Genomic DNA, 576,716 nt, shown 5'->3' on the forward strand with positions numbered 1-576,716 from the left:
AAGAGAAGAATTTCCTCCTCATCCTAGTTGTAAATGGATTACCCCTTATTCTTAAACTATGCTCCCCTAGTTCTAGATTCCCCCACAAGTTGAAACATCCTCTCTGCATCTACCTTATTGAGCCCCCTCAGTATCTTATATGTTTCAATAAGATCACCTCTCATTCTTCTAAATTCCAATGAGTATAGGCCCAACCTGCTCAATCTTTCTTCATAAGTCAACTCCTTCATCTCAGGACTCAACCTAGTGAACTTTGTCTGAACTACCTCCAATGCAAGTACATCCCTCCTTAAATAAGGAGACCAAAACTGTATGCAGTACTCTAGGTGTGGTCTCACCAATACCCTATACTGTTGTCGCAGGACTTCCCTGCTTTTATATTCCATCTCCCGTGTAATAAATGACAACATTCCATTTGCCTTCCTGATTACTTGCTGTATCTGCCTACTAACTTTTTGTGTTTCATGCACAAGGACCCCCAGGTCCCTCCGTATTGCAGTATTTTGTAATCTCCCTCTATTTAAATAATAATTAGCTTTTTTATTTTTCCTGCCAAAGTAAATAACCTCACATTTTCCCAACATTATACTCCATCTGCCAAATGCTTGCCCACTCACTTAGACTGTCGATATCACTTTGCAGATTCTTTGTGTCCTCCTCACTACGTGATTTCCCACCAATCTATATCATCAGCAAATTTGGCTACATTACACTTGGTCCCTTCATCAAACTAGTTACCGTTTGTCAACCGGAAAATGACCCATTAATCTCGAATCTCTGTTTTCTGTTAGGTAGTTAATCTTCTATCCATGCTAATATATTACCCCCAACCCCATTAGCTCTTATCTTGTGCAGTAACCTTTTATGTGGCATCTTATCGAATGCCTTTTAGAAATCCAAATACACCACATCCACTGGTTCCCCTTTATCCACCCTGCTCGTTACATCCTCAAAGAACTCCAGCAAAGTTGTCAGACATCATTTCTCTTTCGTAAAATCATGCTAACTCTGCTTGACTGCATTATGATTTTCCAAATGTCCTGCTGCTGCTTTCTTCATAATGGACTCCAGCATTTTCCCAATGACAGATGTTGGGCTAACTGGTCTTAAGTTTCCTGCTTTCTGTCTCCCTCCTTTTTTAAATAGAGGAGTTACATTTGCAGTTTTCCAATCTGCTGGGACCTCTCCAGATTCCAGGGAATTTTGGTAGATTGCTGGTAGATCGCTGTCAATTAGGGTCATTTTGACAGCAGGCCCGCTTCCAAACCCACACTCGCAGGGCTGGGAAGACTCTGGCCAGGGTGTGAGGGCCTCTTTGCCATATACATTGAGGTGACCAGAAGTTCAGTTGTGAACTGCATAGTGCCAATAACCTGTAACTGAACGCCACACAAACTAGAAATGGATTCCTCCATACTCTCAGACATATTGCACAGGTCCTAGGCAGACTTTCCAATACCTTATACAATTGCATATGCACAGAAAACAGCTTTCTTTTGACGGCTAAAGGCCCTTAAAGTCAGCATCTCTGTCCTCCCTAGCAGAAGTAGGAGCCAAGCTTACCCTTTGGCAAGCTGTAACCTGGGCTGTTTGTTCCTCTAGCCCCTGCTCACTTGAGCTGAGTGTTCACCACGTGCAGACCCCTATAACTCACAATTTCACCCACCTGGGGTAACAATTCCTGTGCTGGGAGGGATGGACCAAGTGTCAATATTATTTGGGAGGATTGACCTGCTTTGGTGTTGAGAGGGCTAAGAGTTAGCATGGCACTGAAAGGCTGGACACCAGCAGATGTTTGGCAGATTTCTTGAGAAAAAAGGAAGGATGGATATATTAGGCAGACATACAGGAGTGTAGCTTCCAGGCGCGTCATCCCTGATGCTTCTGGTTCTAGATCCCTGATGGCTGCTAGGTCCAACTCACTGATGTATTCTGGCTCTCCCCCCACCCTCCCCTCACCTAGTTTTGCTCTGCTCCATTGATTTCTGAGCCAGATTTAGTGAGTGGTCGAAAAAAAGGGAATTACAGATGCTTGGGACATCTTTATATAGCGTATATGGTGAGAGTGAGAAGCAGCACGTTTGAAGCAGGATGGGGAGGTGGTCATTTTAAAGAAAGGGTCCGGAATGCAAAACGAGAAAGCAGTCATCAGAGGAGTTCACTGTTTAGTAGTAGCCTCCAGGGTAAAACAGAATGCTGTTCGAGCCTTGTGAAGGCAGCAAGCAATGCGTGAGTGTGCAATTTAAATGAGTAAGAGAGTTGGTACAATGTCCCCATTGTGATTGGTGGAGAAGGTTATGGTACAGGGGAGGTAAGTGTTCAAAGTGATGGGGGTGGGGAAGTGGTGTGGCCAGGTGTAATGCAGAGAAATGGAGATGGAAAGACCTCTAATCTACCTTTGCTGTTCTGGTCAGGTTATGGATACGTTTCTGGCACTGAATCCAGATCCTGGGAAGTGAGGCTGTGGGTGTTAAAAATGTCTGACACTTGTCCCCATTCCTACCACTGCTTTGTGATGGGAAAAGTACCTCCTTCCCTGCCCTCGCATGCTCCACCAGCAGCTCCACCGTTGTGTCACAGAACTGAGAGGCTCTTCCCTGACTCATCTTCAGTTATCAGTCCATCCTATACAGCCACAAAGATTTAACAAATTAACAATGCAATGTTCCTTTAAGAGGCTTATTTACACTTTAAATACTGGGTGGTAGTTCCACTGGATATCCCATCCTCCAATTGGACAGGCCACCTGTCACATGGTGATTGCATGAGCAACTCACCAATTACATTCAATTGGGAAACCTGAAACATGTCTGAAGGTAAAATTTCCCCTCATATAAATACAAGTTTTATCATTTTCTTTTTTCTGTTTTTATTTAATTTCTTTTTTCCATCCACTTGGTTGATGGTAAGGAAAATTGGACGGTTTCTATCTTCTACTTCTTAGGCAGTCCCTCTGATTCGAAGATGACTTGCTTCCACACTAAAGATGAGTCCTTAGGTGACTGAAGAGTCCAATGTGGGACCTATAGTCTCTGTCGCAGGTGGAGGAAAGGATGAGTGGGGTGCCTGGGTTGCCGTGCGCTCTTTCCACTGTCGACACTTGGCTTCAGCTTGCTCTCGGTGAGGAGACTCATAGTGTTCAGCACCTTCCCAGATGCGTTTCCTCTACTTTGGGCGGTCTTGGGCCAGGGATTCCGAGGTGTCGATGGGGATGTTGCACTTTTTCAAGGAGGCTTTGAGGGTGTACTTGAAGTATTTCCTCTGCCCACCTGGGGCTCGCTTGCCGTGTCAGAGTTCCGAGTAGAGTGCTTGTTTTGGGAGTCACGTGTCAGTCATATGGATGATATGGCTTGTCCAGCGGAGCTGATTGAGCGTGGCCAATGCTTCGATGCTGGAGATGTTGGCCCGAGCGCGAACACTGACATTGGTGTGCCTATCCTGTCAATGGATTTGTAGGATCCTGCGGAGACAACATTGGTTGTACTTCTCCAATGTTTTAAGGTGACTGCTGTACATAGTCCATGTCTCTGAGCCATATAGGATGGTGGGAATCACTACTGCTCTGTAGACCATGAGCTTGGTATGGCGTTCAAATACTCTCTTCCTCAGGTGACCGAAGGCTGCACTGGCACACTGAAGGCAATGTTGGACCTCGCCGTCGATGTCTGACCTTGTTGACAATAGGCTCCCGAAGTATGGAAAATGGTCCACGTTGTCCAAGGCCTCATTGTGGATTTTGATAACCGGGGGGCAGTGCTGTGCCGGGGGCAGGTTGCTAGAGGACCTTTGTCTTACAGATTTTAGTGTAAGGCCCATACTCTTGTATGCCTTGGTGAAGGTGTTGACGATGGCTTGGAGTTCGGCCTCCGAGTGTGCGCAGAAGATGCTGTAATTCAATGACGGAGGATAGGATGACCTTGGATCTGACCTGGAGGTTGAACAGATTCCCGTTTGTCCTGTAATTTAGCTCCATTCCAGCGGGGAGTGTGCTGAGAGTGAGATGGAGCATTGCAGCAAGGAAGATGGAGAAGAGTGTTGGTGCGATGATAAATTCTTGCTTGACACTGGTCCGAATGTGGAATGGGTCTGTGATGGATCTGTTGGTCAGGATCACGGCTTGCATATCATTGAGGAGCAGGCGGAGGATGGTGACAAACTTTTAAGGGTAGCCGAACCTGAGGAGGACGCTCCATAATCCATCACAGTCGACAGTGTCGAAGGCTTTTGTGAGGTCAAAGAAGGCCATGTACAAGGGTTGGTGCTGCTCCCTGCATTTCTCTTGTATCTGCCGCGCAGTGAAGATAATGTCTATTATGCCCCTTAGTGTGCGGAATTCGCATTGCGACTGGGAGGAGCTCTTCAGCCACAGGGAGAAAGCGATTGAGGAGGATTCTTGTGATGAATTTCCTGGTGGTTGACAGCAGGGAGACTCCTCTGTAGTTACTGCAGTCACCTTTCTTGGTCATGATTACAGTGTCTCTGAGATCTCCTGGCATGATCTCCTCCTTCCAGATAAGGGAGATGAGGTCATGAATTCGCGCCAGTGATGCTTCTCCACTATGTTTTAGTGCTTTATGGGGACTCCATCTGCTCCTGATGCCTTGTTGTTCTTCAGTTGTTGGATGGCCTTTTCAACCTCGTGCCGGGCTGGGGTTGTGCTGAGATTGTGGTGGGTGGCATGCTGTGGGATAGTCTGATGTGGCCTGATCCACACTTGATGCTCCAGCAATTCGTTGAAAATTATCCTCTTTGTATTCACAGCATTTTAAGAGTTTGTCAGTGGGGCTGGATTTATATGTCCCCAATCAAATTAAATATAAGGAATTGAAGTAAAAATGACATGGAGTGTGATTCGAAAGCGTACTGAGCATGCTAAATTAATAACCATCATACATGATTATTACAGGGAATGGTTCTTGAAGCGTAAGATTTTCCCAAAGTTACCTGTTGAGCTCTGGATTAAAATTGTATTTTCAACTTTGTTCTGAATACAAGCATGCAATCTGCACAAATTATATTTAAATTTGTACTCATGGGAATGGTGATTTTCTTTTTGTACTTAAATTTTCAAATTTGCTTAACCACAGGTACAATTTAGCAGTCCAGTTTTCCACAGCTGGACTCTCTCCTATCCAAGGTTCTTTTCGATGAAGGTAATGATCTCCCTGGGTGTATGTTTTTATGGGACTTAATTGGATTTGTTATTTTTTCCAGTGGGTTAATTGTTGGATTACAACACAATTGTTTGTCACGCTCTGAACTAAATGGAACTGTTTCCTGAGTAAAATTATTGCACTGCCAAAATTTGACCAACCCAGCTCATTTTATGTTTTCTAGATTCTGATTCATCTAACTGTGCTTGTTGGCAAATAGTAGCTATTGATTTTTATCAGAGCACCAAGACGCAGCTTCATGTATAAGACCCCAAGGTCATGTTTTTAAAAGCTGATACAATCTCTGAGGGGATGATGGGGAAGACAAAGAGGGTGGGATCGAGTCACTATAAGTATATTGCTTTATGTCACACTCCCTGTTTAGCTGCAAACCACATCAGTTAGCTTTGTAAAATTATTTTCTGTTATGACTCAGAAATGCACAAAGTTTCATGGTGTCTCCAGTGATATCCCATCACCAGACCCTAACATGTGCCATTTTCTGGACATATGCCATTGAAAATAGAAAATCAGAGTCTTTCCAGATTCTTGTTTTGATAGTGCTAAGTTGACCAGAGTTAAACATCCTGTGGTTGGTAAATGCTTTTTTTTCTCTTAGGATTTGAATTGCTGTGTATGGCAGCTTTGAATTTAGATGATCATTCATGATGTATTCAATCTGTAATTTTGAGTTCAGTATTCTGTTAAATACTAAGGGCAAGAATTCGGTTGTCAGCGAAAACGGTAGTTTTACGCCAAAATTACCCTTTTCGCTACGCTACCGTTTTTAGGCCTAAATTCCGGCCTTTACTTCGATAAACTCAGTGTTGCACGAAGGATGCGAGTTTTGGCAATTTTAGTCCGAGGCCGGTAGCCCCGTGAGAGGCCTTGGGAGGGAGGAAAAAAACATTTGCAAAAAAAATTCAAAAACATTCCCAAACCCTTACCTACTAAGTCGCTGAAAAATAATGATGGAGAGTGCCGAAATTACAGGGCAATCCGGGGCGTTGCACATCAATTCACATTGGTGCACCTCTCCCCAGTGGTACGTGGAAGCACCGCCACAAAAAGGTGACCAATGATCCCACCGACCGTGTTTTCGCTGCGGTGGGTCAAATCGTGTCGAAAATCCGGTGCGAAGTCGGCGAAATTCTAGCTCAAACTATCTGTATGTGATTTGGAAAACTATAAAGATTTCTGATACTGCTTTTAAAATTCTCTTGTACTTTTGTTTAACATTCTTTTAATTGGGAAATGGCCAGGGCACATTATTTTATATACCGCCATGGTTTAAAAGAGTACGACCAGAATGTTAACTCCCCAAAACAGGTGTGTTGGGGGTCAGGTGGGAGGTTAAAGTGTAAAAAATATGAATCCTGACCCCAACGTGCCCCCAACTTGCCCACTTTCGGTATGAACGGGGATGGGACTGGGGAGCAGGCAACCAACCCAGGAGGCGGGTAGGCACTTTAAATATTATAATGAGGCTGGCGTGACTCTGACTGGCTGTGTTTCCCAGGCCTTAGGGAACCCACCAACTGAAAGAAGGTGAGGACTGTTAGATCCAGGAGGCAAGTGCTTACCTTCTGGATCCAGGAGATAATATAAGATAATATTGGAAAAAATAAGTTAATCAGGCTCTGCTGTTAAATTCGGCAGAGCCTAAGGAAAACCAATTCTGCCGCGTTTCCCAACCGCATCGTAGCCTCCCCACCCCCCCGTCCATTCCATACCGCCTCTAAGATAACATTTAAGCCTAGGTTTTGGCAATTATAGGTTTCTGAAAGTCCATTGATTGCATGGAGAAAAGAAGTTCAAGGAAGATGTAAAGGTTAATTGTTTTGAGTTCCTGGGAAGGATTAACTTGAGTAGCAGACAATGCATTGAGTACAATGAGACTTAGGAAGGGAGATGAGATTTAAAGTAAGATTTTTAAAGCTTAGCAGTGATAGAATAGAAAAGGTTTAGATGAGAAATGACAATAGTAATATTGGTAAAATATAGAAAGATAGGAAAGTTGAGAAAAAATTGTTAGGTTTATTGATTAGAAGCCTGAGATGAGAATGGATTGCTTATCATAAAAGAAGCTTTTTCTTGTATGCTGTCGAGGAGTGCAGGAGAAATATTGGAAGAACTATGTTCACTACGAGTAGCTCAGTCTTCCGTCTGATCCAGTGAGTAGCTGAGTCATACAGGCCAGAAAGGTCTCTGGTTTGAAAAAGGGGGCCATTTTTCCCCTCCCGGTCAACAGAAAATATTCCTGCTTTAGTAGAAGCAGGGGCAGTAGCATTTTTATTAATTTAAATTAAAGTTATTTATATATTTTAAATATATATATTTAAAAAGTATATATTTTCCCGATTTTTAGGAGCAGATGATGGCCTGGAAGTCGTGTCCGAACGGAGTTTCTACGGATCCGGGAAGGCGTCGGAAAAAGCCAGTTTTCAGCGCACAATGCGCATGCGCTGAAAACCAGCTTTTCCAATCTGTTAAGTTTCTGGCTTCACAGATCATCCACATATCGGGAGCAAGGACATTTGCAAGGACAAAATTGTGTTGTTTACCCATATTTTACCCAGCAAATGTCCTCAAAACTCTTGCGCCTGATAAAAGCAGGCGCATAGCCTACTTTTACAGGCGTAAGAGTTTTAAAACACACAAAAACATTGTTAAATAAAATTTTTAAAACACATGTTAGTGTTAAAAACCCTCCCCACTATGGCAAGTTTATTTTAAACCATAATTTTAAAAAAAATTTAAAAATCGGGAAAATATATATTTTTTAAATATATATTTTTTAAATATATAAATAACTTTAATTTAAATTAATAAAAATATGTTAATTTTTTCTATCTTTTATTAATGGTTATTAGTGTTGGGGTGGGGGGGGGGGTTCTCATTCATAATAATGGGAACTCCAACTTACGGAGTTCCCATTATTATGAATGAAAATATACTGCACCTGATTGTCTACCCAGAGACATGTGACTTCAGCTCTAGGCCTGCACACGTCCTGATGTGCATGCGCTGCGATGCACAGTCAGGGGAGGCCTCAGGACTGGGATCTCGCGTGGCCGCAGCAGCTTCAGATAGGTGGGCATCTTTTTTCTAAAATCTATTCAAACGCCCGCAGGAAGCAGAAACCATGATTTCTGGGCCGATATCTTTTCTGACATGTAGCAGCAATAATCAGCCACAAACATGCTTCTTACAAGAAATCTAATTCTTATTCCCATCGAAAGTGACTCTTATAGGTTGCACCATCATAGGAGTTGCTGAGGTCCCTTAAACAGCTGTCAAAATTGCTTGAAAACTTAGCGTGACATCAGAAAAAAATAATGGTTCCACTTTTAAAATGTATTTTCCTGTAATTTTATGAAGATTTTTTCCTATTTCTCTATACGCTTCCGTGCATATCCCTGTTGAACAGAATTGAACGTTTTAGAAATGTAGCTTTTTCGACATAGTATAAAAATATATATCAAAGTTTGATAACAGCCATAGAGATTCGATCATTGTCCAAAATGGGTGCGCAATATGCGGGGTGTGTATTGCACCAGTTTCTTGTTTCAAGCGGCACCTAATGTTTGTGCCATCTGCTCGTTATCATGACTCAGGCATGCAGCCATGGTATTCATTGCCCAGCGGAGCTGATCAAGTGTGGTCAGTGCTTCAATGCTGGGGATGTTGGTCTGGTCGAGGACACTAACGTTGATGTGTCTGTCCTCCCAGGGGATTTGTAGGATCTTGCGGAGACATCGTTAGTGGTATTTCTCCAGCGACTTGAGGTGTCTACTGTACATGGTCCATGTCTCTGAGCCATACAGAAGAGCAGGTATTACGACAACCCTGTAGACCATGAGCTTGGCGGCAGATTTGAAGGCTTGATCTTTTCCTCAGGCAGCCAAAGGCTGCACTGATGGCGGTGTTGAATCTCGTTGTCAACCTCTGCTCTTGTTGAGAAGAGGCTCCCAAGGTATGGGAAATGGTCCACATTGTCCAGGACCGTGCCGTGGATCTTGGTGGCTGCAGGGCAGTGCTGTGCAGCGAGGACAGTCTGGTGGAGGACCTTTGTCTTATATTTAGCGTAAGGCCCATGCTTTCGTGCGCCTCAGTAAATATGTTGACTATGACTTGGAGTTCAGCCTCTGTATGTGCGCAGAAGCAGGTGTCATCCGCGTACTGTAGCTCGACGATAGAGGTTGGGGTGATCTTGGACCTGGCCTGGAGACGACAAAGGTTGAACAGGTACCCACTGGTTCTGTAGTTTAGTTCCACTCTGTGATATCTTCACAGAACACAGCACACACAGCTTCCAACATGGCAGGCAGCTCTCTCGGAAGCCTCCGGAATCTGCCTGGTTCTGTTTATTATTAACTATGCAACTGCAGTACACAATACGTCCACATCCACAGTGTGGCGCTACAAACATTACAAGCTTACAGACATTACACTTCTACCTCCTTAATGAAGAAGTTATTCTAACAAGCATCATACATAACTTCCATGTTTATACATAACATAAACTTATTTTTTTCATATTTACAAATTTAACTTTACCATTTGTTTTCTGTTTCGAAGAGGATACCTTCGCTCTCGAACAGAGCCTTCCAAAGCTGGTGTCAATTTCACACTCATTCGAGGCTTATCCTGAGGAACGTTTTCCTCCATGGAATTTCCTTGATTTTCATTTGAATTCACTCTAACTTCAGGCCCTTTGTTTTCCTGACTTGGACTCAGACTTTCATTCTGATTCTCTCCTGGATTTGTTTCCAGTACATTGGATTTAGGATTTGCGACTGGTGTATCAAAACTATCTGATGAGTCAGAAATAATTGAATCATTCCCACCTTCAACTCCTTCCATGTCTGCAGGTAAAATATGATCAATTTGAACAAACCTAACCTGTCCATTATCAGACATCTTTACCAAATATGTGCGAGGACCACATATCTTCACCACTCTTCCTGGTAACCATTTTAACCATTTATGGTGATGGTTCTTCACTCTCACCTTCTGGTTTAATTTCACACTTCTCTCTTTTACTCTACCTCTATCATGATTCTCTTTCTGTCTTAATTATGTCTGTTCTACGAACTGTGCCAAATTTGGTTTTAACAACAAGAATCTGGTTCGTGGCTGTCGTTTGAAAAACAACTCTGCTGGTGTTCTACCAGTAGTTGTATGAGGAGTATTAGCCAATTTGTGATCCAATGACAACTTGCGTTTCCTTGGATTTGGATCTAACATTTGTTTCATGAGGGCATGTTTTACAATTTGTACAGTGCGCTCTGCTGCACCATTTGAAGCAAGATGGTATGGTGGAATCTTGGTATGTTTCATACCATTTTTGCTCGTGAATTGTGCAAATTCTTCTGAACGAAATTGTGGTCCATTATCCGAAACAATTTCTTCAGGGAGGCCAAATGAAGAAAATAATTTTCGTAAAATATCCAATGTTTTACTTGTTGTTATTTTCTACATTGGAAACATCTCAACCCACTTCGAATGGCTATCAATCACAATGAACAATTGTTGTCCTTCTAACTCATCAAAATCAATATGTAGCCTTTGCCACACCCTGGGAGGCCATTTCCATGGCTGTAATGGTACTGGTGGTGGTTGCTTGCTTACCGATTGGCATGTCGTACACTGACTCACGATGTACTCTATATCTTTATCAAGACCTGGCCACCATAAATAACTGCATGCAAAACTCTTGGTCAAGCACATTCCCAGATGCTGGTCATAGAGGTATCCTGATCATTTGGATCTGAATTTATTTGTTATAACCACTCTTGCACCCCACATGATACAATCTTTATCGACTGATAATTCATTCCTACGAATGACAAATGGATGTATATCTTTATGTGTTACCTGGTTTGCCCATCCATTTGCAATATACTCATACACCTTTGACATTACTCCAATCCAGCTTTAGTGAGCTCAAAAAATTTCTTCCTACTAAGGCCGACTTGTCTCCTTTCACTACTATTAGGGGCAAGTTCTGAAATTGATCTTTATATTTCACCAGTACGATGATATGACCTACCACAGGAATTTTCTCTCCTGAGTAGCCTCGCAGCTCTATCTTGGATTTCTCCAGTTGGAAATCACGCAATTTGTCGAGGTGCAGCGACTCCGGTACTACACTCACGGATGCACCTGTGTCAATTTCCATTGGTATCTTGAATCCCGCAACATCTATGTGGATTCTGATGCTTTTCGAATAGCTTTCCGTTAACCTTGTACTCCTGATGATGTGTAACTCTAACATCTCCTCGTCCTGTTGTTGTTCTTCCATGCTATGTAGTCTCTTGGGATTTCTACTCATAGCTTTGAACGCTGGACTCATAGCTTTAAAAACTGGTTTATCCTTCAGTCGGCATGCCTTCGCAAGATGTCCAGTCTTTCTGCAGAAGAAACACTCTGCCTTCACGTATGGACAACTTTGAGCAATGTGTTGTCCCAGGCACCTATAGCACGACTTCGACGCTCTGTTAGAATTTCCAGTTTCTGAGACTTTGGGCCCCCACCGTCTTTTACTTTGAACCTGCAGGTGATTTACCTTGGTTGACTGATGATCGGAATCATTATTTAATTCTCAGGAATATTGTTCGGCCATGCCCTTCGACCTCGCTGTCTGACAAGCAATCTCAAAAGTCAAGTCATCCATCGTCAATAACTTCCTTCTGATCTCATCATTTTTCACCCCACAAACAAAACGATCCCGTAACGCTTGGTTTTGAAAGTTTCCAAAATTACAGTGTATCAATAGCTTCTTTAATGCTATGATATAATCACTGAAACTTTCATCAGCCTTTTGATTCTGAATCCCGAAACGATAGCTTTCAGCAATTTCTAACGGTTTGAGGTTATAGTGCTGCTCCAGCGTCGTTAAAATCTCTTTAAGCGTTGTTTCCTTTGGCTCATCAGGCACAAGCAGATTTACAATGCCGGACCCGCCTCCAATAAGAAGATCACTTTCTTATGTTCCAACACAGCCCGGTTCTGGATTGCATTGTCTGGAACTTCGATTATGTTATTTGCAATGAAATACATTTCTAGCCAATCCACATACGCTTTAAAATGTTCCCGATCGTGTCTATATTCCCCCAAATGTCCGATTACACCAGCCATTTTAATCTCTAGCTGTTCACACCATGTGCTGTATTTTACCTCGGACTTTTGTAGCTTTTTCCAAAGACAGAAACTTTCAAACACTCTCTGTCGGCTGGCTGAATCTTTCACCAACAAAATTTAAGCTTTAAATCAGCCGAAAAATTCCATCTCGCCGCCAAATGTGATATCCTCACAGAGCACAGCACACACAGCTTCCAACATGGCAGGCAGCTCTCTCGGAAGCCTCCGGAATCTGCCTGGTTCTGTTTATTATTAACTATGCAGTTGCAGTACACAATATATCCACATCCACAGTGTGGAGCTACAAACATTACAAGCTTACAGGCATTGCACATTTCAGCGGGGAGCTAGTTGACTGTGAGGTGGCGCATGGCAGCGAGGAAGATTGAGAAGAGGGTTGGGGCATTGATGCAACCCTGTTTGACCCCGGTCCAGATGTGAATTGGGTCTGTAATGGACCCATTGGTAAAGATCACAGCCTGCACGTTGTCGTGAAGCAGGTGGAGGATGGTGACAAACTTTTGGGGGCATCCGAAACAGAGGAGGAAACTCCATAGACCCTCGCTGGTGACAGTGTCAAAGACCTTTGTAAGGTCGAAGAAGGCCTCTGGGAGAGTCATGGCCGTGGTGACTGGCAATGCTGGAGGAGACATCGCACAAGTTTTCTTCACATCTTACCCCTTTTACCCTTCTTACTTCTATCTCACTGTATATATCTCACTGCATGGCAAACTGAAGATGTTTTCACCAGCCATCTCTTCCTCTATGCCCATATTTACACTAATCCTTGTCCCTCGCTTTCATTTCAGGTGCTGGTAATGAAGAGGATTCCAGCCTTCCTAAAGATGTCACTTGCTACTGGCGCCATACGGACTTTAGAGACTAGGCTATTAGTGGTGTCTTCATGTGGTGAATCACTAGCCACAAGTGTGCAGGAACGAAGGCAGGGGGATTGGATGTGACGGGTGCCGCTTACACATTAGCTCTGCTACTGAGGACAGATACTGACTTGAATGGCCCAGTCTACTAAAGAAGACCAGTGGGCATACACCAGAAGCTGGATGTCCTGGTAGAGTGAACGATTCAGCCTGCTCGTGAGCTTGCGCTTAAAGTCACAGAGCATGGAGTACATTATATCCAATATGGATTGAGTAGTCAGCTCCATCAATACGACACTGGGGCCCATTGTCAAAGAGCCTCTCCTGACATCTCTCACAGCTGCCATGAAAGCTCAGATGGCTGCCATCTTGGCTTTTGGAGGCACTGTTGACAAGAGCCTCCAGAACATCATGTCACTCCGGCACTCTGTTTTCGTGCAGAGCCTGAGGAGCACTGAGGTTCAACCTTAGGAGAGTCATCTTGACTCCATGGGAGAGATTCATAAGAACATAAGAAATATGGCCCTTCAAGCCTGCTCTACCATTCAATAAGATCATGGCTGATCTGATCATGGACTCAGCTCCACTTCCCTGCCTGCTCCCCATAACCCCTTATCTCCTTATCGTTTAAGAAACTGTCTATTTCTGCCTTAAATTCATTCAATGTCCCAGCTTCCACAGCTCTCTGAGGCAGCGAATTCCACAGATTTACAACCCTCTGAGAGAAGAAATTTCTCCTCATCTCAGTTTTAAATGGGCGGCTCCTTATTCTAAGATTATGCCCTCTAGTTTTAGTCTCCCCCATCAGTGGAAACATCCTCCCTGCATCCACCTTGTCAAGCCCCCTCATAATCTTATACGTTTCAATAAGATCACCTCTCATTCTTCTGAATTCCAATGAGTAGAGGCCCAAGCCCCTCATCTCCGGAACCAACCTAGTGAACCTTCTCTTTTTGTAAATATAGAAACCAAAACTGCACGCAGTATTCCGGGTGTGACCTCACCAATACCCCTGTATAGCAAGACTTCCCTGCTTTTATATTCCATCCCCTTTGCAATAAAGGCCAAGATTCCAGTGGCCTTCCTGATCACATGCTGTATCTGCATACTATCCTTTTGTGTTTCATGCACAAGCATCCCCAAGTCCCGCTGTACTGCAGCATTTTGCCATCTTTCTCCATTTAAATAATAACTTGCTCTTTGATTTTTTTCTGCCAAAGTGCATGACTTCACATTTCCCAACATTATACTCCATCTGCCAAATTTTTGCCCAACTCACTTAGCTTGTCTATGTCCTTTTGCAGATTTTTTGTGTCCTCCTCACATGTTGCTTTTCCTCCCATCTATGTATTGTCAGCAAACTTGGCTATGTTACACTCAGTCCCTTCTTCCAAGTCGTTAATATAGATTGTAAATAGTTGGGGTCCCAGCACTGATCCCTGCGGCATCCCACTAGTTACTGGTTGCCAACCAGAAAGTGAACCATTTATCCCAACTCTCTGTTTTCTGTTAGTTAGCCAATCCTCTATCCATGCTAATATATTACCCCCAACCCCGTGAACTTTTATCTTGTGCAGTAACATTTTATGTGGCACCTTGTCAAATGCCTTCTGGAAGTCCAAATACACCATATTCACTGGTTCCCCTTTGTCCACCCTGTTCGTTACATCCTCAAGAATTCCAACAAATTTGTCAAACATGACTTCCCCTTCATAAATCCATGCTGACACTGCCAGACCGAATTTTGCTTTTCTAAATGTCCTGCTACTGCTTCTTTGATAATGGACTCCAACATTTTCCCAACCACAGATGTTAGGCCAACTGGTCTATAGTTTCCTGCTTTTTGCCTGCCTCCTTTTTTAAATAAGGGCATTACATTTGCAGTTTCCAATCTGCTGTGAGCTCCCCAGAATCCAGGGAATTTTGGTAAATTACAACCAATGCATCCACAATCCCTGCTGCTACTTTTCTTCAGACCCTAGGATGCAAGCCATCAGGTCCAGGGGATTTATCTGCCTTTAGTCCCATTATCTTACTGAGTACCAACTCCTTAGTGATTGTGATTGTGTTAAGTTTCTCTGCCCCTTTGCCCCTTGACTATCCACTGTTGGAATATTGTTAGTGTCCTCTACCATGAAGACTGATACAAAATATTTGTTCAGAGTTTCTGCGATCTCCATATTCCCCATTACTAATTCCCCGGTCGTCCTCTAAGAGACAAACATTTACTTTAGCCACTCTTTTCCTTTTTATATACCTATAGAAACTCTTGCTTTCTGTTTTTATATTTTGTGCTAGTTTACTTTCATAGTCTACCTTCCCTTCCTTCTATCCTCTCTCAGGGTGATAACAGGCCTGCTCCCCCACCACCAACTCTCGCATTGACCTTGTTAATGACACACAGCTGGCTGGACCAGACTGCTCCAACCCACGCTAAGGTGCTGCAGTCTGCATCCGGGACGTCAAGGCCCATTTCTGTTCGAGTTTGCCGACTACATCCATCTGAAGTGTTCTCAATGGAAGCTTAGCAGCCTTCATTCTCCCAAGCTGTAGCCACTGGGCAAATACTTCGGAGGAACACTAGGATAGAGAAAGGAGCATGCAAGACATGCACTAAGGGCAGTGAAGTGAGGACAAGACCCATAAGACTGGACTGAAGGAAGGCATTCAGATAGTGGTAGTAAGGACAGTGGTAAGGATTGTAGGACGGTTAGTGTTGGGGTTGGGAGGGATAGGTGAACTGCTCCTTTATGAGCTGCTCTCTGAGAGCTCTGGCAGCTAGGGGCACTGGTGGTCGATGACTTTCTTGCTCCTTCTCCTCCTCCTGCTCCACTTTCTGCTGCCCAAGTGGTGCTAAGGCTACGGTGTATGCATGCATGGCTAAGCTGTAATCTGCAAGGTCCCGCGCAGGCCACTCACAAGCTTTTACATTTGAAATGCCGCACATGCACAGAAATTTAAAGGAACTGCGCATTGAAAGAAACAGGCTGCACTGAACAAAGCACAGCTTACAAGGAACATTGGTAAGGACTTGTCCCTCATGCTGCCAAAGTATTGATGCAGGTCACTACAAATCTGGAATCCCGCCTCGGGGCATAATGCAAAGCTCCTCCACAACAATCCAGCTATTGTTGGAAAATGCATTGACATTCATTTTCCAACATTCCATAGACTCTGGATCAGTTCCTATGGAGTGGAGGGTAGCCAATGTAACCCCACTTTTTAAAAAAGGAGGTAAAGAGAAAACAGGGAATTATAGACTGGTCAGCCTGACATCGGTAGTGGGTAAAATGATGGAATCAATTATTAAGGATGTCATCGCAGCGCATTTGGAAAGAGGTGACATGATAGGTCCAAGTCAGCATGGATTTGTGAAAGGGAAATCATGCTTGACAAATCTTCTGGAATTTTTTGAGGATGTTTCCAGTAGAGTGGACAAGGGAGAACCAGTTGATGTGGTGTATTTGGACTTTCAGAAGGCTTTCGAAAAGGTCCCACACAAGAGATTAATGTGCAAAGTTAAAGCACATAGGATTGGGGGTAGTGTGCTGACATGGATTGAGAACTGGTTGTCAGACAGGAAGCAAAGAGTAGGAGTAAATGGGTACTTTTCAGAATGGCAGGCAGTGACTCGTGGTGTACCGCAAGGTTCTGTGCTGGGGCCCCAGCTGTTTACATTGTACATTAATGATTTAGACGAGGGGATTAAATGTAGTATCTCCAACTTTGCAGATGACACTAAGTTGGGTGGCAGTGTGAGCTGCGAGGAGGATGCTATGAGGCTGCAGAGTGACTTGGATAGGTTAGGTGAGTGGGCAAATGCATGGCAGATGAAGTATAATGTGGATAAATGTGAGGTTATCCACTTTGGTGGTAAAAACAGAGAGACAGACTATTATCTGAATGGTGACAGATTAGAAAAAGGGGAGATACAACGAGACCTGGGTGTCATGGTACATCAGTCATTGAAGGTTGGCATGCAGGTACAGCAGGCGGTTAAGAAAGCAAATGGCATGTTGGCCTTCATAGCGAGGGGATTTGAGTACAGGGGCAGGGAGGTGTTACTGCAGTTGTATAGGGACTTGGTGAGGCCACACCTGGAGTATTGTGTACAGTTTTGGTCTCCTAACTTGAGGAAGGACATTCTTGCTGTTGAGGGAGCGCAGTGAAGGTTCACCAGACTGATTCCCGGGATGGCAGAACTGATATATCAAGAAAGACTGGATCAACTGGGCTTGTATTCACTGGCGTTCAGAAGAATGAGAGGGAATCTCATAGAAACATTTAAAATTCTGATGGGTTTAGACAGGTTAGATGCAGGAAGAATGTTCCCAATGTTGGGGAAGTCCAGAACCAGGGGTCACAGTCTAAGGATAAGGGGTAAGCCATTTAGGACCGAGATGAGGAGAAACTTCTTCACCCAGAGAGTGGTGAACCTGTGGAATTCTTTACCACAGAAAGTTGTTGAGGCCAATTCACTAAATATATTCAAAAAGGAGTTAGATGAAGTCCTTACTACTAGGGGGATCAAGGGGTATGGTGAGAAAGCAGGAATGGGGTACTGAAGTTGCATGTTCAGCCATGAACTCATTGAATGGTGGTGCAGGCTCGAAGGGCCGAATGGCCTACTCCTGCACCTATTTTCTATGTTTCTATGTTTCTATGTTAGTGGAAACATTGCTCAAGCATTCCGATTGTTTGTTCGATCATGTTTCTTGTGGTAGCATGGCTCTCATTGGCCAGTTCTGCAGCTGTGCCTGGGTTCCTGATAGGATTCGTGAGCCCTGTCAGAAGGGGATATCCTTGTCACGCAATCGGCAGCCTGTAATTTGACTGATTGGTAAGAGTAAAGGTAGAACTGAGGACTGGTGCAGGGTGAAAGATTCATCCAAGATACCGGGCACAGATCTGCATCCGGTGCGCCGGAAATGTTGAGAAGATCGAATCACTTTCGAATGATAAAGATGCCAAATTGGTGATGCGGAGTATGCAAGGCAATGTGGGTGCAGTGTATGGCACCTTGGCCTCTGAGGAAGCCTACAATAGAGACAAAGTCTAGTGTTCTCTCGTCCTGCTTCCCTAGGTCCTAAACTTACTGTGCAACTGGTGGCGTTAATGGAGGCCTCTGGTCTGAAGTTTTCATCCACAATCAGCATTGCCACTTCTTACAACCTCTGGGAGTGAGATTGTATAGTTTGTAAGGCAATAAGGGAATGGTAGCATTGTGGTTATGTTACTGGACTAGCAATCCAAAGGCCTCGACTAATGACCCAGAGATGTGAGTTCAAATCCCACTATGGCAGCTGGGGAATTTAAATTAAATTAATTAAATAAATCTGAAATTAAAAATCTAGTATCAGTACTAATCAGTATCAGAAACTATTAGATTGTCATAAAAACCCATCCCATCTGGTTCACTAATATCCTTGAGGGTAGGAAATCTGCTGCCCTTACCTGGTCTGGCCTATATGTGACTCCAGACCCACAGCATTGTGTTTGACTCTTAATTGCCCACTGAAATGGCCTAGCATGCCATTTAGTTGTAACAAATGCTATGAGAAACAATAATAAGACTAAAAACGGACAGACCACCCGACATTGACATTGGCATCGAATTCGGACATAACAACAGCACACCCAGCCCAGTCGATCCAGCAAAGTCCTCCTTACTAACACTTGGGGACTTGTGCCAAAATTGGGAGAGCTGGTCAAGCAACAGCCTGACAGAATCATATCTTTCAGCCAATGTCCCAGACATCTCCATCATCATCCCTGCGTATGTCCTGTCCCACCAGCAGGACAGACACTCCAGAGGTGGTGGCACGGTAGTATACAGTCGGGAGGGAGTGGTCTGTGGAGTCCTTCGCATTGACTCTGAATCCCATGAAGTCTCATGGCTTCAGGTCAAGTATGGACAAGGAAACTTCCTGCTGATTATCACCTACCACCCTCCCTCAGCTGGTGAATCAGTGCTCCTCCATGTTGAATACCACTTCAAAGAAACAAGGGCACAGAATGTACTCTGGATGGGGAACTTTAATATCCATCCTGTCACACATGCATCTGTCTGTGACAGCATTGGTAGCAGTGATCACCACACAGTCCTTGTGAAGACGAAGACACATCTTCACACTGAGGATGCCCTTCATCGTGGTGTGTGGCACTATCACCGTGCTAAATACAGAACAGCTCTAGCAGCTGAAAACTGGGCATGCATGAAGCAGAATTTTATTCCAACATGATCTGTAACGTCATGGCTCGGCATATCCCTCACTCGACAATCAAGCCAGGGGACCAACCCTGAGGAGTCCAGAAGAGCATGCCAGGAGCAGCACCAAGTGTACCTAAAAATGAGGTGCCAACCTGAGGAAGCTCAAACACAGGACTACATGCATGCTACAGATAGGGCTAAGTGATCCCACAATCAATGGATCAGGTAAATGCTCTGGAGTCCTACCACATCCAATTATGAATGGTGGAGGACAACAACAACATCAACAACTTGTATTTATATAGTGCCTTTAACATAGTAAAATGTCCCAAGGTGCTTTACAGGAGTGTGATAAGACAAAAAATTTGACAAGACAATTAAACAACCAACAGGAGGAGGGGACTCCATGAATATTCCCATCCACAATGATGGTGGAACGCAGCACATGAGTGCAAAAGACAAGGCTGAAGCATTTGCAACCATCTTCAGCCGGAAGTGCCATGTGGATGATCCATATCGGCCTCCTGCTGAGGTCCCCAACATCTTCAGCTCATCCGATTCACTCAACATGATGTCAAGAAATGGCTGAGTGCACTGGATACAGCAAAGGTTATGGGCCCTGACAACAGCCCTGCTGTCGTACTGAAGACTTGTGCTCCAGAACTAGCCATGCCTCTAGCCAAGCTGTTCCAGTACAGCTACAACACTGGAATCTTCCCGACAACGTGGAAAACTTCCCAGGTATGTCTTGTCCATAAAAAGCAGGACAAAACCAATCCAGTCAATTACCACCCAATCAGTCAACTCTCAAGCATCAGTAAAGTGAGGAAAGGTGTCACTGACAGGGCTATCAAGTAGCACTTATTCACCAATAACCTGCTCACTGATGCTCATTTTGGGTTCTACCAGGACCACTCAGCTCCAGCCCTCATTACAGCCTTGGTCCAAACATGGACGAAAGAGCTGATTTCCAGAGGTGAGGTGAGAGTGACTAGCCTTGACATCAAGGCAGCATTTGACCGAGTGTAGCATCAAGGAGCCCTTGTAAAATTGAAGTCAATGGGAATCCGGGGGAAAAGACTCCACTGGCTGGAGTCATACCTAACACAAAGAAAGATGGTTGTGGTTGTTGGAGGTCATAAGAACATAAGAACATAAGAATTAGGAACAGGAGTAGGCCATCTAGCCCCTCGAGCCTGCTCCACCATTCAACAAGATCATGGCTGATCTGGCCGTGGACTCAGTTCCACTTACCCGCCCGCTCCCCGTAACCCTTAATTCCCTTATTGGTTAAAAATCTATCCATCTGTGATTTGAATACATTCAATGAGCTAGCCTCAACTCTGCTTCCTTGGTCAGAGAATTCCACAGATTCACAACCCTCTGGGAGAAGAAATTCCTTCTCAACTCGGTTTTAAATTGGCTCCCCCGTATTTTGAGGCTGTGCCCCCTAGTTCTAGTCTCCCCGACCAGTGGAAACAACCTCTCTGCCTCTATCTTGTCGATCCCTTTCATTATTTTAAATGTTTCTATAAGATCACCCCTCATCCTTCTGAACTCCAACGAGTAAAGACCCAGTCTACTCAATCTAGCATCATAAGGTAACCCCCTCATCTCCAGAATCAGCCTAGTGAATCGTCTCTGTACCCCCTCCAAAGCTAGTATATCCTTCCTTAAGTAAGGTGACCAAAACTGCACGCAGTACTCCAGGTGCGGCCTCACCAATACCCTATACAGTTGCAGCAGGACCTCCCTGCTTTTGTACTCCATCCCTCGCGCAATGAAGGCCAACATTCCATTCGCCTTCCTGATTACCTGCTGCACCTGGGCCAATTGTGGAGCAGTGGAGGCGTGGCCTAAACAGTTGGAGCTGTGAGCAGTAAGAGAAGGAGCTGTTGCTTTTGCTCCTGGCGGGGCCGGAACATCGCGGGGGGTGTGTGTGTGTGTGGAAGTGTGTATGGGGGCCTTGCTTACAACTAGGCCCCACACACCTTTGAAGCACCCCTCCCCCATTGCCTAGCCTGGGATAGCTGGAGCTACCAGGCTGAAGAAACAATTAATCCACCCTAATTAACATCGTTGGGAGTGTGTGCCTGTGTGGCTCCAGCTGCACCAGGTGAAGACATCTTCTCCCCTCACCCGAAGACCACCCCAAAGACTATTTTTGTTTGCCATCTGGGGATTGCACCCACCCACAGCTGCGAGGGGAGACCTGCCCTCGCAGTTTCCCCCCTTCCCACCCCCCACTCTCTTTCTCTGTTACTCTCTGTCTCTCCCCTCTCTCTCTGAGAGCCCTTTTCCTCCCAAATTGATTGGAAAAATATAAAACAATTAAGACAACTGAGCAGAGGGAGCAAGGCCCCTCCCCAATTGTCAACTAGGGGAGAGGTGTGCCTCGTTAAGAGCTCCTCTGCTCAGTCTATTAAACGAGGCCATTTAAAGACCATTAAGGCCTGTGACTTTGGGGTGGGTGTAGCCCTTAAAGGGACCCCGTGATGGCGACCCCATCTATGCCGGTGGCAGGGCCAGCTAGGACTTATGCGCAGGTGGCATCCACATCCACGGCACCTCCTGCGCCACCTGCTGCCCTGCCACCATTCAGACTTATAACTACGAAACACGGGGTCAAGAGCTACACTCACCCACAATGAGCATTGAGGAGTGCGTGCGGGCGATGGCTGGGGTAGTCGGCCCCTCGGCCATTGTCGCAGCCTCCAAGATTTCTGGGAAGGCCGTGTTCTTCCTGGGGTCGGAGCGGGCGGTGTCCCTGGCCATTGAAAAGGGGCTCACGGTGGGCGGGGCGTTCCTGCCGGTGGACCCTCTCGAGGCCACCGCGCAGAGGGTCATTCTATCAAACGTCCCGCCCTTTGTTCCCGCTGAGCTCCTCCTCCCTCACCTACACCAACTGGGGGAGGTAAGGTCGGGAATCAACCCCATACCGCTTGGCCTCAGGGAGAACAGCCTGCGCCATGTGTTCTCCTTCCGCCGCCAGCTCTTTGTCCGGCTGGCGTGGGAAGAGACGGCAGAGGGCAATTTTAATATGGTGCACGAGGGGACTGTCTACCGCGTCTTTTGGACGTCGGACGGCATGCGGTGCCATGCCTGCAGGGAGGTGGGGCACGTTCGCAAGAACTGCCCCGCCTCCAAAGCCGCAAAACCACCGAGGGCGGACAAGGCTGGCGCCGCCGCCACCCCTCCCCCTAGTAGCGTCCGCGTGCCGGGAGCTGTGGGTGCGCGGGCATCGTCGGGGGCCTTTGTTTTCACGGCCTCCGGCGGGGGGGAGGGAGAGCGTCCGGCCGGAAAGAAGGCGCGGAAGAAGGCGAAACACCTTGAGGCGGGTCCCCTTAGTGCGCCAGACAAGCTGTTCACCGCGCTCGGCCCAACCCCGTCACCGGCGAGCGCGGGGTGCCCTGAGCCCGTGCCCGAGCCCTTGACTAATACCGCAGAGGGGTTCGCGCGGGCAAGATAAGAAAAAGGGGGTGTGGAGCGGGAGGCCTCGGCAGACACGGGTGTCTCCCTGTCTCCATGCCCCCCCAGGAAAAAAAGGAGGCGCCGCTCCAATGAGGCGGGGGGGGGGAACAACATCCCTCCGCGGAGGAGTCGGTGCCCGCCGCGTGTCCCGCGTCCCCCACCGGCGCCCCCAAACTGCGCCGTAGGCACGCGGAATCTGTCCCCGGGGAGGGTGAGGCAGTCGAGGCTGCCCAGCCGCTGCCTCCCGGGGATGGCGTGAAAGATCTGCCTATCGTGGGGGGCGTGGGGCCAGCGGAAGAATGCGTAGCCACCGGGTCGAGCGTCCCGGGGACTGAGGCGGGCGGGGCCGAAAAGGCCGAACCTGAGCCCGCCCAGCCAATATCCAACTTCCCCCGGGATTTGCTCGACTCGGCAGAAATACAAAGTATTAACACTTTTAATGAATCTGTACACGCTGGGCCGGGGGGTGACGGCGGGTAGGTGGAGGAACACCCACCCTCGCCCCCTACTTTGGAGCTGGAGCGCTTGGAGGGCGTGGGGATTTTCTATGGCCGGGTCTCTCCTTGTTCCCCGGTTCCTGGGGCGGAGGAGGAACCCCTTCCGCTGTCGCTTCCCGACCCAGCACCAATTCTAAAAGAGCCCAGTGGGGACTCCTCTGCCGACGATCCTGGGGGTGGGATCGGGGCAGAGCCAGGGCCGGATGGAGCGGCCGGGCCATTTGCCGTACCTCGTGCGGTCGACGGGCCGGCTGCTAGCAATAAAAGAGTAACATCACACTTTAGTTTGAGCTCATAGTGTTCAGTCTGACTCTTTCTCCATACACAACAACTGGTGACGAGTTACAGATAGCGAACCCAATGATGCAGACAACAGTGGACATCCTGGAGAAATTCTCGGAGGGAGATGATTGGGAAACTTTTGTGGAGCGACTCGACCAATACTTCGTGGCCAACGAGCTAGATGGGAAAGAGAGTGCTGCCAAACGGCGATCTCCTCACCGTCTGTGGGGCACCAACATATGGCCTCATAAAGAATCTGCTATCTCCAGCAAAACCCACGGAAAAATCCTTTGACGATATGTGCACACTGGTCCAAGAGCATGTGAACCCAAAGGAAAGCGTTCTGATGGCAAGGTATCAGTTCTACACCTACAAAAGGTCTGAAGGTAAGGAAGTGGCGAGTTATATCGCCGAGCTAAGAAGCCTTGCAGGACATTGCGAATTTGAAGGACATTTGGAGCACATATTCGGAGACTATTTTGTACTTGGCATTGGCCACGAAACCAAACTTCGCAAACGTTTGACTGTAGAGACCCCAACATTTAGTAAGCTTATAGCAATAGCCCAGGCGTTCATTGCCACCAGTGACAATATGAAGCAAAGCTCTCAGCACACAAGTGCTGGTACAAGTACTGAACAAAATGATGTTGTTTTCGAATCGTAACTTACAGGGCAGGTTACACGTACCTGCAGCTGCATGTCCGCAGATGACTGAGAATCCACCATCAAGGGTGATGAATGCAAGGCCATTAACACCTTGTTGGCGCTGCGGGGGCGATCATCGTTTCCATTCATGCCGGTTCAAAGAGTATGTTTGCAAGTGCTGTGGAGCAATGGGACACTAGGCAAGCTGCAAAACCTGTTAAACCTGCAAATCACTATGTTGCATAGGAGGACAGATCCATGAAGGATCACGATGAACGAGAGCCTCAGACCGAGGAGGTGTACATGGGGTGCACACATTCACCACGAATTGTACCCGGATTATGCTGAATGTTGAACTAAATGGACTCCCGGTGTCAATGGAGCTGGACACTGGGGTGAACCAGTTTATCATGGGCAAAAAGACTTTCGAAAGGTTGTGGTGCAACAAGGTCTCAAGGCCAGTCTTAACTCCAGTTCGCACGAAGCTAAGAACTTACACGAAAGAACTGATTCCTGTAATCGGCAGTGCTACCGTAAAGGTCTCCTATGATGGAGCGGTGCACAAGTTACCACTCTGTGTGGTACCGGGCAATGGTCCCAAGCTGCTTGGCAGGAGCTGGCTGGGAAAGATACGCTGCAACTGGGACGACGTCCGAGCGCTATCACCCGCTGACGACACTTCTTGTGCCCAGGTCTGAAACAAATTTCCTTCGCTGATCGAACCAGGCATTCGGAAATTCCAATGAGCAAAAGTGCAGATCCACCTTGTCATGTATCTTACATTATTATATATAACTGTATCCTAACATGCTATACATGACTGTAATAAGATATGACCTGTAACCACCAGCATACCTTACCACCAGGGGTGCACTTGCAAGAGACAGGTATATAAGCACAGGTCTCAGGCAAGTGCAGCATTCCAGAGCTGTGAAATAAAGGTGCAGGTCCAGAGTGACCTTGACTTCACTACATGCCTCGTGTGAATCTGTACTGAGGGGACAGGACTTTACAGTGGCGACGGGTTACGGGATTACAGAATCCACGGAATGGCGAACAACGGATCAGATGAAAAGTACAATGCGGGAGACAATTGGGAGGACTTTATAGAAAAGCTCCAGCAAAGCTTTGTAACCAAAGACTGGTTAGGCGACGATAAGGCAGACAAGAGAAGAGCCCATCTCTTGACCAGCTGTGGCTCGAAAACATACGCTTTAATGAAGGATCTGTTGGCACCCAAGAAACCAGCAAGCAAGTCGTTTGAAGAATTGAGCACACTGGTAAGAGACCACCTGAAGCCAGCGAGCAACCTACACATGGCCAGACACAGGTTCTACAACTACAGACGCTGTGTGGGCCAGAGCATACCCGACTTCGTGGCGGAACTTCGGAGGTTGGCTAGTTTATGTGAGTTCTCCGATGAATTGAGGAGAGAAATGCTGAGAGATTTTTAATTGAATGAATAGGCCACGCAGGCATATTCCGAAAGCTCATAGAGACCAAGAACCTGACCTTAGAGGCAGCAGCACTGGTTGCACAGACATTCTTGGTAGGGGAAGAAGAAACGAGATTGATTTACAATGCAGGTACGACAACTAACGAAATATTGGAACAAGAAGTTCACAGCACTAAACAAGCTGCTACCCCCACACACAGACAAAATCGGGAGAACACGTTCTCGACAGCAGGCAGAAGCCATTAAGGGCCACAGGAACGGCCGTTCACATCTCATCAACCCACAATGCGAACAATCAAATACAAACTGAGAGAAGCTCAAGAGAGATCAGCCAGACGCAGCTCATTCTTTGGGAACACTTTAAACAATAGAACAGGTCTGTGCTGGAGGTGTGGGGGTGGGCACTCATCAAGAGGTTGTCGATTTCAGCAGGCTGTTTGCAGAAATTGTGAAAATAAAGGGCATTTGGCCCGCATGTGCAAAAAAACGGCAGCTCGGCTGGTATACGAATCGGATGGGTCGGAAGGCAGACCAGAAGATGGTGGGAACAGTACCCGGGACACCGATGTACCGAGGGTCAACACGATCAATGGCCGCTGCTCCTACAACAGGATGCCTCCTATAATGCTGAGGATCCTACTCAATGGGATATCTGTCAATATGGAGCTGGATACGGGAGCGAGTCAATCTCTCTCATGGGCGCTCAATAATTTGAACAACTGTGGCTGCATGAAAGAGACAGACCAAAACTCACAAGGGTCGACACCACACTAAGGACCTATACCAAAGAAATCATACCAGTCCTCGGCAGCGCCATGCTCTCTGTCACACACAAAGGGACAGTGAACCGACTTCCCCTGTGGAATGTCCCCAGAGACCCCCCCAGCACTGCTCGGGAAAAGCTGGCTGGCAAAACGAAACTGGAAATGGGATGATGTCCATGCCATGTTATTAGAGGAACGGACCTCCTGCTCAACAGTTATAAAGCGATTTGAACATCTCTTTCAGCCAGGTGTGGGCACCTTCAAAGGGGCCAAAGTCAAAATCTACATCACACAGGATGGTAGACCGGTCCCTCACAAGGGCAGAGCTGTACCCTATGTGATGAGGGAACAGATTGAACACGAACTAGACAGGCTTCTGCGGGAAGGCATTATATCACCTGTGGAATTTAGCGACTGGGCAAGTCCCATCGTCCCAGTCATGAAGCCTGATGGATCCGTACGAATTTGTGGGGACTACAAATCTACGATAAACAGAGTCTCCCTATAGGACCAGTAGCCGCTGCCCAGAGTGGAGGACTTATTTGCCACATTGGCTGGAGGTAAACTTTTCTCAAAATTAGATCTCACATCTGCGTATATGATGCAAGAATTGACCAAGGAATCCAAGCTACTCACCACCATCAACACACATCGAGGCCTTTTCATGTACAATCGCTGCCCATTCAGCATCAGGTCGGCAGCTGCCATATTCCAGAGCAACATGGAGAGTCTGCTCAAGTCCATCCTGGGGACGGTTGTATTTCAAGACGACATACTCATCACGGGCAGGGACACCAACTCCCATCTCCGTAATTTGGAGGAAGTACTAAAGCGGTTGGATCGGGTAGGCCTATGAGTCAAGAAATTCAAGTGCCTGTTTCTTGCACCCGAGGTTGAATTTTTGTGCAGAAGGATTGCCGCTGATGGAATCCGCCCAACAGAGTCCAAAACAGAAGCAATTCGCCTGGCACCCAGGCACCGGAATGTATCAGAACTGCGCGCCTTTCTCGGGCTAATCAATTACTTTGGGAACTTTCTGCAGAACTTAAGCACGCTGCTGGAGCCTCTGCAATTGCTACTCAGGAAGGGGTGCGATTGGTTTTGGGGGGACGCCCAGGAACGCGCCTTCAATAAGGCACGCAACCTTCTGTGTTCCAACAGTGTTTTGACTTTCTTTGACCCAGGTAAAAAGCTAGTTCTCACATGCGATGCGTCAGCATATGGGGTCGGGTGCGTTTTGCAACGTGTCAATAGTGCTGGCAAATTACAACCCATAGCTTATGCCTCCAAGTCACTTTCGCGGGCGGAGCGCGGGTATGGAATGGTAGAAAAGGAGGCGCTCACGTGCGTGTACGGTGTCAAAAAGATGCACCAATAGCTTTTCGGGGCCAAGTTCGCGTTAGAAACCGACCACAAGCCCCTCACATCCCTCCTATCTGAGAGCAAGGCAATAAACGCCAACGCCTCGGCGCGAATTCAACGGTGGGCCCTCATGCTGGCTTCCTACGACTGCACAATAAGGCACAGACCAGGCACAGACAACTGTGCCAATGCGCTCAGCAGGCTACCCCTGGCGACGGAAGGGTTTGACGAACAGGACGGTGAGATAGACATGGCAATCAATGCCTTTGAGTCCACAGGTTCGCCCATGACGGCTCGCCAAATTAGAGTCTCGACGGCCAGTGACCCCACGTTATCCTTAGTAAAAAGATGTGTCCTAACCGGTGACTGGGCAGAGGCTCGCGATGCCTGCCCCAAGGAATTAAAACTCTTTCACAGGCGCATGCATGAGCTATCACTACAAGTAGACTGCCTGATGTGGGGCAGCCGAGTAGTCATGCCTCTGCGAGGCAGAGAGGCATTTGTCCGGGAGCTCCACCGCGAGCACCCGGGGATCGTTCTCATGAAGGCCATAGCCAGATCCCACATCTGGTGGCCTGGTATTGATGCGGACTTGGAACTCTGCGTCCGAAGGTGCACCATTTGTGCCCAACTCAGCAATGCCCCCAGGGAGGCTCCACTGAGCCTCTGGCCCTGGCCTACCAAACCGTGGTCGCGGGTGCACGTAGACTATGTGGGCCCATTCATGGGCAAAATGTTCCTCGTAGTTGTAGATGCATTTTCAAAGTGGATCGAATGTACAATTTTAAACTCGAGCACAACCTCCACCACTGTGGAGAGCCTCGCAAACATGTTTGCAATGCATGGAATCCCTGACACATTGGTCAGTGACAATGGTCCGTGCTTCACCAGCGCAGAATTCCAAGACTTTATAATTGACCACGGCATAAATCACATCAAGACGGCACCGTTCAAGCCAGCCTCCAACGGCCGGGCAGAGAGAGCAGTGCAAATCATTAAACAAGGCATGCTTAAAATTCAAGGTCCCATGCTGCAGGGTCGCAACTGCTGCTGGCCTACAGATCTCGTCCACACTCACTGACTGGGATCCCCCCCGCGCAACGGTTGATGCAAAGGACTTTAAAAACAAGGCTCTCATTAATCTTCCCAGACATACATGAAATCATTGAGGCAAAGCGCCGTAAGCTGACTGAGTACCATGACAGAAGTTCGAGGGGGAGATGGAATGAGATAGGGGACAAAGTGTTTGTACTAGACTGTGGCAGGTGTCTCAAATGGCTTGCAGGGACAGTAACGGGCAAGGAAGGAAACAGGCTACTGGTAGTACAAATGGACAATGGCAAAACCTGCCGGAGGCATGTAGACCAAGTCAAAAGCAGATTTACCAACAACACTGCAGAACCAGAGGCAGACTACAATGTGGAACTCGCACCACACCTGGTGGACAGACAGAGGGAACAACCTGAGGAAAGGGCAATCCCAACAGACAGCCCAGGCGAGTTAACAACAATCACATCAATCGAAACAGACAGCCCAGGCGAGATACCAGCAACCACACCCAAAGAAAAACAGACACCAAGGCAAACAACTGAACCACAACTCAGACGCTCCATGCGAGAGCGTAGACCACCTGAGAGACTGAACCTATAAAGACAATAAGACCTTGGGGGAGGGTGATGTCATGTATCTTACATTATTATATATAACTGTATCCTAACATGCTATACATGACTGTAATAAGATATGACCTGTAACCACCAGCATACCTTACCACCAGGGGTGCACTTGCAAGAGACAGATATATCAGGACAGGTCTCAGGCAAGTGCAGCATTCCAGAGATTTGAAATAAAGGTGCAGGTGCAGAGTGACCTTGACTTTACTACATGCCTCGTGTGAATCTGTACTGAGGAGACAGGACTTTACACATCTAATTCCAGGGGTGTGACCCATCCATCACAAGGCAAGAGCAGTACCGTACATGATGAGAGAAAGGGTTCAGATCGAGCTAGACCGGCTGCAATGAGAGGCACCCATTTCACCGATCGAGTTCAGCGAGTGGGCCAGTCCTATTGTCCCAGTCCTCAAGGGAGACGGCACCGTCAGAATCTGTGGCGATTACAAAGTAACTATCAATTGTTTCTCCCTGCAGGACCAATAGCCACTACCAAAGGCCGATGATCTCTTTGCAATGCTGGCAGGAGGAAAGACGTTCATGAAGCTGGATCTGACTTCAGCCTATATAAAGCAGGAACTGGAGGAATCATTGAAGGCCCTCACCTGCATCAACACGCACAAAGGTCTCTTTGGTTATAACAGATGCCCATTTAGAAGCCGTTCAGTGGCGGCGATATTCCAGCGAAACATGGAATGCTTATGAAGTCGGTCCCGCACACCATGGTCTTGCAGGATGACACCTTGGTCACAGGTCAGAACACAGTCGAGCACCTGCAGAACCTGGAGGAAGTTCTTAGTCGACTCAACCTTGTGGGGCTCAGGTTAAAACGCTCAAAGTGCGTTTTCCTGGCACCTGACTTGGAGTTCTTGGGAAGGAGGATTGTGGCGGACAGCATCAGGCCCACCAATGCGAAGACGGAGGCAATTGAGAACTCACCGAGGCCACACAACATGCGGTCATTTCTGGGACTCTTGAACTAATTTGGTAACTTCTTACAGGATCTCAGCACACTGCTGGAACCACTAGATTTCTTGCTATGAAAAGGGGGCAAATGGGTTTGGAGCAAAAGCCAAGAAAATGCCTTTGTAAAAGCAAGAAAATTGTTATGCTCAAACAAATTGCTTATGTTGTATGATCCATGTAAGCATTTGGTACAAACATGTGATGCGTCGTCATATGGCATCGGGTGTGTATTGCAACAAGCTAATGATTTTGGGAAACTGCAACCGGTTGCTTATGCATCCAGGAGTCTGTCTAAGGCTGAGAGTGCCTACAGCATGATTGGAAAAGAAGCGTTAGCATGTGTCTATGTGATAAAGAGAATGCACCAATACCTATTTGGGCTAAAATTCGAATTTGAAACTGACCATAAGCCACTTATATCCTTGTTTTCTGAGAGTAAAGAGATAAATACCAACGCTTCGACCCGCATCCAGAGATGGGCGCTCATGTTGTCCGCATACAACTACGCCATCCGCCATAGGCCAGGCACAGAAAACTGCACTGATACTCTCAGTAGGATGCCATTGCCCACCACAGGGGTGGAAATGGCGCAGCCCACAGATCTAGCTATGGTTATGGAAGCATTTGAGAGTGAGCAATCACCCGTCACTGCCCGACAGATCAAAGCCAGGACCCCTTATTATCTCTAGTCAAAAGCTGTGTGTTTCACGGGAGCTGGTCCAGTGTCCCAGTGGAAATGCAGGAAGAGATAAAGCCGTTCCAGCGGCGTAATGATGAAATGCCTATACAGGCGGACTGATTTCTGTGGGGCAATCGGGAATTGGTCCCCAAGAAGGGCAGAGACACCTTCATCAATGACCTTCACAGTACCCACCCAGGCATCGTAATGATGAAAGCGACAAACAGATCCCACGTGTTGTGGCCCGGTATCGATGTGGACTTAGAGTCCTGCGTTCACAGATGTAATACATGTTCGCAGTTAAGCAATGTACCCAGGGAGGTGCCGCTAAGTTTATGGCCCTCCAAACCATAGTCTAGGGTACATGTCGACTATGCAGGTCCGTTCTTGGGTAAAATATTCCTTGTGATTGTAGACGCGTACTCCAAGTGGATTGAATGTGAGATAATGTCGGCAAGCACGTCCGCTGCCACTACTGAAAGCCTGTGGGCCATGTTTGCCACACACGGCTTACCCGATGTCTCAGTGAGCGATAACGGGCCATGTTTTACCAGTGCTGAGTTCAAAGAATTCATGACCCGTAACGGGATCAAACATGTCACATCTGCCCCGTTTAAACCAGCATCCAATGGTCAGGCAGAGAGAACAGTGCAAACCTTCAAGCAAGGCTTGAAAAGGGTAAATGAAGGCTCATTGCAGACTCGCCTATCCCGAGTCCTGCTTAGCTACCGCACGAGACCCCACTCACTCACTGGGATTCCACCTGCTGAACTGCTCATGAAAAGAGCATTTCAAACAAGGCTCTCGTTAGTTCACCCTGATCTACATGAACAGGTATAGAGCAGGCGGCTTCAACAAAGTGCATACCATGATAGCGCAAATATGTCAAGCGAGATTGAAATCATTGATCCTGTATTTGTATTAAATTATGGACAAGGTCCCAATTGGCTTCCCGGTACTGTTGTGGCCAAAGAGAGGAGCAGGGTGTTTTGGGTCAAACTTTCAAATGGACTCATCCACTGGAAACATTTGGACCAAGTCAAACTCAGATTCACGGATTATCCTGAGCAACCCACCTTGGACCCTACCTTTTATGATCCCCCAACATACACACCAGTGGCAACCAGCACCACGATTGACCACGAAGCAGAACCCATCATCTCCAGCAGCCCTGCAGGGCCCAACACACCAGGCAGCCCAACAAGGCCAGCTGCACATCAGCCCAGCGAGGGCCCAACAAATGATTCAACAACAACAGCTTTCACACCGAGACGATCAACCAGGGCAAGAAGGACCACAGATCGACTCACATTGTAAATCGTTACATTATTGACTTTGGCGGGGAGTGTTGTTATATATGTGGACTTGTATTTACTCTGTACAGTCACCAGAGGGCTCATCCCCTGGAGTCCCAAGGGATTATGGGATCCCTTGTATTTAAGGATGCTTCACAGGTTGGAGAGGCACTCTGGAGGCCTGCAATAAAAGACTAAGGTCACACGTTACTTTAAGCTCCCAGTGTTCAGTCTGACTCTTTCTCCAGGCACAACAATTACCAATCCGAATCCCCCAACACCAACATCCTGGGAGTCACCATTGACCAGAAACTTAATTGGACCAGCCACATAAATACTGTGACTGTAAGAGCGGGTCAGAGGCTGGATATTCTGTGCAAAGTGTCTCACCTCCTGACTCCCCAAAGCCTTTCCACCATCTACAAAGCACAAGTCAGGAGTGTGAAGGAATATCCTCCGCTTGCCTGGATGAGTGCAGCTCCAACAACACTCAAGAAGCTTGGCACCATCCAGGCCAAAGCAGCCCGCTTGATCTGCACGCCATCCACCACCTTAAATATTCACTCCCTTCACCACCAGCGCACCGTGGCTGCAGTGTGTACTATCTATATGATGCACTGCAGCAACTTGTCAAAACTTCACCGGCAGCACCTCACAAATCCTGGATCTCCAGCACCTAGAAGGACAAGGGCAGCATGCGGATGGGAAATACCATCACCTGCAAGTTCCCCTCCGAGTTACACACCATCCTGACTTGAAAATGTATCATCGTTCTTTTATTGTCGCTGGGTCAAAATCCTGGAACTCCCTCGCTAACAGCACTGTAGGAGTACATTCCCACAAGGACTGCAGCGGTTTAAGAAGGTGGCTCACCACCACCTTATCAAGGGCAATTAGGTTTGAGCAATGAATGCTGGCCTTGCCAGCAACGCCCACATCCTGGAATGAATAAAAGAAAATTAAAAGGGCTATGAATAGGGCAATGCACTCAGAACTAATAAAAATTAAAATCAAGTGAAAATTTTTATTTTCAGCCCTTACTGCCTTTCAAAATAAACATAAACGTTAAAAATAATTCCCAAATGGCAGTTTTCAGCTCTTATGCTGAATTGCCTTCCACAACTAAAAAACGAGTACAAGTGCTTCAGCACTACACAAATGGCTCAGCAAACCAGGGAAAGGGCACCCAGGGTCTCGCACATAGCACTCCAACTTTGTGCAGGGGTTAACACAGGAAGAGAGGTCCTCTACCCACAGGGGCTAGGCGATCATCCAGAAAGTGCATTGTGGGTCCATATCATCGAGGCAGCACTGCCAGCAATGTTGCCCCCACCACCTGGCTCCAGTGACCAAAGAAGCTTTATGACCTCAGTCCACTGGTGAAGGTCAGTGAATGCATCTTCATAAGCTGTCTCCTAATAACTGCATCACTAGCCTTATACAGTGCTCAATGCTCAATGCTCAACCCCCACCCCACCCACCCACGTTATCACTCACCTACCAACAATCTGTATCAATCACAAGGCACATTTCCCACTTCTAGCCTCACCTTACCCCCATGAAGGAGATGGTGTTGGTCATTCTTGGCAGGGGCATGGCTGAGCCCTTTGCTAGCTGTGGGACTGAAAGGATATAATATTCTTCTATCCTTATATGCTACCTCCTTCTCGCATACACATCTTGCTTTCCCACCCTTTCCTCAACATAACAGGCTTGTGCCTGCCTCATTTCACACACCCCAAATGCAGCCTGCCCAGCCAATGGGTGACCAAGTAGAGGGCAAGGTGAATGAAGAAGAAGAAGATTAATTTCACACTCCCTGCCACCAGCTTCTCAAGGTCAACCAGCAAGGCCATTTACCTTGTCCCCATCTAGAAGTCAGCAGCCTTCCACCACCAATGCTGAAACCTCTGGAGTAGCACTGTGTGACATCAGTAGGATTGGCAAAAGCACACACAAGACAGCCACTGATAGAATGCATAAGTTGATTACTTCATGTCATATTTGATGGATAGATATATAAAGTTTGATTGGAAAGTTTGCTTTGTGGGGGGTTTTATTTCAGCATTGTGGCCAAGCTGTGATGGTCAGTAACAGAGGGAAGGTAAGGTGTGGGACAAATGTTGAAAGGTGAATTGGGATTCTGGTCATTGGGACCGCAGGTGATGATTCCATCCCGGATATCCCGGCCAAAAAGGGTCTGTCTGGGATGCATCCTTCTGTTTGCTTCCTCCTCTTTGGCTTCCTCCTTTTCTGCTTTGTCCTCTTCGGTGTCTTCCTCTTCCCTCTGCGATTGGATGCTGTAAAGCTGAAATGCCAGCATAAAATGCTGGAAATACTCAGCAGGTCAGGCAGCATCTCGGCCTGAGGCAAGAACTCTGTTTCTCTCTCCAAAGATGTTGCCTGTCCTGTTGAGCTTTTGCAGCATTTTCTGTCTTCTCAGAGGCCTTCCTTTACCATCTGAAGCCTTGCAAGTATCCAGCAACACTCCCTATACAATCAAGAGATCTCTTATTTAACTGTCATTGATCAATATGATTTTCTTCAGAACAACTCATGCATGTATATTCCTCATATTATTATCTTCTTGCTATATTCTTCATGCATGTTGCAGCTCAGTCGATAGTGCTGGATTAGTCTGTGGCTCTGTTCCCACTTCTCTCAGGCTCATGCAATGCACATGTAACTGCTGTTTACCTTGTTCCTAATCTGGTTCAATAAAGTTTACCTGGTTTGCTTAGAACCCAGTGCTGAATTCAGTTTCAGGGTCGAAGTTTGTAATGGTGCAGTTATGTTGGCATTTCATAGAAACATAGAAACATAGAAAATAGGTGCAGGAGTAGGCCATTCGGCCCTTCTAGCCTGCACCGCCATTCAATGAGTTCATGTCTGAACATGCAACTTCAGTACCCCATTCCTGCTTTCTCACCATACCCCTTGATTCCCCTAGTAGTAAGGACTTCATCTAACTCCTTTTTGAATATATTTAGTGAATTGGCGTCAACAACTTTCTGTGGGAGAGAATTCCACAGGTTCACCACTCTCTGGGTGAAGAAATTCCTCCTCATCTCGGTCCTAAATGGCTTCCCCCTTATCCTTAGACTGTGTCCCCTGGTTCTGGACTTCCCCAACATTGGGAACATTCTTCCTGCATCTAACCTGTCTAAACCCATCAGAATTTTAAACGTTTCTATGAGGTCCCCTCTCATTCTTCTGAACTCCAGTGAATACAAGCCCAGTTGATCCAGTCTTTCTTGATAGGTCAGTCCCGCCATCCCGGGAATCAGTCTGGTGAACATTCGCTGCACTCCCTCAATAGCAAGAATGTCCTTCCTCAGGGTAGGAGACCAAAACTGTACACAATACTCCAGGTGTGGCCTCACCAAGGCCCTGTACAATTATAGCAACACCTCCCTGCCCCTGTACTCAAATCCCCTCGCTATGAATAGGCCAACATGCCATTTGCTTTCTTAACTGCCTGCTGTACCTGCATGCCAACCTTCAATGACTGATGTACCATGATACTCAGGTCTCTTTGCACCTCCCCTTTTCCTAATCTGTCACCATTCAGATAATAGTCTGTCTCTCTGTTTTTACCACCAAAGTGGATAACCTCACATTTATCCACATTATACTTCATCTGCCATGCATTTGCCCACTCACCTAACCTATCCAAGTCGCTCTGCAGCCTCATAGCATCCTCCTCGAAGCTCACACTGCCACCCAACTTAGTGTCATCCGCAAATTTGGAGATACTACATTTAATCCCCTCGTCTAAATCATTAATGTACAGTGTAAACAGCTGGGGCCCCAGCACAGAACCTTGCGGTACCCCACTAGTCACTGCCTGCCATTCTGAAAAGTCCCCATTTACTCCTACTCTTTGCTTCCTGTCTGACAACCAGTTCTCAATCCATGTCAGCACGCTACCCCCAATCCCATGTGCTTTAACTTTGCACATTAATCTCTTGTGTGGGACCTTGTCGAAAGCCTTCTGAAAGTCCAAATATACCACATCAACTGGTTCTCCCTTGTCCACTCTACTGGAAACATCCTCAAAAAATTCCAGAAGATTTATCAAGCATGATTTCCCTTTCACAAATCCATGCTGACTTGGAACTATCATATTACCTCTTTCCAAATGCACTGCTATGACAATCCTTAATAATTGATTCCATCATTTTACTCACTACCGATGTCAGGCTGACCGGTCTATAATTCCCTGTTTTCTCTCTCCCTCCTTTTTTAAAAAGTGGGGTTACATCCACTCCATAGGAACTGATCCAGAGTCAATGGAATGTTGGAAAATGACTGTCAATGCATCCACTATTTCCAAGGCCACCTCCTTAAGTACTCTGGGATGCAGTCCATCAGGCCCTGGGGATTTATCGGCCTTCAATCCCATCAATTTCCCCAACACAATTTCCTGACTAATAAGGATTTCCCTCAGTTCCTCCTCCTTACTAGACCCTCCGACCCCTTTTATATCTGGAAGGTTGTTTGTGTCCTCCTTAGTGAATACCGAACCAAAGTACTTGTTCAATTGGTCCGCCATTTCTTTGTTCCCCGTTATGACTTCCCCTGATTCTGACTGCAGGGGACCTACGTTTGTCTTTACTAACCTTTTTCTCTTTACATATCGATAGAAACTTTTGCAATCCATCTTAATGTTCCCTGCAAGCTTCTTCTCGTACTCCATTTTCCCTGCCCTAATCAAACCCTTTGTCCTCCTCTGCTGAGTTCTAAATTTCTCCCAGTCCCCGGGTTCGCTGCTATTTCTGGCCAATTTGTATGCCACTTCCTTGGCTTTAATGCTATCCCTGATTTCCCTTGATAGCCACGGTTGAACCACCTTCCCTTTTTTATTTATATGCCAGACAGGAATGTACAATTGTTGTAGTTCATCCATGCGGTCTCTAAATGTCTGCCACTGCCCATCCACAGTCAACCCCTTCAGTATCATTCGCCAATCTATCCGAGCTAATTCACGCCTCATACCTTCAAAGTTACCTTTCTTTAAGTTCTGGACCATGGTCTCTGAATTAACTGTTTCATTCTCCATCCTAATGCAGAATTCCACCATATTATGGTCACTCTTCCCCAAGGGGCCTCGCACAACGAGATTGCTAATTAATCCTCTCTCATTACACAACACCCAGTCTAAGATGGCCTCCCCCCTAGTTGGTTCCTCAACATATTGGTCTAAAAAAACATCCTTTATGCACTCCAGGAAATCCTCCTCCACCGTATTGCTTCCAGTTTGGTTAACCCAATCTATGTGCATATTAAAGTCACCCATTATAACTGCTGCACCTTTATTGCACGCACCCCTAATTTCATGTTTGATGCCCTCCCCAACATCACTACTACTGTTTAGAGGTCTGTACACAACTCCCACTAATGTTTTTTGCCCTTTGGTATTCTGCAGCTCTACCCATATAGATTCCACATCATCCAAGCTAATGTCCTTCCGAACTATTGCCTTAATTTGCTCCTTAACCAGCAATGCTACCCCACCTCCTTTTCCTTTTATTCTATCTTTCCTGAATGTTGAATACCCCTGGATGTTGAGTTCCCAGCCTTGATCATCCTGGAGCCACGTCTCCGTAATCCCAATCACATCATATTTGTTAACATCTATTTGCACAGTTAATTCATCCACCTTATTGCGGATACTCCTTGCATTAAGACACAAAGCCTTCAGGCTTGTTTTTTTAACACCCTTTGTCCTTTTAGAATTTTGCTGTACAGTGGCCCTTTTTGTTCTTTGCCTTGGGTTTCTCTGCCCTCCACTTTTCCTCATCTCCTTTCTGTCTTTTGCTTTTGCCTCCTTTTTGTATCCCTCTGTCTCCCTGCATTGGTTCCCATCCCCCTGCCATATTAGTTTAAATCCTCCCCAACAGCACTAGCAAACACTCCCCCTAGGACATTGGTTCCGGTCCTGCCCAGGTGCAGACCGTCCGGTTTGTACTGGTCCCACCTCCCCCAGAACCGGTTCCAATGCCCCAGGAATTTGAATCCCTCCCTGCTGCACCACTGCTCAAGCCACGTATTCATCTGCGCTATCCTGCGATTCCTACTCTGACTATCACGTGGCACTGGTAGCAATCCCGAGATTACTACTTTTGAGGTCCTCCTTTTTAATTTAGCTCCTCGCTCCTTAAATTCGTTTCGTAGGACCTCATCCCTTTTTTTACCTATGTCGTTGGTACCAATGTGCACCACGACAACTGGCTGTTCTCCCTCCATTTTTAGAATGTCCTGCACCCGCTCCGAGACATCCTTGACCCTTGCACCAGGGAGGCAAAATACCATCCTGGAGTCTTGGTTGCGGCCGCAGAAACGCCTATCTATTCCCCTCACCATTGAATCCCCAATCACTATTGCTCTCCCACTCTTTTTCCTGCCCTCCTGTGCAGCAGAGCCAGCCATGGTGCCATGAACTTGGCTGCTGCTGCCCTCCCCTGATGAGTCATCCCCCTCAACAGTACCCAAAGCAGTGTATCATGCTGATTAATGTCACCATGCCATCATTTCTTTACCGGCAGCACAATTGAAAGAAGGAAAATGGCGGCTGTTGCCGTACCCACCACTAACTGTTGAAAGAGCGGCGGCCGTCAATGTGTACAACTGGAGATGAATTTCTAACCCGTTTTATCCCTTGCAAATCCAGTAACAATCAGTTTTGATTATAATGCTACACAAGAAGTACTAGTGCTTTAATTTTAAATCAAACTATTTACAATTGCTTGCTTTGGACTTGTTTATGGTAAACTTTCAGAAGTAAACTACCTTAGCTTTTAGCAGATGATTCATTTAAACATGTTTATTACAATAATATGTCTGTGGTTTTTTGAACTATTATCAATCAAGCCCAGAACGGAAAACGAGAGGCCCATTGAAGCATCAAATTTCAGGGAGAGGCAGGAGAAAGAAACGTTGCCAAAATGTTCCTATTTAAAGCTTTACAAGCAGAAGAGAGAGTGTTGTTTGAACTGGAGCTGGTGCTGAAGGGAGAATAACACATCGACTTGATGTTAATGCATTAGGAATTGTCTTCCTGTTGGTTTGCATGAAGAGTCCTGCATTAAATATTTAGACATGCAGGGCTTTGTGCATATGGGATCTTTTCTACTTCTTGTAATAATACAGGTGTCATTAACATCAGCACAATTTGGTAAGTGACTTTTTCTTTCTGATGTTTACCCTATAGGTAGTTGTTATTGTAAATTAAGGCTAGAGTCAGCATGCTGAATTATGAAAATGCATTTTAATATTTAAGATCATATTTTCCAAACAAAGCTAGCTGTCATTATATTACACTTACTATGCTGCACATTTGTTCTTTATATGACCTTTTCTCTCCCTCTCAAAACATCCCTATTTTTATTCTGTTTCCTGAAGTTTGCGACTCATGTTAGCATGTAATTCCACAGACCGTTCCTTCCTTTGATTTCACAACTAAGATCCATTTTTTTACCCCTGCCTTGACCTGGATAGTGAGTGTCATCTGGTTGAACCTGCCTCTCTCCCCACTCTCTGTTTGCACACTTCCATTAAGGGTCACTGAATAGTGATTAGAAACTGCACCTTGGAGGAATTGGGTTTGACTTCTTCCTAGCCTGGAGTCACAATTGTGATTTAATAGTTTTGCTACCTTTTTTTCTTTTGTCGCTCCTTAAAATCCATTTCTTTGACCAAGCTTTGGTCACTTGACCTAATATCTGTTTATGTGGCTTGGTGTCAAATTTAGTCTGATAACGCTCCTGTGAAGCACCTTGGTATGTTTTACTATGTTAACGCCGCTATATAAATGTAAGTTGTTGTTGTTGTCATCATCATCATCATAGGCAGTCCCTCGAAATCGAGGAAGACTTGTTTCCACACTAAAAGTGAGTTTTTAGCTGACTGAACAGTCCAATATGGGAATTACAGTCTCTGCCCTGTCTGATCAGCGAACAGAGCAGAGCAGAGACTGAGCTTGGAATATTTCCAGTTTTGTGCAACACCATATAGCATGTGTAGCCTCCGCAATCAAGAGAGCTCTTTCTTATTTAACTGATATTAATCAATATGATTTTCTTCAGAACAACTCATGCATGTGTATTCCTCATATTATTAACTTCTTGCTATATTCTTAATGAATGTTGCATCTCAGTAGATAGTGCTGGATTAGTCTGTGGCTCTGTTTCCACTTCTCTCAGGCTCATGCAATCTCCTCTGACAGATGTAATTGCTGTTTACCTTGTTCCTAATCTGGTTTTATATACTGTCCAAACTGGGGTTAAGATCGTTGTGCATAAGTTGGGAGAATTCTAACAACAAGATGATTATATTTGCATATGATTAAAACTTTCCATAGTTCAATCTTACTGGAGAATACAGGGTGGCATTTTAACATTTAATAAATAGTCAAACTTAACATGGTTCACGTTGATGTAAACAGTCTTGGCATATTAGAATCTAGAAGAATCAGTAGTCCCTTTTAAGCTTCTCACCTATACTCAGGCTATACTTAAAACATTCAGGTTTCTTGTAAAATGGAGAACCATCTCTGTTTGTGGAGCAAACAATGCAGTCTAGTCATCTGAAACTATTAGTTACATGTCATAACCGAATCACATTTTAATGTGTTAACACGTTCTCTTGGCATAGTACTGAGCATACTGTCAGCCAAGCTCAGCTATTTAATTTTAATGGGAAGAGTAGATAAAATAGGTTAACTTTGAGAAGTAACATCCACTACCCTTATAACATTCTGAAGTGAGGAATTAAGTGGAATAAGTTTCCTTCATGTTTTGGGAATGATAGTGATCATTCTGAGAGTTTTATACCTGTAGTACAAAGTACCATAGCATGAATACCACTTTCATACTAGTATACCCTTCTTGTCAAAGCTAAAGAACACAATGGCCTGGAATTTGCGGTCAGCAGTGAAGCATCGGCGCTCGCCGTTGACCTCGAAGAAAGCGGCCCACAAAGATCTAGCGATCTCCACGGCATGAATTTCAGCTCTCCTGATCTTTGTTTGAATCTGGTGCCAAATCAAGCGAATCTCTAGCATCCAGCAACAGTGATGTCATCAAGCTGGCTAAGCAGCCAATCACATTGAAGAATTCTCAAAACAGCAAACCAGCACAGATTCTAATTTACTTTTGGCAAATTTTACAGAGAGCGAAATAAAGATTGATACATACAAATAGGATTAAAATAGAAGCAAAAATAACCTTTTTTAAAAAATATATATTATTTTAGAAACATATATAATTCTGAATCATATTAATGGAAATATTTGATATTCCACAACTATAAAATCAGTTTTTCAGGGCCACAATGGTTGTTTGGCAGTCAATGCACCATTAAAAACCCAGTTATACCTCTTTCAACAAGGTTTAGCTTTTACGGCCAGCGGTGGGGGTATGGGGTGGTTAACAACAACGACTTGTATTTATATAGCGCCTTTAACATAGTAAAATGTCTCAAGGCTCTTCACAGGAGTGTTGTAAGAAGGAAAAAAAATTGGCACTGGGTCACATCACAAGAAATTATGACAGATGACCAAAAGCTTGGTCAAAGAGATAGATTTTAAGGACTATCTTAAAGGAGGAAAGAGAGGTAGAGGGCAAAGATGCTCAGGGAGAGAATTCCAGAGCTTCGGGCCCAAGCAGCTGAATCACACTGAAGGACGAAAACTTCCTCTATTATGCTGAAATATCGCTGCTCTTGTCCTTTTAGGTGGTAGTGGTTGCAGATTTGGGAGGTGCTGTTGAAGAAGCCTTGGCGAGTTTCTGCAGTGCATCCTGTAGATGGTACACACTGCAGCCATGGTGTGTCGGTAGTGGAGGGAGTGGATGTTTAAGCTAGGGTGCCGATCAAAAGGACTGCCCAACTTGCCAAGGCTTCTTCAACAGCACCTCCCAAACCCGCAACCTCTACCACCTAAAAGGACAAGAACAACGATATTTCAGCGTAACAGAGGAAGTTTTTGTCCTTCAGTGTGATTTCAACTGATTGCCAGCTCTGGGGAGTTCCACAACGCAACCTGTGGTGGAGCAGGGAGTGACTGAACGCAACTTATGGATTTTTGCATTTATCTGTATATGTGCTAAATCCGGAGGTTGCTGTCAGTTTCAGAGGGGCAATGACAGCGAATGCTGACAGTTTTGCTATCATTACCACCACAAAATCTGGGCCATTAAGTTAGCTCAGGAAATATTTCAAGGCAGCACGCATGGAATATTTGAGATGAATAAGCCGTTTAAAATGGAGATAATTACTATTACTGAATATAAACAGCACAGTCTAGTGTGACTAAATAAAAGCAAGATGGTATTGTAAGAAATTTTTACAGTCTCATCATTTGTTCATTTATTTTAAGGACAGAATCATGGTACCTATCATGAAATAGTTACATAAATGCCATGCTACTAAAGCACGTCAGAGGCTGAGTATTCTGCAGCATGAGTCTCACTTCCTGACTCCCAAAGCCTTTCGACCACCGACAAGGCACAAGTCAGGAGTGTGATGGAATATTCTCCAATTGCCTGGATGAATGTAACTGCAAAAACACTCAAGAAGCTCGACATCAAGGACAGAGTAGTTCTCTTGATCGGCACCCTAGCTTAAACATCCACTCCCTCCACCACCGGCGCAACATGGCTGCAGGGCGTACTGTCTACAGGATGTACTGCAGCAACTCACCAAGGCTTCGTCAACAGCACCTCCCAAACCTGCAACCTCTACCATCTAAAAGGACAAGGGCAGCAGGTGCATGGGAACACCATCAACTGCAATTTCCCCTCCAGGTCTCACACCATCCTGACTTGGAAATTTAACGCCGTTCCTTCACATTGCTGGATCAAAATCCTGGAACTTGTTACCTAATGGCATTGTGGGAGTGAGTACCTTCACCACACGGACTGCAGCGGTTCAAGAAGAAGGCTCACCACCAGCTTCTTGAGGGCAACTAGGGATGGTCAATAAATGCCGACCTTGCCAGTGATGCACACCTCCCAAGAAACATAGAAACATAGAAACAGGAGTAGGCCATTCAGCCCTTCTAGCCTGCACCGCCATTCAATGAGTTCATGGCTCAACATGCAACTTCAGTACCCCCTTTCTGCTTTCTCGCCATACCCCTTGATCCCCCGAGTAGTACTTCATCTAACTCCCTTTTGAATATATTTAGTGAATTGGCCTCAACTACTTTCTGTGGTAGAGAATTCCACAGGTTCACCACTCTCTGGGTGAAGAAGTTTCTCCTCATCTCGGTCCTAAATGGCTTACCCCTTATCCTTAGACTGTGACCCCTAGTTCTGGACTTCCCCAACATTGGGAACATTCTTCCTGCATCTAACCTGTCTAAACCCGTCAGAATTTTAAACGTTTCTATGAGGTCCCCTCTCATTCTTCTGAACTCCAGTGAATACAAGCCCAGTTGATCCAGTCTTTCTTGATAGGTCAGTCCCACCATCCCGGGAATCAGTCTGGTGAATCTTCGCTGCACTCCCTCAATAGCAAGAATGTCCTTCCTCAAGTTAGGAGACCAAAACTGTACACAATACTCCAGGTGTGGCCTCACCAAGGCCCTGTACAACTGTAGCAACACCTCCCTGCCCCTGTATTCAAATCCCCTCACTATGAAGGCCAACATGCCATTTGCTTTCTTAACCGCCTGCATGCCAACCTTCAATGACTGATGTACCATGACACCCAGGTCTCGTTGCACCTTCCCTTTACCTAATCTGTCACCATTCAGATAATAGTCTGTCTCTCTGTTTTTACCACCAAAGTGGATAACCTCACAATTATCCACATTATACTTCATCTGCCATGCATTTGCCCACTCACCTAACCTATCCAAGTCACTCTGCAGCCTCATAGCATCCTCCTCGCAGCTCACACTGCCACCCAACTTAGTGTCATCCACAAATTTGGAGATACTACATTTAATCCCCTCGTCTAAATCATTAATGTACAATGTAAACAGCTGGGGCCCCAGCACAGAACCTTGCGATACCCCACTAGTCACTGCCTGCCATTCTGAAAAGTCCCCATTTACTCCTACTCTTTGCTTCCTGTCTGACAACCAGTTCTCAATCCACATCAGCACACTACCCCCAATCCCATGTGCTTTAACTTTGCACATTAATCTCTTGTGTGGGACCTTGTCGAAAGCCTTCTGAAAGTCCAAATATACCACATCAACTGGTTCTCCCTTGTTCACTTTACTGGAAACATCCTCAAAAAATTCCAGAAGGTTTGTCAAACATGATTTCCCTTTCACAAATCCATGCTGACTTGGACCTATCATGTCATCATTTTCCAAATGCACTGCTATGACATCCTTAATAATTGATTCCATCATTTTACCCACTACTGAGGTCAGGCTGACCGGTCTATAATTCCCTGTTTTCTCTCTCCCTCCTTTTTTAAAAATAAAAATGTTATCATTCCAGCTGTACAGTGCGGTTTAAGCTAGCTCTGCAAATTCTAAAATTCAGTTACAAAATTAATTCACTTCTTGATGTGTTAGTGTTCTGATATTGAGCACTAATAGATGGTAGGAAGTTGATTTTACATGGTGTTTTTCAACATAATGAGATTCCACTCAGCTAAGTCATCTTGTAAGTTCTGAATAGAATTGAGGTATTTCCCTGGAGAGAATCAGAAGTTAAGTATGCCAATGCAATCTCAGCATGTCTTAATGGCCATTTATAAACTAACATTGACAGATTTCTGAGAGTAGATCCTTCTCATTTGGGAAATGGTGTGTGGCATGGTGTAGGCCAACAAGCGACATTCATAACATACTTCATCCTCCTGATGAAATCTATTCAGTAAATAAATGAATCAGTAAAAATCCTTCTTTTAAATTAATAGTTAAGGCCTATCTATACAAATACATCGATTTTAAAATGCATAATTTTTCATTGAATATAAAACAAATCCTCCTTGATTTGTCATGTGATGATGTTGATCAAACACTGTTACTTGTTGGAAATATGTTGATAGGAACTAGGAGGCGCAATAACTTGTAGAATGGCCTTTCACTTTTAAGATCTCAATTATGACTTATGGGATGAAAGGCTGTTCTCCTTAGAGCAGAGAAGTTTGAGAGGAGATTTGATAAAGGTGTTCAAAATCATGATGAGTCTAGACAGAGTATCGAGAGAGAAACTGTTCCATTGGCAGAAGGAACAAGAACCAGAGAACACAGATTTAAAGTGATTGGCAGAAGATTCAAAGGAGGCATGAGGGAAAACCTTTTTATGCAGCAAGTGCTGATGAACTGGAATGCACTGTCTGAAAGGGTAGTGGAGTTAGATTCAATAGTAGCTTTCAAAAGGGAGTTGGAAAAATATCTGAAGGAAAAAGATTGCAGGGCTACAGGGAAAGGGCAGGGCAGTTGGACTAGCTGAATTGTTCTAGCAGAGAGCTGGCACAGGCTCGATGAGCTGACAGATTCCTACTGTGCTGTAACCATTCTATGATTCCATGATTCTATGATTCTATGATGGGCGAATGCGATTGGAGTTGGATAAACTACGAGCAGCAGAGTTTTGGATGAACTTAAGTTTACACTAGGAGAAGAATGAGAAGCCGACCAGGAGAACATTGGAATAGTCATGTTTGGAGGTGACAAAGGCATGTTTGAGTATTTCAGTGATAGATAGGCTGAGGTAGGCATGAGGGTGGACGATGGCGCAGAGGTGAAAGTAGGTGGTCTTGTGATGGAGAGGATATCTGGCTTGAAATTCAGCTCAGGGTCAAATAGGATGTCAAGTTCATAAGTGTTATATCTATATATACTTGTACTTACTCTGTACAGCCACCAGAGGGCTCATCCTCTGGAGTCCCAAGAAATCCCATAATCCCTTGAGAGCACAGCTATTTAAGGAGGCTTCACATGTTGGAGAGGCACTCTGGAGACCTGCAATAAAAGACTAAGTCACACTTTAGTTTGAGCTCACAGTGTTCAGTCTGACTCTTTCTCCATACACAACAACTGGTGATGAGATACAGATAGCGAACCCAAAGATGCAGAGAACAGTGGGCATCCTGGAGAAACTCTCGGAGGGAGATGAATGGGAAACATTAATGGAGCAACTCGACCAATACTTCGTGGCCAATGAGCTAGATGGGGAAGAGAGCGCTGCCAAAGGAAGGGCAATCCTCCTCACCGTCTGTGGGTCACCAACATATGGCCTTATGAAGTATCTGCTCACTCCAGTGAAACCCACGGAGAAATCGTAGGATGATTTGTGCACACTGGTCCGACAGCATTTGTACCCGAAGAAAAGCGTTCTGATGGCAAGGTACTGGTTCTACACCTACAAAAGGTCTGAAGGCCAGGAAGTGGCGAGTTATGTCACCGAGCTAAGACGCCTTGCAGGACATTGCAAATTTGAAGGACATTTGGAGCACATGCTCAGAGACTTTTTCATACTTGGCATTGGCCACGAAACCATACTTCGCAAACTTTTGACTATAGAGACGACAACCTTGAGTAAGTCCATGGCGATATCCCAAGCGTTCATTGCCACCGGTGACAATACAAAGCAAATCTCTCATCACACAAGTGTTGCTACAAGTACTGTGAACAAAGTGATGTTTTCGAATCGTAACGAACAGGGCAGGTCACACATACCTGCAGCTACATGTCTGCAGATGTCTCAGAGTTCACCATTAAGGGTGATAAATGCAAGGCAATTAACACCTTGTTGGTGCTGCGGGGGAGATCATAGTTTCCATTCATGCTGATTCAAAGAGTACGTTTGCAAAGGCTGTGGAACAATGGGACACATATAACGAGTGTGCAGGCGAGCTGCAAAGCCTGTTAATCCTGCAAACTACCATGTTGCAGAGGAAGACAGATCCATAGAGGATTACAATGAACCAGAACCTTAGATCAAGGAGGCAGAGTTACATGGGGTGCACACATTCACCATGAATTATCCCCTGATAATGCTGAATGTTGAACTAAAACGACTCCCGGTGTCAATGGAGCTGGACACGGGTGCAAGCCAGTCCATCATGGGCAAAAAGACTTTCGAAAGGTTGTGGTGCAATAAGGCCTCAAGGCCAGTCTTAACTCCAATTCGCACGAAACTAAGAACTTACACAAAAGAACTGATTCCTGTAATCGGCAGTGCTACCATAAAGGTCTCCGACGATGGAGTGGTGCACAAGCTGGCTGGGAAAGACACTGGAACTGGGATGACATCCGAGCGCTATCGCCCGCTGATGACACTTTGTGTGCCCAGGTCTTAAACAAATTTTGTTCGCTGTTCGAACCAGGCATCGGGAAATTCCAGGGAGCAAAAGTGCAGATCCACCTAATTCTGGGGGCACGATCCATCCATCACAAGGTGACAGCAGTACCGTACATGTTGAGAGAAAAGGTAGAGATCGAGCTAGACCAGCTGCAAAGAGAGGGCATAATTTCCCCGATCAAGTTCAATGAGTGGGCCAGTCCTATTTTCCCAGTCCTCAAAGGAGACGGCACCATCAGAATTTGTGGTGATTACAAAGTAACTATCAACGTTTCTCCCTGCAGGACCAATACCCACTACCAAAGGCCGACGACCTCTTTGCAACGTTGGCGGGAGGAAAGACGTTCACGAAACTGGATCTGACTTCAGCCTACATGATGCAGGAACTGGAGGAATCATCGAAGGCCCTCATCTGCATCAACACGCACAAGGGCCTTTTTGTTTATAACAGATGCCCGTTTGGAATCCGATCAGCAGCGGCGATATTCCAGAGAAACATGGAAAGCTTACTGAAGTCGGTCCCGCACACCGTGGTCTTCCAGGACGACATCTTGGTCTCAGGTCGGAACACAGTCGAGCATCTGCAGAAACTGGAGGATGTTTTTAGTCGACTCGGCCTCGTGGGGCTCAGGTTAAAACGCTCAAAGTGCGTTTTCCTGGCACCTGAAGTGGAGTTCTTGGGAAGGAGGATCACAGCAGACGGTATCAGGCCCACCAACGCGAAGACGGAGGCAATCGAGAACACACTGAGGCCACAGAACATGACAGAGCTGCGGTTGTTTCTGGGACTCTTGAACTACTTTGGTAATTTCTTACTGGATCTCAGCACACTGCTAGAACCACTGCATCTCTTACTATGAAAAGGAGGTGAATGGGTTTGGGGCAAAAGCCAAGAAAATGCCTTTGTAAAAGCGAGAAAATTGTTATGCTCGAACAAATTGCTTGTGTTGTATGCGTTTGGTAGTAGCTTGTGATGCGTCGTCATATGGCGTCGGGTGTGTATTGCAACAAGCTAATGATTTCGGGAAACTGCAACCGGTTACTTATGCATCCAGGAGTCTATCTAAGGCTGAGAGAGCCTACAGCATGATTGAAAAAGAAGCGTTAGCGTGTGTCTATGTGGTAAAGAAAATGCATCAATACCTGTTTGAGCTAAAATTCCAATTTGAAACTAACCATAAGCCACTTATATCCCTGTTTTCCTAGAGTAAAGGGATAAATACCAATGCATCGGCCCGCATCCAGAGATAGGCGCTCATGTTGTCCGCACAACTACGCCATCTGCCACAGGCCAGGGACAGAAAACTGCGCCGATGCTCTCAGTAGGCTGCCATTGCCCACCACGGGGGTGGAAGTGGCGCAGCCCGCAGATCTAGCTATGGTTATGGAAGCATTTGAAGGTGAGCAATCACCCGTCACTGCCCGACAGATCAAAACCTGGACAAGCCAGGACCCCTTATTATCTCTAGTCAAAAGCTGTGTGCTTCACGAGAGCTGGTCCAGTGTCCCAGTGGAAATGCAGGAAGAGATAAAGCCGTTCCAGCGGCGCAAAGATGAAATGTCTATACAGGCAGACTGCCTTCTGTGGGGCAATCGAGTAGTGGTCCCCAAGAAGGGCAGAGACACCTTCATCAATGACCTCCACAGTACCCACCCAGGCATCGTAATGATGAAAGCGATAGCCAGATTCCACGTGTGATGGCCCAGTATCGATGCGGACTTAGAGTCCTGCGTTCACAGATGTAATACAGGCTCGCAGTTAAGCAATGTACCCAGGGAGGCGTCGCTAAGTTTATGGGTCTTGGCCCTCCAAACCATGGTCTAGGGTACACATCGAATATGCAGGCCTGTTCTTGGGTACAGTGTTCCTTGTGGTTGTAGATGTGTACTCCAAGTGGATTGAATGTGAGATAATTTCGGCTAGCACATCCGCTGCCACTACTGAAAGCCTGTGGGCCATGTTTGTCACTCACAGCTTACCCGATGTCCTGGTGAGTGACAGCGGTCCATGTTTTACCAATGCTGAGTTCAAAAAATTCATGACCAGTAACGGGATCAAACGTGTCACATCTGCCCTGTTTAAACCAGCCTCCAATGGTCAGGCAGAGAGAGCAGTGCAAATCATCAAGCAGGGCTTGAAGAGGGTAACTGAAGGCTCACTGCAGACTCGCCGATCCCGAGTTCTGCTTAGCTACCGCACGAGACCCCACTCACTCACTGGGATCCCACCTGCTGAACTGCTCGCGAAAAGAACATTTAAGACAAGGCTCTCGTTAGTTCACCCTGACGTACATGAACATGTAGAGAGCAGGTGGCTTCAACACTGCTTACCATGATAGCGAAATTGTGTCACGCGAGATTGAAATCAATGGTCCTGTATTTGTATTAAATTATGGACAATGTCCCAAGTAGCTTCCCGACACTGTCATGACCAAAGAGGGGAGAAGGATGTTTCGGGTCAAACTTTCAACTTTCATCCCCCAAAATACACACCACTGGCAACTGGCACCACGGTTCACCACGACGCAGAACCCATCATTCACAGCAGCCCAGCAGGGCCCAACACACCAGGCAGCCCAGCAAGGCCAGCTGCACAGCAGCCCAGCGAGGGCCCAACAAATGATTCAACAACATTAGCTTTCACACCGAGACGATCAACCAGGACAAGAAGGGCCCCAGATCGACTTGCATTGTAAATAGTTACACTATTGACTTTGGAGGGGAGTGTTGTTATATATGTGGACCTGTATTTACTTTGTACAGCCACCAGAGGGCTCTTCGCCTGGAGTCCCAAGGGATCCCATAATCCCTTGGGAGCACAGGTATTTAAGGAAGCTTCACAGGTTGAAAAGGCACTCTGGAGACCTGCAATAAAAGACTAACGTCACACTTTACTTTGAGCTCACAGTGATCAGTCTGACTCTTTCTCCATACACAACAATAAGCATTTAAGGTTTGCCTGAAACAGTGGTCAGGGCAGGTGATGGAATCAATGACAAGGGTATGGAGTTTGTGGCGGGGGCTGAACACCCCAATGTTTAGCTGGAGGACATTGTGCTACATCCAAGACTGGTTGTGGAACAGGTAGTTTGACAACACTGAGGCAGGGAAGGGTTGAAGTATGGTCGTTGACAGGCAGAGCGAGGTGTTGTCAGCACACATATGGAAACTGATCCCCTGTTGGTGGATGGTATGATCAAGGGGTAGGATGTAGATGAGGAAGAGGGTGGAGCCAAAGATGATCCTTGGGGAACGTCAGATGTAACAGTGCAGTTACCCTAAGAGAGGTGGCATTGCTGGAGGTTCTCTGGCTATGATTGGATAGATCAGAGTTTAACCAAGTGAGGGGAGTCCCACCAAGCTGAAGAGGTATTGGAGGAGGATGGTGTGGTTTACCACATAGAATCACATGGTCACAGCATAAAACCTTTGCATTGTATGGTTTAGATTTGCAATCTGACTTGTAAAGATGCTTGCTAAAAGGTACGAAGTAACGACATTCATCTATTTTGAGGATTCTTCTGAGTTTGGGGTTAAGACAGGTAGCTGGCACAAAGTGGAAACTTAATTTTGCATCTGATCTGTTTTAAGCCAGCATGAGAGACCATTGTAGAAAAGTGTTTTATTCCCCATTTTTCATTTGTTGAGCAGATCCATTCACCAAAAATATAATTAATGAAATGGAATTAAATCGTTAGTGTTGTCCATGTAACTATTTTCACTCTGTCTATCTTGTGCGGTGAAATAATCCATGTCTATATGTTCTAATATGGTAAATTTATACAGCTGCAATTGCTGCATTCGATAGTAGAAAACTTTTTTCCAGTATTTAGTGCAGATCTGTAAAGAATATCTGAGTCAGGGATGTGTATGCTTTTACTAAGTGTATTGTTCGAATTGATTTAATCCACCAGGACTTGTCCTTCTAAATATTTATTCACTGTAAACGTTCCCAGCAAAACATTTGCAGGAAGGCGGCAGTTGGTTGGTTATTCTTGAAGTCTCCAGCTGTTTTGACTCAGACTTGCTGTTGAAGCCAGCTTGAAATGGTTATTTTCAATGAATATGAACAGCTGGTAGTAAAAATGAATTGCATTATCTTATCTTATAGTTGTTTATATAAAGCATTATAGTATTTAAAATTTCCACTTCAATTACAAGAAAGGATGGAACTATTTATCTTCCAGTCTTTTGCTTTAGACTAAAAATATCTTCTTGCTGCTGTGAAAGTGTAAAAATGTTACTTGTTATTGGGCTGATGACTCTTCGTATTGGAAATATCATATATACAAGGTTAAGCAATAAAAAGTTAATAACATTCACAACTTTCTTATAATCGCACTGTCTGTGGGCTTCTGTTTCGTCTCCATAACTGTCAAGAGATGAACTATGTTTTCCTTTGCACATGTGGGAGATGCGGCATTCGACTGAATGTCATCCTTTTTTGAATACGAATGGCTTCGAAACAACCATACCTTAACGGGCTTTATTTCCACTGTTGTTCTATGTCAGCAAAGAAGAAACTAAGAAACACATTGATAACATGAGATGTCTTGGCTCACGCTCTGTTCTTGTTGTAGATAGGGAAATGGAAAAAGTGCTACAGCTGTCTTTATGTTGAAGCTAGTAACAAACTGCTTGTATATTTGACCAAATAGTTGTAATATCCTATAAGAACATAAGAACATAAGATATAGGAGCAGGAGTAGTCCATTTGGCCCCTCGAGCCTGCTCCACCATTTAATAAGATTATGGCTGATCTGAACAAGGATTCAGCTCCACTTCCCTGCCCGCTTCCCATAACCCTTTATTCCCTTATCGCTCAAAAATCTGTCTATCTCTGCCTTAAATATATTCAATGACCCAGCCTCCACAGCTCTCTGGGGCAGAGAATTCCATAGATTTACAATCCTCTGAGAGAAGAAATTTCTCCTCATCTCAGTTTTAAATGGACGGCCCCTTATTCTAAGACTAAGGGCCCAAGTTTCCACATGATTTGCGCCTGATTTTTAGGAGCAACTGGTGGAGAACGGACTATCTTAGAAATCGCAATTCTCCACATTTTTTTCTCAGCAGTTCTAGTCAGGTAGAACAGTTCTACTTTGGAACAGAATTTTTTCTTCAAAAGGGGGCGTGTCCGGCCACTGACGCCTGATTTGAAAGTTTCCACAGTGAAAACGTACTCCAAACTAAAGTAGAATGGAGCAAGTGAAGATTTTTGTAGAACTGAAAAAACCTGTTCTACACATTAAAAAATCAGGCTCAGGTTACAAATTAGGCGTCCAGAACGAGGTGGGGGGGAGGGAACTCATTAAATTCTACAATAAATCCTTATTTATACTTCTACAAATATTATACAAATAAATCCAACCCGAATAAACATTTATAAGCAAAGAAAAGATTAAATAAACCATCTTCCTACCTGTGTGAAAGTGCTTCAGCCAGGGAGAATTCTGCAGCCGTTCGTTGCCGCTGAGCGGGAGGGGGGGGGGTGCGGAGAGAAAGCCGTTCGTGTTGCTGAGCGGGAGGGGGGGGAGAGAAAGCCACTCGTGCCACTGAGCGGAAGGTGGGGGGGGGAGAGAAAGCCGTTCGTGCCGCTGAGCGGGGGGGGGGGAGGAGAAAGCGGTTTGTTGTTGTGGAGGGGAGGGAGGGGAAGGAGACAGCAGGTTGTTGCCGCGGAGGGGAGGGAGGGGAAGGAGACAGCAGGTTGTTGCCGCGGAGGGGAGGGAGGGGAAGGAGACAGCAGCTTGTTGACGCGGAGGGGAGGGAGGGGGAGGGGAAGGAGACAGCGGCTTGTTGCCGCGGAGGGGAGGGAGGGGAAGGAGACAGCGGCTTGTTGCCGCGAAGGGGAGGGAGGGGAAGGAGACAGCGGCTTGTTGCCGCGAAGGGGAGGGAGGGGAAGGAGACAGCGGCTTGTTGCCGCGAAGGGGAGGGAGGGAAAGGAGACAGCGGCTTGTTGCCGCGGAGGGGAGGGAGGGGAAGGAGACAGCGGCTTGTTGCCGCGGAGGGGAGGGAGGGGAAGGAGACAGCGGCTTGTTGCCGCAGAGGGGAGGGAGGGGGAGGGGAAGGAGACAGCGGGTTGTTGTTGTGGAGGGGAGGGAGGGGAAGGAGACAGCGGCTTGTTGCCGCGCAGGGTAGGGAGGGGAAGGAGACAGCTGTTTGTTGCCGTGGAGGGTGGGGAGGGGAAGGAGACAGTGAGAAGGGTAGCCTCAGTGCTGATGTGCTGATGGCAATGTGATTTTATTAAAAAATGTTCAAAAATTAAACAGCTACAAAGAACTACAAAAATGGCCGAGTGCCAATGGTTTTTTTCACACTGAGCATGCGCGAACGCTCCAACGCGCACGCGCAGCGTTGCCGGCAGGAAAAAAACTAATTTAAATAGTACCCGCCCCCTCCCACTTACAAAATCGGTACGAGTGTAGGCTCCGCCCCCCCGGGCGCTGCGCCAAACAGACAAGGAGCTGCAAAGCGCTCGAGAATAGCGCGTTTTTTTTCTGGCGCCGTTTTAGGCGCGAAAAACGGGCGCCCAGTTCGGAGGGGCGCCCGTTTTTTATCCTGTGGAAACTTGTGCCCTAAGTCCCTAGTTTTACTTTCCCCTATGAGTGGAAATATCCTCTTTGCATCCACCTTGTCTAGCACCCTCATTATCTTATATGTTTCGATACGATCACCTTATATTCTTCTGAACTCCAATGAGTCTTGGCCCAATCTACTCAACCTATCTCATGAGTCAAACCTCTCATCTCCGGAATCAACCGAGTGAACCTTCTCTGAACAGCCTCCAATGCAAGTATATCCTTCATAGAAACATAGAAACATAGAAAATAGGTGAAGGAGTAGGCCATTCGGCCCTTCAAGCCTGCACCACCATTCAATAAGATCATGGCTCAGTACCTCAGTACCCCTTTCCTGCTTTCTCTCCATACCCCTTGATCCCTTTAGCCGTAAGGGCCATATCTAACTCTCTCGTGAATATATCCAATGAACTGGCATCAACAACTCTCTGCGGTAGGGAATTCCACAGGTTAACAACTCTCTGCGTGAAGAAGTTTCTCCTCATCTCGGTCCAAAATGGCTTACCCCTTATCCTTGGACTATGTCCCCTGGTTCTGGACTTCCCCAACATCAGGAACATTCTCCCTGCATCTAACCTGTCCAGTCCCATCAGTATTTTATATGTTTCTATGAGATCCCCTCTTATTCATCTAAACTCCAGTGAATACAGGCCCAGTCGATCCAGTCTCTCCTCATATGTCAGTCCTGCCATCCTGGGAATCAGTCTGGTGAACCTTCGCTGCACTCCCTCAATAGCTAGAGCATCCTTCCTCAGATTAGGAGACCAAAACTGAACACAATATTCCAGGTGAGGCCTCACCACGGCTCTGTACAACTGCAGTAAGACCTCCCTGCTCCTATACTCAAATCCACTAGCTATGAAGGCCAACATGCCATTTGCCTTCTTTACCTCCTGCTGTACCTGCATGCCAACTTTCAATGACTGATGTACCATGACACCCAGGTCTCGTCGCACCTCCCCTTTTCTTAATCTGCCACCATTCAGATAATATTCTGCCTTCATGTTTTTGCCACCAAAGTGGATAACCTCACATTTATCCACATTATACTGCATCTACCATGCATTTGCCCACTCACCTAACTTGTCCAAGTCAACCTGCAGCCTCTTAGCATCCTCCTCGCAGCTCACACCACCACCCAGCTTAGTGTCATCTGCAAACTTGGAGATATTACACTCAATTCTTTCATCTAAATCATTGATGTATATTGTAAATAGCTGGGGTCCCAGCACTGAGCCCTACGGAACCCAACGAGTTACTGCCTGCCATTCTGAAAAGGACCCATTTATCCTGACTCTCTGCTTCCTGTCTGCCAACCAGTTCTCTATCCACATCAATACATTACCCTCAATACCATGTGCTTTAATTTTGCACACCAATCTCTTGTGTGGGACCATGTCAAAAGCCTTTTGAAAGTCCAAATACACCATATCCACTGGTTCTCCCCATCCACTCTACTAGTTACATCCTCAAAAAATTCTAGAAGATTTGTCAAGCATGATTTCCCTTTCATAAATCCATAGTGACTTGGACCGATCCTGTCACTGCTTTCCAAATGCGCTGCTATTTCATCTTTAATAATTGATTCCAACATTTTCCCCACCACTGATGTCAGGCTTACCGGTCTATAATTCCCTGTTTTCTCTCTCCCTCCTTTCTTAAAAAGTGGTGTTACATTAGCTACCCTCCAGTCCATAGGATCTGATCCAGGGTCGATAGACTGCTGGAAAATGATCACCAATGCATCCACTATTTCTAGGGCCACTTCCTTAAATACTCTGGGATGCAGACTATCAGGCCCTGGGGATTTATCGGCCCATCAATTTCCCTAACACAATTTCCTGACGAATAAGGATTTCCTTTAGTTCCTCCTTACTCGACCCTTAAATACGGAGACTAAAACTGCACGCAGTACTCCAGGTGTAGCCTCACCAATATCTTGTAAAGTTGTAGCAGGACTGCTTTTATACTCTATCTGCCTTGCAATAAAGGCCAACATACCATTTGCCTTCATGATTACTTGCTGTACCTGCTTACTCACTTTTTGTATTTCATGCACAAGGCCCCCCCCCAGGTCCCTCTCTACTGCAGCACTTTGCATATTTTCTCCATTTAAATTATAATTATTTTTTCTATATTTTCTACCAAAGTGGATCACCTCACCTTTTCCCACATTATACGCCATCTACCAAATTTTTGCCCATTCACTTAGCCTGTCTATATCCCTTTGCAGATTTTTTGTGTCTTCCTCACAATTTGCTTTCCCACCATTCTTTGCATCATCAGCAAACTTGGCAACATTACACTTGGTCCCTTCATCCAAGTTGTTAATATAAATTGTAAATAGTTGAGGCCCCAGCACCAATTCCTGCGGCACCCCACTAGTTACTGTTTGCCAACCGGAAAATTACCCATTTATCCCGACTCTCTGTTTTCTGTTAGTTAGCTAATCCTCTATCCATGTTAATATATTACCCCCAACCCCGTGAACTTTTATCTTGTACAGTAACCTTTTATATGGTACCTTATCGAATGCCTTCTGGAAATCCAAATACACCATATCTACTGGTTCCCCCTTATTCACCATGCTCGTTGCATCCTGAAAGAACTCCAGCAAATTTGTCAAACGGGATTTCCCTTTCATAAAACCATGCTGACTCTGCTTAATTGAATTAATGATTTTCCAAATGCCTCGCTACTGCTTCCTTAATAATGGACTCCAGCATTTTTCCAATGACAGATGTTAGGCTAACTGGTCTATATATTCCTGCTTTTTGTCTGCCTCCTTTTTAAAATCGTAGGATCAAACTCAGCCAGTATGCGATGAGCACACAAAGGTTAACAACAGGAACTAGTCTATTATGAGCTGTGTAATGTAATGTATCCAAGTTTGCTGATGATAGGTGCAAAAGTAAGCTGTGAGGAGGACATGAAGAGCCTGCAAAGGGATATAGACAGGTTAACTGAGTGTACAGTAAGATGGCAGATGGAGTATAATGTGTGGACATGTGAGGTTATTCACTTTGGTAGGAAGAATAGAAAAACAGAATAATTTTTAAATGGTGTGAAACTATTAAATGTTGGTTTCCAGAGAGATTTAGGTGCCCCATACAGGAAACACAGAGAGATAGCATGCAAGTACAGCAAGCAATTAGGAAGGCAAATGGCATATTGGCCTTTATTGCAAGGGGGTTGGAGTCCAAGGGTAAGGAAGTGTTGCTACAATTGTACAGGGCTTTGTTGAGACCACACCTGGAGTACTGTGCACAGTTTTGGTCTCCTTGTCTGAGGAAGGTAATACTTGCCTTAGAGGCAGTACAATGAAGGTTCCCTTGATTGATTCCTGGAATGAGAGATTTGTCCTATGAAGAGAGATTGAGTAGATTGGGTCTATAAGATCCTGAGGGGGATGATCAGCATAGATGCTGAGAGATTGTTTCCCTTGGCTGGAGAGTCTAGAACTTTTTTTCACTCACAGGGTTGTGAATCTTTGGAATTCTCTAATTCAAAAGGCGTTGGATGCTGAATCATTGAGTATATTCAAAGCTGAGATGGATAGATTTTTGGACTCTCGGGCAATCAAGATACATGGAGATCAGGCGGGAAAGTGGAGTTGTGGTCAAAGTTCAGCCCTAATCATTGAATGGTGTAGCTGGCTCCAGGGGATATATGGCCGACTCCTGCTCCTAATTCTTGTTTTCTCATGTTCCTATGAGCTAAACACTTACATAAAACTTACAATGGATTGGATTTAGACCAGCGTTGTGTGTTGTGTTTATTAAAGGAGGTATAATAGTGCTTGAAGAGTGGAACATTAAGTGATCCAATAATGTTTTCTGCTTTGATAAGATTGTGTCAGGCTGCTCTAACAAATCACATTAATTCTCCTTAACAGTTAAACAGACAACAGATTTATAAAATGTGGATTATCCATATTTGGAAATAAAAGATTAATTAAATAGAAATAATTGTTAGATATGTACATTGATGCATACATTTATACCAATGGACACAAACCAAGACTTTCTATCTGATTGCTTCAACAAAATGTTGGCATGTGTTGGAATCAACTGTTTTACCTCTGCGAAGAAAATGGACTAAACAATGAGTATGTTTTGATTATTCCAATTTAATTTTTGACTTCATTTTAAAAATAACTTTTTTGCAGTCATTGCCATATAAAATAATACAATCTGACGAATGCTGTAATATTCTTTTTATATATGTCAGAGCTATTCAAACTGGCAATTGTTTATTTTGGTCATGCTCATTTTGGACTGTGAATATAGGTTACTGATTCTTTTTACTGGGGTCTACAGTTTAGTTTGTATTGGTATTATATGCAATCCACTTACCTCAGCTTCTCCAATGTAACTGGCAACATTGTTCAGATATTTTCTATCATCTGGTGTATCACTTACAAAGATGAAGTTTGTATTTAGTGCCAAATTAGTCCCTCGTTAGTGGTTAGTTACCATGGGCTAGAACTTACACATTTTTTTGCATGTTTAACACCCACTTAACACCCATTTTACCGCTGAAATGACGTATAACGTCCAGATATCGCCCATTTTGGCACAAAATGGAAACTGACGGGCATTTTTCGGAAACTTATCACCGAGAGTTAATTTCCCTATGTGCTTAATGCCGGGAAAAAATATTACCGCCCGCCCACTTTTTTTGGGCGGAACCAACAGAATGGGCAAAATCAACGGCCACAATATTGGCCAGTGTTACTTTCCACACGGAATTTAATGCCGAGATTCAAGATTAATGCCCGTCCACTGTTTTTTGTCGTAAAGAGCATATTTACCCAAACTAGCAGCCATGAGAGCGCCCAGCGTCAATTTTACCACCTCACACATGTAAAGTCTTGTCCCCTCAGTACAGATTAACACGAGGCATGTAGTGAAGTCAAGGTCACTCTGGACCTACACCTTTATTTCACAGCTCTGGAATGCTGCACTTGCCTGAGACCTGTCCTTTTATACCTGTCTCTTGCAAGTGCACCCCTGGTGGTAAGGTATGCTGGTGGTTACAGGTCATATCTTATTACAGTCATGTATAGCATGTTAGGATACAGTTATATATAATAATGTAAGATACATGACATCACCCTCCCCCAAGGTCTTATTGTCTTTATAGGTCCAGTCTCTCAGGTGGTCTACGCTCTCGCATGGAGCGTCTGAGTTGTGGTTCAGTTGTTTGCCTTGGTGTCTGTTTTTCTTTGGGTGTGGTTGCTGGTATCTCGCCTGGGCTGTCTGTTTTGATTGATGTGATTGTTGTTAACTCGCCTGAGCTGTCTGTTGGGATTGCCCTTTCCTCAGGTTGTTCCCTCTGTCTGTCCACCAGGTGTGGTGCGAGTTCCACATTGTAGTCTGCCTCTGGTTCCGCAGTGTTGTTGGTAAATCTGCTTTTGACTTGGTCTACATGCCTCCGGCAGGTTTTGCCATTGTCCATTTGTACTACCAGTAGCCTGTTTGCTTCCTTGCCCGTTACTGTCCCTGCAAGCCATTTGGGACACCTGCCACAGTCTAGTACAAACACTTTGTCCCCTATCTCATTCCATCTCCCCCTCGAATTTCTGTCATGGTACTCAGTCAGCTTACGGCGCTTTGCCTCAATGATTTCGTGCATGTCTGGGAGGATTAATGAGAGCCTTGTTTTTAAAGTCCTTTGCATCAACAGTTGCGCGGCGGGATCCCAGTCAGTGAGTGCGGACGAGATCTCTATGCCAGCAACAGTTGCGACAGGTGACCCTGCAGCGTGGGACCTTGGATTTTAAGCATGCCTTGTTTAATGATTTGCACTGCTCTCTCCGCTTGGCCGTTGGAGGCCGGCTTGAACGGTACCGTCTTGACGTGATTTATGCCGTGGTCAATTATAAAGTCTTGGAATTCTGCGCTGGTGAAGCACGGACCATTGTCACTGACCAATATGTCAGGGATTCCGTGCGATGCAAACATGGTTGCGAGGCTTTCCACAGTGGTGAAGGTTGTGCTCGAGTTTAAAATGGTGCATTTGATGCACTTTGAAAATGCATCGACAACTACGAGGAACATTTTGCCCATGAATGGGCCCACATAGTCTACGTGCACCCGCAACCACGGTTTGGTAGGCCAGGACCAGGGGCTCAGTGGAGCCTCACTGGGGCATTGCTGAGTTGGGCACAAATGGTGCACCTTCGGACGCAGAGCTCCAAGTCCGCGTCAATACCAGGCAACCAGACGTGGGATCTGGCTATGGCCTTCATGAGAACGATCCCCGGGTGCTCGCCGTGGAGTTCCCGGACAAATGCCTCTCTGCCTCGCAGAGGCATGACTATTCGGCTGCCCCACATCAGGCAGTCTGCTTGTAGTGATAGCTCATGCATTCGCCTGTGAAAGGGTTTTAATTCCTCGGGGCAGGCATTGCGAGCCTCTGCCCAGTCGCCGGTTAGGACACATCTTTTTACTAAGGATAACGTGGGGTCGCTGGCCATCCAGGCTCTGATTTGACGAGTCGTCATGGGCGAACCTGTGGACTCAAAGGCATTGATTGCCATGACTATCTCACAGTCCTGTTCGTCAGACCCTTCCGTGACTGCCAGGGGTAGCGTGCTGAGCGTGTCGGCACAGTTGTCTGTACCTGGTCTGTGCCTTATTGTGTAGTCGTAGGACGCCAGCATGAGTGCCCACTGTTGAATTTGTGCCGAGGCGTTCCCATTTATTGCCTTGCTCTCGAATAGGAGAGACGTGAGGGGTTTGTGGTCGGTTTCTAATGCGAACTTGGCCCCGAAAAGGTATTGGTGCATCTTTTTGACACCATGCATGCACGCGAGCGGCTCCTTCTCTACCATTCCGTACCGCGCTCCGCCCGCGAAAGTGATCTGGAGGCATAAGCTATGGGTTGTAATTTGCCCGCACTATTGACATGTTGCACAACGTACCCGATCCCATATGCTGATGCATCGCATGGGAGACCTAGCTTTATACCTGGGTCAAAGAAAGTCAAAGCACTGTTGGAACACAGAAGGTTGCGTGCCTTATTGAAGGCACGTTCCTGGGCGTCCCCCCAAAACCAATCGCACCACTTCCTGAGTAGCACGTGGAGAGGCTCCAGCAGCATGCTTAAGTTCTGCATAAAGTTCCCAAAGTAATTGAGTAACCCGAGAAAGGCGCGCAGTTCTGAGACATTCCAGGGCCTGGGTGCCAGGTGAATTGCTTCTGTTTTGGACTCTGTTGGGCGGATTCCATCAGCGGCAATCCTTCTGCCCAAAAATTCAACCTCTGGTGCGAGAAACAGGCACTTGGATTTCTTGACTCGTAGGCCTACCCGATCCAACCGCTTTAGTACTTCCTCCAAATTAGGAAGATGGGAGTCGGTGTCCGTGCCCATGATAAGTATGTCGTCTTGAAATACAACCGTCCCTGGGATGGACTTGAGCAGACTCTCCATGTTGCGCTGGAATATGGCAGCTGCCGACCTGATGCTGAATGGGCATCGATTGTACATGAAAAGGCCTCGATGTGTGTTGATGGTGGTGAGCAGCTTGGATTCCTCGGTCAATTCTTGCGTCATATACGCAGATGTGAGGTCTAATTTTGAGAAAAGTTTACCTCCAGCCAATGTGGCAAATAAGTTCTCCGCTCTGGGCAGCGGGTACTGGTCCTGTAGGGAGACTGTTTATGGTAGATTTGTAGTCCCCACAGATTCGTATGGATCCATCAGGCTTCATGACTGGGACGATGGGACTTGCCCAGTCGCTAAATTCCACAGGTGATATAACGCCTTCCCGCAGAAGGCTCTCTAGTTCGTGTTCAATCTTTTCCCTCATCACATGGGGTACAGCTCTGGCCTTGTGATGGACCGGTCTAGCATCCTGTGTGATGTAGATTTTGACTTTGGCCCCTTTGAAAGTGCCTACACCTGGCTGAAAGAGATGTTCAAATTGCTTTATAACTGTTGAGCAGGAGGTCTGTTCCTCTAATAACATGGCATGGACATCATCCCATTTCCAGTTTAGTTTTGCCAGCCAGCTTCTCCCCAACAGTGCTGGGGGGTCTCCGGGGACAATCCACAGGGGAAGTTGGTTCACTGTCCCTTTGTGTGTGACAGAGAGCATGGCGCTGCCGAGGACGGGTACGATTTCTTTGGTATAGGTCCTTAGTTTGGTGTCGACCCTTGTGAGTTTTGGTCTGTCTCTTTTATGCGGCCACAGTTGTTCAAATTGTTGAGCGCCCATGAGAGATTGACTCGCTCCCGTATCCAGATCCATGTTGACAGATATCCCATTGAGTAGGACCCTCATCATTATAGGAGGCGTCCTGTTGTAAAAGCAGTGGCCATTGATCGTGTTGACCCGCTGTACACCAGTGTCCCGGGTACTGTCCCCACCATCTTCTGGTCCACTTTCCGACCCATCCGATTCGTATACCAGCCAAGCTGCCATTTCTTTGCACATGCGGGCCAAATGCCCTGTATATTCACAATTTCTGCAAACAGCCTGCTGAAATCGATATCCCCTTGATGAGTGCCCACCCCCACACCTCCAGCACAGACCTGTTCTATTGTTTGAAGTGTTCCCAAAGAATGAGCTGCGTCTGGCTGATCTCTCTTGAGCTTCTCTCAGTTTGTAGTTGATTGCTCGGGTTGATGAGGTGTGAACGGCCGTTCCTGTGGCCCTTGATGGCTTCTGCCTGCTGTCGAGAGCCTGTTCTCCCGGTTTTGTCTGTGTGTGGGGGTAGCAGCTTGTTTAATGCTGTGAACTTCTTGTTCCGATATTTCGTTAGTCGTCGTACCTGCATTGTAAATCAACCTTGTTTCTTCTTCCCCTACCAAGAATGTCTGTGCAACCAGTGCTGCTGCCTCTAAGGTCAGGTTCTTGGTCTCTATGAGCTTTCGGAATATGCCTGCGTGGCCTATTCCGTCAATGAAAAAGTTTCTCAGCATTTCTCTCCTCAGTTCATCGGAGAACTCACATAAACTAGCCAACCTCCGAAGTTCCGCCACGAAGTCGGGTATGCTCTGGTTCACACAGCGTCTGTAGTTGTAGAACCTGTGTCTGGCCATGTGTAGTCTGCTCGCTGGCTTCAGGTGGTCTCTTACCAGTGTGCTCAATTCTTCAAACGACTTGCTTGCTGGTTTCTCGGGTGCCAACAGATTCTTCATTAAAGCGTATGTTTTCGAGCCACAGCTGGTCAAGAGATGGGCTCTTCTCTTGTCTGCCTTATCGTCGCCTAACCAGTCTTTGGTTACAAAGCTTTGCTGGAGCCTTTCTATAAAGTCCTCCCAATTGTTTCCAGCATTGTACTTTTCATCTGATCCGTTGTTCGCCATTCTGTGGATTCTGTAATCCCGTAACTCGTCGCCACTGTAAAGTCCTGTCCCCTCAGTACAGATTCACACGAGGCATGTAGTGAAGTCAAGGTCACTCTGGACCTGCACCTTTATTTCACAGTTCTGGAATGCTGCACTTGCCTGAGACCTGTCCTTATATACCTGTCTCTTGCAAGTGTACCCCCGGTGGTAAGGTATGCTGGTGTTTACAGGTCATATCTTATTACAGTCATGTATAGCATGTTAGGATACAGTTATATATAATAATGTAAGATACATGACAACACACATATCGCCCACAATATCGCGCGCCCAAAAAAACGCCCACAAAAAGTGGAACTAACCGGAACCAACACCAGTGGTGTGGCTGGCATTTGTTGAATCCCACTTACGTGAGGAGCTGATATCTGAACAATTTGCCTGAAAGAGCACTGATGTGAGTGACAATGCTGACACACTGCTGTGTGTGTGCAGCTCAGACATCAATTGTGCCCATCACCTTGGTGCTAGTTAAAGTTTACGTTGATTGATGTTAAGTTGTATTTGACACTTTCCTGCTAAGAAATTGCCAGTGTGTAATGGTCCAGCTATCTGAGACAATGCACAATAAGGTTATGTTCAATAACAAAAATTTAATACCAACATTGGTTTGAAATCATAAGTATCACAGCCAATAACACCCAATCCCCGCCCACACCATAGTTTTCCCACCATTGACAGAAATCACATGCTCAACATGTCCAGCAACACAGAATACAAAGGCAAAGCAGGAGCGTGGTCCCCAGCCCCCACACATTGCAACAAATTGCATACACCCAGATGGAGATATAACACAGCCATCACCTGCGTACATGCACCTCACTATCCTTCCCCCCTCCCCTTATTCTCCCCACCTCTACCCCTTCCCCTCCTCGCTCCACTGCGCCTGGCCGAGCAACTCCTGAGGCGGTGCCTCATTGGGGGGATGAAGGCAAATAGAAAACATAGAAAACATAGAAAATAGGTGCAGGAGTAGGCCATTCGGCCCTTTGAGCCTGCATCACCATTCAATATGATCATGGGTGATCATTTTTGCAACTTTAGTTCCTCATTCCTGCTTTCTCTCCATACTCCTTGATCCCTTTAGTCGTAAGGGCCACATCTAACTCCCTTTTAAATATATCCAATGAACTGGCCTCAACAACTTTCTGTGGTAGAGATTCCACAGGTTCACAATTCTCTGAGCGAAGAAGTTTCTCCTCATCTCGGTCCTAAATGGCTTACCCCATATCCTTGGACTGTGACCCCTAGTTCTGGACTTCCCCAACATCGGGAACATTCTTCCTGCATTTAACCTGTCAAATCCTGTCAGAATTTTATATGTTTCTATAAGATCCCCTTTCATTCTTCTATGTTCTAGTGAATATAAGCCTAGTTGATCCAATCTTTCTTCATATGTTAGTCGTGCCATCCCGGGAATCAGTCTGGTGAACCTTCGTTGCACTCCCTCAATAGCAAGAATGTCCTTCCTCAGATTAGGAGACTAAAACTGTACACATATTCAAGGCCCTGTACAACTGCAATAAGACCTACCTGCTCCTATACTCAAATCCTCTCGCTATGAAGGCCAACATGCCATTTGCCTTCTTCACCACCTGCTGTACCTGCATGCCAACTTTGCGGTCTTTGGACAGGGACGGGAGCAGGGGTTGCCGAGAGGGCAACATTCTCTGATGCAGAAGCAGGATCTTGGTCCTTGCTCTCATCTGTCGTTCGCAGTGGCTGTGCGGAACCTAGGGGTAGAGTGCCGCGCTCGGGGACCACTGGGAGGCCTGTGGCAGCAGTGTTCCTGGCTATCGCATCCAGGGCCTCGGCCATGTGCAGAATGTATTTGGTCATAGTGGCCAGCTGTCGGGATATGCCTCCCAATGCTTCGATGGTCACCAATGTCTATAGTCCTCCTGAACAACTGTACCATCTCTCCGCTCTCATGTCGCGCTCGTGGAACAGACCTGCCGCATCCACGAGGCCTTCGCGGGGTCGAAGCCATCCTAGGCACAAATGGGGTACTCTGTGGCGAGATGCTCAGGGCCAGTACCTCCAGAGTGGAGGTGGGAATGACCGGAGGACCACTAGATGGCCTTGGGGTGGTATTGCTTTCGGAGTGTGGTGATGCAGGTTCTTCGAAGTCGGCATTCTCATCCGTTGAGAACAGACCCAGCAGATTGACGGGCGAGAATCAGAACTCCTCAACATCAGATGTAGTGGGATCATCTGCCAACTCCTGCCCCGCGCCTCCAACTCCTGGCCTCTGTGGTCTTGCCTGGTACCGCGCTGCTGGTTGAGCTGCAAAACACAAATAAGGTTATTAAAGGAGAAGGGAGTGCTAGGGTGACAAGGTGAGTCCAGCGCTACACACAACAAATGCACAACAAAAACACCACAGACATCACATTTCATGACCATCAACACATTGTGCATTGCAATGATTTTCATTCGGCCAGCATTATTTCTATGACACTTTTAGAAATCATCTATCATATACGATTGTTCGGATATGAGCGGGTATGGCATCTATAGACTTTACAAGACACAATAGTGCAAGCTTTACTCACGTGGCATCACTTCAGGGTCTGCAGATGCGTCCGTGGCTGTCCGGAGGTGCTTCCCCACAAGTGCGAGCACATGCTCCTCCATCTCAGTGATGTCGCTGGAGACTGGTGGCCCCCCACCCGTTCGCCTCTGCACAGACCTCATCGTCGATAGCTTCTTCTGTAAAAGGTGACAGAACGACATGGCATGAGATCATTGCATGATATCATTGCTAGGTACTGTCACAGACACTAATACAACACATAACCGACAGATTATGATCATGATTATTATGATAATTATCATTCTTTACCTAAAGACGTAAACCGTGACCGCAGGCTTTGAGTAAAACATTCCTGGTAAAAGTGCAAGACCTCACATCTGCTGATGGTCACTCATGACTTACAAATCAAATTATATAAATACATAAGTACATGTAAATCAATGTAATACTTACTCTTGCGGATCCCACAAGGTCGTTCCATCATTTGCGGCATCGGTTGCCCTCACGCACCTCGTCGGTCACCGATGGGACTATCTCTGCTCTCTCGGTCCATTTCTTCTGGTATGTCTTTGGGGTGGGCTTCCCATGCCCTCCCTGTGTCAAATCACCCCAGCGTAACTCACCCGAGAACCTCCTGGCTCTTTTGCGCCCTCCAATGTGCTCCTCTCCCAGCTCACTGCTCTCTCCAGCATCAGTCTCCACAGTGTGCTGTGATGCCTCCTCCTCTCTCTCCATTATAGAGCAAATTTGGTCAAATATGTGGCTGGTAACACCTAATTTTTGTTTGCCTACTTGATGTGAAGCTCTAAAGTCTCCCTCCTGCCTCCAAAAGCAGCCACACCACACCCAGCCACTCCTTCAGTCCCTCTGAACTCCCTCTCTCTCTGTCTCCTCTTCTGCGCATGTCATGTTGACTCCTGACCTCCTGAATCGTGGGAATCGAGCGTTACCATGTCTTTGCTGAGGACGGCCACACTTTACGGCAGAAAGTAAAAAAAATGTAATGCTACCGCCCATTTTATATCGCTCGCGGTAACACCCATTTTCAAAGGTGGAGACTAGGTGGTTTGAGAATGTGCAAGAAGCCAGAAATCTGAAAACCCTTTTTTTACCGCCCATTTTTCCCAAATATTGCCAAAAGTGGAGGTTCTAACCCCATATCAGTTATAAACTACTACAGGTTCAACCCATTGTGTAGTGATGCAAAGGTAGCAGTATAGCACCTTTAACATAGTAAAATGGTCCAAGGCGCTTCACAGGCGTGTTATAAAACAAAATTTAACACTCAGCCACATAAGGAGAAATTACGGCAGATGACCAAGAGCTTGGTCAAAAAGGTAAGATTTAAGGAGAGTATTAAAGGAGGAAAGTGAGGTAGAGAAGTGGAGAGGTTTAGAGAGGGAATTCCAGAACTTAGCGCCTAGGAAGCTGAAGGCACGGCCATCGATGGTTGAGCAATTATAATCAGGGATGCTCAAGAGGCCAGAATGAGAGGAGCGCAGATATCTTTGGGGGATTGTGGGCTGGAGGAGATTACAGAGATAGGGAAGGGTTAGGCCATAGAGGGATATGAAAAAGACCCGTTTATTCCTACTCTCTGTTTCCTGTCAGTTAACCAATTTTCAATCCATGCCAATACATTACCCCCAAATGATTATTAGTAAGAAAATAGTGCTGGAGAAACTAATGGGACTGAAGGCAGATAAATCCCCAGGGCCTGATGATCTGCATCCCAAAGTACTAAAAGAGGTAGCCATAGAAATCGTAGATGAATTGGTTGTCATCTTCCAAAATTCCATAGATTATGGAAGAGCTCCTGCAGATTGGAGGATGGCAAATGTAACCCCACTATTTAAAAAAGGAGGGAGAGAGAAAACGGGGAACTACAGACATCAGTCGTGGGGAAAATGCTGGAGTCTATTATATAGGATGTGATAACGGCACACTTAGATAATATCAACGGGATTAAACAAAGTCAACGTGGATTTATGAAAGGAAAATCATGTTTGACAAATCTACTGGAGTTTTTTGAGGATGTAACAGATAGAATAGATAAGGGAGAACCAGTGGATGTAGTGTATTTGGATTTTCAGAAGGCCTTTGATAAAGTCCCACATAAGAGGTTAGTGTGCAAAATTAAAGCACATAGGATTGGGGATAAGGTATTGGCATGGATTGAAAATTGGTTAACTGACAGGAAACAGAGAGTAGGAATAAACAGGTCTTTTTTTGGGAGGCGGGCAGTGACTCGTGGGGTACCACACGGATCAGTGCTTGGGCCCCAGCTATTCACAATATATATAAATGATTTGGATGAGGGAACCAAATGTAATATTTCCACGTTTGCTGATGACACAAAACTAGGTGGGATTATGAGTTGTGAGGAGGATGCAAAGATGCTGCAAGACAATTTAGATAGGTTGAGTGAGTGGGCAAACACATGGCAGATGCAGTATAATGTGGATAAATGTTAAGTTACCCACTTTGGTAGGAAAAATATAAGGACAAAGTATTATTTAAATAGTGATGGCTTGGGAAGTGTCGATGTACAGAGGGACCTGGGTGCCCATGTACACCAGTCATTGAAAGCAAACATGTAGGTGCAGCAAGCAGTTAGGAAGGAAATGGTATGTTGGCCTTCATTGCAAGAGGATTTGAGTAAAGGAGCAAGGATGTCTTACTACAGTTATACGGGGCCTTGGTGAGATCGCACCTGGAGTATTTTGTGCAGTTTTGGTCTCCTTACCTAAGAAAGGATATACTAGCCATAGAGGGAGCGCAGCGAAGTTCACCAGGCTGATTCCTGGGATGGCAGGACTGTCGTATGAAGAGAGATTGGGTCGACTAGGTCTGTATTCACTACAGTTTAGAAGAATAAGAGGGGATCTCATTGAAACGTATAAAATTATGACTAGGTTGGATAGACTGCATGCGGGGAGGATGTTTCCCCTGGCTGGGAAGTCTGGTACAAGGAGTCACAGTCTCAGAAACATTGAAACATAGAAATTAGGTGCAGGAGCAGGACATTCGGCCCTTCAAGCCTGCACCATCATTCAATAAGATCATGGCTGATCATTCAACCTCAGCACCCCTTTCCTGCTTTCTCTCCATATCCCTTGATCCCTTTTGCCGTAAGGGCCATATCTAACTCTCTTTTGAATATATCTAACGAACTGGCCTCAACAACTTTCTGCGGTAGAGAATTCCACAGGTTAACCACTCTCTGAGTGAAGAAGTTTCGCCTCATCTCAGTCCTAAATGGCTTACTTCTTATTCTTAGACTGTGCCCCCCGGTTCTGGAACTCCCCAGCAACGGGAACATTCTTCCTGCCTCTAACTTGTCCAATCCCGTCAGAATTTTATTTGTTTCTATGAGATCCCCTCTCATTCTTCTAAACTCCAGTGGATACAAGCCCAGTTGATCCAGTCTCTCCTCATATGTCAGTCCTGCCATCCCAGGAATCAATCTGGTGAACCTTCGCTGTACTCCCTCAAGAGCAAGAATGTCCTTCCTCAGATTAGGAGACCAAAACTGAACACAATATTCCAGGTGTGGCCTCACCAAGGCTCTGTACAACTGCAGTAAGACCTCCCTGCTCCTATACTCAAATCCTCTAGCTATGAAGGCCAACATGTCATTTGCCTTCTTCACCGCCTGCTGTACTTGCATGCCAAACTTCAATGACTGATGTACCATGACACCCAGGTCTCGTTGCACCTCTCCTTTTCCTAATCTGTCACTGTTCAGATAATATTCTGCTTTCGTGTTTTTGCCACCAAAGTGGATAACCTCACATTTATCCACATTATACTGCATCTGCCATGCATTAGCCCACTAACCTAACTTGTCCAAGTCACCCTGCAGCCTCTTAGCATCCTCCTCACAGCTCACACCGCTGAGTGTCATCTGCAAACTTGGAGATATTACATTAAATTCCTTCAACTAAATCATTGATCTGTTTTGTAAATATCTGGGGTCCCAGCACTGAACCCTGCGGCACTCCACTGGTCACTGCCTGCCATTCTGAAAAGGACCCATTTATTCCGATTTTCTGCTTCCTGTCTGCCAACCAGTTCTCTATCCACGTCAATACATTACCCCCAATAACATGTGCTTTAATTTTGTACACTAATCTCTTGTGTGGGACATTGTCAAAAGCCTTTTGAAAGTCCAAATACACCATATCCACTGGTTCTCCCTTGTCCACTCTACGAGTTACATCCACAAAAAATTCTGGAATATTTGTCAAGCAAGATTTCCCTTTCATAAATCCATGCTGACTTGGACCTTGATCCTGTCACTGCTTTCCAAATGCGCTGCTATTTCATCTTTAAGAATTTATTCCAACATTTTCCCCACCACCGATGTCAGGCTAACCAGTCTATAATTCCCTGTTTTCTCTCTCCCTCCTTTTTAAATAAATGGTGTTACATTAGCTACCCTCCAGTCCATAGGAACCGATCCAGAGTCAATAAAATGTTGGAAAATGACTGTCAATGCATCCACTATTTCTAGGGCCACTTCCTTAAGTACTCTGGGATGCAGCTTGTCAGGCCCTGAGGATTTATCAGCCTTCAATCCCATCAATTTCCCTAACACAATTTCCTGACTAATAAGGATTTCCTTCAGTTCCTCCTTTTCGCTAGACCCTCGAACCCCTAGTATTTCCGGAAGGTTATTTGTGTCTTCTTTCAAGAAGGCATGCATCCAAAGTATTTGTTCAATTGGTCTGACATTTCTTTGGTCCCTATTATAAATTGACCTGATTCTGACTGCAAGGGACCTAAGTTTGTCCTCACTAATCTTTTTCTCTTCACATATCTATAGAAGCTTTTGCAGTTAGTTTTTATGTTCCCGGCAGGCTTCCTCTCATACTCAATTTTCCTCCTCCTAATTAGACCCTTTGTGATGTTGGGGAGTGATGTTGGGGAGGGCATCAAACATGAAATTAGGGGTGCGTGCAATAAAGGTGCAGCAGTTATAATGGGTGACTTTAATATGCACATAGATTGGGTTAACCAAACTGGAAGCAATACGGTGGAGGAGGATTTCCTGGAGTGCATAAGGGATGGTTTTTTAGACCAATATGTCGAGGAACCAACTAGGGGGGAGGCCATCTTAGACTGGGTGTTGTGTAATGAGAGAGGATTAATTAGCAATCTCATTGTGCGAGGCCCCTTGGGGAAGAGTGACCATAATATGGTGGAATTCTGCATTAGGATGGAGAATGAAACAGTTAATTCAGAGACCATGGTCCAGAACTTAAAGAAGGGTAACTTTGAAGGTATGAGGCGTGAATTGGCTAGGATAGATTGGCGAATGATACTTAAGAGGTTGACTGTGGATGGGCAATGGCAGACATTTAGAGACCACATGGATGAACTACAACAATTGTACATCCCTGTCTGGCATAAAAATAAAAAAGGGAAGGTGGCTCAACCGTGGCTATCAAGGGAAATCAGGGATAGTATTAAAGCCAAGGAAGGGGCATACAAATTGGCCAGAAATAGCAGCGAACCCGGGGACTGAGAGAAATTTAGAACTCAGCAGAGGAGGACAAAGGGTTTGATTAGGGCAGGGAAAATGGAGTACGAGAAGAAGCTTGCAGGGAACATTAAGACGGATTGCAAAAGTTTCAATAGATATGTAAAGAGAAAAAGGTTAGTAAAGACAAACGTAGGTCCCCTGCAGTCAGAATCAGGGGAAGTCATAACGGGGAACAAAGAAATGGCGGACCAATTGAACAAGTACTTTGGTTCGGTATTCACTGAGGAGGACACAAACAACCTTCCGGATATAAAAGGGGTCGGAGGGTCTAGTAAGGAGGAGGAACTGAGGGAAATCCTTATTAGTCGGGAAATTGTGTTGGGGAAATTGATGGGATTGAAGGCTGATAAATCCCCAGGGCCTGATGGACTGCATCCCAGAGTACTTAAGGAGGTGGCCTTGGAAATAGTGGATGCATTGACAGTCATTTTCCAACATTCCATTGACTCTGGATCAGTTCCTATCGAGTGGAGGGTAGCCAATGTAACCCCACTTTTTAAAAAAGGAGAGAGAGAGAAAACAGGGAATTATAGACCGGTCAGCCTGACATCGGTAGTGGGTAAAATGATGGAATCAATTATTAAGGATGTCATAGCAGTGCATTTGGAAAGAGGTGATATGATAGGTCCAAGTCAGCATGGATTTGTGAAAGGGAAATCATGCTTGACAAATCTTCTGGAATTTTTTGAGGATGTTTCCAGTGGAGTAGACAAGGGAGAACCAGTTGATGTGGTATATTTGGACTTTCAGAAGGCGTTCGACAAGGTCCCACACAAGAGATTAATGTGCAAAGTTAAAGCACATGGGATTGGGGGTAGTGTGCTGACATGGATTGAGAACTGGTTGTCAGACCGGAAGCAAAGAGTAGGAGTAAATGGGGACTTTTCAGAATGGCAGGCAGTGACTAGTGGGGTACCGCAAGGTTCTGTGCTGGGGCCCCAGCTGTTTACACTGTACATTAATTAATGATTTAGACGAGGGGATTAAATGTAGTATCTCCAAATTTGCGGATGACACTAAGTTGGGTGGCAGTGTGAGCTGCGAGGAGGATGCTATGAGGCTGCAGAGCGACTTGGATAGGTTAGGTGAGTGGGCAAATGCATGGCAGATGAAGTATAATGTGGATAAATGTGAGGTTATCCACTTTGGTGGTAAAAACAGAGAGACAGACTATTATCTGAATGGTGACAGATTAGGAAAAGGGGAGGTGCAAAGAGACCTGGGTGTCATGGTACATCAATCATTGAAGGTTGGCATGCAGGTACAGCAGGCGGTTAAGAAAGCAAATGGCATGTTGGCCTTCATAGCGAGGGGATTTGAGTACAGGGGCAGGGAGGTGTTGCTACAGTTGTACAGGCCTTGGTGAGGCCACACCTGGAGTACTGTGTACAGTTTTGGTCTCCTAACCTGAGGAAGGACATTCTTGCTATTGAGGGCGTGCAGCGAAGGTTCACCAGACTGATTCCCGGGATGGTGGGACTGACTTATCAAGAAAGACTGGATCAACTGGGCTTGTATTCACTGGAGTTCAGAAGAATGAGAGGGGACCTCATAGAAACGTTTAAAATTCTGACGGGGTTAGAAGGTTAGATGCAGGAAGAATGTCCCCAATGTTGGGGAAGTCCAGAACCAGGAGACACAGTCTAAGGATAAGGGGGAAGCCATTTAGGACCGAGATGAGGAGGAATTTCTTCACCCAGAGAGTGGTGAACCTGTGGAATTCTCTACCACAGAAAGTTGTTGAGGCCAATTCACTAAATATATTCAAAAAGGAGTTAGATGAAGTCCTTACTACTCGGGGAATCAAGGGGTATGGTGAGAAAGCAGGAATGGGGTACTGAAGTTACATGTTCAGCCATGACCTCATTGAATGGCGGTGCAGGCTAGAAGGGCCTATTTTCTATGTTTCTATGTTTCTATGTTTGTCCTCCTCTGCTGAATTCGAAATTTCTCCCAGTCCTCAGGTTTGCTGCTTTTTCTGGCCAATTTATATGCCTCTTCCTTGGATTTACTATCCCTAATTTCCCTTGTTAGCCACGGTTGAGCTACCTTCCCCTTTTTATTTTTACTCCAGATAGGAATGTACAATTGTTGAAGTTCATCCATGTGATCTATAAATGTTTGCCATTGCCTATCCACCGTCAACCCTTTAAGTATCATTTGCCAGTCTATCCTAGCCAATTCACGTCTCATACCATCAAAGTTACCTTTCCTTAAGTTCAGATCCCTAGTCTCTGAATTAACTGTGTCACTCTCCATCTTAATGAAGAATTCTACCATATTATGGTCACTCTTCCCCAGGGGGCCTCGCACAACAAGATTGCTAATTAGTACTCTCTCATTACACAGCACCCTGTCTAGGATGGGTTAGAGGGAAATGTGGGTGGAGAGCAATACCAGGAAGTGGTCAGAGATGGCCTTACTTGCGATTGACACAATGGAAGTAGTGAGGCCATGAGAGATGATCAAAGAGGTGACCATGAATATATGTTAGGGAGTTTAATGGAGGGAGAGATTAAAGGAGGATAGGAGGGCAATGAACTCAGGAGAGAGCACGATGAATTGAGATGGAGGGGTTGAAATCACCAAGGATGAGAAGTCACTTGGTGTATAGCCTGAAATAAAAAAGCAGTGAAGATATCTCGGTGATAATATTTTTATAGTACTTGGGTTGGCGACAGAGAACGAGAATTTTAAATGAGACGTGAGAGAAGTGGAACAAGGTGAGATGCTCAAAAGAGGAAGAAAGTGTCAGAGAAATAGAGGGATAGAGCAAGGTGTGATTTGGTGATGAGAACCACACCTCCGCTACGGCGGTCTGGGCGGGGCAAGTAATGGTAGGTATAGCCGGGCGGGGAGGATGAAACTGCTCACTATTCCAGGACCATTCTGAAATGCAAAGATAACCCCCCACTTCTTTTTTCTACTGCAAATCACCTTCTTAAACCCCTCTCCCCAGTCTCTTCCGCCCTCACCTCCAACAACATTACTAACTGCACCCTGTGGTTCTTTAAGTCTAGGTTTGGGGAATTAACAAAACAGATAAACAGATTGGCTGCCAGGGCTCAGTTGCATTGCCCAGCTCTCTACGGACAGAACCTCTTCCCTTCCAATTCTCAGACCAGCCCTAAGCCTTTGGTAATCCCAACAACCAATGTAAGTAGGTTGTGGGTGAAATACCCACCCTCGCTTGGGAGATTGTCCAGTCTTGGCTTCTTTCACTATGGCCAAGCTTTTTGCAGAACCTGGAGCAGCTAAGGCATATTTTTGCTTTTGGAGCCTGGTATTTCATGTAATTCTCCTCATTCAAGATGGCTTGATTTTCTTATCCTCTTCTGCTGTCTTTCTTTGCCTGCCCTATTTGGTGATGAGTGCTTCTGCTACCACTATTTCCAGTGACTAAACGAAGTGTGTATTTTTAGGTACTGACGATATGATCATTGAAATTTTGATGTCTTTTGTATCTCAGTGAAATTGAACATTCCCCACTTTTTAAACTTCATTTCACTAGAAGTACATCATTTGTTATCGACAGGATAAAAGTCCTTCTACACTGTTCTAACTATGTGAATTTTCTACTGTGGCCTGGCTGTAAATATAAGTCTCAGAAATTGATGACTAATCATCTAACTCATTATATCAAATAATTCCATTTTGTATTAAGCTAAGCTTAATTAGAGAGACAGAGCATTGTGGAAACATGCCGGGCCTACATGCCTGCAGCCCGCCAGTCTCTCAATTTGGAGGCGGACAGGAAACCGTGGCCTCACATTCAAATTAGGCCCTGCCGGTAAAGTCAGCAAGTCTGCAGGAAACCCGGCCTTCGGGGTTTCCTGTCCACCTCAGACCCCGCCGCCTCCAGCCTATGTATTTATAAAGCACTTTTCATGCTTTCAGGCCATCCCAAAATGCCTCATATCCAAAATATTTTTGAAGTATGTCACCGTTGTAATGTAGGTAAATGTAGCAGCCAATTTACATAGCCAAGTCCCATAAACAATGAGATGAAATCTGTTTGGTAATGTTGATTGAGAGTTGAAGGATAATGTTGTCCAGGGCACTGGAAGAACTCCTACTATTCTTTGAAGAGGGCCATGGGATCATTTACATCTTCCTGGGATGGAAAAAGGGACCTTGGAGAATGCAAAATGTTGGAATCTATATTGAACGAAAATATAATGTTAAGTTAATCTTAACTAAATAAATAGAGAGACCTAGAAATTCTTTGGACTGTTTTTAGAGCAGCAAATGGGAAAATAGATCAATCACTTTTTTCATTCTTGGTATAGAGGCGTCGCTAGCATGGCCGGCATTAATTGGCCCCCTGGGAGTGGGTTGGTCACCCGCCCCCTGTCCTGCCTCCGGCAAAACTGGAAGTGGCCGGGTTGGAGATGGGATCAGGTCGGGAATCCCATTTTTAACAATTTAACTGCCCCCACGCTACAAACCCACCCATTCTTTAATGGGAAAATTCAGGCCATATACTTTCTTTACTTCCTATTTCATTGCTCAATGATAGTTACATAGTTACATAGCTGGCCAAACTTCCCTAAATGGCCAGAAGTGGCGTAAATGGCTGGTTATGCCCCCTTTGGCTGAAAAAAAAACTGACTTAAAAAATTTGTAACTAACTGAGTTACACTGGTGTAAATTGATTGGGGAAACTGGGGATTTTTAAGTTAGGCCAGAAAAAGCAGCCTACTCCAAAATAAACGGCGCAAATACTGGGGAAAATTGAGCCCAATAACTTGTAAAAATGGCTACTAGGGGGATACAATATTCAAAGTATTGTTCATAATTAAGTAATAAGTTTTATACTTCAATATCTGGGACTACTTTTATTGGAAAACTTGACATTGATAAAGTCAGAAGACGAGTAGAAATACGAAAAGAGAATGTTACAAATTGGATTTCTTCATAACATGATTCTATATACTGAGCAGAGAATATCATGAGTAAATAATTGAAATAAATGAGGCGATCTCTTCAGTGCTTTCATTTCAATAAAATGATTATAACACTTTCCTATTAAGAGAAACATTTTAGACGAAAGCTGCTCTGGTGTTGTGTTGCTGATGGGTAGTCTGGGATTAGAAGCGTGCTTGTAATGTTTAGCTGCTGACCGGATGTGACCTGAAACTCTGCTCCTCAGGTGGAAAAGTGTCGTCAAAGGTCATGGGGTCAAGTATGGATTGGAACTTTTTTCGAGATGGCAGCTGTTATCTCAAGGGCAGACAAAACACCAGGGCATTGAGTTCCTTTCTCCTGTTTTACACTTTTTAAAAGAAAGCTTGCATTTACATAGCATCTCAGGGTGTTGTAAAGTACATCAAAGACATTGAACGACCTTTGAAATCTAGTTACTTTTGTTTTCTGAGTAAATGCAGCAAACTGTTTATTCTATTTTGGTCATGTAGTTTGAGGGTTGAATGTTACTCAGGAGATTGGGAAAATCTTCTTAAACATACATGTAGGTTTAGCATTTCGTCTAAAAGGTTGCTCTTCTGACAATGCAGCACTCTCCCAGTACTGCACTGAAATATTACTTTGATTATGTGTTCAAGTAGTGAAGTAGGGCTTCAACCACGAGCTTCTTTCTCAAAGGTGAGCATGCTACAACTCACCCAAGCTGGGATTGTTTAGTTATATGTATTGGTGTTTTATACAAAAGGAAACATCTGGAGTGTTATGTCTGAAATATGATACACACTTTCAAAACTTTTGGGCTAGACTTTCCACTTCACATCGCCCATCTATGGCCCATCTATCGCCCAAAACAGACCTCTGTCGCCCATTTTGAGCAAAAAGTGGAAACTAGGCCCAAAACTTCGCCAGAAAAACAAGTGCCTGTTTTCACTTTGATCGCTGAGATAATTGCCCAAATGATCGCCCACACAAGGCCCATCCCAAGTTTTGGCACCTAGCATGCACTTTGCTGGGCCGATGCAAAGCCCAAATGAATGCTGAGAAATAGTTGCTTTTCCTGGGCTTAAGAGAAGGAAATGGGCACTACGGATGCCATTTTGAGGTTCGGAGGAAGTGTGGAGGCTTAGTTGTGAGTTATTTAGAGAGCTAATTTAAAGATAATTGTACTCAGAATATTGGAACAGGGAATATAAAGAGGTATTATCAAGTTATTTTTGGTAAATAGGTTTTATATATTGAAATTATTTTGTAAATAGCTTTTACATAATGAAATTATTTACTGATATTGTTGGGGCCTATCAAACTGACTGGTATACAGCTTAGAGAGTACAGAGAGTGCAGAGTACAGTGATTAGAGAGTATAGAGTGGAGGGATTATTAAAATTAGTGAAAGTAATTATTGATAGTGATGTGGGGTATGCTTTCCCTGGCTTTAATGCAACAGCTCACACACTGGTTACCGAAAGGATCAATCGAAGAGGTGGCAGAGTAATGCATAGACGTAGACGAAGACAGAGGAGGCGACCATACAGCCAACGAAGGTACTAGGAAAAGCAATCTTACCTGAACTTGTCTGAAAATGCTTGACTTAGGAGGCTGCGATTCCAGAAGGAGGTCATCGATGAGATGTGTCAACTCGTCAAGGATGATCTGCAGCTTTCCAGCACCATCAGAACCGCACTGTCCGTTGAGGTGAAGGTTACTGCTGCCCTAGCCTTCTACACATCGGGATCTTTTCAGGCTTCAGCTGGCGACATCTACCATATCTCTCAGCACCCTACACACTGCTGTATTCGACAGGTGACTGAAGCCCTTTACACTCGCAGGATGGACTTCATAAGCTTCCCAATGACCAGGGAGGCACAGACCGAGAGGGCTCTGGGTTTCTCGAGAATAGCAGAATTCCCCAAGGTACAGGGAGCAATAGACTGCATGCATATTGCCCTGAAAGCACCCTTAAAGAATGCGGAGGTGTTTCGTAACAGAAAGGGGTTCCACTCACTAAATGTGCAGCTTCTTGTCGACCACAATCAAACAATTCTGACAGTAAATGCTACATTTCCTGGCAGCATCCATGATGCGCACATCCTACGTGAAAGTGCTATTCCTGACCTGTTTGTCAATCAGCCAGAAGATCACAGTTTGATGCTGGGGGATAAAGGTTATGGCCTTGCCAGTTGGCTGATGACCCCTCTGCGAAATCCCATCACTGAAGCACAGAAACGGTATAATGAAAGTCACATAGCAACTTGCAACATCGTTGAAAAGACAATTGGAGTCCTAAAGCAGTGCTTCAGATGCCTGGATCATTCAGGAGGCAGCCTACAGTACCACCCTGACCAGGTCGCAGAGTTTATTGTGGTGTGTTGCATGCTGCATAACCTAGCTATAAGGAGAGGACAAGTAATGCCAGATCAGGCTGCAGGTCCACCTCCAGAATGAGGGGAGACAGAAGAATCAGCCGGCGAGGATGAAGAGGAGGAAGAAGCGGAAGAGGATGCAGGCGAGGATGTAGGGGAGCGCAATCAGCCTGGCGACCTAGCACTGGGACCACCACTCCCCTCCCGAAGACCAGTAGCCAGGGACAGTTACACGGCCACTAAGCTTTTGCGTCAGCAGCTAATTAATGAACGTTTTGCATGAACTATCATTGTGGATCTTCAAATGTTCACTTACAGTTATGGTTAATCAAAAGTTTCATTTGCGTGGGGTTCTCATTGTTGTCTTGCCTGTACTGGCCTATCATCGGCATTAACGGTTACTTTATGTAAAGTTTAAGGAAAGCATTGCTACAGTAAGGGAATAAACAAATAAGGATGAACAACTGTAAATTTGTTAACTAATGTAACTAAGATAGAAGTCACCAAAAAATTTGTTGAATTCAAAAAGGTTTTTATTAACAAAATATGAAACTAATTTTAATAAACTAACACCCTCCCTCCACCCACCACAACCCCCACTGCCCCCACTCCCCCCCCTCACCGCAAACCCACCCTTCCCTTCAAATTCCAACTAATTAAACACAACGATAACGATAACAATTAACATCAAGACAACCATAACGATAACAACTTACAATAACTATACAAAAATTAAACAAGTAAACATCGGTAAACAAATCCCACCCCACCCTACCTGTGGCCACATTTCCCTCCAGGTCCTTTCCCGCCCCATGTTCTTACCCCACCCGCCCGTTTTGGTCTACGCAGACCGACACCAAGACGTTGTGCAGTGTGGGACGGCAAGACTTCCTGCCATGGTGGAGGTGAAGGAGAGGAAGTTGAAGCCTGAGGCTCGACTTCCGAGTCCGGAGGAACGGTGTCCTCCGTACTCGCTTGCATGCTCGGGGTCTTGCTGCGAGCTGACATGACACCTTGGGGTGCAGCGCTGTGTGCAGCCAACAACGCATGCCGAAGTGCATTGATTGCGGCGGTCTGCTCACCACCTGCCTCCAACGCCTCCCGTGCTGTCTGTGACTGCGCAGAAGACTAGTTAGAGAAGTTTGTGCTGAACTCACTCCAGGTTGCAGAGAACTGGTTCCAGTTTGCGGAGAAACCCGCAAAACCCTGGATAAGGTCGCGACCGATTGCGGCCATCTCCCTGCACAGGGATAGCAAGCTCTCCGTCTGGCCCTCCATGGTAGGCGATTGCCCACCCCGCTGACCAGACCTCCGTGGGGTCAGCGAAGGCAAAATTTGATGCCTTGGCATCATCACCTGTACACTGCTTGGTCCCGGTGCCTCTTCCAACTCAATTGAGATGGCCGCAGGTTGTTCCCACCACATTAAAAACAAGGTCATCTTGCTCCTCCTCCTCTTCCAATGCCTCCTCCTCCAAAGCCTCCTCCACCTCCTGCTCTTCCTCCACAGATCGTGTGTTTTCCTCCTCTTCCTCCTGCACGCTCATCGATGTCCCTTGTTCAGATTCCACCGACACTTGCCCTTAAAGATACAAATGACGTTTCTAAACATTTATAAAACATTTAAATACAATTTAATAGGAAATTAACAGTGCTCATTATTATTAAACATACATATCAATATATAACACTTTATCAATAACCCAATACGTATGACTAATTTTCAGTACCCTATATGCACAATGGTCAACAGGGCTGACATGACCTCATTCGTGAATCATGAATACCACAAAAGTCATAAAGCATTATCATAAAGCATTATCATTGAAGGACATTACAAGAGTATGTAAGATATTTGATAATGTTTGATACATTGCACAGTTCCCATTACTCACGAGACTCGAGGGTGGGTTCGGCCACACCACAGATTGTGACCGAATGACTGTCAGGCCCCACTGGGGCCACCGCAAGCTCTTCATATTCACCCAGAGTTTGAAGCTGAGCCAAGCCACCGCCTGTCCTCCTTTGCTTGGCCCTATTTAGTGAAATCTTCTTCTGTACATGGTAAGATAACATTGCATGGCTTAAGCTAATTGACTTGGTAATAATCATTTCAGATTGACATAATTCAATGTTTAATTAGAACCTTGCATTGATTATGAACAATATGCAATATGAACAATATGAACAATATTGCACAATATAAAATTCAACTTAGTCTTAGGATGCATAAATTATTTCCTAATTTAATTAATTAATACCAAAAAGAAATGACATTGAATATTGCAATTTAAATTTCCAAACATCAATTAAATATAAAATATGTATAATTTTAAATATAAAATGCAACTTACTCTAGCTGCAGACAGCAAGCTGTTCCATCTTTTGTGGCACTGGTCCAGAGTCGGCACTTTGGTGGACGTTGACATCACCACGTCGGCAATCTCTGCCCACATGCGACGGTATGCACGGGGTGGAGGTTTCCCCTGCCCACCCCGTGTTAAGTCCGCCCACCTGCCACTCACAATGCTCACCAGAGCCTGGTTCGCCTCCTCGCTGAAGGGCTTAGCCTTTTACGGTTCAATTCAGCCTCCATAATGTTACTTAGTAAAATTATTATTTTACACAGTATTTATATTTTTATGTTAAAGGGTTACGGAAATTTGATGTGGTAAGTAATAATTTGCAAACAGATATTATTTCAAAAATTAAATAAAATAGGATAATCTGCACAGACACAAGCTTAACTGACATTCGCAAGACTTCTCCTCTCTCTCTCTTTTTCTGACCCTCCCTCTGCTTCTGAGCATGTGTGATGACCCCTGACCTCTCAAAACTCGGGGAAAAAAAAACCCAAAAAAACACACATGCGCACACTACCGTTGCTAGGGAAGCTTTTTTTTCACTTCCGTTTTAGCGATCGGCCAAAAATCACATCGCACATTTGACATCGCCGGGGTAAGACCGAATGGAAAATCGCCAAAAAAAATGGCCGATGTACCAGCGATTAGCAAGGCCGAGACATTCCACATCACTGGAACATCTCCCATTTTTGGGGGTGATGGCCCCCTAGTGGAAAATCTAGCCCTTTGCATCGAACTTTTATATGCTGAAGTACAGAGGGACCTGGGGGTCCTTGTGCATGAAACACAAAATGTTAGTATGCAGGTACAGCAAGTAATCAGGAAGGCAAATGGAATGTTGGCTTTTATTGCAAGGGAGATGGAGAATAAAAGCAGGGAAGTCCTGCTACAACTATACATGGTATTATTGAGACCACACCTAGCATACTGTGTACAGTTTTCGTCTCCTTATTTAAGGAAGGATATACTTGCATTGGAGGCAGTTCAGAGAAGGTTCAGTAAGTTGATTCCCGAGATGAAGGGGTTGACTTATGAAGAAAGGTTGAGCAGGTTGGACCTATACTCATTGGAGTTCAGAAGAATGACAGGTGATCTTATTGAAACAAATCAGATAATGAGGGGGCTCAACAAGGTAGATGCAGAGAGGATGTTTCAACTCATGGGGGCATCTAAAACTAGAGGGCATAGTTTCAGAATAAGGGGTCGCCCATTTAAAACTGAGATGAGGAGGGATTTCTTCTCTCAGAGGGTCGTAAATCTGTAGAATTCTCTGCCCGAGAGAGCTGTGGAGGCTGGGCCATTGAATATATTTATGGAGGAGATAGTCAGATTCTTGAACGATGAGGAAATGAAGGGTTATGGGGAGTGGGCTGGGAAGTGGATCTGAGCCCAAGATCAGATTAGTTATGATCTTATTAAATGGCGGAGTAGGTTCGAGGGGTTAAATGGTTTACTCCAGTTCCTATTTCTTACGTTCTTAAGTTCTTATGATAGATTCTGTACTGGAGGGGAGAGGAGGAGAATTTTTTTAGCAGTAGGTTGTTATGATCTGGAATTTACTGCCTAAAATGATGGTAGAAATAGATTCAATAGTAACTTTCAAAAGGAAATTGGATATATATTTGAAAAGGAAAAAAAATGCAGGGCTATGGGGACAGAGCAGGGAAGTGGGGTTAATTGGATAGCACTTTAAAAAAGCTAACACAGGCACTGAATGGCCTCATTCTCTGCTGTAAGATTCCATGATTCTATATTGATTAGGCAATAATGAATAAATAAATAAAAAGCAACAAAATTGCAGATGCTGGAAATCTGAACGAAAATAGAAAATTCTGGAAATAATTAAGTGGGTCTGTCAGCATCAGTGGAGAGAACAGAGGAAACATAGAAACATAGAACATAGAAAATAACTGCAGGAGTAGGCCATTCGGCCCTTCGAGCCTGCACCACCATTCAGTAAGATCATGGCTGATCATTCACCTCAGTAACCCTTTCCTGCTTTCTCTCCATATCCCTTGATCCCTTTAGCAGTAAAGGCCATATTTAACTCTCTCTTGAATATATCCAATGCACTGCGGTAGAGAATTCCACAGGTTAACAACTCTCTGCGTGAAGAAGTTTCTACTCATCTGTGTCCGAAATGGCATACCCTTTATCCTTAGACTATGTCCCCTGGTTCTGGACTTCCCCAACATCAGGAACATGCATCTAACCTGTCCAGTCCAGTCAGAATTTTATATGTTTCTATGAGATCCCATCTCATCCTTTTGAACTCCAGTGAATACAGGCCCAGTCGATCCAGTCTCTCTTCATATGTCAGTCCTGCCATCCTGGGAATCAGTCTGGTGAACCTTCGCTGCACTCCCTCAAATTAGGCGACCAAAACTGGTGAGGCCTCACTATGGCCCTGTGCAACTGCAGTAAGACCTCTCTGCTCCTCTACTCAAATCCCGCAGCTATGAAGGCCAACATACCATTTGCCTTCTTCACCGCCTGCTGTACCTGCATGCCAACTTTCAATGACTGATGTCCCATGACACCCAGGTCTCATTGCAGCTCCCCTTTTCCTAATCTGCCACCATTCAGATAATATTCTGCCTTTGTGTTTTTGACCCCAAAGTGGATAACCTCACATTTATCTACATTATACTGCATCTGCCGCGCGTTTTCCCACTCAGCTAACCTGTCGAAGTCACCCTGCAGCCTTTTAGCATCCTCCTCATAGCTCACACCGCCACCCAGCTTAGTGTCATCTGCAAATTTGGAGATAGTACATTCAATTCCCTCATCCAAATCATTAATGTATATAGTAAATAACTGGGGTCCCAGCACTGAGCGCTGCGGGACTCCACGAGTCACTGCCTGCCATTCTGAAAAGGACCCATTTATCCCGACTCTCTGCTTCCTGTCTGCCAACCAGTTCTCTATCCACGTCAGTACATTACCCCCAATACCATGCGCTTTGATTTTGCACACCAATCTCTTGTGCGGGACCTTGTCAAAAGCCTTTTGAAAGTCCAAATACACCACATCCACTGGTTCTCCCTTGTCCACTCTACCAGTTACATCCTCAACAAATTCCAGAAGATTTGTCAAGCAGGATTTCCCTTTCATAAATCCATGCTGACTTGGATCGATCCCATCACTGCTTTCCAAATGTGCTGCTATTTGATCTTTAATAATTGATTCCAACATTTTTCCCACTTCTGATGTCAGGCTAACCGGTCTATAATTATCCGTTTTCTCTTGCCCTCCTTTCTTAAAAAGTAATGTTACATTAGCTACACTCCAGTCCATAGGAACTGATCCAGAGTCAATAGACTGTTGGAAAATGATCACCAATACATCCACTATTTCTAGGGCTACTTCGTTAAGTATGCTGGGATGCAGACTATCAGGTCCTGGGGATTTATCGGCCTTCAATTTCTCTAACACAATTTCCCACCTAATAAGGATTTCCTTCAGTCCCTCCTTCTCACTAGACCTTCGGTCCCCTAGTATTTCCGGAAGGTTATTTGTGCCTTCTTTTGTGAAGACAGAACCAAAGTATTTGTTTAACTGATCCGCCATTTCTTTGTTCCCCATTATAAATTCACCTGAATCTGACTGCAAGGGACCTACGTTTGATTTCACTAATCCTTTTCTCTTCACATATCTATAGAAGCTTTTGCAGTCAGGTTTTATGTTCCCAACAAGCCTCCTCTCATACTCTATTTCCCCCCTCCTAATTTAACCCTTTGTCCTCCTCTGCTGTATTACAACATTCTCCCAGTCCTCAGGTTTGCTACTTTTTCTGGCCAATTTATATGCCTCTTCCTTGGATTTAACACTTTCCTTAATTTCCCTTGTTAGCCACGGTTGAGCTACCTTCCCCATTTTATTTTTACTCCAGACAGGGATGTACAATTGTTGAAGTTCATCCATGTGATCTTTAAATGTTTGCGATTGCCTATCCACCGTCAACCCTTTAAGTATCACTTGCCAGTCTATTCTAGCCAATTCACGTCTCATATCATCGAAGTTACCTTTCCGTAAATTCAGGACCCTATTCTCTGAATTAACCGTGTCACTCTCCATCTGAATGAAGAATTCTACCATATTATGTTTACTCTTCCCCAAGGGGTCTCGCACAACAAGATTGCTAATTAGTCCTTTCTCATTACACTGCACCCAGTCGAGGATGGCCAGCCCTCTAGTTGGTTCCTCGACACATATTGGTCTAGAAAACCATCCCTAATACACTCCAGGAAATCCTCCTCCACCGTATTGCTACCAGTTTGGTTAGCCCAATCAATATGTAGATTAAAGTCGCCCATGATAACTGCTGTACCTTTATTGCACGCATCCCTAATTTCTTGTTTGATGCTGTCCCCAACCTCACTACTACTGTTTGGTGGTCTGTACACAACTCCCACTAGCGTTTTCTGCCTTTTGGTATTCCGTAGCTCCACCATACCGATTCCACATCATCCAAGCTAATGTCCTTCCTTACTATTGCATTAATTTCCTCTTTAACCAGCATCGCCACCCCAAATTTAATGCTTTGGTTGTAAATCTTTGCCAGTTTAATGAAGGATCTACACCTGCTGAGTATTTCTAGCATTTTTTGTTTCAATGTTTTTATGAATACACAAGCGTGGATATCAACAATATTCCTCTGTCCATTGTTGCTTTTTAAGGTGTGCTCCAATGTACAATAGTTTTACAAATATATGTGCGGCCATTGAGTTAATTTTTGTCATTAGATTCATCCTCCAATTTTCTCCCCTTCTCAAATCTTGAAGGTATTGACTTCTCCTGCTGAATTATTCCATTGTCACCAGCGAGCATTGCCAGGCAGTTATCACTTTCCAGCAGATATCACTCGGCATTGATTGGGACTGGTAACACTGGGTGATTTTGTTCCCCCTTACTGCTGGGGAGCTGAGACCAATTGCAGTCCTTATTGCCACCCAAACAAGTTCAGCTAACAGCACAGATCGGAAATTTAACCAAAGGCCTGATCTGAATGATTCATTGACTTTAAGAAACTGAGCTGTTGTGGACGTGCTAGATTAATTTTAGAAAAATATTTTAAAATGTGGTGTGAAAATTGATTTTAAAAAGCCTTCAATGCCTGTAGCTCAATTGCCCAGGTGAATTTGACTTCTCTAAATAAAATTATTCACAGCAGTTCATGCAGAAGAAACAATTAATAGTTTAAATGTGTTATTCTCTGTGAATACTGAGGATTCATACAAATCTTAAGATGAATTAATGCATTTTTAATCATAATCTTTTAATCCTAATATTTGTTGGGTCTCTACTTTGCTAGAATGGAATTCACCTAATTATTTCATTGTAATTGAGATGTTGATGGATTATGATGAACAGTGCCACCTATAGTAGACTAAGAGAATAATACCCAGCAATGAAACACAATGGGCGAGACTTTGATGAAAAGGTATTCGTGTCTGAAAGATGCATGTTATTATTAATGCACAAATTGGTCAGCAACTTGTTGCAAGGAAGAGATAACCTGTGAATTGTGAATTGTCACAGGTTTCTGGATGATTTACACTGCTCCACTGCTAGCTTTGCAAAAACAACATCTTGTACTTAACCTCCGTGATTTCACAGAGTTGCAGCATTTTTATCCCATTAAACTCGCCACAGAAACTTTAACGCAAGGAATTATCAGCATAATTACCCCTTTAAAGATGTGATAATTGTTAATTACTGCCAATGAACCTTTCTTGCTCAGAAAATAAACAATTATGTGAGAAGTCTCATTCCTTCAATTTGTGAATTATTTAAGGAGATTTTAAAAATGCTAAATTTTAAATTTACATTTGTTTCCTTATTTTTACTTTCTGTTTCTTAATACAAGCTTTCTTTCCCTCTCTTTATTTTTCTTCCTGTAACTGATTGAACATTGAATTCGCCCACTTTAATTCACCCTCTTTCTCAGTCCTGTCTCGGTTTCTTTCTCAATCCTTTCATCCCATTGATTAAGGAGATACACAATTTGTCCCATTGTTCACCAAGGTCCCAGATGCCCTGTTGCCCTCGCTGGGCCATTATCAGCTCGCACTTCCAGAAAATCTTAACATGCAATTGTAAGTCAAACGAACGGCGCATGCCACGAGATATCTCGCTCCAGCAAAATCTGGCCCTTTATTATTTGGTTACCAAATTTCACTTCTAAAAGAAAGACTTGCATTTCTGTAGCACCTTTCACAACCTCAAAACATCCCAGGGTCCAATTAAAGTACTTTTGAAGTGTAGTCACTGTTGTAATGTAGGAAACGTAGCAGGCAATTTGTGAACAGCAAACTCTCACAAACAGCAATGTGATAAACAACCAGGACATCTATTTTAGATGTTGGTTGTGGGATAATTGTTGGCCAGGATCACCCTGCTTTTTTTTTTAAATAGTGCCATCAGCTTGAGAAGGGCAGATGAGAGGTGTGTAAACAAGGCGGCGCAGCCCCGGCTCACCGTACCGGTGAGGGGGAGGGGGAAGAGGGAGAGAGAGGGGGAGGGGTGGGGGAGAGAGAGAGAGTTATGTGGGGGGGGGGTGAGGGAGAAGGGGGAAGAGAGAGAGGTGGGGGGAGGGGTGGAGAGTGATGGGGGAGGGGAGAGAGGGTGGGTGGGGTGGGGGGGGAGGCGGTGGAGAGAATTCAAGAGGGAGTTAGATATGGCCCTTACGGCTAAAGGGATCAAGGGGTATGGAGAGAAAGCAGGAAAGGGGTACTGAGGGAATGATCAGCCATGATCTTATTGAATGGTGGTGCAGGCTCGAAAGGCTGAATGGCCTACTTCTGCACCTATTTTCTTTGTTTCTATGTTTCTATAAGATTTCAGCTTGACATCTCATCTCAAAGATGGCACCTCTGACAGTGCAGCACTCCCTTCGTATGGCACTGTAGTGTCAGCCTAGAGGCGAGAGTGCTACCACTGAGCCACAGCTATATGCACCCATTGTTTAAATTTATACTATTATTTGTGCATATATACATTAAGACATACTTGTATAAGCAAATATGCCAATATCAGATTTTATTTTGAAAATCTAAATGTTCTATGGGGAAATAATGCGTGTTTGTTTCCGATGCCATAATTTAATTTAAAAATCTATCACTTAAAAAAGTTACATTTTAACAAAAAAGATAGAAATATCATTGTGCGCTATGGGATTTGTTAACAGTACCGGCTCAATATAGAAACATAGAAACATAGAAAATAGGTGCAGGAGCAGGCCATTCAGCCCTTCTAGCCTGCACCGCCATTCAATGAGTTCATGGCTGAACATGAAACTTCAGTACCCCATTCCTGCTTTCTCGCCATAACCCTTGATCCCCCGAGTAGTAAGGACTTCATCTAACTCCCTTTTGAATATATTTAGTGAATTGGCCTCAACTACTTTCTGTGGTAGAGAATTCCACAGGTTCACCACTCTCTGGGTGAAGAAATTTCTCCTCATCTCGGTCCTAAATGGCTTACCCCTTATCCTCAGACTGTGACCCCTGGTTCTGGACTTCCCCAACATTGGGAACATTCTTTCTGCATCTAACCTGTCTAAACCCGTCAGAATTTTAAACGTTTCTATGAGGTCCCCTCTCATTCTTCTGAACTCCAGTGAATACAATCCCAATTGATCCAATCTTTCTTGATAGGTCAGTCCCGCCATCCCGGGAATCAGTCTGGTGAACCTTCGCTGCACTCCCTCAATAGCAAGAATGTCCTTCCTCAAGTTAGGAGACCAAAACTGTACACAATACTCCAGGTGTGGCCTCACCAAGGCCCTGTACAACTGTAGCAACACCTCCCTGCCCCTGTATTCAAATCCCCTCGCTATGAAGGCCAACATGCCATTTGCTTTCTTAACCGCCTGCTGTACCTGCATGCCAACCTTCAATGACTGATGTACCATGACACCCAGGTCTCGTTGCACCTTCCCTTTTCCTAATCTGTCACCATTCAGATAATAGTCTGTCTCTTTGTTTTTACCACCAAAGTGGATAACCTCACATTTATCCACATTATACTTCATCTGCCATGCATTTGCCCACTCACCTAACCTATCCAAGTCACTCTGCAGCCTAATAGCATCCTCCTCGCAGCTCACACTGCCACCCAACTTAGTATCATCCGCAAATTTGGAGATACTGCATTTAATCCCCTCGTCTAAATCATTAATGTACAATGTAAACAGCTGGGGCCCCAGCACAGAACCTTGCGGCACTCCACTAGTCACTGCCTGCCATTCTGAAAAGTACCCGTTTACTCCTACTCTTTGCTTCCTGTCTGACAACCAGTTCTCAATCCACGTCAGCACACTACCCCCAATCCCATGTGCTTTAACTTTGCACATTAATCTCTTGTGTGGGACCTTGTCGAAAGCCTTCTGAAAGTCCAAATATACCACATCAACTGGTTCTCCTTTGTCCACTTTACTGGAAACATCCTCAAAAAATTCCAGAAGATTTGTCAAGCATGATTTCCCTTTCACAAATCCATGCTGACTTGGACCTATCATGTCACCATTTTCCAGATGCACTGCTATGACATCCTTAATAATTGATTCCATCATTTTACCCACTACTGAGGTCAGGCTGACCGGTCTATAATTCCCTGTTTTCTCTCTCCCTCCTTTTTTAAAAAGTGGGGTTACATTGGCTACCCTCCACTCCATAGGAACTGATCCAGAGTCAATGGAATGTTGGAAAATGACTGTCAATGCATCCGCTATTTCCAAGGCCACCTCCTTAAGTACTCTAGGATGCAGTCCATCAGGCCCTGGGGATTTATCGGCCTTCAATCCCATCAATTTCCCCAACACAATTTCCCGACTAATAAAGATTTCCCTCAGTTCCTCTTCCTTACTAGACCCTCTGACCCCTTTTATATCCGGAAGGTTGTTTGTATCCTCCTTAGTGAATACCGAACCAAAGTACTTGTTCAATTGATCCGCCATTTCTTTGTTCCCCGTTATGACTTCCCCTGATTCTGACTGCAGGGGACCTACATTTGTCTTCACCAACCTTTTTCTCTTTACATACCTATAGAAACTTTTGCAATCCGCCTTAATGTTCCCTGCAAGCTTCTTCTCGTACTCCATTTTCCCTGTCCTAATCAAACCCTTTGTCCTCCTCTGCTGAGTTCTAAATTTCTCCCAGTCCCCAGGTTCGCTGCCATTTCTGGCCAATTTGTATGCCACTTCCTTGGCTTTAATACTATCCCTGATTTCCCTAGATAGCCACGGTTGAGCCACCTTCCCCTTTTTATTTTTACGCCAGACAGGAATGTACAATTGTTGTACTTCATCCATGCGGTCTCTAAATGTCTGCCATTGCCCATCCACAGTCAACCCCCTAAGTATCATTCGCCAATCTATCCTAGCCAATTCACGCCTCATACCTTCAAAGTTACCCTTCTTTAAGTTCTGGACCATGGTCTCTGAAATTACTGTTTCATTCTCCATCCTAATGCAGAATTCCACCATATTATGGTCACTCTTCCCCAAGGGGCCTCGCACAATGAGATTGCTAATTAATCCTCTCTCATTACACAACACCCAGTCTAAGATGGCCTCCCCCCTAGTTGGTTCCTCAACATATTGGTCTAGAAAACCATCCCTTATGCACTCCAGGAAATCCTCCTCCACCGTATTGCTTCCAGTTTGGCTAGCCCAATCTATGTGCATATTAAAGTCACCCATTATAACTGCTACACCTTTATTGCATGCACCCCTAATTTCCTGTTTGATGCCCTCCCCAACATCCCTATTACTGTTTGGAGGTCTGTACACAACTCCTACTAACGTTTTTTGCCCTTTGGTGTTCTGCAGCTCTACCCATATAGATTCCACATCATCCAAGCTAATGTCTTTCCTAACTATTGCATTAATCTCCTCTTTAACCAGCAATGCTACCCCACCTCCTTTTCCTTTTATTCTATCCTTCCTGAATGTTGAATACCCCTGAATGTTGAGTTCCCAGCCCTGATCATCCTGGAGCCACGTCTCCGTAATCCCAATCACATCATATTTGTTAACATCTATTTGCACAATTAATTCATCCACCTTATTGCGGATACTCCTTGCATTAAGACACAAAGCCTTCAGGCTTGTTTTATTAACACCCTTTGTCCTTTTAGAATTTTGCTGTACAGTGGCCCTTTTTGTTCTTTGCCTTGGGTTTCTCTGCCCTCCACTTTTCCTCATCTCCTTTCTGTCTTTTGCTTTTGGCTCCTTTTTGTTTCCCTCTGTCTCCCTGCATTGGTTCCCATCCCCCTGCCATATTAGTTTAAATCCTCCCCAACAGCACTAGCAAACACTCCCCCTAGGACATTGGTTCCAGTCCTGCCCAGGTGCAGACCGTCCGGTTTGTACTGGTCCCACCTCCCCCAGAACCGGTCCCAATGCCCCAGGAATTTGAATCCCTCCCTGCTGCACCACTGCTCAAGCCACGTATTCATCTGCGCTATCCTGCGATTCCTACTCTGACTATCACGTGGCACTGGTAGCAATCCCGAGATTACTACTTTTGAGGTCCTACTTTTTAATTTAGCTCCTAGCTCCTTAAATTCGTTTCGTAGGACCTCATCCCTTTTTTTGCCTATGTCGTTGGTACCAATGTGCACCACGACAACTGGCTGTTCTCCCTCCCATTTCAGAATGTCCTGCACCCGCTCCGAGACATCCTTGACCCTTGCACCAGGGAGGCAACATACCATCCTGGAGTCTCGGTTGCGGCCGCAGAAACGCCTATCTATTCCCCTCACAATTGAATCCCCTATCACTATCGCTCTCCCACTCTTTTTCTTGCCCTCCTGTGCAGCAGAGCCAGCCACGGTGCCATGAACTTGGCTGCTGCTGCCCTCCCCTGATGAGTCATTCCCCTCAACAGTACCCAAAGCGGTGTATCTGTTTTGCAGGGGGATGACCGCAGGGGACCCCTGCACTACCTTCCTTGCTCTACTCTTCCTGCTGGTCTTCCATTCCCTATCTGGCTGTGGACCCTTTCCCTGCGGTAAGACCAACTCACTACACGTGATACTCACGTCATTCTCAGCATCGTGGATGCTCCAGAGTAAATCCACCCTCAGCTCCAATTCCGTAACGCGGACCGTCAGGAGCTGGAGGCGGATACACTTCCCGCACACATAGTCGTCAGGGACACCGGAAGCGTCCCTGAGTTCCCACATGGTACAGGAGGAGCATAACACCCGACCGAGCTCTCCTGCCATGTCTTAACCCTTAGATACACTTAAACTGGTAATAACAATGTTAAAAGTTACTGACCAATATAAGAAGAAAAAGAAAAACTACTCACCAATCACCAGCCAATCACTTACCCCCTAGGCTGTGACGTCACCTTTGTTTTTTTGCCTTCTCCCTGTAGCTGCACCGGTACGCCTCTCGCCGACCCCGGACTCGCGCTGCTCCGAGCTCCCGCCTCCTCGACTGACTGCTCGAACTGCCTGACTCCCGCTGGCCTTTATAGGCCTCTCGCCGACCCCGGACTCGCGCTGCTCCGAGCTCCCGCCTCCTCGACTGACTGCTCGAACTGCCTGACTCCCGCTGGCCTTTATAGGCCTCTCGCCGACCCCGGACTCGCGCTGCTCCGAGCTCCCGCCTCCTCGACTGACTGCTCGAACTGCCTGACTCCCGCTGGCCTTTATAGGCCTCTCGCCGACCCCGGACTCGCGCTGCTCCGAGCTCCCGCCTCCTCGACTGACTGCTCGAACTGCCTGACTCCCGCTGGCCTTTATAGGCCTCTCGCCGACCCCGGCATAATAAATGTAACCTATTCTATTAAAGACACATTAGGGAGAATTTTCCTCCATCATCCCTCCTGAAATTGGGTAGGATTGTAGTGATGGTGAGGCCTACCGCCGCTTCACCACTCCTACTAGGATTTCCCTCCCTCTGTCACCACTGGGACCAATGCTGACTGTTTCTTCCCTCCCCATGCATGACATTGGCAGTGGGGACTGGGTCCCTGGAGGATTCCACGCCTGCTTGCCCCACTTATCACTCATTCCCAGGCCCACCATAGGGAAGGATGTAGGTCCCAGGAACTGGCAGTAAAGGCTCCAGGGTTCCCTGTGGAAGTAAAGGGCCTTGTAGTAGCTTCCTAAACCTCCAAGTTGGGCTCAGTACTTACTTGCTGAAGTCCTCAGTCTTGGTTGAGGTCCTCAGTGGGAACCTTGATGCTATCATTGGAACACTTCCTTTAAGGTCCTTTGCCAATTCCTCTGTTGTAGTAGTAGTACCCCTGTTCCAATACGATTGGAACTTTCTGATCTTGCACTTAAGGGCTCACTTTTGGCAGCAGGAGCCTGCCATGGAAATGGGATGTATCCCAACCTCAGAAAATGGGATGGATGGACAAAACTCCACCAGGAAGAGGAAAATCCTGGCAATTGTCTTCAGGAGAATAAGAAGTTGACAATTTTGGGGGGCCGGAGTTGCGAAGAACAGACAGAACAACTGTACATCACTTTTTGTTACAATAATCTTACACATACAAGTGATGTGATGCCACATTTTTATGTACAACAACAACAGTTTACATTTATATCGTGCCTTGAACATAGAAAAACATCTTAAAGCACTTCACAGGAATGTTATACGACAAAAAAACTAATAGCGAGCCAAGGAAGATATTAGGATGTGTGATTAAAAGATCAGCAAAGAGCTAGGTTTTACGGAGTGTCTTAAAGGTGGAGAGGTTTAGAGAGGGAATTTCAGAGGTTAAGTCCTAGACAGCTGAAGCCACAGCTGCCAATGGTGAGGAGAAGGAGTGGGGTTGCACAAGACCCAGAGTTGGAGAAACGCAAAATCTTTGGAGGTTACTGAGATAGGGAGGGGTGAGGCCATGGAGGGATTTGAACATAACAATGAAAATTTAAAATTTGAGGCATCTTTGCCCCTGCCTCAGCTCATCTGCTGCTGAAACCCTCATACATGCTTATGTTACCTTCAGACTCGACTATTCCAATGCTCTCCTAGCCAGCCTCCCACCTTTCACCCTCTGTAAACTTGAGCTCATCCAAAATTCTGCTCCCTTAACTCACAACAAATCTAGTTGACCCATCACCCCTGTGCTCACTTACCTACATTGGCTCGCGGTTCACCTTGAATTTAAAATTCTCATCCTAGTTTTCAAATCCCTCCATGTCCTCACCCCTCTCTAGCTCTGTAACCTCCTCCAGCCCTACAACCCTATAAGATCTATGTGTTCCTCCAATTCTACCGTGATGCATCCCCCTTTTCCATTGCCCCAAAATTGTCCTCTACCTCTCTTTCCTCCTTTAAGATGATCCTCAACCAATCTTTTGGTTAGCTCTCCTTCTCTTTATGTGGCTTGGTGTCAAATTTTGTTTTATAATACCTCTGTGAAGCGCCTTGGGACTTTATTAATGTTAAAAGCGCTATATAAATGCAAGTTGTTTAGTTGTTGCATGTTAAGGGGTATTGGTTCAGACTGAGCTTCCCTGACCATTGTTATCAAGCTCTGAGATTACTATGCAAGAAAAACAAGTGGATATGATCTAAACCAATTCTGAAAATGTAAAGCAAGTTCGATGATTTGGCTATGGTGACATTAGTAAAATACAGAAATTTATCTTCCTGTCACTTGGAATATGCGATGCTTTTGGATGCAAACATGAAAATTTAAAATGGTTTAAGTCAGTGGAAAGGAAAATCTGGTGGCATGTATAATGGGCAAGCGATACACTACTGCCCATTTTCACCCCTGCTGAAGTTGAATTTCATTTCCTATGTACGTTAAGTTCTTCAAAAAGCACTATAAAATATATTTAAGAACTAGCTTGACATTTCTGGGATTAAAAAGCTATGTTCAAAAGTTCTATTGCGTAGGTTGCTTCATGCACTGCATTGCTAGAATTTGTGACATGTAACTGGTCACAGCTGTGTGGGTTGCAAATGTAAATAAAAATTGTGTTTTGCGTGATTACTCTGGGAGGAGGAGGGATTGAGGTTAAAGATTGCTAAGAGCTCTTTGTGTGGGTTGTAAATTTTTTCAGAAACAAATATTTCGGAGCATTGTTTGATTACCCGAGGGGGCGGTGGTGGGAAGAGTTGCCTGGGAGAAATTTCGATATTTTAATGTTCATATAGTTTTTATACTTCTGATTGGATGTCTCCCTCAGGAGTTTGAGTAAGTTGGGCAGAGACTTTAATGGGGCAAATGTTACATGTACACACATCTGTTGTTTGAATGCATGTTGAATGTGTAAAGCTCCAACTGGCTAGATCCACACTTGCTAAATCAGTCACATTGCAAACTGAAATGGATTCATCCATTTTATCAATACTGCTATGGTCATTACCGCTCTGTGCTTTGCTGTCTTTTTCCTCCAAAGCTCTAAAAGTGTTGTCTTAGTTGATATTCTTCCTCACTGTGTTGAAATCAGGACCTATCACACCATCTCCGTTTCTAACGGTGAAGCTTTTTAGCTTGCTCAGTCGTCCTTGCTTCATGCTCTCAAAGAACTTTTAAAACTACAGAGTAGCATCACCAAACCATTATTTATTGATTTGCTTCATCATTTTCTCGACACATTTCACTCTAGTAGTGTCCTGCAGTGTGGACCATGGTGCTTTACCTAGGTATCTCGATTGAAAAGATGAGTATTAACCTCCAACATTTGTATGCTCCCTGATTGAGTTCTTATGCAGCTAGGTTTGCCTGGCTCCACAATTTCTACTGGCCTCCAAACATTTGATCTACCTATAATGATGGGTTTTGGCTTTCGAGGGATTTGAAAATAGCATTTCAGAAAGATAACCTGCTTCATTTTGCTGCCTGTTGGAATTACGGGGGAGAAATTGGGATCTGTAGCGCCCAATTTTTTGGTGCTACGCAACCTCATAATGCTCAAAAATAGGGTCTCAGATGCATGCACACACTCCCGACAGGAAGTGCGCTGGACGGCAACTTGGTAAAGGGGTTTGTGTGTGCGCAGAACTAACGACCACCAGCAGCAAGCAGAGTAGGCAATTACGATGTCAATGTGTGCAACACTGATTTGAGACCAGCGCTACCATTTTCGAACTCCACGCTCCAGCCTTCCTCCTGTCTTAATCTCGGACAGCTGATCACATGTAAAACAAAATGAGGTGGGGTAGCATTGCTGGTTAAGGAGGAAATTAAGGCAATAGTTCGGAAGGACATTAGCTTGGATGATGTGGAATCTATATGGGTAGAGCTGCAGAACACCAAAGGGCAAAAAACGATAGTGGGAGTTGTGTACAGACCTCCAAATAGTAGTCGTGATGTTGGGGAGGGCATCAAACATGAAATTAGGGGTGCGTGCAATAAAGGTGCAGCAGTTATAATGGGTGACTTTAATATGCACATAGATTGGGCAAACCAAACTGGAAGCAATACGGTGGAGGAGGATTTCCTGGAGTGCATAAGGGATGGTTTTTTAGACCAATATGTCGAGGAACCAACTAGGGGGGAGGCCATCTTAGACTGGATGTTGTGTAATGAGAGAGGATTAATTAGCAATCTCGTTGTGCAAGGCCCCTTGGGGAAGAGTGACCATAATATGGTGGAATTTTGCATTAGGATGGAGAATGAAACAGTTAATTCAGAGACCATGGTCCAGAACTTAAAGAAGGGTAACTTTGAAGGTATGAGGCGTGAATTGGCTAGGATAGATTGGCGAATGATACTGAAGGGGTTGACTGTGGATGGGCAATGGCAGACATTTAGAGACCGCATGGATGAACTACAACAATTGTACATTCCTGTCTGGCGTAAAAATAAAAAAGGGAAGGTGGCTCAACCGTGGCTATCAAGGGCAATCAGGGATAGTATTAAGGCCAAGAAAGTGGCATACAAATTGGCCAGAAATAGCAGCGAACCCGGGGACTGAGAGAAATTTAGAACTCAGCAGAGGAGGACAAGGGTTTGATTAGGGCAGGGAAAATGGAGTACGAGAAGAAGCTTGCAGGGAACATTAAGACGGATTGCAAAAGTTTCAATAGATATGTAAAGAGAAAAAGGTTAGTAAAGACAAACGTAGGTCCCCTGCAGTCAGAATCAGGGGAAGTCATAATGGGGAACAAAGAAATGGCGGACCAATTGAACAAGTAATTTGGTTCTGTATTCACTAAGGAGGACACTAACACCTTCCGGATATAAGAGGGGTCGGAGGGTCGAGTAAGGAGGAGGAACTGAGGGAAATCCTTATTAGTCGGGAAATTGTGTTGGGGAAATTGATGGGATTGAAGGCCGATAAATCCCCAGGGCCTGATGGACTGCATCCTAGAGTACTTAAGGAGGTGGCCTTGGAAATAGTGGATGCATTGACAGTCATTTTCCAACATTCCATTGACTCTGGATCAGTTCCTATGGAGTGGAGGGTAGCCAATGTAACCCCACTTTTTAAAAAAGGAGGGAGAGAGATAACAGGGAAATATAGACCGGTCAGCCTGACATCGGTAGTGGGTAAAATGATGGAATCAATTATTAAGGATGTCATAGCAGTGCATTTGGAAAGAGGTGATATGATAGGTCCAAGTCAGCATGGATTTGTGAAAGGGAAATCATGCTTGACAAATCTTCTGGAATTTTTTGAGGATGTTTCCAGTAGAGTTGACAAGGGAGAACCAGTTGATGTGGTATATTTGGACTTTCAGAAGGCTTTCGACAAGGTCCCACACAAGAGATTAATGTGCAAAGTTAAAGCACATGGGATTGGGGGTAGTGTGCTGACGTGGATTGAGAACTGGTTGTCAGACAGGAAGCAAAGAGTAGGAGTAAATGGGGACTTTTCAGAATGGCAGGCAGTGACTAGTGGGGTACCGCAAGGTTCTGTGCTGGGGCCCCAGCTGTTTACACTGTACATTAATGATTTCGACGAGGGGATTAAATGTAGTATCTCCAAATTTGCGGATGACACTAAGTTGGGTGGCAGTGTGAGCTGCGAGGAGAATGCTATGAGGCTGCAGAGCGACTTGGATAGGTTAGGTGAGTGGGAAAATGCATGGCAGATGAAGTATAATGTGGATAAATGTGAGGTTATCCACTTTGGTGGTAAAAACAGAGAGACAGACTATTATCTGAATGGTGACAGATTAGGAAAAGGGGAGGTGCAAAGAGACCTGGGTGTCATGGTACATCAGTCATTGAAGGTTGGCATGCAGGTACAGCAGGCGGTTAAGAAAGCAAATGGCATGTTGGCCTTCATAGCGAGGGGATTTGAGTACAGAGGCAGGGAGGTGTTGCTACAGTTGTACAGGGCCTTGGTGAGGCCACACCTGGAGTATTGTGTACAGTTTTGGTCTCCTAACCTGAGGAAGGACATTCTTGCTATTGAGGGAGTGCAGCGAAGGTTCACCAGACTGATTCCCGGGATGGCGGGACTGACCTATCAAGAAAGACTGGATCAACTGGGCTTGTATTCACTGGAGTTCAGAAGAATGAGAGGGGACCTCATAGAAATGTTTAAAATTCTGATGGGGTTAGACAGGTTGGATGCAGGAAGAATGTTCCCAATGTTGGGGAAGTCCAGAACCAGGGGACACAGTCTAAGGATAAGGGGTAAGCCATTTAGGACCGAGATGAGGAGAAACTTCTTCACCCAGAGAATGGTGAACCTGTGGAATTCTCTACCACAGAAAGTTGTTGAGGCCAATTCACTAAATATATTCAAAAAGGAGTTAGATGAAGTCCTTACTACTAGGGGGATCAAGGGGTATGGTGAGAAAGCAGGAATGGGGTACTGAAGTTACATGTTCAGCCATGAACTCATTGAATGGCGGTGCAGGCTAGAAGGGCCGAATGGCCTACTCCTGCACCTATTTTCTATGTTTCTATGTTTCTATGAAGGGCCGCCCACCAGCGCTATTTATAGGGATCAGATTACAGGTTAGTTGCTGGATTATTTCTTCTGGTTGCTGTTGCAATTGTACATGTTTTTTGGAGCTTTCCTATACTTGCCTAAATTTTGAATCGTCAACAGGAAGCGTTCAGGCTTGTGCTGAAGTTATTTATTGTTCATTTAAAGGCTTGTGCTGAAACAAGTTGTTTCCATACATGAGTGGCCTGGTAGGGATTCATCTAGGAATTGATCATGACTGGAAAAAGGCAAAGAGGATATGTAGACCAGGACAAGATTCTAGAAGAGGGAAGAGGAGGAGGGAGAGAAGGGTTTTCAACAGGAGACCATGGCGCTGAAATTGCCCCTTTCAATAAGAGCCTAAAAGCGGTGGCCACAGGTCGGTAAGCACTCACCGTTCCGTCGGCATGGAGGGGCCGCCATTTTGAATATTGCCCTCATGGATTTTCCCGGCAGAGAATGTCTTCGCTCCGCCCGTATTGCCGCCCCGTCAATCCCTTACCGACCGACGGCAACGCCGTTTCCGCCCTGTATGGGAAATTGCCCCGCGGGAGAGGATCGGCCACTGGTCAATGCCAGTGACAGCTTTTTCCAGTGGGAACCTTCTTGCGTCTGCCCTTAAAGAGGAGGGCACACTGTCACATCTGCCATTTTATTTTGATTGGCGACCGACTGCCAGGTCGGCCCAACACGCTGATGACTCGGAGCGATGGCCATTCCGGCATGCCTCCAATTCCACCCCTCTCCCGACAGCCGCTCCGACCCACCCATACTTTCACCCCTCTCCCTTCACCAACAACGTTCTGACTGCAAACAAGAAACAAGGTGTTGAAAGTTGCCAGATTGTCCAACCTGTGTATTGGTCAACTGTTGCACTGGTGCACGCATGACTCTAAATCTGAGTCGATGCCAGGCCACCACAAGTGGGATCTGGCTATGGCTTTCATCATTACGATGCCTGGGTGGGTGTTGTGCAGTTCGCAAATAAATGTGTCTCTGCCTTTCTTGGGCAAGACTATGCGATTGCCCCACAAAAGACAGTCTGTCTGCAAGGACAACTCATCTTTGTGTCTGTGGAATGATTTGATCGCTTCCTGCATCTCCACTGAACCAGCTCCCATGGAGGACAGAGTTTTTTACCAAGAACAGTAAAGGATCCTGGCTGATCCAGATCATGATCTGGTGAGCCTTAACGGTGGCCTTCTCATTCTCAAATGCCTCCATGACCATGAACGTCCGCTGGCTGACCATTTCCACCCCGGTGGTGGGCAATGGTAGCCGACTGAGAGCATCTGCAGAGTTCTCTGTGCCTGGTCTGTGACGGATTACATCGTTGTATGCCGACAGCGTGAGCGCCCATCTTTGGATGCGGGCAGAGGCATTGGTATTAATCCTTTTGCTCTCCGAGAATAGCGATATGAGCGGCTTGTGCTCAGTTGCGTGCTCGAACTTGAGGTCAAGTAATACTGGTGCATTTTTTTTACCCCGTAAACGCACGCCAGAGCCTCTTTTTCAACCATGCTGTAGGCTCTTTCGGCCTTGGACAAACTCCTGGATGCATACGCAACCGGTTGCAAAACTCCCGATTCATTAGCCTGTTGTAACACACACCCGACCCATATGATGACGTATCGCAAGCTAACACTAATCATTTACGTGGGTTATACAGGACAAGCAGTTTGTTAGAACACAATAAGTTTCTGGATTTATTAAAGGCAGACTCTTGTGAATTCCCCCATACCCAGTCATCTCCCTTGCGCAGTTGCGCATGTAGGGGTTCTAGCAGGGTGCTTAACCCAGATAGGAAATTACCAAAATAGTTAAGGGGCCCCAAGAACAACCGCAGCTCCGTCACGTTCTGTGGTCGCGGCGCGTTCTTGATGGCCTCCGTCTTGGTGTCGGTGGGTCTAATGCCGTCTGCTGCCATTCTCCTTCCAAAGAATTCGACGTCCTGTACCAGGAAAATACACTTCGAGCATTTCAACCTGAGCCCCACGATATCCAACCGACTAAGAACCTCCTCCAGGTTCTTCAAGTGCTCCATGGTGTCCCGACCTGTAACCAATATGTCGTCCTGGAAGACCACTGTGCAAGGAACTGACTTTAGCAGGCTCTCCATGTTCCGCTGGCAGATCACTGCGGCTGACCGAATCACGAACGGGCACCGGTTGTAAATAAACAGACCTTTGTGCGTGTTGATGCAGGTGAGGCCTTTCGAAGACTCCTCCAGCTCCTGCGTCATGTAGGCTGAAGTCAGGTCCAGCTTGGTGAATGTCTTCCCTCCAGCTAGGGTCACGAATAGGTCGTCTGTCTTAGGTAGAGGGTACTGGTCCTGCAGCGAAAAACGGTTAATTGTTACTTTATAGTCCCCGCAAATTCTAACCGTACCGCCCTCCTTGAGTACCGGAATAATCGGATTGCCTCAGTCGTTGAATTCTACCGGCGCGATGATGCCTTCACGTTGCAGCCTGTCCAGCTCGATTTCCACTTTTTCACGCATCATGTACGGTACTGCCCGAGCCTTGTGGTGGATGGGTCACTTACCGGGAACCAAATGGATCTGCATTTTCGCCCCCGAGAAGCTTCCAATGCCTGGCTCAAATAACGAAGGGAACTTGCTTAGAACCTGGGTACATGCGGTGTCGTCGATGGACGAAAGCGCTCAGATGTCGTCCCAGTTCCAGCAGATTTTCCCCAGCGAGCTTCTGCCAAACAACGTGGGGTTATCCCCAGACACAATCCACGGCGGGAGTTCGTGTACTGCTCCATCATAGGAGACTTTGACTTCAGCACTGCCAAATACTGGGATTAGTTTCTTGGTGCAAGTCCTTAGTTTGGTGTGAATAGGGCTGAGCTTGGGCATGTGTGCCGCCTTTCCCCACAGCCTGTCGAAGGTCGTTTGACTCATCATGGACTGGCTTGCCCCCGTGTCCAGCTCCATAGATACTGGAATACCGTTCAGTTCAAATTTCAACATTATTGGTGAGCATTTCATCATGAATGTGTGTATCCCGTACACCTCTGCCTTCTCAGTACGAATTTCCAATTCCATCTGATCCACTGTGGATCAATCTTCCTCTGCAACATGGTGGTTTGCAGGGTTTGCAGGGTTTGCAGTTTGCCTGCACATTCGTTGGAGGTGTCTGATTGTTCTGCAGCCATTGCACGCATAGTGCTTAAAGCGGCATTGATGGGGCCGATGATCATCCCCGCAGCACCAACAGGGTGTTAACTGCCTCGCATTAACAGATGACTCCGGACTCTGGGTCAGTTGAGGTCGGGCCACAGCAGCTGGCATGTATGTTCTGCCCTGTACATTTCTGCTCAAAACCGATGTTACTTTATGCACAGTACTGGCCGAAACGTCTTTGTTCTGAGAAATCTGTTTGGTGTTGTCGCTGGTGGACATAAATGCCTGGGCTATCATTATGGCTTTACTCAGATTCGGAGTTTCTACAGTCAACAGTTTACAAAGGATTGTCTCATGTCCGATGCCCAGTACAAAAAAGTCTCTGAGCATTTGTTCTAGGAATCCCTCAAACTCACAATATCCTGCAAGGCACCTTAGTTCGGCGATGTAGCTCGCCACGTCCTGGCCCCCCGATCGTTGACACGTGTAGAGCCGATATCTCACCATCAAAACGCTTTCCTTAGGATTTAGGTGCTCCCGGACCAGCATACACAATTCTTCATTGGATTTCTCTGTTGGTTTTGCTAGGGCCAGGAGATTCTTCATGAGGCCATAGGTTGTTGCCCCACAGACAGTTAGGAGGATCGCCCTTCGTTTGGTGGCTTTCTCGTCCCCTTCCAGCTCGTTGGCCACGAAGTATTGGTCGAGTCTCTCCACAAAGGCTTCCCAATCATCCCCTTCTGAAAACTTCTCCAGTATGCCGACTGTTCTTTGCATTTTCATGCGGTTGTTCATTACCTCATCACCAATTGTTACACTCATAATAAATGGTCAGACTGAGTACTGTGCATAATGAGCCAGTGTGACCTTAGCTCCTTTATTAAGATTCCAGAGTGCAGGTACCTCGTGGGTGACCTGCTTATATACTGTGCTCCCAAGGGATGCTGGGATACCTTGGAACTCCAACAGGTAGGCCCTCTGGTGGTCAGGTGTGATGCATGTTTCAAGGGGTTAAGTACATAACACACACAAATTTCTCCAAGACCAGAAAGTGGTGATAATAAAGATTTTTATGGTTAAGATCACATTAATTGAAACTTGACATTAACATTGAATAAAACTGCCAAGTGGCTACCCTTTTAATTCTACTTGTGTGTCATCTTTCTTTTACATATGCTTCTATGAGGTGCTACCCCTATGGCTTTAGCAGAGATAGAGGCAGCCTGCTCACTTCCCTGCTGCCACTGTTTATATACTCTTGGTGAGTTTTGGAGCCACTGATGAAGTTGAGTGCGGCTTTGTACTCACATTTCCTAATCTAATGTGATCATTGAAGCGTCTCCGGCACTGCACCCAAGTCCTCCTCAGAACATCCTGGTGTTGACCTCCTCTGTAATTTGGAGCCAGGCTCTTCTTGTCTTATGAGCAGATCTCTTCCACCCATTAGAAGGGAAGTGGACCTCCCTGCATGCTCTGACTCCGTCCACAAGCTTATGGAGGGAGTCATTGGAGAACCTGGGTGTAGCCCTCTGCCTCTGTGTTATCATGTTTCCAGGTGTTTGGAACAATCAAAAGGTCCAGTGCAGTGACAGCAACCTCCTAGATATACCATCAATTGCAATGTGGCCATGGCTCCTTTAAATCTACAGGTTGAAAACCCGCTTCATTTAATAGGGCTGGGTAGCATGCTGGATGGACTTAATAGGCCCCATTGAAGCAAAGTAATGTTTTGCAGTGGGATGGAAGCAGCAACAGGGTCGCGAACTGCCACTGCAACTGCCCGCACCCGACCCGCCCAAGTACAGAAGATTCCGGCCACAGTGTTTGTATGTAATTGATAATCAATAGAGTTCCATGGGGATCTGTTCTGCTGCTTACATTTTCATAAACTATATGTAGAGGAGGATTAGGAAATGAAGTATTAGGAATTGTGTTGGTTACAGCACATTACACATGCAGGGGAAATTGATAGAATCCAGAGGTGCTTGGCAAATGGATGGCTGGAGAACGGCAAGTAGATTGTAATCTATATAAATGAAGGTTATGTACAGCGGTACAAGAAGTGTGAATATGGATAGATATTATTTTGAAATGAACTAATATGTTTTGAGAATCCATCAAAAGGTGCCTCCTCCCACAGGGAGGACACAACTGATAGTTCAGGAAGGGATCTGTATTTTATAGTCTCTTCAACATTCTTAGTTCAAATTAACTCTATTTATTTGGGAATATTAAAATAGAGTTCCTCATGAGACAAGCAGCTTTCTTAAATACAGATCCAGGACTCTAGACCTTATAGTTAGATGGCCCTATACATTATATCATTACACCTTTCTGTTCATAGGAAACAAAATTAATTAAAGTGAGTTTCAATATAAACTGGTAATTAACTTCTTATGAATACATGTAGTAAACAACTACAAGTTTAACAAACAACAACTAAACTTTGTCGAATTGATTCTTTATCCAAGAGTGCATGTATCACACTTTGAAACATAGGGCTAGAATTTCCAATGCTTCATTGCCTGGTTTCTTGGCGGTATTGGCCGTTTTGGCCGGGTCGGCGAAAAATTCCACAGCTGAGTTCCGCCAGCGGTTTTGAAGTACCGCTGGGGAACGGACCACTGGTGTGCATAGTCCATAGATTCGCATTGGCTCAGCGGTAACCCGTAGGGAAGTTGAAAAAAAAACACCCATGAGAATCAGTGGAGCTGGGCGATAGGTAAGTAGCCGTGCAAGAAAAAGGTGAGTAATTGATTTTTTACTAAGTATTTTAAAATTCTCTTGCAGTGATTTAAGTGAAAAGGGTCCTGAGAATGTTTTTATGATTTTTTATGTTATGTTTTTTGAAAAAATATTTTTTGTGTTTTTTCTCCTCTTTGGCCCAACCTGCAGCCTTGGTGTAAATTTTTAGTAAATTTATTAATTATCGCCCTTTTTTTTAAGAGCCGCCCAATCGGCCCAAGATTCCATTTTTCCACCGAGAATCGGGTTGTAACACCCATTTTTTTTGCTGGGCAGATTTTTTTCTTTAATGCGGAAATTTTACACTGGCGAGAATTTTGGGAATCTTAGCAATAATTTGGGTGGCAATCGGGCGCTGGCGGATTGTTTGGAAATTCTAGTCCATAGTCTTTTATGTCACTGTTCAGTCCTGGCCAGTAAACTGATTCTCTGGCACGTCAAAGAGTGCTCTTGATGCCAGTGTGAGCAGCATGAAGTCGCTGATGAATGTCGGATCTCAGGGTTTTAGGTACGACACAGCGATAGCCATTGAAGACATCGAGTGTTGTGAGTTCGTCACGAACTTTGAAGTATACATGCTGTAAAGTCCTGTCCCCTCAAATTCACACGAGGCATGTAGTGAAGTCAAGATCACTCTGGACCTGCACCTTTATTTCACAGCTCTGGAATGCTGCACTTGCCTGAGACCTATCCTTATATATCTGTCTCTTGCACCCCTGGTGGTAAGGTATGCTGGTGGCTACAGGTCATATCTTAATACAGTCATGTATAGCATGTTAGGATACAGTTATATATAATAATGTAAGATACATGACATCACCCTCCCCCAAGGTCTTATTGTCTTTATAGGTTCAGTCTCTCAGGTGGGCTACGCTCTTGCGTGGAGTGTCTGAGTTGTGGTTCAGTTGCTTGCCTTGGTGTCTGTTTTTCTTTGGGTGTGGTTGCTGGTATCTCGCCTGGGCTGTCTGTTTCGATTGGTGTGATTGTTGTTGACTCGCCTGGGCCGTCTGTTGGGATTGCCCTTTCCTCAGGTTGTTCCCTCTGTCTGTCCACCAGGTGTGGTGCGAGTTCCACATTGTAGTCTGCCTCTGGTTCCGCAGTGTTGTTGGTAAATCTGCTTTTGACTTGGTCTACATGCCTCCGGCAGGTTTTGCCATTGTCCATTTGTACTACCAGTAGCCTGTTTCCTTCCTTGCCCGTTACTGTCCCTGCAAGCCTTTTGGGACTTGTGCCATAGTTTAGTACAAACACTTTGTCCCCTATCTCATTCCATCTCCCCGTCAAATTTCTGTCATGGTACTCAGTCAGCTTACGGCGCTTTGCCTCAACGATTTCGTGCATTTTCTGGGAGGATTAATGAGAGCCTTGTTTTTAAAGTCCTTTTCATCAACAGTTGTGCGAGGGGGATCCCAGTCAGTGAGTGCGGACGAGATCTGTATGTCGGCAGCAGTCGCAACATGCGACCCTGCAGCATGGGACCTTGGATTTTAAGCATGCCTTGTTTAATCATTTGCACTGCTCTCTCCGCCTGGCCGTGGGAGGCCAGCTTGAACGATGCCGTCTTGACATGATTTATGGCGTGATCAATTATAAAATCTTGGAATTCTGCGCTGGTGAAGCACGGACCATTGTCACTGACCAATATGTCAGGGATTCCATGCATTTCAAACATGGTTGCGAGGCTCTCCCCAGTGGTGGAGGTTGTGCTCGAGTTTAAAATGGTGCATTCGATCCACTTTGAAAATGCATCCACAACTACGAGGAACATTTTGCCCATGAATGGGCCCGCATAGTCTACGTGCACCCGCAACCATGGTTTGGTAGGCCAGGGCCAGGGGCTCAGGGGAACCCCCCTGGGGGCATTGCTGAGTTGGGCACAAATGGTGCACCTTCGGATACAGAGCTCCAAGTCCGCGTCAACACCAGGCCACCAGACGTGGGATCTGGCTATGGCCTTCGTGAGAACGATCCCCGGGTGCTCGCGGTGGAGCTCCCGGACAAATGCCTCTCTGCCTCACAGAGGCATGACTACTCGGCTGCCCCACATCAGGCAGTCTGCTTGTAGTGATAGCTCATGCATGCGCCTGTGAAAGGGTTTTAATTCCTCGGGGCAGGCATCGCGAGCCTCTGCCAAGTCACCGGTTAGGACACATCTTTTTACTAAGGATAACGTGGGGTCGCTAGCCGTCCAGGCTCTGATTTGGCGAGCCGTCATGGGCGAACCTGTGGACTCAAAGGCATTGATTGCCATGACTATCTCACAGTCCTGTTCGTCAGACCCTTCCGTGGTCGCCAGGGGTAGCCTGCTGAGCACGTCGGCACAGTTGTCTGTGCCTGGTCTGTGCCTTATGGTATAGTCGTAGGACGCCAGCATGAGTGCCCACCATTGAATTCACGCCGAGGCGTTGCCGTTTATTGCCTTGCTATCGGATAGGAGGGACATGAGGGGCTTGTGGTCGGTTTCTAATACGAACTTGGCCCCGAAATAGTATTGGTGCATCTTTTTGACACCGTACACGCACGCGAGCGCCTCCTTCTCTACCATTCCGTACCCGCGCTCCGCCCGCGAAACTGACCTGGAGACATAAGCTATGGGTTGTAATTTGCCCGCACTATTGACATGTTGCAAAACGCACCCGACCCCATATGCTGACGCATCGCAAGTGAGAACTAGCTTTTTACCTGGATCAAAGAAAGTCAAAACACTGTTGGAACACAGAAGGTTGTGTGTCTTATTGAAGGCGCGTTCCTGGGCGTCCCTAAAACCAATCGCACCACTTCCTGAGTAGCACGTGGAGAGGCTCCAACAGCGTGCTTAAGTTCTGCATAAAGTTCCCAACGTAATTGAGTAGCCCGAGAAAGGTGCGCAGTTCTGAGACATTCTGGGGCCTGGGTGCCAGGCAAATTGCTTCTGTTTTGAACTCTGTTGGGTGGATTCCATCAGCGGCAATCCTTCTGCCCAAAAATTCAACCTCTGGTGTGAGAAACAGGCACTTGGATTTCTTGACTCGACCCAACTGCTTTAGTACTTCCTCCAAATTACGGAGATGGGAGTCGGTGTCCCTGCCCGTGATAAGTATGTCGTCTTGAAATATAATCGTCCCCGGGATGGACTTGAGCAGACTCTCCATGTTGCGCTGGAATATGGCAGCTGCCAACCTGATGCCGAATGGGCAGCGATTGTACATGAAAAGGCCTCGATGTGTGTTGATGGTGGTGAGTAGCTTGGATTCCTCATTCAAATCTTGCGTCATATACGCAGATGTGAGGTCTAATTTTGAGAAAAGTTTACCTCCAGCCAATGTGGCAAATAAGTTCTCCGCTCTGGGCAGCGGGTACTGGTCCTGTAGGGAGACTGTTTATGGTAGATTTGTAGTCCCCACAGATTCGTATGGATCCATCAGGCTTCATGACTGGGACGATGGGACTTGCCCAGTCGCTAAATTCCACAGGTGATATAACGCCTTCCCGCAGAAGGCTCTCTAGTTCGTGTTCAATCTTTTCCCTCATCACATAGGGTACAGCTCTGGCCTTGTGATGGACCGGTCTAGCATCCTGTGTGATGTAGATTTTGACTTTGGCCCCTTTGAAAGTGCCCACACCTGGCTGTAAGAGATGTTCAAATCACTTTATAACTGTTGAGCAGGAGGTCCGTTCCTCTAATGACATGGCATGGACATCATCCCATTTCCAGTTTAGTTTTGCCAGCCAGCTTCTCCCCAGCAGTGCTGGGGAGTCTCCGGGGATAATCCACAGGGGAAGTCGGTTCACTGTCCCTTTGTGTGTGACAGAGAGCATGGCGCTGCCGAGGATTGGTACGATTTCTTTGGTATAGGTCCTCAGTTTGCTGTCGACCCTTGTGAGTTTTGGTCTGTCTCTTTTATGCGGCCACAGTTGTTCAAATTGTTGAGCGCCCATGAGAGATTGACTCGCTCCCGTATCCAGCTCCATGTTGACAGGTATCCTGTTGAGTAGAACCCTCATCATTATAGGAGGCGTCCTTTTGTATGAGCAGTGGCCATTGATCGTGTTGACCCGCTGTACATCGGTGTCCCGGGTACTGTCCCCACCGTCTTCTGGTCCACTTTCCGACCCATCCGATTTGTATAGCAGCCGAGCTGCCGTTTTTTTGCACATACGGGCCAGATGTCCTGTGTATTCACAGTTCCTGCAAACAGCCTGCTGAAATCGACATCCCCTTGACGAGTGCCCACCCCCATACCTCCAGCACAGACTGCTTCTATTGTTCTCAAAGAATGAGATGCGTCTGGCTGATCTCTCTTGAGCTTCTCTCAGTTTCTAGTTGATTGCTCGCATTGTGGGTTGATGATGTGTGAATGGCCGTTCCTGTGGCCCTTGATGGCTTCTGGCGCCACTGCCTGCTGTCGAGAGCCTGTTCTCCCGATTTTGTCTGTGTGTGGGGGTAGCAGCTTGTTTAATGCTGTGAACTTCTTGTTCAGATATTTCATTAGTTGTCGTAGCTGCTTTGTAAATCAACCTCGTTTCTTCTTCCCCTACCAAGAATGTCTGTGCATCTAGTGCATCTAAGGTCAGGTTCTTGGTATCTATGAGCTTTCGGAATACGCCTGCGTGGCCTATTCCTTCAATGAAAAAGCCTCTCAGCATTTCACTCCTCAGTTCATCAGAGAACTCACATAAACTAGCCAATCTCCGAAGTTCCGCCACGAAGTCGGGTGTGCTCTGGCCCACATAGCGTCTGTAGTTATAGAACCTGTGTCTAGCCATGTGTAGGCTGCTCGCTGGTTTCAGGTGGTCTCTTACCAGTGTGCTCAATTCTTCAAACGACTTGCTTGCTGGTTTCTTGGGTGCCAGCAGATCCTTCATTAAAGCGTATGTTTTCGAGCCACAGCTGGTCAAGAGATGGGCTCTTCACTTGTCTGCTTTGTCGTCTCCTAACCAATCTTTGGTTACAAAGCTTTGCTGGAGCCTTTCTGTAAAGTCCTCCCAATTGTCTCCAGCATTGTACATTGCATCTGATCCGTTGTTCGCCATTCTGTGGATTCTGTAATCCCGTAACTCGTCGCTACTGAAAAGTGCTGTCCCCTCAGCACAGATTCACACGAGGCATGTATTGAAGTCAAGGTCACTCTGGACCTGCATCTTTATTTCACAGCTCTGAAATGCTGCACTTGCCTGAGACCTGTCCTTATATACCTGTCTCTTTCAAGTGCACCCCTGGTGGTAAGATATGCTGGTGGTTACAGGTCATATCTTATTACAGTCATGTATAGCATGTTAGAATACAGTTATATATAATAATGTAAGATACATGACATATGCGTTTCAGGCGGTCATTCATATGTTGTTTCTGGCCATCCCATTGTGATTTCTTGTATGGCCAGTTGTAGTGTAGAGTCGCTTGCAATTGCACTTTGTATGGTAGTCAATCCTTGTTTGGAGAGTGGGAGAAAGTCCACCATGTGGATGCATTCCACTGCAATTTCAGTTGGTGATCTTTCCACGTTTTCCAGGTATATGCACGAGAGGGTGTCTGCTAGGTACATTTCTTTTCCTGGTTGACACTTTATGTCAACATCATATTGGTTGAGCCGAATGAGAAGACATTGTAGCCGCTTGGGTGCTGCAGATAACGGCTATCCATAGCATGATCGTTCGACCGTATACATATTGATGGTTTTGTTCCATTCCGAAGACTTGAGCGAGCAGCTCCCTTTCGATTTGAGAATATCGCGTTTTTTGCTGGAGTGAGCGCTCGGCTCGTATATCCAACTGGTTGTCCCTGTTGCAGAAGGATGAACCCAAGACCCTTGCTCAAAGCATCTCCTTGACCTTCGGTTGCAAGTTTGTGGTCAAAGTACCTGAGCACCGGAGAATCTGTCATGCGTTGTTTGATAGCTTCAAACATTTGTCTTGTTCTTTATGAGTAAGCTGTCGCAGAGGCTCGCTGAGGTCTGAAAGATCTGACAAGAATTTTGCGAGGTACTTTGTGATGCCGGCATATTGTTGTGCACCTGCAACATCCTGCAGGTGTTGCATTTCGTTGATTGCAACCACTTTGCTTGGGTCGGCTTTGAATCCATCACTAGACAGTATGTTTCCCATGCATTTCACTTGGGAGCTCTTGTATTTGAACTTATTGAAGTTTAGTTTGATGTTTCGCTCTCTGCATCTCTGCATGAATTTGCGTAAGTTTGCGTCATGATTGTGAATGGCCTCTTTAAGTATCTCACCGCATCCAGTAATCAAGATATCATCTGCAATCTTGTAGACTCCATCTAGGCCCTCGAGGTTCTGGTATAGTTTCTGCTGGAAGATTTCCGGGGCAAGATTGATGCCAAATGGCATTCTATTATATCAATATCATCCCCATGGAGTCTGGAAGGTCATGAGGTCGAAGAACTCTGTGTCTCGTTCACATTGCAAGAAACCCTCCTTGCAGTCTGCTTTAGTGAAGACCTTTACATTTGAAATCTGTGGCAAGTTATCATCGATCACAGAAAGTGCATAGTGTCCACATTTCAGGGCATTGTTCAGATGTTGAGGGTCGATACAGACCCGTATCTTTCCATTTAGCTTTTGTAGAGTCACTCGACTGGATACCTAGTCCGTCAGTTCAATAATTTTCATGATGATTTGTCATTCTTTCGAACGATCGAGTTCCTCTTTCAGCGTTTGTTTGATCGCTATTGCCACCCGTTTGGGTGGCATTACCACTGGTGTCACTGATTCATTAAGTTCAAGGTGAACTGTCCCTGGCATGTTTCCAAATCCCTTAAACACATCCAGATACGTATTGTTGACATTAGCTATTGATGCTAGCGAGATGTTTGCCTTTTTCATAGTTTGCGATTCGCATGGTTCATTTATCACTGCGATATTCTGATGCTGCATTTTTATCAGTTGTAGCTGTTGAGCATTGCATGAGCCAATCATGTGACTTTGGCTCTCAATGATCACAAAGGGCACAATGTACTTTTGCCTGTTCTTTGTATTTTTCAGTGACACATTACAAGTTCCTACCACTGGAACGTTTGCATGGTTGTCAAATGGTGGCAGTGTTGATGTAGATTCTTTTACCTTTAAGCCTTTAGGTAAGTATCTAACAAGTAGCACATTGCATGTGGTCCCACAATCTATTTGACTTTTAATGGAGAAGGTAGCCATAATCTTGTTAGGATACTTTCTGTCAGCTTTGTCTTTGATTGTGCAATCAACTTTACCAAGCATCTTTACAGTCATGACTTCAAAATCAGAATCCTCACTGTATTCATATCATGCATGAACTTTTGACTTGTCCTTATATTTAGGGTTATGTGTAGACTTCTGCCTCGATCCACTCTGCCTGCACTTTTGATAAAAATGATTTTGTTGGCCGCAATTTGTGCAGGTCTTCCCATATGCTGAGCATTTCGTTTTTGACAGCTCATGTCTTTTGCCACAATATCTACAGTTGTTCGTGAACTCTTTGTCTGTGAATTCTTTCTTCATGGGTCAGGATTTCTGTCTGACAGCTTTGACATCTTCAGAGTCTAAATCTATTTCAGTGAGCTTCATGTATTTCATTTGCGTGATTGTGGCCTCTGTAGCTTTACAGAGTATCACACATTTATATAGTGTTAGGCTTGATTCATGCAACAGCCTCTTACACAGAGTGTTATCAGATATTCCACAGACTATGCAGTCTCTGAAGAAATCATGCCTCAAATTGCTGAAATCACATGACGATGCTAGCTCCCTTACTTTCATGAGATACCTGTCAAACCGCTCGTTCTCTTGTACACAGTTGTTAAACTAGTACCGGTAATAGATGATTTGGTTTTACCTTTACTGTGCTCTTCCCAAAGCTTCAAAATAATCTCAGTTTCCAGCTTATCTTCCTTTGTAGGGAAGATTATTTTGGATATCTAGGGCATTGCTGCCAATGGCAGTGGTAAACGTTGCAACCCTAACTCTATCTGGTTTTTCCACAATATTTGTGATAATTCCATAGCTGTCCCACAACTGTTTGAATTTTTTCCAGTTGGCTTTCAAATCGCCAGTCACCTGCAATGGAGGTGGGAGAGGAATGTGCGCGGGAGTTGGCACCGTGGTGGTCATGATAGCTCACTACAGTATAGGACTTTGAGTTTGTCACATACATGTATACAGTTCGAATAACAAGAGGACTAGAACAAGCCTAATAGTAAAATATCATTGCCATGTATTTGTAGAAATACTTTTTCAATCAAAGCTCTACAATAGCTTATGCTACCTTAAGTTTACTTTACTAATGCCTCTAGATTACTTTACAAGCTTATGACTATCACCCTTCACGGATCCTTCACGCACGATGTTTACGAAGCACGTTCGGCACTGCACTGCTTAACGTTGATTTCGATTGGCTCGAAAAAGTCTTACAGTTCCAATATTTTGATCGTAGATGCATTCAACGAAAGATCGGAAGTTTCCGCTTCTGACATCATGTATTTTATAGTCTCTTGAACACTCTTATTTCAAATTAACTCAATTTATTTGGCAGATCTTGGACAGCCATGTGCAGATTAAAATGGAGTTCCTCATCAGACAAGCAGCTTTCTTAAATACAGATCCAGGACTCGAGACCTTCTAGCTAGAGGGCGCTATATATTATATCGTTACAGGATCATCTCAACCAAATAATAATTTCAACACAAAATTAGAAATAAAAAGTGATTTATAAATCTAACCAAATGATACAAAACCTGTATTACCCTCTGATCATGGAGCCATCCTCCTTCTTAGGCAGTTCCCCGGAGTCGAAGATGACTTGCTTCCACACTAACATGAGTTCTAAGGTGACTGATGAGACCAATGCGGGATCTACAGTCTCTGTCACAGGTGGGGCAGTTGGTGGTTGCAAGGATGGGTGGGTGGGGTGCTTGATTTGTCGTACGCTTCTCCTGCTGTTTGTACTTGGCTTAATGGACCAGCCATATCAGCAATGTCACTTTAATATCAAAGCAGAGCCAGTGTACTCTGTAGTTCACCTATTGTCCCCTCAAATCCTCTCCACCATTTGCAAGGCTCAAGCAAGGAGTGTTATGAAATATTAAGCACTCGTGTGGATGGTTGTAGCCACAACAATTCTTAAGAAGCTTGACACCATCCAGGAAAGAACAGTTCACTTGATGAGTGCCCATGTCACTGTACTCGATATCCACCCACCATCGCTGCCATACTGTGATCTACAGGATTCATTGCACCATTTCACCAAGGATACTTCAACAGCAGTTCCCTCCTCTGTGACCTCTACTACCAAGGACAACAAAAACAGCAATGTTGTGGGACCACCATCACTTCCAAGATTTCCCCCATGTCTCACACAATCTTAACTTGGATATATATTGCTGTCCCTTCATTGTTGCTGGGTCAATATTCTGAAATTCACTAATACCATTGTAGAAACACGACCACGACAGGAACTGAGCGGTTCAATGAGAACTCATTACCGTCACATTTTCAGGGCAATATGGATGAGCCATAAATGTGACCTTGCCATCATCATTGACATTCCCAGAACAAATATTAATAGAAATTCCTGTCTATCTGGGTTGTGAAAATGTAACCTGTGGAAAAAATTCATCGGGATAAATTAATATATATTTTAAAGTTAGATGGATATTGTGGAGTTTTTCACAAAGTTCTCGCTATTTATCAGTTCAACCTGTGTTTGATCACTTTCTCTGTGGAAATTGAGCTTCCAGGATTAAAAAAAAATATATATATATATTCATTCTCCGATGTGGGCATTTTTGCCTATCCCTAGTTACCCTTGAGAAGATGGTGGTGGGCCTTCTTCTTGAACCAATGCTGTCTGGTGTGGTGTAGGTACTCCCACAATGCAGTTAAGGATAGGCAGTTCTAGGATTTGGAGAAAACCCCCACAGGCCCTCCACAAGTGCAAGACACAATGCCAGGTTTCTTTGGGTGGCCCTTTGCTTGGACACCCCTCATGAAAAGCCAAAAGTAAATGTGGCAGGAGTCCAGGAATGCCCCTTCCTCCCTCATTATAGTGCTACTGTTGGGTCTGCGCCTGCTTCGGGCATAGGCCCAGTTCCATTGACTTGTTGAAGACCGGGAAATCCTGGGGCAGCAGATTTGGAGCAGAGACCTGTTGCAACGGATCTCTGCCCCATATCCTCTTTGATGTCTCTGGAAACTGAATATAAACATGACATTTTGATACTATAATTAAATATGTCTATTATATCAAAAGTTGATATTTTAAAATTAAGTCTCTACAATTCTGCAGTTTAGTAGATTATTTGTATTTAATCCTGCCTGTACAGATAAATAAACTGTATTCTTTTATAGTTCATCGCTCTGTACCGGCAGAGTTAAGCATAAATAATCTACTGCTTACTGATTTATGAGGATGGGTTGAGTAGGTTGGGCCTATACACATTGGAGTTCAGAAGAATGAGAGGTGATCTTATTGAAACTTATAAGATAATGAGGGGGCTCGACAAGGTGGATGCAGAGAGGATATTTCCACTCATAAGGGAAACTAAAACTAGGGGACATGGGGCCAGAACTTCCACTTTTGTACTTACCGCCCAAAAATGAGCATTATTTCCGGCGTGGGTGATAAAAAAGAGTTTTCAGATTCTCAAAACACCTAGTTTACATTTTTGAAAATGGGCGTTACCGCGAGCGATATCAAAAGGGCAGTAGCGTTAAATCTTTTTGACCTTCTGCCGTAAAGTGTGGCCGTCCTTAACATCGCTCGATTCCCGCTATTCAGGAGGTCAAGGCTCACCATGACATGCGCAGAAGAGGAGACAGAGAGAGAGAGAGGGAGCTCAGAGGGACTGAAAGCGTGGCTGGGTATGGCGTGGCTGCTTTGGGAGGAAGGAGGGAGACTTTAGAACTTCACAGCAAGTAGCAAACGAAAATTAGCTATTACCAGCCACATACTTGACCGAATTTGTCCTATAATGGAGGGAGAGGAGGAGGCGTCACAGCACTCTGTGAAGAATGATGCTGGTGAGAGCAATAAGCTGGGAGAGGAGCACATTAGAGGGCACAAAAGAGCGAGGAGGTTCTCGGATGAGGCAAATGCCTCCCTCCTGCAGGAAGTCGAGTTACGCTGGGGTGATTTGACACAGGGAGGGCGTGGAAAGCCCACCCCAAAGGCCTACCAGAAGATATGGACCGAGATAGCAGAGATGGTCTCGTCGACGACCAACGAGGTGCGTGAGGGCAACCAATGCAGGAAATGATGGAACGACCTTGTGGGATCCGCAAGAGTAAGTATTACATTGATTTACATGTACTTATGTATTTATATAATTTGATTTGTAACAGTCATGAGTGACTATCAGCAGATGTGAGTCTTGCACTTTTATCAGGAATGTTTTACTCAAAGCCTGCGGTCACGGTGCACGTTTTTAGTTAAAGAATGATAATAATCATAATAACCACGATTACATCTGTCGGTTATGTGTTGTATCAGTCTCTGTGACAGTACCTAGCAATGATATCACGCAATGATCTGATGCCATGTCGTCCTGTCACATTTTATAGAAGAAGCTATCAATGATGAGGTCCATGCAGAGGCGAACGGGTGGGGAGCCACCAGTTCCCAGCGACATCACTGAGATGGAGGAGCGAGTGCTCGCACTCGTGGAGAAGCACACCCGGACAGCCACGGATGCATCAGCAGACCCTGAAATGATGTCAGGTGAGTAAAGCTCACACCATTGCGTGATGTAAAGTCAATAGATGCCACACCAAATCATATCCGAACAATCATATATGATAGATGATTTCTAAAATTGTCCTAGAAATAATGCTGGCCTAATGAAAATCATTACAATGCACAATGTGTTGATGGTCATGAAATGTGATGTCTGTGATGATTTTGATAGTGGTGGTGCTTTTGTCGTGCATATGCCGTGCGTAGCGCTGGACTCACCTTGTCACCCTAGCACCCCTTCTCCTCTAATAACCTCATTTGTGTCTTGCAGCTCAGCCAGCAGTGTGGCTCTAGGCAAGGCCACAGAGGCCAGAAGGTGGGGATGCGGGGCCGGAGTCGGCAGACGATCCTACTACATCTGGTGCTGAGGAGCTCCTATTGTCGCCCGTCAATCTGTTGGGCCTGTTCTCGATGGATGAGAGTGCCGACTTCGAAAAGCCTGCATCGCCACGTTCCAGAAGCCATTTCACCCCAAGGCCATCTAGTGGACCTCTAGTCATTCCCGCCTCCACTCTGGAGGTGCCAGCCCCAAGCACCTCTCCACAGGGTACCCCATTTGTCACCAGGACGGTGCTGACCCTGCGGAGGCCTCGTGGACATGGCAGGTCTGCTCCACGAGCGCGACATGAGAGCGGAGAGATGGTACAGTTGTCCAGGAAGACTGCAGATATTGGTGACCAGTTCATCGAAGCATTGGGGGGAATATCCCGACACCCGGCCACCATGACCGAGTTCATTCTGTGCATGGCAGAATCCCTGGATGCGATAGCCAGGAACACAGCTGCCACAGGCCTCCCAGTGGTCCCCGAGCACGGCATTCCTGCCCTAGGTTCTGCACCACCACTGTGAATCACAGATGAGAGCAAGGACCAAGATCCTGCTTCTACATCAGAGAATGTTGCCCCCTCGGCACCCCCCGTTCCCGTTCCCGTGCAACCAACACATCTGCCTTCATCCCCCCCAATGAGGCACCGCCTGAGGATCTCCTCGGCCAGGCGCCATGGAGCGAGGAGTGGATGGGTTAGAGATGGGGACAAGAAGGAGAGGTGGGAAGGAAAGTGAGGTGCATGTGCATAGTTGATGTCTGTGTTATATCTCCATCTGGGTGAATGCAATTTGTTGCAATGTATGGGGGCTGGGGACCACACTCCTGCTTTGCCTTTGTATTCTGTGTTGGTCGACATGTTGAACATGTGATTTATGTCAATGGTGGAAAAGTGGGGTGTGGGCAGGGTTGGGACTTATTGGCTATGATACTTATGATTTCAGACCAATGTTGGTATTAAACTTTTGTTATTGAACATAACCTTGTGATGCATTGTCTCAGATAGCTGGACCATTACACACTGGTGATTCCTTACCATGAAAAGGTTAAATACAACTTAACATCAATCAACGTAAACTTTAACTGGCACCAAGGTGATGGGCACCATTGATGTCTGAGCTGCACACACACAGCAGTCTGTCAGCGTTGTCACTCACATCAGCACTCTTTCAGGCAAATCTTTCTGATATCAGCTCCTCACGTAAGAGCGGGATTTAACAAATGCCAGCCACACTGTTGGTGTTTGTCCTGGTTAGTTCCACTTTTTGTGGGCGGTTTTTTGAGCGAGCGATATTCTGGGTGATATGTGTGTGAAATTAATGATGGACGATCTCCATGGCCGCTAGTTTGGGTAAATGTGCTCTTTACGACAAAAAACAGTGGGCGGGCATTAATATTGAATCTCGGCATCAATTCTATACGTTAAGTAACGCTGGCCAATATTATGGGCGTTGAATTCGCCCATTCTGCTGATTCCGCCCCAAAAAAGTGGTGAGATGGTAATATTTTTTCTCGGCGTTAAGCCCATTGGGAAAATAATGCTCAGTGATAAGTCTCCTAAAATAGCCCGTCAGTTTCCATTTTGTGCCAAAATGGGCGATATCTGAGCATTATACGTCATTTCAGCGGTAAAATGGGTGTTAAGTGGGCATTAGCATGCAAAAAAAATGAAGGTTCTAGCCCATAATCTTAGAATAAGAGGCCGCCCATTTAAAACTGAGATGAGGAGAAATGTTTTCTCTCTGAGGGTTGTAAATCTATGGAATTCTCTGCCCAACAGAACTGTGGAGGCTGGGTCATTGAATATATTTAAGGCGGAGATAGATAGATTTTTGAGCGATAAGAGAGTAAAGGGTTATGGGGAGCGGGCAGGGAAATGGAGCTGAATCCATGATCAGATCAGCCATGATGTTATTGAATGGCAGAGCATGCTTGAAGGGCCGAATGGCCTACTCATGCTCCTATTTCTTATGTTCTTACTTCTTATTTATACATATATAAGTTTGTGTATATACCATACATCATGATATCCTTTCTCAAAAGTTACTTTACCCACCTGCACATTACCCCCTTATTATCAATTTATATATATTTAGAATCATCTGTAATCAAACAACCTGTTAATGTAATTCATAATGATTGATAAATACACATACAGTACATATACAGGATGTACCTGGGCTGTTTTTATGTCGATATTTAATCAACTTGGCAGCTGCTATCATAAATTATGTAATTATAAGAGATTAATTAAATAATAGTCTTGGATATTTTCACTCTCACAGATTTATCAGTACTACAGTTGAAAATTCCCAAATGTTGGACTTCTTCATTCAATCATTTTTGATCTACATCCACTAATTCTAAAAGTCATATGATTACCTGAGTCTCATCTTCCTATCGTGTTCTGAGTTTAATGTGTGTGTATGTTTCTTTTGTAGGTGACATATGCATTCATGATGGGATAGAACATAATGACAGAGATGTTTGGAAACCAGAGCCCTGCAGTATTTGTGTTTGTGATAGTGGAAACGTCCTGTGTGATGAGATATCCTGTTACACAGAAGACTGCCCTGGTGCTGAGATTCCCTTTGGAGAATGCTGTGCTATATGTCCAACGCCTTCCCCCACTGTAAGAATCTTTTCATTACTGTATTTTATTTTTTATTAAAGTGCTGATGTTTTAGTTGCCAATTGATTTTGATTTCGAGGATAGGATATTAATGAATAATGAATAATTTAATGAATAATTTACTTATAGAATAAGTAAATACCGTTTCATATTAATATATTCAGTAATGTGGGCCTAGGAAATCGGCCGCACAGCGCACATTCTTTGGGAACCACACAACCTCCTAAGTTTCCAATATGGAAGGCAGGAAGTGCATGCTTATGAGGAGCTGGAAATGCCAAAAGATTGCATGCAATGCCCAGGCCTGAAACAGGCGTTAGATGCTCTGCATATGCAAATGAAAGGGCTAACGCCTGTTTGAAGCCCCCTCACTGCAATATTAGCTTACCCTGAGGCAGCCGGTGCCAGGCCGGCTGGCACTCAGAAAAGCCAGGTCTACATTCTTAAAGGGACCGCCCGTTAGGCCACAACCAAGATGGTAAATTATAAAAAACATATATTGACCTGAATGTGGAATCGGGAGTGCTGACTGATCTACAACTCTTTTAGAGTAAACAAATCAACATTAGATCGAGTGCCCCCCGATCTGGGGGACACTCCAGACACTTATAACAGCCCTCTTTTTGTTTTTATTTTTGTTCTTATTTTTGTTCTTTTTTTTTTATTTTTGTAGGGTTTTTTTTGTGTTTTTTTAGGGCATTAAAATTCCATATTTTCCAAGTGCCTCCTATAAAAGTGGAGGGGGACACTAAAACCTCGGCAATTAAAAGACTCTGCTTAGCTTCCGAGATCAGACGAAATCGGGCATTTTCAGACTAGTGTGGCCGTAGGCTATGTAAATGAGATCCAAGGCCCAATATCAGGGGCACCTGGATCCTCAGCATTCCGGTGCAGAGATCGATCCCTGTCCTCACCACCCCCTCTCTCCCCTCTCCCCCGCCCAGGCACACACTAATGTCTAGGCCGTAATCTTTTAGCTACACATATTGACCAAATGTTTGATTGAAATATTGCTGGTTGACTTTAACTTTGCTTTTTAATTTGTACATCTCATAAAGCCCTGTTAGAAAATGTTAGATCGTCAACAATAAAGCTTTAATGTCAATTTAAATATTTTTAATAATTTAGGAAAGAACATTATTGTTTGAGACAACAGAGATTTTGGAGGATGACTTTCCATGGAGATTCTTCTGCTTGTCCACCATAACTTTAATGAAAGAGCTGTAGGAACCCTGTAAAAACAGCACAACATGGCTATGTGAGGTTTCTACCATTTAATGGGCTTTCTGCAGCTCTTCTTCCAAGTTACGCTGGCTGAGCAGGAGAAATCCCAAAGCAATTTTTACCCCTTTGCTGTCTTCTTGTATTGTCAGGTATTTTAATCTTTGTTCCTCAACATGTCTTGCTTTTTTGAGTTTCATCATTTTAAAACTGTTCATTGAAATGAAGGCCGCGATTTTTCCTATTTCGGCGGGCGATGTTGGTGGCGGGTTCCAATCCTGCTGCTGGCTCCATCCCGGCCTCCAACATGACCTTCCCTTGATTGGGCTTGTTAAGCCCGCCCAGCGAGTTTCCTGGCCAATTGAAGGAAGTGGGTCTGATTATGTCATTTATGATGCATTATCAACCTATTTACTTAAAGGGACCATGCACAAATTTACTTCAACATTTGTGCTGTCAGTGTTCTACAGCATTGAGGTGCTGCAAACACTGACAATGACTGCACAGAGGTGCATGGCTGCACACAGGTTCTCCCATGATTCCCTCCATATGTGTATAGAGGGAGTCACAGCAAGCAGGGAGGTCCTCTTCCCTTCCGAGGGGCAGAAGAAACCTCCCTGGAGACTAACACAGCCTGGTTGCACATTGCACAGGAGGGCAGGGATGTCATCAGGAGGACTAGGCTGCAGTGGCGCTAATCTTTAAATTACTTTAGTCAATCACGAAACATTACTGCAAAGCCACACTCAACCTCATCTTGCTGTGCCAGTCATCACATCCCCATCACTCTGCCTTCCCGACCCTACTCCTGCACATCCTTACTCATGCCAACTACGTTGCACCTCCACCCATCCCTCTTTATCTACATTATCACTTCCCCATCTCACTAGCCACCCCTCACACTCACCCTCATCCTAGTGCAATCTACCAACTAACTCCACACAAGGATTGTGTGTTTTACCAATGTTCATGTAAAGTTTCTGTTAATGTTCTATCAAATGTTGAAATCTTTATTTTCAACACTTTGCTTTCTTGGACAGATTGGTGTGCACCTTTGGAAGTGGCTTATAGTGTGCTGCAGTGAATGGAGAGACATGACAGTACCCCCCGCAATGCTAATGAGTGTGATAAAGCATTGTAGGGATGCTTTATGTTGTTGGTGTGAGGCAGTGTCAACCTGGCACATCATGTGGCAGTCGGGGTGTGCATCATCAAGTGAAATAACTGTGGCCATGGACAGGCCATCCTTGGCATCCTGGGCAGCAATGTGGTGGGGTCATGATGCCTTGTGTCCTGTGCAGCATCAGTTGATTACAGAGGAGGTTGGTGTAGTTGTTGATGCTGCTGGTATGTCTGGTGATGTTGGTGTTGGGGCTGATCATGGTCAGAATTTGAGGACCAATGTGAGAAAGTATAAAGTGCACCCATGCTGATGGAATAGATGGCAGGTGAAGCAGAGGTGAAGTAGAGACGGCAGTAGTGATCTGTTAATGGTGGGAAAGGTGAGATCAGACTGCATGGAGACTTGTGTAAAGACTTGTGTAGCATTCTGAATCTACAATGGAAATGCAGTTTAGAGATGCACTTAAGGAAAGATATCTGAATCAGCTGTGAGCTATGATTTGAAGCTGTCAACTCATCAGCTGATTCAATGGCCACTGACCTCCTACCTCAGCTTCACTGATGAAGTCTAGGCACAGCAGGAAACCTGTGGGAGACCTGTGAAAGTTAAAAAGCTGGGAAAAAAAGAATTGTTAAGTGACTATAAACAAGCCACTAATGATTTGAATTGGGTCCCCCGCCTCTGCCTGTCGGGTCTGCTTAGCGTTGGCAGACCCGATATTGAGAAATGCAGGTGTGCGCGTTTTGACTGTGGGTAACTGAACACATGTCAATAATTATAAATTTCACAGCTGACAAGCCACCAATTGGATCTGCTGAGCGCCGGCAAGATCACGGCCGAACAATCAGCTTAGATTCAGTGGTGTGCTTGAACCACACCAAACTAATTCAATCCTTACTTTCAAATACCAAGGGAGCACTGAATTAACTAACCAAAGCCAAGCAGATTTGAGCTTTTTGGTTTTATTTGCACAAAAAATCTACAAGGTGCCATATCTGGCCAAATCAAATTAATGCAAATGTTTCTTTTCAATAAAAATAGTAGTGCACATGCAGCGAGGAATAAGTAATGTCCATTACATGAAAATCACCATTATTGTATCTCACCTTAAATGCATCTTATTGTATTTTTGGACTAAACATTCATTTGCTTAGCACCACCCGTTAGCGCCCGAGAAGGGTGCTAATGGGCCACTAAGCTCTTACCGACAAGTGCTGCGCTGGCAGCGCCTAACAGAACCTTCAATTCAGGTTTACCGGTGCGCTACGAGTTAGCGCTGCACACTCGAGCACTACCCACTTGGCGACGTCAATGAGTGTGCAATGACCCCTTAGCATCCCGTTCGCGAAATTGAATGCTTCTACCTGCCATAGTGCCTGCCGCAAATTCCAACAGGGAAAGCAGGCATCCCGAAAAAGCTGCCGGGGCGATATTTCCATGGGTGAGTAGATGGGTGGTTAAAATGGAATGTATTAGTGCTGATGTATCTCTCTTAGGTGTTCCACACAGTTGCTAATCTGCCTTACATTTTCTTTCAGTTTTCAGGTGGTCCAGCTGACCTCCCCTTTAGGTGCTAGGAGGACGCGTTCCCAGCACCACAACTTCAGCAGCACCCCAACAATCAGGGTTAGCGCCCTAAGAGGAGTGTGGAACATGTCTCTTAGTGCTCCACTTCCCTCTTGTGGCACTAAAAACCAATATCCCAGTTGGAGGCAGTAAACATTGCTCGCCACTAAAGTTAGCGACCAGTCGGTATCACAGCCTCAAACCAGGCTCTAACGAATTGTTACCCTTTAATCTTTGGTAACATATCGACCCAATACTCTGGTCATCTCTGTCTTTTATCCGCCAAATTATCAATGCAAATTTGTTTAACTTTTAATTTCTATACTATTAACCCTAAAAAGTCACACCTTGGAATAGAGCAGAAATGATGTCACAGGCAATAAAACTCTCCCTCTACCTAAAAATGTCTCATTAAATTAGAACATAAGTAATAGGTGCATGAGTAGGCCATTCAGCCCTTTGACCCTTTGAGCCTGCTCTGTCATTCAATAAGATCTTCTACCTCAACTCCACCTTCCCACACGATGCTCATATATCTTGATTCCCTGATGCTTAGACCCTAACTCATTTGATTCCCTTTGTGAGTTGTGTCAGATGTTTGGTCTCAGTCTAGAATCCAGGATCATTTGTAATCAAAGTATACTCTGAGGCCACATTTGCCCCACACTGGTTTGGGGTGGTCATTTCGCTGATAGAGATTTTTTTGCACTTGCGCGGGATGCGCTGACCCTGATGCAGATTTGGACTCTTTGTTCCAAAAGAATGTTGACTGCACTAACCTGGCGTTCCCCCGGTGTCTGCATAGTGCTCGCGGGGCACAACGCTCAATACTGCGCTCGACACATTAAGAAAAGAGGAGAGACGTTGCGATTTGAGCAGCATATTCAATGCCACCTATTAGGGTGTTGTGCAGGCCAGCGGCCCGGCACCCAAGTAGTGGTGCCGGTCTGCCTGTTGGCAGCCTGACTGAACCAACAGCCACCATTGTCGGGCAGACTGAAAAGTCGGCCAACACAAAAAGGATGGCGGCCACTGCGGTGGCACAAGCCCTTTAATGGCGGTCGGGGCGCCACAGAGAAGCTGTTGGCGGCATCGTCCCACTCAGACCTCTCTCCCATGGGGCAATTTTCCCTGCAGGGCGCAAAGGGGTCAGTGCGCACGGCGATGATGTCATTACCATGCATGTGCCATGCTGCTGCGCTACTCGCAGGGTGTAGGGCAAACCATATTTTGCTGACGGAGCCCTGGGGACAAATCCCACTGGTCATGTGGCCGCCATGCCCACACGTTAACTTATTAGTGCTCCGGTAGCGCTGGCCGACAGCGCAAACTGGCCCTGCGCAAAGGGACAATTTCAGCCCCAAATGTTTTTTATGGGTATCTTTCTAACACACTTACACAATTCAATATGGCAGTTAAGGTGTACAGAAATTTGAGCAAAATTATGTCCTGCAACCTTGACTATCAATCTAATATATCATAGACTTGTTTTTCTGATTGTAACAATTTATTTGAATGTATGTACTCTTGCAATTTTATATTTCTGTAAATTTCTAGCATGCAGAGCACTCTGCTATAATTTATGAATATCCATCAAGAACTTAAAAACACCTTCCAGCAATAACCATTAAATATTCAGTTTATATTGGCCCAGATTTGTCAGTTTTCACCATCATTGCCCTCTGAAACTGACCATTACTTCAGGATTTAGCGCATGTGCAGATAAATGCAGAAATCCAGAAGTTGCGGTCAGTCACTCCCTGCTCTATCAGAGGTTGTGTTGTGGAACTTCGCAGAGCCGGCAATCAATTCAAATCACTTGAACTGATGAAAACTTCTCCTGTTACGATGGAATATCGCTGTTAAAAAAACATCGAAAATGTTAAGCCGTGTTGAAAGAGGTGTAACTGGTTTATAACGGCGTACTAACTACTGGATAATCATTCTGAGTCTAAGAAATTAATTTTATATTTGTGGAATGTCAAATTTTTCCATTAACATGATTAAGAATTACAAGATTGTAATATAATAACTTTTTAAAAAGTGTGTTAATGAGATTTCAGCTTCTATCTTAATCATATGTGTATGTTTCAATCTTTATTTCGCTTCTGTAAAATTTATGAAAAGTAAATTATAATCTGTGCATTTTATTTCCTGGTTTGCTCTCTGTAAGAATTCTTCAATTTGATTGGCTGCTTAGCCAGTTTGATGACATCACTGTTGCTGGACGCTGTTGATTCAGTTGATTTGGCCCCAGATTTAAACTAAGGTCGTGGGAGCTGACATTGATACCACAGAGATCGCAAGATCTTTGTGGGCAGCTTTCATCAAGGTCAGCAGTGATTGCCATAACTTCGCTGCTAAGCGCAAATTCCGGCCATATTTTATTTATTTATTTATTTATCTATCTATCTATCTATCTATCTATCTATCTATCTATCTATCTATCTATCTATCTATCTATCTATCTATCTATCTATCTATCTATCTATCTATCTATCTATCTATCTATCTATCTATCTGTCTGTCTGTCTATCTATTTTAGGTTGCAGAGGCATATTAAAATATTGTAGGTATATATCAAATTATAATATAGTTTAAAATATATTTAGAAAAAGGAATTAAGTTTTTTACACAATATCCTGTTCTATTTTGTCATTATTTTTGCACTGCACTGGATGCTAGTAAAATTCATATTTATTTCATTGCAGAATGGTGATGTTATCCAAGGACCTAAAGGGGACCCAGTAAGTGTAAACCCTTTGATATAAAATAACTGAACAGCTTTTGATTTTTTTTACATTTTATTCTGTAATAGTTTACACTGATAAAAGTGAAAAGAGCCATAAATTATCACCCCCAATTAATTTCTTACATGTAAGAGCAAGTCTAAAAATATATATTTATGCATGTAGCTGTTTCCTAATACAGTGCCGAAATAAATTCATTGTTGTTCATGCCATCCCTGTAGCTCTGAACTATCAAACAACATTATCACTAGTAATTTACCAAGCTACTGTTTGCATACATCAATGTCTCTGTAAAAATCAAATTCTTTCCAAAATATCTGGTAACCTCGTCAAGAGCTGACTTGGCTAATATTGTATTTTTTCTTACAGATATTTTAAATACATCAAATAAATTTTTACAACAAAATGAACCCTGTAAAACTAAGCAATTTCCACACATGAGGCTTATTAGAGGAACCAGTGCAAATATTTTGTAACCCATCCTCTCACTATATAATTGCAGATTCTCACTATGCACGAGTAAAGTTTTCATGTTTTCAACAGCAACAACAACTTAAATTTCTTTGGCGTCTTTAAGGTAATAAAACATCACAAGGCACTTAGCAGGAGGGTTATAAAAAGAAACATTTTCGTAAGGAATTCACTTGCTTTACTGGTTAATAAAAGGAAATGTTCTTTCAAACAAAAACACTTGCTTTAAACCAATATTATGAACCCAATACACTTGAGTAGAGTTGAATTGAGTCGAGACTGTTCAAATCATTTTATGTGTTACACTTGCACTCTGCAAAGAGGAAACTTGCAACTGAACATTATAGGCTGAATTTCAGTTTTTAATCTTTGATGATGAATGTCCAGGTATTGTTTTTCCTTAGGGTCCACCTGGTCCTCCTGGATACAACGGCACGCCTGGGCCTCCTGGTCCCCCAGGACCACCTGGTACTGGAGTAAGTTGACCAACCCTTGGAATACAGTTTGAGTTTTGGTTAATGCTACTTAAAATATAACTTATGAATTATATGGTCAAAAGATATTCCCTATAAAGTTCATCTTCTATTTAGGTGGGGCTTTAAACTAAATAATGGGGAGGGAGGGATCAGGTGAGCAGAAATGTTAAAAGTCAAAAAGAAAGGAGAAGGCAATAGTGCAGGGTAGCGATAGGGGTAATGATAACCACAGTGTGACAGGAAGGGACAGAGCGTATAAACATAAGGGTGCATCAGAAAGTGGGGTCAAAGCAGGGAAAATTGGTAAAAAGACAAAACTAAAAGCTATTTATCTGAATGCATGCAGCATTCATAACAAGATAGATGAGTTTACAACACAAATAGAAATAAATGGGTATGAACTGATAGCCATTACAGAGACGTGCTTGCAAGTTGACCAAAGCTGGAAACTGAATATTCAGGAGTATTTCACATTTCAGAAGGATAGGCAGAAAGGGAAAGGAGATGGGGTAGCTCTATTAATAAAGGATGAGATGAGTGCAGTAGTAAGAAATGATATTGGCTCAGAAGTTCAAGATGTTTAATCAGTTTGGGTGGAGATAAGAAATAATAAGGGAAAGAAGTCACTGGTGGGAGTAGTCTATAGGCCCCCTAACAACAGCTACACTGTAGCACAGAGCATAAATCAAGATATAATGGAGGCTTGTAAGAAAGGTACAGCAATAATTGTGGGTGATTTTAATCTCCATATTGATTAGACAAATCAAATTGTCATTGGTAGCCTTGAGGAAGAGTTCATAGAATGTATTTGGGATGGTTTCTTAGAACAATACATTGTGGAACCAATGAGGGAGCAGACTATTTTAGATCTGGTAATGTGTAATGAGACTAGATTAATTAATGATCTCATAGTAAAGGATCCTCTTGGGAAGAGTGATCATAGCATGGTAGAATTTCAAATTCAGTTTGAGGGTTAGAAAGCTAGATCTCAAACTAATGTCCTGAACTTAAATAAAGGCAATTATAAAGGTTTGAAGGCAGAGTTGGCTAAAGTGCACTGGGGAAATAGATTAAAGGGTAAGATAGTCAATTAGCAATGGCAAACATTTAAGGAGATATTTCATAATTCTCAGCAAAGATATATTCCAGTGAGAAAGAATGAGAAGGATGAACCATCCGTGCTAACTCAAGAAGTAAAAAATTGTACCAATATGAAAACAAAGGCAAAAAATGTTGCGCAGAATAGTGGAAGGCCAGAATTGCGAAATGTTTAGAAACCAGCATAGGATGACTAAAAAAGTAGAGAGAATATAGATTATGAGAGTAAATTAGCAATAAATATTCAAACAGACAGTAAGAGCTTCTACAGGTATAGAAAAAGGAAGAGAGTAGCTAAAGTAAACATTGGTACCTTAGAGGATGAGACTGAAGAATTAATAATGGGAAACAGGGAAATGGCAGAGACATTGAACAAATATTTTGTACTGGTCTTCATGGTAGAAGACACTAAAAACATCCCAATAATTGATAATCACGGGGGTGTTGGGAGGGAGCGAACTTAAAACAATCATTATCATTAGAGAAAAAATAATAGGCAAACTTATGGGACTAAAGCTGGACAAGTCCTGTGGACCTGATGGCCTGCATCCTAGGGTCTTAAAAGAAGTGGCTGCAGAGATGTTGGATGCATTGGTTGTAATCTACCAAAATTATCTGGATTCTAGAGAGGTCCCAGCGAATTGGAAAAGCGTAAATGTAATGCCCCTGTTTAAGAAAGGAGGGAGACAGAAAGCAGGAAACTATAGACCAGTTAGCCTAACATCTGTCATTGGGAAAATGCTGGGGTCCATTATTAAGGAAGTAGTAGCAGGACATTTAGAGTCAGCATGGTTTTATGAAAGGGATATCATGTTTGACAAATTTCCTGGAGTTCTTTGAGGATGTAACGAGCTGGGTGGATAAAGGGGAATCATTTGTGCATTTAGATTTCCAGAAGGCATTCGATAAGGTGCCACATAAAAGATTACTGCACAACATAAGAGCTCACGGGGTTGGGGGTAATATATTAGCATGGATAGAGGATTGGCTAACTAACAGAAAGCGGAGAGTCGGGATAAATGGATCATTTTCAGGTTGGCAAACTGTTACTAGTGGGGTGCCACATGGATCAGTGCTGGGGCCTCAACTATTTACAATTTATATTAATGACTTGGATGAAGGGACTGAGGGGAATGTAGCCAAATTTGCTGATGATACAAAGATAGGTGGGAAAGCAAGTGGAGGACGCAAAGAATCGGCAAAGTGATATAGATAGGTTAAGTGAGTGGGCAAGTATTTGTCAGATGTAGTATAATGTGGGAAAATGTGAGCTTATCCACTTTGGTAGGCAAAATAAAAAAGCAAATTATTATTTAAATGGGGAAATATTACAAAATGCTGGGGTACAGAAGGATCTGGGGGTCCTTGTACATGAAATACAAAAAGTTAGCATGTAGGTACAGCAAGTAATTAGGAAGGCAAATGGAATATTGGCATTTATTGCAAGGGGGATGGAGTATAAAAGTAGGGAAGTCCTACTGCAACTGTACAGGGTGCTGGTGAGACCACACCTGGACTACTGCATACAGTTTTGGTTTCCGTATTTAAGGAGGGATATACTTGCAATGGAGGCAGTTCAAAACAGGTTCACGAGGTTGATTCCTGAGATGAAGGGGTTGTCTTATGCAGAAAGGTTGAGCAGGTTGGGCCTATACTCATTGGAGTTTAGAAGATTGAGAGATGATCTTATTGAAACATATAAGATTCTGAGGGGGCTTGAAAGGGTAGATGCAGAGAAGATGTTTCCCCTCATGGGAGAATCTAGAAGGAGGGAGGCATAGTTTCAGAATAAGGGATCGCCCATTTGCAACAGAAATGAGGAGAAATTTCTTCTCTCAGAGGGTCGTGAATCTTTGGAATTCTCTACCTCAGAGAGCTGTGGAGCCTGGTTCATTGAATATATTTAAGGTGGAGATAGATAGATTTTTAAATTATAAGGGAGTAAAGGGTTATGGGGAGCGGGAGGGGAAGTCGAGTTGAGGCCAGGATCAGATCAGCAATGAACTAATTGAATGGTGGAGCAGGCTCAAGAGGCCAAATGGCCTACTCCTGCTCCTATTTCTTATGTTCTTATGTTTTTATGTAGGTACTGACCAAGTACTGTTGTAGACATGTTGAAGTACCAGTCCATTAAAAGCAATGCCATTTTGTGCAGTAATCTTGTGCAAAACTCTTTAAAAAAGGAAGATAATTATTATATTACTCATGGCATGCATAGGGATGAGCTGCACATGTTTTTTTTAAATCATTGAAACTATTGTGATGTTAAGGTCTACAAATTTGATTAGATGTGAAAATGGACTCACAGTGGGCAGGGCTTCTGCTGCACATGCCTGTTTTTTTTGGTTTGTTTACACAACCCCAGGGAGCAGGTGAAATTGTTAGTGGGGCCTAATTATAATGTCAGCATTCTTCATTGACTGCACGCCTGCTTGGGATGTGGCAGGGTTGGATGACGCCAGGAAATTGGGCTTCACAGATGCCACCTAAAGGCTGCCAGAACCTCTTAAAGGGGAGGTGCTCTCTGGCTGCAGACCTCAAGGAAACTGCCTAAATTGTATGAAATGGCGGAAAGACATACAGTGAGTGCACTCAGGTTCTGTTGTGTTTCCTTGGAGGCCCTGGTCCAGATGGTGGACAGGTGTAGTTAGATTCTCTTTCCCTCAAAGGGCAGAAACCACTCCAGCCAACATCTCTACCAGTGGGAAAAGGTTACAGAGAAAGTTAATACCAGCAGCTCAGCTCCTAGGTCTTGGCTACAATGCCAAAAGAAGTTCAATGACCCCAGCCTAGTTGTCAAGGTAAGAATACTGCTCTCTTCCTCTCTGCTCACACCTACACCACCTCCAGTGTGACTACTCCCAGTACTTCCTTCCCGGCTGCCCTTCACACACCTACAATCAATGCACCACATTATTATAATTCCTTCTCCTGACATTCACACACTTCAGTCTTGTAGGAGAAGGTCATACAAAACTTGCGACAGTAGGCTGCGACTGGAGGAGGCCAAGACTGCCTGCACATCCTCTCCCATGGAAGAAAATGTGCTGGCTGTCAAGGCTAAGGGCACAGTTATGGCCAGGGCGACTGGCAATGCTGGAGGAGATGTCATGCGGCTTCCTTCACACCTTATCCTCTTTTTCCCTTCTTATTTCGATCTCAAACTATACACTCTGCATAAAAAACTGCAATTGCTTTCAGCAGCCACTTCTTTCTCTGCTCTCCCTTCACACAAAAAGCTAACCCTTGTCCCTTTCATTTCAGGTGCTGAAAATGTGTTGCACTCTACTAGCTTTCCTGAACATGCACCGTCACTTGATCTGACCCTAGCAAGCACCAGCTCAGAGACTGCCACCACACGTAGGAGCCGAAATTGCCCACCTCCTGAAACGAGGTGCACCTAGTGCTTTTTGCCTTTCATTACTGCCGCAATTAGAGGGAAATACAGCACTTTTGTTGAAAAAAAGAGCGGAGCTGTATTGGTGGCGGGAATGGGCTGTTTGCAGCAGTGTGGGTGTGGAGTGGCCAATTTGCCGGGGAATTCAGCAATTGCCAATTTGCTCATAACGAGGCAGCTGCTCCCTGGCCTTCTTAAAGGGCAAGTTTTGCAGCTAGGCCCTGAGCACTGAGTTTGTCTCTGTTGCTTGCAAAGGAATGGCTAATGCCAGAGGTCTAAGGAGGGCCAGCTGTTTTTCTGATATGGAACTTGAGAGCCTGAACCAAGCTGTGGAAGGAAGGAGATGTGTCCTTTATCCAGACACAGGCATTCTCACTCATGCTGTGTTTGTGAATGCCTGGAGAGAGATTGCTGTGGAGGTGTCGGGGACCTCTATTCATGAACGCACCGCCACCCAATACTGCAAAAGGCTGAATGACATAATTTGCCTGATGAAAGTGAGTACATGTTCCCCCAACTCCTCACCTTTCATCTGCGAGCCTCGCCTTCACCTCTTATTTTCCAACTTCACTATATAGTCACTGAAGCATGATTGATGAGGCATGCATATACGTATATATATGTGTGTGTGTGTACTCACAATGGAGGCTCCCTTTCATGTCAGAGTTGCATCTGCATGTAATGAACCCATACTTGCACTAATTGCCCAGACATCATGATATCGCTACTCAGCAACCCTTCTTTGCTTTGCAGGCCAAGGTATCTCACAACCACTTGGAGCAACAGAGGACTGGTGGGGACGAGCCAGATATCCAGTAGCTGACTGACATTGAAGAATGGGTGCAGCAGCTAGTGGGCTCACATGTTGCCTTCCCTGTGGCCGCCGGTCGTGTGGATCCCACTGGGGGCAGCATCGATAAGTGAAGGCCTTCTTTAATGATATCGCTCCCTGAAAGTCCAAGCGCCAACCAGGCAATTGCTTATGATTGTGTGCAAGTTGCTGGCTGCATGCTGCAATGCCCCACCTCACCTTGACGGGACCCCTTGTGCCATTTATGATTGCAGATGAGACCCCAAGTGTGAGTCACAGCGAGACCAGAACTCTTGAAGCGAGTGGGAGCCAGCCTCAGGACGAGACGCTTGAGCCCATTGCAGATATTGCCAGCATGTCTGATGAGGCCGAGGAAGTGGGGGACTCTGCTGCCAGCACCGCGTCACTGCTTCCTACACTCGCATGTACCAGCTCAGATACTGGGATTATGCAGTCGGGAAAGTTAGATTTAGCAGAGGGATCTGCGCTGGATGATGCATCAGGGCCTAGCAGGTTGCAGCATGGTCAAGGACAAAGGTAACCTCGGATGCCATCTCTCCAGGGGTTGAGTTCGCACACAAGTTCTGCTGCAGAGGACTCCGATGAGCCCATCGATGTTGGGGCTTATGAAAGAAGGGTGAATGCCGTGCATTCACAGATGTTGGGGGAATGGCAAAGGTGTCCGAGAGCCTGTTGCAAGTGGCCAGGTGCGTTGGAGGAGATGGTGACAGAGTGGGTAACCCTTGTCTCCAAGGAACCAGCCGCAATCTTGGTTTGGCCCAGCAAAGATGCCTGGCACAGGATAAAAGCATCGTGGCTGCTGCCAGGATACCGGGCATCAACTGCCACGATTTTGCGCTTGTGGTCACACACCCGCTGAACATTGCGGGAGTAGAATCCCTTGCGGTTTCTGAAGATCTCGGGATTGTTCTATGGTGCCCTCAATGCGATGTGGGTGCTGTTTATGGTGCCCTGAACCCTGAGGAAGCCCGTGATCCTCACAAATCCAGTCTGCCCCTCCAACTGCTTCTCCTTGCTCAAAATGGTGGATATGTAGTCCCTCCTCCTCCTCTTATACAGAGCACCTGTAACCTCATGGATGGAGCTAAGCATGGAAAATTGGGAGATTTTCGAGATATCTGCAGTTGTAGCTTGAAAAGATCGAGTTGCATAGAAATTGAGTGCGATGGTCACCTTTGATGCGACGGTCAGAGCTGTCCTCAACCTTGTTTGAGGCTGGAGGTCTGGCTGCAGGAGATTGCACAGCTCTGTCATGATGTCGTTGCGGAAGCGCAGTCTCTGGAGACACTGGTCATCCGTAAGATCCATGTATGAGAACTGCTGCCTGTAGACCCTTTGACGATCGGGCCTTCTGCCACCACATCTGTGTAGGTGTTTTCCCCTCACAGCTGCCTCATTGTCTTCTCCATCCTGCTCTTGTTCCTCACCCTCTGCAGCCTGCTGCTGGCAAGCATCTGCCTCCTGTGCCTGCTGCCTCCTGTCCATCTCGCCCACTATCTGGTGCAGGGTCACTACCTGACCCTCCTCCTGACGGCAGGTGCTTCCTGAGGCCCTTCCTGGGGCACCTCTTTGGCTTCAGCTCTGTCACCATTTCCATGGCCTTCTGCATCTTCCACAGCCATGTGTGCTGCGTCCCTTGTCCACTACCTCTGCAGGCGTTGGAGCCGGCGATGCCTTCTCCTGCATGCCTCCCTGCCATGCAAAATGTGCAGGAGGTGTTGCGCTGCCAGCATTGACCCCATTTACTTCTCCTCCGCAAGCACAGCATCCACAATCATGGCTCTCTGGTGTAGAGATTGAAGAGCCTGGCCCTATCACTCTATCCTGATGTCAGCAAGGCAACTCGCAATGTTTGGAAAAGTCCGACAAAATCTCGCTGACATGAATGCTGCTACACGCAAAACGCCTTTAAAGGTCACCTGGCTGTCTTGAGCCAGCACTGCATACCGATCCAAAAACCTGTCATTGGCATGGGCGGGTGACTGGAAGACTATTTGAACTTAATTTACCTTCCGGGGTGGGCCCATGGCGGTAAGCGTTCTGATGACGTTGTTAACAATGCATCTGCAGGAGCAGGGCTGAAGTGGGGGGAGTGGGGCAGATCTCCACATCGTCGCAAAAACCCATGAAGGCAATGCCATGAACGTCAGACATGCCGCAATGACTAGGCAGCCAGAGGCCTGAAAGAAAGCGGCAATTTCAGCCCCTTACTGTAGAGGCTTGGCTAGAGGAGGAGTGTTCACATGGTGAATCACTGGGCATAATTTTGCAGAAGCTAGGGCAGGGGGATTGGATGCCACAAGTCCCAGGAGGGCAAAATCACAAACTAATTGTCATCATCATCAGAGGCAGTCCCTCAAAGCGAGAATGATTTGTTTCCACGCCAAAAAGGGATGAGTTCACAGGTGATTCAATGAAGTGCCTAATATTCCAGATCCCGAACTACATCGTGAAGGGTGGAAGATGCCTGCACTTGGATATTTTTAACGGTGGTGGCCGTTGCACACCAGCCACCACACGGGCTTGACAGAGCTAGGTCTTAATCCAGTGGCAAGGATTACCCAAGACTATCTGGAGACCAGCTCTGCTGCACAGACCGAATGCACACACATATCGCAGTGTGGGTTGGCCCATGCTGCCCCTGGGCCCTCTCCTCTTCTGGGCCCCAGATTCACGTCTCTCCCGGGTCCCGGTCGCTTCCCTCTACGGACTCTTGCCCCTCCTGCTGTGCCTGCCCGCACTGCAATCAGTGACCTGGCTTTGTAGCCGTCGCCCTCTTGCAGCAGCACACGCTGCTCCCTGCAGTGGTATGCTGCCACACGCTGCTCCCTCCAATGGCCCTGGCCTGCTGATGGTCTTGCAGGCTGGGAGCATGCCGATTTCACTAATTGTACTGCAGACTTCGAGGACCCAGGCTACTGAAGAAGGCTCTCCGGCAATGTCAGTGGGTTGAGAATGGATCATTGAGAATTGGACCTTGTTAATCTGCTCTGTCATGTATTCAGCCCAACTTATCTCCTGACAAAACTTTCTGAAAGGTTTCTCCAGTATTTCGATGGTAAACTGAGCAAAGCTCCAGAATATTTGTCTTGCCTGACTTTTGATATTTTAGACTGATATTACCTTCCTTGGTATTACATATCCACTGAGTTAGGAAACATCCTACTCCACAGACCATTAATCACCTTTATCTGTAGTTGCCCATCTAACCCATTTTTTAACTAGCTATGTAACCAGATCTCTTTCAAATGTGGTAATCACCATAACACTAATTGCTTTGGCTGGAAGCCTATACTATGTGCCTTCTGCTCTGTAGGAAAAAATCCACTGTAAATGGAAAAAATCAGAGAGCTCTGCTTTAGGAGAACTTGCATTTTCATCAAACAATGATGTAAATAATGTCAAAATGCACCATGTAGTGTCATGATGATGATAAATTATAGCGAGCTCTTGTCATTCTTCTTTCTTGCCAAACAAAAAAAGTTTGCAAATGGTGTCATTCTCCCAGTAACTAAAATAAATGTGCTTAGACAAAACATTTATGTTAATTAATTGGAGCAAATCTTACAGTTTTATCATTTCTGTTTTGTGAATGCTTAAATAAGGTTCTGAGTTTGTGAACGAAAACACATTTAATTTTATTTTTCTTTGTAGAGCAATAATCCTCAGATGACTGGTGGTTATGATACTAAAGTAGGATGGACCGGCAAGTACAGTGGTTATGGTCCTGGTCCAGTCATGCCTAGTGTTCCAGTAAGATGATTTTATTTTGGTGTTTACATTATACAAATAGATGATGCGTGCATAAAAACAAACTACAAAAACTATTTAGCTTTAATTTCAAAATAACTCCAATATATAATTCTGCAATATTTCAGGGCACTCCAGGACCTCGAGGTCCACCTGGCCCAGTTGGACGATCTGTAAGTATTTGCTTCTATTTACTATTTGTTTTTCCTTTTCATATTTGCATGTCTTCTTGTCGAGGTAGGGGATCATGATAATGTAAAACAATTGTGGATAGTTTAAAAACAATCAAAAACCATTAAAGAGCCATTTTCCAAATATTTCCACAATTGTTATTGTTCCACATATAACAATCAGATATGCTATGTCAATGGAATTACAATGATTGCGCATATGAGGAAAGTAACGCTCGGCGATAAGTGTCCGAAAAATGCGCGTCAGTTTCCATTTTGTGGCTAAATGGCCGATATCTGGGTGTTATACGTCATTTCAGCGATAAAATGGATGTTAGTTCCGCGTCCAGCATGCAGAAAACGTGGAAAATCTAGCCCTTAGAGTGGAAGCAAGTCTTCCTCGATTTTGAGGGACTGCCTATGATGATGATATAAACATCAAACTTGGGATGTGCAGAGTTGTGGTTTACAAGCCAGATTTTAGCAGTAATACCACTATTCAGAACCGAGCTAGTGGTGTCTTTGTTCACAGTACTAATATGTACTACAAGTTGCTGCTCATGTGTTTCATTCAGCGAAGGCTGCAGAACATTCTGAGGGAGGAGGGTGAACAGCGGTTGTGTTTCATATTAGTACCAATGCCATAGGTAGATAGAGGGATGAGGTCCTGCAGGCAGATTTTAGGGAACTAGGAAAAAGATTATAAAGCAGGACCTCAAAGGTAGTAATCTCCGGATTACTCCCGGTGCCACATGCAGGTGAGTATAGAAATAGGAGGATATAGCAGATTAATGCGTCGCTGGAGAGATGGTGCATGATCGTGGGCTTCAGATTCCTGGGGCATTGCTACTTCCAAGTTTTGTGCTATCTGCAAATTTTGAAATTGTGCTCTGTACACACATGTCCAATTCTTTAATATATATCAAGAAAAGCAGTGGTCCTAGAACCGACCTCTGGGGAACACTTTCCTCCAATCCGAAAAACAACCGTTCACCATTACGCTCTTTTTCCTGTCACTTAGCCAATTTCATATCCAGGCTGTCACTGTCCCTTTTATTGCATTGGCTTCAATTTTGCTGGCAAACCTATTGTGTGGCACTTTGTTGAATGCCTTTTGGAAATCCATGTACACTACGTCAACCACATTACCCTCATCAACCCACTCTGTTACCTCATCAAAATACTTGATCAAGTTGGTTAAACATGATTTGCCTTTAACAAATTTGTGCTGGCTTTCCTTCATTAAAGTGACAATTTTGTTGCTGGTTATTGTATCTAAAAGCTTCCCCACTACTGAGGTTAAATTGACTGGCCAAAAGTTGCTGGGTTTAATTTTACACCCTTTTTTTGAACAATGGTATAACATTTACAATTCTCCAGTCCTCTGGCACCAACCCTGTATCTATGGAAGATTGGAATATTATGCCAGTATCTCCTCAATTGCCACCCTCAATTTCCTCAGCATCCTAGGATGCATCCCATCTGCTCCTTCATGCATAGATCTCCTCTTTGGTCCCTAATTTGCACCACCCCTCTTAATAACCTTTTACTATTTATATGCCTATAGAAGATTTTTGGATTACCTTTTTATATTGGCTGCCTTTCTTTGCCCTTCTTCCTTTTTCTTTTTCACTTCTCCTCTGATCTTTCTATATATAGCCTGATCCTCAGATGTATTTGCAATCTGACATTTGTGCTCTCTTTCTGCTCCATCATGTTATCTAACTGTTTTGTCATCCAGGAAGCTCTGACTTTAGTTGCCTTACCTTTCCCCCTCGTGGGAATGTACCTCGACTGTACCCGAACTATTTCCTCTTTAAAGGCAGCCCATTGTTCCACTACAGTTTTACCTGCCAATCTTTGATTCCAGTTGACCTGGGCCAGATCCATTCTCATCCCACTGAAATTGGCCTTCCCCAGTTAAACATTTTTCTACCAAAATTGCTCCTTTCCTTAAGGCCTGTTACCACTGCAAATCAGCAGCCACGCTGCGGAGTGGAATGACTACCGACTTTTGGTGGAATGGATGCTGCTTGCCCAATTGCCTTCCTGTGTTTTCCCGGCGGTGCCCCGATCCCCCCCTTACCACTCCTCTGCTGCCAATCAATGTTAAGCATGTCATCACCGTGTGCACCACCGATCTAACACCCCAACAGTAACATTCCCCTCGGAAAATCTTCGGTCTGCCCGGCAGTGCAAGTGGTCCAGTGAGGCTGTGACCTTCTGTAGTGGCTTTGCGGTTTCCCTTAAAGGGGTGGGCTCACTGTCACTGTCACCATGTTTTTTGTTTTTTTTGTCGACCGACTGCCAGGTCAGCTCGACAATTATGCACCCGGGTTCGGCCGGGCCGCCAATCTCTCGATTGCCAGGCCGCTGGCCCAGCTGAAACCCTCGTTTGTGGCCCAGTGGACCTAAGTTTAAAATGCACGGAGGTTCTCCCCTTTAAGTGAAGGGGAGAGCCGTGGTTACGCGGCGGCATGACGATGTCATCACGGCGGTGAATATGTGCCGTCTCCAACTTCCGCGCCTCAGTTGTTGTCACCGCCGCGTTTTTTCCCCTCCGGTGTAGTCATCTCCCCCCATTATGACCGACTTCTGGATGAAAACAAAAAAAAAACAAAGCAAAATTTCTCAAGAGTCAACCTGAACCGCAGCTGTGGTAAAAAGCATTGAAACGGGGTGCGTATGCCCTATTTCAGGCATGGGACAATTTATACGCTTTTTACTCCAGATTGACCCTTGTCCTTTTTCATAGCTAATCTAAACCTTATGATACTATGATGACTGTTCCCTAAATGTTCACTTTCTGATACTTGTTCCATTTGAGCTCATTCTCCAGAACCAGATCCTCCCTCTTCGGGCCAGAAACATACTGATCAACAAAGTTCTCCTGTACACACTTCAGAAATCCTTCCCTTTCTCTGCCTTTTAAACTATTACAATCCCAGTCTATGTTAGGATTGTTGAAGTCTTCCATTATTACTACTCTATCGTTCTTGCACCGCTCTGTAATTGCTCTGAAAAATTTGCTCCTCCATATCTTTCCCACTATTTGTTGGTCTATAGAATACACCTCGAAGTGTACTGGCACCTCCTATTATTTCTTAATTCTAGCCATATAGATTCTGTCCTTGACCCCTCCAGGACTTCCTCCCCCTCCAGCACCGTAACGTTTTCCTTGACCAATACTGCCACACCACCTCCTATCTTTCCTTCTCTATCTTTCCTGAACACATTATAACCAGGAATATTTAATACCCAATCCGACCCCTTTTTGAGCCAGTTTTGAGTTATTGCCACAACATCATATTCCCATGTGCCTATTTGTGCCTGCAGCTCATTTACCTTGTTTACAATGCTTCATGCCTTCACATACATACACTGTAAACCCATCTTAGATCATCCTGTATTCTCTCTTAGTTGGACCCCATCTAATACCTTGCTACTTCTTACTTTACTGCTCTCTGCCTCTCCAAATCCATTGAGCACTTTAGTTCCCCATTCTAATGTTACATCCTTGTGCCCATCCCCCTGCCAAATTAGTTTAAACCCTCCCCAACAGCACGAGCAAAACCTCCCATGATGATATTGGTTCCAGCCCTGTTGATATGCAACCTGTCCAGGCTCCACATAGAGGGTTCTCTCAGAGGGTTGTAAATCTGTGGAATTCACTGCCTCAGAGAGCTGTGGAAACTGGGACATTGAATAAATTTAAGACAGAAATAGACAGTTTCTTAAACGATAAGGGGTTATGGGGAGTGGGCGGGGAAGTGGAGCTGAGTCCATGATCAGATCAGCCATGATCTTATTGAATGGTGGAGCAGACTCGAGGGGCCGTATGGCCTACTCCTGTTGCTATTTCTTATGTTTTTATATTGTAACCTTAGTCATAAGTCCACTATGCGATAGTTTATCGAAGACTTTTTGGAAATCCAAAAATGTTACATCTACTACATTACTCATATCTACCCTTTCTGTTCCTTCTTCTAAGAATTCAATAAGGTTAGTCACTCATGACCTTCTGTTTTGGAATCCGTGCTGACTACTCTTTATTATATTTTCAGTTTCTAGATTTTTTTTCTATTTTTACATCTTTGAAAAGGATTCCATTATCTTTCCTAACTCCGACGTTAAACTAATTGGTCTATAGTGTCCTGGACTTGTTCTATTTCCATTTGTGTATATATAGGAATGACATTAGCTGTCCACCAGTCCTCTGGTACTATTCCCTTTTATGATGAAATTTTATATATATCTTATGATGCCTCTGCTATTTCTTCCCTAATTTATTTAAAAATGTGTGGGTGCAATCCATCCGGACCAGGGGTTTTCTCCTCTCTCAGTTTGATTAGTTTATCAATTATCTTCCCCCCCCCCCCCATTCTATATTAAATGTCCCCGTGTGGTGGCTTGTGTGCAATGGCCACCCTACGTTAAAAAAATCCACGCACAGGCACCTTCCACCCTTCAAGATTTAGTTCGGGATCAGGAATATTAGGTCCTTCATTGAAACACCTGTGGCATGGAAGCAAGTCATCCTCGATTCAAGGGACTGCCTATGATGATGCTGATTAAATGTCTTTATATCTTTTTTTGATCTCTTCTTCTAATGTCATGTCCACCATGTCAGTTTCCCTGGTAAATACCGAGGCAAAGTAATTATTTAATATTTCTGCCATTTCGCTATCACTTCCTGCGGGTTTCCCTATGTATCCCTTACTGGCCCTATTCCTGAACCTTATTTTTCTTTTGTTATTTATTTGTCTGTAGAACGCGTCACTATTTGTTTATGTTCCTTGATAATTTAATTTTGCAGTTTCTGTTTTCCTTCCTAATTTGTTTTTTTTGACTTCTTTCCTAACCTTTTCATATTCCCTTTTGTCATCCTCTCCTTTGTTGTCTGTGCACTTAGCTTATGCCTCTTTCTTTAGTTTCAATGTTGCCCTTATGTCTTTATTCATCCATAGTGTGTCATTACTGGCTAATTTGTTCTTGCTTTTTAGTGGGATATATTTCTCCCGGCCTATATTAATCACCGTTTTAAATGTTTTCCACTGCTGTTTTATTTATTTGTTTGTCAGTAAATTCTTCCAATTTATTTTCCTATTCCATTCTCATCTGTTTAAGATCATCTTTTTTCAATTTATCTTCTGTTCTTCTCAATCTTTATCTTAGACCTTATTATTTTGTAACCGCTATTGCCTAGATGTTAGAGTCTTACATAATAATTACAGCACAGAAACAGGCATTCGGCCCAACAGGTTCATGCTGGTGTTTATGCGTAACTTTGTGTATGCTCCTCTACACTTACTTCTCTTATCTGTTCTGGTTCATTTCCCAGCAGTGTTCTCTTTTGTTGGACTTTTTACATGCTGGGTAAGAAAGGAGTCCTGCACACATTGTAAAAATCCATTCCCTGTACCCCTTTTGTTACCTCTTCTTGCCAGTTTATTTGAGGGTAATTAAAATCTCCCATGGTTATTATTCTATGGTCTAGAGATTGCGGTCTGAGGCTTGCCGCCCACGTATGCCTCCAAACCGCAAAAGAACTCCGTACTTGCTGCCTGTCGCTGGAGCTTCAGACTCTTGCAGTCTTGGGCACACATCCCAGAGGCGCATGTGGTTCGCAAGCGTCCCTGGGATCATGTGGGTTATGCCAGCCAATCAAAAAGGGGAATTCCTATTATGCTTATGACAATCTCCATGAGCATAATAGAATTTAATAAATAACATTTCACAGCACTTAAATAAAAATAAATGATCGCAACTTCAAAATTAATTAAAATACCCTTTAATTAAACATTAAAAATAAAAATTTAAATTTTTTGAAAAATAAATGTAAACATTTTTTAAATAGGACAAAAATAACCTAAACTAATTTAAATGTAAATGAATGTTTAAATCATTAAAAAAATATATTTTAACATTTATTTTAACCCTTACACTGGTAAGACAAGGCCTTACGCTTGCATTTACCAGGTGTAAGGATTTGGTCATATTCGCTGACAGCAAATGTCAATTTCAAGCGGATGGGTATGATCTGTCAAGTATAAACTTGACAGATCGCAAGTTCCGGGTTATTGCGCATATGTATCACATGTGGAAACTTGGAACTTGCAGGACACTTACGACGGCATACACTGTCATAGGCCCCATAACATCAATGCCTACATTCTTCTCTCATTTCACATATTTTGCTGACATATTTCTTCCTTTACCTCCTTTCCACTATTAGGTGGTTAATATTATACCCTATTAGCGTGATCGATCCCTTCTTATCTCTTATTTCAAAATGGTTTCTGTTTCTTACCTTCTATTAATTATGTCCCTTTTTTCTACTGCCATAATGTTACCTCTAATTAGTACTGCTACCCCAACCCGCTTCTTCCTTCCCTATCCTTTCTGATTATGTTATAACCTGCAATATGTAGTTGCCAGTCCTGTTCTTTATGTAGCCATGTTTCAGTTATTCCTACTACATCTGGTTCATCGCAGTTTAATTCATCTTTCATAGTTGTTCATTTTACTTTATTTTTAACAGTCCTTTTATACTTCTGTTTTATAACTCCATTTGTTCCCTGACCATTTATGTTACTCTTGTTCCTTTCCTTGATCTGACCTTTACTCTCATCTCCTATTTCTTTTGTCTTCAGATTTATTTTATTTTCACCAGATCCCTCCACCTATCTTACCAGTTTGATAGCCCTATTTATCCTTTCCACTTGGCCACTGGTCCCACTCGGTTTAGTTGGAGCCCGTCCCAGTGGTACCCATCCTTCTTATCCCAGTACTGGCAGCAGTGTCCCATGAAATGGAACCCCTTCTTCACACACCAGTCTTTCAGCCACGCATTCACCTTCCTGATCTGACTATCCCTATGTCAATTAGCATGTGGCTTGGGTAGTAATCCTGAGATTACCACATATGACATTCTGTTTTTAAATCACCAGAAGCATGTCCTTATATCTTCTCTGAATGAGACATGTGAACTAAATTCACATTACTTCAAATTAAGTGTGACTGTCCCTTTTACCTCTGTATATAGTCATTATGTATGTTCTCCATAAAAATGTAAAGTCTAGAATGAACTTGTATTTATAGGGTATCTTTCTTCTCTCCAGGATGCCCCAAAGCAATTCATAGCCAAAGTACTTTTGAAGTGTGGTCACTGTTGTAATGTAAGGAATCATGACAGCCAATTTACCCACAGCAGGATCCCACCAACAGTAGTGAGATAAATGACCAGATAATGTTGTCCAGGTCACCAGCAGACCACCCCACTCCCTCCTCTGCTGTTCTTCGAATAGTGCCATGAAATTGTTCACGCTCCTCTGAGAGCAGACTGGGTCTCAAGTCTCTTCTAAAAGACACAGCAGTCCCTAAATCGTAGATTTTGTGATCAAGTCTCTATAGTGGCTCTATCAGCCCCCAACCTTCTAATTCAGAGGCAAGAGTGCTACCTCTGAGCCTAGGTTGACACTTTCTTTCATAACCTCTTGACATGCCATTTGGCCTGTGAAGCCCAGCCCATTCACATACTATATCTAACGTACCCTAGTATTGAATCTACATCACCCATTTAATCTTCTGCTACTTTTCAGTACCCCAAAGTTATTGGAGCAAAACTCCAGAATATTTAGTCACCCTCCTGTGTCCACTATGCAACCTCTGGCCTATTTCTCTCCACAGAAAATGTCCTACCCCATATCCCCCACTATCTTTGAGAAATGTAGGTGCTTTACAAAAGAATAGTAACAGGGTTGAGTAAATCTGCTTGCAGAGCTTAATACTTGATGTAAAATCAATTTTTATGCACATGGTCACAAATTGTGAATATTTTTCCACAAGTATGTATCAACATATTAGCATGTGCATGAAAATAAATCACCTGAGTGTTATGATATGAATACTTAATGCTGTTACGTCAATTTCCTCTCCATTATTTTAACAGACGCACTTACCCATTCCAAATAAATGGGCTAACATCTCAGTTAATGTAATGGAGAGAGCAATTTGATATGAGTGCCCTAAGTGTACAATAACATTGCAGTAATTTTCAGGCTCACATTTGAAACCTTGTTCAAAACTAAGTACTTTTGGGCCTATAAATTTTTCATGATTGTGATTATAATCATGTTCAAAATGGGATAGTACATAGACTCGACAGTAATCAGAATTGATTCACCTAATATAAGTTTAACAAAGATAAACTTTGCAAATACTATTGGCCAGGCTAAAAAGAAAATCGAATCTAGAGAGAGCTTGCATTGCAATAACAAATGTATTACTTTTTAATGAGTGTAATCATTATAAATTATCAGTGATGTAGAAAATTTTCAAATGTCTGTTAAATATTTTGCAAAAATCTTTTCAATTGAACATAGGTTGTGATAGGTGGTGGTATTCAGTTTTCAATTTTGATAACTACATATCACAACCTATTTTGATGCTTTGCCTATAAAAATCATCAAAGTATATCCCAAATTGTAGTTGCTTAAAAATATGATCTAATTATCCAAAGAAAAATACAAACCTTTGGCTGAATTGTAAAATGTGCTACAAATGACATTGCACATGTGCTCTTATTCAGAAAAGATAACATATTTTGCTAAGATCTGTAAATTTTAATTGCTCCTAGGGTCCCCAAGGTTACTCAGGCTTAACTGGTGAGACTGGACCACCTGGCTCCAGGGTGAGTATTTCAACAGCGATCTACTGCTAGTATACTTGATACTGTAAGGGTGAAACTGGATATTGTGTTTTATGTTGAAACTTAGTTTACTGCAGTCTTTAGGATTGTAATCTTATCCTTTCCTTTTGAATGCAACTTATTTTGATATTTGAAGTAAATATTTTCTTCATACTTATTACTTTATTTTTCCTGGCATGGTGGTAGTACATATCTATGTGCTCATAGATGATGGGGCCGAAATTATCCCCCTCTTTAAGGTCCATTACCGATTCTAAGAGGCGGTAATGGGGTGGTTAGGCCTTTTCGACTGGGGTCAGGCAGATGGACCGTCCCATCCGAAATTGCCCCCGGGCCAGGGCCGTGCCCCATGTTCCTGCCCCATCGGGCACACGGCGTCCCCTTCCCGCTCGGCGGTGATCCCTTTCCGCCCTTGAGGGAAATTCCCCTGTGGAAGCGGAGCTGCGCCTCTCTCGGTGCCCCCGACAGCTTTTCCCGGTGGGTAGTTGCCAGTGGCTGGACAGCGCATCTGCCCTTAAAGGGGTGGGCGCACCCCCGTAGCTGCCATTTTATTTTAATTGTCAGCAGACTCCGAAGTTGGCTCGACAAGGTGGCCACGGGTTCGGCCGGGCTGCCAACAGGCAACCTTACACCCCTTCTTGGGTACCGGGCCGCTGGCCCAGCCGAGGTCCTCCCTGGTGGATGCCACTAAAGTGGCTGCAGAGCTCGCAGTGGCCCTCCCCTTTAACTGAAGGGCACAGCACTGATGACACTGCCTGCCTTCCGCCCCACTCCAAAAGCACTTCCCTCCCTCAGCCGCCCCAAACACCACCCCGACAAATTAAAAAAGTTAGAGGCCAATATTCCGAATCCGTGAGGCGGAAAATATTCATTTAATTCGACTTACCTGCGTCGTTTGGTGCAGAGGGCAATTTTGGCCCTGATATCTCCTTTAAAGCTTTTAGGTTACAATTCTGGATTTTCTAATGTTGCCTGAAACTACACCAAAAAACTTTTTACAAACAGTCCTGCCATCAGCTTTGATATATGATATGTCTGCATCTAGGTGTGAGCAAATATTTTACAGATAATGATCTAAAGTTTGTTATAGCTTCAGAAGAGCATAACAAGAAGGGGGTTAAGGGTACCATTATACCGCACATCTGTGACTGGTTTCTGTATAGAATAATGCAGAGCCAGCAGGCCAGACTGCAATTCATACTCTGCCCACTGAGGAGTAAACTCTGCATTTTATATATTTGGTCAAATGGACCTCTTGGGACACTGTTGAGCCATATCTGAACAAATCGTTGAAGGTGGCAGGGCAGGTTAAAAAAACTATCAAATAAGCATATGCAGTCCTGGGCTTCATAAATAGAGGCATAGAGTACAAAAGCAAGGATGTTATGTTGAACCTTTGTAAAACACTGGTTTGTCCTCAACTGAAGTATTGTGTCCAATTCTGGGCATCACACTTTAGGAAGGATGTGAAGGCCTTAGAGAGGGTGCAGAAAATATTTACAAGAATGGTTCCAGGAATGAGGGACTTCAGTTACGTGGATAGACTGGAGAAGCTGGGATTGTTTGCAGAGCAGAGAAGTTTGAGAGAAGATTTGATAGCGGTGTTCAAAATCATGAAGGGTCAGGACAAAGTAGATAGAAAGAAACTGTTCCCATTGGCGGAAGGGTCAAGAACCAGAGGACACAGATTTAAGATGATTGGCAGAAGAACCAAAGGCAATATGAGGGAAAACTTTTTTATGCAGCAAGTGGTTAGGATCTGGAATGCACTGCCTGAAAGGGTGGTGGAGGCAGATTCAATCGTGGCTTTTAAAAGGGAATTGGATAAGTACCTGAAGGAAAAAAAAATTGCAGAGCTATGGGGAAAGGGCGGGGGAGTGTGATTAGCAGAAGTGCTCTTGTAGAGAGCTGGCACAGGCTCGACGGGCTGAATGACCTCCTTCTGTGCTGTTACCATTCTATGATTCTACTTTTGAGTTGTGGCTTTGCCTACAGGATGGAGTTGGACTATATCTGGTGAGAAGTTTAAATGGAGGAGACCACCTCCCACCTTCAAGGTGCTCAGGAGTCCAAGTGCGACTAGAATTACACTATCACATGGAGGCCCCGATCTGCATGAGAACACCAGCGGCTGGTCAGGGCCATAAAAGGAGCAGCAAACGGCAGCCATGGGCAGCGTGGAGGCATACTACTTCAGGGAGCAGCGTGAGCTGGTGCAGGAGAGCAAGCGAAGAGTCACGTCATCAAGGTCCAGGTCGGTGATTGGAGCGTGGGCAGATACAGCAGAAACAGCGAGGTCGGGGCGAAGTAGCGGCGAGAGATTGTAGAGGGATGTGATCGGGGCCCAGGAGAGGCATGAGTTCGGGGCCAGGGGCTCGTGGGCAGCACGAGCCAGCCCACACTGCGATATGTGTGCACACTAGGTCCGTGCAGCAGAGCAGGTCCCCAGTCGCCTTGGATAATCCTTGCCACAGGACCAAGACCTAGCTCTGTCAAGTCCGTGTAGTGGCTGGTGTGCAACGGCCACCCCACGTTAAAAAAATCGACGCACAGGCATCTTCCACCCTTCAGGATGCAGTTCAGGACCTGGAATATTATGTCCTTCATTGAAACACCTTGTCAATGAAAGAACTCGTCCTTTTTTGACGTGGAAGCAAGTCATCCTCGCTTCGAGGGACTGTTTATGATGATCACATTTGTATTGATGCATTTCCAAAATGACTTTGCATTAATGTAAAAGTCGTAGTTTAAGGAAATATGTATTTATATAGCACTTGAACACATCTCAGAAATATTTCAAATGAATTACATTGATGTGCCTTTACTGTTCTGTAGGCAAAAGTGGCAGTACTTTGGTACAAAACCAAATCCCACATTCGCACAATCTGCACTATCAGCTCTGTGTGGCATTAGTGTCCTTTCTATGGGCTCAATTTTCCCCAGTTATCTGCACCGTTTTTTTGGCGTGCACTGCTTTTTCTGGTGTAAATTTAAAATATCTAAATTTCCCCAAAGTTTCTGTGCCAGTGTAACTCGGGTACGCTTTTTTTAGGTTAGGTTTTTTTGCGTCATGGGGGCGTAACCTGGCTAAGCAAGTTTGGCCAACTTATATTTTTCCTAGGACGGCATATGTGACCACTCCCAAAAAACCTGCTGGGCACTTCAGAAAACCAGTGCACATTTAACAAATCGGCGCAGAAAGACACCATTGTTTTTATGCAAAGTTTTGGAGGGAGTCAAGAAGACGAAGAATATGTACCATGAAGCTTAATTTTTTTCAAAGTCAAAAGGGAGAAAATGGAAGTCTAATACAATTCTTTAAATTTTGATTTTGGTCAAAGTACCACGCCACCACCGCAAAACTCCTCGAGGGTTGGAGCGTTGGCCGGCAGAATCTCCCTTGCACGGACACAGGGGCTCGGGGCTCGGCTTCAAAAGAAGCTCTGGGGGGAAGCCGAATTGAAGGGATGAGAACCCTTAAACATACAGCAGCTTCAAAAGAAGCCCGGGGGCTGGGGGGATGGTGGGTGTGGATGCCGAGCCCCTGTGTCTGGGCGAGAGAGCGATTATGCCGGCCGACCCTTGAGCCCGGTGAGGAGACGTTCAGTCGGTGATGGGGTGGTACTTTGAAACAAATCTAAAATTAAAGAATTGCATTAGACTTCATTGCCCCAAATGTCTTCATTGAATGCCTAGCTTCCAATTCTAAGCAAGGCTAGGGCGCATGTGCAGACCAGGGAGTGGTCAATACTAGGGCGTCGACCTTGGGTAGCGAGAGATAGGAAAGATGGTTTGAGTCCTTTGTCTTGCTATTTTGAGCTTCTTGCAAAGTTACAATTTAATTATGGGGGCAATATTGACAATGCCATACCTCGTGCAAGCCTTCTGTATGATGGTGCGGAGGAGAAGACAATTGATTAAACATCATCGCATGAGGAACCTCAGAGCACGCAGGATGATGGGCAAAAGGCCAGGTGTTCATACCTGCACCTGAGTGATGTAGACGGTGTGAGAAGGCTGTGTTTTCGCAAAGATGTTGTAACTGAGATCTGTGAGTTAGTAAAAGCAGACCTGCAACCTAGAAGCATCAAGAGAACTGCTTTGTCAGTTGAAGTAAAGGTTACAGCTGCACTTTCATCTTGTGCATCTGGATCATTCCAGGCCACAACTGGGGATGTGTGCACCAGTTCTCAACATGCAACACATATCGGCATTCGGCAGGTGACAGCTGCACTATATGCCCGGAGGAATGACTACATAAACTTTCCCATGACCACCCAGGCAATGTGTGAAAGGGCTGTGGGCTTCTCCAGGATTGCTGGCTTCCCAAAGGTACAGGATTGCATTGATTGTACTCGCATCACCTTGCGAGCACCTTTGGAGGATTCCGAGATGTACAGGAACAGAAAAGGCTTCCACTCTGTGAATGTGCAGCTCATCTGTGAAGACATGCATTGCATCATGGCAGTTGATGCGAGATACCCTGGGAGCACCATGATGCGTTCATCCTGTGCAAGAGCACTATATCTGCCATGTTTCAGCAGCAGCCAGAAGGGCAGAGCTGGCTGCTGGGAGACAAAGGGTACAGCCTCGCCCACCTGGCTCATGATGGGAGCTGACCGGGAATACAACATGTCACACATTGCGACACGCAGCATAATAGAGAGGATCATTGGCATCTTGAAGCAGCGTTTCTGATTCCTGGACCATTCCGGAGGCTACTTGCTATACTCCCCTGAGATTGTCAGTCAGTTCACTGTTGTGTGCTGCATGCTGCATAACTTAGCCATCATGAGGCAGCAGCAGCTGGTAGTAGAAGACCCACCTGAGGTGAGAGTGGCTGATGATGATGAGGAAGATGCAGATGACGAGGAGGAGGAGGAGAAGGCCATACAACTAGCTGAACCTGGAGTACAAAGATGGAGGAGGGCAGGTCATCGTGTCCCTTTAACGATTGCTCGAACCTTGCTCATCCGTGAAGGCTTTGCTGCCTGAAGGCTCAGTGGCAATTATTCCAATTGGACCATATTTACTCTTTGGACCTGTTCCATAAATGTTGTGTTGTGTTAATGGAACCAATAATGAAATAATTCTTCTTTAGTTCAAAAATTTGTGTTAATAATGGAACAAATACTGGAAATGATTCAGTTCTAATTTTAAAATATATTTTATTCAAAAGTTTAATACTTGTTTGTACTTAACTTTAATAAAAATATTCTTGTATCAAACTTTAAAGTTTTCAGTTAAGATCACTTACAAACTTTAAGATCATTTACAAATATTAAGATCACTTACAAACTTGTAAGTTTACATCACTTACAAAAAACTTTTAATTTGAGAACATTTACAACAGTAACAACAAACCAGACTGATTCACGGGATGGCAGGACTGACATATGAGGAAAGACTGGATCGACTGGGCCTGTATTCACTGGAGTTTAGAAGAATGAGGGATTCTCAAAGAAACATATAAAATTCTGACAGGACTGGACAGGAAGAGTGTTCCCGATGTTGGGGAAGTCCAGAACCAGGGATCACAGTCTAAGGATAAGGGGTAAGCCATTTAGCACTCCGATGAGGAGAAACTTCTTCACTCAGAGTTGTTAACCTGTGGAATTCTCTACCGTAGAGAGTTGTTGATGCCAGTTCGTTAGATATATTCAAAAGGGAGTTAGATATGGCCATAACGGCTAAAGGGATCAGGGGGTATGGAGAGAAAGCACGAAAGGGCTACTGAGGTGAATGATCAGCCATGATCTTCTTGAATGGCGGTGCAGGCTTGAAGGGCCCAATGGTCTGCACCTATTTTCTATGTCAACAACAACAGCAAAGAAAGGCTGCACCCATTTCTCCTCCACCTTATTCTAAAACCGCCCTCTGTGCTTGGTCTTGATGACATCACCCCTGCCCGCAGGACGTGACGCAGCATTTCTTGGGTTGGTACCAAGCATCTCCAGTAATGCCCACTTTTTGATGGATGTGGGCAGGCGGTAATGTGGAAGGCCCAGCTTGGGCCTCTTCAGAGGCTGGTCTGGAGATTGGAGTGATTCCGTCAATGGCCACGGGGTCTGGGCATGTTCCCTTATTGCAGCATCTAACGCCGACATTCCCTCCCTCATGTGCCCTGACAGTGTCTCAACTATCTGCAACATTTCCTCCCTCATGTTCACCGACAGTGTATCAGCTGCCTGCGACATTCCCTCCCTCATGTGCGGTGACAATGTTCCCATTTCTCAAGAGTGTTGTTTCTTCTCCCGACAGTCCCGTTACCTCATCACCCACCCCACTGATGGTGTCCAGGAGTGATTGCATAAGTTCAATGCTCTTTGCACTCATTGACATCATCCGAACCACATCTGTTAGATCCCGCACCTCAGGAGAGTGCTGTCGAGCTCCACATCCCCCTCCTCACCCTGGTGTGGCCCGTTGCATCCCACTGTAACCCGCAGCCTCGGACAGTGGGGCCCTGGATGTGGCTCACTGCACCCACTGGAACCCCCAGCCTCAGATTGTGCGAAACCATAGAATGTCCTAACAGTCGTACCACTCAGAAAAGGGGCTGGCATCTCAATGGCACCTGCACATCCTCCAGAGTGAGTATAAGAGTGGGAGCTTCATCCTCCCCCTCCCACTGCCACAGCCCCTCCCCCTCCCCCATGCTCTTGGTCTGGTAGGTGGGATTGGACAATGTTTTCCTCTTCAGGCTCGTCCGCGTCTGAATCTTTTTCTGCATCGGTTTCAAACTCGTCAGGGTTGGCCTCAAGTTCTGCAAAATATACCAGAACAGACAAATGGTTAACAGCAGAGGAGGGGGCAGGGTGGGTGGCATGAGTAGGTTCACACAGCACAGGCAGCAGGCTGATTTGAAGAACCACGATGAATGATAGCACATTGCATCAACCAAAACTTAGCTGATGGAGACATCCCCATGAACCGAAGCATGGCTAGCCCGTGCAGTACTTGACTTTTAGCAAAACCAAAATGTGGAATTTACAGGACTTGTCCCCTCCCTCGAATGTGGGCTCAGCTTGTGCAGTGGTGGTTGCTTTTCTCCAGGCAGGACCCAACAAAGCAGTGACCCTGTCTTCCAAGTGTGTCAGTGGGTGCAGATTTGCCGGGCCTCCTCTGTTCGAGTTCTCTCTTTTGTTTGTGTGCCACCTTCCTCTGCAAAAATGAACATATAACTTTTTAGAGAGGGTGTCTTTCTGCCGGGTGGGACATATACAGATGGTCCCATTTACAATTGCAATTCCGGTGAATAAATGAAAATATTACTTACACTAACTACTTGACCAAGGTCCTGCCACTTCTTTTTGCTCTGGCCTCCAGACCTTGGGGTGATCACTATTGCACAGTAATCTTTTGCAAGTTGGTTCCAGTGTTTCTTCATTTCTTTTGGTTAAATTTTTATGTGACCTCTGCTGGTGTACAGCTTGTGCCATCTGGCCTCAATTACAATAACTAGTGCCTCCACATTGACCTGTGGGAAATTATTGGTTCTTGAGCCACATTGCAAATTGCAGCTCCGATTTTTCCACTGAGAATTAAAGTTATCACACACAACTGGGTCTTTAAAAATGGCTGAATGAAGACCAGGAGCTGTACTGGGCATGTGTGCCCATTGCAGTCACGTAAAAAACGTCATTTGTTTTTTTGCGCATGAGCAGACGGGGGGGTGGGGGGCATCGTTTTTTCAGCGCAGACATTAGGCTCCACCCCCCAAAGCTAAAGGACAGGCCCCAATTTTAAAAATTATAATGGGGAAACTTGCAAGTTTTTTTTGAGCAGTCGGAGCCAAAAAAGTCGGGCGTAACTCTTGAAATATGCCAAAAAATGGTATTGGGGAAAATTGAGCCCATTAATAGGACACCTAAAACTGCACACAGCATTCTAACTTTGGCTTAACTAATGTTTTGCACATGTTTTATAATTCCATCTTTTATCCTTGTACTAAATGCCCTTATTTATAAAATTGAAATGTTTTTGGCTTTTTATGGCTTTATCTATCTGCATATGCCTTTTTGGGAAATTATGTATTTGAGCTCCTAGGTCTCTCTGTTCATTCACACCCTTCATCATATTTCTATTGCATGTATACTCCTATTCCTCGTTTTTCTTCACAAAACATACTACCTCACACATCCACATTAAGTTGCATCTACCATTTGTCTGCCGACTCTAAGCCTTCCCAAATCTTTTATGGTCCTTCTCGCTCTTTGTCAAACCCCCTATTTTTGAAACACCAGAAAATTTCAAATCAATGTGCTATATAGCCAAATCCAAATTATGGAAAATTACAGAGAACTAAACTGCAACCAGTACTGACCCCACAGGTGCACCACTTCCAACACTTCTCCAATCTGAGCCATACTCCGATAATGCCATTGGAGCAACATAGGAAGTAAGGAGACCCTATTTAATAGTTTTTGTGTTGGCAGGAAAATGTACTATTATAATGGCCAATGTAAGAGCATGATTGAAATTCATTATTTTACAATAGTACACAAAAGGACTGATTTTACAAAATTGGACTTCCAGCAAGGTGACTCATCTGCTAGAAGAAAATATTTGGATATTGGTGATGCATTGCCTGCAATTTACTGACTATTTAAAATGGATGGCAATTTTTGGGGGGCATAACTGTAATTTCCCATCATCTGTTCCCAGCAGATGAGGCTTCCACACATTTTGCCATCATTTTATCAAATTAGTCCTATAATCTTACTGAACTTCCAAATAAATGTTAGATAACTTAGCATTTTTATGTTCATCTTTAAAATGAAATAGCTAATTGCAAAAAAGTTACTTCACAGATTGAGCACTTCTCTTTCCTTTGCTATTGCCTACCCATAAATCATTCTCAAAGGAATTAGGTGTTGTGTTACTGCTTCTAAAACCAAATTATTCCTCAATTAGTTCCTTTTTATTCTTCTTTAGTGTAATTATTGAGCTAGTTTTAAATATGAAGTAACAGTGCATCAATCCTAATAGAAATATTAATAGCATTTTTTTCATTGCAGGGTCAACCAGGTCCTCCTGGTGCATTGGGTCCACCAGGACCACAGGGAAAAGATGTAAGTACCTTGTCTGCTGTTCTTCACCAAATTGTTTAATTTTTGTTGGCAATTTTTGCTTCTAAAGGATGCATCATATCCAAGCTCAAAGCAGCGTGAACTACTCAAATTCATCCATTTCAGTTCACTTTGTGTTCATACTTTGGTCTGCATTTGCCAAAATTTATATAGGAAGAATGACTTAATGATACCTACAATCATTTAGAAAATATGTGATATATGCCATTTATATCTAAGCTTTTACTATGGGATATAATCTTCAGCTCACTTCTAATTCTATATAAACCAATTTGATTAACATGTGATTAATAAAGCCAGTTTTTTTAACTAGCAAGAGTAAGCTATGACTAAAATGGTCATGACCATTGTTTTGCTTTTCATAGAAAAACTGATGGAATTATGGAATGTCATTCCAAAAACATTTGGTAAAAACATCCTGAAATCCCATATAATAATAATAATAATGAAACTTGCCTTGATCAATCACTATAAACTGTGGCCGTGGGAATCATTTAACTGTTACCAAATCTTACAGTATCAAATACTGAACAAGACATGATTAATGCTGCTAATCCCTACTTGTGTTACTATTTATATTTGGTTAAATATATGCAAATGTAAATGTTATTATATTTTGTATGACACCACAGTGTTAGCTGGGTCAAATTGACTTGGCTAAAGTCTGCATGTATATAACAAAGCAATATATATCAATAGGCTCTCAGTCATCTTTATTCAGGTTGTAGATTAGGAACAAACGGATGTTCCTTTACAGGTAGCTGCTTCTAAAATGATTCATGCTATCCTCTTTGTTTGACAGACTAAATTCTCCCAACTATTCCTGTTGTGTATTGAATAAAAGAATTTGACCAGATACTGTGAGCTCAAAGTAAGGTGTGACCATAGTCCTTTATTACAGGTCTCCAGAATGCCTCTCCAACCTGTGAGGCCTCCTTATGTACAGGTGCTCCCAAGGGATTATGGGATCCCTTGGGACTCCAGGGGACGAGCCCTCTGGTGGTTAAACAAGATATTTACAGATTTACAAAAATAACAACACTCCCACCCCACCCAAAGTCAATAGTGTAACTATTTACAAAGTGAGTCAATCTGGGGCCTTCCTTTCCCTGGTCGATCGTCTCGGTGCAAATGTTGGTTTTGGTAAGTCGTTTGTTGGGCCCTCGCTGGGCTGCTGTGCAGCTGGCCTTGCTGGGCTGTCGGGCATGGTGAGTCCTGCTGGGCTGCTGCGGGTGATGGGTTCTTCTTCCTGGTCAACCGCTGGGTCGGTTGCCACAGGTGTGTGTGTTGGAGGGTCAAAAAAGGTAGAGTCTATTGTGGGTTGCTCTGGATAGTCCGTGAATCTGAGTTTGGTTTGGTCCAAGTATTTCCTGTAGGTGAGTCCATTTGAAAGTTTGACCAGAAACACCCTACACCCCTCTTTGGCCATGACAGTGCCGGGAAGCCACTTGGGACCTTGTCCATAGTTTAACACAAATACAGGATCATTAATCTTGATTTCGTGTGACACATTTGCGCGATCATATGTATTCTGTTGAAGCCCTCTGCTCTTTACCTGTTCGTGTAGATCAGGATGGACTAACAAGAACTTTGTTTTAAGTGCCCTTTTCATGAGCAGTTCAGAGCGGGGAGCCCCAGTGAGCGAGTGGGGTCTTGTGTGGTAACTAAGCAGGACTCGGGATAGGCGAGTCTGCAGTGAGCCTTCAGTTACCCTCTTGAAGCTCTGCTTGATTGTTTGCACCGCTCTCTCTGCCTGACCATTGGACACTGGTTTAAACGGGGCAGATGTGACATGTTTGATCCCATTGCGGATCATGAACTCTTTGAACTTGGCACTGGTGAAGCACAGCCCATTGTCACACTCAAGGATGTCAGGCAGGCCATGCATTCAGTGATGGCAGCGGACATGCTTGCCGACATTATCTCACATTCAATCCATTTGGAATATGCATCTACAAGCAAGAGGAACATTTTTCCCAGGAACGGGCCTGCATAGATGACATGGACCCTAGACCACAGTTTGGACAGCCAAGACCATAAACTTAATGGCGCCTCCCTGGGTGCATTGCTTAACTGTGAACATGTGTTACATTTGTGCATGCAGGACTCTAAGTCTGCATTGATACCGGGCCACCATACGTGGGATCTGGCTATCGCTTTCATCATTACAATGCCTGGGTGGGTACTGTGGAGATCACTAATGAAAGTGTCCCTGCCCTTTTTTGGCACCACTACACGATTACCCCATAGAAGGCAGTCTGCCTGTATAGACATTTCATCTCTGCGCCGCTGGTACGGCTTTATTTCTTCCAGCATTTCTAATGGTACACTAGATCAACTCCTGTGGAGCAAACAGTTTTTATACTAAGGACATTAAGGGGTCCTGGCTTATCCAGGTTCTAATCTGTCAAACGGTGACATGTGATTGCTCACTCTCGAATGCTTCCATTACCATAACTAAATCTGCAGGCTGTGCCATCTCCACCCCTGTGGTGGGCAATGGCAGCCTACTGAGAGCATCGGCACATTTTTCTGTGCCTGGCCTGTGGCGGATGGTGTAATTGTACGCGGACAACATGAGCGCCCATCTCTGGATGCAGGCCGATGCATTCATATTTATCCCCTTCCTTTCAGAAAAGAGGGATATCAGTGGCTTATGGTCGATTTCCAATTCAAATTTGAACCCAAACAGATATTGATGCAATTTCTTTACCCCACACAAACACGCTAACGCTTCCTTTTCGATCATGCTGTAGGCTCTCTCAGCCTTAGACAGACTTCTGGATGCATAAGCAACCAGTTGCAATTTCCCAAATTCATTAGCTTGTTGCAATACACACCCGACATCGTATGACGATGCATCACATGCTGGTACCAAATGCTTACATGTATCATACAACACAAGCAATTTGTTGGAGCATAACAGTTTCCTAGCTTTTTCAAAGGCATCTTCTTGGCTTTTACCCCATACCCCTTCATCTCCTTTACGCAGTAAAGAGTGCAGAGGTTGTAACAGTGTGCTAAGACCCGGTAAGAAGTTACAAAAGTAGTTCAGGAGTCCTAGAAACGACCGAAGCTCCGTCACGTTCTGTGGTCTCGGTGGGTTTTTGATTGCCTCCGTCTTTGAATTGGTGGGCCTGACTCCATCTGCCGCGATCCTTCTCCCTAGGAACTCCATTTCAGCTGCCAGGAAAATGCACTTCGAGCATTTTAGCCTGAGCCCCACAGGATTAAGCCGACTAAGAACCTCCTCCAGGTTCTGCAGGTGCTCGACGGTGTCCCGAGCAGTAACCAAGATGTCGTCCTGGAAGACCACGGTGTGTGGGACCGACTTCATATTCCTCTGGAATATCGCCGCGGCTGATCGAATCCCAAACGGGCACCTGTTGTAAACAAAGAGACCTTTGTGCGTGTTGATACAGGTGAGGCCCTTCGATTATTCCTCCAGCTCCTGCCTCATGTAGGCCAAGGTCAAGTCCAGCTTTGTGAACATTTTTCCTCCCGCTAGCATCGCAAATAGGTCATCTGCCTTTGGTAGTGGGTATTGACCCTGCAGGGAGAAACGATTGATAATTACTTTGTAATCACCACAGATTATGACGGTGCCATCTTCCTTGAGGACTGGAACAATCGGACTGGCCCACTCATTGAATTCGATTGGCCAAATGATGCCCTCTCGTTGCAGCCGGTCCAGCTAGATCTCCACCCTCTCTCTCATCGTGTACCGGACCACTCTCGCCTTGTGATGGATGGGTCGCGCCCCCGGAATCAAGTGGATCTGCACTTTTGCTCCTTGGAACTTCCCGATGCCCGGTTCGAATAGCGAGGGGAACTTGATTAGAACCTGGGCGCATGAAGTGTCATCGACGGACGAGAGCGCTCGGATGTCGTCCCAGTTCAGCATATCTTTTCCAGCCAGCTCTTGCCGAACAGCATGGGGCCATTGCCCGATACCACCCAGAGTGGTAATTTGTGCACCGCTCCATCGTAAGAAACCTTTACAGTAGCACTGCCGATTACGGGAATCACTTCCTTTGTGTACATTCTCAGTTTAGTACTAATGGGAGTCAGGACTGGCCTTGAGGCCTTGCTGAATCACAAGTTATCGCAAGTCTTTTTGCTCATTATGGACTGGCTCGCGTCCGTGTCCAGCTCCATTGACACCGGTAGTCCATTTAATTCAACCTTCAGCATTATCGGGAGACACTTTGTGGCAAATGTGTGCACCCCATATACCTCTGCCTCCTCAGCCTGAGGCTCTGGTTCGTCGTGATCTGTCCTGGATCTGTCCTCCTCTGCAACATGGTGGTTTTCAGGATTAGCAGGATTTTCAGCTCGCCTGCACATACGTTGGATGTGTCCCATTGTTCCACAGCTCTTGCAAACGTACCCGTTGAAGCGGCATGAATGGAAACGATGATCACCCCTGCAACGCCAACAAGGTGTTAATGGCCGTGAATTCACCACCTTGATGTTGGACTCAAACATCTGCGGACATGCAGCTGCAGGCATGTGAGGCCTGCCCTGTATGTTACGATTCGAAAACAACATTACTTTGTTCACAGTACTTGCAGCAGCACTCGTGTACTGAGTGATTTGTTTGGTATTGTCACTGGTGGCGATGAACGCCTGGGCTATCGCTATGGCTTTACTCAAGGTTGGGGTCTCTACAGTCAAAAGTTTGCAAAGTATTACTTGATGGCCAATGCCAAGTCCAAAGAAGTCCCTGAGCATGTGCTCCAAGTGTCCTTCAAATTCGCAATGTCCTGCAAGGCGCTTTAGCTTGGCGACGTAGCTCGCCACATCCTGGCCTTCAGACCTCTTGTACGTGTAGAACCTGTACCTCGCCATCAGAATGCTTTCCTTTGGGTATAGATGCTCCCGGACCAGTGTGCACAAATCATCATACGACTTCTCTGTGGGTTTCGCTAGAGAAAGCAGATTTTTCATGAGGCCATATGTTGGTGCCCCACAAACAGTGAGGGGGATCGCCCTTTATTTGGCAGCGTTTGCTTCTCCTCCCAGCTCATTGGCCACAAAGTATTAGTCGGGTCGCTCCATGAAGGTTTCCCAATCATCTCCCTCCGAAAATTTCTCACTGTTCTCGGCATCTTTGCGGTGGGGTTCGTCATCTGTATCTCGTCGCCAGTTGTTGTATATTGAATCAAGAATCTGACCAGATACTGAGCTCAAAGCAAGGTGTGACCGTAGTCCTTTATTACAGGTCTCCAGAGTGCCTCTCCAGCCTGTGAGGCCTCCTTATGTACAGGTGCTCCCAAGGGTTTGGGGAATCCCTTGGGACTCCAGGGGAAGAGCCCTCTGATGGTTAAACAAGATATTTACAGGTTTACATATATAACATTTCAATCTGTAATAATCACATCTCCACAGCTTTTCTCTCAAATGTCTTTCTTTTTTGTTTCCTGCTTGTTTTTTATTTTTTTCATTCTTTTATGAAAGATGTTTCCTCCTGCTCTGCACTTAGGGAGTGATTTTAATCTAAAACAGGTGGGTTGGAGGCATGTGAGACGTTAGTGTTGAAAATCTGAAGCCTGAGCAGAACCTGCCTCCAACTCGCTCACTTCCGGTTTAACAATTGCAGGATGGGGGCGGGCAGCCAATCCGCTGCCAGGAGGTGGGCTGTTTATTTAAATACGATAATGGCCTAACGGTCACGGTTTCTACGAGCGTGTACGATGTGTGCATGCACCCATAGAGGCCCTGCAAGTACCGGTTCTCAGCCGCAAAGTGGATTCGCTGAAAACCGGCACTTGCAAACTGACAAAATATCCTTCAAACACTTATGCCTGGTAAAAGCCAGCGTAAAACCAGCTTTTACCAGCATAAGAGTTTTAAAAGATAAAAAAGAAAATGTTATCAATTGTTTTTATATTAAAAACCCTGTCCATTAAGGTAAGTTTATTTTTGCCCCTAATTAAAACATATAAAAAAACAATAAAAAAATAATGCTTTTGTCTAAAACATTTAATTAAATTCAATTTCAATTAATTTTAAATATGTGAAATGTTTTTCTTATTTATTTAAAATGTTAAAGTGTTTTTGGGGTATGGGGATACGCGATTTATATTTTGATTGGTCCAGCCCACGTGATCTCAGGCTACATATACGCTACTGGAATACATGGGCCCATATGCTGGACTGCGAATGGAGGCCTTGGAACGCAAGTCTATGTTCCTCCGGGACCACCAGGTACCTTCGTTTAAAAAAAAATGAGGTTGGCGACACCCACCCGCCGGAAGTCTCCGACCGTAATTTCTGGGCCAGTGAGGCTGGAAGGCTCTGCTTTAACCTCCATTTTGAATTTAACTTTAGCTGGTTGGGTTTTGCAGGCCTCATGAAACCCACCAGCTAATGCAAGGGGAGGACTACTAGATCCAGGAGGTAAGTGCCTTTACATTTACATCCTGGATCCAACACCACTGTCTCACTCAGCCCCGCAATCGAGGCCTCGGGCAACTCCCATCACCCCGCTCCTCCAAACCCGGATCCTCACCCAACCAACCCCTGTTCTTCCGGCCCCTGATCCTCACCCAAGTCCCACACACCCCCGAGCTGGTCCTGGTCCCCGATCATTCTCCGATCCGGCACCCCAAGATGGTCCCAGCCCCTAATCCTTCACCGACTTCCTCCCCATCCTGTGCTCGTCCCACCCTCTGATCATTCTCTAACACTCCTCCCCACCATGTTGGTCCCGGCACCCGATCCTTCTCTGACTGCTCTGGCTCCCCTGGCCCACCCCGTGTTCCTCCTGCCAATCCCCCCCCCCCCCCCCACCAACCCCCACCCATATACGATCCCTCCCTCCCTCCCTCCTCTCTGCAGCTAAGGTTTCCCATGCAAAACAGGCTTTGCCATTAAATTCGACGGAGCCTGTGGGAAACCCGTTCTCACGGGTTTCCCAACTGCTTTGGAGCCCCGCATTCCCAACCCACCTTCCTCATTAAAATTCAGTCTCTTACTCTACTTGCCTTACTTCTGAGTCAAAACTGTCTTTGGCTTTACTCCTAACGATCAAAGGAATTTTGAAGACCATTTTATCTGTCTTGATTTATTTTCACCAAGGTTGGAGTATTTCCTTTTCAACCCACCTTATCCAAACAGGGGGAGTTTTAACTGAGTCTGGCAGGAAGCAGGTTGAACAGGAGTTCAGATCCAAGCAATTCACCTGCAGCTCTTTTCCTGCCCTGCAATCATTCTAATGCTGCTGTTTTCTTGTGTGGTTGAAACATCTGCCTGATGCAGGTGGGAGCCTCAGGAATAAATGCAATTCTTGGTGCTGTGATGTCATTAGGATCCCAAAGTCTGCTGCATATGCTTCTCTCTGTAAAACCTGCCAGGTAAGTTCAAAACTTTATCCTTGTGAGGCGAGGAAGATCAGGTGTGCTGCTTCACCCCCCACCCCGCCTCGGCTCCCCCCACCACCCACTGACCTTTGACCCGCGAAAACATCCCAATCCCCCACTAGACTTATCTGTCTGCCGGCCTGCTGGCCAACCCAAAGCTCTCGAGCTGCCTCTGGATGCCCGTTTCAGCTGGCCAGCTCGGTGATGGAATATTAATGAGGTACGGCCATAAAATGGATCAGGCCTCCCATTACATCCCATTACGTCCCACTGACATTCCACCCACCCGAGAGCTAAAATACCCTTTTTGTCTTTTATAAGTTATTAATAATTTTCTTGAACTGCCTGGATACTCACTCACTATTAATAATATAACCTTACCTAGGTTGACTAGTTCCATCCTGCAAAACTTTAGTTATGGCTACAAAGCCTTTTATTAAAAAGTCAAGTATCTAAGGGGGAGGGGAAGTATTCTTCAGGTTTCCTAACTGCAACGGTTGATCCATATGTGGCAATCAGAAAGCCCAGGCAACTCATTGTCTGGTGGTTTACAATAAGCTGCTCTTAAATGCTGTTTGATGGTGGCTGACTCCTAACTCAGAACACTAAACTCTATTAGTATCGGCAGTTTGAGATATGTATTGGGGCCGAATTTGGTCAAGGCCTTCGCCCTCCCAAGTGCCGCCCAAAGTGCCGCCGATGGCCGTCGAGGTACCGGACGGTACTTTGGGCGGGAGATTCATCGCCGAGGTCCCTCGAAGGTCGGCGGGTAGCAAATGACCAACATACGCCACCAATCTGGACGGCAGCAGGTGGGAGTTCTCATTCTCGGTGGCAAATGTCGCCGAGGATGAAGTCGGGTCCACGGAGGGTCGAACAGCTGAAAAAAAAATCAGGAAAAAATAACAAAACTATCGGAAGACTTTCAGGGGACCTCATCCAGGTAAGTCGCTGTGGAAAAAAATATATAAACTGTTCACTAACCTTATTTTCAGGATCTTCATACTTACCGATGAGGAAAGACCAGCCTCCAGCCAACGGTCCACCCCGGTTCTGGTGCCGACTCCTGCCGACTCCCACCCGCATCAATATGGGAGCTTGGTGGGCAGGAGGTCAGTTGCACCACTCGGCCATCCGCTGATGTCAGCGGGCACTTCCTGGTGGCTCTTCCCTCCTGCCTGCTCCAGGCCACATCGAAAGTGGCACTGGGCGGATCCTGCAGAGGAATGATGGCAACAGTGGGTGGCAGTGGGCAGTGAATTGATCAATTTCGGCCCCATGAAAACTAGCAGAAGTATTGATGTAACATTTACTTGTGGTTTGCAAGGCCCTTTGATAAGCACGTAACCAAATAATAATCATATATATAGCACCTTTTAATGTAGTAAAACGTTCCAAGGCGCTTCACAACAGTGTTACAGACAAATAGATAAATTTGACACCGATCTACAGAAGAAATTAAGGCAGGTGATCAAAAGCTTGTTTAAAGAGGTAGGTTTTAATGAGTGTCTTAAAGGTGCAAAGAGAGGTAGAGAGGCGTAGAGGTTTAGGGAGGGAGTTTCAGAGCTTAGAGCCCAGGTAGCTGAAGGCTTGTCCACCGATGGTTGAGCAGTTATAATGAGGGATGTTCAAGAGGCCAGAATTTGAAGAGTGCAGACATCTTGTGGGATTGTGAGGCTGAAAAAGATTCATCATCATCATCATAGGCAGTCCCTCGGAATCGAGGAAGACTTGCTTCCACTCTAAAAATGAGTCCTTAGGTGGCTGAACAGTCAAATACGAGAGCCACAATCCCTGTCACAAGTGGGACAGTTAGTCGTTGTGGGAAAGGGTGGGTGGAACTGGTTTGCCGCACGTTCTTTCCGCTGCCTGTGGTTGATTTCTGTATGCTCTCTTTTATGTCTCAAATAAAGCAATGTGACCGAGTACTGTAGACTTGAGTAAGTGTGACCTTAGTCTCTTTATTCTGACTCCAGAGTACCATCACAGCATGGGAGACCTGCTTATATAAAGTGCTCCCAAAGGATGTCGGAATCCCTTGGGACTCCAACAGATGCACCCTCTGGTCGCGGTAGAATGCTGGTTACAAGGTGTTGCATACATAACATCACTCTTCCCCCTTTCCCCCCCCCCCCCCCCCCCACAAAGTCAATAGTACACTTATTTACAGGGTGAGATGATCTGGGGCTCTCTGCTCCCTAGTCGATCCTCTCGGTACAAACACAGGCATAGGTGAGTTGGTTGGGCGTTCACTGGGCTGCTGGGGATGATGAGTTCAGCTTCGTGGTCAGCCGTGATGTCGGTTGCCACTTATGTGTGTATTGGAGGGTCGAAGTTGGTGGTGTCCTCTTCAGGTTGCTCATGGCTGTCTGTGAATCGCAGTTTGGTTTGCTTCAAATGCTTCCTGCAAGTTAGTCCATTTGCAAGTTTGCTCTCAAACACCCTACTCCCTTTTTTGGCAACGACAGTGCCAGCAAGCCATTTGGGACCATGTCCATAGTTGAGTACAAACACAGGGTCATTGACTTCAATATCACGTGACAAATTTGCACAATCATGGTACATGCTTTGTTGATGCCGCCTGCCCTCGACATGATCATAGAGATCAGGGTGGACTAGAGAGAGCCTTGTTTTGAGTGCCCTTTTCATGAGCAGTTTGGCAGGGGGAACCCCGGTGAGCGAGTGGGGTCTGGTACAGTAGCTCAGCAGGACTTTGGACAGGCACGTCTGCAGGGAGCCTTCCGACACACGTTTCAAGCTTTGCTTGATGGTTTGGACTGCCCGTTCTGCCTGACCGCTAGATGCAGGCTTGAACGGGGCAGATGTGACAAGCTTAATCCCATTGCTGATCATGAATTCTTTGAATTCAGCACTGGTGAAGCACGGCCCATTGTCGCTGACAAGGACATCAGGCAGGCCATGCGTGGCAAACATGACTCGTAGGTTTTCGATGGTGGCAGTGGACATGCTTACAGATATTATTACACACTCAATCCATTTTGAATCAGCATCCACAACAACCAAAAACATTTTGCCTAGAAATGGGCCAGCGAAGTCAACGTGGATCCTAGACCACGGTTTGGAGGGCCATGACCACAAACTTAGCAGTGCCTCCCTGGGTGCATTGCTCAGTTGAGAGCAGGTGTTGCATTGGCTCAAGACTCCAAATCTGAGTCGATGTGGGGCCACCACACATGGGATCTGGCTGTAGCTTTCATCATTACTATGCCTGGGTGGGTACTGTGTAGGTCATGTATAAACGTTTCCCTGCCTTTCAAAAGACAGTCTGCCTGTATGGACATTTTATCTTTGCGCAGCTGGAATGGCTTGATCTCCTCTTGCATCTCCACTGGGATGCTGGACCTGCTCCCACGGAGGACACAGATTTTTACAAGGGACAATAAAGGATCCTGGCTGGCCCAAGTCCTGATCTGGCGGGCTGTAATGGGTGACTTTTCGTTTTCAAATGCATCCATCACCAAGAGCAAGTCTGCAGGCTGTGCCATTTTACCCTGGTGGTGGGCAATGGTAGCTGGCTGAGAGCATCAGCGCAGTTCTCTGTGCCTGGCCTTGTGGCAAATTACATAGTTATATGCAGATAGCGTGAGCGCCCACCTTTGGATGCGAGCAGAAGCATTGGTATTGATACCTTTGCTCTCTCTGAGAATAGCGATATGAGCGGCTTATGGTCAGTTTCTTACTCGAACTTAAGTCCAAACAGATACTCGTGCATTTTTTTCACCCAGTAAATGCATTCCAGAGCTTCTTTTTCAATAATGCTGTTGACCCTTTCGGCCTTGGACAAACTCCTGCATGCATAAGCGACCGGTTACAATGTTCCCAATTTGTTTGCTTGTTGTAACACACACCCGACCCCGTATGAAATCGCATTGCAAGCTAGCACTAAACATTTACATGGGTCATACAGAACAAGCAGTTTGTTGGAACGTAACAGATTTCTGGCTTTCTCAAAAGCTGTCTCTTGTGATTTCCCCCATACCCAGTCATCTCCCTTGCGTAGCAACATGTGTAGAGGTTCTAGAAAGGTGCTTAACCCTTGTAGGAAATTACCAAAATAATTGAAGAGTCCCAGGAACGACCGCAGCTCCATCACGTTCTGTGGCCTCTGTCTTGGCGTCGGTGGGTCTGATGCTGTCTGCTGCGATTCTTCTCCCGAAGAACTCGACCTCTGGCACCAGGAAAACACACTTCGAATGTTTCAACCTGAGTCCCACACGATCTAGCTGACTTAGAACCTCTTCCAGGTTCTGCAAGTGTTCGATGGTGACCCGACCTGTGATCAATATGTCGTCCTGGAAAACCATGGTGCGCAGAACCGACTTTAGCAGGTTCTCCATGTTCCTTTGAAAAATAGCCGCGGCCGATCGAATCCCAAACGGGCATCTATTGTAGATGAACAGACCTTTGTGCGTGTTAATGCAGGTGAGGCCTTTTGAAGATTCCACCAGCTCCTGCGTCATGTAGGCCGAGGTCAGATCCAACTTGGTGAACGTCTTCCCTCCTGCCAGCATCACAAACAGGTCATCTGCCTTGGCTAGCGGGTACTGGTCCTGCAGCAAAAAACGGTTAATCATTACTTTATAGTCCCCACAAATTCTGAACGTGCCATCGCCCTTGAGAACCGAAACAATCGGATTGGCCCACTTGGTGAACTCAACCGGTGCGATGATGCCCTCTCATTGCAGCCTGTCCAGCTCGATCTCCACTTTCTCTCGCATCATGTATGGCACCGCACGTGCCTTGTGGTGGATGGGTCGTGTACCGGGAACCAAGTGAATCTGTACCTTCGCCCCAGAGAAATTTCCGATGCCTGGCTCAAACAACACAGGAACTTGCTCAAAACATGAGGCGACGTCGACGGACGAAAGCGCTCGGATGTCGTCTCAGTTCCAGCAGATTTTTCCCAGCCAGCTTGTGCCGAACAGCGTGGGGCCATCTCCTTGTACAATTCATAGTGGTAGTTCGTGCACCGCTCCATCGTAGGAGACTTTTACTGCTGCGCTGCAAATTACAGGGATCAGCTCTTTCGTGTAAGTACGTTTCGGGTATGAATAGGGCTCAGCTTGGGCCTTTGTGCCTTGTTGCTTCGCAGCCTCTCGAAAGCCTTTTTGCTTATGATAGACTGACTCGCACCTGTGTCCAATTCCATGGTACTGGAATTCCGTTCAGCTCAACTTTTAACATGATCGGTTGACATTTTGTGGTGAAGGTGTGTACCCTGTCCACTTCTGCCTCCTCGGTTCGAGACTCTAGTCCAGTTTGATTAACCATGGATCGGTCTTCCTCTGCAACGTGGTGGTTTGCAGCTCATCTGCACATTTGCTGGAGGTGCCCCATTGTTCCACAGCCTTCGCACGCATAGTGTTTGAAGCGGCATTGATGGGCTCGATGATCGCCCCCGCAGTGCAACAAGGTGTTAATTGCCTCGCATTCACGCTTGATGGCGGACTCTGAGTCATCTGAGGTTGTGCAGCTGCAGGAGTGTACATTCTGCCATATGCATTCCTGCCTGAAAACGACATTATTTTGTGTACAATATTTGCTGATGCATCTTTACGCTGCAAAATTTGTTTGGTGTTATTGCTGGTGGACATAAATGCCTGGGCTATCGTTATGGCTTTGCTCAGGTTCAGTGTTTCAACAGTCAATAGTTTGTGAAGGATAACCTCATGGTCAATGCCAAGCACAAAAAAGTCTCTTAGCATTTGCTCCAGGAATCCTTCGAATTCGAAATGTCCTGCAAGGCGCCTTAACTAGGTGATGTAGCTCGCCACTTCCTGCCCTTCAGACCGTTGACATGAGTAAAATCGATACCTTGCCATCAGAATGCTCTACTTTGGATTTAGGTGCTCCCGGACCAGCGTAAACACAGTTCTTCATACGATTTGGTTGTTGGTTTCACCGGAGAAAGAAGATTCTTCATGAGGCCATAGGTTGTTGACTGCAGATGGTGAGGAGGATCGCCCTTCGCTTGGCAGCGTTCACATTCCCTTCCAGCTGGTTGGACATGAAGTATTGGGCAAGTCGCTCCACGAAGGCCTCCCAATCATCACCTTCTGAGAATTTCTCCAGGGTACCAACAGTTCTTTGCATTTTCACATGATGGTTCGTTATCTCGTCGCAAGTTGTTATGTCTCAAATAAAGCAACATGACCGAGTACTGTAGACTTGATTAAGTGTGATCTTAGTCGTTTTATGCTGACTCCAGAGTGCCAACACTGCATGGGAGGCCCGCTTATATACAGTGCTCTCAAGGTATGCTGGGATCCCTTGGGACTCCAACAGATGTGCCCTCTGGTGGTGGTAGAATGCTGGTTACAAAGTGTTGCATACATAACACTCTCAGTGATGAGACTTGAGGTGCTCAGCGTCCTCCCAGTTACACTTCCTCCACTTAAGGCAGTCTTTGGCCAGGGACTCTCAGGTGTCAGTGGGGATGTTGCACTTTATCAGGGATGCTTTGAAGGTGTCCTTGTAATGTTTCCTCTGCCCACCTTTGGCTCATTTGCCGTGAAGGAGTTCCGAATAGAGTTCTTGCTTTGGGAGTCTCATCTCTGGCATGCGAACAATGTGGCCCGCCCAGCGGAGCTGATCAAGTGTGGTCAGTGCTTCAATGCTGGGGATGTTGGCCTGGTCGAGGACACTAACGTTGGTGCATCTGTCCTCCCAGGGGATTTGCAGGATCTTGTGGAGACATCGTTGGTGATATTTCTCCAGCGACTTGTGATGTCTACTATACATGGTCCATGTCTCTGAGCCATACAGGAGGGTGGGTATTACTACAGCCCTTTGGACCATGAGCTTGGTGGCAGATTTGAAGGCCTGGTCTTCAAACACTCTTTTCCTCAGGCGGCCGAAGGATGCACTGGCGCACTGGAGGCAGTGTTGAGTCTCGACTTCAATGTCTGCTCTTGTTGATAAGATGCTCCCGAGGTATGGGAAATGGTCCATGTTGTCCAGGACTGCGTCATGGATCTTAATGACTCGCGGGCAGTGCTGTGTGGTGGGGACAGGTTGGTGGAGGACCTTTGTTTTACGGATGTTTAGCGTAAGGCCCATGCATTCGTATGCCTCAGTAAATACATTGACTATAACGTGGAGTTCAGCCTCTGTATGTGTGCAGACGCAGGCGTCATCCTTATACTCGACGACAGAGGTTGGGATGGTCTTGGACCTGGCCTGGAGATGATGAAGGTTGAACAGGTTCCCACTGGTTCTGTAGTTTAGTTCCACTCCAGCGGGGAGCTTGTTGACTGTGAGGTGGAGCATGGCAGCGAGGAAGATTGAGAAGAGGGTTGGGGCGATGACACAGCCCTGATTGACCCCGGTCCGGACATGGATTAGGTCTGTAATGGAACCATTGGAAAAAGATTACAGAGATAGGGAGGGGCAAGTCCATGGAGTGATTTGTAAAGAAGGGAGCCGATGTAGGTCAAAAAGCTTAGGGGTGATGGGTGACCTTGACTTGGTGCGGGTTAGTACATGGGCTGCTGAGTTTTGGATGACTTCACATTTACGTAGTGTGGATTGTGGAAGGCCAGCCAGGAGTGAGTTGGAGTAGTCAAGTCTAGAGGTAACAAAGGCTTGAATGAGGGTTTCAGCAGCAGAAGAGCTGAGGCAGGGACGGAGTTAGGCAATGTTGCGGAGGTGGAAAAAGACGGTTTCAGTTTTGCCATGGATATGTGGCTGGAAACTAATTTCAGGGTCAAATATGACACCTCGGTTGCGAACAGTCTTGTTCACTCTCAGATTAGTGCTCGGGAGAGGGATGGAGTCAGAGCTTAGGGAACGCAGTTTGTGGCAGGGACCAAAGATAATGGCTTCGGTCTTCCCAATATTTAATTGGAGAAAATTTCTGCTCATCCAGTACTGATGAGTAACTAACCCAAGAGACCGAGATTTTGGACAACCCTTATTTAATCATTGCTCCAGCATATCGATTTTATGTTAATTCCTCAGGAATTGAAGTGATGCATGTGTATCCTTAGGCATGTCTCTGTGTTTAAATGCTTCAGAGCTTTTATGGTCCTCTGACTATTGGTTTAAGTTATTACCTTGGTAGTGGAAGCTCTCGGTTTATTGCTCTCTTCTATTAAGTAACCTGCACAAGGCATTTTTGGTTCTTTACTTTTTAAAATTCTGTTGGATGCAGATATTCTAATTTTATAATGAATTCTTCCCTGTCCTACCTCATTCATTCTTTTGCTACAATATTCATATTTCTTCCAATTTGAATTATTGAGTGTGAAATCGGTCTTCGTCAATAGTGTGAAATGGGCTCATAGCGAATCGCCAGCCCGCTTTCCATTAAAATAAATGTAGTAGTGTTGTACAGCAGGATGTCGATTTGCTGTCAGCCCATTTCGTGCTACTAAGAATAAAATAATTTTACCCCCATTGTGTTGCCCAAATAATTTTTTTTGTTTTGTTATTTTCGGTTTTTGAAGTTCAAAATCCATCTATAAACTGCTGATCTCATCCGCATACAGCTAAAAACCAAGTTCCCCCAGCAATGTGGCCAATTCAGCTGTTTTTTACATTGCTATATCATTACTTCACTATTATGTTTACATTATCTGCATTAGGAATGACTAATTTTACAATGTTTAAAATTAGGGTACACCTGGCAATCAAGGAAGAACTGGTGAGCGTGGATTACAAGGTCTTCTGGTAAGTAAAGATGAAGTAGAAAATTAATATAATGACTGTAGCTGCAGATGAGCATACAATTTCACATTGCTATATGATTTAAATACATAGAACAGTGAACTAATGAGTGAACAGAAGACTGACTGAGCCAATTGTTTGTTTTTGGGCAGATAGGTGTCAGACACACTTAGAAACTCATCACCATGCTTAAAAGGGACTCCAAACTAAATCCACCACCATTATTGACTAGATGTGGTAGGGCTACAGAGCGTTACTCGCATCTGTAGGTTATCGGATTGCTTAGCTCTGTTTTTAGCCTGCTGCTGTCTATAGTCTGTTTAGCATTGACGTATTAGCTTCATTAGGTTTGTAACACATTCTAAGGTTCACCTGGTGCTGCTTCTCACATGCGTGTCTACACTGTGCATTGAATTTGGGTTGATCTCCAGGCTTGATTGTGATCATGGAATGAGGGATGTACCATGGCATAAGATTTTGCTAGTATTCAAATCTGCTGCTGCTGATGGTTTCATGGATGCCTTGTTTTTGGCTGTTAGATCAGTCCTTTATCTAGTCCACTTAGCATAGTGGTAGTAACACAGTGCCGAATATAGGATGCCCTGACATTGACGATGAAACATTGTCATCTTAAAAACTGCAGTGGCCACTTCCGACAATTTTGCTAATGCTATTGTGGACAGAGGTCCAAGACACTTATGTTGATTTGAGGCAGAGTAGACTACTTCCTCGTGTTGGTTCACCTGACACAGGCATAGTCTGGCAGTTATGTTTTTAAGGGCTTGGCCGGCTTGGTCATTGGTGCTACTGCAAACCACTCTTGCTGGTCCACATTTAAACCCTCCCATGTTCTGTGCCCTTGCTTCCCTCAGAGCTTTCTCCATGGAGGAGTAGTGATTCATCAATTGAGGGGGATGGAAGGTGGTGATCAGGTTCCTTCAACCTTGTTTGATAATCCATGAGACTTCATGGGGTCCAGAGTCAATGTTGAGGACTTCCAGGGCCAAAACTCATGCGTTTGCACCTTGGCAGCTATATCCTGCTAGTTGGACAGGGCATACTCAGTTTGGGATGTTGGCAGATTGATATGATTCTGTGATTATGTCAGGCTGTTAATTTAACTAGTCTGTGGAACAGCTCTCCCAACTTCAACACCAGCTTCCAGATGTTAGTGATGAGGACAATTTGAGGGATGACTAGGCTGAGATTACCTTAGTTTTATACCGATACAATGCCTGGGTCATTGCTGATAGGTCTTTTCAATTCTCATCTTCTTTAAATTCGCAGCAATTGTTTAATGATTTCCTAGACCTCTTCAGTGGGCGTTAAGAGTCAACCACATAGTGCAGACCAGATCTGGTTACCAGATTTATTGAATTCAGCTTCACAACTTGCCATGGTGAGATTTCAACTCATGAACTCTGGGTTGCCAGTCCAGTACCATAACTGCTAGGCTACCGTACCGGACCTGCCAAAGAGACCTTCCAAATCCAGCCACATCACCTTGGAGCCATCTCGATCCCAAAGAGGCCACCTTCTCCAGGAGCATATCTACTAATTGGTTATTATATGATGACACTTGCAGGTTTGAGCCCTTGTTGGGCATATAGCAGGTCTCAGAAGCACACGATGAGCACCAAAGCTCACCAGAAAATATGAGTGCATTGGCATCATCTTCCAAATGACAGCATGAACATAAACCAGATCCCACAGTAGTTCCACTAGCTGGACATTCAGAGCTTCAGACCATCTATTTGACTCACTGACTACTGTGAATGGATTGCAATGAGCTCTAGATGCATAAGTGCATGTTTTAATACACAGGCTCCGAAGTAATCCCTTCTGTTTCCTTGTCAGCTGTATGGTGGAGATCTGTATTTAGCATGGCTAAAGAATCTACACAGGGCAGCATGCAATGTTCAGCCAACTTGAAGTTCTCGACATCCTACATTCAATGCCACATACCAGGCTTACTTTAACAGCTAACAATTGTGTCATCCAAGTGCTTCGGTGAGGGGCTTTGGCAAAGGTGCACCCACCATGAAGCTCATTCCCCTCTCCAGGAAGAGGTGCTTGTTTACCATGATACCAACCTCCATTCTCGGGAACCAGAAAATGTTGGGTTGGGGCGCAGAGTCTACCTTGCTCAGATTATTGTGTGTTGCTGGCAGTGGCAGAACTGTGATCCTGTGTCACCCACAGCACATTATCAATGGAAAAGTGCCCTTATTCAAAGACTTAATGCCATTTACTTTCTCAAAGGGTACTCCTGGTCGACCTGGTATGCCTGGTATGCTTGGAATGAAAGGTCATAGAGTAAGTATCGGTGTTTGTCTACTTTGTCTTTTAAATGCATTATTATAATAGGTTAATATTAATATAATTATTGACAAACAATTATTAAAAATGCATACTAATAGTCACACTGGAGCAATATTATACAAATTATTAGTCCAACTAATTATCTGTGTCTTTGATAGGGTTTCAATGGACGCGATGGTATTAATGGTGAACCTGGTGCTCCGGGTGCGAAGGTGATTTGTTTATTAGACAATTTTGTTTTTTTAAATGAACAATTGTAGTTTCATGTATTTTTAAAAATAAATGTTACTACATATCAACAGCACTGGATGTCATTACCAGTATTCTAATGTTTTTTATCTGATTCTAAAACAGAGTGAAGCTGGCTCTCCTGGAAGCAATGGTTTGCCTGGCCAAATGGTAAACAATTTTACAAAATGTCTAAGTTGTAATGGGCAGAGAGTCTGTGAACATTGGCACAAGTTTGTTCCTTTATAGCTGTTCCCTTGTAAAGTTTTGCTGCAATGGCAGATCTGCTCTGCAATGTCACAGTTGGTTGACCTTGGTCTGCAAGCATGGGTAGCTTAGAGAGGGCAGTTCAGCAGGTATGTCCAAGGTGTAAATATTTCTTTCTCGTGCATCCTAAGATCCTTTTCTTCCTTTGTCACAACTAGAGAAGATAGCAGTATACCTATAGGATGTGCATGGTTAAATTTGGATTACTGCCAAGTTAAACAGCATTTGACAATCATTTACAGGCAGATGACACATTCCTGCTCAAAAAATTATAAAATCAAATTGCCAATATAGGCTGAATCTAACAATTATATATTTACATAATCAGAAAACAAAGAACATTTTCAAGAACAAGCATCAAAATGCTGCCTTCCACACAGCATCCATTTTACATCAGTACAAAATGGCATTAAAGATGCTGATTATGGGTAATGGAGTAATTACTTAATTAGGGTATTTTGTGGATCCTTACTGAGGGAATGGCATCACGAATGTGATTGTCCTCAGCTCCCATGGTCAGTGCATAATAATGCATTGTGCAATTCGGGCAAGCAACAAGCCTTGTTCATCTAATAATGTAGACGTCGATGACTACTGATGCTATATGTTGAAGAATTTGCCTCATTTCCCTAAATTGGTTGAAGCTGTCTATGTTAAATCTGGACTGATTATTAGAAAGCCAATGTATTAGCCAATACATTGAAACCATGAGATGATTCCCTGATTGGGCGTTCCTAGTAGGAAGAGTGCTTGAAAGGAGCCCAGGTTGGAAATTGCAAGAGCTTGGGTTTTCCACAAATTAAGTTAAATTGACAAAAGAAAATCATGGCTGCATGCCCGAAATCTCCCACCAACCACTCTCTGCGAGAGCTGCTCCTCAGCCCAATCAGGGAATCAGCGCTTATAAGAACATAAGAAATAGGAGCAGGAGTAGGCCATTTGGCCCCTCGAGCCTACTCCGCCATTCAATATAATCATGGCTGATCTGATCTTGTCCTCAACTCCAATTTTCTGCCCGCTCCCCATAACCCTTCACTCCCTTAGCATTCAAAAATCTGTCTATCTCCACATTAAATATATTCAATGACCCAGCCTCCACAGCTTCCTGGGGTAGAGAATTCCAAAGATTCACAACCCTCCGAGAGAGGAAATTCCTCCTCATTTCCATTTTAAATGGGCGACCCCTTATTTGGAATCTAGTTCTAGATTCCCCATGAGGGGAAACATCCTCTCTGCATTTACCCCCTCAGAATCTTGTATGTTTCAAGAAGATCACCTCTCATTCTTCTAAACTCCAATGAGTACAGGCCCAACTTGCTCAACCTTTCTGCATAAGACAACCCCTTGATCTCAGGAATCAACTTCGTGAACCTTCACTGAACTACCTCCAATGCAAGTATATCTCTCCTTAAATAAGGAGACCAAAATTGTACGCAATACTCCAAGTGTGGTCTCCTGAGCCAATATTATTTCTCACTACTGCACTGATCGCACCCTTTATTAACAGAGCTACCCCATTTCCTTTTCCTTTCTGCCTATCCTTCCGAAATGGCAAATATTCCTGAATATTTAGTTCCCAGCCTTTGTCACCTCGCAAGCACGTCTCTGTAATGGCGATCAGATCACACCCATTTATTTCTGTCTGTGCCGTCAACTCTTCTTTGTTGTTACGAGAGCTGCATGCATTCAGATAAAGTGCTTTTAATTTTGCCTTTTTAACATTTTTCCCTACTCTGACCCCACTTTCTGATGCACTCTGATATGCTCTGTCCCTTCCTGTCACACTCTGGTTATCATTACCCCTATCGCTACCCTGCACTATTGCCTTCTCCTTTCTTTTTGACTTTTAAAATTTCTGCTCATCTGATCCCTCTTCCCCATTATTTAGTTTAAAGCCCTACAGCCGTATATTTACCCTGGGAAACTTATAATAGAACAAAATAGACAATTTTCCAAGAAGCTTCTTTATCAACTTCTTCTTTCTGTTTTATCCACAAGGATCGCCAGCTGACTGTGTTTGTAAATATGTGCTATGATTTTTATAGATGCAAATGTCTGTTTTTGAAGCAGCAAGCAATGCTGAACTGGATCAGTGAAATGACTGTTTCTGTTCATTGCTGCATACTAGGGTGCTCGTGGTCTGCCTGGTGAGAGAGGGCGTAATGGATCCCCTGGAACATCTGTAAGTGCAATCATTAACACTCGCCCATTCCTATTGAATAGAATGTGTCTACTAAATGACATCAATATTTTGCTCCAGACAATATCAGTGGCAACATTGTACAAAATGAAAGGAATCCTGTTATCCATTATATGGTGAAACACTCATAATAATTATAGCAACGGTAAAGAGTTGGGATGGGTCTGGGTTCTGGAAACTAGTAACAGGAGTTTAATATTGATATTTAATATTTTGAGTAACCTTATAAAGTTTCATCTTGATAATGTTTGTGGTTTGAATTCTTTGAATTTCTACCTGATTATTTTCTTTAATTGCATTTAAAATTCATTTTATCCTGAAGATTTTCCAAAGAAAACAGTCGCTGAACAAAAAGCAATTTTTTTTTTAGGGTACCCGTGGTCATGATGGTCATCCTGGCAAAGATGGTACATCTGTAAGTGAAGTGCTGTTTTCTTCAATGTATTTTTTAATACCCCCACATGGTACGTTCTTCATTTTCTAAAGTCAAATACTCTTTATTTTAATCATATACATGCATAAGTAACTTGTGTTCTTTTTCAATTAGGGGTCTCCCGGAGTTCCTGGTAGCTCTGGTTTTCCAGGTCGTGCAGGAGCTAAGGTATGTTGTCCGTGATGCATTTCTCAGGCTTGCCTGATATTGTAAATGTAAACCTGCAAATAGAGCTGTGTGATTACTTGCAATGTGTTCAGAGTTTCAGATGATTTAGGTTATTGATGCTGCGCTTAGAATCTGTCCCTGTATAGATTCGCTGAACTGAGATTCTTCTCAATGGAGAAGAGAAGATTGAGGAAATATTCCAATTAATAAGGCTCAGCGATGTGGAGATTCAATTATGATATCTGATTTGACAGAACAAGGGGCCATGAGAATTAGCTGAAAAGAAGGAACTTGCATTTATATAGCACTTTTCAAGACCAATGAAATACTTTTGAAGTGCAGTCACAGTTATAATAAGGGAAATATGGCAGCCAATTTGTGTACACCAAGTTTCCACAAACAGTACTGAGATAAATGAGTAGATAATCTGCTTTAGTGATGTTGGTGAAGGGATAAATATTCAGCAGGAAATTAAAAAAAAAACTCCTCTACTCTTCTTCAAATAGTGCAACTTAACCATTTACATTCAACTTAGAGGGCAGATGGGACCTCGGTTAAACATCTCATCCAAATGATGGCACCTCTAACTCTGCATGCATTGAAGTGTCAGCCTAGATTATGTGCTCAAATCTCTGGCTTGTACCCATGAGCTTCTGCATCAGAGGTGAGAGTGTTACCACTAAGCCAACATTTACACCTGAAAAGAGATAGATTTGGGCAGGAAGAAAGAAAGCATTACTTCACTGAGAGGATGGTCAGTTATTTGAAGTAGCTTACCAAGAGTGGGTTGTAGTTAATATCTCCAAGGTCAAATGGGACATAGTCTTGAAGAAAAATATATAATAGATTACAATTGTTAGTACAGTAGGCAGTTGGACTTGATGGATGTGGGCCCAGGATTTAACAGGGCACACCTCGGTTGGTGCAAGTGAAATGGAGCGGAGCCCCTATCCCCCTGGAGTTAAGGACACAGACCCATAGTGCAGTCATTTAAATGACCAGTGTGGATGCATCGAAGACATGCTCTAGTTCATGCTGATGTAGCAACCAGCTGCTCCAAAAGTGGGGCTCAAGGCCTTTCCTGGGCTAAAGGAAAACAGGAGGTAAGTTTATTTCTTTCTTCTCAGGGAAAAATTTTGGGGCATTTAAAAAATGCTCAATCCTATCTGGGAGCTTCCAGGACACCTCTTCAGGCCTCAGATGGCCTGTGTTTTGAAGAATTGTAAAAATGAAATGGGCAGAATTTCTTGGGAATTCCCCAGACAGAAGATCTGCCTGCTTCCTCCTCCCCACTGAAATTTTAAAGGGCACTGAATTGCGGTGGAATCCTGACAGAACTGGTTTCTGCTCCAAATTACTGGCCTTTTAATATTTTACTGGGTTCCTGCAGACCGATGGCATGGGCATTCCCAGCATTGGGAATGGCCGCATTCAGCCTCACTCCTTGTAATACATAATTAGCCCTGTGGAAACTTTTGGAAATGGCAGAAACCCAGCGTATTTGCTTTCTGAGTGGTTGCACTAGTCTCCTGACAGTTTTTAAAATTCATTCACGGGCTGTGTGCATCCCTGCCAAGGCCAGCATTTATTGCACATCCCTAATTGCTCTTGAGTAAGTGGTGGTGAGCCACTGCAGTCCATGTGGTGAAGGTACTCCCACAGTGCTCCTAAGTAGGGAGTTCCACAATTTTGACCCAGCGATGGTGAAGGAACAGTGATATGTTTCCAAGTAAAGATGGTGGGTGACTTGGAGGTGATGGTGTTCCCCTATGCTGGTCGATCTTGTCCTTCTAAGGTGGTAGAGGTTGTGGGTTTGGGAGGTGCTATCGAAGAAGCCTTGGCGAGTTGCTGCAGTTCATCTTATAGATAGTACACATTGCAGCCACGGTGCCACAATGGTGGAGGGAGTGAATGTTTAAGGTGGTGGACGATGTGCCGAGCAAGTGGACTGCTTTGTCCTGGATGTTGTTGAGCTTTGAGTGTTGTTGAAGCTGCACTCATCCAGGCAAGTGGAGAGTATTCCATCACATTCCTGACTCTCCTTGCTATCAGCCACAGGGAAAGTCGTCGCTAGAGTCCTCCTCAACCGTCTTCTTCTGGTGGCTGAGGAACTCCTCCCGGAGTCACAGTATGGATTTCCTCCACTACGGGGCACAATGGACATGATTTTTGCAGTGCGACAGCTACAGGAAAAATGCAGCGAACAACCTTATACACTGCCTTCTTGGACATTACAAAGAGCTTTGACACTGTCAACCGTGAGGGTCTATGGAGCATCCTCCTCTGTTTCGGAAGCCCCCAAACGTTCGTCACCATCCTCAAGCCTGCACCACCATTCAATAAGATCATGGCTGATCATTCACCTCAGTACCCCTTTCCTGCGTTCTCTCCATACCCCTTGATCCCTTTAACCGTAAGGGTCATATCTAATTCCCTCTTGAATATAACCAATGAACTGACATCAACAACACTCTGCGGTAGGGAATTCCACAGATTAACAACTCTGAGTGAAGAGGTTTCTCCTCATCTCAGTCCTAAATGGCTTACCCCATATCCTTAGACTGTATCCCCTGGTTCTGGACTTCCCCAACATCAGGAACATTCTTAGTGCATCTAACCTGTCCAGTCCCGTCAGAATTTTATATGTTTCTATAAGATCCCCTTTCATTCTTCTAAACTCCAGTGAATAAAGGCCCAGTCGATCCTGTATCTCCTCATATGTCAGTCCAGCCATCCCGGGAATCAGTCTGGTGAACCTTCGCTGCACTGGCTCAATAGCAAGAATATCCTTCGGCAGATTTGGAGACCAAAACTGAACACAATATTCCAGGTGAGGCCTCACCAAGGCCCTGTACAACTGCAGTAAGACCTCCCTGCTCTTATACTCAAAACCCCTAGCTATGAAGGCAAACATACCTTTTGCCTTCTTCACCGCCTGCTGTACCTGCATGCCAACTTTCAATGACTGATGAACTATGACACACAGGTCTCATTGCACCTCCCCTTTTCCTAATCTGCCGCCATTCAGATAATATTCTGCCTTCGTGTTTTTGCCCCCGAAGTGGATAACCTCACATTTATCCACATTATACTGCATCTGCCATGCATATTCCTACTCACTTAACCTGTCCAAGTCACTCTGCAGCCTCTTATCATCCTCTTCACAGCTCACACCACCACCCAGTTTAGTGTTATCTGCAAATTTGGAGATATTACACTCAATTCCTTCATCCAAATCATTAATGTATATTGTAAATAGCTGGGGTCCCAGCACTGAGCCCTGCGGCACCTCACGAGTCACTGCCTGCCATTCTGAAAAGGACCTGTTTATCCCGACTCTCTGCTTCCTGTCTGCCAACCAGTTCCCTACCCCCAATTCCAGAAGATTTGTCAAGCATGATTTCTCTTTCATAAATCCATGTTGACATGAACCGATCCTGTCACTGCTTTCCAAATGTACTGTTATTTCATCTTTAATAATTGATTCCAACATTTTCTCCACGACTGATGTCAGGCTAACCGGTCTCTAATTCCCCGTTTTCTCTCTCCCTCCTTTTTTAAAAAGTGGTGTTACATTAGCTACCCCCTCCAGTCCATAGGAACTGATCCAGAGTTGATAAACTGTTGAAAAATGATCTCCAATGCATCCACTATTTTTAGGGCCACTTCCTTATGTACTCTGGGATGCAGACTATCAGGTTCTGGAGATTTATCAGCCTTCAATCCCATCAATTTCCCTAACACAATTTCCTGCCTAATAAGGATATCCTTCAGTTCCTCCTTCTCACTAGACCCACTGTCCCCTAGTATTTCCGGAAGATTTTTTGTGTCTTCCTTCGTGAAGACAGAACCAATGTATTTGTTCAACTGGTCTGCCATTTCTTTGTTCCCCATTATAAATTCACCTGAATCTGACTGCAAGGGACCTATGTTTGTCTTCACTAATCTTTTTTCTCTTCATATATCAAAACCTTTTGCAGTCAGGTTTTATGTTCCCAGCAAGCTTCCTCTCCTACTCTATTTTCCCCCTCCTAATTAAATCTTTTGGCCTCCTCTGCCGAATTCTAAATTTCTCCCAGTCCTCAGGTTTGCTGCTTTTTCTGGCCAATTGATAGGCCTCTTCTTTGAACTTAACACTATCCTTAATTCCCCTCGTTAGCCACGGTTGAGCCACCTTCCCCGTTTTATTTTTACTCCAGACAGGGATGTACAATTGTTGAAGTTCATCCATGTGATCTTTAAATGTTTGCCATTGCCTATCCACCATCAATCCGCTATGTATCATTTGCCAGTCTATCCTAGCCAATTCACGTCCCATACCGTCGAAGTTTCCTTTCTTTAAGTTCAGGACCCTAGTCTCTGAATTAACTGTGTCACACTCCATCTTAATAAAGAACTCTACCATATTATGGTCACTCTTCCCCAATGGGCCTCACACAACAAAATTGCTAATTAGTCCTTTCTCATTACACATCACCCAGTATAGAATGGCCAGCCCTCTAGTTGGTTCCTCGACATATTGGCCTAGAAAACCATCCCTAATACACTCCAGGAAATCCTCCTCCATCATATTGCTCCCAGTTTGGTTAGCCCTATCTATATGTAGATTAAAGTCGCCCATGGTAACTGCTGTAACGTTATTGCACGCATCCCTAATTTCTTGTTTGATGCTGTCCCCAACCTCACTACTACTGTTTGGTGGTCTGTACACAACTCCCACTAACATTTTCTGCCCTTTGGTATTCTGCAGCTCTCTCTGTACAGATTCCACATCATCCACGCTAATGTCCTTCCTTACTATTGGGTTAATTTCCTCTTTAACGAGCAACGCTACCCTACCACCTTTTCCTTTCTGTCTGTTCTTCCTGAATGTTGAAAACCCCTGGATGTTGACTTCCCAGCCTTGGTCACCCTGGAGCCATGTCTCCGTGATGCCAATTATATCTTCTTCATTAATTGTTGCCTGTGCAGTTCATTCGTCCACCTGATAACAAATATTCCTCGCATTGAGGCACAGAGCCTTCAGGCTTGTCTTTTTAACACACTTTGCCCTTTTAGAATTTTGCTGCAATGTTGCCCTTTTTGATTTTTGTCTTGGGTTTCTCTGCCCTCCACTTTCACTTTTTTTCTTTCTATCTTTTGCTTCTGCCCCTATTTTACTTCCCTCTGTCTCCCTGCATAGGTTCCTATCTCCCTGTCATATTAGTTTAACCCCTCCCCAACAGCTCCTAGGACATTAGTTCTGATCCTGCCCAGGTGCAGACCATCCAGTTTGTACTGGTCCCACATCCCCCAGAACCGGTTCCAATGTCCCAAGAATTTGAATCCCTCCCTTCTGCACCACTCCTCAAGCCATGATCCTTACCAACAGATCCATCACAGACCCAATCCACGTCTGGACCGTGGTCAAGCAGGGCTGCGTCATCGCCCCAACCATCTTCTCAATCCTTCTTGCCCCCATGCTCCACCTCACAGTCAACAAGCTCCCCGCTGGAGTGGAACTAAACTACAGAACCAGTGGGAACCTGTTCAACCTGCGCCGTCTCCGGGCCAGGCACAAGACCACCCCAACCTCTGTCATCGAGCTACAGTACGCGGATGACACCTGTGTCTGCGCACATACAGAGGCTGAACTCCAGGACATAGTCGACTTATTTACTGAGGCGTACGAAAGCATGGGCCTTGCGCTAGACATTCGTAAGACAAAGGTCCTCCACCAGCCTGTCCTCGCTGCACAGCACTGCCCCCCCCAGTCATCAAGATCCACGGTGTGGCCCTGGACACCGTGAACCACTTCCCATATCTCAGGAGCCTCCTATCAACAAGAGCAGGCATTGACGACGATATCCAACATCGCTTCCAGTGCGCCAGTGCAGCCTTCGGCCACTTGAAAAGAGTGTTTGAAGACCAGGCCCTCAAAACTGCCACCAAGGTCATGATCTTCAGGGCTGTAGTAATACCTACCCTCCAGCATGGCTCAGAGACATGGACCATGGTCAGTAGACACCTCAAGTCACTGGAAAAAGATCACCAACGATATCTCCAAGATCCTACAAATCCCCTCGGAGGACAGATGCACCAACATCCAGGCTAACATCCCTAGCATTGAAGCACTGGCCACACTTGATCAGCTCAGCTGGGCAGGCCACATAGTCCGCATGCCAGACACGAGACTCCCAAAGTAAGTGCTCTACTCGGAGTTCCTTCACGGCAAACGAGCCAAAGGTGGGCAGCAGAAACGTTCAAAGGACACCCTCAAAGCCTCCCCGATAAAGTGCGACATCCCCACTGACACCTGGGAGTCCTTGGCCAAAGATCGCCCTAAGTGGAGGAAGTGCATCCGGGAGGTCGCTGAGTACCTCGAGTCTCAACGCTGAGAGCATGCAGAAATCAAGCGCAGGCAACGGAAAGAGCGTGCGGCAAACCAGTCCGACCCACCCCTTCCCTCAACGACTATCTGTCCCACCTGTGACAAAGTCTGTGGCTCTCGTATTAGACTGTTCAGCCACCAAATAACTCACTTCAGGAGTTGAAGTAAGTCTTCCTCGATTCCGAGGGACTGTCTATGATGATGATGATGATGGTGATGATGACTTGTAGTTTGTCGGTGGTGGGAAGTCAGGAGGTGAGTCATTCGTTGCAGAATACCCAGGCTCTGACCTGCTCTTGCAGCCAACATTCCCTCTAAGCTGTCTGTCGGTCCCACGCAGCTCGGGACCGGCTTTTCAAATGTGAAATTTCGCACACGCACAAAACTTTGAAGGGGCTGCGCAGCTCGTTAAAGCGAGTGCGCAACTTTAAAAAAAAATAGGTGGAACATTGCTTGTACACACTATATTTATGTGGTTGGTCCCATTAAGTTTTTGGCCAATTGTGACCCCCCCGCCCCCCCAATGATATTTATTGATGGTGGGGAATTCAGCAATTGTAATGCCGTTGAATGTTAAGGGGCGGTTGTTAGACTTTCTTGTTGGACATGACTGTTGCCTAGTATTTGCGTGGCATGAATGTTACTTGCAGAAGACCAGCAGAATGGAACCCACAAGGAATTCTGGCTCCAAAACCTGTGGGATGAATCATGTCATTAAGCCACATATTATATAATGTCAACGGTTATGAACAGAAATGAATCTCTATCTTCTTGGCTTGCAGTTTTGATTAAGATTAATGTATCCAATAGATCACACTATTCTCAAAGTATGGTTTTGCTTTTAATAATGTACCTTGCAGGGTGAATCTGGTGAGCGAGGTTCTCGCGGTTCTGATGGCACTCCAGGACTAAGGGGTGAACCAGGTCTTCAGGGCCCGCATGGAATTTCAGGCAAACCTGTATGTAACTATTTATCCACTGAGAGCCTTTACATCTGCTTTTTTAGTAACCAATTGATAAATGACAGAAAAATCTAAAAATAGCATCTGAGGGTCTGTTACTGATTTGTATTTTAGGGGAATTCTGCGAAAGATGGATCACCTGGTCCTCGAGGTTTACCGGTTAGTTACAACAAAATCACTTCATTCATTTACAGTGGGAATATACTAAAGTATAGTAAAGTGAGGTCTTAATTAAAGAGCAGAGGATCAAATAAATGTTGTTGTCGCTCTTTGATTTGGCCTGTATCTATCACTTGAATATTATTAACTGAATGCCTGGCCATTTAACATTTTGATATGAATTATTTGTTCCTTGACAGCATGGATTGGGTAAAGTATGACACAACTGCATTTATGGAATAAAAATTTGAAAACATTTCCAAAGGTCTGACTAAAGCATGAAATGTAATTGTTCTGTTTTCAATTCTTGTGACATCTTTTAGTCACCCTCCAGTGTGCAGGATTTAAAAATGTCATTAGTAATGCAGCCTTGACTAGAAACTTTATTCATTCCAGTTTTCTTTACCTTTTAGGGTCCTTCTGGCATGCCTGGCCATCCAGGTGGACCAGGTATAATTGGTGCTCCAGGTTCATCAGGCACAAATGGAGTTCCAGGGTCTAAAGGTCTACCAGTAAGTGTTTGCAATGGTTGTATTACTTTATTGCATTAGTGACAATCCATGCACTTCATACAAATAACGGGCCAAAAATTGTGGTCAGAAGCTTCCCGCGGACGCAAGCCTCCGATCACCAAATACGATGCGTACCTCCAGTCCCTGCACACACGGAGAATTCCATTTTGAACCAGCAGAGTCCTGAGCAGCGCATGAAGTCATGCCGCCCAGGAATGCTGTGCACGTTCGGAAAATAGTACCGCCCACAAGAGCTGTCAAAAAAGTTAATTTGACTAGACTACGCCCCCGAGTTGTTTTAACTCCACAGTTTTGTTGTACAGAGCTGCCATTACTGAGTGGGAATACCCCCAAAACAAAGAGAACACTTCGCATAAATAAAAAAAACACCTCACTTATTTAAAATGAATAGAAATTGAATTAAATTAAAGGTTTTAGAAAAAACATTTTTTTTAATGGCCCAGAAATCCCGTTTCTCCTTCCCGCGGGCGTTCGACTGGATTCGAGTAAAAAGAAGCACACCAAACTGAAGCTATTGCGCCCACGCGAGATCTCGGTCCGGAGGCCTCCCCTGACTGCACGTCGCAGCGCTTGCATGTCGGGACGTGCGCAGGCCTGGAGCTGGAGTCACATGGCTCTGGGCAGCCAATCAGGTAAAACATGTTCTCATTCATAATAATGGGACCTCCATAAGTTGGCATTCCCATTATTATGAAGGAGAACCCCCCCCCCCAAACACACATAACCAATAATAAAAGATAGAAAAAACGCACAACATATTTTTATTAATTTAAATTAGTTATTTATGTATTTAAAAAAATATATATTTTTCCGATTTTTAAAAAAGTTTTTTAAATTATGGTTTGAAATTAACTTACCGTAGTGGGGAAGGTTTTTAAACAATAAAATGTGTTTTATAATTTTACTTTACAATGTTTTAGTGTGTTTTAAAACTCTTACACCTGTAAAAGTAGGCTTCGTGCCTGCTTTTATCAGGCACAAGAGTTTTAAGGACATTTACTGGGTAAGATATGGGTAAATACCGCAATCTTGCCCTTGCAAATGTCCTCGCTCCCAAGATGTGGAGGATCTGTCCAGCCCCAGCTTGACAAATCTGAAAAGCCGATTTTCAGCGCATGCGCATTGTGTGCTGAAAACCGGCTTTTCCGATGTTTTCCCAGGTCCTTAGACACTCACAGGGAGGCCGGAATTTCAGGGCCATTATTTTTTTTAATATGTTTTAATAATGTTATAAATAAACTTACCTTAATGGACAGAGTTATTACTATAAAAATAAGTCATAACATTTATTTTTTCTATTTTTTAAAACTCTTATGCTGGTAAAATCGGGTCTTACAGCTGCTTTTACCGGGCGTAAGAGTTTCAAGGACATTCACTGGGCAGGAGTTGGGCAAATAGCCCAACTTTCCGCCCGTGGAGGCCCTTTACTTTCGCATTCGTACAATCTGTCAAAAGAAATTTTGACAGATCGCAAGTGCCGGGATTCGGTGCATGCACAGTGCACGCCTAAACCCGGAACTTGTGGGGCCTATTCGGGCACGTGTGCACATTGTACGCACCCGGAGAGGTCACAATCTTACGGCCCAGTGTTCAGCTTTGTGAGTTGGACAGGTTGGTTCAAATGACATTGGTATATCATCGTATTTGACTGAAATGCTGACAAACAAGATTTCAAAACATTTTGGAATAATTAAGATCCACCTACACATAGCATTCATATGACGCAGTGCAAATATTAGATAATGATGAGAATTACATTCATTTAATTAATTTGAGTCATGCAAAATATTCCCATTGTTAAAAATTTATTGGTAATATCTGCTGTAGGAGAGTAGTGAGAACGGTGATGTAGCAAACATATAGGAAGGGGGTACTGAAGTTGCATGTTCAGCCATGAACTCATTGAATGGCGGTGCAGGCTAGAAGGGCCGAATGGCCTACTCCTGCACCTATTTTCTATGTTTCTTTCCATGTTTCTAAACTGCACAGGAAGACAATGGAGGCAGATAGCGGCCACCTGGCCCCTCTAGCCTGCTTCGCCATTTAATAAGATCATGGCTGATCTGATTATAGACTCAGCTCCGCTTCCCTGCCCGCTCCCCATAACCCTTTATTCCCTTATTGCTCAAAAATCTGTCTATCTCTGCCTTAAATATATCCAATGACCCAGCCTCCACAGCTCTCTGGGGCAGAGAACACCATAGATTTACAACCCTCTGAGAGAAGAAATTCTTCCTCATTTCAGCTTTAAATGGGCGGTCCCTTATTCTAAGACTCCGTCCCCTATGAGTGGAAATATCCTCTCTGCATCGACCTTGTCGAGCCCCCTCATTATCTTATATGTTTCGATATAATCACCTCTCATTCTTCTGAACTCCAATGAGTATAGGCCCAACCTAAATCTATCTTCATAAGTCAACCCCCTCATCTCTGGAATCAACCGAGTGAACCTTCTCTGAACAGCCTCCAATGCAAGTATATCCTTTCTTAAATAAGGAGACCAAAACTCTACGCAGTACTCTAGGTGTGGCCTCACCAATATCCTATACAGTTGTAGCAGGACTTCTCTGCTTTTCTTCTCTATTTCCATTGCAATAAAGGCCAACATTCTATTTTCCTTCCTGATTATTTGCTGTACCTGCATACTAACTTCTTGTGTTTCATGCACAATGACCCCTAGGTCCCTCTGTACTGCAGCATATTGCAAATTTTCTCCATTTAAATGATAATTTGCTTCTCTCTTTTTTTTTCTGCCGAAGTATAAGGTATAAGGAGTGGAGAACAATATGGTACTATTCAAACTTTGTAACTGACCATAATGATCTTTTCAGCTCCTGTATATTCTTACAATTAGTTATACACATTCTACAGCTTTAAAAACAATGTTTACAATAGCTTTGTGACCAGTTCAATGAACTAGTGCAATGCAATTTCCTCTATGTTTCCACAAAAAGCAAGTTCTTGCTCTCAACCACACTGCCAGATTCAAAGCCAAATGTTTTGCTAAAGAGCAGGAAGGGAGATTAAACAATAAGTTAGGCAGAGCCACTTTCAGCCACCTTCCAGCAGCTGGTTGCACATGAGCAAAAACCAGGACTGCTCACCTAGCCACTCTCAAAGAGGAAATATTGGGGCAAAAATTCAGGTAATTTACATCTCCCATTCGCACTCAGAGGGGGCTAACTGGGCGCAAATGACTTTTCGCCCAGGCGGGCACTGCTACCGCCTCCAGCGAAATTCCATGGGTGTTTAGCGGCGGCACTACAAAGGTAGCGCCTCGCTCTTGCTGGTAGCACCCTTGGCCATTGCGCCAGTAATAACAACGTCATCACCATGCGCAATCACCCGTTTTCGCCGTGGAGCCTGTGAGGCTGCCATGGGTGATGCACGCAACAGCTTCGTAGGGCGCTTAACGGGCTTTAGGCCGCTCGCGGGATGAAAATTAAAGGGGAGGTGTGGCGCTGAAAAAGTAAAATATTTTCGATTTACCGGTTGCGGCCTTCTTCACTTTAGATTGCAGGCTACCACGATGTTGCAGCCTGGCACTCTGCTTCTGTGCCGTGCTGCTGCCACGGCACCCCACTTCCTAGTGATGTAGCGGTAGCCCTTTCTCCCCAATGTAGAGTCCACAATGTGCCCTCCCCTTTAATATCCTCCCCTTTAATGAAGCATTCTGTGAATGGTGAGAGAATTCTTCCAATGAGGTGAGAGTGGATGGAGGTGGAAAGTGGAAAGCCTGCAGAATGTGTGCTGGAAATAGACTGAGAAACAGCTTGAGGCTGAGGAAAGTGATGATCTGTCAAGTGGGAGCTTTTACTGTACATTTGAAGCTGTCAAGTTATCAGCTGGAGCGATGGTCAATGAATACCCGTCTCAGGTTGACAGTCGTGATCCCCTAACAACGTGGTTCCTGTGGCCATGAAGTTAAGGGTCTGTTAATGACATTATAATGAGTTTAATTGGGTCACCCGCTGCTGCCTGTCGGGTCTGCTCAGTGCTGACAGACCCGATATTGGAAAGGTGTCTAGGACACCAGGTTTCCGACCCACTGTAAAAAAAAAAAAAAAAAACTTTCTCACCCAATCCACCACCGATCCTACCCATTACCACAAAATTTCTGGCCAGAGTACTTTTATTCCAAAAATCTTTTTGTATGTTCTTCATCTTCTACTTCCATTGCAATCTTGACCTTTGCACTTTTCTCAGGTATCACTTGTAGAGGTTAACTTGAAACATGTTCTTTTCCTATAAAATAATGAAGACATTCATTATTCATGTTTAATTATTTTGCCTAGCTGTCTTTCAAACAGAAAAACAATTTGATTTGCTGAAATTGTCAAAATGTTTTCTAACAAGAAGCACTTCATTTTCTTAGGGTGAAGGTGGAAAATCTGGACCATCAGGTCAACCTGGTCCTAAGGGTGAATCTGTAAGTCTTTTCATTTTGTACCTTTTACTTTGAACTAGGAAAATAAATTAAATGACCAAACTCTTAAATAGGTGTTATTTTTACTACGATAGTTAAATAATGGTTCAGATTAACTTTTCTGTTTGTGCAAATATTAATAGTTAGTTGGCAAATCTAAGCTGATGTAGATATAGCAATTATTGCCTTTTTATTGGTCTACAATCTTTTGTAGTATCAGCAGAAAATGATCATATTTAAACTGATAAGCCCGCTTAAAATCTAAGAATCTGTTTTTCCTTTTGTTTGGGGGATTATGGAAAGAAAGAAAGACTTGCATTTATATAGCACCTTTCACGACCACCGAATGTCTCAAAGCGCTTCACAGCCAATGAAATAGTCACTGTTGTAATGTGGGAAACATGGCAGCTAACTTGCACACAGCAATCTCCCACAAACAGCAATGTGATAATGACCAGATAATCTGTTTCTTTGTTATATTGATTGAGGGATAAATATTGGCAAGGGTCGTATACCCTCATGCATATTATAACACAACTACCAGATGGGGAACATTGCAAAAGAAGATCCAACATCTATTCTTACATACGCTGAAAGACTGAGAGCAATATGCATACCTATGAATCTACAAAAAATATATACTAAATTGCCAAATCTAATTCGCACTTTGTACATGTATCTTTATCTTCTTGCTAGGGCACACCTGGAGATGCAGGTCACCCTGGCCCCGCTGGCGAGGAAGGTAAAAGAGGTCCACCCGGTGAAGCAGGGCCAGGCGGTCCAAATGGTTCTCCAGGCGAGAGAGTAAGATGGACGGACCCTTTATGATACAGTGAAAAAAGAAACGATAACCAGGGATTTCCTGAGATTTAGTGCGCAAAACTGTATAGCTAACATATATTGACACTCCCACATCTTGTCTATCATGCTAGTGACTTCTTCAAAACATTAATTGAGATTCATCAGCCATGACGTAACCTTCATCAATATTTGCTGACTTGCATTTTTGATAAGCTGATAATTTTTCAAGTGTTCAATTACTCTGTTTCAGAGTAACTTCCCCACAATTTATATTATATTAATATTAATTTCTCAATATATTTATTTTAAAAATTGCTGTTAGCTTTGATTTTTATTGCAAGTTTTTTTCTCATATTCCTTTTTGCACCTGTCATTACTTTCTTTGTATTCCTTTGTTGATTTTATAACTCTCCCAGTCTGCTGGATTACCACTTTTTCTTGCATTTGTGTCAATCTTTTTTCTTTAGCTTGATACTGTCTCTTACCTCATTTGTTGACCATGGTTACTTAACTACACAAGTGGAGCCTTTGCCTTTTAGGTATTGGTTTTCAATCAAACCAAATAATTTGTGTTGTCCCAAATCATAATGGTAGTGCAATTAATTATTTATAGCTAATTATCTGCTTTGTGGATCCACCTAGATCAGCAACGTCAATGATTAGACTTAAGTTACTTTAAAAGTCAATGGTTTTTCATAATTCTATAATACTGGTAGTCTGACTTTCTGTTCTTGTCTATAGGGTCTTCCTGGACCCAATGGGCTCCCAGGTGGAGGTGGCCCACCTGGTGAAAAGGTCAGAAGATCTCTTCATTTTTAAATTCAGCTTTAATAAATGCTGATGCATTTTCCTCATTTTCAACTGGCTGAAGGTTTCCAAATACCTAATTATATGTTAATTTCATGATAATAGGGTCCTCCAGGAGAACCTGGCTCATCTGGGCCCGTTGGAACTAGAGGTATGAATGGTGAATTAGGTCGTCCTGGAGATGCTGGTATTCCTGGCCAAAGAGTAAGGAACATGTAATTTCTTCAAAGAAAAATGGTTGGAAAATTAATTTTATTAACAAAGTATTTTATCTTTTTAATTTCCAATTGCCTTTCTTTGTTTTAGGGACTTACAGGAAGCCCGGGAAGTCCTGGTCCTCAAGGTAATTCTGGACCACAGGTAATATTCAAAAAAGACATTATTTCCCTCTTTAAATAAAACTGTCCAAAATAAAGGTCTGAATAAAGACTGAAGGTTGGGTTTGTTATTAATGTAAATGTTGATCAGCAGAATATTGTCTGTCAGAATGCACTAGTCATTATGATGGGTTCACAACTATCAAGCAGCTAAACCCATGGTTTAACCAATAGAGATTGACTTGCTCATAAATCAGCAATGCAATCAGTAAAATGGAAGGAAAAATTTGTACTACTAAGAAGTTTTTATACCTTCCATTAACTGCTCAGAACATGCACATTTTCCTTCATGTAAATATGTGTAGCCCTCACTTACTTCCACCACCATCCTTCAGTTCAATTTTCAAATACATCTATCAGTGGACATCCATGGCATAAATTGAAATCAATGAAATAATGGCTGCCAGCTGAATCAACTTTGCTTCCTTCCATTCCTAGGCTTCTGAAGCTATCCACCAGAGATAACTTCCTCCTCTCCATATTAAGAATGGTTAACTTATTGGAACTTGGAGCTAACAAACTAATCATTATTAAATAGAGAGGAATTGGAGAATAAATGTTAGTTTCAGGAACAAGAACAAAAGCAATTAATGAATGACTCAAACACAGGTGTAAGATGGTTGACCAGTCACCCATCATTTAATTTATGTGGGCTTTCATCAGGGGTGTCAGCTGAGAGCGGTCATGCTGGATTACACTGAGCATGGGGCAGTTCAGTGTCTGGAGTGTCCCCCAGATCGGGGGGCACTTATCTAACATTTATTTTGTTCGCCCCCCCCCCCACCCCAAAAGAGTTATACTGAGCATGGTCAGGGTGTGTTACATTGAGCTGTAAGAATCCTGAGAAATTCCCATTTCAGATTCCAACTAATTAACATGGACAAAATGAAATAAGCATTATTAGTTGTTGGTTTAATTTTGTATTCTGCAGTTGTTAGTCAATACACACCGATTCTTGAATAATCAAGCTTTTAAACTGATATGCCCTGGGTAGACCTGGTTAGATTTTAAAATGGAAGAAAGAGGGGTTGGGCTTGCTTGACCAAATATTAAAAATGCAGACCCAACAAGCCTTGTTAGCAACATGACAGTACGATTGTGAGAAAAGCTGAAAGAATTAATGGAATTCCAGAGACTGAGATAAGAGGCAGGGACTGTAAGATGGTTATGAATTACATGTTAATTGGTTTTTTTGAATACTTGTTTTGATATCATAACCATTAATATCATAATAATCAGTAATAGATCTATAATCATGTGTAAGGATTAAATGTAGAAGTTTGTAATCATCAACTGCATGTAATGATAACCAGAATTATATACAGCATGTATGCAAGGTGTGTGAATAGGCTGTAACCAGACAACCTTGGGTGAGAAAGAGATTGCCATGGTCGAATAGATTGCAGTTAGCCTGGGAACCAAGGTTAGGTGCAGTTACCATTGTGCTGGAATGTTATAACATCCATAGTGAATTATAAAAACAAAGGCCAAGAGCAGGGGCCAAATCTCAAACTGTGGAGACAGATTCCTTTTGTATTGCCATAACTACAACAGATATGAGTCCTAATGGTCAAAAACAGATAATGTAAGAGTGTCATCAAACTAAAATCTGCGTAAGCTGGGGTGCTATGAACCTGGCATCTTTATGATTGGATTTTGGGTTTGGATGTCAGCCAGTGATTGGTTCAGGAGGACTCCATAAGTTTTGAATAAGAGTAAGGGCATAAGAAGGGGGTCTTAATAGCCACAAATTGTAGAAAATTTTGGGAGTAGAAGATTTCAGAAGTAGAAGATTACAGGACAAATCAAGGAGATACACGCGAGACAAAGAGAGAGAGACAAGAGACACGGTGTAGCCTACTCACAGTTGCGGCTTCTACCCAGAATATGTGGTAATTTAAGTTTAAATTATACTCCGTAAACTGCTGCTCGAATACTGTAATATATTAAGGGATCGAAATTCGGTTGCTAACGTCAGCTGATACCGCCTGAGGCAGCAATGAGGCGTGAATGGCTGGCCGCCGGCATTATGCGTGGGTGCCGCCTGATGGGAAATTCGGTTGTCTTTTTTCAAGGGCGTATAGATTTGCTGCCCCGCCGACTACTGCCATCGGAATCATGACATCAGTACACATGCAACGTCTCCTTGGCGCCGGTCTCGCCAAATTCACTTTTGCTGCCTCGCTTACCGGCTGGCGGCGATGAGACCTGAAAAAGTTGCCGTGCAGAAGGTGGTGAAATGAATCCGTGGCATTATTAAAAGGGAGTTACAGCCGGCCCAGAAAGCCCACAGTCAGTGCTGCGTTGGCGTCCAGCGGCTACTGACTCTTGCCTTCAGTACTAGCATTTCGGAGACATTGTTGCCTTCAACATCGGATACATTTGCAACTACCATATCGCTTTTACCTCAAACTTATGGGGGCGGTGATCGCATACCACGTCGTCCTGCGGAAAGGACTTTGAAGCCGCCGTTTGCAGAGACAGCTTATGCCACATGTGCATGCTCGCCAGAGGAGAGACCCCAGAAGACGGAGCAGGAGGCCGTACAGTCTCAGGGTTTACCGTGTGCATTATTCTTACCTTAAGATGTCTGATGACAAGTGCCTAAGCAGGCTGAGGTTCTGCAAAGAGGTGGTGATGTAGTTCTGACACCTGCTGCAGACACACCTAGCAGTTGAAATCGGCACCAGGACCTCACTGTCAGTGGCAGTGAAGGTGACAGTAGCCCTCAACTTCTATGCTACCGGCTCCTTCCAGTCTCCTGTTGGCGATATATGCAATATCTAGCAGTTTGCAGTACATTGCTTCATTCGCCAGGTTACCGACGCTTTCTACAGCAAACTAATGGATTACATCAAGTTCAGCATGTCCAGGGAAGACCTGGATGAGCGTTCCCATGGCTTTGCCTGGATAGTGAGCTTTCCCATGGTTCAGGGGGGCCACTGATTGTACACATGTGGCATTGTGGGTCCCGCCTCACTTGGCCAGCCTATTCAGCTGGCCATCTGCTGAAGACATCGTGCCCCACCCCCCAAGCCTCCATGCATATAAATGGCAAGACAAGATGGTGACAAATTAAACACATTTTTATTTCCAAACAAAACCACAGTGTGCTGTAAAGAAGAACTAGCACGAAATATAAAAACAGATAGTAAGAGTTTCTACAGGTACATAAAAAGGAAAAGTATGGCTAAAGTAAATGTTGGTTTCTTAGAGGATGAGACTGGGGAATTAATAATGGGGAACAGCGAACTGGCAGAGATTTTGAACAAGTTTTTGTATCGGTCTTCAAGGTAGTAGACACTCAAAACATCCCAATAGTGGATAATCAAAGGGCTATATGGAGGAAGGAACTTAATACAGTCACTATCACTAAAGAAGCAGGACTCGGTAAAATAATGGGATTAAAGGCGGACAAGTCCTCTGGACCTGATGGCTTGCATCCTAGGGTCTTAAAAGAAATGGCTGCAGAGATAGTGGCTGCTTTGGTTGTAATCTACCAAAATTCCTTGGATTCTGGGGAGGTCCCAACAGATTGGAAAACCACAAATTTAATGCCCCTATTTTTAAAAAAAAAAGGGGAGACAGAAGGCAGGAAACTATAGACCAGTTAGCTTAATGTCTATTGCAGGGAAAATGCTGGAGCCCATTATTAAGGAAGCAATAGCAGGACATTTGGAAAAGCATAATTCAATCAAGCAGAGTCAACATGGTTTGATGAAAGAGAAATCATGTTTGACAAATTTGCTGGAGCTCTTTGAGGATGTAACAAGCAGGATGGATAAGGGGGATGTGGTGTATTTTTGGATTTCCAGAAGGCATTCGATAAGGTGCTACATAAAAGGTTACTGCACAAGATAAAAGTTCACGGGGTTGGGGATAATATATTAGCATGGATTGAGGATTGGCTAACTAATAGAAAACAGAGAGTCGGGAAAACTGGGTCATTTTCCGGTTGGGAAACAGGAACTAGTGGGGTTCCGCAGGGATCGTTGCTGGGGCCTCAATTATTTACAATCTATATTAATGACTTGGATGTAGGGACCGAGTGTAATGTAGCCAAGCTTGCTGATGATACAAGGATGGGTGGGAAAGCAAATTGTGAGGAGGGCATAACAAATCTGCAAAGGGATATTGACAGTCTAAGTGAGTGGGCAAAAATTTGGCAGATGGAGTATTATGTGGGAACATGTGAGGTTATCCACTTTGGCAGAAAAAATAGAAGACAAATTATAATTTAAATGGAGAAAAATTACAAAGTGCTGCAGTACAGAGGAACCTGGGGGTCCTTGTGCATGAAACACAAAAAGTTAGTATGTAGGTACAGCAAGTAATCAGGAAGTCAAATGGAATGTTGGCTTTTATTGCAAGGGGGATGGAGTAGAATAGCCGAGAAATCCTGCTACAACTGTACAGGGTATTGGTGAGGCCACACCTAGAGTACTGCGTACAGTTTTGGTCTTCTTATTTAAGAAGGATATACTTGCATTGGAGGCTGTTCAGAGAAGGTTCACTAGGTTGATTCCAGAGATGAGGAGGTTGACTTATGATGATCGGTTGAGTAGGTTGGGCCTATACTCATTGGAGTTCAGAAGAATGAGAGGTGATTTTATCAAAACATATAAGATAATGAGGGGGCTCGTCAAGGTCGATGCAGAGAGGATGTTTCCACTCATAGGGGAAACTAAAACTAGGGACTTAGTCTTAGAATAAGGGGCGGTCCATTTAAAACTGAGATGAGGAGAAATTTCTTCTCTGAGGGTTGTAAATCTGTGGATTTCTCTGCCCCAGAGAGCTGTGCGGTCTCAGTGATTGACTATATTTAAGGCAGAGATCGACAGATTCTTGAGCGATAAGGGAATAAAGGGTTATGCGGAGCGGTTAGGTATGTGAAACCGAGTCCATGATCAGATCAGCCATGATCTTATTAAATGGCGGAGCAGGCTCGAGGGGCCAAATGGCTTACTCCTGCTTCTATTTCTTATGTTCTTATGTTCTAACTTAAGGAGGCCATCATCCACAGCAAACAATTATTTAAACTGCACTCTTTGAAACATTATAACTCACATTCACGTGCAACTATTCATATTATTTCTTCATGGAACAAGAACAGCATCTCTGGCCAGCATCACACAATTCTTTATTGGCTCATATACAAGTGTAACGATGTACATTAGTTCACATTTAAGCAAGGTCACCATTTATGGCCACTAGCACACAGATATTTACTGGCTCTTTCTCAGTACTTTCCCATCCCTGCCCTTCTCCCCCCTCCCAGGCCGACTGCTCCTCAATGGGATCTCAGTGCCTGCAGCAAGGCTGTTGGAAGTTTGCTGTGTTGGTGCTGCTTCCACAGCTGATGTCCGAGCAGGACTTTCCACATCAGCTCGGGCCCTGGAAAGCCTGGCTGCGGACTGCATCACCTCAGCATGAACAGCAGCACTCTGTGATGGATAGGTTCCTGAGAGCTGCAGGGGCAAGGACGGAATGATGTCGTCCTGAGAGAGGACATCACATTCGAACAGGCCTGACACACTGCTACTCCCCCGGGACAGAGCCTCAGCATCTGGAGCTATCTAGCTGAGCACAGATTGCTGCCGTGCTTCACCAACATTAGTTTCCCATGCAACTTATGGGGCTCCAGACACAATGGCAGTGGTCAGTACCTGTGTGGATTCAAGTTGGCTCTGCATCAGGGCAGACTGCGATTACAGCACACCAGAGAGCTGATTGATGATGCCACCACTCACTGACGACATGACAGTCTGCAGGCTGACCATAGCATCAGGCTGGTGCTCAATGGCTACTGCCATGTCAGCCATAGCCGATGCTACCATGTCTGGGACCCCATGGACACTTGAAGCATCTAGCATCCATTGGCATCCACCAAGGATCGGCTCGACAGGCTGCTGAGATGCAAATGCAATTGTTGAGGCAACCTCCACCACACTAAAAGTAAGTGCATCGACACTCTCGGGCACCCTTGACAAAACACCCAACAGATTGCTGTGCATCTGCAATGACTATCTTGCGAGATCCTCTATGTCGGCCTCATAAGAATGCTGCTGGGCATCACTCAGGCACGCACTCTCCCTCCGAGGAGTTGGTCCCCTGATCTCCCCTCCCCCGTGGTGTTGCTGCAAGCCACTGGGTCCCAGAGCATTAACCAACTGCATCTCCCCGACCATGCTTTCCGACAAAAAGCTGCTGGCCCCGCTCTGTGAGGATGCTGACCCTCTGTCACGTCCAGAGAGATGTTCTCCGCCTCCTTGTCCTCTCCACCATCACCCACAGTGGAAGGCTGACATGCAGGCCCCTAGCCATCTGAGTCAACATCTGAAAGCACAAAGCCAGAGAAGAGTGGTTAGCTGCAGGGGAGGGGGCCAGGAGCGGCAAAGGCATTTGAGAATGGCAGTCTCATGGAAAGAGCTGAAGGATTGTGGTGTTAGGTCTAAGTGGCCTTTTGGATGCTGCAAAGGAACTCAACATATCCTCTCTTGTCCCCAGGGGTGTCGGCCTCACCCACCGCCATGGCACCAACTTGAACGCCTATCAGGGACATAAGAACATAAGAATTAGGAACAGGAGTAGGCCATCTAGCCCCTCGAGCCTGCTCCACCATTCAACAAGATCATGGCTGATCTGGCCGTGGACTCAGCTCCACTTACCCGCCCGCTCCCCGTAACCCTTAATTCCCTTATTGGTTAAAAATCTATCCATCTGTGATTTTGAATACATTCAATGAGCTAGCCTCAACTGCTTCCTTGGGCAGCGAATTCCACAGATTCACAACCCTCTGGGAGAAGAAATTCCTTCTCAACTCGGTTTTAAATTGGCTCCCCTGTATTTTGAGGCTGTGCCCCCTAGTTCTTGTCTCCCCGACCAGTGGAAACAACCTTTCTGCCTCTATCTTGTCTATCCCTTTCATTATTTTAAATATTTCTATAAGATCACCCCTCATCCTTCTGAACTCCAACGAGTAAAGACCCAGTCTACTCAATCTATCATCATAAGGTAACCCCCTCATCTCCAGAATCAGCCTAGTGAATCGTCTCTGTACCCCCTCCAAAGCTAGTATATCCTTCCTTAAGTAAGGTGACCAAAACTGCATGCAGTACTCCAGGTGCGGCCTCACCAATACCCTGTACAGTTGCAGCAGGACCTCCCTGCTTTTGTACTCCATCCCTCTCGCAATGAACGGCAACATTCCATTCGGCTTCCTGATTACCTGCTGCACCTGCACACTAACTTTTTGGGATTCGTGCACAAGGAGTCTGGAGGAGTCCGTGTTCCATGTTTTTATTGAGTGCACAAGGTTGCAGCCCCTGTTCCATTATTTGAAGGGGCTGCTCCTGAAATTCTGGCTGCACTTCAGTCCCACTCTCCTGATCTTTGGGCACCCTGTGCGGAGGGGAGCGGGTAGGTCCGAGGGCCTCCTCGTAGGACTGCTCCTGGGCACGGCCAAGGGTGCCATCAGCCGGTCCAGGCAGCGGGCGGTCGAGGGGGTCGTTCAACCTGACTGCCTGCCTCTCTTCCGCTCTTACATCCGGTCCAGGGTGTCCTTGGAGATGGAGCACGCGGTGTCCACCGGTACGCTCGCGGCCTTCCGCGAGAGGTGGGCACCGGAGGGACTGGAGTGCATCATCACGCCCGGCAACCAAATTTTAATTTGATTTTACGTTTTAAAGTTTAATTTGTTTTCATTGCCGGTGCTTTTAGTGTCCCCCTCCCCTTTTATAGGGGGCACTGGAAAAATTTGATTTTAGCGCCCCAAAAAAAAAAACCAAAAAACAAAAAAAAAAGGGGCCTTGAAAATGTCTGCTGTGTCACCCAGGTCGGGTGGCATGGTTTTAATGTTTTATGTTTTTGCAGGTTAACTCAAAAGAGTTTCGTGCACAAGGACCCCCAGGTCCCTCTGCACCGCAGCATGTTGTAATTTCTCCCCATTCAAATAATATTTCCTTTTACTGTTTTTTTTTATCCAAGTAGGATGACCTCACATTTTCCGACATTGTCACATTTTCTGACGAGATGCATTTCTCCAACAGACTCAGGTCTTGGAGTTCAGACTCCTATCATGCAGTCCGCATCTGCTCCCTGCGGCTGAAGGCGAGCTTGTCCTATGCGATTAAAGAGAACGTCTGAGTTAAAGCTCTTCTATCAATGTGTTCCAAGTGCCTTACATAGTTTAGTAGATGGAACTGTATGAGAGTCTTCACAGTTTGCTGTAACTTCCATTCGCTGCGTGGACTTGCTGTGGCAATACTTTAATTTGGGGGCCAGGACCTAACAGTAACAGGAAGGCTGCCATCTTCGAGATGCATATGAAGACTGAGGAGTTAACAACATGAGGGTTGTGTCTGCAGAATCAAGTAGCAAGGTTAACAGCACATGCAGGCCCTTGCAGTGGGTGAGACTTCAAATGGGAACCTTGCATCTGGCCTCACCCACATAGAGCATGGGTTCTAAAACACTACATTGAGCAGAGAGTGCACATTGAGCTCAGATCGTAGCATGTTGACATTTCACATATAAGATACTCACCGTCACCAGACCCGTCATCTTGTTCCACTTTTGTCGGCATTGAGTGGCTGTCCTGGCCACTGTCACTTGCAGAAAGTTCTTCTGAGATTTCCCTCCATATCGCTCTGTGAGTTGGTGGTTGTGGTCTCCTCCCAACCTCTGTCCCGAGCAACTGCCGCCGCCTCTCCAGGGCATCAAGGAGTGCATCCAGGGCGGCATCCGAAAACTTGTGGGAATGCTGATGAGCTGCTGCTGCAAGGTCTGTCATCCATCTGAGTGAGTGCGTAGGAAGTGAATATACCCACGAGGCATTGTGGCCAACAATAAATGTCTCAATGGAATCCAGGTGGCTCCACTATGTCTGTGGCGCAGCTCCAAATGCTGCCTAACACCCGGATTTTGAGGCCCCACTTAACGACCCACTCAATACCACTTACCCCACCTCCAGGTAAGTGTGCAACGCCATGGTTTTACGCTGCAATCCACTTTTCAGGCAGCAAAACTGAATTTTGTGTTTTGGGGCTGCGCATAACACTTGCTGTTAAAAAATCTCAGCCGGTGACACCGCCTCAAAATTGGCTGTCCCGAATTTTGACCCCTAAATCTTGCCTGTGTTGAATAAAGTCCCAAATCTGGTTCAACCTCAAATCACTTGGAACCTGGGTCCCTCTGGGATCTTATTGAGCACGGTCAGGGTGTGTTACACTGAGAGCGGTCAGGGTGTGTTACACTGAGAGCGGTCAGGGTGTGTTACACTGAGAGCGGTCAGGGTGGGTTACACTGAGAGCGGTCAGGGTGGGTGTAGGGCGATAGTGGAAAGGCTTCTCTTTCCACGAGTGGACCCCCTGCTATAAGGGGTCGACACTTGTCCCAATCCATGTAGCAACCCTCGAAGTTAATAGAGAGAGACGGAAGGCAAAATTCAATGATCTTTAATCACGAACGGTCTGGGAGCAATTTCTCAACACAGCCGCCTGTGAGTGGAAATGCTCTGCAAACAGCAAATTCATACAACATTTATACAATTTCAAACACCCCTTTCCTTCCCCAATACAACCTCCCACAACTCCTGATTGGTTACCTAATCATTAATTCCTTGGATTGACAGACCAGTGCCTTAGGGCAGTTTCAGGCATTCTCGAGGGTGACCTCATCTTGTTCGAATGTGCTGACTTGGCGGCCTTCGGTTCGGGTTGGTTATTGGGGCTATCGAGCTCTGTTATAATTACAGGGTTCGGAATAGACCTCGTGTGGTGTATGTAGCACACAAATCACTGACTCCACACGGTCTGGTGTTGATCTAACTGCTGTGACCTTAGTCCTTTATTGAGCAGCTCCAGAGTGGCCTTCAGGTGATGTGGGCAGCCTTTTATACTGCCTCGTGCAGGTACTTTCAGGTCTCCCACCACAGCGCCCTCTGTGGTGCACCATTGTACTTATATCACACATTTAATGTCCCAGAGCAATACACAACATCTCACTCTCCCCCCCCCCCCCACGCCCTCCCCCCCCCAGTTCAAAAAGCCGTTGCTTGAATCCCCTGAATCGAACATCGCATTAGCCCATTGGTAATGTTAGTCATGGATCCATGCCCTTTTTTCCGCGCCATCTCCCAACTGCGCTTGTAAGGCTTGGCTATCTATTTCCCTCCCCAATAAACCCCTTAAGGTTTGCGTTAAAATGTTAACCTGGTCGCCTATCGCGTACAGGTCTATAGTATTTACCATTGCAACCCCCGCCGCATAACCCATGCCTCGTGTTTCCAATATTCCCCTTTTCGTCCGACCTCTTTCCGTTCCCTTTCTGATATTAAATCTCATGGTAGTGGATCCCGGGCCTTCGAGGACTTGTTGGGTCAGGTTCTGGTATAAGCTTATGGTTTTATTCCCACAAAAGCTAGGAAGGGTGATATCTGTTAGATGTAAGACCACTAAGTATTTGCTGACGTACCCCAAAATATATCTTTGCCTTAGTTTCCTTTATTACTAGCCCCTCTTTGGCTCCAGCTCTCAAGATTGGACATGTCGGAGGGGCTTGCGTGATTGTACTGGGGAGAGTCGCTGTCACTAGAGTGGTGGTCGGGGCACTGGTGGGGGTTCTATCTTGGATAAGGATGTCCCAACACCACTGTTCAGTACCCACGCACGGGGAGGCCTGACATATCTTCCACCTGGTATCCCCAATGGTTTTCTATGTCTCTACCCATTGCCTTCCACCACCAGCATCGCGACATGGAGCTGATCATGCCGGACCTAACGGTATGGGTCTATCTGTGATAGAGACTCAATCAGTTCTGTTAGATACACTCCAGGGCCACTACATTGTTATTGTTCCTTCAAATTCCATCTGCACCTTTTTGAGCTCTGTTCCGTTCCTATTCCTCCATTTCTTGCGGGGTGAATTTTCCTGTACCTTGAGTATGTTTACCTCCTCCGTTTGGGTAGTACATGAGCCAATCGGGGTGTTACTAGTCATAGTAGTCCAGTTGCCTGTTTGGTAGCTTTGTCTGCCCAGGCCTTTCCCTGCTGCTGGTCAGTGATTTTCAGATGCGTTTTAATTTTTATTACTGAACATTCCTGAGGGAGGAGGGATACTCCTACCAGTTCCTTAACTATCTCTTCATGCCTGATGGGTCCCCCTCCTGATGTCACATAGCCATACCTCCTCCGAGCAGTCATGTGTACCACCCCGAAGACGTAGCGGCTATCAGTGTATATGTTGACCCTCTTTCCTGCTGCTAATTTTAGCGTTTTGGTGAGGGCTACCAATTCCGCTACCTGAGCCGATAGGTTTCCCTCTAAGTGTCCCCCTTTCCTGACTCGTCCACTGCTGCCCACCCTGTTCGTGGTGTTCCGTCTACATATCGACAGGATCCGTGGCATCCACATAGAGGTCTATATCTGCTTCTTCAAGCGGGGTTTCGCTAATCTGACTACCTTCCCCCTCATTTCCCGTGAGGCTACACTGGTGTTCTTTACCTTCGGTGACTATCCACCCTGCGGGGTTATTTCCATTGTCCTTTATTATAGTCACCGCCAAGTGGCGCGCCGTACATCGGATATGGTTCTCAACCTCCCTGTGTTAAGTAATTCCACGAGGGTATGCGGCGTGTGTAAGGTGACTTGCCCGGTCACCGCTATGGGCTCGCTGGCTCTCACGACCCACGCCGCACAATCGAGAGCCGCGACACATCAGGACAGTCTGGCGGCCACCGGTACTTGTTTCGTGGAGTAGTATGCCACTGGCCTCTGCCTATCCCCATGTTCCTGGGTTACCACCGCATTGTAACGATTCTCACTATGGTACATATACAGGTGGAAGGGTCTATTCTGATATGGCAGTCCCAGAGCGGGTGTGCTCAAAGGGCTTGCTTCAGTTGTATGAACGCCGTCTCCTGGGGGCTAGCCCAGTCTACGGGCTCCTGGGATGGTCTCCCTCCTTTTACCAGAACCTGTAAGGATTGGGCCATTTCCGAGTACCCTGGGATAAAGTTCCGGCAATAGTTAAATAGTCCTAATACCTGTCGGACCCCTTTTACCATCTCTGGTCTGGGCATCATTCTAATAGCCTCTTTTTGATCTTCAGGCATCCGTCTTTTCACTTGGGTTATTATGTATCCCAGAAACAAAACCTCCTCCTTCCCCAAATGGGCTTTCCTAGGATTTGCCTTAAACCCAGAATCCCATAAGGCTCCCAGTACTGTATTCAGGACTATCACGTACTGTTGCTCAGTACTAGAAGCGATAAGGTTATTGTCTACGTACTGTAGTATAGTGCTCCCTTCTCCTACGTCCAGGGGTTCCAGGATTCCTGACAATGCCCGGTGGAATCTGCCCGGGCTATTGTGAAATCCTTACGGCACCCTAGTCCATGTATACTGTCTTCCCTTTACAGTGAAAGCAAGCTTCCTTTGTGACTCCTCATCCAAGGGTATAGCCCAGAACCCATTTACTATGTCGAGTACAGTAAAGATTTTATGTTCTGGGTTCAGGCCATTAAAAATAGTGGATGGGCTCGCCACAATCGGATGTTCCCTTGCGGTAATCTTATTCAGGGCTGTATAGTCGACAGTGAACCTGTAGGTCGCATCGGGTTTCTTTACCGGCCACACTGGAGAATTAGTGGTGGCAGTTAGTAGCTTTACCACTCCTTGTGCTTCCAATTCCTGCACTATTTGGTGGACAGCTACTTCAGCCTCGGGTTTTAATGGATATTGTCTGTGGGCCTTGTGTTCTGGCCCGGGAATTTTGGCCGGGTCCACTCGGGCCAGCCTGCAATCTTGTTTGTACTGTGCCCACAGAGCTGGGTATAGTCGGCATACACTGCCCCACACATCCTTCATTTCCCACTCGGGCTGTATTGGGACAATCCTTGCTACTCGCTGCTGCTGGTGTCCCGGGCAATTTAACTTCTGTTGGGTCTGATGTTTCTCTCCCCATATTATTCGATTACGCTGGGGGGTCTATAAGTGCCTCTACTTCCCTCGGGGTGTCTATTCCTAGTATGGTACCTTCCGCATTGGGACAACACCAAAATTGGGTAGGTATTGTTATTCCCTGTATTTCTAATAGTACTTTGCTTAAGGTCACTTTCTTGGACCCTCCCCCTACCCCTTGGATATTAACAGTGGTTTTTGTAAGAGGTAGGTCTAAATTGGTTATGGATACTGACGCTCTTGTGTCTACTAGCATATTGCACTGCCGGCCCCCTAACACTGCATTAACAAACATGCAGGGATCTAACGTCGGCCATCCCAACCTTCTCTCGGGGGCCGGTAATTCCGAGCGGGTACTGACCAATTTAAGTAGGTTGATGAGATCCTCATTAGAGGGTGCCTCTGGAGGGGGTGGGGCTGGTAAGGTTGTTTGTCAGAGGATTTCTATCAGTTCCTCACGCGTGATGGGCATCCCTGTCTTTTCCCCGGCTTGCGGGAGGCCCTTTCCTGCCGTTCCACCTCCCGCTGCCCAGCACCTTTTTGCTACATGTCCCGGTTTGTCACAATTATGGCAAATTGTGACAAACCGGGACATGTAGCAAGGGGGCTGCGCAGAGGTCCCCTCTCTTCCCTTTCTTCCGTCATTAAAGCTGCCGCCGCTATTTTAGCTATCTTTTCCTTTTGTTCGGCCTTTAATTCCTCCACGTTTTGTGCCCATTCTAAGATTTCGTCATAATCATCTCCTATCTTGAATCCTAGCTTAATTATTTTTTGAGGTGCCTCTCCCAGTCCATCTTTAAACATTTCTAAGAATGCTGCATCATCTTTATCGGGGTTGTTAACACCAGAGTGGTCCTTATACTCGAGCCATTTCCGTTCCCCATACTCTCCTACATTTTCGCTTGGTTTTTGGGCTACTTTTAATATTCTGCTCCAATTAGTTCTTATTGGTCCCCAACACTCATCCATCCCGTGCTTGAGGTCCTGTATCCGCTGTGTCTTAGTTCGCAACTGGTTCCCTACTGTCATCCAGTCGCTACTCTGCACGACTCGGATAGCCTTTTGCCAGTTTATGTTACCGGTTTTGGCCTTTACCAGACCGTGTATGTCTCCGAAGATTAAATTATGTGCTGCGAACATTTCCTCAACTTTTTGCCAGAATTCTGTATTCTTGCTATTTGGTTTGGGGGGGTGGGTAATCTTTTAGCAGTGTCTGTCTCTCATGAGGGGTGAGGGGAACTTCTTGTACGGTGACGTGAGCGGGTTGCTGCCCGTGTGTGGGGACGGTTGTAATGTGTATGGGAGCTGGTCGTATGTACCCGTCGTATGCCGGGGCCCTTCTTGGGTCTCGTTATTATATTGAGGCTCTCCCGCCTGTACTTCTTCCAGGGAGAGGTATATTGGGGGTACTGGGGGGGTTATTATTAGTCCGGGTGCTACAGGTGCGCATTGTAGGGTTGGTTCGTCCGTTCTCCTTTGCTGCCTCTTCTAACTTTGTGATTTTAGTTTTTAGTTCCTGGATTAATTTAGTATGGGTGTCTATTTCTTTTACTTGCACCCAATAACAGGTGAGAATAATTCCTTGGACTATTTCAACCTTGTGTTCGGTCTGACTATCCCATCATTCTTTCTGTCTATCGGAGGCATCCTCGGGCTGCCACACTTTCTTTTTCATTGTCTCTATTAGTTTTGTGTATTTTTTGCCGAGCAAATTTAATAGAGATCCTTCTGGTCCCCAGCTACATTCTTCCTCCTGTTCTTGGCTGGCCTGGGGTTCTGTTTCCTCATCTATTTTATTAGCTTTTTTACCCATCTTACTTCAGTGAAAGTATAGGGGTTTCTGGTATTTCCTTTAGTTTATGTTCAGGACGTCGTCTATATGTCTCCCCTTTGTTTCGTACACTCGCACTGCCGCGCCTCCTACATGCACGCATCTCAGAGTATACCCTCAACCCCCTCTCACCCCCTGATCATCCTTGTCCTTTGCCTCCATCCCTTCGGGGCCTGCTACAGTTGGATCTTTTGTACAGACGTTATTCCCTCTACAACGTCACAGCTCTAACTTGAAGGTGGTAAATCAAAACATACTCATCCCAACAGCTAGACCATTGTTCTATTCGGGAAGTATATACCTTGCTCACAGCGCCAAATTGTAGGGGTATAGCGGAGAGACTTCTCTTTCCACGAGCGGACCCCTTGATATAAGGGGTCGACACTCGTCCCAATCCATGTAGCAACCTTCAAATTTAATAGACGGAGATGAAAGGCAAAATTCAATGATCTTTAATCTTTAATCACAAACGGTCCGGGAGTAATTTCTCAACTGCCTATGAATGGGAAACCCTCTGCGAACAGCAAATTCATACAACTTTTATACAATTTCAAAGACTCCTTTCCTTCCCCAATACAACCTCCCACGACTCCTGATTGGTTACCTTATCATTAGTTCCTTGGATTGACAGATCAGTGTCTTAAGGCAGTTTCAGGCTTTCTCTTGTTAGAATGTGCTGACCTGGCGGCCTCGGCTTGGGTTGGTTACTGGGGCTATCGAACTCTGTTATAATTATAGGGTTAGGAACAGACCTCAGACATAGGCCTTTGTAATCACTTTTATAAGGGTGTGTAAAGGAAATAACATATCAGAATGATTAATTACAGGAGGCCCCATCACAGGAAACCCAGAGGGGCAGATAATCAGGGCAAGGGTTCAAAAGTGACAATGGAAAAACTCTATCTGGTCAAGGCAAGAGAGATAGGATAACATTCCAATGTGCTAATAAACCATTGAGACACAGTGAGGTTTATGGATACTGGAGATAGGCGTGTCTGAATTATACCTTTACTTTGAATGCCAAGGATTTCAGCTATACACCTTTTCTGGCTAACTAACTTAAAACATTTTGTATATACCCCTAATGCCAAATGTATTTTTCCTCTTAGTGTGTTACACTGAGAGCAGTCAGGTTGGGTCACACTGAGCACTGTCAGGTTGGGTCACACTGAGCACTGTCAGGTTGGGTCACACTGAGCAGTTAGGGTGGGTTACACTGAGCACTGTCAGGGTGAGTTACACTGAGAATAGTCGAGGTGGGTTACCCTGAGAGTGGTTAGGGTGCGTTACACTGAGCACTGTCATGGTTTGATTGAGCTAAGGCAGTTAGCGGAGTCAAGTGATGACTAATTTTACAAACACTGCAACCAGCACATCACCTCACCAGAAGAGAGCACAGATTGGAGATAGTGTTACCTTGCTATAGGACTGCTCTGCACTCTTGTCTAGTGGGGCTCCAAACCAGTGGCAGAGTCTGGCAAAGTTACCAATTTTATTCTGCAGGAGAAGCATAATAATAATGTTACAGTTAAATTAATTCACCTATGAATAGCCTCTGTACTTTGCAACCGGGATATTTAAATACCGTAAGCCTGTCTCAGATTCTGAGATGTAAATGGGGAAGGGCTCTGGTGATCAATGTAAAAGCTGATATATTTTAAATCGAAGTTATTTGTCAAGATACTAAACATATATTTCAGCTTGTTTTCTGGTTTTGTAGTGTTTGGCAGCTGCTATGATATGTAAACCGTGATCAACTCTATTGGATTGTTGTGTACAATGATGATTATTCGCATTTATTTGCAATTGGAATTGTTCACCTTGATCTCTGTTTTTTTCATCGAAACATAGAAAATAGCTGCAGGAGTAGGCCATTTGGCCCTTCGAGCCTGCACCGCCATTCAATACGATCATGGCTGATCATTCCCTCAGTACCTCTTTCCTGCTTTCTCTCCATACCCCTTGATCTCTTTAGCCGTAAGGGCCATATCTAACTCACCCTTGAATATATCCAATGAACTGGCATCAACAACTCTCTGCGGCAGGAAGTTCCACAGGTTAACAACTCTCTGAGTGAAGAAGTTTCTCCTCATCTCAGTCCTAAATGGCCTACCCCTTATCTTTAGACTGTGTCCCCTGGGACTGGACTTCCCCAACATCAGGAACGTTCTTCCCATATCTAACCTGACCAGTCCCGTCAGAATCTTGTATGTTTCTATGAGATCTCCTCTCATCCTTCTAAACTCCAGTGAATAAAGACCCGGTTGATCCAGTGTCTCCTCAGCCATCCCTGGAATAAGTCTGGTGAACCTTCGCTGCACTCCCTCAATAGCAAGAACATCCTTCCTTAGATTAGGAGACCAAAACTGAACACAATATTCCAGGTGAGGCCTCACTAAGGCCCTGTACAACTGTAGTAAGACCTCCCTGCTCCTATACTCAAATCCCCTCGCTATGAAGGCCAACATACCATTTGCCTTCTTCACCGCCTGCTGTACCTGCATGCCAACTTTCAATGACTGATGAACCATGACACCCAGGTCTCATTGCACCTCACCTTTTCCTAATCTGCCACCATTCAGATAATATTCTGCCTTTGTGTTTTTGTCCCCAAACTGGATAACCTCACATTTATCCACATTATACTGCATCTGCCATGTATTTGCCCACTCACCTCACCTTTCCAAGTCACCCTGCAACCTCTTAGCTTCCTCCTCACAGCTCACACCGCCACCCAGTTTAGTGTCATCTGCAAATTTGGAGATATTACACACAATTCCTTCATCTAAATCGTTAATGTATATTGTAAAGAGCTGGGGTCCCAACACTGAGCCCTGCGGCACTCCACTAGTCACTGCCTGCCATTCTGAAAATAACCCATTTATCCTGACTCTCTGCTTCCTGTCTGCCAACCAGTTCTCTATCCACATCAGTACATTACCCCCAATACCATGTGCTTGGATTTTGTACACCAATCTTTTGTGCGGGACCTTGTCAAAAGTCTTTTGAAAATCCAAATACACCACATCCACTGGTTCTCCCTTGTCCATTCTGCTAGTTACATCCTCAAACATTCCAGAAGATTTGTCAAACATGATTTCTCTTTGATAAATCCATGCTGACTTGGACTGATCCTGTCACTGCATTCCAAATGCGCTGCTATTTCATCCTTAATGATTGATTCCAACATTTTCCCCACTACTGATGTCAGGCTAACCGGTTTATAATTACCCGTTTTCTCTCACCCTCCTTTTTTAAAAAGTGGTGGTACATTAACTACCCTCCAGTCCATAGGTACTGATCCAGAGTCGATAGACTGTTGGAAAATGACCACCAATGCATTCACTATATCTAGGGCCACTTCCTTAAGTACTCTGTGATGCAGACTATCAGGCCCCAGGGAATTATCAGCCTTCAATCCCATCAATTTCCTGAACACAATTTCCCACCTAATAAGGGTATCCTTCAGTTCCTCCTTCTCACTAGACCCACTGTCCCCTGGTACATTCGGAAGGTTATTTGTGTCTTCCTTCATGAAGACAGAATCGAAGTACTTGTTCAATTGGTCTGCCATTTCTTTGTTCTATTTGTATAGAGAGATTTCTCCCCTCCCTCCCCCCACCCCTCCAATTACATATGTTTATGTTTGTAGTGGGGAGGTGGGATGTGGAGGTGAATTTTATTCTTTATCAGATCATCTCCTTTTTATCATCAGGGTCTTTCTGGAGATCGCGGTCCTTCAGGTCCACCTGGTTCAACTGGACGAAGAGGTTCTCCAGGTGTTATGGGTTTTCCTGGTCCAAGGGGCAATGATGTAAGTGCAATTCACTATTATCTGTGCATGTTCCCATTATTGTTGTCGGTTTCAATGCTTTATTGCATTCAGGATGTCATGATATGTAAGTGACAAGATAACTTTAGAGTCAGGTCAGCAATCTGACTGAAATCAATTGGCGTGTGAGCACTTCTAGTTGGTGGAACTCTATTAAAGGTTTACAAAGTATCCAAGCAGTTAATTATGCCTCATGGAGTCTTTTAGCATTTAGTATGCAATCTTTTAACGTTGGTACAAAGTGGACATTGCCGCTTGAGGAAAGAGCAGCCGAGTGGAACTAATTGGATAGTTCTTTCAAAGAGCCGGCACAGGCATGTTGGGCCAAATAGCCTCGCTCTGTGCTGTAAGATTCTATGATTCTATCTCCTAATATTAAAAATTAGCCATCTGGGAAGCATTACAAAAACACATGCACATGGCTCTCAATGTAATATAGTTATGAAATTGTTACAAATTATTATGTGATTCAAACAATACTTAAATGTGATTTCTCCCCCTTCCCCCTTCCCCATACACACACAAGGGACAAACTGGTAAGGATGGTACGAGAGGATCTCGGGGTGCTTCTGGTCTACAGGTCTGTAAATAATTTATTAATAATTCTATTGAAAGAGAGTTTTTACTAAATGCTAATTATGTAATTGCTTATTAATATATAAGCTATATTGACAGGGTTTACCTGGAAAAGTTGGAGAAACTGGCCATCCGGGTGAGCCTGGCAAAGCTGTAAGTATGATTTTTAATTCATGTTTTAAAACCAAAATGGTTTCTCTATCTTTTTTAAATTGTTCCTTAAACATTCCATAAACAAAGGTAATTGGTGCTTATATATGGAATCTGCTCAAAGTAAAGTGGGCGAAATTGGCTTGCGCCCCGATTGGGGGTGGTAATTATCTGGTGCAGAAGTCCTGCCCCCGCCGCTGAATTCGGCTCACCGTACCTCAAAGGAAGTGCAGCTTCAACGCTCCTCCCCTTCGCTTAAAGGGGAGGTCTGTTGTGGACTCTACAGGGCCTCAGATGTCCTCCACCAGGCCGCCAGGGCAGCATGTGACCGGACCTGCAGTTCGCCACCCAAAACAGAGTGCCGGGCTGCACAATGGTGGCCCAAACCACACCAGGGCCACCATCGTAGAGCTGAGCCAAGAGTCGACAATCAAAAAAAGATGGCAGCCCAGGGCGCTGGCGTCCTCCCATTTAAGGAGCGCCCCGAGAGCAGATGCCAGCCAGCTTTGCGACCCGTGAAGTTGGCATTGACAATCTCTCACACCAGCCTCGTGGCCCACAAGGCAATTTCCCCCATGGAGCGTTAAGGGGTCGGCACAGGGCAGTGAAGAGTTGTTGCGCATGGTGCAATGCGCAAACTCCCCGGAGATGGTCGTGCCCCCTCCCCCGGTAGAAAAGTCTATCTACCCCATTAGCACCCCCAGCAGGTGCTTATGGGGCTTTAAAAATGGGCAATTTTGCCCCCAAATTTTCTCGGTAATACTGGAAAGTCACATTTATTGCCGATCTCTAGTTCCCTGAAAGGGTGATGGTGGGCTTTTTTCTGTTGCGATTATTTTTACCACTGGTCTGCTAGGACATCTCAGAGTGTATTGAGAGTCAGCGTTATACTTTGGAAGTAGAGTCATGTGTAGGTCAGATCAGGTAAAGGTCTTAATGAGTCAATTTACAGTAATCCAGCAGCCTTCATAGTCAGTTTTTTTTCCTGGTGCCAGCCTAAAAATGACTTGATTTAGTGAATTACATTTTGTAAAATATGCTGGGATATAAGTTGCCAACTTCTGGGTTATTAGTCGAGTACCATTGGCCCAAATTTTCCTAAACTCTTTTTTTCTGGCGCCCTCACTTGATCTTCGCTGCTTTTGCCCGCCTCCAAGTGCGCCGAAAAAAGACCTCTGTAATTTGGCCGCTCCTCCAGCCTCCTCTCAGTCGTGGTGCAGTGTGGCCCAATGGATTGGAGGCGGAGCCAGGTCCCGGCGCTGAAAACAGTGCCGTGACCTCTGGACATGCCTGCTAGAGTCTGCGCGCATGTGCAGTAGCTCCTGGCAGGCCGTTTCTGCAAACGCGTGCTGCAGGCTTTGTGGGAGGGGCCAACGCACGCCGTCCCTAGCCCTGGTCGAATGGGCTCCCTCATCGGCAGCCCACTGCATTCCTTAAGGTAGGATTTCTATTTTTTATTATTTAATGATTGATTTTGGTGCTTTAAGTGTAGGGTTCCTTCTATTTTATTAATTAATTGCTTATTACTTTTTGTGCTTTGTTTGGTGCTTGGTGGTGTTTTAAATGTAGTTACTTGCGCCGATTCCTTAACTGTAAGTAAGGTCTTTCTGTGCAGACAAAAGCGGACACATACGCTGCCCTAAGTTAGTTTAATACAACTTTTTTCTGGCCAAATTGGCATAAATGGTGTAAGTGGCTGGGGACGCCCCATTTTGAAAAAAAAAACTGACTTAACAAAAAACCGAACTAACTCATTTACACTGGCGCAAATTAAATGCCGATATTTGCAACTAAAAAGATATACCAGAAAAATCAAGTTGCACCAAAAAAAACGGTGCAACTCATGGGGAAATTGGGACCCATAATCTCTACACTCTATGGGCCCAATTTTGGCCATGGCTTGCATCAATTTTTTTTGGAGTAAGTTGTTTTTTCTGGCGTAAATTTAAAAAATGCCATTTTCCCCCCCAAAATTTGCTCCAGAGTTCGGTACGATATTTTTTAGGTCAGTTTTTTTTTTCAAAAGGGGGTGTTCCCAGACACTTACGCCACTTTTGACCATTTATGCCACTTTGGCCAGCAAATCTTACTCCAAATTGAATTCGGTCAGCGTATGTGGCCAGCTCTGAAAAACTTTGCGGGCATTGAAGAAAAAGCAGCACACATTCGGCAGACATTAGGGCAGGGATAGGGGAGGGAAGGGAACTGGAGAGACCTCAACAACCCAGCACCAAACATTGCAAGGAAAAGCTCAAACAATTAAAATACTAATAAAAATGAAGTAAGTCCTTCCGGAGAAATGTGAGCTGCTGGCCGCGATGTCACAGGTGGGGGGAGGGTGACGGGGGGTGTGCGAGTAGCCAGAGAAAGAGAGAGAGATGCTGGTATACAAAACACTCTTTCTTACCTCCCCCCCCCCCCCCCCCCAAAACAATCTCTCTCTCTCTTCCCCCCCCCCCCCCCATTACACTCTCCCTCTGCCCCCCCCAAAAACACTCCTCCTCTCCTCCCCTCCCCTCCCCACCCAACCCCCCACCCCCAATCAAAAGTCTCGAGCACAGCCACTAAATAAAAAATAGAACCGAAGTCCTACCTCGCCTAGGAACTCAGCCGGCCGGCCCACAGGACGCGCTGGGAGAGCAGGAACATGCGCGCAGCCCTCACTGAGCATGTGCGTAAGTGCCGGCAGTGCTTTCTGTGCTGGCCTGTTGCTCCCCCCTCCAGTCTGCATGCCACGCCACGACTCTGGGGACTCCGAAGATCGGCCAGGATGGGGCCCCTTTTTTCTGGCGCCCTTTCCAGCGCACAAAGTCGGCGCGCTTCATGTCAATACATCGAAAAAACGGCTTGGGCAATGTTGGGCCTTCTATGAGCATCTAGCTCCACATTCACTTATTTGCATATTCAAGGGGCCTAACACCTGTTTTCGACAGCAGCTAGGGACGCCTCTACTGTGCCTGAACCAATACGGTATCAGACGTGTTTCCAGCATTATTTGGGTGCAGGTGGTTAGCCCCATTTAATGGACCTCTTTGCACCTGTTTTCCGCCTGGTCCAATTTCATCCCAGTTATGTTTTACATGGACTGAAGAAATTATTGAAAAGAATACAATCATTTGGAATCTCCCCGGGAGCTTGCCAGATTGGCCACTGTCTATCTATCTGGGATTTCTGCCAGTCTCCACGGCAGTTACAGCAGCTGATCAGATAACCCCTAAAGAAAATCCTGCCATTGAGCTTACTTTCATTTTATACTCTAGTTATGGAGAATTCCACTTTTGTTCTAGAATCATTTATATAGAATAGCAATTCTCAATTATGGAATACATATAATTAATAACTGACCAAGAGTTGAATCATAAATAAAAACTTGTGTCGCTGACTGTATAGTGGTTCCTGTAAGCTTATTGGTTTGATTAAACCTATGTTTTATATAGTTCTTTTCCTTAATGCACGCTGCTCAGTAATGTGTCTTTTTTCAGGGTCCATCTGGTGAAAGAGGAGAGCCAGGTTCTCAAGGATTTCCTGGTCTTCAGGTATAACTAGTTTAGTGTATTAATAATAACCTTCAACAGTTGATTCAGTTATTGTGTGGGTATAACAACTGTTGTTGTATCCTTCAATGTGTTGACAAGCTTTCTTAAGATGTAACGTGCAATAACTGGAATGTGCGATCTAGATTAAAGGTTTACTATGGTGTTACATGTGGGGAGTCCATTTTAAATGCACTGTTAAGCTGAAGTGGGGTGAGAGAATGGGGGGTAATTGGATCTGGGCTAGGGAAGAATTGCAATGTTGGAGGTCAGGGGGTAAGGTACAGTAAGGTGGCGGTGGGGAGGTAGAGCAGGTTTAGAGGAGAGTTGGGAAAGGCAGAAAAGGGTTAAGTGCTGGTACAGAGCGGGGACGGTAGAGTATGGTTATAAGTTGGGGACAAGGGGGAAAAGAGAGCATGGTTAGAGGCCAAGGGTATGAAGGTAAAGCAATGGGTTAGACCCAATGGTGGAAGGGGAAGGTATAAAATGGTTACAAGGTAGGTAGGAACAGGAAGGAACAGCAGGGTTAGAAGCTGGGGGAGAGGAGGGGAAAACAGGGGATTTGGAGAGTGAGATTGCAGTATGAGGACAAATGAAGAGTAGAGGGGAGAACAAAGGAAGGGACAGCAGAGGGAAGGAGAGGGGAAGAGGAGGGCAAGGAGGAACATGGAAATGGAAGGGAAGGAAGTGGGAGAGGATATTGGTTGCAGAGTGTGTGGAAGCTCCAGTGTCTGAGCATTCTAATACTGAGGAAACTGTGAGATTGGCAGCCAAGGGGCAGAGGGCATAGAGCAAGGTTAGAAGCTGTTAAACAGCAGGGGATGGGGAAACAGGTTCACCCAACTGTGAGTTGAGGTAGGCTTGGTAATCAATGTGCACTAGACAACAACTTTTGATTAAAAAATTAAAACTTAAAAAGTTTGCGCAGTTTTTTTAAAAAAACAAAACCAAAATGGTGTCAGAGAAGGCAGAGAAAGCTGAGCAATTTGTCTGCACAGCATTACTCAATGGCAAAGACTCTACAGCACTACCTGGTGGTCAAAACATCTGCTTCTTTGGCAGTCCCTCGGAGTCAAGGATGACTTGCTTCCATACTAAAATGAGTTCTCAGATAACTGATGAGTCCAATGCGGGACCTACAGTCTTTGTCACAGGCACAGGTGGGGCAGACGGTGGTTGAAGGGACGGGTGGGTGGGGTGCTTAGGTTGTCGTGCGCATCCGCTGTTTGCACTTGGCTTCCGCTTGCTCCCCACGAAGAGACTCTGTGTTTGGCGCCTTCCCGGATGCTTCTCCTCCACTGAGTGATCTTGGGCCAGGGATTCCCAGGTGTCGGTGGGGTTGTTGCACTTTTTCAAGGAGGCCTTGAGGGTGTCCTTGAAGTGTTTCCTCTGCCCACCTGTGGCTTGCTCCGAGTAGAGCGTTTGTTTTGGGAGTCTCGCATCCATCATGCGGACGATGTGGCCCATTCATCAGAGCTGATCGAGCATGGTCAAAACATGGAACTACAGTGATACCAACTGGCACATTAATGGGAAAATCCTATTAAAAATGTGACTGGATGGACATCGCCACATAGGGACACAATTACCACTTAAAACCTCCTAGAAACTATTGACATAGGACTTTTGAATAGAAAGATGACAGGACATAGCAATATTGTTTGGGTCAAATATTTATTGTCAGAATCAGACTTGTGCGATAATAAAGAAGGAAGCTAATAGAATACTTTTGAAAATAAAATGGAGTCCTGTCACATGGTTTAAACAGTCATATCTAATCAGATTTATAGCTCCGTGGGTCGCACTCTCATCTCTGAGTCAGAAGGTTGTGGGGTCATGCACCACTCCAGAGATTTGAGCACATAGCCTAGGTTTACATTTCACTGCAGTGCTGAGGGATTGCTGAGGAAGTGCCCTCTTTCAGGTGATCCATTAAACTGAAGCCCCGTCTGCCTTCTTAGATGGACATCCTATGGCATTATTCGAAGTGGAGAAAGGGAGTTCTCTATATTATGGCCAATATTTATCCCTCAACCATTGCCTAAAACAGATGGTCTGGTCATTTTTCATTGTTGTTTATGGGACTTTGCTGAGCACAAATTGGCTGTTGTGTTTCCCTACATTTTAGGAATAACTACACAGAGGAACATAGGAACAAGCGTAGGCCATTCAGCCCTTGAGCCTGCTTTGCCATTCAATTAGATCATGGCTAATCTGTATCTTAACTCCATCTACCCAACTTGGTTCTGTAACCCTTAATACCCATGCCTAACAAAAAATTATCAATCTCAGTTTGAAATTTGGAAATTTAAAATGTACTTCATTAGCTATAAAGCACTTTTGCATGTCCTGCAGTTGTGAAAAGCACTATATAAATGCAAGCCTTTCTTTCTTGTATGCACCAGAAATAGCTACATCATTATTAAATCATGATAAAAAGAATTAAATTAGGGCATGTAAGCAACTTTTATTTTACAATCAGTTTTCTTGAATGTGTGGATTTACCTCATCCCTCACTTCTTGTACATTAGGGTATGGGTGGTGATCCTGGTCCTCTTGGTGAAAATGGCAAGCCTGGTGAAATGGTAAGATGTTTAATTTTATCAATATATACATCAATCTTTACAGCTTTATCCCGTGTAGTTCATAGCAATACATTATAGAGATACTGAAGTGAAATAATTTGATTTAAATGTGGTTATTTACCCAGGATAAAATTAGAAAATAACACAAAGATCAGTGAAAGGAATACATTTGTGATAAAACTGCTCCTGCTAATTCTGAAATCTTGAGAGTCAGTAAAAATGGGAACGTTCGCTAAATGCTGTCTTGCAATTAGTCTTCACACTGTATTGCAAGAATTTATTGAGTGCTAACTAACATGACTGCCAGCATGTTAGACCTAAAGTGAAACGTGTGGTACTCAGTCGATATTCATCAAGGTTAGCAGTGGTGTACTTGGTATCAGCACTTCATAAGAACATATGAACATAAGAAATAGGAACAGGAGTAGGCTATAAGGCCCCTCGAGTCTGCTCCACCATTCAATAAGATCATGGCTGATCTGATCATGGACTCAGCTCCACTTCTCTGCCCGCTCCCCATAACTCCTTGACCCCTTATCGTTTAAGAAACTGTCTATTTCTGTCTTAAATTTATTCAATGTCCCAGCTTCCACAGCTCTGAGGCAGTAAATTCCACAGATTTACAACCCTCAGAGAATAAATTTCTCCTCATCTCTGTTTTAAATGGGTGGTCCCTTATTCTAAGATCATGTCTCCCTCATCAGTGGAAACATCCTCTCTGCATCCACCTTGTCAAGCCCGCTCATAATCTTATACATTTCGATAAGATCACCTCTCATTCTTCTGAATTCCAATGAGTAGAGGCCCAACCTACTCAACCTTTCCTCATAAGTCAACCGCCTCATCCCCGGAATCAACCTAGTGAACCTCCTCTTAACTGCCTCCAAAGCAAGTATATCCTTTCGTAAATATGGAAACCAAAACTGCACGCAGTATTCCAGGTGTGGCCTCACCGTACCTTATATAACTCTAGCAAGACTTCCCTGCTTTTATACTCCATCTCCTTTGCAATAAAGGCCAAGATTCCATTGGCCTTCCTGATCACTTGCTGTACCTGCATACTATCCTTTTGTGTTTCATGCACAAGTACCCCCAGGTCCTGCTGTACTGCGGCACTTTGCAATCTTTCTCCATTTAAATAATAACTTGCTCTTTCATTTTTTTCTGCCAAAGTGCATGACCTCACACTTTCCAACATTATACTCCATCTGCCAAATTTTTGCCCACTCACTTAGCCTGTCTATATCCTTTTGCAGATTTTTTGTATCCTCCTCACACATTCCTTTTCCTCCCAGCTTTGTATCATCAGCAAACTTGGCTACGTTACATTCAGTCCCTTCTTCCAAGTCGTTAATATAGATTGTTATGTATGCAAAATAAATCTACGGCTATTGTGCCCAAACCTCTGCACCTCAAACTCTACCGCACAAATGCCCAACCTTTTTTCTCTGTGGCCTCCTTGGTGCATACCATGGAGCCCTGGAGGCCAGTAACCAAGTTTAAATGAATATTCCCATCAATTTGCAAATAAGTCAGATACTAACAGATGTTCTGATTTTGGATGTAACTATCAAACCGATAACAGCAGTAGCAACGGCCCTTTCCAGAGCTCCAGGCCCACAAAATTGAAATGGTACAAACCAGCAAGTCAGAAGTAAAGGCACAAATAGTACTCAATTGCATTCACTTCATAAGCCAAATTGTCCAAGCTTGTGGACCAGTTTTAAACCATGGTTTGCAGTTTGAACACTCCCTGCCTTAATGCACACAGTGGAAAAGGATTGCCAGTTTAATACTGGTTTTAGCCGGATTAAATCTAGCGAAAAACAGGAGTTGATGTTGCTTAGAGAAATAAATCATGCGAATAAAATCAGACCTCATTAATTCATGTTCCATTAGTACATATGTGTTGAGATTTTTAATTTTTTTCCATTACCAACCTATATGCTAAGCTTATTTTTAATAGTTTGTTTGTACACCTATGCTTTCAAATCTGATTTGACTGAGATCAATGCCAAATGCTAGATTTACATTATTTTTGCCATTTTTTCATGGAAAGCCAATGACATTTTTTTGACCTCGTGAACTGATCCAGCTGTATACAAACACGCTGAATCTCAACAGCCACAAAGTGCGAGTCAGACTTGCAACATCCCAAAGCACTGCCAGTGATATGTTCAGAATAACTCCACGAGACTGTGTTGTAAACTCAAACCATTGTGATCTTGCTCTCTTTAATATAACTCCAAAGTGAGGCAGCAACGTGGTGGCCTGCCTTTTATACTTGCTTGCACCAGGGTACACAACTGACCCATAGGTCTCCCACAGGTGTGCCCTCTAGTGGCAAATCTTACGCACAAGTGAGGTTCACATACATAACATCACTTTATCCCAAAGTCTTGAGTATAAGTTATTTACAAGTTGAGGCGATCTGGCAGTCTGCATTCCCTGGTTGATCGCCTGAGTTGACATCCTGGCATGGCTAAGTTGGACAGGTCATCGCTGTATGGCAGCTCGGCTGGTCTGGTCGGACTGTTGGGCAAGATGGGTTCATTCTCGTGATTGACAGCGAGGTCGATTGCTGGTTGGGTGTGTGTTGGTGGATCATAGATGGTGAGGTCTTCCTCAAACTGTTCTTGGTAGTCCGTGAATTGCAGTTTGGTCTGATCCAGGTGCTTTCTGCACATTTGCCCATTCAACAATTTCACAACAAACACTCTATTCCCCTCCTTGGCTAAGACATTGCCAGCAATCCACTTGGGACCGTGACTGTAATTTAGAACAAATACCGGATCATTAACCTCAATGTCACGCGAGGCCGCTGCGCGATCATGATGCACATTATGCCTGTGCCGCCGGGTTTCTACGTGATCATTGAGATCCGGGTGGACTAAGGAGAGCCTGGTTTTGAGTGCTCTCTTCATTAAGAATTCTGCAGGGGGAATCCCGGTGAGTGAGTAGGGGCACGTCTGGTAGCTGAGCAGGACCCTAGATAACCGGGTCTGCAAGGAGCCGTCCGTTACGCGTGTCAGGCTTTGCTTGATGCTCCGGACTGCCCGTTCCGCTTGGCTGTTGGATGCGTGCTTAAATGGGACAGACCTGATATGCTTGATGCCATTGCGGGTCATGATTTCGTTGAATTCCGAGCTGGTGAAACATGGTCCATTGTCACTGACAAGGACCGTCGGGCAACCCATGTGTGGCGAACATGGCCCTGAGGCTTTCAATGGTGGCAGTGGTCGTACATGATATTATTATACATTCAATCCATTTTGAGTAAGCGTCCACTGCTACTAGAAACATCTTCCCTAGAAAGGGGCCAGCGAAAACTACGTGGACCCTGGACCATGGTTTGGAGGGTCATGACCACAGACTCAGTGGGGCCTCCCTGGGTGCGTTGCTCAGTTGTGAGCAAGTGTCGCATTGGTGTATGCATGACTCTAATTCGGAGTCAATGCCGGGCCACCAGACATGCAACCTGGCGATGGCCTTCATCATGACTATGCCTGGGTGGGTGCTGTGTAGGTCGTGTATAAATGTTTCCCTGCCCTTTTTGGGCAAAATCACGTGATTCCCCCATAGAAGGCAATCCGACTGGACTGATAGTTCGTCCTTGTGTCGGTGAAAAGGCTTAATTTCCTCTTGTATTTCCTCGGGAACCCCCAACCAGCTCCCATTGAGGATGCATCTTTTTACTAGTGATAACAGGGGGGGTCTTGACTGGTCCAGAACCTGATCTGGCGAGCCGTGACGGGTGACCTCTCACTCTCAAAAACATCCATTACTAGAAGCAAGTCTGCGGGTTGCGCCATTTCCACCCCGGTGGTGGGCAATGGCTACCGACTGAGGGTGTCAGCGCAGTTCTCAGTGCCTGGTCTGTGGCGGATTACATAGTCATATGCAGACAATGTTAGTGCCCATCTTTGGATGCGGGATGAAGCATTGGTGTTGATACCTTTGCTTTCTGAGAGCAGTGATGTGAGCAGTTTGTGGTCGGTTTCGAGTTTGAACCGGATATTGGTGCATTTTCTTAACCTGTATACACAAGCCAACGCTTATTTCTCAACCATACTGTAGGTTCTTTCTGCCTTGGATAAGCTTCTGGACGCATATGCAACCGGTTGCAGTTTGCCTGACACATTTGCTTGCTGTAACACACAACCAACCCCATACGATGACTCATCACATGCTAGTACTAAACGTTTACATGGGTCATACAATACAAGTAATTTGTTGGAGCATATCAGGTTTCTGGCCTTGTTAAAGGCTGTTTCTTGAGATTTACCCCAAACCCAGTTGTCACCCATGCGTAGCAGCAAATGCAAGGGTTCCAGAAAAGTGCTCCACCCGGTAGAACGTTACCAAAGTAGTTGAAGAGTCCCAGGAATGAACGCAGCTCCATCGCGTTCTGTGGTCTGGGTGCATTATTGATAGCCTCCGTCTTGGAGTCCGTGGATCTGATGCCATCCGCCGCAATCTTTCTCCCCAGAAATTTGACCTCTGGCACCAGGAAATCACACTTGGAGCATGTCAGCCTGAGTCCCACTCTGTCCAGTCGCTTTAGAACCTTTTCCAGGTTGTGCAAGTGTTCGATGGTGTTTCGACTAGTGATCAAGATGTCATGCTGGAACACCACTGTACATGGAACCCATTTCAGCAGACTCTCCATGTTCCTCTGGAAGATGGCTGCCACTGAACGAATCCCAAAGGGGTATGTGTAGTACACCAACAGTCCTTTGTGCGTGTTGATGCACGTCAGCTTCTTTGACAGTTCAACCAGCTCCTGTGTCAGGTACGCGGAGGTGAGGTCTAGCTTGGTGAATGACTTTCCTCTTGCTAGCGTTGCAAATAAGTCCTCTACTTTGGGTAGTGGGTATCGGTCCTGTAATGAGACTTGGTTGATCGTCATCTTGTAGTCCCCGCAGATTCTGACCGTTCCATCGCTCTTTATTACCGGCACGATTGGATTGGCCGACTCGTTGAACTCGACTGGCGATATGATTTCTTCTCGTTGAAGTCTGTCCAGCTCGATTTCGACTTTCTCTAGCATCATATATGGGACTGCTCAGGCCTTGTGATGAAAGGGCCGTGCCCCAGAAACAAGGTGGATCTGCACTTTGGCGCCTGTGAAGTTGCTGATGCCTGGCTCAAATAATGGCGGGAATTTGTTTAGCACCTGGGCGCACGGGGCGTCATCTGCCAAGGACAGTGCTTTGATGTTGTCCCAGTTCCATTGGATCTTGCCTAGCCAGCTCCTGCCGAACAGCGTTGGGCCATCGCCTGGTACAATCCATGGTGGTAAATCATGCAACATTCCGTCATACGATACTTTCACTGCCGCACTGCCGATAACAGGTATGAGTTCGTTGGTGTAAGTGCGCAGTGTAGTGTGAATTGGGCTCAGTTTTGGCCTTTGTGCCTTGTCACGCCACAGTTTCTCAAAGGCCTTCTGGCTCATAATCGATTGACTCGCCCCAGTGTCCAATTCCATGGAGACTGGAATGCCGTTAAGTTTAACTTTTAACATTAGCGGAGGGCTTTTGGTGGTGAAGGTGTGTACCCCATACACTTCCTTCTCATCCTCCGGTTGAGTTGCCTCTCCTGCTCATTCAGCATGATCCACGCTGGATCGGTCGCTCTCTGCTGACTTTGCCACGTGGTGAGTCCGAGGTCACTTGCACAATCGCTGGAGGTGCCCCATTGTTCCACAGCCCCTGCACACGTAGTGCTCAAAACGACATTGCTCTGTGACTGCCCCCACAGCACCAGCATGGCGTTAATGGATTCACTTTAGCACTCCCCAGCGGCCTCTGAGTCATGCTGGGCATGGCTGTGTGGGCCCTACCATGTACGGTCCTGCCGAGGAGGCAGTGCGGAAGTCTGGGGGAGGCCTATAAAAGGCCCAACATCGGAGAAGCAGCGGTGAGTCAAGGAGGTCAGCTGGTGCAGGGAGAGAAGGCAAAAAAGAAATAAAAAGAAATCAAAGGGTGACGTCACAGCCAAGGGAATAAGTGGCTGCTGATTGGTGAGTAGTTTTCTTCTTTTTCTTTTCCTTTATCATTAGGTAACCTTTCGCATTGTTGCCAAATTAAGTTAATTTAAGGGGTAAGTCATGGCAGGAGAGCCCAGACCTGTGTCATGTTCCTCGTGGGCTATGTGGTAAGCCAGGGACGCTCCCAGTGTCCCTGACGACTACATGTGCAGGAAGTGCATCCAGCTGCAGCTCCAAACAGACCACATTGCAGCACTGGAGCTGCGCATGGATTCACTCTGGAGCATCCACGATGCTGAGGATGTCGTGAATAGCACTTATAGTGAGTTGGTCATACCGCAGCTAAAGGTTACTCAGGTAGATAGGAAATGGGTGACCACCAGACAGAGCAGTGGAAGGAAGGTAGTGCCGGGGTCCCCTGAGGTCATCCCCGTCCAAAGTAAATACACCGCCTTGGGTGCTGTTGGGGGGGATAACTCACCAGAGCAGGGCAGCAGCAGCCAAGTTCATGGCACCGTGGGTGGCTCTGCTGCACAGGAGGGCAGTAAAAAGAGTGGGAGAGCGATAGTGGTAGGGGATTCTATTGTAAGGGGAATAGATAGATATTTCTGTGGTCGCAATCGAGACTTCACGATGGTATACTGCCTACCCGGTGCAAGGGTCAAGGATGTCTTGGAGTGACTGCAGGACATTTAGGAGGGGGAGGGTGAACAGCCAGTTGTTGTGGTGCATATAGGTCCAACGATATAGGTAAAAAACGGGATCAGGTCCTGCAATTTGAATTTAAGGAGCGAGGAGTTACATTAAAAAGTAGGACCTCAAAGGTAGTAATCTCAGGATTGCTACCAGTGCTACATGCTAGACAGAGTAACAATTGCAGGATAGCTCAGATGAATACGTGGTTTGAGGAGTGGTGCAAAGGGGAGGGATTCAAATTCCTGGGACATTGGAACCGGTTCTGGGGGAGGTGGCACTAGTACAAACCAGGCGGTCTGCACCTGGGCAGGACCGGAACCAATTCCTAGGGGGAGTGTTTGCTAGTGCTGTTGGGGAGGGGTTAAACTAATATGGCAGGGGGATGGGAAGCTATGCAGGGAAGTAGAATGGGGCAGAAGCAAAAGATAGAAAGAAGAAAAGTAAAATTGGAAGGCAGATAAATGCAAGGTATAAATCAAAAAGGGCCACATTACAGCAGAATTCTAAAGGGGCAAAGTGTGTTAAAAAGACAAGCCTGAAGGCACTGTGCCTCAATGCGAGGGGTATTCGTAAAAAGGTGGACGAATTAACTGCACAGGCAGTTATTAACGAATATGATATAATTGGGATCACAGAGACATAGCTCCAGGGTAACCAAGGCTGGGAACTCAACATCCAGGGGTATTCAACAGTCAGGAAGGATAGACAGAAAGGAAAAGGAGGTGGGTAGCGTTGCTGGTGAAAGATAAAATTAACACAACAGTACGGAAGGACATTAGTTTGGATGATGTGGAATGTGTATGGGTAGAGCTGCGGAATACCAAAGGGCAGAAAACGCTAGCGGGAGTTGTGTACCAACCACCAAACAGTAGTAGTGAGGTTGGGGTCAGAATCAAACAAGAAATTAGGGATGCATGCAATCAGGGTACAGCAGTTATCATGGGCGACTTTAATCAACATATAACTTGGGCTAACCAGACTGGTAGCAATATGGTGGAGGAGGTTTCCTGGAGTGTATTAGGGATGTTTTTTCTAGACCAATATGTCGAGGAATCAACTAGAGAGCTGGCCATCCTAGAGTGGGTGATGTGTAATGAGAAAGGACTAATTAGCAATCTTGTTGTGCGAGGCCCCTTGGGGAAGAGTGACCATAATATGGTAGAGTTCTTTATTAAGATGGAGAGTGACACAGTTAATTCAGAGACTAGTGTCCTGAACTTAGGGAAAGGTAGCTTCGATGGTATGAGATGTGAATTGGCTCGAATAGACTGGCGAATGATACTTAAAGGGTTGACGGTGGATCGACAAAGGAAAACATTTAAAGATCACATGGATAAACTTCAACAATCGTACATCTCTATCTGGAGTAAAAATAAAATGGGGAAGGTGGCTCAACCGTGGCGAACAAGGAAACTTAAGGATAGTGTTAAATCAAAGGAAGAGGCATATAAATTGGCCAGATAAAGCAGCAAACCTGAGGATTGGGAGGAATTTAGAATTCAGCAGAGGAGGACAAAGGGCTTAATTAGGAGGGGGAAAATATAGTATGAGCGGAAGCTTTTTGCGAACATAAAAACTGACTGCAAAAGCTTCTATAGATATGTGAAGAGAAAAAGATGAGTGAAGACAAACGTAGGTCCCTTGCAGTCAGAATCGGATGAATTTATAATGGAGAACAAAGAAATGGCAGACGAATTGAACAAATATTTTGGTTCTGTCTTCACGAAGGAAGACATAAATAACCTTCCGGAAATACGAGGGGACCGAGGGTCCAGTGAGAAGGAGGAAATGAAGGAAATCCTTATTAGTCAGGAAATTGTGTTTGGGAAATTGATGGGATTGAAGGCCGATAAATCCCCAGGGCCCGATAGTCTGCATCCCAGAGTACTTAAGGAAGTGGCCCTGGAAATAGTGGATGCATTGGTAATCATTTTCCAACAGTCTATCAACTCTGGATCAGTTCCTATGGACTGGGGGGTAGCTAATGTAACACCATCTTTTAAGAAAGGAGGGAGAGAGAAAACTGAGAATTATAGACTGGTTAGCCTGACATCAGTAGTGGGGAAAATGTTGGAATCAATTATTAAAGATGAAATAGCAGCACATTTGGAAAGCAGTTACAGGATTGATCCAGGTCAGCATGGATTTATGAAAGGGAAATCATGCTTGATAAATCTTCGAGAATTTTTTGAGGATGTAATTAGTAGAGTGGACAGGGGAGAACCAGTGGATGTGGTGTATTTGGACTTTCAAAAGGCTTTTAACAAGGTCCCACACAAGTTTGGTGTGCAAAATTAAGGCACATAGTATTGGGGGTAATGTATTGATGCGAATAGAGAGCTGGTTGGCAGACAGGAGTCAGAGAGTCGGGATAAACGGGTCCTTTTCAGAATGGCAGGCAGTGACTGGAGAGATGCCGCAGGGCTCAGTGTTGTGACCCCAGCTATTTACAATATACATCAATGATTTAGGTGAAGGAATTGAGTGTAATATCTCCAAGTTTGCAGATGGCACAATGCCAGGTGGCAGTGTAAGCAGTGAGGAGGATGCTAAGAGGCTGCCGGGTGATTTGGACAGATTAGCTGAGTGGGCAAATGCATGGCAGATGCAGTATTATGTGGATAAGTGTGAGGTTATCCACTTTGGTAGCAAAAACACGAAGGCAGAATATTATCTGAATGGCGGCAGTTTAGGAAAAGGGGAGATGCAACGTGACCTGGGTGTCATGGTACATCAGTCATTGAAAGTTGGCATGCAGGTACAGGAGGCGGTGAAGGAGGCAAATGGCATGTTGGCCTTCATAGCTAGGAGATTTAAGTATAGGAGCAGGGAGGTCTTACTGCAGTTGTACAGGGCCTTGGTGAGGCCTCATCTGGAATATTGTGTTCAGTTTTGAACTTAATGTTGCTGGTGGCTATTAATCAGCTATCAATAGTTTCAGTCAAGGTTAGCATGTTTATCCAAACAGACTGTCTGCTGCAGAAGCATATGGCAGGATCGGAACTCCATTTTGTTTTATTGCAAAAAGGGTACAAAAACACCGTGTAATGCAACTTGAAAAATACATTTCCACAGGTAACTGAGCAGTACTCCTGCTGAGATAAGTCCCACCCATTGTGCTCCCCTGTATTATCAATAGTCTGTCGCAATGTCAGACCTTAGAAGGGCTGGATAAAGTTGTAAAGATGCAGCACCAATTCACACCTCAGAGATAATAAAAATAACCAGCCATTATCTCTTGCACAGAACTGATCCATAATATGCAAGAAACCAAGTACCCAATCAACCACTATGGAATTAATGGGCCCAAATAACTGGCCAGGAAACTGGACAATCCTAAAACAATGCAAATCCGGTGATAGCACATTATCATACCCTAATCGAGTTATTGCTGACTCGCCCACCAAAAACACTGACAAAGGAGACAGTTGAAAAAAAATGTAAAGACAAGGATGTGGTAATCATTATCTGTTTTCGCTGACTGGGTTTTCGCAGACGAGTTTGGCGTGAGCCTTCTGTGATTCGTTTAAGGCTCTGTTTGATGGTTTGTACTGCCGGCTCTACCTGCCCATTGGAGGATGGTTTAAACGGGGTCGAGGTAACATGTTTGATCCCATTGCGGGTCATAAATTCTTTAAATTTGGCAATAGTGAAACATGGCCCGTTGTCACTGACCAGTATGTCAGACAGGCCATGGGAGACAAACATGGCCCTCAGGCTTTCAATGGTGGCGGTGGCAGTGCTTCCCGACATTATTTCACGTTCAATCCATTTTGAAAAAGCATCCACCACCACCAGAAACATTTTACCGAGAAACGGGCCTGCACAGTCAACATGGATCCTCGACCATGGTCTTGAGGGCCGACCACAAACTTAGTGGTGCCTCTCTGTGCACGTTGCTCAACTGAGCACATACGCTGCATTGCCGTACACAGGATCTAAGTCAGAGTCGATACCGGGTCACCACACGTGGGATCTGGCTATCGCTTTCATCATTATAATACCTGGTGTGTGCTGTGGAAATCCGAGATGAATGTCTCCCTGCCCTTTTTTGTTAACACTACACGGTTACCCCACAACAGGCAGTCTGCCTGAATGGACAGCTCGTCCTTTTGCCATTGGAGCGGCTTGATTGGCTCTTGCATTTCAACGGGGATGCTGGCTCAGCTTCATGCAGTACACAGTTTTTTACTAGGGACAGCAGAGGATCTTGGCTGGTCCAAGTCCTAATCTGGTGGGCCGTGACAAGTGGTATCATTTTCAAATGCTTCCATGACCATCAACAAGTCTGCGGGCTGCGCCACCATCAACAAGTTTGCAGGCTGCGACATTTCCACCCCCGTGGTGGGCAATGGTAGCCGACTGAGAGCATCCGCACAGTTCTCGGTGCCTGACCTGTGGCGGATGGTATAGTTATATGCTGATAGTACGAGTGCCCACCTTTGCATGCGGGCTGAGGCATTAGTATTAGTTGAGTCCCAGGAATGACCGCATCTCCGTGACGTTCTGTGACCTGGACGCACTCCTGATAGCCTCTCTCTTGGCATCTGTGGGCCGAATGCCGTCCACCACGATCTTTCTCCCAAAAACTCCACTTCTGTTGCCATGAAGACGCATTTCGACCTCTTCAGCCGCAGCCCTACACGATTCAGTCGCTGGAGCACCTCCTCCAGGTTTTGTAGGTGCTCAACAGTGTCCCAACCCGTCCTGAAAGACCATCATGTGTGCTACCGACTTGAGTAGGCTCTCCATGTTTCTCTGGAAGATCGCTGCAGCCGACCGAATTCCAAACGGGCATCTGTTGTAGATGAACAGTCCCTTGTGCATGTTGATGCAGGTGAGGCCCTTCGAAGACTCCTCCAGCTCCTACGTCATGTAGGCTGAAGTCAGATCGATCTTGGTAAACGTCTTGCCTCCGGCCAGCGTCGCAAATAGGTCATCTGCCTTAGGTAGCGGGTATTGGTCCTGTAGCGAGAAACGATTAATAGTTACTTTATAATCACCGCAAATCCTGGCCGTGCCATCACTTTTAAGCACTGGAACAATCGGGCTGGTCCACTCGTCGAATTCCACTGGGAAGATGATGCTCTCGCGGTGTAGCCTGTCCAGCTCGATTTCCACTCTCTCCCTCATCATGTGAGGTACCGCTCATGCCTTGTGGTGAATGGGTCATGCCTCTGGGACCAAGTGGATCTGTACCTTCATCCTGGAAAAGTTTCCAATGCCTGGCTCAAAAAGGGAAGGAAATTTGTTAAGAACCTGGGTACATGTGTCCTTATCGACATGTGATAGCGCTCGGATGTCCTCCCAGTTCCAGCGGATTTTGCCCAGCCAGCTCCTTCCAAGCAGTGTGGGGCCATCGCCCGGGACAATCCAGAGCAGCAGTTCGTGCACCGTGCCCTCGTAGTGACCTTGACCATGGTGCTGCCCAGGACAGTGATAAGCTCTTTGGTGTATATTATCAGTTTCGTGTGGATGGGGCTCAGGGCTGGTCTGAATGCCTTGTTGCACCACAGTCTATCAAACATCTTTTTGCTCATGATGGATTGGCTAGCGCCAGTGTCCAGTTCCATGGTAAGCCATTCAATTTTACGTTTAGCATTATAGGTGGACATTTCGTCTCAAATGTGGGCACCCGGTGTACTTCAGCATCTGCCTCCTCTCTCTGAGCCTCGAAATTGCTTTGATCCACCATGGACCGATCTTCCTCTGCCATGTGGTGGCTAGTAGGTTTTGCAGAGCTTGCAGCTTGTTTGCAAGCTCGTTGGATGTGCCCTATTGTTCCACAGCTCTTGCAAATATACCCTTTGAAGTGGCATGAATGGGCTGAATGGAAGCCTCCACAACGCTAACAAGGTGTGAATTGCCTTGCATTCATCCTTTGTTGGGGATTCTGAGTCATCTGGGTCACCTGAGGCCTGCTGTCAGTTGCAGACTCGTGGGTTATGCTCTGTACATTTCTGCTCGCGCAAACAGTTCCAGTTAATTTATGAACATTGCTAGCACTTGTGTGCTGAGAGATTTTTTTGGTGTTATCACTGGTGGACATAAACACCTGTGCTATCGCAATGGCCTTACTGAGGGTCGGTGTCTCTACAGTCAAAAGTTTTCGTAGAATGGTCTCGTGGCCAATGCCCAGTACAAAAAAGTCTCTGAGCATTTGCTCCAGGTAGCCATCAAACTCACATTGTCCTGCAAGTTGCCTTAGCTCAGTGACGTAGCTCGTCACTTCCTGACCTTCAGATCACTGGCACGTGTAGAACCGATACCTCGCCATCAGCACGCTCTCCCTTGGGTTAAGATGCTCTCGAACCAGTGTACACAGCTCCTCATATGACTTATTTGTGGGTTTCACCGGAGCCAGAAGATTCTTCATGAGGCTCTAGGTCGGTGCCCCGCAGACTGTGAGGAGGACCGCTCTCCCTTTTGCAGCGCTTCCTTCTCCGTCCAGCTCGTTGGCTACAAAGTACTGGTCTAGCCGTTTGACACAGGCTTCCCAGTCCTCATCCTCCGAGAACTTCTCCAGGATGCCCACAGTTTGCTGCATCTTTGTGTTGCATTCGTATTCTCCTCGCCAGTTATTGTGTTCCTAACACAGATGAGGCTGCACACAGGGAGGTTAAAGTAACAGTGACCTCAGTCTTTAATAAGACACTCCAGAATGAGGAACAGGTCTTAGAGGCTGGCTTATATACAGTGCTCCCAAGGGATATTGGTCTAGAAAACCATCTCTAATATACTCCAGGAAATCCTCCTCCACTGTATTGCTACCAGTTTGGTTAGCCCAATCTATGTGTTGTGAATTCGTCCACCAGAGGAATAGTTTATTTCTGTTTATCCTATCAAATCATTTAATCATCATAAACACCTCAATTAGATCACACCTTAATCTTCTATACTGCCTAACACTGAAAGCAATACTCCAGATGTGGTCTAGCCAGAGCTTTATACAACTGTAGCAAAAATTCTACCCTTTTGCATTCCAGCCTGATCCCATCCTCGTCGACCGTGACATTTTATGTTTCTATAGCAGGAAGGGGGTACTGAAGTTTCATTATCAGCCATGAACTCATTGAATGGCAGTGCAGGCTAGAAGGGCTGAATGGCCTGCTCCTGCACCTATTTTCTATGTTTCTATGATAAAGGCTAACATTCTATTAGCCTTTTCGATTGTTTTTTTTAACCTGTCCACTAGTTTCTCGCGATTTCTGTATACGGACCCATAAATCTATCTGCTCCCCTCTACCGTTCCGAGCTTCTGATCATTTAGAAAATACTCTGATCTATCTTTCTTCGGTCCAAAGTGGATGACCTCACATTTCCCCAAACTGAACTCCAACTGTCACTTTAGCCCACTCATTTAAGTTGTCGATGTCCCTTTGCAACTTTCTGCTCACATCGACACTACTTACTGAGCCACCTAACTTAGTTTTGCCAACAAACTTAGATATATGGTTCTTTATTCTTTCATTTAATATAGTGAAAAGCTGAGGCCCTTGTACACATCCCTGGGGAATACTGCTCGTCACATCCTGGTAATGGGATTACATATACATTATTCCGGACATGGAATGGGTCTGAAATGGATCCATTGTTAAAAATCATGGCTTGCCTGTCATCGTGGAGCAGGCGGAGGGTGTTGATGAACTTTTGGGGGCATCCGAAACGGAGGAGGACGCTTCATAGACCCTCGCGGTTGACAGTGTCAAAGGCCTTTGTAAGGTTGAAGCAGACCAACCATGTATAAGGGCTGCTCTGCTCCCTGCACTTTTCCTGCAGCTGTCGCGCTGCAAAGATCATGTCCGTTGTGCCCCGTAGGGGACAAAATCTGCACTGTGATTTCAGGAGGAGCTCCTCGGCCACAGGGAGAAGACGGTTGAGGAGTACTCTGTCATTGAGCTACAGTACGCGGATGACGCCTGCGTTTGCGCACATTCAGAGGCTGAACTCCAGGACATAGTAGACGTATTTACTGAAGCGTACAAAAGCATGGGCCATACGCTAAACATCCGTGAGACAAAGATCCTCCACCAGCCTGTCCTTGCCGCAAAGCACTGCCCCCTAGTCATCAAGATCCACTGCATGGCCCTGGACAACGTGGACCATTTCCCATACCTCAACAAAAGCAGACATTGATGAGGAGATTCAACACCGCCTCCAGTGCACTAGTGCAGTCTTCGGCTGCCTGAGGAAAAGAGTGTTCAAAGACCAGGCCCTCAAATCTACCACCAAGCTCATGGTCTACAGGGCTGTAGTAATACCTGCCCTCCTGTATGGCTCAGAGACATGGACCATGTACAGTAGACACCTCAAATCACTGGAGAAATACCACCAATGATACCTCTGCAAGATCCTACAAATCTCCTGGGAGGACAGATGCACCAACATCAGCGTCCTCGACCAGGCCAACATTCCCAGCATTGAAGCACTGACCACACTTGATCAGCTCCGCTGGGCAGGCCACATTGTCCGCATGCCAGTCACGAGACTCCCAAAGCAAGAGCTCTACTCGGAACTCCTTCGTGGCAAACGAGCCAAAGATGGACAGAGGAAATGTTACAAGGACACTCTCAAAGCCTCCCTGATAAAGTGCAACATCCCCACTGACACCTGGGAGTCCCTGGCCCAAGACCGCCCTAAATGGAGGAAGTGCATCGGGAGGGTGCTGAGCACCTCGAGTCTCATCGCCGAGTGCATGCAGAAAACAAACACAGGCAGCGGAAAGAATGTGTAGCAAACCTTTCCGACCCTCCCTTACCCTCAAAGACTGTCTCTCCCACCTGTGGCAGAGACTGTGGTTCTCATATTGGACTGTTTAGCCACCAAAGGACTCATTCTAAAAGTGGAAGCAAGTCTTCCTCAATTCCGAGGGACTGCCTATGATGATGATGATGATATAATGATGACATTATTCCTACAAAAGCAAAATACTGCGGTTGCTGGAAATTTGAAATAAAAATAGAAAATGCTGGAAATACTCAGCAGGTCAGGCAGCATTTGTAGAGAGAGAAACAGAGTTAACATTTCAGGTCAATAACTTTTCGTCAGAAATTCTGAAACATTAACTCTGTTTCTCTCTCCACAGATGCTACCTGACCTGATCATTTTTTTGTCAATTATTCCTATTCTCTGTCTCCTACTTTCTACCCAATTCCCTACCCATGTCCATAGGGCACTCGTGCCAAGTCTACTCAAAAGTACCATTTGATTTTTGTTTTTGTTTAGCTAATTGTCAATCGATCTCAGAAGTTGGTCTCCTATTCCCAGCCTTCTTACTCGATGTGAACTAATTGCTTTTGTGGCATAGTATTAAAAGTCCTCCTGAAATCTTAAAAATATTTTGGGGTAGAAAGTGACCAGTCTTGCTCCCGTTTTTTTGGCGATATTTCGCCTTTTTTGACAGTAATAGGTACTCACCTAAATTGGCCAAATTTGTATGCTGGCGGTTTTGAAATACCATTGAAAAGCGGACCGCCAGCATGCAACACCAAAAAAAAATGCGTCAGCTTAAAATTGGCCGTTCGCCACACCCGTAGTTAGGAGAAACAAAAAAGACCTGAGAAACCCCGCATTGCAGCCCCAGAAACAGCAGTAAGCATGAAGACCTGCAAAAAAAGTAAGTTAAAGTTTTTATTTTTTAATTCTTTTTCAGCGATTTGCTCGATAAGTGTCTTGTGAATGGTTTGTGATTTTTAAAAATTTTTTGGTTTTTGCAATTTTTTTGTGTGTTTTCCCTCCTCCCAGGGCCTGTCTTTTTAGCGGTAATTAGCCTCGGACTAAAGTTGGCAAGGACCGCGGTTTTCACCATGATTCCTCGTGCAACGTTGATTTTTACCGTCGGGCGCATTCTGTTGCCAATTTTACCCCTTTAAAAAAATAGTGGTATTTTTATCGGTATTTCTGGCGGAAAATGCCGGGAAAAAATCCGCTATCTCCAAAAGACCAATTTCTAGCCCAAGATGTTCAGAGTTTCCTTTGTCAAACGTACAATTTTGTTTTATCAGGAGTCCTGGGTCAAATCAAACTTAGCCCCAAAATCAAAATGGGAATCTCTTGCATTAGATGCCTAAAAAGATAGGGCGTTAGTGAGAAAAAATTGTCGCCTCCATGGTTTTTATTTCTGTGCAGGGGGATATAGCTGCTCATTATTCAGCGGAATTTAATAATAAGGATTGGACATTGGAAAAGTCATGAATGGAGTAATCTACTAGTTTGGACAGGGTATTCTTGCAGTGTTTTCTGGGCGACAAGGCAGGATTAAGGAGTGAATTTCCTGGGGTCTTCTCTCATTCTGTCCCCAGAAGTGTGGTGGAAACTCCATTTACAAACGTATACCGTAAACACCCACTGAAGTTATGGTGAAGGTCCAGGAGAAGCCCCGAGGAAATTTCCCTCTCTGGCTTATAGTATATAACGGAGTCAAGAATGAAATGCAGGACTTGCAGGATATACTCTGCTGTCAGAAACACAAGGTAGATCTCTGTGGATGAGGTGAAACAGACTGAAGGGCAGTCAGTTAACTGGTCTGCCTGTCATTTTATGTTCAGCCATTGCTTTTAGTCTTTCCTGAATCATTGAAAGTACATTCAAAAATTGTTTTCATTTTAATAACAGTGACACATTTTGACAATTTTTCTTTATGCTAGGGACCCCGTGGTGAAAATGGTACTCCAGGAGCACCTGGTTCAAAAGTAAGTCCCACGTCAGCTTGGCTTTGAAGAATGAATGCCGGTATTTTTAAGGGACAGCGTTATTAAATGTTCAAACTTTAAAATCTAGGGTGAGGCTGGTCCTATGGGTGAGCATGGTCCCCAAGGTTCTTCAGGACCTGTAGGGCTACGAGGCATTCCTGGTGACAGTGGATTAGAAGGACCTAAGGTAAATAATTTTGCAGTTTTTTAAAGAAAATAAATAAACATAAATACAAAGAGAACTGTTAATTAATGTTTGTTATTGCTTCCTCTTTGAATGCAAGGGTGCGGCTGGGCCCCCAGGTCTGCCAGGTGCATCGGGCCCTTCAGGAATGCCAGGGGCATCAGGTGACAGAGGTAGTCCAGGTGGTCAAGGTCTTAAAGGTGAAAGTGTAAGTATAGTTTTTCCATTTTTCCTGCTAGCTTTTATTAAATGTAATGCGCTTTTTAACATGGAATGTTTTGAATAGATGTTCAGCTTTGCATATAACCAGCATGTCATTTCTCTGACAGGGAGGAGTTGGTCCTATGGGTCCTGATGGTACACCGGGCAAAGATGGCAATACGGTAAGCACACAATATTTTGTCCAGATTTGCTAGTGATTTCATTTTATATATATATATATAATCTACGCTTGACTTTATCACTGTTTTCTGTTCTCACGCAGGGGTCACAAGGTCCAATGGGTCCACCAGGTCAACATGGTGCTTCAGGACTGAGGGTAAGTTTAAATTTTCCCAAATTTTTGATGTTTATGACACAAGAATGATTGTCGTTTAGTGTTAGCAAATAAAATAAAGGTTCAAAAGAATTAACCAGATTTTGCTGAAAAAGTAATGGTATGTTAATGATGCTGATTTCCAGAGCTGGTCTTGGGTAATCGTTACCACTGGACCAAGACCGAGCTCTGTCAAGCCCGTGTGGTGGCTGGTGTGCAACGGCCACCACACGTTAAAAAAAATCCAAACACAGGCATCTTCCACCCTTCAAGCTGTAGTTTGGGATCTGGAATATTAGGTCCTTCATTGAAACAGCTGTGAACTCATTCCTTTTTGGCGTGGAAGCAAATCATCCTCGCTTGGAGGGACTGCCTATGATGATGATGATGATGATAATACACAAATTGCTCAGCAACTTACAGCGAGGACAAGATACCCCGTTAATTGCAAAATGTCACAAGTTGCACCGCTCCTCCATTAGCTTCGCAACCCCATGGATTTCATGAAGTTGCTGCATTTGCACATTAATTGCTCATTAAAGTTGCCATCGAAAGTTAAGTCTAGTAATTAATAGCTTAAGTGCCCTTTTAATAATGTAATAATTGTTAATGACTGCCAATCAATCACTCTTGCTGAGAAATTGAATAATTATAAGTGTGGAGCCTCATTCTTTCAGATTCTGAATTGTTTTAGTAGATTTAAAAAAAGTTAATTTAAACTTTTTTTTCTTTCTTTTACTTTCGGACTCATGTTTCTCCCTCTCCTTAATCCAATCTTTATTTTCCTCTCTTTATTTATCATTCTGTATCTGATTTGACATTGCATCTAATTTATGCTCCTTCTCAGTCCTTCCTCTGGTTCTTTCTCAACCCTTTAAACTCATTGGTTAAGGAGATGCACAGTTTGTCCCATTATTCCCCAAAGTCCCAGATGCCCTGTTGTCCTTGCTATGCTGTTATCAGCTCGCACTTGCAGCAACTTTGTGCATGAACAAGTCTAACAGGCCACACCACGAGATTCCCTGCTCCAGCAGAGTCTGGCCTAATACGGCTGAAATGTTCGGGTCAAATACAATTAACAGAGGAATCTAGGAGGGAGTTAAATTCAACTTCAGCAGCTGTGCAAAGCGGGTTGTAACGGATCGGCCACCCGCTGTACACCTCAATTTTTGGCTTCAGTGGAAAGAAAAATCGGTGGGATATATAATGGGTATCCAAGCCGTTACCACCCAGTCATAAATGTCATTATTGTAAACTAGTCTGTTTGATGTATCCATTGGTCTTCATTAGAGAGACATGTCCATTAATCTTACAGTTGCAAGTGAATTCCTGAATCAAACCCTATTAACGTACATAATGCTGATTTCCACTTCAATGTATATTATTATTGCCAACAATCAATATGTAAACCTTTATATTATTGATTAATTTTCTCATTTCTTTTAGGGCGAGTCTGGTTCTGCTGGTCCTCCTGGCCCTGTTGGTTCTCGTGGCAGTCCTGTAAGTAAGCATTACCTGCAATTTAACAGAATGGGGACGAGATTGCCCACTGCTGGAAACGGGGCGCTCCTACCCTGTTTCTTGTGTTTTTACCGGCATGGTGGATTCGGTGGCCTCTTGAGCGAAATTCCGCTCTTTGGCTTTCTTTTTCGGTGGACCGGAAGTCAGTCATAATGTGGGCAGAAGTGCGGTGGTGAGCACACTAGAGGGGTGGAAGTTGGGGGTGGGCAGGGTGTCAGTCATCAACATAGTGCTGATGACATCATGCTGGTGCCGTGTCACCACGACTCCCTCCTTCACTTAAAGGGGACAGCCTCCACGATTTTTTAAGTTCTGTCCACTGGGCCACAAGGGAAGGATTCGGCCAGGCCAGTGGCTTGGCACCCAAGAGGAGGTGCCAGGCTGCCTGTTGCAACCTGGCTGAAACCAAGGACATAATTGTTGGCCTGACAAAAAAAAACATGGCGGCAGCGGCAGTAGGTGCTCCCCTTTAATGGGAACCGTGCCGCCATTTTGCAAAAACTACAGCCTCACTGCACTGGCAGAAAAAGACAGTTCATGGCATTGTGCGGCGGCAGCAAGATTTTTTCAGCGGAATTTCGTCATTGGGGGCGAATCGGCGGTGCGTGCTCTTATGACATACTTAGGATGGATTGGCTGCAGAGCAAAGGTATGGGAGGGAACGGGTCACCGCCGGGATCCCGCAGGAGTGGAACTTTTTAAATGGCGGCCATTACACGAAAAATCCACAGCCATTGCACTCTGCAGCGTGGCTGCTGATTTCCAGCGGTAACAGGCCTTAAGGGGAGGGGCAATTTCAGCCCCAATGAGTGTTCATGGAACTAAACACAAGGAAAAAGAATTTATGACTGTAAATGTATTTCATCTTGATTGCAATCCTTCCCCAGCTTTAAGTAGCAGGAAAGCTTAGTAACATGTCTAATACAGAAATATCGAGTAATGCTACAAAATAAAAGTTAGTGGTTATTCATCAATGGCAACATAAAATATTTTAATTATTCAAATTATTGGAATTGAAAACAACATCATACAGAGAGAAAACGTGGTTAGTTCAAATTATAATATAATTGAACATTGTTGATTACTGTTTTGTATTTTTTATGTTTGGGTAATAAGATAATTAGTCTTGTGATATTTTGGCACTACAGATAGGAAAAGCAATTGAAGTGACAGAAAGGATAATATCAATCAATGTAACTTAAAAATATAAATGGTAAACCAAAAGCCCTGGACAAAGTGCTGCTACTATATTCATAAAAAGGTGAACCTTCATTTTTAACACTGAGGCAGATTTCCCTCATTTGGGCGTTAAATACTCACCTGGTGCAGTGCATAGAGGAAAATCAGGCAGGGAGGATTGCACACCGGTATGGAGCCTGCCTGATTTTCTGTACATTTAATTTAAATGAATTTAAAATTAAGTAGGCTACATAATAAAAGTGCAATCCTTCCTGTTTGATTCATCTCTGAGCTCCAGAGAAATCTTCTAGAGTTTTTTGAGGATGTAGCTAGTAGAGTGGATAAGGGAGAACCAGTAGATGTGGTGTATTTGGACTTTCAAAAGGCTTTTGACAAGGTCCCACACAAAAGATTAGTGTGCAAAATTAAGGCACATGGTATTAGGGTAATGTATTGACGTGGATAGAGAACTAGTTGGCAGAAAGGGAGCAAAGAGTAGGAATAAACGGGTCCTTTTCAGAATGGCAGGCAGTGTCTAGTGGGATGCCGCAGGGTTCCCAGCTGGGACTCCAGCTATTTACAATGTACATTAATGATTTGGATGAAGGAATTGAATGTAATATCTCCAAGTTTGCAGATGAAACTAAGCTGGGTGGCAGTGTGAGCTGTGAGGAGGATGCCAAGAGGCTGCAGGGTGACTTGGACAGGTTAGGTGAGTGGGCAAATGCATGGAAGATGCAGCATAATGTGGATAAGTGTGAGGTTATCCACTTTGGTGGCAAAAACATGAAGACAGATTATTATCTGAATGATGACAGATTAATAAAAGGGGAGGTGCAACGAGACCTGGCTGTCATGGTACATCAGTCACTGAAGATAGGTATGCAGGAACAGCAGGCAGCAAAGAAAGCAAATGGCATGCTGGCCTTCATAGCGAGAGGATTTGAGTATAGGAGCAGGGAGGTCTTACTGCAGTTGTACAGGGCCTTGGTGAGACCTCACCTGGAATATTGTGTTCAGTTTTGGTCTCCTAATCTGAGGAAGGATGTGCTTGCTAATTAGGGAGTGTGGCGAAAGTTCACTAGACTAATTCCCGGATGGCTGAACTGATATATGAAGAAAGACTGGATCGGCTAGGCTTATACTCACTGGAATTTAGAAGAATGAGAGGGGATCTCATAGAAACATATAAAATTATGACGGGACTGGACAGATTAGATGCAGGAAGAATGTTCCTGATGTTGGGGAAGTCCAGAACCAGGGGTCACAGTCTAAGGATAAAGGGTAAGCCATATAGGACTGAGATGAGGAGAAACCTTTTCACCCAGAGAGTGGTGAACCTGTGGAATTCTCTACCACAGAAAGTTGATGAGTTTAGTTCATTGGAATATATTCAAGAGGGAGTTAGATGTGGCCCTTATGGCTAAGGGGATCAGGCGGGAGAGAAGGCGGGAGTGGGATACTGAATGGTGGTGCAGGCTCAAAGGGCCGAATGGCCTGCTCCTGCACCTATTTTCTATGTTTCTAAGACAAAAATCTGCCCCAGGATGTATCATTTGTAAACAGAGGAATTTCATTTTAGTCAGATATATTGGAGCCGATTGACCCGGGCCTCACTGCTGCTCCTGTGTAGCTGCAGGATACCCCATTATTTCCACTCCAAGGCCAGTTACACGGCCTGGGGGCAGCCCTTAATACAGGTCTGCTCCACAGCAGATTCTAACAAAAGCAATGTGGCCAGGAAAATCATGTTCAGGTCTACAGTTGCTGAAGGGAACTGGGCAGATTGAGACCTTGTGGTTACTGATCTCCTTCGGTAGCCAGAAGATCCTGATGCAATCTCAACATCCTGTGGAGGGGAAAGGGTCTAAAATGAAACTTAATGGCTGACATTTATTATTCGGCTTGCCCAGGCCCTCAGTCAGTGATGCTTTGTCAGCAGACAACAGTGTCATTTTTTCTAAGCACCCAGCAAGCATTCCCAATGGGAAATAAGGCAAGAGCTGGGAATGCCTCATTTACATGATATGGTCAGGCATGTGCTTACTTTAAGAAAGAAAGACTTGGATTTATACAGCACCTTTCACGACCACGAGACGTCTCAAAGCACTTTAAACCCAATTAAGTACTTTTGACGTGTAGTCACTGTTGTACTTTAAGTTAATATATGTATCTTGTTGCAATTAACATGTTGAAATAAAATACATTTTCAACAGATAGGGATGGACAGATTTGGGATTTATAAATAACAATTTAAGCAACATTGTAGCTGGATTGGTAATTATTAATTTAGATTTTGATATGCCATATATCTGGAATATGACTAAAGAAAATTACTTTTCAATTATTTTAATAACACCATGCTAAATTCTTTCTTCCAGGGTAAACGAGGGGAACCTGGTTCCAGTGGTCCTAGTGGATTTCCTGGGCCTCCTGTGAGTATACACTTAGCAAAGGCTCTGTGGAATATTTTTTATCATGGGGTCTGTATGTGGAATATTAATAATTTTTATAATGACTTGCTACCAAGCAGAAAATAGCATTGAAATTACTTTGAGATAAGTTATAATCAGTGGCAAGTGAATTTCAATATAGATAAGTGTGAGGTGGTACATTTTGGTAGGAAGAATAAGGAGGCCACATACTCCTTGCTAAATAAGGGCAGAAATTTGTTTACCTGGATTGGTGCAGTCAGCATGGTAGGTCGTGAGCCTGTTCCCCATTTCATGCTGCTCCTCAGAGAGACTTTCCCTTAATGCAGTCTATTAAGGCAGGCCAGTGCATTTTCCAGCCCTATTAAATGGTTCTGATGACATCATCGATCATCAATTTAAAGGATACTTGGCCACATTGTATTTGAAGGTTCATCTAGGATTGTGCAGGCACTGTATTGGAGCACTTAAGTGTTGATAAGCCTTGGAAACATGACTGCACAGAAGCAGAGGGCTGCACCCAGGTTCTCTGATGACACGCTCCATATGCATAATGTATGCACCTGTGAGTATGCTCACAACTTTGTAGAGCTGTTGTGTTTGGAGTGTCCCCCAGATCGGAGGGCATGATTTAATGGTTAAGATTTAATGTTTATTGTTTACGCCAAAAGAGTTGTAAAGCTGTTGTGACTGGAGTGCATTGTCACCCCCGGCAACCAAATTTTAATTTGATTTTATGTTTTAAAATTTAATTTGTTTTAATTGCTGGGTTTTTAGTGTCCCCCTCCCCTTTTATAGGGGGCACTTGTAAACTAAATGATTTTAATGCCCCCAAAAAAACTCTTTTTTAAAAAAAAAAATCACAAAAAAAAAACCCACATTTTTTTTTAAAAAGGCAGTTAAGTGTTTGGAGTGTCCCCCAGATCGGGGGGCATGATTTAATGTTTAAGATTTAATGTTTATTATTTACTCCAAAAGAGTTGTAGAGCTGTTGTTAGTGTCCCCCTCCCCTTTTATAGAGGGCACTTGTAAAATTTATGGTTTTAATGCCCCCCAAAAAACCCCACAAAAAAAAAAAAAAACATTTAAAGGGGCAGTTAAGTATCTGGAGTGTCCCCCAGATCGGGGGGCACTTGATCTAACGTTTATTTTGTCCCCCCACCAAAAGAGTTGTAGCGCTGTTGTTAGTGTCCCCCTCCCCTTTTATAGGGGGCACTTGTAAAATTTATGGTTTTACTGCCCAAAAAAATCAAAAAAACCCCCACAAAAATCACCAAAAAAAAACCACAAAAAAAGAGCACTTGAAAAGTGTTTGGAGTGTCCCCCAGATTGGGGGGCACTTGATTTAATGTTTGTTTTTGTTTCCAACCAAAAAGAGTTGTAGAGCTGTTGCCCTGGCCAAGATGGGTCATTCAGCCTGACTGCCTGCCTTTCTGCCGCGGCTACGTTCGTGCCAGGGTGAACCTGGAGATGGAGCATGCAATGTCCACCGGTACGCTCGCAGCCTTCCACGAGAGGTGGGCACCGGAGGGACTGGAGTGCATCATCACCCCCAGCAACCAAATTTAAATTTGATTTTATATGTTTAAAAGCTTAATTAGAGTATTTGCCGGGTTTTAGTGTCCCCCCACTTTTAGTCAGAGGGCACTTGTATAATTTGTGCTTTTAATGCCCCCCAAAAACCAAAAAAAAAAGGCACTTGCAAAGTGTTTGGAGTGTCCCCCAGATCAGGGGGCACTTGATTTCATTATTTAATTGTCTTCAACCCAAAAGAGTTGTAGAGCTGTTGCCCTGGCCAAGGTGGGTCGTTCAGCCCGACTGCCTGCCTCTCTTCCGCGGCTACATTCATGCCAGGGTGACCCTGGAGATGGAGCACACGGTGTCCACCGGTACGCTCGCGGCATTCCGCGAGAGGTGGGCACTAGAGGGACTGGAGTGCATCAGCACCCCCAGCAACCAAATTTAAATTTGACCATTTAATGTTGAAAATATTTTATTAATTTGTCGGTTCTATTGCCCCTTTAATAAGGGGCACTTGGTTTAAAGTTCTACTTAAAATAGTTGAAGAGCTGTTGCATTGTGAATGACTTAGCCAGTAATGTGATGTTAACAAGACTCAATAAAACCTCAGTCGGATGAGGTATGCAGTTGTGAACCTAATGGATGAAATGGTAATGTGTAGTGGATTGTTAAACCTTTGTTCATAAACCAACTCGTTCTTAATAGCAATGTTGCTATGAATGCTTTAGCAAAGAACCCATGCAGCAAATATATTACAATATGCTTGTGAAAGGAGTCAGATCATACAGGGATCATGGGCAGAAGAGACCGCCACAGGCAACAAAACGAGCCTGGTTTCAAAGAACAGACAAGGTCACCAGCAGGGATGTTATGAGGAGGATTTGGGTGCAGTGCTGGGAACACTTCAATGATCTCATTAAATCAGGAAAGGTGAGTGCAAAGCCACACTCAACTTCATCCTGCTGTGCCTCTCATCACATCCCCATCATCCCCTACTCTTGCACATCATTACTCACACCAACATACCTTGCATGTCCACCCATCCTCTCTCTATCGACAGTATCACATCCCTCACACACACACCCTCATCCTAATGCAAACATACCAACTAACACACAAGGAAGCTATTTGGCATTGGCACCCCACTGCATCATAGTCACTCTCTAAAGATGTAACCCATCCAATCTTTAAACTCATTCCATCACTCTCACTCAATCTTCTCTTTTTTTCTCTCCTTACAGGAGAAAAGAGAGCCCACCATAAGATGGAGAGAGAGAGAGAACCGTAGGTGGCCCTCCATCATTGGTGACTTTATCAGCAGAGGAGGTCACGCTGGAAATATCAGGAGTTGTAGAGCAGCTGATGGGGGAAGACAGAGAGAGGGGGACATCTCAGCAACCTGGTGACAGAATTACATCTCATACAGCCACATGGCATACAGCAGTCACCCATATGGGGACTGATGTCAGCAGCCAGCGAGCGTTCATCATGTGCATACTAGCATTGTTACCCATTCTCGATATAACATTTCTAAATCATCTCCTTACTCTCCCACAGATCAATCAAGGGATCCTCCCCCACTGTCCAGGAGGGAGAGGAAGATGATTCCACACAGGAGCATCCAGCCTCTGAGGTTGCAGCGCCACCCAGCAGCAGCAATGAGCCTCCGGGGCCTTCTAGAAAGAGGGCATTCCTGGAAGTGCAGCAAAAAGTACAGGAGCCTATAACAGTTTTGCGACCGCGATGTATGCAAATGTGCAGAGATGGAGGAGTCCACCTCCATCTTGACCACGACCATGTCATAGGCGATGGTGACTGTAGGCTCTTCCATGGAAAGAATGGCCACATCTGCCTGGAGTAGCTAATGCACCACTCACATGAGCACATGGTCTCAATGGAGAACAGATGCAGACCCTCATTGGCTTCCTCTCTAGGAGGGATCTCAATGTAGACTTGGGTCCTCATGGTCCCATTGCTGTGCAGCAAAGTTCTCTCCAGCTACTTGCTATCAGGGAAGTGTAGGTGGCCCATTAGAGGGATGACGTTGAGAGGGGATATGGAAAAGGGAGCACCTCTCAAAGCACTTACATTTCTCCCCCATTGCATCCCCCTCAGTCATAGCCCCACATGCCTCCTGGGATTGCAATGGCTGAGTTTGCCCATACACAGTCGCAGGAGGAGCAGACTTTGGTGGGGCCATCACAAGCTCCAAGACCCAGACTCAGCCAAAAGCGTCTATGCAGTTGCAGCAGGGAAAGGAGCAGGCTGTCTGTACTTCTGCAAAAGCCACAGAGGTTGCACCTTGTAGAAGCACGCATAAGTGACAGAGGACACACAAGGTTAAGTACTTGGGTGTTTTAAAAACAATTTGTGTTAAGCTTCCGTTACTCTGATGGCACAGATAAAAGTCTCTGGGGGCAAAATTCCCCAGCGCCCTGACTGGGAACGGAAGTCCCGCCCTGGCCGCGAAATTGTGGTTACCGCTCCTCACAAGGGGCCCAACTTTGGCAATGACTTGCATCAATTTTTTGGGAGTAAGTTTTCTTTTCTGGCGTAAGTTTAAAAAAAAATGCCATTTTCCCTCCAAACAATTTGCTCCAGAGTAAGTCAGTTAGGTGCGATTTTTTTTTTTTTAAGATCAGTTTTTTTTTTCCAAAAGGGGGCGTTCCCAGACACTTACGCCAGTTTTGGCCATTTATGCCACTTTGGCCAGCAAAACTTACTCCGAATCGACTTAGATCAGCGTATGTGGCGAGCTCTGAAAAACCTTGTGAGCAGTGAAAAAAAAGCAGCGCACATTTGGCAGACATTAGGGCAGGGATAGGGGAGGGAAGGGAACTGGAGAGGACCTCAACAACCAAGCACCAAGCATTGCAAGGAAAAGCTCAAACAATTAAAATACTAATAAAAATGAAGTAAATCCTACCGCGATCTTTGAAGTCGGCCCAGGAAGGCAACGGGCCGGCCTGTGCATGAGACCATTCAGCCTGGGAAAGGGGAGGGAAGATGTGCACCGAGAGTCCAGAGCAACTGGAGAAATGCAAGCTGCTGGCCGTGATGTAAGGCGGGTGTGGGTGGCGAGCGAGAGAGAGAGAGAGAAATGCTCGCCGCGATGTCACGGGGGGTGGTGGGGTGGTACCCAGAGAGAGAGAGAGAGAGAGAGAGAGATGCTGGTGTACAAAACACCCTTTCTCCCCGCCCCCTCCCCAAGACACTCTTTCTCTCTCCCCGACCCCGCCAAACTCACCTCCTCCCCCCCGCAACCCCGCAATCAAAACACTCAATCACAACCAATAAATAAAAAATAAATCGGAAGTCCTACCTCAGCCAGGAACTCAGCAGGCTGGCCGGTCGGTGTGGGAGGCCACTCGGCCGGGGATAGGGTGCGGCGAGATCGGGCGTTCCTTCGGCCGGGGATAGGGGCTGCGAGCATCGGGTCCTGCTCACAGCCCACAGGACACACTGGGAGGGCAGGAGCATGCGTGCAGACTCCGCCCCCCCTCCACTTCAGAATGCACGCCACGCTGGGACTCCGGGGACTTGGAAGACCCTTTTTTCCGGCGTCGTTTCCAGCGCGCAAAGTCTCCGCACTTAAGGTAAGTGCGGCGTAAAAAGGGGTTGGGTACAGTTGGGCCCAGTAAGTGGAGTGCAATCTCGGGTACTCCACTTCCTGTTGGGGCAGTATCCGGGGCGCTACTGGGGCATGTTCGTCAGCTCTACACAGCTGCTCCTTGTAGTGCTGACGCATTTCAAAGCCCATCCCCTTTGGTTAAAGGGGAGGGGCTGCTGTGCAATCTGCCAGGCCTCTGATGGCCTCCACTGGGTGACCAGGACGGCATGGTGCCAGGCTGCACGATGGCGGCCTGGACCACACAACAAAGGAAGAGGTCAGACTGACCGGTGAGTAGGCCAAACCAGCAAGATAGCGGCGCAGGGTGCTCCCCACCTTCCATCTAATGTCTATGTCGGCCCAGTTCACGACCCCTGCGGCTGCCACTGACACTGCTCGCGGAAGCCTCGCAGGGTGCTGACCAATGTCCGCTAGGGGTGATGACATCATCGGTGGTTGCGCGGCGGCCCAGAATTCTACCGGCGGGGCCTCCACTAATTCCCGCACAATTTTGCGGGAACAGGTAGTGTCCCCCACCCCCGGGCGAAAACAGGTTTGTGGCCCACGGAGTCGCTAATGGGTGTCACTAAACAGGGCAATTTTGACTCCTTTATTTTCATCACTTTCCGGTCATGGAATTTTGTCTGCAACTTTGGAAGTGGCTTAATGAGTTGGAGTGAATGGCAAGATAGACTATTACCTCCAGCAATGATGGCCAACGTTAAAAGAATGGAATGGTCATTGTAGGGATGTTTTATGGTGCTGCTGTGGGATGGTGGGAACCTGGTGCAGCATGTGGCAGCCATATGAGTGTAATGCCTGAATCTGGCCATGATGAGCCCATCGCTGGCAATGTGCTCGAGTGCTGGTGGGATTTGGCCCACACGTTCTTCAAGTCCCTACTCTTCGTCTTCCAGCTGATGCTCCTCCTCCTCCTCCTCCTCTGAAGAGGCTGTGCCTCATGCAGCACTAATCCTCGCTGCTGCACTATGTTGTGCAGGGTGCAACAGACCATGATGATTCTGGAGACCCTGGCTGGTGTGTCCAGGTCTAGCAAGGCAACTGAATCGCATGTTCAAAATGCTTATTGTCAATTCTATGACACATCTGGTGCAAATGTGGCTTTCATTATATCTTTCCTCAACCGCTATACTTGGCCTCCTCAAGAGTGTCATGAGCCACGTCTTCAGTAGATAGCCAGTGTGTTTGGTAGTGCAAAGAGCTGAGGGAGGGTGCACTGGCGCAGGACGAAATAGTCGTGACAGTTCCCAGGGAATCTGGCGCACACATGCATGAAGATCTCCCTATGGTTGCAGACCAGCTGAACACTGAGGGAGTGGAAGCCATTGCGGTTCATAAAGACTCCTGGGTGATGATGGGGTGACCTGATAGCGACATGTGTGCACTTGATGACTCCCTGAATCCATTAGAAGTCAATTAGAGCTGCAAAGCCGAGCGCCCGCTCGGTAATACTGGATTCATCAGTGGCAAAGTTGATATAATTGGCTGGTTTGTCAGACAGGACATCCGTGACCTGTGTGATGTATCTGTGGATGACCAACTGCGAGATGCCACAAATATTTGCTGTACTTCCCTGGAAGGAACCTGAGGCGAAGAAGTTGAGGGCTCTGGTGTCTTTGACAGTCACTGGTATGGCTTGTTCAAAGGTCCTCTGGGCAGCAGGTCTTGCTCCAGCAAACTGCAAATGTCTGCAACAACCTGATGTGATAGACTGAGCCTCTTTCATCACTGTTGCTCAGCCAAGTTGAGGAAGCTCATCCTCTGTCTCTATACCCAGTGTTGGGGATATCACTTCCTGCGTGGTGCAGTCCTGCGCTGATGTCCTCTGCCCTGTGCAGCATCAGGTCGGAGAGGAGAAGGTTAGTGGTGGTGGTTTTGTTGGTGCTGCTGGTGTTGGAGCTCATCGAGGTCAGATTCTGAGGGCCAAGGTGAGACAGTATAAATGGCACCCATACTGATGCAACAGATGGCAGGTCAAGCAGAGATGAGAGAAGCAATCAATCAATGGTGTGATAGGTTGTACCAAAGAGATGACCTTGGTTCCTGAATTTGCTTCAAAGACTTTCAACCTCTGAAAAGCTGAATCTGTCTGGCAATACACTCAGCAACAGCATCTGCCTTAGGAAGCTAACCAGGTGTCAGGTGGGAGTATTTATTGTGTTTTCCATGCTGTGCACTAATAGAAACATAGAAACATAGAAAATAGGTGCAGGAGTAGGCCATTTGGCCCTTCGAGCCTGCACCACCATTCAATAAGATCATGGCTGATCATTCCCTCAGTATCCCTTTCCTGCTTTCTCTCCATACCCCTTGATCCCCTTAGCCGTAAGGGCCATATCTAACTCCCTCTTGAATATATCCAATGAACTGGCATCAACAACTCTCTGCGGCAGGGAATTCCACAGGTTAACAACTCTCTGAGTGAAGAAGTTTCTCCTCATCTCAGTCTTAAATGGCCTACCCCTTATCCTAAGACTGTGCCCCCTGGTTCTGGATTTCCCAACATCGGGTACATTCTACCTGCATCTAACCTGTCCCGTCCCATCAGAATCTTATATGTTTCTATGAGATCCTCTCTCATCCTTCTAAACTCCAATGTATAAAGGCCCAGTCGATCCAGTCTCTCCTCATATGTCAGTCTTGCCATCCCGGGAATCAGTCTGGTGAACCTTCGCTGCACTCCCTCAATAGCAAGAATGTCCTTCCTCAGATTAGGAGACCAAAACTGAACATAATATTCCAGGTGAGGCCTCACTAAGGTCCTGTACAACTGCAGTAAGACATCCCTGCTCCTATACTCAAATCCCCTAGTTATGAAGGCCAACATACCATTTGCCTTCTCCACCGCCTGCTGTACCTGTATGCCAACTTTCATTGACTGATGAACCATGACACTCCGGTCTCGTTGCACCTCCCCTTTTCCTAATCTGTCGCCATTCAGATAATATTCTGTCTTCGTGTTTTTGCCCCCAAAGTGGATAACCTTGCATTTATCCACGTTATATTGCATCTGCCATGCATTTGCCCACTCACCTAACCTGTCCAAGTCACCCTGCAGCCTCCTAGCATCCCCCTCACAGCTCACACCGCCACCCAGTTTAGTGTCATCTGCAAACTTGGAGATATTATACTCAATTCCTTCATCCAAATCATTGATGTATATTGTAAAGAGCTTGGGTCCCAGCACTGAGCCCTGCGATACTCCACTAGTCACTGCCTGCCATTCTGAGAAGGACCCGTTTATCCTTATTCTCTGCTTCCTGTCTGCCAACCAGTTCTCTATCCACGTCAGTATATTACCCCCAATACCATGCCACGTGCTTTGATTTTGCACACCAATCTCTTGTGTGAGACCTTGGCAAAAGCCTTTTGAAAGTCCAAATACACCATATCCACTGGTTCTCCCTTGTCTACTCTACTAGTTACATCTTCAAAAAATTCCAGAAGATTTGTCAAGCATGATTTCCCCTTCACAATGAGTTCCACCAATGGCCACTGAACCTCTGCCTCAGGTTCATTGACGTGGCTCCCAAGCTGTGTGATTCCCGTGGTCAACGAATGAAATTGGAAACATAGGGTTAAAAAGATGATTAAGATTCTGTCAACTACCTAATAATGATGCAAATTAGCTCCGCCGCCTCAACCATTCGGGCGATTTGCAAACGCGCCCGAATAAAAGGTGTGAGGAGGCGGGAATTACGGCGGGGTCCCGTCCCGCTCCACTCTTTTTTTCAACTTTCTCTCCCGACCCGCTTCCAACCCCGCATGCACAGCCGTGGTAAAATTCCAGCCGAAATGTCTAAATGGGGTGGAGAAACCGAGGGATCTGGGGGTGCAGACACACAAATCACAAAAAGTAGCGATGCAGGTTAATAAGGCCTTAAAAAAGCAAACAAAACACTCGGGTTCATTTCTAGAGGGATCAAATTGAAAAGCAGAAAAGTTATGTTAAACTTATATAGAACCTTGACTAGATCACGGAGTACTGTGAATGCTTCTGGTTTCCATATTATAAAAATGATATAGAGGCAATGGAGAAGGTGCAAATAAAGATTTACTAGAATTATACCAGAACTGCGATGTTATACCTATCAGGAAAGATTGAACAGGCTGGAGCTCTTTACTCTAGAAAAGGGAAGACAGAGGGGCGACCTGTTAGAGGTCTTTAAGATTATAAAAGGGTTTGATAGGGAAGACATAGAGATGTTTGCACTTGCAGTCGAGACCAGAACTAGGGGCCATAAATATAAGATAGTCACAAATAAACCCAATAGGGAACTTAGGAGAAACCTCTTTACCCAGAGTGTGGTTACAATGTGGAACTTGCTACCACGGGGAGCAGTTGAAGTAAATATCATAGATGCATTTAAGGAGAGGCTAGATAAGCTCATGAGAGAGAAAGGAATAGAAGGATATGTTGATGGGGTTAGATGAAGAGTGGGAAGAGGCTCGTGTGGAGCATAAACACGGCATTGATCGGTTGGGTGGAACGACCTGTTTCTATGCTGTAAATACTTTGTAGTTGATATTCGGATATAGGATTAACATAGCATTAAGGGCCTCAATTGTGAGGCTGCTTGTGTGTCGCCTGTAGGATTTGGATTACAATGTTGCAGTGGCATCTCTAACCTGAAGCTGCACCTTGCCCTACTGCATGCCAGCAGTGCAGCCTAACAGGGGGAATTTTAACCTAAAAAACGGTTGGATTAGGAGCGTAGGGGTAGTTAAATGGTTAAAAACATGTTCCAACTCATCCACTTCCAGTTTTAACAGAGTTGGAGTGTCAATTTAAATATTATAATAAGGCTGGAAGCCTCTTCTTTAACGTCCATTTTGTTTCTAACTATAGCTGGTCGGGATTTACACACTTTGTAAAACCCGGCAGTTACAGCAAGGCCAACACTGCTGCATCCAGGAGGTAAGTGCCTTTACACCTTCCTCCTGGAGCCTGGGTCCCTGTCTAACCCATACCCCGCGATCAGAAACCCCCTCATGAGGTATCCGATCACCCCCCTCTCCCCAGACCTCCGATCGAAATCATGAGGCCTTCCCCACAACCCCTTGCCCCTGCGGCTGCCCCACGGCACATCAGCCTATGATCCTTGGCAGACCCACCCCTCCTTGTTCCTCCGGGCATCACCAGGGCCATAATGTTCCTCGCACCCGCCCCCCGATGTTCCTCGTACTCCCCCCCCCCCCGATGTTCCTCGTACCCTCCCCTGATGTTCCTCGGACCCTCATCGATGTTCCTCATACACCCCTCCCCCTTGATGATCCTCGTACCCCTCTCCCCGATGTTCCTCGTACCCCCCGATGTTCCTCGTACCTCCCCGATGTTCCTCGTACCCCTCCCCCCCGATGTTCCTCATACCCCCCTGATGTTCCTCGTACCCCTCCCCCCCGATGTTCCTCGTACCCCCCCGATGTTCCTCGTACCCCTCCCCCCCGATGTTCCTCATACCCCCCTGATGTTCCTCGCGTCCCTCCCCACCCCGATGTTCCACGCGCCCCCCCCCCCGATGTTCCTCGCCCCCCCCCGATGTTCCTCGCGCCCCTCGCGCCCCTCCCCCCCCGATGTTCCACGCGCCCCCCCCCGATGTTCCTCGCGCCCCCCCCCGAATGTTCCTCGCGCCCCTCCCCCCCGATGTTCCTCGTACCCCTCCCCCCCAATGTTCCTTGTTCCTCATACCCCCCCGATGTTCCTCGCAACCCTCCCCCCGATGTTCCTCGCACCCCTCCCCCCCGATGTTCTTCATACCCTCCAGATGTTCCTCGTACCCCTCCCCCCCCGATGTTCCTCGTACCCCTCCCCCCCCGATGTTCCTCGTACCCCCCCACCGATGTTCTTCATACCCCCTCCCGATGTTCCTCGTACCCCCTCCCGATGTTCCTCGTACCCCCTCCCGATGTTCCTCGTACCCCCTCCCCCCAGATGTTCCTCGTACCCCCTCCCCCCAGATGTTCCTCGTACCCCTCCCCCCAGATGTTCCTCGTTCCTCATACCCCCCCGATGTTCCTCGTACCCCCCCACCCCGATGTTCCTCGTACCCTCCCCCGATGTTCCTCGAACCCCTCCCCCCCGATGTTCCTCGTACCCCTCCCCCCCGATGTTCCTCGTACCCCTCCCCCCCGATGTTCCTCGTACCCCTCCCCCCCGACGTTCCTCGTACCCCTCCCCCCCCGACGTTCCTCGTACCCCTCCCCCCCCGATGTTCCTCGTACCCTCCCCCGATGTTCCTCGTACCCTCCACCGATGTTCCTCCTACCCTCCCCCGATGTTCCTCGTACCCCTCCCCCCCGATGTTCCTCGTACCCTCCCCCCCCGATGTTCCTCGTACCCTCCCCCCCGATGTTCCTCGTACCCTCCCCCCCGATGTTCCTCGTACCCTCCCCCCCGATGTTCCTCGTACCCTCCCCCCCGATGTTCCTCGTACCCGCCCCTCCGATGTTCCTCGTACCCGCCCCTCCCCTCCGATGTTCCTCGTGCCCCTCCCCTCCGATGTTCCTCGCGCCCCTCGCGCCCCTCCCCCCCCGATGTTCCACGCGCCCCCCCCCCCGAATGTTCCTCGCGCCCCTCCCCCCCGATGTTCCTCGTACCCCTCCCCCCCAATGTTCCTTGTTCCTCATACCCCCCCGATGTTCCTCGCAACCCTCCCCCCGATGTTCCTCGCACCCCTCCCCCCCGATGTTCTTCATACCCTCCAGATGTTCCTCGTACCCCTCCCCCCCCGATGTTCCTCGTACCCCTCCCCCCCCGATGTTCCTCGTACCCCTCCCCCCCCCGATGTTCCTCGTACCCCCCCACCGATGTTCTTCATACCCCCTCCCGATGTTCCTCGTACCCCCTCCCGATGTTCCTCGTACCCCCTCCCGATGTTCCTCGTACCCCCTCCCCCCAGATGTTCCTCGTACCCCCTCCCCCCAGATGTTCCTCGTACCCCTCCCCCCAGATGTTCCTCGTTCCTCATACCCCCCCGATGTTCCTCGTACCCCCCCACCCCGATGTTCCTCGTACCCTCCCCCGATGTTCCTCGAACCCCTCCCCCCGATGTTCCTCGTACCCCTCCCCCCCGATGTTCCTCGTACCCCTCCCCCCGACGTTCCTCGTACCCCTCCCCCCCGATGTTCCTCGTACCCTCCCCCGATGTTCCTCGTACCCTCCACCGATGTTCCTCCTACCCTCCCCCGATGTTCCTCGTACCCCTCCCCCCCGATGTTCCTCGTACCCTCCCCCCCCGATGTTCCTCGTACCCTCCCCCCCCGATGTTCCTCGTACCCTCCCCCCCGATGTTCCTCGTACCCTCCCCCCCCGATGTTCCTCGTACCCTCCCCCCCGATGTTCCTCGTACCCGCCCCTCCGATGTTCCTCGTACCCGCCCCTCCCCTCCGATGTTCCTCGTGCCCCTCCCCTCCGATGTTCCTCGTACCCCTCCCCCCCGATGTTCCTCGTACCCCTCCCCCCCGATGTTCCTCGTTCCTCTCCCCCCCGATGTTCCTCGTTCCTCGTACCCCTCCCCCAATGTTCCTCATATCTGCTCTCTGTGGCTTATTGTTGTGCTATGGAAATAATTAATGAATTACATGAACTAAAGCTATCACCAGCAGTTGTTGTAGTTATTGGCTTTGAATGTAGAACTGTGGACCAATATCAAAACAAAACTAAAATGAGAAAAATGAGTATGAAAGCCTATTCAATTTATCACAAATCTACATAATTTAAAAATCAATGTTGACTTCATGCATTACCTATCCTTTTATAGTCTCCCCTTATCTGATTAATTATCAGATGGAATATGGCCTGCTTTCTCTCAGACATGAAGGGAGGGTCTTCAATTTATTTCAGACAAATCTCCAAGCAGGTTATGTATATAACACCGAGTGTATTTAATAAAAACTGATACCAAGGATACAAGTCAGTAACCAAAGCACTTTGTCTTCTCTCCCTTTCTTTAGCTCTCCAACATAATCTTTTGAGTTTTCCTATATATCCAATTTCTACCCCCATTTCCCCAGGGGTGGGAGGGGACACGACTTTAAATTTTCACAATCTAGCCCCTAAAAAGAGTGTTAGTATATATATTATATTATATGTATATGTATAAAGACATAATGGGGGGAAAATTTGGTAGGTTAGCACCCTCCATTAGCACCGGCAGAGGGCGGTAATGAGGCACTGATACAGCAGCGCCACCCAGTAAATCCAGCCTCCCCGTTGCATTGCTGGGACGAGTTGCCGCCAGGGACTTCAATACCAAGCAGATCGTGACGTCAGCGAGCGCGCGGGGTACACGATCTGCAAAATTCATTCTGGCTACTTACCTTTGTGCCTTGACCAGACAGTGACCGGGAGAGCAGGCGCACAGCTGCAGGAAGCAGCTCCAGCGACGTTATTGAAAAGCATCCACTTTAATCACTCACAGCGGTCAGGGCAGGTTAGTTTCAGTGGTTTCTCATCAGTTTCAGCCAGTGGATCAGTTTGTATCAGCAGTCTTCTGGTAAGTGCAAAGTGGCTACATTTATTGTTCAAAGATTCAAACTGCTACACTTGGCAACAGTAATGAGGGACTGCACTAGCATGCCACCTCGCTCTCCAGGATCCAGGTGGAGGGAGCGTAAGCAGCCAGAAATATGAGAACATGTGCACAGAGGGATGAGAAGGGACATAGGGCTCTCACCAGGAGGCCTTAACCCTGAAGGTATTCCGATAGCACCTCACCTACCTTCAATTAAGCCAGGAGCTCTGCATCACCAAGGTGATGGTCACAGAACTCTGCGACTCCCTCCAAACAGATCTCCAGCCTCAGACCAGGATGACTTAAACCCCAGATCCCTTTTGCTCACCACATGCCCATCATACCATCCCTGCATCATACCATATCACAAAGTGTCCTCCTGGGCACAGAGGTGAAATGAGAGAGACCACAAAATATTGCAAACTCAATTAATAAATGTATGCATAAACAGATCACATATATCACATTCAATCTAATAACTAATAACCCTTGTGCCTACCATAGTTGAATAGCTGTCATTGTGTGCAAGGCATGAGATGCAGGTGTGAGTGTTGGTAGGCAGAGATTGTTGGTGGGTGAACACTGGGTGTGTAGTGCTTTGAACATAAGAATTAAGAACAGGGATAGACCATTCGGCCCCTCAAGCCTGCACCACCATTCAATGAGATCATGGCTAATCTTCTACCTCAACTCCACTTTCCTGCATTATCCCCATATCCCTTGATTCCCTTAATATCCAAAAATCTACCAATCTCTGTCTTGAATATACTCAAAATCTGAGCCTCCACATCGTTCTGGGGAAGAAAATTCCAAAGATTCACCACCCTCTGAGTGAAAAAGTTTCTTCTCATCTCGGTCCTAAACGGCCGCCCCTTTATTCTTTGGGCAGTGTGTGAAGCTTATGGTACAGATGGTGATATGTAGCATAGAAACATAGAAAATAGGTGCAGGATTAGGCCATTCGGCCCTTCGAGCCTGCAACACCATTCAATAACATCATGGCTGATCATTCACCTCAGTACCCCTTTCCTGCTTTCTCTCCATACCCCTTGATCCCTTTAGCCATAAGGGCCATATCTAACCCCCTCTTGAATATATCCAATGAACTGGCATCAACAACTCTCTGCGGTAGAGAATTCCACAGGTTAACAACTCTCTCTGTGAAGAAGTTTCTCCTCATCTCAGTCCTAAATGGCTTACCCCTTAGCCTTAGGCTGTGTCCCCTGGTTCTGGACTTCCCCAACATCGGGAACATTATCCCTGCATCTAAGCTGTCCAGTCCCGTCAGAATTTTATATGTTTCTATGAGATCCCCTCTCATCCTTCTAAATTCCAGTGAATACATAGAAACATAGAAAATAGGTGCAGGAGTAGGCCATTCAGCCCTTCTAGCCTGCACCGCCATTCAATGAGTTCATGGCTGAACATGCAACTTCAGTACCCCCTTCCTGCTTTCTCGCCATACCCCTTGATCCCCCGAGTAGTAAGGACTTCATCTAACTCCCTTTTGAATATATTTAGTGAATTGGCCTCAACTACTTTCTGTGGTAGAGAATTCCACAGGTTCACCACTCTCTGGGTGAAGAATTTTCTCCTCATCTCGGTCCTTAAATGGCTTACCCCTTATCCTTAAACTGTGACCCCTGGTTCTGGACTTCCCCAACATTGGGAACATTCTTCCTGCATCTAACCTGTCTAAACCCGTCAGAATTTTAAACGTTTCTATGAGGTCCCCTCTCATTCTTCTGAACTCCAGTGAATACAAGCCCAGTTGATCCAGTCTTTCTTGATAGGTCAGTCCATCCATCCCGGGAATCAGTCTGGTGAATCTTCGCTGCACTCCCTCAATAGCAAAAATGTCCTTCCTCAAGTTAGGAGACCAAAACTGTACACAATACTCCAGGTGTGGCCTCACCAAGGCCCTGTACAACTGTAGCAACAGGCCCAGTCGATCCAATCTCTCCTCATATGTCAGTCCTGCCATCCCGGGATCAGTTTGGTGAAACTTCGCTGCACTCCCTCAATAGCAAGAATGTCCTTTCTCAGATTAGGAGACCAAAACTGGTCACAATATAACAGGTGAGGTCTCACCAAGGCCCTGTACAACTGCAGTAAGACCTCCCTGCTCCTCTACTCAAATCCCCAAGCTATGAAGGCCAACATATCATTTGCCTTCTTCACCGCCTGCTGTACCTGCATGCCAACTTTCAATGACTGATGAACCATGACACCCAGGTCTCGTTGCACCTCCCCTTTTCCTAATCTGCCGCCATTCAGATAATATACTGCCTTTGTGTTTTTGCTACCAAAGTGGATAATCTCACATTTATCCACTTTATACTGCATCTGCCATGCATTTGCCCACTCACCTAACCTGTCCAAGTCACCCTGCAGCCTCTTACCATCATCCACACAGCTCACACCGCCCTCCCGCTTAGTGTCATTTGCAAACTTGGAGATATTACATTCAATTCCTTCATCTAAATCATTGATGTATATTAAATAGCTGGGGTCCCAGCACTGAGCCCTGCGGCACCTCACGAGTCATTGCCTGCCATTGTGAAAAGGAACCATTTATTCCGACTCTCTGCTTCCTGTCTGCCAGCCAGTTCTCTATCCATGTCAGTACATTTCCCCCAATAAAATGTGCTTTAATTTTGCACACCAATCTCTTGTGTGGGACATTGTCAAAAGCCTTTTGAAAGTCAAATACACCACATTCACTGGTTCTCCCTTACCCACTCTACCAGTTACATCCTCAAAAAATTCTAGAAGATTTGTTAAACATGATTTCCCTTTCATAAATCCATGCTGACTTGGAACAATTCTGTCACTGCTTTCCAAATGCGCTGTTATTTCATCTTCAATAATTGATTCCAACATTTTCCCCACGACTGATGTCAGGCTAACCATATCTACATATAGATTGGGCTAACCAAACTGGTAGCAATACGGTGGAGTAAGATTTCCTGGAGTGTATTAGGGATGGTTTTCAAGATCAATATGTCGAAGAACCAACGAGATGGCTGCCCATGCTACACTGGTGATGTGTAATGAGAAAGGACGAATTAGCAATCTTGTTATGCGAGGCCCCTTGGGGAAAAGTGACCATAATATGGTAGAATTCTTTATTAAGATGGAGAGTGACACAGTTAATTCAAAGACTCGGGTCCTGAAATTAAGGAAAGGTAACTATGATGGTATGAGACGTGAATTGACTAGAATAGACTGGCAAATGATACTTAAAGGGTTGACAGTGGATAGGCAATGGCAAACATTTAAAGATCACATGGATGAACTTCAACAATTGTACATCCCTGTCTGGAGTAAAAACAAAATGGGGAAGGTGGCTAACAAAGGAAATTAGGGATAGTGTTAAATCAAAGGAAGAGGCATATAAATTGGCCAGAAAAAGCAGCAAACCTGAGGACTGGGAGAAATTTAGAATTCAGCAGAGGAGGCCAAAGGGTTTAATTAGGAGGGGGAAAATATAGTATGAGAGGAAGCTTGCTGGAAACATAATAACTGACTGCAAAAGCTTCTATAGATATGTGAAGACAAACGTAGGTCCCTTGCAGTCAGAATCAGGTGAATTTATCATGGGAAACAAAGAAATTGAAGACCAATTGAACAAATACTTTGGTCTGTCTTCACGAAGGAAGACACATATAACCTTCCGGAAATACCAGGGGACCGAGGGTGTAGTGAGAAGGAGAAACTGAAGGAAATCCTTATTAGTCAGGAAATGGTGTTAGGAAAATTGTTGGGATTGAAGATTGATAAATCACCAGGGCCTGATAGTCTGCATCCCAGAGTACTTAAAGAAGTGGCCCTAGAAATAGTGAATGCATTGGTGGTCATTTTCCAACAGTCTATTGAATCTGGATCAGATCCTATGGACTGGATGGTAGCTAATGTAACACCACTTTTTAAAAAAAGGAGGGGGAGAGAAAACGGAGAATTATAGACTGGTTAGCCTGACATCAGAAGTGGGGAAAATGTTGGAATCAATTATTAAAGATGAAAAAGCAGCGCATTTGGAAATCAGTGACAGGATCAGTCCAAGTCAACATGGATTTACGAAAGGGAAATCATGCTTGACAAATCTTTGAGAATTTCTTGAGGATGTAACTAATTGAGTGGACAAGGGAGAACCAGTGGATATGGTGTATTTGGACTTACAAAATGCTTTTGACAAGGTCCCACACAAGAGATTAGTGTGCAAAATTAAAGCACATGTTATTGGGGGTTATGTATTGACATGGATAGAGAACTGGTTGGCAGACAGGAAGCAGAGAGTAAGGATAAACAGGTCCTTCTCAGAATGGCAGGCAGTGACTAGTGGGGTGCCGCAGGGCTCAGTGCTGGGACCCCAGCTATTTACATTGTAGATCAATGAATCAGACGAAGGAATTGAGTGTAATAGCCCCAAGTTTGCAGATGACACTAAGCTGGGTGGCATTGTGAGCTGTGAGGAGGATGCTAGGAGACTGCAGGGCGACTTGGACAGGTTAGGTGAGTGGGCAAATGCATGGCAGATGCAGTATAATGTGGATAAATGTGAGGTTATCCACTTTGGTGGCAAAAACATGAAGGCAGAATATTATCTGAATGGCAGCAGGTTAGATAAAGGGGAGGTGCAACGAGACCTGGGTGTCATGGTACATCAGTCATTGAAAGTTGGCATGCTGGTACAGCAGGTGGTGAAGATGGCAAATGGCATGTTGTCCTTCATAGCTTGGGGATTTGAGTAGAGGAGCAGGGAGGTCTTACTGCAGTTGTACAGGGCCTCGGTTAGGCCTCACCTGGAATATTGTGTTCAGTTTTGGTCTCCTAATCTGAGGGAGGACGTTCTTGCTATTGAGTGAGTGCAGCGAAGGTTCACCAGACTGATTCCCGGGATGGCGGGACTGACATATGAGGAGAGACTGGATTGACTGGGCCTGTATTCACTGGAGTTTAGAAGAATTTAGAGGGGATCTCATAGAAACATGTAAAATTCTGAGGGGACTGGACAGGTTAGACGCAGGAAAAATGTTCCCGATGATGGGGAAGTCCAGAACCAGAGGACACAGTCTTAGGATAAGGGGTAAGTCATTTAGGACTGTGATGAGGAGAAACTTCTTCACTCAGAGAGTTGTTAACCTGTGGAATTCTCTACCGCAGAGAGTTGTTGATGCCAGTTCATTAGATATATTCAAGAGGGAGTTAGATATGGCCCTGACAGCTAAAGGGATCAAGGGTATGGAGAGAAAGCAGGAAAGGGGTACTGAGGGAATGATCAGCCATGATCTTATTGAATGGTGGTGTAGGCTCGAAGGGCTGAATGGCCTACTCCTACACCTATTTTCTATGTTTCTATGCTGCAGGGTTCAGTGCTGGGACCCCAACTATTTACAATCTATTAACGACTTGGGAGAAGGGACCGAGTGTAACGTAGTCAAGTTTGCTGTCGATACAAAGATGGGCGGAAAAGCAATGTGTGAGAAGAACACAAAAAATCTGCAAAGGGCCATAGATAGGCTAAGTGAGTGGACAAAAATCTGGCAGATGGAGTATAATGTTGGAAAGTGTGAGGTCATGCATTTTTGCAGAAAAAAAATGAAAGAGCAAGTTATTATTTAAATGGAGAAAGGTTGCAAAGTGCTGCAGTACAGCGGGACCTGGGGGTACTTGTGCATGAAACACAAAAGGATAGTATGCAGTTACAGCAAGTGATCAGGTAGGCCAATGGAATCTTGGCCTTTATTGCAAAGAGGATGGAGTATAAAAGCAGGGAAGTCTTGCTACAGTTATACAAGGTATTAGTGAGGCCACACTTGAAATACTGCGTGCAGTTTTGGTTTCCATATTTACGAAATGATATGCTTGCTTTGGAGGCAGTTCAGAGAAGGTTCACTAGGTTGATTTTGGAGATATCGGGGTTGACTAATGAGGAGAGTTTGAGTAGGTTGGGTTTCTACTCATTGGAATTCAGAAGAATGAGGTGTAATCATATTGAAACGTATAAGATTATGAGGAGGCTTGACAAGGTGGATGCAGAGAGGATATTTCCACTGATAGGGGAGACTAGAACTAGAGGGCATAATCTTAGAATAATTTATAACTGAGATGAGGAGAAATTTCTTCTCTCAGAGGGTTGTGAATCTGTGGAATTCGCTGCCTCAGAGAGCTGTGGAAGCTGGGACATTGAATAAATTTAAGACAGAAATAGACAGTTTCTTAAACAATAAGGGAATAAGGGGTTATGGGGAGTGGGCAGAGAAGTAGACCTGAGTCCATGATTGGATCAGCGATGATGTATTAAATGGCGGAGCAGGCTCGAGGGGCCGTATGGCCTACTCCTGCTTTTATTTCTTATGTTCTTATGTAACATCTTTTGCAATGCGCACAGCCAGGGCACCCTCTAATTAAATATATTAATAGTAGAAGCCAAGGATCTTCAGCACAATGAAGGTCTGTTTGCTCAATCATGCCTCTGCTTCCACAATGGTTTCTGATTGATAATTCCATATTCTATCTTCCCCTTGAATTCTGTATTCTGGTCAAGCTTAACAGAAAAATTTAAGATTGGAAGTTCCCGTTAGCAGAACTGTCTTCATTGGAGAATTTGTGCAAACGAAGGCTGGGAAATTGTGAATCTGTCTGCCTGTGCTTTGAGCAAATTTCCTGACCTGGTTGGCTGCCAATGGTATGCACTCTTGCACTGATAAATAGAGACCTTTAAGTTCCTATCAGTGGTGCTTGAGGGTTAAGCCGTCCCTTGGATAGCCCACTGTACAAGTGGGAGGCCTCAGAAATTGAATAATTGAGTCAAATCATGACTATCTGAAGGAAACCCCATGTGAGCTCAATCAATGGCACAGTGCACACCACTTACACCGTCCAGGCAGCCACCAATAGCGAGCAATTGGCGCTAACCATTTTCCATCCCCATAGGAAAACGTGCATTTCAATAGCGCCATTTACAACCCCAGGACATCCCAAAGCACTTTACAGTTAATTAACTATTTTTGTAATGTAGTCACTGTTGTAATGTCGGAAACACAGCAGCCAATATTTGCACAGCAAACTCCCACAAACAATGACATAATGACCAGATAATCAGTTTTTGTGATGTTGATTGAGGGCTAAATATGAACCAGGGCATCGAGGAGAACTCTCTGCTCTTCTTCAAAATAGTGCCATGGAATCTTTTACATTCACCGGCCTCGGTTTAACTTCTCATCCGAAAGACAGGGTAAAATTGTCAAGATGCCACTTCTAATGTATTAAGCTCACCAACTATTTTGGGCAGTTCAATGAGTACGTACCTGTCCTAACTCAATTTTAAAGATAACGTCAGGGTCTTCAAGCAGTTTCAATCCGCTGTTTGCACCTCGTTAAGGTGCAATTACCTTCGTGATGAGATTCTGGCTGCAACTGCTAACAATTAGGAGATGCAGTTGCTAAGTGGAGATGTTCTATTTAAAAAAAATGTTGGCTCCTTCGATTTTTGGTTTTACCATCAAACGCGTATAACAGGCAAATTGGGTTGACTCTTTTGCACCGCTATAAGCGGTGGGGACTGTAATAATCTTGTATCATTTCTCCCAGTTTGTGCACAATCAGGAGCCTCTGCCCTGTGGACACAGGATATTCTCGAACTGATGGGCGATTTTAACCCTACTCGTTCAGCAAAAACCTGGCGGATAGGCAGTTAAACTCACCCTGGCTCTTTCCTGTCCATGATCACAACATCTGCAATTTTAACCTGCTCTCCTGAGCAGGCATCAAAGCCATGCCCCCGGAACCATCAGGGTCCTGCTTTACACATGCATGTTGTGGCCCGATGACATCATTGAGACCCGACTGATTTTAACTCAGGCTTTAGCGGGGATTCAACCTGGAGTTAAAATCGGGGCCTTGTTTACAGAATGCTATTACCTGGTGGGCTAAAGAAAATGTTATGAAAAGTGCTTGCAATCTGCTTTTATTGTGCAACACACTTGTGCTTTTATGAATACTTGTCATACTTACTGCTTTTATCTAGATCTGAAAAGGTACTGAATCTTGTATTGAGCAAATGGAAGTGTTTCATTTCAGGATTTGAAATGCTCTGACATGCAAAATTACTTCTTCTGGGCCTAGTAGTCTCTAGAAATTATGCGTTTATTGTATTCAATTTTCATTCTTGATACTATTTTTAGTTTGTTCTTGTATTTGCAGCAATCTTGTGCAGCAACGACATTGTAACCATTTTAGGGAACATTTTTAAGTAGCACCCTACCATTTTACATCTATTGAATGGGTACTAGGACCCTGAAAAATGGGTTGTGTTCTTACCCACCATTCGTGCTGCAAGTGATCCCAGCACCATTTTGGTTCATACTTCCTCTTCGTGCACCCGCCTGAAGTCTGTGGACGCCTATTTAATGTATGCAAATGAGAGTCATGTGCCTGTTTAACGATCCAAATGTCTTTTTCAACAGCTTGATTAATGCAAAATGGGCTGACTTCGGGCAGGCGTTGTGATTGTGCTGCACATTTTGTACAGGGAAATGGTGCGAGTTGAATTTCTCCCGCTCAGAATTTAAAGTAGAAAATTGTGTTGTTAATTTCAGTTCTGTGCATGACTAACCTAATATTTTAACTAACTAGGGTTTTGATGGGCAGACTGGTCCTAAAGGCTCAGATGGCAGCCCTGGTTCAAAAGGTAATTCTGGTCCACCAGGTTCTCCAGGTCTAATCGGTTCACCTGGTCGATTGGTAAGCAAATATTCCATACTGAATAATTATTAACTAAATATTTATAATGCTGATCATTATATATGATTGTTGTGATATAATAATAAATACACTACGAGACGTCTGTGAAAAATTAAAGAGTTGTTTATTTGATTACCTTGAGGGGAGAGCGAACTTTATTGTGTCTCACCCAGGCACTTCAAAGATTTACTCTCTCCGAACATGAAAATAGTCGAATCATTTATACAATTACACTGACCTCTGTGGACAGGCTGTGAGTCTGGTTCACAACACAATTGCATCCGTAGCGCATGACAGTAAAAAAAAAAAAAGTTTCCACAGGACATTTAGATATTGCCTTAAAAGTATATTGTTGTGCGATGTAGCTGTCTAGCATTGAAAATTTGTGGTCAGTATGCTTCATCACATTTGTTATGGTGTGCTATGTTGCAGCGTGCATTCTGTCAACAACATCTTGTTCCATTAAATGTGTACGTGCTTAATGTCATGTGTCAACTGTGACCTATTCTCTACTGCTACCCAGGGTCTATGCTAAGGTGGCACTCTAACAATCCCCCCTTCATGATCATGTATGTTTTGTTTTCTAAGAAAATGGATTACAAAATTCAGTGTTATCAATTAACTTTTTTGAATTATCATAGGGTCTTCCTGGAAACAAAGGCACAAAAGGTGATCGTGGATCATCGGGTCCTTCTGTGAGTATTGGCATTATTGCTGAACATTACTCTGATTCACTTGTATTATTCATGTTTACTACAAACTACTTTAGTTAAGCATATGCACTTCTTCTGCATGAAGTTGAAGAAATAATGATCAACCATCCATTTATACAGTTACTTCATCAATAAGAGTACATTTCCATTCCATACCTATAGTTCTCAGTATTGCATATACAACATGTTTACCTAAATGGTACAATTTAAGATTTGTTCAATTTCCTTTAGCTTCTAGTCATTTTTATGAATGCCCCTCCCCCAGCACTAAAAGAACTAGGCTAGCGCTGGCCTGCTCCACGTGGCACTGGACTCAGTGCCGCGCTACCACCCCAGGAACACCCCTCAAAGGTTGCAGAGTGCCGGAGTCAGTGCTCCGCTTCCTTTGAGGGACGTACGACCCAATTCCACGCCAGTGGCGAGACTTCCGGGTTGGGTGCAGGAATTCCTGGCCCCGGTAGGTTACCGCCCCCAATCAGGACGAAGGACAATTTCTAGCCCACAGTCTTTAGTAGAGAGAAGCTTTCACCCAAGTTCTCTTATTTTCACAGTCACTCCCAGCCCCATGACCTCTACCATTGAGATGGACAAGAGCAGCAACATTATGAGAGTATCATCATCTGAAATATCCCCTCCAAGTCACACACCATCCAAACCTGGATATATATCTCCATTATCACTGGACCAGAATTCTGCAATTCCCTATCTAATATCATTGAGTGAGCTCCAGCATGGCAAGAGCTGCAGTAGTTCATAAAAAGTGATCACCAACATCTCCTCAGGATTACCAGGGATGGGCAATAAATACAACCTTGTTAGCATTGCCCACATCTCAAGAACATTTCTTTAACATTTGGATTCCCATTAGGTTTTAGTGGAAAAAGTTTGTTTCCAATTGTTGGACTTCTTTAACTTTAAGGGTGACAATGAATTAAATCACCAGCATATCTTTTTGTTATTCATTACTTTAACTTTTTATCTGACATCAGAACCATTTATGAATGAGGTAATGACCATTCAGCTATGCACAGGAGTTAAAGAGTTCATCTGATTTCTGCAGAGTAACTGAAAACGGATAAAAAGAAGCAAATAATTGATTCATTTTAAGCTGCCAAGAAAAATGTTGATGATTTCCCCCTATTTACAGTGCTCTGAAGGATGTGGATTACTACTTTGCAAGTAGTTTAATGAATCCTTGGCTTAGAAACCCAACGAATTATTGATGATCAGAGATGGAGAGAAGTTGGCACAATTTAACTGTCATGAAATGTCAGATTTAAAATAATTCAACACATAGAAATTGTACACATAAAAATGAATTGAATCAAAATAGAGAGTATTATTGCTTCCTGTAAGTATGTTGAGGGAATTGAGTCCCTGGGGTATTTAATGACCTGTCTAGCCCCATTTGGAATATGTTCTAAAAATACAGTCCAAGACAAAAGGCCGAAATTGCCGTATTTTTAAGGTCGGTAAGAGGTGGTAAAGGGGAGGTAAGGCGGTGTCGACTCATGGGCAATTGCCATCAGGCTGGGGGCAGTGAGAATTGGTTTCTGCCCTGCCCGGCACTCTGACCATTTGTTGGTTGCGCACCACCCTTTACTGCCTGTGGCGACAACTTTTTCGCTCCGCAGGGCAATTAGGGAGTGCCACCGCCACCAGTTGGTGTCACCGACAGCTTCGCGAGGCAGGAAGCTGCCAGTGGCTGGGCAGTGCGACCACCCTTATAGAGGAGGGCTTACCGTTGCGGCCGCCATTTTATTTAATTTTCGGCCCACTTTACAGTGGGACTGACAATGACGGCCGCTGCTTTGGCCGAGCTGGCAACAGGCAGCCCGGCACCCCCTCTTGGATGCCGGGCCGCTGGCCCAGCCGAACCCATAACTAGTGGCCTAGTGGGCTCCACAGGGGCCTGACTAGGCTTCGCAGCCTCCCTCCCCTTTAAGTGAAGGCCTTCCCTTTAAGTGAAGGAAACACGCTGACGTGTTTAACGCGGCGGTGTTGGTCATTGCCCTGATACCGCCTCCAACAGCGCCCGAAAGCACTGGGAGGTGGTTTCTTGAAATAACAACTGAATTTCCTGCCTCTTTTTCCTCCGATTCCCGGCAGGCGGTAATAATTCAAATAATTCGAATTCGAATTATCCAGCCCAAACGGGGAGGAGGGCAATTTGCAGTCCTAATATATTTGGTGACCCCTTTCTATTCTTAAATGCATGTGTGCCAAAAAGCTACCCAATGAAAAAATGGAAACATCAAACTGCAATGATTGGATATTCCATTCATCATAATGTCCCTTAAAAGGAGGTCTGTTGTCAAGTAAAGGAAGTTATCACAACGCAAAAGTAACTAGGCTCTTGGAAATGGCCATAACCGTACAAATTTGCTGAGATCACCAAATTTTCTTGTTGCTCAGTCAGAATAGCCCCTTAGAATTAATTTGTTCCACAAAGCTTATCAATATTATTTTGCATTTTTTGAAAAATATAATGTATTCAAAGATCCGTCATCTGGTAGATTTGTGTATTCTTATAGGTCTTTTCACTTGGCTTTAAAGTAAGTATATTACTATGGCAGATATTTATAGATCAAGGGCAGTGGAATTTGGTGCCAATTGAAACATAATACTTTCTAATGTGACCCATGACATTAAAAGCCAGCAAAGAACGACTAAAAAAATAACAGAGAGGGAAGATAGATTATGAAAGTAAACTAGCACGCAATATAAAAACAGATAGTAAGAGTTTGTACAGGTACATGAAAAGGAAAAGAGTGGCTAAAGTAAATGTTGGTCCCCTAGAAGATGAGACTGCGGAATTAATAATGGGGAACAGGAACTGGCAGAGACATTGAAGAAATATTCTCTATCATTCTTCACGGTAGAAGACACTAAAAACATTCCAATAGTGGATAATCAAGGGCTATAGGGAGGGAGGAAATTAATACAATCACTATCACTAAAGAAGTAGTACTCAATAAATTAATGGGACTAAAGGCAGACAAATCCCCTGGACCTGATGTCTTACATGCTAGGGTGTTAAAAGAAGTGGCTGCAGAGATAGTGGATGCAGTGGCTGCAGAGATAGTGGATGCATTGGTTGTAATCTACCAAAATTCTCTGGATTCTGGGGAGGTCCCAGCGGATTGGAAAACCGCAAATGTAACGCCCCTATTTAAAAAAGGAGGTCGACAGAATGCAGAAAACTAGTCTAACATCTGTCGTTGCGAAAATGATGGAGTACATTATTAAGAAAGCAGTAGCAGTACATTTGGAAAAGCATAATTCAATCAAGCAGAGTCAGCATGGTTTTATGAAAGGAAAATCATGTTTGACAATTTTGCTGGAGTTCTTTGAGGATGTCACGAGCAGGGTGGATAAGGGGGAACCAGTGGATATTTGGATTTCCAGAAGGCATTCGATAAGGTGCCACATAAAAGGTTACTGCACAAGATAAAAGTTCACGGGGTTGAGGGTAATATATTAGCATGGATAAAAAATTGACTAACTAACAGAAAACAGAGAGTTGGGATAAATGGGTCATTTGGCAAACAGTAACTAGTGGGGTGCCGCAGGGATCGGTGCTGGGGGGCCTCAACTATTTACAATCTATATTAATGACTTGGACGAAGGGATCAAGTGTAATGTAGCCAAGTTTGCTGATGAAACAAAGGTGGGTGGTGAGGAGGACACAAAAAATCTGCAAAGGGATATAGACAGGCTAGTGGATAGAAATTTGGCAGATGGAGTATAATGTGGGAAAATGTGAGGTTATCCACTTTAGCAGAAAAAATAGAAGAGCAAATTATAATTTAACTGGAGAAAAATTGCTGCAGTACAGAGGGATCTGGGGGTTCCTTGTGCATGAAACACAAAAAAATTAGTATGCTGATAAAGGAAGTTATCAGGAAGGCAAATGGAATGTTGGCCTTTATTGCAAGGGGGATGGAGTATAAAAGCAGAGAATTCCTGCTGCAACTGTACAGGGTATTGGTGAGGCCACACCTAAAGTACTGTGTACAGTTTTGGTCTCTGTATTTAAGGAAGGATATACTTGTATTGGAGGCTGTTCAGAGAAGGTTCAGTGGGTTGATTCCGGAGATGAGGGGGTTGACTTATGAAGGTAGGTTGAGCAGGTTGGGCCTATACACATTGGAGTTCAGAAGACTGAGAGGTGATCTTATCGAAACGTATAAGATAATGAGAGGGCTCGATAAGGTGGATACAGAGAAGATATTTCCACTCATAGTAGAATCTAAAACTAGGGGACATAGTCTCAGAATAAGGGCCGCCCATTTAAAACTGAGATGAGGAGGAATTTCTTCTCTCAGAAGTTTGTAAATCTATGGAATTCTCTGCCCCAGAGAGCTTTGGAGGCTGGGTCATTGAATATATTTAATGATAATTAGATTCTTGAGCGATAAGGGAATAAAGGGTTATGGGGAGCAGGCTGGGAAGTGGAGCTGATTCCATGATCAGGTCAGCCATGATCTTATTAAATGGCGGAGCAGGCTCGAGGGGCCAAATGGTCTACTGCTGATCCTATTTCTTATGTTTTTATGTTCTAATACATATGTACATAATTTCAAAGCACAATCTGCTATATTATCTTTGAATGTATTCGAAATAAAATTTCATTTTCATTGTCCTCATTAAAAATAAGATAATGGCCCAGAAATCGCGGCCTCCCTGGGTCGGTACGGAGTTTCTACGGACCCGGGAATGAATCGGAAAAGCCGGTTTTTGGCGCACAATGCTCATGCGCTGAAAACCGGCTTTTTTGATCTGTCAAGTTTCTGGCTTGTCAGATCGCATGCATCTCGGGAGTGAGGATATTCCCACGGCTGAGCTTGGGCTATTTGCCCATCTCTTGCCCTGCGAATGTCCTTAAAACTCTTGTGCCTGGTAAAAGCAGGCGCATAATCTACTTTTGCCAGCGTAATAGTTTAAAAATATATCAAAAAATATTGAAATAAAATTTAAAAATACATATTTATGTTAAAAACCATGCCCACTCAGGTAATTTTATTTTAAACCATAATTAAAACTTTTTTTAAAAATCGGCCAATATTTTTTTTTAAAACATTTCTATCATCTTTAATTTCTATAGTGTATTTATATGAGTTGTTTTTTTAATGTTTTATGTAGTGTTTGGGTGTTTGGGGGTGCTTCTCATTTATAGTACTGGAGTTTCGGACTTATGAAACTCCTATTACTATGAGTGAGAATATGCTTTACCTGACTGGCTGCGCAGAGCCTTGTGACTCCAGCTCCAGGCCTGCGTACGTCCCAACGTGCACGCGCTGCGACGCGCAGTCAGGAGAGGCATCCGGACTGGGATCTCGCGTGGACGCAGCTTCAGGTAGGTGTGCTTCTTTTTCTAGAATCTAGACGAAAGCCCGCGGGAAGGAGAAACCGGGATTTCTGGGCCAGTGTTTAGGAAAAGTAAGCTGCACTATAGATGAGCCACTGAGAATTGCATAATTGAGATTGATTTTCTCTTTAGGGTCATTCTGGTTTGCCTGGTGCTCCTGGCATGGTTGGTGCAACTGGACCAGCGGTAAGTAACGTTTATAGTCATAGATATATCATTGTTAAGGCGTTGTCTTGTTACATTATTCTAATTTTTATACTGTTCTTGAAATGCTTCACATTTCTCTGACTGTGCCTATAATAATATTTATCCTTAATCAATTGCTATTCAATACCTTTTAGATGGTCTACAATTCTGAACATATTCCAAGATATGTTTAAAAATAAACCTAGAAAATAAGCAATCAGACTTTGATCGTGTTTGAGTGTCTCCATAATTTCTTTCTTCCAGTTTATCAGAAGTGAGGTATGGCCCAGTAGACAACATGCAAAGTGCTGAAGCACCCTTCAGACCGCTAATAATTCACATTATAAATAAATGAAATAATTTAAATTTAAGCCAACAAAAAACTAAAATGTAAATATTACATTGATGGCAAAAACAAAATATTGCATGAAGAACTGTATAACATAATTTATTTGGAAAGGAAAACATTGATAGTTCACTGTGACCTTTAATTAAATGTTATTAGGACTTCCCGATATGTCATGTATTGTAGTATTTTAATTATTCTTATTTGTATTACTTGTCAACGAGTGGACAAATTTGTGTTTAACAAAAATCAGCATCTATAAAGAAGGTCCTTGTGTTTATTTTATATGTGTTGCTGATCACACAAGTCTGGGTGTAAAGAATTATGGAACTGAGAAAAAATCTTTCACTATTCACCATCAGTTGTGCTTAAACGGTTAACAGATTCCAAACACATTCCGAAATTATTAATCTATGGAATAAATAGAGCATCTACCCCTTTCAAAGACGCAAGCTCCAAATTTTCCTCTTCAGTCCTGCAAAAGTTTTATAGCTTTATTTCAATACTGGCTATTCACTTTTGAAAAAAGTCATATCAAGCTCTACATTTGTAATAATAATTATAACACGGTAATGAGATAATGACATATCAAAGAAATAAACTTGCACTTGTGCCCAAAGCAGAATATTGAAATGGGAATTGGAATATAGAATTTATTTCATTCATGAAGACCTCAATAATCATTCCTAATTGAATTGCTGAGTTATTGGCCCTGAAATTCGGTCGGAGGCTTCCTTCAGACAAACGCCTCCGACCCGAGAATTTTTTGTGAAAGTACCTGGTGATCCCGGAGGCACCTTAGATTCCGGTCGGAGGCCTTCTCTTCCCGTGCCTCGGAGCATGTCCACGTCTTCCAGGTACGCACGAAGAAGCTGGAGTCACGTGGGTCTGGACAACCATAACTCCGTAACTCCAAGTTCTCATTGCTATCAATGAGAAAAAAAACATCCAAAAATAACACAAAAAACAAAAAAAAAAACTCACAATTCCAAAACCAGTTAAAATGAAAGTTAGTCAAATGTTTATATTTTTTAATAGGGCGCAAAATAAACTTATCTTAATGGACAGGGCCCCACTCTAAAAATGTGTGTTTAAATTTTATTTTTACGCGTTTTAAAAATCTTATTCTGGTAAAACTAAGACTTACGCTTGCTTTTACCAGGCATAACATTTTTAAGGACATTCGCTGGGCAAGAAATGGGCAAATAGCCCAACTTCGCCCGTGCAAACGTCCTTGCTGCGGGGATGCGGAGGATCTGTCAAGAGAAATCTTGACGCATCAGAAAAGCCGTTTTTTGGTGCATGCTTTTGCGAGGCTTCACACCGGCTCTGTACACATTGCGAGGCCAGAATTTCAGCCCCGTTATCGGTTCTTCCTAAATATTAGCCCTGAATTTGTGGTTGGAGTCTTATATTTGCATCCAATCTGCAAATAAAATGCCCGTGTACCTGATGGTCAGGGAGATATGGAGATTCGCGATCCTGGGCTTCTCCGGGTACCGTAGATGCCCACGTCTCCCAGGGCCACACGCGGTGTGCAAGCACCCCTCACATCATGTGCGCCAGCCCAATGAATGAAAGATATATGTACAGAATTCCCGTAAGCATGAATAGGAATAGCCCAAAACATACATCTACTGATCAAATAAATTTTAAATTACATATTTAAAATTAATTAATTAAAATGGCGTTAAATTTAATATTTAAAACAAAAGTAAATTTTTTGAAAAATAAATTTGCACGTTTTAAAGGGGCTAAAAATAAACTTACCTTTCTACACAGGTTTTTTTTAATGTTTAAATGATTGATAATATTTTATTTTTATGGTTTTTAAAAACTCTTATGCTGATAAAAGCAGACCTAATGCCTGCTTTTACCAGGTGTGAGAATTTCACGGGCATTCACTGGACAGAAGTTTGCCAGAAAGCCCAACTCTCTGCCCGTGGGTGCCCTTTTCCCAGGGATGCATTGGATCTTGTCAAGAAAATGCTTGACAGATCACAAGTTCCGGGTTTTCGCGCTCGCACTTTGTGCACGAAAACCCAGAAATTGCTTGGCCCTTACGAGCATGAACATACCCATAGGGGCCACAAATTACAGCCCAATGACTACTCGATATTATACAGATTTGCATTGAATATTATTAGAGCACACCACAAGTATGTTAATACAAACTCATATAATGCTGCTTCAGTTGAACAACACTGATCTATTTTTTTGATCACTGTTAGGCCCTTCTCTGCCTCTCCTTCCTGTAAGCTGGTGATGCCACTCTACATTGCTCTGTGCTTAAGGATCCTTACCCCTACCCATCACTGCTCCTCTGTTTTCCTTCTGCTGGGCCACTATCCAAGGCTTGAAACTCCCTTTAACAAGCCTATGTGCACCCTCTGTGCCTCAATCGGCATTTTGCAATGGGACCATCGTGGCACCAATCGCTACTTCCTTGTGAGCAGTAAACCCACCTCCCCCATCTCCTTTCCCTGACCTTACATTTTAGTTCACCTACCTTCTTCCTGTTCCATTCACTCCACCCTCCCTGAGCGTTACCAATGAATCAACAATTAGCATCCCACTTTGTATTTCTCTCCAGATATACTCTTATATACAAACATAAAACATAGAAACATAGAAAATAGGCGCAAGACTCGACAGACCATTCAGCCCTTCGAGTCTGCACTGCTATTCAATAAGATCATGGCTGATCATTCCCTCAGTAACCCTTTGCTGCTTTCTCTCCATATCCCTTGATCCCCATAGCCGTAAGGGCCATATCTAACTCCCTCTTGAATATATCCAATGAACTGGCATCAACAACTCTCTGCGGTAGGGAATTCCATAGGTTAACAACTCTCTGAGTGAAGAAGTTTCTCCTCATCTCAGTCCTAAATGGCCTACCTCTTATCCTAAGACTATGTCCCCTGGTTCTGGACTTCCCCAACATCGGGGACATTCTTCCTGCATCTAACCTGTCCAGTCACGTTAGAATCTTATACGATTTTATGAGATCCTCTCTCATCCTTCTAAATTCCAGTGAATAAAGGCCCAGTTGATCCAGTCTCTCCTCATATGACAGTCCAGCCATCCCGGGAATCAGTCTGGTGAACCTTCGCTGCACTCTCTCAATAGCAAGAACGTTCTTCCTCAGATTAGGAGACCAAAACTGAACACAATATTCCAGGTGTGGCCTCACCAAGGCCCTATACAACTGCAATAAGACCTCCCTGCTCCTATACTCAAATCCCCTAGATATGAAGGCCAACATACCATTTGCCTTCTTCATCGCCTGCTGGACCTGCATGCCAACTTTCAATGACTGATGAACCATGACACCCAGGTCTCGTTGCACCTCCCCTTTTCCTAATCTGCCGCCATTCAGATAATATTCTGCCTTCGTGATTTTTCCCCCAAAATGGATAACCTCACATTTATCCACATTATACTGCATCTGCCATACATTTGTCCACTCACCTAACCTGTCTAAGTCACCCTGCAGCCTCTTAGCGTCCTCCTCATAGCTCACACCGCCACCCAGTTTAGTGTCATCTGCACTTGGAGATATTACACTCAATTCCTTAATTTAAATCGTTAATGTATATTGTAAAGAGTTGGGGCCCCAGCACTGAGCCCTGTGGTACTCCACTAGTCACTGCCTGCCATTCTGAAAAAGAACCGTTTATCCCGACTCTTTGCTTCCTGTCTGCCAACCAGTTCTATATCCACGTCAGTACCATACCCCCAATACCATGCGCTTTGATTTTGCACAACAATCTCATGTGTAGGACCTTGTCAAAAGCCTTTTGAAAGTCCAAATACACATCATCCACTGGTTCTCCCTTGTCCACTCTGCTAGTTATATCCTCATAAAATTCCGGAAGATTCGTCAAGCATGATTTCCCTTTCATAAATCCATGCTGACTTGGACTGATCCTGTCACTGCTTTCCAACTGCTATTTCATCCTTAATGATTGATTCCAACATTTTCCCCACTACTGATATCAGGCTAACCGGTCTATAATTACCCGTTTTCTCTCTCCCTCCCTTTTTAAAAAGTGGTGTTACATTAGCTACCCTCCAGTCCATAGGATCTGATCCACAATCGATAGACTTTTGGAAAATGATCATCAATGCATCCACTATTTCTAGGGCTACTTCCTTAAATACTCTGGGAAGCAGACTATCAGGCCTCGGGGATTTATCGGCCTTCAAGCCCATCAATTTCCCAAACACAATTTCCCGCCTACTAAGGATATCCTTCAGTTCCTCCTTCTCACTAGACCCACTGTCCCCTGGTACATTCGGAAGGTTATTTATGTCTTCCCTCGTGACCTACATTTGTCTTCACTAATCTTTTTCTGTTCACATATTTATAGAAGCTTTTGCAGTCAGTTTTTATCTTCCCTGCAAGCTTTCTCTCGTACTCTGTTTTCCCCCTCTTAATTAAACCCTTAGTCCTCCTCTGTTGAATTCTAAATTTCTCCCAGTCCTCAGGTTTGTTGCTTTTTCTAGCCAATTTACATGCCTCTTCCTTGGTTTTAACACTATCCTTAATTTCCCTTGTTAGCCACGGATGGGCCACCTTCCCCATGTTGTTATTTTTACTTCAGACAGGGATGTACAATTACTGATGTTCATCTATGTGATCTTTAAATGTTTGCCATTGCTTATCTACCATCAACCCTTTAAGTATTCTTGCCGGTCTATTCTAGCCAAATCACGCCTCATACCGTCGAAGTTACCTTTCCTTAAGTTCAGCAACCCTAGTTTCCGAATTAAATGTGTCACTCTCCATCTTAATAAAGAATTCTACCATATTATGGTCACTCTTCCCCAAGGGGCCTTGCAAAACAAGATTGCTAATTAGTCCCTTCTCATTACACATCACCCAGTCTAGGATGGCCAGCTCTCTAGGTGGTTCCTCGACATATTGGTCTAGAAAACCATCCCTAATACACTCGAGGAAATCCTCCTCCACCGCATTGCTATCAGTTTGGTTTGCCCAATCAATATTTAGATTAATGTCGCCCATGATAACTGCTGTACCTTTATTGCACACATCCCTTATTTCTTGTTTGATGCTGTCCCCAACCTCATTACTACTGTTTGGTGGTCTGTACACAACTCCCACTGGCGTTTTCTGCCCTTTGGTATTCCGCAGCTCCACCCATACCTATTCTACATCGTCCAGGCTAATGTCCCTCCTTACTATTGCATTAATTTCCTCTTTTAATCAGCAACGCCACCCCGCCTCCTTTTCCTCTCTGCGTATCCTTCCTAAATGTTGAATACCCCTGGATGTGAAGTTGCCAGCCTTGGTCACCCTGGAGCCATGTCTCCGTGATGCCAATTACATCATACCCGTTAACTGCTGTCTGCGCAGTTAATTCGTTCACCTTATTCCGAATACTCCTCGCATTGAGGCACCGAGCCTTCAGGCTTTTCTTTTTAGAATTTTGCTGTAATTGTGTCCCTTTTTATTTTTTGCCTTGGGTTTCTCTGTCCTCCACTTTTACTATTCTCCTTTCTATCTTTTGCTTCTGCCTCCATTTTATTTCCGTCTGTCTCCCTGCATAGGTTCCCATCCCCCTGCCATGTTAGTTTAACTGCTCCCCAACAGCACTAGCAAACACTCCCCCTAGGACATTGGTTCTGGTCCTGCCCAGGTGCAGACCATCTGGTTTGTACTGGTCCCACCTGCCCCAGAACCGGTTCCAATGTCCCAGGAATTTGAATCCCTCCCCTTTGCACCACTCCTCAAGCCATGTATTCATCTGAGCTATCCTGCGATTCCTACTCTGACCAGCACGTGGCACTGGTAGCAATCCTGACATTACTACTTTTGAGGTCCTACTTTTTAATTTAGCTCCTAGCTCCCTCAATTCGTCTCATAGGACCTCATCCCGTTTTTTTACCTTTTTGGTTGGTACCTATATGCACCACGACAACTGGCTGTTCACCCTCCCTTTTCAGAACCTGCTCCTGCTCCAAGACATCATTGACCTTTGCACCAGGGAGACAACATACCATCCTGGAGTCTTGGTTGCGGCTGCAGAAACGCCTATCTATTCCCCTTACAATCGAATCCCCTATCACTATAGCTCACCCAATCTTTTTCCTGCCCTCCTGTTTCTGTGCAGCAGAACCACCCACGGTGCCATGAACTTGGCTGCTGCTTCTCCCCCCTGATGAGTCATCCCACTCAACAGTACTCAAAGCGGTGTATCTGTTTTGCAGAGGGATGACCACAGGGGACCCCTGCACTACCTTCCTTGCACTGCTCTTCCTGTTGATCACCCATTTACTATCTGGCTGTGTACCCTTTACCTGCTGTCCTTGCAGTTCATGACCTTATTCAGGGTGATTGTATTTGCATCCTGGCTTTGACTGAAACTTGGCTTACTGGCGACAACATCTTGCTCCTTCCTGAATCTCTCCATATCCCTATACTTTTCACTGCCTACCCTACCCAACCACCACAATGGCCCTTATCACTAAGTTGACATCTTACCATATTCCTTATGTAGCTTCTGTACCTTTTGTGTACCTCAGCCTCCCCTCCCCTTTAAAATGCTGGCTATCTACCACCGTCCCAAGCCCCACCATGAGTTTTCCCTGAGATAGCCTCCCTTCTTTCCTCCCTCATCCTCTGTACTGAGCAACTTCTCATTGTCAATAATTGTGCTCTCCGTCTTGTTTACCTTTACTCTTTGTCCTCTGAATTCACCATCCTGTTCTCTCCAAAGCTCTCCCTCCATGTAAACTCTCTGACCCAGACTCTCAGCCATTCTTCATCCTCACTATCTCCCATAGCTTCTCCATTCCTGTGGTCTCAATCACGGATAAGACAGGGAGAAGGCTTCAGCTTGCTTCAGCATCTCTGGTTACCCTGGCAATTTCAGCTTTTCGCGCATGCCCAGAGAGATTTTAGCACAGACTTGAAGCTCCGCTCCGCCAGCCTAACTTCGGAGAGCACTGTGCTAAATTCACATATTTCTTTGGCGAAAGTCACGATTTTTTCTTTTCTGATGCAAACAAACACAACAGGTACCAAAAATCCAGCAAGTTGAAAATAGGGGCCTATATCCTTGCATCCCTCCCACCCACATCCTGCTAACCTCTCTTGGCCTTCTATTCATCAGGATATCATGCTTGATTTACACAACTACTCCCTCAACTCCACTTTCAATGCTCTTCACCCCACTAACCCTCATCTTTGCTTCACTCTTTTTGTATATCCCATCCTCCCTTCACCCCACCATTGGCAACCATACCTTTAGCCTCCTGGGCCATACACTAAGGAATGCTCTCCCTGAACTCCTCTACCTTGCCACCTCCCTCTCCAACTTTATACCCACTTTAAAACCTACCTTTTTGACCAAGCTTTTCACCCCATCTAATATCTCCTATTTGGCTTGGTAACCATTCTTATTTCCTTTACTTCTTTGTGAACTGCCTTGGGACATTTTTCTGTGTTAATAATGTTATATGAATACAGATTATTGTTCTAAGTAGCAGTTACTTTATGATGTAATAGCATATTGCTTTTATTTTAACTTTACCTGATAACCTAAGTAAGATTTCCTGCTCTGTTTTTTTTCAACACCATGAAAAAATAATTTTTAATAAGTACAGTGCTAACTTGTGTATCTACATTTATACCATGACATAAACAAAATGCATTATGAACAAAAGTGACCTTATTGTCAGTGTGACTTTGTAATTAATAGCTTATAAGGTCTTTGCTACTAATATTTATCTGAGGAAGAGTATACTTGCCTTAGAGGCAGAGCAATGAAGATTCACTAGATTGTATCCTGGGATTAGAGGGTTTATCCTTGAAGAGGGATTGAGTAGGTTGGGCCTATATTCTCTGGAGTTTAGAAGAATGAGCGGTGATCTCATTGAAACATATAAAATGCTGAGGGAATAGGATAAATGCTGAAATGTTGTTTCCCCTTGCTGGAGAAAGTAGAACTAGGGGCATAGTCTCAGGACAAGGGGTCGGCCTTTTAATACTGAGATGAAAAGGAATTTCTTCACTCAGTGGATTGTGAGTCTTTGGAATTCTCTGCCCCAAAGGGCTTTGATGCTGAGTCATTGTGTATGTTCAAGGCTGAAATCGATAGATTTTTAGACTCTAGGGGAATCGAGGGATATAGGGATCGGAAGAGGGGGTAAGTGGAATTGAGGTTGAAGATCAGCCATGATCTTATTGGATGGTGGAGCAAGCTTGAGAGGCCATATAGCCTACTCCTGCTCCTAATTCTTATGTTCTTATGAAATAAACTGATTATTCTACTGCTTTCTAATATATCCTACAATAATATTAATGTGTTTTGACTTAAACTTCACAAGTGTTTTGTTGAATGAATACCATTGATATACATTTAATAATTTGTAGGCTAATCTATATGCTCCAGAAACAAAATTCCATCAATACATTTCCTGGAAGTTGTTATGTCCATTGAGAGCTTTGGAAAATAGAGTAGAATTGAGATCCTGTGACTTTCTACCCCTATTAAAATGAATAGAACATTTCTGTATGTTGGTGTCAGGCCCAGCAGAACCTACGTCGCTTGAGTGCAGGCGTGAATTCTGTTCTGGGCCTAATGGGGGCCTCACGGATACAGTAGCAAAAGGCAATAGACTGCCGGAGGTATCTACTGATGTTGCCATTAGGGCCATACATCGTGAAGGAAACAGCAAAAAAAAATTCCCACCTTCTTATCTTCGGATCTAGTATCCTCTTGTTCCCTTCCTCTCAGGATGGCTGAGTACCAAGATTTGATACCCCTGTTGTGCTACTATAGAGGCGAGCACCTGCCCCTATTATGTAAATGCTTTGTCCTCAGGGATTTGAAGTAGGGTCCTGCAGGGACAAAGCAGTGGGCTGAAGTTTCCAAGCTCTCCTCTTTTTAACAGTAAATGATGCACTTTCATTATTTGCATTACACATTATTCATCACCAATAAAAATTGCAATTGTAAACTATAGTTATAAGATGAAGTCTTATTTCATAATATGAAGTCTTATTGATTGTATGAATTTGAATCTTGACAATTAGATTGTTTGAGCCTCGATTTGGCACACTTGAGTCTCCTGGATATTCAGCATGAAAATCCATAGATTAGTGTCATTTATTCATTTACTCTTATTTGAGAACACATATGCTTTTTCTAATTTGATCATTTTAACAATGAAACATAGAAACATAGAAATCTACAGCGCAGAAGGAGGCCATTTCGGCCCATCGTATCTGCGCTGACCGACAAAAAGCCACATAGCCCTGGGTCAGTAGCCCTGAAAGTTACATATAAATCTATGAACAATGAACAATGGCGGAAAGGTAAACTGTATCCAGCCCAACCAGTCTGCCCCACACAACTGCGATACACCGTGCATTGCAACATTTTACACTCCACCCCAACGGAGCCATGCGATCTCCTGGGAGAAGCAAAAAAACAGATAAAAACCAAGGCCAATTGGGGAAAAAATCTGGGAAAATTCCTCTCCAACACATCCAGGTGATCAAAACTAGTCCAGGAGATCACTCTGGCCATATTCAAATCCCTGAAGTACTTACCATTGTATCTGTGCCAGACAACAAGAGGTTATCCAGTCTAACCTATGGCGAGAAAGCAGGAATGAGGTACTGAAGTTGCATGTTCAGCCATGAACTCATTGAATGGCAGTGCAGGCTCGAAGGGCCGAATGGCCTACTCCTGCACCTATTTTCTATGTTTCTATGTTTCTATGTTAATCTCACTTGCGAGCTCTAGGTCCGTAACCCTGCATGTTACTGACTTCAAGTACCCATCCAGCACCTTTTAAATGTGGTGAGGGTTTCTGCCTCTACCACCCTTCCAGGCAGTGAGTTCCAGACCCCCACAACCCTCTGTGTGAAGAAGCTTATTCCAACGAGAACAAACCCAGCCTATCCAATCTGTCCTCATAACTAAATTTCTTCATTCCAGGCAGCATCCTCGTAAATCTCCTCTGCACCCTCGCCAGTGCAATCACGTCCTTCCTATAATATGCAGTATTCCAGCTGTGGCCTAACCAGAGTACTATACAATTTAAGCATAACCTCCCTGCTCTTGTATTCTATGCCTCAGCCAATAAAGGCAAGCATTCCGTATCCCTTCTTAGCTACCTTATCCACCTGGCCTGCTATTTTCAGGGATCTGTGGACAAGCACTCCAAGGTCTCTTTGTTCATCTACACTTTGAAGCGACCTACCGTTTAATGTGTATACCCTTTCCTTATTAGTCATCCCCAAGTGCATTATCTCATATTTCTCCGAATTAAATTCCATTTGCCACTGTTCTGCCCACCTGACCAGTAGATTGATATCCTCCTGCAGTCCATGACTTTCTTTTTCATTATTAGACACACAGCCAATTTTAGTGTCATCTGCAAACTTCTTAATCATAGCCCAATATTCAAATCTAGATCATTGATGTATACCACAAAAAGAAAGGGACCCAGTACTGAGCCCTGCGGAACTCCACTAGAAACATCCTTCCAGTCACAAAAACATCCATCAACCATTACCCTTTGCTTGCTACCTATGCCAATTTTGGATCCACTTTGCCCTGGATCCCATGGGCTTTTACCTTCATAGCAAACCTGCTATGTGGGACCTTGCCAAAAGCTTTGCTAAAGTCCATATACACTACATCGTACGCACTACCCTCATCGACCCTCCTGGTTACCTCCTCGTAAAATTCAATCAGGTTAGTCAAATACGATCTTCCCTTAACAAATTCGTGTTGACTGCCCCTGATTAATCCTTGCCTTTCTAAATGTAGATTTATCCTGTCCTTCAGGACTTTTTCCAATCATTTTCCCACCACTGAGATTAGGCTGACAGGCCTGTAATTACTAGGCTTTCTCCCTTCTTAAACAAGGGTACCACATTACCAGTCCTCCAGTCCTCTGGCACCATGTCTAAATCCAAAGAGGACTGGAAAATGATGGACAAGGTCTCTGGTATTTCCTCTTTTGCTTCGCTCAACAGCTCATTTCATCCGGGCCTGGGGTCTTATCCACTTTCAAAGCTGCTAAACCCCTTTATACCTCCTTTCTCACTATGTTTATTTCATGGAAGAATTTCACACTCCTCCTTGATAGCAATATCTGCATTGCCCCTTTCCTTTATGAAAACAGACGCAAAGTATTCATTAAGAACGATACCAACATCTTCCACCTCCACACAGAGATTACCCTCATGGTTTCTAATAGGCCCTACCCTTTCTTTAGTTATCCTCTTACTCCTAATATATTTATAGAAGATCTTTGGATTTTCCTGAAATTTACTTGCCAAGAATTTTTCAAGCTCTTTCTTAGAATTCCAAATATCCTTTTTAATTTTACCTCTGAACTTTTTATATTCCTCCAGAGATTCTACAGCATTTAGCCGTCGGTAGATGACATATGCTTCTCTTTTTTTCTTTATCCTCCCCTGTAAGTCCCTAGACATCCAGGGGGCTCTAGAATTCCCACCCTTTTTCTTTAAGAGCACATGTTTAGTTTGAGCCCTCTTGGTCTCCTGCTTCAATGCCTCCCGACACCTACAATAGCTGTTTCCAGTCCACTATGGCCAAATCATTCCTCAACTTAGCAAAGTTAACTTTTCCCCAATTTGGGACTTTTTTTCCTGGTCTATCCTTGTCCTTATCCATAACTACATTGAAACTGACTGAATTATGGTCACTGGCACCCAACTGCTCTCCCACTGGTACCCCTTCCATCTGCCCAGCTTCATTCCCCAAAATGAAATCCAGAACCGCCCCCTCTCATGTTGGGCTTGTTACATACTGACTAAAAAAGTTCTTTGAATGCATTTCAAGAATTCCGCACCCTCTATACCCTTCACACTATTATTGTCCCAATCAATATTAGGATAGTTAAAATCGGCTACTATTACTGCCCAATGGTTTTTGGACTTCACAGATATTTGCCTACATATTTGCTCTTTTATCTCCTTCCCACTGTTTGAGGGTCTATAATACACGCCCAGCAGTGTGATCGCCCCTTTTTTAATTTTCAGTTCGATTCACATGGCCTCATTTGATGATCCCTCTAACATATCATTCCTCCTCACAGCTGTAATAGTTTCTTTAATCAATACCGCGAACCCCCTCCCTTTTTACCGTCCTCTCTGTTTTGTCTAAAAATCTTGTAACCAGGAATATTTAGTTGTCAAACCTGCCCCTCTTTCAGCAATGTCTCTGTAATGGCTATAATGTCATACTCCCAAGTATCCACCTGGGCTCTCAGCTCATCCGCCTTATTCGCTATACTCCTTGCATTGAAATATATACCATTTAGCACAGGAAGACCTCCTTGATTACTACTTACTGACCCTTGTTTCCTCTGTCTTACAGATTCACTTTCGACATTCTTGCTTTCCAATTTCTGCTTTACTTCCTTCCCTATTCAATTTGTTCTCAGGTTCCCATCCCCCTGCTACGCTAGTTTAAATTCTCCCCAACAGCACTAGCAAATCTCCCCGCGTAGATGTTAGTCCCGGCGCTGTTGAGGTGCAACTCATTCAGTTTGTACTGGTTCCACCTCCCTCAGAAGCATTCCCAATGCCTCAGGAATTTAAAGTCCTCCCTCCTACGCCAAATCTCCAGCCACACATTCATCCTCTCTATCCTTCTATTCTTGTACTCATTAACACATGGTACCGGTAGCAACCTGGAGATTACTACCTTTGAGGTCCTGCCCTTTAATTTTTCTCCTAACTCCCTAAATTCTGCCTGCAGGACCTCATCCCTCTTTCTACCTATGTCATTGGTCCCGATATGGACCATGACCTCTAGCTGTTTACCCTCTCCCCCAGAATTCCCTGCATTCATTCTGTGACATCCTTGACCCTGGCACCAGGGAGGCACCATACCATCCTGGAGTCACGTTTCTGGCCACAGAAACACCTCTCTATTCCCCTAACAATTAAATCCACTATCACTACAGCTCTTTTATTCTTTGTCCCTCCCCCCTGTGCAGCTGAACCACCCGTGGTGCCTTGGACTTGGATCTGGCTGCAAACCCTAGAGGTGCCATCATGTTGGAAAGCAAGATGCACTCACAGGGGGGACTCCTGCACTACCTGCCTAGCGTTCTTCCTCCGTCTGGTGTTCACCCACTTCCCCTCTGCCTGCATGCTTTTAAGCTGCGGGATGACCACCTCCTGAAACCTGCTTTCCATGTAGCTCTCAGCCTCGCGGATGCATCGTATTGACTCCAGCCGCCACTTAAGCTTTGAAATGCGGAGCTCGAGTAGTTGAAGCTGGAGACACCTCCTGCACACATGGTTGTCTAGGCCGCACAAAGCATCCAAGATTTCCCACATGCCGCAGGACATGCATTCCACAGGACTGAGCTGCCCTACCATCCCTCTAATTAGACCCCTACCTGATTATAAAAGAGAAAAAGAGATACTTACCAATCACTTACCTGCCTGGACAAGGGCTGTGAGCTCCTCGCCAGGAGTGAACTCCTCGGCGACCTCCGGGCCTCCTACTCCTCGGACTCCTGACCTCCAGAACTCTCGGACCTCCCGAACTCTCGGACCTCCCAAACTCTCAAGCCTGCCGAACTCTCGGGCCTCCCGAACTCTCAGGCCACCCGAACTCTCGGACCTCCAAAACTCTCAGGCTTCCCGAACTCTCGGACCTCCAGAACTTTCGGACCTTCAAGATAGTGTTGCTACTATTTACAATGGTACACTAATGCATGGTTTCTTCGTGCATATTAGTTTGTTGTCATTTATGATTGTATGAACATTGGTCCTGAATTTCCAAGGGTTTCTTCTAATCTCCTGTCATAACCTCAGTGGCAGAGCAGTGGAACCCTCATAAAACTGGCATAAACTATTATTTTTTCTGGTGATTTCGCTAATCTCTCACTGGAGAACCCCTGAGAAAACACCAGGCGAATATAAGTAGTGACCCGTTACACTTTCTATTAACCGCTTTATTTTTTGAACAGGGTAACGCTGGTTCTGCTGGTTCTCCAGGCTTACCTGGTAAAGATGGTCCCCCTGGTCCAGCTGGTAACAGTGGTCCACAAGGTGCTAGTGGATTGCTTGGTCTGAAAGGTGAATCTGGCACCCCCGGTGAAAAAGGTCCATATGGTGAACCTGGTCCTGCAGTAAGTAAGACAGCTGGCATGAAAACAAAATAATCTAATGCTAATACTCAGAAAATGGATGTAGATACTGGAGATAATTTTTGAAATGCAACAAATAAAATTATTTGATAAGAATTATTACACAGAACACCCATCATTTTGGAAGATTTAAGTTACTTCCCTCAGATTCTAAGCATAGTGAAATGAATTTACTGTGCCATCATCAAATATCCTTAAGCAATATGTTATGTAGTGTTATAAGAAAAAATACTTTATGATGCACAATTCTTTGGCCTTGTTAACATCAGGAATGATCAGAAAAATATGCAGATTAACTTTGTTAAGAGAGCATGACACTAATGCTAGATACCGTATCTAATTTTCTTTAATGTGATTGGCTTTAATTGGATATTTCTTCATAAAGTTTTGACTCAACTATTGCACATAGGAGATAAAATGATTAATTATTTTCTAAACCCCATTGTCTTTAATAGGGTCCTTCTGGCACACCAGGCCCTCCAGGTATGCTAGGATCACGTGGCATAGTAGGCTTGCCTGGTTTATTGGGGCGACCAGGCCCTACAGGTCAAAGTGGTTTACCAGTAAGTATTCATTATTTTACCAGAGCTTTCAATTATGTTTCATTCCTTAATCCACATTTACTTCAAACTAGCCATGACTTCTGTATTCTAATAAAAAGGAGATATTTCTCCTATATTAGCAAACTAGCAAGCAATTTACCACATCATTCCTTCTGGAAACAGCACATGTGTTTTTACAGGCTGGAAAGAGAACCAGAAAGCTGAGGTTGAGTTATAAGTTTATATAATATTTTATACAACTGATGATGCTATCAGCTGTTAATCAAACTCTAAAGCCGGGATTTCGCCAACAGAGGCAAGATTGATGTGGGTAGCATTGGTGCAGCGTGGGAAACCCGCTCCGAAGTGCAGCCCACTCTCTCCCTTCAATCTTCCATGGCTGGGGCTTGTTAAGCCAGCCCTGCGGGTTTCCCAGCCAATTAATTGGAAAAGGGTCTGATGATGCATTATCAGGCGATTTCCTTAAAGGAACCATTCCCAACTTTTTGACAGTTCTTCTGTCAGTCTTTTGCAGCATGTGTGCCTGTGAGGTCATACAGAAGATATCACATGGTGCTGATGGATATTTTTTCCGGATAACCTAGCTGAAATTTTTGTTGATGGATGATTCAGCCAACCAACAGAGAGACTTTGAGAGCTTTTTTGTTTTGATTAACAGCTAAAAATCCAAGGTAAGTTACAAGCACACTTGGCTGAACTGCCAGAGTCCAGATGGCTGCACTATGGGAATAATAGGGCGCTTGGGTGAGTTTCAATGTAACTGTGAGATTTTCGGAGCCTATGTGGAGCGACTAGAAATGTTTTTCACTGTGAATAGTATCACCAAAGTCCCCGATGATGAAAAGCATAACCGGGTGGTGTTGGAAAAAAAACAGGCTTATTCTTAACTGAAGCAGGCCGCAAGGTGTATGAAACTCTGAAAATAGTGCTTGTGCCTGTCAAGCTAAAGGACACATCAGTAAAGTAGAACAGCACTACAGTCCTGAGCCCCTGGAAATTGCTGAAAGCTATCGTTTCAGAATACGAGATCAATTTATTAACGAAAGTATCAGTGAGTACATTGAAGCATTAAAGAAGTTATCTATTCATTGTTCAGGGCCGAGCATTGAGTGATCGCTTTGTTTGTGGGATGAAAAATTATGCGATCAGAAGAAAGTTATTGACAACTCCTAACTTGACTTTTGATTTAGCTTGTCAGACAGCTATGTCAATGGACATGGCTGACCAATATTCCCGAGAATTTCGTAACATTTCCAGTCATCAGGCAATTGAGGTGAATCGTCGACAGGTTAAATGTAAAAGGCAGTTGGGCCCCAAGGTCACAGCAACTGGCAATGGTAACAGAGCATTGAAGTCCTGCTATCAGTGCCTAGGACAACAAATTGCTAAAAGTTGTCCATATGTGAAAGCAGGGTGTTTTTTCTCCAGGAAAACTGAGCACCTTGCAAAGGCATGCCAACTAAAGAGTAAACCAACTTTCAAGGCTAACAAGTAGAAATCCCCAGAGACTACATAGCATGGAAGAAAAGCAACAGGATGAAGAGATACACATCATCAGGAGCACGAAGATATCTAACAGTGATTCAGCCACGTAGATGTTGTAGGAACCAGGATATCAATGGAAATCGACACTGGTGCATCTGTGAGTGTAGTACCGGAATCGCTATACCTCGACAAATTGCGTGATGTCTCATTGGAGAAATCCAAGATAGAGCTGCGAGGCTGCTTGGGAGAGAACATTCCTGTGGTAGGTCATATCCCTGTACCGGTGAAATACATGAATCAATTTCAGAGCTTACCTCTCTTAGTAGTGGCAGGAGACAAGCCTGCCTTACTCGGAAGAAATTGATTAGGATCACTAAAGCTAGATTGGAATGAGATTTTTCGTGTTGAAATGAGATTTGCATCGAAGAATGATATCAAGAAGTATCCGAAGGTGTTCTACAAAACAGGCAGTCCAATCCATGACTTTAAGGTGAGTGTCAGGGTACAGAAGGGCGCTAGACGAGTTTATTGCAAGCCACGTCCCGTACCATATGCACTCAATGAGAAAGTTGAGCAAGAACTCAAAAGACGAGAGACTGAGAACCTTATCTCTAAGCTAAATCGATGTAATTGGGCTACACCCATTGTTGTTGTACAGAAGTCCGACGATAAGGTAAGGTTGTGTAGTGATTATAAAGTAACCATAAACCAAGTTCTAGAGGGTTAATCTCTTCGATACATTGCCAAATGTAGCAGATTTTTTCACAACACTAACAGGTGGTCAGACCTTCTCAAAGTTGGATCTTACAAATGCCCACTTACAACTTCAACTCGATGAGGAGTTCAAGTCATGCTTGACTATAAATACTGATCTAGCCCTATATCAATTTAATAGACTGCCATTTGGAGTGTGTTCCGCCGCCGCCATAATTCAAGGTGTGATAAACGAGACTTTGCAAGGTATTGAAGGGGTAGTATGTTATTTAGATGACATACTAATTTCAACACCAAACAGGCAAATCCATAATAACTTCTTGAATGGTGCTCAAACGGCTTGAGAAGCAGAGTACAAGTGACTACGTACAAGTATAAGTTATTTCAAAACTCAGTCGAGTACTTAGGGCACAGAGTAGAAAAAAATGGTTTACATCCAACCAAGGGAAAGCTGGATGCAATCAGAAATGCACCCACTCCCAAGATTAATTAGCAATCTTGTTGTGCGAGGCCCCTTGAGGAAGAGTGACCATAATATGGTAGAATTCTTCATTAAGATGGAGAGTGATACAGATAATTCTAGGGTCCTGAACTTAAAGAAAGGTCACTTTGATGGTATGAGACGTGAATTGGCTAGGATAGACTGGCGAATAATACTCAAAGGGTTGACGGTGGATAGGCAATGGCAGATATTTGAAGATCACGTGGATGATCTTCAACAATTGTACATCCCTGTCTGGCGTAAAAATAAAACGAGAAAGGTGGCTCAACCGTGGCTAACAAGGGAAATTAGGGATAGTGTTAAATCCAAGAAAGATGCATATAAATTGGCCAGAAAAGCAGCAAACCTGAGGACTGGGAGAAATTTAGGGCTAGACTTTCCACTTCACATCGCCTATCTAAGGCCCATCTATCACCCAAAACGGACCTCTATAGCCCATTTTGAGCAAAAACTAGGCCCAAAATATCGCCGGAAAAACAGGCCCCTGAGTTTCCATTTTGATTGCCGAGATGATCGCCCAAATGATCGTCCACGCAAGACCCATCCCAAGTTTCGGCACCTAGCATGCACATCGCTGGGCTGATGCAAGGTCCAAAAGAGTGTTCAAAAATAGTTGCTTTTTCAGGGTCTTACAGAGGGAAATGGGCACTACGGACGCCATTTTTAACTTCGGAGGAAGGGTGGAGAATTAGTCCTGAGTTATTTAGAGAGTAAAATTGAACTCAGAAATTTTGGACAGGGAATATAAATAGGCATTATCAACTTATTTATGCTAAATAGATCTCATATATTGGAATTATTTAGTAAATAGCTTTTACATCGTGAAGTTATTTAATGATATTGTTGGGGCCTATCAAACTGACTGGTACAGAGAGGGCAGACTACAGTGATTAGAGAGTATAGTGTAGAGAGATTATTAAAATTCGTGAAAGTAATTATTGATAGTGATATGGGGCCTATGCTTTCCCTGCCATTAATTGTAACTGCTCACACACTGGTTACTGAAAGGATCAATCGAAGAGGTGGCAGAGTAATGCGTAGACAAAGATGAAGACAGAGGAGGAGACCGTACAGCCAAAAAAGGTACTTGGAGAAGCAATCCTACTTGAATTTGTCTGAAAATGCTTGTCTTAGGAGGCTGCGATTCTGGAAGGAGGTCATCGATGAGATATGTCAACTCGTCAAGGATGATCTGCAGCCTTCCAGCACCATCAGAACTGCACTGTCCGTTGAGGTGAAGGTTACTGCTGCCCTAGTCTTTTACGCATCGGGATCTTTTCAGGCTTCAGCTGGCGACATCTACCATATCTCTCAGCACACTACACACTGCTGTATTCGGCAGGTGACTGAAGCCCTTTATGCTCGCAGGATGGATTTCATAAGCTTCCCAATGACCAGGGAGGCACAGACCGAGAGGGCTTTGGGTTTCTTGAGAATAGCAGACTTCCCCAAGGTGCAGGGAGCAATAGACTGCACGCACATTGCCCTGAAAGCACCCTTAAAGAACGCAGAGGTGTTTCGTAAAGAAAGAGGTTCCACTCACTAAATGTGCAGCTTGTGGTCGACCACAATCAAACAATTCTGACAGTAAATGCTACATTTCCTGGCAGCATCCATGATGCACACATCTTATGTGAAAGTGCTATCCCTGACCTGTTTGCCAATCAGCCAGAAGGTCACGGTTGGATGCTGGGGGATAAAGGATATGGCCTTGCCAGTTGGCTCTGCGTAATCCTGTCACTGAAGCACAGAGACGGTATAATGAGAGTCACATAGCGACTCGCAACATCATTGAAAAGACAATTGGAGTCCTAAAGCAGCGCTTCAGATGCCTGGATCATTCGGGAGGCAGCCTATAGTACCACCCTGATCAGGTAGCAGAGTTTATTGTTGTGTGTTGCATGCTTCATAACCTAGCTATAAAGAGAGGACCAATAATGCCAGATCATGCTGCAGGTCCACCTCCAGAAGGAGATGAGACAGATGAGGCAGCCGGCGAAGATGAAGAGGAGGAACAGGCTGGAGAGGATGTGGGCGAGGACATAGGGGAGCTTAATCAGCATGGCAATCTAGCACCGGTACCACCTCACCTTTCACGAAGACCGTTAACCAGTGCCAGTTACACGGCCGCTAAGCTTTTGCATCAGCAGCTCATTAATGAACGCTTCGCATGAACTATTATTGTTGATATTCAAACGTTCAATTACAGTTACGGTTAATCAAAAGTTTCATTTGCGTGGTTAAACTGAATAAACAAACAATTAAGCATGAAAAACTGTACATTGTAAAATTTATGTAACTAAGAGAGAAGGTACAAAAGTTTTAGAAAAATATTTTTTTATTAACAAACAAAATTTTTTTTAAACAACTAATGAACAACACCCTCCCTCCAACCCCCCACCCCCTGCAACAACCCACCCTTCCCTCAAAATCCCCAAAACGTTACAAGAAGAAGAAATGAACATGTTACAGAACAAGTGGCCATTTAAGTAATGATAACAAGTGACCATTTCAGTAATGATAACAATTGATCATTTCAGTCATGTTAATAAGTGGCCATTTCATTCATGACAACAAGTGAACATTTCAGTCATGCTAACAAGTGACCATTTAAGAAAGAATGGAAAGTGAACAGTTAAGTAATGATAACAAGTGAACATTTAACTATTGAATAATATTGGCTAATTTAGTGGCAATAACAATAACAATAACAAGAGTATAATAAATTTATAACAGCAAGTGAACATTTTAAAACAAGTGAACTACATAGAAGAGAACTCCCCTCTCCCTACCTGCGGCCATGTTTCCAGATCCTGTCCCACCCACTGTTCGCACCCCACCTGCCCGTTTTGGTCTATGCAGACCGACACCAAGACGTCGTGCAGAGTGGGATGTCAAGACTTCCTGCCGTGGTGGAGGTGACGGAGAGGAAGTGGAAGCCTGAGGCTCTACTTCCGAGTCTGGAGGAACTGTGACCTCTGTACTCGCTTGCATGCTAAGGGTCTCGCTGTGAGCAGACATGACACCTTGGGGTGCAGCGCCGTGTCCAGCCATCAACGCATGCCATAGGGCATTGGTTGCAGCTGTCTGCTGCCGAATAGCCTCCAAGGTTTCCCTTGCAATCAGTGACTGTTCAGAAGACCAGTTGGAGAAATTCTGCGAGAACTCGCTCCAGGATGCTGGAAACTGGCTCCAGTTCGCAGAGAACTGGCTCCAGCTCGCTGAGAATCCCTCGAATCCCTGGATAAGGTCGCGACCGATTGCGACCGTCTCCCTGCACAGGGAAATCAAGCTCTCTGTCTGGCCCTCCAAGGCAGGCGATTGCTCACCACACTGACCAGATCTCCATGGGGTCGGCGTTTGCAATGTGACGCGTCTTGGCGTCACCACTTGGTCCCGGTGCTTCTTCCATCTCAACCGAGATGGCCGTAGGTTGTTCCGCACCCACAAAAAAAACTCCTCTTCTTCCTCCGGTTCCTCCTCCTCCTCCTGGTGAAGCATTATTGCAGGAGTTTGCAGTGGCTCCTCTTCTTCAGCCTCCTGCGATGTAGGAGACGGTTCAGTGGCAATTGACTCCAGCAACTCGACTATCACTTGACCTTTAATTTGATAAACAACGATTAATTATTCAATTCATTGCATTACAATTTTTCTCTAAGTCAAAACATTGCAATGCTTTCATTCACCACATATGCACAGGTGATCACAAGCTTTAACATGACCTAACATGACCTCATTCGAACATCTATAGTACATCACCATTATATATCAGATTATATTATATTAGCATAACATTGGATTGTAATTGCATAACATCAAATTACATTTTAATTGCATAACATTACATGAGTAACTACGATATTTTCTGTATCTACTAATGATTCACACATTGAACAATGTACATTTCTCATTACCCACAGATCTCAAGGATGGGTTCGGTCACACCACGGGATGTGACCGAACGGCTTTCTGGGCCCACCAAAGCCACCGCAAGCTCCTCGTAGGGATTCAGGGGCTACAACATTGCAGAGCTCCCGCCCGTACTGCACTGCTCCCGATTATTGATCGATATCTTTTTCTGTAAATGATACGATAACATTGCACGGCATAAGCAAATGGAGCAGGCGATTTAAGACATTGAAGACATTTAAGACTGACAGATTAAAATGTTCTATTACAAATTAGCATTACGTTGCATATTTCACATTACAACATTTAACTTTATGCTAGGTTGCATAAATTTATTCATAATTTAATTATGTTTAAATGTAAGCAAATAACATTGCAGATTCTTGTTACTATTAAGATCATTATGAATTTCAACTTACTCTGGCAGCTGAAAGTAGGCTATTCCAACTTTTGCGGCATTGGTCCGGTGTCCGGGCTTCATTGGATGCCGACGTAACTACGTCGGCAATCTCTGCCCAAATCCTCCAATATGCACGGGGTGGAGGTTTCCCATGCGCACCCCGCGTCAGCTCCTCCCTCCTCTCGCTTACTATGTTAACGAGAGCCTCATTAGCCTCCTCGCTAAAGGGCTTGGCCTTTCGCCTTTCCACAGATCCCACCATTCTTTAAATTGATATCAATTATGCTTTGTCAAAATGCTTCCTTTCTCCTCTCTCTCTCACTCTCTCTCTCCCAGACCCACCCAGAGCTTCTGAGCATGTGTGAAGACCCTTGACCTTACAAATGCGGGAAAGAACATCAACCTAAAAACAAAATCAACCTGCACATGCACAGTAATGCGTTGCTAGGGAAGCTTTTTTTTTCATTCACTTCCGTTTTCTTTGGGCGATCATGAGATCGCCGAGAAATCACATCCCCCATTTGACATCACTGGCGTAAGGCCGAGTGGAAAATCGCAACAAAAAAAATTGGGCCTTGAGCCAGCGATCAGCACAGGCGATAGGTCCCGCATCGCTGGAACAAGGCCCACTTTTTTCAGCCTTAGCCAGAAAATGGAAAGTCTAGCCCTTAGAATTCAGCAGAGGAGGACTAAGGGTTTAATTAGGAGGGGGAAAATAGAGTATGAGAGTAAGCTTGCAGGGAACATAAAAACTGACTGCAAAAGCTTCTATAGATATGTGAAGAGAAAAAGATTAGTGAAGACAAATGTAGGTCCCTTGCAGTCAGAATAAGGTGAATTTATAATGGGGAACAAGGAAATGGCAGACCAATTGAACAAATACTTTGGTTCTGTCTTCATTAAGGAAGATACAAATAACCTTCCAGAAATACTCGGGGACCAGGGTCTAACGAGAAGGAGGAATTGAAGGAAATCCTTATTAGTCAGGAAATTGATGGGAGGATTGAAGGCTGATAAATCCCCAGGGCCTCATAGTCTGCATCCCAGAGTAAGTAAGAAAGTGGCCCTAGAAATAGTGGATGCATTGGTGGTCATTTTCCAACATTCTTTAGATTCTGGATCAGTTCCTATGGATTGGAGGGTAGCTAATGTAAGCCCACTTTTTAAAAAAGGAGCGAGAGAGAAAACAGGGAATTATAGACCGGTTAGCCTGGCATCGGTAGTGGGGAAAATGTTGGAATCAATTATTAAAGATGTAATAGCAGCGCATTTGGAAAGAAGTGACAAGATTGGTACAAGTCAGCATGGATTTATGAAAGGGAAATCATGCTTGACGAATCTTCTGGAATTTTTTGAGGATGTAACTAGTAGAGTGGATAAGGGAGAACCAGTGGATGTGGTGTATTTGGACTTTCAAAAGGCTTTTGACAAGGTCCCACACAAGAGATTAGTGTGCAAAATTAAAGCACATGCTATTGGGGGTAATGTATTGATGTGGATAGAGAACTGGTTGGCAGACAGGAAGCAAAGATTAGGAATAAACTGGTTCTTTTCAGAATGGCAGGCAGTGACTAGTGGGGTACTGCAAGGTTCAGTGCTGGGACCCGAGCTATTTACAATATACATTAATGATTTAGACGAAGGAATTGAATGTAATATCTCCAAGTTTGCAGATGACACTAAGCTGGGTGGGGGTGTGAGCTGTGAGGGGGATGCTAAGAGGCTGCAGGGTGAATTGGACAGGTTAAGTGAGTGGGCAAATGCATGGCAGATGCAGTATAATGTGGATAAATGTGAGGTTATCCACTTTGGTGGCAAAAACAGGAAGGCAGAATATTATCTGAATGGTGACAGATTAAGAAAAGGGGAGATGCAACGAGACCTGGGTGTCATGGTACATCAGTCATTGAAAGTTGGCATACAGGTAGAGCAGACAGCGAAGAAGGCAAATGGCATGTTAGCCTTCATAGCGAGAGGATTTGAGTATAGGAGCAGGGAGGTCTTACTGCAGTTGTACAGGGCCTTGGTGAGGCCACACCTTGAATATCGTGTAAAATGTTGGTCTCCTAATCTGAGGAAGGACATTCTTGCTATTGAGTGAGTGCAGCGAAGATTCACCAGACTGATTCCCGGGATGGCAGGACTGACATATGATGAAAGACTGATCGACTAGGCTTATATTCACTGTTAGAAGACCTTTGGTTTTGAATATTTCTGAAAACCCTGGTCCTTTTACAGTTTTTTTTTCCTCAGCAGCTCTAACCAGGGTAATTGTCATTATCTTTTAGAGGTTCAACTTGAAATACTTGCTCATTTTGGAATGCTCCCATCTTTATAACTTCAGCAGTTTTCCATAGTTATTTTTTTACGTGTTTTTCTTACACACTGATGTCTTGGCTCTATCTCGATCAATGCCATTACAAAATGGTAGAGACTGCTGTATCTTTAAGGGAAGTTTTGAAATTTCAATTGACTCGGGTAGATGAGGTTAAGGTACAGGTCAGCAATGATCTCATTGAATGACAAAGCAGCTCGAGGGGCTGAATGGCTGACCCCTGTGGTTTTTTTTTTGGGCACTAAAATCAAATTTTTCCTTTTTTCCAGTGCCCCCTATAAAAGGAGAGGGGGACACTAAAAGCACCGGCAATTAAAACAAATTAAACTTAAAAACGTAAAATCAAATTAAAATTTGGTTGCCGGGCGTGATGATGCACTCCAGTCCCTCCGGTGCCCACCTCTTGGCTGACCCCTGTTCCTATGTTATTAACAGCAAGCTGCTCCTCCATGATTGCCTATAGATGAATTTATCCTCCAATTACTCAAAATCTTGTTTATTTAAAAAAATAAATAAAAGGGTACTATTTGGAACTAATCAGCTTCTGGGGAGAATTTCAGCAAGGTATTGGGGAAATTTTCAGTACCACTGTCCGTTTTCGAGTCAGACAGGTGCACTGTAAAACGATAACAATAATTAATGAGAACAGACAATAACTACTGAACCAGCTCATCAAACCAGATATAAATAGTCCCGTAAAAGTCTAATGGACATTAAGGTCCGTGCAACAGAGCTGGTCTCCAGTCATCTTGGATAACCCTTGCTATTGGACCAAGACCAAGCAACAGCCACCACACGTTAATAAAATCCTCACACAGACATCTTCCACCCTTCAAGATTTAGTTTAGGACCTGGAATATTAGGTCCTTCATTGAAACACCTGTGAACTTTTTGGCGTGGAAGCAAGTCATCCTTGACTCGAGGGACTGCCTATGATGATGTTTAAGGGAAGATTGGATAAATATTTGAAGCAGAGATAGACACAGGGCAAACATCGGAGATGTGAGATTAGGTTTTGGGTTTCTCTAGCAAAAGAGTTAGCACAGACACAAGTTGCCAAATAACCTTGTTAGCGTAAATGTTTTCTCGGAAGAATCATTCAACACTCAGAGTCGGTTCCAACGCCGGCGGGGAGGAAGCCTCTGGTCTAGACCCAGGCACCTCTCTCCACCGAACAAAGAAATCCATCGATATTTATATGTTTTACAACAGTTCATTACAGTTACTTCAGCCCATATCAGCTGGACACAATCCAATCATAATGATTATAGATTACATATAGGTTTCTTTAACCCAATAGAATTCCCCTGATACCTCAGGGGCTGTATGTTCGGTTCTCGGGCTGATTAATGACCTTGTTATGTGAGGTAGCCCCCCCCCCCCCCCCTTATCCCTGTTCCTCGGGGCTCTGCTGTGTGAAGTCATTGATTAAGGACATTCCATACCAGGTACTATAATGGTTCGTTATAGTTATCTTGTCTCAAGCGGATGATCCAAGGCATTCCCGGTAGTGGACCTCACAGGGTCATTGCTCGGTCAGCCTCAGTCAACAGTTCATTGCTTGACTAACTGAGTTCCCATCATGCTTGGGCAGCCATTTTATATGTGGCCATTTTAAACATATATGCGTATAGATATATTCAGCAGGTGCCTAATATCTAGTGTATAGATATATTCAGCAGGTGCCTAACAATTCCCCCTCTTTCGGTAAAGGGACTAATCCTACCTTTATTAGATATTGTGCACAGCCCGGTATGCCCTGCCTCAACGTGCTGGCCAGTCATGCGGCTTCAGGAGTCCCGGTTGCTTAGATCAAATTGACGAAGGCCAAATCCTCCTGCCCCTCTATTAGACAGATTTGTTTAATATCCAGGGACCGGGCATGGGTCCCTCTTCATTGTGCGTGGTGCCTGCATGCCTGGCAGGCCATTATGCCCCCTGTTATTGCTAAGATCAATTGTATCCCGACCAGTGTGTGTGAAATTATTCAAATCCAAGGATGGATGTTCACATTCATTCCCCAGTCCCAGACCTTTCTCCACCAACTCTGATTTTGTAAGTCTACATCAATATCTTCTTCCAGTACTTTGATTTTAGTTTGCAGTTGGTGATATAGTTTTACGGATTGACCCACCCTGAGCCTCAATTCCCGTAATACTTCGGTTAGATGTGGGATAGGGACCTGATCTGGCTCGTCATAATCCTGCAAATGATCGTGGAGCTGATCGGTTACATTAATAACTTTGGGCTTCCGGCGCCTAACCTGGGTGATATGCGCTTGCCCGATCGTGACAGGTCGTAGCGGCGCAAAGCAAAAGTTCGGCTGCGGTATCGGGCACTGCAGGTCATTATACTGGTATGAACGCTCGGTAGTAGAGACGCAGAACCTTCCCTTTCCTCCGTAGCCTGCTCTCGCAAAGTGCCTGTGTGTGGGTGCTATTTCTAGTACACACCCGTCGGTTCGGCTAAACCCACACTCGTCTAGTTCACCTCGGCCCACCGGGTGGGGACATACTGTGATCTCCCCCCTTTGCTTGCATCCTGTTAGGGAAATCCCGGTAAGTATGTTGTTTCGGCGAACAGCGGAGATGGTGGTATTCTCTAGTTGGTACAGGGGGAATGGCCCTGAATCCGGCGTAGCTATAGGGATCATCAGGACTACCCCTATCCCAGTAGTCCTACCCATCTGGCAATCTGGAATCGCTGGGTATATTCGGGTCAGTCCCTTCAGAGTACAATTATCCAGTGTCCCCCTCTGGTTAGCCAACTGAGCCAAATGTGAACTGTCTATCCAATCGGGTACCTCCCCGCTTTGGATCTGATCTAGATTGTGGCGGATCTGTCCCACCATCCACAGACCATAAGCGTGACAGAGTTGCCCCTGTCTTTGCTTTCCGGTATCTTCTTTTTCTCTATCAATGAGGTGATTGATGGTTTTGGCATGAGCTTCCAGGACTGAGATGTCATCCAACTGGATTTCGGCACCCTCCTTTCCTAGGTTGGCTTGGTCTTCCTGGTTTTGCTCCACCCTCTCTAATAACCCCTTCATCACCCCTCTAAGCTGTTCCACCCTCTCATTTAACCCTTGTATGTCTGTCAAGTTTACTACAGAGGTTCCAGTATTAAAGCCAGTAGCGACATCATTAACTATTCCTCTCTTAGTTCTATGAACTGGCTCCTGTCCTCGGAATCTACTGGCACCTATGGCATGGCAGCCTGCTGCATTACTACTTTACTTAACACTTTATAAATTTTTCTTGCCTGCTCTGTACAATATTCCGGCATTCGTATGCCTGAGACATTGATCAGGACAGGCACAATTTCATGTTTGACATTATCATATAATAGTTCACCCTGGTTGAACAGTACAATCCCATTTTCTGGTCTCTTAGTAGTTATGGGGCATGGCAATTCCTCAGGCTGTGTGGTGGTTCTTATGGGGCGCGGTGTCGGAGGGAGTGAGAAGCATACATACAACGATATTGCGGCAGCCTCTACCTCCTCGTAGTATCCACACAGCCCCACCCACTTTTTGTGGGTGACTAACGGTTGTGGTTGGGCAGGGGGCGCACAAATTATCCCAAATACATTTATCGAGCCCCCCTGGCTTCCCTTCGTCCAATGCAACTGCTCCTTGTACCCGTGGAGCATTGCACGCATACTTTGTACTTATTCAGGTTCACTTGCAGCCATGCATTAAAATAAGTCCTGTCCTTGCTCCAGTCCTTGGCTGCTGGGATGCACATTCCATCCGTTAAATTAAACAAGACTCCATAGTTCATGTAGTTGTTTATTTCCTGAGTGCGCTGCAATCCGTTGGTATCATCCAGTGTTTGCGTGGGTCTTAAGTTTCCCAATATTATGAGTTGAATCAGTCGTCGCGATCCCATCTCGGTGAGTTTTATCTGCAATTTTAAACAGACAGCCTGGTCGTCACCAGGTGTTAGGCTCTGGTCTACTTGTGTCACGGTCACTCTGTGGAATCGGAGGTAAGGATTAGGTTATCCATATTCTTTATAGTCGTACCATCTCTATCACTTCATTTCCCTGTCTGGGCTGCCATCGGTTTTGTATTTGAGCCTGCTGTGCTCGAGCCTGCACGATGACCCATCTAAATATTATCCAAACTCCAATCAACATCAATGCCACCACTCTTCCTCCAAACATCCCTGTCTGCTTTACTGTTAGGTTGGGTTTGTGGACTACACCTACCCCCTGTGGGGTACATTGGCTCGATTGCCATAGGTGATGGTGCTATGGCTGCACACTGCACTATCCGTCTGGTCCCGTTTAAAAAAATCTCTTCCAGCCTGTTTATCTTAACTTTTAATTCTTGACCAGCTAGTTCTGTTTTATTTTTATTCTGACTATCCCAACATTTCCTCTGTCTGTCAGGTGAGTCTTCTTTATTTTAGTAAGAAATTCAAATTAGTAAGGTCCAGTGTAAAACAGCTGTCAATGGAAAGGGTTAACTCCTTTACAGGTTTGTAAGAAGGCCTGATGTCATTACGTGACTTCGCGTAATCATCCAAATCTTTGTGCCTTCAAAACTTGCTTAGAAATTAGGAATCCGTTAAAACAGCAGAAATCATTAGTAAAGTGGTCATAATAAAAATCTTCTCATCGGGAAAGACAGCATTTTAGATTAAACTCCAAATTTTCTAAACTTCTAATTCCAAGTGCTTGCCAAAGATTTTTTTTTAAATGAGAGACTGAAATCCAATTTTCACACAAGCTGTATACATTCCAACATTTCATTTTTTTTTTTAACGGTTCCGTTCACTAGGCAAATCTTGTGTTTTATTTCTCTCTCTGTTGAGTTCGCATAGCTTAGATCTTTTCTCCTCGGTTATTTTCAAAATCCTCCTGTTTGTTTAGACTGTTCGGGACTTTTCTTGATAAACACCGTCTATTCTGGAAATCTTTTCAAACTGCAGTGAAACTTTCTCATAATTTAAAATCATTATCAATGTAGAGTGTCTTTTACCTCTTCCAAAGCTTTTTTTTCTTTTCCCAATTAAACCAATATCTTTTTCACAGCAAACATCAACTAGTATTTAGTAAGTTATGTCTTTTTCCATTGCAAACACATTTTTTTCAGCACTTATTTAGTACGTTACATCTTTTTTCAAACCTTTTAGTTTTATTTCTTTTTTTTTTAAAGATATCAGATTTAACTTTTTGTTTTAAATGTATCGCATTTTGTTGTGCCTTTTCTTAACCAGTGGTACTTGAAACCTTCACAACAAAATTAATTCTTCACTGTTCCCATCCTAATTTCTGCTCCCCTTTTGTAGAATTTATATTTATTGTTGAATTACAAAATGTCAAATATGGTAATACTGTTTTTTTTTTGCCTAACTTCTGTTTTAGAAGCTGATCAAAAACTTTAATCTTTTGCTCTGTAACTTCAATTTTGTGATACAGTATCTCATAAATTACATTTTTTTTAAGCTTTAGCTTCTGACGCAGCATGTGTAAAAATCTCTTTACTGAGCTAGAAGCTTTCGCGTCAAAGGTTTTACACAAAGGAAAAATGGGACCTTACTTCGCCAGCCTGCAGCCTCGACACACCCACACAGGCTTCTTTTTTTTTAAAGGCATTACAGTTTCCCTTCTCTGTTCTTTATCTTATTCCTAGACAGACATTCACAAAAGTCTCTTTTCATTCAACAAAGTTTATTGTTTAGCTGGCTCTATTCTTGGATCCATACTTCGCTTAAGATAATCACTATCAGGTTTTTTTTTTATTTCTTACATATTGATTTACTTCCTCTGTTAATTTTACATGGGCTCGCGGTATCAAGAACACAGCCTTTTCATTTTTATCTTTCTTTTCCTTCTCCCACCATTCCCGCTGATTTGCTGCCGGGTCCTGGGGATCCCATCCTGACTTAATCATCTTCTCAATTAGTTTCTTTTGTTTTTCCACCAGGTGGCGGGTAAGGGACCCTTCCAGTCCCCACTCGAGGTTACTTGCTTTATTGGCCATTCCTGGGTAGGACTAGAACCGTTAGGAATCTACTCTCAGAGGTCCGCTTTTTACCTAGCGTAACTTGTAGTAGACCGTCTCCTGGCTACTGTCAGGTCACAAGTTCTGCTGTTACACAAACTTATACAATTCTTAAAACGTGTTTAAGCAATTCCCACAGTGCCCCACGCTTCCTTAACGACTACCTACCACCGTTTTGTCTGTTGGTCCAACCCTGTTCACAGGTTTGATTTCCGTTGGTCGCTGTTCACCGCCTGGTCTCCGGGGTATATTTTCAAATCACACTACTGGTCTGGGAAGTGTCACTCGGTATCACGATCCCACGGTCTAAGTGTGTTCCCTACGCCTACTTAGTTCCTGGCCATCACGTGGGACTAAAGTCCTCTTAATTCAGGCTCAGGCTAGGCGTTTGAGATATTAGACCGTCTCTTCATGTCGATCAACCAGCTTCCACCTCCCACACCCTTTATAATTAAACATTTTTTATACTCACCCGGGTTTTTCCAAGGGCGTCCAGCGACTCCGGGAAATCGTGTTCGTGACGCCACTGTTAGCGTGAATGTTTTCTCGGAAGAATCACTCAACACTCAGAGTTGGTTCCAATGCCAAAGCCGCCTTTTATTACGCCGGCAGGGAGGAAGCCTCTGGTCTAGATCCAGGCACCTCTCTCCACCGAACAAAGAAACCCATCGATATTTATATGTTTTACAACGGTTCATTACAATTACTTAAACCCATATCGGTTGGACACAATCCAATCATAATGATTATAGATTACATATAGGTTTCTTTAACCCAATAGAATTCCCCTGATACCTCAGGGGCTGGATGTTCGGTTCTCGGGCTGATTAATGACCTTGTTATGTGAGGTAGGCCCCCCCTTAGCTCTGTTCCTCGGGGCTCTGCTGTGTGATTAAGACCATTCCATACCAGGTACTATAATGGTTCGTTATAGTTATCTTGTCTCAAGCGGATGATCCAAGGCATTCCTGGTAGTGGGCCTCACAGGGTCATTGCTCGGTCAGCCTCAGTCAACAGTTCATTGCTTGACTAACTGAGTTCCCATCATGCTTGGGCAGCCATTTTATATGTGGTCATTTTAAACATATATGCATATAGATATATTCAGCCGGTGCCTAATACCTAGTGTATAGATATATTCAGCAGGTGCCTAATGCCTACAACAACCTTCTTCTGTGCTGTATTTGCGACGGTTCTGTGGTTCTAAAGTACAGAAGTTTTATCTAAATATTAGGAAGACCGACGCCATTGTCTTTGGCCCATGCCACAAACTCCATTCCCTGAACACTTTTTCCACTCCTGGCAACTGCCTTAAGCTGAGCAAGACGTTCGCAACCTTGGTGTTAACTCCGACATGAGTTTCCAGCCATATATCTGCTCCATCGACAAGACACCTCCGTAACATTGCTCGGCTCCGACCCTGCCTCAGCTCAGCTCATTGGCTGCTGAAACATTCATCCATGCCTTTGTTATCTCTGGACTTTACAATTCCAATGCTCTCCTTGCTGGCCTTTCATCTTTCACCCCACATAAACTTGAGCTCATCTAAAACTCCGTTGCACATACCTCAACTCGCTCCCAATCTTGTTCACCCATCACCTTCGCTGGCTCCCTGTCTGATAACACTTCAATTTTAAACTCCTCATCCTTCTTTATAAATCCTCGGTAGCCTCATAAGAACATAAGAATTAGGAACAGGAGTACGCCATCTAGCCCCTCGAGCCTGCTCCGCCATTCAAAAAGATCATGGCTGATCTGGCCGTGGACTCAGCTCCACTTACCCGCCCGCTCCCCATACCCCTTATTGGTTAAAAATCTATCTATCTGTGATTTGAATACATTCAATGAGCTAGCCTCAACTCTTTCCTTGGGCAGAGAATTTCACAGATTCACAAGCCTCTGGGAGAAGAAATTCCTTCTCAGCTCGGTTTTAAATTGGCTCCCCTGTATTTTGAGGCTGTGCCCCCTAGTTGTAGTGGAAACAACCTCTCTGCCTCTATCTTGTCTATCCCTTTCATTATTTTAAATGTTTCTATAAGATCACCCCTCATCCTTCTGAACTCTAACGAGTAAAGACCCAGTCTACTCAATCTATCATCATAAAGTAACCCCCTCATCTCCGGAATCAGCCTAGTGAATCATCTCTGTACCCCCTCCAAGGCTAGTATATCCTTCCTTTAGTAAGGTGACCAAAACTGCACGCAGTGCTCCAGGTAGGGGCCTCACCAATACCTTATACAGTTGCAGCAGGACCTCCCTGCTTTTGTACTCCATCCCTCTCGCAATGAAGGCCAACATTCCATTCGCCTTCCTGATTACCTGCTGCACCTGCAAACTAACTTTTTGGGATTCATGCACAAGGACCCCCAGGTCCCTCTGCACCGCAGCATGTTGTAATTTCTCCCCATTCAAATAATATTCCCTTTTACTGTTTTTTTTTCCAAGGTGGATGACCTCACATTTTCCGACATTGTATTCCATCTGCCAAACCTTAGCCCATTCGCTTAACCTATCTAAATCCCTTTGCAGCCTCTCTGTGTCCTCTACACAACCCGCTTTCCCACTAATTTTTGTGTCATCTGCAAATTCTGTTACACTACACTCTGTCCCCTCTTCCAGGTCATCTATGTATATTGTAAACAGTTGTGGTCCCAGCACCGATCCCTGTGGCACATCACTAACCACCGATTTCCAACCCGAAAAGGACCCATTCATGCCGACTCTCTGCTTTCTGTCAGCCAGCCAATTCTCGATTCATGCTAATACATTTCCTCTGACTCCGCGTACCTTTATCTTCTGCAGTAATATTTTGTGTGGCACCTTATCGAATGCCTTTTGGAAATCTAAATACACCACATCCATCGGTTCACCTCTATCCACCATGCTCGTTATATCCTGAAAGAATTCCAGTAAATTAGTTTAACATAATTTCCCCTTCATGAATCCATGTTGCGTCTGCTTGATTGCACTATTCCTAGCTTAATGTCCCGCTATTTCTTCCTTAATGGTAGCTTCAAGCATTTACCCCACCACAGATGTTAAACTAACCGGTCTATAGTTACCTGCCTTTTGTCTGCCCCCCTTTTCAAACAGAGGCGTTACATTAGCTGCTTTCCAATCTGCTGGTACCTCCCCAGAGTCCAGAGAATTTTGGTAGATTATAACAAATGCATCTGCTATAATTTCCGCCATCTCTTTTAATACCCTTGGATGCATTTCATCAGGACCAGGGGATTTGTCTACCTTGAGTCCCATTAGCCTGTCCAGCACTACTTCCCTAGTGATAGTGATTGTCTCAAGGTCCTCCCTTCCCACATTAGTGTGACCAGCAATTTTTGGCATGGTTTTTGTGTCTTCCACTGTGAAGACCGAAGCAAAATAATTGTTTAAGGTCTCAGCCATTTCTACATTTCCCATTATTAAATCCCCCTTCTCATCTTCTAAGGGACCAACATTTACTTTAGTCACTCTCTTCCGTTTTATATATCGGTAAAAGCTTTTACTATCTGTTTTTATGTTTTGCGCAAGTTTACTTTCGTAATCTATCTTTCCTTTCTTTATTGCTTTCTTAGTCATTCTTTGCTGTTGTTTAAAATTTTCCCAATCTTCTAGTTTCCCACTAACCTTGGCCACCTTATATGCATTGGTTTTTAATTTGATTCTCTCCTTTATTTCCTTGGTTATCCACGGCTGGTTATCCCTTCTCTTACCGCCCTTTTTTTTCACTGGAATATATTTTTGTTGAGCACTGTGAAAGAGCTCCTTAAAAGTCCTCCACTGTTCCTCAATTGTGCCACCGTTTAGTCTGTGTTCCCAATCTACTTTAGCCAACTCTGTCCTCATCCCACTGTAGTCCCCTTTGTTTAAGCATAGTACGCTCGTTTGAGACACTACTTCCTCACCCTCAATCTGTATTACAAATTCAACCATACTGTGATCACTCATTCTGAGATGATCTTTTACGAGGAGATCGTTTATTATTCCTGTCTCATTACACAGGACCAGATCTAAGATGGCTTGCTCCCTTGTAGGTTCTATAACATTCTGTTCTAAGAAACAATCCCGTATGCATTCTATGAATTCCTCCTCAAGGCTACCCCGTGTGATTTGATTTGACCAATCGATATGTAAGTTAAAATCCCCCATGATTACTGCCGTACCTTTTTCACATGCCTCCATTATTCACTTGATTATTGTCCACCCCACCATGAAGTTATTATTTGGGGGCCTATAAATTACGCCCACCAGTGACTTTTTTTCCTTACTATCTCTAATCTCCACCCACAATGATTCAACATTTTGTTCATTAGAGCCAATATCATCTCTCACAACTGCCTTGATATCATCCTTTATTAACAGAGCTACCCCACCTCCTTTCCCTTCTTGTCTATCCTTCCGAATTGTCAGATATGTTTAATTCCCAGTCTTGGCCACCCTGCAACCATGTTTCTGTAATGGCCACCAAATCATACCCATTTGTAATGATTTGTGCCGTCAACTCATTTACTTTATTTCGAATGCTGCGTGCGTTTAGGTAGAGTGTTTTAATACTAGCTTTTAAACCATGATTTTTAGTTTTGACCCCTCCTGCAGCCCCTTTATATTCATACATATTGTCCCTTCCTATCACCTTGTGGTTTACATTTACCCCATCTCTCTGTAGCCTCCTCCAGCACTACAAGTTTTCAAGATCTCTGTGCTCTTCCAATTCTGGTCCTTTCCGCATCTCCGATTTTAATCGCTCCACCATTGGCGGTGGTGTTTTCAGCTGCCTTGGCCCTAAGCTCTGGAATTCCCTCCCTAAACCTCTCTGCCTCACAACGTCTCTCTCCTCTTTTACGATGCTCTTTTAAAACCTACCTTTTTGACCAAGTTTTTGGTCTTCTGTCCTGATATCTCCTTCTGTGGCTCGGTGTTGAACAATGATTTTTTATTGATAGCGCTTTTGTTAAGTGCCTTGAGACATTTTACAATGTTAAATGCGCTACATAAATACATGGAAGTTGTTGTTGTTGTTCTAGTCTGAGGGTCAGCCTTTTTTGGGACTGACTGAGGACTTGCATTTCAAATTTGAGATTTTTCAAGCATAGTTATCTTCTACCCAAAAAATACAGAAAATCATATGGATGTTTACTAAATTAATACAATCGTGTTATTCAGGGTGAGCCTGGCAAACAGGGTCTGCCTGGTGGTTCTGGTGAACGAGGTCCTACTGGCCCAGTTGGACCATCTGGCTTAAGTGGAGCACCTGGTCAACCTGGCAGAGATGTAAGTAGTTTGATTCACGTTTGACCTTGTACTTAAACGGATAACGGATACCATGAATTATTCTACAATCCCAAAAGAATTAGTATTTTATCGATTTCCGCACAGAATCTGTCATTTCTAAATAGTAACCTTAAGTTTAAAACTGGAAATCTGCTGTTTACTCCCATTATTCGTAAAGGTGATCTTTGTTCTCAGTCTTGATGGTAGCATTATTTCACATGTATTTTATGTTCCATTATGGTGAGGAAGTTTCTTGTTACATTTTAGGGTAGTTTGGGTTCTGATGGCTCTCCTGGCCGAGATGGAGGTCCTGGTTCTAAGGTAAGAGCAAAAAAAAACAATCAAATTAAATTAAACTGCAAATATAGTTTACAAATTAAACAAAGAATTTCAAATAAATGTTAGATTTTTTTTTCTGGTCAATGATAACAGTTAGCATTTTGTTTGGGGCAGGGTGTTCGAGGTGAAACTGGGCCAATAGGTAATCAAGGGCCGACTGGACTTCCTGGACAGCCAGGTCAACCTGGTCCATCTGGAAAACAAGGTGACAGAGGTTCATCGGTAAGTTTGGAAATTAACATATATCAAAGCTGTTTACTGCATTACAATTTATCAATGTATAAATAGCTATGCATTCTTGGAATAATGTATTTGGTTCAACAAAACATTGTTAATTGAATTGATTACTTACCATGCGGTAGTGGTAGGGACAGTGTAGTCAGCTTTGACACGCCAAGCGAGCCCCAGGTGGGCAGCGGAAATGCTTCAAGTACACCCTCAAAGCCTCCCTGAAAAAATGTAACATCCCCACCGACCCCCTGGCCCAAGACTGCCCAAAGTGGAGGAAAAACATCCAGGAAGACGCTGAGCACCTCGAATCTCTTCGCCGAGAGCAAGCTGAAGCCAAACATCGACAGCGGAAGGAGCGTGCGGCAACCCAGGAACCCCACCCACGCGTTCCTTCAACCACCATCTGCCCCACCTGTGGCAGAGAATGTAGGTCCCGTATTTGACTCCTCATTCATCTGAGAACTCATTTTTAGTGAGGAAGCAAGTCATCCTCAACTCTGAGGAACTGCCTATGATGATGATGATGATGGTGATGAGTCAGAGGACTAGATACAGTTCTCTGCAGCCACGATTGGGAGTTCCAAAGGTTGTGTTGCCTGCCTGGTGCCAGGATAAAGGATGTCTCCTCGCGGCTGGAGAAGAAATTGGAGGGGGCGGATCCATTTGTCATGGTCCATGTAGGAACCAATGAAATAGGTAGAACTAGGAATGAGGTTCTGCTGAGAGAGTTTGAGGAGCTAGTGTTGAAATTAAAACATAAAACATAATAATCTCTGGATTGTTACCTGAGTCACGTGCAAATTGGCATAAGGACAAGCAGATTAGAGGTTTAAGTGCGTGGCTCAAAGAGTGGCGTGTGAGGCATGGGTTTCAATTCATGGGGCAATGACAGCAGTACTGGGGAAAGAGGAAGCTGTTCCATGGGAACGGGTTCCAGGCTGGGACCAGTGTCCTGGCGAATCGAATAACTACAGTGGTAGATATGGCTTTAAACAAATGAAGGGTGGTGGGGGGAAGATTCAGGAAGGGATAAATTTAAAAGCAGTTAGATAAATGTCAAGACTGTAGAGCACTTTAGTGATCTAGATAAAGATCAGCAGAGTGGTCAGGAAGGGATAGAAAGATTAATAAAGGTAATAGGACATTGGTGACTAAAGTAACATCAGAGAAAAGTAGAAAAACATTAAAGCTAAAGGTACTATGTCTGAATGCATGAAGCGTTCACAACAAACTACATGTATTAGTAGCACAGATAGAAATCAATGGGTTTGATCTAAAGCCATTACAGAGAAGTGGTTGCAGAGTGACCAAGGTTGGGAACAAAATATTTCCGTATATTGGACTTTTAGAAGTGACAGGCAGAATGGAAAAGAGCAGGGGTAGCCCTGATAATAAAGGAGGGAATAGAGAGAAAGGATCTTGACTCAGAAAAAAATGCTGAATCAGTTCAGGTGGAGCTAAGAAACAACAAAGGACAGAAAACATTAGTGGGAGCAGTCTATAGGCCCCCTAACAGTGGTTGTAGTGTTGGGCAGAGTATAAATCAGGACATTAGCGATGCATGTAAAAAGGATAATACAGTAATCATGGGGGATTATAACTTTCATATAGAAACATAGAAAATAGGTGCAGTAGCAGGTCATTCGGCCCTTCGAGCCTGCACCACCATTCAATAAGATCATGGCTGTTCATTCACCTCAGTACCCCTTTCCTGCTTTCTATCCATACCCCTTGATCCCTTTAGCCGTAAGGGCCATATCTAACTCCCTCTTGAATATATCTAACGAACTGGCATCAACAAATTTCTGTGGTAGAGAATTCCACAGGTTAACAACTCTCTGAGTGAAGAAGTTTCTCCTCATCTCGGTCCTAAATGGCTTACCCCTTATCCTTAGACTGTGACCCCTGGTTCTGGACTTCCCCAACATCAGGAACATTCTTCCTGCATCTAACCTGTCCAGTCCTGTCAGAATTTTAAATGTTTCTATGAGATCCCCTCTCATTCTTCTAAACTCCAGTGAATACAGGCCCAGTCGATCCAGTCTCTCCTCATATGTCAATCCTGCCATCCTGGGAATCAGTCTGGTGAACCTTCGCTGCACTCCCTCAATAGCAAGTACGTCCTTCCTCAGATTAGGAGACCAAAACTGAACACAATATTCCAGATGAGGCCCTACCAAGGCCCTGTACAACTGCAGTAAGACCTCCCTGCTCCTATACTCAAATCCTCTAGCTATGAAGGTCAACATGCCATTTGCCTTCTTCACCGCCTGCTGCACCTGCATGCCAACCTTCAATGACTGATGTACCATGACACCCAGGTTTCATTGCACCTTTTCCTAATCTGCCACCATTCAGATAATATTCTGCCTTCATGTTTTTGCCACCAAAGTGGATAATGTCACATTTATCCACATTATACTGCATCTGCCATGCATTTGCCCACTCACCTAACCTGTCCAAGTCACCCTGCAGCCTCTTAGCATCCTCCTCACAGCTCACACCACCACCCAGTTTAGTGTCATCTGCAAACTTAGAGATATATCACTCAATTCCTTCATCTAAATCATAGATGTATATTGTAAATGGCTGGGGTCCCAGCATTGAACCCTGCGGCACCCGACGACTCACTGCCTGCCATTCTGAAAAGGACCCATTTATCCCAACTCTCTGCTTCCTGTCTGGCAAACCAGTTCTCTATCCACGTCAATACATTACCCCCAATACCATGTGCTTTAATTTTGCACACCAATCTTTTGTGTGGGATCTTGTTAAAAGCCTTTTGAAAGTCCAAATACACCACATCCACTGGTTCTCCCTTGTCCACTCTACTAGTTACATCCTCAAAAAATTCTAGAAAATTTGTCAAGCATGATTTCCCTTTCATAAATCCATGCTGACTTGGACCGATCCTGTCACTGCTTTCCAAATGCGCTGCTATATAGATTGGGCAAACCAAATTTTCAGAAATAATGCAGAGGAAGAGTTCATGGAATGCATTCTAGATAGTTTTCTAAATCAGTATGTCAAGGAACCTACGAGGGATTTGGTTATTTTAGATCTAGTACTGTGCAGGGGTCACTGTCTCAGAATAAGAGGTCAGTCATTTGGAACTGAGATTTGGAGAAATTTCTTCACTCAGAGTGTCATGTATGTAACCACAATGTAACACCACTGTATTACTGTATACACTCAACCTAGATGCACACCTTGGCCACAAGGGGTGAACTTGTGGGAGACATTCCTTACCTGATCACACAGGTATAAAAAGGGAGGTCCCACGCAGGGTCATCGTCTTTGAAGTCCTGTGAATAAAGAGTTAGGGTCAGAGAGTGACTTTGTCCCCAGAATGTGCCTCGTGTGGTTTCATGCTGTAGAGTAAGGACTTTACACAGAGGATGGTGAATCTTTGGAATTCTCTACCCCAGAGGGCTGTGGAGGTTCAGTCGTTGAGTACATGCAAGACAGTGAACGATAGATTTTTCGATATTAAGGCAATCAAGAGATATGGGGATAGTGCAGGAAAGTAGAGTTAAGGTAGACGATCAGCTACCATCATCATCATAGGCAGTCCCTCAAAATCGAGGAAGGCTTGCTTCCACTCGAAAAATGAGTTCTTAGGTGACTGAACAATCCAATATGGGAATTACATTCTCTGTCACAGGTGGGACAGACAGTTGTTGAAAGAAAGGATGGGTGGGACTGGTTTACCGCACGCTCTTTCCGCTGTCTGCGCTTGGTTTCTGCATGCACTCGGCGATGAGACTTGAGGTGCTCAGCGCCCTCCCGGATGCACTTCCTCCACTTAGGGCGGTCTTTGGCCATACACTCCCAGGTGTCGGTGGGGATATTGCATTTTATCAAGGAGGCTTTGAGGGTGTCCTTGAAACATTTCCTCTGCCCACCTTGAGTTCGCTTACCATGTGGGAGTTCCGAGTAGAGTGCTTGTTTTGGGAGTCTTGTGTCAGGCATGCGAACAATGTGGCCTGCCCAACGGAACTGGTCGAGTGTGGTCAGTGCTTCGATGCTGGGGATGTTGGCCTGGTCGAGGACGCTAATGTTGGTGCGTCTGCCCTCCCAGGGGATTTGCAGGATCTTGCGGAGACATCGTTGGTGGTATTTCTCCAGCGATTTGAGGTGTCTACTGTACATGGTCCACGTCTCTGAGCCATAATCTGAGGTATCAATGCAGCCCTGTAAACCATGAGCTTGGTGGCAGATTTGAGGGCCTGATCTTCGAACACTCTTTTCCTCAGGCATAATCTTATTGAATGGTGGAGCAGACTCAAAGGGCCGACTAGCATATTCCTGGTCCTATTTCTTATGTTCGTATGATTAGTAATTCCTAAAAACTTCAGCCTTGTCGAAGATATTCTGACCTATGTGTGCATAGCATAGCTTTACTTAGTTAATATTTCTGAAGTAAAAAACACAACAATTGAAATAAGTATGTATTTCGCAAATACATCTCAACATCTGTCTAAAGCACGTTATTGGAACTGGATGACAACTTGAAGGGGAGAATTTGCTGGGCTATGGAGAAAAGGGAGCCGAGTGGGACTAATTGGATAGCTCTTTCAAAGAGCCGGCACAGGCACGATGGGACGAATGGCCTCCTTCTGTAAAGTTTAAAACAAGTTGGATTTTCTTAAGATTTGTTCCTGTTTCGTGTATGACCTGACATTCAAAGAACTTGATATTTGCACTCAGCTGCCGCCTGTTCACTCATTGGCCGGAATCTTCTCAGGGGAAGGAATTGGGGGTGGGCGGCCTCCGAGGCGAGCAAGAAACCTGGGAGGCTTTTAACGGCAGGGCCTGATTTGAATATGAGGCCTCAGGTTTCCACCCACAGCCAGCCACATAGAAAGGCTGACTGGCTGCGGGCAGGTAGGCCTGCAGATGCGAGGAGTCGGTCCAGAGAATGGATTGCGGGGTTGGCAGGGTCGGGGATCGTAGGGGGGCTCGGGGGTTAGCATGGTTAGGGGAGGTCAGGGGTCGGCCGGGGATCAATGTGGGGAGAGAGAGGTTCGGGGCCGGCCACCGGATGATTGTGACTGGCATCAACATCATCAGTGGGGTGGGGGGAGGGGAAAGGATCATGGTGGGGATCGGAGGTGATCGGATGCCCAATGGGGTGGTGGTCTGTGATCGTGGGGGGCGGGTTAGGTCAGGACCCTGGATCAAGGAGGCAGATATAAAGCCACTTATCTCCTGGATGCAGCAGTCCCTGCCGCGGTTTAACTGCCGGATTTCACGAATTGTGTGAAACCTGTCCACAGGCAGTTAAATGCAAGCTGGAGGTGAAAATAAGAAGCTTCATTACAATATTTAAATTAAGGTACAACCCCATGGGAGTGGGTTGATCGCCCGCACCCATCCAACCCTGCCCTGCTTCTGTTAAAACTGGAAGTGGGTGAGTTGGAGGTGGGATCAGGTGTGTAATCCCATTTTTAGCACTGTAACTGCACCCACACTCCAAACCCACCTGTTTTTGTTAGGGGAAAATTATGGCCATCTCAACCAAGCAGTGGGATGGAGTGCCTTATATGGCAAGAATGTGCCTTCACCGGTTGAATAAATCTGCAGGAGGAAGCCCATGATGGACTGTAAAGTGTGTCACCATGGGCAATATTTATGACTGACCTGGAGAAGTCTATTGTCCAATTTACCCTGCTTTCTTGATTTGAAGTGGACAAAATTCCTCCTAAACCTGTTAACTTTATTTAGAATAATTTTGTGTAAGGCATAAAGTTTAAGCATGACTGTTTTTAACTCTTCTTTTTTTCTCCTGTTGTCAATGCATTTTAGGGACCTTCAGGCGCACAGGGTTCTCCAGGCCCAATTGGAGCTTCTGGACGTTTGGTAAGTTGGTGATGGTCTGTTTCAGGAAATCATATCCAAATGGTTTAATTGCCCCCGCCAGAAATGGGGTGCACATGCCCCGTTTCAATGGTTTTTACCGCAGCTGTGGTTGAGGTTGCCTCTTGAGCGAAATTCCGCTCTTTGTTGTTATTTTTTATTCGGATCCGGAAGTCGCTCTTAATGGGGTCGGTGACTACACTAGAGGGGTGGACATGCAGCAGCGGCAACACCTGAGGGGCAGAAGTTGGGGGCGGTGCGGAGTGACCGCTGCAATGACGTCATCACGCACCGCATCACAACGGCTCTCCCCTTCGCAATTTTAAAACTTCGGCCCACTGGGCCACCAGGGAGGATTTTGGCCGGGGCCAGCGGCCTGGAACCCAAGAAGGGCCAAACCTGGGGGCATATTTGTCGGGCCGAAAAAAAAAAATGCATGGCGGCAGTGGCTGTGCATTCTCCTCTTTAAGAGAAACCACACTGCCATTGCAGAAGGCCACAGCCTCACTGGACCACCGGGAAAACACAGATTTTGGCCGAACATTTTCAGAGGAGAATGTCCCGTCGGGGGTGGGGGGGGGGCGGGTAGATAGTCGGTGCGCATGGTGATGACGCACTTAACACTGATTGGCAGTAGTGGAGCAGTCGGGCGGGGATTGGGGCACCGATGGGAAACCTCGGAAGGAAAATTGGGCAAACAGCAGCCATTCCACGAAAAGTCGTCGGCCACTCCACTCCGCAGATTTGTACTGGTAACAGGCCTTAAGGAGAGGGGCAATTTTGGTTTCCAAATTGTTAACAATGTGCTACGTGTTGAAATAAAAGTTATGTAATGCTTTTGCAAACCAATGATATAATTATGCACTTTCCAGGGCCCACAAGGTCCACATGGCATTAAAGGTGAAGATGGACATCCTGGTGCAAACGGTATCAAGGGTCACCGTGGTTTCCCTGGTCCAGCAGGTCTGCCAGGGTCTCCCGTAAGTATTTTGAGCTTAGACTGGAAGTTATAGAGTAACAAGTTAAAGCAACATGCTTTCAGACTCCTTTAATTTTGCACTTAACATACTTACGCACAGCAGCATATCAATCAAGGGTACATTTGTTTCACAGATGTTTAGAACCTCAGATCAAATAGATATTCAAATGTTATATCCTCTTTGGATAGTTTTCCTGGTTCCGAAGTAGGGGAGGAATAACACATCACCTCTGAGGATAAAAAAAACTGGGAGGAAAAATAGACTTCAAACTATTGTGTTCCTAACACAGATGAGACTGCACACAGGGAGGTTAAAGTAACAGTGACCTCAATCTTTATTAAGACACTCCAGAGTGAGGAACAGGCCTTAGAGGCCGGTTTATATACAGTGCTCCCAAGGGATGCTGGGATCCCTTGGATCTTCAGGGGACGCGCTCCCTGCTGGCGGAACATGGGAGTGCATGCTTTACAGATAAACAACATCACTCTACCCCGCCAAAGTCAAAGTGAAAACTATTTACAAGGTGAGGCGGTCGGGAGCCTTTCTTTCCCTGATGGATCACCTCGGTACAAATGTCTGTTCTGGTGCGTTGGCTGTGCCCTCGCTGGGCTGGCGTGTTGTTGGCCCTGCAGGGCTGCTGGGTGAGCCTGGCCTTGCTGGGCTGTTGGGCATGATGGGTACGATTTCCTGGTTCGGGGTGGTGTCGTTGATCCTTTGGGTGTGTGTTGTGGGCTCGAAAAAGGTGGTGTCTGCTGTGGGTTGTTCAGGGCAGTCTGTGAACCGCAGCCTCATTTGGTCCAGGTGCTTTCTGCAAATTTGTCCATTGTCTTGTTTGACTACAAACATCCTACTCCCTTCTTTAGCTATCACCGTGCCCGCGATCCACTTGGGACCATGTCCATAGTTTAGCATATACACAGGTTCATTCAGATCACTTTCCCGTGACACAGTGGCGCGACCATCGTTTACATGTTGTTGCTGCCGCCTGCTCTCTACCTGATCATGCAGGTTGGGGTGAACCAGCAAGAGTCTGGTTTTAAGTGTCCTTTTCATGAATAGCTCAGCCGGGGGCATCCCTGTGAGCGAGTGGGGTCTCGTGCGATAGCTGAGCAGCACTCGGGACAGGCGGGTTTGGAGTGAGTCTTCTGTGACTCATTTAAGGCTCTGTTTGATTGTTTGTACTACCCGCTCTGCCTGCCCATTGGAGGCTGGTTTAAACGGGGCCGAGGTGACATGTTTGATCCCATTGTGGGTCATGAATTCTTTAAATTCGGCACTGGTGAAACATGGCCCGTTGTCACTGACCAGTATGTCAGGCAGGCCGTGGATGGCAAACATGGCGCTCAGGATTTCAATGGTGGCGGTGGCGGTGCTTCCCGACATTATTTCACATTCAATCCATTTTGAAAAAGCATCCACCACCACCAGGAACATTTTACCGAGAAACGGGCCTGCACAGTCGACATGGAGCCTCGACCATGGTCTGGAGGGCCAGGACCACAAACTTAGTGATGCCTCTCTGGGCGCGTTGCTCAACTGAGCTCACACGCTGCATTGCCGTACACAAGACTCTAAGTCAGAGTCGATACCGGGCCATCACACGTGGGATCTGGCTATCGCTTTCATCATTACTATACCCTGGAGTGTGCTGTGGAGATCCGAGATGAATGTCTCCCTGCCCTTTTTGGGTAGCACTACGCAGTTAGCCCACAACAGACAGTCTGCCTGAATGGACAGCTCGTCCTTTCGCCGCTGGAACGGCTTGATTGTCTCTTGCATTTCAACGGGGATGCTGGCCCAGCTCCCATGCAGTACACAGTTTTTTACTAGGGACAGCAGAGGATCTCGGCTGGTCCAAGTCCTAATCTGGCAGGTCGTGACAGGTGATTATCATTTTCAAACGCTTCCATGACCATCAACAAATCTGCGGGCTGCGCCATTTCCACCCCCGTGGTGGGCAATGGTAGCCGACTGAGAGCATCCGCACAGTTCTCGGTGCCTGGCCTGTGGCGGATAGTATAGTTATATGCTGATAGCGCGAGTGCTCACCTTTGTATGCGGGCTGAGGCATTAGTATTTATCCCCTTGTTTTCAGCGAACAGGGATATGAGGGGCGTGTGATCGGTTTCCAGCTCAAATTTGAGGCCAAACAGGTACTGATGCATTTTCTTTACCCCGAACACATACGCTAATGCCTCTTTCTCAATCATGCTGTAGGCCCTCTCGGCCTTAGACAAGCTCCTGGAGGCATAGGCGACAGGTTGCAACTTCTCCGCAATGTTAGCTTGTTGTAGTACACACCCGACTCCATACGACGACGTATCACATGCTAGCACAAGTCTTTTACACGAGTTATACAATCCAAGCAGCTTGTTGGAGCATAAAATGTTTCTGGCTTTCTCAAAAGCAATTACTTGTTTTTTTTCCCCCATACCCAGTTCTCACCTTTACGCAATAACATATGTAGGGGCTCTATCCCGTAGGAAGTTACCAAAATAGTTGAGGAGTCCCAGGAACGACCACAGCTCCGTGCCGTTCTGTGGCCTGGGCGCATTCCTGATAGCTTCTGTCTTGGCATCTGTGGGCCGAATGCCGTCCGCCGCGATCTTTCTCCCCAAAAACTCCACTTCTGTTGCCATGAAGACGCATTTCGACCTCTTCAGCCGCAGCCCTACGCGATCCAGTCGCTGGAGGACCTCTTCCAGGTTTTGTAGGTGCTCGACGGAGTCCCGACCCGTACCCAATATGTCGTCCTGAAAAACCACCATGCATGGTACCGACTTGAGTAGGCTCTCCATGTTTCTCTAGAAGATCGCTGCAGCCGACCGAATTCCAAACGGGCATCTGTTGTAGATGAACAGTCACTTGTGCGTGTTGATGCAGGTGAGGCCCTTCGATGACTCCTCCAGCTCCTGCGTCATGTAGGCCGAAGTCAGGTCGAGCTTGGTGAACGTCTTGCCTCCTGCCAGCGTCGTAAATAGGTCGCCTGCCTTAGGTAGCAGGTATTGGTCCTGTAGTGAGAAACGATTAATAGTTACTTTATAATCGCCACAAATCCTGACCGTGCCATCACTTCTGAGTACTGGAACAATGGGGCTGGCCGACTCGCCGAATTCCACTGCGGAGTTGATGCCCTCGCGTTGCAGCCTCTCCAGCTCGATTTCCACTCTCTCCCTCATCATGTGAGGTACCGCTCGCACCTTGTGGTGAATGGGTCGTGCCTCTGGGTCCAAGTGGGTCCGCACCTTCGCCCCGGAAAAGTTTCCAATGCCTGGCTCAAAAAGGGAAGGAAATTTGTTAAGAACCTGGGTACTTGAGGCTTCATCGACATCTGATGTTGTGTATCTGTAAAGCATGCACTCACATGTTCCGCCACCAGGGAGCGCATGCTTTACAGATACACAACACAAACCTCCCGAAATATGCTTATCGGAGGGTTCAAAGTCATGAAGGCTCAATGTTGTTTGCAGGATCTTGCTGTGTGCAAAATTAATATTATGTTAAGTGATTGGCTGGTGATTGGTAAATAGATTTTCTTTTCTATATCAGTAAGTAACATTTAGCATTGTTGTTGCCAAATTAAGTTTATCTAAGTGTTAAGTCATGGCAGGAGAGCTCGGACACGTGTTATGCTCCTCCTGTACTATGTGGGAAGTCAGGGATGCTTCTGGTGTCCCTGACAACTACGTGTGCGGGAAGTGCATCTGCCTCCAGCTCCTGATGGACCGCATTGCGGCACTGGAGCTGCGGGTGGATACACTCTGGAGCATGCACGATGCTGAGAATGACGTGAATAGCACGTTTAGCGAGTTGGTCTCACCGCAGGTAAAGGATACACAGCCAGATAGTAAATGGTTGACCAACAGGAAGAACAGTACAAGGAAGGAAATGTAGGGGTCTCCTGCAGTCATCCCCCTGCAAAATAGATACACCGCTTTGGGTACTGTTGAGGGGGATGACTTATCAGGGGGCGGCAGCAGCAGCCAAGTTCATGACACAGTGGGTGGTTCTGCTGCACAGGAGGACAGGAAAAAGAGTGGGAGAGCTACAGTGATAGGGGATTCGATTGTAAGGGGAATAGATAGGCGTTTCTGCGGCCGTAACCAAGACTCCAGGATGGTATGTTGCCTCCTTGGGGCAAGGGTCAAGGATGTCTCTGATCAGGTGCAGGACATTCTGAAAAGGGAGGGTGAACAGCCAGTTGTCGTGGTGCACATAGGTACCAACGATATAGGTAAAAAAATGTGATGAGGTCCTACGAGACGAATTTAGGGAGCTAGGAGCTAAATTTAAAAAGTAGGACCTCAAAAGTAGTAATGTCAGGATTGCTACCAGAGCCACATGCTAGTCAGAGTAGGAATTGCAGGATAGCCCAGATGCATACGTGGCTTGAGGAGTGGTGCAAAAAGGAGGGATTCAAATTACTGGGACATTGGAACCGGTTCTGGGGGAGGTGGGACCAGTACAAACCGGACGGTCTGCACCTGGGCAGGACCCGAATCAATGTCCTGGGGGAGTGTTCACTAGAAACATAGAAAATAGGTGCAGGAGTAGGCCATTCGGCCCTTCGAGCCTGCACCACCATTCAATGAGTTCATGGCTGAACATGCAACTTCAGTACCCCATTCCTGCTTTCTCGCCATACCCCTTGATGCCCCTAGTCGTAAGGACTACATCTAACTCCTTTTTGAATATATTTAGTGAATTGGCCTCAACAACTTTCTGTGGTAGAGAATTCCACAGGTTCACCGCTCTCTGTGTGAAGAGTTTCTCTTCATCTCGGTCCTAAATGGCTTACCCCTTATCCTTAGACTGTGACCCCTGGTTCTGGACTTCCCCAACATTGGGAACATTCTTCCTGCATCTAACCTGTCTAAACCCGTCAGAATTTTAAACGTTTCTATGAGATCCCCTTTCATTCTTCTGAAATCTAGTGAATACAAGCCCAGTTGATCCAGTCTTTCTTGATATGTCAGTCCCGCCATCCCAGGAATCAGTCTGGTGAACCTTCGCTGCACTCCCTCAATAGCAAGAATGTCGTTCCTCAAGTTAGGAGACCAAAACTGTACACAATACTCCAGGTGTGGCCTCACCAAGGCCCTGTACAACTGTAGTAACACCTCCCTGCCCCTGTACTCAAATCCCCTCGCTATGAAGGCCAACATGCAATTTGCTTTCTTAACCGCCTACTGATGTACCATGACATCCAGATCTCGTTGCACCTCCCCTTTTCCTAATCTGTCACCATTCAGATAATAGTCTGTCTCTCTATTTTTACCACCAAAGTGGATAACCTCACATTTATCCACATTATACTTCATCTGCCATGCATTTGCCCAATCACCTAACCTATCCAAGTCACTGCAGCCTCCTAGCATCCTCCTCGCAGCTCACACTGCCACCCAACTTAGTGTCATCCGCAAATTTGGAGATACTACATTAAATCCCCTCGTCTAAATCATTAATGTACAGTGTAAACAGCTGGGGCCCCAGCACAGAACCTTGCGGTACCCCAGTAGTCACTGCCTGCCACTCTGAAAATTCCCCATTTACTCCTACTCTTTGCTTCCTGTCTGCCAACCAGTTCTCAATCCACATCAGCACACTACCCCCAATCCCATGTGCTTTAACTTTGCACATTCATCTCTTGTGTGGGACCTTGTCGAAAGCCTTCTGAAAGTCTAAATACACCACATCAACTGGTTCTCCCTTGTCCACTCTACTGGAAACATCCTCAAAAAATTCCAGAAGATTTGTCAAGCATGATTTCCATTTCACAAATCCATGCTGACTTGGACCTATCATGTCACCTCTTTCCAAATGCGCTGCTATGACATCCTTAATCGTTGATTGCATCATTTTACCCACTACCGATGTCAGGCTGACCGGTCGATAATTCCCTGTTTTCTCTCCCTCCTTTTTTAAAAAGTGGGGTTACATTGGCTACCCTCCACTCCATAGGAACAGATCCAGAGTCTATAGAATGTTGGAAAATGACTGTCAATGCATCCACTATTTCCAAGGCCACCTCCTCAAGTACTCTGGGATGCAGACCATCAGGCCCTGGGGATTTATCGGCCTTCAATCCCATCAATTTCCCCAACACAATTTCCCGACTAATAAGGATTTCCCTCAGTTCTTTCTTCGTAATAGACCCTCTGACCCCTTTTATAACCGGAAGATTGTTTGTGTCCCCCTTAGTGAATATTGAACCAAAGTACTTGTTCAATTGGTTAGCCATTTCTTTTTTCCCCGTTATGACTTCCCGTGATTCTGACTGCAGGGGACCTACGTGTGTCTTTACTAACCTTTTTCTCTTTACATATCTATAGAAGCTTTTGCAGTCCGTCTTAATGTTCCCTGCAAGCTTCCTCTCGTACTCTATTTTCTCTGCCCTAATCAAACCCCTTGTCCTCCTCTGCTGAGTTCTAAATTTCTCCCAGTCCCTGCGTTCGTTGCTATTTCTGGCTAATTTGTATGCCACTTCTTTGGCTTTAATACTATCCCTGATTTTCCTTGATAGCCACGGTTGAGCCACCTTCCCTTTTTAATTTTTACACCAGACAGGGATGTAAAATTGTTGTAGTTCATCCATGCGGTCTCTAAATGTCTGCCATTGCCCATCCACTGTCAACCCCTTAAGTATCATTTGCCAATCTATCCCAGCCAATTCATGCCTCATACCTTCAAAGTTACCTCTCTTTAAGTTCTGGACCATGGTCTCTGAATTAACTGTTTCATTCTCCATCCTAATGTAGAATTCCACCATATTATGGTCACTCTTCCCCAAGGGGCCATAATATGGTGGAATTCTACATTAGGATGGAGAATGAAACAGTTCCCCAACGAGATTGCTAATTAATCCTCTCTCATTATACAACACCTAGTCTAAGATGGCCTCCCCCCTAGTTGGTTCCTCGACATATTGGTCGAGAAAACCATCCCTTCTGCACTCCAGGAAATCCTCCCCCACCGTATTGCTTCCAGTTTGGTTAGCCCAATCTATGTGCATATTAAAGCCACCCATGATAACTGCTGCACCTTTATTGCATGCACCCCTAATTTCCTGTTTGATGCCATCCCGCACATCACTACTACTGTTTGGAGGTCTGTACACAACTCCTACTAACGTTTTTTGCCTTTTGGTGTTCTGCAGCTCTACCCATATAGATTCCACATCATCCAAGCTAATGTCATAGAAACATAGAAAATAGGTGCAGGAGTAGGCCATTCAGCCCTTCTAGCTTGCACCGCCATTCAATGAGTTCATGGCTGAACATGCAACTTCAGTACCCCCTTCCTGCTTTCTCACCATACCCCTTGATCCCCCGAGTAGTAAGGACTTCATCTAACTCCCTTTTGAATATATTTAGTGAATTGGCCTCAACTACTTTCTGTCCTTCCTAACTATTGCATTAATCTCCTCTTTAACCAGCAATGCTACTCCACCTCCTTTCCTTTTATTCTATCCTTCCTGAATGTTGAATACCCTTGGATGTTGAGTTCCCATCACTGATCATCCTGGAGCCATGTCTCTGTAATCCCAATCATATCATATCTGTTAACATCTATTTGCACAGTTAATTCATCCACCTTATTACGGATACTCCTTGCATTAAGACACAAAGCCTTCAGGCTTGTTTTTTTAACACCCTTTGTCCTTTTAGAATTATGATGTAGTGTGGCCCTTTTTGTTTCTTGCCTTTACTCGGCCTTCCACTATTGCTTTTTACCTTTCTACCATCTGTTTCTGACTCCATATTACTTCGCCCTGTCTCACTACATAGGTTCCCATCCCCCTACCATATTAGTTTAAACACTCCCGAACTGCATTAGCAAATGTTACCCCCAGGACATCAGTGCTGTTAGGGAGGAGTTAATCTAACATGGCAGGGGGATGGGAACCTATGCAGGGAGACAGAGGGAAATAAAATGTTGGCAGAAGCAAAAGTTAGAAAGGAGAATAGTAAATTGGAGGGCAGAGAAACCCAAGGCAAAAAACAAAAAGGGCCACATTACAGCAAAATTCTAAAGGGGCAAAGTGTGTTAAAAAGACAAGCCTGAAGGCTCTGTGCCTCAATGCGAGGAGTATTCTGATTAAGGTGGACAAATTAACTGCGCAGACAGCAGTTAACAAATTTGATGTAATCGGCATCACGGAGATATGGCTCCACGGTGACCAAGGCTGGGAACTCAACATCCAAGGGTATTCAACATTTCGGAAGGATAGGCAGAGAGGAAAAGGAGGCGGGGTGGCATTGCTGGTCAAAGAGGAAATTAATGCAATAGTAAGGAGGGTCATTAGCCTGGATGATGTGGAATCGGTATGTTTGGAGCTGCGGAATACCAAGGGGCAAAAAAACGCTAGTGGGAATTATGTACAGACCACCAAACAGTAGTAGTGAGGTTGGGGACAGCATCAAACAAGAAATCAATGATATGTGGAATAAAGATACTGTAGTTATCATGGGCGACTTTAATCTACATATTGATTGGGCTGACCAGACTGGTAGCAATGTGGTGGAGGAGGAATTCCTGGAGTGTATTAGGGATGGTTTTCTAGACCAATATGTCGAGGAACCAACTAGCGGGCTGGCCATTCTATACTGGGTGATGTGTAATGAGAAGGGACTAATTAACAATCTTGCTGTGCGAGGCCCCTTGGGGAAGAGTGACCATAATATGGTAGAATTCTTTATTAAGATGGAGAGTGACACAGCTAATTCGGAAACTAGTGTCCTGAACTTAAGGAAAGGTAATTTCACTGGTATGAGGCGTGAATTGTCTAGAATAGACTGGCAAAGGATACTTAAAGGGTTGATGGTGGATAGGCAATGGCAAACATTTAAAAATCACATGGATGTACTTCAGCAATTGTACATCCCTGTCTGGAGTAAAAATAAAACGGGGAAGGTGGCTCAACCGTGGCTAACAAGGGAAATTAAATAGTGTTAAATACAAGGAAGAGGCATATAAATTGGCTAGAAAAAGTAACAAACCTGAGAACTGGGAGAAATTTAGAATTCAACAGAGGAGGACTAAGGGTTTAATTAAGAGGGGGGAAATAGAGTATGAGAGGAAGCTTGCAGAGAAAATAAAAACTAACTGCAAAAGCTTCTATAAATATGTGAAGAGAAAAAGATTAATGAAGACAAACATAGGTCCCTTGCAATCGGATTCAGGTGAATTTATAATGGGAAACAAAGAAATAGCAGGCCAATTGAACAAATACTTTGTTTCTGTGTTCACGAAGGAAGACACAAATAACCTTCCGAATGTACAAGGGGACAGTGGGTCTAGTGAGAAGGAAGAACCGAACGATATCCTTATTAGGCGGGAAATTGTGTTAGGGAAATTGATGGGATTAAAGGCCGATAAATCCCCAGGACTTGATAGTCTGCATCCCAGAGTACTTAAGGAAGTGGACCTAGAAATAGTGGATGCTATGGTGATCATTTTCCAAAGTCTATCGACTCTGGATCAGTTCCTATCGACTGGAGTGTAGCTAATGTAACACCACTTTTTAAAAAATGAGGGAGAGAGAAAACAGGTAATTATAGACCAGTTAGCCTGACATCAGTAGTGGGGAAAATGTTGGAATCAATTATTAAAGATGAAATAGCAGCACATTTGGAAAGCAGTGACAGGATCGGTCCAAGTCAGCATGGATTTATGAACACGAAATCATGCTTGACGAATCTTTTGGAATTTTTTGAGGAGATAACTCGCAGAGTGGACAAGGGAGAACCAGTGGATGTGGTGTATTTGGACTTTCAAAAGGCTTTTGACAAGGTCCCGCACAAGAGATTGGTGTGCAAAATCAAAGCGCATGGTATTGGGGGTAATGTACTGACGTGGATAGAGAACTGGTTGGCAGACAGGAAGCAGAGAGTCGGGATAAACGGGTCCTTTTCAGAATGGCAGGCAGTGACTAGTGGAGTGCCGCAGGGTTCAGTGCTGGGACCTCAGCTCTTTACACTATACATTAACGATTTGGATGAAGGAATTGAGTGTAATATCTCCAGGTTTGCAGATGACACTCAACTGGGTGGCGGTGTGAGCTGTGAAGGGGATGCTAAGAAGTTGCAGGGTGACTTGGACAGGTTAGGTGAATGGTCAAATGCATGGCAGATGCAGTATAATGTGGATAAATGTGTGGTTATCCATTTTGGGGACAAAAACACGAAGACAGAATATTATCTGAATGGCAACAGATTAGGAAAAGTGGAGGTGCAACAAGACCTGGGTGTCATGGTTCATCAGTCATTGAAGGTTGGCATGCAGGTACAGCAGGTGGTGAAGAAGGCAAATGGTATGTTGGCTTTCATAGCTAGGGGATTTGAGTATAGGAGCAGGGAGGTCTTACTGCAGTTGTATAAGGCCTTAGTGAGGCCTCACCTGGAATATTGTGTTCAGTTTTAGTCTCCTAATCTGAAAAAGGACGTTCTTGCTACTGATGGAGTGCAGCAAAGGTTCACCAGACTAATCCCAGGGATGGCTGGACTGTCATATGAGGAGAGACTGGATCAACTGGGCCTTTATTCACTGGAGTTATGAAGGATGAGAGGGGATCTCATAGAAACGTACAAGATTCTGACGGGACTGGACAGGTTAGATGCAGGAAGAATGTTCCCGATGTTGGGGAAGTCCAGAACCAGGGGACATAGTCTTAGGATAAGGGGTAGGCCATTTAGGACTGAGATGAGGAGAAACTTCTTCACTCAGAGAGTTGTTGACCTGTGGAATTCCCTGCCGCAGAGAGTTATTGATGCCAGTTCATTGGATATATTCAAGAGGGAGTTAGATATGGCCCTTATGGCTAAAGGGATCAAGGGGTATGGAGAGAAAGCAGGAAAGGGGTACTGAGGTGAATAATCAGCCATGATCTTATTGAATGGTGGTGCAGGCTAGAAGGGCCAAATGGCCCTCTCCTGCACCTATTTTCTATGTTTCTATGTTTGATAGCAGTGGTTGTACTTCAAAATGCATCGTGTGATGCACTTCTGAGAAACATGATGTGACACTACATTAATGGAAGATTTTCGGTTAAGTGTTCATCAGGAGCTGGGAAACATAAGGTAGTGAGTCTGGGCGAGATCGGGGCAACAGGATTTAGGGCTGTCTGTTGGGGAGGCTTGATTGAATATGAGCACTGCTTAAAGAAATTCAATGTGAATTCATATTAATTTAAGTTACAATAATGTTACTGGTGTTGATCTTTTTCAGTTACCGTTGGCGCAAATTTGCGAGCATTCTTTTGGCCTAATTGAAATACCTCATGCGAGAGAAGAACATAATGAGAATGCTTTCTCCTAATGATGCTGTATTCATACAGGATGCTGCTTTTGTGCGGACCAGCCATTATTTTACTTGCACATGTGTGTATCTCCCATGCATTGGTGAAGGAAATTCTCTTCTACAATCCTGTCTGAGTTGGAACGGGATTGTGATGGAGCATGGCTAAACATTCAAGCGGTGGGGCCCAGCGCTGTCTCACCGTGCCATTCCCCTCACTTCTGTCCTTGCTGGCACCACTGCTAGCCGCTCCCCATCCCTGGATGCAAAAGATGGCAAGGAGGGGCAAGGGGTGAGTGTGGGTCGCCAGCAGATTTCCCTCCTATCTTCGCCATTTACTATTGCTTCGCAGGGATGAGGCACAGAGAAGCAGCGTTAAGTTCCCCGAGTTCCCCGTCTGCAGGAAGAGGGACTTGTAGCTTCCTACTCTCATTCCATTTTCATACCAAACCAAGGCTCTGTTCAGCTTGATGGGCAAGGGCAAGGGCAAAAGGAGAAAATAGTAGCAGCAGTCAATCAGATGGGTGTAGATTTTGCATGGCTGACTGGTGGAGCACGCTAGCTGTCCGCCTTTCTGGCAGTGGAGGCCAAAGCCATTTTGAGGCCTGGAATGCTTTTAATTCAACTGTCGGGCTGTTACTAGACATTCCTCTGCTGCTTGATGGATTTGGGACATGCAATATTAGAATCATAGAATGATAAAACACAGAAGGAAGCCACTTGGCCTGTCATGCTTATGTTGGCTCTTTTCAAGAGCTCTCCAATTAGTCCCATTCTCCTGCTCTTTCCCCATAGCCCTGCAAATGTTCACTTTTTAAATATTTATCCAATTCCCTTTTGAAAGTTACTATTGAATCTGCTGCCATCACCCTTTCAGGCAGTCATTCCAGATCATAACATCTCACAATATATAATTCCTCCGATCACCTTTGATTCTTTAGCAAATTACCTTACATGTGCATCCTTTAGGTACCGACCCTTCTGCCACTGGAATAAGTTTCTCTATCAAAATGCTTCATGATTTTGAACAACTCTATCAAATCTCCTCTTCTTTAGTGAGCACAAATGCAAAATATTCATTTAGTACCTCAGCCATGCCTTCTGCCTCCTCAAGTAGATATTCATTTTGGTCACTAATTGGCCCCACCCTTCCTTTAACTATTTATATGTTTATAAAAGACTTTTATATCACTCACTAAGCTATTCTTGTACACGCTTTGCCCCTCTTATTTCTGTTTTCAGTTCTTCTCTGTACTTTTCATATTCAGCTTAATTCTCGACAGAATTATGACCCTGAAATTCTCATAATCCTCCTTTCTTCTGTTTCATTTTAATCTCTATCTTTAGTCATCCAGGCAGCTCTAGCTTTGAATGCCCTTCCTTTCCCCCTTAAAGGAATGGGTCTACTCTCTACCCAAACTATCTGCTCTTTGAAAGCTCCCCATTCCTTATTTACTGTTTTACTTGCCAATTTTTGATTCTAATCCAGCTTTACCAGATCCCTTTTAATTCACTGAAATTAGTTCACCTCCAGTTGAGTATTTTCACATTTGATTTGTCCTTGTCCTTTTCTATAACTACTCTAAACCTAATGATATTGTGATCTCTGTTTCCCAAATGCTCCCCCACTGAAACATGCTTCACTTGCCCCACTTCATTCCCCAGAACTAAATCCAGCACTGCTTCCTTCCTTGTTGGGCTGGTAACATACTGATCAAGAACATTCTCATACATATTTTAGGATTTCCTCCCTCTTGTTGTCCTTTACACTGTTATTTTCCCAGTCTATATTTGGAGACTACTCTACAGTTCTAGCACTTGTTGCAGTTTGCTCCTCTATCTCCTTCCCATTACTTGGCGGACTGCAGTATACCCAGCTGTGTAATAGCTCTTCTAATTCTAACCAAATAGATGCTAGCCTAGAAATTCCATACTGCTAAAAAAAATCTGCTGGTGTCACAATGGCTGCCGAAATTCATAGCGCTGGCAGGACTGGTAAATTGGGTTGATGGCTAATTAACATCAGCCCAGTGCTAAACTTATCATGCAAAACCAGTTCATGCCATTTGTCCTGGCAAGAGGCCCCAATGTAACATGGCCATAACTTCATTGTAGCAAGAACAGCCTTCTCTTAAAGCAAAGCTGTCATTTCAGAAAGCAGTGTGGTCCCTTCAAGGCGAAATGCCTTCTGAAATTAAAAAAATAAAAATCATGTACAACTAAACAGATTTTAGCCCATACAGCTTGACTGCCTTCTGAAAAAAAAATTACAGTCAAAAGAATTCCCAAATGGGAGTCTTCAGTTCTTAAAGCTGAATTTGCTTCTGCACCTAAAAAAGTGGGAAAAGTGCTTCAGCACTAACACAAATGTCTCAGCAAGCCAGGGAAGGAGCACTCAGCATCTCGCACGCAGCACTTCAGCTTTGTGCAAGGGGTCAACACTGCAAGAGAGGTTCTATACCCACAGGGGCCAGGAGGCCCTCCAGCAATAACAATGTGGGACCAGATCACCAAGGGAATCACTGCCAGCAGTGTCATCCCCACCCCCAGGCTCCAGTGCCCAAAGAAGCTTCATAATCTCAGACCAAGGGTCAAGGTCAGAGAATGCATCATCAAAAGCCATCTCCTACAACTGCACCACTAGCCTCACATGCTCTCAATGCTGCTCCCCACAATCACTCACCGACCTTAAATTACCGTTTCCTACATTACAACAGTGACTACACTTCAAAGTGCTTTGAGACATGAAAGGTGTTATATAAAATCCAAATATTTCTTTCTTTATTTCTACCAAAAATCTGAACTAAAGGCGAGGCACACCTCCCATTCCTCTTGCTTTCAATATTTGCATCTTCAGGGTCAACACTGCTATCGGCAGTGCTAAGTCCCTCACCAAAATGGTGGCCACCAGGTTCCGTGTCAGAGAAGAGTGTTAGAGTGATGACCACCATTTTTCACCAGGATTGTGGCGCGAACTCGTGGCGTTAAGGTCGGCAACTTCTGGGCCTCTGTCTTTGAATCCTGAAGTACATTGTCCCTTTCTAATGCTGTAACTGTATATTTGGTCAATACTGCCACCCCACCTTCTTTTTTTCTTTCGCTATCTTTCCTGAATACATTGTAGCCACAAATACTAAGTGACCATTCCTCCTGTTGTTAAAGCCAGGTCTCTGTTCTTGCTCATATATCATAATCCCATGTGGATATGTGTGCACACCAAACATATTTACCACGCTTCGTGCATTTCTGTACATACACTCCAAAACCATCTTGGTCTGTCTTGCATTTCCCAGCCCCCCGCCGTCACCCCTGCCAATTGGGTGGCCTGTAGATAAAACCTGGTGGTGGGGCGGTGGTGGTGGCGGGGGCTGGGGCTAGGGATTGGATCACATCACAGATGTGTGAGCATGGGACGGCAATGGCTGAATTCTTTTTTTTGCGGCCCAGAGGAGCATTCCTGCACCCACTGGCTCTCCAAAATTAATTTAAAATTGGGTTTTTTGGTGCGTCTTCAGAGTTATTACCAGTGAAACTGGTTGGAATGTATATAGTCCGACCAGTTCTTTTCTAAAATGGCAATTGGGGTCCGATGCATGACGTATGACTCCGATATGCATATTAAAAAGGGCCTACCGTCTGAAATAGGTGAGCACTAGAGTCAGTGCCATCTGGTGGCCAAAGAGCCACTTGACAATGCTGCGTTTCCTACTATCCTTTAATGGGCAATCAAGATAAACCCATACTAGCAAGGGCATCTGCCTTTTGTAAATTAAACAGTTCACTCCATCCTGACCCCAAGTACTCTGGTGAGGTCAGGAGAAGAGGTCACAAGTGCCTGCTATGCCACACTTACAGCAGTAGAACATGGCTGAGGAGTTTGTGGAGCCCTTCCCCAAAGATTTTGTTTGTGTCATTTGTCCCTTTGTTTTATTGGAAAAAGTAAATCTTTTCTTTCTCTCTAGGGTAATAACGGGGAAGCAGGTCAACCTGGAAATGCTGGAGCTCAAGGTGTAAGAGTGAGTAAAGTGAACACATTTGTAAAACTCATGATATATTTCTAAACTATCAAAAATATGGTGGTGAATTCCCCTGTTGTGCGCCTCCTATCAGCGCCTGTGGGAGGTGTTAACGGTGTACAAACCTGTTTTCGCCCAAGGTGGTCGGGGGCAGGTTCTACTGGCTCCTGCGAAATTGTGCGGGAGTTAGCAGAGGTGCTGACACGCAAGCGCCGGGCCTGGCTAATAGCAGCCCGGGCCGCCACGGAACCGGAAATGACACCTACACCATGCACAGTGATACCTTAGCACCCCGCTGTGACCCCTTTCCGTCCCGCGGCATAAATTGGCACTGCGCAAGGCTGCCATGAGCGGTATCAGCGCCAGCCTCGTGGGTTGCGAACCAGGCCGACCTCCTTTCCCAGGGCAGAAGTTAAAGGGGAGGTGCGCTTCACCGTGCTGCCATTTTGTTGTTTTAGCCGAATCACTGGTCGACCCATCTTGCTGCTCCGTGGCGTAGTCTGGACCACCATTGTGCAGCCCGGCACTCCAACTGGGTGCTGGACAGTGACCACAGCACCACGCTGCCCTGGTGGAGGCCATCACAGGCCCTGCAGAGTGTGCAGCAGCCCTCCCCTTTAACGGAAGGGCAAGAGCGTTGAAGCACATCAACACTATGTGTAGAAGCCGCATAGTACTGCCAATATCGCCCTGGGTACTGCCCAAACAGGAAGTGGAGCGCACGACATTGTGCTCTACTTCCTGCGAGGAGCAGTAACCCCTATTTCGCTTCTGGGGAGGGACTTCTACGCCGGGCACAGAATGTATGGCCCCAGAGAGGATATTGCCCCCAACCGGGACGATAACCAATTTCGACCCCTATGTCTTGTATATCGTATGTAAATAGGCACAGGCTGATAATTTCATTATTATGAAGATTAGCAGCTAAATTGTACATAGATTGACTAAAACTAATAGTTCATAAGAAGTATGACAAATACTGAACAATGATAACAAGGCAATATCGTTATCAAGGAATTCAGGAGCATAAGAAAGAACATTAGGAATAGGATTAGGTTATTCAGCTCCTCGGGCCTGCTGCACCATTCAATTAGATTATGACTCATCTAGAGTTCATGAATGTCAGGAACTAAGTACGAATTGGTTGTAACTATTGGCTCAATTAAATTATTGCCGTTTAATCATTCCAAGGCACCTGCCGGGGTCTGTTTTTATGACTGCTAATGTTCACCATCACGAAGCTGCATATTTTTGATGCATGTTGACATTCACACAATCAGGACAAGTAATAGACTCCCGTTCATTATCTAAGGATTCTATGGACAATGTAGGACCAATTTTCCTCTCGTCCCTCCAACAAGGAATGTCAGGCAGAAAATGGCAGAGGTGCGATCTTTCCGACTGGACCCGAACCCACCCATATTTCTGGTTTCAAGCCATTACCATCCCAAGACATTCCCTTGGAATGGGTGTGTATCCAAAATTGAGAGAGAAAACTTGGCCATCATTATAAGCCTAAGAGGCTTGCAGCAATAGTAATGTGTATCAGATTAGGGGTCTTCTGGCTACTGTGCAAGAACAGCAGACAAATGGCTTCCAGTTCCTTGCTAGTATTGAAAAGCAAAACATTCTGTTTGGAGTTAAGAGGAGGTTGCTGGCTGCTCTAAACTGAATGTGCAAAATTAATGACCAACTTTCAGCAAAGAGAAGGAAAATCAGCCATTATATATATCCTCCTACTTAAAACTACCCAGAAGATAGTTTCATAAAAATAAACTGAATAAAATAAGACACATGAAATGATATTAATGTATTTAAAATTAATTCTAAGATGCTTGCCTATTTATATTTTTCATGACCTTTTAATTCCTCAATTCACTCAATGTCATGTGCACATTTTTATTATGTCTGTACTTTTATACTCTATGCTCCTAATTATATCATCCAAAAACCTGTTGACTATTTTTTTGGCTTTATCTACCTGCACTCGCATTTCAGGGAGTTATGCATTTGAATACCTCGGTCTCTCTGTTCATCCACATTCTTCAAGCTCTTTCCATTAATTGTACACTCTGATCCATTATTTTTTCTCCTAAAATATATTATCTCACACTAATCCACAGGGATAAGGGACCCTGTACCGACCCTTGGCATGCACCATTTTTTGGTGGATTCAGCGGTGGATCCTAGTTTTCAGTCGGAGTCCCTGCCCATAGAAAAAACTCCATTGGAGTTTTTTATTGCACCAGTGCCTGCTGCAATCCCACCTGCCGTATGTAAATGACATTGCAATTGCTATTGGCACCAAAACACTCCAATTCTCTCCTTAACACCTATGGCAAAACTCTCCAAAAATTGCGTGTCTAAAAGGGAGATTGTTGCTGGTAGTCAAGTAGGAGCGTAATAAAAGGCCGCCTTGTTAGTATTTTTTTGACTATTTAAAATTTTGCTGCTCATTACTTGTTTCTTGCCATCTTTTGCAACTTCATCTAATTAAAAGGTTCAGCAGTGCTCTTAGTTTTGAACCTGAATACATTCTCCAACAGAGTCCAGGTGTTTCCCTTATGCATTCCACTTTATTGTCTGGCTGTCCTGAGAGAAAGAGGGGTAGAAATTGGTATGCATTGCACTGATTTGTCAAGTGCAAAATGGGCGTAAAGTATACTAAATTGACCATGGAACAGCCTGCGCCCAATCTGTGCAGGCATTGATCCCACTACTAATTCGTGGAGCCCACATTTTAGGCATCCTGGGTGGATACTTAAAACAGGTGAATATGTTACTGAGAGGCCTAACACCTGGGAAAAGATTCTTTTACAAAATCAGTCAGCGATGAGTGGGGCAGGTGTCGGGCCTACCTTACTCGGGATTTTTCAGCGGCCTCTGCAGCCACCAACAACAGGTAAGTGTAAACTTTCATGTGGAGGAAGCGTTTTAAACATTTGCAGCAATGAATTTGTGTACATTAATTTTTCTAACTGCATTAAAAAAAACATTTAAGGGTCCTTCAGGTTCGACAGGCTCCCCTGGCAAAGATGGTAGCAGCGGTTATCCTGGTCCTATTGGTCCTCCTGGTCCACGTGGTTTACGAGGAGAATCTGGCTCCAATGTAAGTATATAACAGGAACCTTGCTCAAAGATGGCGGGGATTGGGAATTTAATATTCCTGGCTTCAGGTATTCAGGAAATATAGGGAAGGAAGCAAAGGAGGTGGGTAGCAGTATTGATCAAAGAAACTATTATAGCACTGGAGATATATGATGTAGTTGAGGTACCAAAGACATAGGGCTGGATTTTCGGTCTGTGGCCACCTCTGTTTTTGTTTCGGAGGGTTGGTAATGGCAGCGGAGAGCATTTCCGGGTGAGCGGCCAGCTTCCAGCGCCCTGCCGCGACAGTCGGTACCAGGTTTGCGAGGGCGCAGAGCAGTACCGCCCGGGAAAGGCAAACCAGTGTGCAACGCCTCTGGTTGCAACACCGGCTCGAAATTTGAAACTCGCCCAACCCGTAGCGCCCTGCAGCATGCCCTAGTGGGACCGCCTGTGAAAGCTGGTGGATCCAGTTCTAGCGGCCGCAGTGAGGGAAGGAATGTCCACCTAAGATAAGTGTGATTTAAAAAGAAAAAATGTATTATTGTGATTCATGTGAGAGTGGTGTCAGGAAAGTATTGGGAATGTTTCTGGTGGGACTTTTTCAGAATTTCTTTCCATGGAAGCCTCTCATAGGGTGCTCCGAGGTCAGCTATTTACCTCGGGATTTTCAGTTGCGAGCTGGCCTAGTGTCCGAAAAAGGTGTGGAACACCTCCATTAGCACTTCGCTCCACACGTAGGGCCCGGTTGTTGAATTTTGCGGCTGGAGACGCAAACCATTTCCCGACGCAAAATTTACCCTTCGCCCAGGTTAACACCGCAACAGAGGCACGACTGAATTTTGACCCCAAAGTCTATTTAATTAGAATTAAGGAACAATAGAAGAGCTATTGTGCTTCTGGGTGCATATTATAGACCATGAAATAATGGGAAGGTGTTAGAGGAACAAATTTGCAGGCAAATTATAGAAAGATGCAAGAACTACAGAGTAGTAACAAATGGGGGATTCAATTATCCTAATATAGATTGGGTTAAATAACAGTGTAAAGGGCTAAGAGAGGGAGGAATTACTGAAATGTGTACAAGAGAACTTTCTTGATCAGTGTGTTTCCAACCCAATGAGGAAGGAAGCAGTGCTGAGTCTAGATATGGAGAATGAAGTTAAGCAAGTGGAGCATATTTCAGTGAGAGAACATTTGGGGAACAGTGGTCATAATATCATTGGGTTTAGAATCGTTATGGAAAAGGACAAGGAACAATCAAGCATAAAAATACTTAACTGGCAAAGAGCTAACTTCAGTGAGTTGAAAAAAGATCTGGTCCAGGTGGATTGGAATCAAAAATTGGTAGGCAAAACAGTAATTGATCAATGGGACGCTTTATAAGAGGAGCTAGTTTGAACTGGTAGCAATACGTTGGAGGAGGATTTCCTGGAGTGTATTAGGAATGGTTTTCTAGACCAATATGTCGAGGAACCAACTTGGATGCTGGCCATCCTAGACTGGATGATGTGTAATGAGAAAGGACTAATTAGCAATCTTGTTGTGCGAGGCCCCTTGGGGAAGAGTGACCATAACATGGTAGAATTATTTATTAAGATGGAGAGTGACACAGTTAATTTGGAAACTAGGGTCCTGAACTTAAGGAAAGGTAACTTCGATGCTTTGAGGCGTGAATTGGCTAGAATAGACTGGCAAATGATACTTAGAGTTGACGGTGGATAGGCAATGGCAAACATTTAAAGATCACATGGATGAACTTTAGCAATTGTACATTCCTGTCTGGAGTAAAAATAAAACGGGAAAGGAGGCTCAACCGTGGCTAACAAGAGAAATTAAGTGCAGTGCTAAATCCAAGGAAGAGGCATATAAATTGGCCAGAAAAAGCAGCAAACCTGAGAACTGGGAGAAATTTAGAATTCAGCAGAGGAGGACAAAGGGTTTAATTAAGAGGGGGAAAATAGAGTACGAGAAGAAGCTTGTAGGGAACATAAAAACTGACTGCAAAAGCTTCTATAGATGGGTGAAGAGAAAAAGATTAGAGAAGACAAACATAGGTCCCTTGCAGTCGGATTCAGGTGAATTTATAATGGGGAACAAAGAAATGGCAGACTAATTCAACAAATACTTTGGTTCTGTCTTCACGAAAGAAGACACAAATAACCTTCCGGAAGTACTAGGGGACAGAGGGTCTAGTGAGAAGGAGGAACTGAAGGATATCCTTATTAGGCAGGAAATTGAGTTGGGGAAATTAATGAGATTGAAGGCCGATAAATCCCTGGGGCCTGATAGTTTGCATCACAGAGTACTTAAGGAAGTGGCCCTAGAAATAGTGGATGCATTAGGGATCATTTTCCAACAGTCTATCGACTCTGGATCAGTTCCTATGGACTGGAGGGTAGCTAATGTAACACCACTTTTTAAAAAGGGAGGGAGAGAGAAAGCAGGTAATTACAGACTGGTTAGCCCGACATCAGTAATGGGGAAAATGTTGGAATCAATTATTAAGGATACATGTCGCCCACAATATCGCTCACCCAAAATAAAGCCCAGAAAAAGTGGATCTAACCAGAACTAATCACAACGTTATGGACGCCATGTTCCACATCACATGTTGCATCCTTTAAAAAGCTTCTGTGCTTCAACCTCGTGGGAATTTGGATGTACTCTGGAGGTCGTTGGAGTTGATGTGAACATCTGTACAAACATCTTGACCATACTGTGACTGATTGGAATTGAAGAGGTGTCTTCGTCGGGACATTCATTGTTTGTGACCAATCGGTGGAAAACAGAGAGCTACTGCAATGGAGCCTGTCTTTTCTCACCCTCTCTTGGTGACCAATTACATGCAGCAGACTCGAGATTGCCGAAGATATGCTCCACAGCATTGTGTGCTCAATCTAAAACGTGCCAGACTGATGAGGAGTACCAGATGTTACACTCCCCGCAATACAGGGGGAAGCATTCTTACCTCGACTTGCCTGACACCACCTACCTTTGGGGACTGCGCTTCCACAACGAGGTTATCACTGAGGTATGCCAGCTGATAAGGGGAGATCTGCAGCTTGCCAGCACCATCAGTACTGCACTCGAGGTCAAAGTCACCGCGGCACTGTCATTCTATGCCTCTGATTCTTTTCAGGCCACAGCTGGTGACATTTGCGGACTTTCTCAGCATGCCACACATTGCTGCATTAGACAGGTCACTGAAGCCCTATACACACGCAGGAGGGACTTGATCAGCTTCCCTATGACCAGGGAGGCACAGAGTGAGAGGGCTCCAGGATTCTCCAGAATTGCAAACTTCCCCAAGGTGCAGGAATCAATAGACTATAGGCACATCGCGATGTGGGCACCTTTTCAGAATGTTGAGGTTTTCAGGGACCACAAGGGATTCCACTCCCTGAATGTCCAACTGGTTGTCGACCACCAGCAAATTATACTGGCAGTGAATGCTCAATTTCTGGGCAGCATCCATGATGCTCACATCCTGCGTGAGAGCACTGTATCTGACTTGTTTAACAATCAGTCACAAGGTCAATGCTGGATGCTTGGTGACAAAGGATATGGCCTCATCAGCTGGCTGATGCCCCCCCTGCATGACACCCACACCGAAGCTGAGAGGCGATACAACGAGAGCCACGGAGCAACTCGCAATATCGTGGTGAAAACCATTGGAGTGCTGAAGCAGCGCTTTAGATGCCTGGACCACTCAGGAGGCGAGCTTAAATACCACCTTAAGCAGGTAGCTCAATTCGTGGTGGTGGTGTGCTCTATGCTGCATGACTTGGCTATTAGGAGGGGACAAGAATTGCCTGATGAGTCTGACAGTCCACCTCACCAGAGAGAGGAAGAGGAGGATGAGGAAACGGATGCTGACATTGGCCCAGACCATCAGGCTGATGCTGCTGCTGAAGCCATACCCCTGCCTCCCTGTAGACTGCATGAAAGGGCCCGTGGTGGCATGATAGCTGCAAGAGCCTTTCATCAGGAGCTCATCAATGATCACTTTGCCTGAAAGAACATTGGTGTTATTTACAAGGCTGACACACTGCTGGGTGTGCAGGTGATACATCAGTGGTGAGCATCACCTTGGTGACAGTTAAAGTTTAAGTTGATTGAAGTTCAGTGTCATTATACCCTTTGATGTTAAGGAATCACCAGCATGTAACGGTGCAGCTATCTGAGCCAATGCGCAACAAGATTTTGTTAAACAAAAAACACTTAAACCGAACATTTGTCTGAAATTATCAGTATTTCTGTAAAAAAAACAACCCTCGCCCCCGCTTCTCCTCCCCACCTCTACCCCTTCACCTTCCCCTCCTGAGTTCATGTTGCCGAGGAGCTCCCCTGGCGATGCTTCACTGGCGGGGGGGCGGAATGATGGCCGAATCGCTGCTTGGACGGTCCCAAGGCGGGTACGTTCTCCGATCCAGAAGCAAGATGTTGCTGCTGGCTCTCATGTGTGGTTGACAATAGGGGTGCGGCACCTTGGGGTGCAGTGCCGCACTCCGGGACCACTGGGAGCCCTCTGCCACCAGTGTTCCTGGCTACCAGCTCCAGGGTCTCCACCATCCCTTCCGTGTTATATCCTATTTGTTGGACAAAAACTCGGTGCCAACTTTGTTTTTGGTGCTTAGTAGGCTTTTTGCTGCTGGTGAATCTCCCTTGTGCCTCCCACAACAGCCAAACAGGCACACATCGCAGCCATACACGCCTTCAATCCATCTGAGCTCCCTCTCTCTCTGCTGCGCATGTCATGAAGACCCTTAGAAACATAGAAACATAGAAAATAGGTGCAGGAGTAGGCCATTCGGCCCTTCTAGCCTGCACCGCCATTCAATGAGTTCATGGCTGAACATGCAACTTCAGTACCCCATTCTTGCTTTCTCGCCATACCCCTTGATCCCCCTAGTAGTAAGGACTACTCTAACTCCTTTTTGAATATATTTAGTGAATTGGCCTCAACAACTTTCTGTGGTAGAGAATTCCACAGGTTCACCACTCTCTGGGTGAAGAAGTTCCTCCTCACCTTGGTCCTACATGGCTTACCCCTTATTCTTAGACTGTGTCCCCTGGTTCTGGACTTCCCCAACATTGGGAACATTCTTCCTGCATCTAACCTGTCTAAACCCGTCAGAATTTTAAACGTTTCTATGAGGTCCCCTCTCATTCTTCTGAACTCCAGTGAATACAAGCCCAGTTGATCCAGTCTTTCTTGATAGGTCAGTCCCGCCATCCCAGGAATCAATCTGGTGAACCTTCGCTGCACTCCCTCAATAGCAAGAATGTCCTTCCTCAAGTTAGGAGACCAAAACTGTACACAATACTCCAGGTGTGGCCTCACCAAGGCCCTGTACAACTGTAGCAACATCTCCCTGCCCCTGTACTCAAATCCCCTCGCTATGAAGGCCAACATGCCATTTGCTTTCTTAACCGCCTGCTGTACCTGCATGCCAACCTTCAATGACTGATGTAGCATGACACCCAGGTCTCTTTGCACCTCCCCTTTTCCTAATCTGTCACCATTCAGATAATAGTCTGTCTCTCTGTTTTTACCACCAAAGTGGATAACCTCACATTTATCCACATTGTACTTCATCTGCCATGCATTTGCCCACTCACCTAACTTATCCAAGTCGCCCTGCAGCCTCATAGCATCCTCCTCGCAGCTCACACTGCCACCCAACTTAGTGTCATCCACAAATTTGGAGATACTACATTTAATCCCCTCGTCTAAATCATTAATGTACAGTGTAAACAGCTGGGGCCCCAGCACAGAACCTTGCGGTACCCCACTCGTCACTGCCTGCCATTCTGAAAAGTCCCCATTTACTCCTACTCTTTGCTTCCTGTCTGACAACCAGTTCTCAATCCATGTCAGCACACTACCCCCAATCCCATGTGCTTTAACTTTGCACATTAATCTCTTGTGTGGGACCTTGTCGAAAGCCTTCTGAAAGTCCAAATATACCACATCAACTGGTTCTCCCTTGTCCACTCTACTGGAAACATCCTCAAAAAATTCCAGAAGATTTGTCAAGCATGATTTCCCTTTCACAAATCCATGCTGACTTGGACCTATCATGTCACCTCTTTCCAAATGCGCTGCTATGACATCCTTAATAATTGATTCCATCATTTTACCCACTACCGATGTCAGGCTGACCGGTCTATAATTCCCTGTTATCTTTCTCCCTCCTTTTTTAAAAAGTGGGGTTACATTGGCTACCCTCCACTCCATAGGAACTGATCCAGAGTCAATGGAATGTTGGAAAATGACTGTCAATGCATCCACTATTTCCAAGGCCACCTCCTTAAGTACTCTGGGATGCAGTCCATCAGGCCCTGGGGATTTATCGGCCTTCAATCCCATCAATTTCCCCAACACAATTTCCTGACTAATAAGGATTTCCCTCAGTTCCTCCTCCTTACTAGACCCTCCAACCCCTTTTATATCCGGAAGGTTGTTTGTGTCCTCCTTAGTGAATACCGAACCAAAGTACTTGTTCAATTGGTCCGCCATTTCTTTGATCTCCTGAATCACGGGACTCGAGTGTTGCCATGCTGTTGCTAAGGACAGTGACACTTTACGGCAGAAGGTCAAAAAAATGTAACCCTACCGCCCATGTGATATCGCTCGCGGTAACGCCCATTTTCAAAAATGGAGACTAGGTGCCTTGAGAATAGGCGAGAAGCCGGCTAAGTGAAAACCCTTTTTTACCGCCCACGCTGGAAATAACACCCATTTTTGGGCGATAAGCTCAAAAGTGGAAAATCTAGCCCATAGAGGTTAAATTGAGTCAGTAAAAGGAAACTTGTGACAATTGTAAGGTTCATAATATAGTAGAGAACCAAGCTTCATATAGAAAATACAGCAGATCTAAAAAATGGAAAAAGTGTGCCAAAGAGAGTATGAGAATGCAAAATGATACAAAATATTCTAAAATTATTTACAGCACAGAAACAGGCCATTTAGCCCAACCGGTACATGCTGGTGTTTATGCTTCACATGAGCCTCCTCCCATCCTTCTTCATCTAACCCCATCAACATATCCTTCTATTCCTTTCTCCCTCATTTGCTTATCTAACTTCCCCTTAAGTGCATCTATTGCTATTTGCCTCAACTACTCCTTGTGATAGCAAGTTCCACATTCTAACCACTCTCTGGGTAAAGAGGTTTCTTCTGTATTCCCTATTGGATGACTCTCTTATATATTATAAAATAGAAACCAGAACTGTACACAGCACTCCCAGGTCTAACCAAGGTCCTATACAAGTTGAACATAAATTCCCTGCTTTTCAGTTCTATCCCTCTAGAAATGAACCTCAGCACTTTGTTTGCTTTTTTTTTAAACACCTTATTAACCTGCATCGCTACTTTAGTGATCTGTGTATCTGTACCCCCAAGATCCCCCTGCACCTCTACGTCATTTAGAAAATGATTTTCCAAGGAGTATGTGGCCTCCTTATTCTTCCTACCCAAATGTACTACCTCACGCTTATCTATATTGAAATTCCTTTGCCAATTGCACGCCCATTCTGCAAGTTTATTAATGTCTTCTGTATTTTATCGCAATCTTTCTCTATTAACTACACTACCCAATCTAGCTTCATCTGCAAATTTTGAAATGTACTTCCGATTCCTGAGTCCAAATTGTTTATGAAAATAATGAAAACAGTAGTCCAAGCACCAAAGCCTGTGGAGCATCACTTCCCACCATTTGCCAGTCTGAGTAACTACCCTTTCTGTTTTCTATTTTGCAGCCAGCTAGCTATCCATTCTTCTACTTGTCCCCTGACACCACATGTACTGACCTTAGTCATGAATCTACTATGCAATGCCTTATCAAAGGCTTTTTGGAAATCCAAATATATTAAATCTACAGCTTTACCCTTTTCTGCCCTTTCTGTTGCTTCCTCAAAGAATTCAATAAGGTTACCCAAGCATGACCTTCCCTTTTGGAATCCGTGCAGACTAATCTTTATTAGATTTTCAGTCTCTAGATGTTTTTCTATTATATCTTTGAGTAAGGATTACATTATCTTTCCTACTGTTGACGATGAAAATAGATTAGTAGCTAACATAAAAGTGAACCCAAAAATCTTTTATAAACACGTAAATAGTTAAATGGTAATCAAGGGAAGGGTGGGATGATTAGGGACCAAAAAGGAGATCATATTATGAAGGCAGATGGCACGGCTGAGGTACTAAATGAGTACTTTGCATCTGTCTTTACCGGAGAAGAGAATGTAACAGTAAAGGAGGAGGCAGTAACAATATTGGATCAGATAAAAATAGATAAAGAAGATATACTTAAAAGTTTGACACTCTTCAAAGTCAAAATGTCACCCGATCCAGCTGGGATCCATCGTAGGTTACTGAGGGAAGTAAGGGTGTAAATTGTGGAGGCTCTGGCAACAATCTTCCAATCCTCCTTGGAAATGGGGATGGTGCCAGAGGCTGGAGGATTACAAATATTACACCCCTGTGTAAAAAAGGGGAGAGGGGAAAACCTGACCACTACAGGCCAGTTGGTGGTGGGGAGACTTTTAGAGATAATAATCCGGGACAATATTAATTGGCGTCTGGAAAAGTATGGGTTAACAATAAATGAAAGTCAGCATGGATTTGTTAAAGGCAAATGGTGTTTGACTAATTTGATCGAGTTCTTTGATGAAATAATAGAAAGGGTTGATAAGAATAGTACAGTTGATGTTGTGAAAAGGCATTTGACAAAGTACCACATAATAGACTTGTTATCAAAATTAAAGCCCATGGGATTAAAGGGGCAGTGGTAGCATGGATACAATTTTGACTAATGGACACAAAACTGAGAGTAGAGGTGAACAGTTGCTTTTTCAGACTGGAGGGAAGTTTACAGTGGTGTTCCCCAGGGGTCAGTATTGAGACCACTGCTCTGTCTGATATATAATTAATGACCTGGACTTGAGTATAAAGGCATGGTTTCAAAGTTTTCAAATGATACAAAACTCAGAAATGTAGTAAACAATGAGGAGGATAGTAACAGACTTCAGGAGGATATAGACAGAATGGTAAAATGGGCAGACTCATGTCAGATGAAATTTACGGTAGAGAAGTGTGAAGTGTGATTTGATTCATTTTGTTAAGAAAAATGAGGAAATTCAATATAAACTAAATGGTCCAATTTTAAAGAGGGTGCAGGAATAGAAAAATCTGGGGATGTATGTATACAAATCTTTGAGGCTGACAGGAGAAGTAGAGAAGGCTGTTAAAAAAGCATATATGATCTTTGGCTTTATTGATAGAGGAATAGAGTACAAAAAACAAGGAAGCCTTTAAAAAAACACTGGTTAGGATTCAGCTAGAATATTGTGTTCAATTCTGGGCATCATTCTCGGGTTGGCAATCAGTAACCAGTGGGGTGCTGCAGGGATCAGTGCTGGGACCCCAACTATTTACAATCTATATTAACGACTTGGAGGAAGGAACAGAGTGTAACGTAACCAAGTTTACCGATGATACAAAGATCAGAGGAAAAGCAATGTGTGAGGAGAACACAAAAAATCTGCAAAAGGACATAGACAAGCTAAGTGAGTGGGCAAAAATTTTGCAGATGGAGTATAATGTTGGAAAGTGTAAGGTCATGCACTTTGGCAGAAAAAAATCAAAGAGCAAGTTATTATTAAAATGGAGAAAGATTGCAAAGTGCTGCAGTACGGCGGGACCCTGGGGGTATTTGAGCATGAGATACAATAGGTTAGTATGCAGGTACAGCAAATGATCAGGAAGTTCAATGAAATCTTGGCCTTTATTGCAAAGGGAATGGAGTATAAAAGCAGGGAAGTCTTGCTACAGTTATACAGGTGAGGCCACATCTGGAATACTGTGCGCAGTTTTGATTTCCATATTTACGAAAGGATATACTGCTTTGGAGGCAGTTCACAGAAGTTTCACAAGGTTGATTCCAGAGATGAGGGGGTTGATTTATGAGGAAAGGTTGAGTAGGTTGGGCCTCTACTCATTGGAATTCAGAAGAATGAGAGGTGATCTTATCGAAACGTATAAGATCATGAGGGGTCTTGACAAGGTGGATGCAGAGAGGATGTTTCCACTGATGGGGGAGACTAGAACTAGAGGGATGATCTTAGAATAAGGGATGCCTATTTAAAACAGAGATGAGGAGAAATTTCTTCTCACAGAGGGTTGTGGATCTGTGGAATTCACTGCCTCAAAGAGCTGTGGAAGCTGGGACATGGAATAAATTTAAGACAGAAATAGACAAAGACAGAAATAGACAGTTTCTTAAACGATAAGGGAATAAGGGGTTATGGAGAGCAGGCAGGGAACTGGATCTGAGTCCATGATCGGATCAGCTATGATTGTATTAAATGGCGGAGCAGGCTCAAGGGGCCGTATGGCCTACTCCTGTTCCTATTTCTTATGTTCTTATGTTATTAAGGATGTCAAGACGTTGGAGAAGGTATAGAAGAGATTTACTAGAATGCTACCAGTAACTGTTGCCAGTGACATAATGATTGGTAACTAGAGAACACAGATTTAAGGTAAATGGCAAAAGAACTAGAGGTCACATGAGAAAACATAGTTTTGCACTGCAAGTTGTTGAGATCTGGAATGCAGTGCCTGAAAGGGTGGTGGAAGCAGATTCAATAGTAACATTCAAAAGAAAATTGGATAAATGCTTTAGAAAACATTTACAGGGTAATGGGAAAAGAGCAGGGGAGTGGGATTAATTGAATAGCAGTACGAAAGAACCAGCACAGCCATGATGGGTCGAATGTCCTCATTCTGTGTTGTATCATTCAATGATTCTAAACTAAACTCCTGTGGGGTTATATATTGAAATTACAATCAATTATACTTTACTAAGGGAACACTAAATATAAGCAATGTTGTTTTCAACTCCATAGGGTCCTCCTGGTGATTATGGCCCTGCTGGTCTTCCTGGTCCCCCTGGTCTTCCTGGTCCCTGTTGTGAATCAACAGCACTACGCGGTGGTGGTGATGGAAATAAGGGTGTAATGTATCCAGGAAGTTACTACTATGGCGATCAGCCTAGTAAATCTTCAAACATACAGGAGGAAGAAATAATGGCGACCCTGAAATCCCTTCACAGCAGAGTGGACAGCATCCTGAGTGCAGATGGATCGCAAAAGAGCCCTGCCCGTAGTTGCCGTGATCTAAAATTTTGCCATCCAGAATTCAACAGCGGTAAGGAAGCCATTTGAGGAGATAATTAAATTTTTATATTATATTGGATTAAATTCATTGTAATTTATAAATAAGAGTCGAGGGATGGTTTTCATTATCATTCTCTTTTCTTGCTTTAAATTAAGGGACTTAGATTAGAAACATAGAAATAGAGAAACATAGAAAATAGGTGCAGGAATAGGCCATTCAGCTCTTCGAGCCTGCACCACCATTCAAGAAGATCATGGCTGATCATTCACCTCATTACCTCTTTCCTGCTGCCTCTCTTTAGCCGTAAGGGCCATATCTAACTCCCTCTTGAATATATCTAATGAATTGGCATCAATAACTCTCTGCGGTAGAGAATTCCACAGGATAACAACTCTCTGAGTGAAGAAGTTTCTGCTCATCTCGGTCCTAAATGGCTTACCCATTAGCCTTAGACTGTGACCCCTGGTTCTGGACTTCCCCAACATTGGGAACATCAGTCATTGAAGGTTGACATGCAGGTACAGCAGGCGGTTAAGAAAGCAAATGGCATGTTGGCCTTCATAGCGAGGGGATTTGAGTACAGGGGCAGGGAGATGTTGCTACAGTTGTACAGGGCCTTGGTGAGGTCACATCTGGAGTATTGTGTACAGTTTTGGTCTCCTAACTTGAGGAAGGACATTCTTGCTATTGAGGGAGTGCAGCGAAGGTTCACCAGACTGGTTCCCGGGATGGCGGGACTGACATATCAAGAAAGACTGGACCAACTGGGCTTGTATTCACTAGAGCTGGTAATTGGGATTAGACTGGATAACCTCTTGTTGGCCGGTGCAGATATAATGGTAAGTACTGCAGGGAATCGAATATGGCCAGGGTGATCTCCTGGACTAGTGTCGATCGCCTGGATGGGTCGGAGAAGAATTTTCCCAGCTTTTGTTCCCCTAAATTGGCCTGGGTTTCTATTTGGTTTTTGCCTCTCCCAGGAGATCACATGGCTCCGGTTGGGGTGGTGTGCAGAATATTTCAGTGTAAGGAGGGGTCGCAGTTGTGTGGGGCGGTCTGGTTGGGCTGGGTGCTCTTTGCCTTTCCGCCATTGTTCATTGTTCGTAGGTTTATATGTAACCTTCAGGGCTGCTGACCGAGGGACGTGTGGCTCTTTGTCGGCCGGCGCGGACACGATGGGCCGAAATGGCCTCCTTCCGCGCTGTAAATTTCTATGTTTCTATGTTTCTTCCTGCATCTAACCTGTCCAGTCCCCTCAGAATTTTATATGTTTCGATGAGATCACCTCTCATTCTTCTAAATTCCAGTGAATACAGGCACAGTCGATCCAGTCTCTCCTCATATGTCAGTCCTGCCATCCCGGGAATCAGTCTGGTGAACCTTTGCTGCACTCCCTCAATAGCAAGTACATCCTTCCTCAAATTAGGAGAACAAAACTAACACAGTATTCCAGGAGAGGCCTCACCAAGGCCCTGTGCAAATGCAGTAAGACTTCCTGCTCCTATACTCAAATCCCCTAGCTATGAAGGCCAACATGCCATTTGCCTTCTTCACCGCCTGCTGTACCTGCCAACATTCAATGATTGATGTACTATGACACCCAGGTCTCGTTGTACCTCCCCTTTTCCTAATCTGCCGCCATTCAGATAATAATCCACCTTCATGTTTTTGCCACCAAAGTGGATAACCTCATATTTATCCACATTATACTGCATCTGCCATGCATTTGCCCACTCACCTAACCTGTCCAAATCACTCTGCAGCCTCTTAGCATCCTCCTCACAGCTCACACGGTCACCCAGCTTAGTGTCATCTACAAACTTGGAGTATTACACTCAATTCCTTCATCTAAATCATTTATGTATATTGTAAATAGCTGGGGTCCCAGCACTGAGCCCGACGGCACCCCACTTGTCACGGCCTGCCATTCTGAAAAGGACCCATTTATCCTGACTCTCTGCTTCCTGTCTGCCAACCAGTTCACTATCCGTGTCAATACATTACCCCCAATACCATGTGCTTTAATTTTGCGCACCAATCTCTTGTGTGGGACCTTGTCAAAAGCCTTTTTGAAAGTCCAAATACACCACATCCACTGGTTCTCCCTTGTCCACTCTACTCGTTACATCCTCAAAAAATTCTCGCAGATTTGTCAAGCATGATGTCCCTGTCATAAATCCATGCTGACTTCGACCAATCCTGTCACTGCTTTCCAAATGCGCTGCTATTTCATCTTTAATAATTGATTACAACATTTTCCCCACTTCTGATGTCAGGCTAACCAGTCTATAATTCCCCGTTTTCTCTCTCCCTCCTTTTTTTAAAAAGTGGTGTTACATTAGCTACCCTCCAGTCCATAAGAACTGATCCAGATTCGATAGACTGTTGGAAAATGACCACCAATGCATTCACTATTTCTAGGGCCACTTCCTTAAGTACTCTGGGATGCAGACTATCAGGCCCTGGGGATTTATCGGCCTTCAATCCCATCAATTTCCCTAACACAATTTCCTCACTAATAAGGATTTCTTTCAGTTCCTCTTTCTCGCTAGACCCTCGGTCCCATGATATTTCCGGAAGGATATTTGAGTCTTCCTTCGTGAAGACAGAACCAAAGTATTCGTTCAATTGGTCTGCCATTTCTTTGTTCCCCATTATAAATTCACCTGGTTCTGACTGCAAGGGACCTACGTTTGTCTTCGCTAATCCTTTTCTATTCACATATCTATAGAAGCTTTTGCATTCAACATTTATGTTCCCTGCACGCTTCCTCTCATACTCTATTTCCCCCTCCTAATTTAACCCTTTGTTCTCCTCAGCTGAATTCTAAATTTCTCCCAGTCCTCAGGTTTGCTGCTTTTTCTGGCCAATTTATATGCGTCTTCCTTGGATTTAACACTATCCTTAATTTCCCTTGTTAGCCACGGTTGAGCCACCTTCCCCGTTTTATTTTTACTACAGACCGGGGTGTACAATTGTTGAAGTTCATCCATGTGATCTTTAAATGTTTGCCATTGCCTATCCACCGTCAACCCTTTAAGTAACATTCGCCAGTCTATTCTAGCCAATTCACGTCGCAAAACATCAAAGTTACCTTTCCTTAAGTTCAGGACCCTAGTCTCTGAATTAACTATGTCACTCTCCATCTTAATAAAGAATTCTACCATATTATGGTCACTCTTCCCCAAGGGGCCTCGCACAACAAGATTGCTAATTAGACCTTTCTCATTACACATCATCCAGTCTAGTTGGTTCCTCGACATACTGGTCTAGAAAACCATCCCTCGTACATTCCAGGAAATCCTCCTCAATCATATTGCTACCAGTTTGGTTAGCCCAATATATATGTAGATTAAAGTCACCCATGATAACTGCTGTCCCTTTATTGCACGCATCCCTAACTTCTTGTTTGATGCTGTACCCAACCTCACTACTACTGTTTGGTGATCTGTACTCAACTCCCACTAGCGTTTTCTGCCATTTGGTATTCCGCAGCTCTACCCATACAGATTCCATATCATCCAAGCTAATGTTCTTCCTTACTATTGCATTAATTTCCCCTTTAATCAGCTTTTCCTTTTTGTCTATCCTTCCTGAATGTTGAATACCCCTGGATGTTGAGTTCCCAGCCTTGGTCACCCTGGAGCCATGTCTCCGTAATCCCAATTATATCATATTTGTTAATAGCTGCTTGCGCAGTTAATTCGTCCACCTTATTACAAATACTCCTCACATTGAAGCACAGAGCCTTCAGGCTTGTCTTTTCAACACACTTTGTCCCTTTAGACTTTTGCTGTAATGTGGCCCTTTTTGATTTTTGCCTTCGGTTTCTCTGCCCTCCACCTTTTCTTTTCTTCTTTCTATCTTTTGCTTCTGTCCACATTCTACTTCCCTCTGTCTCCCTGCATAGGTTCCCATCCCCCTGCCATATTAGCTTAACCCCTCCCCAACAGCACTAGCAAACACTCCCTCTAGGACATTGGTTCCGGTCCTGTCCAGGTGCAGGCCGTTCGGTTTGTACTGGTCCCACCTCCCCTAGAAACGGTTCCAATGTCCCAGGAATTTGAATCCCTCCCTCCTGCACCACTCTTCAAGGCACGTATTCTGCTTAGCTATCCTACAATTTCTACTTTGACTAGCACATGGCACTGGTAGCAATCATGAGATTACTACCTGGAGGTCCTGTTTTAGAGGCTGGGATTAATAAATAAGAGCTAATTCTAATTGATTAAATACATTAGAGATGGTAGGACAGACAATGTGTTTCTGCTGTTGCATGTGGGAGCTGGTTGACCCCATTGAGGTCCATCACGACCTCACCTGCAGCAAGTGTCTGCAGCTCAAGGAACATCGGCTCCGTGTTGATGAGCTGTAATCCGAGCTGAAGACACTATGCACATCAGTGGGCGGGAGACTTATCTGGACGCCGCGATCCAGGAGCTAGTCAAATTAATTAGAGTAATTAATTCAAATTCGATCTGTGGTCAGGGACAGGAGGGTGTGATTACGACTGAGGAAGGTATGGGGCCTCAGGATGGAGTGATAGATGAGCCTCGGCCCTTGCTCTTTTCCAACAGGTTCGAGGCTCTTACTCCCTTTGTGGATGAAACATAAAAACATAGAAATTAGGTGCAGAAGCAAGCCATTCGGCCCTTCGAGCCTGCACCGCCATTCAATAAGATCATGGCTGATCATTCAATCTCAATATCCCTTTCCTGCTTTCTCACTGTACCCATTGATTCCTTTGGCCGTAAGGGCCACATATAACTCCCGTTTGAATATATGTAACAAACTGGCCTCAACAACTTTCTGCGGTAGAGAATTCCACAGGTTAACCACTCTCTGAGTGAAGAAGTTTTTCCTCATCTCAGTCCTAAATGGCTTACCCCTTATTCTTAGACTGTGACCCCTGGCTCTGGAACTCCCCAGCAACGGGAACATTCTTCCTGTCTCTAACCTGTACAATCCCATCAGAATATTATAATTTTATATGTTTCTATGAGATCCCCTCTCATTCTTCTAAACTCCAGTGGGTATAAGCCCAGTTGATCCAGTCTCTCCTCATATGTCAGTCCTGCCATCCCGGGAATCAGTCTGGTGAAACTTTGCTGTATTCCCTCAATAGCAAGAACGTCCTTCCTCAGATTAGGAGACCAAAACTGAACACAATATTCTAGGTGTTACCTCACCAAGGCTCTGTACAACTGCAGTAAGACCTCCCTGCTCCTATACTCAAATGCTCTAACTATGAAGGACAACATGCCATTTGCCGCCTTCACCGCCTGCTGTACCTGCATGCCAAGCTTCAATGACTGATGTACCATGACACCCAGGTATCACTGCACCTCCCCTTTTCCTAATGTCACCATTCAGATAATATTCTGTCTTCCTGTTTTTGACACCAAAGTAGATAACCTCACATTTATCCACATTATTCTGCATCTGCCATTTATTTGCCCACTCACCTAACCTGTCCAAGTCACCTCTTAGCATCCTCCTCACAGCTCACACCGCCACCCAGCTTAATGTCACCTGCAAACCTGGAGATATTACACTCAATTCCTTCATCTAAATCATTTATGTATATTGTAAATAGCTGGGGTCCCAGCACTGAGCCCTACGGCACCCCACGAGTCACTGCCTGCCATTCTGAAAAGGACCCATTTATCCCGACTCTCTGCTTCCTGTCTGCCAACCAGTTCACTATCCGTGTCAATACATTACCCCCATACCATATGCTTTAATTTTGCACACCAATCTCTTGTGCGGGACCTTGTCAAAAGCCTTTTGAAAGTCCAAATACACCACATCCACTGGTTTTCCCTTGTCCACTCTACTAGTTACATCCTCAAAAAATTCTAGACGATTTGTCAAGCATGATTTCCCTTTCATAAGTCCATGCTGACTTGGACCAATTCTGTCACTGCTTTCCAAATGCGCTGCTATTTCATCTTTAATAATTGATTCCAATATTTTCCCCACTACTGATGTCAGGCTACCTGGTCTATAATTCCCCATTTTCTCTCTCCCTCCTTTTTTAAAAAGTGGTGTTACATTAGCTGCCCTCTATTCCATAGGACCTGATCCAGAATCAATAGAATGTTGGAAAATGATGACCAATGCATCCACTATTTCTAGGACCACTTACTTAAGTACTCTGGGATGCAGGCTATCAGGCCCTGGGGATTTATCGGCTTTCAATCCCATTAATTTTCCGAACACAATTTCCTGACTAATAAGGATTTCCTTCAGTTCCTCCTTTTTGGCTAGACCCTCGAACCCTTAGTATTTCCGGAAGGTTATTTGTGTCTTCCTTAGTGAAGACAAATCCAAAGTGTTGTATATGGAGAAAGAATCAGACTGAACACTGTGAGCTCAAAGTAAAGTGTGACCTTAGTCTTATATTGCAGGTCTCCAGAGAGCCTCTCCAACCTGTGAAGCCTTCTTAAATACCTGGGCTCCTAAGGGATTATTGGATACCTTGGGACTCCGGGGAATGAGCCCTCTGGTGGCTGTACAGAGTGAATACATGTCCACATATATAACAAAAAGTATTTGTTCAATTGGTCTGCCATTTCTTTGTTCACCATTATAAATGTACCTGATTCTGACTGCAAAGGACCTATATTGGTCTTCACTAATCTATTTCTCTTCACATATCTATAGAAGCTTTTGCAGTCAGTTTTTATGTTCCCAGCAAGCTTCCTCTCATACTCTATTTCCCCCCTCCTAATTAGACCTTTTGTCCTCATCTGCTGAATTTGAAATTTCTCCCAGTCCTAGGTTTGCTGTTTTTTCCGGCCAATTTATATGCCTCTTCCTTTGATTTAACACTATCCTTAATTTCCCTTATTAGCCATGGTTGAGCTACCTTCCCCGTTTTATTTTTACTCCAGACAGGGATGTACAATTGTTGAAGTTCATCCATGTGATCTATAAATGTTTGCCATTGCCTATCCACTGTCAACCCTTTAAGTATAATTTGCCAGTCTATCCTAGCCAATTCACGTCTCATACCATCGAAGTAACCTTTCCTTAAGTTCAGGACCCTAGTCTCTGAATTAACACAGTCACTTTCCATCTTAATAAAGAATTCTATCATATTATTGGCACTCTTCCCCAGAGGGCCTCGAACAACAAGATTGCCAATTAGTCCTCTCTCATTACACAACACCCAGTCTAGGATGGCCAGCTCTCTAATTGGTTCCTCAACATATTGGTCTAGAAAACCATTCCAAATACACACCAGGAAATCGTCCTCCGCCACATTGCTACCAGCTTGGTTAGCCCAATCTATACATAGGTTAATATCGCCCATGATAACTGCTGTACCTTTATTGCACACATCCCTAATTTCTTGTTTGATGCCATCCCCAACCTCACTGCTACTGTTTGGTGGTCTGTACACAACTCCCACTAACGTTTTCTGCCCTTTGGTATTCCGCAGCTCTACCCATACAGATTCCATATCATCCAAGCTAATGTCCTTTCTTTCTATTGCGTTGATCTCCTCTTTAACCAGCTATGCCATCCCATCTTCTTTTCCTTTCTGTCTATCCTTCCTAAGTGTTGAATATCCCTGGATGTTGAATTCCCAGCCTTGGTCACCCTGGAGCCATGTCTCCGTGATGCCAATTACATCATACCTGTTAACTGCTATTTGTGCAGTTAATTCGTCCACCTTATTCCGAATACTCCTCGAATTGAGGCACAGAGCCTTCAGGCTTGTCTTTCTAACACACTTTGCCCATTTAGAATTTTGCTGTAATGTGGCCCTTTTTGCTTTTTGCCTTAGGTTTCTCTGCCATCCAATTTTACTATTCTTCTTTGTATCTTTTGCTTCTGCCTCCATTTTATTTCCCTCTGTCTCCCTGCATAGGTTCCCATCCTCCTGCCATGTTAGTTTAACCCCTCCCCAACCGCACTAGCAAACACTCCCCCTAGGACATTGGTTCCGGTCCTGCCCAGGTGCAGACCTTCTGGTTTGTACTGGTCCCACCTCCCCCAGACCCGGTTCCAATGTCCCAGGAATTTGAATCCCTCCCTTCTGCACCACTCCTCAAGCCACGTATTCAGCTGAGCTATCCTGCGATTCCTACTCTGACTAGCACGTGGCACTGATAGCGATCCTGAGATTACTACTTTTGAAGTCCTACTTTTTAATTTAGCCCCTAGCTCCCTAAATTCCTCTCATAGGACCTCATCTCGTTTTTTAATATAGCGTTGGTACCTATATGCAACTAGCTGTTCACCCTCCCTTTTCAGAATGCCCTGCATCCGCTCCGAGACATCCTTGACCCTTGCACCAGGGAGGCAACATTCCATCCTGGAGTCTCGGTTGCGGCCACAGAAACGTCTATCTATTCCGCTTACTATTGAATCCCCTATCACTATAGCTCTCCCACTCTTTTTGCTGCCCTCCTGTGCAACAGAGCCACCCACGGTGCCATGAACTTGGCTGCTGCTGCTCTCCCCTGATGAGTCATGCATGCCCCCCAACACTACCCAAAGCGGTGTATCTGTTTTGCAGGGGGATGACCACAGGGGACCCCTGCACTACCTTCCTTGCACTACTCTTCCTGTTGGTCACTCATTCCCTATCTGGCTGTCTACCCTTTACCTGCGGTAAGACAACTCACTAAAGTTGCTATTCACATCATTCTCAGCATCGTGGATGCTCCAGATTAAATTGAACCACAGCTCCAGTGCCGCAATGTGGTCCGTGAGGAGCTGCAGGTGGATGCACTTCCCGCACATGTAGTCGTCAGGGACTCTGGAAGCGTCCCTGACTTCCCACATAGTATAGGAGGAGCATAATACGTGTCCGAGCTCTCCTGCCATGACTTAACCCTTAGATAAACTTAATTTGGCAACAACAATGCTAAATGTTACTTACTGATAAAGAAAAGAAAAAGAAAACCTACTCACCAATCACCAGCCAATCACTTACCCCCTTGGCTGTGATGTCACCTTTCGATTTCTTTCTACTTTTTTGCCTTCTCACCCTGCTGCAGCTGCACCAGCTGACATTTTGTAGGCCGCCTTGATCTCACGCTCCGCCTCCCGACTAGACGTTGCTGCTCCCCGGACTGACGGGCCTTTTGTAGGCTGCCTCCTTTTCTTTTCCTCCCAGGTCGGGGAGTCAGCACTGGTGGGGAAAACAAGACAAAGCACCACCTCCCGTTCCCACTTGCCCGAACTCTTACCTTTGCACTCTGAGCTCCTTCTGCATGAGAGCAGGGACTGCAGGGAGGATGAACAAATTGACCACAGCATTGTGGTACAGGGGGCTGTTCAAGTGGGGGGGAATAAGAAGAAATGTTGTAGTGGTAGGGGACAGTATCATTATGGGGATAGATACTGTTCTCTGCAGCCAAAAGCGTGAGCCTCAAGGCTGTGTTGCCTGCCAGGATTAAGGACATCTACTCAGGGCTGGCGAGGAACTTGGAGTGGGAGGGGGAAGATCCAGTTGTCATGGTCCATGTGGGCACCAACAACATAGATAGCACAAAGAAGGAGGTTCTGCTGAGAGAGTATGAGCAGCTAAGGGCCAAAAAGAAGAATCACAAAGGTAATAATCTCTGGATTACTACTCGAGTCACGAGCAAATTTGCTTAGGGTAAATAAGATCAGAGAGTTAAACACGTTGATGTAGTATACTAAATGAATACACCACACGAAGTCTGTTGAAAGTCAAAGAGTCATTTATTTGCTTGTAAGGGAGATCGAGTGTAAGTAGTTAGCCCTTCATTAAGCCATCCCGACTCGATCTCAAAGAATCGCTCTTGGTCCGTGACAGTTAAACAAAAAGCAAGTAGGTGTGTACATTCATTGTCCATCTACATGACCTTGGTCTATATTTCTTGACCATGGTAGACACTCTTATCTATAAAGATGTATGTTCATCTTGACCTGTGGTTGCCATCACTGTCTACTAGTCTCTTGAATAGCTCAGCTTGCGTTTTTTAGCAGCTGGGCTACATCCTGTCGCAACTAGGTACTTTCCTGTCATTGTTTTTCTGCTGTGTATACAAAGCTTGTGAGCTATTTGTGTTGACCTATTTTCTATGCCAAAGTGGATTCTAAAAAAAACCCTTTAATGTGGCTTAAAGATTGGTGTGGGAGAAATGGGTTTTGGTTCTTGGGACACTGGCACCAGTACTGGGGTAAGAGTGAGCTGTTCTGTTTGGGCGGGCTCCACTTAAACCGTCAAGGGACAAGGGTCCTGGCGAATCAAATAACTAGGACTGTAGAGAGGGCTTTAAACTAACAAGTGAGGGGGGCGGGGGGAAGATTCAGGAGAGCGAAAATTTTAAAAGTCAAAGAACAAGAATAACAAAGAATAGATCAGGATAGCTCTGGGGGAAATGAAAACCAGAGCGTGCCAGGAAGGGACAGAATGTATAAACATAAAGGTGAATCAGAAAGTTGGGTCAAAGTAGGAAATTAAAAAAAATTATTTAAAAGCTCTTAATCTGAATGCATGTAGCATTCGTAACAAAATAGATGAGTTGATGATACAAATAGATACAAATGGTTGTGATCTGATAGCCATTACAGAGATGTGGTTGCAAGGTGACCAGGACTGGTAACTAAATATTCAGGGGTATTTGACAATTCGGAAGGACAGACAGAAAGGAAAAGAAGGTGGGGTAGCACTGTTAATAAAGGATGAGATCGGTGCATTAGTGAAAAATTATATTGGCTCAGAGGATCAAGATGTTGAATCAGTTTGGGTAGAGATAAGGAATAATAAGGGGAAAAAGTCACTGATTGGCGTAGTCTATAGGCCCCCTAACAGTAGCTGCACTGTTGGACAGAGTATAAATCAAGAAATAATGGAGGCTTGTAATAAAAGAACAGCAATAATAATGATGAGCGATTTTAAGCTTCATATTGATTGGACCAAGTAAATTGGCCAGGGTAGCCTTGAGGAAGAGTTCATAGAATGTATCCGTGATAGTTCCCTTGAACAGTACATTGCGGAACCAACCAGGGGAGCAGGCTATCTTAGATCTAGTACTGTGTAATGAGACAGGATTAATAAATGATCTCTTAGTAAAGGATCCTTTAGGAATAAATGGCCATAAAATGGTTGAATTTCAAATTCAGTTGGAGGGTTAGAAAGTTAGTTCTCAAACCAGGGTCTGAAGCTTATATAAAGGAGACTACAGAGGTATGAAGGCAGAGTTGGCTAAAGTGGACTGGGAAATTAGAATAAAGTATGGGACAGTTGATTAGCAGTGCAGATATTTAAGGAGATATTTCATAACTTGCAACAAAAATATATCCTAATGAGAAGGAAAGACTATAAATGAAGAGATAATCATCCGTGGTTAACCACGGAAATAAGGGATAGTATCAAATTGAAAACAACGGCATACAATGTGTCTAAGACTAGTGGGAGGCCAGAGAATTGGGAAACATTTAAAAGCCAGCAAAGAATGACTAAAACAATGATAAAGAGAGGGAAGATAGATTATGAAAATAAACTACCACAAAATATAAAAACAGATAGTAAGAATTTCTACAGGTACATAAAAAGGAAAAGAGTGGCTAAAGTAAATGTTGGTCCCCGAGAGGATGAGACTGGGGAATTAATAATGGAGAACAGGGAAATGCCAGAGACATTGAACAAATATTTTGTATTGGTCTTCATGGTCGAAGACACTAAAAATACCCAATAGTGGATAATCAAAGGGCTATAGGTAGGGAGGAACTTAATACAATCACTATCAATAATGAAATAGTACTTGATAAAATAATGGGAATAAAGACAGACAAGTCCCAATGGACCTGATGGCTTATATCCTAGAGTTTTAAAAGAGGTGGCTGCAGAGATAGTCGATGCATTGGTTGTAATTTATCAAATTTCCCTGGATTCTGGGTCGGTTCCAGCAGATTTGAAAACTGAAAAAATCACGCCCCTATTTAAAAAAGGAGGCAGACAAAAAGCAGGAAACTATACACCAGTTAGCTTAACATCAGTCGTTGGGAAAATGCTGGAGTACATTATTAAGAAAGCAGTAACAGGACATTTGGAAAAGCATAATTCAATCAAACAGTTAGCATGGTTTTATGAAAGGGAAATCATGTTTGACAATTTTGCTGGAGTTCTTTGAGGATGTAACGAGCAGGGTGAATAAGGGGGAACCAGTGGATGTGGTGTATTTGGATTTCCAGAAGGCATTCGATAAAGTGCCACATAAAAGGTTACTGCACAAGATAAAAGTTCACGGGATTGAGGGTAATATATTAGCATGGAGAAAGGATTGGCTAACTAACAGAAAACAGAGAGTCAGGATAAATGAGTCATTTTCAGTTTGGCAAACTGTAACTAGTGGGGTGCCACAGGGATAAGTGCTGGGGTCTCAACTATTTACAATTTATATTAAGGACTTGGATGAGTGTAATGTAACCAAATTTGCTAATGATACAAAGATAGGTGGGAAAGCAAGTTGTGAGCAGGACACAACAAATCTGCAAAGGGATATACATAGGCTAAGTGAGTGGGCAGAAATTTGGCAGATGGATTATAATGTGGGAAAATGTGAGGTAGGAAGAATAAAAAAGCAAATTATTATTTAAATGGATAGAGATTACAAAATGCTGAGGTACAGAGGGACCTGGAGGTCCTTGTGCATGAAACACAAAAAGTTAGTATGCAGGTACAGCATTTAATCAGGAAGGCAAATGGAATGTTGACCTTTATTGCAAGGGGGATAGAGTATAAAAGCAGAGAAGTCCTGCTACAAATGTACAGGGTATTGGTAAGGCCACACCTAGAGTACTGCGTGCAGTTTTGATTTCCGTATTTAAGGAAGGATATACTTGCATTGGAGGCTGTTCAGAGAAGGTTCACTAGGTTGATTCTGGAGATGAGGGGATTGACTTATGAGGAGAGGTTGAGTACGTTGGGCCTATACACATTGGAATTCAGAAGAATGAGAGCTGATGTTATTGAAACTTATAAGATAACGAGGATACTCGACAAGGTGGATGCAGAGAGGATATTTCCACTCATAGGGGAAACTAAAACTAGGGGATATAATCTCAGAATAAGAGGCCACCCATTTAAAACTAAGATGAGGAGAAATTTCTTCTCTCAGAGGTTTGCAAATCTATGGAATTCTCTGCCCCAGAGAGCTGTGGAGGCTGGGTCAGTGAATATATTTATGGTGAAGTTAGACAGATTTTTGAGCGATAAGGCGGTAAAGGGTTATGCGGAGCGGGCAGGGAAGTGGAACTGAGTCCGTGATCAGATCAGCCATGATCTTATTGAATAGTGGAGCAGGCTCGATGGGCCAAATGGCCTACTCCTGCTTCTATTTCTTATGTTCTTATTATGTTCTTATCATTGCAAATAACATGTTATACAAACACACAACATTTTTGGGCAGGAAATACCAGCTGGTCCATCAAGTCTGCCCCATATTCATGATGCCTGGAGCAACTTGATTAACCACATCTTACCTCCTCCGCCGGTCCCCCAACTCCTCCCTCCACAGCCGTGTCATCAACCGAGGGAGACAAAGAAATCAGGGCACAATCCAGGTCCATTGAGGGGGGAAAAAACTCTTCCTTTCCGACCCCCTCAAGCAATCAAATCCAGTCTAGGAGATCACCATATGTTTGTTATCTGTTAATCCAGCCTTTATCATTCAGTTCAGCAGGTCTTTTTGTCCCAAAAAAGATTATTTCTCATTTTTGAAGTCATTGATAATTCCAAAATGAAAAATAACACAATTTCAAAACCAACATTCCCTACTCTGATTTTATATAAGAGTAATGTTGTTGGAGATATTATCATACAAATGATAACTTGTTTGCATCATGTTCCTCTGCTATTTTAACAGTGGTGTTAAAAAATAAATAAATGGGTTAATGTCTCTGTTAAAGTAGCAGAGAGAGGAATGTGAAGCAAATGCATTGATTTCTACCCTTAAATCTGAACTTTCACTATGTCCAGAGGCCTTTCAGAATCAGACTGTTAAACAATTACCATTGCCTATTGTACTATAATCTTCCAATAAATGATCATGAAGCACTCTACTTTTACCATCATAGCTGCCACAGAGACCTTATCCATCCCTGGCTGATTGACTGGAGCCATGCTTTATGGAAGTGAAAGAACCATTGGCTATAAAAATCTCTATTAAATAAACAGAGGTGAATTAAGCATTTAGAAGGGCTAGTTTATTTGATGGCTGTTTTACTTCATAAGGCATGCATAAGATATACATAAGAACATAAGAAATAGGAGCAGGAGTAGGCCATATGGCCCCTCGAGCCTGCTCTTCCATTCAATAAGATCGTGGCTGATCTGATCATGGACTCAGCTCCACTTCCCTGCCCGCTCCCCATAATCCCTTATCCCCTTATAATTTAAGAAACTGTCTATTTCTGCCTTAAATTTATTCAATGTCCCAGCTTCCACAGCTCTCTGAGGCAGCGAATTCCACAGATTTACAACCCTCCGAGGGAAGAAATTTCTCCTCATCTCTGTTTTAAATGGGCGGCCCCTTATTCTAAGATCATGCCCTCTAGTTCTAGTCTCCCCCGTCAGTGGAAACATCTTCTCTATATCCATCTTGTTAAGCCCCCTCATAATCTTATACATTTCGATAAGATCACCTCTCATTCTTCTGAATTCCAATGAGTAGAGGCCCAACCTACTCAACCATTCCTCATAAGTCAACCCCCTTATCCCCAGAATCAACCTAGTGAACCTTCTCTTAACTGCCTCTAAAGCAAGTATATCCTTTTTTAAATATGGAAACCAAAACTGCGTGCAGGATTCCAGGTATGGCCTCACCAATACCTTATATAGCAGTAGCAAGACTTCCCTGTTTTTATACTCCAACCCCTTTGCAATAAAGGCCAAGATACCATTGGCCTTCCTGGTCACTTGATGTACCTGCATACTATCCTTTTGCGTTTCATGCACAAGTACCCCAGGTCCCGCTATACTGTGGCACTTTGCAATCTTTATCCATTTAAATAATAAAAGGGGGTTGACTTATGAGGAAAGGTTGAATAGGTTGGGCCTCTACTCATTGGAATTCAGAAGAATGAGAGGTGATTTTGGTAAATTACAACCAATGCATCCACAATCCTTGCCATTACTTCTCTTAAGACCCTAGGATGCAAGCCATCAGGTCCAGGGGATTTATCTGCCTTTAGTCCCATTATCTTACTGAGAGCCATCTCCTTAGTGATTGTGATTGTTTGAAGTTCCTCCCCCGCTATAGCCCTTTGACGTTTATGGGCAGGATTCCTCTTTGATCATACCCTGCAGGGTGAATCCATCACTGCACAACAGTCCAACAAGATAATGAGCTAACAGTGTGGCACATACCAATCATTTCAATAGTAAGCAAGAATTGTCTTCATGGGACGTTAATACTCAACAGCTTTGCAATTAAAATACTAACACGTTAAAGATGTTTAACCTCTTAAGAGGGTTACTGTCGATCTTGTATTTGTCTAACCAATATGTTGGATTTGAAATGAATACACAAACTCCATCTTGAGTTTGATATTTTTATAATACAACTACAGAAAAAAGAAGCCACGGACAAAAGTGACAATTTTTTGTCTGTTACAATGAACGTACTCTAAACCTGGCCTGGTAGATCACTGTAAGAATGATGCTTTGATGTCCACATTATAGGAGAATACTGGATTGATCCTAACCAAGGCTGCAATATGGATGCTATTAAAATACACTGCAACATGGAGACTGGGGAGACCTGTGTGTCTTCCAACCCCAGCAGCATCCCACGCAAGAACTGGTGGACAAGCAAAAACAGTCATAGAAAGAAGCACGTGTGGTTTGGAGAATCTATGGATGGTGGTTTCCATGTAAGTACTGTCAGACTATTAAGACATACACAACATGATGCAAAGTAGCACAAAAGGGGATACATAAGGCAATAAATGTTATTAAAATGTGTTTAATTGTCTAATATAAAACAGCTGTTCTCGGGTTAACTAAATTGGAATTCACTAAATGTTTGAATCCCTAGATTAAAGTCCATAATTTGAAGCTGAAGCTAAATGATTTTTGGGGCAGCACTTTAAAACATACCTGCATTACTTTTATATCAGTGCAGTCCAAAGTACCCTAGCTTTTGGACTGTAAGATACTTTTTTTTCTTTGAGTGCCTTTGTTTTACACATGTGAACATGATTCAAAATCAGAATCAATGCTTAATCCTTATACCCTTTGGAGAGGTCAATTTGGAGAAGAGAGAAGGATGATGAAATTGGTCATTGCAAGTAGGATGAAACATGCTTATATTGACTCAGCAGCTCGTTTTAGATATCGGAAAAGAAAATTGGGTGTGGAGCAAAATGGGCTGCCGCGTTGCTATGAGCCCGTTTCGCAATACTGGCGGAGAACAATTCCACCCTCGGAGTTTTTAGAATTTGTATTATTCTGTAAAACATTTTGCAATTATATTGTTTTGTCATACTCGTGTCAATTATATCAGCGACTTAAGATAAAAGGCCCACCACCAGCATCTCAAGGGCAGCTAGGGATGGACAATAAATGCTGGGTTTGCCAGCAGCACCCACAACCCAAAAATGAATAAATAACAAAAAAAATCTTGATTATAAATGAATGAATTCAACAAAAATGTCTATTTCCACAGTTTAGCTATGGTGACAATGTGATGTCAGAAGACACTGTTGAAATCCAACTAGCATTCCTTCGAATCCTTTCCACTCGAGCGTCCCAGAATGTCACCTACCACTGTAAGAACAGCATTGCCTACCTGGATGCTGACACTGGAAATGTAAAGAAAGCTTTAAAGCTGATGAGTTGGGTTGATGTTGGGCTCAAAGCTGAAGGAAACAGCAGATTCAAATACAACGTCCTTGAAGATGGTTGCACTGTAAGTAGCACAAAAATCATAATAAGAACATAGGAACATAAGAATATAAGAAATAGCAACAGGAGTAGGCCATACGGCCCCTCAAGCCTGCTACGCCATTCAATAAGATCATGGCTGATCTGATCATGGACTCAGCTCCACTTCCCTGCCCGCTCCCCATAACCCCATATCCATTTATCGTTTAAGAAACTGTCAATTTCTGTCTTAAATTTATTCAATGTCCCGGCTTCCACAGCTCTCCGATGCAGCAAATTCCACAGATTTACAACCCTCTCAGAGAAGAAATTTCTCCTCATCTCTGTTTTAAATGGGCAGCCACTTATTCTAAGATCATGCCCTCTAATTCGACTCTCCCCCATCAGTGGAAACATCCTCTCTGTATCCACTTTGTCAAGCTCCCTCATAATCTTACATGTTTCGATAAGATCACCTCTCATTCTTCTGAATTCCAATGAGTAGAGGCCCAACCTACTCCACCTTTCCTCATAAGTCCTCATCCCCGGAATCAACCTAGTGAACCTTCTCTGAACTGCCACCAAAGCAAGTATATCTTTTCGTAAATATGGAAACCAAAACTGCACGCAGTATTCCAGATGTGGCCGCACCATTACCTTATATAGCTGTAGCAAGACTTCCCTGCTTTTATACGCCATCCCCTTTGCAATAAAGGCCAAGATACCATTGGCCTTCCTGTACTTGCTGTACCTGCATACTATCCTTTTGCGTTTCATACACAAGTACCCCCAGGTCCCGCTGTACTGCGGCACTTTGCAATCTTTATCCATTTAAATAATAATTTGCTCTTTGTTTTTTTCTGCCAAAGTGCATGACCTCACACTTTCCAACCTTATACTCTATCTGCCAAATTCTTGCCCACTCACTTAGCCTGTCTATGTCCTTTTGCAGATTTTTTGTGTCCTCCTCACACATTGCTTTTCTTCCCATCTTTGTATCAACACACTTGGCTATGTTACACTCAATCCCTTCTTCCAAGTCGTTAATATAGATTGTAAACAGTTGGGGTCCCAGCACTGATCCCTGCGGCACCCCATTATTTACTGATTGCCAACCAGAGAATGAATCATTTATCCTGATTCTCTGTTTTCTGTTAGTAAGCCAATCCTCTATCCATGCTAATATATTACCCCCAACCCCGTGAACTTTTATCTTGTGCAGTAACCTTTTATGTGACACTTTGTCAAATGCCTTCTGGAAGTCCAAATACACCACATCCACTGGTTCCCCTTTATCCACCTTGTTCGTTAAATCCTCGAAGAACTCCAGCAAATTTGTCAAACATGACTTCCCCTTCATAAATCCATGCTGACTCTGCCTGACCGAATTTGCAAGATTGATAGAACAGAAATTATTTTGCCACATAGTTTTTAAGTCCATTTAATTTAAAATGTCTACATATGATAATATTTCCAATGAAGATGATCTATGTCAACCGCCTGGGCAATAGGATGAAAGTAAAAATTGAATTGTGTTGCTGTTATCTAGAAACACACGGGAGAATGGAGCAAGACTGTCTTTGAGTATAGAACACGGAAGACTCTTCGTCTACCTATTGTGGACATTGCACCTATGGATATTGGTGCTGAGGACCAGGAATTTGGTGTTGACATCGGACCTGTCTGCTTCTTATAATGTTCAAGATTATTTGAACATAATCATTTCCAGCGCTTTAACAAAATGAACATGGGCTGATTCATCTCTATACTGCACTTATCCACATGCTTATATTTTGGATCTCCCAGGATGAAATAACTTCCAAATCACTATTCATCATTTTGATAGAAATTGTAGAAAATATCAAGATGGAAGATGTGTAACAAAATAATTTTGCCACACAAGTGTACAAGTAACTACTTCTCTATGATGCCTAACACTGGGCTGAAGTCAAGAAATATAATTTAATGAAGCGCTGAACATTCCCAATTAGAATTTGACCCATCTTTCTTACCAGGATGAACGTCAGTACATGTAGAACTTGTCCAGTTTCAACTACCTCATCATGGACAGAAACTGGGATAAGTTTGATACTCCCAAGAAAATATTGCACTAGTGATGTAAAGCCTCGAACTCGATTTGAAAACACAACTTTCCAGAAGCATTAAATTTGAGGATCATTCACGGACAGGTGCTTCGTTTGAACATGCACTTAGTTATTGTTGATACTGCTGGCAGACAAAATGAATAAATATTCCAAATACCCTGCAATTCACTGTGTGTGTTCAACCAATTATTCATTGGTGCTTGCGTTCTTGAGTCTGCCTTTGTCTTTAAATTGGTGCTATTTTTAAAAACAGACCTTCTGAACCTTGGCAAAAATCTTATATAGTTTCTATCTGTTGCTGTAATGGTATTTCATTGGTCTCTCCTTTTTTACATATATTCATTTACTGATCAGTGCCTGATTATCATATTTTATCAACTTGTACATTCTGCTTGTAATTCATATTTCTAAAATTAGACACGGATAAAGAATATCAAAGGTTCCATTGACTTGTTTTTTTACTTATGCAACTATCAGTTTGTCAGTAGACGAGGTCAGGTCTTTTCTGTAATGCTGTTTTGAAAGCATATCTGTCACAAAAGAAACAAATAAAATGTGCTGAAAAATTTCTTGTTTCGGTCTTACCATTGTAAACTCGGTAGCACAAGGACAGTGTGGCAGCCGTATTCCATCAGCAGAGCCTTTGAGTCTCCAGTTTCGAATTAGGATGCATAAAACAGCTTATAAATATTGTATTTATTAATGGACAAAACATATTCACTTTTGAAAAGTGGGTTACAACGACGAGCATTACTAAACCATGCCAGGGAATGCTACAACACCTGTCCTCTGGGGAAAAATGATTAATTTTCTGGCAGACTTCACATAACTATGCCAAACATCACAGGTTTTAGTTGTTTGTTTACCCCCCTCTTAATCGTGTTAAAAATATGGAACACCCACTATTTAAAGCAAAATATCTGAACTGGGAGTTTCCTTGTGCTTGAATTTATAGTCTTGTGACTTTTTAATCTTCCATGTACTTTTAATATTCTATAAAAAGCAACAATCTTACTGCAGAGATCATCTATCAAGCATGTACACAGTGAGTTTAGCATTCTTTGTGCAGTTGAGATGAAAGCAATTATTTTCAAATCCAAACTAATCTCTTGGAATTCTATGATGCAAGAGTTGGTGGGTGAGGGTAAAGTGATACTTATTATCCATGTTGACTTTGAACTTCATCGAAAATTTCATTTATCTCTATAAAAGTAACCCCAGTACAACTCATTTGGCAGGCACCAAAGCCTTCTGCAATATCTTCCTTATCATTCGTTCAAAGCATTGGAGAATGTTCTGAATGCATACACAACTAGTTTTAACTTTCCAATTAGTATGTAATGCCACATTAGGTATCAACGGGAACAGGATATCAAAGTATGTGGAGTCTGCCTCTTGGGTTTTAAAGGATATCTGCCAAAGTGCAAGCAAACAAAATATAAAGCAGCAGAATCCATTTCCTTTCTAAAGAGTGGGCAAAGCATTCAATACATATATGTGGGTAAAACTTTAACAGTGTTAGGGGGAGAAGTGAAACATTGTCGGTGAGTACAACATACTAAAGCATCCATCTGGTTTCCTTACATATGTTATCAATTAGCAACATTGAACACACATACAACACTCCCTGGGAAACATACTAACAGTTAAATATTAAATTAGTATTAAATATGACATTCGTAGAACTGAGTTTTTTTCCCCAAGTGGATCAACATAGCATAAATAATTTGCTTAGCATTAAAAATGACTGTAACACATCCTGCTTTAGATACTAAAAATGTCCCCATTATACTGGTCACATCATAGAATCATAGAAATATATGGCACAGAAGGAGGTCATTAAGCAATGTACTACAGTACTTAGTAATACTGATGAATGCTATGTTGCATTTACATATATTTGTATATCCATTAAATAAATGGATTCTGAAATGGTAACCTAATTGTACCTCACATCCCATATTTAGTAAGTTGTCAGTCAATGCATGAGTATGAACTTGAAATCATTATTTCCCACCATTGTAGCCAAATAAAACATGCAGTCAGTCGAGACAAGTAGTTCGATAACAATGCTCGACTTAATCGGAGCTTTTCATAGAATGATGAATAAATGCAACAGCTTTTGGAAATCAGTAAAGAAAACTTCAATGCACACAACATTTCTAAAGAAAAATGTTGATGATCCTCTGATTGTCTACTTTCCGATTGAACTTCAGCAAAAATATTGAGACATTACCACGTAAGTGTCAACCCTGCCACCTCTTCATCCACCATCTCTTCGGCATTTTTTCCCTTTTAGTTCAATTCCCTTGCACAACAAAAATGCATTTTTCCATTGCATGACAACAGATTATTCTGGCAGAAAACTAATTTTCCTTTTTACATTCAGGATTCAAGTCAGATAATTGCAGTTTTAGATTTGACTCTTTTGATTAGATTTTCAAAAACTAGCATTGCATTAGTAAATTATTCCACAGTAGAAACAATCTTGGATAATTACAGCACTGGTGACAACCAATCTATTTACACTCAACCGTAACTTCAAAATGCATAGTTGACCCTGATGTTAATATAAAGTTCCAATGTACCATAGCACTTCCCACTTAACAGTATTCCTGGTCCATGTATAATACCTGTCATAAATTGTTCTGCAATTATATAGTTCTAGCTGTCCAATGCATATATTACTTTGGAGCTGGTATGAGCCAATCACGAGCACATGCCAGTAAAACACATAGAAACATAGAAATCTACAGTGCAGAAGGAGGCCATTTCAGCCCAGCATGTCCGCGCCGGCTGACAAAGAGCCACACGGCCCTCTGTAGCCCAGAAGGTTACATATAAACCTATGAACAATGAACAATGGCGGAAAGGTAAAGAGCATCCGGCCCAACCAATCCACCCCACACAAATGAAACACTGCCCTGCAACACAACATTCTACACTCCACCCCAATTGGAGCCATGTGATCTCCTGGGAGAGGCAAAAAACAGATAAAAAACCCAGGTCAATTGGAGAAAAAAATTGGGAAAAATCCTCTCCAACCCATCCAGGTGATCCAAACTAGTCCAGGAGATCACCCTGGCTGTATTTGATTCACTGCAGTACTTACCATCGTATCTGCGCCAACCAACAAGAGGTTATCCAGTCTAATCCCACTTACCAGCTCTAGGTCCATAACCCTGCAGGTTACGGCACTTCAAGTGCCCATCCAAGTACCTTTTAAATGTGGGGAGGGTTTCTGTATCCACCACCTTTCCAGGCAGTGAACTCCAGATCCCCACAACCCTCTGCATGAAGAACAAATCCTCTCTAAACATTCCACCAACCACTTTAAAACTATGCCACCTCGTAATTGACCTCTCCACCAAGGAAAATAGGCCCTTGCTATCCACTATATCCAGGCCCCTCAAAATGTTATGCACCTCAATGAGGTCTCCTCTCAGCCTCCTCTGTTCCAATGAGAACCAACCCAGCCTATCCAATCTGTCCTCATAGCTAAGATTCTCCATTCCAAGCAGCATCCTAGTAAACTTCCTCTGCACCCTCTCTAGTGCAATCACTTCCTTCCTATAATAAGGCAACTAGAACTGCATGCAGTACTCCAGCTATAGCCTAACCAGAGTTTTCTATACTTTAAGCATAACCTCCCTGCTCTTGTATTCTATGCCTCGGCCAATAAAGGCAAGCATTCTGTGTGCCTTCTTAACCAACTTATCTACTGAGCCTGCTACTTTCAGTGATCTGTGGACAAGCACTCCAAGGTCCCTTTGTTCATCTACACTTTTAAGTGGCTTACCACTTAATGTGTATACCCTTTCCTTATTAGCCCGCCCCAAGTGCATTACCTCACACTTCTCCAAATTAAAATCCATTTGCCACTGTTCTGCCCACCTGACCAGTAGATTGATATCCTCCTGCAGTCCATGACTTTCCTCTTCATTATCAACCCCACAGTCAATTTTAGTGTCATCTGCAAACTACTTAATCATACTCTCTATATTCAAATCTCGATTGATGTATACCAAAAAACGCAAGGTATCCAGCACTGAGCCCTGCGGAACCCTACTGGAAACATCCTTCCAGTACACAAACATCCATCAACCATTACCCTTTGCTTTCTTCCTCTAAGCCAATTTTGGATCCAACTTGCCACTTTGCCCTGGATCTCATGGGCTTTAACCTTCGTGACAAGTCTAACATGTGGGGCTAGACTTTCCATGCTTAACGCCCACTTAACATCCATTTAGAAACATAGAAAATAGGTGCAGGAGTAGGCCGTTCGGCCCCTCGAGCCTGCACCGCCATTCAATAAGATCATGGCTGATCATTCACTCAGTACCCCTTTCCTGCTTTCTCTCCATATCCCTTCATCTCCTGAACCGTAAGGGCCATATCTAACTCCCTCTTGAATATATCCAATGAACTGGCATCAACAACTCTCTGCGGCAGAGAATTCCATAGGTTAACAACTCTCTGTGTGAAGAATTTTTGCCTCATCTCAGTCCTAAATGGCCTACCCCTTATCCTAAGACTATGTCCCCTGATTCTGGACTTCCCCAACATAGGGAATATTCCTCCCGCATCTAACCTATCCAGTTCAGTCATAATCTTATACGTTTCGATGAGATCCCCTCTCATTCTTCATAGCTCCAGTGAATAGAGGCCCAGTTGATCCAGTCTCTCCTCATATGACAGTTCAGCCATTCCTGGAGTCAGTCTGGTGAACCTTCGCTGCACTCTCTCAATAGCAAGAACGTCCTTCCTCCGATTAGGAGACCAAAACTGAACACAATATTCCAGGTGAGGCCTCACAAAGGCCCTGTACAACTGCAACAAGACCTCACTGCTCCTATACTCAAATCCTCTAGCTATGAAGGCCAACATACCATTTTCATTCATCACCGCCTGCTGTACCTGCATGCCCACTTTCAGTAACTGATGAACCATGACACCCAGGTCTCATTGCACCTCCCCTTTTCCTAATCTGCCACCATTCAGATAATATTCTGTCTTCGTGTTTTTTCTCCCAAAATGGATAACCTCACATTTATCCACATTATACTGCATCTGCCATGCATTTGCCCACTCACCTAACCTGTCCAAGTCAACCTGCAGCCTCTTAGCGTCCTCCTCACAGCTCACGCTCCATCCAGTTTAGTGTCATCTGCAAACTTGGAGATATTACACTCAATTCCTTCATCTAAATCATTAATATATATTGTAAATAGCTGGGGTCCCAGCACTGAGCCCTGTGGCACTCCACTAGTCACTGCCTGCCATTTTGAAAAGGACCCGTTTAGTCCGACTCTCTGCTTCCTGTCTGCCAACCAGTTCTCTATCCATGTCAGTACCATGCGCTTTGATTTTGCACACCAATCTCTTGTGTGGGACCTTGTTAAAAGCCTTTTGAAAGTCCAAATACACCACATCCACTGGTTCTCCCTTGTCCACTCTGCTAGTTACATCCTCAAAAAATTCCAGAAGTTTCGTCAACCATGATTTCCCTTTCATAAATCCATTCTGACTTGGTCCAATCCTGTCACTGCTTTCCAAATGCGCTGCTATTTCATCCTTAATGATTGATTCCAACATTTTCCCCACTACAGATGTCAGGCTAACCGGTCTATAATTATCCGTTGTCTCTCTCCCTCTTTTTTTAAAAAGTGGTGTTACATTAGCTACCCTCCAGTCCATAGAGACTGATCCAGAGTCGATAGACTGTTGGAAAATGATCACCAATGCATCCACTATTTCTAGGGCCACATCCTTAAGTACTCTGGGATGCAGACTATCAGGCCCCGGGGATTTACCGACCTTCAATCCCATCAATTTTCCTAATACAATTTCCCGCCTAATAAGGATTTCCTTCAGTTCCTCCTTCTCACTCGACCCACTGTCCCCGAGTGCATTTGGAAGGTTATTTGTGTCTTCCTTCGTGAACACAGAACCAAAGTATTTGTTCAATTGGTCTGCCATTTCTTTGTTCCCCATTATAAATTCACCTGAATGCGACTGCAAGGGACCTACATTTGTCTTCACTAATCTTTTTCTCTTCACATATTTATAGAAGCTTTTGCAGTCAGTTTTTATGATCCCTGCAAGCTTCCTCTCGTAATCTATTTTCCCCCTCTTAATTAAACCCTTAGTCCTCCTCTGTTGAATTCTAAATATCTCCCAGTCCTCAGGTTTGTTGCTTTTTCTAGCCAATTTATATGCCTCTTCCTTGGCTTTAACACTATCCTTAATTTCCCTTGTTAGCCATGGTTGAGCCACCTTCCCCGTTTTATTTTTACTCCAGACAGGGATGTACAATTGCTGAAGTTCAACCATGTGATCTTTAAATGTTTGTGTCATGTATGTAACCACAATGTAACACCACTGTATTACTGTATACACTCAACCTAGATGCACACCTTGGCCACAAGGGGTGAACTTGTGGGAGACATTCCTTACCTGATCACACAGATATAAAAAGGGAGGTCCCACGCAGGGTCATCACTTTTGGAGTCCTGTGAATAAAGAGTTAAGGCCACAGATCTTATCCCCAAAATGTGCCTCGTGTGGTTTCATACTGTAGAGTAAGGACTTTACAGTTTGCTATTGCTTATCCACCGTCAACCCTTTAAGTATCCTTTGCCAGTCTATTCTAGCCAATTCACACCTCATACCATCGAAGTTACCTTTCCTTAAGTTCAGGACCCTAGTGTCCGAATTAACTGTGTCACTCTCCATCTTAATAAAGAATTCTACCATAGTATGGTCACTCCTACCCAAGGGGCCTCACACAACAAGATTGCTAATTAGTCCCTTCTCATTACACATCACCCAGTCTAGGATGGCCTGCCCTCTAGTTGGTTCCTCGACATATTGACCTAGAAAACCATCCCTAATACACCCCAGGAAATCCTCCTCCACCGCATTGCTACCAGTTTGGTTAGCCCAATCAATATGTAGATTGAAGTCGCCCATGATAACTGCTGTATCTTTATTGCACACATCCCTTATTTCTTGTTTGATGCTGTCCCCAACCTCACTAGTACTGTTTGGTGGTCTGTACACAACACCCACTAGCGTTTTCTACCCTTTGGAATTCCGTAGCCTCACCCATACCGATTCAACATCATCCTCCTTACTATTGCATTAATTTCCTCTTTAACCAGCAACGCCACCCCGTCTTCTTTTCCTCTCTGTCTATCCTTCCTAAATGTTGAATACCCCTGGATGTTGAGTTCCCAGCCTTGGTCACCCTGGAGCCATGTCTCCGTGATGCCAATTACATCATATCCGTTAACTGCCATCTGCACAGTTAATTCGTCCACCTTATTCCGAATACTCCTCACATTGATGCACAGAGCCTTCAGTTATGTCTTTTTAACACACTTTGCCCCTTTAGAATTTTTCTGTAATGTGGCCCTTTTTGTGTTTTGCCTTGGGTTTTTCTGCCCTCCACTTTTATATTCTTCTTTGTATCTTTTGCATCTGCCTCCATTTTATTTCCCTCTGTCTCCCTGCATAGGTTCCCATCCCCCTGACATGTTAGTTTAACCCCTCCCCAACAGCACTAGCAAATACTCCCCCGAGGAATTGGTTCCGGTCCTGCCAGGTGCAGACCCTCTGGTTTGTACTGGTCCCACCTCCCCCAGACCCGGTTCCAATGTCCCAGGAATTTGAATCCCTCCCTTCTGCACCACTCCTCAAGCCACATATTCATCTGAGCTATCCTGCGATTCCTACTCTGACTAGCACGTGGCACTGATAGTAATCCTGAGATTACTACTTTTGAGGTCCTACTTTTTAATTTAGCTCCTAGCTCCCTAAATTCTTCTTGTAGGATCTCATCCCGCTTTTTACCTATATCGTTGGTATCTATATGCACCACGACAACTGGATGTTCACCCTCCCTCTTCTGTATGTGAGAAGGATGGACTTTATCAGCTTCCCCATGACCACGGAAGCTCAGAATGTCAGGGCTGAAGCATTCTACTGCATTGCTAAGTTCCCCAGGGTGCAGGGAGCTATACAGTGATCTCACATCGCCATGCGACTACCTTTCAGGACCCGGAGCATTTTCGTAACAGAAAGGATTTCACTCCCTGAAGGTCCAACTAGTTGTCGACCACAACCAGATCATCATGGCAGTGAATGCCAAATGTCCGGGCACCTTTAATGAGGCTCACATCCTGCGTGAGAGCGCTGTCTCCAACATCTTGCACACCAATGCTGGACACTTGGTGATAGCATATATAGCCTAGCCACCTGGCTGATGACCCCTCTGCATGACATCCACACCGAGGCCGAGAAGCAATACAACCGGAGCCACATAGACATACGCAATGTAGTCCAGAAAACAACAACTGTGCTTAAGCAGCACTTCAGATGTCTGGACCACTCAGGAGAGGAGCTACAATGCAACCCTGAGCAAGTAGCTAAATTTGTGGTCATGTGCTCCATGCTGCACAATCTGGCTATCAGGAGGGGCCAAGAATTGCCAGAAGGGACTGATGCTCCAACTCAGGAGAGAGCGGAAGAGGATGACAAGGGACTGTGTCATGTATTCAACGAGCATTGTAACCCATGTATAAACTGACCTAAGTTGTACACCGTGAGAACACTGACCACTAGGTGGGAGACACTCCTAACCTGGACCTTCAGGTATAAAAGGGGAAAGCTCCACCCACCTTCATCATTTGAGTGCTAAGGAATAAAGGACAGGTCACAGACTGCCCTTCTCTCAAGCATGGGCCTCGTGTGCATTTATACTGTGTAGTAAGGACGTATCAATGGCGACAAGAAACTGGGATTTAAACCACGCGAGCATGGCCACAAGCAGAACAGACGAGAGGTACTGTGTTAAGGAATGGTTGGGACAGAGATTCAACATTGTTAAAGCAGCACACAGTTCTCCAGGCAGACAAGGGCAGTCGGGCATGCCCCAACATGTAGTCGAACCCAGAGGGGGAGTTCGACAGAGACAATGGCGAGCTGAACAGCGATTCACGCCATTGCAAGGGACAATGCGGCCAGTAATGGGGCCATCAACACATGTTAATGGTGCACTCAAGGACAATAACAGGGGCAGTCAGGGACGATCGACTGGCAAGGGACCTTTTGTTTCAAACCGCAACTCATGCTGGAGGCGTGGAGGCACACACTCAGCCGGAGTTTGCAGAGATGAGCAAAATACCTGCAGAAATTGCAGAAATGGACACTGGGGGAAATCGCTGGAAGCTGAAGTTCAGCGAGTTCGTGTGGAGCACGTATACAGTTCATACACCAGGACGCCACCGATAATGATGAAAGTGCTCCTCAATGGCATCCCAGTATCAATGGAGTTAGACACGGGTGCCAGACAGTCCCTGATGGGTATCAAACAGTTCGAAAAGTTGTGGGCATCCAAGGCCAGGAGGCCAAAATTATCGCCGATTGACGCACAACTACGGACTTACACAAAGCAGATCATTCCGGTGCTAGCAGCGCCACGGTAGTCGTGACCCACAAAGATTCGGAGAACAGACTGCCACTCTGGATTGTCCCAGGGGATGGTCCCGCACAACTGGGGAGGAGTTGGCTTGCAGTCATGAACTGGAAATGGAGCGATGTCAATGCAATTTCCTCTGTGGAGCGAGTATCATGCTCACAGATCCTGGACAAATTTGACTCATTATTTCAACCCGGCATTGGCACTTTCATGGGGGCCAAGGTAGTGATTCACATAAACCGGGACGCCAGGCTAGTACACCACAAGGCCAGAGCGGTACCGTATGTGATGCGGGAAAAGATACAAGGCGAATTGGACCGCCTGCTGAGGGAAGGCATCATCTCGCCAGTCGAATTCAGTGACTCGGCGAGCCCGATTGTGCCGGTGCTCAAGGCGGATGGGTCGGTCAGGATATGTGGCGATTACAAGGCCACCATCAATCCGGTGTCACTCCAAGACCAGTACCCGCTACCGAGAGCGGAGGACCTCTTTGCGACGCTATCTGGTGGCAAACTTTTTTCAAAATTGGACCTGACCTCAGCTTACATGACCCAGGAGCTGGCGAGTGAATCGAAGAAGCTGACCACCATCACGACACACAAGGGGTTGTTTGAGTACAACAGATGTCCGTTCGGGATTCACTCGGCCGCCGCGATCTTCCAATGAAATATGGAAAGCCTCCTCAAGTCGATTCCAGGGATGGTGGTTTTTCAGACCGACATCCTCATTACAGGTTACGATACTGAAGAACATCTCCACAACCTGGAGGAGGTGCTACGCAGACTGGACCGAGTAGGTCTGTGACTGAAAAAGGCAAAGTGCATCTTCCTAGCTCCAGAGGTAGAATTCCTGGGGATGAGGGTAGCAGCAGACGGGATCAGCCCTACTGCGTCCAAGACGGAAGCGATCCAGAGAGCACCCAGACCCCGTAACACGACGGAGCTGCGTTCGTTCCTGGGGCTCCTGAACTATTTTGGTAACTTTCTTCCCAAATTGAGCACGCTGCTAGAGCCGCTACACGTGCTCCTACGCAAAGGTCGCGAATGGGTCTGGGGGGACAGCCAGGAAAGGGCTTTTAATAGAGCACGCAATTTGTTATGTTCCAACAATCTGTTAACGCTATATGACCCATGTAAGAAACTTGTGTTAACGTGCGATGCGTCGTCCTATGGTGTCGGGTGTGTGTTGCAGCATGTCAATGCCAAGGGTCAGTTACAGCCGGTAGCTTATGCCTCCAGAAGTCTGTCCCAGGCAGAAAGGGGCTACGGGATGGTAGAAAAGGAGGCGCTCGCATGTGTATTTGCGGTAAAGAAAATGCACCAGTATCTGTTTGGCAGGAAATTTGAGCTGGAGGCAGATCACAAACCCCTAACGTCCCTTTTGGCCGACAACAAGGCCATAAATGCAAACGCATCGGCCCGCATACAGAGGTGGGCACTCACATTAGCCGCCTATGACTACACAATTCGACACAGACCGGGCACTGAAAACTGCGCCGATGCACTCAGCAGGTTCCCACTAGCCACCACTGAGGGGGCTACCGAGCATGCTGCTGAGATGGTCATGGCTGTTGAAGCTTTCGGAAGCGAAGGCTCACCCGTGACAGCCCGTCAGATTAAAGTCTGGACAAATAGAGACCCGCTATTCTCTCTAGTCAAGAAATGTGTCCTGAATGGGGACTGGGCAGCCACGTACAGGGCATGCCCTGAGAAATTTAAACCATTTCACAGGCGCAAGGCTGAACTCTCGATTCAGGCCGATTGCCTACTGTGGGGAAACCGCGTAGTCATGCCCCAGATGGGCAGAGAGGTGTTCATCAGAGAACTCCATAATGGGCACCCGGGCATTGTCACGATGAAGGCAATTGTCAGGTCACACGTTTGGTGGCCAGGGATAGACGCAGATCTGGAACTTTGTGTTCGCAGGTGCAACACGTGTGCCCAGCTGGGCAATGCGCCCAGGGAAGCTCCCCTTAGCCCCTGGCCATGGCCCGCCAAGCCTTGGTCACGCATCCATGTGGACTACGCAGGTCCTTTCATGGGGAAAATGTTTTTGGTTGTAGTAGACGCCTACTCCAAATGGATCGAGTGTGACATTTTAAATTCAAGCACATCCTCTGCTACGGTAGAAAGTCTATGGGCAATGTTCGCCGCCCACGGTCTACCGGACATCTTGGTCAGCGACAATGGCCCGTGCTTCACAAGCACTGAATCCAGGACTTCATGGCAGGCAATGGAATTAACCATGTTAGAACGGCACCGTTCAAGCCGGCCTCAACTGGCCAGGCAGAAGGAGCAGTGCAGATAATCATACAGGGGATGCTCAGAATCCAAGGGGTTCCCTACAAACCCGCTTATCATGCCTCCTGTTGGCCTATAGATTCCGACCACACTCGCTCACAGGGGTTCCACCTGCAGAGCTACAAATGAAAAGGACGCTCAAAACCCGGTTATCCCTTATACACCCTACCATGAAAGAAATTGTCGAGAGCAGGCGCCAGTCACAATATGACTACCATGACAGGAATGCGAGGGCGCGATGTATTGATGTAAATGATCCTGTTTTTGTCCTCAACTACGCTGCAGGGCCCAAATGGCTCGCAGGCACTGTGGTTGCCAAAGAGGGAAATAGGATTCTGGTCGTTAAACTTACCAATGGACAAATCTGCTGCAAACATGTGGATCAAACAAAAAGGAGGTTCAGCAACCCCATAGAAGAAGCAGAGGAAGAACACGATATAGAGTTCACTCCACCACAGGTGACCGAACACTGGAACCAAAGGGAGGAGAGCCCAGTCACTGTGGGCAGTCCGGACAGGCCTGAGGCACCGCAAACAGCAGACACTCAGGCCAGCGCCCAACAACCGGAGCCCCAACTCAGGCGCTCTACAAGGGAGCGTAAACCACCAGAGAGACTCAACCTGTGATCCCAATAAGACTTTGGGGGGGGAGGTGATGTCATGTATTAAACCAGCATTGTAACCCATGTATAAACTGACCTAAGTTGTACACCATTAGAACACTGACCACTAGGTGGGAGACACTCCTAACCTGGATCTTCAGGTATAAAAGGGGAAGCTCCACCCACCTTCATCACTTGAGTGCTAAGGAATAAAGGACAGGTCACAGACTGACCTTCTCTCAAGCATGGGCCTCGTGTGCATTTATACTGTATAGCAAGGACGTATCAGACTGGACACTGACCTAGGGACAGACAATCAGGCTGACTATGCAACCATGCCCTCGACCCCCTCTAGACCGCAGGAAAGGGCACGTGGTGGCTTCATACGTGCAAGACCCTTACATGAGGAGCTGATATCTGAACGATTTGCCTGAAAGATCGTTGCTGTGAGTGACAATGCTGACACACTGCTGTGTGTGTGCAGCTCAGACATTAATGGTACCCCTCACATTGGTGCTAGTTAAATGTTACGTTGAATGAAGTTAAGCTTTATTTATGTTAAGGAATCACCAGTGTTTAATGGTCCAGCTATCTGAGACAATGCGCAACAAGGTTATGTTCAATAAAAACATTTTTATGCCAACATTGGTCTGAAATCATAAGTATCACAGGCAATAACACCCAACCTCTGCCCACACCCAACTTTTTTAACCATTGACATCAATCAAATGTTCAACATGTCCAGCAACACAGAATACAAAGGCAAAGCAGGAGGGTGGTCCCCTCCCCCCATACATTACAGCAAATTGCACACACCCAGATGGAGATATAACAAAGTCATCACCTGCGGACATACACCTCACTTTCCTTTCCCCCTGCCCTTTGTCATGTATGTAACCATCAAGCAACGGTACTCTTCATGTAACTGTAACGTTCATGCAACTCCTGTTCACTGTGCTTATACCCTAGAAATGCACACCCTGACCACAGGGGCTGAACTTGTGGGAGACACTCCTCACCTGGGTTTCCAGTTATAAAAGGGGAGGTCCCAGCCAGGGTCAGCATTCCTTTGTCCTGGGAATAAAGGCTAAGGTCATGTAGTGACTGTGTCTGTAGTACATGCCTCATGTGAATTTGTAGCAAGGTGCAAGGTGCGACGAGAAACGGGAATCACCGAACCATGAGGGTGGCCACTGGTGGCACAGAGGAACGTTACTGAGCGGGTGAGGACTGGGGCGACTTCGTGGAGAGACTCCAGCAGAGCTTTGTCACGAAGGACTGGCTGGGAGCGACAGCGGCTAACAAGCGGAGGGTGCATCTACTGATCAGCTGCGGACCACAGACGTATGCGCTGATGAAAGATCTGCTCGCACCCCAAAAGCCAGCGGACAAGAAGAGCTTATAGAGCTCAGCCAGCTGATCACTGAGCATCTCAAACCGGCGAGCAGCATACACATGGCCTGGCACCGGTTCTACACACACTGGCGTCGGGAGGGACAAAACATCTCGGACTTCGTTGCGGACCTCCGGCGCTTGGCCAATCTCTGTAAGTTCACAGACACCTGCAGGGGGGAGATGTTAAGGGATTTCTTCATTGAGGGCATTAATCATGCTGGGATTTTCAGGAAGTTCATAGAGACCAAGGACTTGACTTTAGAAGGGGCGGCATTGATAGCTCAGACCTTCATGGCAGGGGAAGAAGAGACCAAGCTATTTTATGCACGCAGCCCTGGTCCCAACGTGGCGATGGACCAGAGAGTTAACATGGTGAATGCGGCTCGGGACCCCGCAGGCAGACAAGGGCATTTCGAAACCACCCAGGCAGCAACAGACTTTAGGGTGGGCCCACAACAGGGACAATGGAAAGGGGATCGGCACTTCACGCAATCACGAGGAACAATGCGTTCCGCGATGGGATCATTGCGTGCTTAGAAACAACCAAATGGGCAATCAGAGAGGAATGCCTGGTAACAATCCTTTTGTTAACAACAATCTCAGCCAATGCTTGAAGTGTGGGGGTAGACATACTGCGAAAAGCTGCAGGTTCCAGCAATATACCTGTAGGATTTGTAACGTCAGTGGACACTTGGCCAGGGTATGCAAAAATGCTGTAGCGAGGCTAATCTGCGAGACAGAGGAAACAGATGAGGGGTCTGCAATGCAGGATGATGCCTGGGGAAAAGCCATGGATGCTGAAGTTCAGCGGGTTCATGTGGCTGACGTCCACAGCTCATACACTAAAACGCCACCTATGATGATGAAAGTTTTATTGAATGGCATCCTGGTGCGCATGGAGCTGGATACGGGAGCTAGCCAGTCAATTATGAGTGCCCAACAATTTGAGCGACTATGGCCACACAGAGCTAGTAGGTCCAAACTGGAACGCATTGACATGCAGCTACAGACGTACACCAAAGAGATCATCCCAGTGCTAGGCAGTGCAAACTTGGTGGTAACACATAATGGATCACAGAACCGGCTGCCACTCTGGATTGTCCCGGAGAATGGCCCCATGCTCTTGGGGAGGAGTTGGCTAGCCGAGATGAATTGGAAATGGGGGGATGTGCACACCATCTCATCTGTGGAGCGAAGTTCATGCTCACAGGTCCTACAAAAATTCGGGTCACTGTTTCAAACAGGTGTCGGAACGTTCAAGGGCACCAAAGTAGTGATACGCATCACTCCGGATGCCCGACCAGTGCACCACAAAGCCACAGCGGTGCCGTATGTGATGCGTGAGAAAATTGAAAGTGAATTGGACAGGCTGCTCAGAGAGGGCATAATTTCGGCTGTTGAATTCACTCGACTGGGCAAGTCCCATCGTTCCTGTCCTTAAAGCAGATGGCTCGGTCAGGATTTGTGGCGACTACAAAGCCACCATCAACCGAGTGTCGCTGCAAGACTAATACCCGCTCCGGAGAGCGGAGGACATTTTTGCCACGCTGGCAGGTGGCAAGCTGTTCACGAAGCTGGACCTTACTTCGTCCCACATGACTCAGGAACTGGCTGAAGAATCCAAGCTTCTGACCACCATCACGACGCACAAGGAATTATTTATCTACAACAGGTGTCCATTTGGCATTCGTTCGGCGGCAGCTATCTTTCAGAGAAACATGGAAAGCTTGCTCAAATCCATTCCTGGAACAATTGTATTCCAAGACGACATCCTTATAACGGGTCGAGACACCGAGGAACATCTCCACAACCTGGAGGAGGTGCTACGCCGACTGGACCGGGTAGGCTTGTAGCTGAAAAAGGCCAAGTGTGTGTTTTTGGCCCCAGAGGTCGAGTTTTTGGGCAGAAGAGTTGCCGCAGATGGGCTCCGGCTCACTGAATCAAAAACAGAGGCGATCCGCCGGGCGCCCAGTCCCGGCAACATGTCGGAGTTGCAATCATTCCTGGGACTTTTGAACTATTTCAGGAACTTTCTGCCGAACCTAAGCACATTGTTGGAGCCGTTACACATGCTCCTGTGTAAAGGCTGTGAATGGCTTTGGGGGGACTGTCAAGAATGGGCTTTCAATAAGGCGAGGAACCTGCTGTGTTCTAACAAACTATTGACTTTGTATGACCCTTGTAAAAAACTGGTTTTAACGTGCGATGCATCATCCTATGGGGTTGGGTGTGTGTTGCAGCAGGGTAATGATGACGGCCGACTCCAACCGGTGGCTTATGCCTCTACGTCGCTCTCCCAGGCAGAGCGTGGATATGGCATGGTCAAAAAGCAAGCACTCGCTTGTGTTTACAGTGTGAAAATGATGCACCAGTACCTTTTCGGTAGATGGTTCGAGTTAGAAACGGACCACAAGCTGCTAACATTCCTGTTGTCTGACAGCAAGGCTGTCATTGTCAATGCGTCAGCCTGCATACAACGATGGGCTCTCACACTGGCTGCGTATGACTACACCATACGGCACCGGCCAGGGACCGAAAATTGCGCTGACATGCTCAGCAGGCTCCCACTGGCCACCACCCAGGGGGCAGCGGAGCAGAGCGCTGAGATGGTCATGGCCGTTGAGGCTTTTGACACCGCAGGCTCCCCCATCACAGCCCGCCAGATCAAACTCTGGACCAACAGTGACCCCCTCCTATCCATGATAAAGAAATGTGTTCTGATTGACGATTGGGCGCCCGCACACGGGGCGTGCCCCGAGGAGGTCAGACCGTTTCAGAGACGGATGGATGAGCACTCCATCCAAGCCGACTGCCTGCTATGGGACAGCTGGGTAGTCATGCCCCAGAAAGGAAGGGAAGCGTTCATCAGGGAACTCCACAGCGAGCACCCTGGCATCGTGTTAATAAAGGCCATTGCCCGGTCACATGTATGGTGGCCGGGGATTGACTCAGACTTGGAACACTGGGTTCGCAGGTGCACGATGTGTGCCCAGCTGGGCAATGCCCCCAGGGAGACCCCACTCAGCCCATGGCCCTGGTCCACCGGCCATGGTCACGTATTCACGTAGATTATGCGGGCCCGTACTTGGGAAAAATGTTCCTGATCGTTGTCGATGCATACTCGAAATGGATCCAGTGCATCATATTAAACTCGTGCACGACATCCATCACCGTGGAGAGTCTGCGTATGGTTTTCGCGACCCACAGCTTACTGGACATCCTGGTCAGCGACAATGGCCCGTGTTTCACCAGCCATGAGTTCCAGGAGTTTATGTCGGGCAATGGTATCAAACACGTCCGGACAGCACCATTCAAGACGGCTTCCAATGGCCAGGCAGAACGCGCGGTCCAAGTCATAAAACAGGGCTTGCTACGCATCCAAGGACCCTCCCTTCATACCACCTATCTAGCGGAACTCCTCATGAAACGCACGCTTAAAACACGGCTGTCTCTCATTCACCCTGACCTGGCAGACATTGTTGAGTGCAAGCGCCAGTCCCAAACCGAGTTTCACGATCGAAACTCAAGGGGGAGGTGTATAGAAATGGATGACCCGTTATTTGTTCTTAACCATGCTTTGGGACCCAAGTGGCTTGAGGGCACAGTAATTGGCAAAGAAGGGAATAGGGTCATAGTGGTCAGACTAAATAAAGGGCAGATATGCCGCACACTTGGACCAAGTAAAGAAAATGTTCAGCATAGACACGGAGGAACCTGAAGAAGAGCATGAGATGTCACCCACACCACTGCCAGTGGACGAGCAACAAGGACAGTCCCCAGCATACACAGTCCCTGCGGCCAGCCCGGACAGGCCCGGAATCACCTCAGGTGACAGAGACGCATGCCAAGGCTCAGCCACCAGAGCCACAACTGCGGCACTCCACGAGAGAGCGTCGACCATCTGAAAGACTTAACCTTTGACACAAAAAGACGCAAGGGGGGAGGTGATGTCATTAACCATCATGCAACGGTACTCTTCATGTAACTGTAACCTTCATGCAACTCCTGTACACTGTACTTATACCCTAGAAATGCACACCCTGACCACAGGGGGTGAACTTGTGGGAGACACTCCTCACCTGGGTTTCCAGTTATAAAAGGGGAGGTCCCACCCAGGGTCAGCACTCCTTGGTCCTGGGAATAAAGGTTAAGGTCACGTAGTGACTGTGTCTGTAGTACATGCCTTGTGTGAATTTGTAGTAAGGTGCAGGGACACCACACTCTTCTTCTCCTCGCTCCACGGCGCCTGGCTGAGGAGCTTGTCAGGCAGTGCTTCATTTTGGGCAGAGGCGGTGGTTGGACGGGTACGAGAGCAAGGGTACTGAGGGGGCAACATTCTCTGATGCAGAAGTAGGTTCTTGGTCCTTGCTCGCATCTGTCATTTGCAGTGGTGGTGCGGAACCTAGGGGTGGAATGCCGTGCACTGGGAGGCCAGTGCCAGCGGTGTTCCTCGCTATCGCATCCAGGGCCTCCGCCATCCGTGGAATGTACTTAGTCATGGTGGCCAGCTGTCGGGATATGCCCCCCAATGCTTCGAGGAGCTGGTCACCAATGTCTACAGTCCTCCTGGACAACTGTACCATCTCTCCGCTCTCATGTGGCAGTTGTGGACCAGACCTGCCATGTCCAGGAGGGGTCGGCGCCATCCTGGGGAGAAATGGGGTGCCCTGTGGCGAGGTGCTTGGACCCGGTACCTCCAGAATGGAGGTGGGAATGATCGAAGGACTACTAGATGGCCTTGGGGTGGAATGGCTTCTGGAGCGTGGCGATGGAGGTTCCTCGAAGTCGGCGCTGTCATTCATGGAGAACAGACCTGGTGGATTGACGGGCGAGAATCAGCACTCCTCAGCAGATGTAGGACCGTCCAGAGAGTCAGGACCCATGCCCCCATCTTTTGGCCTCTGTGGTCTTGTCTGGGGCCGTGCTGCTGGCTGCCTGCAAAACACAAATGAGGTTATGAGAGGAGAAGGGGGTGCTAGGGTCACAAGGTGAGTCCAGCGCTACACACAGCATATGCACGACAAAAGCACCACCACTCTCAAAATCATCACACACATCACATTTCATGACCATCAACACATTTGCATTGCAATGATTATCATTAGGACAGCATTATTTCTATGACAATTTTAGAAATCATCTATCATATATGATTGTTCAGATATGAGTGGGTGTGGCATCTATTGACCTTACATCGCGCAATGGTGTAAGCTTTACTCAAGTGGCATCACTTCAGGGTCTGCAGATGCTTCCTTATGAGTGTGAGCACCCGCTCCTCCATTTCGGTGATGTCGCTGGAGACTGGTGGCCCCCCACCCGTTCACCTCTGCACGGACCTCATTGTCGATAGCTTCTTCTGTAAAAGGTAACAGGACGACATGGCATGAGATCATTGCATGATGTCATTGCTAGGTACTGTCACAGACACTGATACAACACATAACTGACAGATGTAATCATGATTATTATGATCATTATCATTCTTTACCTAAAGACGTGCAATGTGACCGCAGGCTTTGAGTAAAACATTCCCGGTAAAAGTAGAAGACCTCACATCTGCTGATAGTCACTCATGACTGTTACAAATCAAATTATATAAATTCGTAAGTACATGTAAATAAATGTAATACTTACTCTTGCATAGAAACATAGAAACATAGAAAATAGAAGCAGTAGTAGGCTATTTCGCCCTTCGAGTTTGCACCGCCATTCAACATGATCAAGACTGATTCTCTATCTCAACACCATATTCCCGCTTTTCCCCCATACCTCTTGATGCCTTTTGTTTCTAGAAATCTATCTATCTCCCTCTTAAATATATTCAGTGACTCGGCCTTCACAACCTTCTGTCATAGAGAATTCCACAAGTTCACCCTCTGAGTTAAAAAATTTCTCCTCATCTCGGTCCTAAATTTCCTACCCCTTATCCTGAGACTGTGACCCCTTGTTCTAGCCTTCCCAGCCAGGGGAAACATCCTCCCCGCATCCAGTCTATCCAACCCAGTCAGAATTTTATACATTTCAATGAGATCCCCTTGCATTCTTCTAAACTCTAGTGAATACAGGCCTAGTCGACCCAATCTCTCCTCATATGACAGTCCTGCCATCCCAGGCATCAGTCTGGTGAACCTTCGCTGCACTCCTTCTGTGGCAAGATATCCTTTCTTAGGTAAGGAGACCAAAATTGCAGACAATATTCCAGGTGCAGTCTCACCAAGACCCTGTATAACTGTCGTAAGACATCCTTGCTCCTGTACTCAAATCCTCTTGCAATGAAGGCCAACATACCATTTGCCTTCCTAACTGCTTGTTGCACCTGCATGTTTGCTTTCAATGACTGGTGTACAAGGACACCCAAGTCCCTCTGTACAGCGACACTTCCTAAGCCATCACCATTTAAATAATACTTTATCCTTATATTTTTCCTACCAAAGTGGATAACTTCACATTTATCCACATTATATTGCATCTGCCATGTGTTTGCCCACTCACTCAACCGATCTAAATCACCTTGCAGCGTCTTTGCATCCTCCTCACAACTTACAATCCCACCTAGTTTTGTGACGTCAGCAAATGTAGAAATATTACATTTGGTTCCCTCATCCAAATCATTTATATATATTGTGAATAGCTGGGGCCCAAGCACTGATCCCTGTGGTACCCCACTAGTCACTGCCCACCACCCCGAAAAAGACCCGTTTATTCCTACTCTCTGTTTCCTGTCAGTTAACCAATTTTCAATCCATGCCAATACATTTCCCCCAATCCTATGTGCTTTAATTTTGCACACTAACCTCTTATGTGGGATTTTATCAAAGGCCTTCTGAAAATCCAAATAGACTACATCCACTGGTTCTCCTTTATCTATTTTATCAGTTACACCTTCAAAAAACTCCATTGTTTGCGGCATTGGTTGCCGTCATGCACCTTGATGGTCACTGACGAGACCACCTCTGCTATCTCGGTCCATATCTTCTGGTAGGCTTCCCACACCATCCCTGTGTCAAATCACTCCAGCGTAACTCGACCTCCTGCAGGAGGGAGGCATCTGCCTCATCCGAAAACCTTCACGCTCTTTTGCGCCCTCCAATGTGCTCCTCTCCCACCTCACTGCTCTCTCCAGCGTCAGTCTCCACAGTGTGCTGAAATGCCTCCTCCTCTCCATCCATTATAGGCCAAATTCGGGCAAATATGTGGCTGGTAACAGCTAATTTTTGTTTCCCTATTTACTGTGAAGCTCTAAAGTCTCCCTCCTTCCTCCCAAAGCAGCCACACCACACCCAGCCATGCCTTCAGTCTCTCTCAATTTCCCTCTCTCTCTGTCTCCTCTTCTGCGCATGTCATGATGACCCTTGACCTCCTGAATCGAGGGAATTGAGCGTTGCCATGCCATTGCTAAGAACGGCGACACTTTATGGCAGAAGATCAGTGAGATTTAACGTTACCGCCCATTTCATATCGCTCGCGGTAACGGCCATTTTCAAAAATGGAGACTAGGTGCTTTGAGAATGGGCGAGAAGCCGGCAATCTGAAAATCTATTTTTACTGCCCACGCCGGAAAGATTTTTGGGCGATAAGCATAAAAGTGTAAAATCTAGCCCGTGGGACCTTATCAAAAGCTTTGCTAAAGTCCATATACACTACATCATATGCACTACCCTCATTGATCCTCCTGTTTACCTCCTCAAAAAATTCAATCAGGTTAGTCAAACACGATTGAATTTTTTGAGGAGGTAAACAGGAGGATCAATGAGGGTAGTGCGTATGATCAGGTTAGTCAACTACGATCTTCCCTTAACAAATCCGTGCTGACTGTCCCTAATTAATTCTTGCCTTTCTATATGTAGATTTATCCTGTCTTTCAGGATTTTTTCCAATAATTTTCCCACCACTGAGGTTAGGCTGGCAGGTCTGTAATTACTCGGCTTATCCCTTTCTTCCTTCTTAAATAAGGGTGCCACATTCATCATCATCATAGCAGTCCCTCGGAGTCGAGGAAAACTTGCTTCCACTCATAGAATGAGTCCTTAGGTGTACAGTCCAATACAAGAGCCACAATCCCTGTCACAGGTGCGACAGACAGTTGTTGAGGGTAAGGGAGGGTGGAACACATTTGCCACACTTTCTTTCCGCTGCCTGCGCTTGTTTTCTCCATGCTCTCGCCGATGAGACTTGAGGCGCTCAGCGCCCTCCCGGATGCACTTCCTCCATTTAGGACGGTCTTTGGCCAGGGACTCCCAGGTGTCGGTGGGGATGTTGCACTTTATCAGGGAGGCTTTGAGGATGTCCTTGTAACATTTCCTCTGCCCACCTTTGGCTCGTTTGCCGTGAAGGAGTTCCGAATAGAGCACTTGCTTTGGGGGTCTCATGTCTGGCATGCGGACAATGTGGCCCACCCAGCAGAGCTGATCAAGTGTGGTCAGTGCTTCAATGCTGGGGTTGTTGGCCTGGCCGAGAACACTAATGTTGGTGCGTCTATCCTCCCAGGGGATTTGTAGGATCTTGTGGAGGCATCGTTGGTGGTATTTCTCCAGTGACTTCAGGTGTCCACTGTACATGGTCCATGTCTCTGAGCCATACAGGAGGGCAGGTATTATTACAGCCCTGTAGACCATGAGCTTGGTGGTAGATTTGAGGGCGTGGTCTTCGAACACACTTCCTCAGGCGATCGAAGGCTGCGCTGACGCACTGGAGGCGGTGTTGAATCCCCTCATCAATGTCTGCTTTTGTTGATAAAAGGCTCCCGAGGTATGGGAAATGGTCCTCCGCTGGGCGATCTCATGGCCCTCCAAATTACTGTGCCCCTCGTTTAGCAACCAGGCCCCATATAACATGCACACATCATTCCTGGCTACCTGTGCGGAGGCATTCCTGTCCTCCCGTATTAACTCATTAACTGTTTTTGCATGTGTCTCCAGCTCAGCAAAGACCTCCTTTAAATGAATGGTCATTGTCTTGTCCTCTTTTAGCTCCGAACCTACCACTTTGTTCCCTTCCCCCAGCATCTTTCGCAACTGGTCCCTTTAGCTATTAACCTGCATCTGCAGCTGGAAATCATCCAAACTATTGATGAGGGATGTGCCTATGCTAAAAGCTGTGGCCATGTCATTAAACGTCCGTCGCCTCTGTCTACCCGGATTACTTCTATCATACGCCCCCATGTCTTACAGTTTCTCCCGACTCACATCCCCATAACTGAGTTCGAAATACTGTCGGAACATCTCTTCAATTAAAGCTTCATAAAGCTGCTCAGTCTCCTTCGGACACCACTCGGGCAGCTGCACCCAGGTTAAATTCAAAATGACTGAAGCCATTGCATAATGCACCTCCTGGAATAAAACCTTCCCGGTCGGGACTAAAACCAACCATTCCCTGGGCCTGGTGTGGTGGCAGGACATTTAACCTCTATCTCCTGTACTGGTGAGGCTGTGTGCAGGGGCTTCATCTTTTGCACGACAAGCTCCATGGAATTTATTGTATTGGGAGGGTCTGGGATCACGCAGGAGTCCATACCCCGATTCCATCTGATCACAGCCCCGGAATCCTGCCATTGCCGCAAAAAGGCAATTGACACACCCGCTGGACAGATCAGTTCTGACCCCCACACACACAAATACATTCCCTGCTCTTCCTTCCACCACTTGTCCCAGTACACTTCCACTCCCCCCTTCGTCCCCGTGATCTGTCGCTATGTATCGCTCCCTAGTCTCTCCCAGTCCGCTGACATGTTCCCCTTGTCTTGATTCAACTTCCTAAGCCACCATCATTGTCCCAGGAGAATGTGTCCCTTATATGTCAGGCACACCCGCTTGCCCTCGGTCACCCCAACATGTGTGGCTGTGATCTTCAGCTAAGTACATGGTACGGAAGCCTCCCTGTATAGGAACCCAGTGTGGCTGGAGTATTTCGTCGAATTCGACCCCAGCCACTCTGGCCACCTTCCCTCGTTAAAGAAGGCTGCCATCCCATACGTGCCCTCACTGCTACCCCCCTTTGTGGTGGGCAGTGGCCTGATGTAATCTACCTGAATGGATTGCCATGGTCCCTCTACCCTCCTCGTGTGACCCATGGGGACCTTCCTTCGTTGAGGATCAGGGTTATTTGCCGCATACACCGGACAGTCTGCGCAAAAGTCGCGGACATCCTCCCTCAGTTGCAGCCACCACCCGGCCAGGTAGTTTCCGGCCCTGGGTGTCCCGCTCCTGGGCCCCTGTGGACCAACTGGAGGAATTCATCTCTGGTGCAACTCGGGAACCACCCACTGATCCTCTTTAAATAACATCCCCTCTTTTACGGTAACTTCTGCTGGCCCTGAACGGACCCTCTACCTGCTTGCCTTTCTCTTTCCTCCCCAGGATGTTCTTAAGGACAGTATCCTGGGTTTGGAATTGCCTTAGGTCTGGGGCCAAAGCTATCCCTAGTACCCTTGGTGTTCCTCCCTTTTCCCGGATCGGTGCTACCGGGCCTGACCCGTATGGGTCCCAGAACTCTCCCACCCTGGCCCCCTCTTTTGCCAATTCGTCTGCCCTTTGGTTGCCTTCCCCTCTGGGCTCTGTCTTAGAGTGAGCCTTAACCTTGTGAATGTAAAAGTCTCCCTGTGTGCCCGTGACCTCTAGGATTTCCTTAGCAATGGCGCTGTTGCTAGGGGCTTCCCGTCTGCGGATTTGAAACTTCGCCGGGTCCAGATGACCAAGTATTCGGTACACAAATTGCATGTAAACATGGAATTCGAGCAGATGGTATATGGGATGGGAAACTGGCTGGTTGGGTAATCACGTACACCACCACCGACAGTCCGGCGCACTGAGCGCTCAGGGTGCTGGGGAGTTAAATAGCCCTCACTATACTAGCTGTAGGGTCATAAATCCCGCAACCGGTGAGACGTTCCCCGTTCACGACTGAACTGGACCCGGCTACATAAATCTTCTGCCCTGTCGGGTGTATCCCGGCCCGGAATCCTACATCTACATCCCACACTTCTTCCACCATACACTTCTGGGCCATCCTGGGTAGATCATGTTAGTGGCCAACTTGGGCTTGGTCAGGCCCTGCATTCTTAGATTCATCTGCAAGAGCAATAAAGTCCAGCGAGCAATGCAGGCACTGCTTACTGTCCTGTCCTTTATTCTCCCGTCTAACTACATCTGAGTGGGGGTATGGTGGGTCAGTATAACTGCCAGGGATAATTCCGTAAAAAGCTTGGAGCGTTTTACGGCCCAATGTGTGGCCAAGAGATGCCTCTTGTATTTGGAGTATCCCCATTCTCTATCCGTGAGAACCCTTGAGAAGTAGACCATGGGTCGCATCTTGCTGTGCCGCTCCTTCAGCAACACTGTGCTCAAGCTGTCCCCACTGGCTGCTACCTCCAAAAACAATTCTTCCCCACCATTTATTGCCCCTAGTGCAGGTGCCTTCTGCAGATCTTCTTTGAGGTGAATAAATGCTGCCTTGCAGTTCTCATCCTACTCCCATCCGACTCCCTTGCGGAGGAGCCAAAGCAAAGGGGCTGCCGTGGCTGCGTAACCCTCAATGAAATCCCTGCAACACCCTGTGAGCCCCAAAAAGGATCTTACCTCAGTCACACTTGTGGGGGTTTGACTTCCTCGCGGCCGATCTGAGCTTTCTTTGGGTTCATCTTGAAACCTGTCTCTTTCAGCATTTCAGCAACTCGACCAGCAGTGGCCCATGCTCCTCCCCCTCATTGTAGAACAAAAGCAAATCGTCCACATACTGGACTAGTTGCTGAGGTCTGCTCAACCCTTTTAAAGCATCTGCCATGCACTGGTGGAATCCCTGAGGAAGGCATGTCCATGTGTATTGCTGTCCCTTGAATGTAAAAGCAAACATATTGGCCTTCCCTTTTTAGCGGAATTGACTAAAACCCATTGGAGATATCCAGCACCGTAAAAGTGGTTACAGACGATGGAATGCTCCCTATCAGATCAACAACAGCCGTGACTGTGAGCGTGCAGGCTGGGATGTTTTTAATGAGCACCCGATAGTCCACCGTGGCTCTCCAAGACTGGTCGGGTTTCTTAACCGGCCAAAGTGGTGAGTTCACATGGGTGTTTATTGGCCTCAATACCTCCTGTGCTACCAGGGATCCCAGTGCCATTTCCAAGTCGGCTTCTGCCTCTCTTGGGAAACTGTATTGCTTCTGTGGCCGTGATATGGGAGCCCCTGGTACTCTGACTTCAACCCCCATCACCTGGCCATAGTCGTGTTTGTGCGTGGTGAACGATGCGAGATTGTCCCGCACGTCCGCCTGGTACTTTGCTGGAATATTACTGACCAATTGCTTCAGGTCGTAACTCCCCTTGGCTTTCATCATACACATGCGACCCTTTCCTTCCTCGTTCTTAGGAATTACCATAACTTCTCCCTCCTTATCGGAACCCAATGCTCCCCAAAGGCAGTGATTCCTTAAATCCACAATTATTCTGTGAGCTTGCATAAAGTCGGCCCATAGGACTCCTGACCCTGGCTGTTCCCACTTCATTAGGACGCATTCCCACCTGGTGTGGAGGGATCCTAATTCTATGGCCAAAGGTCTGGACCTCGCTCCCGCCTGCTCGTTCCCTGTGAACCCCACGAGACTGAATGGGACATTGCTGGACCAGGGTGAATTGGCCAGGTCTCTTGCACGGATCACCATGCTCGAAACTCTGGTGTCCACCAAGTACTTCCTGTGTACCGTCTCCACCCCCATCCTCACACAAGTCTGCCTCACTCAAGGTATGTGAGCAGACACAGGAACTCAGGCTGGGCACGTGCTAGTCAAGGTAGTGGGCTTACGGGAGCGGTCAGGATCACACTGCTCATGGCAGCAGCTACCCTTCCCTTCTCCTGCCCAAAAACTGACAAAGGGCGGCCATCAGAACGTCAAGCAGTTCCCCGGTCATCCCCTGCGGCTCGACAGGTCTTTCCGTGGGCACCGGAGGACTCCCTTTACCTTGCCCCTTTTTCTGGGTTGGGCACTCTTGCCTCCAGTGTCCCGTCTTCCCGCACCCAAAGCATGTCCTTGCCTTCTCTGCACTACCCTCTTCCTGACGCCATTCCTTCTTGCTACCTTCACTAGCCTTCATCTCATGCACTCGGCCTTTACTTGGTTTGACCTCCTCCTCTGAACCAGTTTTAAAAGCCAGGTTTATCCGACGGAACACGCCGGCCTCCGTATTTGCGAGATCCTCGGAGTCAAACCAGGCCTTCGCCTTTACCCTGATTCGTGGCAAACTGTTTGCCACGAGAGTCCTGAGCCAGTGGTTCCTTAGCTCCCCTAACAACTGCAATCTGTTGATCACCCCACCCGTGGCCTTTTCGTAGACAGGTCATAGTCTGTCTGCAAATACCTGGGGTGTTTCGTCAGCCAGCTGCACTGTTCTCTCCACATGGGAAAACAGACTGCCCTGAGAATGCTCCATGGCCCTCAGGGTCTCTTCCATCAACTCCGTGGTTGTCCCTTGTTCCAACTTAACGGCTGCAGACAAGGTCTGCTAAAGTTTTCCCTCCAGGGAAAACAGTAGCAGCTTGTGAGCTTCACCCTCACTACACCCATTGAGCCCCCATATCTGTTCCACGTCCACGAAGTGGACGAAGGTGCCTCCTTCCTTTCTGATCTTGGGCAAGTTTACTAACATCGCCCGCAGTTGTGGGGTGGTAAATGGGACCATGTAAACACTCTGCAGCGGGCCCGGCCACCGTTGGGTGCGAGCGAGACCAAACTTCTGTTGCCGCAGAGGACACATGGGTCTCAATTGCACTTCCAGCACCGGTCGGGCTTCCCGATCCCGGATCCAGTCCTCAGTCTCCTGCCTTTTCTCTTCCCAGTCCACCCGAGCTTCCCCCGGGGTGATTAAACAAACCATCCCGCTGGCTTTGGACAGGACCTGTGTTAGGCTCTGGATTCTTTCCTCACAAGGTCCGTGGTGCAAATCCTCATACCCTCTGCTCCATGCTACTCTGTACGCTATTTTGATGTCTATTAACTGCCTTCCAACCCATCAACCTTCCCCGTTAATCGGGCAATTTTTTCTCCTGCAGCCGGCTCACTAAGCTTGGACTCGGTGACATGGCACTGCAGGTACTCCCCGGTATTGCGGAAGGTTTCTTCCTGAGTGCGCTTCTACTGCCTTTCCTCGTGCAATTCCTCTACTAGTCTGTGAACCGACTACCACCCTCATGGCTGACCGTTCTTCCGACTCTTTTGAGCTTGACCTGCAGTTTTACAACCTGCTCCTGGAGTAGCTGGACCTGTTTCTGCAGGCACAGGAGCCAAATCACCATTTCCTTAGACTTTTTATGCTCCATGCTCCCTGTCCACTCTGCAGCCCTATCCTGGGGACTTAGCCTGTAACAAATCTAACACCTATTGCTGGGTTACATTGACTTTCCCGAAAACGTATGAAGAAATCCTATTCCCCATTGCCAATCTCTTGGCTTCTAGACCTTCCATGCTTTTCTGTTCCCTTAACTTGTGTCCTGCCGTGGTCGCCAGATTCTGTAGGTGGTTTGCCTTGGTGGTTTCGAATCACCCCAGCCTCCGGTTCTGGAAACGGGAATTATTTAGGGGAACAGAAAACTGAATCAGAGACAGGTCTTTTGGCCTCAACCGTACAATACTTTATTCAGTAACACACACATACGCACACACACACCAGTAAAGGTAACACCTGATAGTGTAAACAAAACAGTACAACAGTACAAAAATTGGCCCGTCCTAAAAGCCCTGTTGTGAATTAAGACGACTAAGAAAACAACACTCTACAGTAATGTACAGGATATAATTGGATTCATCCAACAAATCCCACCTTACACAGACTATAATCACACGCAGCACTCCCCCACTAAACCCCTAAGGCTTGGTTTGGGACACACGGCACCCCCTCACACTTGACTTGGTGGTCTTAATGGTGCCTGGGCTTGGATAATACTCACCCAGATTATCCGTTGGTTTACTCACCGCTCCTTCCTTAGGGAAAGTTTTCTCTTCCGATTTCATGCCGCCATTGTAGCATTCAGGTCCTGGTCTCGAGGGTCCTTCCAAAGGTAAAGTAGCGAGGCTCTTGGTCCCTCGTTGGTAGGTTTCCTCTCCATCCCGGATGGAGTGCACAGTTCTTGAAATGAAGAGAGGAGAGAAATGGCAGCAAACTGCCTTTTCTTCTACGTTACAGTCCATGCTTCTTCCTGCTAAAAAAGAGTATTTCCTTTGTTTGGGGTGATTGTCTGATTGGCCCATCATCCCAGATTTTACGTTCGTGTGTTCTGTTGATGGCTCCTGATGGCTCCTGCTTCCACTGGGTCTGAGACTTAATGGCAGTTCTTTGTTCGGTTTCCCGCCTTTCGGGGCTATCTCATCCAGGTAATGGCATAAATGGTTGTTGATGGGTTTCTGCTTCCCACCCAATCTTCGGCTAAGTGGTTTCCCATTACTGAACAATCCTGCCAACGCCTGGGATGAGTTTTCTCTCCTGGTCATTGTTGTCCAGAGACCTTGGTCTGCTCCAGACATTTTCAGCAAACAATGAAACGCAATGGCCCTGAAGTTCCGAGGAGGGCTTCACACAGGTAAATCCTGAAAAAATAGAAATAAACTGCGCACTTATCTGGAGCTGCTGCGCACGTTGGGACTTCCGATTCACAGGCCTGCTCTACCAATGACGCGCAGCACGTGCATGTCAGGATGTCCGCAGGAGTCAAGTGTGCCTGGACACTTAATCACAGGTAAGTATTTTCTCATTCATAGTAATAAGAGATGCGCAAGTTACGAATCTCCTATACTATGAATGAGAAAAACCCCAAAACGCAAAAACACTATAAAAAACATTTAAAAAACACCTCACACAATAAACTAATAGAAATTAAAAATGTTACACATGATTTTAAATTTAAAAAAATTCCCGATTTAAAAAAAAAGTTAGGGTTTAAAGTAAAATTATCTGAGTGGGCAGAGTTTTAACATAAATGTGTTTTTAAAATTTTTATTTTAATCATGTTTTTTCTATGCTTTTAAACTCTTACGCCTGTAAAAGTAGGCTATGTGCCTGTTTTTTCAGGCGCAAGATTTTAAAGGACATTTGCAGGGCAAGATATTCGTAAATATCGGAAATCTTGCCCTGCAAGTGTCCTCGCTCCCGAGGTATGGGGGCTCTGTCAAGCCAGAAACTTGACAGATCATAAATGCCGGTTTTCAGCGCGCTAAAAACCGGCTTTTCCAATGCCTACCCGGGTCCATAGAAACTTTGTACAGACCCAGGACATCGGAATTTCCGAGCCAATATGTTCAAAACTCCCAATCTTTGGGAAACAGTACAGTGTCCAGTATGTTCTTTAATAAAAACCTATTGGCGTAAGCACTTTGTCCAATATCCTTTGATAGCTTCCTGGAGCCTGTGCTGATGCCTACAACAAAGTTAGCTTTTCCACAATTTGGGCCTTTTATTCTTGGTCCTTATCCATAACTAACTTGAATCTGACTGAATTATAAGGACATAAGAACATAAGAAATAGAAGCAGGAGTAAGCCATCTGGCCCCTCGAGCCTGCTAGGCCATTTAATACGATCATGGCTGATCCGATCATAGACTCAGGTCCATTTCCCTGCCCGCTCCCCATAACCCCTTATTCCCTTATGATCGCTGGCACCCAAGTGCTCTCCCACTAATACCACTTCCACCTGTCCAGCTTCATTCCCCAAAACTAAATCCAAAATTGCCCCCTCTCATGTTGGATTTGTTACATGACTAAAAACGTTCTCTTGAATGTATTTTAAGAATTCCGCACTCTCTATGCCCTTCACACTATATTTGTCCCAATCAATATTAGGATAGTTAAAATCCCCCTACTACTACTGCCCTATGGTTTTTGGACTTCACAGAAATTTGCCTACATATTTGCTCCTCTATCTCCCTCCCACTGTTTGGGGATTTATAATAAACACTCAGCAGTGTGATCACCCCTTTTAAATTTTTCAATTCGACCCATATGGCCTCATTTGATGATCCCTCTAACATATCCTCACCGCTGTAATAGTTTCTTTAACCAATACTGCGAATGCCCCCCTTTTTACCCCCCTCTCTGTCTTGTCTAAAAATCCTGTAACCAGGAATATTAAGCTACCAAATCTGCCTCTCGTTCAGCCATGTTTCTGTAATTACTATAATGTCACACTCCCCAGTATCTACCTGTGCTCTTAAGTCATCTGCCTTATTCGCTATACTCCTTGCATTAAAGTATATACCATTTAGCACAGGAAGACCTCCTTGATTATTACTTACTAACCCTTGTTTCCTCTATCTTACAGATTCAACAGTAAAATTTTTAGATGAGCCTGCAGTGCAGCAGAAGTGAAATAAGTCGAGGTTAAATTACAACAATTTGTTTGTAACTTATGGCATGTGTATATGAAAGGGAATGAAAAAAATTATAAATTATATTTTTATCGGCCTTTTCAGGACCTCTGGACTTCCCAAAACAGATCACAGCCAATGAAGTACTTTTGAAGTGTAGTCACTGTTGTACTGTCGGGAAATCTATCAGTCAATTTGTGGATAGCAAGATTCCACAAACAACAATGTGATAAATTACCATACAATCTGTTTTTGTGATGTTAAGGGATAAATATTGTCCAAGATACCAGGAGCAATCAGGTGGGGGTCTATGTTTAATGTTTCATGTCAGCGGGGCCGAAATTCAGGGTCCAGATAAGGCCCGTTAGCGCCGTTTTGCAGTGCCCATGCGGCGGAATCGAGTGGCTGTCGCGTTGCAGTCAATTGGCCATCACAATCCAAATTCACCTTGGGGATTTTTTGGGCAGTCCCAACTTCTGTCCTGCTGCTGCCGACCACCCTAAGTGTGTCAACAAAGTGCACACCACCACTCTCCCACACCTCCATCCCGCTCTGCGTGTAATTTACCTGAAAAAATTCATGATCCGCTGCTCAGTGCCCCCGACAGCCTTTTCTGTCGGCGCACCTTGTTTTGTGTGTGAGCCATGGCAGCGCGGTGGCCCTTCAAGAGAAGGGCCTACTGTCGCGACCGCCATGTTTTATTTCTGTCAGCCGACATCCCAATCAGCCGGACAATTATGGCCCACTCTTCAGTGCCAGGCCACTAGCCACTGGCCTGGCCAAAACCCTGTCTGGTAGCCCAGTGGCAGAACCTAAAAAATCGCTGCTTCTCTCCCCTTTAAATGAAGGGAGAGACATAGCGACGCACACGCGCACTGACATCACCACCACTCCACCGCTGAGACTTCGTGCCGCCTCCACTTCCATCCCTCACCAGCCCTTACCGCTGCACTTCCGCCCAAATTATGACCGAGCGTGGTCAATAGCCCATTCCGGTCCGCTCCAAAGAAATTGCCAAACAGGTGAAAAAGGTTCAAGAGTCTGCTTCGTTGGACCGACGGTAAAAACATCTCCAAAAAGGTAGGTGCGGCAACTTACTGGCGGGCCTGAATTTCAGCCTCAGTACCTCCAACCATGCAGCAATGAAGTGTCAGTCTAGATTGTATGTTGAAATCTCTGGAATGGAGCTTGATAACACAAAAACTTAATAATAAATGCCCCTTTTCCCAGTTTCACGTTCCTCAGTTGGTGAGTGCATTTGCTCTTCTTGACATCTGGAATACCTTTCAGCCTTTTGGATAGACCAACTGGTAAACTGAGGTGACTAACCGATGCAAAAATACATCATGTTGGCTGAGAATTGAGGGAGAGCTGGAAAGGAGAATAAAAGTAGATTCTCTCCTGTTTGAACATAAACAAAAATAACAGGGCATTTTTCTGAAATAAACAGCAGTTAGGAGTGTGGTCAATAGTCCATTTGTTGTAGACACAGGGGCCAAAATTGCCCACTTCTGCACCTCCTGTTAGCGCCTCTGGGGGCTGCTAATGGGGCGCATAACTGTTTTCGTGAGGGGGCGGGGGTAGCTACCGCCTCCCACAAAATTGCGGGAGTTAGCGGAAGCGCAAAGATGGCAGCATCATGCTCCGCTAGTAGCACCCCGGGCTGCCGCGCCTCCGGCAATGACATCACCGCCATGCGCGACAACCCCTTTCCGCCCCGCAGCAGAAATTGCCTAGTGCCACATGAGGCCACCATGGGCGATGCCCGCAATAGCCTTACGGGTCGTAAACCGGGCAGACCTCTAGTCCCGAGGCAGAAGTTAAAGGGGAGGGGCACTGCGCCACATGCCACCATTATATTTCTTCAGCCAACTCACCGGTCGGCCCATACTCCAGCGCTGTCGCATGGTCCAGGCCATGTTCGTGCAGCTCGGCACTCTGTTTGGGTGCCGGGCTGTGGCTACAGCACCACGCAGCTCTAGTGGACCAGTGAAGGCCATCAAAAGACCTGCACAGTTTGCAGTGGCCAACCCCTTTAACGGAAGTGGAGGGGCGTTGAAACGCATCAGCGCGAAGTGGAAGAGCCGTATAGTGCTGCTGATCCCACCTGTGTAGTACCTTGGACACCACCCCAACAGAAAGTGGAGCGCACAACATTGCACTCTACTTCGTGTGAGGGGCAGTAACCCGAATTTCGTGGTTGGGGCGGGACTTCCGCGCCGGGCACAGGAAGTTCCGCCCCGACTCGGTTACTGCCCCAAATAGGGTGTAACCCATTTACGCCCCACAAAGTGTAGTAGTACAGGAACGTCCAAGGTATGATTGCTGGTATGTTTGGTGAGTTAGCTAGTCTCAGATAGAGGAGTGATGGTGGACTACAGTTAGTCAGTGTCTCTTGTCTAGGGGAAGGGGGAAAAAAAATCCCAACAATTCTGTTCCTGATTACAAATCTCATGACTACTGTTGGAAAATACATGCCTAGCTGTGGGATCTTTAGTGTCAAATGGCCTGCCAACATTCACCATCACACAACAAAACAGGTTGAAATAAGTGAAGAGCTGGTACCCATGGAATCATACCCCTGGCACCACCTCCAAAACAAATTGGAGATGATTGAAAAAAAATTTTACTTTGTTGATAAGTTTAACTAAACAACCATTGCTGATGATTCAGTTCCATTTGCAACTGTTAAGATAATGAGGCAGTCCATGCCCACATGCAGCAAGATGTGTTTGACATTTAGGCTTGTGCTGATAAGTGGTAAGTAACATTCGCGCCACACAAGTGCAAGACAATGACCATTTCCAACAAGAGAGAGTCTAACCACCGACCCTTGGCATTCAACAGGTTTACCAATGCTGAATCTCCCACCATCAACATTCTGGGTGTCACCATTGACCAAAAACTCAACTGGACCAGCCACATAAATAATGTAATTGCAAGAGCAGTTCAGAGAATGGGTACTTTGTGGTGAGTGGCTCACCTCCTGACTCTCAAAGACTTTCCACCATTCACAAGGCATAAGTTAGGAGTGTGATGGAATATTCTCCACTTGTCTGGATGAGTGCAGCTCCAACAACACTGAAGAAGCTCAGCACCATCCAGGACAAAGTAGCCCACTTATTTGGCACCCCATCCACAACCTTAAGCATTCACTCCTTCCACCACTGGTGCACGTAGTTGCAGTGTGTACCATCTACAAGATGGCCTGCAGCAACTCATCAAGGCCTCTTTGGCTACACCTCTGTGACCTCCCTCTACCATCTAGAAGGACAAAAGCATCAGCCACATGGGAACACCACCACCTCCAAGTTCCCCTCCAAGTCACACACCATCCTGACTTGGAAATATATTGCTGTTCCTTCATCATCACTTGGTCAAAATTCTGGAACTCCTTCCCTAACAACATTGTGGGAGTACCTTCACCACAACGATCGTAGCATTCAAGAAGGGGGTTCAAGAAGGTGGCTCACCACCACCTTCTCAAGGGCAAATAGGGATAGGCAATATATGCTGGCCTTGCCAGCAATGCCCATGTACCATGAAATAATTTTTTTAAATCAGCAGATTAGATTAGTTGTGGAATTAATAATATTTGCTGCAGATTTATTGGTTCAGTTAATTTCTTGGACCTGTGAAAACTCACCATTCAGAGCTATGTCAGTAGACATAAGATTGTTCATTAAAGATTATTGATCATTAGATGAGGTTCATTGTTTTGGAATGTAGAAACAAACCTGAATGGGTCAAGCAAGGTTGTATCATTGCACCAACGCTCATCTCAATCTTCCTTACTGCAATGTTCGTCTCACCTTTAACAAGCTCCCCGCTGGAGTGGAGTTAATATACAGGACAAGTGGGAAATTGTTCAACCTCCATCGCCTCCAGTCCAGATCCAAGGTTGTTCCAGCCTCTTATTGAATTACAGTATGCAGATGATGTTTGCATTTGTGCACAATCATCGTCGACACCTTTATTGAAGTGTATGAGAGTCTGGGCCTTATATTAAACATCAGTAAGACAAAGGTTCTCTACCAACCTGCCCCCGCCACACATTACTGCTCCCGGTTATCAATATCCATGACGAGACCTTGGACAATGTGGACCACTTCCCATACCTTGGGAGCCTACTATCAGCAAGGACAGACATCGATGATGAAGTCCAACACCGCCTTCAGTGTGCCAGTGCAGCCTTCGGTCACCTGAGGAGAAGCGTGTTCGAAGATCAGGATCTCAAACCCGGCACTAAGCTCATGGTCTAAAGAGCAATAGTGATACATGCCCTCCTATATGCTTCAAATTTGCCACGACACCCCCACTCCTCTGCAGTACTAGGGCCCAGCTGATGTTCCTGTCCACACTCCAAACGGCAACCCGGGACCTGATGACGTCACCCAATCGCCCACCTCGAAGCCATCGCACATTTGTGTCAGCTTGCGCTGGAATCTTCAGTGGCATGCTCCAGCTCTTTTTGAGTGATCAGGGTGGAGGAGTGATGAGGGATCGTGGTTGAGATTTGGTGGGTGATCGTGACGGAGGTTCTGCGAATGTTTGGTGCGGAGGTGCTGCGGGAGATCGTGGCGGAGGTGCGGCAAATGAAGGTATGGGGCCCAGAAGAGCCGAGGGCCCAAGGGCAGCATGGGCCTGCCCACACTGCAATATGTGTGTGCACTAGGTCTGTGCAGCAGAGCAGGTCTCCAGTCATCCTGGTTAACCCTTGGATAAAGGCCTAGTTCTGTCAAGCCCATGTGGTGGTTGATGTGCAACGGTCACCACACATTAAAAAAATCCACGCACAGGCATCTTCCACCCCCTCAATTGGAGTTCAAGATTGGAACATCGGGTCCTTCATTGAAACATCTGTGAACTCATGTGGAAGCAAGTCATCCTCATTCGAGGGACCGCTTATGATGATGATATGCTTCAGAGACATGGACTATGTACAGTAGGCACCTCAAAACACTAGACGCTGCCTCCGCAAAATCTTGCAAATTCACTGGCAGGATAGGCGCACCAACATCAGTGAACTCTCTCAGGCCAACATCCCCAGCATTGAAGCATTGATCACGATCGATCAGCTCCGATGTACCGGCTGCATTGTCCGCATGGCCGATAATAGATTCCCGAAACAAGGACTCTACTATGAGCTACGTTACAGCAAGTGAGTCCCGGGAGGGCAGCGAAAACGCTTCAAGGACACCCTCAAAGCCGCCTTTGAAAAATGTGACATCCCCATTGGCTCTTGTGAATCCTTGGCCCAAGACCGCTCAAAGTGGAGGAGAAGCATTTGAGAAGGCGCCAAACACTTTGAGTCTCTTCGCCGGGAGCACACAGAAGCCAAGTCATCATCATCATAGGCAGTCCCTCCAAATCGAGGAAGACTTGCTTCCATTCTAAAAATGAGTTCTTAGGTGCAAAAAGCGTAAGGAGCGTACGGCAATCAAGCACACCAACCACCCTTCCCTTCAACCACCACCTGCCTCATCTATAACAGAGACTGTAGATCCCGCATTGGTCTCATCAATGTAAGGGTTTCTGATTCTAATCCCCTGTTACACACAGTTCTTTGTCTTCAGGATTTACAAGAACAGAATACACATGGCACAGAGTTTTGGCTCAACCTTAGATTTGTTTGTTTATTGAATACAGACACACAATTAGCTCCCCTGTATAAATCCCCACGATTTATATTGGACGAACAAACCCTTACAAAAGGGTAATTTGCATCGGCACAATAACCTTCCCTGTATAAATCCCCATGATTTATATGGGACTAACAAACCCCAGAATGCAAACCCCTACTAAAGGATAATTTGCAGTGGCACAATTTGACACGGTTAAATCCATCTGCGATTTGACTGTTACATATAAAGTTACCCAGACTCAACCACGAAAACCCTTCTATGATTTGACTGAAAAGATACAATCACCAATTCCCCGGCTGTCTCCTGAGCTGGATTGTAGGCCCGGATCGTAGTTGCAGCTTGCATCCCGAAGACATACCGCTGTTGCTGCTGCTTTTCTGTTGCTGTTGCTATGCTCTGAGGTGCTCCCATTGAAAATGGCTCTTTATACAAAACCAATTTGTAACATCTTGAAACAGATTTCCTGTTCCCTCCTGTGAACACGATGGCCGCATCAAATATGTGAATGTCTCTAGCAGAGAAATCTTGATGGCTAATTGTCCCTCGTATTAGGGCCATTGTCCATGATTACTTTGGCCACTGCTTGTCTGTAGGGTGAGGTCTTTTCTGACAATGCAACCTTCCCAAGTTGATTGCATATGGTAATTGTTGGTTTCTAGTAGCATTCGTATTCAAATGGTTCAGGGCCCGATCCATTGTCTAGGCCTACACTGATACCAGCTTTTCTGGAGCCATGCTCCAAGGTAGGCTTCTTTAACAATGTAACCCCTTTAGGTAAATAAATATGTCAATGTTCCTGTATCTTCTCAGACAGAAAATATTGGTATAGCAATCTGTGCATTGTCCTGAGGGATCATAGTCTTAGAAACATAGAAACATAGAAAATAGGTGCAGGAGTAGGCCATTCGGCCCTTCGAGCCTGCACCACCATTCAATAAGATCATGCCTGATCATTCCCTCAGTACCCCTTTCCTGCTTTCTCTCCATACCCCTTGATCCCTTAGCCGTAAGGACCATATCTAACTCCCTCTTGAATATATCCAATGAACTGGCATCAACAACTCTCTGCGGCAGGGAATTCCACAGCTTAACAACTCTCTGAATGAAGAATTTTTTCCTCATCTCAGTCCTAAATGGCCTACCACTTATCGTAAGACTGTGTTCCCTGGTTCTGGACTTCCCCAACATCGGGAACATTCTTCCCGCATCTAACCTGTCCCGTCCCGTCAGAATTTTCTACGAATTCATCCTTCTAAACTCCAATGTGTAAAGGACCAGTTGATCCAGTCTCTACTCATAAGTCAATACTGCCATCCCGGGAATCAGTCTGGTGAACCTTCGCTGCACTCCCTCAAGAGCAAGAATGTCCTTCCTCAGATTAGGAGACCAAAACTGAACACAATATTCCAGGTGAGGCTTCACCAGGGCCCTGTACAACTGCAGTAAGACCTCCCTGTTCCTATACTCAAATCCCCTAGCTATGAAGGCCAACATACCATTTGTCGCCTTCACCGCCTGCTGTACCTGTATGCCAACTTTCAATGACTGATGAACCATGTCTCGTTGCACCTCCCCTTTTCCTAATCTGCCGCCATTCAGATAATATTCTATCTTCGCGTTTTTGCCCCCAAAGTGCATAACCTCACATTTATCCACATTATACTGTATCTGGCATGCATTTGCCCACTCACCTAACCTGTCCAAGTCACCCTGCAGTCTCCTAGCGTCCCCCTCACTGCTCGCACCGCCATCCAGTTTAGTGTCATCTGCAAACTTGGAGATATTACACTCAATTCCTTCATCTAAATCATTGATGTATATTGTAAAGAGCTGGGTTCCCAGCACTGAGCCCTGCGGCACTCCAGTAGTCACTGCCTGCCATTCTGAAAAAGACCCATTTATCCTGACTCTCTGCTTCCTGTCTGCCAACCAGTTCTCTATCCATATCAGTATATTACCCCCAATGAATTGTGCTTTGATTTTGCATACCAAGCCTTTTGAAAGTCCAAATACACCACATCCACTGGTTCTCCCTTGTCCACTCTACTAGTTACATCCTCAAAAAATTCCAGAAGATTTGTCAAGCATGATTTCCCCTTCATAAATCCATGCTGACTTGGACTGATCCTGTCACTGCTTTCCAAATGCATCCTTAATAATTGATTCCAACATTTCCCCCACTACTGATGTCAGGCTAACTGGTCTATAATTACCCGCTTTCTATCGCCCTCCCTTTTTAAAAAGTGGCATTACATTAGTCCATAGGAACTGATCCAGAGTCGATAGACTGTTGGAAAATGATCACCAATGCATCCACTATTTCTAGGGCCACTTCCTTAAGTAGTCTGGGATGCAGACTATCAGGCCCCAGGGATTTATCAGCCTTCAATCCCATCAATTTCCCTAACATAATGTCCTGCCTAATAAGGATATCCTTAATTTCATCCTTCTCACTAGACCCTCGGTCCCCTAGTACATCCAGAAGGTTATTTGTGTCTTCCTTCGTGAAGACAGAACGAAAGTATTTGTTCAATTGTTCTGCCATTTCTTTGTTCCCCATAATAAATTCACCTGAATCCGACTGCAAGAGACCTACATTTGTCTTCACTAATCTTTTTCTCTTCACATATCTATAGAAGCGTTTGCAGTCAGTTTTTATGTTCCCGGCAAGCTTCTTCTCGTACTCTATTTTCCCCCTCTTAATTAAATCCTTTGTCCTCCTCTGCTGAATTCTAAATTTCTCCCAGTCCTCAGGTTTGTTGCATTTTCTGGCCAATTTACATACCTCTTCATTGGATTTAACATTATTCTTAATTTCCCTTGTTAGCCACAGTTGAGCCACCTTCCCCGTTTTATTTTTACTCCAGACAGGGATGTACAATTGCTGAAGTTCATCCATGTGATCTTTAAATGTTTGCCATTGTCTATCCACCGTCAACCCTTTAAGTATCATTTGCCAGTCTATTCTAGCCAATTCATGCCTCAAACCATCGAAGTTACCTTTCCTTAAGTTCAAGACCCTAGTTTCTGAATTAACTGTGTCACTCTCCATCCTAAGAAAGAATTCTACCTTGTTATGGTCACTCTCCCCTAAGGGGTCTCGCAAAATAATATTGCTAATTAGTCCTCTCTCAGTACACATCACTCAGTCTATGATGGCCAGCTCCCTGGTTGGTTCCTCGTCATATTGGTCTAGAAACCATCCCTAATACACTCCAGGAAATCCTCCTCCACTGCATTGCTACCAGTTTGCTGAGCCCAATCAATATGTAGGTTAAAGTCACCCATGATAACTGCTGTATCTTTATTGCATGCATCCCTAATTTCTTGTTTGATGCTGTCCCCAACCTTACTACTACTGTTTGGTGGTTTGTACACCACTCCCCATAGCGTTTTCTGCCCGTTGGTATTCCGTAGCTCCACCCATACCGATTTCACATCATCCAAGCTAATGTCCTTTTTTACTATTCCATTAATTTTCTCTTTAACCAGCAATGCCACTCTGCCTCCTTTTCCTTTCTGTCTATCCTTCCTAAATGTTCAATACTCCTGGATGTTGAGTTCCCAGCCTTGGTCAACCTGGAGCCATGTCTGCATGATGCCAATTACATCATACCCGTTAATTGCTATCTGCGCAGTTAATTCGTCCACCTTATTCCGAATACTCCTCGCATTGAGGCACAGAGCCTTCAGGCTTGCCTTTCCAACACACTTTGCCCATTTAGAATTTTGCTCTAATGTGGCCCTTTTTTGCCTAATGCCTTAGGTTTCTCTGCCCTCCACTTTTACTTTTCTTCTTGCTATCTTTTGCTTCTGCCCCCATTCTACTTCCCTCTGTCTCCCTGCATAGGTTCCCATCCCCCTGCCATATTAGTTTAACTCCTCCCCAACAGCACTAGCAAACACTCCCCCTGGGATATTGTAATTAAAAACTGCAAAAGAACAAAAATATCTGAAATATTGGATCTGCTAGTACAGTGTTATCCAATAGAAATCTTTGACTAGACACAGGTATGGCTACGGCTGACAGTGTTGTAGCCACATGGAATAATTCAAATGAAAAACATCTTACACACAATGCAGGTAAATGTAATTTATGTGTATATTTTCTTAACAAATATCTACCAACATTTAGCATGAAACATTTGCAGTCTTTCTCTTTCATCAAAGTTTGAGATTTTGGCAATAGTTTATCAGTTAGTGCAGCCTTTAGGATTTTGTCTCACAATTGTAAGTGGGGGTAATAGATCCCACGACACTATTCAAAGAAGAACAGATGAGTTTTCCCAGTGTCCTGGCCAACAGTTATCTCTCAACCAACATCTAAAACAGATGATGATCTGGTCATTTATCTTATTGTTACTTGTGGGACCTTGTTGTATACAAATTGACTGATACATTTCACTGCATTACAACAGTGATTACACTTCAAAAGTACTTAATTTACTGTGAAGACCTTTAGGATGTCCTGAGAATTTCAAGGTTCCTATATAAATGTAAGTTCTTTATTTTCACTTCATCAGAGTGATTGTGCGAATCAACATTCTCAGCAATGACATGCACCAGACCAACCCCTGCTCTCCATCCAGAATGCTGCTTGCCCTTTGCCATGTTGTGCTCTGTTGGAGCGGCTTGTTGGTTGGGTTTGCTTTCTTCTGCTAGCCTGGAGCGGTTATTCCGATTGGCCGAGCTGACCATGACCGCTTTCTTTTCAATACAATGTTGCTGATGTTGAAACATGTGTTTTGACCCGTGTTACACACTATTTGAGCAGTCACTTAGGAAATGAAGCACATACAGCAATCAAAGAACACTCGTGCCGACTAGAAATACTTTTTACCAAATTTCACTATCAAAACCTCTAGTAATATTGAACACCTTCATCAGGTCTGAACATAATCTTTGTTCAAATGTAAAGATCCCATTTCTTCAGCCTCCCCTAATGAAGGTTGTGAAGAAAGATTGCTCTATTATACAATGTTACTCAAGTAGCGGTAATTAATAGGGGGAAAATTCCAGTCAGAGGCTTTCTTCGGACGAACGCCTCCAGCCCAAAATGTTTTTACAAAATTATCTGGTGGTCCTGGAAACGCTTTCGATTCCCAAGTTTCGGGCCGCGCCTAGAACGGCGCAATCCCGACCTGGACGCCCGTTTTTCGCGCCACAAAGTGCGCCTAAAAAAAACTTACAGATTCTCCGGCTCCCTGCAGGTTGTGGGCAGCTCGGCGCGGCGCAGCACGAGCTGTAGGGGGGCGGAGCCAGGTCCCTGCGCTGAAAACAGTGCCGGGACCTCTGCTACAGTGGGCGCGAATGTGCAGTAGCTCCAGGCGCCCAAAACTGTGTGGGAGGGGCCCGAAGCACGCAGCCCCTAGCCCTGGCCGAATGGCCTCACTGGGGCTGCGTGGATAAGGCTGCCTCCCACACCCAGCTCCTGCTTCCTCCCAACCCGACTCGACTCCCACTCCCCCCCGCCCCTGGACCGGATCGGACCCGACCCGACCCCGACACCGACCCGACTCCCGCTTCCCCCCCACACCCCCCTCCCCCAGACCCGACCCGACCCCCCGGACTGGACCCGACCCGCGCTCCTCCCTCTCCCTCCCTCCCTCTCCCCCCCCCCCCCCCCATCGACCCGAACCGAACTGAACCGACCTTACCTCCTTCCCACCACCCCCCCGATCTGACCCGCGCTCCCAACCCGACCCAACGCCACCTACCTGTAAATCTGGTGCTGGGGACGGGCCCTGCCAGAAGTCTTGGGCCCTGCCCGAAGTATTGGGCCCGGCCGGGCCCGGCCTGTTCAGCCTCCCTCCCCCTTCTCCTTCCCCCCCCACTTCTCCTTCCCCCCCTTCTCCTTTCCTTCCCCCCTTCCCTTCCCCCTTCTCCTCCCCCCTTTCCCCTTCTCCTCCCCCCTTCCCCTTCTCCTCCCCCCTTCCCCTTCCCCTTCTCCTCCTCCCCCCACTTCCCCTTCCCCTTCTCCTCCTCCCCCCTTCCCCTTCTCCTTCCCCCCTTCTCTCCCCCTCCCCTTCTTCCCCCCTTCTTCCCCCCCTTCTTCTCCCTCCATCCCTCCCCCTTTGCCTCCCTCCCTCCCCTCCCCCTGCCCCTCCCTCTCTCCCTCTACCCACCCTCCCCTCGCTGCCAGAAACAAAGACACTGACAGACAGAGAGTGAGAGACACACACAGACAGACAGAGAGAGAGATAGAGACGCTGACAGAGACACATTGGGGGGGGGCACCCGAGCACGCTGTTGGAGGGCTCCCGGTGCTGCAGTCGGTAAGTAGAAAATGTTTTATTTATTGATTTAAAAAAAAATTATTTCTTATTAATTTTTTTTGATTGATTTATTGGTTGATTTATTGATGGTTTTATCATTTATTATTGATGATGGCTCTTTATTTATAAAACTGAAGTGTTTAATGTTTGTAAACTTCCCTTTAAACCCCCCCCCCCCGCCTTCCCTATGCCTGATTTGTAACCTACGCCTGATTTTCTAAAGTGTAGACAAGGTTTTTTCCAGCGTACAAAAATCTTCACTTACTCCATTCTAAGTTAGTTTGGAGTAAGTTTTCACTGCCGAAACTTTGAAAACAGGCGTAAGTGGCTGGACACGCCCCCTTTTGAAAAAAAAATCTGTTCCAAACTGAAACTGTTCTAACTGACGAGAACTGGAGAAAACTAAATGCCGAGAATTTGAATTTCTAAGATACTCCGTTCTACACCAGTTGCTCCAAAAAATCAGGAGCAACTGAGGCCGAAACTTGGGCCCATAGACTGCATGTGTAGCATTCAGGGAGATGACTTCCCTGTGCGTACGAAAAAGCTGGAGTCACGTGGGCCTGGACTACCAATCACGCTGCAGTATTCTCATTGATAAAAATGGGAATTCCGTTTTTACAAGTTTCCATTATTATCAATGCGAATAAACCCTCAAAACAAGAAACACAACATAATAAAAAAAAACACATATATTTAAAATTAATTGAACTTAAAGTTAATTAAATGTTTTAGAAAAAATATATATTTTTGGAATTTTTTTAATGTGTTTTAATAAGGTTTAAAATAAACTTACCATAATTTTTATATGTTTTAAAACACTTACGCTGGTAAAAGTAGGCTGTGTACCTGCTTTTACCAGGCATAAGACTTTGAAGGACATTCGATAGGCATGAGTTGGGCAAATAGCCCAATCTCATCCGCGTGAATGCCCTTCTCCCGGGGATGCGGAGAATCTATCAAGAGAAATCTTGATAGATCGGAAAAGTTGGTTTTCGGCTATTGCGCATTGCACCCCGAAAACCGGCTTTGGCAAGGCCTTGCCTGGTCCGTGCACACTTCGTACAAACCCGGCGAGGCTGGCATTTTAGGCCCATAAACAGAATAATAACAAGGGCGGGTGTGGATGCTTTTCGATCCTGAGCTCTCCTAGCCATTCCAATACTAATGGATGTTTGAAAATTAATTCTTGGAGAGCTCTGGTGGACAGGTGGTATCAGCTGTAACACAGTTGATAGCACTCTCTCCCCTGAGTCAGAAGGTTGTGTGTTCTTTTTTTTGATAACACTCCCGTAAAGCACCTTGACTTCAAGACACTTTATAAATATAGTTGTTGTTATTGTTGGTTCAAGTTCCACTCCATAAATTTGACCACTAAATCTAGACTGACACTCCAGTGCAGTACTGAGGGAGAGCTGCACTGTCGGAGGTGTCGTCTTTCGGACCGAGGCCCTGACTGCTCTCTCAGGTGGATGTAAAAGATTCCATGGTACTATTTTGAAGAAGAATAAGGGAGTTATCCTGGTGACCTGGCCAATATTTATCCCTCAATCAACATCATTAAAACAGATTATCTGAATGGCGGCAGATTAGGAAAAGGGGAGGTGCAGCGAGACCTGCGTGTCATGGTTCATCAGTCATTGAAAGTTAGCATACAGGTACAGCAGGCGGTGAAGAAGGCAAGTGGAATGTTGGCCTTCATAGCTAAGTGATTTGAGTATAGGAGCAGGGAGGTCTTACTGCAGTTGTACAGGGCAACCTGGAATATTGTGTTCAGTTTTGGTCTCCTAATCTGAGGAAGGGCGTTCTTGCTATTGAGGGAGTGCAGCGAATGTTCACCAGACTGATTCCCAGGATGGCAGGACTGACATATGAGGAGAGACTGGATCAACTGGGCCTTTATACACTGGAGCTTAGAAGGATGAGAGGGGATCTCATAGAAACATATAAGATTCTGACGGGACTGGACAGGTTAGATGTGGGTAGAATGTTCACGATGTTGGGGAAGTCCAGAACCAGGGGACATAGTCTTAGGATAAGGGGTAGGCCATTTAGGACTGAGATGAGGAGAAATTTCTTCACTCAGAGAGTTGTTAACCTGTGGAATTCCCTAATGCAGGGAGTTGTTGATGCCAGTTCATTGGAAAAATTCAAGTGGGAGTTAGATATGGCCCTTACGGCTAAGAGGATCAAGGGGTATGGAGAGAAAGCAGGAAAGGGATACTGAGGGAATGATCAGCCATGATCTTATTGAATGGTGGTGCAGGCTCGAAGGGCTGAATGGCCTACTCCTGCACCTATTTTCTATGTTTCTATGTTTCTATGGTCATTATCCTATTGCTGTTTGTGGGAGTTTGTTGTGTGCAAATTACCTGCCCCGTTTCCTACATTACAACTGTGACTACACTTCCAAAGCCCTTCATTGGCTGTAACGTGCTTTGGGACGTCCTGAGGTTGTGAAAGGCACTATATAAATGCAATTATTTCTTTCACAAATTAATAATGTCTCCATTACAATGTAGTACTTTTTGGAAGGAAATAAGAATGCTATAAATTTGTGTGAACATCTATTTTTTTTCTTTCTGCCAAGTCACTGTTCAAGTCCAATCCTTTTCCTAACATTCTGAAGCTTGAGGTTTTGGGTGAAAATGTGGATGATTAACAGTTGGAATTGGAAAGGTTAGTTATATGTTGTATGTTGGGTTACGAGAACAGCAAATCATTAATTTCTCTGATTGCAAGATAATGTTAAGTTGGATATGTGTAAACATACCAGAGATGGGCCCAGAATTTCCTTGCTCTGATGCCAATATTTCTGACAGTTTCCACGCCAATCTTGCCAACGATAACATTCACCTCAATCTCCTGAGAATCTTATTAGAGTAAGCTAAAAGGTAAAAGCCGAAGTAAAAGAAGTGGAAATCAGCGTAAACAGTCAGGGCCTGAGAAAAGTCCGTAATATAGGCCATCTTCCTCTTTGTAAGAACATAGGAACAGGAGTAGGCCATTCAGCCCCTCGTGCCTGTTCTGCCATTCAATGAGATCATGACTGATCTGTGACCTAACTCCATATACCTGGCTTTGGCCCATTTTCCCTGAATACCTTTGGTTAACAAAAATCTATCAATCTCAGATTTAAAATTAACAGTTGATCAAGCATCAATTGCTGTTTGCAGAAGAGAGTTCCAATCTTCTTTCCCCTGTGAGTGTAGAAATGGTTTGTTCCTAATTTCACTCCTGAAAGGTCTGGCTCTAAGTTTTTAGAATATACCCCCTCGTCCCAGACTCCCCAACTAGTGGAAATAGTTTCTCTCTATCTACCTTATCTGTTCCTCTTAATATCTTGAAAACCTCAATCAAAACACAACTTAACATTCTAAATTACAGGGAATTCAACCATAGTTTGTGTAATCTCACTCCTTAATTTAACCCCTAGAGTCCAGGTATCATTCTGGTAAATTTACACTGCACTCCCTCCTTACACAGCGCCGAAATATCCTTCCTAAGGTGTGGTGCCCAGAACTGCTCACAATACTCCAGGTATAGTCTAACCAGGGCTTTATATAGTTTATGGCATAATGTCTACCCCTTGTACTCTCATTCTCTAGAATTAAAGGCCAGTATTCCATTAGCCTTTTTGATGATGTTCTGTACCTGTTCATGAGATGTTAATGATCTATGTACCTGGACCCCTTAGAGACCTGGAAAAGTACTTCTTTATTATATTGATGTTATGAAAATTAATGTTGGAAGCCATCAAACGATCAGTTCTGCACATTAAGCATAGCATGCATAAGAAAATGCTAATTTTAATGCAACACATTCTGATGCCCTAAAATAGCTTCCAAAAATAAAGTGCTGGTCTCAGTAAGGAGACATTTTTAAAAATCACCATGAAATGCTAGAAATAGTGATTTTCCACCTGCTGAGCCTAAAACTTTGGGCGCAAATTTGAGTCCATTTAGAACGGGCGTAAATGAAGGAAACTCGCAAAGTCTGGTCTTTTGCATGGGGTGGGGCTATATTAATGAGATGGAGGCAGTTTCGGAGCTGCGTGATGTTTTGCCATAAAACCAATGCGTGTATTTCCTCGAAAAAACAGCGCAACTCTGCTCTTGTTCCTTAGAAACTATCTTGGAAATTCAGGGGCATGAATTATTTAAGTGAACTGTTGCATTATAAAGGCAATTAGTGATTGTTAAAATTGTTTATTAAATGATCTGAGAAATTATCAAATCTACTTAACTTTCCATTGAAAAAGAAGAGTATTGTAATCTGTATTTTAATAAAAAATTGTTTGAATCAGTATTAATAGCTTTTTTGAATATTTATGTTCATATGGATTTTTTATTACATAAAAACAGCACGTTGTTTAATGTTTAGAATAATATAATGATTTTGCAATAACATGTCCTAGTAGCATCATATTTATTCTGATAAAAAAACAGTTATATTTTTGTACATCAGGTGATATCACTCAGCCATTTTGAATGGCATAAAAGGTTACTGCACAAGATAAAAGTTCACGGGGTTGGGGTTAATATATTAACATGGATAGAGGATTGGCTAACTAACAGAGAGCAGAGAGTCAGGATAAATGGTTCATTCTCTGGTTGGCAACCAGCAACAAGTGGGGTGCTGCAGAGATCAGTGCTGGGACCCCAACTATTTACAATCTATATTAACAACTTGGAAGAAGTGACTGAGTGTGTCGTAGCCAAGTTTGCTGACGATACAAAGATGGGAGGAAAAGCAATATGTGAGGAGAATACAAAAATTCTGCAAAAGGACGTAGACAGGCAAAAATTTGGCAGATGGACTATAATATTGGAAAGTGTGAGGTCATGCACTTTGTCAAAAAAAATTACAGAGCAAGTTATTATTTAAATGGAGAAAGATTGCAAAGTGCTGCAGTACAGCGGGACCTGGGGGTACCTGTGCATGAAACACAAAAGGATAGTATGCAGGTACAGCAAGTGATCAGGAAGGCCAATGATATCTTGGTCTTTATTGCAAAGGGGATGGAGTATAAAAGCAGGAATGTCTTACTACAGCTATATAAGGTATTGGTGAGCCCACACCTGGAATACTGCGTGAAGTTTTGGTTTCCATATTTACGAAAGGATAACATTTCTTTGGAGGCAGTTCAGAGAAGGTTCACTAGGTTGATTCCCGGGATGAAGGGGTTGACTAATGAGGAAAGGTTGAGTAGGTTGGGCCTCTGCTCATTGAAATTCAGAAGAATGAGAGGTGATCTTTGTTGTATATGCAGACTATGGATGTATTCTCTGTGTAGTCACTGTGCGGTTGCATAAGATGGAAACTTGCTAACCTGCTGTACTATCAATAAGGTTTACACTGCATACATGCTGGCACCACTAGAGGGTGCAACTGGTGGTGATCGGGGGTTTCCTACCCTGGTGGCAGGGCCCAGCATAAAAGGCTGCATACCATGCTTGTGCCTCACTCTGGAGTTTGGAATAAAGGACCAAGGTCACTACTGTTTGAGTACAACACATTGCCTCGTGGAGTCATTCATAAGTACATTACAGACATAACAATTGACGATGAGAATAAGGACTTTCATGTGATCATGGCTACCTTTGGCACACTAAAAGATTTCGCAGAGGGTGATGATTGGAATGCCTTCATGGAAAGGCTCGTGCAATATTTTGTGGCAAACGACCTGGCAGGGGAGACGGACACATTGGCGAAGAAGCGCCAGGCTATACTGCTAACCAGTTGTGGGTCCGAGATCTACTGCCTTGTCAGGGACTTGCTGGCACCCACGAAGGCCAAGGATAAGACATACAATGAGCTGACTGAACTAATTTGTGACTAAGTTAAACCAAAAGAGAGCATCCTCACGGCCAGGCACAGATTCTACACTCACCGCAGACCTGAGGGCCAGGAGATTGCAAAATATGCTGCCGACCTCAGGAGACTTGCGGCATCATGTGATTTCGGCGCGCACCTCAACGCAGAATTGCGAGACATCTTCATTATAGGAATTTGCCATGAGGGCCTCCTTCACAAGCTATTATCTGTCGACACTACAGTCAACCTGCAGAAAGCCATCAGCGCCAGTCAGGCATTCATGACCTCGACCTGCCGCACCAAGCAAATCATTCATCCTGTGGACTCAAACCCAGCAAGTACTCTACACAGAATGGTGTCTTTCACAGGCAAGACTGTAGAACGTGGCTCTGCCAAGGGCAGAGAGCACAGACCTCAGGGTTCCAGAACTCAGAGTCCGCCGAGGGATGCTAATCGAGTAGCATCATGCTGGCGTTGCGGAGGAAACCATAGGGCTCACCAGTGTGGGTTTGCTGAGTACGTATGCAAAGCCTGTAACATGAAGGGCTACCTCCAGCGTATGTGTAAAATAAATACTACTCACCGTCTAGCAGAGGAGTCGGTAGATAACTTTGAATCTAGCAGCGTATGATGATTTGGCCAGAGAGGCAGCTCATCCCCAGTGTATGGAGTGTATACCTGCACCACCGATTGTCCTCCAGTGAACATAGAAGTCGAGATAACCAGCATTCCAGTCTTCATGGAAGTGGACACGGGAGCGAGCCAGTCAGTGATAAGCCAGGATGTCTTTGAGAGACTATGGAACGAAAAACAACCCGAGCTGGTTCCAGTACAGGAAAAGTTGCGCACCTACACCAAGGAGCTCATCCCAGTCCTTGGTAGTGCGGATGTAAGTGTAATCCATAATGGTGTAGTGCACAAGTTACCTCTGTGGATTGTTACAGGTGATGGTCCAACGCTTCTCGGAAGAAGGTGGATGGGGAAAATCCAGTGGAAATGGGAAGACCTCTTTACTCCAGCAATCGATGTCCCCCGTACTCAGAGGCAGAGCAAACCTCACCTTCGCTTGGGCCAGGCACCAGAAAACAGACCAGCGCAGCACTTGAGGCAGAGACTGTCCATCACGGCAATGATCCGACCGGAACAACCTAAAAGTACCTTCCCGGCTCCAGTGGCAGGACTCCAGGGGAGGAAGATCGAATTCACAGGTACCCTTCCAGCTTTTGTGGCAGAATCGCGAAAGAGAAGGATCAAGGCAGTCGATCTCGAGGACAGAGGCAAGATGGCATTCCTGCTGCAGTGAGGGGCAGCATGGCTAAAAAAAAATGTCCGTGGCAATATCACGAGGCGCAATGCTGAGGGGCCAACACGTGGTGTCTAACAAAGGATTTGTCTGGGGTAAAGCCAGCAGGGTTCTCTTAAAGGAGACCTGCAACCAACTGAACTTATAGAGACATTGTATGCATGGCAATCAACGTAACGAACCGATAAAGATTGAGAACAAAATGTTGTTGCGAATTGTCGGTACTATTCCTAATGTAAAGAACAAAATGTTGTTGCGTCATATCGGGAATAGAGTGTCCCCAAAAGTAGCAACTGAGCAACCTCAGGAGGGTGAAGACACTGATCCTGATACCCTGCCCCAGGTCTATCCCACGCTGCAGGCACCCGTTGGCACTATTCGCCATGGACCCAGAAACGAAAACAGTGCCAATACGTGCAGTCAGCCACCGTTGCACAGCACCCGGGTGGAGACGGAGCAGCCCCCAGACCCAGTCGCTACCTCGGCCATGTCCGGGAGCAAAAGGTCAGAAGCAACAGGACCTGGAACAGTCAGGTTCCCAACACCGTTAGAGAGCAGGCAGAAGACTCTGCAGCCCTCAAAGGAGGACAGGGAGGCCACACACATCTGTGGCTCTGCCTACCACTAGGCAATGGCAAAGGTCCTGAGTCCTGGCTAGGTGAGCGAACCAAGCCCACCCCGCTAGCAGGGGGCGCAGCGCCGCCATCAGATGACTAGGGCACTGTCCGGTTGCTTTGGAACTAGCGTCCTCACATATCTGTACTGCTACCTCAGTACTGACCATGACTGAACCATGAATGCAATCTACCCAATCCTGGCGCACGACCATAAAACGTAACAAATGTAAGTCACTGAACCAAGGTGTCACAATACAAATTGTAAAAAAAATCTTTGTACTTGCACTGTGTCTGATCCTGTATGTCAATGTAATGGGCCAGCTGCATGATCTCGCTGTGGGGGTGGGGGGAGAAATGGATGTATATAGCCATGGACACACACATGGATCACACCCAGAACCCACTGGAACCTCCACCGCATCATCGAACCATCCAATCTGGTAACCACTACCCAACGTTGTGGCAAAAGGACTTGGGGGTTAACAGAGAGAGAGCCAAGCCAAAGCACAGCCAAGGTGCAAGGGCTATTGTCAATTAAGTCTGGGGAGAGCTAAGCCAGAGCACATAGTACAAAGGTAATTGGCACAAAGGACTTGGGGGAGAGTGATGTTGTATATGCAGACTATGGATGTACTCTCTGTGTGGTTGCATGATGGAGACTTGTTTACCTGATATACTATCAATAAGGTTTACACTGTGTACGTATATGCTGGCACCACTAGAGGGTGCAACTGGTGGAGACCGGGGGTTTCCTGCCCTGGTGGCAGGGCCCAGTATAAAATGCTGCACACCATGCTTGTGCCTCACTCTGGAGTTTGGAATAAAGGACCAAGGTCACTACTGTTTGAGTACAACATATAGCCTCGTGGAGTCATTCATAAGTATATTACAGACATAACAATCTTATCAAAACGTATAAGATTATGAGGGGGCTTGACAAGGTGGATGCAGAGAAGTTGTTTCTACTTATGGGGGAGACTAGAACTAGAGGGCATGATCTTAGAATAGGGGGCCGCCCATTTAAAACTAGAGATGAGGAGTTATTTCGTCTCTCAGTGGGTTGTGAATCTGTGGAATTTGCTGCCTCAGTGGAAGCTGGGACATTGAATAAATTTAAGACAGAAATAGACAGTTTCTTAAACGATAAGGGGATAAGGGGTTATGGGGAGCGGGTGGGGAAGTGGAGCTGAGTCCATGATCTGATCAGCCATGATCTTATTGAAAAGCACAGCAGGCTCGAGGGGACGTATGGCCTACTCCTGTTCCTATTTCTTATATTCTTATTGTAAAGTCCTGACCCTGCAGTACAGGCTTACACGAGGCACATGCTGAAGTCAAGGTCACGCAGGACTTGCACCTTTATTTCACAGCTCTCGAATGCCACACTTGCCTGAGACCTGCCTTTATATACCTGTGTGGAACAGGTATGCAGTGTCTCCTGCAAGTGCATCCCTGGTGGTAAGGTATGCTTGTGGTTACAGGTCATATCTAGTTACAGTTATGTATGGCATAGTAAGATACAGTTATGTACAGTAGTATAAGATACATGACATCATCCTCCCCCAAGGTCTTATTGTCTTTATAGATTCAGTCTCTCAGGTGGTCTACGCTCTCGCATGGAGCGTCTTAGTTGTGGTTCAGTTGTTTGCCTTGATGCCTGTTTTCTTTTCGGTGTGATTGCTGGTATCTCTCCTGGGCTGTCTGTTTCATTCAGTATGATTGTTGGTATCTCGCCTGGGCTGTCTGTTGAGTCTGCCCTTTCCTCAGGTTGTTCCCTCTGTCTGTCCACCAGGTGTGGTGTGAGTTCCACATTGTAGTCTGCCTCTGGTTCATCAGTGTTGTTGGTGAATCTACTTTTTACTTGGTCTACATGCCTCCGGCAGGTTTGGCCATTGTCCATTTGTACAACCAGTAGCCTGTTTCCTTCCTTGTCAGTTAATGTCCCTGCAAGCCATTTGGGACCCCTGCCATAGTTTAGCACAAACACTTTGTCCCCTATCTCATTCCACCTCTCTCTCGAATTTCGGTTATGGTACTCCGTTAGCTTCCGGCACTTTGCCTCAACAATTTCATGCATGTCTGGGAGGATTAACGAGAGCCTAGTCTTTAAGGTCCGTTTCATCAATAGTTGCACGGGGGGAACCCCAGTCAATGAATGCGGACGAGAACTGTATGCCAGCAGCAGTCGCAACAGGCGGCTCTGCAGCGTGGGACCTTAGATTTTAAGCATGCCTTGTTTAATGATCTGCACTGCTCGCTCCGCCTGGCCACTGGAGGCTGGCTTGAATAGTGCCGTCTTAATGTGATTTATGCCGTGGTCAACTATAAAATCTTGAAATTCTGCACGGGTGAAGCACGGACCATTATCACTGACCAATATGTCAGGGATTCCGTGCGTTGCAAACATGGTTCTAAGGAACTCCACAGTGGTGGAGGTGGTGCTCAAGTTTAAAATGGTGCATTCGATCCACTTTGAAAATGCATTGATTTGGCAAGCCGTCATGGGCGAACCTGTGGACTCAAAGGCATTGATTGCCTTGACCATCTCACAGTCCTGTTTTCGTCGGACCCTTCCGTGGTCGCCAGAGGTAGTCTGCTAAGCACGTCGGCACAGTTGTCTGTGCCTGTCTGTGCCTTATTGTGTAGTCGTAAGACACCAGCACGAGTGCCCACCATTGAATGCACGCCGAGGCGTTGGCGTTTATTGTCTTGCTCTCGGATAGCAGGGACGTGAGGGGTTTGTGGTAGGTTTCTAAGGCGAACTTGGCCCCGAAAAGGTATTGGTGCATCTTTTTGACGCCGTACATACACATGAGCGCCTCCTTCTCCACCATACTGTACCCGCGCTCCACCCGCGAAAGTGACCTGGAGGCATAAGCAATGGGTTGTAATTTACCCACACCGTTGACATGCTGTAAAACGCACCCGACCCCGTATGCTGACGCATCACATGTAAGAACTAGCTTTTTACCTGGGTCAAAAAAAGCCAAAACACTGTTGGAACATAGAAGGTTGCGAGCCTTATTGAAGGCATGTTCTTGGGCGTCCACCCAAAACCAATCGCAACCATTTCTGAATAGCACGTGGAGAGGTTCCAGCAGTGTGCTCAAGTTCTGCATAAAGTTCCCAAAGTAATTGAATAGCCCGAGAAAGGCGCGCAGTTCCGAGACATTCCGGGGCCTGGCTGCCAGACGAATTGCTTCGGTTTTGGATTCTGTTGGGCGGATTCCATCAGCGGCAATCCTTCTGCCCAAAAATTCAACCTCGGGTGCGAGAAACAGACACTTGGATTTCTTAACTCTTAGGCCTACCTGATCCACTCGTTTTAGTACTTCCTCCAAATTGCGGAGATGGGAGTCGGTGTCCCTGACCATGATGAGTATGTCTTCTTGAAACACAACCGTCCCCGGGATGGACTTGAGCAGACTCTCCATGTTGCGCTGGAATATAGCAGCTGCCGACCTGATGCCTAATGGGCATTGATTGTACATGAAAAGGCTTCGATGTGTGTTGATGGTGGTGAGTAGCTTAGACTCTTCGGTCAGTTCTTGTGTCATATACGCAGATGTGAGATCTAGTTTCGAGAAAAGTTTCCCTCCAGCCAATGTGGCAAATAGGTCCTCCACTCTGGGCAGCGGGTATTGGCCCTGTAGGGAGACTCTATTTATGGTAGATTTGTAATCCCATAGATTCGTACGGATCCATCAGGCTTCATGACGGGGACGACGGGGACGATGGGGCTTGCCCAGTCGCTGAATTCCACAGGTGATATAATGTCTTCCCGCAGAAGCCTGTCTAGTTCGTGTTCAATCTTTTCCCTCATCACATAAGGCACAGCTCTAGCCTTGTGATGGACCGGTCTGGCATCCTGTGTGATGTAGATTTTAACTTTAGCCCCTTTGAAGGTGCCCACACCTGGCTGAAAGAGATGTTCAAATTGACTTAAAACTGTTGAGTAGGAGGTCCGTTTCTCTGACGACATGGCGTGAACAACCTCCCCTTTCCAATTTAGTTTTGCCAGCCAGCTTCTCCCCAACAGTGCTGGGAGATCTCCGGGGACAATCCACAGGGAAAGTCGGTTCACCGTCCCTTTGTGTGTGACTGAGAGCATGGCGCTGCCAAGGACTGGGACGATTTCTTCAGTATAGGTCCTTAGTTTGGTGTCGACCCTTGTGAGTTTTGGTCTGTTGCTTCTGTGCGGCCACAGCTGTTCAAATTGTTGGACGCTCATGAGAGATTGACTTGCTCCCGTGTCCAGTTCCATGTTGACGGGTGTCCCGTTGAGTAGGACCCTCATCATTATTGGAGGCATCTTGTTGTAAGAACAATGGCCATTGATCGTGTTGACCCGCTGTACCTCGGTGTCCCGGGCACTGTCCCACCGTCTTCTGGTCCGCTTTCCGACCCTTCCAATTCGTATACCAGCCGAGCTGCTGTTTTTCTGCACATGCGGGCCAGATGCCCTGTATAGTTGCAGTTTCTGCAAACGGCATGCTGAACTCGACACCCCCTTGATGAGTGTCTTCCCCGACATCTCCAGCACAGACCGCTTCCATTGTTTCCGAAGGATGAGCTGCGTCTGGCTGATCTCTCTTGAGCTTCTCTCAGTTTGTAGTTGATTGCTCACATTGTGGGTTGATGAGGTGTGAACAGCCGTTCATGTGGCCCTTGATGGCTTCTGGCACCACTGCCTGCTGTTGAAGGCCTGCTCTCCTGCCTTTGTCTGTGTGTGGGGGTAGCGGCTTGTTTCACGCTGTGAACCCCTTGTTCCGATGTTTCATTAGTTGTCGTACCCGCAGTATAGATCAACCTCGTTTCTTCTTCTCCTGCCAAGAATGTCTGTGCGACCAGTGCTGCTGCCTCTAGGGTCAAGTTCTTGGTCTCTATGTCTGAGTGGCCTATTCCTTCAATAAAAAAATCTCTCAGTACTTCTCTCCTTAGTTCATCAGAGAACTCACATAAACTAGCCAGCCTCCGAAGTTCCACCACAAAGTCGGTTATGCTCTGGCCCACACAGCGTCTGTAGTTGTAGAACCTGTGTCTGGCCATGTATAGGCTGCTCGCTGGCTTCAGGTGGTCTCTCACCAGTGTGCTCAACTCTTCAAACGACTTCCTTGCTGGTTTCTCGGGTGCCAGCAGGTCCTTCATTAAGCTGTATGTTTTCGAGTCACAGCTGGTCAAGAGATGGGCTTTTCTCTTGTCTGCCTTATCATCGCCCAACCTTTCTTTGTTTACAAAGCTTTGCTGGAGCCTTTCTATAAAGTCCCCCCAATTATCTCCAGCATTGTATTTCTCATCTGAGCCATTAGTAGCCATTCTGTGGATTCTGTGATCCCGTAACTTGTCGCCACTGTAAAGTCCTGACCCTGCAGTACAGATTTACACGAGGCACATGCTGGAGTCAAGGTCACTCAGGACCTGCACCTTTATTTCACAGCTCTCGAATGCCACACTTGCCTGAGACCTGCCTTTATATACCTGTGTGGGACAGGTATGCAGTGTCTCCTGCAAGTGCACCCCTGGTGGTAAGGTATGCTTGTGGTTACAGGTCATATCTAGTTACAGTTATATATAGCATGGTAAGATACAGTTATGTACAGTAGTGTGAGATACATGACACTTACGTTCTTATGTAAATGGCAGTGTATTGGTGCAGTGTATTTAGATTCCAATTTCCAGTGTAATTGGGGTTTGTACTAGCCAATTCTCCGAGTGGACATAAGCTTATAAGGGGGAGCAGGAAAACTGGAATGTCAAGCCTCGGCTACATGTTTTCATCTTCAAAAAGCTAGAGCAAGAGAATCGAGGCGTGGCTAAGGTCAACTGTCTACTCTCTTAGGTTTACAATCCAATTGAAGAACAATAAATGAAACAGTTTAGAATTGAAAATGTTTGATGTTTCTACTTGTCCAAACGATGTCGCCGCAAGATCCTGCAAATCCCTTGGGAGGACAGACTCACCAATGTTAGCGTCCTCGACCAGGACAACATCCCCAGCAGTGAAGCACAGACCACACTCGATCAGCTCCGCTGGGCAGGCCAGATTGTTCGAATGCTTGACATGAGACTCCCAAAGCAAGCGCTCTACTCGGAACTCCTTCATGGCAAACGAGCCAAAGCTGGGCAGAGGAAACATTTCAAGGACGCCCTCAAAGCCTCCTTGATAAAGTGCAACATCCCCACTGACGCCTGGGAGTCCCTGGCCAATGACTGTCCTAAGTGGAGGAAGTGCATCTGGGAGGGCGCTGAGCACCTCGAGTCTCATTGCCAAGAGCATGCAGAAACCAAGCGCAGGCAGCGGAAAGAATGTGTGGCAAACCAGTCCCACCCACCCTTTCCCTCAATGACTGTCTGTCCCACCTGTGACAGGGACTGTGGTTCTCGTATTGGACTGTTCACCTAAGAACTCATTTTTAGAGTGGAAGCAAGTTTTCCTCGAATCCGAGGGACTGCCTATGATGATGATGAGTTTCTCATTTGATTTTTCCTTTTTGCTGAGTCTTATGAGATTTATTTTTCAAGGTATCATGTAGTTATGTATATCGCTTTTCTTCTGGAGTGCAAATTCCCTGTCTTTGCTTCATTAAGTGAAAAGTAAACATGATATTTCACCATTTCATGTTCACATATACTTTTTGCTAAAACTAGAAAAGTCAGAATTTAATAGGTTTCTTTTCTGTTAAAATTGATATGTTCATGTAGAAATGACCACATTTAGATATTTGGATACAGTGAATTGCATCTATGTTCCAGAGACATGTGGTAATGGTAGAGAAACCCTGGTTGATTGTCAGTTGTTATGGTGTTGGGAATCTGATATTATCAGGTGTCTGATGACAAAATTTGAATTGTCACTTTGGACATTGCTCCACCAGAGCCTTAAAAGTGTTAGCAACCAAACAGTTGAGTGGTCAATCTCTCGGGAATTTATCATTTGTGGAAACATGGTTCTCTGAAACTTGTTTGTTCCTCACAGACGTTCTAAAGCCAATTCCTAAAATGGTATGTGGCAGACCAAAATGTAAAACTCTGATGACATCTGAATGGTGAATCCTCAGGAGGGACTCTCTCAATGGCATAAATACCTGGTATCATGACCTTTTTGGCAAAATTGGTAGCCAGTCCAGACAGCATAGAAAATCGGCACTTCAGCCCTAATAATAATTAAACCGTTGTACAGAAAGAAAGATTTTCTTTCACAGAGAATTATATCACATCTCACAACTGCAGCCAAATTACTTTTGGAACGGTATCATTGTTATGTAGGCAAATGTGATAGTTAATTTGGACACAGCTAAATCCTATACGCAACAATGACCCTGAATTCACGGCCCCAACAACAGATTGCATGCATCCGAGAGTAAAAGGCGTCTGAGGGTGGAGAGTTGGACTATTTGACTAACTCCTGCCCAGCGGATGCGCTTGAAATACCTAGGACTGAGCGTAGGATTTTAAAGCACACAATAATATATTTTTTTCAATAATTTAAATGTTTAAAATCTTATTAAATAAGGTAAGTTTAATTTTAGACCCTTTAAAATGTACATTTATTTTTCAAAAAATTAAATTTTTGTTTTAAATAATTATTAATTCCATTTTGATTAACTTTTAAATATATGATGTTTTTAAAAAATTTATCTTAAGTGCTTGTGTATTTTTAGGGGTATTCCCTTTCATATTACGCAGGCCTTCGTGTAGAGGCCCAGGACCAGACATCTCTGAAATTCCAGCAACAACTTTCGTAGAAATGTTTGTGTTTGGAGGCATCTAACCGCAAATTCTGGGCCAATGAGATTTTTTTGGTTGTGAATGTCGGCCATGACAGCTCCCTTCTTTTTCTTCCAATATTGGCATGGGATGTTTAATGTTCGCTTAAATAGGCAGTTATGGCCTCGGTTCTAACATCTTGGGACCAATATTCAGGAGCACCAGAAAGCTGGTGCACCTATGATTTCTTACCTGGTTTTACTGCCGGGAGTGTGGAGGAGGCCGTCCGATTCATTTTCAGGTCTCTGAAGATTTTTTTTACATTGGATGGGAAGTCAGTCATAAAGGGAACAGAAGTGCGATGGTAAGCCAGGCTGAGGGGCAGAAGTTGGAGTGGGATCGAGTCTCGCCAGTGTCAATCAGCGGCGAAGTAGTGGTGACATCACAACGTGTGTGCGTCACCACGCTCTTTCCCCTCCGTTAAAGGGGAGAGCATCGGGCATTTTTTTACTTCGGCCACTGGGCCACCAGGGAGGGTTTCAGCTGGGCAAGTGGCCTGCCATTCGAGAGGGGGTACCAGGCTGCCTGCTGGCGACCCGGCCAAACCTGAGGCACAATAGTCCAGCCAACATGGAGGTCAGCCGGCAAAATAAATTAAGTGAGGGCCGCAGCATTCGGCCCTCCCCTTTAATGTCCACTGCAACGCCAGGGCCAAGATAGAGCAGACAAGGTGCACTGACAGAATAAGCTGTTGGGGGTACCGTTCATCAGCTCGTGGATTTTTTTTAGCTGAATTTCGGTCGGAATAAAATAGAGGTGAGGAAAAGCGGCAGTGCGCGCTTTTATGACACACTTGCAGTGGTTGGCAGCAGTAGGATGGAAGTGGGGACAGGCCGAAAAATCCCCGATCTGAATTTGGGTCGGGGCAGCCAGTTGACCGCAAAATGGCGGCCACGGAATTCCGTCGCATGGCCGCCGCAAATGGGCGGTATAGTGTCTTACCGAGCCCCTGAATTTCGCCGCCCTTTTCTGAAGGATGGGCCTTCTGTCATTGCACCACTCGCTTCATACTTAAGCCTAAATAATGTGTCATGTCCTGGAGTGGGAATTGAACCACAACCTTCTGACTCAGAAACAAGATTGCTACTACTGAGCCAAGCTGATACTGTGTACATAATATTACTTGTACACACCACAAATAGAAAATATGCATTTTAAATAATGGTGTACTCTATATTTTGGTACACAGTATAATAGAATGGTGATATATTCAAATCAAATTTGAATAGTCAGGCACTGTGAGGTTACATCAATTATCAAAGAAGATGTATGAATGAACTGAACATGTGCTGGAGAGGTATGAGAAAAAAACGCCTGTTTTGGGAGCAGTATGCAAGACTACCCGCGAGGAGCTATATAGAGAATCAAGTTGTTAATTTGTTTGGCATGGAAAGAACTGAGCAGTATGCAGGCAGCTTTAGCAATAACAGGTATGAGAATTGAAGGTGAGATCATAAATTGGCAGACGACAATCATCTCTGATTGAAAGCAGGGCGAACAGTGAGGAAGCGATGACAACTAATAATGAAAAAGTGACTGATGAAAAGGCATGAAAGGAAAACAAAAACATGGAACAAAATTGGATTAAATGAGAAAGATTTGCCCTCAATCCCAAGCTGCCTTCCTTAATTCCCTTATGTTAGAGGAACACATTATTCGGTTGTGTAGACTTGTTGGCCTAGATCTCATCACAACACCAATCACATTAAATAACAACTGAAACTGAGCCTTGTATATATTCCCACATTCTGCCCTGTCATTGAGACAGAGTCAAACTGCGTGAAACATAGAAACATAGAAAATAGGTGCAGGAGTAGGCCATTCGACCCTTCGAGCCTGCACCACCATTCAATATGATCATGGTTGATCTTGCACTTCAGTACACCATTCCTGCTTTCTCTCCATACCCCTTCATCCCTTTAGCCGTGAGGGCCACATCTAACTCCCTTTTGAATATATCCAATGAACTGGTAGAGAATTCCACACACCCACAACTCTCTGAGTGAAGAAGTTTCTCCTCATCTCAGACCCAATGGCTTACCTCTTATCCTTAGACTGTGACCCCTGGTTCTGGACTTCTCCAACATCGGGAACATTCTTCCTGCATCTAACTTGTCCAATCCCGTCAGAATTTTATGTTTCTATGAGATCCCCTCTGATTCTTCTAAATTCCATTCAATACAAGCCTAGTTGATCCAGTCTTAATTCATATGTCGGTCGTGTCAATCCGGGAATCAGTCTGGTGAACCTTCGTTGCACTCCCTCAATAGCAAGAATGTCCTTCCTCAGATTAGGAGACCAAAACTGTACACAATATTCAAGGTGTGGCCTTACCAAGGCCCTGTACAACTGTAGTAACACCTCCCTGCTCCTATATTCGAATCCTCTCACTATGAAGGCCAACATGCCATTTGCCTTCTTCACTAACTGCTGCACCTGTATGCCAACCTTCAATGACTGATGTACCATGATACCCAGGTCTCGTTGTACCTCCCCCTTTACCAATCTGTCACCATTCAGGTAATAATCAGCCCTCCTGTTTTTACCACCAAAGTGGATAACCTCACATTTATTCACATTATACAACATCTGCCATGTATTTGCCCACTCACCTAACCTGTCCAAGTCACCCTGCCGCCTCTTAGCATCTTCCTCACAGCTCACACTGCCACCCAGCTTAGTGTCATCTGCAAACCTGGAGATATTACATTCAATTCCTTCGTCTAAATCATTAATGTATATTGTAAATAGCTGGAGTCCCAGCACTGAACCTCGCGGTACCCCACTAGTCACTGCCTGCCATTCTGAAAAGGACCCGTTTATCCCTACTCTCCGCTTCCTGACTGCCAACCAGTTCTCTATCCAAGGCAGTACATTACCCTCAATATCATGTGCTTTAATTTTACATGCTAATCTCTTATGTGGGACCATGTCAAAAGCCTTTTGACAGTATAAATCACCACATCCACTGGTTCTCCCTTGACCACTCTACTAGTTACATCCTCAAAAAATTCTATAAGATTTGTCAAGCATGATTTCCCTTTCATAAATCCATGCTGACTTGGACCGATCCTATCACTGCTTACCAAATGCGCTGCTATTACATCTTTAATAATTGATTCCAACATTTTCCCCACCATGATGTCAGGCTGACCAGTCTATGGCCCCAAGTTTCCACATGATTTGCTTCTGATTTTTAGGAGCAACTGGTATAGAATGGAGTATCTTAGAAATCGGAATTCTCCACATTTAGTTTTCTGCAGTTCTAGTCAGGTAGAACAATTTCACTTTGGAACTGAATTTTTTTTTCAAAAGGGGGCGTGTCCGGCCACTGACGCCTGATTTGAAAGTTTCCACAGTGAAAACGTACTCCAAACTAACTTAGAATGGAGCAACTGAAGATTTTTGTACGCTTGAAAAAACCTTGCCTACACTTTAAAAAATCAGGCGCAGGTTACAAATTAGGCGTAGGAACGAGGTGGGGGTGGGGGACGGGGGGGGGGGAGGGAAGTTATTAAATTCTACAATCAATCCTTAGTTTATACTTATACAAATATTATGCAAATAAATCCAACCTGAATAAAAATTTATATGCAAAGAAAAGATTAAATAAACCATGTTCCTACCTGTGTGAAAGTGCTTCAGGCAGGCCTTTCAGGCAGCGGTGTGGCGTCAGTGTCTCGGCGGCAGCGGCAGCAAGCAGCCTTCGAGCTGAGCTGCACTGCTTGAGGCAGGGGTGTGGCGTCAGTATCTCGTCTCGACGGCAGGGGCAGGCAGCAAGCAGCCTTCGAGCTGAGCTGCGGTGCTTGAGGCAGGCCTTCATTCCCCGCGAAGATGCAGCACCTGGACGGACCTGAGGCCATTCGGCCATGGGATTGCAGCGGCGTCAGTGGCTGGCTGGCAGCCGAAGAATCAACGCAGGACACACGCAGCTCATTAAGGTTCTTGAGGCCATTCGGCCACGCTGTAGGGGCGGCGTCAGTGGCTGGCCGGCAGCCGAAGATACAGCAGCAGCCTTCGAGCTGTGAGGGGGACTGAGGCCATTTGGACAGGGAGAGGCAGCCACATCGACAGTTTTATATTTAAATTTGCAGAATGGGTGCTGCATTGTCAACACCACGTATTATGCAATGGTTTGCCATCAATTCACTGCATAGGAAAGAATTGATTAGAGCTCACCGCACCAGGAACGTCGTAGCCCATAGGTTGATGGGCAGGAGACCTTACCCACGTCGACAATATCGAACCAGGCGCTCGTACCTGGACATGAGTGAGGCTGATTGTGTGAAAAGGCTGCGTTTTCGCAGAGAAGTTGTCACTGAGATCTGTGATATGGTGAGAGCAGATTTGCAGCCCAGAAGCAGAAAGACAACTGCCTTGTCTTTCTATGCCTCGGGATCGTTTCAGGCTACAACTGGAGATGTGTGTGCCATCTCTCAACGTGCAATACATGCCTGCATTTACCAGGTCACGGCTGCACTGTATGCGCGAAGGAATGACTTCATCAATTTCCCAATGACCGCACAAGCGATCCATGAGAAGTCTGTGGGCTTCTTCAGGATTGCCGGCTTCCCAAAGGTACAGGGCTGCATTGATTGTACCCACATAGCCTTGCGAGCACCCATGGAGGAATCTGAGCAGTACCGAAATAGGAAAGGTTTCCACTCTATTAATGTGCAGCTCGTGTGCGACGACAAGCAGCGCATCATGTCAGTCGATGCGAGATACCCTGGCAGCACCCACGATGCGTTCATCCTACGTGACAGCGTTCTATCTGGCATGTTTGAGCAGCAGCCAGAAGGGCAGAGCTGGCTACTGGGAGACAAAGGGTACGGCCTGCCCACCTGGCTCATGACGCCCCTACGCGTGACACGGACAGAAGCTGACCGTCAATACAACATGGCGCACATTGCGACGCGCAGCATCATTGAGAGGACCATTGGCATATTGAAACAGCAATTCCGATGCCTGGACCATTCCGGAGGACACTTGCAATACTCTCCTCAGATGGTCGGTCACTTCACTGTTGTGTGCTGCATGCTTCATAACTTAGCCATCATGAGACAGCAAGAGCTGGTTGTGGAACCCGAAGACCGACTTGAGGGTCCAGTGCATGATGATAGTATTACGGAAGACCAGGATGTGGATGATAACGACAATCAGGAAAGCATGCAAGTGCCTGATGCCGGAGCACGAGGTCGGAGGAGGGTCGTCCATCGTGCCCCTTTAACGATTGCTCGAGACTTGCGCCAGCAGCTCATCCGTGAATGATTCAACTACTGATGCCTGAGGGCTCTGCGACCACTATTGCATATGGACATGTTTATTCTTTGCAGTTGTTCCTACGTTGTGTTGTGTTAATGGAACATGAAACAGTTTTAATGAAAAAATATTTTATTGAAAAGTTAACGTCACTCTAATAAAATATTTGTTGTATCAAACTATACTTTTTAATATGACTCTTGAAGATCACTTATAAACTTGTAAAGTTAGAAAAGTTACAAAACACTTTCTATGTGAAAAATTTTACACTCTAAGATCACTTACACTTCAAGATTACTTTTTAGATGCAAAATTAAAAAATTTACAGAATGTGAGAGCATTTACACTATAAGATCACTTGAAAACCCTGAGATCACTGATATGTTGTAAAGTTACAAAACTTACAAAACAGTTTCATTGTGAAAAATCTTACACACTGAAGAACACTTAAACTTCAGGATCACGTTTTGGGTGCAAAATTAAATAAGATACAAAAAAATGTGAGAGCATTTACACTATAAGATCACTTAAAAACCATAAGATCCCTTATAAGTTGTAAAGTTACAAAACAATTTCAATTTGAAAAACGCTACTACAGCTACATCAAGAACAAGAACAAAAGCAGCAAAGAAAGGCTGCAACCATGTCTCATCCATATCTCAGTGAATGTTCACTTCCTCATGGGGGTGTCATTTGATTGGCTGGGCTGTGTGCCCTTATTGCAGCAGCTACCTCAACCAGGCCCTCCCTGACGGCCTGTGCCGTAATTTGCATGCCCTCCCTGATGGCCTGTGCCGTAATTTGCATGCCCTCCCTGATAGCCTGAGCCGTCGATTGCACTCCCTCGGACATTCCCTCCCTAAGTTCCCGTGTCATTACTGCTATTTCTCCCGTCAGGACCGTCAACTCTTCATCTACTGCACTGACACTACTGATGAGTGATCGGGTAAGCTCATTGGTCTCCATACCCAATGCCACAACCTGAGCCGCATCTGTTGCACGCTGCATCTCAGGAGAGCGTGTCTCCAATCTCCTCTGCCTGGGTCTGCTTCGTGGCACCACTACACTGGGAGGCGCGGGCACGGACGGTGGGATGCTCGGTGTTGCAAGCAGCACCACGACACAGGGAGGCGCGGGCTGGGACTGTGGGACGCTCTGTGTTCCAGACGGCTGAACTAGAGGGAGAGGCTCGGGCTGGAATGGTGGGATGCTCTGTGTTGCAGACGGCAGCACTCGAGTGCGAGCCGTGGGCTGGGATGTTGGACGAATGGGTGTAAACTGCTCCACGATATCAGCAGCAACACTGGGACCCGAAGCGTCGGAATCAAAACCATAGTAGGTGGAACCAGAACCTATGCGAGAGGGAGGTGCAGGCTGGGACGGTAGTGCACTGACTGTAGAATGCTGCATTATACCAGCAGCACCACTGGGACCCGCAACATCGGAAGCGAAACCATGGAAGGTGGAACCAAGACCTATGCTAGGGGTTGAAACTCTGATGCCCCTTGATGGGGGCTCATAAACATTAAATTGGAAGCTCTCCCCTGCAGACATTTCAGTCATCGCTGCCATCATCCAGTCTGGATCGTCCGCAGCTGGTTGTACTGGTCCTTGTTCTGTACCCTCAGGATCCTCAGGGTTGGCAGCAGCAGCATCGTCATCATCATCATCATCATCATCATGTTCTGCAAAATACATCAGAACAGTCAAATGCTTAACAGCAAGGGAGGGGGCCGGGTGGGTGGCATGAGTACTCTCACACATAGCAGGCCAGGCAGCATGTTGATTTAAAGGGCCATGATGCATTTTCAGGACTTACCCTCTTCCTCGCGTGCGGGCCCAGCTTGTGCTGTACCGATTGCTTTACTCCATGTCCGACTCATCATAGCAGCTACCCTTTGTTCCAAGGGTGTCAGTGGATGCATATTGGGCACGCCTCCTCCTGTCCGAGTTGCCTCCCTTTTGTTGTGGGCCAATTTCTTCTGCAAAGAGTAAAATATAACTTTTTACAGAGTGTGTCAGTCTGCAAGGTGGGACATACAGATAGCCAGGTTACAATTACGATTAAATTAAAAAGGGGAAATATTACTTACACTAACTACTTGACCAAGATCATGCCATTTCTTTTTACACTGACTTCCAGATCTCCTGGTATGCACCACAGCGCAGTAATCTTCTGCAACTTGGTTCCAGCGTTTCTTCATTTCTTTTGGTGGCACTTTTATGCGACCTCTGTTGCTGGTATCTAGCTCCTGCCATCTCTGCTCAATTACGTTGACTAATATCTCCACTTCCTCATGCAGGAAATTCTTTGTTCTTGGTGGACGTTGATCTATTGCAAAGTTGAATTGGCACTTTTATTTCTTCAAACACACAGTCCTTAATTTGCAGGCACCGGTTCTGCAAGTTTAGCAGTGAAAAGCTGAACTCACTGATTTCAGCAGGTGATTTATTCAGCAGTGCTGCTAAAAGCACTCCCTCACACACAGAAATATCAAGAAAATTAAAATACAAGCCTTTGCAGGGGTCCATGAAACAAATCTTCACTTTTTCTGCAGCACTTTTAAAAATGGCCGAGTGCCAATGTTTACTTCAGACTGCGCGTGCGCGAACGCTCCAATGCACACGCGCAGGGTTGCCGGCACCAAAAGCCTCATTTAAATTGTACCCGCCCCCTCCTACTTACAAAATCGGCGCGAGTGGTAGGCTCCGCCTCCTGTGCGCCACGCCAAGCAGACATCGAGCTCAAAGGAGCTCGAGAATACCGTGTTTTTTTTCCGGCGCCGTTTTCGGCACGAAAAACAGGTGCCCAGCTCTGAGGTGCGCCTTTTTCGCCGCGTGTGGAAACTTGGGGCCTATAATTCTAGGTTTTCTCTCTTCCCCCCTCCTTTTTTAAAAAGGGGTGTTACATTAGCTACCCTTCAGTTCATAGCAACTGATCCAGAGTCTATAGAATGTTGGAAAATGACTACCAATGCATCCACTACTTCTAGGGCCACTTCCTTAAGTACTCTGGGATGAAGACTATCAGGCCCTGGGGATTTATTGGCCTTCAATCCCATCAATTTCCCAAACACAATTTGCTGACTAATAAGGTTTTCTTTTAGTTCCTCCTTCTCACTAGACCTTCGTTCCCCTAGTATTTCCGGAAGGTTATTTATGTCTTCCTCAGTGAAGATAGAACCAAAGTATTTGTTCAATTCGTCTGCCATTTCTTTGTTCCCCATTATAAATTCACCTGATTCTGACTGTAAGGGACCTACATTTGTCTTCACTAATGTTTTTCTCTTCACATATCTATCGAAGCTTTTGCAGTCAGTTTTTATGTTCCCAGCAAGCTTACTCTCATACTCTAATTTCCCCCTCCGAATTAAACCCTTTGTCCTCCTCTGCTGAATTCTAAATTTCTCCCAGTCCTCAGATTTGCTGCTTTTTTGGCCAATTTATATGCCTCTTCCTTGGATTTAAAGCTATCCCTAATTTCCCTTGTAAGCCACGATTGAGCCACTTTCCCCGTTTTAGTTTTACGCCAGACAGGGATGTACAACTGTTGAAGTTCATCCATGTGATCTTTAAATGTCTGCCATTGCCTATCCACCGAAAACCGTTTAAGTATCATTCGCCAGTCTATTCTACCCAATTCATGTCTCATACCGTCGAAGTTACCTTTCTTTGGGCCCAAGTTTCGGGCCGCGCCTAGAACGGTGCAGCCCCGACCTGGAGGCACGTTTTTCGCGCCACAAAGTGCGCCTAAAAAAAACTTACGTATTCTCCATCTCCCTGCAGGTCCTCTGGAGCTGGGCACGGTGCAGCACAAGCTGTGGGAGGCGGAGCCAGGTCCCTGCGCTGAAAACAGTGCCGGGACCTCTGCACATGCGCTACAGTGGGCGCGCATGTGCAGTAGCTCCAGGCGCCCAAAACTGTGTGGGAGGGGCCCGCAGCACACAGACTCTAGCCCTGGCCGAATGGCCTCACTGGGGCTGCGTGGATAAGGCTGCCTCCCACGCCCAGCTCCTGCTTCCTCCTGACCCGACTCGACTCCCGCTGCCCCCGCCCCCGGACCGGACCCGACCCCGACACCGACCCGACTTCCACTTTCCCCCACCCTCGCCACCGGACTGGACCGGACCCCCCGGACTGGACCCGACCCGCGCTCCCCCCCCGCACCCGACCTGACCTCCCTCTCCCTCCCTCCCCCCCGACCCAAACCGACCTCCCTCCCACCACCCCCCTGACCCGACCCGCGCTCCCGACCCCCCCACCCGGACCGGACCCGACCCAACCTGACCTTCCTCCCCCCGCCCCCGTCACGAACCGACCCGACCCGACCTCCCTCTGCACCACTCCCCGCCGACCCGACCCGACCTCCCTCCGCCCCCCCCCGACCCGACCCGCGCTCCCGACCCCGACCCGCGCTCCCGACCCTGACCCGCGCTCCCGACCCCGGACCCCGGACCCGACCCGACCCAAAGCCACCTACTTGTAAATCTGGTGCTGGGGACGGGCCCTGCCGGAAGTCTTGGGCCCGGCCTATCCCGGCCCGTTCAGCCTCCCTCCCCCTTCTCCCCCTTCTCCCCCCCCGCTTTCTCCTTTCCCCCCCTCACCCTTCTCCTTCCCCCCCCTCACCCTTCTCCTTCCCCCCCTTCTCCTTCCCTCTTCTCCTCCCCCTCCCCCTTCTCCCCCCCTCCCCCTTCTCCCCCCTTCTCCTTCCCCCCTTTCCCCTTCTCCCCCCTTCTCTCCTCCCCCTTCTCCCCCCCTTCACCCTTTCACCCCCTTCCCTCCCCCTCTCCTCCCTCTTCCCTCCCTCTCTCCTCCCCCCTCTCCTCCCCTCTCTCCCTTCCTCCCCCTGCCCACCCCCTCTCTCCCTCTACCCCCCTCCTCCCCCTCCCTTCGCTGTCAGAAACACAGACACTGACAGACAGAGTGAGAGGCCCTGTACAACTGCAGTAAGACCTCCCTGCTCCTATACTCAAATCCCCTAGCTATGAAGGTCAACATACCATTTGCCTTCTTTACCGCCTGCTGTACCTGCATGCCAACCTTCAATGACTGATGTACCATGACACCCAGGTCTCGCTGCATCTCCTCTTTTCCTAATCTGCCGCCATTCAGATAATATTCTGCCTTCGTGTTTTTACCACCAAAGTGGATAAACTCACATTTATCCACATTATACTGCACCTGCCATGCATTTGCCCACTCACCTAACCTGTCCAAGTCACCCTGCAGCCTCTTAGCATCCCCCTCACAGCTCACACTGCCACCCAGTTTAGTGTCATCTGCAAACTTGGAGATATTACACTCAATTCCTTCATCTAAATCATTGATGTATATTGTAAATAGCTGGGGTCCCAGCACTGAGCCCTGCGGCACCCCACTAGTCACTGCCTGCCATTGTGAAAAGGACCCATTTATCCTGACTCTCTGCTTCCTGTCTGCCAACCAGTTCTCTATCCATGTCAATGCATTACCCCCAATACCATGTGATTTAATTTTGCACACTTATCTCTTTTGTGGGACCTTGTCAAAAGCTTTTTGAAAGTCCAAATACACCACATCCACTGGTTCTCCCTTGTTCACTCTTCTAGTTACATCCTCAAAAAATTCTGTAAGATTTGTCAAGCATGATTTCCCTTTCATAAATCCATGCTGACTTGGACCAATCCTGTCACTGCTTTCCAAATGCGCTGCTATTTTATCTTTAATAATTGATTCCAACATTTTCCCCACTACTGATGTCAGGCTAACCGGTCTATAATTCCCCGTTTTCTCTCTCCCTCCTTTTTTAAAAAGTGGTGTTACATTAGCTACCCTCCAGTTCATAGGAACTGATCCAGCAACGATACCCCACCTCCTTTTCCTTTCTGTCTATCCTTCCTGAATATTAAATACCCTCGGATGTTGAGTTCCCAGCCTTGGTCACCCTGAGCCATGTCTCCGTAATCCCAATTACATCATATCCGTTTACCGTTATCTGCGCAGTTAATTCATCCACCTTATTACGAATGCTCCTCGCATTGAGACACAGTGCCTTCAGGCTTGTTTTTTTAACACTCTTTGTCCTTTTAGAATTATGCTGTAATGTGGTCCTTTTTGATCTTTGTCTTTGATTTTTCTGCCCTCCACTTTTACTTTTCTCCTTTCTACCTTTTGCTTCTGATCTCATTTTACTTCCCTCTGTCTCCCTGCATAAATTCCCATCCCCATGTGTGTGGGCCAGCAACATGCATCTAAAGCTCCAGAAGCTGATGCCTAAAAATGGCTCTGTTACTTTTCACTACGGCGCTGAGGTTTGATGATGTGAAAGAAGTTGAAAGTCCAGATTGATTGTGGAGTGATGGGCTGCGACAATCTACAACATCTGTCTGCAGCCCTGCGTTTGAAGGATAATGATCCTGGAACCACGCATTCCCTAATTGGCAGCTTCTCGTTTAATTCTGGGAAAAAACACACATTTTCATCGGTTTCAAAATAATATTACAACCTATTCCACTTTTACCACTGTTTTGGTGTATTGTCAATTTTTTAAATTATGCGAACAGCACTCTAGTGATTAATTTGAAATTTATTTTGCCCTTTTCTACTCCTGGCTCATCAGTTTCCTGTCACCTGGTACAGTGCGATCTACATTTTCCAGCATGGTTTTTTTCCCCCTTGTTCCTTGTTAGCATCTATGCTTCTTTGTTCAGCTTTTGTGCTCCTACCCTTCCTCCCCCTCTCCAAATTAATAAAGCAACAGAGGTGCTCTAGTTATAGGTAACAGGAGAAAAAGTACGATTTCTTTCACTGAATTCTTTCCTTTCAGCTTCCTTTCAGGGAAAGTTGATGAAACAAGGATATAATTTTCCTTTATTTAAGTTACACATCCTGAATCAATCTGTTAGCTGGTTACAAAAGGGTAAATGTCCTGCTTTTGTGCTCCCAACATAGAAACTCAACCGCTGGAATTGCATAGGTGAAGACAGCGAATTTCTACCCACGGTGGATCAACCGTGGCTAACAAGGGAAATTAAGGATCGTGTTAAATCCAAGGAAGAGGCATATACATTGGCCAGAAAAACAGCAAACCTGAGGACTGGGAGAAATTTAGAATTCAGCAGAGGAGGACAAAGGGTTTAATTAGGAGGGGGAACTTAGAGTATGAGAGTAAGCTTGCTGGGAACATAAAAACTGACTGCAAAAGCTTCTATAGATATGTGAAGAGAAAAACATTAGTGAAGACAAATGTAGGTCCCTTACAGTCAGAATCAGGTGAATTTATAATGGGCAACAAAGAAATGGCAGACCAATTGACCAAATACTTCGGTTCTGTCTTCACGAAGGAAGACACAAATAACCTTCCTGAAGTACTAGGGGACCGAGGGTCTAGGAAGAAGGAGGAACTGTAGAAAATCCTTATTAGTCGGGAAATTGTGCAAAGGAAATTGATGGGATTCAAGGCCGATAAATGCCCAGGGCCTGATAGTCTGCATCCCAGAATACTTAAGGAAGTGGCCCTAGAAATAGTGGATGAATTGGTGATCATTTTCCAACAGTTTATCGACTCTGGATCAGTTCCTATGGACTGGAGGGTAGCTAATGTAACACCACTTTTTAAAAGAGGAGGGAGAGAGAAAACGGGTAATTATAGACTGGTTAGCCTGACATCAGTAGTGGGGAAAATGTTGGAATCAATTATTAAAAATGAAATAGCAGCACATTTGGAAAGCAGTGACAGGATCGGTCCAACACAGCGTGGATTTATGAAAGGGAAATCATGTTGACAAATTTTCTAGAAATTTTTGAGGATAAGGGAGAACTGGTGGATGTGGTGTATTTGGACTTTCAAAAGCCTTTTGACAAGGTCCCACACAAGAGATTGGTGTGCAAAATTAAAGCATATGGAATTCAGGGTAATGTACTGACGTGGATAGAGAACTGGTTGGCAGACAGGAAGCAGAGTCGGGATAAATGGGTCCTTTTCAGAATGGCTGGCAGTGACTAGTGGGGTGCCACAGGGCTCAGTGTTGGGACCCCAGCTATTTACAATATACATCAATGATTTAGATGAAGGAATTGAGTGTAATATCTCCAAGTTTGCAGATGACACTAAGCTGGGTGGCGGTGTGAGCTGTGAGGAGGATGCTAAGAGGCTGCAGGGTGACTTGGACAGGTTAGGTGAGTGGGATAATGCATGGCAGATGCAGTATAATGTGGATAAATGTGAGGTTGTCCACTTTGGTGGCAAAAACACGAAGGCAGAATATTATCTGAATGGCGGCAGATTAGGAAAAGGGGAGGTGCAACGAGACCTGGGTGTCATGGTACATCAGTCATTGAGGTGCAGCAGGCGGTGAAGAAGGCAAATGGTATGTTGGCCTTCATAGCTAGGTGATTTGAGTATAGGAGCAGGGAGGTCTTACTGCAGTTGTACAGGGCCTTGGTGATGCCTCACCTGGAATATTGTGTTCAGTTTTAGTCTCCTAATCTGAGGAAGGACGTTCTTGCTATTGAGGGAGTGCAACGAAAGTTCACCAGACTGATTCCTGAGATGGCAGGACTGACATATGAGGAGAGACTGGATCGACTGGACCTGTATTCACTGGAGTTTAGAAGGATGAGAGGGGATCTCATAGAAACATATAAAATTCTGATGGGACTGGACAGGTTAGATGCAGGAAGAATGTTCCCGATGTTGGGGAAGTCCAGAACCAGGGGACACAGTCTAAGGATAAGGGGTAAGCCATTTAGTACTGAGACAAGGAGAAACTTCTTCACTCAGAGAGTTGTTAACCTGTGGAATTCTCTACCGCAGAGAGTTGTTGATGCCAGTTTGTTGGATGTATTCACGAAGGAGTTATATATGGCCCTTACGGCTAACGGGATCAAAGGGTATGGAGAGAAAGCAGGAAAGGGGTACTGAGGTGAATGATCAGCCATGATCTTATTGAATGGTGGTGTAGGCTCGAAGGGCCGAATGGCCTACTCCTGCACCTATTTTCTATGTTTCTATGTTTCTATGTTTAATTTTAGATTGTGCTAAAATTATCAAGGATGATACCGGCAAGATTTTGTGATATACACGTCTGAATACATCTTTACCCGATGCGATGATGAGTTTCAGGGTCTGTGCCAGATATCGGAGAAGCCTTGGCAATATGACAAACATGTTAATTATTCCTACTCAAGATGTGTTGGAGGTACAGAGAAGACATTGCCAGCTCTTAAAACCTGAATATTGTTGAAGAATGACGATCATCCAATTCACGATAGGAAAAGTACTCTACATGCTTAGAATGCCAACCTTCAATTGGCAAACAGAAATTTAATTCAAGCTGTCACACAGATATTATATACCGATGATTTAACTGTCCCAACTGATCCAAAGAATGACTCATTTTTCCATTTAATGTTTTGCCCAAGTATTCCCAGCTGGAGTAGAATTTAATCTATAATTCCTAATATATTCTGACTCAACTAGAATCAGATCCAATACAATAACTCTTGCATATTGCCAGGCAAGCTGCTTTAGATTATCATGCCTTTAGGTTAAAGGGGACGGTGCCCCTGGAGGTTAATAAATCAACTGGAAATTGAAAGACCTGGGTGAATGCCTAAAACAGCCGTGAGGACCCTTGAATATGTTAATGAAGGGCCTAACACCTGTTGAAGGAGCCCTATGTAAAATTAGTTACAATGGGCCCAAGTTTTCACCGACCCTTAGAACGTGCATCTCCATGAGGTTCTAGGATAAAAAGGGTGCCGAAAACTTATCTTGTAATTCTCCACGTTTCTCGGGACATCTTCGGGCTCGGCGCAGTGCAGCACAAGGGGTGGGGGAGGGCGGAGCCAGGTCCCAGCGCTGAAAACAGTGCTGTGACCTCGCACATGCATGCTAGAGCATGCGCGCATGCGCAGTAGCTCCTGGCAGCCCGAATCTCTGCGGGTGCTGCCTTCCTGCGCTGAGGGCTACAAGATACAGGTGGTGAGGGGAAGTTTGTTGAGGGGAGGGGAAGAGTTTGTGGGGGCGGGGGGCAAGCGTTCTGATAGGGCAGGGAGGGATAGAGTTTTGATCCGGCAGGGGAGGGAAGAGTTTTGATCCAGGGGTTGAGCGGGGAAGAGTTTTGATCCGGGCGGGGGGGAGGTGGGACGGGGTGGCGGGCGAGAAGAGTTTTGATCTGACGGGTGGGGGGAAGAAAAGAATCTTCAAAGATTTTCCAGTACTTTAATATCTAGCTATTGTTACCAAAAATATACTCAGTTTAATCACACTGATAGCACCTACACCCTGTCCAGTCTCGCTGCTTGGGATTTAAAAAAAAAACTAACATTCTTATCATAACACTGTCATATTGATGATGTTTCTTTATTGTTAAAAGTGTACTGTTTAATGCTTTGGAAAATCCTCTAACTTCCCTTCCCTCTGACCCCGCCCCCCCCCCCCCCCCGCTCCCAACCCCCCCATCTCTGGCTACCTGCGCCTGATTTCTAAAGTATCGACTTTTTCTGAGAGTACAAAAGTGGACACATACGCTGGCCTAAGTTAGTTTGGAATAACTTTTCGCTGTCTAAGCTTGCTTAAATGGCCAAAACAGGTGTAAGTGGCAGTTAATGCCCCCTTTTGAAAAAAACTGAACTAAAAAGAAACTGAACCATCTCACTGAAACTGGAGCAAACTAAATGTGGAGAATTGCGATTTTTAGGATACTCCAAAAAAAAACTAGTTGCTCCAAAAAATTAGGAGCAATTCCTGTGGAAAGGTGAGCCCATTGAGCCGGCAGGCATAGGGAATGCCCCACTGAGCATTCTTCACTGGTTCCCTTGGCCACCAAGAAGAACCATGTTTAAAATGTTTAAAAAACACCTACCTGTGGAGCTGGGAGGAGCAGGAGTACTCACTTGACTCCATGGGTTTCACGATTGGCCCTCCACCCCCCTGTAACCTGCTCCAACCCACCACAGCCTCACCCTTTCACTTCCCGGAACTTGGCTGAGGGCTACTGCTGGCGAGGCAGGTGGTTCAACATTGGGTGCACTACCTGTGGAGGCATGACCAGCACCAGTAGCTCGCTTAAGTATTTTGATGAGGTCCTGAGGACTGATTTCTATCTATCCTGCAGCCTCTTAGTTCTGACAGGCGCTGACTAATCAAGCCCAGACTAATTTCTATCCAAATGTTGTAACCTTAAGTTCCGTACTGATTTTAATGGCACACAATGACCAGCTTCAAGTAAGGGAAATGTAAGGGGATGAGTCTCTTTTAACAGACAAAGATGCACATGCCAATCCACCTATATGGCTGTCGCCATGGCTCTTGTTTGATAGTAAAGATCTACTATAATGATGTACGTACAAAGGGGGCGTAATTGCCCCTTTTTGTAACTCTGTTAGCGCCTCCGCCCAGGAGACTTTTCGCCTGGGGAGGGGTCGTTGCAGCCTCTCGGGAAATTGCCTGGGAGTTTGTGGAGATGCTGCCAAGGCAGTGCAGCGCCCCGTGACTAGCACCCCGAGTCACCGTGCAACTGGCGATGATGTCATTGCTGTGTGCAGTGACCCCTCACTGCCCAGCACCGACCCCTTAACACCCCACAGGGGAAATTGCCCCACAGGCCATGAGGCTGGAGCAAGAGGATGTCAACGTCAGCTTGTGGGTTGCGAAGCAGGCTGATATCTGCTCTCTGGGCGCTCCTTAAAGGGGAGGGTGCCAGCGTCCCGAGCCGCCATCTATTTTTGATTACCGACTCTCGGGTCAGCTCTACGTTGGCGGCCATAGCATCGTGCAGCCCAGCTCTCTGTTTTGGGTGCCGGGCTGCTGGCCCATTTGCATGCTACCCTGGTGGCCTAACGGAGGCCAAGAGAGGCCTTGCAGCATGTGTAGTGGCCCTCCCCTTTAAGCGAAGGGGAGTGATGTTGAAATGCAGTAGCGCTACATGGAGCAGAAAGTCCTGGCCCCAGATAGTTACCACCCCCAATTTATTCCCCAAAGTTTGCTTTATATTATAGATGGAATTAGTTTTCTATCATGTAATTATAAGATGGTGTGTTTGAATAGTGTTGGCTGTGTTCCTCAGCTGTACAGTAATATATGTTTTAGAGTGTTCCTGATTCCTAGTTGAGATTTCTCGGGTTCTTTGCTAGGCTGCTTGCTGTCAAGAGCATTACATGGAAGTGGAATGTTCCTGAAATTCAACAGGCAGGGAAAGTCCATCAACTCAATTAAAATGAAAATGGCATCAATTGAAAACATATTGGAGTAGATTTTGAAGGTGCTGATCAGGTGTAAAAATGACTGTGTATCAGTTGTCCATGATAGAAACCGTCGAATTTTCAATTCTATTTAAACCATTGGAAACCTACCACATTGTTCCCTCTTGCACAAGGAAAGAAATATAACTTTAGAAAACATAATATAATTTGCTGTTCTGGAGCTACGTCTTGTCTTAAAATTGTACAATTAATCTAAAAACGAATATTTTAATGTGTAAGGAGATTGAAATCATTGATGGGGCTGGTTTTTGTTCTACAATTGCCCCCAAAATATTAGTTCACAGCTTTTAATTGATAAGGAATGTCTGCAATTACGTTGCATTTCTAATACTTAAATTAACTCTCAGGACTATTGTCCTTCGGTCAATGTATTAAATGACAATTAAAAATAATGCAGTTGCAATTAATGTAGACATCCACAGAAATTACACCAGCACATGTTAGTGTCTATACTCTGCGTGAGCAGTAGTCCTAATCCCATGTGCCTGCTCTGGTCCCATATCTGATTCCTTGACCCCATTTGCACTGAACTGCTGACCAGTCAACATCCTTTCTTGGCCCACATGCTAGCTTACATTGTAAATGGTTCCCTCTCCTCAGCTATTGTCCCCTTCCCTTTCAAAACTGGCATCATCACAAATCATTTTTGTTCTTGCTAATCTACATTTCCTCCCAGTCCCCCAAAGTATTTGGGCTAAAAATTCAGGGGCTTAACGCCACCCGTTACCAGCAAAAAATGGCGAAGGAGGGCAGCCACTCTTTCGCCAGTGGTCCCATGGCATCTTCCATTTTGGTCCTCTGCATAATGCTACCGATAAGTATTGGCACTCTGCAAAACAAATAGCAGATTGGTGACATCAGTCTTAATGTCACCATGGCCAACTTTGACCCTAGCGCTGTGTTCAGAGCTGGGTCATATCCACACCAGGGAAACCCACCAAGTAAAGAGACTGACAGAGGCGCTGTCAGCACCTCTTAAAGGGACATGCAGATTTTTTTCAGGTAAGTTTGCATTTAAGCTTTTAAACTGTTTTTTTTAAAACGTTATTGAAGTAATGCTTTGTGCGATAGATGTTAAATGTTTTTTTAAGTGTGTAGGGAGTGCCAATGGACACTCTCAAGGCCTCGAGAAAACAGAAAATGCTGCAAATAGTCAGCAGGTCAGGCAACATCCGTGGAAGGAGAAACAGAGTTCACGTCTCAGGATGAGATGCTGCCCAAACTGCTGAGTAGTTACGCATTTTTCGCTTGGATTTCGGATTTATAGCATCCACTCATAGAGGGAAGAGTAAGACTCAGAAGAGGAATACACAGAAGAGGAAGACACAGAAGAGGAGGAAACCAAACAGGAGGAAGCAGAAGGAAGGATGTAATGCAGACAGCCCCTATTTAACTGGAATATCTGGGAAGAATCATCCGCCTGCGATCCCAGTGATCACAATGCCAATTCCCCTTTCGACATTAGTCCACACCTTACCTTCCCTCTGTTACTCACTATCACAGCTTCATCTTGGATACAATTCTGGAATAAAAACCACAAAACAAACATTCCAATCCAAATTTATATATCTATCCATCCAATAACGACCCCAACTATTTACAATCTATATTAGCGACTTGGAAGAAGGGACCGAGTGTAAGATAGGCAAGTTTAATGACGGTGCAAAGATGGGAGGAAAGGCACTGTGTGAAGACAACACAAAAAATCTCCAAAAGGACATAGACAGGCTAAGTGACAGGGCAAAAATTTGACAGATGTTGGAAAGTGTGAGGTTATGCACTTTGGTAGAAAAAAAATCAAAGAGCAAGTTATTATTTAAATGGAGAAAAATTGTAAAGTGCTGCAGTTCAGTGGGAGCTGGAGGTACTTGTGCTTGAAACACAAAAGGTTAGTATGCAGGTACAGCAAGTGATCAGGAAGGCAAATGGTATCTTGGCCTTTATTGCAAAGGGGATGAGATATAAAAGCAAGGAAGTCTTGCTACAGTTGTACAGGGTATTGGTGAGGCCACACCTGGAATACTGCATGCAGTTTTGGTTTCCAAATTTAAGAAAGGATATACTTGCTTTGGAGGCAGTTCAGAGAAGGTTCACTAGGTTGATTCCGGAGATGAGGGGGTTGACTTATGAGGAAAGGTTGAGCAGGTTGGGCCTCTACTCATCGAAACGCATAAGATTATGAGGGGGCTTGACAAGGTGGATGCAGAGAGGATAATTCCGCTGGTGAGGGAGACTAGAACTAGAGGGCATAATCTTAGAATAAGGGGTTGCCCATTTAAAACAGAGCTGAGGAGAAATTTCTTCTCTGAGAGGGTTGCAAATCTGTGGAATTCACTGCCTCAGAGAACTGTGGAAGCCAGGACATTGAATAAATTTAAGACAGAGCTAGACAGCTTCTTAACTGATAAGGGATTAAGGGGTTATGGGGAGCGGGCAGGGAAGTGGACCTGAGTCCATGATCGATTCAGCCATGATCATATTAAATGGCAAAGCACGCTCGAGGGCGCATATGGCCTATGCTTGCTCCTATTTCTTATGTTCTTATGACTTCAAGAAATCAACTCATCACCCTTGTGCATTCCCTTAGTGACTGTGTTATGTATGCCTTTGCCTATCCTACTGATGTCACGCAGTGCTTCCCAAGGGGCTGCAGCATGGCAGGTGGAAGGCTGCTGACTTTTAGTGGGGGATACTGCAAATTCCCTTGTTAGTTGACCCTGAGGAGCTGGTGGCTGGGAGTGTGAAATCAATCTTCTCTTGTTCTTCTTCACTCTGCCCTCCCTCTTCTTGGTCACCCACTGGCTGGACTGGCTACATTTCTTGGGTGTGTGAAATGAGGAAGGCACAAGGGTGGAGTTGTGGTGAGAGGAGGGCGGGAAAGCAAGAGCTGCACGCGAGAAGGAGGATAAGATATAAGGATACCAGCATCTTGTATCCGTTCAGCCCTGCTGCTGGCCAAGGGCTCAGCCATGCTCCTGCCAAGAATGGCCTGCAACATCTCCTCCAAGGGGATGAGGTGAGGCTAGGAATGGGAGATGTGCCTCGTGATTGATACAGATTGTTGGTAGGTGAATGATTGAGGGTGGGAGTCGTGCATTGAGCAGTTTGTGAGGGTAGTGATGCAATTGGTAGGAGACGGCTTTTGAAGATGCATTCACTAACTTTGACCACTGGTCTGCAGTCATGAAGCTTCTTTGGGCACTGGAGCCAGGTGGTGGGGGTGACACTGCTGGCAGTGATGGCCTCGATGATGTGGTCTCACATCCCCTTCTTTCTGGAAGGTCTCTTGGCCCCTATGGGTAGAGGGCCTCTCATGCAGTGTTGACCCCTTGCACAAAGCTGGAGTGCTGCGTGTGAGACCCTGGGTGCCCCTACCCTAACTTGCTGAGCCATTTGTTTTAGTGCTGAAGCACCTTTACCATTTATTTAGGTGTGGCAGATAATTCAGCTTTAAGAGCTTTCACGCTTATGTTTTTTTTGAAAGGTAATAATGGCTGAAAATGCATTGTTTCACTTGATTTTAATTTTTATTAATTTTGAATTACTTTTAATTCATGGCCCTTTAATTGGCCGCAATGCCTTGCAAACTCCGCAGCCTTGCGTCCAGAGACTATAAGAAGCAACAACACCGCTCTCGAACTTCGGGTCTGAGGCCTCCATTAACGCCACTGTTATTATATTGATGTTCCACTGTGCACTCCACATTGCCAAATCGCAAAGTCAATTTTTCAACGGTAACACTGTGGTCATTTTTGGCGGCCGTTAGCTCGAGTTGCCGATGACACCAGCAATTCTGTTGGTGTGCGCGAATTTTTATCACTTTAATTTTAAATTCTTATCCTTTTATTTAAATCCCGCCATGGTCTTGCCCCTCCCTATCTCTATAACCCCGAGTGCATTTCCAGTTTCTTTCACTCCACCATTGGCGGCTGTGCCTTCAGCCATGTGTGTCCACATTTCTCCACGTCCAGCTCCTTTTTTAAGACCCATCTTTAAAATCTACCTCTTTGACCGAGCATTTGGTGACCGCCCCCTGCACCCCCAGTACCCCCCCCCCCCACCCCCTGCCAATATCTCTGCTTTTGGCACATCATTCATTTTTGTCTGGTTATTCCTTTGTACAGGGACTTGGGATGTTTTTCTATGTTAAACGAACTATATAAATGCAAGTTGTTGTTATTGTTGTTGTTAGAGTTGGAGTTGCAGAACTATTATTCAAGTACCCTATATCATGTTACTGGGTAAAACTTTGAGGTTGTGAGCCACCAATGGCGTTTTCATACAGCTCCCGATGGCTACATCACACTAAAGCACCCACAATTGATTTTCTGACAAGTTGCCAGGTGTGTGTGTGGCCCCACCAGAAGCTTGGGGCCTCAAAGTTCTTCTCCTAAATTTATTTTTTTTCATCGGCTGTTTAGTTTTGGCGGGTGAGGTTGCTCAATGGGTGTGTTTCTGATTGTGTAATACATTTGAAGCTGATCTTTTTTTTTAAAGACTGTTAAAGGTACTAGTGATGTGATGCTGATGTTTTATTTTCTATGCTTCAGCTTAAACTTTAAAGAGGCTCCTCTGCATTCCCTGTGGCTCATGTGGAAGTTAAAGATCCTATGACATTGTCAAACAAAGATCAAGGACTTTGTTTGGGATTCTGGCCAAAATTCTTCTATCGACCGTTAATATATAAAAACAATGTTAAATTAATCATTCCTCTCATTGCTCTTTTTGGGACCTTGCTCTGCTCTAAGGTAATGTGCATTTGTCTAATAATAGTGACTGCAATAGTCACTGCATGTAAGGCACTTTTGGACATGTCTTAGCGATGTAATGAGGATAAATGCAAGTTTATTTCCTCCTGCGCAGTGCACACTGTTATTGTATTTTGTAAAATTGGAATGGAAGGATGGGTAGACTTGCCACTCAGTTTCTTACACTGTGATTAATCATTTGCAAAATGCACTGATTTCTAAATTATACTCATGGAGGACAAGCTATATAGTGCTATCCATGAGGGAATAAGTTCTGTTCAAAAAAGTCATAGGACTAGATTTTACACTTGTGCAGATCACCCAAAAATAGACGTTATTTCCGGTGTGGGCAGTAAATATGGGTTTTCATATCACCGGATTGTCGCCCATTTTCAAAGCCCCTAGTCTCCATTTAAAAAATTGGGCATTACCACGAGCGATCTGAAATGGGCGTTACCGTTAAATCTCTCTGACCTTCTGCCATAAAATTTCACCGTCCTTAGCAATGGCATGGCAATACTACTTTTCCACGATTCAGGAGGTCAAGGGTCATCATTACATGTGCATAAGAGGAGACGGAGAGAGAGGGAGCAGAGAGGGAGTGAAGGCGTCTGTGGGTGTGGTGTGTGGGTGTGGTGTGAGTGCTTGTTTGGCTGCTTTGGGAGGTAGGAGGGAGAGTTTCTAGCTTTATAGCAAATTGTGCAAAAAAAGTTAGCTGTTACCAGCCAGATATTTTCATGAATTTGGTGCCTGGAATTCAGAAGAATGAGAGGTGATCTTATCAAAGCATATAAGATTATGGGCCCAAGTTTTGAGCCGTGCCTAGAACGGCGCAGTCCTGACCTGGTCGTCCGTTTTTCGCGCCACAAAGTGCGCCTAAAAAAAACTTCCAGATTCTCCAGCTCCCTGCAGGTCCTCTGGCCCTCGGCGCGGCGCAGCAGGAGCTATAGGGGGCGGAGCCAGGTCCCTGCGCTGAAAACAGTGCCGGGACCTCTGCACATGCACGCTACAGTGGGCGCGCATGTTCAGTAGCTCCAGGCGCCCAAAACTGTGTGGGAGGGACCGAAGCACGCAGCCCCTAGCCCTGGCCGAATGGCCTCACTGGGGCTGAGTGAATAAGGCTCCTCCCACGCCCAGCTCCTGCTTCCTCCCGACCCGACTCGACTCCCGCTTCCCGCCTCCGGACCGGACCCGACACCGACCTGACTCCCGCTTCCCCACCACCCCCCCCCGCCCCTAGACCGGAACCGACCCCGACCCCAACCTGACTCCCGCTTCCCCCCCGCCCCCCCCCGCCCCTGGACCGGACCCGACCCCGACCCGACTCCCGCTTCCCCGCCCACCACCCGCCCCCGGACCCAACCCGACCCAACCCGACGGACTGGACCCGACCCGACCCGACTTCCTCCCCCCCGACCTGACCTCCCTCTCCCTCGCTCCCCCCGACCCGAACCGAACCGACCTCCCTCCCACCACCCCCGACCCGCGCTCCCCGCGACCCGACCCAACGCCACCTACCTGTAAATCTGGCGCTGGGGACGGGCCCTGCCCGAAGTCTCGGGCCCGGCCCGTTCAGCCTCCCTCCCCCTTCTCCTTCCCCCGCCTCATCTCCTTTTCCCCCCCATCTCCTTTTCCCCCCCATCTCCTTTTCCCCCCCATCTCCTTTTCCCCCCCATCTCCTTTTCCCCCCCATCTCCTTTCCCCCCCATCTCCTTTCCCCCCATCTCCTTCCCCCCCATCTCCTTCCCCCCATCTCCTTTCCCCCCATCTCCTTTCCCCCCCATCTCCTTTCCCCCCAACTCCTTTCCCCCCACATCTCCTTTTCCACCCCCATCTCCTTTCCCCCTCCCATCTCCTTTCCCCCCCCATCTCCTCCCCCTCCCCCCTTCTCCTCCCCCTTTCTCCTCCCCCTCCTTCTCCTCCCCCTCCTCCTCCCTCTTCTCCTCCTCCTCCCCCTCCCCTCCCCCCTACCCCTCTCTCCCCATCACTCCCCCTCTCTCCCCATCCCTCCCCCTCTCTCCCCATCCCTCCCCCTTCTCCCCCATCCCTCCCCCTTCTCCCCCATCCCTCCCCCTTCTCCCCCATCCCTTCCCCTTCTCCCCCATCCGTCCCCCTACCCCCTCCTCCCCCTCCCTTCGCTGTCAGAAACACAGACACTGACAGACAGAGAATGAGAGACACAGGGCCCAAGTTTCCACACGATAAAAAACGGGCGCCCCTCCGAGCTGGGCGCCCCTCCGAGCTGGGCGCCCGTTTTTCGCGCCTAAAACGGCGCCTAAAAATAAAATCGCGATTCTGGAGTGTTCTGCAGCTCCTTGTCTGCCTGGCGTGGCGCCCAGGGGGGCGGAGCCTACACTCGCGCCGATTTTGTAAGTGGGAGGGGGCGGGTACTATTTAAATTAGTTTTTTTCCTGCCGGCAACGCTGCGTGTGCGCGTTGGAGCGTTCGCGCATGCTCAGTGTGAAAAAATCATTGGCACTCGGCCATTTTTGTAGTGCTTTGTAGCTGTTTAATTTTTGAAATTTTTTTTAATAAAAGCACATTGCCATCAGCACATCAACACTTGCAGCCTTCTCACTGTCTCCTTCCCCACCCACCCCCCCGCGGGAAAGAACGGGCGCCTCTTCTCCCCAGCCCCCCCCCGCGGGAAGAACGGGCGCCTCCTACCCCCCCCGCGGGAAGAACGGGCGCCTCCCCCCCCCCCCGCGGGAAAGAACGGGCGCCCCCTCGTCCCTCCCCCCCCGCGGGAAAGAACGAGCGCCTCTCCCCCGCGGGAAAGAACGGGCGCCTCCTCTCCCCTCCGCCCCCCCCCCCTCTGCGGGAAAGAACGGGCGCCTCCTCTCCCCTCCCCACCCCCCCGCGGGAAGAACGGGCGCCTCCCCCCCCGCGGGAAAGAACGGGCGCCTCCTCTCCCCTCCGCCCCCCCCCCTCTGCGGGAAAGAACGGGCGCCTCCTCTCCCCTCCCCAACCCCCCGCGGGAAGAACGGGCGCCTCCTCTCCCCTCCCCACCACCCCGCGGGAAGAACGGGCGCCTCCCCCCCCGCGGGAAAGAACGGGCGCCTCCTCTCCCCTCCCCACCCCCCCCCCCCCTCTGCGGGAAAGAACGGGCGCCTCCTCTCTCCTCCCCAACCCCCCGCGGGAAGAACGGACGCCTCCCCCCCCCGCGAGAAGAACGGGCGCCTCCTCTCCCCTCCCCACCCCCCCGCGAGAAGAACGGGCGCCTCCTCTCCCCTCCCCACCCCCCCGCGGGAAAGAACGGGCGCCTCCCCCCCTCTCCCCCGCGGGAAAGAACCGGCGCCTCCTCTCTCCTCCCCACCCCCCCGCGGGAAGAACGGGCGCCTCAAGCTGACTGCAGCATTCTCCGTGCCTGAAGCACTTTCACACAGGTAGGAAGATGGTTTATTTTATCTTTTCTTTGCTTATAAATGTTTATTCAGGTTGGATTTATTTGTATAATATTTGTAGAAGTATAAATAATAATTTATTGTATAATTTAATGACTTCCCTTCCCCCTCCCCTCCCCCCCCCCCCCCCCCACCTCGTTCTGGACGCCTAATTTGTAACCTGCGCCTGATTTTTTAATGTGTAGAACAGGTTTTTTCAGTTCTACAAAAATCTTCACTTGCTTCATTCTAACTTAGTTTGGAGTACATTTTCACTGTGGAAACTTTGAAATCAGGCGTCAATGTGTAGAACAGGTTTTTTCAGTTCTACAAAAATCTTCACTTGTTCCATTCTACTTTAGTTTGGAGTACGTTTTCACTGTGGAAACTTTCAAATCAGGCGTCAGTGGCCGGGCATGCCCCCTTTTGAAGAAAAAATTCTGTTTCAAAGTAGAACTGTTCTACCTGACTAGAACTGCAGAAAAAAAAATGTGGAGAATTGCGATTTCTAAGATAGTCCGTTCTCCACCAGTTGCTCCTAAAAATCAGGCGCAAATCATGTGGAAACTTGGGCCCACAGACAGAGAGATAGAGACATTGACAGAGACACACTGGGGGGGGTGGGCATCCCAGCACGCTGTTGGAGGACTCCCGGTGCTGCAGTCGGTAAGTAGAAAATGTTTTATTTATTGATTTAAAAAAAACACATTATTATTAATTTTTTTTGATTGATTTATTGGTTGATTTATTGATGTTTTTATCATTTATTATTGATGATGGCTCTTTATTTGTAAAACTAAGGTGTTTAATGTTTGTAAACTTCCCTTTAAACCCCCCCCCCCCCATCATTCCCTACGCCTGATTTGTAACCTACACCTGATTTTCTAAAGTGTAGACAAGGTTTTTTCGAGCGTACAAAAATCTTCACTTACTCCATTCTAAGTTAGTTTGGAGTAAGTTTTCACTGACGAAACTTTGAAAACAGGCGTAAGTGGCCGGCACGCCCCCTTTTGGAAAAGAAAATTCTGTTCCAAAGTGAAACTGTTCTAACTGACTAGAACTGGAGCAAACTAAATGGCGAGAATTCCGATTTCTAAGATATTCCGTTCTACACCAGTTGCTCCTACAAATCAGGAGCAAATCATGTCGAAACTTGGGGCCTATGAGGGGGCTTGATAAGTTGGATGCAGAGAGGATGTTTCCACAGATAGGGGAGACTAGAACAAGGGGGCATAATCTTAGGATAAGGGACCGCCCATTTAAAACAGAGATGAGGAGGAATTTCTTCTCTCAGAGGGTTGTCAATCTGTCGAATTCGCTGCCTCAGAGAACTGTGGAAGCTGGGACATTGAATAAATTTAAGACAGAAATAGACAGTATCTTAACCGATAATGATGTTTGTTCTTATAATGGAGGGAGTGGAGAAAGCGACACAGCACGCTGTGGAGACTGATGCTGGCGAGAGCAGTGAGCTGCAAGAGGAACAATTGGGAGGACGAAAGAGAGCAAGGAGATTCTCGGACAAGACAAATGCCTCCCTATTGTAGGAGGTTGAGTCACGCTGGGATGATTTGACCCAGGGAGGCGTGGGAAGCCCAAAGGCTTACCAGAAGATATGAGCCGAGGTGGTCTCATCGGCGACCAACGAGAAGCGTGAGGGAAGCCAATGCCGAAAGAGATGGAACGACCTTGTCGGATCTGCAAGAGTGAGTATTACATTTATTTACATGTATTTATATATTTAAATAATTTGATTTGTATGAGCCATGAGTGATTATAATCAGATGTGAGGTCTTTCACTTTTACCGGGAAAGTTGTACTCAAAGCCGACGGTTACGGTGCACGTCTTTAGGTAAAGAATGATAATTATCATAATAATCATGATTACATCTGTCGATTATGTGTTGGATCAGTCTCTGGTGGCTGTACCTAGCAATGATATCACGCAATGATCTCATGCCATGTCGTCCTGTTACCTTTTACAGAAGAAGCTATCGAGGAGTAGGGCCGAGCAGAGGCAAACGGGTGAGGGTCACCAGTCATCAGAGACCTCACTGACATGGAGGAGCGGGTGCTCACACTATTGGGGACCCACCCCCAGACGGCCACATAGGCAGCTGCAGACCCTGAAGTGATGCCACGTGAGTAAAGAATACACCATTGCATGATGCAAAGTCAATAGATGCGACACCCATTCATATCTGAACAATAATATAAGAACATAAGAACATAAGAAATAGGAGCAGAAGTAGGCCATATGGCCCCTCGAGCCTGCTCCACCATTAAATAAGATCATGGCTGATCTGATCATGGACTCACTTTCACTTCCCCGTCCGTTCCCCATAACCTCTTATCCCCTTATCGTTTAAGAAACTGTCTATTTCTGTCTTAAATTTATTCAATGTCCCAGCTTCCACAGCTCTCTGAGGCAGCGAATTCCACAGAGTTACAACCCTCTAAGAGAAGAAATTTCTCCTCAGCTCTGTTTTAAATGGGCAACCCCTTATTCTATCATGCCCTCTAGTTCTAGTCTCCCTCACCAGCGGAATTATCCTCTGCATCCACCTTGTCAAGCCCCCTCATAATCTTATACATTTCAGTAAGATCACCTTTCATTCTTCTGAATTCCAATGAGTAGAGGCCCAACCTACTCAACCTTTCCTCATATCAACCCCCTCATCCCCGGAATCAACCTAGTGAACCTTCTCTGAACTACATCCCAAGCAAGTATATCTTTTGGTAAATATGGAAACCAAAACTGCACGCAGTAGTCCAGGTGTGACCTCACCAATATCCTGCATAGCTGTAGCAAGACTTCTCTGCTTTTATACTTCATCCTCTTTGCAATAAAGGCCAAGATTCCATTGGCCTTCCTGATCACTTGCTGTACCTGCACACTATCTGTTATGTCTCAAATAAAGCAATGTGACTGAGTAAGTGTGACCTTAGTCTCTTTCGTCTGACTCTCGAGTGCTGGCACAGCATGGGAGACCTGCTTATATGCAGTGCTCCCAAGGGATGTTGGGATTCCAACAGATGCGCCCTCTGGTGGTGGTAGAATGCTGGTTACAAGGTGTTGTACACATAACATCACTCCCCCCACTCCCCCCCCCCCCCCCAAAGTCAATAGTACACTTATTTACAGAGTGAGACGATCTGGGGCTTTCCGCTCCCTAGTCGATCGTCTTGGTACAAACACAGGTGCAGATGAGTTGGTTGGGCCTTCGCTGAGCTGCTGCGCAGCTGGCCTTGCTGGGCTGCTGGGGATGATGGGTTCAGCTTCGTGATCAACCTTGATGTCAGTTGCCACTTGTGTGTTTATCAGAGGGTTGAAGTTGGTGGTGTCCTCTTCAGGTTGCTCGTGGCTCTCTGTGAATCGCAGTTTGGTTTGGTGCAAATGCTTTCTGTAAGTTAGTCCATTTGCAAGTTTGACCTCAAACACCCCATTCCCTTCTTTGGATATGACAGTGCCAGCAAGCCATTTGGACCATGTCCATAGTTGAGTACATATACAGGGTCATTGACTTCAATATTGCATGACAAATTTGCGCGATCATGGTACATGCTTTGTTAATGCTGCCTGTCTTCGATATGATCATGGAGATTAGGGAGGACTAAGAGAGAGCCTTGTTTTGAGTGCCCTTTTCATGAGCAGTTCGGCAGGGGGAACCCCGGTGAGCGAGTGGGGTCATGTGCGGTAGCTGAGCAGGACTCGGGTCAGACGGGTCTGCAGGGAGCCTTCCACCATGCATTTCAAGCTTTCCTTGATGGTTTGGATTGCTCGTTCTGCCTGGCCGATAGATGTGGGCTTGAACAGGGCAGATGTGACATGCTTGATCTCATTGCGGGTCATGAATCCCTTGAATTCAGCGCTGGTGAAGCACGGCCCATTGTCGCTGACAAGGACATTAGGCAGGCCGTGCGTGGCAAACATGGCTTGTAGGCTTTTGATGGTGGCAGTGGATGTGCTTACAGACATTATTACACACTCAATCCATTTTGAATAAGCATCCACAACAACCAAAAACATTTTGCCAAGAAATGGGCCATCGAAGTCAACGTGGATCCTAGATCATGGTTTGGAGGGCCATGACCACAACCTTAGAGATGCCTCCCTGGGTGCATTGCTCAGTTAAGAGCAAGTGTTGCATTGGCACACGCAAGACTCCAAATCTGAGTTGATGCCAGGCCACCACACATGGGATCTGGCTATAGCTTTCATCATTACTATGCCTGGGTGGGTTCTGTGTAGGTCGCGTATGAACGTTTCCATGCCTTTCTTAGGCAAAACCACGTGATTACTCCACAAACGACAGTCTGCCTGTATGGACATTTCGTCTTTGCGCTGCTGGAATGGCTTGATCTCTTCATGCATCTCCACTGGGACGCTGGATCAGCTCTCATGGAGGACACAGTTTTTTGCATCCCAGAGTACTTAAAGAGGTGGCCCTAGAAATAGTGGATACATTGGTGATCATTTTCCAACAGTCTATCGACTCTGAATCAGTTCCTATGGACTGGAGGATAGCTAATGAAACACCATTTTATAAAAAAGGAGGGAGTGAGAAATCGGGTAATTATAGACCAGTTAGCCTGATATCAGTAGTGGGGAAAATGTTGGAATCTATTATTAAGGATGAAATAGCAGCGCATTTGGAAAGCGGTGACAGGATCGGTCCAAGTCAGCATGGATTTATGAAAGGGAAATCATGCTTGACCAATCTTCTAGAATTTTTTGAGGATGTAACTAGTAGAGTGGACAAGGGAGAACCAGTGGATGTGGTGTATTTGGACTTTCAAAAGGCCTTTGACAAGGTCCCACATAAGAGATTGGTGTACAAGATCAAGGTACATGGTATTGGGGGTAATGTACTAGCGTGGATAGAGAATTGGTTGGCAGGCAGGAAGCAGAGAGTCGGGATAAACGGGTCCTTTTCAGAATGGCAGGCAGTGACTAGTGGAGTACCGCAGGGCTCAGTGCTGGGACCCCAGCTCGTCACAATATATATTAATGATTTAGATGAAGGAATTGAGTGTAATATCTCCAAGTTTGCAGATGACACTAAACTAGGTGGCGGTGCGAGCTGTGAGGAGGATGCTAAGAGGCTGCAGGGTGATTTGGACAGGTTGGTGAGTGGGAAAATACATGGCAGATGCAGTATAATGTGGATAACTGTGATGTTATCCACTTTGGTGGCAAAAACACGAAGGCAGAATATTATCTGAATGGCGGCAGATTAGGGAAAGGGGAGGTGCAACGAGACCCCTGGGAGTCATGGTTCACCAGTCATTGAAAGTTGGCATGTAGGTACAGCAGGAGGTGATGAAGGCAAATGGCATGTTGGCCTTCATAGCTAGGGGATTTGAGTATAGGAGCAGGGAGGTCTTACTGCAATTGTACAGGGCCTTGGTGAGGCCTCACCTGGAATATTGTGTTCAGTTTTGGTCTCCTAATCTGAGGAAGGACGTTCTTGCTTTTGAGGGAGTGCAGCGAAAGTTCACCAGACTGATTCTAGGGATGGCTGGACGAACATATGAGGAGAGACTGGATCAACTGGGCCTTTATACACTGGAGTTTAGAAGGATGAGAGGGGATCTCATAGAAATGTATAAGATCCTGACGGGAAGAATGTTCCCGATGTTGGGGAAGTCCAGAACCATGGGACATAGTTTTAGGATAAGGAGTAGGCCATTTAGGACCGAGATGAGGAGAAACTTTTTCACTCAGAGTTGTTAACCTGTGGAATTCCCTGCCGCAGAGAGTTGTTGATGCCAGTTCATTGGGTATATTCAAGAGGGAGTTAGACGTGGCCCTTACGGCTAAAGAGATCAAGGGGTATGGAGAGAAAGCGGGAAAGGGGTACTGAGGTGAATGATCAGCCATGATCGTATTGAAAGATGGTGCAGGCTTGAAGAGCCGAATGGCCTACTCCTGCACCTATTTTCTATGTTTCGATGTTTTGCAAGGGTCAGGTCCTGCTCTGGTGTGCCGTAATGGGTAACTTTTAATTTTCAAATGCATTCATCACCAAGAGCAAGTCTGCAGGCTGTGCCATTTCCACCCCGCTGGTGGGTAATGGTAGCCGACTGAGAGCATCAGCACAGTTCTCTGTGCTTGGCCTGTGGTGAATTACATACTTATATGCAGACAGTGTGAATGACCATCTTTGGATGCGAGCAGAGGCATTGGTATTAATACATTTGCTCTCTGAGAATAGCGATATGAGCGGCTTATGGTCAGTTTCTAACTCAAACTTAAGCCTAAACAGATAGTGGTGCATTTTTTTCACCCCGTAAACGCATGTCAGAGCTACTTTTTCAATCATGCTGTCGGCACTTTTGGCCTTGGACAAACTCCTGGATGCATTAACAACCGGTTGCAATGTTCCCGATTCATTTGCTTGTTATAACACACACCCGACCCCGTACGAAGACGCATCGCAAGCTAGCAGTAAACGTTTACATGGGTCATACAGAACAAGCAGTTTGTTGGAACATAACAGATTTCTGGCTTTCTCAAAAGCAGTCTCTTGTGATTTCCCCCATACCCAGTCATCTCCCTTGCGTAGCAACACATGTAGAGGTTCTAGCAAGGTGCTTAACCCGGGTAGGAAATTACCAAAATAATTGAGGAATCCCAGTAATGACCGCAGCTCCGTCATGTTCTGTGGACTCGGTGCACTCTTGATGGCCTCCGTCTTGGCGTCGGTGGGTCTGATGCCGTCTACCGCGATTCTTCTCCCTAAGAACTCGACCTCTGGCACCAGGAAAACACACTTTGAGCATTTCAACCTGAGTCCCACATGATCTAGCCAACTTAGAACCTCTTCCAGGTTCTGCAAGTGTTTGATGGTGTCCCGACCTGTGACCAATATGTCGTCCTGGAAAATCACGGTGCGCGGAACCGATTTTAGCAGGCTCTCCATGTTCCTTTGAAAAATAGCCGCGGCCGATTGAATCCCAAACGGGCATCTATTGTAGATGAACAGACCTTTGTGCGTGTTGACGCAAGTAAGGCCTTTCGAAGATTCCGCCAGCTCCTGCGTTATGTAGGCCAAGGTCAGGTCCAACTTGGTGATCATCTTCCCTCCTGCCAGCGTCGCAAATAAGTCGTCTGCCTTGGGTAGCGGGTAGTGGTACTGCAGTGAAAAATGGTTAATCGTTACTTTATATCCCCACAAATTCTGACCATGCCATCGCTCTTGAGAACCGGAACACTCGGACTGGCCCACTTGTTGAACTCAACCGGCGCGATGATGCCCTCTTGTTGCAGCCTTTCCAGCTCGATCTCCACTTTCTCTCACATCATGTATGGCACCGCATGTGCCTTGTGGTGGATGGGTCGTGTACCGGGAACCAAATGGATCTGCACCTTCGCCCCAGAGAAATTTCCGATGCCTGGCTCAAACAACGACGGGAACTTGCTCAAAACCTGGGCACATGAGGCGTTGTCGACAGACGAAAGCGCTCGGATGTCGTCCCAGTTCCAGCGGATTTTTCCCAGCCAGCTTCTGCCGTACAGTGTGGGGCCATCTCCTCGTACAATCCATAGTGGTTGTTTGTGCACCGCTCCATCAGACTTTTACTGCTGCACTGCCAATTCCAGGGATCAGTTCTTTAGTGTAAGTTCTCAGCTTGGTATGAATAGAACTCAGCTTGGGCCTTTGTTGCTTGTTGCACCACAACCTCTTGAATGCCTTTTTGCTCAGGATAGACTGACTCGCACCGTGTCTAATTCCATGGACACTGGAATTCCATTCAGCTCAACTTTTAACATGATCGGTGGACATTTCGTGGTGAAGGTGTGTACCCCATACACTTCTGCCTCCTTGGTTCGAGTCTCTAGTTCAGTTTGATCTGCCATGGATCAGTCATCCTCTGCAACGTGGTGGTTTGCAGGGTTTGCAGCTCATCTGCACATTCGCTGGAAGTGTCCCATTGTTCCACAGCCTTTGCACGCATAGTGTTTGAAGCGGCATTGATGGGCTCGATGATCACCTCGCAACGCCAACAAGGTGTTAATTGCCTCTGAGTCATCGAAAGTCGTGCAGCTGCAGGCGTGTATGTTCTGCCATATGCATTCCTGCCTGAAAATGACGTTACTTTGTGTACAGTACTTGCCGATGTATCTTTATGCTGCGAAATTTGTTTGGTGTTATCGCTGGTGGACCTAAATGACTGGGCTATCGTTATGGCTTTGCTCAGGTTCAGAGTTTCTACAGTCAATAGTTTGCGAAGAATAACCACATGGTCAATGCCAAGCACAAAAAAGTCTCTTAGCATTTGCTTCAGGAATCCATCGAATTCTAAATGTCCTGCAAGGCGCCTTAGTTCGGCGATGTAGCTCGCCACTTCCTGGCCTTCAGACCATTGACATGTATAAAATCGATACCTTGCCATCAGAATGCTCTCCTTCGGATTTAGGTGCTCCCGGACTAGCGTTCACAGTTCTTCATATGATTTGGTTGTTGGTTTCACCGGAGCAAGAAGATTCTTCATAAGGCCATAGGTTGTTGTCCCGCAGACGGTGAGGAGGATCGCCCTTCGTTTGGCAGCGTTCTCATTCCCTTCCAGCTCATTGGCCACGAAGTATTGGTCGCACCACGGAGGCTTCCCAATCATCACCTTCTGAGAATTTCTCCAGGATACCAACAGTTCTCTGCATTGTTGCATGGGGGTTCGTTATCTATTACTCGTCGCCAGTTGTTATATCTCAAATAAAGCAATGTGACTGTAGACTTGAGTAAGTGTGACTTTAGTCTCTTTATTCTGACTCCAGAGTGCTAGCACAGCATGGGAGGCCTGCTTATATGCAGTGCACCCAAGGGATGTTGGCATCCCTTGGGACTCCAACAGATGTGCCCTTTGGTGGCCATAGAATGCTGGTTACAAGGTGTTGCATACATAACACTATCCTTTTGTCTTTCATGCACAAGTACCCCCAGGTCCCGCCGTAGGGCAGCACTTTGTAATCTTTCTCCATTTAAATAATAACTTGCTCTTTGATTTTTTTCTGCCAAAGTTCATGACCTCACACTTTCCAACATTATAGTCCATCTGCCAAATTTTTGCCCACTCACTTAGCCTGTCTATGTCCTTTTGCAGATTTTTTGTGTCCTCCTCACACATTGCTTTTCCTCCCATCTTTGTATCGCCAGCAAACTTGGCTACATTACACTCAGTCCTTTCTTCCAAGTCCTTAATATAGATTGTAAATATTTGGGGTCCCAGCACTGATCACTACGTTACTGATTGCCAACCAGAGAATGAACCATTTATCCCAACTCTCTGTTTTCTGTTATTTAGTCAATCCTCTATCCATGCTAATATATTACCCCCAACCCCGTGAACTTTTATCTTTTGCAGTAACCTTTATGATTGATGATTTCTAAAAGTGTCCTGTAAATAATGCTGGCGTCATGAGAATCATTGCAATGCAGAATGTGTTGATGGGCATGAAATGTGATGTCTTTGATGATTTTGGTAGTGGTGGTGCTTTTGTCGTGCATATGCTGTGTGTAGCGCTGGACTCACCTTGTGATCCTAGCACCCCCTTCTCCTCAGCTCAGCCAGCAGCGCGTCCCAAGGCAAGACCACAGAGGCCAGAAGGTGGAGGCGTGGGGCCGGACTCGCCAGATGATCCTACATCTGGTGCTGAGGAGCTCCGATTCTCGCCCGTCAATCTGCTGGGTCCATCCTCAATGGATGAGAGCGCGGACTTTGAGGAGTTTGCATCGCCAGTCTCCAGAAGGCATTCGACCCCAAGGCCATCTAGTGCTCTTCTGGCCATTCCCACCTCCACTCTGGAGGTACCAGGCCCAAGCACCTCACCACAGGATACCCCAGGTGTCCCCAGTATGGCATCGACCCGGCGGAGGTTTCATGGATGCGGCCGGTCTGCTCCCCAAGCTCCAGATAAGAGCGGTGACATGGTAGAGTTTTCCAGGAGGACTGTAGACATAGGTGACCAAATCCTACAGGCATTGGGAGGCATATCCTGAAAGCTGGCCAGCATCTCCGGTACCATAACGGATTGCGTTCTGCGAATGGCGGGGGCCCTGGAGGCAGTAGCCAGGAACACTTGTGGCACAGGCCTCCCAGTGATCCCGGAGCGTGGCACTCCACCCCTAGGCTCCGCACCCCCATTGCCAACGACACATGAGAGGCAGGAGCAAGATCCTGCTTCTGGATCCGAGAATGTTCCCACCTCGGTACCCCACCGCTCCCATATCCATGCAACAACCGGCTCTGCCTTCATCCCCCACAATGAGGCACCGCCTGAGGAGCGCCTCGGCCAGGTGGCGTGGAGCGAGGAGGGGAAGGGGTAGAGGTGGGGAGAAGAAGGGGAGGGGGGAAGCAAAATGAGGTGTATGTCCGCAGGTGATGGCTTTGTTATATCTCCAGCTCGGCATATGCAATTTGTTGTAAGTTATGGGGGCAGGGGGCCTCCCTGTTGGTTTGCATTTTGTTCTCTTTTACTGGACATGTTGACCATTTGATTGATATCAATGTTCTAAAAAGTGGGGGCAGGGCGGTGGAGTGTTTTTGCCCATGATACTTATGATTTCAGACCAATGGTCGTATTACATTTTTTTAATTTAACATAACCTTGTTGCGCATTGTCTCAGATAGCTGGACCGTTACACGCTGGTGATTCCTTAATATGACAGGGTATAATTAAACTTAACTTCAATCAACTTAAACTTTAACTGGCACCAAGGTGATGCCCACCATTGATGTCTGAGCTGCACACACTCAGAGTCTTGCAGCTATGTAGCCACTATGAGCCCTTTCCTGCGTTCTGGAGGGGGGCTTGGACATGGTTGCATAGTCAGCCTGATTTCTGGCCCGAGGTCAGCGTCCAGCTCCTCGTTGTCTTCTTCCTCTCTCTCCTGAGGTGGACCATGAGTCTCTTTTGGCAATTCTTGTCCCCTCCTGATAGCCAGGTTGTGCAGCATGGAGAACACAACCACTATCTGATCAGGGTTGTATTGTAGTTCCCCTTCTGAGTGGTCCAGGTATCTAAAGCGCTGCTTAAGTACACTAATGGTTTTCTGGACCACATTGCTGTGGCTCTGTGGCTCTCATTGTATTGCTTCTCAGCCTTGGTGTGGGTGTCATGCAGGGGGGTCATCAGCCAGGTGGCTAGGCCATATGCTTTGTCACCAAACATCCAGCATTGACCTTGTGGCTGACTGGTGAACATGTCAGAGACAGCTCTCTCACGCAGGATGTGAACCTCATCGAAGCTACCCAGAAATTTGTCATTCACTGCCATAAATATCTGGTTGTGGTCAACAAGTAGTTGGACCTTCAGGAAGTGAAATCCTTTTCGGTTGCGAAAAACGTCTACGTCCTGAGAAGATGCCTGCATGGTAATGTTCATACAGTGTATTGCTCCCTGTACCTTGGGGATGTTAGCAATTCGATAGAATGCTCGAGCCCTGACAGTCTGAGCCTCCATGGTCTTAGGGAAGCTGATAAAGTTCATCCTATGCGCATACAGGGCTCCAGTGACCTGTCTAATGCAGCAATGTGTGGCATGCTGAGATATAGCACACATATCGAACACGGGGGCCTGAAAGAAACCCGACGCATAAAACGACAGTGCCATGTTGACATTGACCTCGACAGACAGTTATGTCCTGAAGGTGCTGGCAGGCTGTAGATCTGCCCTGATGAGCTGGCATATCTCACTGATAACCACTTTGTTGAAGTGCAGTCTCTGAAGGCAGGTGTTCTCGGATAAAGCAAGGTAAGACCGCTTCTCCTTACAAGTGCGGGGAGTGTAAAAGAACATAAGAACATAAGAATTAGAAACAGGAGTACGCCATCTAGCCCCTCGAGCCTGCTCCGCCATTCAACAAGATCATGGCTGATCTGGCCGTGGACTCAGCTCCACTTACCCGCCCGCTCCCCGTAACCCTTAATTCCCTTATTGGTTAAAAATCTATCTATCTGTGATTTGAATACATTCAATGAGCTAGCCTCAACTGCTTCCTTGGGCAGAGAATTACACAGATTCACAACCCTCTGGGAGAAGAAATTCCTTCTCAACTCGGTTTTAAATTGGCTCCCCGTATTTTGAGGCTCTGCCCCCTAGTTCTAGTCTCCCCAACCAGTGGAAACAACCTCTCTGCCTCTATCTTGTCTATCCCTTTCATTATTTCAAATGTTTCTATAAGATCACCTCTCATTCTTCTGAACTCCAACGAGTAAAGACCCAGTCTACTCAATCTATCATCATAAGGTAACCCTCTCATCTCCAGAATCAGCCTAGTGAATCGTCTCTGTACCCCCTGCAAAGCTAGTATATCCTTCCTTAAGTAAGGTGACCAAACCTGCACGTAGTATTCCAGGTGCAGCCTCACTAATACCCGATACAGTTGCAGCAGGATCTCCCTGCTTTTATACTCCATCCCTCTCGCAATGAAGGCCAACATTCCATTCGCCTTCCTGATTACCTGCTGCACTTGCAAACTAACTTTTTGGGATTCATGCACAAGGACCCCCCGGTCCCTCTGCACCGCAGCATGTTGTAATTTCTCCCCATTCAAATAATAATCCTTTTTACTGTTTTTTTTTCCAAGGTGGATGACCTCACATTTTCCGACATTGTATTCCATCTGCCAAACTTTAGCCCATTCGCTTAACCTATCTAAATCTCTTTGCAGCCTCTCTGTGTCCTCTACACAACCCGCTTTCCCACTAATCTTTGTGTCATCTGCAAATTTTGTTACACTACACTCTGTCCCCTCTTCCAGGTCATCTATGTATATTGTAAACAGTTGTGGTCCCAGCACCAATCCCTGTGGCACACCACTAACCACCGATTGCCAACCCGAAAAGGACCCATTGCTCCCGACTCTCTGCTTTCTGTTAGCCAGCCAATTCTCGATCCATGCTAATACATTTCCATTGACTCCGCGTACCTTTATCTTCTGCAGTAACCTTTTGTGTGGCACCTTATCGAATGCCTTTTGGAAATCTAAATACATGACATCCATCAGTACACCTCTATCCACCATGCTCATTATATCCTCAAAGAATTCCAGTAAATTAGTTAAACATGATTTCCCCTTCATGAATCCATGCTGCGTCTGCTTGATTGCACTATTCCTATCTAGATGTCCTGCTATTTCTTCCTTAATGATAGCTTCAAGCATTTTCCCCACTACAGGTGTTAAACTAACCGGCCTATAGTTACCTGCCTTTTGTCTGCCCCCTTTTTTAAACAGAGGCGTTACATTCGCTGCTTTTCAATCTGCTGGTACCTCCCCAGAGTTCAGAGAATTTTGGTAGATTATAACAAATGCATCTGCTATAACTTCCGCCATCTCTTTTAATACCCTGGGATGCATTTCATCAGGACCAGGGGACTTGTCTACCTTGAGTCCCATTAGCCTGTCCAGCACACCCCCCCTCTAGTGATAGTGATTATCTCAAGGTCCTCCCTTCCCACATTCCCGTGACCAGCAATTTTTGGCATGGTTTTTGTGTCTTCCACTACCGAAGCAAAATAATTGTTTAAGGTCTCAGCCATTTCCACATTTCCCATTATTAAATCCCCCTTCTCATCTTCTAAGGGACCAACATTTACTTTAGTCACTCTTTTCCGTTTTATATATCGGTAAAAGCTTTTACTATCTGTTTTTATGTTTTGCGCAAGTTTACTTTCATAATCTATCTTTCCTTTCTTTTTTGCTTTCTTAGTCATTCTTTGCTGTCGTTTAAAATTTTCCCAATCTTCTAGTTTCCCACTAACCTTGGCCACCTTATACGCATTGGTTTTTAATTTGATACTCTCCTTTATTTCCTTGGTTATCCACGGCTGGTTATCCCTCAATTGTGCCACCGTTTAGTCTGTGTTCCCAGTCTACTTTAGCCAACTCTGCCCTCATCCCACTGTCGTCCCCTTTGTTTAAGTATGTTCTGGTCCTCCTCATCATTCTGGCACGTCTTAGATTGGGCACATAATGCTGTGGATGAGACATGTCATTTACACTCTGCAGCAACTGCATTTTAATCGATGCAGGCTGAGAAATGGCTGGCCCCATTCCAATAAAAGTATAATGCCGATTGTTCACAAGCAATAAATTTCCTCACTAAGACACCTATATTAAAATCCAATCGTCCACAGTATGATAAGATGTCTGTTCAGATGGTCACATCAGCTGAGAAGAACTCCAGAGTAAATCCAAACTCCCCCGAAGTTGCAGCAGCCTTTTAAATGAAGCGACCTCCGATTTACAAAATAGCGTCCACACCACTGTGATTAGTTCAGATCAGTTCAACTTTTTCAGAGCGGTGCTTTCAGCGAGCGAGATTGTGTGCGAGATGTGTGCGAGGCGCTGAAAGTGACGCTGGGCGATATACTGGGCGTTAGTTTCGGGAAATTTTGATCTTTACGACAAAAAAAAGTGGGCGGTCGGTATTATTGAATCTCGGCGTTAATTACGTGCCGAAAGTAACGCTGGGCGATATTATGGGTTCGTCCATTCTGATGATTCCGCCTAAAAAAAGTGGGCGGGCGGTATTATGTTTTCTCGACGTTACGTACATGTCAAAAATAACGCTCAGCGATAAGTGTCCGAGAAATAGAAACATAGAAACATAGAAAATAGGTGCAGGAGTAGGCCATTCGGCCCTTCTAGCCTGCATCGCCATTCAATGAGTTCATGGCTGAACATTCAACTTCAGTACCCCATTCCTGCTTTCTCGCCATACCCCTTGATCCCCCGAGTAGTAAGGACCTCATCTAACTCCTTTTTGAATATATTTAGTGAATTGGCCTCAACAACTTTCTGTGGTAGAGAATTCCACAGGTTCACCACTCTCTGGGTGAAGAAGTTCCTCCGCATCTCGGTCCTAAATGGCTTACCCCTTATCCTTAGACTGTGACCTCTGGTTCTGGACTTCCCCAACATTGGGAACATTCTTCCTGCATCTAACCTGTCTAACCCCGTCAGAATTTTAAATGTTTCTATGAGGTCCCCTCTCATTCTTCTGAACTCCAGTGAATACAAGCCCAGTTGATCCAGTCTTTCTTGATAGGTCAGTCCCGCCATCCCGGGAATCAGTCTGGTGAACCTTCGCTGCACTCCCTCAATGGCAAGAATGTCCTTCCTCAGGTTAGGAGACCAAAACTGTACACAATACTCCAGGTGTGGCCTCACCAATGCCCTGTACAACTGTAGCAATACCTCCCTGCCCCTGTACTCAAATCCCCTTGCTATGAAGGCCAACATGCCATTTGCTTTCTTAACCGCCTGCTGCACCTGCATGCCAACCTTCAATGACTGATGTACCATGACACCCAGGTCTCTTTGCACCTCCCCTTTTCCTAATCTGTCACCATTCAGATAATAGTCTGTCTCTCTGTTTTTACCACCAAAGTGGATAACCTCACATTTATCCACATTATACTTCATCTGCCATGCATTTGCCCACTCACCTAACCTATCCAAGTCGCTCTGCAGCCTCACAGCATCCTCCTCGCAGCTCACACTGCCACCCAACTTAGTGTCATCCGCAAATTTGGAGATACTACATTTAATCCCCTCATCTAAATCATTAATGTACAGTGTAAACAGCTGGGGCCCCAGCACAGAACCTTGCGGTACCCCACTAGTCACTGCCTGCCATTCTGAAAAGTACCCATTTACTCCTACTCTTTGCTTCCTGTCTGACAACCAGTTCTCAATCCATGTCAGTACACTACCCCCAATCCCATGTGCTCTAACTTTGCACATCAATCTCTTGTGTGGGACCTTGTCGAACGCCTTCTGAAAGTCCAAATATACCACATCAACTGGTTCTCCCTTATCCACTCTACTGGAAACATCCTCAAAAAATTCCAGAAGATTTGTCAAGCATGATTTCCCTTTCACAAATCCATGCTGACTTGGACCTATCATGTCACCTCTTTCCAAATGCACTGCTATGACATCCTTAATAATTGATTCCATCATTTTACCCACTACCGATGTCAGGCTGACCGGTCTATAATTCCCTGTTTTCTCTCTCCCTCCTTTTTTAAAAAGTGGGGTTACATTGGCTACCCTCCACTCCATAGGAACTGATCCAGAGTCAATGGAATGTTGGAAAATGACTGTCAACGCATCCACTATTTCCAAGGCCACCTCCTTAAGTACTCTGGGATGCAGTCCATCAGGCCCTGGGGATTTATTGGCCTTCAATCCCATCAATTTCCCCAACACAATTTCCTGACTAATAAGGATTTCCCTCAGTTCCTCCTCCTTACTAGACCCCCCGACCCCTTTTATAACCGGAAGTTTGTTCGTGTCCTCCTTCGTGAATACCGAACCAAAGTACTTGTTCAATTGGTCCGCCATTTCTTTGTTCCCCGTTATGACTTCCCCTGATTCTGACTGCAGGGGACCTACGTTTGTCTTTACTAACCTTTTTCTCATTACATATCTATAGAAACTTTTGCAATCCGTCTTAATGTTCCCTGCAAGCTTCTTCTCATACTCCATTTTCCCTGCCCTAATCAAACCCTTTGTCCTCCTCTGCTGAGTTCTAAATTTCTCCCAGTCCCCAGGTTCGCTGCTATTTCTGGCCAATTTGTATGCCACTTCCTTGGCTTTAATACTATCCCTGATTTCCCTTGATAGCCACGGTTGAGCCACCTTCCCTTTTTTATTTTTATGCCAGACAGGAATGTACAATTGTTGTAGTTCATCCATGCGGTCTCTAAATGTCTGCCATTGCCCATCCACAGTCAACCCCTTAACTATCATTCGCCAATCCATCCCAGCTAATTCACGCCTCATACCTTCAAAGTTAGCCTTCTTTAAGTTCTGGACCATGGTCTCTGAATTAACTGTTTCATTCTCCATCCCAATGCAGAATTCCACCATATTATGGTCACTTTTCCCCAAGGGGCCTCGCACAACGAGATTGCTAATTAATCCTCTCTCATTACATAACACCCAGTCTAAGATGGCCTCCCCCCTAGTTGGTTCCTCGACATATTGGTCTAAAAAAACCATCCCTTATGCACTCCAGAAAATCCTCCTCCACCGTATTGCTTCCAGTTTGGTTAGCCCAATCTATGTGCATATTAAAGTCACCCATTATAACTGCTGCACCTTTATTGCACGCACCCCTAATTTCATGTTTGATGCCCTCCCCAACATCACTACTATTTGGAGGTCTGTACACAACTCCCACTAACGTTTTTTGCCCTTTGGTGTTCTGCAGCTCTACCCATATAGATTCCACATCATCCAAGCTAATGTCCTTCCTAACTATTGCCTTAATCTCCTTCTTAACCAGCAATGCTACCCCACCTCCTTTTCCTTTTATTCTATCCTTCCTGAATGCTGAATACCCCTGGATGTTGAGTTCCCAGCCCTGATTATCCTGGAGCCACGTCTCCGTAATCCCAATCACATCATATTTGTTAACATCTATTTGCACAGTTAATTCATCCACTTTATTGCGGATACTCCTTGCATTAAGACACAAAGCCTTTAGGCTTGTTTTTTTAACACCCTCTGTCCTTTTAGAATTTTGCTGTACAATGGCCCTTTTTGTTCTTTGCCTTGGGTTTCTCTGCCCTCCACTTTTCCTCATCTCCTTTCTGTCTTTTGTTTTTGCCTCCTTTTTGTTTCCCTCTATCTCCCTGCATTGGTTCCCATCCCCCTGCCATATTAGTTTAACTCCTCCCCAACAGCACTAGCAAACACTCCCCCGAGGACATTGGTTCTGATTCTGCCCAGGTGCAGACCGTCCGGATTGTACTGGTCCCACCTCCCCCAGAACCGGTTCCAATGCCCCAGGAATTTGAATCCCTCCCTGCTGCACCATTGCTCAAGCCACGTATTCATCTGAGCTATCCTGCGATTCCTACTCTGACTAGCACGTGGCACTGGTAGCAATCCCGAGATTACTACTTTTGAGGTCCTACTTTTTAATTTAGCTCCTAGCTCCTTAAATTCATTTCGTAGGAACTCATCCCTTTTTTTACCTATGTCAATTTCCATTTTGTGCCTAAATGGGCAATATATGGGCGTCACACCTCATTTCAGCGTTAAAATGGGCGTTAAATGGGTGGTATGCATGCAAAAATAATGGAAAATTTAGCCGATAGTATGAAAAAATCTATCTTAAAGTTTTAGTAGGTCCCTATGAAAGTAAAATGTGATTCAGGTCTTCATCCTGGAATATTCAAAATTTAATCCCCAAAATCCCTGCATCACAATAGTCATCTGAAAATTCATTATTCTCTGTGGTCCCGATATTAATGTAAAGATTCTGAGCCGGAGATGGGGATTTGTGGCACCAAACCCCGAGAAAATGTAGCGGGTCGGATTCTCTGATTTGAATTGGATTGACTGCTTGCATTTTTCCTTCTGGGTTTCGTGTCTCCAGGCTGCGCGAAGCTGCACACTCGCATAACGTAATCTCAAGTCAACTATTTAAAGGGCCAATGCAAAAATGGAACTTGGAGGAGCCAGGAAGTATTTAACACAGATTCATGAAGAATGACACTTCCCTTGAATTACTGCTGAGTGCAGTCAGGAGCAGAAAATACATCATTTTCCCCAGCAATGAGAGTAAGAAGCCTGCCAATGACACCAAGAAGGTTTGGCTGGAGGTGGCTGAGGATCTGAGCAGCAGGAGCATTGTGCCCCAATCTTTGATGCAGTGCAAGGAGTGGTTTAATGACATAACCAGGTCAGGAAAAATGAGTACAGTTGCTGATTCTCCTACATCATGTGGTGTACAAGCCACCCCCTCACCCCCACAACTCTGCCTTGCCAAGCGTCCTCCATCTGATCACACCTCAAACACACTTAACTTTCAACAGCACCCACCTGTCACTTGCTGTGCACTTTCTCTCCTCCCCATTTATCCATCCACTTATCCTGCCACTCATCTCCTTATGCAATGTGATGCATCTGCCTGATAGTCAGCCTTATCAAATGCACTGCATCCATCAGCTGAATATATGACTTTCCGTTCACACACTGGTCTGTTCTTTTGGCCCTTGTAGGAGAAGAGAACACAATGCAAAGGAGAGGGAGAGGACTGAAGGTGGGCCACTAAACATTGTGTAGCTCACAGATACAGAGACAGAAAAGTGACACATTTGTGTCCACTTTCAATCTGAGACAGAGAGACTCCGAACTCACAGATGCTTGGTGACAAAATTTAAAATATCCCTGACACACATGCTGATTTTATTTCATCAATGACTGAGATATGAGAAGCCTGATTATGGTGATTATCTAGATTGTTACTTTAACAGACTTAATTCATATTCCTTTTGAGTCTGTTCTAGGGCTTCACGCATAGAGTAAGAGTCTGTGGACATGCATAATGGCCCTCATTCCTTCTGAGGGCATCATCACAATATACTCGCACTTTTATGGCTCCAGTTAGAGAGTTAGTTGGAGTTTTCACCTGGTGATTCACACCTCACAAGAGCACGAGCAGACATTGGTAGCAGGGGACACAATCCTCTCCAAGCTCTGCTCAGCTGGACGCAGATGCTGACCATCATTGAGAAGGAGAATGTCAGAGGTACAGTGAGGTACTGCCAGTCGTGCCACACACACACTCCACGATAGCAGAGAGGATGGAGGAATCCAACTCCAAAAGTAGCAGATTGGTGTTGCAGGGAATTGCGAGAATGTCTGTTATGGAGAGAGTAGCCGCTGCTGTGGAGCTTCAAGCATGGCTCTCAAATGAGTCCAAGACCACGGCTGTGCAGGAGATGTTTGCTGCCATAAACAATTTGACTGATACGTTATCTGCAGCCTTACAACGCATCACTGATCTCCACCAAGTTGGTCTGCACTGCAAGACTATTCAAACCCTTAAATAAGTAAGGGCCTATTTCCATTGGTAGAGGCGTCTATTACGAGGGGGCATAGTAGTAAGGTGGTTGGTGGAAGGTTCAGAGGGGATTTGAGGGGGTGGGGGGCTTCTTTACGCAGAGGGTTATGGGGATCTGGAACTCGCTGCTTGGAAGCGTGGTGGATGCAGAAAACTTCACCACTTTTAAGAGATGGTTGGATGGGCACTTAAAGTGCCGTAACCTGCAGGATTACAGACCAAGAACTGGTAATTGGGATTAGACTGGCTAACATCTTGTTGGCCAGCGCAGATATAATGGTATGTACTGCAGGGAATCGAGTACGGCCAGGGTGATCTCCTAGACTAGTTTCGATCGCCTTGATGGGTCACAGCGGAATTTTCCCAGAGTATTTTTCCCGAATTGGACCGGATTATTATCTGTTTTTGCCTCTCCCAGGAGATCACATGGCTCCAGTTGGGGTAGAGTGTAGAAGGTTTTAGTTTAACGGGTGTCGCAGTTGTTTGGGGCGGACAGGTTGGGCTGGGTGCTCTTTACCTTTCCGCCATTGTTCATTGTTCATAGGTTTATATGTAACCTTCAGGGTCACTGACCGCGGGCTGTGTGGTCCTTTGTCAGCTGGCGCGGACACGATGGGCGGAAATGACCTCCTTCTGTGCTGTAAATTTCTATGGGCTAGATTTTACACTTTTGTGCTTATCGCCCAAAAATGGGCGTTATTTCCGGCATGGACGGTAAAAATGGGTTTTCAAATCATCGGCTTCTCGCCCGTTCTCAAAGCACCTATTTTGAAATTGGGCGTTACTGCCAGCGATATGAAATGGATGGTAGCGTTAAATCTCGCTGATCTTCTGCCATAAAGTGTCGCCATCCTTAGCAATGGCATGGCAACAAAGAAACATAGAAACATAGAAAATAGGTGCAGGAGTAGACCTTCGAGCCTGCACCACCATTCTATATGATTATGGCTGATCATGCACTTCAGTACCCCATTCCTGCTTTCTCTCCATACCCCTTGATCCCTTTAGTTGTAAGGGTCACATCTAATTCCCTTTTGAATATATCTAACAAACTGGCCTCAACAACTTTCTGTGGTAGAGAATTCCACATGCTCACAACTCTCTGAGTGAAGAAGTTTCTCCTCATCTCGGTCCTGAATGGCTTACCCCTTATCTTTGACCCTGGTTCTAGACTTCCCCAACATCGAGAACATTCTTCCTACATCTAACCTGTCCAATCCCGTCAAAATTTTATATGTTCCTATGAGATTCCCTCTAGTTCTTCTAAATTCCATTGAATATAAGCCTAGTCTTTCTTCATATGTAAGTCCTGCCATCCCGGGAATCAGTCTGGTGAACCTTCGCTGCACTCCCTCAATAGCAAGAATATCCTTCCTCAGATGAGGAGACCAAAACTGTACACAATATGCAAGGTGTGGCCTCACCAAGGCCCTGCACAACTGCAGTAAGACCTCCCTGCTCCTATACTCAAATCCTCTCGCTATGAAGGTCAACATGCCATTTGCCTTCTTCACCGCCTGCTGTATCTGTATGCCAACTTTCAATGACTGATGTACCATGACACCCAGGTCTCGTTGGACCTCCCCTTTTACTAATTTGTCACCATTCAGATAATAATCTGCCTTTCTGTTTTTACCACTAAAGTGGATAACCTCACATTTATCTACATTATACCGCATCTGCCATGTATTTGCCTACACAGTTAACCTGTCCAAGTCACCCTGCAGCCTCTTAGCATCCTCCTCACAGCTCACACTGCCACCCAGCTTAGTGTTATCTGCAAACTTGGAGATATTACGTTCAATTCCTTCGTCTAAATCATTAATGTATATTGTAAATAGCTGGGATCCCAGCACTGAACCTTGTGGTACCCCACTAGTCACTGCTTGCCATTCTGAAAGGACCCCTAATTCCTACTCTTTGCTTCCTGTCTGCCAACCAGTTCTCTAACCACATCAGTACATTACTCCCAATACCATGTGCTTTAATTCTGCACACTAATCTCTTGTGTGGAACCTTGTCAAAACCCTTTTGAAAATCTAAATACACCACATCCACTGGCTCCCCCTGTCAACTCTACTAGTTACATGCTCAAAAAATTCAAGAAGATTTGTCAAGCATGATTTCCCTTTCATAAATCCATGCTGACTTGGACCGATCCTGTCACTGTTTTTCAAATACGCTGCTATTAAATCTTTAATAATTGATTCAAGCATTTTCTCCACCACCAATGTCAGGCTGACTGGTCTATAATTCCCTGCTTTCTCTCTCCCTCCTTTTTCAAAAAGTCGGGTTACATTAGCTACCCTCCAGTCCATAAGAACTGATCCAGAGTCTATAGAATGTTGGAAAATGATCACCAATGCATCCACTATTTCTAGGGCCACTTCCTTAAGTACTCTCGGATGCAGACTATTAGGCCCTGGGGATTTATCAGCCTTCAATTCTATCAATTTTCGTAACACAATTTACTGACTAATAAGGATTTCCTTTAGTTCCTCCTTCTCGTTAGACCCTCGGTCCCCAAGTATTTCCAGAAGATTATTTGTGTCTTCCTTCTTGAAGATAGAACCAAAGTATTTGTTCAATTGCTCTGCCATTTCTTTGTTCTCCATTATAAATTCACCTGATTTGGACTGCAAGGGATCTACATTTGTCTTCACTAATCTTTTTCTCTTCACGTATCTGTAGAAGCATTTACAGTCAGTTTTTATGTTCCTTGCAAGCTTACTCCCATATTCTATTTTCACCCTCCTTTTGTCCTCCTCTGCTGAATTCTAAATTTCTCCCAGTCCTCCAGTTTGCTGCTTTTTATGGCCACTTTATATGTCTCAACCTTGGATTTAACACTATCCCTAATTTCCCTTTTAAGCCATGGTTGAGCCACCTTCCCCGTTTTATTTTTATGCTAGAAAGGGATGTACTATTGTTGAAGTTCATCCATGTGATCTTTAAATGCCTGCCATGGTCTATCCACCATCAATCATTTAAGTATCATTCGCCAGTCTATCCTAGCCAATTCACGTCTCATACCATCGAAGTTACCTTTTCTTAAGTTCAGGACCCTAGTCTCTGAATTAACTGTGTCACTCTCCATCTTAATGAAGAATTCTACAATATTATGGTCACTCTTCCTCAAGGAGCCTCACACAACAAGATTGCTAATTAATCCACTCTCATTACACAACACCCAGTCTAGGATGGCCAGCTCTCTAGTTGGCTCCTCAACATATTGGTCTAGAAAACCATCCCTTATACACTCCAGGAAATTCTCCTCCACCGTATTGCTACCAGTTTTGTTAGCCCAATCTATATGTAGAATAATGTCACCCATGATAACTGCTGTACCTTTATTGCACGCATCCCTAATTTCCTGTTTGATGCCATTCCCAACCTCACTATGGCTGTTTGGTGGTCTGTACACAACTCCCACTTGCATTTTCTGCCCTTTGGTGTTCCGCAGCTCTACCCATACAGATTCCACCTCATCCACGCTAATGTTCTTCCTTACTATTGTGTTAATCTTCTCTTTAACCAGCAATGCTACCCCACCTACTTTTCCTTTCAGTCTATCTTTCCTGAATATTGAATACCCTTGGATGTTGAGTTCCCAGCCTTGGTCACCCTGGAGCCATGTCTCCGTAATCCCAATCACAGCTATCTGCACAGTTAATTCATCCACCTTATTACGAATGCTCTCGCATTAAGACACAGAGCCTTTAGGCTTATTTATTAACACCCTTTGTCCTTTTAAAATTATGTTGTAATGTGGCGCTTTTTGATTTTTGACATTGATTTTTCTGCCCTTCACTTCTACTTTTCTCCTTTATACCTTTTGCATCTGACCCCATTTTACTTCCCCCTGCCCTATCCATTTAAATCATCCTCAACAGCACTAGCAAACACTCCCCCTAGTATATCGGTTCCAGTCCTGCCCAGGAACTAACCGTTCGGTTTGCACAGGTCCCACCTCCCCCAGAACCGGTTCCAATGTCCCAGGAATTTGAATCCCTCCTTCTTGCACCATTCCTCAAGCCACTTATTCATCCTAACTATCCTGATATTTCTACTCTGAATAGCATGTGGCACTGGTAGCAATCCTGAGATTACTACCTTTGAGGTCCTACTTTTTAATTTAACGCCTAGTTCCCTAAATTCAGCCTGTAGGACCTCATGCCACTTTTTACCTTTATGCACCACAATAACTGGCTGTTCACCCTCCCCCTCCAGAATGCCCTGCAGCCGCTCCGAGACATCCTTGACGCTTGCACCAGGGAGGCAACATGCCATCCTGGAGTCTCTTTTGCAGCCACAGAAACACCTATCTATTCCCCTTGCAATAGAATCCCCTACCACTATAGCTCTCCCACTCTTTTTCCTGCCCTCCTGTGCAGCAGAGCCACCTATGATGCCATGAACTTGGCTGCTGCTGCCCTCCCCTGATGAGCCATCTCCCCCAACAGTACCCAAGGTGGTTTATCAGTTTTGGAGGGAGATGACTGCAGGGGACCCCTGCACTACCTTCCTTCCACTGCTCTTCCTGCTGGTCACCCATTCTCTATCTGCCTGTGTAAACTTTACCTGTGATGTGACCAACTCACTAAGCATGCTATTCACGACATCCTCAGCAATCCAGAGTGAATCATGTGCAGCTCCAGTGCCACAATGCGGTCTGTCAGGAGCTGCAGCTGGAAACACTTCCTGCGCTCTTAGTAGTCAAGGACACTGGAAGCGTCCCTGATTTCCCATATAGCACTAGAGGAGCATGATATGGGTCTGGACTCTCCTGCCATGACTTAACCCTTAAATTACTTAATTTGACAATACTGCCTGTTGTAGGAGGTAGGCACCTTTAGAATATACCAGAATACTAGGCATTAGGCACCTGCTAGATGTATCTAAACGCATATAAGTTTAAAGTGGACACACACATAAAATGGCTGCCCAGGCATGATGGGAAATCAGGTAGTCAAGCTGTGAACTGTTGAACGTTCAATGACCAAGCAATAACCCTGTGAGGCCCACTGTAGGAATGCCTGGGATGCGGGAAGACAGAGATAAGAAGGAAACCATCTCCTGTGAACAAGGTCATAAACCAATTAATTCCCCAGGAAGAAAGATAAGAGGGAAACCATCTCCTGTAAACAAGGTTATAAACCAATTATTTCTCCCAGATGAAAGAACTAGGGAGAGAACCTATAAAGTCATCGATCAGCCCAAGCTGACAATAACCGAACATATGGTTCCCTGGATACTAGGGGAATTCTATTGGGTTAAAAGAACCTATATGTAATCTATAATCGTTGTGATTGGCTTGTGTCCAGCCGTGATGGGCTGTGTAGCTGTAGTAACCTGTTTTGTAACTGTTGTGAAACATATAAAGGTGCATGTAACCCTTTGTTCGGTGGAGAGAAACCTGGATACGGTCCTGAGTTTTTCCTCCCCGCTGAGCGTAATAAAAGCCACATCAGCATTGGAACCGACTCTGACTGTTGAGTGATTCTTCTGAGAAAACACTAATGCTAACACTGCAAAAGGTTTCTTACTGCTAAGAACAAGAAAAAAGATTTAAAAAATCGCCCGATTCCCGCGATTCAGAAGGTCAAGGGTTATCATGACATGTGCAGAAGAGGAGACAGAGAGAGAGGGAGCTCAGAGGGACTGAAGGCATATGTGGCTGTGGTGTGTGCTTGTTTGGCTGTTGTGGGAGGCACAAGGAAGATTCACCAGCAACAAGAAGCCTACTAAGCACCAAGAACATAGTTGGCTCCGAGTTTTTGTCCAACAAATAAGATATAACATGGAAGGGATGGTGGAGGCCCTGGAGCTGGTAGCCAGGAACACTGGTGGCAGAGGGCTCCCGGAGCATGGCCCTGCACCCCAAATTGCCGCACCCCCATTGCCAACCACATGAGAGCCAGGAGCAACATCTTGCTTCTGGCTCGGAGGACATTCCCACCCCGGGACCGTCCTCTTCCATATCTGCCCAAGCAGTGGGTCAGCTGTCATCTCCCCCCAATGAAGCATCGCCTGAGGAGCTCCTCGGCCAGGCGGCTTGGAGTCAGAAGGGGAACGGGAAGGGGTAGAGGTGGGGAGGAAAAGCGGTGAGGGGGTCGGGGGTCGGGTTGTTTTTTACAGAAATACTGATGATTTCAGACAACTGTTTTTTATTTAACAAAACCTTGTTGTGCATTGGCTCAGATAGCTGCGCTGTTACATGCTGGTGATTCCTTCACATCAAAGAGTATAATTACACTTAACTTTAAACTTAACTATCGCCAAGGTGATGCCCACCATTGATGTATCACCTGCACACCCAGCAGTGTGTCCGTCTTGTAAATAACACCAATGTTCTTTCAGGCAAACCACTCAAAGATGAGCTCCTGACGTAAGGCTCTTGCAGCTATCATGCCACCACGGGCCCTTTCATGTGGTCTACAGGGGGGGCGAGGGCATGGCTTCAGCATCAGCCTGATCGTCTGGGCCAATGTCAGCGTCCGCCTCCTCATCCTCCTCTTCTCTCTCAGGTGAGGTGGACTGTCAGACTCATCAGGCAATTCTTGTCCCCTCCTGAAAGCCAAGTTGTGCAGCATGGAGCACACCACCACGAATTGAGCTACCTGCTCAGGGTGGTATTGGAGCTCGCATCCTGAGTGGTCCAGGCATCTAAAGTGCTGTTTAAGCACTCCAATGGTTTTCTCCATGATATTGCGAGTGGCTCTGTGGCTCTCATTGTATCGCCTCTCGGCTTCAGTGTGGGTGTTACGCATGGGGGTCATCAGCCAGGTGGCGAGCCCATATCCTTTGTCACCAAGCATCCAGCATTGACCTTGTGGCTGATTGTTAAACAGGATGTGAGCATCATGGATGCTGCCCGGAAATTTAGCATTCACTTCCATTATAATTTGCTGGTGGTCGACAACGAGTTGGACATTCAGGTGGTGGAATCCCTTGCGGTTCCTGAAAACCTCAGCATCCTGAAAAGGTGCTTGCATCGCGATGTGCATACAGTCTATTGCTCCCTGCACCTTGGGGAATTTTACAATTCTGGAGAATCCTGGAGCCCTCTCACTCTGTGCCTTCCTGGTCATAGGGAAGCTGATCAAGTCCCTTCTGCATGCGTATGGGGCTTCAGTGACCTGTCTAATGCAGCAATGTGTGACATGCTGAGACAGAGAACAAATGTCGCCAGCTGTGGCCTGAAAAGAACCAGACGCGTAGAACGACAATGCCGCGGTGACTTTGACCTCGATGGACAGTGCAGTACTGTTGGTGCTGGCAGTCTGCAGATCTCCTCATATGAGCTGGCATACCTCAATGATAACCTCTTTGTGGAAGCGCAGTCTCCGAAGGCAGGTGGTGTCGGGCAAGTCGAGGTAAGACCATTTCTCCCTGTACTTGCGGGGGGGTGTAACGTCTGGTCCTCCTCATCTGTCTGGCATGTCTTACATTGGGCACATAATGCTGTGGAACGTACCTTCATCCATCTCGAGTCTGCAGCATGTAATTGGTCATCAAGAGAGGGTGCTAAAGGACAGGCCCCATTGCAATAGCTCTCTGTTTTCCACCCATTGATCACAAACAATTAATGTTCTGACGAAGGCACCTATTAAATTCCAATCAGTCACAGTATGGTCAAGATGTTTGTGCAGTTGTCCACATCAACTCCAACGACCTCCAGAGTACATCTGAACTCCCCCGAAGTTGAAGCAGAGCAGCCTTTTAAAGGATGCGACATGTGATGTAGAACATGGCGTCCATAATGCTGTGATTAATTCCAGTTAGTTCCACTTTTTCCAGGCGTTGTTTTGGGCGAGCGATATTGTGGGCGATATGTGTACAAGATGGTGAAAGTGACACTGGGTGATCTCATGGCCGCTAGTTTCGGCAAATATGATCTTTACCACAAAAAAAAGTGGGCAGGCGGTATTATTAAATTTCGATGTTAATTCCATGCGGAAAGTAACGCCGGGCAATATTATGGGTGTTGATTTCACCCATTCTATTGATTCCGTCCAAAAAAAGTGGGCAGGTGCTCCTATTTTTTTCCTGGCATTACGCACATGTAGAAAGTAACGGTCGGCGATAAGTTTCTGAAAAATGCCCGTCAGTTTCCATTTTGTGGCTAAATGGGCGATATATGGGTGTTATTTGTCATTTCAGTGGTAAAATGGATGTTAAGTGGGCGTTAAGCATGCAAAAAACGTGGAAAAGCTAGCCCTATGTTTCTATGTTTCTAATTCTTAATTTTGGTATATATTAAAAGTGCTCTGCCAAGCAAAAGGTTTTTCAAAATGACATAAAGGCTAGCACGTATTTGTTGAACAAGTGTGTAAACTTGTAAACAGAGTGGTGGAAGCTTATAAACTGTGTTGTAAATTCAAAGGCTGTGTTCCAGATAGTCTAGACTGGACAATTGGCATAACTGTAGGAGGTGGTCAAGACAACAAGAAATAAACAAACCCCCTTTTAATTCAAGTAAATCTCTAAACGTCATGGCTGCAACGAAGAAGCCAAGGTTATCAAAACAAGACGCTCATGTTAACCGGGAGGAGGTCAAACCTGGGAAGGTCTGAAGAACAGAATGCAAGGTAACATGTGATGTTTGACCAGATGGCTTATTACCCACTTCTGCAAACTCTTTGAGTAATTGAACAATGTGAGCTTTGATAAAATCAACAATTGCAGGATGTGTTATGTGTGAAAATTCCACAACTCACATAATTCGAATCGGACATTAAAAGAAAGCTTTGCACGATCCTGGATCATTGATTTACTAAGAAAGGAAAGAAAACTGTATAAAAGATGGTGGTTGAAATATATTAGTACCACAGTTGGAGGGAGTGGCCTGAGAACAATCATGTCACCTATTAAGAACTGCTGCATTCAAGGAAGGAGGACCTACAATCAATGCTGGACTGATCATCTGTGGTGGTTGTATGTATGATTTCTGGTAACATTATTAATGTATTGCTCGAATAGTGGTTAGGGGTTTTGAATCTGTCTTTGTCAATTCAAGGTTAAAGGCAGAACTCATGTTACTTGTGTAATTTCTCATAAGTCTTAAGTCTGAACTTTAGAACCTGTTGGATGGGGCGAGGGGTAATTTCCGCACTTCCTACAGCAGCAGAGTGGTAGGAGTGTTGCGGTGCTGGCCCAGAAGAGGGTTGATGAAAGGACACATGGAAGTAGGAATTCCACTCAAGGTGCTCCCACTTCTCACTTCCCCCCCACCTTCAACCAATACCCCACATGATGCCTTGAGCTCCGAAACCCAGAAGTTGTAGACCAAAAGCATCTCAGCAGTCAGGGCAGGAATCTGAACAACCTGCCTCTACCTCTGCTGAAGCCACACGGGATGTACCACATAGAAGTGGTAGGAAGCGTAAGTTAAAGCAATTGTAATTTATCAAGTATATGCACATGGGTTTTCGATAAAATGCTATGTTGTCAGATTTTTTTATAATGGCACATAAAATTTAGTACCCTTCCACATCTTGCCGATTATTGCATCGTAAGTTTCACTTGCTTCATGACGAATGCCAATACATGCCGGGACTCATTGGGCGGATGGGCAATGGGTGAATGTGTGTTTGAAGGACTGTTTTATGCAAAGTGAGGCAGGGAATGTGGTGGTTGTGTGAGCGGGTTGGAGGACTTTATTTTAAATGTTTTCCTGTGTGAGTCACTAGCTGAACCTTTGAGCTATTCAGGCATCCTGACATCTCGGGCAGCAATGTTCACCATTGGTCTGTTGATGGCTACTCCATCTTCATATTGCTCATCATCCTTGTGCTCCTCCTTCTCCTGCCCCCTTCTTAAATGTTGTCGTCAGACGTTGAGTGATGAGCTCATTCAACCTCCTCCACCTCTAATTCTCTCTCAGAACACAGAACACCACTACTATCCTGGACACCCTCGCTGGCGAGTACTGAAGGGTGCCTCTAGACCTATCTAGGGATCTGAAGCACATGTTCAACATTCCAATGGCTTGCTCAATGACACACCTAGTGGTCATGTGGGTCTCATTGTAGCGCTCCTGCGGCTCATTGGTGGGGTTCCTCACAGGTGTCATGAGCCAAGTTTGAAGTGGGTATCCCTTGTCTCCTAATATTTCTTGGAACAAAAAGGTTTGGAATGTTGGACTGCCGCAGTATAACAGCATCATGACAGCTCCCAGGGAATTTGCTACAAACCTGCATAAAACACTTTTTGTGGTTGCACATCAGCTGCATATTGATGGAATGAAATCGCTTGTGGTTGATAAAAACTCCTGGTTCATTTGGTGGTCTTTGGATTGCCACGTGTGTGTAGTCAATGGCACCCTGTACCTGTAGGAAGCCAGACAAAGATACGAATCTGACTGGCCATTCATTCTGGCTACTGTCATTGCAGGGGAAGTTGACATAAGTCGATGCCAAGGCAAACAATGCATCGATGACCTGCTGTATACATTTATGTGCACCTGACTGAGATATCCTCGAGAGGTCACTGGTGGCATACTGGAAGGTGCCAGAGGCAAAGAAATTGAGGGCTGCAATGACTTTCACAGTGAGAGCAATGCGTGGCCACCAGGTCCAGCAGGGAGCAGCTCTTCTTGAAGGAGGCTTCAGATGTTAGAGACCACCTGCCATGTAAATATGATCCTGTGAAGGCACTGCTCTTTAGATAGTTCAACGAAGCTGAGCCTCTGTCTGTAGACCCTCTCATGTGGGAAGTGTCTCCTGTAAACTCAGCCCTTCTGTTGCTCTCCTTTCTGCTGTTCTCCACTTTGTTTTCAAGATGTGTTCTCCAGATCTGTTGTGCATCTACAGATCCCACTTCAGCACAATGTTGCTGCCGTGGATGGTAATTGTCTTCCTCATTCGATGTCCTATTGAAAACATCTATGGCGACCCATCATGATATTGTCTGTTTGAAACCCTCCAAACTTCTCAAAAATGTATTCTTAAGAATGCTACAGAATGTTTGCCAGGGAGAACTGAGCTGTAAGCTGTAAGCACTGAGGCTTTATTGAGATCGGGCAATCTGAACTTTAAACACACCCATGAAGTGCCACTGAATCTCACCTCCATTTCACTGGCAAGTTTCCCGAGCCCTGGAAAACCTGTGTTGGAGGTGTTAAATTCAAATCCCTGTTTAAAATCATTTGAACATCTCCTTATTATCATTTGATAATGTTTGAACCGGCTGTGATAATGGTGTGTTAGAGGCGGGTTGCGGTTGTGATTGAAATTTTTACAATTTTAACTTCCCTGCCCCCAAACCACCCGTCCTTGGGGATTAAAACTACCCCCATTTTGCAGCAACAGATATAATGCACTTTAATTGATTGTTTTTCTCAGGAAGGCACATGAATAAAATTACCTGGAGCTGAAATCTTATTCAAGATTTAGTTGTTAGAACACTGAAATGTAAACCACATGAAATGAGTTGTTACAATCATACTGGGCCTCTCAAGAGCAACATTACTTAAAACATGTTTAGAGCTGGGAAACCTCACTTTCATGTTCTGACACCACTACATAAAGATGTTTGTAATATCATTCTGCTAAATTAAGTTGACTAGTTATAACTTTACATTACAAACAAAATTAGATACAATAAGGAACAATTATTTTCCTGCTAAATAAAAATGTAGCATTTCTTTTTATTTTGCAAAAGAGTTAAATAAAACTGCTGTACTTTTCATAGGACTCAAGTGTAGGAGGAAAATCCATGAATAGATAGTGACTCAATTACAGATGTAGGTAATGTCCCTTCACAACCCAACATCAATTGGAACCATTGACATCAATGGATATGAAATTCGGATGGAGTTTAAGGCGGCTGCTGTTGCGCCAACGCTGTTTTGCGTTGCCGTTTAAGTCAAATTACACCCCACTGTTCCAAGCATCATCCTTGTTCGAATATATTTCTGGAGACTATTGGTGGTGCTGTTACCAATTATTCCTAGACGGTTGATCATCTCAAAAGTTTGGTTCAGATTTAACCGCCTCCATGATTAGTAAAGGGGCACATTGGAATGCAAATATTTTGACAGTGATTTAAAAGGCATTGCTTTTTGATTGAATTGAACAACTGCATTTTAAATATTTGTTCCCACAGTCTCATGTTATCCACAAGAGATTAACAGCTTGCCATCTGCCAAACCATAGGTCGACCAAGACAAATATTTGTGATTATTTGTGTAGATCAAATGAAGTTGAAGTTCCTCTTTTTAGAAAGAAGATTGAATTAAGTCTGGCAAAAACGCTCCAGAAAACTGTGTTAATTTAACTGAAACATGACTGTGCATTATAATGGGCTTTGGAACAACTTCTGAATAAAAGATCTTTGACAGAGAAGGCTATCTAACTTGTATCACATGAGATATAACGGCTAGAATTCCATGGATCAATAGCATCTCACCTCTCAAAATTGTGACACCTCAAAAGCATCACACAGAAAAGTAAAGGAAAAGTCATGTTTGGTTCAAATAACTATGGCCGAGGAAGTTGTTGCCGCCACAAAAACAGGCAGAGCTTAATGGCCGGAGAAAACGGTGACGCTAGCAGGACTGAAAAATTGGCGCTGGGGCTGAATTCTCATTAGCCCAGTGCTAAACTCACAGTGTAGTGCCCTCTGTTCAACACTGCAAGAAAGATCCTCTCGCCACAGAGGCCAGGAGGCCCTCCAGAAAGAACAAGGTGGGACCAGATCACCGAGGCCATCACTGCCCCCACCACCTGGCTCTAGTGTCCAAAGAATCTTCATCACCTCAGACCAGTGGTCAAGGTCAGTGAATGCATTTTCAAAAGCTGCATTACTAGCCTCACACACTTCTCAATGCACAACTCCCACCACCCCCACAATTACTCACCTACCAACAATTTGTACCAATCACAAGGCACAACTTCTATTCCTAGCTTCACCTCATCCCTTTATAGGAGACAGCGCATGCCATTCTTGGCAGAGGTATGGTTGAGTCCTTGGATAAAAGATGCTGGTATCCTCATACGTTATTATCTTTCTTGCATACACCTCTTGCTTTCCTGCTCTCCTCTCACCACACTAGTGCATTCCTCATTTCACACATCTAAGAAATGATGATGATGATGATAATGGAGGTGGGATGTGGGGGGTGGAGGAAGAGGAGGAGGAACAACAACAATAATGTCACTCGATTTGACACTCCCAGCCAACAGCCTCCACTGAAAATCAACAGCCTTCCACCAGCCATGCTTCAAACACTGTGGTAGCACTGCGTGCCGTCAGTAGGATAGGGAATGCATAAGGATGAGGAGTTAACTCCTTAATGTCATATTGGATAGATAGATGTATAAAGTTGGATTGGAAAGTTTGCTTTGTGGTGGCTTTTATTTCAGCATTGTGATCAAGAGGATGTTGTGATGGTCAGTAACAGAGGAAAGGCAAGGTATGGGACAAAAGTTGATTGGGGGAATTGGGGATTTGGTCACTGGTACCGCAGGCAGATGATTACATTCTGGATATATCGGCCAGAAATGGGCTGTCTGAGTTGCATCCTTCCATCTGCTTCCTCCTATTCTGCTTCTGCCTCTTCTGTGTCTTTCTCTTCTGCATCTTTCTCTTCTCTCTGCAAGCAGTTGCTGCTCACCTGAAATAAAAGCAGAAAATGCAGGAATTACTCAGCTAGTCAGGCAGCATCTTGACCTGAGACATAAACTCTGTGTCTCTCTCCACAGATGATGCCTGACCTGCTGAGTATTTCCAGCATTTTCTGTCTTAGAAACATAGAAAATAGCTGCAGGAGTAGGCCATTAAGCCCTTTGAGCCTGCACCATCATTCAATATGATCATGGCTGATCATTTTTGCAACTTTAGTACCCCACTCCTGCTTTCTCTCCATATCCCTTGATCCCTTTAGCTGTAAGGGCCACATCTAACTCCCTTTTGAATATATCTAACGAACTGGCCTCAACAACTTTCTGTGGTAGAGAATTCCACAGGTTCACAATTCTCTGAGTGAAAAAGTTTCTCCTCATCTCAGTCCGAAATGGCTTACCTCTTATCCTTAGACTGACCCTGGTTCTGGACTTCCACAACATCGGGAACGTCCTTCCTGCATCTAACCTGTCTAGTCCCGTCAGAATTTTATATGTTTCTATGCGATCCCCTCTCATTCTTCTAAATTCCAGTGAATAAAGGCCCAGTCGATCCAGTCTCTCCTCACATGTCAGACCAGCCATCCCGGGAATCAGTCTGGTGAACCTTCGCTGCACTCCCTCAATAGCAAGAACGTCCTTCCTCAGATTAGGAGACCAAAACTGTACACAATGTTTAAGGTGTGGCCTCACCAAGGCCCTGTACAACTGCAGTAAGACCTCCCTGCTCCTATACTCTCGCTATGAAGGCCAACATGCCATTTGCCTTCTTCATCGACTGCTGTACCTGCATGCCAACTTTCAATGACTGATGTACCATGACACCCAGGTCTTGTTGCACCTTCCCTTTTCCTAACCTGCCATCATTCAGGTAAAATTCTGCCTTCCTGTTTTTGCCACCAAAGCGGATAACCTCACATTTATCTACATTATACTGCATCTGCCATGCATTTGCCCACTCACTTAACCTGTCCAAGTCACTCTGCAGCCTCTTAGCATCCTCCTCACAGCTCATACTGCTATCTAGCTTAGTGTCATCTGCAAACTTGGAGATATTACATTCAATTCCTTCGTCTAAATCATTAATGTATATTTTAAATAGGTGGCGTCCCAGCACTGAACCTTGCAGTAACCCACTAGTTACTGCCTGCCATTCTGAAAAAGACCCGTTTATTCCTACTCTTTGCTCCCTGTCTGCCAACCAGTTCTCTATCCACGTCAATAAATTACCCCCAATATCATGTGCTTTTATTTTACACACTAATCTCTTGTGTGGGACCTTGTCAAAAGCCTTTTGAAAGTCCAAATACACCACATCCACTGATTCTCCCTTGTCCACTCGACTAGTTACATCCTCAAAAAATTCTAGAAGATTTGTCAAGCATCATTTCCTTTTCATAAATCCATGCTGACTTGGACCGATCTTGTCACTGCTTTCCAAATGCACTATTACATCTTTAATAATTGATTCCAACATTTCCCCACCACCGATGTCAGGCTAACCAGGCGATAATTCCCTGTTTTCACTCTCCCTCTTTTTTTTAAAAGTGGACTTACATTAGTTACCTTCCAATCCATAGGAATTGATCCAGAGTCTATAGATTGTTAGAAAATGACCACCAATGCATCCACTATTTCTAGGGCCACTTCCTTAAGTACTCTGGGATGCAGACCCTCAGGTGCTGGGGATGTATGGGCCTTCAGTCCCATCAATTTCCCTAACACAATTTCGTGACTGATAAGAATTGCTTTCAGTTCCTCCTTCTCGCTCAACGCTTGGTCCCCTGGTATTTCCGGAAGGTTAATTGTGTCTTCCGTAGTGAAGACAGAACCAAAGTATTTGTTCAATTGTTCTGCCATTTCTTTGTTCCCCATTATGAATTCTGACTGCAAGGGACCTACATTTGTCTTCACTAATGTTTTTTTCTTCCCATATCTATAAAACCTTTGCAGTCAGTTTTTATGTTCCCTGCAAGCTTACTCTCATACTCTATTTTCTCCCTCCTAATTAAACCCTTTGTCCTCCTCTGCCGAATTCTAAATTTCTCCCTGTCCTCAGATTTGCTGCTTTTTCTGGTCAATTTATATGCCTCTTCCTTGTATTTAACACTGTCCCTAATTTGCCTTGTTAGCCATGGTTGAGCCAGCTTCCCCGTTTTATTTTTTCACCAGATAGGGATGTACAATTGTTGAAGTTAATCCTTGTGATCTTTAAATGTTTACCATTGCCTATCCACCATCAACCCTTTAAGTATAATTCGCCAGTCTATCCTAGCCAATTCACATCTCATACCATCGAAGTTACCTTTCTTTAAATTCAGAAATCTAGTCTCTGAATTAACTGTGTCATTCTCCATCTTAATGAAGAATTCTACCATATTATGGTCACTCTTCCCCAAGGGGCCTCGCACGACCAGATTGCTAATTAATCCTCTCTCGTTACACAAGACCTAGTCTAGGATTTCCTGCTCTCTAGTTGGTTCCTCGATATATTCGTCTAGAAAACCATCCCTTACACGCTCCGGGAAATTCTCCTCCACTGTATTGCTACCAGTTTGGTTAGCCCAATCTATATGTAGATTAAAGTTACCCATGATAACTGCCATACCTTTATTGCATGCATCCCTAATTTCTTGTTTGATGCCATCAACAACCTCTCTACTACTGTTTGGTGGTCTGTACACAACTCCCACTAGCATTTTCTGCCCTTTGGTGTTCTGCAGCTCTAACCATACAGATTCCACATCATCCAAGCTAATGTCCCTCCTTACTCTTACATTAATCTCCTCTTTAACCAGCTTTGCTACCCCACCTCCTTTTCCTTTCTGTCTATCCTTCCTGAATATTGAATACCCCTGGATGTTGAGTTCCCAGCCTTGATCACCCTGGATCCATGTCTCCTTAATCCCAATCACATCATATCTGTTAACAGCCATCTGCACAGTTAATTCATTCACCTTATTACGAATGCTCTTCGCATTGAGACACAGAGCGTTCAGGCTTGTTTTTTTAATACTCTTTTTTCCTTTTGGAATTATGTTGTAATGTGGTCCTTTTTGATTTTTGCCTTTGATTTCTTGGCCCACCACTTTTCCTTATCTCCTTTCTACCTTTTGCTTCTGCCCCCATTTTATTTCCCTCTGTCTCCCTGCATAGATTCCCATCCTCCTGCCATATTAGTTTAAACCCTCCCCAACAGCACTCGCAACACTCCCTCTAGGACATTGGTTCCAGTCCTGCCCAAGTGCAGACCGTCCGGTTTGTATTGGTCCCACCTCCCCCAGAACCAGTTCCAATGCCCCAGGAATTTGAATCCCTCCATGCTGCACCACTGCTCAAGCCACATATTCATCTGAGCTATCCTGCGATTCCTACTCTGACTAGCACGTGGCACTGGTAGCAATCCTGAGATTACTACTTTTGAGGTCCTACTTTTTAATTTAACTCCTAGATCCCTAAATTCATCTCGTAGGACCTCATCCTGATTTTTACCTATATCGTTGGTATCTATATGCACCACGACAACTGGCTGTTCACCCTCCATTTTCAGAATGTCCTGCATCCACTCCATGACATCCTTGACCCTTGTACCAGGGAGGCAACATACCATCCTGGAGTCTTGGTTGCGGCCGCAGAAACGCCTATCTATTCCCCTTACAATTGAATCCCCTACCACTATAGCTATCCCACTCTTTTTCCTGCCCTCCTGTGTAGCAGAGCCACCCATGGTGTCATGAACTTGGCTGCTGCTGCCTTCCCCTGCTGAGTCATATCCTCCAATAGTACCCAAAATGGTAAATCTGTTCTTTCCACTGCTCTGCCTGATGGTCACCCATTCACTATCTGCCTGTGTAACCTTTATCTGCGGTATGACCAACTCACTAAACGTGCTAGTCACATCTTCTCAGAGGCCTTCCTATACCATCCAATGTCTGGCAAGCATCCAGCAGAATTCCCTGCACACTTAAAAAATATTTTAACATGTATTGCACCAAGCCACTACGTCAATAAAACATTTTTAAAACCCAGTCCAAAAGTTTAAATGCAAAGTTACCTGAAAGATGTTTGTGTCCCTTTAAGAGATGCTGACAGCACCTCTGTCAGTCTGCTGAACGCTGGGTTTTCATAGTGAGCTTAGGACCCATCATTGAACTCTGTGCTAAAGTCCAAGCTCAGTGAGGTGACGTTAAGTTGTCGTGCACAGCACCCTCTTTTAATTTACAACTCCAGGGCCAGTGCCGCTATCGGGCCCCGCGCTACGGAAGGGCGCTACAGTGGCATTTTTAGACCAGATTGTGGCGTAAACTCATGGCAGTAAGTGGGCTAATTTCTAGGCGTATAATCTGTAAAGTTAATCTTACTGACTGGCTCAAATATTCTGGTGATTTAGATGTGAAGCAATCAAAAAACAACTCAATTCATTAGACAATTAAAAACGTTTTTGTCAACAATAAATAAGTATTACAAAAACACCCAAACATGTTACTCTATTTTTTTCAAACAGCAAAATAAAGCCAGCAATTACGTCAAAATGAACCAAATTACTCAAATAACATTCTTAATTCAGGTCAGCTAAAAGTAACATTGATAAAAGTAAGAATGCTTAATTACGAAAACTTGACAAAGCAAACATAATGAAGCTCACATAAGTTTTCATCTTGATACATCAAAATATTTTTTAAACATCTATTTAACTGTACAATCGAGAGAAATTGATTGGCGCCTGATTACGGGCATGAAATGGATGATGCGACTGCAAAATGACTCTAAAGAGTTGATCAAAATGAGTCCTCGGGCCTCGTTAATGCAAAACCGGCGAGCAGCAGGCCCCAATTTGAGGTCCTGATGCAGCTTGCTGGTAAGGCCCAGTGCAAGTGCGGCCAGCTTAGACACTGACAGCAGCCAGTAGGTAGTTGGGTGTGTGGGTGGGTGGTCCACAGACCAGCAGCAGCCCACAGTACTGCTGTGGAACCAGGAGAACTCCTATTCTTCCTGCTCCACATTAAGTGAAAAAAAGTTTACTTACATGGTCTTCTGCGGCCTCCAGTGGTCCCTTTACGGATCGATGGTGAGGCAATCGTCGACCTGGGACAACTGTTTGGAGCTTGCACAGCACAAGTACTGCCGAGTTTTTGATTAATTTCAGATTAGGGCCCTACCAGAAGTACGGTAGCATAGTGATTAGTTACTGGACCAGTAATCCAGCAGACTTGGACTAATGGTCCGGAGACATAAGTTCATATCCCACCATGGCAGCTGGGAATTTGAATGTGATGAATTAGATAATTCTGGTATAAAGAGCTAATATCAGTAACGGTAACCATGAAACTACTGTATTATTGTAAAAACTCATCTAGTTCACTAATAATGGGAAGGAAATCTGCTGTCCTTACTGTCATGTATGTAACCTCTATGTAACACCACTGCAATACTGTATATACTTAAGCAATGCACACCTTGACCACAGAGGGTGAACTTATGGGAGACACTCCTTACCTGGTCACCTAGGTATATAAAGAGAGGTCCCACGCAGGGTCATCACTTCTTGGTCCTGTGAATAAAGGTTCAGGTCATAGAGTGACCTTGTCCATAGAATGTGCCTCGTGTGGGTTTTGTGCCATTGAGTAAGGACATTACATTGGCGACGAGAAACGGGAATCAACGACCCACGAGCATGGCCACCGGTAGCACAGAAGAATGGTACTGTGTTGGTGAGGCCTGGGACGATTTCATTGAGAGGCTCCAGCAGAGTTTTGTCATGAAAGAATGGCTGGGAGATGCAGCAGCCGACAAGCGAAGGGCCCATCTGCTGACCAGCTGCGGATCTAAGACTTACCTGCTCATGAAGGACCTATTAGCACCAGAAAAGCCGGCGGACAAAATCTTTAAAGAGCTCAGCAAACTAATCGGTGAGCACTTCAAACCAGTGAGCAGCATAGACATGGTCCGACACAGATTCTATACCCACCGACGTCGTGAAGGACAGAGCATACCGGTCTTCGTTGCGGACCTCCGGTGTTTGGCCAACCTCTGTAAGTTCACAGATGCCTGCAGGGGGGAGATGTTAAGGGACTTCTTTATTGAGGGCATCGGTCATGCGGGGATTTTCTGAAAGTTAATTGAGACCAAGGATTTGACTATGGAAGCGGCGGCATTGATGGCTCAGATGTTCATGGCGGGAGAGGAGGAAACCAAAATAATATACGTGCGCAATTCTGCCTCCAACACAACAGGAGATCAGGGAGTCAATATCATAAACGCGACTCGGAGCTCCGCAGGCAGGCAAGGGTGGTTCGACACATCCCAGGCAGCAATAGACCCAGAGTAGGTTTTCAACAGAGACAATGGCAAGCTGAACGGACATTTACGCCATCACAGTGGACAATGTGGTCCTGGATGGGGCCATTGACACCCATTAACAGGGTACTCAAGAGCAATCAAAGGGACAATCAGTGAGGAATGCCGGATCATAGCTCCTTTATTCACAGCAATGGGAATCTCAGCTCATGTTGGAGGTGTGGGGGCAAACACTCTGCCAGGACTTGTAGGTTTCAACAATTTGTCTGCAAAAATTGCAACCTCAGTGGCCATTTAGCTCGAATGTGCAGGGAGCCGGGAGCAACGTCGGAGGTGCGTGGAGAGGCCTATAAAAGGCTGCGAGGTCGGGCGGTGCTTCACTGAGTCGGGAGCAGCGTCGGAGGTGCGTGGAGAGGCCTATAAAAGGCCACGAGGTCGGGCGGTGCGTCGCTGAGTCGGGAGAGGCGTGCTTGTATAGCTACAGGGAGAAGGCAAAAAAAAAGTAGAAAGAAATAGAAAGGTGATGTCACAGCCAAGGGGGTAAGTGATTGGCTGGTGATTGGTGAGTAGTTTTTCATTTTTCTCTTCTATATCAGTAAGTAACCTTGAGCACTGTTGTTGCCAATTTAAGTGTATCTAAGGGTTAAGTACTGGCAGGAGATCTCGGTCACGTGATATGCTCCTCCTGTACCATGTGGGAACTCAGGGACACTTCCGGTGTCCCTGATGACTATGTATGCGGGAAGTGTATCAGCCTCCAGCTCCTGACGGTCCGCGTTGCGGAATTGGAGCTGAGGGCGGATTCACTCTGGAGCATCCACGATGCTGAGAGTGATGTAAGTAGCACGTGTAACGAGTTGGTCTTGCCGCAGGTGAAGGGTCCACAGCCAGATAGGGAATGGAAGGCCAGCAGGAAGAGCAGTGCAAGGAAGGGAGTGCAGGGGTCCCCTGCGGTCATCCCCCTGCAAAACAGATACACCACTTTGAGTACTATTGAAGGGGATGACTCATCAGGGGAGGGCAGCAGCAGCCAAGTTCATGGCACCGTGGCTGGTGCTGCTGCACAGGAGGGCAGGAGAAAGTGTGGGAGAGCGATAGAGATAGGGGATTCAATTGTAAGGGGAATAGATAGGCATTTCTGCGGCTGCAACCGAGACTCCAGGATGATGTTTTGCCTCCCTGGTGCAAGGGTCAAGGATGTCTCTGAGCGGGTGCAGGACATTCTGAAAAGGGAGGGTGAACAGCCAGTTGTCGTGGTGCACATTGGTGCCAACGATATAGGTAAAAAAAGGTATGAGGTTCTACGAGAAGAATTTAAGGAGCTAGGAGCTAAACTAAAAAGTAGGATCACAAAAGTAGTAATCTCGGGATTGCTACCAGTGTCACGTGCTAGTCAGAGTAGGAATCGCAGGATAGCTCAGATGAATATGTGGCTTGAGCAGTGGTGCAGCATGGAGGGATTCAAATTCCTGGGGCATTGGAACTGGTTCTGGGGGAGGTGGGACCAGTACAAACCGGACGGTCTGAACCTGGGCAGGACTGGAACCAATGCCCTAGGGGGAGTGTTTGCTAGTGCTGTTGGGGAGGAGTTAAACAAAAATGGCAGGGGGATGGGAACCAATGCAGGGGGTCAGAGGGAAACAAAATGGAGACAGAAGCAAAAGACAGAAAGGAGATGAGTAAAAGTGGAGGGCAGAGAAAACCAAGGCATAAAACAAAAAGGGCCACTGTACAGCAAATTCTAAAGGGTCAAAGTGTAATAAAAAGGCAAGCATGAAAGCTCGGTGCCTCAATGTGAGGAGTATTCAGAACCCAGGAGAGGGCTCTGAGCTAGTTAGAGTGGATGAGACCTCAGATGAACAGGGCCTCAAGAAAGAATGCAAAAGGCAGGAGGCAACAGAGCAGAGTAGCACTGGGGTAAGTATAAACCACAAGGTGATAGGAAGGGACAATATGTATGAATATAAAGGGACTGCAAGAGGGGTCAAAACTAAAAATCATGGTTTAAAAACTAGTATTAAAACACTCTACCTAAACGCACGCAGCATTCGAAATAAAGTAAATGAGTTGACAGCACAAATCATTACAAATGGGTATGATTTGGTGGCCATTACAGAAACGTGGTTGCAGGGTGGCCAAGACTGGGAATGAAACATACAAGGGTATCTTACAATTCGGAATTATAGACAAGAAGGGAAAGGAGGTGGGGTAGCTCTGTTAATAAAGGATGATATCAGGGCAGTTGTGAGAGATGATATTAGCTCTAATGAACAAAATGTTGAATCATTGTGGGTGGAGATTAAAGATAGTAAGGGGAAAAAGTCACTGGTGGGCGTAGTTTATAGGCCCCCAAATAATAACTTCACGGTGAGGCGGACAATAATCAAGGGAATAATGGAGTCATGTGAAAAAGGAACAGCAGTAATCATGGGAGATTTTAACTCACATATCGATTGGTCAAATCAAATCGCACGGTGTAGCCTTGAGGAGGAATTCATAGAATGCATACGGGATTGTTTCTTAGAACAGTATGTCACAGAACCTACAAGGGAGCAAGCGATCTTAGATCTGGTCCTGTGTAATGAGACAGGAATAATAAACAATCTCCTAGTAAATGATCCTCTCGGAATGAGTGACCACAGTATGGTTGAATTTATAATACAGATTGAGGGTGAGGAAGTAGTGTCTCAAACAAGCGTACTATGCTTAAACAAAGGGGACTACAGTGGGATGAGAGCAGAGTTGGCTAAAGTAGACTGGAAACACAGCCTAAACGGTGGCACAATTGAGGAACAGTGGAGGACTTTTAAGGAGCTCTTTCATAGTGCTCAACAAAAATATATTCCAGTGAAAAAGAAGGGCGGTAAGAGAAGGGATAACCAGCCGTGGACAACCAAGGAAATAAAGGAGAGTATCAAATTAAAAACCAATGCGTATAAGGTGGCCAAGGTTAATGGGAAACTAGAAGATTGGGAACATTTTAAACGACAGCAAAGAATGACTAAGAAAGCAATAAAAAAAAGGAAAGATAGATTACGAAAGTAAACTTGCGCAAAATATAAAAACAGATAGTAAAAGCTTTTACCGATACATAAAACGGAAAAGAGTGAGTAAAGTAAATGTTGGTCCTTTAGAAGATGAGAAGGGGGATTTAATAATGGGGAATGTGGAAATGGCTGAGACCTTAAACAATTATTTTGCTTCGGTCTTCACAGTGGAAGACACAAAAACCATGCCAAAAATTGCTTGTCACGGGAATGTGGGAAGGGAGGACCTTGAGATAATCACTATCACTAGCGGGGTAGTGCTGCACAGGCTAATGGGACTCAAGGTAGACAAGTCCCCTGGTCCTAATGAAATGCATCCCAGGGTATTAAAAGAGATGGCGGAAGTTATAGCAGATGCATTTGTTATAATCTACCAAAATTTTCTGGACTCTGGGGAGGTACCAGCGGATTGGAAAGCAGCTAATGTAACGTCTCTGTTTAAAAAAGGGGGCAGACAAAAGGCAGGTAACTATAGGCCGGTTAGTTTAACATCTGTAGTGGGGAAAATGCTTGAAGCTATCATCAAGGAAGAAATAGCGGGACATCTAGATAGGAATAGTGCAATCAAGCAGACGCAACATAGATTCATGAAGGAGAAATCATGTTTAACTAATTTACTGGAATTCTTTAAGGTTATAACGAGCATGGTGGATAGAGGTGTACCGATGGATGTGGTGTATTTAGATTTCCAAAAGGCATTCGATAAGGTGCCACACAAAAGGTTACTGCAGAAGATAAAGGTATGCGGAGTCAGAGGAAATGTATTAGCATGGATCGAGAATTGGCTGGCTAACAGAAAGCAGACAGTTGGGATAAATAGGTCCTTTTTGGGTTGGAAATCGGTGGTTAGTGGTGTGCCACAGGGATCGGTGCTGGGACCATAACTGTTTACAATATACATAGATGACCTGGAAGAGGGGACAGAGTGTAGTGTAACAAAATTTGCAGATGACACAAAGATTAGTGGGAAAACGGGTTGTGTAGAGGACACAGAGAGGCTGCAAAGAGATTTAGATAGGTTAAGCGAATGGGCCAAGGTTTGGCAGATGGAATGCAATGTCGGAAAATGTGAGGTCATCCACCTTGGAAAAAAAAACAGTAAAAGGGAATATTATTTGAATGGGGAGAAATTACAACATGCTGCGATGCAGAGGGACCTGGGGGTCCTTGAGCATGAATCCCAAAAAGTTAGTTTGCAGGTGCAGCAGGTAATCAGGAAGGCGAATGGAATGTTAAGCTTCATTGCGAGAGGGATGAAGTACAAAAGCAGGGAGGTCCTGCTGTAACTGTATAGGGTATTGGTGAGGCCGCACCTGGAGTACTGCGTGCAGTTTTGGTCACCTTACTTAAGGAACGATATACTAGCTTTGGATGGGGTACAGAGATGATTCGCTAGTCTGATTCTGGAGATGAGGGGGTTACCTAATGATAATAGATTGAGTAGACTGGGTCTTTACTCATTGGAGTTCAGAAGGATGAGGGGTGATCTTATAGAAACATTTAAAATAATGAAAGGGATAGACAAGATAGAGGCAGAGAGGTTGTTTCCACTGGTCAGGGAGACTAGAACTAGAAGGCACAGCCTCAAAATACCAATTTAAAACTGAGTTGAAAAATAATTTCTTCTCCCAGAGGGTTGTGAATCTGTGGAATTCTCTGCCCAAGGAAGTAGTTGAGGCTAGCTCATTGAATGTATTCAAATCACAGATAGATAGATTTTTAACCAATAAGGGAATTAAGGGTTATGGGGAGCGGGCCGGTAAGTGGAGTTGAATCCACGGCCAGATCAGCCATGATCTTGTTGAATAGCGGAGCAGGCTCGAGGGGCTAGATGGCCTACTCCTGTTCCTAGCATCGTGCTGATGAAGGCCATTGCCCGGTCAATGTTTGGTGGCTGGGAATTGATTCAGACCTGGAACACTGTGTTTGCAGGTGCACGACGTGTGCTTAGCTGGATAATGTCCCCAGGGAGGCCCCGCTCATCCCATGGCCCTGGCACACCAGGCCATGGTCACGTATTCATGTAGACTACGCGGGCCCGTTGATGGGAAAATGTTTCTCAATTTGGGAGATGCGAACTCGAAATGGATCAAGTGCATCATTTTGAATTCGTGCATGACATCCACCACTGTGGAGAGTCTATTTGCGGCCTTTGCAACCGACGGCTTGCCGGACATCCTTGTTAGCGATAATGGCCCATGTTTCATGAGCTACGAATTCCGGGAGTTCATGTCGGGCAATGGCATCAACCATGTCAGGACAGCACCGTTCAAGCCGGCCTCCAATGGCCAGGCAGAACGTGCGGTCCAAATCATTAAACAAGGCATGCTCATGTTTCAAGGACCCTCCCTTCAATGCCGCCTATTGCGCCTCCTGCTGGCATATAGGTCCCGACCGCACTCACTCACGGGGGTCCCGCCTGCTGAGCTACTTATGAAATGAACACTCAAAAGTTGGTTGTCCCTCATTCACCCAGTCCTGACCGACATAGTTGAGGGCAAACGCCAGTCCCAAAACGAGTACCATGACCGAAATTCAAGGGGGAGATGCATAAAAATAAATGACCCCGTATTTGTCCCCAATCACGCCGTGGGGCCCAAATGGGTACTGTAATAGACAAAGAGGGGAACAGGGTCACCGTGGTTAAACTTAACAATGGGCAGATATGCCGTAAGCATCTGGACCAAGTAAAAAAAAGGTTCAGCATGGACACTGAGGAACCCAAGGAAGATCATGAGATGGTGCTCACACCACCGCCAGTGAACGAGCAACAAGAACATTCAGCAGCATGCACAGTCCCAGCGGTCAGCCCGGACAGGCCGGAATCACCACTGGTGACAGACACTCACGCCAAGGCTCAACAACCAGAACCCCAACTGTGGCGCTCCACGAGGGAGTGTAGACCACCTGAAAGACTTAACCTATGATCCCAATAAGACTTTGGGGGTGGGGGGGGAGAGGTGATGTCATGTATGTAACCTCTATGTAACACCACTGCAATACTGTATATACTTAAGCAATGCACACCTTGACCACATGGGGTGAACCTGTGGGAGACACTCCTCACTTGGTCATCCAGGTACATAAAGGGAGGTCCCACTCAGGGTCATCACTTCTTGGTCCTGTGAATAAAGGTTCATGTCCATAGAATGTGCCTCATGTGGGTTTTGTGCCATTGAGTAAGGACATTACACTTACCTAGTCTGGCCTAGATGTGACTTCAGACCCACAGCAATGCAGTGACTCTTAACTGCCCTCTGAAAGTTATATTCAAGAAGGAGGCCCACCTCCACCTTTTCAAAGGCAATTAGGGATGGGCAATAAATGCTGGCCTTACTGACGATGCCCACATCCCATGATTAAATTTTTAAAAACAGGTGTTTGGCCTCTGATTTGCATATGCAAGAGCTATAGGTGCTTTTTATGAGCTGTGACCGCCTTAAAGAGGCAGCCATGGATCGGTAATGACTCACTGCCTAGTCGGTATGGAGTAAAGACCTTTTTTGAAATTGTCCTACCTGGGTTTTCCAGCGGTAAATGCTCCCGCTCCGTCATGCACGTGCGGACCCCCCACCGACCGGCGCCGACCCCCTTTCCGTCCCATGTGGGAAATTGCCCCGTTGGAAATTGCCCCGCGGGAGCAGCACCATCGCCGATCGATGCCACTGATAGATATCCCCTGCAGGAAGCTGTGCGTGCCTGGGTGGAGCATCCGCCCTTAAAGGGGAGGGCATACTGCCGCAACCGTTATGTTATTTTAGTTAGCCGCCGATGGCCAGGTCGGGCCGACAATGACACCTACCACTTGGGTGCCAGGCCGCTGGCCTGGCCAAAACCCTCCCCGGTGACCCAGTGGATCTAACTTTAAAGTATGGAGAGTTCGCAGTGGCCCTCCCCTTTAACTGAAGGGGAGGGACGTTGTGATGCATCAGCGATGGGTTGACATCATCAGCACGACACTGATGACTGGATGGAACGGCCAACCCGACCACTTCGCCCCGCACCCGCCCGGAACACAGCCACGCTTGGGGACATTTTTCCAAGTGCTGAATTTCGCCGGACTGTCTGCTCTATGAATTGGTCGGTAAGTGCGCAACGTTTGGGACAGGGCTCAATTTCGGCCCCATAATGCCGATCTACTGCATGGGCAGGTACCCTGGATGCCTAAATATGACCCGATCCAATTTCACATTCGGTGCACTTCAGCGGTGAATCAGGGTGGGACATAGAGAATCAAATATTTAGCTTTTGCAACTGTTTTACGCCCTAAAAATAGGCACAGCGCAAACCAGTTTCTATTTAAACTCAAGAATGAAGGGATATTAAGATTTGCAATTTGGCTGTCTTTATCTGAATGTTTTGGTAATCTCGTTCAAATATAATCCTTATCCACCATAATATTTACTGAAACATTTGTGACTGTACTACTCCACTGCACAATTTCAGATAGCTGCAGAGTTTTGTCCTGGATTTAATCCCCACTCTAAGACTAATTTAGCAAAGGTTTGGTTCAATGGTTTAGCAAAACATAAATGTTCATAATTGATCGTACTAAGCTGTGCTAAATTGCTTAAACAGCTGCATTTATGACCTGTCTCATCTAAGGGCATCATTTGGAAATTTACAGCCTGCCAAAAGCTTTACAGATAATGTGAACACTATTATTATTTTTCGCTAATGCTGTTTTCATTATATTTCCCACACTAGATTGTAAATTGCATTCATTCTGGCAAGACTATTTGAAAGGATTAAAATCTAAACATTTTAAACAAATCATTGTCTTGCAACAAAAGCTGGAATAGTCTAAAACAAAAGCAACATACAGTGGATGCTGGAAATCTGCAATAAAAACAGAAAATGCTCGAACCCTCAATAGATCTATGGAGAGAGAAACAAAATGATTCAGTCACCAACCTGAAACGTTGGCCCTGATATTAACAGGGGGTCGAGCAGTTATGGAAAGTTATGGAATTCCATGCATGTTTCTTTTTGAACAGATTCCACACCTGGAAGCTGGCCTGATTGGTGGGCTTGGCTGTCTGTCAGTTGGGGAATGCTCCAGAAAAAGTCACAGCCCAGGAGCAAGTAGAGGTTGTTGGAGTAGAGATCGCAGTGGGTAGGTTGCAGCATGGTTGGAAGGGTCGAGTGTGATCGTAGGGTATCAAAGATCGCAGAGGCTTGGGAAGAGATTGAAGGAGAGGTGAGAGATTGGGCAGAGATGGAGGCTTGGGGAAGCGTCGGAGATTGTGGGGGTTGGGGAGATCAGAGGGGGCTTGCTGATCATAAGAACATAAGAACATAAGAATTAGGAACAGGAGTCGGCCATCTAGCCCCTCGAGCCTGCTCCGCTACTCAACAAGATCATGGCTGATCTGGCCGTGGACTCAGCTCCACTTACCCGCCCGCTCCCCGTAACCCTTAATTCCTTTATTGGTTAAAAATCTATCTATCTGTGACTTGAATACATTCAATGAGCTAGCCTCAACTACTTCCTTGGGCAGAGAATTCCACAGATTCACAACCCTCTGGGACAAGAAATTCCTTCTCAACTCGGTTTTAAATTGGCTCCCCCGAATTTTGAGGCTGTGCCCCCTAGTTCTAGTCTCCCCGACCAGTGGAAACAACCTCTCCACCTCTATCTTGTCTATCCCTTTCATTATTTTAAATGTTTCTATAAGATCACCCCTCATCCTTCTGAACTCCAATGAGTAAAGACCCAGTCTACTCAATCTATCGTCATAAGGTAACCCCCTCATCTCCGGAATCAGCCTAGTGAATCGTCTCTGTACACCCTCCAAAGCAAGTATATCCTTCCTTAAGTACGGTGACCAAAACTGCACGCAGTACTTCAGGTGCGGCCTCACCAATACCCTGAGGTGTTGGTGATCGCGGGGGGTCGGTTGTCATGGTGGGGTCAGTGATGGAGGGGTGTCGGGGGGGCGGAGATCGTGGAGGAGGGGGTGCTGTTTACAGGTTTGCTCATTGGGCCTGGAGGAAACACTCCTGTTCCTCCGGGCCCAGAAGCAGTGTTGTAAAGTCACTTACTCCTCTCGCCTCCTTTTACCTGCAGGGTTTCCCAAGGCCCGTGAAGCGCAGTCAACGTGCTCTGCCAGTAACTGTTAAATCCATCACAGCCCTTAATTTATTCACCATTGGCTCCCTTCAGTCTTTATCAGCCGTGTCTCTCAGTCTGCAGTACACAGCTGCATTAAGCAGGTTACCATCATCTTGTTCACCAATTCAAAAGGCTACTGCATCCAGGTGCAACTAGTGGCCGATTGCACGAACAGGATTGTGCAAGATTGTGCAATGTACCCAAGCAGCTGTCTGGCTCACGTTTATTCATTATGTATTATAAGTTTACATTTTTATATCTTGTATAGCATAAGGTATGTTTACAATTTATTGCGTGAATCTTACTGGATGTGGGGAATCTGGGGCGGTTCTAGGAATTATCACCAGCTGGATTTACTCAAGATCAAAGATACTGAGCTTCAGGGACAGCGGGAGACACTCTGTCACATATGGGAGGCGCAGAGGTTTCCACAACATGTGTTCCAGGAAGTGATCACCCCAAGGAAAGTCGGAGTAACAGAAGATACTGATTGAAAGCCCATTATCATCCATCAAGTTGGGAGCAGGAGCTTGAAGTGCAGAAATCCCCTGAGGGTATTGGCAAGTAAGTTTTGCTTGTTACTTATTACTTGCTACAACAACAGAGGAGGGCAGCCACAAGCACTGTCACTGTACCACAGAAAAAATGATTGACCAAGGTGGAGCGCAAAGTGCAGAGTACAGCAGTAGCACAAGATTCAATAGTGAGCAGTGTAAACAATAAAAATGAAAGCCAGGACAAATACACAAAAATAAAGAAAAGCAACAAAAAGAAAGACTAGACAGGCTAAACACGAGCATGAACAAAAATGAGCAAAACAAAGTAAAGGGCAATCAAAAGGCATTTTAGTATTAAGAGGATGGTCAAAGTAGGGGTAGACGGTTGCTAACAGAAGGTGGCAAATATAATGGAAAATGAAGGAATATCAGATATACCGGTTGTTGTTTATGGAGAAAGAGTCAGACTGAACACTGTGAGCTCAAAGTAAAGTGTGACCTTAGTCTTTTATTGCAGGTCTCCAGAGAGCCTCTCCAATCTGTGAAGCCTCTTTAAATACCTGTGCTCCCAAGGGATTTTTGGATCCCTTGGGACTCCAGAGGATGAGCCCTGTACAGAGTAAATACAGTGGCTGTACAGAGTAAATACAAGTCCACATATATAACAACACTCCTCCCCCCGCAAAGTCAATACTGTAACTATTTACAATGTGAGTCGATCTGGGGCCCTTCTTGCCCTGGTTGATCGTCTCGGTGTGAAAGCTGGTGTTGTTGAATCATTTGTTTTGCCCTCGCTGGGCTGCTGTGCAGCTGGCCTTGCTGGGCTGCCTGGTGTGTTGGGACCTGCTGGGCTGCTGTGGATGATGGGTTCTGCTTCGTGGTCAACCATGTTGCCGGTTGCCACTGCTGTTATGCTGGGGAATCAAAAAAGGTAGGGTCCAAGGTCGGTTGCTCAGAATAGTCTGTGAATCTGAGTTTGATTTGGTCCAAGTGTTTCGGGTGAATGAGTCCATTTGAAAGTTTGACCCGAAACACCCTGTTCCCCTCTTTGGCCACGATAGTGCCGGGAAGCCACTTGGGCCCTTGTCCATAGAAACATAGAAAATAGGTGCAGGAGCAGGCCATTCAGCCCTTCTAGCCTGCACCGCCATTCAATGAGTTCATGGCTGAACATGCAACTTCAGTACCCCCTTCCTGCTTTCTCGCCATAACCCTTGATCCCCCGAGTAGTAAAGACTTCATCTAACTCCCTTTTGAATATATTTAGTGAATTGGCCTCAACTACTTTCTGTGGTAGAGAATTCCACAGGTTCACCACTCTCTGGGTGAAGAAGTTTCTCCTCATCTCGGTCCTAAATGGCTTACCCCTTATCCTCAGACTGTGACCCCTGGTTCTGGACTTCCCCAACATTGGGAACATTCTTCCTGCATCTAACCTGTCGAAACCCGTCAGAATTTTAAACGTTTCTATGAGGTCCCCTCTCATTCTTCTGAACTCCAGTGAATACAAGCCCAGTTGATCCAGTCTTTCTTGATAGGTCAGTCCCGCCATCCCGGGAATCAGTCTGGTGAATCTTCGCTGCACTCCCTCAATAGCAAGAATGTCCTTTCTCAAGTTAGGAGACCAAAACTGTACACAATACTCCAGGTGTGGCCTCACCAATGCCCTGTACAACTGTAGCAACACCTCCCTGCCCCTGTATTCAAATCCCCTCGCTATGAAGGCCAACATGCCATTTGCTTTCTTAACCGCCTGCTGTACCTGCATGCTAACCTTCAATGACTGATGTACCATGATACCCAGGTCTCGTTGCACCTTCCCTTTTCCTAATCTGTCACCATTCAGATAATAGTCTGTCTCTCTGTTTTTACCACCAAAGTGGATAACCTCACATTTATCCACATTATACTTCATCTGCCATGCATTTGCCCACTCACCTAACCTATCCAAGTCACTCTGCAGCCTAATAGCATCCTCCTCGCAGCTCACACTGCCACCCAACTTAGTGTCATCCGCAAATTTGGAGATACTGCATTTAATCCCCTCGTCTAAATCATTAATGTACAATGTAAACAGCTGGGGCCCCAGCACAGAACCTTGCGGCACCCCACTAGTCACTGCCTGCCATTTTGAAAAGTACCCGTTTACTCCTACTCTTTGCTTCCTGTCTGACAACCAGTTCTCAATCCACGTCAGCACACTACCCCCAATCCCATGTGCTTTAACTTTGCACATTAATCTCTTGTGTGGGACTTTGTCGAAAGCCTTCTGAAAGTCCAAATATACCACATCAACTGGTTCTGCTTTGTCCACTTTACTGGAAACATGCTCAAAAAATTCCAGAAGATTTGTCAAGCATGATTTCCCTTTCACAAATCCATGCTGACTTGGACCTATCATGTCACCATTTTCCAGATGCACTGCTATGACATCCTTAATAATTGATTCCATCATTTTACCCACTACTGAGGTCAGGCTGACCGGTCTATAATTCCCTGTTTTCTCTCTCCCTCCTTTTTTAAAAAGTGGGGTTACATTGGCTACCCTCCACTCCATAGGAACTGATCCAGAGTCAATGGAATGTTGGAAAATGACTGTCAATGCATCCGCTATTTCCAAGGCCACCTCCTTAAGTACTCTGGGATGCAGTCCATCAGGCCCTGGGGATTTATCGGCCTTCAATCCCATCAATTTCCCCAACACAATTTCCCGACTAATAAAGATTTCCTTCAGTTCCCCCTCCTTATTAGACCCTCTGACCCCTTTTATATCCGGAAGGTTGTTTGAATCCTCCTTAGTGAATACCGAACCAAAGCACTTGTTCAATTGGTCTGCCATTTCTTTGTTCCCCGTTATGACTTCCCCTGATTCTGACTGCAGGGGACCTACGTTTGTCTTTACTAACCTTTTTCTCTTTACATACCTATAGAAACTTTTGCAATCCACCTTAATGTTCCCTGCAAGCTTCTTCTCGTACTCCATTTTCCCTGCCCTCATCAAACCCTTTGTCCTCCTCTGCTGAGTTCTAAATTTCTCCCAGTCCCCAGGTTCGCTGCTATTTCTGGCCAATTTGTATGCCACTTCCTTGGCTTTAATACTATCCCTGATTTCCCTAGATAGCCACGGTTGAGCCACCTTGACTTTTTTATTTTTACGCCAGACAGGAATGTACAATTGTTGTAATTCATCCATGCGGTCTCTAAATGTCTGCCATTGCCCATCCACAGTCAACCCCCTAAGTATCATTCGCCAATCTATCCTAGCCAATTCATGCCTCATACCTTCAAAGTTACCCTTCTTTAAGTTCTGGACCATGGTCTCTGAATTTACTGTTTCATTCTCCATCCTAATGCAGAATTCCACCATATTATGGTCACTCTTCCCCAAGGGGCCTCGCACAATGAGATTGCTAATTAATCCTCTCTCATTACACAACACCCAGTCTAAGATGGCCTCCCCCCTAGTTGGTTCCTCAACATATTGGTCTAGAAAACCATCCCTTATGCACTCCAGGAAATCCTCCTCCACCGTATTGCTTCCAGTTTGGCTAGCCCAATCTACGTGCATATTAAAGTCACCCATTATAACTGCTACACCTTTATTGCATGCACCCCTAATTTCCTGTTTGATGCCCTCCCCAACATCCCTATTACTGTTTGGAGGTCTGTACACAACTCCTACTAACGTTTTTTGCCCTTTGGTGTTCTGCAGCTCTACCCATATAGATTCCACATCATCCAAGCTAATGTCTTTCCTAACTATTGCATTAATCTCCTCTTTAACCAACAATGCTACCCCACCTCCTTTTCCTTTTATTCTATCCTTCCTGAATGTTGAATACCCCTGAATGTTGAGTTCCTAGCCCTGATCATCCTGGAGCCACGTCTCCGTAATCCCAATCACATCATATTTATTAACATCTATTTGCACAATTAATTCATCCACCTTATTGCGGATACTCCTTGCATTAAGACACAAAGCCTTCAGGCTTGTTTTTTTAACACCCTTTGTCCTTTTAGAATTTTGCTGTACAGTGGCCCTTTTTGTTCTTTGCCTTGGGTTTCTCCGCCCTCCACTTTTCCTCATCTCCTTTCTGTCTTTTGCTTTTGCCTCCTTTTTGTTTCCCTCTGTCTCCCTGCATTGGTTCCCATCCCCCTGCCATATTAGTTTAAATCCTCCCCAACAGCACTAGCAAACACTCCCCCTAGGACATTGGTTCCGGTCCTGCCCAGGTGCAGACTGTCCGGTTTGTACTGGTCCCACCTCCCCCAGAACCGGTCCCAATGCCCCAGGAATTTGAATCCCTCCCTGCTGCACCACTGCTCAAGCCACGTATTCATCTGCGCTATCCTGCGATTCCTACTCTGACTATCACGTGGCACTGGTAGCAATCCCGAGATTACTACTTTTGAGGTCCTACTTTTTAATTTAGCTCCTAGCTCCTTAAATTCGTTTCATAGGACATCATCCCTTTTTTTACCTATGTCGTTGGTACCAATGTGCACCACGACAACTGGCTGTTCTCCCTCCCATTTCAGAATGTCCTGCACATTCAATACAAACACAGGATCATTGATTTCAATCTCGCGTGACACATTTGCGCAATCATGGTATGCACTTTGTTGAAGTCGCCTGCTCTCAACCTGTTCATGTAGATCAGGGTGAACTAACAAGAGCCTTGTCTTAAGTGCTCTTTTCATGAGCAGTTCAGCAGGTGGAATCCCAGTGAGTGAGTGAGGTCTCGTGCGGTAGCTAAGCAGGACTCGGGATAGGCGAGTCTGCAATGAGCCTTCAGTTACCATCTTCAAGCCCTGCTTGATGGTTTGCACTGCTCTCTCTGCCTGACCATTGGACGCTGGTTTAAACGGGGCACATGTGACATGTTTGATCCTGTTACGGGTCATGAATTCTTTGAACTCAGCACTGGTAAAACATGGCCAGTTGTCTCACCAGGACATTGGGTAAGCCGTGTGTGGCAAACATGGCCCGCAGGTGTTCAGTAGAGGCAGCGGACATGCTAGCCGACATTATTTCACATTCAATCCACTTGGAGTATGCATCTACAACCATAAGGAACATTTTACCCAAGAACGGACTTGCATAGTCGACGTGTACCCTAGACCACGGTTTGGAGGGCCAAGACCATAAACTTAGCGGCGCCTCCCTGAGTGAATTGCTTGACTGCGAGCGTGTATTACATCTGTGAACGCAGGACTCTAAGTCTGCATCAATACCGGGCCACCACACGTGGGATCTGGCTATCGCTTTCATCATTACAATGCCTGGGTGGGTACTGTGGAGGTCATTGATGAAGGTGTCTCTGCCCTTCTTGGGGACTATTACTCGATTGCCCCACAGAAGGCAGTCTACCTGAATAGACATTTCATCTTTGCACCGCTGGAATGGCTTTATCTCTTCCTGCATTTCCACTGGGATACTGGACCAGCTCCCGTGAAGCACAAGCTTTTGACTAGAGATAATAAGGGGTCCTGGCTTGTCCAGGTTTTGATCTACTGGGCAGTGATGTGTGATTGCTCACTCTCAAATGCTTCCATAACTATGGCTAGATCTGCGGGCTGCACTATTTCCACCCCAGTGGTGGGCAATGACAGCCTACTGAGAGCATCGGCGCAGTTTTCTGTGCCTGGCCTGTGGCGGATGGCGTAGTTGTATGCGGATAACATGAGCGCCCATCTTTGGATGCGGGCCGATGCATTGGTATTTATCCCTTGACTCTTGGAAAACAGGGATATAAATGGCTTACGGTCAGTTTCCAATTCGAATTTTAGCCCAAACAGGTATTGATGCGTTCTCTTTACCCCATAGACACACGCTAACGCTTCTTTCTCAATCATGCTATTGGCTCTCTCAGCCTTAGACAGACTCCTGGATGCATAAGCAACCGGTTGCAGTTTCCCAAAATCATTAGCTTGTTGCAATACACACCCGACACCATATGACGACGCATCACATGCTAGTACCAAATGCTTACATGGATCATACAACGCAAGCAATTTGTTTGAGCATAATAATTTTCTCGCTTTTACAAAGGCATTTTCTTGGCTTTTTCCCCAAACCCATTCATCCCCTTTTCTTGATGAGACATGTAGTGGTTCTAGCATTGTGCTGAGACCGGGTAAGAAGTTACCAAAGTAGTTCAAGAGTCCCGGAAATGATCGCAGCTCTGTCACGTTCTGTGGCCTCGGTGCATTCTCGATTGCCTCCGTCTTTGCGTTAGTGGGCCTGATGCCGTCCACTGCAATCCTCCTTCCCAAGAACTCCACTTCAGGCATGAGGAAAACATACTTCGAGCATTTTAACTTGAGCCCCATGTGATTGAATCGACTAAGAACCTCCTCCAGGCTCTGGAGATGCTCGACTGTGTTCCGACCTGTGACCAAGATGTCATCCTGGAAGACCACGGTGTGCGGGACCGACTTCAGTAAACTTTCCATGTTTCTCTGGAAAATCGCCATCGCTGATCTGATTCCAAATGGGCATCTGTTATAAACAAAAAGACCTTTGTGCATGTTGATGTAGGTGAGGGCCTTCAATGATTCCTCCAGTTCCTGCATCATATAGGCTGAAGTAAGATCCAGCTTCGTGAACGTCTTTCCTCCCGCCAGCATTGCAACGAGGACGTCGGCCTTTGGTATTGGGTATTGGTCCTGCAGGGAGAAACGATTGATAGTTACATTGTAATCGCCACAGATTCTGATGGTGCCATCTCCCTTGAGGACTGGGACAATAGGACTGGCCCACTCGCTGAACTTGATCGGTGAAATGATGCCCTCTCGTTGCAGCCGGTCTAGCTCGATCACTACCATTTCTCTCATCATTTACGGTACTGCTCTCGCCTTGTGATGGATGCCTCGCACCCTCGGAATTAGATGGATCTGCACTTTTGCTCCTTGGAATTTTCCAATGCCTGGTTCGAACAGCGAAGGAAATTTGTTTAAGGCCTGGGCACACGAAGTGTCGTCAGCGGGCAATAGCGCTTGGACGTCATCCCAGTTCCAGTGTATCTTTCCCAGCCAGCTCCTGCCTAGCAGCGTGGAACTATCGCCCCGTACCACCCAGAGTGGTAGTTTGTGCACCGCTCCATCGTAGGAGACCTTTACGGTAGCACTGCCGATTACAGGAATCAGTTCTTTCGTGTAAGTTCTTAGTTTCATATGAACTGGGGTTAAGACTGGCCTTCGAAAGTATTTTTGCCCATAATGGACTGGCTCATGCTTGTGTCCAGCTCCATTGACACTCCATTTAGTTCAACATTCAGCATTATCGGGGGACCATTCGTGGTAAATGTGTGCACCCCATGGACCTCTGCCTCCTCGGTCTGAGGCTCTGGTTCACAGTGATCCTCCATGGACCTGTCCTCCTCTGCAATATAGTGGTTTGCAGGTTTAACAGGTTTTGCAGCTTGCATGCACACTCGGTGGTGTCCCATTGTCCCACAGCCCTTGCAAACGTACCCTTTGAACCGGCATGAATGGAAACGATGATCACCCCCGCAGCACCAACAAGGTGTTAATAGCGTAGCATTCATCACCCTTGATGGTGGACTCTGAGTCATCTGTGGACGTGCAGCTGCAGGTATGTGTGACCTGCCCTGTATGTTATGATTCGATAACAACATCACTTTGTTTACAGTACTTGTAGCAGCACTTGTGTGCTGAGAGGTTTGCTTCGTATTGTCACTGGTGGCAATGAACGCCTCAGCTGTCACTATGGCCTTACTCAAGGTTGGGGTCTCTACAGTCAAAAGTTTGCGAAGTATGGTTTCATGGCCAATACCAAGTACGAAAAAGTCTCTGAGCATGTGCTCCAAATGTCCTTCAAATTCACAATGTCCTGCAAGGCGTCTTAGCTCGGCGACATAACTCGCCACTTCCTGGCCTTCAGACCTTTTGTAGGTGTAGAACCGGCACATCGCCATCAGAATGCTTTCCTTATGGTTCAAATGCTCTCGGACCAGTGTGCACAAATCGTCTTACGATTTCTCCGTGGGTTTCGCTGGAGTGAGCAGATTCTTCATGAGGCCATACGTTGGTGTCCCACAGACGGTGAGGAGAATCGCTCTACGTTTGGCAGCGCTCTCTTCCCCATCTAGCTCGTTGGCCATGAAGTATTGGTCAAGTCGCTCCACAAAAGTTTCCCAATCATCTCCCTCCGAGAATTTCTCCAGGATGTCCACTGTTCTCTGCATCTTTGGGTTCGCTATCTGTATCTCGTCGCCAGTTGTGTATGGAGAAAGAGTCAGACTGTGAGCTCAAACTAAAGTGTGACCTTAGACTTTTATTGCAGGTCTCCAGAGTGCCTCTCCAAGCTGTGAAGCCTCCTTAAATACCTGTGCTCCCAAGTGATTATGGGATCCCTTGGGACTCCAGGGGATGAGCCCTCTGGTGGCTGTACAGAGTAAATACAAGTCCACATATATAACACTAGTGGCGCAGTTCGGATTGCAGAACCATTGAAGATGGGTGGAGATTGTTATTGGAGGTTATTATTCAAAGAGAAATGGTTTTCATCCAAAGATTCTGAGGGAAGCTGAGAAAGAAAATCATAAAAGTGTAAAACGGGCTGCCAACTTGCAAGTGCCTATTTTTCACTATTGCCCAAGAGTACGTTCACTCCACTTGTCTTTTTTTATTTTCTGAGATTGAGTCTTTTTAAGACTTGATATTTCAATGTTCAGCTTTACTCTTCTGTCCCCTCACACTTGTCATTTCACTATGTGAAAAATAGATCAATAGGGAATGATGGCTTTCACACCCACTTCAATATACTTTTGAGAAACTGTACCAGATGGGAATTTCCTCAGTAACATGCCATATTTTTTCATCCACACAATTTGTGTTTAGTGATCCAAACAGTAATTGACTTAAGAAGGATGTAGGGAATAGAGGGGTATGGGATTGATGCTAAAGCAGGAAGGAAATTAAAATGGTGTTATGCATAGATTTGACCAGTAAGAATATCTTTTCCTCATCCTATCTTCTAAAAGCGTTGTAATGTTTAATTCCAAGTAATGATATTGAATTCAGTTTTTGCATTAACCATCCATAGCTTCCTGCAAATGAATCGTATAACTTGCAATTTCACTGTGATTAAGGAGATAACCCCTTGTAAACATATCTTTAATAAAAGCTTGCAGGAACTCTTACTACATATGTCATATGTTTCCATAATAGTTCCGCATTTACCATTTAGTATATGGGCCTAGACATTTAGGCCATGAAATTGGAGCCTTTGGCGTCGGCCATTAAAGCCTGTTTATAGGTACGGTCTGCACTTGAGCAGGACTGGAACTGATGTCCTGGGGGTAAAATTTGCTAATGCAGTTCGGGAGTGTTTAAACTAATATGGCAGGGGGATGGGAACCTTTGCAGCGAGAAAGGGCGAAGTAATATGGAGTCAGAAACAGATGGTAGAAAGGTAAAAAGCAATAGTGGAAGGCTGAGTAAACAAAGGCAAGAAACAAAAAGGGCCACACTACATCATAATTCTAAAAGGACAAAGGGCGTTAAAAAAACAAGCCTGAAGGCTTTCTGTCTTAATGCAAGGAGTATCCATAATAAGGTGGATGAATTAACTGTGCAAATAGATGTTAACAGATACGATGTGATTGGGATTACAGAAATGTGGCGCCAGGATGATCAGGTCTGGGAACTCAACATCCAAGGGTATTCAACATTCAGGAAGGATAGAATAAAAGGAAAAGGAGGTTGGGGAGCATTGCTGGTTAAAGAGGAGATTAATGCAATAGTTAGGAAGGGCATCAGCTTGGATGATGTGGAATCTATGTGGGTAGAGCTGCAGAAAACCAAAGGGCAAAAAACGTTAGTGGGAGTTGTGTACAGACCTCCAAACAATAGTAGTGATGTTGGGGAGGGAATCAAACAGGAAATTAGGGGTGCATGCAATAAAGGGGCAGCAGTTATCATGGTTGACATTAATATGTATATAGATTGGGCTAATCAAACCGGAAGCAATACGGTGGAGAAGGATTTCCTGGAGTGCATAAGGGATGGTTTTCTAGACCAATATGTTGAGGAACCAACTCGGGGGGAGGCCATCTTAAACTGGATGTTGTGTAATGAGAGAGGATTAATTAGCAATCTCATTTGCGAGGCCCCTTGGGGAAGAGTGACCATAATATGGTGTAATTATACATTAGGATGGAGAATGAGACAGTTAATTCAGAGACCAGGGTCCAGAACTTAAAGAAGGGTAACTTTGAAGGTATGAGGCATGAATTGGCTCGGATAGATTGGTGAATGATACTTAAGGGGTTGACAGTGGATGGGCAATGGCAGACATTTAGAGACTGCATGGATGAACTACACCAATTGTACATCCCTGTCTGGTGTAAAAATAAAAAAGGGAAGGTGGCTCAACCGTGGCTATCAAGGGAAATCAGGGATAGTATTAAAGCCAAGGAAGTGTCATACAAATTGGCCAGAAATAGCAATGAACCTGGGGACGGGGAGAAATTTAGAACTCAGCAGAGGAGGACAAAGGGTTTGATTAGGGTCGGGAAAATAGAGTACGAGAGGAAGCTTGCAGGGAACATTAAAACGCACTGCAAAAGCTTCTATAGATATGTAAAGACAAACGTAGGTCTCCTGCAGTCAGAATCAGGGGAAGTCATAACGGGGAAAAAGAAATGGCAGACCAATTGAACAAGTACTTTGGTTCGGTATTCACTAAGGAGGACACAAACAACCTTCTGCATATAAAAGGAGTCAGAGGGTCTAGTAAGAAGGAGGAACTGAGGGAATTCCTTATTAGTTGGGAAATTGTGTTGGGGAAAATGATGGGATTGAAGGCCGATAAATCCCCAATGCCTGATGGACTGCATCTCAGAGTACTTAAGGAGGTGGCCTTGGAAATAGCGGATGCATTGACAGTCATTTTCCAACATTCCATAGACTCTGGATCAGTTCCTATGGAGTGGAGGGTAGCCAATGTAACCCCACTTTTTAAAAAAGGAGGGAGAGAGAAAACAGGGAATTATTGACCAATCAGCCTGACATTGGCAGTGGGTAAAATGATGGAATCAATTATTAAGGATGTCATAACAGCGCATCTGGAAAGAGGTGACATGATAGGTCCAAGTCAGCATGGATTTGTGAAAGGGAAATCATGCTTGACAAATCTTCTGGAATTTTTTGAGGATGTTTCCAGTAGGGAGAACCAGTTGATGTGGTGTATTTGGACTTTCAGAAGGCTTTCGACAAGGTCCCACACAAGAGATGAATGTGCAAAGTTAAAGCACATGGGATTGGGGGTAGTGTGCTGATGTGGATTGAGAACTGGTTGGCAGGCAGGAAGCAAAGAGTAGGAGTAAATGGGTACTTTTCAGAATGGCAGGCAGTGACTAGTGGGGTACCGCAAGGTTCTGTGCTGGGGCCCCAACTGTTTACATTGTACATTAATGATTTAGACAAGGGGATTAAATGTTGTATCTCCAAATTTGCGGATGGCACTAAGTTGGGTGGCAGTGTGAGCTGCGAGGAGGATGCTATGAGGCTGCAGAGTGACTTGGATAGGTTAGGTGAGTGGGCAAATGTATGGTAGATGAAGTATAATGTGGATAAATGTGAGGTTATGCACTTTGGTGGTAAAAACAGAGAGACAGACTATTATCTGAATGGTGACAGATTAGGAAAAGGGGAGGTGCAACAAGACTTGTGTGTCATGGTACATCAGTCATTGAAGGTTGGCATGCAGGTACAGCAGGCGGTTAAGAAAGCAAATGGCATGTTGGCCTTCATAGCGAGGGGATTTGAGTACAGGGGCAGGGACGTGTTACTACAGTTGTACAGGGCCTTGGTGAGGCCACACCTGGAGTATCGTTTACAGTTTTAGTCTCTTAACTTGAGGAAGGATATTCTTGCTATTGAGGGAGTGCAGCAAAGGTTCACCAGACTGATTCCTGGGATGGCGGGACTGACATATCAAGAAAGATTGGATCAACTGAGCTTGTATTCACTGGAGTTCAGAAGAATGAGAGGGGATCTCATAGAAACGTTTAAAATTCTGACGAGTTTAGACAGGTTAGATGCAGGAAGAAGATTCCCAATGTTGGGTAAGTCCAGAACCAGGGGTCACAGTCTAAGGATAAGAGGTAAGCCATTTAGGACCAAGATGAGGAGAAACTTCTTCACTCAGAGAGTGGTGAACCTGTGGAATTCTCTACCACAGAAAGTTGTTGAGGCCAATTCACTAAATATATTCAAAAAGGAGTTAGATGTAGTCCTTACTACTAGGGGGATCAAGGAGTATGGCGAGAAAGCAGGAATGGGGTACTGAAGTTGCATTTTCAGCCATGAACTCATTGAATGGCGGTGCAGGCTCGAAGGGCCGAATGGCCTACTCTTGCACCTATATTCTATATTTCTATAAGAAAATGTGGCAGACAGCAGGAATGCTTCTATCCGCTTCTGCCAGGTCCCGCGACGGCTGCCATTTTGTGCAGGTCGGCAGTGCTGCCGTTGCCTGCACTCACTGCAGATTGGAAATGAGGCAGATTTTGATGTCAATGCTTGTGCAATGCTGATTTGAGGCACAATCTGCCATTTTGGATGTCAGAGCTCCATTTAATGCCCTATCCTAATCACTACCAGCTAACCATGCATCCAGCAGCAGGAAGGACCACCGACCAACGCTATTTGAAGGGATCATCAACAACTTGAAGCTGACTTGCTATTTCATTTCTACTGCTCTGTGTAAGTTTATGAAACTGTTTGAAACTTCCTCGAGTTGTTTAAAGTTGCTGAGGTGACAAGGAATGCTGCTGCAAGTGGAGAATGCCTTGCTTCTCAATTAAAGGGTCCTGCTCACACCACTTACTCACAGTCATGGGGGCAGTCCCCCTTGTGCCCGAGTATGACAAGGAGATGAAGCAGAGGTAGTGAAGAAGAGGACAATATGCTCGCGAAGGGAGCAGGAGGAGGAGTAGGAGGGTCCTCAGCAGTAGGTCTTACTCACCTGGAGTCTTCCAAGAGCACTTTTCCTACCTGCACCTAAGCCAGGCAGGAGCAGTCTATTAGGGGGCTCCGCTTCACCAAGGACGTGGTCATAGAACTCTGCTACCTCCTGTAACGGGACAGTGGCAGTCATGATCACAATGAGCCCTCAGTTTTTTTCTCCACTGGATCCTTTAGTCTGAAGTAGGAGACATCTCCCAGTTCACCATCCATCACTACATCCGAGAGGTCACAAAGGCTAGGAGAAGGGATTTCATTGTCTTCTCTCTGAAGCCACATACCAATCCTAAGATGTTCTCTAACCGCAAAGGCTATCATTCACTTAATGTGCAGTTGGTGTGCGACTATGCCCAGTGCTTCATGATGGTCAATGCCCGGTATCCTGGCAGCAGTCATGATACCTTCATCCTGCGCCAGTCTGGTGTGCCAGCAATCTTCCAGTCACCATGTCAAACCCAAGGGTAGCTATTTGGAGACAAGGGTTCTATGTTCTACACTTGGCTGATGACTTCCCTCCGCAACCCCGTCACTTGTGGCCACCAATCATATAATGACAGCCATGCTTCCATGAGGAACATCATTGAGCAGACTATCGAGGTTCCATTGCCTTGACTGCTCCGGAGGAGCCCTGCAGTACATGTTGGAGTGGGTGTCCCATTTCATGATGGTCTGCTGCATGCTCCACAACTTGGCCATCATGAGGGTGCAGACCCTCGCTATCACGGGTTCCGGGACCACCTCAGGAGGAGGAATAAGCAGAGGAGGAGGAGGAAAGGAGGAAATGGAGGAGGAAGGGAGGAGGCAGGCAGCAGATCCTCATTCCAAACAGGCTCCCTGTGAGCGCCGCATCATACTCTGCTTCCAATGAATGAAACCTCAGATCCCCATTTCTCACGACTTCCCCACCTTACCATCCCTCTGTCACGAAGCATGAGTGTTTCCTCTTGAGCACAAAATTGAATTGAAAGCCACCCGAAAACAAACATTCCAAACATCATTTATAAAGTTATCAAATCCAACTCAAAATAACAAAATCAAAGTTTCACCTTGGTACATTTCCTCACTGTCCGTCTTTCGTGCTGCCATTTCTAATCTAGTGCTCCAATGAAGTGCTACCCCAGTGGCTGCAGCATGGCTGGTGGAAGGCTGCTGATTTTCAATGGGAGGTTTGCAGATGGCCTTGCAGGACGACCTCGAGCATCTGTGGGTCGAGAAGGCCCGTCTGTAGACTGCACCACCTCGACATGGGTGGAAGCAGTCTGGGCTGGCTGGATGACAAGCAGCAGCAAGGGCACTGGTGGAATGGCAGTGGTGGGACTAGGAATGCTGTAATTCTGAGAGAAGACAGCAGGTTCTGTTGGGGGCCAGATTGCTGCAGCGCTGTGAGACCCGGAAAGACCCTTTCCACATATGTTCACCCAGCCACAATGCCAGAAGTGTGAGCTTCCACTACAGCACAGAAATGTTGGGTCACTTCTGCCTGTGCTGCAATGGAAGCTGTGACATCGCCCATCACATGCAGCATCATGGCGGGGTCCACAAGGTCTCTGATGGAGTTGTCCATTATTTCCATGCTGCAAATCACGATCTCCAACCTCCGCCCAAAGCCCTGTGCAATGTTGGAGCCAGACTCCTCCATGCTCCTTGATACTGACAACAGACTTTCTGGCAGGCTTGCCATTGCACCAAGCATTTTCTGAGTGCATGTTCATCATCCTTCTTCTGAAGACCGCCCCTTCGAAGTCGTCATCTGAGTCCGGTGTAGCAGAACTCGTGCACGATCTCATCCTCCGGGAAGCTGGTACCCGAGCTACCCTTTCCATGTGGCATGGCTCCAGGCCACTCGTGCCAAATCCCGCTTCTATACTACCCTCTAAAGTCTGTGCTGTGCCATTTTCAGTGCTGGTGCCAGCATGGTTTTATGAAAGGGAAATCCTGTTTGACAAATTTGTTGGAGTTTTTCGAGGATGTAATGAGCAGGGTAGATAAAGGGGAACCAGTAGATGTCGTGTATTTGGTTTACCAGAAGGCATTCGATAAGGTGCCACATAAAAGATTACTGCACAAGATAAGAGTTCACAGAGTTGGGGGTAATATATTAGCAGGAAGAGAGGATTGACTAACTAACATCAAACAGAGAGTCAGGATAAATGGGTTGGCAAACTGTAACTAATGGAGTGCCACAAGGATCAGTGATGGGGGCTTGTATTGTCTCGAGTTAATCACAGCGGGTTAATTATGATATTTAGTCATTTACAGTGTGTTTCTGCTTCATGCCTCGTGGATTGTTGTTGATGCAGAGAGAGAGAGAAATCGACCTTGAGGCACACACCAGCTTGTTTATGGAACGGTCGGCGCCTCGAGATCTCATGCTTTGTGGATGAGCAGCTGGGGCCTTACAGATTAGGAGTTGGCCATAAGCCACATGCACCCATGTTTGTTCAATAGTATGTTTGTTCAATGGTATGTTAGTTCAATAGTATAAAGGAACGGACTGTCCAATAGTTCTTTGAACTTCACCTTGGACCGTGATTCGCGAGTGGTGCCGGGACCCCCAAGGCTCCTGACCAGCTGTTGTTGCTTAGAACAGTATGTTACAGAACCTACAAGGGAGCAAGCTATCTTAGATCTGGTCCTGTGTAATGAGAAAGGAATAATAAACGATCTCCAAGTAAAAGATCTTCTCGGAATGAGTGATCACAGTATGGTTGAATTTGTAATACAGATTGAGGGTGAGGAAGTAGTATCTCAAACGAGCGTACTATGCTTAAACAAAGGGGACTACAGTGGGATGAGGGCAGAGTTGGCTAAAGTAGACTGGAAACACAGACTAAATGGTGGCACAATTGAGGAACAGTGGAGGACTTTTAAGGACAAAAATATATTCCAGTGAAAAAGAAGGGCGGTAAGAGAAGGGATAACCAGCCGTGGATAACCAAGGAAATAAAGGAGAGTATCAAATTAAAAACCAATGCGATAGGAATAGTGCAATTAAGCAGACGCAGCATGGATTCATGAAGGGGAAATCATGTTTAACTAATTTACTGGAATTCTTTGAGGATATAATGAGCATGGTGGATAGAGGTGTACCGATGGATGTGGTGTATTTAGATTTTCAAAAGGCATTCAATAAGGTGCCACACAAAAGGTTACTGCAGAAGATAAAGGTACGCGGAGTCAATGGAAATGTATTAGCATGGATAGAGAATTGGTTGGCTAACAGAAAGCAGAGAGTCGGGATAAATGGGTCCTTTTCGGGTTGGAAATTGGTGGTTAGTGGTGTGCCACAGGGATCAGTGCTGGGACCACACTGTTTACAATATACATAGATGACCTGGAAGAGGGGACAGAGTGTAGTGTAACAAAATTTGCAGATGACACAAAGATTAGTGGGAAAGTGTGAGGTCATCCATCTTGGGAAAAAAAGCAGTAAAACGGAATATTATTTGAATGGGGAGAAATTACAACATGCAGCGTTGCAGAGGGACCTGGGGGTCCTTGTGCATGAATCCCAAAAAGTTAGTTTGCAGGTGCAACAGGTAATCAGGAAGGCGAATGGAATGTTGGCCTTCATTGCGAGAGGGATGGAGTACAAAAACAGGGAGGTCCTTCTGCAACTATATAGGGTATTGGTGAGGCCGCACCTGGAGTACTGCATGTAGTTTTGGTCACCTTACTTAAGGAAGGATATACTAGCTTTGGAGGGGGTACAGAGACGATTCACTAGGCTGATTCCAGAGATGAGGGGGTTACCTTAGGATGATAGATTGAGTAGATTGGGTCTTTACTTGATGGAGTTCAGAAGGATGAGGGGTGATCTTATAGAAACATTTAAAATAATGAAAGGGTTAGACAAGATCGAGGCAGAGAGGTTGTTTCCACTGGTCGGGGAGACTAGAACTAGGGGGCAAAGCCTCAAAATATGGGGAGCCAATTTAAACCGAGTTGCGAAGGAATTTCTTCTCCCAGAGGGTTGTGAATCTGTGGAATTCTCTGCCCAAGGAAGCAGTTGAGGCTAGCTCATTGAATGTATTCAAGTCACAGATAGATAGATTTTTAACCAATAAGGGAATTAAGGGTTATGGGGAGCGGGCGGGTAAGTGGAGCTGAGTCCACGGCCAGATCAGCCAAGATCTTGTTGAATGGCGGAGCAGGCTCGAGGGGCTAGATGGCCTACTCCTGTTCTTAATTCTTATGTTCTTATGTTGCGGAGTTCCCGATGGGCAGAAGGCCATGAGATTTGTTGCATCTTATCATACTTCTCTTTTCTTCGTAAACTGTATTATTATTTTTCTTTTCTCTCAGTAAACGGTATTTTATTCTTTTCTTCATGTCTTGTCCCTTATTTAACATTCATCCAGATCCTGAAACTTGGTCTATTATTATCGATCCAAAACATTTTGGCGTCACGAACAGGATCTGGTAAAATGTTTAAGAGAACAGACAAGAAGCAGTCTCCTCCTGTGGGAGAGAAGTATAGAATACCAGGGTGGAGCACGAGGGATGAGGGTTTTGGCTCTCTTGCCAATGTGCTAGCCCGGTTTGGACACCCGCAACATTGGGATATGCAGTTATTGGAACAGAGCAAAGATAGAACCGTACCCCACGCAGTACTGTCTCTCCTGGAGGAAGCGGACTTCCCACAGGAGAAAAGTAGTCCCCCACAAATGGAATGGATTTTGTTGACAGCATTAAGGGCGTGTGTAAACAACTTAAGGAAAGTGAGGCAGAAAACCTACAGTTAAAAACAGCTGTTAAGGTTTTGGAAAGTCAAAACTCGGCCCTGACTGAAGCGGTCCACACTGCACAAGAACAGGCGGACAAGGTCAATAAACAATCAGAAACGTTAATATGCCATCTGGCGACAGTACAAAATAAGAAGAAAGCCAGACGACGGAAATTACAGATGGATTTGAAATATATCTTTTGTGCTGCACTGATTTGCTGCTGCATGTGGTATGGACTTGCTCAATCAGATCCCAGTGAATGTTTAAAAGCCAATGCAAAATCATGTGTGGAATGTATAGAAGCTGCAAAAAATTGTGGGTGGTGCACCAAAAATATCTGGTACTCCTCTGACTCAGAATATGAGTAGACAGATGGAGGGGGGGGGGGTACGGGAGGAAACGAAAGACCCTCCCCCATAAGCTCCGAGCATGAAAGCTAGACCCCTTATGACAAATAAGACAAAACAGCAAGATGGTGAACAGACGGTAACCACTGGAAGGGTGCGTGACTTCACCACTAGTGAGTTACAAGAAATAGGGTCTCGATTTTGCCAAAAACCCGGGGAATCATTGTCAGAATGGCTAACCCGGATTTGGGACCAGGGAGCATCAGGCGTAATACTTAACCCCGAAGAGTTAACAAAAATGGGGACTATGACTACGGACCAGCTTATCACAGCAGTGCTACGGAATGTCCAGGGCACAGGTTCGCTATGGCACATGGTTACTATAGGAGTCCAGCAAAAATATCCCTCTGCCGTTGATTGGGAAGGGGAGGTAAAACCTTGGAATACTATGGCGGAGGGTGCGATACAGTTGCGCAATATGGTAACACAGGGAGGAATATATCACCAACAATATGGAGGGCCAGATCAGGAGCTCTTTACAGCAGGAATGCGGAGCAGGCTGATGAAGAGTGGCCCTCCTATGATGAGGGGTGCGCTACTCGCATTATTGGGATCAGCCCAAGGGCAGCGGGTGGGGCACGCTTGCCTATTGTTAGGACAGTTAGAGGATGTAGAAGATAGTGTGCGAGAGTCGAGAATGGCTAATGTAGAGGGGGATCGGGACCAGCGACAAGGTTCGACCTCTGGGAAAGGTACAGGGTCAGCAAAGACAAAAAAAAATTTACACGGAGGGACATGTTCGGGGCTTTACTGAAGGCAGGGGCCCCCAAGGAAAAAATTGATGTAATCCCAACAGGAGCGATGTATTCTATGTGGAAGCAACACTGCGTCCCGGGAACAGAGAAGGGTGAAAGGAGGGAGGTAAGGGAGACTAAGTCAGATAGCGATAAGTCTGCGGATGCACAGAAACCACCTCCCGCTCGCCTACACCCCAACGTAGAAGAGCTGTGGGAGGCTAGTAATCCCCTCGACTAGGATCCGGGAGTACTCCCCGTTAGAACCACATCAACCCAAGCTCCCGGGGACCTGAGGCCACACATTCTGATTACGATACATTGGCGGGGGGGGGGAACATACAAAGAGATGTTGCTTTACTAGACACAGGGGCAGAAGTTACTATTATCCATGGAAATCCTAGGAAACACATAGGGACCCGTATGATGATTAATGGGTTCGGAGGGGCAGAATCGCCCGCTGTCTGAACAACTATCAGAATGGCATTGGGAAATGGGCCTCCGCGCTGGGTAATGGTCTTAATATCGGCAGTAAAGGAACATATTATTGGGATGGACCTTTTAAAGGGAACCACACATAACACTTCGTTCGGGCGATTCTCATTTGGGATACGGGCGATCACTGTGATTGCAGGGAAAGCAAAGTGGGAACCAGTGGTAATACCACGGCTATCGCGTATAGTGACTATGAAACAGTATCGAATACCCAGAGGACACAAAGAAATAGGGGAAACCATACAAGGGCTCTTGGAGGCGGGTATCATTAGACATGCGGTGTCCCCCTACAATAGCCCTGTTTGGCCTGTGCAGAAACCCGACAAAAGTTGGAGGATGATTGTGGACTACTGACTACTGAACAAACTTGCCCCAACCCTGGCAACTGCTGTCCCAGATGTAGTAACTATAACAGAGCGGCTGTCTGAAGAAGGTGCGGAGTGGTATGCGGTAATCAACCTGGCCAATGCCTTTTTCTCCATTCCAATAGCGGAAGAATCCTAGGGTCAGTTTGTATTCACTTGGGAAGGGAGGCAATACATGTTTAAACACCTACCTCAAGGTTACCTACATAGCCCTACCCTATGCCATGGATTGGTGGCCCGGGACCTGGACATGTGCACATTGGCTCCTAATGTCTCCCTGACATACTACATCGATGCTGTACTAATAAGGGGTCCCACCAAGGCAGTGGTGTCAGAAGCCCAACTACTTTAGTCCAACACTTGCGAGACAAGGGCTGGGAGATAAATCCGAAGAAGGTGCAGGGCCCTAGCCAGACTCTGCAGTTTCTGGGGATCCAATGGTCTCGGGGTGAGCGCATCATACCCGAGCCTGTGAAGAATAAAATTCAAGAAATGGCCACCCCCACAAATAAAACTGAGACACAATGGTTTGTGGGACTACTGGGTTACAGGAGGAGACACATACCTCACCTCACGATGTTATTAAAACCGCTGTATGCCATAACATGAAAAAAGGCTCACTTCGAGTGGGGAAAGGAACAACAGGTGGCTTTTGATGCAGCCAAAGAAGCCGTAGCTCAAGTTTTACCCCTAGCCCCGCGAGTGCCTGGGCAGTCTTTTGATCTACAGGTATCCGTTACCAATGACACTGCAGTATGGAGTTTGTGGCATGTTCAACATGGCACTCGTTCTGGTCTAGAAAATTGACAGATGCTGCTACTCGTTACACTCCATTTGAGAAACAATTATTAGCATGTTATTGGGCCCTAACAGAAACAGAAGGACAGACAGGGGACGACAAAATCAGTTTAAGACCTGACCTACCCATATAATCCTGGGTTCTCAATGAAAAATGAGACACACAAGGTCGGGCGAGCACAGCAAAGCTCCATAGTGCACTGGAAATGGTATATCGCAGACAGAGCAAATAAAGGAAAAGGAGGAATCACCCGACTACATGAGCATGTGACTGAATACCCACAAACAGCTGAGAGTGAACTTACGCAGTCGTCTGTCAGTTTAACCAAAGAGTCACCGATTTCCTGGGGCGTGTCTTTTGAACAGTTAACACCTGAAGAACGTAGCCATGCGTGGTTCACAGATGGCTCAGCGGTCTGGCGAAAGGGCCTTCGGCGATGGCGAGCCACTGCCTTCAATCCAAAAACCCAGACAATTGTGAATGATGAGGGCGTGGGAGGCTCCAGCCAGCTAGCAGAACTAGCAGCTGTAGTCCTTGCGTTAGAAGAGGAACAGCAACAAGTACACATATATACTGACTCATGGGCAGTAGCCAATGGCATGGCGAGCTGGATGAGAAACTGGCATGAACATCACTGGCAAATAACTGGGAAAGACTTGTGGGGAAAGCACCTATGTGAACAAATATGGTCCAAAGCCCAGAAGATGAAAATAACTGTATATCATGTGAAAAACACTTCAAAGACCTCTGAATATAGCCCGGGTATGGGCTGTCAAAGAGGCGGAAGAGGAAGAATATGGCATAGGCAAGTGGGCCGACCACAAATCTGGACATTTTGGCATTCAGGATACGATACAATGGGCATGAAATAGGAGGTTACATTTGACTACGGACAGTGTTAAACAGATCATAAACACCTGTGAAATTTGTCAAAAGGTGAAGCATTTTCCCCTACAATGACAACCCGGTGCCCATATTAAGAGAGGGAGTCAACCAGCACAAGTATGGCAAAATGATTATGTAGGACCTTTACCATTGCAACAATGGTTCCAATATTTGCTCACTGCTGTTGATACCTATTCTGGACTTTTGATAGCTTATCCAGTGACTAAAGCGAATCAACAAAGTATGATTAAAGGACTGGAGAATTTAATCACATACTACGATGAGCCAGCAGAAGTACAGTCCGATAATGGATCGCACTTCACAGGTCAAACAGTGCAACATTGTGCGGTGGACAATGGGATCTATTGGATGTTTCACATAACTTACTATCCGCAAGCTGCAGGGTTAATAGAATGCATGAATGGACTAATTAAGCAACAGATTAAAATATTAACTCCCACTAACATATTGCAAGGGTAGTTAAAGGTCTTACCACAAGCAGTGCGCAATCTGAATCACCGACCATTGCGGGGTCGAGCTCCCATAAGCCACATGTTAGGCAAAGCTAGTGTCTCTACTATTGAAAAAGAAAATCAGACTTAGGACACAGTTTGTGAAGGAAGAAAAGTGTGGGTGCAGTACCCCCAGAAATCCTTACAAGTAGGGGAATCCTTACAAGTAGCTCTTTCATAATGCTCAACAAAAATATATTCCAGTGAAAAAGAAGGCCGGTAAGAGAAGGGATAACCAGCCGTGGATAACCAAGGAAATAAGGGAGAGTATCAAATTAAAAACCAATGCGTATAAGGTGGCCAAGGTTAGTGGGAAACTAGAAGATTGGGAAAATTTTAACCGACAGCAAAGAATGACTAAGAAAGCAATAAAGAAAGGAAAGGTCGATTACGAAAGTAAACTTGCACAAAACATAAAAACAGATAGTAAAAGCTTTTACCGATATATAAAACGGAAAAGAGTGACTAAAGTAAATGTTGGTCCCTTAGAAGATGAGAAGGGGGATTTTATAATGGGAAATGTGGAAATGGCTGAGACCTTAAACAATTATTTTGCTTTGGTCTTCACAGTGGAAGACACAAAAACCATGCCACAAATTGCTGGTCAGGGGAATGTGGGAAGGGGGGACCTTGAGATAATCACTATCACTAGCGGGGTAGTGCTGGATAGGCTAATGGGACTCAAGGTAGACAAGTCCCCTGGTCCGGATGAAATGCATCCCAGGGTATTAAAAGAGATGGCGAAAGTTATAGCAGATGCATTCGTTATAATCTACCAAAATTCTCTGGACTCTGGGGAGGTACCAGCGGATTGGAAAACAGCTAATGTAACGCCTCTGTTTAAAAAAGGGGGCAGACAAGAGGCAGGTAACTATAGGCTGGTTAGTTTAACATCTGTAGTGGGGGAAATGCTTGAAGCTATCATTAAGGAAGAAATAGCGGGACATCTAGATAGGAATAGTGCAATCAAGCAGATGCAACATAGATTCATGAAGGGGAAATCATGTTTAACTAATTTACTGGAATTCTTTGAGGATATAACGAGCATGGTGGATAGAGGTGTACCGATGTATGTGGTGTATTTAGATTTCCAAAAGGCATTCGATAAGGTGCCACACAAAAGGTTACTGCAGAAGATAAAGGTACACGGAGTCAGAGGAAATGTATTAGCGTGGATCGAGAATTGGCTGGCTAACAGAAAGCAGAGAGTTGGGATAAATGGGTTCTTTTCGGGTTGGATATCGGTGGTTAGTGGTGTGCCACAGGGATCGGTGCTGGGACCACAACTGTTTACAATATACATAGATGACCTGGAAGAGGGGACAGAGTGTAGTGTAACAAAATTTGCAGATGACACAAAGATTAGTGGGAAAGCGGGTTGTGTAGAGGACACAGAGAGGCTGCAAAGAGATTTAGATAGGTTAAGCGAATGGGCCAAGGTTTGGCAGATGGAATGCAATGTCGGAAAATGTGAGGTCATCCACCTTGGAAAAAAAAACAGTAAAAGGGAATATTATTTGAATGGGGAGAAATTACAACATGCTGCGATGCAGAGGGACCTGGGGGTCCTTGAGCATGAATCCCAAAAAGTTAGTTTGCAGGTGCAGCAGGTAATCAGGAAGGCGAATGGAATGTTGGCCTTCATTGCGAGAGGGATGGAGTACAAAAGCAGGGAGGTCCTGCTGCAACTGTATCAGGTATTAATGAGGCCGCACCTGGAGTACTGCGTGCAGTTTTGGTCACCTTACTTAAGGAAGGATATACTAGCTTTGGAGGGGGTACAGAGACGATTCACTAGGCTGATTCCGGAGATGAAGGGTTTACCTTATGATGATAGATTGAGCAGACTGGGTCTTTACTTGTTGGAGTTCTGAAGGATGAGGGGGGATCTTATAGAAACATTTAAAATAATGAAAGGGATAGACAAGATCGAGGCAGAGAGGTTGTTTCCACTGGTCGGGGAGACTAGAACTAGGGGGCACAGCCTCAAAATACGGGGGAGCCAATTTAAAACCAAGTTGAGAATTAATTTCTTTTCCCAGAGGGTTGTGAATCTGTGGAATTCTCTGCCCAAGGAAGCAGTTGAATGTATTTTCAAATCACAGATAGATAGATTTTTAACCAATAAGGGAATTAAGGGTTACGGGGAGCGGGCGGGTAAGTGGAGCTGAGTCCACGGCCAGATCAGCCATGATCTTGTTGAATGGCGGAGCAGGCTCGAGGGGCTAGATGGCGTACTCTTGTTCCTAATTCTTATGTTCTTATGTAAATCTTAGCGAAAGGAGAAGGAAACACTTATTCGGTGCTCCTGACTGGTCAAGATATTCCTCTCTGTGTTGACAAGGGTAAATTGACTAAACGTGACTGAATTAATATACTTATGCTTCCTCCAACAGGGATTCTGCCCAAAATGCCGACTTACCAATTCGTGCTGACAAGTCTCTGTGTTTCGTTATCTGTGACTGTGCTACTTCCATCCTCAAACACAGCATGGAATGGCCGTATAGGGTGGTGGTTAGCTAACACTGACACCATTGGTGGGACATCTTTTACGGATGGTCCCCAAAAACATCCGCCGCTTTGAAGCTGTTAATACATCCTATCGTTGTTTTACTCGTCGCGTTATTACTGATATTACTGCTTGTGTGTATTTTTTAGTGTAGATTGCGGGCGGTGCTTGCGAATACTCAACGTGTAACTTGATGCATTACGCCTTCAACTTGATTATATCACTTAGAATGTCTAAATATCAAGGATGGATTGTATTGTATAGGGTTAATCACATTGGGTTAATTCTGATATTTAGTCATTTACAGTGTGTTTCTGCTTCATGCCTCGTGGATTGTTGTTGATGCAGAGAGAGAGAGAGAGAGACCGACCTTGAGGCGCACACCATCTTGTTTATGGAACGGTCGGCGCCTCGAGATCTCATGCTTTGTGGATGAGCAGCTGGGGCCTTACAGATTAGGAGTTGGCCATAAGCCACATGCACCCATGTTTGTTCAATAGTATGTTTGTTCAATAGTATAAAGGAATGGACTGTCCTGTAGCTCTTTGAACTTCACCTTGGACCGTGATTCGCGAGCCGGAACCCCCAAGGCTCCTGACCAGCCGTCGTTGCGGAGTTCCCGATGGGCAGAAGACCGTGAGTTTTGTTGCATCTTATCATACTTCTCTTTTCTTGGTAAACTGTAATATTATGTTTCTTTCCTCTCAGTAAACAGTGCTTTATTCTTTACTTCATTTGTCTTGTCCCTTATTTAACATTCATCCAGATCCCGAACCTGGGTCTAATATTATCGATCCAAAACAGGCTTCAACTATTTACAATCTATATTAATGACCTGGATGAAGGGACCAAGTGAAATGTAGCCAAATTTGCAGATGATATAAAGATAGGTGGGAAAGCAAGTTGTGATGAGGATGCAAAGAATCTGCAAAGGGATATAGATAGGCTAAGTGCGTGGGCAAAAATTTTGCAGATGGACTATAATGTGGGCAAATGTGAGGTTATCCACTTTGGTAGCAAAAATAAAAAAGCTAATTATTATTTAAATGGGGAGTGATTACAAAATTCTGTGTACAGAGGGATCTGGGGGTCCTGGTGCATGAAACACAAAAAGTTAGCATGCATGTACAGCAAGTAATTAGGAAGGCAAATGGAATGATGGCTTTTATTGCAAGGGGGATGGAATATAAAAGTAAGGAAGTCCTGCTACAAATGTACAGGGCGTTGGTGAGACCACACCTGGAGTATTCCGTACAGTTTTGTCTCCTTATTTAAGGAGGGATATACTTGCATTGGTGGCAGTTCAGAGAAGATTCACGAGGTTGATTCCTGAGATGAAGGGGTTGCCATTTGAAGAAAGGTTGAGCGGGTTGGGCCTATATTCATTGGAGTTTAGAAGAATGAGAAGTGATCTTATTGAAATGTATAAGATTCTGAGGGGGAGGACAAGGTAGATGCAGAGAGGATGTTCCCCCTCGTGGGGGAATCTAGAACTAGGGGGCATAGTTTCAGAATAAGGGGTCGCTCATTTAAAACGGAAAATGAGGAGGTACTTCTTCTCTCAGAGAGTCGTGAATCTTTGGAATTCTTTACCCCTGAGAATTGTGGAGGCTGCGCCATTGAATATATTTAAGGTGGAGATGGATTTTTGAATGATTAGGGAGTCAAGGGTTATGGAGAGCAGGAGAGGAAATGGAGTTGAGGCCAGGATCAGATCAGCCATGATCTTATTGAATCAAGGGACCAAATGGCCTACTCCTGCTCCTATTTCTTATGTTCTTACGCCTGCAAGTGTCAAATGCAGTGATGGTGCCTCTTCTTCTCCTTCTCTGTCCTCCTCCATCACTTCGGGGAATGGCTGGCCAAGTTGGATTTCTTGGAAGGAGAAATGCACAAGGATCCAGTTGTGGTGAAGGTAAAGGTGGAGAGTAAAATATCCATGCTGATGCCATCAGTAGCTTGTAAGTGAGAAGAGATTGTAGGATGAGGGGGAAGTGGGATGTGAGAAGAAGGATACCATCATCATCAGCAATGTTTTCAACTTCTCCACTCACCACGGACTCTATGACTGCCCCTCCAATGATCTCCAACACTGCTTCCTCCAGCTCCACCAGGTTCTGCAGATGGGCTTCCCCTCCACCCATCTGCTGCTGCTCCCAACAGCTATGAGTGACCTTTGCCTACAAGAGAAAGGGAAGTGTGTGAGTGAGTGTGGTGCAATGTGTTTGGGTGATGTGCCTGCCATGGTTGAATAGTTGGCAGTGTGTGCAAAGTGTGAGATGTGGGTGTGAGTCTTGCAGCAGTGGTAAGTTTGTGAGGATGAAGTGAATTTATGATTGTGAGGTATGAGTGGTGATTGCTAGACATTGTTGGTAGGTGAGTGATGGGGGTGTGGTACATTCAGCAGTGTGTGATACAGATGGTGGGATATGGCATTTCATGGTGCATTCATTCACCTTGACCATTCATGTGAGGTCATTAAACTTTTTGCGGCATTAGATCCAGGTCCTGGAGACAACACTCATCACACTGATGGCTTCAGCGATCTCCTCCCACAGCCGTCTGCTGCTCTACCTTGAAGGCCTCCTGCCCCCGTATGGGTAGAGGACCTGGCAGCATCTTTGAACCCCCAGGACCAAGGCCTCCAGTGCCACATCAGTAAATCTCCTCACCCTTTCTCTTGGCTGTTGGGCCATGCCTCTCTCCCCAATAACAATGAGGTGCTTCTGCAACAAAGCACCTCCCCTTTAAGTAGCACAGAGAGCCTAGGCCAAACTTTATTGGCTAGTAGACTGTACCCGATATTGGTCCCCTGTTCAGTGCTAAGCCAATCAGCAATGTGGTTAGCACTAGGCCCAGCACTGCAATTATTATGATGAGCAGGCAGCATGAATTTTGCATGCTGCCTGCATCCATTTTTGGGACTTATCCAATTTCTAGATCTCTGTTCTTTAATGGAAATCCGGTGGTGGGAAAGGGAACTAGGGCAGAACCCATTCCATCAAATAACAGTTTTGCTATGCTTTCTTCACTTTAAGTAAGGTAGCTGTAATTATAACACACAGCCTACACTGTGAAGGGAACAAAACAAATGAGTTGACTATCTACGTTGGTCATGGACAATCGGGAAACATTGCACTATGAATTTTGTGGCCATCTGAATAACATACATCTGATGCAATAGATCTTCTGGGGTCAGGCCTGATTACCTATTCCAAGCTAACTCTAGGCATGCAATTGGCCATTCACTAGAAGCTCAGTGATTCAGAGAAAGGAAAAAAAGCAAGGCTTGTATTTATCTCGCACCTTTTCATGACCTCAGGATGTCCCAAAGGACTTTAAAGCCAATGAAATACCTTTGAAATGTAATCAATGTTGTAATGTGGGAAACGTGGCAGGCAATTTGCACTCAGTAAGCTCCCACAAACAGCAATGTGATAATGACCAGACTCTGTTTTAGTAATGTTGGTTGAGGGATAAATATTCGCCAGGACATCATGGAGAACTCCCCTACCCTTCTTCGAAATAGTGCCGTGGGATCTTTTATGTCCACCTGAGAGAGCAGACATGGCCTTGGTTTAACATTTCATCCAAAAGTCAGTACCTCCGACAGTGTAGCGCTCCCTCTGTACTTCATTGGAGTGTCAGTCTCGATTATGTGCTCAAGTCTTTGGAGTGAAGCTTGAATCCACACCTGCTGATTCAGAGGCAACAGAGAAGAAATTAAGCTCATTTTGTTATGATGTGTTTCTGGACATTATATTTAATTGAAAGGCGCAATTTCACCCATTTGTTCATGAAATTGTGTTCTGACAAATTGAGAGTAATTGTAAATTTTCAAACTCATTAGTTTTGCAGAATGTGCAATATACATATCAACAGACACTATTTTCTTTGATAATCTGTTGTATATTTATCAAATATTCACCAGATTTTAACACTTAACATGTGTAGCTCAAAACTAAGTTAATTTACAGTATAGTTTTAAGAATTTAAATATTATAGATTTGGGATAGACTGTAAATTTAATGTTAATGTCCTGTTGTAAAAGCTGACTGCCATTGCTGCTCAGCAATAAATCACCGCTGTGCCCCCACCCCCTATACGTTAACATCCATCTTTCTGTTAGTGTTAGTAGCAGTCCTCTGCTTTGGCTCAAAATTAAAATTAACTCTACAAAAAATGTACTATTTTACCATTTTAGTAACTAATTACAAATTTAAACCTCAAACAGTTGCTGATAGGGCAAGGTATCTTTTAATGTAACAGTGATCAATTCAGAGTGTGAGTTTAAAAAGTAAAAGCACTGATAGATGCTACTTCTTATAAGAGAGATTCTTTGTGCAGTGCTTTTTACTTCAGCACTATTTATAGAGTGTCACGTGATGGTTGAAGTGAAATAATTTATCAAACATGATTACATCAACAGATTAAATTGGCTTTGGCTGTGTGATTAGAACTGGGCTTACTTGCTGAAATGTATTGACTCAGTAGATAAGGTTCATTCTTCAAACCTGTTTGAGTGACCTGAATTAAGAGTGTTCATTGAAGATTAGTAATTGGCAGATAACTTAGAGTTATGTGAGCAGAATTAAGATTAGTCATTGCAGGATACTGACCACAAGATAAGGCTCAGTGTTTGAAGAGGTAGGAACTAATCAATTGTCATGGTAGATGGCAGCCCAAAGAGAGAATACGAACAAATGTGCCTACTTAATAGTAAGTATTGTCAGTTTTCCATAGATTGTAGAGAGCATGGGCCAAGGGGGCCATCAGCCGGTCCAGGCAGAGGACGGTCGAGGGGGTCGTTCAGCCCGACTACCTACCTCCCTTCCGCGGTTACTTCCGAGCCAGGGTGTCCCTGGAGATGGAGCATGCGGTGTCCACCAGTACGCTCAAGGCCTTCTCCGAGAGGTGGGCGCCGGAGGGACTGGAGAGCATCATCACCTCCGGCAACCAAATTTTAATTTGAACCATGTATAATGGTTAATTTGTTTAAGTTTGTTGGTTTTAGTGCACCCCCTTCATTTTAGCCAGGGGGCATTTGTATAACTTGTGTTTTTGGTGCCTTAAAAAAACAAGGGAGCACTTGAAAAGTTTTTGGAGTGTGCCCCCCCCGGCTTTAATCAGGGGCACTTGATTAATGTTTACAAAAGAAAATAGTTGTAGAAAGCATGGAAAGAAAGTAATGAAGCAATAGGGTGACAAAGTTTCAATTGTCAGTTTCAATTGTCAGTGATAGAAACATTATAGCAGTAAAGACAAAGTAACATAGAATTATATAAAATGCTAAGGAAGTTCCTAATCAAATCCGAGTAATTTGCACAATAGAGGCACTTCTATTGGCCTCAGTACTCCTAAGCTAAGATAGAGAAATGTCTGCCAGGATTATTGTTTCTCATCATTATTCAGTGAGATCTCTTATACGTGCCCACATCAGGGGAAGACACTTGGCTGTGATGTCACCTGTGATTTAATTTAGGCTATATCACCTGTAGCACCATACTCCACCATCAGCCACTGAAGGATGTGGTAACAACAACAACTTGCATTTATATAGGAAAAATGTCCCAAGGTGTATTACAAAGATGTAGTCAGACAAAAATGGGCAGCAAGCTAAAGAATGAGATATTAGGAGGGGTAACCAACAGCTTGGTCTAAGAGGTGGGTTTTAAGAAGGGTCTTAAAGGAGGTAAGACAGTTGGAGAAGCAAGGAGGTTTAGTGAGTGAATTTCAGAGCTTAAGGCCTAGACACTTGAAGGCACAGCCGCCAATTGTGGGGTGAAAGGAGTGGGGAGCACAAGGGCCTGGCGTTGGAGGGATGCAGAGTTCTTGGAGTGTTGTAGGACTGCAGGAGGTTACAGAGAGAGGGACGAGGCTATGGTGCGGTTTGAACATGAGGATAAGAATTTTATAATTGAGACATTGGTGGATCAGGAACCAATGTAGATCAACGAGCACAGGGATGATGGGCGAGCGGCACTTGGTGTGGGATATGTTAGAGGCAACTGAGTTTTGGATCAGCTTAAGTTTATGGAGGGTGAATGATGGGAGATGGACCAGGAGAACAGTGGAATAGTCATGTCTGGTTGTGACAAAGGCATAGGTGAGTGTTTCAGCAGCAGGTGGGCTGAGGTAGAGACGGAGATGTGCGATGCTATGGAGCTGAAAGTTGGGGGTCTTTTTGATGGAGAATATGAGATAGGAAGCTTCGAGTCAAATATGACACCAAGATTGAGAATAGTCTGGTTCAGTGACCTGAGAGGCGGGTGGAATCAGTAGCATGGGTTTCAGAGTTTGTGGCAGGGGCAGAAGATGACGGCTTTGATCTTCTCAATATTTAAATGGAGGAAATTGCAACTCATCCAAAACTGGACATTGGTCTATCAGTCTGACAACATCCAGGCAAGGGATGGGTTGAGAAAAGTGGTAGAGAGGTAGAGCTGGGTGATGTGGAAGCTAACCAAGAGCAATCCAATCTTTTGGCAATTAATGATGTATGATGGAAATGTGCCATGTCTTTGATGATGGATATTTATATCTGTGTAACTGCTCTGCACTTCCCCAGATTTAATTTGATGAAAAGTAGACTAAGTAAATATTTATCTAACTTGAATCTCAAATGATAACAATAACCAATTTTTATTTCATGGATTTAAAACAAGATGGAACCTAGTGCTGACCACTTTAGCGAACCAAAAAGGAATTCTTTATCTTTGTTCTCTCCCAATATACTATCATCTTACTGCGCTGCACCTCTCTAAGTCTAATTGAAAGGTATTGCTTTTAAGATGAGTGCAATTCATATCATGTGGCTTCAATACTAATGAAGGGCACACCCTGAAAGCATGAAAACATTACTTGTTTTGTTTATTGATACTGACTGACTTGCTGTATAATTCTAGCACTTTTTATTTAGTTTTGTTTTCCCAATTCAAATCAAATATCTTCCAATGTAAAATAATTGTTATATTGTTCAATGTTTTGTTAATAGTGACATACTAAGTGGGATGGTTCCTGGCTTGACCAATGTCTTCTGAGCAGTTGGAGCTCGTAGGACCACCTAGGTTTGAATTATGTTTCTATTACAGTGAAGTCATTTAAAAATAAATGCAACTTGAAAAGATTTGTAAAGCCATACACCCTAATTAAAATAATAAAATACCCCCAGCGGCAGAAAGAGATTCAAGAATCAAGGAGTGCACAACTGGCTGTTTCAAAACAGCTGCTGAGGTGGGGTGCATATGGAGAAGACCATAAGACAGTAGGGCAGACTGCAGAACATAACGACAGAGCCACTGACAGCATATTCATCCCAAGTTGCACTCATCATAGGCAGTCCCTTGGAATCGAGGAAGACTTGCTTCCAATCCTAAAGTGAGTTCTTTGGTGGCTGAACAGTCCAACACTAGAGCCACAGACCCTGTCACAAGTGGGACAGATATTCATTGGAGGAAGGGGGGGTGGAACTGATTTGACGCATGCTCCTTCCGCTGCTTGCGCCTGACCTCTTCACACTGGCAGCATTGAGATTCAAAGAGCTCAATGCCCTCCCAGATGCATTTTCTCCACCTAGGGCAGTCTTCAGCCAGGGTCTCCCAGGTGTCAGTGGTGATGTCGCACTTTACCAGGGAGACTTTGAGGGTGTCCTTGTAATGTTTCCGCTGTCCTCCTTTGGCTCATTTGCCATGAAGGAGCTCCATGTAGAGCAATTGCTTAGGGAGTCTCGCGTCTGGTATGCTGACTAAGTGGCCTGCCCAGCAAAGCTGATCGAGTGTGGTTAGTGCTTCAATGCTGGGGATGTTATGTTCAGCCATGAACTCATTGAATGGCGGTGCAGGCTAGAAGGGCCGAATGGCCTACTCCTGCACCTATTTTCTATGTTAACCTGGGCAAGGAGACTGATGTTGGTGAAACTGTTCTCCCAGGGGATTTGCAGGATCTTGCGGAGACATCGTTGGTGATAAATTTCCAGCGACTTGATGTGTCTTCTGTACATCATCCATGCCTCCAATCCATACAGAAGGGCGGGTATTACTACAGTCCTGTAGACCATGAGCTTGGTGGTAGGTTTGAGGGCCTGCTCTTCGAACACTCTTTTCCTCAGGTGGCCGAAGGCTGCACTGGCTCACTGGAGGCGATGTTGAATCTCCACATCAATGTCTGCCTTTGTTGACAAGAGGCTCCCGAGGTATGGGAAGTGGTCCATGTTGTCGAGGGCTGAGCTGTGAATCTTGATGACTCGGGGGGCAGTGCTGTGCGGCGAGGACAGGCTGGTGGAGGACCTTTGTCTTATGGATGTTAAGCATAAGGCACCTGCTTTCAGATGCCTCGGTGAATACATCGACTATCTCCTGGAGTACAGCCTCAGAGTGTGCGCAGACGCAGGCATCGTCCACGTACTGCAGCTCAACGACAGAGGTTGGGGTGATCTTGGACCTGGCCTAGAGGCGACGTAGGTTAAACAGCTTCCCACTAGTTCTGTAGATTAGTTCCACTCCAGCGGGGAGCTTGTTGACAGTGAAATGGAGCATGGCAGCGAGGAAGATTGAGAAGAGGGTTGAACCGATGACAAGGGATGGAGCTAGTTACACTAGCAGTTCCTCAAATGCCAATGGCCTTCTTCACTTTCCAAATCAGCTGGAGAGGAGAATCCTCTGGTTTAGTGATTAGCTTTCCCATTTCTGAGTCAAGGGGCTAGAATTTCCATTGGCTTACCGCCCAGATTGGCCATTGTGGGCAATAACCAGCTGAGGTAATTCCCTACTTGAGTTACGCCTGCAGTTTCGAGATACCGCTGGGGAGCGGACCGCTGGCGTGCACTGTCCTCCAATTGCCTGGCATGATATTTTGCTCAGTGGTGACCTGTAGGTAAGTATGAAAAAAAACGCCCATGAGGATCAGCGGAGTAGGGCGGGAGGTGAGTAGCTTGGCAAGAAAAAGTTTAGTAAGTGGGTTTTTAACTCATTATTTGAAAATTATGTCATGGTGATTTAGGTTAAAAGGGTCTTGAGAATGGTTTTGTGATTTTTTTTAATGTGAGGATTTTTGAAAAAATATGTTTCGTGGTTTTCTGCTTCTAGGCCCAACCCACAGCCTTGGGGTAAATTTTTAGTGATTTTTTTTATTTATCGCCCATTTTCTTTTTTTCGCTGGGCGGATTTTTTTCTTTTTTGGGGGGAAGTTTTCGCCGGCAATAATCTTGGGAATCTTAGCAGTCTTGTAGGCAGTAATCGTGCATTGGCGGAGTGTTCGGAAATTCTAGCCCAGAGGGTGTAGGGTTCGAACCCTTCTCCAGACAGTCTCGGTGAGTAGAGACTGAATTCTGGGTTGATATCCAGTGGGATACTTGCGTCCTGTGAGTGTGGGTGCTCCCCCCACTCCCCATCGGTTGTGGAAGCCCATTAAACCTCCTGCCACATAGTAACCAGCTTATCGGTTGGTATAAAGATGGTTATGGCCATGAGTGTTCACGTTGCGGCCTGTCAAACTTCTCCATCAGGCCAAAACTGCCCAGTGCGGCAAGTTGTTTTAAAGTTTTTTAGGTTTCCTCGTGAACCAAGAGAAGCACTTGAACTACCACCACCACTGTGATCTCCATCAGAGCGCCCTCAAAAGGACTTACCTTAGTGCCGGACACCTTGCCCTTGGGGCCCCAGCAGTGGCCAAAAACCCTGCTCCTGCCCCCTGGCCAGGTATTAGATCTAGCCTGGCTTGGCCAGGAGTCCAACAAGCTCCATTTAAATGAGGCTTAGTTGTTAAAATAACCTGGATGTGCCCCAGGCTTTTTGCTTGATCCTTCCGCACTGATTCATCCAAAAATAAAACCACTCCCCTCACTGCAATGCTCACTCTTCATGTGGGAATCTTGATATAATGTTATCAAGCTTATCATATCATAATGTTTAGATTAGGTATGGAAAAGGACAGGGAACAATCTAGAGTTAAAATACATAATTGGAGGAAGGCAGATTTCAGTGGGATGAGAACGGATTTGGCACGGGTAATTTGGAATCAAAGACTGGCAGGCAAAACTATAGTGGAACAATGAGCTGCCTTTAAAGAGGAAATAGTTCAGGTACAATCGAGGTACATTCCCACTAAAGTCCAAGCTCCCTGGATGACAAAAGAGATAGAGAGTAAGGTGAAGCAGAAAAAGAGTGTGTATGACAGATGTCAGCTCGGGAATACATCTGAGAATCAGGCTGAATATAGATGCGCCCCATTTGGGGCAGGGGACAATTTCGGCCCCGTAGAGTACTAAAGTGTGGAAATTATGATGAACCCGTATAAAACTCTGGTTTGGCCTCAACTGGAGTAATGTTTCCAATTCTGGCCACCACACTTTCGGAAGGATGTGAAGGCCTTGGAGCTGGTGCAGAAAAGATTTATGAGAATGATTCCAGGGACGAAGGACTTCAGTTTCGTGGATAGACTGGAGAAACTGTGGTTGTTCTCCTTAAAGCAGAGAAGTTTGAATAGAGATTTGATAGAGGTGTTCAAAATCATGAGGGGTCTAGACAGAGTACATTGAGAAAAACTGTTCCCATTGGTGGAAGGGTCAAAAACTAGAGGACACAGATTTAAGGTGTTTGGCAAAGGAACCAAAATCGACATTAAGGAAAAACTTTTTTTTAGAAAGGGTGTGGTTAGGATCTGGAATGCACTGCCTGAAAGGATGGTGGAGGCAGACTCAATCATTGCTTTCAAAAGGGAGTTGGATAAGTATCTGAAAGAAAGACATTTGCAGGGCAACGGAGAATGAGCGGGGGAGTGGGACTAGCTGAGGTGCTCTTGCAGAGAACATACAGGGGCTCGACGGGCCAAATGGCCTTCTTCCATGCTGTAACCATTCTATGACTCTATGATTCTAACTTCTTGACCCTGAGTGATGTTGCAAATCCATTTCTATATAATGAGAACTGTGGGCATTTTGTTCTTTAGTCTCTAACCCAGAGGTGTTGAGGACAGGCACTCTGTGCTGATGGCTAACTCAGCACAGGCCTGGGACTGAAACCCAAGCCTTCCTAGTGAGTAAAACTTAGTAACTCACTGCCCTAAACAGTTGAACCATCAGAGAAATTGAGTACCATTTTATTAAAGTTAACTTTTAAGAGTTTCACCTGCTAATACAGCGAAATTGAGCCAGATAAATCCAAAAGGTCCCAGTTTCAATCCTGAGCTATACTGAATCAATTGATAACCATTGGAGTAATGATAGGTTTTGTTATGTATGTATGTAGACCTTACCAAAATGTAAGACTTGCCACTAGGGGGCACACCCGTGGGAGACCTCAGGGTCACCTGTGCACCCTGAGGCAAGCAGGTATAAAAGGTGATTCACCATGCTGCTTCCCCACTCTGGGGTCTGAATAAAGAGACCATGGTCACAACAGTTTGAGCTTGCGATATAGTCCTGTGGATTTATTCTGAACATAACAAATTTGCGACGGATCACAAATTTTCACGCGGCAATGGCTGCCGTTGGTATTCTTGAGCGATTTGTTGAGGTTGATGATTGGGAAGCCTTTGTTGAGCGCCTTGACCAGTACTTTGTGGCCAATGAATTGGACAAGGCTGAGACGGCGATTGCAGGACGATTCTCCTCACCGTATGTGGGTCATCGGTATATGGCCTCCTTAAAAATTTGCTGGCACCGGTCAAACTAATGGACAAATCTTACGCAGAGCTGTGTACGCTGGCTAAGGAACATCTCAAGCTAAAGGAGACCATCCTGATGGCCAGCTACCGTTCTTACATGCACCGTCGCTCCGAGGGCCAGAATGTGGCGAGTTTTGTCGCCGACCTAAGACGCCTTGCGGGGCAGTGAGAATTTGCAGGATCCTTGGGAGAAATGTTGCGGGACTTTTTCATGCTTGGAATTGGCCACGAGGTCATCCTTCACAAACTGTTGTCTGCCGAATCCCTTGATCTGAGCAAGGCCATCACGATAGCCCAAGCCTTCATACCCATGAGCGATAACATAAAACAGATATCTTCACAGAATCGAAGCTCACCAGCAATTACTGTGCATAAAATAATGTGTTCAGCAGGCAGAATGGCACAGGGCAGAGCCCACACAGTTGCAGAGGCCAGACGTAGGCCTAGAGTGACTCCGAGTCCGCCGTGGGGCGTGAATGTGTATCCATTAGTACCATGTTGGTGCTGCGGGGATAGCCATAGAGCTCATAAATGTCGATTCAAGCCCTATGTGTGCAAGGACTGTGGAACAATGGGGCACCTCCAGCGAATGTGCAAATGATCTCTGACTCACCACATGGCACAGTCAGGAGAGGACGACCGATCCATTGAGGAACACGATGAAGGAGCAGGAGAGGCAACGGAAACTGAGGATGAAGAGGAAGTATATGGGATACACACCTTCACCACCAAAAGCCCTCTGATAATATTAAAAGTTCAACTTAACGGCACTCCAGTCTCCATGGAACTAGACACGGGGGCAAGTCAATCAGTTATGAGCCAGAAGGCATTCGAGAGGCTGTGGAGCGACGAAGCACAGCGACCCAAGCTGATCCCGATTCAGGCAAAGCTGCGCACTTACACCAAGGAACTGATACCAGTTATTGGTTGTGCGGACATAGAGTATTCCATGAGGGAGCAGTGCATGATTTACCACTGTGGATTGTTTCAGGTGATGGGCCAATGCTGCTTGGCAGTAGGTGGATGGGGAAGATTCGATGGAAAGGGGAAGACCTCTGCCTACATTCTCCGGCGAACGAGGTCTCCCCTTCTCTAAGGCTGAGCAAGCCCCCACCTTCAGCTGAACCAGGCATCAAAATGCAGATCCATTTGCAGATTCCTGAGGCACAGGCCGCTCATCACGACCACGAGGAGGTGAAGATCAATGAAGCAGCGGTACAGTCGCGGTACCCACCATCCGAAGCCAACGATCTCTTTGCGACGATGGAAGAGGCTCCAGGTCGACCAGGCAGAGTGGGACTCCGGCCGAAATGATCCGAATGCGTCTTCCCGACACCAGAGGCAAAATACCTGGGGAGGAAGATCACGGCAGTCGGCATCATGGACACGGACGAGAGGGTGTCCAGACCACGAGACGAGAGTGCGTCCAGACCACGGGACGAGAAGACTTCCAGACCACAGGAAGAGAGAGTGACCAGACCACGGGAGGTAGCCGCAATGGAACAGAGGGATGTATCGCCCAGCAAGGAAGATGACTGGGTTTGGGGCAAAGGTAAAGGGCTGACTGCTGAGAAGGTCAGGAACCCACTACGCTCCAATAAATTGTGTGCACTATGTAACCCTTGTGAGCGGTCTTTCGCAGCCAATGATGTACCATTATATGGGTTTGGGGGTATCTTGCAACAAGTCAAAGTAGCGGGCGAACACCAACTGATCGTATATGTATCTGACAAAGTACTTGTAACACGTGATGTGTTATCACACAGGGTCGGGTGTGTTGTGCAGCAAGCCAAAGTAGCAGGCGAACCCCAAACAATTGAACATGTATCCAATAAGTTAAACAAAGCAGCAGCCTGTATTCATGGCACTAAAGAGACATACCAAAGAGTGTCCCAATATGTGCTCGAGTCAGACAAGCTGGTCATCCCACAAGCTTGGGAGAGCAGAAGCACCATTACCGATGCGTTGTTTCGAGAAGGTCTAACACTGTCTGCACTGTAACATGATCCGCCACAGGCCAGGCACTGAGAATGACACTAATGTCCTCAGTTGGCTACCATTGCCCACCACCAGGGTGGAAATGGCACAGCCTGCAGACCCACTCGCGGTTGTGGAAGTGCTAGAAAGTGAGGCGTCAACCGTAACTGCCCCCCAGCTTAGGACCTGGGCCAGCCAGGATCCCATGTTAACGCCTGGCAAAGGTGAACTGCTATATGGGATGTGGCAACCTATTCGTCGCAGAGACGAAAGACCCATCCCTACATTGCAAAGTAAGGCAGGGCGGCTACACACAGTCGGTGGTCCGGGGCCCCCATACTACGGCCCAGGGTCCATGGGGACCACTAGGCCTCCCGCCACTACCGAAAGTCTCAAGGCCATTGCGGCCATCCTGGACTTGCCAGGCCTCAGGGTCAGCGACAATAGCCCGGAGCAGGCAGCCCAAATCACTAAACCAAGCATCACGCGTGTCACGGTAGACTCCCTACAGACCCGGCTATCCTGGGTGCTATGCAGTCATCAGGCAGAATCACTCAGAACCCAGCCTTCCGTATGCCATCAGCAGAGAATGCACCATAATTGCACGGCCCATCCACGCGACATCAGAATAAATGATATAGACCATGTTCAGGGCCCTAGTTGGGCCGCTAGCACCGCATTAGCCAAGGGGGGGAGTGTATGTGATGAAAACGGAGCATTTGATTGTGAAACCATGTACCGGGCTAACGAGTTAAGCATTTAGACAAGACTAAACTGTGAACCACAGATAACCAGAAACCACCGTGAAAGGACCTGGCCCCCAGAGCCCACTAACATGATCAATCTTGCCGTCGACCATGAGGATGAACCCACCATGTCAGGACTTCAACCCAGACGATCGACCCGGGGATGCAGGGTGCCATATCGCATCAACTTACAAATAACTTGCACAAAAGACTTTGGTCGGGGGAGTGATGTAATGTATGTATGTAAACCTTACCAAAATGTAAGACTTGCCACTAGGGGGCACACCTGTGGGAGATCTAAGGGTCACCTGTGCACCCTGGGGCAAGCAGGTATAAAAGGTGATTCATCATGCTGCTTCCTCACTCTGGAGTCTGAATAAAGGGACCAAGGTCACAACAGTTTGAGCTTGCGATATAGTCCTGTGGATTTATTCTGAACAGAACAGGTTTGATCCTGAGTAGCAAAACCTGAGGAACATCTATCAAAAAAACTAATGTAGAGCATTTGGAAACAGGGCCCATTCATTCATAGAGATGAGGAGTTAAACTGAAAGTATCCCATTCATTCATAGGCAGCCTCTCGGAATCGAGGAAGACTTGCTTCCACTCTTAACATGAGTTCTTAGGTGGCTGTATAGTCTAATACGAGAACCACAGTCTCTGTCACAGGTGGGATAGATAGTCGTTGAAGGAAGGGGTGGGTGGGACTAGTTTGCCGCATGTTCTTTCCGCTGCCTGCGCTTGATTTCTGCATGCTCTCGGCGATGAGACTCGAGGAGCTCAGCGCTCTCCCAGATTCACTTCCTCACTTAAGGAGGTCTTTGGCCAGGGACTCCCAGGTGTCGGTGGGGATGTTGCACTTTATCAGGGAGCATTTGAACGTATCCTTGTAACATTTCCGCTGCCCACCTTTGGCTCATTTGCCATGAAGGAGTTCCGAGTAGAGCGCTTGCTTTGGGAGTCTCGTGTCTGGCACGCTAACTATGTGGCCTGCCCAGCGGAGCTGATCAAGTGTGGTCAGTGCTTCAATGCTCGGTCGAGGACGCTAACGTTGGTGCATCTGTCCTTCCAGGGGATTTGTGGGATCTTGCGGAGACATCGCTGGTGGTATTTCTCCAGCAACTTGAGGTATGTTAAAAAGACAAGCCTGAAGGCCATGTGCCTCAATGCGAGGAGTATTCATAATAAGATGGATGAATTAGCTGCGCAGACAGCTATTAACGAATATAATATATTTGGGATTACGGAGACATGGTTCCAGGGTGACCAAGGCTGGGAACTCAACATTCAGGGGTATTCAACATTCAGGAAGGATAGACAGAAAGGAAAAGGAGGTGGGGTAGCATTGCTGGTTAAAGAAGAAATTAACGCAATAGTAAGGAAGGACATTAGCTTGGATGATGTGGAATCTGTATGGGTAGAGCTGCGGAATCCCAAAGGGCAGAAAACGCTAGTGGGAGTTGTGTACAGGCCACCAAACAGTAGTAGTGAGGTTGGGGACAGCATCAAACAAGAAATTAGGGATGCGTGCAATAAAGATACAGCAGTTATCATGGGCGACTTTAATCTACATATAGATTGGGCTAACCAAACTGGTAGCAGTACGGTGGAGGAGGATTTTCTGGAGTGTATTGGGGATGGTTTTCTAGACCAATACGTTGAGGAACCAACTAGAGGGCTGGCCATCCTAGACTGGGTGATGTGTAACAAGAAAGGACTAATCTTGTGCGGGGCCCCTTGGGGAAGAGTGATCATAATATGGTAGAATTCTTTATTAAGATGGAGAATGAGTAAGTTAATTCAGAGGCTAGGGTCCTGAACTTAAGAAAGGTAACTTCGATGGTATGAGACATGAATTGGCTAGAATAGACTGGCGAAAGATACTTAAAGGGTTGACAGTAGATAGGCAATGGCAAACATTTAAAGATCACATGGATGAATTTCAACAATTATACATCCCTGTCTGGAGTAAAAATAAAACAAGGAAGGCGTCTCAACCATGGCTAACAAGGGAAATTAGGGATAGTGTTAAATCCAAGGAAGAGGCATATAAATTGATAAGAAAAAGCAGCAAACCTGAGGACTGGGAGAAATTTAGAATTCAGCAGAGGAGGACTAAGGGTTTAATTCGGAGGGGGAAAATAGAGTTATGAGATTAAGCTTGCTGGGAACATAAAAACTGACTTCAAAGAGGAAAAGATTCGTGAAGACAAATGAAGGTCCCTTGCAGTCAGAATCAGGTGAATTTATAATGGGGAACAAAGAAATGGCAGGCCAATTGAACAAATACTTTGGTTCTGTCTCAGGAAGACACAAATACCTTTCTGGAAATACTTGGGGACCGAGGGTCCAGTGAGAAGGAGGAACTGAAAGAAATCCTTATTAGCCAGGAAATTGTGTTCGGGAAATTGATGGGATTGAAGGCCGATAAATCCCTAGGGCCTGACAGTCTGCATCCCAGAGTACTTAAGGAAGTGGCCCTAGAAATAGTGGATGCATTGGTGATCATTTTCCAACAGTCTATCGAATCTGGATCAGTTCCTATCGACTGGAGGGTAGCTAATGTAACACCACTTTTTAAAAAAGGAGGGAGAGAGAAAATGGGAAATTATAGACTGTTAGCCCGACATCAGTAGTGGGGAAAATGTTGGAATCAACTATTAAAGGTGAAATAGCAAAGCATTTGGAAAGCAGTGACAGGATCAGTCCAAGTCAGCGTGGATTTATGAAAGGTAAATCATTCTTAACAAATCTTCTAGAATTTTTTAAGGATGTAACTAGTAGAGTGGACAAGGGAGAACCAGTGGATGTGGTGTATTTGGACATTCAAAAGGCTTTTGACAAGGTCCCACACAAAAGATTGGTGTGCAAAATTAAAGCACATGGTCTTGGGGGTAATGTATTGACATGGATAGAGAACTGGTTGGCAGACAGGAAGCAGAGAGTTGGGATAAACGGGTCCTTTTCAGAATGGCAGGCAGTGACAAGTGGGGTGCCACAGGGTTCAGTGCTGGGACCCCAGCTATTTACAATATACATCAATGATTTAGATGAAGGAATTAAGAGTAATATCTCCAAGTTTGCAGATGACACTAAGCTGGGTGGCGGTGTGAGCTGTGAGGAGGATGCCAAGAGGCTTCAGGGTGACTTGGACAGGTTAGGTGAGTGGGAAAATGCATGGCAGATGCAGTATAATGTGGATAAATGTGAGGTTATCCTCTTTGGTGGCAAAAACATGAAGGTAGAATATTATCTGAATGGCAGAAGATCAGGAAAAGGGGAGGTACAACGAGACCTGGGTGTCATGGTACATCAGTCATTGAAGGTTGGCATGCAGGTGCAGCAGGTGGGGAAGAAGGCAAATGGCATGTTGGCCTTCATTGCTAGGGGATTTGAGTATAGGAGCAGCAGGGTCTTGCTGCAGCTGTACAGGGCCTTGATGAGGCCTCACCTGGAATATTGTGTTCAGTTTTGGTCTCCTAATCTGAGAAAGGACGTTCTTGCTATTGAGGGAGTGCAGCGAAGGTTCACCAGACTGATGCCCGGGATGGCAGGACTGACATATGAGGAGAGACTGGATCGACTGGGCCTGTATTCACTGGAGTTTAGAAGAATGAGAGGGGATCTCATAGAAACATATAAAATTCTGACGGGACTGGACAGGTTAGATGCAGGAAGAATGTTCCTGATGTTGGGGGAGTCCAGAACCAGGGGTCATAGTCTAAGGATAAGAGGTAAGCCATTTAGGACTGAGATGAGGAGAAACTTCTTCACTCAGAGAGTTGTTAAGCTGTGGAATTCTCTTCTGCAGAGAGTTGTTGATGCCCGTTCGTTAGATATATTCAAGAGGGAGTTAGATATGGCCCTTATGGCTAAAGGGATCAAGGGGCATGGAGAGAAGGCAGGAAAGGGGTACTGAGGTGAATGATCAGCCATGATCTTATTGAATGGTGGTATAGGCTCGAAGGGCCGAATGGCCTACTCCTGCACCTATTTTCTATGTTTCTATGTATCTACTGTTCATGAAGTGTCTACTGTACTCACAGTCGACAAGCTCCCCACTGGAGTGGAACTAATTTACCGAACCAGTGGGAACCTGTTCAACCATCAGCGTCTCCAGGCTGGATCCAAGACCACCCCAAGTCTGTCGACGAACTACAGTACGTGGATGACGCCTGCGTCTGCGCACACACAGAGGCTGAACTTCAGGGCATGGTCAATGTATTTGCTGAGGTGTACGAAAGCATGGGCCTTACACTAAACACCTGTAAGACAAAGGTGCTCCCCCAGCCTGTCCTCACCGCACAGCACTACCCCCCACCCCCACCCCCCCGCCACAGTCATCAAGTTCCACGGCACTGCCTTGGACAACGTGGACCACTTCTCTTATCTCGGGAGTCTCCTATCAACAAGATCAGGCATTGACGACGAGATCCAACACTGCCTCCAGTGCCTTCGGCTGCCTAAGTAAAAGAATGTTTGAAGACCAGGCCCTCAAAACTGTCACCAGGCTCATGGTCTATCGGGCTGTCGTAATACCCGCTCTCCTGTATGGCTCAGAAACATGGACTGAAAGTGGTGTAGTAGGACATGGATTGTCATAATATAATGTATCTGGCATTATATTTCCAATGAAAGGAACTAGGCTCTAAATTTGTACTGAGCGCCTTATAATTACATTTATTTTCATAATTAAAATATTTTAACCTTTCCAAAATTAATCCAACCTTTCAAGTCAAAGATAATGAAATTGGCCCCAAACATTGTGAGCTCCAGGTGTATCTGGAACACAATCACTTTTATTACACAAGATAAAACTACAGTTCACAGAAGGGCAACAATGAAATTATTGAAAAAATAAATGAACACTGAAGGGCTGAGATTTATTCTCTTTGGGGTCTAAGTGTATTCCCTTCAAATTTTGCTTTTTGACATGTTATTAGGTATATTTTCTGGCATCTAGTGCCTACTTTAATTCTGAGTTTCAAGGCTTATCCAGGATAGGTTAGAGATATTGTAAAAATGAGAATAAAAGTACTCGTATGGGCTTGGGTTTTACAGGGTCCATTTCCTTGTTATGACATCTAGATCCAGGCACGGCTGCAAGTCATCATTTGGAAAGGTCTGATAAATCATTCTTTTTATTTTTAGCTCAATAGGTGATCACTTTAGCTGACATCAAACAAGTTTCACAAAAAGTTATTGCACTGCAAGCAGGCCGAGTTGAAAGCAGAGTACTGGGAACTGCCACAAGTTCTCCGTGAGCTACTTGTCACTTAGGATGGTATTCTATGTAGTGAACACATAGTCATATCAACAGAGCTGCAGTATTAATAATCTCTTGTCCACATTGGCCATCAAGGGATAACCAAAACAAAGCCTCCTTAAAACCATAGAATGGTTCCACGCATAAACAGTAAGCTGGAAAAAATTACATAGATGTTTCACATCAGATAGTAACTATGGAACTCAAAACACCACCACTTGCCATGTAAAATCCATCTTAAAGGGGAGAATGTAGTGTTCTCCTCTGGACATGATAGGGGGAGCTGGGTGTTATCTGTTTTTACAAAGACCATGCAGTTAGGGTATAACTTGTACTACTCGAAGACCATTCTTGCAAATAAATAATCAGTGATTATTAAAGACAAAAATTATAGCATTCTCCCAGTTACTCCCTCTGCTTCCAAAACACTTTCTCCCTCGGTATATTCATTCCTTACCTGTTAAATTTTATTTTAGTTTACAATTTCTCTTCTCTATTCCACAGATATGTTATGACTTAGTTTGCTTGACACCCACACTTTTTCTGGCCTGTTTGCTACCCTGTTCTGCTTTCTATTTTTTCTCTCAACCAGTCCATAAAATTACTTGTAATATCAGGAATTCAGCTGAAATTTGCAATGGCTCCCAACTTCAATTTTTTATGTGAACTCTTGACTTTAATTGTTTTCCTTCAGCAAGTGGCAGAGCAGGCTCGAGGGACCGATTGGCCAACTCCTGCTCCTATTTCTTATGTTCTTATATTCTATAGCTTAAAATTACAACTTATTGTGTGTGTGTAAGCACTCTAGTAATGACTCCACGAGGTAACATATTGTACTTGTTCTGTTGTGACTTTAGTCCATTTATTGCAGCTCCTGAGTAAGGATACAGCATGGTGAGCTCCATTTTATACATGTTTATCTGTGGTGTACAGGTGACTCCTAGGTCTCCACCAGTTGCACCCTCTGGTGGTACAGGCATAGTGTATACAGTGTGAAGATACATCCAGTAGTCTTATGTAACTGTACATTGAGTGTACAGAGTATGTACTTTTGTTATACATTCACAACACAACTAAAATTCATTTTATTTGGGAGAGGGAAAAGCTCTTCATAGCATATTGAGTGCTGGAATATGTTGCCACCATCTGCCACACACCCATAGCTGCTACATTTCAGATAATCTGGGGATTTGAACATGGGCCCCAATTACTAATCCAATCATGGTCCTGTGTTTAGCGTAGCACAACAGGGCATTTAGGCCTGGAATAGGGGAAAATCGGTGGTTTGGCAGGAAGCGATTTGGCTGCAGGAAAGTGTTGTGATAAGTTGAAAGGAGTTGACATTATTAACAGGTTACCCTTGTCAAATGTGATTTCTAATTGTTAAGTTTGAACAATATGATATTCTGACTGCAGAAAAAATGTATAGGGGCCAAAATTGCCCCACGCCCATCTCGGCACGGGTCAGTTATCGCCCGGGCCAGAGTCCTGCCCCAGTGTGGAATGACCCTTTGTGCCCCTCAGTTTAGGCAGAGTGCTGCCTCAGGCGCACCACCTCATTGGAGGGGCACTCCCGAGGAGTCAGCACGGCACTAAGTCCAGTGCCACGCTGAAGAGGTCAGTGCTACACGGAAGCTCAACGTCGCATTGATGCGCCACAATGCCCCTCCCCTTCAGTTAAAGGGGAGGGCCGCTGCAGACTCTGCAGGCTCTTTGGTGGCGACCATTGTGTCTCTAGGTACAATCTCGACTGGGCCAGCGTCCCAGCATCCAAAGAGGAGTACCGGGCTGCATGATGGCCCGGTCGAGACGAGCGCTGCCATTGTTGGGTCAGCAGAAGAGTCGGTAGATTTATATAAAAAACATTTTTTTTTAAATGGCTGCCCAGGTCGCACACGGCCTCCCCTTTAAAGGGTGCTCCAGGATGATGTCAGCATCCTACGAAGTGGGCACGGACAACGGCCTACGCAAGCCTCGCGTCCCGCAGGACAATTTCCTCCGAGGTGCAGAAAGGTGCTGGCGCAGCGGTTGAGGGGTCAGCGTGCACGGCAATGACGTCATTGCAGTGTGCAGCACTAACATCAAATCACCCCTAAAATTTCGGGGGAAATTTTACCTCAGACACAACCATTGCCCGCCCACAAGCAAAAAGGAAATTGCGCCCTGTTCGCACCTTCCCACGGCGCTAACAGCGCAGAAAATGGACAATTTTGGTTCCATAGTTTTTAAACATGATTTATTGAATGGAACTGGTCAGAAATTATATACATACAAAAATATTTGTACCATGATTGTTTTCCTATTTGAAAAATGTATTTGTACTAATTGGCTTCTTGACGCCTACTTTTATTACTGCTTTATCTTTGCAAAATTCTTATAAACATATAAATATAAATTGTATTTTAACCATACTAGTGCATTACTTGTAGTAGTCTTCATGAATAAAATTTTAAAAACAGGAATTAGAATTGAGTATACCTCAGCAGCAGACAAGATGTGCCCCTATACTTTTGAGCAATAATTTTATTTCAAAATCTCACTGACTCAAAAATAGAGACTTGACTCTAAGGGACCGAAATTGCACCTTCCGATAAGACCTCTGGCCTCCTGAAATCAGCGGCCATAGGGCGACGCGGAATGGCCGCTGAGTCTCCGCGGAGGGTCCGCCATTTTGTAAATTGCCCTCAGTTACTTTTGGAGCAGTGTCCGGGACCGCTATGTCCATTTTCCCGCTGAAGCTTGCATGCGCTGACCCCTTACTGACTGGCGGGGACCCCTCATGAAATTTCCCCTCGGGAATTTGCCCCTTTCCTGGTATTGCCCCATGAGAGCGACCCCGCCGCTGATCAGTGGCCCCGACAGCTTTTGCTGTCGGTATACTCTCTGTAGCATGGCGGCACGGCAGCCCTTAAAGGGGAGGGTGCGCTACCACGGCCGCCATTTTATTTTTATTTTGTTGGCCGACTGTTAGGTCGGCCCGACAATTATTGCCGCGGGTTCGGCCAGGCCGCCAACAGGCAGCTTGGCACCCCCTCTTGGGTGCCAGGCCGCTGGCCTGGCCAAAACCCTCCCTGGTTTTCCACTGAAGTGGCTGCAGAGTTCACAGCGGCTCTCCCCTTTAACTGAAGGGGAGAGACATTGTGACGTGCCACCGTGATGACATCATCACCACCCCGCCCCCCCACTCCACCCTTATGTTGACTGACAGCCTTGGCTACTCTGCCCCGCCTCCACTTCCGCCCCACTAGTGACGGCAACTCCACCCCACCCCCCACTCAGCCCCTATGATAAAACCACTTCCACCCCGCTCGAAAAAATCCCCGAAGTGATGAATTTTGACGGCTGGGCCGCCCCAATGCATAGGGTGGCCCAAACACATCGAAACCAGTAGGTGCGCCTCGCTTCGGGCAATTTCGGCCCGTAAATATCTTGCTATTTTTGTTATTTTTTCTTGAGAGGAACAACCATAATGGTATCTGAAGTTTTTATTTTTAGTATTCACTGCCGCCATTTGAAATAGTTGTGGCCCCTACCTAATTATTTGCACAACCCAGCGCACCAATCAGAGGATTGAAAGATTACCCTACAGACCTATGTTTACTACAGATATTCAGAAAAATTGATGATGCAGATCCTTCTCCTCTTTTCTATTTATTATCGACTTACTTCTTCCTTACAACTAATAGGCATCATGAGGTCCTATCACAGAACAGGGAGAAGTCATTGTCCAAACAGAAATATTCCAGCAAAAAATGTGTCTAAAATTGGTTGAAATCTTGAATAACCTGACTGTATCTATCAATAATTGACACATGAAGGTACTATAGATGAGTAAATGTATTTGATTGTCATGAATAGAGATTCTAATGTTTTTATTCGATATGGGAAAAAAGATAAAGTTGACTTTCTTACTGTCCAGTACTTTATGTGTCATGAGAGTGACAGAGATGGATTAGAAATCTGACTACTGGTTAATGTCATTTACTGGAACATGTTCCCAATCTTCTCTGCTGAATGCTTTCAGAATTGGCTATTGTGGGCATTCAAGTGTTTGATAAAGGAAGATGTTTATATGATTTTGTAGGATTAAGATGCAGTATAACCTTGCTGGTGAAATGACTGATTCAGTTTGATTTTCTTTCTTTCTCATGCACTCATCTATAATGACACATCTATTTACTGCTGCGTTTCTATTGTCTGGGGAGTCATCAAACATAGTCACATTTTCCAACCGAAGGCCAAAGGATTACTAATATTACTTCATTTCAAGGGGCAGGAGAGTCTGACAGGTTTGGAATATAAACTTCATGCTGATCAGGTGGGGAAGATATACTTCTGCAACTCATCTGAAAGAAGAACTGTAACAATTCTAGTTCATGGGAGAAATTCATTTTGATAAAGAATTTGAAGAGACATTTGGTGCCAGGTCCAAAAATGGGTCAACTTACTATTAACTCCTCCCATATAAAAATAGAAAGTGCTGTAAATACAGAGCAGGTCTGTTAGCACTTGTTGTGGCTATAGAGGCTTCATCAAAACTCATGGGCCTCGATATTTACGGGGAGGACAAGAAAGAGCAGGGGGCGAGAGGATACCCGAAAATATGGAAGCCCTGCTGAATTTAACGGCAGGACCTCATTATCATAATTTGACTTAATTTCCCACCTGTCAGCGGCCAATTCGATAGGCTGACTGACTGCTGGGCGAGAAAGCCAGCACTATAATGCCGTGGCCAGTGACCGTTGGGGACGGTCCCTGGCAACCGGGAAAGATCGAAGGATGTTGGGGGGTGTTGTGGGTTTGACCAGCAATCGGGAGGAAGGGGGGACCAGGAGAGATAGTAGGGATAGGTGGGTCAGCTGATCATGGAAGAAAATTTGCGTGACGGGCAATGGAGAGTCCTCCGGCTCCTCCTAGCCCACAAGGATTGCTATAAAATATACTTACCTGCTGGATTCGGCTGGTCCCACCTCCCTTTAGCTGCTGGGAAACCCATGCAGGAGGCGTTACATTCAAATTGCTGCCAAAATATCAGGAATGGACCCACATTTATACATTTTTCTGGGCAGTGTTTTGAGCGAGCAATATTGTGGGCGATATGTGTGCGAGGTGGTGAAAGTGACGGTGGGTGATCTCCTGTGCGTTAGTTTCGCCAAATGTGCTCTTTACGACAAAAAAAAGTGGGCGTGCGGTATTATTGAATCTCGGCGTTAATTCAGTGCAGAAAGTAACGCTAGGCAATTTATGGGCGTTGATTTCGCCCATTCTGATGATTCTGCCCAAAAAAAGTGGGCGGGCTGTAAATTTTTTCCTGGCGTTAAGCACATGGGGAAGTAACGCTCGGCGATACGTTTCCTAAAAATGCCCGTCAGTTTCCATTTTGTGCCAAAATGTACGATATAAGTATGTTATATGTCATTTCAGCGGTAAAATGGGCGTTAAGTGGGCGTTAAGCATGCAAAAAAAGTGGAGGTTCTAGCCCATTGTCTTTTAATGTTGATAGGAATTTTGCAATAAAACTCTCATCATCAGTCTTGCATAACAGTTTGCATTAATCCACCCTGACCATTTGTTACACTTGTGTAACCAGGACTTGAATGGGTGGCCATCTCAGTTTATCTGGGTCAAAGAGCACAGTGACCCACACATTACCCACTGAGCCATCCTGGGAAATCTGAAACCAGTTTTTCTGAAGTGCTGACTTTGCTAACGTGAAACCTAAAGAGCAAATTAGAGAAAACAGAAAAGATCTCAGTAAATCACATAATTCCTGGTAAATTGGCACAAAACCCTGATCAATTCAACAAATACTTGTAACCCTGGCAAGGTAAAAAGGGTGAGCAAAAATATAAATTCTGAAGTTAGAAATGTATCAGTTTTATAAAGTGGCAGTTTCACCTTGAACTTAAAAGGCTCTTTGATCCCTGTGGGAAACCTCGGCTGAAATTCCTGCATGGCACATTATGGGATATTCCAGCCAATTTCCAACCCACATCCAGTGAGTCCTGCTGAGATCAGATCACAAAGTTCAAAAATTACCCTATTTAGTATAGAAAAGTCCATTTGAAAATGTTCCCTTTTAAAATTAAAAAAATCCCATGAATTTTTATGTAAGTTTTCAGTTCGATTTTTGTTTTTAAAACAAAACAAAATGCATCTTCATTAACTGGAGTTAAAGCATATTTTAAATGTTAACAAAATTAAATTGAACCTGTCTTTAAATATATTGGGATTATTTCCTTTTTCTTTAATTTCCTCAGATGTCTACTGATATTATTAATTTCTGATCAATTTAATGAATAGCTCAGGTTCCATTGCTTTTGGACTTCTGTTTCCTTCAATCTGCTGGTTGGGGTCAGTTTTCACAAACCTTTGTCCAGGAGTTCCTTGGATGGGTCAGTGGGTAATTTCATGAGTTGCTTTTGATCAACCAAGAAGGTCACTGGTTTTAGCCCTACTGTGTCCATCATTTCATTTCAGCAAAGAAAGGCAATTTAAATGTAGTTAATAATCAGTTTAATTGATCTTCTATTTTCTTTTTGATTTTCTGGGATTTTTTTTTCCAAGACTTTTATAATTGCTTCCAGAATTGGTTGTGTGCTTTTCCTAAGTTCACAGAGGTCCCAGGAAATACCCCATCTCAATCTATTCTCCAATGAAAATACGCTCAGTGCTGTGTGATTCTTCTCACAATCTAAAATTTTAATCGCAGAATGGTTTATATGATTCTGTTCTGAACCCTCTCCAAAAAACAACTGCTTTCTTTGAAAAAAAGACTTACATTTCTAAAGTGGCTTTCACGACTACTGGAAGTATCAAAGCGCTTTACAGCCAATTAAATACTTTTGGAGTGTAGTCACTGTTGTAATGTGGGAAACACGACAGCCAATTTGCGCACAAGAAAGCTCCCACAAACAGCAATGTGATAATGACTAGATAATCTGTTTTAGTGATGTTGATTGAGGGATAAATATTGTCCAGGACACCGGGGCTAGCTCCCCTGCTCTTTTTCGAAATAGTACCATGGGATCTTTTATGTCCACCTGAGAGAGCAGATGGGGCCTTGATTTAACAACTCATCCAAAAGATGCCACCTCCGACAGTGCAGCACTCCCTCAGCACTGCACTGGAGTGTCAGCCTCGAGTTATCTGCTCAAGTCTCTGGAGTTGGCACTTGAACCCACAACCTTCTGACACAGAGGCAAGTGTTCTACCCACTGAACCACAGCTGAAGCTAGGTGCAGAGAGTTGAAATGCAACTAATGAACCTGTTTCAATTTCTAATCAAAGTCTGGCTTATCTTTGAAATCCATGAAGGATGGAATTGTTATTTTAGGTTTGAGGAGGTTTTACTTTATTCAAAACCACACTTTTTTTTTTAACATGTATGATTTTAGCTTCACTCTGAGCGAATTTGATATGCTCAATATGGCTGACATCAATGAGGATGATTCCTTATTCTGTATCTTTAGTGCATGGTCTACAGTTACAGGATTTGGGGGAGGAGGGGATACAGAGAGAATTCATTCAATGGTACCGTGGAACTATCTGGAACTTACAAAAGGTTTGCTACTCACTGTGCAAAGATACATTGCAGTTGTTTACTTGCATGTACATTGTGTAAGAACATATGGAGCTGATTAGCAAAACCTAAAATATTATTTATGGAGTTCTTCCAGAAGTTGGGATGCAGTTATAAGAACATAAGAACATAAGAACATAAGAACATAAGAACATAAGAACATCAGAAATAGGAACAGGAGTAGGCCCCTCGAGCCTGCTCTGCCATTCAATAAGATCATGGCTGATCTGATCCTGGACTCAGCTCCGCTTCCCCGCCCGCTCCCCATAACCCCTTATCCCCTTATCGTTTAAGAAACTGTCTATTTCTGTCTTAAATTTATTCAATGTCCCAGCTTTCGCAGCTCTCTGAGGCAGCGAATTCCACAGATTTATAACCCTCTGAGAGAAGAAATTTCTCCTCATCTCTGATTTAAATGGGCGGCCCCTTATTCTAAGATCATGCCCTCTAGTTCTAGTCTCCCCCACCAGTGGAAACATCCTCTCTGCATCCATCTTGTCAAGCCCCCTCATAATCTTATACGTTTCGATAAGATCACCTCTCATTCTTCTGAGTAGAGGTCCAAACTATTCAACCTTTCCTCATAAGTCAACCCCCTCATCCCCAGAATCAACCAAGTGAACCTTCTCTGAACTGCCTCCAAAGCAAGTATATTATATCGTTTCGTAAATATGGAAACCAAAACTGCACGCAGTATTCCAGGTGTGGCCTCACCAAAACCTTGTATAGCTGTAGCAAGACTTCCCTGCTTTTATATTCCATCCCCTTTGCAATAAAGGCCAAGATACCATTGGCCTTCCTGATCACTTGCTGTACCTGCATACTATCCTTTTGTGTTTTATGCACAAGTTCCCCCAGATCCTGCTGTACTGCAGCACTTTGCAATTTTTTTCCATTTAAATAATAACTTGCTCTTTGATTTTTTTCTGCCAAAGTGCATGACCTCACACTTTCCAACATTATACTCCATCTGCCAAATTTTTGCCCACTCACTTAGCCTGTCTATGTCCTTTTGCAGATTCTTTGTGTCCTCCTCACAGATTGCTTTTCCTCCCATCTTTGTATCTTCAGCAAACTTGGCTACGTTACACTCAGTCCCTTCTCCCAAGTCGTTAATATAGATTGTAAATAGTTGGGGTCCCAGCACTGATCCCTGCGGCACCCCACTAGTTACTGGTTGCCAACCAGAGAATGAACCATTTATCCCGACTCTCTGTTCTCTGTTCGTTAGTCAATCCTCTATCCATGCTAATATATTACCCCCAACCCCGTGAACTTTTATCTTGTGCAGTAACCTTTATGAATCCAACATGAATAGAAAACTGATGTTGTACCTTAGAGAGAGTGAATGATCCTTTATCAACTGAAAGGCTGGTGGGTTGAGAATGTATCCTGTAGAATTGTGAGGATAGCCATGAGACTCTCAATCTTGTAAGAAGAAAATATTCATTGAATCCTCTCCCAGATGGTGTCATACCTGCACCCTCCTTGGGTGAAAGTCCACATTCAGTTCAAAATGGTCTTTCTTGGGCCTGACTGCTACTATTCTGAGGAAAAACTAGTTAGTGATGCACTTAAACTGAGAAATAATAGAAAAGCAGAAGAAGTAAAGTTTATACTATGAGGGGTAAATTAGTCATGTTTTGTTTTGGATTGATCATATCATCTCCCTCTAACATCTCTCCCTGCAGTTCATAGCTGTGGCAATGCACTTTCTTAATCCTGCAGGCATTCTATCACTGGCTTCTCCACCTACTGTACCTGCTGAACCTGTATGATCACCTCCAGTGGACCTCAGCAATCCATCATTGCACCCCTGCATCGAAACAATCTCTAGATTTGGGTAAAAAGAATTGGGTTGTCCCTGTGAAGAGAGAACAGGCATTCCATATCAGGAATAAACTCTACCTGAATTGATTTTTCAGTGGCTTCCTTTGAAAGCCCTTAAACATTGTAATGGTTTTCTGTCTGTTAAACTGCTGGCTGGCCAAAAGAAGAATGAAAGAGCGTATTCAGCACATGATTAACTGTTATTCAATGAAGGCTCTGCTATATATCAATGTCAATGAATGAAATAATACTTCCATTAAAACTGACTTACAATTGTTAAAGGTTTGGATTGAATATAACATTTTATACCTTGTTGACTTTGACCTTCTGCAGAGTTTATTGACTACTTTTGAACAACATGACTATCAGTTTTAGTAGAAGCACTAGACTGTTTGGGCTCAAGTTTTAGCCTGAGTTGCTCCTATTTTTTTGGAGCAACTAGTTTAGAATGGAGCATCTTAGTAATTGCAATTCTCGGCATTTAGTTTGCTTCAGTTCTAGTGAGTTAGAATAGTTTCATTTTAGAACAGATTTTTTTTTTCAAAAGGGGGCGTGTCCAGCCACTTACACCTGTTTTGCAATTTAGGCAGTGAAAACTTACTCCAAACTAACTTAGAATGGAGTAAGTGTAGATTTTTGTACGCTCAGAAAAACCTTGCCTACACTTTAGAAATTAGCGTATGGAACGAGAGACTGGGGGGGTGGGGGGGGGGGGAGATGGTGGGAGGGAAGTTTACAAGCATTAAACACTTCAGTTTTACAAATAAGGAGCCATCATCAATAATAAATGGTAAATAAATCAATAAATCAACAAATAAATCAATCAAAAACTAGTTTAAAAATAAAAAATAAAAAAAAAAATCATGAAATAAAAAATTAAGTTTCTACTCACCTACTGCAGCACCGGGAGCCCTCCAACAGTGTGCTGGGACGGGGCCCCCCCCAGGAGATGCAGGTCAAGCGGGCCCCGCCACCACCGAGGACTTCGGTCGGACTCCACCGCCGCCGACAACGCCATTTCGGACGGGGCTCGCACCCAGAAGATGCCAGGCCGCCGCCGAGGACTTTGGGCGGGGCCCGCCCCCAGCATGATGCCGGGCGGGCAACCCCACGGCCGACGACAACACCACTTCAGGCGGGGCCCGCACCCGGAAGATGCCGGGCCGCCGCTGGGGACTTTGGGTGTTGCCCGCCCCCAGCTGAATGCTAGGCGGGCGGGCGGGCCCCACCACTGACAAGGTAAGAGATGTCAGGCCACTCGGCCCCCTTCGGGATAGGGTCGTCGCCCGGAGACAGGATGCGCTAGGAGGGCCAGGAGCCACTGCACACACGTGCAGCTGCCGGCACTGTTTTTGGCACAGGGCTGTAGCTCCGCCCCCAGCAACTTCTGCTGCGCCACACCAAGCTGTAAACAGGCCTATAGATATCGGAGAATCGCGAAGTAAGGTTTCGGTGCAATTCTGTTCTACAGATTAGGCGGGCCTCTCCGATGAGCGCCATTCTAGCGGGGTTCCAAAACTTGAGCCCCAATTGAATTTTTGTTTTACATAGCATCAGGTAGAATTTACAGCACAGAAACAGGCCATTCAGCCCAACTGGTCTGTGCCCGTAATTATGTTCCACCGGAGCTTCCAACCACCCTACTTCATCTCACCTTATCAGCATATCTTTCTATTAATTGGTAGAGAAGTTTGGTCAACCTATCTGAACTGGTAAATCATATTTGAAACTTTTTTTAAAGACAGGAAATTGCTGTTGCAATTTAACAAAAGAAATTGGAGTTTGTAGGATGTATAACTTTGTTTTGCTCCAGGTGATGTGACATTGTTCAAACTTGGCAGGTTTTCAGTAATTGCAGAAGTGGCTTTCAAAGTGTGAAAACTGGTTGCCATGTTAATGTTTGGTGCAGGGCCGCACAATTCCTCTTTCACCTGGTGTATTCTAAACACTGTTTACAATAGTGCAGCTGTGTGAGGTGGTGAACACAGGCAGCCTGTGCCATAAAGTATGCTTGCAGACATTTAACTACCAGTTGGAATTTGTAGCACCTATGCCAACTTAAAATGGCTGTCATACATTCATCTGCTAAACAGATTTAAACAGTCTTAACAGAACTATAACTATTAAGGGCCAACCGCTGAGTTTAATGCGTAAGGGGCTGTGCATGTGCTACTGTAACTTGTGTGATATGGGTGTGCACTAGATCCGTGCAGCAGAGCTGCTCTTCAGTCGTCTTGGTTAATCCTTGCAACTGGACCAAGACCTAGCTCTGTCAAGCCCATGTAGTGGCTGGTGTGCAACGGTCACCACACATTAAAAAAATCCATGCACAGGCATCTTCCACCCTTCAATATGCAGTTCGGGACCTGGAATATCTGGTCCTTCATTGAAACACCTGCGAACTCATCCCTTTTTGGTGGAAGCAAGTCATCCTCAATACGAGGGACTGCCTAAGAAGACGAGATCCTTCTATTCCTATGTACTTATCTAGCTTCCCCTTAAATGCATCTATGCTATTCGCCTCAGCTACTCCATGTGGTAGCAAGTTCCACATTCTAAACACTCTGGGTAAAGAAATTCTCCTTAATTCCCAATTTGATTTATCAGTGACTATCGTTTGTTTATGGCCCTGGGTTTGGAATACCTACAATCTGAAACATTGGGGGGAAATTTAACCCCCAAATATGGGTGGGTTTGAGTCCGGTGGGAAGTAAAAATGTAAAAAATTTGAAACCCGACCCCAACCTGCCTCGAACCCGGCCACTTCCATTTTAATGGAGGAGAGACAGTGGTGGGCAAGCAATCCGCTCTCAGGAGGTGGGTCGGTTGACAACAACTTTTAAGAGGCTGCGTGCCTCCATTCTTACAGGCTTTTTATTTCTAATCCATTTCGGCCGGGTTTCCCGCGCTTTGGGAAACCCAGCAGGTAAAAGTAAGTGCATTTACAGCACTGCTTATAGACCAAGAGGAGCAGGAATGTTTCTCCCCAATCCAACAAGCTTACCTGCTCTAAGCTCCACGATCACCGACTCCCTCCGATCTCCACCTTCCTGCAATTTCCTCCCAACTCCACACTCTTGCCTCATCCCTGCGACCACAATCTGCCCCCCGACCATAATATTGCCCCCCTGACCAAAAGACCCCCATGACCATGTTTCTCCCTGCCTCCCCGGCAATCTCTTCCCACCCCTCCATGACATTAAGATCCCCCTCCCCGTGATCTTTCCCTCACTCTCTACTGCTCTCTGCGCCTCGGCTGCGGCCTTGTGCCGCAGGCTTTCCTGCCCGCCCGCCAGGCAGCCAGCCCGTCAATTAGGCTGGCTGTTGGGCGGGATATCTGCAGAAAATGTAAAAGATGTCCTGTAGTTAATATCTGCAAGATGTCTCAGAAACCCGTACTTTTGGGTTGCTTGTCCAGAGCTCCCCCCGCCACCCCCATCCCCCCACTCCGAACACACCTCCCTGTAAATATCAATAGGATTACGTAGGATATATGGCACAGAAACAGGCCATTCGGCCCAACCAGTCCATGCCGACGGTTATGTGCCACTGGAGCCCCCGCCCGTCTTTCCTCATCTAAATCTATCAGTATAACTCTGTTTCCTTCTCCCTCATATGCTTGTCCAGCCTCTCCTTAAATGCATCTATATTATTCGCTTCAACCATTCCCTGTGGTAAATGTCATGCATTCAACCAGCATTGTAACCCATGTATAAACTGACCTACGTTGTACACCATGAGAACACTGACCACTAGGTGGTGAACTTGTGGGAGACACTCCTATCCTAGACCTTCAGATAGAAAAGGGGAAGCTCCACCCACTTCCTGCACTTGAGTGCTAAGGAATAAAGGACAGGTCACAGACTGACCTTCTCTCAAGCATGGGCCTCATGTGCATTTATACTGTATAGCAAGGACGTATCAATGGCGACAAAAAACTGGGATTTAAACCACGCGAGCATGGCCACTAGCAGAACAGACGAGAGGTACTGTGTTAAGGAATGGTTGGGACAGAGATTCAACATTGTTAAAGCAGCACACAGTTCTCCAGGCAGACAGGGGCAATTGGGCATGCCCCAATATGTAGTCGAACCCAGAGGGGGTGTTCGACAGAGACAATGGCAAGCTGAACGGCGATTCACACCATTGCAAGGGACAATGCGGCCAGTAATGGGGCCATCAACACCTGTTAATGGCGCATTCAAGGACAGTCACAGGGGCAGTCAGGGACGATTGACTGGCAAGGGACCTTTTGTTTCAAACCGCAGCTCATGCTGGAGGCGTGGAGGCACACACTCAGTCGGAGTTTGCAGAGGTGAGCAAAATACCTGCACAAATTGCAGAAATGAACGCTGGGGGAAATCGCCGGAAGCTGAAGTTCAGCGAGTTCATGTGGAGCACGTATACAGTTCATACACCAGGACACCACCGATAATGATGAAAGTGCTCCTCAATGGCATCCCAGTATCAATGGAGTTAGACACGGGGGCCAGCCAGTCCCTGATGGGTATCAAACAGTTCGAAAAGTTGTGGGCGTCCAAGGCTAGGAGGCCAAAATTATCGCCGATTGACGCACAGCTACGGACTTACACAAAGCAGATCATTCCGGTGCTAGGCAGCGCCACGGTAGTCGTGACCCACAAAGATTCGGAGAACAGACTGCCACTCTGGATTGTCCCAGGGGATGGTCCCGCACTACTGGGGAGGAGTTGGCTTGCTGTCATGAACTGGAAATGGAGTGATGTCAATGCAATTTCCTCTGTGGAGCGAGTATCATGCTCACAGATCCTGGACAAATTTGACTCATTATTTCAACCCGGCATTGACACTTTCATGGGGGCCAAGGTAGTGATTCACATAAACCTGGACGCCAGGCCAGTACACCACAAGGCCAGAGCGGTGCCGTATGTGATGCGGGAAAAGATAGAAGGCGAATTGGACCGCCTGCTGAGGGAAGGCATCATCTTGCCAGTCGAATTCAGTGACTGGGCGAGCCCGATTGTGCCGGTGCTCAAGGCAGATGGGCCGGTCAGGATATGTGGCGATTACAAGGCCACCATCAATCGGGTGTCACTCCAAGACCAGTACCCGCTACCAAGCGCGGAGGACCTCTTTGCGACGCTATCTGGTGGCAAGCCTTTTTCAAAATTGGACCTGACCTCAGCTTACATGACCCAGGAGCTGGCGAGTGAGTCGAAGAAGCTGACCACCATCATGACACACAAGGGATTGCTTGAGTACAACAGATGTCCGTTCGGGATTCGGCCGAAATATGGAAAGCTTCCTCAAGTCGATTCCAGGGACGGTGGTTTTTGAGGACGACATCTTCATTCCGGGTTACGATACTGAAGAACACCTCGACAACCTGGAGGAGGTGCTACGCAGACTGGACCGGGTAGGTCTGCGACTGAAAAAGGCGAAGTGCGTCTTCCTAGCTCCAGAGGTAGAATTCCTGGGGATGAGGGTAGCAGCAGACGGGATCAGCCCTACTGTGTCCAAGACGGAAGCGATCCAGAGAGCAGCCAGACCCCGTAACACGACAGAGCTGCGTTCATTCCTGGGGCTCCTGAACTATTTTGGTAACTTTCTTCCCAAATTGAGCATGCTGCTGGAGCCGCTACATGTGCTCCTACGCAAAGGTCACGAATGGATCTGGGGGGACAGCCAGGAAAGGGCTTTTAATAGAACACGCAATTTGCTATGTTTCAACAATCTGTTAACGCTATATGACCCATGTAAGAAACTTTTGTTAACGTGCGATGCGTCGTCCTATGGTGTCGGGTGTGTGTTGCAGCATGTCAATCCCAAGGGTCAGTTACAACTGGTAGCTTGTACCTCCAGAAATCTGTCCCAGGCAGAAAGGGGCTACGGGATGGTAGAAAAGGAGGCGCTCGCATGTGTATATGCGGTAAAGAAAATGCACCAGTACCTGTTTGGCAGGAAATTTGAGCTGGAGACAGATCACAAACCCCTAACGTCCCTTTTGGCCGACAACAAGGCCATAAATGCAAACGCATCGGCCAGCATACAGAGGTGGGCACTCACGTTAGCCATCTGAGTACACAATTCGGCACAGACCGGGCACCGAAAACTGCGCCGATGCACTCAGCAGGCTCCCACTAGCCACCACTGAGGGGGCTACCGAGCATGCTGCTGAGATGGTCATGGCTGTTGAAGCTTTCGGAAGCGAAGGCTCACCCGTGACAGCCCGTCAGATTAAAGTCTGGACAAATAGAGACCCGCTATTCTCTCTAGTCAAGAAATGTGTCCTGAATGGGGACTGGGCAGCCACGTACGGGGCATGCCCTGAGAAATTTAAACCATTTCACAGGCGCAAGGCTGAACTCTCGATTCAGGCCGACTGCCTACTGTGGAGAAACCGCATAGTCATGCTCCAGATGGGCAGAGAGGTGTTCATCAGAGAACTCCACAATGGGCACCTGGGCATTGTCACGATGAAGGCAATTGCCAGGTCACACGTTTGGTGGCCAGGGATAGACGCAGATCTGGAACTTTGTGTTCGCAGGTGCAACACGTGTGCCCAGCTGGGCAATGCGCCTGGCCATGGCCCGCCAAGCCTTGGTCACGCATCCATGTGGACTATGCAGATCCTTTCATGGGAAAAATGTTTTTGGTTGTCGTAGACGCCTACTCCAAATGGATCGAGTGTGACATTTTAAATTCAAGCACATCCTCTGCCACGGTAGAAAGTCTACGGGCAATGTTCGCCGCCCACGGTCTACCGGACATCTTGGTCAGCGACAATGGCCCGTGCTTCACAAGTACTGAATTCCAGGACTTCATGGCAGGCAATGGAATTAACCATGTCAGAACAGCTCCGTTCAAGCCGGCCTTAAACAGCCAGGCAGAACGAGCAGTGCAGATAATCAAACAGGGGATGCTCAGAATCCAAGGGGGTTCCCTACAAACCCGCTTATCACGCCTCCTGTTGGCCTATAGATCCCGACCACACTCGCTCACAGGGGTTCCACCCGCAGAGCTGCTAATGAAAAGGACGCTCAAAACCCGGTTATCCCTTATATACCCCACCATGAAAGAAATTTTCGAGAGCAGGCGGCAGTCACAATATGACTACCATGACAGGAATGCGAAGGCGCGATGTACTGATGTAAATGATCCTGTTTTTGTCCTCAACTACGCTGCAGGGCCCAAATGGCTCGCAGGCACTGTGGTTGCCAAAGAGGGAAATAGGATTCTGGTAGTTAAACTTACCAATGGACAAATCTGCCGCAAACATGTGGATCAAACAAAAAGGAGGTTCAGCAACCCCATAGAAGAAGCAGAGGAAGAACACGATGTAGAGTTCACTCCACCACAGGTGACCGAATACAGGAACCAAAGGGAGCAGAGCCCAGTCACTGTGGGCAGTCCGGACAGCCTGAGGCACCGTAAACAGCAGACACTCAGGCCAGCGCCCAACAACCGGAGCCCAACTCAGGCGCTCTACAAGAGAGCGTAAACCACCAGAGAGACTCAACCTGTGATCCCAATAAGACTTTGAGGGGGGAAGGTGATGTCATGTATTCAACCAGCATTGTAACCCATGTATAAACTGACCTAAGTGGTACACCGTGAGAACACTGACCACTAGGTGGTGAACTTGTGGGAGACACTCCTAACCTAGACCTTCAGATATAAAAGGGGAAGCTCCACCCACTTCCTGCATTTGAGTGCTTCGGAATAAATTACAGGTCATAGACTGACCTTCTCTCAAGAATGGGCCTCGTGTGCATTTATACTGTATAGTATGGACGTATCAGTAAAGAGGTCCACATTCTCACCACTCTTTGGGAAAATAAGTTTATTCTAAATTCCTTATTGAATTTCTTGGTGATTTTCTTATATTGATGGCCTCTAGTTATGCTCTTCCCCATAAGTGGAAACATTCTCTTTGTATCCACTCATAATTTTAAAGACCTCTATCAGGTCATCCCTCAGCCTTCTTTTTTCCAAGAGAAAAGAGACCCAGCCTGTTCATCCTTTCCTGATATGTAGATCCTTGCATTTCTGGTATCGGGGTCAGAGAGTTTATGTAGTCTAATCTACAAATTAAGAAACACAAATTAGGGGGACTTTCCTTATGTTGCTGGCTGTAATGCAAAAGGTCTAAGGTGTAAATACTTCACATAAATGTTGTTCTCATGCTACTGCAATACAGTTGCACACCTCTGCCAGTTACATTCCATTGTGTAGACCAGCTCATGTACAGTAAACTGGCATTGAAAATGTGGTCTATGAATGTCCCAACAGCTTATGAGTACGAGTTTAACATAAGTAAGTGTGAGGAGTTAGTCTCGCTCATTAGGTCTGGGAGAGGGTGGGGGGGGCGGGGGCAATCAATTTACCTGCAAAATGTGATGGGAATAAAACTAAAGTGGAGTAGCTGCTAGCCCTGCCGATTCACAGCTATGAATATATGCAGCTCAAGAACTCCAGGTTGAAACATAAAACAGTGACATTTAAGTTTTTCAGGCGGACTGAAATATGTTGGACACAGGCAGGAGCCCAGTGCATACATGCAGACAGGGGTCAAGTGGTGTCATTTGTGCATTTTCATCTCTGCCTATCTGTGGTATCTTCTCTATGACTTCACAAACAACAGACTTTACAAGATGGCTCCATTCCTTTTTATTTCTTGTAAACAGCAATGGCTGCATCACCACAGTAGGTGGAGCTGTGGGTGGAGCTATATATTACACTACCTCTGGCAGATACTTGTGGGTTTTCCACCTTATGTAACTGCTGCAGGTTCTGCAGTTGTGTTGCCTCCTGCTCCAAGGTGCTGCTTCTTTTTGTTCCTGGAGGTCCTTGACAAGTGACCACACCGTCGATTTCCCACCTCCAAACCGGTGATCTGCCCACGTGGAACGGATTTCACTCTGGTAGCTCATCAATGGCATGATAATGTGGGTCGACTGTGCAAGTCACGTGGGTCACCCGACTGCTCTTCTGTGTAACCACTGTGCACATCCCATTCACTGCCTACCACTCTACCTCATGTAGGTAAAGATCATTCCCTGGGTCTCTGCAGGGAAAGAAGCAAAGAAAAAGAGGAAAGTGAGACATGAAGGATGCTCTCCAGCAACAGAATCAGTAAATGTTTTTAATAAACCTCTGTAAATTAAGTTGCCAAACTGTAACCCCTGTTATCTTACTGGATGTGGATCCTGTGTTTGTGTTGGGAATTAACAGTTTGAAGTACAAAGCTCTTTGATCTCAAATTAGCTGAGCAAACAAAGCTCCATTGTGAATGCGATTTTAGAATGGTAAAAGATAAAGAAGGACTTGCATTTATTAGAGTGCCTTTCACGACCTCTGGATATCCCAGTGCTTTACAGCCAATGAAGTGTTATGTTTTTGGTATGACACAGGCTTTAAGATAGCTGATAACTTCAGGAACCAATCAGGTGATTTGTTCCCTTTTTATTGTTGTAAACATCAATGGCTGCATTACCACAGTAGTCCACTGGGTGGAGCTATATATATTACACATCTCCCTCCGTCGTGAAAAAATAATTATAACAAACAATCATCATACATAACTTGCATGGTTATACATAACAAAATACATGGACTTACTTTGCCATATTTACAAATCAAGCTTAACCAGTTGTTTTCTGTTTTCAACCTTCACTCTTGAACAGAACCTTCCAAACATGGTGTTGAACTTAAACTCATTCTAGGCTGATCCTGAGGAAAGTTTTCCTCCAAGGGATGCTCTTGATTTACATTTGAACTCTTTACAACTTCAGACCGTTTGTCTGCCTGACTCGGACTCAGATTTAAATTCTGACTTTCTCTTGGACTTGTTTCCAGTACATTTGATGTAGGATATGCTACTGGTACTTTACTTGTATCAAAACTTTCTGATGAGTCAGAAATAATCCAATCATTCCAATCTTCAACTCCTTCCACATCTGTAGGTAAAATATGATCAATGTGAACAAACCTAACCTTTCCATGATCAAACATCTTGACCGAATATGTGCTGGACCACATATCTTCACCACTCTTCCTGGGAACCATTTTAACCATTTATGGTTATGGTTCTTCACTCTCACCTTCTAAATTAATTTCACTGTTCTCTCTTTTACTCTACCTCTATCATGATTCTCTTTTTGTCTTAATTGCTTCTCTCTTACAGATTGTGCCAAGTTTGGTTTTAACAATGAGAATCTGGTTTGTGGCTGTTGTTTGAGAAACAACTCTGTTGGTGTTCTACCAGTAGTTGGATGAGGAGTATTACAATATGTAATTTAAAAATTAGCCAATTTGTGGTCCAATGACTGTCGTTTCTTTGGATTTGGATCTAACATTTGTTTTATGAGGACACGTTTTACAATTTGTACTGTGCGCTCTGCTGCACCATTCAAAGCAGGATGGTATGGTGGAACCTTGGTATGTTTCACATCATTTTTGCTCGTGAACTGTGCAAATTCTTCTGAACAAAACTATAGTCAATTATCAGACACAATTTTTTCCAGGAGGCCAAATGAAGAAAATAATCTCTGCAAAATGTCTAATGTTTTACTTGTTATTTTCTGCATTGGAAATACCTCGACCCACTTCGAATGGCTATCAATCACAATGAACAATTGTTGTCCTTCGAGCTCAGCAAAATTGATATGAAATGTTTGCCACACCCTGGGAGGCCATTTCCAGGGCTGTATTGGTACTGATGGTGGTTGCTTGCTTACCGCTTGACATATCATACACTCACTGATGATGTACTCTATTTCTTTATCAAGACCTGGCCATCATAAGTAACTGCATGCAAAACCCTTGGTCAAGCATATTCCCTGGTGCTGGTCATGAAGATCTCCTAATAATTTGGACCCGAATTTATTTGGTATAACCACCCTTGCAACCCACATGATACAATCTTTATCGACTGACGAATCATTCCTACAATGAAAAATGGATGAATATCTTTGTCTGTTACCTGGTTTGGCCAGCCATTTGCAATATAATCATACACCTTTGACATAACTGGGTCACATTTGGTTGTTCTACCAAACTCTTCAGGTGTGACTGGCAGTTCATCAATGTATGAAAAATATAACACTTCTTCCCTATAGGGTGTAACTTGTGATGGGGAAGGCAATCTTGACACAGCATCAGCATTACTGTGATCAGCTGATCGTCTGTATTCAATATCATATGTATATGCTGACAAAATTAAAGCGCATCTCTGCATTCAGGCTGCAGCTAATGTTGGAACTGGGGTCTTTGGATGGAGGATTGCTGTCAGGGGCTTATGGTCCATAACGATAGTAAACTTACGACCATACAAATATTTGTGGAACTTCTTGACCCCAAAAATTAATGCTAAAGCTTCCTTTTCGATTTGCGCATAATTATGCTCACTGGCACTGAGAGTGCGTGAAGCAAAAGCAATTGGTCTCTTCTCCCCACTATGTAGTACATGAGAGATCACTGCCCCAATTCCATATGGAAAGGCAAAATGCTAGCTTGATCTCCTTAGATATGTCATAGTGAACTAACCTGGTGCTCTCTACCAATTTGCTTTTAAACTCCTTGAATGCTGCGTCACATTCTTCTGACCACTTCCAATGGACCTGTTCTTTCAATAGTTCATTCAGTGAATGTAACAATGTAGCCAAATGTGTTAGGATCTTCCCATAATAATTCAAAAGACTCAAAAATTATCAAAGTTCAGCGACATTCTTGGAAGTGGGTGCATTTCTGATTGCATCCAGCTTTCCCTTGGTTGGATGTAAACCATCTTTGTCTACTCAGTGCTCTAAATACTCCACTGAGTTTTGAAATAACTCACACTTGTGAGCGAGCAGTCACTCGTACTCTGTGCTTCTTTAGCCATTTGAGGACTTCATTCAATATGTTATTATGAATTTGCCTGTTTGGTGCTTAAATTAGTATGTCCTCTAAATAACATACTACCCCTTCAATACCTTGCAAAATCTGGTTCATCACCCCTTGGAATATGGTGGGGGCAGAAGACACTCCAAATGGTCGTCGATTAAATTGAATATAGTCAAGCATGACTTCGACTCCACATCTAGTTCAAGTTGTAAGTAGGCATTTGTAAGATCCAACTTTGAGAAGATCTGACCACCTGTCAGTGTTGTGGACAAATCTTCTACATTTGGCAATGTATTGGGGAGATTACCCTCTAGAACCTGGTTTATGGTTACTTTATAATCACCAAACAATCTTACCTTACCGTCGGACTTAGGTACAACAACAATGGGTGTAGCCCAATTACATAGATCTATCTTAGAGATAATGTTCTCGGTCTCCAGTCTTTTGAGTTCTTGCTCAACTTTCTCCTTGAGTGCATATGGTACGGAACGTGGCTTGCAGTAGACTGGTCTAGTGTCCTTCTGTACCCTGACACTCGCCTTGAAGCCTTGGATCGGACTGCCTGTTTCGCAGAACATCCTCGGATACTTCTTGATATCATCCTTCGATGCAAATCTCGTTTCAACATGAAAAATCTCACTCCAATCGAGCTTCAGTGATCCCAACCAATTTCTTTCTAGTAAGGCAGGCTTGTCTCCTGCCACTACTAAGAGAGGCAAGCTCTGAAATTGATCCTTGTATTTCACCGGTACGGTGATATGACCTACCATAGGAATGTTCTCTCCTGAGTAGCCTCGTAGCTCTATCTTGAATTTCTACAATGGGAAATCATGCAATTTGTCGAGGTATAGTCTGGTACTAAACTCATGGATGCACCAGTGTCGATTTCCATGCGTATCTTAGTTCCTACTACATCGATGTGGATGATGATAGTTTTCAAATTGCTGTTAGTTAACCTCGTGCTCCTGATGATGTGTAGCTTCAAAACCTCCTCGTCCTGTTGTTTTTCTTCCATGCTATGTAGTCTCTGCGGATTTCTACTCATAGCTTTGAAAGCTGGTTATCCTTCTGTCGGCATGCCTTTGCAAGATGCCCAGTTTTCCTGCAGAAGAAACACTCTGCTTCACATATGGACAACTTTGAGCAATGTGTTGTCCTAGGCACCGATAGCAGGACTTCAATGCACTGTTACCATTGCCAGTTGCTGAGACCTTGGGGCCCAACTGCCTTTTACTTTTAACCTGGAGGCGATTCACCTCAGTTGTCTGAGGACTCTAAATGGTACGAAATTCTTGGGAATATTGGTCGGCCATGTTAATCGACATAGCTGTCTGACAAGCTAAATCAAAAGTCAAGTAAGGAGTTGGCAATAACTTTCTTCTGATCGCGTAATTTTTCATCCCACAAACAAAGCGGTCACGCAATGCTCGGACCTGAAAGTTTCTGAAATTACAGTGAATAGATAGCTTTGTTAATGCTACAAATGTGCTCACTGGTACTTTCGTCGGTTAACTGATCTCTTATTCCGAAACGATAACTTTCAGCAATCTCCAGGGGCTCAGGACTGTAGTGCTGTTGCAACTTAGTTAGAATCTGCTTAAGTGATGTGTCCTTTGGCTTGACAGGCACAAGCACATTTTTCATGGTTTCATACACCTTGGGCCCTGCTTCAGTTAAGAAAATAGCCCGTTTGCTTTCCAACACCATCCAGTTATGGTTTTCATCATCTGGGACTTCGCTGATACTATTTGCAGTGAAAAACATTTCTAGCCACTCCATATACGCTCCGAAACTTTCATGGTCGCGTTGAAACTTCCCCAAGCACCCTATTATTCCCATAGGCATGGCCATCTACACTCTGTCAGTTCAGCCAAGTGTGCTAGTAATTTACCTTGGATTTTTAGCTGTTAAATGTTGGCATCGGGTCCCCAAGAATTGTTGGACATTATCTGGACATTGCGTTTTAAGGAAAACTTTATATTTTTTCACTGCAGAAAAAACTGGAAGCCTGTTTGTGGGAGGGTCCCAGGTACTTTTCCATGTTGTACTTGAAATCCACACTTGATGGGCAGGAGTGGTCAGGGAAGACAATCGCCAGGATAAGGCAACTCACCACAGGTAATGGGCAAATGGAGGGTTCATTGTTAAGCAATGTGAATTCGTCAGAGTTAGATCAGATGAACTGATCAGTGATCAAGCCATTACCTGGATGAGATAACACTGAGAGGCGAGAAACCAGAATCATAGAGAGCAGTTAAGCCCAGACCGGTCGGAAGCGAAAACCCATAACTGGACTGAAAACAGGAAGCCTCGAAACAAGGAAAACTTTATTTGGCCAGAAGGGACAAACAAACAGGATCCTCGAAACAAGGAAAAACTTTATTGGGCCAGAAAAGGCAAACAGACTGGGGATATAAAAGGTGGCTGTGTGGCCACATCTCTCTCTCTCTCTCTCTCTCTCTCTCCCTTTGCTCTTGCTTGCTTCGCCTTGACAAGAACTGAGCACTCCACGTGGGACGGAAAGAAACCAGTATGGAACCAGAAGAGGCACGTTTTCACCAAGAGAAGCAGCGAGTAAGACAACGAATCACATCCCTGCCCACGCATCTTTAAAATCACAGCCACTGTGTGAGGAGGTGTAGTGGATTCTCCCAACCAAGCCTTAGTAAGGGTTTTAGTGGGGAGGTTTTGCTGCAAGGACCATAGGGGCATACACTGTGGATCCAAGCAGAGGGTTTAGACGTTAGGTACTTTGCGATAGGGGTGGTTTGGACATGCCGGGGTATTATATTGTACTACATCATCACTGTGCTTACTTGTTTTGCCATGTTGGGGTAGCTTTAAAAAAGCATTGTCGGTTGAGACTGAGGTATTTGTCCATGACTCATTCATCTGTTCAGTACAGTAATCACTCCCAGGTCTAGAACTATTGTAACGTGGGGGTGCGTCGAAAACACCTAAGGGAAACCACTTACATATTCAAAACAGAGAAGCTCTCAAAGTCTCTCTGTCAGATGGCTGAATCATTCAACAACAAAAATTTCAGCTAGGTTATCCAATTATCCTATCCCTCGTTGCCAATGTTATGTTTTCAGTACGACCACACAGGCTTTAAGATGGCTGATAACTTTAGGAACCAGTCAGGTGACTTGTTCACTTTTTATTGCTGTAAACAGCAATGGCTGCAATGCCACAGTAGTCCACTGGGTGGAGCTATATATATTACATTAAGAACTTTTGAAATGTAGGGCCAGGTTTCGGCCTGAGTTGCTCCTGTTTTTTTGGAGCAACTGGTTTAGAATGGAGTATCTTAGAAATTGCAATTCTCGGCATTTAGTTTGCTCCAGTTCTAACCAATAAATCAATCAAAAAAAAATAATAAATCAATAAATAAAACAATTTCTACTTTCCGACTGCAGCACCGGGAGTCCTCCAACAGCATGCTGGGACAGGCCCCCAGTGTGAATCTGTCAGTGTCTCTATCTCTGTCTGTCTGTGTGTGTGTCTTTCACTGTCTGTCAGTGTCTGTGTTTCTGACAGCGAGGGGAGGGGGAGAAAGGGGGTGGGGGAGGAAGGAGGAGGGAGGTAGAGGGTGGGGGGAGAGGTAGAGGGTGCGGAGTGGGGTGGGGGGAGGTAGAGGGGGGTGGGGGGAGGTGGGGGAGAGAGGAGGGTGGGGGAGGTGGGGGAGAGAGGAGGGGGAGGGAGAGAGGGGGGGAAAGAGGGGAAAGAGAGGGGAGGTGGGGAAAGAGAGGGGAGGTGGGGAAAGAGAGGGGAGGTGGGGAAAGAGAGGGGAGGTGGGGAAAGAGGGGAGGAGGTGGGGGAGATAGAGGGGAGAGGGGGGGGGAGGAGGGAGAGGGAGAGGGGGGGAAGAGAGAGGGAGAGGGGGGGAAGAGAGAGGAGGGGGAAAGAGAGGGGGAAGAGAGGGGAGGGGGAAAGAGAGGGGGAAGAGAGGGGAGGGGGGAGAGAGGGGAGGGGGAAAGAGAGGGGAGGGGGAAAGAGAGGGGAGGGGGAAAGAGAGGGGAGGGGGAAAGAGAGGGGGAAGAGAGGGGAGGGGGGAGAGAGGGGAGGGGGAAGAGAGGGGAGGGGGAAGAGAGGGGAGGGGGGAAGAGAGGGGAGGGGGGAAGAGAGCGGAGGGGGGAGAGAGAGAGAGAGCGGAGAGGGGAGAGAGAGTGAGGGGAGGGGGTGAGGGGGGAGGGGAGGGGGTGAGGGGGGAGGGGAGGGGGTGAGGGGGGAGGGGAGAGAGGGGGGGGAGAGAGAGAGGGGAGAGAGAGGGGGGGAGAGAGAGGGGAGGGGGAGAAGGAGAGGGTGAGGGAAGGGGAGGGAGAGGGGTAGAGAGGAGAGGGGGAGGAGAGGGGGATGAGAGGGGAGGAGAGAGAGGGAGATGGAGGGGAGAAGAGTGGAGGGGAGGGGAGGAGGCTGAACGGCCAGGCCCAAAACTTCGGGGTGGCATCGGGTCTTGGGTCCGGGGGGGGGGGTCGCGGAGATCGGGGCTGGGGGGTCGCGGAGATCCGGGGGGGGGTCGCAGAGATCGGGGGAGTGTCGTGGAGGTCGGGGGGGGGGTTGCGGAGATCGGGGGGGGGGGGGTTGCGGAGATCGGGGGGGGAGAGTCGCGGAGATGGGGGGGCGTCGCGGAGATCAGGGGGGTCGCGGAGATCGGGGGGAGAGAGTCGCGGTGAGGGGCAAGAGAGTCGCGGGGGGGGAAAGAGGGTCGGGGGAGTGGGGGGAGAGAGTCACGGAGGTCGGGAGAGTCGCGGGGGGGGAGAGAATCGGCGGAGGTGGACGGGAATCGCGGAGGTCGGGTCGGGGGGGGGAAAGAGTCTCGGGGGGGGGCAGGTGAATCTCGGGGGGGGAGGAGAATCTCGGGGTGGGGGGGAGGAGAGTCTCGGGGGGGGGAAAGGAGTCTCGAGGGGGCAGGGTAGTCTCGAGGGGGCAGGGTAGTCTCAGCGGGGGAGAGCCTCGGGGGGGGGGGAGGAGAATCTCGGGGGGGGGGAGGAGGAGAATCTCGGTGGGGGTGGAGGAGAGTCTCGGGGGGTGGGCGGGGAGTAGAGTCTCGGGGGGGGTGAGTTGCGGAGGTCGGGGGGAGCGGAGGTCGGGTCGGGTTGGGGGGGGGAGGGGAGGTCGAGTCGCCGGGGGGCTGGGGGGGGTGAGTCGCGGAGGTCGGGGAGGGGGAGTGGTGGTCGGGTCGCCGGGGCGGGGGAAGAGTGGTGGTCGGGTCGGGTCAGGTCAGGTCCGGTCCGGGGAGCGGGAGTCAAGTCGGGTCGGGTCCGGTCGGTTGGGAGGTGAGCCTTAAGCACGCAGCCACAGTGAGGCCATTCGGCCAGGGCTAGGGGCTGCGTGCTTCGGGCCCCTCGCGCACAGTTTTGGGCGCCTGGAGCTACTGCACATGCGCGGCCACTGTAGCGCGCATGTGCAGAGGTCCCGGCACTGTTTTCAGCTGGCTCCGCCCCCCACAGCTCGTGCTGCGCCGCGCCCAGCTCCAGAGGGCCTGCAGGGAGCCGGAGATTAGGTGAGTTTTTTTTTAGGCGCACTTTGTGGCGCGAAAAACGGGCATCCAGGTCAGCGCGGCCCGAAACTTGGGCCCGTAGTCTCTGTTGTAATATAGGAAACACGGCAGCCAATTTGCGCATAGCAAGGTCCCACAAACAGATCCCACAAATGACCAAATAATCTGTTTTAGTGATGTTGATTGAGGGATGAGTATTGTACAGGTCGCTGGGAACGATTTCCCTGCTCTTCTTCGAAATGGTCCTAAGGGATCTTTTACATCCATCTGAGAGGGCAGATGAGACCTCAATTTAACAAACACATCTGAAAGACGTTAAACTTGTTACTATGTATTATTAAACTTGGCTGCAAAGTTTGATTCAAAGCAAAATGATGATCAGCAGAAATTCTTTTTGCTGAAGATGGTTTCCCCTGGGTGCGGAAGAAAGCTCAGTTTCACTCTGATTTTGAACAGGAGTCCGAAGGAGGAGATTTGTTTGCCATGTGTTCTGAGAACTTTTACCAACAATAAGAATTGTTTTTCTCTACGCCTTCATTTTAAAAAATCCACTTCCAGTTTATTAACCAAAAGTGCTGGATACACTCAGCAGGTTAGGCAGATCTGACAAAAGGTCGTTGACCTGAAATATTACCCCTACCTTCCTCTCTCCACAGATGATGACCAACTGCTGAGTTTTTCTGATTTTTTTCCTGTTTTTATTTTGGATTTCCAGCGCCTGTAATGTGTTGCTTTTGTTCCAGTTTGTTATGGCCCCTTTGAGGGCTGAAAAAAGAGTTTAAAATGTGAAATGTATTTCCTTGCTGGGCAATATCCATCTGTATGTTTAATTACATTTCTGGTATTCTGTAGTATATATGCCTAATATCAGTTCTGAATAACATAGCAGTTCCAACACGGAAGCAGGCCATTCAACCCGACCAATCCACGTTGGTGTCTGTCCTCCACACAAGCAGTAGTCCTAATCCCATGTGCCTGCCCTGTTTCCATATTCCTTTGTCCCCCTTTCCTGAGATTGCCGGTCCCTGTAAGATGCCGAAGGGATTTGACTCCTGCAGCTACAGCTGTTCTCCAACACCCATCATCCCCACCACAGCGGTGAGCTCCTCAGCACAGGTGGGAATACCACCGGTCACTAGTTGTAAATGTTTTTAATCAAGGCTGACTATGGAGAGTTCACCAGAGTCAACAGCAGGTCAGTTGGGTGGCTGGAAGACAAGCATCATTCAACTTAGTCTGGATTCTAGTTCAAAGTGGGCAGCATGATACGAACGTGAACCCGAAGAAGGTGCCGTGAAGCTTGTTCGAAATTGGGCTTCGGGCGCCATCTACATGAAACGGGTTAGTTGTCAGGTGTCCAGATGCTGCTCACCAGCCGGGGCCTTGGGATTTTTGGTTAGCTGCGATAAAGAGCAGGTTAGCTGTTAGGTCCTGGATGGGGGAGTGGTGGGACAGGGATAGGGGAGTAGTTGGGGAGGGGTGCAAGAGTGTTGGGGGAGGGGTGGGAAATGGTCAGCCAGGGCTGGCCACGCCCTGCAGTATTTTTGTGGAGCATGGAGAAGCAAAAGGACTCCTCCTGGCTTCACAAATGAAACTATTAAAAATGTACTTGCCTTTTGGTGGGTGGCCTCCAGTGGTCCCTTTCTTTCTTTCAAGCTCTTTCTTTCTGAAGGACCACTGGTTAGGTTGCTGTAGACCCAGAAGTGGAGCTTGCATGGCACTTGACTCACTCATTTGCTCATCAACTTTTCATCAAAGCTCCAAAAACTGACAGGATCCCGATTTGCAAATTCAAGGATCCTAATGTCTGTTTCAGGTGGGTATCTGCATGTTTGAAAGTCGCTGGCTTCCCATTATGCAGCCCAAGACACTTCCGGGGAAGATCATGACACAAAATTCGTCCCTCCAACCCAATAAATGAGCAAATGGTGTTGAATTTCTCCCCCACATTGCCTCCTGAGTGAAAAATCTTGGCTGTTTTGTCCATGTCTACCTAAATTATACTGCAGCATTTAAGGCACAACAGTGAAAAACAATGCAACATGTTCTTCATCCAAAGAGGAGGTGATCTGGATGTTTTGCATTATTCGAACAGATAAACTGGCCATGAATCTGCACATTCAATACATTTTTTGTTTCATTTCTCCAATTTCCCATATTACCTTGTCATACCCCTGCTACTCATCCATCAAGGCTGCGCATGTTTCCATGAAAGCTTCCTGAGTGACTCAATGAAATGGGCGTCTTCTTGTCCAGATGGCTCGACCACATCTGGTGAAACTGCCCCAGATGCAGCTGCTTTAGTACAAATAATTTGGTTTCACATTTGACCTTGGTGTTGTGAGTTTAGCACCCTCTTATGCAGTTGTGAATTCGCCCTTTATTTTTAAAACTGCCATTCAAAATTAAATTGAAAATTAATTTCCCTCACTTCTTATTGATAGGATAATGTCTAACTCCCCACTCATCCATGAAAATAAATCTGTTCCCTGAATAATTTTGACCAAACATCATAATTTATTGTTGTAATCTGATCCTAATACAGTGCCCTCTATTTCATGCTGGAATTGATGGAATCTTTTACAGCCCAAGTGTTCCAGTAAAATTGTGATTACTGGAAAGATTCAGGGCTAGTTTAACTGTTTGAATAATGAAAAATATCCATATCATAGCCTTGGTACATTTTACTATGTTAAAGAGCTATATAAATACAAGTTGTTGTTGTTATTTTGATGAAGGTCCAACCATCTTCAGCTGCTTCATTAGTGACCTTCCCTCGTTCAGCTCCTCAGATAATGAAGCAGTCCATGCTCGCATTCAGCCAGCCCTGGACTACACTCTCCGGCTTGGGTGGATAAGTGGCAAGTAACATTCACGCCACACAAGTGCCAGGCAATGACCATCTCCAACAAGCGAGAGTCTAACCACTGCCCCATGACTTTTAACGGCATTACCATCACCGAATCCCCCACTATCAACATCCTGGGGGTCACCATTGACCAGAAACTTAACTGGACCAGCCACATAAATACTATAATAGCAGGTCAAAGGCTGGGTATTCTGTGGCAACTGACTCCCCAAAGTCTTTCCACCATCTGCAAAGCATAGGTCAGAAGTGAGATAGAATACTCTCCACTTGCCTGGATGAGTGCAGCTCAAACAACACTCAAGAGGCTTCACACCATCCAGGACAAGGCAGCCCACTTAATTGGCAATCCATCCACCACCTTAAACATTCACTCCCTCCACTACTGGCGCACTGAGGCTGCAGTGTGTACCATCTACAAGATGCACTGTAGCAACTCACCAAGGCTTCTTCGACAACATCTTCCAAACTTGCGATCTCTACAACCTACAGGACAAGGGCAGCAAGAGCATGGGAACACCACCACCTGCAAGTTCCCTTCCAAGTCCCACACTATCCTGACTTATCACCGTTCCCTCATTGTCGCTCGGTCAAAATCCTGGAACTCCCTCCCTAACAACACTGCGGGCCTGCAGCAGTTCAAGACGGCTCACTACCATCTTCTCAAGGGCAATTAGGGATGGGCAATAAATACTGACCTTGTCAACGACGCCTACGTCCCATTAATGAATAAAATATAAGTAGCTGTTCCTAATTGTTCAAAACCGTCTCCTTGAATGGGTGATGATAACCTTTTATACCAAATCAGGATTAATTCAAAACAGAGGCTGCAAGTGGTAGTAATCTCTGGATTACTCCGGGTGTCATGTGCTAGTGAGTACAGAAATACAAGGATAGAATGGATGAATGCATGGCTGGAGGGATGGTGTAGGAGGGAGGGTTTAGATTCCCGAGGCATTGGGAACTTTTCTGGGGGAGTTGGCACCTGTACAAACCTGTACAAGGGTTGCACCTCAATGGAGCCGAGACCAATATCCTCGTGGGGGGGCGGGGGTGGGGTTGCTAGTGCTGATGGGGAGGGTTTAAACTAGCTTGGCAGGGGTATGTGAACCTGAGAGCATTGTCAGAAGGGAAAGAAGCCAAGCTGGAAATGGAAGGCAGAAAATTAGTAAGCATGTTTGGAAGGCAAGAGAAACAAAGGCTAGAAAATAGACATCAAGGCAATTTGTCAAAGCTAAATGATATATACTTTAATGCAAGGAGTCTAGGAAATAAGGCAGATGAGCTGAGGGCACAGATAGTCACAAGGGATTACGATATTATAGTCATTACTGAGACATGGCTGAAAGAACGGCAGGAATGGCAGCTCAACATTCCTGGTTGCAGGGTTTTCAGACAGGATAGAGAGGGAGTTAAAAAAGGAAGAGGGATCGCAGTATTGATTAAATAAACAATTACAGCTGTAAGGAGGGATGATATGTTAGAGGGGTCATTAAATGAGGCCATATGGGTTGAACTAAAGAATAAAAAAGGGGCAATCACACTGCTGGGAGTGTACTATAGACCCCCAAACATTCCGAGGGATATACAAAAGCCAATATGTAGGCAAATTTCTGACAAGTGCAAAAAACAATAGGGCAGTAATAGTGGGGGATTTCAATTACCCTAATATTAACTGGGATACTATCAGTGTAAAAGGTACAGAGGGCACAGAATTCCTAAATTGCATTCTGGAGAACTTTTTTAGCCAATACGTAGCAAGCCCAACAAGACGGGGGTGGGGTGGGGTGGGGAGGGCAGTTCTGGATTTAGTGTTAAGGAGTGAAGCTGGGCAGATAGGATTATCAGTGGGAGAGCATTCTTCTGGTAGTGATTATCATTTAGTTAGTTTTAACATGATTATGGATAAGGACAAAGAAAAAACAGGAGTAAGAGTTCTAAATTGGGGGAAGGCCTATTTTACTAAGCTGAGAAGTGATTTAGCAAAAGTGAACTGGAAACAGTTACTTGAAAATAAATCAGTGCCAGAGCAGTGGGAGGCATTCAAGAGGGAGATACATGGGGCTGGACTTTCCCCTGATGATCACTGGGCTATCGCCTATTTATCTCCCAAATAGGCAAGCTGTTGCCCATTTTATTTAAAAAGTGGAAAGTTGGCCCGGTACATCGCCCAAAGATCGCCGGCCTAACTTTCGGCACACAAGAATTTCACATCGCTGAGATGATCGCCCACCGCAACTTTCAGCACATCGCCCACACATCGCTAGGCTGATCGCTCGCCGGGAAGATCGCTGGAGATCGCTGGAGAAAAGCTACTCCTAACTGGCACTGTTCACAGGACTCGGCACTACGGATACCATTTTGAACGGCGGAAGAAGTGAGAGGCTGCTTGAAGAAGGGGCTTATCAGGATAATTAATTTGTGAGTTATTTTAAGGGCCTTACTGACTCATTTGCTCACATTTCTATTTATTGAGGACAAAAGGCATTTATAGCAATAGTGATGGGGTCTGTAACTTCTCTACCATTATTGGTGAATAATCACATGCTGGAGACTGAAGATGGGTTTATTGAAGAGCCCAATCAAAGAGTTGGCAGACTGATGCGGAAGAGGAGACCTTACACCCGACGAACTTACAGGGGAAAGCAATCATACCTGAACTTCTCCGATAATACATGCTTTAGGAGGCTGCGCTTCCAAAAGGAGGTCATCGCTGAGATATGCCAACTAATTATGGGAGATCTGCAGCCTGCCAGCACCATCAGGACTGCACTGCCGGTTGAGGTAAAGGTTACTGCGACACTATCCTTCTACGCATCGGGCTCCTTTCAGGCTTCAGCTGGTGACATTTGTGGTATCTCTCAGCACGCCACACATTGTTCCATTCGACAGGTGACTAAAGCTCTTTACAAATGCAGGATGGACTTTATAAACTTCTCTATGATCAGGAGGACTTTGGGTTTCTCGAGAATAGCAAACTTCCCCAAGGTGCAGGGAGCAATAGACTGTACGCACGTCGCCCGGAGAGCACCTTTACAGGATGCGGAGGTGTTTTGTAACCAAAAGGGATTCCACTTCCTGAATGTGCAGCTCGTTGTCGACCACAACCAAATAATCATGACAGTGAATGCTAATTTTCCAGGTAGCATCCATGATGCGCACATCTTGCATGAGAGCACTATCTCTGACCTGTTTAACAGTCAGCCACAAGGTCACAGTCAGATGCTGGGGGATAAAGAATATCGCCTTGCCAGCTGGCTCATGACCCCTCCTGTGTAATCCCCAGTTACGGAAAGACAACAGTTGAAGTTGCGTTACGTTACATCCTTGCCTGGCCTGGCCATTGTTTTCCAACAATTGTATTCATGTTTTACCTTACCTTACGTTATTAGAAGACAATGCACAACAATTGTAAAATTCAATAAAAAATTGTGATAATTTAACACAGTAACTATCTTTTTTTGAACTGTAACACCACCACTCCCAACAATAAATAAAAAAAACAACAACAACAATAATAACAATAATAAAACACCCCCCTTCTCTACCTGCGGCCACGCTTCCCTCCAGATCCTGTACCCCCCCCCGTGTCTTAGCCCCCCGTTTGAATTCCTGGGTATCGGGACGATGACGACTTACAGTAGGCAAGATCAAGACTTCCTGCTGTGCGGAGGGTAACGGTGACAGGGTCCTCTCAGGGCGTGGTGGAGGAGAAGACTTTTCTGAGGAAACGACTTCCGAGCCAGAAGGAAGTTCTTCCTCCTGACTCGTATCTGTGCTGGCGGTTGTTGGGACAGCACCTTGGGGTGAAGTGCCATCTCCCAGCAGTCTCGCATGCCGCAAAACATGGATAGCAGTGGTCTGCTCGCACATTTCCATGATCATTTGCAGCATATCCTCCGATATGTGAGCGGACATCCGGGCAATGTTCCCTGTGAACGCACCAAACGCCTGGAGGAGCTCGCGACTTATTGCGATGCTCTCTATGCACAGTCCGTACATGCCCTCAATACGATCTGCCCATCGCGGCGCGTGCTGACCTCGCTGGCTCAACCTCCGTGGGGTTGGCGTGGGCATTGTACACCTTGGAGTCGCCTGCTGCAAGCCGCTTGGTCCCGCTACTTCTTCTGTTGAAGACGACGACAAAGTGGCTGCAGGTACAACATCTTCAGGGATGCAAGGGGCATCCTCCTCTGTTTCCATAACTTCCTCCTCAGGCTCGGTGGTGTACTCCTCCTCTTCAGCACCCATGGTGATGACCACCTGCAAGTTGGCAGGTGCAGGGATAGGTGCAGGGGCAGGTGCAGTGCAGGTGCGGTCTCCCTTTGCGCGTCTGGAGCTGGAGCTGCAAAACACAATTGAGCTTATTGAGCTTATTGGAACAGAAGGGTACACATGATACTTGCGCTGCGCTGGCATACGTAGGAGGAGCAGCACTACTACAATAAATGTGACCAAGAGACATTATATATTAATGCATCATATGGTAGTACATCTATGTGGAATTCCCTGCCTGAGAGAGCTGTGGAGGCTGGATCAGTCAGATATAGACAGAATGATAAAGAAATGAAGGTTTATGGGGAGCGGACAGGGAAGTGGAGCTGAGACCTACATCAGATCAGCAATGATCTTATCAAATGGCGGAGCAGGCTCGAGGGGCCAGATGGCCTGCTCCTGCTCCTATTTCTTATGTTCTTATGTTGTTAACCTGAGAGTAGCACAAAAACTACATGCATAACATGACATCATTCATATATTATAATGAAATGCCGTTACATTACTTTGAATTAAAACTGCTTTACAAATTACTCACGTGACGCAAGGGAGGGTTCTGCACCCCCACGGGTGGTGGCCAAGCAACTATGGGTCCCCACAAGTGCTGCTGCATGTTCCTCGAGGTCGGTGAGCAGCTGTAGCTGAGCAGGGCCTCCTTCGGTGCACCTCTGCTCAGATCTATTGTTAGATATCCTCCTCTGCAAACATGACAAGAGCATGGCATAAGCTAATTGATTAGGTACTATCATGGAAAGACAACAGGTTCCAACGTTATATGCTCATATGATTTGTATCCACAATTGATGCATGGTTATAACGTCAACGTTCAGATAAAATATTTCTTAAGATTGTGTTTAAAATCTAATGCTTGAAACAAAACATCTCCACTACAATCTCCATGAGGGCCCCTAGGCGAGGTGTGGAGGTAATCAGGAAGGCTCTGGAATGACAGCAGCTAACGTCCGAATGTGTTCCAGGGCAGACAGTGAGCCAGGGCAGCTCTCTCCCAATCCAGGCTGGGTCACTGTGTAGGTCACAGCAGCTGGAGAGACTGACACAGTCTGGGTAAAAGTCACCGGGCCCCTCATTGCTCAGTCGTGCCCCATCCACCAATGTAACCCAAAAGGAGACTGTGCCAAATTTAGACTTAAAAAGACTTAAATAGGGCGCAGGTTCCGAGCCCTGCCCAGGTCTTAGTAGGGATTATATGCAAGAATAACCAGCTTAATTTCAATCCGGGAGATTTATATATTATGTGGATCATTACAATTTAAAATATATTTCATACCTAGTCTTACCGAAGCAACCAGGTTGCTCCAATGCTTGCAGCATTGGTCGGACCCCCTCGTTTCGTGGGATGCCGATGAGACCACGAGGGAAAATCTTACGTACGCACGGGGTGGAGGTTTCCCACACCCACCCTGGGTTAATTGGCCCCACCTCGAGTGCACCTTGATGACCAGGGCCTCGTTCGCCTCATCTGAAAAGGGCTTTGACCTCCTCCTCCCCCCTCCACATCTTGCACACTCTGATCTGACTCATGCCCTGACATTTTCTGCAATACTATCCCTTTCTCGCTCTCTCTCTTTCTTTTCCTTTCTCCTCTCTGACTCTCCTCTCCTTTGCTCTCTCTCTCTCTCTCTCTCTCCCACACTTTGCCTTCTGCGCATGCCTGAATGACCCCTGACCTCTCGAATCGTGGGAAAACTTATTTAAAAAAAAAATGCATGCGCAAACAGGCCATTGCTAGGGATGCCTTGTCTCGCTGGGGCTCATTTCGCATCACTAAGGTCGAATCCAGACCGCTGAGCTATCGCGGGAAAAAAAAAATGAAAGTTGCAATCTGAAAAATGGGCAATCTTCCAGCGATCGTGAGAGCTGAAACATCGCTCAGGCTGGAACATTGCCCATTTTTTGGGCTCTACCGATCTAAGTGGAAAGTACAGCCCATGCAATTCAGGGTAAATTTGTCCCCACAAAGAAAAAGGGTAGAACTGCCAAGAAGGAAATTAGGAAAGTAAAAAGAAAGCATGAAAAAATACTGGCAAGTAGAATAAAAATAAACAAAGATGTTTTACAATTAAATAAAAAGCAAGAAGATTACTAAAGAAAGAGTAGGGCCTATTAGGGACCAAAATGGTGATCTATGGAGGATGTGAATACTTTGCAGTTATCTTCACAAAAGAGGGGGATGATGCCACGTTGAAGTTCAGTAGGAAGATGGTGAAATATTGAACGGGATAAAGCAAGAGAGGAAGTTTTAAGGGATTGAGTATGCTTGAAAGTAGATAAATCGGCATGACCGGATGAAATATATCCGAGGCTATTAAAAGAAGCAAGGGAGGAAATTGAGGAGGCTCTGATCATCATTTTCCAGTCCTCCAATGTTAGCAGTTCTCCAATCCTCTGGTACAGGAGTTGTGCCAGAGGATTGGAGAACTGCTAACATTGTACCATTGTTTAAAAAGGGAGGAAGGGATAAACTATTGTATCTCTAAGCACTCTAGTAATGAGTCCACGAGGTAAGGTAATTGCACTTGAACTGTTCTGACCTTAGTCCATTTATTGCAGCTCCTGAATGAGGGTACAGTAAGGTGAACTCCCTTTTAGACTTGGTTACCTGCAGTGTATAGGTGACCCCTAGGTCTCCACCAGTTGCACCCTCTGGTGGTACAGGCATAGTGTATACAGTGTGAAGATACATTCAGTGGTCTTATGTAACTGTACATTGAGTGTACAGGGTATATGCTTATTTTATACATACACAACATAAACCAACTAATTGCAGGTCAGTTAGTTTAATCTCGGTGGTGGGAAAATTACTGGAATCAATTCTGAGGGACAGTATAAACCTTCATTTAGAAAGACACAGATTAATTAAGGACAGTCAGCATGGATTTGTTAAGGGAAGGTCATATGAAAGCAACTTGATTGAGTTCTTTGAGGAGGTAACAAGGAGGGTGGATGAGAGCAGTGCCTTTTATGTAGTTTACATGGATTTTATTAAGTCTTTTGACAAGGTCCCACATGGCAGGCAAAGGTAAAAACCCATGGGATCCGAGGGAGAGTGGCAAATTGGATCCAAAATTGGCTCAAAGGCAGGAAGCAAAGTGTCATGGTTGAGGGGAGTTTTTGTGACTGGAAGGCTGTTTCCAGTGGGGTTCCACAGGGCTCAGTACTCGGTCCCATACTTTTTGTATTATATATTAATGATTTAGACTTAAATGTAGGCGGCACGATAAAGAAAGTTGTAGATGATACAAAAATTGGCCGTGTGATTGACAGTGAGGAGGAAAGCTCAAGGCTGCAGGAAGATATCGATGAACTGGTCAGTTGGGCAAAAATGTGGCAAATGGAATTCAGAAAAGTGTGAGGTAATGCATTTGGGGAGAGGCAATAAGGCAAGGTGTAATGTATGTAAATAAACAGATTAACTGAAACAGGAGTAAGATAACTTAACTGTGTCCTTTAAAGCAATTCTCAAAATGGTGTCTCAAAACCAGCATGAATCAACATGTTTCCAGCAACTATGAATAGTTCCCGCAGGGTCCTAATGCCTGTCTAGTGCCCTGTAACAAACAAATAGAGTATAAACACAACACAAGGGAATACATAATAAATGGATGGATACTGAGAGGTTTGGAGGAACAGAGGAACCTTGGAGTATATGTCCACAGATCCTTGAAGGTAGAAGGACAGGTCGATAAGGTAGTTAAAAAGGCATACAGAATTCTTTCCTTTATTAGCCGAGGCATAGAATACAAGTTCAGGGAAGTTATACGAGAACTGTATACTACATTAGTTAGGCCACAGCTTGAGTACTGCGTGCAGTTCTGGTCACCACGTTACAGGAAGGATGTGATTGCAGTAGAAAAGCTGCAGAGGAGATTTATGAGGATATTGACAGGACTGGAAGACTTTAGCTATGAGGAAAGATTGGATTGGCTGGGGTTGTTTTGCTTGGAACAGAGGAGGGTGAGGGGAGATTTAATTGAGGTGTATAAAATTATGAGGAGCCTAGATAGAGTGGATAGGAAGGACCTATTTCCCTTAGCATGGGGGTCAATAACCAGGGGGCATAGATTTAAAATATTTGGTAGAAGGATTAGAGGGGAGATGAGGAAAAATCTATTCACCAAGAAGGTGCTGGGGTTCTGGAATTCACTGCCTGAAGGGTGGTAGAGGCAGAAACCAAAGAGTCATAATCTACGGGGCTATGGATATAGTGCTGGAAGGTGGGATTAGACTGGATAGCTCTTTTTCAACCGACACAGACACGATGGGTCAAATAGCCCCCTTCTGTATCATAACTTTTCTACGATGCTATGATTCTAGGAGGTCACTTTAACACTAACCCTCCGGCGGAAACCGAGCAGGTGGACATTTATAATCGCCCTTTTGGGAAGGACGAAAGGAAGGGTGGGGCCAATTCGGGACTAAAAAGATCATCTCATGAAAGCAGAGGGCATGGTTGAGGTAATAAATGAGTACTTTACACCTGTCTTCACTCGAGAAGATGATGCTACCCAAGTAAAACGAACAACAACTTTTATTTATATAGCACCTTTAATGTAGTAAAATGTTATAAGGCATTTCACAGCAGTGTTATAAGATAAAACAAATACATTTGACACCGAGTCACATAAGAAGAAATTATAGCAGATGATCAAAAGCTTGGTCAAAGAGGTAGGTTTTATGAATCATCTTAAAGGAGGAAAGAGAGGTAGAGAGGCAGAGAGGTTTAGGGAGGGAGTTCCAGAGCTTTTGGCCCAGGCAGCTGAAGGGACTGCCACAGATGTTTGAGCAGTTATAATCAGGGATACTCAAGAGCGCAGACATTTCGTGCGGTTGTGAAGCTGAAAGAGATTATAGAGATGGGGAGAGGTGAGGCCATGGAGTGATTTGTAAACAAGGTTGAGAATTTTGAAATTGAGGCATTGCTTAACCGGGAGCCAACGTAGGTCAACGAGCACATGGGTGATTGGGACTTGGTACGAGTTAGGACACGGGCTGCCGAGTTTTGGATGACCTCAAGTTTATGGAGGGTAAAATGTGGGAGGCCGGCCAGGAATGTGTTGGAATAGTCATGTCTAGCCGTAACAAAGGCATGGATGAGGGTTTCAACAACAGAGGGGGCGGAGGCGGGCAATGCTACGGAGATGGAAATAGGCGGTTTTAGTTATGCTGCGGATATGTGGCCGTAAGCTAATTTCATAAGAACATAAGAACAAAAGAAATAGGAGCAGGAGTAGGCCATTTAGCCCCTCGGGCCTGCTTCACCATTCAATAAGATCATGGCTGATTTGATCATAGACTCAGCTACACTTCCTTGCCTGCTCCCCATAAGCCTTTACTCCCTTATTGCTCAAAAATCTGTCGATCTCCACCTTAAATATATTCAAAGACCCAGCCTCCACAGCTCTCTGGGGCAGACAATTCCATAGATTTACAACTCTCTGA

At 45.4% G+C, this 576,716-nt stretch overlaps 1 protein-coding gene across 2 annotated transcripts; it reads left to right on the top strand.

The window, feature by feature from the left end:
• The first annotated feature begins 39,483 nt into the window (after positions 1 to 39,483).
• On the top strand, positions 39,484 to 360,188 carry LOC139259905 (collagen alpha-1(III) chain-like). 2 transcript variants are annotated; one of them, XM_070875835.1, is made up of 51 exons: positions 39,484 to 39,655; positions 119,628 to 119,818; positions 126,440 to 126,475; positions 127,354 to 127,425; positions 136,407 to 136,505; positions 136,631 to 136,675; positions 145,311 to 145,364; positions 154,403 to 154,456; positions 170,476 to 170,529; positions 172,789 to 172,842; positions 173,007 to 173,060; positions 173,203 to 173,247; positions 175,472 to 175,525; positions 175,914 to 175,958; positions 176,091 to 176,144; positions 183,375 to 183,473; positions 183,591 to 183,635; positions 184,049 to 184,147; positions 188,544 to 188,597; positions 189,291 to 189,398; positions 190,137 to 190,190; positions 190,308 to 190,406; positions 190,509 to 190,562; positions 209,084 to 209,182; positions 209,727 to 209,780; positions 209,876 to 209,929; positions 213,409 to 213,462; positions 215,991 to 216,044; positions 233,379 to 233,423; positions 233,512 to 233,610; positions 233,708 to 233,815; positions 233,937 to 233,990; positions 234,092 to 234,145; positions 235,589 to 235,642; positions 239,224 to 239,277; positions 261,580 to 261,687; positions 262,329 to 262,382; positions 267,904 to 267,957; positions 282,302 to 282,463; positions 282,937 to 283,044; positions 303,563 to 303,670; positions 303,938 to 303,991; positions 304,124 to 304,231; positions 310,049 to 310,102; positions 310,972 to 311,079; positions 326,337 to 326,390; positions 329,392 to 329,499; positions 340,392 to 340,692; positions 356,336 to 356,526; positions 357,321 to 357,563; positions 359,067 to 360,188. In XM_070875835.1, exons 1-51 carry the CDS (start codon positions 39,580 to 39,582, stop codon positions 359,211 to 359,213), a joined length of 4,344 nt encoding a protein of 1,447 aa, XP_070731936.1. In that variant the 5' UTR covers positions 39,484 to 39,579; the 3' UTR covers positions 359,214 to 360,188. The 2 variants fall into 2 exon arrangements, with proteins under 2 accessions (XP_070731936.1, XP_070731937.1); XM_070875836.1 differs by lacking the exons at positions 39,484 to 39,655; positions 119,628 to 119,818; positions 126,440 to 126,475; ... (2 more) ...; positions 136,631 to 136,675; positions 145,311 to 145,364 and adding an exon at positions 153,769 to 153,783.
• The last annotated feature ends 216,528 nt before the right edge of the window (positions 360,189 to 576,716 follow it).

This window comes from Pristiophorus japonicus, chromosome 3, assembly GCF_044704955.1.
Source record: "Pristiophorus japonicus isolate sPriJap1 chromosome 3, sPriJap1.hap1, whole genome shotgun sequence".
NCBI lineage: Eukaryota > Metazoa > Chordata > Chondrichthyes > Pristiophoridae > Pristiophorus > Pristiophorus japonicus.

What these genes read in the sequence shown, in the direction of transcription:
- LOC139259905 (XM_070875835.1), top strand. Translation starts at nt 39,580, where the DNA reads ATGCAGGGCTTTGTGCATATGGGATCTTTTCTACTTCTTGTAATAATA. An exon ending in CAGTCATGCCTAGTGTTCCA is followed by an intron (nt 136,506 to 136,630) that starts GTAAGATGATTT and finishes GCAATATTTCAG; the next exon opens with GGCACTCCAGGACCTCGAGG. An exon ending in ATGGAGGTCCTGGTTCTAAG is followed by an intron (nt 303,992 to 304,123) that starts GTAAGAGCAAAA and finishes TGTTTGGGGCAG; the next exon opens with GGTGTTCGAGGTGAAACTGG.